The sequence below is a fragment of the Anolis sagrei genome, chromosome X, assembly GCF_037176765.1.
Source record: "Anolis sagrei isolate rAnoSag1 chromosome X, rAnoSag1.mat, whole genome shotgun sequence".
NCBI classification, from domain to species: domain Eukaryota; kingdom Metazoa; phylum Chordata; class Lepidosauria; order Squamata; family Dactyloidae; genus Anolis; species Anolis sagrei.
Window position 1 is genome coordinate 24,294,969 of NC_090034.1, and position 576,716 is coordinate 24,871,684.

Genomic DNA, 576,716 nt, shown 5'->3' on the forward strand with positions numbered 1-576,716 from the left:
CTGATGTATATCCTGCCTCTTTGCCAAACACTTCAGACTGAATACCGTATATATTCGAAGATAAGCTGAGTTTTTCAGCCCTTTTTTGGGGGGCTGAAAAATCCTCCCTTGGCTTATAATGGGGTCAAGCTGAGCAGCGGAGCCAGGAGGCAATTGCTTGCAATATATGATATATTTCTCTCTCATCTCCCCCTCCCTTAACAGTGCGTTTTATTTTCAAAAGCCTCCCTCGCTCTGTTTCTCCTTCCAGGATGGAATGTTTTGAAAAGGAAAAGGATAGGGAGAGAAGCCCTTGCAAGTCATCTTATAAAAGCATTTTCCCCTGAAATATTAGCTAATCTCTCCTACAGATATATAGGCATTTCCCCCTGCAAGCCTTTACAATCCCTGTGTACTTACGGTATATGTCATCTATCTATCTATATGTATGAATTTGCCCCACATATGTTTCTCTTTACAAATCCTATATACATACAGATATCTAGAGATTTCCATTTACCTCTATATCTATACATTGTTTTTATATATGAATTTCCCCTCACATTTGCAAGTCTCTACAAATCCTATTTTGATATTGATAAATATATAGAGGTACCTATATACCTATATATTTCTCTCTCTGTGTGTATGCATATGTGTATATATATAAATAATGTTATATATGAATTTTCCCTTCACATGTTTACAAGTCTTTGCAAATCCTATATAGATATAATTATCTATATATAGAGAAATGCCTAGATATATATGAATATAGATCTATAGGTCTTGCAAATATTACAGGGGGGAAATGAACACACAAATATATATAGACATGTCTAGATAGGTATGAATATAGATATATAGGACTTGCAAATATTGCAGGGGAAATGTGTGCGTGCGCATGCTCACATACATAGATAGAGAGATGTCTAGATAGATATAAACATAAATATATAGAACTTGCAAATATTGCAGGAGGGAAATGCACATATATAGAGAGAAGATTTGCAAATGTTTCAGGGGGAAATGCCGTATCTGCATTGAACTAGATTATATGGCATTGCAGACTCATATAATCCAGTTCAACACAGATAATGTGGATTATCTGCTATGATAATCTGGATTTTATGGTAGTGTCGAAGGGGCCTTAGAAATGTATCAAAATGTAATTTGGAAACAGACAACCCTCTGTAACCCTATTCAGATAATCTCCCGGGAATTGAAAAGATTAGGCAAATCCCTCTGGCTATTTCCCAACCCAAATAATGCTCATGTATGCAAAGATAGGTGACTTCCTTTGTCAGTCAGAAAACCCCCAAAATATTGGTACAAGTCACTTGAAGCTGATAGTCCTTCGTGGAAATAGAAGCTTGGAGTATGTGCATTCATGAACTCTTTTGTTGACAGCCAAGCCCTTGAATACCCAAGATCAGCACCTTTGTCCCTTGAGTCTTGCATTTGTATTTCCTAACATCCATATGTTTATTTGGCACAGAACTAGAGATTTGAGCTCATCCAAAGCTCATCAACATATCTTTACCACTTGTTTTCCCCGGACTGTGCCCTCCCAGGAGGCATCTCTGCAGCTGATCAATCCTTCACTCTGACCAATCCCCAACTGCCATTCTCCCTCCCAGCCAATCCCAGCATGGATCCTAGTCTGCCCTTTTTCAGCCAATCAGGGGGGAATGTGGGAGGTTTGAATAGCTGTCAAAACTATATAAGATGTCTTGTATATATTTCTCTGTATACTTATGCTTGCACATTAGAAGCAGATTGTTGGATTTGCATCCTTTTTGGCTTGTCTTCAACCTGGTGAGTTGGTTTCTGTCCTGTCCGATCCGGTTTAGCATATGCTCACCAGTCATGGATTCTCTATCAGTAATCCTAACTAAATCAATGTACGAGGGTGGGTCAAAAAGTAATGCCCCATCGCTCTAATTTTTTCTTTCACAGCTACTAGACTATCTATGCATTATATTTATTTATTTACGATATTTCTATCCTGCCTTTCTTGAGCCTAAAGGCGACTCAAGGCGGCTTATGATAGAGGTATCCTTACTCTACTGATATAGTTTTTTCTTTTTCTAATTGACTGATTAGAACCATGAGCCTGGAGCTAAAAGAAAAAGTCATCTTTGAATTTCTAGCAAAAGAAGGTTGTGCACCTAAGGAAATCCATAATCACTTGAGGAATGTTTATGATTTGGCCCATTCTGACCTGTTTGGACCTCTGAAAGACAACCAATGTGGTTTCAGATTCAATGGCTTGAATGATGTTAAAACAGTTTAAAAATCATGGATCATGAAATAAACCTCTGAATTTTTCCAAAATGGTTTTGATGCCTTGGTTTTTTGTTTTATTTATGTCAGAAGCAACTTGAGAAACTGCAAGTCGCTTCTGGTGTGAGAAAATTGGCCATCTGTAAAGACATTGCCCAGGGGACGCTGGGATGTTTTCATGTTTTACCATCCTTGTGGGAGGCTTCTCTCATGTCCCCACATGGGGAGCTGGAGCTGACAGAGACAGCTCATCTGCGCTCTCCCCGGATTCGAACTTCTGACCTGTCGGTCTTCAGTCCTGCCTGCACAAGGGTTTAACCACCCTTGTACATTAAGACTGGCGAAAGGAGAAATAAAAGATCTGTTTGAAAATACATGGAAATCATTTTTACTTTTACAGCTACATGTGTAAAAGTAATGATGAAATCAAACCACCAAATGACAAAGTAAGTGGATGTATTAGTAGATAAATATATTAGAACACTTATATGCAATTAAGTGAAAATAATGGAACTGACAGAGCTACATTGTTGTAAAGTAACATGAATAATTTTGGGGGCATGTATGCATCAGAGAACATACAATGTAACAAGGCAATTGCAGTATGTCAAATCTAAATAAGTAAATAAAGTGTAATGTATTACAAAAGAATGTTTCTATTTCAAAAGGGGAATTTACAGGTTGTACCTTTCCCTCATGGGGCTGCAGTGGCGCAGCAGGTTAAACTGCTAAGCTGCAGAACTTGCTAACTGGAAGGTTGGTGGTTCGAATCCATGGGATGGGGTGAGCTCCCATTGTTAGCCCCAGCTTCTGCCAACCTAGCAGTTCAAAAACATGAAAATGTGAGTAGATCAATAGGTACTGCTTTGGCGGGAAGGTAACTGCGCTCCATGCAGTTATGCAGGCCACATGACCTTGGAGGCATCTACAGACAATGCCAGAAATTCAGCTTAGAAATGGAGATGAGCACCACTCTCCCAGAGTCGGACTCAACTAGACTTAATGTCCCTTTCTCTCTAGATTGCCCCGCTTTCAACCACCGTATTATCTCACATGATACATGGCTGGCTATATATCTGGGCTGTATTTTGTAAAACATTTCAGTTTGAAGTAGATTTTTAAAAACATTTTATATCTGAAATGACTGAATGAAATATAGAGCACAGTGCAACTCTTGTGCTCTTCTCTGTCTTCCAAGGTCCTTATGTTAACCTAATGTAAACTGCTCCTTTCCATTTTGCTTGACACTACTCAAATTGAGATCGTAAAGCACTGGAGAACTGTAAAAAAATTGGATTTTTTAGATTTTGGCTCAACAGAGAGTTTTGAGTATTGCCCTCCCTGAAAAATTAACACGAGACCAACTTTGCCAAAACACTTAGTCGAGACAGTGTACTGGAAGAAGTGTAGCACCAGTTATTGCTTATTCAAACAAAAGGAACATTCCTTTTGGTCCTTAAAATCTTTGTTGGGATTCTGGAAATCTTTCCTATTCCTCTTCCTTTCTCTGCCAAACATTTACTGAATAGAAGCCAATGCACCATGTTGGTTCTCTTTTTCCTTCCTAAAAGTGCTAAACCCAACTTGATGCCAACCAAGTTGTTAATATTTATTGTTTGCTTTTAAGGTTGCTTCACTGTATTTCCTGTAATGTTCTGTTCATTACAACAAGAATTTTTTAAAAAAAAACAAACATTAGGCATAGAATGAGAAGGTGCTTGTGTCATTGGAAACAGAACAGGAAAACATCTTAAAGAAAAACCTGGCTCTTCTTTGGAGCACCTCAACTGCACAAGCACTCTCTCACACACACACACACACACACACGAAGGGTCATCCTATTACTGCAACAGATGGCTGAATATTGCCTCTGGTTTGGGTACTATTTGGGACATGAGGGCAACTGCTGGCTTCAATGTCTGCATCTACACCAGGGGTTCACAAACTGTGCTCCATTGACCCCTTGGGGTTTTCTGCTATTATTATTATTATTATTATTATTATTATTATTAAAGCTGGATGGCCATCTGTTAGGGGTGCTTTGATTGGGCTTTTCCTCCATGGCAGAAGGAAGTTGGATTGGATGGCTCCTGGTGTTTCTGCTATTATTATTATTACAAAGGCTGGATGGCCATCTGCTGGGGGTGCTTTGACTGAATAGCCTCTAGGGTCTTCCACTGAAATACTGTTAAGTTTAAGTAAGTTAAAATAGTTCTTCGTTTTAATAATTGAATTGTTCTTTTTTTCTTTCTTCCTTTTTTCTTTCCTTTTTTAAAAAAAATTGAACTGTGTGAATTAGTTCACACTCTCCATCCATCTGCCACTGGCCCGGCCCATACCTGAGAGAGAGAGAGAGAGAGAGAGAGAGAGAGGTTGCTTTAAGTTTTTCAGGCTGTATGGCCATGTTCCAGAAGCATTCTCTCCTGATGTTTTGCCTGCATCTATGGCAGGCATTCTCAGAGGTTGTGAGGTCCAGGAGGATGCCTGCCTTAGATGCAAGCGAAACGTCAGGAGAGAATGCTTCTGGAACATGGCCATACAGCCTGAAAAACTTACAGCAACCTATTGATTCTGGCCATGAAAGTCTTCAACAACACATTGATAGATATAAGTTCAAAGAAGATAATCTGGATTTTATGGCGGTGTAGAAAGGGATTCTGGCCCCTTCCACACAACTGTATAAAATCACCTCTACGAGAGTCCACCCTATATCACGCAGCTGTGGACAAGTCTACATAGGGACCACCGAATGCAGCATTGCCCAGACACAAATCAAGAAACATGAAAGGTACTGCAGACTAATTCAACCAGAGAAGTCAGCCATAGCAGAGCACCTGATGAACCAACCTAGACTCGGCATATTATTTGAGAACACAAAAATGCAGGCCCATTCTAACAATCATCATGTCAGACTACACAGAGAAGCCACTGAAATCCACAAGTATGTGGACAATTTCAACAGAAAGGAGGAAACCATGAAAATGAACACAGTCTGGCTATAAGTATTATAAAACTCTAAAATCAGGACAGTAAATAAAGAGCAACACTCAGAAAACTGGGGAATTCCAGGCAAGAATCAATCAGGGCCAGCTAACACCGCCCAACAAAAGATTCCAAGCAGGAAGCAGCTAGGCTTTGAAGTTTCAAAGTTATTCAGTGCTGCTCAAGGTGGCCAATTGGAACATTCACATTTGCCTCAAACAGACAAGAGCTCTTTCTCCCACCCTGGACATTATTCCACAGAACCTCTGAGGATGCCTGCCATAGATGTGGGTGAAACGTCAGGAAAGAATGCTTCTGGAACATGGCCGTACAGCCCGGAAAACTCACAGCCACTCAGTGATTCCAGCCATGAAAGTCTTCGACAGCAAGAGTATAGTTTCTTCATGCCCACCCATAAGCCAACACTGTTGAAAGAGGGGGAAATGTCACAAGAACCCCATCCCATGTTGGTCTGCCAAACCACGTGGAGGAAACCAAGCTGCTTCCCGCTTCCCCGAACTGGGCATGCGCCAGACGTGGCCCCGCCCCCTACACCGCCTTGGCCCCGCCCCTTCCCTGTTTGAGCTTGAAGGCCGGCGGAGAAGGAAGGAGTTCCCTCAGGATGGCCGAAGAGGCGCGGGAGAGGTTCCTCAGAGCGCGGCTCAGGACACTGGCTCCTCTCCGCGAAGGTACCGGGTGCCCTTGTTCTTCTTATTATTATCAGTTTAAAAATGAAAACAAATCCCTGTCGAACTTTGGGAAACGTTGAAAGGGAGGTAGGCCGGAACCTTATTCCAGGGGGACGTGCTTCCCGTCGGATCCCTTTTGTAGCAGGAAACAGAGGCCTTAAAGTGGCAGTAGGCCTGTTATGGTTAGGTTGAGAGTAAGGCTTCAAAACGATTGGGGAGTGGGGGAGGGTTACAGAGTCATGGAATAATAGAAGGAACCGTATGGGCCATCTAGTCCAACCCCATTTGGCCAGGCAGGAAAAGCACAGTCAAACACTCCCAACAGATGGCCATCCGGCCTCTGTTTAAAAGTTCCCAAGGAAGGAGCTTCCACCGGACTCCGAAGCAAAGAGTTCCACTGCTGGACAGCTCTTCTTACAGTCAGGAAGTTCTTCCTAATGTTCAATGGAATTTCGTTACCTGTCATTTGAACCCATGACTCCATTTAGTCCTAGCTTCCAGGGCAGCAGAAAGGAACCTTGCTCTCATGCCTCCTCTCAACCTTCTCTTCTGCAGGCTAAACAGACCTGGTTCTTTAAGGCGCTCCTCAGAGGGATTATTCATGGTCTCCAGACCTTTGATCCTTTTAGTCGCCCTCTTCCTCTGGATATCTTCCAACTTAGACTCTCTTTTGAACTGTGGTGCCCAGAACTGGACACAGTGTGATTCCAGGTAAAATGGTCAGACCAAAGCAGAATACAAATGCACTATGGCTTTACTAAATCTGGACACTAGATTCCTTTGGATGCAGCCCAAAATCCCATTGGCTTTTTAAGCTGCTGGATCACACTCCTGGATAATGTTCAGTTTCCCCTCCACGAAGACGGCAAGATCTTTCTCACAGGCATCACCCATTCCATATCTTTGCATTTCATTTTTTTCTGCCTACATTTGTTATTGTGTTCGTTTGGCCAGTCAGTTCTCTAATCTGTTGAGGTCCTTTTGAATTCTGATCCTGTTCTCTGGAGTATTAGCTCTTCCTCCTAATTTGGTCCCATCTGCAAACTTGATCAGCATGCTCTATAAACCTTCATCCAAGCCATTAATAAAGACGTTGAACAGTAATGGGCTCAGTACAGAACTGTTTTTATGGCACCAAATAGTCACTTCTTTCCAGGATGAAGAGGAACCATTGGTGAGAATCACTCTTTGGGTTTGGTCATTTAACCAATTATAGATCCATCTAATAGTAGCATTGCTGAGCCCATATTTTACTAGTTTGTTTGAAAGAACTTGGTAAAAAGGTAGCCCAATGTAAACAAAAATGCAGAAGTCCAAACTCAAGATCCCCAGATTAGGACCCTTGATGTCAAGCATCTCTTTTTTGTCTGGATTCAGTGCCAATTTGCTTTTCCTCACCCAGCCCATGTCCTCCTCCAGGCATTCATTCAGAGGAGACATGCTACCCTTAGCTAAGGCTGTTTTTGAAGGCATGGAGAAATATATTTGGGTGTCGTCAGCATGCTGATAACACCCCATCCCATGCCTACAGATGATCTCTCCCAGCTGCTTCATGTAAATATTAAGGAGCATTGGGGATAGAATGGCTTGTTTTAACCTCCAGTTTGCTAGTAAAACTGAATTCGTGTGTCACAAAATGATGCTTCTCTAAAAAGTGTGTCACCAGCATGAAATGTTTGGAAAGGTCTGCTCTAGTTGAAGGGCAGCTAAACTTCCTTTAATTGTTGTGTAAAAGAATAAAATGTGTGTATATAAAATAGATTAGAAATCAACCAAAAACACTTTGCTCATGCACTTTAATTTAAGCTTTTATTTCGTTTTTAAGTGGCTTTTAACAACCCTTTTGTTCTGATCTTTGGAAGAAAGTGCACACCTGAAAATTCCCCACGATGACCCTGCCTATGTATGTAGGCCTACATATATCCTAAAGGAGCTAGATGCTGTCTGATCTTGGAAGCTACAAGGGTCATTCTGGTTAGTATTTGGGTGGGAGACTGCCAATGCATCACAGGTCTACAGAGTATCATTAAGAGGAAGGAATTAGCAAAACTGCCTCTGAGTATTCTTTGACGGAGAAAACCCTATACAATTCATTGGGGTCGTCATAAATTGACAGGTGACTTGAAATGATATGCACACACACCTCTTAACAGACATTTAATCTGAAGACTTGTCAAAAAAATGTTTCCCACCAGAACCTCCCTTTTTCCACAATGCTGGACATACTTACTCAGAACATAAGCCCTAAGATTATTTCTCTACAGTATACTACACTAGAAGCTCCTTCTTTGGAGGCTTTTAAACAGAGGCTGAATGGCCATCTGTCAGGAGTACTTTGATTGTGCTTTTCCTGCATGGTATAGAGTTGGACTAAATGGCCCATGCAGTTTCTTCCAACTCTGTGATTCTACACTTTTCACTTGTTTCGCCCCTGAACCACTTTCAAATACCTTGTATCTTGCCTCTCCTTAACTCCAGGAAGTGTTAAGGTACTCACTGTCCAAATAGTCAACTGCAGCATTGTTTTCTGAGTGTTAGCCTGGAAGAGAATATGTATATGTGCATGTCGTTTCTGTATTAACACAACTTGAAATCTTGCCCCTCTCCTGATCTCCAAGCTGGAAAGAATGGGGCCGGGGCTGTTCTGTTTCCCAGATGTTTTGGCCTTCAACTTCCAGAAATCCTAACAGCTGGTAAACTGGCTGGGATTTCTGGGAGTTATAAGCCAGAACACCTGGGACCCACAGATCAGGGAGCCTCAACCCTAAAAGTTGAGGCTCCCTGATCTGAAGTGCTTGGAACAAGATGTGTTTTGGATTTCAAAGTGGAAGGGAACCCCTAAAACTTCTAAGTCCCACAGAGCAGATGCAAACAACCAGCCTCCTTAGGTGAAGCAAAAATCTTTATTTTTTTTCCAGCGTGGCCACGCATAGGCGGAACCAGCCGAAGACCAAAGCGTGCCTTCAAAGAAATGGCTTTCTGTCCTGTTACAATCTTCCTGTTATCTTTTATACAATTTTTTACTGTGTCAAGGAGTAACCCCTCAACCCTTCCCCATTCTCCAATCAGATTCTTAAAAACATGCTTTTCTCATTATTTGACCATTTCGACACTTCTAACTGATAAGCTGTACATATGCGGTACCAGCATAGATAAACATATATTATTTTGTATATAGATAAGCATTGAAATGTCAGGTCATCCTGTGTTTCTAAAATACACAATCTCCTCCTTGGCCTCCAATCTCCCGTACTCTTTTGCTGAGAAGGGTACCTTTACTCTAAGTTAGCATTTCAGCATTTTTGCATTATTAAGCTCATTAACTCCTTCAAGAGTATTGGAATACCTGCATTTATGTATAGATACAGGATGAGATATCTTGGAGGTAGGACCCAAGTCTAAGCACAACATGCATAAATGTTTTATAACCTTGTACACATAGCCTGGAAATAATTTTATAAAAATATAAATAATGTGCATGAAATAAAGCTTGTGAACATTGAATCATCAGAAAGCAACAGTGTCCCTACCTCAGCCATTCATATTACCTGTTTTGGATTTTGGATATTTTCATATTTTGGAATGCTGGATAAAGGATGCTCAACCTGTATCAGGAGCTGGTGAAATGCTCACCATGTCAGGGATAGAAATTGTTAGATTTGACTTATTTTTGAAGATCATTCTATGCCAAAAGTAGGAAATGTGTACTCCGCATGTGGTGCTCTAGTTCTTTTCTTGTAGCCTCTAAATTGCTAGGTTTGCCAAATCACTAGAGGAGCAAAGAAAGCTACCATTATCTTTCTATTATGTAATCCTTTGGCAGCTTTAGGAGTTTTGGGAATACATTAAGACACTCTTCCCCCCAAAGAAAAGAGGCTGAAACGGAAAGTCAGAGATTGGTATTAGTAGAGGGATCAGCATTAGCAAAGGCTTACATTTTTTAACACTCAAGGGAAGACTCCAAAGACTTTCACTGCCCCAAAGCATGCTAAAAACTCTGAAAGACCAAGTCCACATGGAAGCCTTGAAGCGCTGTTGCCAAAATCCAGAGGCAACGATGGCAGAAGCTTTCTTCTTAAGACGGCAAGGCAGTGTTTCCCAAAGCTTCTTAAAGATCTTCCCCAAATTGGTGCCTTCCAGTTATTTGGACATCGTCATTTTTGATCATCAGCAATGGTTGGAGTTGATAGGAATAGTAGTTCAGAACATCTGGAGGGACCAAGTTGTGGAGCTGCTAAAGGCAACATTAACCTAGATGGTTCAGTAGTATAAATATATTTATCACTTTATACAGCTACCCTCCTAGGAGTAAGTCTAGATGCCTGTGGCAAGCACACTCTAATTTTTTATAATTCAAGGAACATCTGCCTCCTGGAACAGTGAAGCCTCAGCTGTTTCATGCTTTCCTACCTTTCATGAATATGCATTTATATTGCTTAAAAAACCAAAACCTTGAAGCCAGACTGCACATATTAAAGATGAATCCAATAATAAATTTATAGGGTTATATGAGAGCACAAGCATAATGTTCTGTTTTTGCAAGTTACTTCTGGATATGAATGGGGTTGGTTTTTTGAGATGGACTCCCAGACTGAGAAAGGATGAAAGCAGACTCATTGTAGAGTGAATTGCAATGTGTGTGTCTTGGAGGGTGCTAGTAGTATGTTCTGTCCTTTTGTACATATTATGTTAGCTTTCTTTCTAGGCAGGTTTGGCACACTGCTCTTGGCACTTGGTGCCACATCCTGTTTTCGTAGAATCAGAATGGGAAGAAACTAGAAAGGCCATCCTGTCCAACCCCTCCACATCCCACATTTACAGAAACGAGCTTTTTAGAAATATAGAATATGTATCTGATTGTGCTTGGTTTCTCTTTCCACAACATAAACAACTCCAGAAAAACGTGGTTATCCCTACCTAAAATTCATTCCCTTCCATGACATTGACCAGACCATCACTACTGGTTAGGATCAGATCTAAAATAGTTGATCCCCTTTTTACCCATTCTACCTTCTATACAGTGTAACCTTCATGTTGTCAATGGCTTTCATGGTCGGAATCACTGGGTTGCTGTGAGTTTTCCCTGATGTTTCACCCACATCTATGGCAGGCATCCTCAGAGGTAGTGAGATCTGTTGGAAACCAGGCAAGTAGAGTTTATATATCTGTGGAATAATGTCCAGGGTGGGAGAAAGAACTTTTGTCTGTTGGAGGCAAGTGTGAATGTTGCAACTGGCCTGCTTGATTAGCATTGAATCGTCTTGCATCTTCAAAGCCTGGCTCCTTCCTGCTTGGAATTCTTTGTTGGGAAGTGTTAGCTGGCCTTGATTGTTTTCTGTCTGCAACTCCCATGTTTTCTAGATGTTGTGATTTATTTACTGTCCTGATTTTAGAAGGTTTTTTTTAATACTAGTAGCCAGTATTAGAGAAGCCATTGAAATCCACAAGAACATGGACAATTTCAACAGAAAGGAGGAAACCATGAAAATGAACAAAACCTGGTTATCAGTATTTAAAAAAAAAAACTCTAAATAAAGAACAACACTCAACAGAGGAATTCCAGATAGGAAACCATCAGGGCCAGCTAACGCCTCCCATCAAAGGATTCCCCCAGGCAGAAAGCAGCCAGGCTTTGAAGCTGCAGGGCCATTCAGTGCTAAACTATGTAGCTAATTGCAATATTCACACTTACCTCCAACAGACAAGCGTTCTTTCTCCCACCCTGGACATCATTCCACAGATATATAAACCCCACTTGTCTAGTTTCCAACAGACCTCACAACCTCTGAGGATGCCTGCCATAGATGTTGATGAAATGTCAAGAGCAAATGCTTCTGGAACATGGCCATACAGCCTGGAAAACTCACAACAACCCAATGTAACCTTCCATATGTCTTCAGTATACAAATTAAGAGAAGTTCAGAAGAAGTAAAATTCAGCCTTGCTTCCCTTACATGTTTTGCTCTTAAATTTGGAAGGGAATATAAATGGAAATACATCCCTAAATATTACGAACATTGCATTGTGTCCCCACTATCTTTATAGAAGTTTGTGATTGTGTAACACTCCACTATGTTTCTTTTAACCCAGTGCCCTGTGAAGCAGTTAAGTTAATGTTAAACCACAATTTGAAAGATTAGCTTCCTGGGGGAAAAATTGATGGCTTCCAGAGGACTGCTGCAAACTTTGTCCCTTTAGAGCTTTGCAGGAGGGAGAAGAAGAGAAAGTGAACAAGAGAAAATTACTTTCTTGCTGTGAATTTTGTCAAGGCCAAAGTAGAAATGTTGTGAACAGCTCAGAGAGGTATTTAATGTTTGATGAAACTGAAACAGAAAATTTGTATGCTTCTCTACCTTTGCTAAAACACTATTTATTACTTACTTTATTTCTACCCCGCTTTTCTCACCCTGAGGGGGTTGCTAAGCGGCTTACAAGTTTTGACAAAAAATCAATGCCACAGTTATACAATAAACACAATACATCATTAAAATCAACAAACATATACATTACAATTAAAACCAGTTGAAACGTGTAGCCAAATCACCAATCCTGAAATCGTCATCTTGATTGTTTCCTATGTCGCATCTGTGAGGGTCTATTGCACTTTCTACTCGCCAAAGGCCTGCTTCCACAGCCAGGATTTAATGGTTTTGTGGGGGGTTTTTTTGCAAAAGATTAGGATGGAGGAGGGCAATCAGATATCACTTCAGAGGGAATTCCACAGAAGATGGGCCACCACCAAGAAGGCTCTGTCTCTCGTCCCCACCAGTTGCGCCTGCGAAGTGTGTGGGACCGAGATCAGAGCCTCCCCTGCAGATCTTAATTCTTGAACAGGCTCATAGAGGAAAATATGTTCAGACAGATAAACTGGGTCAGAGCCATTTAGGGTTTGATAGGCTATAGCCAGCACTTTGAATTGTGCTCGGTAGCAGATTGGCAGCCAGTGGAGTTGATGTAACAGGGGGTTGTATGCTCTCTGTATGCCACTCCAGTGAACAACCTGGCTGCCGCCTGTTGGACTACTTGAAACTTCCGAGCAGTTTTCAAAGGCAACACAACATAGAGTGCATTGCAATAGTCTATTTGATATGTAACAAGAGCATGGACTACCATGGCCAAGTCTAACTTCCCAAGGTACAGGTGCAACTGGTGCACAAGTTTTAATTTTGCGAATGCTCCCCTGACCACCCCTAAAACCTGGGATTCCAGGCTCAGCAATGAGTCCAGGATCACTCCCAAGCTGTGAACCTGTGACTTCAGGGAGAGTGTAACCCCATCCAGCACAGGCTGTAACCGTATACCTTGTTCGGCCTTTCGACTGATCAGGAGTACCTCCTATCTTGTCTGGATTCAGTTTCAATTTGTTCGCCCTCATCCAGACCATCACAGCTGCCACACACTGGTTCAGGACCTGGACAGCCTCTGTAGCAGCAGGTGGAAAGGAGTAGTAGAGTTGGACATCATATGCGTACAGATGGCTTTGAACTCCACAACTCCAGATGATCTCTCCCAGTGGCTTCATGTGGATGTTAAACAACATGGGGGACAATACGGAACCCTGTGGGACCGAGCAGGTGTCCCCAACAACACCTGGGAGCAACAACAGTATCTCAGAGTTGTATATGAGAGATCAAATATATAAAAATAAGAATATTAAAACATTAAAATATAGAACATTAAATAATCAGTGAAATCAAAGACTCGTGGCATAGTTCCGATAAAATCAAGTCTGTCAATCAGGAATTTGATAGAAACGGAAAACATTCTGCAGTTCGTTACTCCTGAATATTAGGATGCAAAGGTACTTTTGACAGGTAGATGCCATGCAAATGGGGAAGGCTTATGTTTCAGCTGGTACTAGATAGTAATCTGCAGGTTGCAAAGCAGCCAGTGAAGTCTGTCCATTGTGTCTGGCTTATCCTTGGAGTAAAAATGTCTCCCACTTTGGAATTGTGGCAGATTCACACAGGCTTTTTTGATTTGGATTCTTTCAGCTTCAAATATTGGTTATTTTCTCCACCAGAGTACATGATACACAACAAGTTCTCTAGTGTGTTTGATTTTTGCCCTTTTGTCTCGTATGATGCATCTCAATGCAGTGCTATCAAAGGGAGGTGGAGTGATGCAGCTCTTCGTGCCTGTTTGGAGAAATACGTTTCCTAACAGCAGTGAATCAGAAAATTTACAAGGAAAGTGACTCTTAATTGACGTTCAATCTAATGACTTTTTGACTGAGAAGGGAGAGGAAGGTATATGGTGTCTTAAAATGCCTTCAGTGAAAGAGCAATTCAGATAATCTTTTCAACTATTCTTGCTTCTACTTGTTGATTCTCAAAAAGCTTTTGCTGCAGAGGAAGGGGAAAGTTCTTAATTGATTTTCAGGACAAGAGTACTATACGCATTGTTTAGTGTGTAGTCTCAAATTATAAAACTTATCTCCTCAAGTTGTAGTTGTAGCTGCTCTCGTGGATGGCTCAGTTCTCCTTAGTCAAGATGCCCATGCTATTTCCTCCATCGTAGGAGGCAGTGTGCTTCTGTTACTGCAGCACACAAACAGCAGTGGATAGATTGATTGTATTTCTGACAACATAACTCCCAATATTTTTTTGCAGTTAAAGAGATAAAAACATTCTTAATAGTGGGTTAAAACTATTTTAAGAGTTAAAATTTAAAAAATCCATCTTAAAAGCCAAACAGAGTAATATAGTTGAGATGGTGCAATCAAACAAGGAAAGCTTCCACTGTTCCACAAATGCTCTGCTTCTGGATTCTCAGTGTAGGGAACCCTGGGGGGGGGGGGGTTGCAAAGGGGTGTCAGAGGGGTCACCAAGCACCACCAGAAAACACAGTATTTTCTCTTGGTCATGAGGGTTCTGTGTGGGAAGTTTGGTCCAATTCTATCGTTGGTGGGGTCAGAATGCTCTTCGATTGTAGGTGGAGTAATCTCCAGTAGTTGATGTACTTTCACTGACTGGCAACTTTTTGTGTCAATTGCTTCTTCAGTGAGAGGTCAGCTGAATCTACCCTTGAACTTCAGTCACTGTCTTAGTTTATTATTCTTATTCCTTGCACCTTGCAACTTCTTCTTACTCCCTTTCACTTTTGCCTTTATTTCAACTCCTTCTCAGCACAGGGTAACTCTCACAACAAACAAACGGCAGCGTTTTAAACTGCAGCCACAGGGCTAGGAATGCAGACAGGGGGAGGAAATCACAGCCTTCCACCCTGTAGTAGAATAGCAGGAGTAGAGTAGTGCTTTGCAGAAACCACAACAACGGTTATAGGACAAGTTATAGGACAAATGCTGCTTCAGCTTCCAGAAGCCATAGAAAGCTAAACAGGTCAGAAGGGTGTTTTCTCACCCTTCTTGTTTTATTTCTTCGTTTATTTCTCTTCAGGTTGATTAATAGAGTGTTGCTGGTTAAGTCCAAAACTCCCTCCAAGATAAGAGTGATTTGGCAGTGACTTATCAGTTTGTTGTCAGTATTCCTCTCTAATTATGCTGCTTGATGATTAGCGAGTGAAAAGTCGTGGCTCCGGCTCCGCTGCCATTTTTCCAACCGTCAATTATAGGTGAATTATAAATCCCAGCAACTACAATTCCCAAATGTCAAGGTCTGTTTTCCCCAAACTCCAGTGTTCACATTTGGCAATATTGAGTATCTGTGGCAAGTTTGGTCCACATCCATCATTAAGTCCACAGCGCTCTCTGGAGATAGGTGAACTACAACTCCAAAACTCAAGGTCAAGGCCCAGTAAATGTTTTTAATCTATTGTTTGTGAATCTTTTGTTGTGAACCGGCCTGAGTCTCTCTTTGGAGGTCGAGAAGACCAGTATATAAAAGTTCTAAATAAAAAAATAATAAAGAAATAAATCCTTCCAGTATTTTCTATTAGTCATGGAAGTTGAGAGGTGATTAGCTTTCCCTGATTGTTTCCCCTCTGGAATTCCCCTGTATTTGAGTGTTGTTTTACTGTTGTGCTTTTAGAGTTTTTTTAATACTTCTCTCCGTTGTTGTGCTGTTGTAATTTTAAAGTTTTTAAATACTGGTAGCCAGATTTTGTTCATTTTCATGGTCTCCTCCTTTCTGTTGAAATTGTCCACATGCTTATTTATTTCAATGGCTTCTCTGTGTAGTCTGACATTAGAATGGTCCAGAATTTCTGTGTTCTCAAATAATATGCTTTGTCCAGGTTGGTTCATCTGCTATGACTGGTTTCTCTGGTTGAAGTAGTCTGCAGTGCCTTTCATGTTCCTTAATTCGTGTTTGGGCGCTGCATTTGGTGGTCCCTATGTAGACTTGTCCATAGCTCCATGGTACACAGTAGACTCCTGCAGAAGTGAGAGGATTCCTCTTGTCCTTTGCTGAATGTAGCATTTGTTGGATTTTCTTGGTGGGTCTGTAGATAGTTTATATGTTGTGTTTCCTCATCAGCTTCACTTTGCGGTAAGTGGTTCCCTTGATGTATGGCAAGAACACTTTTCCTCTGGGTGGATCTTTGTCTTTACTCTCTTGGCTTGTTCTCAATCTTGCAGCTCTTCTGATGTCTGTGGTGGAGTCTCCATTGGCCAGTAAAGCCTAATTTAAGTGGTTCAGTTTGTCTTGGAGGAGGTGGGGTTCACAGATTCTTTTTGCACAGTCTGCTCTGTTTATTGTGCAGACAGTTGAAAAGAGTAGGAAAGGGTTAAGGCAGTGGGTGGGATCATGCAAATTCCACACCAATGGAGAGAGTAAGAAACACTGGGATGTCTGTTGTGGAGAGAACACGTAAAACTGAGGATGAAATTGTCTCTGAATAAAAGCATTCCTTGCATGGTGGGCAGTATGGTGTTCGGGGAGGACATTGGCAGGGGTTGGGCTACATGTGCATGAAACTTGCTATAACCTGAAATGTCATTGGAGGGAGGGCTTTTGGTGGCCCCTCAGCACTGTGGGTTAAAGCTGTTTGTGGAAGTGAGAGCCTGTCTGTGGAAGTGGGCCACTTGCACACATACATATTTTTTCACTTTTATTGTGTGTGTTTGTGTGTATATCTGGAGTTACATTTCAAAAATGTACCTGTTCTAACTTACATAAAAATTGGATTTAACAACAAACCTACAGAACCTATCTTGTTCATAACTTGGTGACTGCCCTTACAACGTAATTCACACACCCAACACATGCAAATGGTTAAAGACAGTGTTGTATTATACATTGCTACAAAATCACTGCTGGTACTTTATAATTACCGTAAGATGTGGCATACTTTTAAAAACATTTATGGAGATACATTCATTTCACCCAATTTATTGTTTTAGATGCAGAACGAGAATGGAAAACCCCTTTCTACTTTATTCAAGGAGCTGATCCGCAGTTTGGATTGATGAAAGCTTATGCCATTGGTGACTGCAATAGTGGAGGCGACGAATGGGAGGAGGAGCTCAAATTAACTCAGCAAGCAGTGCAAGCCATTAACCAACTGAACCCTAAACCAAAATTCTTGGTCCTATGTGGGGATCTTGTACATGGCATGCCAGGTGAGATGGGTAAACAGTGAACTGGTAAAGCTGTTTCTTCTAAGTGTGCTCTAGTTGTAGCGATGGACAACATACAACATCAATAGCTGCACAAGCATATCTGTATAAAGATATGCTTGTATTCTCAGAATCTTAATTTTCATTTAAGAGGGCTTGGGGAACCTTTACCTTTTGTTCCCAGAAGCCATAACCAGGTGGCTGATAACAAGAAGTCCTCAAGTGATAGGGGAGCTGCAGTTAAAACATCTAGAGGGAAAAAACAATTTTGATTGCATTTTATTTATTTTCATTCATTTTTTCTCTCTCACTCATATATATGCAATACAGTTGAAAATACAATGGATGCAGTCACCAGGTTACAGACATCTGACTTACATTCAACTCAGAGTTAAGAAGAGAGCTAAGACAACAGGAAGTGCTATAAATCTCCCCCTTGGATGGGAAAGCCACTCCTAGAAGAGTGGATTTATCGGTGGTGGGGGAAGGGGGAGGGTCTCCACTGAAGCATCTCACCAATCCTTGGTTTCACAACAAGTCACATTTTTCCAAATCCAGTTATCATAGGGACAGAAAAGGAGGTTAATATATGTGTTGGGGTGTGTGTGTGTGTGTGTGTATGAATGAGAGAGAGAGATATGAGTTACACTTCAAAAATGTACCTGTTCCAACTGAGAAACAACTTCAACTTAAGAACAAACCTACAGAACCTATCATGTTCATAACTTGGGGACTACTTGTATTACCAAGGAGAATAGACCTTTCCCCTTTTAAACTAACATACCTTCTACATTGCCTAAATCTAGTTTAGATTTGCTAGAAGGCCTTTAGTTGCTAGAAGGCCTTCTGCATGAAAGTTCATGGCCCAAGAAGCCAAATCATTGATGACACCATCTGCGGAAATGGTTGTTCACTTTTGGCATTCTTCTTCCTGGTCTATATCCTTCAGCAGGAAGGATAGATAAAATAACAACGTGTGCTCAAGATTCCTTATGTTCCTCTCCAGAGTTTTGCAGTCCCTTGCAATATGTTGAAGGTTATATGTCGCTGTAATTGGTACTTTGATTGTGCTTTTCCTGCATTTCAGGGGGTTGGACTAGATGGTCCATGTAGTCTCTTCCAACTCTATGATTCTATGATTATTTGTTGCATCAGAAGGACAGTGTAATGGTTGGTGGGGTTGCTTAAACCTAATCAGCCTCTCTTTGATGTCATGAAACTGGGAGGATGTAGCAAACTTTATTTCTGTTACTACAGCATCTAGACCAAATTGAATTGATTCATATTACAGGAATGGAGATTCGAAGTAAATATTAATAGGACAACAGCATTAAGATCTGTTGTCCATGATTCTTAATAAGGTATCCCTTGCTCATTGGAGGTTTTTAACCAGAGGCTGGATTCCAGTTTCTCAGTGATGCTTTCGGTGGTAAGGGATAGACTAGATAACCCTCTGGATAATTTCCAACTAAGATTTATGATTTTTACTTGCATTTTTGACACTCCTCGAGGGCATGGCCATAGGGGCTGCTGATGAGCAGCTGCCCTTCAATATTTATCACTCTGCTGTGAAGAGATTTCCTTAAATTAATCCCTATGTCTCTGTGAAAACAGTTGCTTAATTTGTATGGCAGCCAAGATTGCTTTACTCTTTGGTTTCCTTGTTGGTGAGAGTAACAGTAAGCTAATGGTCATCTCTTTGGAGAATAAGAGAACTAAAACAGAGGCGCTTTCCTCCTAATTTAAGCCATTTGCCATTCCAAGCAAGGCAAAAAGAGCAACCCACAACCTTTGGGTTAGTCCCTCTTGCCTTCATTTTGTCTTCTGTCTTGCTAGCTGGATGAGAATTTTTCTCTCTGTCTATCTCATTACAGTAATTTATTCCAGAATTTATAGAGCATGGATACTTAGCAATTATGGCAGTATCGGGAGACTTGGTTAAAAAGAAGAGAAAAATTACTGAGTCGTATGAGAAGAGTCCTGTGCTTAATCACATAAAAATAAAAGCCTGGATGAGGGAGACACCAGTAAAACCGTTCAATTATCTCCCAACACATAGGCTTCATAAATAAATGTGCTGCTGCCATTCAAGCCGATCAAATGCTGGCAAGCAGGGGAGTTTCGAAATGTGAAAATGCAAATAAAACTGTGACCGCTGTTGAAACTGCTGAAATACCTGCGATCCTGTAGGCTTCAGAGTGTGAAAGGTGTAAATAAAACTGCTACTTCTGTTTGTATTGCTCATATACATGCAAACACACAGGTTTTGGAGCATGAAAGTGCAAGTATTGAGAAGCATGTGTCTGAGTAGGCAGCTGAGTCAATATTAAGAAAGTTTTGATGGTGTCTAACGAGGGCGACATGGAAGGAAGTTCCCCTTGTATTCAAGTGACCACAGTAAGATCTAAAAACCATTACTACCATATCTAAGAAGGATAATATTAAAAACAAAGGTAAGGCAAAAGGCTTACTGATTCCCTTAGAGCAGTAGTTCCCAACCTGTGGTCTGCAGACCACCAGTGGTCCCTGAGAACTAAAATATGGTCTGTAAAGCTAAGACCTTGCAAAGTACAACTCCCGGAATGCCATTGCACTGAGCCAGGACAGTTTAATTTCATTGTGTCAATGCAACCTGTGTTTTCAAAACAAAAAAAATATATCCTGGTTTACTATGGCTGACTTTTAGAGCGAAGCTTACAGCAGCTCAACGCAAGGAAAAGCTTCCTTCCTTCCTTCCTTCCTTCCTTCCTTCCTTCCTTCCCTCCTTCCCTCCTTCCCTCCTTCCCTCCTTCCCTCCTTCCCTTCATCTCCTTCCCTCAGTCCCATCCCTTCCTCCCTTTCTTCCTTGCCTCCTTCCTTTCCTTCCTCCTTCTTTTCTTCCTTCTCTCCCTCCCTTCTTTGCTTCGTTCCTTGTTTCCATCCCTTCCTCTCTCTCTCTCCCCTCCTCCCTCCCTCAGTCTCATGCCCTTCTTCCTTTCTTCCTTGCCTCCTTCTTTGCGTCCCTCCTTCTTCTTTTCTTTCTTCCTCCTCTCCCTCCATCCTCCCTCGCTTCCTTCCTTTCTTGGTCGTCCTTCTCTGGAAATATTCCATCTTGTCAACATCCTTCCTGAATTGTGGTGACCAGAACTTGACACAGTGAAATCTGATCAAAGCAGAAGAGAAATGGGCATCATGGCTTCCCTCCATCTAGAGCCGTGGTTCCCAACCTTGTTTTGCCCATGCCCCACCTAAGCATCTCTAGAATCCCGATGTCTTCCCCTCCTAATGATATATGGCCCCATTAGAAAATACATAACAATATCATGAGATCATTTATGCACGCCAGTAAATGGAGATTAAAGGAGGTCAACACATAAATACATAACAAGAACAGGGGTGAGACAACAGGAAGTGAGAGAAATCTCCCCCTCGGAAGGAAGGGAAATCCTCTCCTGGAAGGGTTATTATCAGGGGGGAAAGGGGTCTCCAATGAAGTTTTATCTCCAGTCTTTGTTTCCACAACAAGCCACAATTCTCAAAATCCAATGATAACAGGGACAGAAAATGAGGGGAAATCTTCTGAACAGAGGCACAGAGAGCAAGAGAAACAACTCCCTATATGATCCAAAGCATATATCTCTCTCTTTCTGTCACTGGAGTTACACTTTTAAAATGAGGCTGTTTCAACTTACATACAAATTCAACTTAAGAATAGACTTACAAAACTGATCTTGTTTGTAACTTGGGGGCTGCCTGTAAAAGATTTCACATTGCAAACCATACTGGAAGGCAACTAGAAGTGTACAGTTCAAGGAGAGCCCTTGCAGCATGCCTCCATGACTGACAAAGAGGCTGCACACTCAGTAATTCAGTAAACATGAAGAGCATGAGCTTGACCCCGAGGTGGAAGAGAAGCAAATATCTTGCTAGTAGGCTTACCATAAGCAATTTGATAGGCTTCTGTCTTTACAAAATACTAGACCAATTTAATTTTACCGCAAGCGATCAGGGCTCTTCTTATGCTCTTCAGTCTCACTCTTGCAGCAGAGATGCCGTTAAAGTCTTCTATCTGTGCTAGAAAGACCGCAATCCATTCATACAGAAATCTTCTCACACCCAAACACTCAGAATGTGGTATGTGATGGAAAATATATAAATATCTTAGGCTGGATCTCCACTGCCATATAATCCAGTTCCTGAATCTAGATTCTTTGCTTTGAGCTGGATTATATGAGTGTATACTGCCATATAATCCAGTTCAAAGCAGATAATTTGAATTCAGAAACTGGAATATATGGCAGTGTCGAAGGGGGTCAATTCTTCAGGAGAAAGGCACAGTTTTAATCAACTAAAATCCACCAGAATAAGGTAATGGCAGGTAAAGGTTTTTCCCTGACATTAAGTCCAGCCATGTCCAACTCTGGGGGTTGGTGCTTATCTCCATTTCTAAGACGAAGTGCTGGCGTTGTCCATATACACCTCCAAGGTCATATGGCCAGCAACGGTTCCAGCCCAACTTATCTATGCGAACATGTCTCCCCTTACTAACCTTCCAGGAATATAAGATCATTTGGGGAGGCCCTGCTTTCGATCCCGCCTGCCTCACAGGTGCGTTTGGTGGGGACGAGGGACAGGGCCTTCTCAGTGGTGGCCCCTCGGCTGTGCAACTCCCTTCCTGGGGATATTAGATTGGCCCCTTCCCTCGTGACCTTTAGGAAAAGAGTAAAAACCTGGCTCTTTGAGAAAACTTTTGGAACCTCATTGTAACCAGATAAACTCAGTATTGTGAATGAATATGGAACAGCTTAACAATGCAAATGGACATGGATTTAAACCCGGAAGTCATTTATTTTTATAGTTTTAAATTGTTTTTATCTGAATTTTATTATGTGATTTAACCTGTTTTAATCTGTATTTTTGGGCGTTCAGCATCTAATTGTTGCCAGTCTATGTGCCGCCCTGAGTCGCCTTCGGGCTAAAAAGGACGGGATAAAAGTGTGGTAAATAAATAAAATAAATGACTGCATGAAGCATTGTTACCTTCCTGCCAGAGTGGTACCTATTGATCTACTTACATTTGCATGTTTTCGAACTGCTAGGTTGGTCCATCAGAGTAGATGTACAAATTCAGCTCTTGTTGAAACGTTAATATTATATGTTAATATTACTGCTATCGGTGTCATTAAGAAAGGACTTCTTGAATGTTTTTTGTACTGTTGTGTATTCACCTATTTCATTTCAGAAACTGCTTTGAATTCCTTGAACCTCCGCTTCATTTTTGGAAAAGGAGGCACACAAAATGAAACCCAATTAGCTCTCATGTGCTTTGATAAACAAACTTGCGCTAATGGGGTAGAATTTTTTTCCTGACCTAAATGAGAACTCCAATGTACTGTAGAATATAAAACCGTGTGATGTTCAAAGGGATGTTTGTGTGCGCGGAATCAAGTGCATGAGGAGACCGAAGATCTGAAGATGTCAACAGTGGCAGGTCTGGGCTAGATTCCTTCACCATGATAATTAGGCATAATCTTGCTGTTATTATGTAGGTAGCTAGCTAGCTTTCAGGGAGAATTCCCTTACATAACCTGCTTGGGGGCAAGTGCATGTGACATCCTTTCAAATATTGAAATATGGTTATCATGTTCCCTTCTCTCAGCCGTCTTTTCTCCAAGCTAAACAGATTCAGCTCCCGCAGTCATTCCTCATAGGGCTTGGTTTCAAAATCTTTGATAATTTCCTTCTCTGGAAATATTCCAACTTGTCAACATCCTTCCTGAATTGTGATGCCCAGAACTGGACACAGTATTACTACTGGTGAAGTCTGACCAAAGCAAAAGAGAAGGGGCACCATGGCTTCCCATCATCTAGACCTTGTTTTGCCCAGGCATCTCTAGAATCCTGATCTCTTGTCCTCCTAGTGACATATAATTCTTATCATTCAAAATGTAAACTCCTGTTCATATGGAGGATTTTGGAAAATAGAAATATTAATAACCTTTTGGAGATTTTATAATCTTTGAAAAGGCATGACCTTGTTAGAAGTCACAACCTTTTGAGAAATGATGCCATAATCTTTTGAGAAAATGTCATTCATGCTAGGCAATTAGGTTTCCCAACTGTTAAAGTGATGTACTTAGATATGTCTTTGAACAGTTAGGGACAAAGATATGCCAATGCACAAAACACACACATATACAGCAGAGTCTCGGAAGTGTTTTTTTTAGTTGCCCCCAAACATCTATTCTCCCTTAAAATATATTTGCCTTTAAATCATGCTCTCAAGAGACAAAAATTATTCACAAACTTCATGTATTCAGCATACAGGTACTTTGCATATCAATCCATTTACAAATAGAATTGAAGTAGTTTCTCTGTGTAGATAACACAGGGCATCTTTCTTGAATCAACAGTCCATAATCTAAAGCATCTCTGTTCTGAGAGTCTAATGTATAATCTGTCTCTGTAGAATCTGAAAGTTCAGTGGAGTCTCTAAGCAAACTGTACTCACTGAAGTCTAAAGCATACAGTTCCTACTGAAGTCTGGAGGGCCCTTCCAGACAGCCCTGTTTCTCATAATATCAAGCGAGAAAATCCCATAATATCTGCTTTGAACTGTGTTATCTGTGTCAACACTCAGATTATATGAGATTTTCTGCCTTGAAATTCTTGGATATAGGGCTGGGTGGAAAGGCCCTTAAGGGTACATCTGTTTCTACTGAAGTCTGAAGTATACTGTTCTAAAATGGAGTCTGAGTCCTGAACAATCCCAGACCTGATCACATGATCTGCAGCCCTTCCCACAACAGAGTTAAAGAAAAAACTGCAAACCAATATATACACATACAATACAGTAAGCAATCTGAATTATATCCATTACAAATAACTAGTGAAGGCTTGAAGAAGGTTGCCATTTCCAACAGAGGAAGCCTTTTTGGCTAGCAATTCAATGGCATGTTTTATCTCCTTTTGCCGTCAAGAAGCCAAATCCAAAACTTCAGCATTTGGCTTTCCTGACATGGTTAACAACATCATTTGTTGATGGTTAATGATGTGCCAAGGCATGTTCTTTCTATGTTCCTCCTCTATTCAAAAGGCTATTTCCCCCCAAAATAACAAGTATTTTAAGCAACCAGCAAAATATCAGGAGAAATTCACAGGAATGGAAAATGCGAAATTTCTATGCTCAGACTTGACGAAGACTGTTTTTTTTTTCTCACTAAGACATTTCATGATTGATGACTAAGTAATTTTTTTCATGTTGGGAGTGACTTGAGAAACTGCAAGTTGCTTCTGGTGTGAGAGAATTGGCCATCTGCAAGGACGTTGCTTAGGCGATGCCCAGATGTTTGATGTTTTACTAGCTAAGTAATAAAATAGAACAACTAGCACATAGGCAACAGTAATATTTAAAGCATCAAATTCATGGTAGTATCATTATTGTTATTATGTTTATGTATACCCAGCTTTTTCTCTCCCCAAAGGAGACTCAAAACTTAAGAGTCCCACCTCATTACATGTCTTTGGTGACAAAATACTGACTTCCCTATGAACAATAATTGTGCTTGGGATTTTTTTCATAGATTGCCTTCTACATTCAAAAAGACATTTTATTTCCTATTTTTGTATAGCTTATAATGTGAAATGGAGATGGAGAGGAGTGGCGTGTTTGGGATGAAAGTGGCCTCCCTTTTCTGGGCAGATGCACTCCCAAATTCACTATTTTTTAAAACTGCAAAGACTTTGCAGGAGGGACGTTGTAGCCCATTTTGCTTTAGTTTTTCAATGACTCTTGTCATAGAGTCATTGAAAAACATTGGGAGACACAAAAACCACAAAGTTTCTGGAGTAGAATAACTACTTTCAAGGTAAGGGCTACAGAATTAAACAGAATAACACTTTTAACCGGGAAAAGAATTTTTTTTCCAAATTTTGTTACATAGTATTAATTAATAAGATAAGCATTTGAGTTTTGGTGGTTACTGAAATCATGCTAAAATGTTAAATCAGTGTTTCTGTAACTAAACAAATTTTTGAATTAACATTTTATTGCAAAAACAGATAAAACACTTGAAGGTCTTTGTTAGGGTTGGTTCAATAGAGTTCACATGGGCATTGGAGATATGTGATACCATGAAATTGTGCATGACGTTGGTGACTGATATAGAGGGTCGTTCTCCTCAAGGATTGGGCCGTCACGTTGCAAGTTCTGTGTGGGAGGACGTTCTTTTGGTTTTATGCTTAATTATCCTAAATTGGTTGACTAATCTTCTCTGTTGCTGGAATCTGTTGACAAGCGGCCACCTGGGAGGATGGATGAAATTAGGCGGATAATAATGCAAAATGAAAACAACAAAAGTGTGTGGCATACTGTTCACGTCCAGTTTTGTGTGGTTCTTACACAACGATAAGCACAGGTTTTGTTCTCTTTATTATTTATGAGCTTGGGTACCCTGCATTGCCCGAAGCTTAAGTGGCTGAGGGGGAAAAGGAAGGGGCCTGAGGCTGTTAGGAATTGTGGGAGTTGAAGTCCAAAGCACCAGGAGGGCCCAAGTTGGCACATGTCTGGTTTAACCTCTAGTTTGCTAGTGAAACTGAATGAGCGTGTGGCAAATGACCAAAAAAGTGTGTCACCAACATGAAATGTTTGAAAAACTCTGATGTAAATGTTTAAAACATCTACTAGGCGACAACCACACAATTTTTCATGGCTCCATATTTAATTAGAGATCCCAAATCAGGCCACGACCCAAAATTTAAGAAGTTTTGCTTTAGGCAATGGGTGAGCAACCATGGAGGACTAGGGAGTCAATGATGATGATGATGATGTTGCAGGATTGAAGAGAAACAACTGGAAAAGCTGACACAATACAAGGATTTAAAGATCGAACTGCAAAGACTCTGGCACAAGCCAGTCAAGGTGGACCTAGTGGTGATTGGCACACTGGGTGCAGTGTTTAAAGACCTTGGCCTGCACTTAAACACAATCGGTGCTGACAAAATTACCTTCTGCCAGCTGCAGAAGGCCACCTTACTGGGATCTACATGCATTGTTCACCGATACATCACACAGTCCTAGCCACTTGGGAAGTGTGCGACGTGTGATCCAATACAATAGCCAGCAGAGTGATTTTGTCTGCTGTGGACTCATCTTGTTGTGTTTCAAATAATAATACTTTATTTATATTCCGCCCTTCTTCCTGTAGGGACTCAGAGCAGATTACAGTATAAACAGATACCGGCAAACATTCAATGCCTTATTAATTACAATGAGACACACAAACAAAGGCAAAGGCTTCTCCTTTCATTTCCGGCTTTGGAGGTGGTGTTCATCTCTGTCTCTGGGGAGGTGCTCTTTCTCCCTTTTCAAGCCGAGGAGCTTGCATTGTCATCTCCAGGTCATGTGACCGGCATGACTGCTTGGAGCGTCTTATGCCTTTCCCACCAAAGCAGTACCTATGTATCTACTCACATTTGCATGTTTTCACACTGCTAAGTTGGCAGGAGCTAGGGCTAACAGTGGGAGCTCACACCGTCCTGCAGATTCGAACTGCCAATGTTCAGGTCAACTGTTCAGCCACACAAAGGTTTAATCCAGTGGTTCTCAACCTGTGGGTGCCCAGATGTTTTGGCCTTCAACTCGCAGAAATCCTAACAGCTGGTAAACTGGCTGGGATATCTGGGAGTTGTAGGCCAAATAAATAGTATCATAAATAATAATAAAAACACCTGGGGACCCACAGGTAGAGAACCACTGGTTTAACGCATTGCGCCACTGAGACAGCCTTCCAGAGACCTTGGAATGCCACTTCTGCTTTGCTCACTCTTGCTTTAAAGAAAACATATGCTGTAAATTGAATCTGCATTCATATGTTGCCACGTTTTAGTCTGAAATAGATAAGATACTGCAAGAACATCTTTGAAAGAAAAGTCGAGGAGCCTCAAACAGGTGTTCTGCTGTATTACACACAAGCCGTACCATCTCAAACTGCCAATTGTTAGCAGAATACAGATGGCGGCTGCCAAGTGTTAGGGTTTCCTAGCTTACTAACTGTTTTTTCGATTAAAGTCTTGTCATTCTGAAAGTACTTTATTGCTAACAGACAGCAGAATTGCTTGCACGCCACATTCTTTTGTCAAGACTGAAAATCCCCCCTAGAAATACCTTTATAAAAGCTTACATGCCAGTTGCTCCTGTGGTCATAAATCATACTCCTCTCCTTTGTGCCTTGGTGGGAAAGGGATCCTTTTCTCCCTTTCCCTCAATCCTAGAGCAATACAACTTTTTATTGCTTCCTTGATTTCACTTGGACGGTTTCCAGTCTTTTAGCCGACATCTTAAAAACATAGGTTTGCAATAGATGCCTCCAGGGAGAAGTCCTGAATGGCAGCTATTTTACTAGGTAAGGACTATCCATAGGTGGTTTTCCATTTCCCACTTCGGAAGGCATTCATTGTGACTGACCAGGGCTGGAACCACTTTGCTTTCAAGATTAGATGGGATCTGGTGCCTTTAGGGCAGGCATGGGCAAACTTGGGCCCTCCAGGTGTTTTGGACTTCAACTCCCACAATTCCTAACAGCCTCAGGCCCCTTTTCTTCCTCCCGGGGGGGAGGCGGAGGGGTGAGTCTGTTAGGAATTGTGGGAGTTGAAGTCCAAAACACCTGGAGGGCCCAAGTTTGCCCATGCCTGCTTTAGGGTATTTGTGACATTAGTTTTGCTGCCCATGCCCCTGTTCAGAAGATTTCACCTCACTTTCTGTCCTTGTGAAAACTGGATTTTGGAAAGTTTGGCTTGTTGTGGGAACAAAGATTGGAGATAAAGCTTCATTGGAGACCCTTTTTCTCAAGGTAAAAACTCTTCCAGGAGTGGATTCCCTTCCTAGGGGGAGCTTTCCCTTACTTCCTGCTGTCTCAGCACCGTTCCTAACAATAAGTCGTTTGTAAGTTGGATGTTTGACACTTGGGGACAGAGTGTACTTGTATTTACATGTTCATACAAAATGAGATATCTTGTAGATGGGGCCCAAGCCCATCTATAATGAGTCGCCATATGGCTGAGAAGGGCGGGCAATAAATATTATAAATAAATGAATAAATAATGAAATGTGTATATATACATAGCCTGAAAGTAATGCTTTTGCACTAGTTTTTTTAAAAAAATTGTGCCAAAGAGTACATGCAATGAACAATTACAAAGCAAAGATGTCACTGGGTTGCTATGAGTTTTCCAGGCTATCTGGCCATGTTGCAGAAGCATTCTCTCTTGACGTTTCACCCACATCTATGGCAGGCATCCTAAGAGGTTGTGAAGTCTGTTGGAAACTAGGCAAGTGAGGTTTATATATCTGTGGAATAATGTCCAGGGTGGGAGAAAGAACTCTTTGTCTGTTTGAGGGAAAATGGGAATGTTGCAATTGGCCACCTTAGCATTGAATGGCCTTGCAGCCTCAAAGCCTGGGTGATTACTGCCCAGGGGAATCATTAGTTGGGAGGTGTTAGCTGGCTCTGATTGTTTCCTGTCTGGAATTCCCCTGTTTTTTGAGTGTTGCTCTTTATTTACTGTCTTGATTTTAGAGGGTGTTTTTAATACTGGTAGCCAGATTTTGTTCATTTTCATGGTTTCCTCCTTTCTGTTGAAATTGTCCACATGCATGTGGATTTCAGTGGCTTCTCTGTGTAGTCTGACATGGTGGTTGTTAGAGTGGTCCAGCATTTCTGTGGTCTCAGATAATATGCTGTGTCCAAGTTGGTTCATCAGGTGCTCTGCTATGGCTGACTTCTCTGGTCGAATTAGTCTGCAGTTCCTTTCATGTTCTTTGATTTGTGCCTGGTCAATACTGCTGCATGTGGTGGTCCCTATGTAGACTTGTCCTCAGCTGCATGGTATACGGTAGACTCCTGCAAAAGTGAGAGGATGCTGAACGTAGCATTTGTTGGATTATTTTAGTGGGTTCGTAGATAGTTTGTAGGGTGTGTTTCTTCATCAGCTTCCTTGTGCAGTCAGTGGTTCCCTTGATGTATGATAAAAATACTTTTTCTCTGGGTGGATTATTGTCTTTACTCTTCTGTATTGTTCCTAGTCTTGCAGCTCTTCTGATGTCTGTGGTGGAGTCTCCATTGGAGTATTTGAAGCTGCAAAGCTATTGAATTCTAATCAAGCTGGCCAATTGCAACATCCCCACTTGTCTCAAACAGACAAGAGTTCTTTCTCCCACCCTGGATATTCCACAGATATATAAACCTCACTTGCCTAGTGAGACCTCACAACCTCTGAGGATGCCTGCCATAGGTGTGGGTGAAACATCAGGAGAGAATGTTTCTGGAATGTGGCCAGACAGCCCGGAAAACTCACAGCAACCCACTAAATGATATGTTAGGCTAAGATAAGAACTAGAGAGTGTGGCACCCTACAGGTGTTATTGTTGAGGTCCAAGCCCCATTTTTCTTATTGATTGTGCTCCTGTCGAAGGAAAGCCTTCGACAACACAAAGATGTCACTGTCGCAGCGACCCGAGATGGCAATTTCAGATTCTGGAATTCTGAATAAGATATGCTGAATCTGTACATAACCCATGAACCCAATGCTTAAGTATAGATTAGTGAGGAATATCTTCTTTATTCAACTTTCTGAGTCATTTTGCAACCCTTTCTTCCTCACCCTCCCACCCCCACTGAAGAGGGGGAGACATTCATTGAATGATAACAATCAACTTAAGCATGGGATGGAAAGATTATCACTCCAATTCATTTTTGACTAGAATGTGAATGCGAAAAATGGGAATATTGTAGAAGGCACATGTCTGCTGTCATTTCTATTAGGCACTGCCAGAATTCCTGGATTCTAGCTCTTCTCCAAAGATGCTAGATAGCGAAGCTTGACCTGCTTATTTTCTGATTATCTGATATTTTCTGCTTGAAGCCACCTTCCACTAAGTTTTTTTTTAAAAAAATATGTCAAATTGTACCAATCACCAGGGAAGCAAAGACATATGTTAGAGGTTTTTTTTATTTGCATGTTCCAAGTGAGAAAAATACCCTTTTATTCATGATTGCCACATTCTTTTAACAAGGTTGACTGTCTGTGGAAAATACTAATTTATTGCCTTTGAGCCTTCCGTTTGTCAGCATCTTCCACTCAACAGACCTGCCAAGATAACGTTAAAGTCCTTAATTTCATGACTATAATGAGTATGATACGGCTCAGTGGAAATGACACAAATTGATATTTTTACGACATCAAAACTAGTTATCTTCTTAAAGGAACAGAAGGCAGATGGGAAGAATTATGCCAAAGCTGTCAGGTTTAAACAATGCTGGCCAGCCCCGCTAAGCCTCATAATAGAGAACATGAATGATTGTTATCAAACATGGCATCTTATTATAGCATTCCCAGGCGAAATGTTGCACTTTTCATCAGAAGCAGTGCTGAAAGCAAAGGAACGATGGGCATTTCTCAACTAACCAAAAGTGCTTAATTTCCCCCTTTAGTTGTAAATGCCCAGCTGGATTGTCAATCTGTCCTTTTATCAGAATCCGGAGCTGATTTACATGTTGCCTGTTCTGACTTCCAAGTATTGCAATTTTCAGGTTTTCCTCTCCAAAAGGATAGGAAAAACTGGGATGGTCACTTATACATGTCTTTAAGAAAACACGTTCCAAATAATACAAGTGAAAGGCATCTCTCCAAACAAAGGCAAAGGGCATAATGGCAGAAAATGAGCATGAGCTTCTATGTATAGATGCAAATTTAAAAACATTGTTATAATTGAAGCAAAGCTACTATGTACCTCACCACAGTGGGGAAGATTTCAAGCAGGTGTTCTCTTTATCCCATCTATTTACATTTATATAAAGGTAAAGGTAAAGGTTTTCCCATGACATTAAGTCTAGTCATGTCCAACTCCGGGGGGATGATGCGCATCTCCATTTCTAAGCGAAAGTGCCGGCATTGTCCGTAGACACCTCCTAGGTCATGTGGCTGGCATGACTGCATGGAGCGCCGTTACCTTCCCGTCGGAGTGGTACCTATTGATCTACTCACATATGCATATTTTCAAACTGCTAGGTTGGCAGAAGCTGGGGCTAACAGTGGAAACTCGCTCCGCTCCCTGGATTCGAACTGCTGACTTTTTGTTTGACAAGTTCAGCAGCTCAGTGATTTAACCTGCTGCACCTCCAGGAGCTCCTATCTATATAAATATATAATTATTTATATCTATATAAATAACAGTCAAAATATATAAATGTATGTATGTACCTTTCTATCTTTCTTTGTATGCATTTTCCAAGATGGCTCTCACTTCCAGAGACCATTGTGACCCCCACCAATTATGAAAATGGACCAGATTTGGCACACAGACCCAGTATGACCAAGAAAACATATTGAAGGAGTTTAGGGGGGATTGAACCTAGATTATAGGAGCTGTAGTTCACCCACATCCAATCTACCTAACCCAAGCATCTCTGGATACCTCAGCTAATAATAAATACATACAAGGTGCTGTAGGCTATACTGTAAAGCAGTGGGTTCCCAGCCTTTTTTTGACCAGGGACCACTTTGGCTAGGGACCACTCTCCAGCATTAGTACCAAAAGGGTTACAAATCAGTTTTTGGTCAACTTTAGATTTATTTTGCTTATTTGGCATGCTGATTCAGAAAATTGCATTGGATAGATCACATCAGCTCTAGTTTCTGATACAGAACATATGCCATCCAGTAGAGTCACTATCTGCTCGCTCACAGAAAACAATATTTAATAATCTAGAGCTGATGTGGTAGTAGTAATTTTTCATAGGTATTCAGCCTCTCCCCTCCTGACATCCCTGTTGCCTCAGCACTATAAGAGGGTTTTGCGAGACCAGTCGCTCTCGTTGCTGCGTGGTTTCAAGGCAACGGGGTAGTAATGATGAGGCCATGGACCATATTTTCGTTCTTGAGGACCACTGCTGTAAAGGAACTAGCAAGCCCACCTCTGAGTATTCCTTGTTTAAGAAACCCCTATGAAATTCATGGGGGTCATTGAATGTTGAGAGGCAACTTGAAGGTCAGGGATTGACTCTGACAACTTCTTTATGGTCACTGTGAATCATGCAAATTGATTAAACTGCATCTTTCACAACTCTCCTTCCTTCCTTCCTCAAAAAGATAACACTGGTATTGGTTTTAAAGCCCCAAATAATGGCATTTTATTTATTTACACCTACACTCGACTTTTCTTGTGTAAGCTCAAAGATGCAATTCTTCTTCACAGTTTATCATCACAACTTGTTGAAGTTGATCTACATTAGAGAAGAGCTGGCCTGTGGTCATCCAGTGAGGCCCCGTCTAATACTCTGAGAAAGTGATTTTTTTGCACATCAGTCAGACCTTCTTTACTCATTTCTGTTAACTCTGGCCAAATCAAATTAAAATGGTAAATTGACTCCATTTAGAGCTCTCGTTCCAAGAAGAAACTGGCCACCCCCTTAAAACCAATGATGGATAGAATGCACACCTTTTAGGTTGCTGAATTGTGCCATTCAAGATAATTGCACTTTTGTCCAGCTCTTATAATCCAGAGCTTTTGGCATAGTGAGAATGACACGTGTCAAAAGGGAACCACAGCCATTGAAGCTCCTGCAAATAATAATAATAGTAATAATAATACCCAATTAATCTGATTTTCCTAGGCACACCATGGAGGGAGGCGCAGATACGTGACCTGAAAAATGTCCTGAAAGAGATCAACCCCGAAATCCCTCTTGTTTTTGTCAGTGGCAACCATGACCTTGGAAACACACCAACTCCGGAAACAATACAGAGTTATTGTGATGAATGGGGCGATGATTACTTCAGCTTTTGGCTTGGAGGAGTCTTCTTCCTGGTGTTGAATTCTCAGCTTTACTTTGATAGCTCTCAGTGCCTGGAACTGAAGCAAGCTCAAGATGCGTGGCTCGACCAGCAGCTCGCCATCGCCAAAGGAAGGCAATGCAAGCACGCAGTTGTGTTCCAGCATATCCCCCTCTTTCTGAAAGATCCAGCGGAAGATCACAACTATTTCAACCTGGAGTTGTCCATCCGGCAAGAGCTCTTGGAGAAATTCCACAAAGCAGGTACAGTGTTTCCTAGGATTGGGAAGTAATAAGTTGCAAATGATAACATTATGTAATGCGATTTTTGTTCCTGGGTGATAAATGTATTTCCTTAATTGGTTCTATCAAAAACATGGGAAAAGCTTATGTAAGGGTAGGTAAAGGTTTCCCCCTGACATTAAGTCCAGTCTTGTCTGACTCTGGGGGTTGGTGCTCATCTCCATTTCTAAGCTGAAGAGCCAGCATTGTCCATAGACACCTCCAAGGTTATGTGGCTGGCATGGCTGCATGGCATGCTGTTACCTTCCCATCGGAGCGGTACCTATTGATCTACTCACATTTATATGTTTTTCGAAATGTTAGGTTGGCAGAAGCTTGGGCTAACAGCGGGAGCTCACACTGCTCCCAGGATTAGAACCTTCTACCTTTCAGTTAGCAAGTTCAGCAGTTTAGCGGTTTAATCCACTGCACCACCAGGGGCACCGGGGGGAAAAGCTTACTAAAAACCGTAAGAACTTTGTCGTTGCGGGAGGGGCATCATCCTGGAGCACATTTTGGGCTAGTTTTCCAATGAATATCATCATTGAGTCTCAACCAATTCATCATAGTTTGTGCCACAAAAACGAAGTTTGTGGAATAGAACAACAACAGTGGACTAAAGGGATCAATCCCATTTAGGGTCAGGAACCTACAGTTTAAGAAGCAGTGTTCTAGAGTGTCAATTGATGAAGCAACCTTTGTTTTGGGTATTACCTTATTTTTTAATCAAATGCTTATCTTTGGGGGGGGGGTGTCAAATTACCTTGCTATAATTAGGGTGCGCATTAGATTCACAGAATACAGTCATCTTGGTGCTGAGCCAAAGCAAAAGAAGTTGCCTCAACTTTAATGACTCAATGCTATTGGATCCTGGAAGTTGTAGTTTGGTGAGGCATCAGGCTTTGGCAGAGAAGGCTGAAGACTTTGTAACACTACAGTCCCCATGACTCCATAGCATTGAACCAAGGCAGTTAAAGTGGATCCAGACTACAGTATAGATGCAACCCAGATTTTCCTTTCCATTTCTGGAAGCTTTAGTGCTCTAACCCTTCTGTTTTTAAAGAATGAATTCTAAGTCTGCAGCAAATGTAATGCACATCTTTTTGTCCAAATTGCAAAGAGCATGCTGTTTGCCGCTTTTTGTGCAAATATATATTTTTTGGTTTCACAAATTTGAAGTGCACATTGGATTCGATGCCGCATTAGACTTGATTGAGTCAATACAGTAAATAGCAAGCTTCATAAAGGAAGGGATGGGGGCTCGGGTCATCAGCCACCTAGAAGAGGACTGGTTTGTGGAGAGCAACATCTGGTGTTTTGATGCTCAGGTTTGATGCCCCCTTCTACCTTTTTAGCCCCTTCTCTCCTACTCTGCCACGTTTTCAAAAGAGGCATCTAAGATCAGGCAGGTGCCATTACTGTTCTACCTGTCTCAAACAATGTACACACTGAGCTACATTTTCTCTCCCAATCTACTGGTACTTCCTTTTCTTGTGTACAAGTGCAAAGATATTTTTGCTGGCTTGCGGCCAGTAACCTTGTTCTGTCAGGACTGTTGTTATGCTAGCTATTACCTTCATCTTATCTTTGTTTATCCTTTGTTTGTACTTCGGCAGGCTCCCTTCCTGAAGCAGGCAGACCTTACTTTTCATAACGGGCTCCTCTCTCTATAGCTCCAAAAGCTTAAACGAGGCAAATAGAAATCTAAAAGGCAGCCTAGCCTGTTACAACCCCCTGTTTTTGCCAAAATTAAATTATCGAGGCTGTAGGCAATGCCAGTTTAATCATTTTGTTGGCATCCACAGTATTTCGGATGGGAAACAGTTTGAGAGTGTGTTGTCGAAAGCTTTCGTGGATGGAATCATTGGGTTGTTGTGAGTTTTCCAGGCTGTATGACTACGTTCCAGAAGCATTCTCTCCTGATGTTTCGCCCACATCTCTGGCAGGCATACTAAGAGGCTGTGAGGCCTGTTAGAAACTAGGCAAGTGGGGTTTATATACCTGTGGAATAATGTCCAGGGTAGGAGAACGAACTCTTGTCTATTGGAGGCAAGTGTTAATGTTGCAATTGACCAGCTTGATTAGCATTGAATGGCCTTTCTACTGCAAAGCTTTGTTGTTTTCTGGTTTGTTGTAGGTTTTTTCGGGCTATATGGCCATAGTCTAGAGGCATTTCTGAAATGAAAATGAACAAAATCTGGTTCCCAGTATTAAAAACTCTAAAATTACAACAGCACAACAACAGAGAGGAAACAAACAAGGACATCTAATCACCTCCTAACAAAAGTTTGCTCCAGGCATGGTCAGGCCATTATATGTTAATCAAGGTGGTCAGTTGAAACATTCACACCTAGCTCCAGCAGACAAGAGTCCTTTGTCCCACCCTGGTCATTCCACAGATATATAAACCCTTTTTCTTAGTCCCAACAGAACTCACTACCTCTGAGGATGCTTGCCATAGATGCAGGCAAAACATCAGGAGAGAATGCCTCTAGACCATGGCCATATAGCTCGAAAAAACCTACAACAACCCAGTGATTCCAGCCATGAAAGCCTTCGACAATACATTTGTTGTTTCCTGCCTGGAGAGATCCTTTGTTGGGAGGTGCTAGCTGGCCCTGATTGTTTCCTGTCTGGAATTCCCCTGTTTTTTGAGTGTTGCTCTTTATTTACTGTCCTGATTCTAGAGTTTTTAAAAACTGGTAGCCATATTTTGTTCATTTCCATGGTTTCTTCCTTTCTGTTGAAATTGTTCACATGCTTGTGGGTTTCAGTGGCTTATCTGTGTCGTCAGACATGACGGTTGTCAGGGTGGTCCAGCATTTCTGTGTTCTCAAATAACATGCTGTGTCCAGGTTGGTTCATCAGGTGCTCTGCTATGACTGACTTCTCAGGTTGAATTAGTCTGCAGTGCCTTTCATGTTCCTTGATTCGTGTCTAAGCAATGCTGCTGCGTTTGGTGGTCCCTATGTAGACTTGTCCACAGCCGCATGGTATACGGTAGACTCTGCAGATGTGAGAGGATCCCTCTTGTCCTTTGTCCTCCACTAACTGTTTGTAAATGGATATAATTGTTAACCTATATTGCATGTACATTTTGGTTTGCCAGTTTGACTCTACCTCTTTGGTGTGGGAGGGACTTCAGACACAGGACTCCATTTTTGTTATACAGTATGCTTTTAGACCTCAATGGAGGGGGATGTAGTGTGTCTCCTTTCAGACTTCAGTTAGTATAGTTATACAGTTTGGACTGCATCTATATGCTTAAAGACTATGGACAATTGATTAAGTATCATACCCTGTGTACTCAACACAGAGAAGTAACTATATCTTATCTAACTGAACTCTAATGAGAAATTGACTAGTATGCTGAATATACTACAGGGAGCAGTCAACTCCCCTGTTCAAACAGCTCCATTGGCTGCCAATAAGTTTCCAATCTCAATTCAAGATGCAGGTTATCACCTATAAAGCCCTACACGGTTCGGGGCCAGCTTATCTTTGTGAACGCATCTTCCCCTACAAACCTATGCAATGTCTAAGATCTTCTGGGGAGGCCCTTCTCTCACTCCAACTCCCGTCACAAACACGGTTGGTGGGGACGAGAGGGGGGGCCTTCTCTGTGGTGGCCCTCCGACTCTGGAACTCTTTCCCCAGGGAGATTAGACTGGCATCCACCCTGTCTACCTTCCAGAAAGACATGGATGTTCCACTGTGCCTCTGACTAGATAGTTCCCCAAATAATTCTGGTTCCCAGTTTGATCCATAATTAGATCTTCACTATCACTGTTCCCTTTTAGAGACATAGTGCTCTCTTTACATTACCCCCAGGTCCTAATTTTGTCATCTCCCTATCCTTTGACAAGTGATTTGCACAAGTCACTGCCCGAACTGTACACTAATCAGACCATTGAAGGTTGTTAGATGTTTGCTATGTATTGTATTCTGTGGTTGTTTTATATTGTTGAAATAAGAATTTTGTTGTTATATTTTATTTTAACTATGTGGAACCTCAGTCTTGTCCCCATGTAAGCTGCACCAAATCCCTTTGGGGAGATGGAAGTGGGGTACAAAACTAAAGTAGTTATGGTTGTTGTTGTTGTTATTATTGTTATTATTATTATTATTATTATTATTATTATACAAATTTCATCTTCAAAGAAACAACTATCCTCTGCTAAAAAAATATATTTTTGTAGTGGCATGTCTTTATTCTTGGCAGTTTAAAGACATGGTTCTTCAGTTTAACAACTGAGTTACCTTTGTGCCATTACATTAATGCTTGTGAATATCACTTGTTCAGAGGGTTGACTTCTAACAAGGTCATGCTTTTCTTGACTAGTGGTTTTCAAAAGGTGGTCTCCACATGATCATGGAGATTCACATTTGCCAAATGGATGTGACATAATTTTTACCTTTTCAATAAGGTTATGGTGCACTCATTTCCAATAGGTCTTGGAATTTCCAATAAACTTCAGGCCTCCAGGTGTTTTTACTTCAACTCCCACAATTCCTAACAGCCCCAGTTGTGTGTTGTCTGTTCAAATAAAGTCCTTTGCTGTGCAGTTTTTGAGAGAGGTGGTTTTTCTTGCAGGCATGGGCCAACTTGCAGGCATGGGCCTCCCTCCACAATTCCTAACAGCCTCAGGCCCCTTCCTTTCCCCCCTCAGCCGCTTAAGCTTAAGGGGTCTGAGGTTGTTAGGAATTGTGGGAGTTGAAGTCCAAAACATCTGGAGGGTCGAAGTTTTCCCATGTCTGGGTTAACCAATCAACGAGCAGCAAAATGTTGTAGCTCTAAGATAAGAGTGTGCATATAATATATCTGTATATTTATAATACCATATTTGTGTAAATAAGAGGAATAGATAACTTAAAAACACATCTCTTTCCATTCTCTCAGATATTCAAACTGCTCTCCTCGCAAACAAGACTAGTAGGATAGCTATGCAATTCACTGCCATGTAGTATGACTAAACATGCTATGAAATAATCCACAGTGCTGTCTCCTTAGTAACAGAGCTAGTCTCTTTCCTCCCTTCCTCCAGCTTCTTCAATTTCAAAAATAATTTCATTGGTAACTGTCATGTGTCTTTAGGTTATTGTCAATGGAGGACAAAGGCATTGTGTTGGTAGGACCATTATAGAGATGGGTAACAATGCGATATTTCTTTTCCTTATACTTGGCCACTAATAATCAATTCAAACACGTTGTTGGTTTTGAAACTGGAGGGATCACCCACTGAGAATAGACAATTGGATATCAGTTTCCACTTTGTGTAAGTGTGCATGCACATGATGTGTATAAATCACTTGCCTTTTGAAATTTGTGGAAGGTTATCTTTCTGAGCCATTCATATTTATTCTATCTGCTAGATCCAAATGAATTAGTATTCTTTTTCTCCCTCTGACAATCGGCTTTCTCCCCCTCTCGTCTATTGTATAAAGTACAATGGTTGAAATGCAGAGTTTAAAATTATGGAGAAAAGGTGGGAAGGAAAGGATCTGATGCAATAATAATTTTTGTAAAGCTTGGCAAGGTATCTTTTCTTATACAAGCAGTTCCCTTCAAAAGAAAGTCTGATAGAACGAGACACTTAGATAAAGCAAAACATTTTTTGTGCAGTCAGATGCTCATAGAATACCAGTTCTTCTTATTCAAAAGGTATAGATACTGAGAACAACAGGACAAGGAAAATCTTGCTGTGTTCCTTGATACACAAACAAAATATGAACCTCTCTTGTTATCAGAAAGTTATGTTGCAAGTAGCTGGTGGTGAATTTGAAGAATAGTTATGTTGTCGTCACTGGATAGATTTTCAAATCTTCCTTCTGGGTCATTCAATGCCAAGTGGTCTAATATTTTAAAAGGTTGCCACCACCATGTTCTCCAATTTTGTTTAAATTTTAGCTGTAGCACCAGTCAGGTGTTAAACTAAGTTTCCCAAAATGTGAGGCATTTTTAGTTTTAGGGTTTTGAAAATTGAGGTGTGCATTAGATTCAGTGGTGCACTGCACTCGAGTCAATATGGTATTCTGAAATAGTGCAATGCAGCTTCCCACATTCCAGCTTCGAAACCTCCTGGCTTTGCTTTGTCCATTGACTCCAAACTAGAAGGGTCATTCCATGCTAAGTGGTCTAAACCGTCTCACCATCATGTTCTCTAATTTTTTTTTCAAATTTTGGCTGTAGCACCAGTCAGGTGTTAAACTAGGTTTCCCAAATTGTGAGGCATTTTTAGGTTCAGGATTTTGAAAATTGAGGTGCGCACTGGATTCGATGGCGCATTGCACTTGAGTCAATATGGTATTTTGAAATAATGCAATGCAGCTTCCCACATTCCAGCTTCGAAACCTCCTGGCTTTGCTTTGTCTGTTGTCTCCAAAGTATTTCATTAAACTTACCTCAGAAAAGCATTCTAGAAGGAATAAAGCCATCATATGTAGATGGTTCATCCCATGCCAAGTGGTCTAAACCTTCCCACCATCATGTTCTCCAATTTTGTTCAAATGTTAGCTGTAGCACCAGTCAGGTGTTAAACTAAGTTTCCCAAATGTAGACCAATATAGACTGTGAACACCAAAAGTAGCATGCAAAAACAAATCAAGGAACATGAAAGGCACTGCACTTCAACCAGAAAAGTCAACCATAGCAGAGTACCTGATGAACCAACCTGGACACAGCATGCTGACTGAACGGAGAGTTTAAGAACTAATTGTTGTACCGTTGGTAAGCATAGTGGACAAATATCTTGTGTGACTCTAGCACTTACTCTACCAGCACCTTAACTTACTATCTCAGTGATATATTAGCTTTACTGAGCCGCAGCACTTTAATCGATTAAACCGTCTAGCATTAAAGTCAGTCCTCCATGACGCACTTTAATTGAGCACTTTAGAGCCAACTGACCAAGCTACTGCACTTTAATTATTGATACCATCGTGTATGCTGATTCAATTATCTATCTGCACTTTAAGAACTCCTGCACTTTAACTCCTGCACTTTAAGAACTCCGTTGACAGTGTTAATAGTTACTATCCATGACACTACCCCTTCCCTGGCATCTGTTAATCTTGCTGCTAATTGTTTCTGGTAGAGAAAGGGAACGGAGTAGATTAGAAAGACCGGAGTTTAATATAATAGGAGTACGAAATGAACGGAAGGCAGGACTATGGTATTCTGGAACTATAACATATCATACAGTCTATAATGAATTACGGGCAGATATCTTGGCTACTGAATGCGTCATGGAGGAGGGAGAGGGTCCCGTTAACCGGGGAGCCCCCATAGAAGTCGTGGTGGGGAGGGGGAGATACGGGAAAAGGAGACCTTTAATTCGGCCTAGGGAACGTGGAACAACATTAGTAATCCCAAATCGGTCTCCTGATATGGTAAGTCGGTGTAACCAGGATGGCGGTCCCTCCGAATTGAAAGTGGTGCTGTTGAACGCCAGATCTGTCAACGGTAAAACAACTTTCATCCAGGATTTAATCCTGGACGAACGGGCAGATCTGGCGTGCATCACAGAGACCTGGTTGGACGAAGCGGGAGGTGTAAATTTAACCCAGCTTTGCCCACCAGGCTTCTCTGTGCAGCACCAACCGAGATCCGGAGGGCGGGGAGGCGGAGTTGCAGTGGTCTATAGAGATTCCATTCTTCTGACCAGGGCCCCCATCCCGCAGTCAACAAATTTTGAATGCGTCCACCTGAGGGTGGGTGACCGGGACAGATTAGGGATTCTGTTAGTGTACCGTCCACCTCGCTGCACTACAGACTCCCTGACTGAGCTAGCGGGGGTGGTCTCGGACCTGGCGTTGGAGTCCCAACGGCTGCTTGTGCTGGGGGACTTCAATGTCCATGCCGAGACCGCCTTATCGGGAGCGGCTCAGGACTTCATGTCTACCATGGCAACGATGGGGCTGTCCCAACAGGTATCTGGCCCCACCCACAGTGCTGGACATACATTGGACTTGGTTTTCTGCCAGGGATGGGAGGAAGGTGGCGGTGTTGAGGAGTTATCCATCTCTCCGTTGCCATGGACCGACCACCACCTGGTCAGCTTTAGACTCACTGCACCTCCCAACCTCCGCAGAGGTGGAGGACCCATTAAATTGGTCCGCCCCAGGAGGCTTATGGATCCGGACGGATTCCTGACGGCTCTTGGGGAATTTCCCGCCACCTCGGTTGGTGATCCTGTTGATGCTCTGGTCGCTCTCTGGAATGGGGAGATGACTAGGGCAATAGACACGATCGCTCCAGAACGTCCCCTCTCAAGTAGCCGAGCTAAACCAGCTCCTTGGTTCACCGAGGAGCTGGCAGCGTTGAAGCGAAAGAAGAGGGAACTAGAGAGCGTGTGGCGTTCGGATCCGAGCGAGCCAAATCGAACACGGTTTGTGTCCTTTTTAAGGGCATATGCCGCGGCAATAAAAGCCGCAAAGAAAACTTTCTTTGCGGCCACTATTGCGTCTGCAAAGAACCGTCCGGCCGAACTGTTTCGAGTTGTCAGAGGCCTATTAAAACCCGCCACTCAGGATGGGTGCCCTGATGACTCGGCAGCTCGCTGCGAAGCCTTTGCTCGGTTCTTCGCAGACAAAGTCGCTTTGATCCGCTCTGGACTGGATACCATATTAACGGCAGTATCTGAGGATGTAACACGAGCATCTGCTTGTCCTGTTTTGATGGATTCATTTCAATTGGTTCAATCCGAGGATGTGGACAAGGTGCTTGGAGAAATGAGAGCTACCACATGCATCCTAGACCCCTGCCCATCCTGGCTTCTAAAGGAGGCCAGAGGGGGATTGGCCGAGTGGGTGAAGGTGGTGGTTAATGCCTCCCTTCGGGAGGGCAAAATTCCAGCCAGCTTAAAGCAAGCTGTGATAAAACCGCTGTTGAAGAAACCATCACTGGACCCCACTCAATTTGTCAACTATCGGCCTGTTTCCAATCTCCCCTTTTTGGGCAAAGTCATGGAACGTGTGGTGGCCTCACAGGCATTCTTGGTAGACACGGATTATCTGGATCCGGCACAGTCTGGCTTTAGGCCGGGGCATGGTACTGAGACAGCTTTGGTCGCCTTAGTGGATGATCTGCGTCGGGAGCTCGACAGGGGGAGTGTGTCCCTGTTGGTGCTGCTCGACCTCTCAGCGGCCTTCGATACCGTCGACCACGGTATCCTTCTGGGACGCCTCGCGGGGATGGGTCTTGGAGGTACTGTTCTGCAGTGGCTTCGCTCATTCCTCGAGGGTCGGTCTCAGAAGGTGTTACTGGGAGACTCCTGTTCAACCCCACAACCTTTATCTTGTGGGGTTCCTCAGGGTTCAATACTGTCTCCCATGTTGTTTAACATCTACATGAAGCCGCTGGGCGAGATCATCCGGAGTTTCGGATTGCGATGTCATCTGTACGCAGATGATGTTCAACTCTGTCACTCCTTTCCACCTGCTACTAAGGAGGCTGTCGAGGTCCTGAACCGGTGCTTGGCCGCTGTGACAGTCTGGATGGGGGCGAACAAATTGAAATTGAATCCAGACAAGACAGAGGTACTCCTGGTTAGTCGCAAGGCCGAACAGGGTATAGGGTTACAGCCTGTGTTAGACGGGGTCGCACTCCCCCTGAAGACGCAGGTTCGCAGTTTGGGTGTGATCCTGGACTCATCGCTGAGCCTGGAACCCCAGGTTTCGGCGGTGACCAGGGGAGCATTCGCACAGTTAAAACTTGTGCGCCAACTGCGACCGTACCTTGGGAAGTCTGACTTAGCTACGGTAGTCCACGCTCTGGTTACATCCCGCCTTGACTACTGCAACGCTCTCTACGTGGGGTTGCCTTTGAAGACAGCCCGGAAGCTCCAATTAGTCCAACGGGCGGCAGCCATGATACTAACAGGAGCGGGGCGCAGGGAGCACACAACTCCTCTGCTGCACCAGCTCCACTGGCTGCCGATATGCCACCGGGCTCAATTCAAAGTGCTGGCGTTGGCCTTTAAAGCCCTAAACGGTTCTGGCCCAACTTATCTATCCGAACGTATCTCAGCCTATCAGCCCACCAGGACCCTAAGATCTTCTGGAGAGTCCCTGCTCTCTATCCCGCCGGCTTCACAAGTGCGGCTGGCGGGAACGAGAGACAGGGCCTTCTCTGTGGTGGCCCCTCGGCTTTGGAACACCCTCCCTATAGAGGTACGATCAGCCTCCTCGCTGATGGTGTTTCGGAAGAGACTGAAGACATGGATGTTTAAACAAGCATTCGGTTAATCCGTTGCAACGAATTTTGATGACTAAAGGCTGGTAATCATGGACGACGAATTTTGGATTGTGATTTTAGTTACGAGATGCATGGGATTATTATTGGTGGCCCAATAATTTGTATTGTATATGTGTTTCATGTTTTAAATTGAATACTGTTTTTAATTGGTTTTAATTTTTTAGTTGTTGTAAACCGCAATGAGTCGCCGACTTAGGCTGAGATATTAGCGGTATACAAGCGCGTAAATAAATAAATAAATAAATAAAATTATCTGAGAACACAGAAATGCTGGACCACTCTCACAACCACCATGTCAGACTACACAGAGAAGCCATTGAAATCCACAAGCATGTGGACCAGTGAGAAACCATGAAAATGAACAAAATCTGGCTACCAGTATCAAAAAACTCTAAAATCATAACAGTAAATAAAGAACAACACTCAAAAACAGGGGAACTCCAGACAAGAAACAATCAGGGTCAGCTAATCATCTCTCAACAAAGGATTCCCCCCAGGCGGTAAGAAGAGATATTTGAAATTGCTAGGCCATTAAATGCTAATCCAGTTGGCCAATTGAAACATTCACACCTATCTCCAACAGACAAGAGTTCTTTCTCCCACCCTGGACTTTCCACAGATATATAAACCCAATTTTCCTAGTTTCCAACAGACTTCACAACTTCTGAGGATGCCTGCCATAGATGCAGGTGAAACGTCAGGAGAGAATGCTTCTGGAACATGGCCATGCAGCCTGGAAAACTTACAGCAATCCAAGTTTCCAAAAATTTGAGGTCTCTAACTGCAATTGAGTTGCTGATCTAGACTCCCTTATCTGGTGGTCAGGCTGCTTGTATAAGAACAGTTAGTAAATTGAAATCCTGTAGAGTTTTTTCCTGCCGATTCCGATGAAATTAATTTTAACATTATGGATGCAAAATCCAGTCGAACAAGTTGACTCAAAGTGTGCATGACAATGTGTTGAGACTCATCGTGACAAATTTTGACCAATATTCAGACTGCAACAATTTCCATGCAAACAAAGATACGGACTTGAAATTTTGACCAAGCATTGTGCTTGTGCTGCCAGATTTGCAACTATCCAGCATCTGTTATTCCATCTCCATCAGTGACATCATCTGGTCTTGTAGAGAACGATTTCAGGAAAACTATACTGCAAAACAAAAACATACCAGTCTCATAGAGCAATTTTTTCTCTTTCAGATGATACTATTCACAAGCATATTCAGGTAGACTCTTTTTAAATAATTGGCTTTGAACTTTGGTAGATCTTACCATTTGCACTGACAGTGCCAAATTCGAAGAGATCCTGCAGGGTGGTTATAGATGCTGGATAGGAGGTCATACCAGGCCTTGGCTCTTACTGGCATCCTCCAAGAAATCCATAGATTCCAAAGAGGGATGGACACCTGACGGGCTTCCTCTGCTTCTGAGGACTTCATGTGCTTGCCTCTTCTGCCCACTTCTGCTTTATGCCTCATGCACAAAGGAGTAGGGAGTTGTACTTGAAAGCTCTCTCATATGAGTAATACTATCTTTGCTCAGTCTGAAATCGATGGAAAAGGCACTTTGGATTGAACAGTTCTGCAGCAAAAACACCCTTCACAGAAATCATTACCCATCCGGGCTAAGTCCAAACCTCCTGATGTCCCCTTGCTGCCTGACCGTTCCCAACTCTGGTCCATCTTTGGAAGTAAAGTTGGAATCAACTCGGGAAGTGAGCCAAGGATAACACTCAGCATTCTTGAAGGTCTAAGTCTTTCTCATGAGTGGCTTCTCAAGTAACTTCAAGTAGATCATGAACACACTGAGATATTGAAACATTTCGTAAACCAGTTATTAATAACTATGGGGCTACAGTCAACAAACTAGTAGAAGATTAGCACTTGGAAAGGGAACTGTGAAGAAACTATACAAGCTCCTCAAATATAAAGATACATCATTGACTAGCAAAGTCATTATCATCCATGACATTGTATTTCTAGTTTCTGTGCATGGTTGTTAAAGTTAAACAGTGAAGAAATCTGATTGGAAGAGAATTAACTCATTTGGGATGTGATCCTAGAGGAGTTAGTTCTGAAGATGCCATGGATGACAAAATAGACCAATAAATGAGTCTTGGAGGAGATCAAAGTTGAACTCATTCTAGGGTTGGACTGGATGGCCAGTGTGGTCTCTTCCAACTCTGATTCTATTATTCTAGAGCCAAAATGGCTAAACTGATATTGTCACACTTTGGCCATATCATCAGAGACATTCATTAGAAAGACAGCAATGCTTGGCAAGGCAGAAGGCAGCAGGAAAACAGGAAGACCACATTCCAGATAAAGTCAATCAAAGAAGTCATTGCTTGGGTCTGCAGGATGACAGGATACAGAATGGGGGACACCTGGCTCAAGAGCAGTACATGTGACAACAAGTTGTCCTTGTGGACAACAAGTTAAACATGAGCCAGCAATGTCATGCAGCAGCAAAAAAGCCAATGGAATTATGGCCTGCATAAATAGTATAGTGCCTAGATCCAGGGAAGCCATGCTACCCCTCTATTCTGCCTTGGTTAGACCACATCTGGAATACTGTGTCCAACTCTGGACACCACAATTTAAGGGAGCTGTTGACAAGCTGGAATGTGTCCAGAGGAAGGCAACTAAAATGATCCAGGGTCTAGAGAACAAGCCATATGAGGACCGGCTTACAGACCTGGGCATGTTTAGCCTGCAGAAGAGAAGCCTGAGAGGAGACATGATGGCCATGTATAAATATGTGAGGGGAAATCATAGGGAGGAGGCAGCAAGCTTGTTTTCTGCTTCCCTGGAGACTAGGACACAGAACAATGGCTTCAAACTACAGGAAAGGAGATTCCAACTGAACATTAGGAAGAACTTTCTGACTGTGAGAGCTGTTCGGAAGTGGAACTCTCTGCCCTGGAGTGTGGTGGAGGCTCCTTCTTTGGAGGCTTTTAAGCAGAGGCTGGATGGCCATCTGTCGGGAGTGCTTTGAATGCAATTTTCCTGCTTCTTGGCAGGGGGTTGGACTGGAAGGCCCTCCAGGTCTCTTCCAACTCAATAATTCTATGATTTTATGATTTGGAGATATCTCAGTCATAGAATTGTGATGCATCTGAGAGAGACATTAACAACAGTAATCTACTTCGCCATGTCCAGAGGTCTGCACCTGATGTTGCAGAGTTGTTGTGAAGGTAAAGTAGGAAGGAGCAGAGCTATGTTAGTCTCTTAGCTCGTTGGAGGAAGAAGAGAATATAAATGTAACTAATAGATAAAATAATTTATCTCACACACTTGTTGGAGACTCTGGTTGTAGACAGACAGCATTCTGAACACCATGAAAGAAAGGAGATAAGAGGTGATAAATAACTAGAATTTTATGCAGCTTCATTAATCAACTTTAATTACTTTGCAGTATATGGATCGAGATCTGATCTAAACTTTGCTCCAACCCCCTTTTAAATTGCTGCATCGCCAAAGCCTATATAGATGTGTGCCACATCTAAGTTAGAAGTTTTGAAAAACCAAACATGCATTTAACTTTGAAGTGTTCCAAGAGATGCCCATCACAGTGTTTCAGAAGGCAGGATTCAAAGAGATGGAAGCTCTTAAGATGTGAGTCATTCAGTGCTGCCTTATCTGCCCATCTTAATAGAGGATCTCGGTTTTCAAAGTTCTATCCATGATCCGCAATTACTTCTTTAATCAGTCTTATAAGATAATACTTGCTAATGTATTTCAAATGCTGTTTTAAATCACTGCCCCAGTTTCCTCTAACAAAAAATTAAGCTTCTTTTGAGAAGATAGATTCAATTATTAATCTATACTAAAGGAAGAGTAATTAGTCATTGATTTCTGAATTATTATTAATAATAATAAACTTTATTTATATTCTGCCATTCTCCCCGTGAGGACTCAGAGTGGATTACCGTATAAACAGATACTGACAAACATTCAATACCTTGTTTCAGTACAATGAGACACACAAAGGCAAAGGATTCTCCTTTCATTTCCGGCTTTGGAGGCAGTGCTTATCTCTTCCTCTGGGGAAGGTGCTTTTCTCCATTTCAAAGCTGAGGAGCCTGTGTTGTCACCTTCTGGTCGTGCAACTGGCGTAACTGCTGGTAGCATCTTTTTGCCTTTTCCCACCTAAGCGAGACCTGTTAATCTACTCACATTTCCATATTTCTGAACTGCTAGGTTGTGCATGTGTTTTGAATTTATTTGGGAGATAGTAATTGGTTTTTGTGGCCGCGCTGATGTCTCTAAAAAACTAGAAGGTCAAGAGCACCTCATGTTCTAGGACTTCTAGTACTCCTTTCCAACAGAGAGCTAGCACTGTCTTCAGTCAAATGCTGTCTGGCTGCTGTCTCCTAGTATTGGCACAAAACAGAAAAAACTCTTCTTCGAGCCTCAACAGACTATTAACAATGAAAAAATTAAAAATGTAATCAGAAACTTAAAACCTGGGAAATCCCCAGGCCCTGATGGTTTTGTGACTGACTTTTATAAAAATTCTACTAAAAGATCGACCTCCCTGCATGATAAATTTACTTAAGACCCTGCTTGATGGTGATCTTACACCTGATTGCTGCACACCTTCTAGGATAATAATAATGTCAAAAACAGCAGAGGAATACCCAAGTCAAAGCACTTTGCCTGTAGCACTTATCAACCAGGATGCCAAAATTCTCACTAATAGATACATCCAAGTTGATCATATGGGTTTCATGCCCCAATGCCAACTCACAGATGCTACAAGAGCTTTGAATGTGATAAGGTAAAGGAAAAGGTTTCATCTGACATTAAGTCTAGTTATGTCCGACTCTGGGGAGTGATGCTCATCTCCGTTTCTAAGATGAAGAGCCAGTGTTGTCCGTAGACACTTCCTAGGTCTTGTTGCCAGCATGACTGCACGGAGCTCTGTTACCTTCCTGCAGAAGCGGTACCTATTGATCTACTCATATATGCATGTTTTCAAACTGCTAGGTTGGCAGAAGCTGGGCTGAACAGCAGGAGTTCACCATACTCCCTGAATTCGAATTGCCAACCTTTTGGTCAGCAAGTTCAGCAGCTCAGCAGTTTAATCCGCTATGCCACCAGGGGGCCCTGAATGTGATACATTGGTCTAATACAGTGGTTCCCGATCTGTGGTCCGTGGACCACCAATGGTCTGCAAGAACTAAAATATGGTCTGCAGCCTCACCATTGCAATGAGGGCGACTGGTCTCACAAAACCCTCTTATAGTGCCAACGCTTGTTAAAGATGGTTTTCTGTGGGCAAGCAGATGGCAACTACTGGATGGCATATGTTCAGTATCAGAAACTAGAGCTGATGTGGTCTATCCAATGCAATTTTCTGAATCGGCACCCCAAATAACCAAACTGAATTTCAAGTTGACCAAAAACCGATTCATAACCCTTTTGGTTTTAATGTTAGAGAGTGGTCCCTGGTCAAAGAGGTCCCTGGTCAAGTGATCCCTGGTCAAAACAAGGTTGGGAACCACTGCTCTAATACTTCTAAATCCCATATTTCGTGGATCCCTCTAGATCAGTGGTTTTTAACCTGTGGGTCCCCAGATGGGTTGGCCTACATCTCCCAGAAATCCCAGCCAGTTTACCAGCTGTTGGGATTTCTGGGAGTTGAAGGCCAAAACATCTGGAGACCCACAGGTTGAGAACCACTGCTCTAGATGCCTTAAAAGCCTTGGAACTACCTCTTCAATACATACACTTTTAAAAATTCTTCAAAGCCTGCTACAAAGAAGAGGATGTAGGCTATTCTCTGCTGCATCAGAGGATAGAACCCCAGTTCTGTGGGTCAATATTGTTTCTTGAAATCATGTCCCCCAAATTGCTGTCCTAGGCTTTGTACAGTTTCCGTAAGATTTATCTTACCCTTTTGCACATGGATTTGGTTTTAAATGAGAAACCTGTCAACTCTTTTAAAAAGATGGTTTAAGAAACCTCTGTTTGCTGTAATTGACTACTATAGTCACAAAAAATTTCAAGAGACTGAAGCACAGCCACCCAGGAGAATACAAGCAAATAAAAGTAGCAGGATGCATTTATGGAAAGGAAGTCAGTACAGTAAAGGTATCCCCTCTCTAGCTTAGTCTCTTGGCCCCAAGGTTGTCATGTAAGTAAATTGTTCTGTATAGCTGGTTGAGACAATATTAATGTTGCTTGTCAGATCATCTCTCTCCGCACCAGCTACACCGTTTTCATATCCTGCAATTACAACCACTAGACTGATTCCTCTCCCACACAGCCTTCCTACGGCTCTCAAAGCTGTCAGGATTTCTGGATGGCGCTAAGATGTCGAGGAAAACGAGAAATGTCCAGCCAACCAAAGAATTTCCCGACAAAAGGTGTAAAAAAGGAAACGTGGTTCGCACAACTTCATACATTTCTTTTTGGCTTGACTCCAAAGGCTTTTTAAAATGAAAAGCAAAGAGGAGAAGCGAATCAATTGATGAACCAAATATGAGCTATTAAATCTTCCGATATTTATTTTAGAAAACAAAATTTACTGAACCATGAAAACTAATGCATTAGCCTAGGGAGTTGAGGCCTGTGACTTTCCAGATGTTGGCTTCCAACTCCTCTATAATCCTAGGCCCGGAGCACCACCAATAAGAAAAATGGGGCTTGGACCTCAACAATAACACCTGTAGGGTGCCACACTTGCTAGTTCTTATCTTAGTCAAATATATCATTTAGTGGGTTGCTGTGAGTTTTCCGGGCTGTTTGACCATGTTCCAGAGGCATTCTCTTCTGACGTTTCACCCAAATCTATGGCAGGCATCCTCAAAGGTTGTAAGGTCTGTTGGAAACTAGGCAAGTGATGTTTATATATATATATATGAAGAATGTCCAGGGTGGGAGAAAGAACACTTGTCTGTTTGAGGCAAGTGTGAATGTTGCAATTGGCCACCTTGATTAGATCACTAATACTAAGACAGGTTCAGAATAGCCTTGCAGCTTCAAAGCCTGGCTGGTTGCTGCCTGGGGGAATCCTTTGTTGGGATGTGTTAGCTGGCCCTGATTGCTTCCTGCCTGGAATTTCCCTGTTTTTTGAGTGTTCCTCTTTATTTACTGCCTTGATTTCAGAGGGTGTTTTTAATACCGGTTTCCTCCTTTCTGATGAAATTGTCCACATGCTTGTGGATTTCAGTGGCTTCTCTGTGTAGTCTGACATGTTGGTTGTTTGAGTGGTCCAGCATTTCTGTGTTCTCAGATGATATGGGGTATCCAGATTAGTTCATCAAATGCTCTGCTATGGCTGTCTTCTCTGCTTGAATTAGTCTGCAGTGCCTTTCATGTTCCTTGATAGGTGTTTCATCACAGTGTCTGGTGGTCCCTATGTAGACTTGTCCACAGCTGCATGATATATGGTAGACTCCTGCAGAGGTGAGAGGATCCCCCTTGTGTCCTTTGCTGAACGTGGCATTTGTTGGATTTTCTTATTGGGACTGGAGATAGTTTTTAGGTTGTGTTTATTCATCAGCTTCCCTATGCAGTCATTGGCTTCCTTGATGTATGGTAAGAAAACTTTTCCTCTGGGTGGATCTTTGTCTTTACTCCCATGGGTTCATCTTGGTATTGCAACTCTTCTGATGTCTCTGGTGGAGTATCCATTGGCCTGTAGTGCCCAGTTTAGGTGGTTCAGTTCACCTTGGAGGAGGTGAGTGTTGGACAGCAATAGTAAAAAAAAAAGGGAATTTCAGACAAGATTCAGCGAACACCTCCCAATAAAGGATTCCCCCAGGCAGCAACCAGCCAGGCTTTGAAGCTGCAAGGCCATTAAATGCTAATCAAGATGGCCAGTTGCAACATTCACACTTGCCTCAAGCAGACAAGAGTTCTTTCTCCCACCTTGGACATGATTCCACAGATATATAAACTTCACTTGTCTAGTTTCCGGTACGAGAGTAGACCTCACAACCTATGAGGATGCCTAGGCAAAACGTCAGGAGAGACTGTTGCTGGACATGGCCATACAGCCCAGAAAACTCACAGCAACCAGTGATTCCAACCATGAAAGCCTTCAACAACACATATCATTTAGTAACAGTCGATCTGGCTCTCGATACATGTGTCTAAGGGTGTGCTTCTCAGATGAGAATTACAAATAGGCTCAAGAAGCAGGAATCAGAGGGACTGGACTCTCCACCTGGTGTTCATTGTGTCAGGCTGTGATTTCAATTGAGAGTGCGTTCAATTGGACCCAGCAGGCATCTCCTCATGTTCTGATTTCTTTGTACATGAATCAGAGATAGGTAGTCAACCTTTTCAGTCTTTGCATCATTTAGCAGGCATGGAACTCATCCATTTTTTAATGTGTTCAGAGTCTTTCTAGGGAAAACTGCAATCGACATCTCTGCTGATTTGACATTGCAGTGGCCTAGGCCACGTTGACACGTTTTGAAATGCAGCACCTTCCTTCAAACAAACTAAGTATGGCGTGGGCTCACTATCAGCTATGACACCTCTGAGTGTTCCTCTTGGACTATCATTGGGTACAATATTTATGTTTTTACTTTATTATCAACTAGTGCTATCGGTTGCTCCCATGCTCTTTGTTCCCAGCTGTGATGGACTGGTAGTAAGTATTTCTATCCCAGCCTGTCTCCCTATGGGGACTCAGGGCAGTTCACAACATAAAAGGCAAACATTCAATATTGTATAATACAAAAATAGACTCAAACAATTCAAACAATTACCCATATTATATTTCTTTAAAAAGTCTAATTTTCTGAATTATTTGCAGAGGGAAAACTAATGCAACTCAAGGAGAAGATATTTCATGCATTAGTCCAGGTATGGGTAAACCCAGGCCCGGGGGCCAGATGCGGCTCCTAGGGCTCTTTTCTCAGGCCCTCCTCTCTCTCAACATCCTATACTTCCTTCCTCCTCTCTTTCCTTTCTCCTTCCCTCCCTCCCTCTTTCTCCCTCCCTCCTTCCTTCCCTTCCACCCTTTTGTCCTTCCTTCCTTCCTTTCCTCCCTTTTGTCTTTTCTTCCTTCTCTTTCTTCCCTTCTGCCATTCCCTTTCACCCTTTCATCCTTCCTTCCTTCACTTTTGTCTTTCCCTCCTTCCCTCTTTCCTCCCTCCTTCTCTCTCTCTCCCTTTCTCCTTCCATCCTTCCTTTCCTCCCTTTCATCCTTCCTTCCTTCTCTCTTTCCTTCCTCCTTCCCTTCCTTCCTTCCGTCACAGGGAAGCCAGTCCTCCGAGCAGGGAGTGCTTGCATGCAATCCCCAAGTTAGGAAGGTTGCCTGCATTAGGCAGATCCATGGCATGTTACTGCATTTCTTTCTTGTCTCCTTGGTGTTTTTTCTTTACTAGAGTCTTCTTGAGTGTGTGTCAAAATGTAATGTTAAAATATTCTGAAAACTCAGTCCATGATTTTGATTTGATGATGAAGAAGAAGGGGGAAAATCCTCGCCTTGACTCTTAAGCAGCACTTTTCTTGAAGTCTTACTACAATGAATTATAGATGCATCCTGCATCCTAGGTAGACAAAGTTTGTTGAGTTATGCTAAATAAAGGATATTCATTTTGATCAAGAAGCGAAATGGGACAAACTGCTTCAGCAGCTGAATTCAGACTTTGGAAAATCAAAGTGGATATTTCACTCGCGGTATCTGTCAATTTTCTTTTTTGCTTTACATTATCTCTGTTGGAATCATTCAGCAGCTTCTCTTTGACAGAGATATAAACCTGCAAATATTGCGTAGAGCGAGCTGAAAATGGAAAACAGGTCATGTGTCATGGTTGCAAAACCCAGGAAGATGTGCTGCCAATTTGTTCTGGCTACTGATTGCTTGAGGATCTCGGGAGGAAAACTATATTTCCCCCTTAAAATGCTGCCAGAAGTGAAGGAAGCACAATTCACAAATGAGATTGACCAAAAAGAAGGGAGACCAAAATGGTCAAAGGTCTGAAAGTGGCCAGGGGTCTGTCTTGGGCCCAGCGCTCTTCAGGATCTTTCCCAGTGACTTGGAAAGCAGAAGAAATAGAAGGAAGGCCTGCTGATTGGATTTGCAGATGAAGCCAGATTGGGAGAGATCACCAATACTAAGACAGGATCAGAATCCAAAATGACCTCAACAGATGAGAGAGCCGATTGGCCAAAAGTAACAAAATTATTGTATTTACTCAAGCCAAATGCACCATTAAATCTAATGTCACCTCAATTTTCAAAACCCTGAACCAAAAAAAAAACCTTATTTGCTGGTGAATGTTATGTGCAGCAGCAAAAAGTGACCAAAAAGGCACACATCAGAGTGGCTGCGTGCTTATAATTCCTTCTTTAAAAACAAAAGTGCTAGAGCACCAAAACTTCCAGCAGTGAAAAAGAGAACCTTGGTGGTGCTTCTATGCTGTATGTAGAATAAATCCACTTTAACTGCCATGGCGCAATTGTATGAAATTATGTAGTTTTACAAGGCCTTGAGCTTTCTCTGCCGAAGAATGCTGGTAGCTCATCAAACTACAAACCCCAGGATTGTATAGCATTGAGCCACGGCCATTAAAATAGAGGTGACATTCCTCAAATAGGAGCTCCTGTGGTGCAGCTCCCGAAGTAGCTTCCCCTTTTGCTTTGGCCCAGAACTAAGATTACAATATTAAGCTAATCGAATGTGCACCCTAATTTTGGGGAGGCAATGTAGGTACTCACACAAAAAAAGGTGAGCATTAGAGTAGAGTAACTTTGTTTTAATGGTTTTAACTGGGAATGTTTTAATACTGTTTATATTTAATCCTGTTTTTCAAGTTCAAGAACTTGAACTTAATCCTGTATGTTTGCATATTTGCATAATTTAAACTGTATGCTAATGCTTTTATGTTAAACTGCTTTGAGTCTCCTTTGGGAGAGATAAAGTGGGTATAAATAAATATAATAATAAAAATAATAATAATAATAATACACTTTATTTATATTCGGCTTTATCTCCCCGGAGGGATTCAGAGTGGATTACAGTTTTACATATATAAGGCAAACATTCAGTGCCTTTTTACACAGTGAATAATGACATACACTACACAGACAGAGATAAAGGGCTTCCCTTTTCATCACCGCTGTCTGGAGGCGATGCTCATCTCTGGCCATAGGGAGGTGCTCTTGTTCCATTTTCCATGCCAAGGAGCCAGTTGTCAATAGACCTTCTCCAATCGTTGCCGGCATGTCTGCATGGAGCACCCTTTTACCTCCCCACTGAGGCGGTACCTACTGATCTACTAGCATACATGCTTTCTAACTGCTAGGTAGGCAAAAGCTAGGACTGACAGCTGTAGTGTACCCCAACTCGGTTTCGAACTGCTAACCCCCCAGTCAGCAAATTTCCTGCAGCTAGGGGTTTTAACCACTGCGCTACTGTGGCATTACATTTAGCCAAAGAAAATGAAATGCACAGATTTTCCTAATCTAAATATGTATGATAAAAAAACTCTGTAAAATAACTTTCCTGTAAGTGAAAACAAGCCATTTCTTTCCTTGTTACTTAAGAAAACAATTGGTAAATTTTGTTCAGTTTCAAAGCATGTATATTTTATATCCCAGTGGTTCAGAACCTTTTTTGTGACCAGGACCACTCTCCAACATTAGCACCAAAAGAGTTATGAATCAGTTTTTGGTCAACTTTATATTTGGTTTGGGGTGCCGATTCAAAAATTGCATTGGATAGACCACATACGGAACATATGCCATGGTCAGCAACAGGGAAGGAGTGGCAGGCAGCGCAAAAGGAGCAGAAATAAAATAAATATAAATAAAGAGGAAGGAGGCTCGCAGACTAGATTTTCGTCCTTGCGGCCCACTGGTGGTCTGCAGCCCAAAGGTTAAGAACCACTGTTATATCCAAAGGAGTGACTTGTGGTTGTCTTTTTTTGTCTCATTTTGTTCAAACAGGTGTCAAAGCGGTGTTTTCTGGGCATTGCCATAAGAACGCTGGGGGAGTCTATAAAGACCTTGAGATGGTCATTTCATCGGCCATTGGATGCCAGCTGGGAGAGGACACCCACGGACTCCGATTGGTGGCTGTCACCGCTGAAAAAATTGCTCACAGATACTACAGTCTGAATGAACTGAAAAATAGTCAAGACGTTGGGAAAGATATTGCGGTTATGTTGAAACAAAAGTAGGCCTTTCCTTCCTTTGCCAAAACTATGCCATAGACCAGGCCTGGGCCGACTTTGGTGGTCCCTGCATGTGTTTTGGACTTCAACTCCCACAATACCTAACAGCCAGTAGGGTGTTAGGAATTTTGGGAGTTGAAGTCCAAAACACTTGAAGGGAGGGCTGAAGTTGGCCCAGGCCTGCTATAAATGTATATGAAGCAATATGAGTGCGGTATTTAATTTTGTCCTCACTTTCGGTTATTGGGATTTTAGAATATAGGTGAAGGTGATGATTCTCATAGCAATAACCAAAAGGCAAACATTATATTCAGCAAAATTGAAAGCCTCATTGGTCGATAAAAGGCTTTGCTTCACTGCCCACACATGCATAGATTTAATTTAACATGTTATATTTCAACTGATCTGTTGTCATAGTTTTTAAACTCTCTTGCAAACAAATACAGGACATATGTTGCAATAGCAAACTAACCATGAGAACTTCAGCAAACCAAAATCTACATAACCTTACAGCTTCTATGCAATCCATTGTCTATGTGAACAGATGTGATTTGCTATACCAAGTGGCCTTTACTCCCCAAGTCTTACCAAGTTTGCCATATCCTGCTAGCCTGGATAAATACATACATCAATATATATATTTACCACAAATATAAATGCTCCAGGAGCATTTGCACATTGAGCACTGGGCATCACCAGTCCTCCAGATGTTATGCTACACCTGTCATACCAGGCTTATGGGAAATCCAGGAATGTCTGAATATGAGCAAGGAAGTCTATGAACCTTTGCATGTTGGAAAACTGGGATAGCAATCGGGGAAAGGGGCACATGACTGCAATGTGTCCAAGTCATTGGATTAGCTTTAGTCTGTTCAACTTTATGATGAACGACACAACAAATCTGTCAGGTTGCACTGATACTAACATCCAAGGCCAGGGTCTCCTATTTATAACACAGATGAATGTGCATCCTGCATTTTATTCTAACTAAAGCAAAATCCAGCTGGTTCATTCATCCCAGCCATTTAACCTTCTCCTACATCTTTGCATCAATGTTTGAGCTTGCATCTTCTTTACAAGTTGGGTAATCCTGGGTCTAATATTATTGCTCAAAGCTACATGCATATCATCACTTATTTTCAATCGATTCCTGGACTTGTTTATAATTACCAGAAAAGCAGAAAACCCTTGTTCGCATAATTAAAACACCTGGGGGTGGCGGGGCAAGCTGGCCTTTGCTTCTGGGGCAGATTAATGTAACAGATATAATTGACACACACACTGTTAAATATATATTAGAATTTTAATTGTTTTGCGGACCATATTTTAGTTCTTGCAGACCACTGGTTGTCGGCGGACCACTGGTTGGGAACCACTGCCTTAAAGCTATATTTCAACACAGTGCCTTCAACTGGAAATATGAAAACGCAACTTCCAGCCCTACAGCTTCTGTAAACAATTCTAATTCTCTCTCACACAGAGTAAATCAAGTAGATAACCTGCATAATAAATGGTCGCCATGCACATTAACAGCTGTTGTCTTACTGGTAAATTCAAAAGAAATAATAGTTTGATGGGACTCTGCAGTGGAGGATAGCTGATCATAAGCCCCAAACCGGTACAGAATGGTATAAAAAAACGACATTCACTATAAGAAGGGAAATCCCATTTCACAGGAAGGTTGTATTATTTCCCACTAAATGCTCTCTTATGTGGAGTGAAAGGGTTGCCAAATATGCCCAAGTTGAAGCTGATCTATAACTCATGAATTAGTCCTCTGGAAGAAGGCAATCTAGAGCCTGTGGTTTTCTGTACATTACAAAGATACATCATTTGTAAACTTAATTTAACTGTTAATAGCCTCAGCCAAGAAACTGTGGGAGACATCATTTTGTGTATCATTTAGAATTCCATAAGAGATCCCTGAGCTGTGGGCAGAAATGCTATTTGCAGCAAAGTAATCTTTAAGCATAGAATCGCTCCTCTGTGCTGGTGATGCGTCTTCTCTCTCTTCAGTGCAATCCATTTTTTACTACTGAACAGATACAATGGGCTTGGGCTCCTAACAGAGGAATGGGCTAGGGAATGTCTTTCTGTAAACATAATGTCTCAAAAATTGGATTCTTCATATTTCATCCCAATTTTCCATTGTACTGCAGAGGGAAGGAACACGTAGGTAGGCAGCAATGCAATAAATAAGGGATGGTGCAAGTTACAGTTCAGCAACATCCAGATAGCAGCACATCCCCTGCTTCCTGTTGTATACTTGTTGTATTTCCAGCTTGTGGCAACCCTATGGCAGGGCTGTCAAACACATTTTCATTGAGGTTCACATCAGCCTTACTGTTGCCTTTAAAGGGCCGTGGAAGGAGAACTCATGAATACAGAGAAAGGGTCATATATATAGACACACACACACATATACACTGTATATTAATATACTGATCCGTACTCTTTAGTTATTACCCATTTTGGGTGCCCAAATACGATTGAACCACAACACCCATCCCTTTTGATGATCAGACATGCGAACTGGGGATAATGGGAACCGCAACTCAACAGCAATTGTGGCTCTGAGCTTGGGGAAAGGATAAAATCGAGCATGCTATCCACAAGGGAAGGATAGCCAATACCCCAGAAAACAGGAGCAGAATTCAAAATGATCTTAACAGATTAGAGAGATGATTGGCCAAAAGTAACAAAATGAAGTTCAACAGGGACAAATTAAAGATACTCCACTTAAGTGGAAAAAATGGCATGCAAAGATACAGAATGGGTCTGCAGGATGACAGGATACAGAATGGGGGACGCCTGGCTCAAGAACAGTACGTGTGAAAAAGATCTTGGTGTCCTCGTGGACAACTAGTTAAACATGAACCAACAATTTCATATGGTGGCAAAAAAAGCCAATGGGATTGTGGCCTGCATAAATAGGAGTACAGTGTCTAGATCCAGGGAAGTCATGCTACTCCTCTATTCTGCCTTAGTCAGACCACATCTGGAATACTGTGGCCAATTCTGGGCACTGCAGTTGAAGGGGGATGTTGACAAGCTGGAATGTGTCCAGAGGAAGGCAACCAAAATGGTCAAGGGTCTGGAGAACAAGCCCTATGAGGACTGGCTTAAAGAGCTGGATATGTTTAGCTTGCAGAAGAGAAGCTTGAGAGGAGACATGATGGCCATGTATAAATATGTGAGGGGAAATCATAGGGAGGAGGCAGCAAGCTTGTTTTCTGCTGCCATGGAGACTAGGACGCAGAACAATGGCTTCAAACTACAGGAAAGGAGATTCCATCTGAACATTAGGAAGAACTTCCTGACTGTGAGAACTGTTCAGAAGTGGAACTCTCTGCCCCAGAGTGTGGTGGAGGCTCCTTCTTTGGAGGCATTTAAGCAGAAGCTGGATGGCAATCTGTCGGGGGTGCTTAGAATGCAGTTTTCCTGCTTCTTGGTGGGGGTTGGACTGGCCTACGAGGTCTCCTCCAACTCTATGATTCCGTGATTCTTACGTCTTTTCTCTCAACCCAAATCCCATTCTCCTGACTAAACAGAATAAACCACAGCCTTCCAGATGTTGCTGTTTCACCACTCCCAATCCATTCTAATTATGAGAAACATGGGAGTTGTAGTCCAGCATCTGGAGGGCAACATGGTGGGATGGATTCATTCGCAGACCTTGAGTTTATTTGACACATGCCTGAAGGTGACCCTATCACTGGGTTTCCTTTGGAAGATTTGTTCAGAGAGCCTTTGACTCCCTCTGAGACAGAGAACTCTCTGCCCCGGAGTGTGGTGGAGGCTCCTTCTTTGGAAGCTTTTAAACAGAGGCTGGATGGCCATCTGTCAGGGGTGATTTGAATGCAACATTCCTGCTTCTTGGCAGGGGGTTGGATTGGATGGCCCATGAGGTCTCTTCCAACTCTTTGATTCTATGATTCTATGTTTCTATGAGTGTGGCTTCTTCAAGATCACTCTGGGTTTCCATGGCTGCAAAGCCCTGACCTCCCAGATCTTGGTACAGCACTAAAACAAATACATCACATTGGCTCTATTTTCTTAATTTCCTAATTGGTTCTATCATAAAAACATGGGAAAAGTTTATTAAACTGTAAAAGCTTTGTTTTGGTGAGACATCCTGCAGCACATTTTGCTAGTGTTTTTCAGTGAATATCACCTCACCCTCAAGTCTCAACCAACTGCAACCTAGTTTGTGGCAGCCATAAAATTGAAGTTTCTGGAGTAGAACAACTACTTTCAAAGTAAGGACCACACATTTAAACAGGAAATAACACTTTCAAACCAGGAACATGACATTTTCCAAATTTTGCTATGTAGTGTTAAAGAACTGATTGGCCAAAGCTCACAAATAAACTTCAACATGAAGAAATGCAGGAGAAAAAATGTAATGGACACCTGGACAACAGTAGTTGTGAAAAGGATCTACGACTCTTAAGTCCACTCTTAAGTCCATCTACACTGAACACTTAGGTCAGTGTTAATTAGCATCAGCCCCGCAATGGCCACACAATGCATTAGGTGGATCCGAAGTAACTAGAGAGACTAAATTCTTGTATTTCCTTGGAATATGCGTATTTCTGCTAATTTGAGGGGATCCTCCTGGCTCCTCCCTTAAAGCTTCATTCTCTGTGTGTGTTTGTAGTACACGTTCGCGAATTCCATGCATTGCTGTCTAAGGAATGAGAGAGCTTCATGTAAGAGGTGTGTCAGATCTGAGTGCAAGCCTTTAAGAGTATTTCTGAGAACATGATATACAAGTGAGCAAAGCCCAATCACTGCAGTAATTCAGAAAAGGTCATCTTGCAATTTTTAATTTCCCCCTGGACTCAAAACATTCATCAGTCCTAACCTTTCAGGACCTTTTTAATAAAAACCCAAATCCAAAATGGTTAGAAGATGGCTTACTCATTTGTCACTTGCCGACTGTCTTGGATTACTTATAGGGAAGGAAGTTTTGAAGTTACAACTTGATAACAGTATGGAATATAAGCCATCCTTTAACATAGTGGTTCCCAACCTTTTTTTGACCAGGGACCACTCTTCAACATGAGTTCCAAAAGAGTTACGACTCAGTTTTTGGTCAACTTTAGATTCGGTTTGGTTATTTGGGGTGCTGATTCAGAAAACTGCATTGGATAGGCCACATCAGCTCTAGTTTCTGATACAGAACATATGCCATCCAGTAGTCGCCATCAGCTTGCCTACAGAAAACCATATTTAATCATCTAGAGCTGATGTGGTCTATGCAATGCAATCACTACCCCAAATAATCCCAGGAACAGGACTAAAAATGAAGACACCAAGGCATCCTCACTTCCAGGCGCCACATGAAATGGTTCCACTCAGGGAAAGGGAGGAGGAAAAGCATCAGTCAGGAGGCTTGTTGCCATGTCTTTCGTGGGTAGTCTGCCCCTTCCCTCCCAACATCCCCGTTTCCTAAGAGGGTTTTGCAAAACGTAATATTTAAACAATTTAGACAGAAAGAAGTGGTCATACTTGCTGAGGATTTCCGGTTGTAGTCAGCATCAAGGAAAATTAAAATTTGGACAACTACAGAATAAAGGGAGATTCATGTCAAGCAGAAAAAAACCAGTTCAAAAATGGCAATAGATGCCAGTCTGAGAGTCAATCTGAAGTGAACCTTCAGTGGGGTTCAGGTGCTGCACCATAGTATTTAAGAATATGAAGTCAGGACAAATCTAGCACAAGAGAACATAGGGCAAGAGAGCAACTTTAAAGTCAAGAAGAGGAGGAGGAAGAGCATGACAGAATATCTAAAGAACAGGCCAACACATTAGTGCTCAGGGGATGTATACCAGATAGGTCTCAGTACTATTTAATGTCCAGTCATGTTCAGCAAGCAATAGTGATTTTTTCCCCCGAGGGTAGCTTTCTATAGACCGAGCACTTCTCAATAATGTTTGCTGCTTCATTGGTATGTTCACAAGTAACATAGCTAAATTAGGTTAACATTCAATGGGAACTGAATGCCTTTTAGTTCTAGTGAACCCTTCCGAGTCCATTTACACCTTTCCAGCATTCAAATTATGGCCCTGTCTTCATCCAGCTGAATGAGTTAATGCAGGTCTCATGATGATGCCTTGGCTACTCCAACTTGACAGAGAGCATGTGGTTACACAGCACTGCTTGAAGTCTATTGTTGACAGGATAGATCACTGGCAGGGAGCTTTCAACCATTGTCTTAGGAAATGAGCCTTTGATACATCACAAGCCACAAGGAAAGGCAAGAAATGATGATGATGATGATGATGATGATGATGATGATGGTGATGATGATGATGTCAGAGTTTTGGAGCACAATACTCCTGACCTCACAATCGTGTTAAAAAACCAGGTATGGATTGCCGATGATGCAATCCCAAGTGACAGCAGAACTGAGGAGAAAAACTGGAAAAGCTGGCATGATACAAGGATTTAAAGATTGAACTGCAAAGACTCTGGCACAAGCCAGTCAATGTAATCCCAGTGGTGATCGGCACACTGGGTGCAATGCCTAAAGACCCTGGCCTGCACTTAAACACAATCAGTGCTGACAACATTACCATCCGTCAGCTGCAAAAGGCCACCCTACTAGGATCTGCACACATTATTCACTGATACATCACATAATCCTAGACACTTGGGAAGTGTCCGATGTGTGATCCAATACCATCTGTCAGCATAGTGATCTTGTTTACTGTGTACTAATCTTGTTATTACACAGGAGCCCCCGGTGGCACAGTGAATTAAAGCACTGAGCTGATGAGCTTGTTGACCGAAAGGTCGCAGGTTTGATTCCAGGGAGCGGCATGAGCTTCCGCTGTCAGCCCTAGCTTCTGCCAACCTAGCAGTTCGAAAACATGCAAATGTGAGTAGATCAATAGGTACCACTCCGGCGGGAAGGTAAGGGCGCTCCATGCAGTCATGCCGGCCACATGACCTTTGGCTTAGAAATAGAGATGAGCACCACACCCCAGATTCAGACATGACTGGACTTAATGTCAGGGGACAACCTTTACCTTACCTAATCTTGTTATGTTTCAAATAATAATGATCAAAGATGGCACTTTGATCATTTCAAAAGGGTCCACAGCTGCAGCAAGTATGGTTTTAAGAACGATAGTAATGGCAAGGGATAACAGTTCTGCAGCCTGGACCACTGATGTTCTAACCTGTTTATTGCAGTGGATATGACAGAAAAGGGCAAAAATGGGTTCCAGGGTGCAATTTTCCTATGGCAATTCTACTAGAGCTGGTATGCATGACGACAACAGCAGCTGCCTCTGAAACCCATTACTGATACTAATTAAGAGCATAATAGAGAATGAGGGGGCAAGAGGTCTAAAATTACAGAAATGCCTTTCATCAACCATCTAGCACTAATTAGGAGCATTCTGGAGCAAATTAAATATTTGTCTCTCGGGCCCCTCTATTACCATATTTCAGTCATGCAACGTGTCATCTCACCAGCGATGCTTATTACGTCATAAATATTTTGCTGTTTCGTTCATCTTGTTTGCTTCCCATACTCTGTGCATTGGGGTAGACACATCTAAGGCCATGGGCAATTCCCACCAAAATTCAAGAAGGTCATAGGGGACCTTGTTGAAGGCCTTCCTGAAATCAAGATATACTCCATCCACAGCATTCCCTGCATCTACCAAGCTTGTAACTCTACACATTGCCGCGTCCTCCATCTGGGCAATTAAACTATCTGCAAATAAAGAATTGCTCTCTTTGCTCTCAGGCCTACGATGGCACCATCCAAATCTCAGTGTGACTTCCAGATCCATAGTAAACCACTACGATGATGTAATTATTGTCCCTCTATCCTTTAATTATAACCCATTCAAATCCTCTCAAATTAGTTTTCATCCTTTATGTATCATGGATCTCCTCCCAGATATACATATCTCTGAAACATATGGCTACTGCTTGAAATTTCATCTGTTTCTTTGGGATTCAGCATCTCCATCTATGCACATATCCCAATCATATGAATCATCCCATCAGGTTTCAGTGACACCTATCAGTGGATTGTAGTATTACTCATTAGTAGTGGAAAAGCCTGCTGGCAGTTAAGAAGCTGCTTCTTGTACAATCAAGACATTATCAAACCCATTAATGTCAGTTCAGCTTTTGGTATAGGATTTATTGGGTGTTTTGAGCACCATCTTCTGACACTTCTTTAATACTACATTTCAGCATGTAATATTTAACAGCTTTGTTTGAGTGCAGAAGCACATTCTTAGCTTGCAGAAATTTTCAAATCTTGGGCTTAAATTGGGTGGCAATCATTATTGCAAGCCTTGCTGAGAGTGGTTCAACTCAACATGTTTTGCGATTTAGTTGGGAGCAATATGATAATTTTTAATTTTCTGGGGTTTGTTTGCTATCCTTTCTAGATTAATCAAGCATGTTCATAGTGCCCAAAAGGAAGAGATATCTGTTGGCTTAGGCTTTTCACCCTCCCATCTACTTTTCCTAGGACTTTTGTCCCAGGAAACATTCCAACAGTGTTCTGGATATCAGTGCACAAACATATAGCTTTTCTGGCCACCAGCTTCAAATCTACAAACTGGTGAGCCAAAAATAAAGCAACATTTGGCACAGAAAAGTACCTTAGGATGAACCTTACACAGGGACAGAGAATTGCTTTTACTAAAACAACTTAATTCTATAGTAAGAACTAGACAATTTCAAAGAAATTGGTGTGTTTTAACAACTGTTTATTTAATGTACTGTTTTAATGAATTTGCTTATTGTTTTTATTATTGTGATGGCACCGAATGGTGCTTGCTGTGAAGCCGCCCTGAGTCCCCCTCTGGGGGAGCAAAGGGCGGGGTACAAGTATATGAAATAAATAAAAAATAAAGAAATATCTTATCACAAAAGAGCATATGTCTATAGTGCACCAGTCAGAGGACATTGCGCATACAGTAGAGTCTCGCTTATCCGACATAAAAAGACCGACAGAACGTCAGATAAACAAAAGTGTTGGATAATACAGAGTCTCCTACTGTTACCCATCCAACACGGCACTGGACACTTAAAATACTAACAACAGGGACTCAAAGGGTTAAGGCAAGGCAACGCCTCGGGGCTAGAGCAACCCAGCAGGAAGTGCCTGGAGCGTGGAAATCACAGAGGTAAGGACGATGCTTCCACTTCCAGTCGTGCCTCTTTCCCCCCTTTCTTCCCTCCTCATTCTCTTGCCTTTTTCACTTATTGGGAATGGAGAGAAAGTTGGGGACAGCTCCTTTAATTGAAGGGGAAATGTTGGAGGAAAAGCGAGTCGTTGGATAAGAGCATCGGATAAGACGGAATGTCAGATAAGCAAAAGTCAGATAAGCGAGACTCTACTGTATTTTGTTTGTTGTCTATATGTCAAGTTGAGATCCCAAAATTTACAACCACTTTTGGTGGGAACAACCAACTGGGACCCAATTACCAAACTGCCCTATTTTCTTTCTGGGGAGAAACTACATTTAGTCTGCTATAGAGCCAAATTAATTACAAATGCTGTCCACCTGAGAGATCCCTTTATCTCCCATGTCATGGGAATGAACTTATCTAAATTCTCCAACCAATTATTTGACACTTGCCACTATTCTCCCCTATATCAAATTAATTATTTAATCATGTTTTATTGTGTTTTAATTTATTTTAGTTAATTATCACAGGAGTTTTAGGATAGTTATTAGTGTCTGTCTGTGTATTTTTGTCTTTTATTAGCAATATGGCCAACAGACTAATCAATAAACAGATCTATCTATCCATTAGTTCACCAACAGAAATATCATCCTCACCTGAGGCTGGAAAAATGGTTGAAGTCATGAGCAGTCATGGATTTTGGAAGACACGCGATGCCAGCTGAAACTAGGGAAAGGGCCACAGCACCCATGTCTCAGGGCATTCTCAACGAAACACTGCTCTCAGGTCTCTCTGAGATTACAGAATGCAGAGTATATGGACCAGATAAACCTGATATGACACTGCAGCAGTTACAGCAGGAAATCCCTCAGAGCAGTGGTTCTGTTGGCCTCCAGATGTTTTGGCCTACAACTCCCAGAAATCCCAGCCAGTTTACCAGCTGTTACGATTTCTGGAAGTTGAAGGCCAAAACATCTGAGGACCCTCAGGTTGGGAAACACTGCCTTATAGGAACTTTCCTTCCTCAACTAGCAACAAGGATCAACAGGCGAGAGAAGTCAAGCAGGGGACCCATCAAAAAGAAAGGCTATGGTCAGCAATTTAGTGGTAAGGCCTAAGGATCAAAATACATCCGATACGGCAAGTCCTAGCTGCCACCAACAGTCCCAACTGGGCAATTCCTCTTCAAGAAAGACTACGAACTAAAGATTATCATGTCAACCAACTCTTAATTGAAATAGAGAATTTCAAAGCCCTAAACGGTTCGGGCCCTGCCTATCTTTGTGATCACACCTCCCTCTATGAACCGGCGCGGACGTTAACATCTTCCAGGGAGGCCCTCCTTTATTTTTTATTTTATTTTTTTATTTAGTACACTTGTATACCGCTAATATCTCAGCCTAAAACGGCGACTCATTGCGGTTTACAACATTTAAAAACAACAATATTCCAATTAAAAATATAAAACACATACATATACAATACACAGTATTGGGCCACCAATACAGACCAATGCATCTCTTAAATTAAAATCATAATCCAATTTCGTTGTCTGTGATTGCCAGTCCTTGATCAGAGATTTCATCGCATCGGATTAGCCGAATGCTTGCTCAAACTCCTTTCGCTCCCACCACCATCACAAGCACAGTTGGTGGGGATGAGAGAGAGGGCCTTCTCAGTGGTGGCCCCCCGCCTCTGGAACGCCCTTCCTTGAGAAATAAGACAGGCCCCATCCCTCCCCTTCTTTCGTAAGAGCCTGGTGATTTAAACAAACCTTTGAGACCGACTAGTTTTAGCTTAGCCCCAGATACTGTTGAAATTGGCCATATCTTTTTCTACCTATTACCCAGGCTACTTTCTTCTATTAGGCCCTAGAAATGTACAGCCATAGACTCTACCTAATTTTCCAGGCCCTCTAAAATTGCACTAGCCCTGGCCCGGCCTTTTAAATTGCCTTGAACAGGCAGGATTATTTTAAATATATATGTGATATTATGGTTTTTTATGCTTATATTGTCTTGTTAATTTTATGTTTATGCTGTTTTTCTTGTATGTATGGATTATGTTATTTGGAAACCGCTCCAAGTCCCCTCGGGGAGATAGAGCGGTATATAAAAAAAGTTTTGTTGTTGTTGTTGTTGGATTTTTCAGATCTACCACTATGGTGAAAAAAAAGATGTAATCTACTAACAGAAGACACATCCTTAAATTAAAACTGGATTCCTGCAAACTCCATTCATCTAACATAAATTTTAACTCTGTTATAGCACAAAGAAATACATAATAAAAAGAGTGTTTTTAAACCATATTTCTTGATTGCTTTGTATTATTTCTCTACAAGAGAGATTTTTAACATCTCATGGAACTATAAGAGTTGGGAGAGACACCAAGGACCATCCAGTCCAAACCAATTCTGCCACACAATCAAAGCACCCCCAACAGATAGCCATCCAGCCTCTGCTTAAAAGCCTCCAAAGAACAAGACTCCATTCACTCTACAAGGCAGCACATTCCACTCCTGAGGAAGATCTTCATAATGAAATATGTTTTCTTCCAATTTGAACCCATGGCTCCATGGTGTCCTAGTCTCCAGAGTAACAGCAGAAAACAAGCTTGCCCCTTCCTCCCGAATGGGATATTCTTTCAAATAGTTAAAACCTGGATCTCATGTTCCCTTCTCTCAGCCTTCTTTTTTCCAATTCAAACATATCCAGCTCCCCAAGGCGTGCCCCGGGGGATTCAAGACTTCTCAACCTTGGATTGTGGAGCCCAGAACTGGACACAGTATTCTAGATGAGGTCTTCTGTGTAAGCTTGCCTGCCTCTTTCTTGATCCTGGAATCCATTTCAAAATCCAAAGAATCAATGGAATTAATGGAGAACACACTGAGCTTGAGTATAGCTGTTAAAAGAGAAACACAAGAATAAAGATGCCAAAGGCTGTTCCTTGTCTAGGTGAAGGTTGCAGCCCCTAAATTTAGGACCATCATACTTCAACAATCCACAAAACTATTACACCAGGCTGGCATGGCTCCCATTAGTCACCTTTAAGGTAAGGGTGAAGGTTTCCCCTGACATTAAGTCTAGTAAAGTCTGACTCTGGGAAGCGGTGCTAATCTCCATTTCTAAGCTGAAGAGCCGACATTATCCGTAGATGCTTCAAAGGTCATGTGGCCGGCATAACTGCATGGAGTGCCATTAACGTCCCACAGAAGCAACACCTACTGATCTACGCACACTTGCTCGTTTTCGAACTGCTAGGTTGGCAAAAGCTGGGCTTAAGAGCGGGAGCTCACCCTGTTCCTCAGATTCGAACCGCCAACCTTGCAGTCAGCAAATTCAGCAGCTCAGCAGTTTAACTTGCTGCACCACCAGGGGGCCCTTTGAGACATACAAATACCACATCAAGATATTTTCCAAAATATCTTGATGTACATCGGTTTCTACAATATTTTTATGTACACTGGTATGCTTCATTTGGGTCACTACTGCTGTAGATGGAGTGTGACTCCATGAAATTGATAATTTCACTGCGATAGTAAGTTTAAAGATACTGTTCGTTCATGGAAAATGACGATATCTCTGCAAAAGAAGCTTTTAAAGAAGAAGTACAATTTAATATTACAGTGATGATGCAACGAACATGAAAATGTCTGCAGCTTATATGAAGGGATGTCCTAAATTGCAAGAAAAATGGAACCTGTTCTTGATAACAAGGCTCATTAAGGGGACACTTGCTTCCCACAGTACAGGGGCTGATCCTTATGTTCCATCTCTGACCCATTTCCTGAGTACAAACTGGCAGCATTCTTACCTAATTTTTCAACTTAGTTGTTTTGAAGTCAAATGCACTTATCCCAGCTAACATCTAACATTTTGACTGCTTCTTGGAAAAAGGGTTGTCCAACCCTTGCAAAATGCTCCCTGTCCCAACTCTTCACAACATTTGTCCTTAATTGCAACAAGTAATTTTGTAATGAAGTCCGCATAGTAAGAACCTTGTTAGTTTTTGTGTGGCTGTTGACATTTGAGGCACTCATCTTGCTGTTCATTTTTTCATGTCCAATTCTTTTGTCAATATTGTGTGTACTATATAGAATGAGACACTTGTTTCCTGTACTATATCCTTGATGGTCACTCGTCAATCTTGCATAACCGCATCGTAGATTCTGTTGATGGTTAATTCTATGTTGATAGTTTTTGACTGGTGAAAACCATGTTCATCTTCACACAATGTTCTTCCACGTTCAGATTCCCAATACCATTTTTTTACACTATCAAACGACACAGCAGATTTCCCCAAAGTTGTCGACAGATCGTTGTGGATTTCTGTGGAACTCATCCCCTTCTTTTGCAGGTGCTCTGCTCAAAACAAGCCACCACCTCTAACCCTTCAAGAACCCATAATGAACAAACAACAACCTGGACAGACATGTAATTTGGCATGCACACTACGTTGACATCAGTCATTAATACTACACAAAATCAAAATCATAGCACAATTCTAAGTGGGTCAAGGGTGGAGCATGAGGATCAGTTCTTGTAGTACAAGGTGTGGGTGAAACTAGTTCATACCAGTATTCACATCCTGGTATGAAATCACATCCACTGGAAACATCGCATTCTGGGTTTCCTTTCAGCTATTTTTGATGCACTCTTACAAGAAGATAATTCAGTGAAGGTTGATGAACAATAGCAGCAATGAATTACACATTTGGTAGCAAAAGTGGTTGCTTATTTTGATTCTATGGAAGTACAGGCATTTGCACAATCTGGAAAGCTTTGATGACATTCACCCAAACTCAATTTTCTATTTGATTGCATTAAATTAATGGTTTCAGAGCTGTCTGCTATGTAAAATCTGACAACAACATTCCATCTGAGAAGATCTGGAATAGAAACACCAAATCAGATTCTAGCATTTCTCGTATTCTTTTTTTGCCCAAGGTTTGATGTAGGTAGTAAAAAATTGACAACTATAGGAGAAGAGGAAAGAAAGGAGTTCAAAGACGCGGATTTAAAATGGTTTTATTATTCTAGTTGCAATTATGTTGGGTTCATCCTCATAGGATTTTGAATAGAAGATAAAAATCCATCAAAACTCCAGAAGCTAAAAAAAAAAAAAATCCTTATCAATGGGTTGACAAATCAAAGGATACATGAAGCAGCCATCTCTGCACTTCTCAGTTTTAGACCAAAGGGCATCTGACTGTTTTTGGAGAAAGGCAGCTATTCCAAAGTGGCCCTTCAACCTTTTCCTTGCTGATTATAATTCAACAGAATTGTATTTTCCCCTGTTGCGGCTGTCTACTGTGTGAGATAGGAGAAAATCCAAAGGCAGCTTAAAGTACATTGTGTCAGTGGTCATAATCACCCCCAAAGTCAAAGATCGCCACTCTGAGGCTCCAGGTTCCGTGTCTCCCGCGGATGGTGCTGAGACAACCTTGAAAACCGGGTTCCCCCTCGAGGGCGGCTACTACTGTCCCTTGCAGATTCTCCCGCAGGCTGAAAGTCACTAGAAAGTAAAAGAAAACACGATCGGAATTGATGTATTCTCTTAAAACTTTGAGTTCTAGACCTGGGTCTCTGTTGTCAAGCCAGGTTACAATAATAATTTGGATACATTTCCTTCTTCCGCTCTGTATGCAATTCCTCACATTCGAAGATCTGAATGGATGTCTAAGGAAATTTCCACTGAGCTCTGTTTTAAAGAGAACATGTACAAGAAGTGGAAAAAGAGGAAAGCACCAAAGAGGAATTCAAGCTAACATGTATAAGGATAAAGGCAACTGAAAGAACCAGCACCTCCTTTGCTTTGGGGGAAATGGAGCAGAGGATGCAGATGAGGAAATGCAGCACAGGAAAGGTAAAAAGGCAGTACAGGAATAACTGGCTACTCTAAAAATAATTCAAATATTCAGAGACAGATGCACGGCATTCAAGGGCACTGAAGGAACTGGCAGAAGTAATCTCAGAACCAAGAGCAATAATCTTGGGAAGAACCATCTGGGTTCAGCAGTTCACCAACACATTAACATTGTCTAGACCACATTTTCTTAGATGTTTGTGTGAGAATATCATGGGAGACCTTGTCGTAGCCCTTATTGAAAACAAGATCTGCTACATTCATAGCATTCTACCAAGCTTGTAACCTATCAAAAGAGAGAGAGAGAGAGAGAGAGAGAGAGAGAGAGAGAAGGTTTCTCTGGCATTATTTGCTTTTGAGAAACCCATGTTGAAACTTAGTGAGCATGGCATTCCTTCTGAGATGCTTAGAGATTGTCTGTCTAATATAATCTGCTCTAGAATCTTTCCTGGTTTTGCCTGGGTGGCAACTATTTGGCACCTTTTTTGAAAATAGGGATAACACCTGCCCTCCTCCGACCTGTTGGGACTTTTCAGCTGTTCCCAGTTTTTGCCAGCCAGTAATTTTCTATCTAAGGAAAAAGACCATAGTCTCAGAAGCCAACCTCAGGTGCATATTATTTGAAAGACCCAATAATATATAAACCAAAACGAGCACTGTGGTCAGCAGAGGAGGTCTTCCACTCAGTCCCACTCCCATCTCAAGTGCGGTTGGTGAGAACGCAAAAGAGGGCCTTCTCTGTGATCGCTCCCCACCTCTGGAACTCCCTCCCTAAAGAGTTTTAAATGGCTTACTCTCTTCTCTCCTTCAAAAAGCTATTAAAACAGATCTATGCAATTTAGCTTGCAGAGAGGAGGAGGATTAAGTACATCTATTTGCACCTTAGCTAGCTGCTAGCATCCACTCTGTGAACCTGTTGTTTTCCATTTCTCCCCCAACAATTTTAGCCTAATTTTAGAGATGTTAAATTATATTTTAAGGATTTCATGTGTTATTAATTATGTGGGTCATTTTATGTCTTGTTCATTTACGTTGATTTATAATTTATTGAGCTGTTTTTGATTTGTTTATTAATTTGTTTACACAGTACTGTTGGCATTGAATGTTGGCCATTGTGCATTTTGTTGTGAGCTGCCCTGAGTCTCTTCAGGGAGATAGGGCGGGCTATAAATAAAGTTTCATTTCATCTGCATAGCCAGGCATTCTCTTGCAGTATCTTCACGTCTGTATGTTGCTCTAATAGAAATGGCAACAATACCAGGTAAAAGGTAAAGGTTTCCCCTTTAAGTCTAGTTGTATCGGACTCTGGGGGTGGTGCTCATCTCAATTTCTAAACTGAAGAGCCGGTGTTGTCAGTAGACACCTCCAAGGTCATGTGGCCAGAATGACTGCATGGAGCGCTGTTACCTTCCTGTCAAAGTGGTACCTATTGATCTACTCACATTTACATTATTTCAAACTACTATGTTGGCAGAAGCTGGTCCTAACAAGCGAGAATTCACCCCATTCCCTGGATTACAACCACCAACCTTTCAGTCAGCAAGTTCAGTAGCTCAGAGGTTTAACCCGCTATGCCACCAAAAGAGCCTCTAAACCAGGGGTCCCCAAACTACGGCCCGCGGGCCACATGCGGCCCGCCAAGGGCATTTATCCGGCCCGTGCGGCCTGTCCTGGCCTCACACAAAGCCCCTCGCCACTGCCAATGGCGTCTGCTCTGCTGCGCTTCTCCCTCCACAGGCTTCTCTATCCCATGTGGAGGTAGAAGTCTGTGGAGGGAGAAACGCAGCAGAGCAGACGCCATTCCTCTGCAACAGAAGATCCCTGGTGGCAAGGAAGGCGTCCGCAAATGGTGGAGGCGGCGCCAGGTGGGCGTAGCCAGGCTTCTGGGCTAGGGAAGCCAGCATCGCTTGGCCACGCCCACCTGGTGCCACCTCCACCATTTGCGGATGCCTTCCTCGTCACCAGGGATTTTCTGTTGTAGAGCAATGGCGTCCGCTCTGCTTCGCTTTTTGTTCTCCGTGGGAGAGCAGAGAGCCCTTCTCCCTCCACAGGCTTCTCCATCCCGTGTGGAGGGAGAAGTCTGTGGAGGGAGAAACGCAGCAGAGCAGATGCCATTCCTCTGCAACAGAAGATCCCTGGTGGCAAGGAAGGCGTCCGCAAATGGTGGAGGCGGCGCCGGGTGGGCGTGGCCAGGCTTCCGGGCCAGGGAAGCCAGCATTGCTTGGCCACGCCCACCCGGCGCCGCCTCCACCATTTGCGGACGCCTTCCTTGCCACCAGGGATCTTCTGTTACAGAGCAATGGCGTCCGCTCTGCTTTGCTCTCTGTTCTCCGCGGCTTCCACAGGCTTCTTCCTCCCGCGCTTATCTGGACCAGCAGTGGCTGCTGGAGTCCCCGCAGCGCTGCTCTGGAAAGGTTTGCCCAATTCTATTGTTGATGGGGTTCAGAATGCTCTGTGATTGTAGGTGAACTACAAATCCCAGCAACTACAACTCGCAAATGTCAAGATTCTATTTCCCCCATACTCCACCAGTGTTCACATTTGGGCATATGGAATATTCGTGCCAAGTTTGGTCCAGATCTATCATTGAGTCCACAGTGATTTATGGAGGCAGGTGAACTACAACTCCAAAACTCAAGGTCAATGCCCACCAAACCCTTCCAGTATTTTCTGTTGTTCATGGGAGTTCTGTGTACCAAGACTGGTTCAATTCCATCATTGGTGGAGTTTAGAATGCTCTTTGATTACAGGTGAACTATAAATGACCGCAAATACAACCCCCAAACGCCACCAGTGTTCACATTTGGGCATACTGAGTATCAGTGCCAAGTTTGGTCCAGATCCATCATTGTTTGAGTCCACAGTGATCTCTGGATGTAGGTGAACTGCAACTCTAAAACCAAAGGACACTGCCCACCAAACCCTTCCAGTATTTTCTGTTGGTAATGGGAGAACTCTATGTCAAGTTTGGTTCAATTCCATCATTGATGGAGTTCAGAATGTTCTTTGATTATAGGTAAACTATACATCTCAGCAACTACAACTCCCAAATGACAAAATCAATTTTTTTGAGTGAAGGACATACATTGGGTTGTTAGGTATCCAGTGGTTTTTGAGTTCTGTTAATCCCACAAACGAACATTACATTTTTATTTATATAGATTTATTTCCTACATTTATACCCTGCCCTTCTCCCCCCCGAAAGGGGACTCATGCTTACATATTCCAAAAACCACTTTCAAAAAGACAGAAAATAGAATGTTTTCCTCATTTTAATTGGAACTATTTTATCTTCAGAAATGCTAAAACTATGCTTTATGTTCAGATTGTAACAATAAAAATACATCATGCATATCAGATATTTACATTACAATTCATAACAGTAGCAAAATAGGACATGTGCAGTGTGCATAGGAATTTGGTCATCTTTTTTTTAAAAAAACTATAGTCCGGCCCTCCAACGGTCTGGGGGACAGTAATCCGGCCCCCTGTTTAAAAAGTTTGAGGACCCCTGCTCTAAACAATGGTCTTTCTGTCTAGAGATTCATAGTCTGAGATGAACTGCAGTACCCACACAAATAAGGAGGAAATGGCACCTATAAGAGTTCTTGATGAGCTTTGACAAGTTGTCATGATATCCTAAATATGTGTGCCATTCATGTTTCATTGCTGTTGCTTTTGGTTTCAGTGGCAACGGATCCTCTTGCCGCTCCTCCTCTTTTTTTTCTTTTAAGGGTCTGGTTTATCATGCCTTTTTTGTTTCTGTTTGTAGAAATATCTATATTTTTTCCACTGAGTGATTGGTTGACCAGATATTTAGCCTGCTTTTTGCTCACCCAAATATGCCCAAGACTTTTAACAAATAAAAACAAGTGCTATTTTCAAAAATTGGAACACAATGAGAAAACTTTTAGAAGTTTCAAAAATGCATTAAGAATCAAGAAAGACAGAAAAGGAAAAGGAAAAAAAACAAAACACCAAGCATTTCCAAAGATTAATATTGCCAAATGGATTGTCAAATCCATTCCTGAATATAGGTTGTGGATTTGTAATCATATTCCATACAGCTCTGGAGAAGAACAGAATATAAATGACCTGTAAATTTTATTAGACTACAATGAGTAGTAGGACTGCAAAGTGGATGTCTACATCCCACTGAGTTCTTAGAATGCTAGTTGTCACCAGCATTTCTCCAAAGAAAGGCTTTCTTCCTCTTTCATTTTGTTTATTAAACACATAAACTGGTACAAAACCTGTCTTGTCACTCTCACAATGAAAGAACGGTTGATTCATAATCCACTTCTCCAATCACATTCAACTATTCTTAACTGAATGAGCTGGGCTTCCGACCTTATTAGTATTGTGGGCAAATGTTGACAGCTGCCACATGGCATGAAACAGTTATTTTGATACCTTGCTGGGCATTTACTTTACTGTCTGAGACTGTGCAAATGTATGAAGACTGAAAACCCAACTAGCAGAATGAATTTTTCTCTATCGCCGACCTGCTTGCATGCTTCTTGTAGTTATTAGCAGGAAGATGAATGACACTTTGCACTTTGATTTTCTTTGTTTACTTTTGCACTATATAATCCTTGGGAATATATCTTGCCCTGGCCTTGCATTGGGAAAAGAATGCAGTTCTGCCCCAGGGCTCTTTATATATCCAGTAATGAGGAACCTGATTGTCATCCAAGGGATAGTCTGGGTAGAAAAGGTTTGGGAGCCCAATTCTGCCGTTAGTTCTGACTGAGGACCCCATCAGCGAAAGAGCCAAAATGCTTCTCTCTTTTACACAATTCTGCTGCATCATCTGCCACAAATAAAGCTGGTGCTGGAACAGCAAGATGTGGCAGTGTTCAGCTCTGAAAGAGAACTTGAAAAGACCCAGTTTTGGGATTAGACAATGGGAGGCTTAAATTAAAACACAGAGACAGGGATTTCACAGAAAACACCACAAGTTGTTTTAAAAAATTACTCAAGAAAGAAAGTATCAGTTGGTATCTATAAGTAAAGCTACTGATTCATTTCAGAATAGTGATACCTTGAGTTAAGAATTTAATTTGTTCCTTGACCGAGCTCTTAACTCCAATTGCTCTTATCTCAAAGCAAAATTCCAATTAAAATGCTATTAATCAGTTCTGGGGGCCCCGACCCCCCCCCCCATTTTTGTTCCATGTTTTGTTGTCATAAATAACAAATAATGTATAATTGCACATCTATGTGGAACAATGTGGCAGAGTGGTAGAAGCACCAAGTTCTGGCATGGAAGCCCAAAGCATCAAGTGAAGAGGCAGAAGCTTCCTTTTCTTCTTCATTCTCTCCTCCTTCCAGCTTCCCTACTTCCCTTGCTCTCCCTCTCTCTCTTCATGATGCCAAAGAGAGCAGGAATAAAAACCACACAAAATAAACTAACCAAAAGTTCCTCAAAGTAGACAAGAGGAAGCAGACAGCAATCTCTCTTCCAAAGCAGGCAAGAGCATGAGGCTTGGAGGCTACTCCCTTGAAGCCCTAAAGCCCTACCCTCTCGTGCTAGTGCACCTTCTGGTGCTCCCTCTTAACTTAAAACACTGTTTGTATGTCAAAGTAAAACCAGGGCTGAGTGATAGTTCTTAACTCTAAACACTCTTTAGTTGGAATGCTCTTAAGTCGAGTCCACTGTACTTACATAAAAAAAGGTATCAGCTGGATAAGTGTTTCTTTTTTAGGGTTGGCAGCAAACTCTGGCAGAGTCTGGATTAATTTGTTCATAACGTTTCTTAAGTAGTTCTGCAACTGTTTCCGCCGTTCTTCTACAAATTTCGCATCCTAAAGGGAAAAGAAAGAAGAGGGGGGAGGGGGATAATTAAAAATACACTACTGCATTTGCTCTTGTTCACTTTTTTATTTCAGTGCTTAATTCTTCACTGTAAGTTCACTGTTATTATTGTGCTTTATCGTGTATTGTTTTGATGTGTTTGTATTCACCCAAGGCATTGAATGTTTGCCTCTTTTTATGTGAAAACTGCCCTGAGTCCCTTCGGGGAGAGAAGGAGTACAGAAATAAAGATGATGATGATGATGATTATTATTATTATTTGAAACACAACAAGAAACACAACAAGATGCGTCCACAGCAGACACTCTGCTAGCTGTTGAATAATAATAATAATAATATTGTATTTGTATTGTTGATTGTTATGTTTATATTGTTGTTTTGATATGCCCTTATTGTAAACTGTTTTTATATGTTGTAAACCGCCGTGAGTTGCCCTAGGGCTGAGAACGGCGGTCAACAAATGCAGTAAATAAATAAATAAATAAATAAATAAATAAATTATTATTATTATTATTATTATTTGACATTTCCAAGTAAAACTATCAAATGTAATTATTAATATCACGAACCCTTATACGGAAAACCCATCCAAAAATCTGACATATACAGCAGAACAAACAAAGGAGTCATCATAACAATAAGCATCCATTCCAACACTTGCCACTTTCCTCCACTCACCAATTTGGCAAAAACAATGACATTTATGCATTTTCTAAAAGTACGAGGGGTGTTCATTAAAGATTTCCATTGACCCCCTTCTATTAATCACAGGACTCTGAAACTGTACATGTGTAATGATATGTCTCTATAGGTTATGTGCCAATTTTACAACTCAGAACTGATAACGGTCTTGATTTTACAGGAGCTGAAGTGGTTTGAGGTTTGATAATGGACCCAGTGGAATGCAGAGCAGTCATAAAGTTCCTTTACTTGAAAGGCCGCACACCAAAGGAGACGTTCAATGAGATGAAAGAGGTTTATGGTGATGATTCCCCATCATATGATGGAGTCAAGAACTGGCATTGTCAATTCAAATGTGGTTGGACTTCGGTGGAAACAGCTCCAATTTCAGGATGACCCCACTCTGCTATTGATGAACACACATTCCAGCAAGTGGATGGTGCCATTTTGGAAAATCACCATGTAACCATTCACCACCTAGCCCAAAATGTGTGTGGGGTCTGTGGTGAAAATCATCTTCACATGCATTAGGTATCTGCTTGCTGGGTCCCCTTGCTGCTCACACCTTTTCAGAAGCAGAAACAAGTTGAATGCTCTCAGGCTCTATTGACAATGTGCCATGGAAACCAGGAGGAATTTTTCAACAAACTGGTCACACAGGATGAAGCCTGGGTCCATCACTATGATCCTGAGACTAAAGTCCAGACGATGCAATGGAAGCATCATGACTCACTGCCTCCAAAGAAGGCATGTGCCCAACTCTCTACAGGAAAGGTCATGCTCATAGTATTTGGGAACCAGCATAGATTTTGGGACCAGTATTCATGGATTTCCTAGCAAAGGGTACCATGATCACTCGGGCATACTATACTTCACTGCTGCGGAAGTTGCAAGAGGCCACTGCAACCAAGAGACGTGACACGTTCACCAAAGGTGTCCACCTTCTGCAAGACAGTGCACCAGTCCACAACTCACATGTTGCCCAACTGGAAGCATGCTCCCGTGACTTTGAAATTCTGCCGCATTCCCTTTATTCACCCGACCTCATACCATCCAATTTCCACCACTTTCCAACTATGAAGTTATTTTTTAAAGCCAAGCATTTTTCAGATGATGATACTCTGATTTCCAAAGTCACAACATGGTTTTTGAAACAACCTGTCAACTTTTACAAGCGAGGTGTTTACCGTTGCTTAAAAAGATGGGAGAAGTATGTGTCCCTAGGTGGTACCTATGTAGAGAAGGACTAATAACTGTGCCTAGTTTAATTGCTCTCAGTCCACAGGAAGTGGATCAGGGGAAATCTTTCATGAACGCTCCCCATACATCTAAAAATACAACCATATCCCACTTTCCAAAGGCATTTTTTCATCTTCAACTTCAAGTATTCACAAATGTTTTCTTTAAAAGCTACCTTGTTTCCAATGGCCTTTTTTGGTGGGAAATTAAAACTTCTCACTTGGTGGTGTTTTGCCTGCAATTTGTAATGCAGGCTCCTAAATTCCGTATATCTTCGGTAAACATTCCACTCGTCATCTTTTATCCGGATGTAGACCTGTCAAAAACATAAGGAGGAGAAAATCCATTTTAATGAAAGGATGTAAGAGTAAGAAAGTGCTTTCCTAAATCAACTCAAAGGTCTACTTAGCCTGGGAAATGTGAAAAGGATCTCAGTTGCTATCTTATTGCATTTCTTCACATCCCAATTTCAGTTCTGTCTGTCCTTTATTCATATTATATTCCATGGTTCTTCTACTATTTGTCTTTCTCAAAATCTATACTGTAGCTTCCCACAAAAGGAATACTCATTTAGAGCACTACCTAACTATTCCACTACCCTTAAGAAGAATATATACTAGGGCTAGGTTTGAACAACTCGGTATTATGGTGCAAACCGGGTGCTACTGTAACATCCCAAGAAGTGAGAGATTCTGCGTATGGGGAGAACAAACAGTGGAAGACATTGAACATTTCTTAACTGACTGTCCAGCATATACTGAACTGCGAGACAGATATTTACATCCAGTATTATCCAACTGCAGGTCCCCCAACAGAAATGATATTCTGACATCCCTCTTGCAAGGGCAGGAAAGATCCAGCATAATCAGAGTAAGCCTTTTTATTCTGAAAGCTATTAAGAGCAGATTTCCTGAAAGAAGAACCAGGAAAATAAGATTCTGACTATAAATAGAAGGTCAGCTGCTGTCCTCACCTTTTTGCCTTGTTTTTTTTACTCATCTTCTATTTTGAAATGGTCATATGATTGATCAAATAAATAAATATTATTATACTGTATGAGTGTATGTGGCGGGGGTGTCCACTTGCACAGACAGCCTCTCACTTCCACAAATAACTATAGCTCAACTATGCAGGAAACACCAATGGCCCTCCCTCCAATGTCATTGCAGGTTATAGTGCAGGGGTCCGCAAACCTTTTAAACAGAAGGCCAGATCACAGTACTCCCAAACTGTTGGAGAGCTGGATTATAATTTGAAAAACATGAATGAATTCCTATGCCCACTGCACATATCTTATTTGTAGTGCAAAAAAACACTTAAAAACAATACAATAATTAAAATGAAGAACAATTTTAACAAATATTAAGTTATTAGTATTTCAATGGGAAGTGTGGGCCTGCTTTTGGCTGAGTTGTTGTTGTGTGCTTTCAAGTTGTTTCAGACTTAGGTTGACCCTGAGATAGGGCCAGGTAAATGACCTTGGAGGGCCATATCCTGCCCTCGGGCCTTAGTTTGAGGACCCCTGTTATAGTGAGTGCCACATCCCAGTGTTTCTCTCTTCCTCCATTGGTGTAGAATTTGTATGACTTCGCCCACTGCCTCTCCTTTAACCCCTACCTACTCTTTCCTATGGCACAGGAAAAAGAGAAATTGCACCCAGCCAATGACAGGTCTGGACCAAACTTGGCACACAGACACAACATGGCCAACTGTGAATGCTGGAAGCGGTTTGGGGGTGACTGCCCTGGGAATCTGGGAGTTGTAATTCATCCTTATCCAGAGAGCACTGAACGTAGCCGACGTTGGGTCTGGACCAAACTCGGCACACAGACCCAACAGTGCATATAGGCGAGGTTTGGGGGTTATTGTCCCTGGCATATGAGACTTGTAATTCACCCTTATCCAGAGAGCACTGAATACAGCTGACGGATTTGACACAAAGACTCCATGACCAACAGAACATACTGGAGGTGTGTGTGTGTGTGGGGGGGGGGGGGGGAATGTCCCACCAGCGTGGGAGTTGTATTTCACCCTGCATCCAGAGATATTATCTAACACCCCAAAACAGAATGCCAAGTTTGCAAACTGTGTGTGTGTGTGTTTAATACAATACAACTGTTTGGTTTGCTCCTGACACAATAAATAAATAACCCCCAAACAATGCCTTTTTCAAATCACCTGGGCATTGCCGGGTCCCCAAAGTAGTAGAAATATAAACAGATGCAGCAATTCATGCCTTAGCAACTTCTCGATTAGACTACTTCAATATGTTTTACGTGGGACTGCCCTTGAAAAGTGTTCAAAAGCTGTACCTAGTGCAAAATGTAGCAGCCAGACTGATGTTTGGTGTACATTTTAGGGAACATAATAACATCATTATCATGGCATGTCAGTCTCATAGATCTTCCTCCTTTGATTCGTCTGGGATACTTTTCTGGGATTAGAGAAAGTACAACAAATGCTATGGCACTGGTAATAAATTATCGGGATCAAAATCTGAGCTCCATGTAATATGAATCAACATACAAATAGACCAAAGAGGATGCTGGTTTACTGCAGACACAGCTATAATGAACACCTGATCTTAATTGTTCACTGTAACCTAGTCTGCCCATTCAACTTTCCATCTTAATGTGATAATTGATCTTTATTTATGACATTTAACCTGAACAACACATTTTGCTTCCCATGAGTTTACCAAATGTTCCCACCCCTTCAAAAAATTGCCTTAATGCTAAAGGAAAAGAAAAAGAAAATAACCAGCAGGATATCATCAAAGCAAACAGCAAATTCTTCGCCTGGGAGAATTACAGCAATGAGTGACTCATGCTAGCAAAGTCTTGCTAAAACTAATCCCTTTTAATCCACTTTCACGCAAGAAAATGAACAGTAACCACCAAATAGATACCCATATTCAAAATAAACTGCATCGCTAAGATAGTGGGATATCCCTCCCTCTCATTTTTGGCATTTTAACATTGAAGGTGGCTAGGTTACATCACTTGTGTCCCTTATGCTAGCTAAGATTCAAAGAAAATTTCAAACAGCCATTGCCCCAAGAACAGGGCTAGATAATTCCCAATTGGTGTGTGTATGCATTTCTCCATCTTTTCTTTGTTTAAAACATTTCTGAATTAGAGTTTCAATGTGTTGTTGAAGACTTTCATGGCCAGAATCTCTGGGTTGCTGTGAGTTTTCCAGGCTGTATAGCCATGTTCCAGAAGCATTCTCTCCTGACGTTTCACCCATATCTATGGCAGGCATCATCAAAGGTTGTGAGGTGTGTTGGAAACTAGGCAAGTGGAGTTCATGTATCTGTAGAATATCTGGGGTGGGAGAAAGAACTCTTGTCTGTTTCAGGCAAGTGTGAATGTAGCAATTGGCAACCTTGATTAGCATTGAATGGTATTGCAGCTTCAAAGCCTGGCTGCTTCCTGCCTGGGGGAATCCTTTGTTGGAAGGTATTGGGAGAAACAACATGGGGGACAGTATTGTGTCCTGTGGGACTCGACAAGACAATGTCTGTAGGGCCAAACAGGTGTCCCCCAACAACACTTTCTGGGAACAGTCCTCCAGGAAGGACTGGAGTCACTGTAGAACAGTGCCTCCAAGCCCTATTCCCCTGAGGCGTCCCAGAAGGATACTGTGGTCTACGGTATCAAAGGCTGTTGAGAAGTCCAAGAGAACCAACAGGGAGACAATTCCCTTGTTCAGTTCCCTACGCAGATCATCCACTAAAGCAGGGGTCAGGAACCTTCGGCCCTCCGGGTGTGGTGGACTTCAACTCCCACAATTCCTTGGGCCAAGGTAAGCCTTTGGGGCGAATGCCGAGCCTCAAGGAATTGTGGGAGTTGAAGTCCACCACACCTGGAGGGCCAAAGGTTCCCCATGCCTGCACTAAAGCAACCAAGGCTGTGTCAGTTCCATGTCGTGGCCTAAAGCCAGACTGTGTTGGATCCAGATAGTCAGTTTCCTTCAAGAACACCTGGATTTGTGAGGTCAGCACACATTCCAGGACTTTGCCCAAAAAGAGATTGGAAACTTGCCAAACATTTTTCAATTGAGTAGGTTCCAGTGATGGTTTCTTCAAGAGCGGTTTTATTACAGCTTCTTTTAGGCTGGTTGGAATTTAGCCTTCCTGTAAGGAGGCATTAACCACCACCTTTACCCACTCTACCAAACCCCCTCTGGCCTCCTTTACCAACCAGAATGGGCAGGGGTCTAGGATGCATGTGGTTGCCCTCGCGTCTTCAAGGATCTTGTCCACATGGTTGAGCTGCACCAATTGAAATGAATCCATCAAAACCGGAGAAGCAGGTGCTCATGTTACATCCTCAGAAACTGCTGTTAACATGGTGTCCAAGTCAGAGTGGATCGGGGGGGGGGGGGGAGTAAGCCTAAATCTGATCAGGTGATGGTAGGTTGATGGCAATGGAGAGATGGTCAGCTCCTCCACATCACCACCTTCCTCCCATCCCTGGCAGAAAACCAAGTCTAGTGTTTGCCCAGCTCTGTGGGTAGAACCAGATACTAGTTGGGACAGCTCCATGGTTGCCATGGTAGCCATGAAGTGTTGAGCCTATCCTGATATGATTGTCTCCGAGTGGACAATGAAGTTCCCCAGTACCATGAACCATTGAGACGCTAACACCAAGCTTGAGATCCTCCTTGCTAGCTCAGACAGGAAGACTGTAGTGCATCAGGGTGGTCAGTATTCTAGCATAATCCCTACCCTGTCCCAGACACCTACCCTCAGGTGGACATATTCAGATGTGCTTGACTGCAGGATCGGGCACCTGGTGAGGGAGGTGAAATTTCTATAGACCACTGCAACCCCACCTCACCACCCTCTGTATCTCAGTTGGTGCTGCACGGAGTATTCTGGTGGATAGAGCTGGGAGAGAGTAATCCCCCCACCCCGCCTCATCCAAACCAGGTATCTGTTATTCATGCCAGATCTGCACACTCATCCAGAATTATATCCTGGATGATAGCTGTTTTTCCATTTACAGACCTGGCATTCAACAGCACCATTCTTAAACCAGAGGGACCGCCAACCTGGGTACTCAGTTTTACCATGTCAGGAGACCGTTTTGAAACTATCAATACACTCTCTCATTCTCTAGGTCAAATTGGTTGTTTGGGTCTCCCTTTCCCGTATCTCCGCCTTCCTCATATTACTTCTATTGGGGGGCCCTTGACCCCTGGAACTACCCCCTCCTCCAACATGCCCTACCCCCCCCCCCCCAACCCATGGCCTGATTGTAGTTACTTGGCTTAGTAGTTGCTCATCAATAGCTGACTTCCCTCCCCACTCTTTCCCTCCTCCTGCCCTCCAATCTCCAGTTCCCTCCAGCCTTCAGACACGACAATCATACCAAGGATTGTGATTTATTCAAGAAGTACCAGAAAGAACTATGCAAGTCTTCACTTCCACCCAAATGCTCTGAAGTTGTAACACTTACCTGGTAAACATGAAATGCATTTGCTGTTTTTCCACGGAGAAAAACTGAGGGAATCCAGACATTTATAAGAGCTCGATTTGATCTAAGTTTTAACAAAAAGAGATATTTTAAACACAGAGTTCTTTGAATACAAAGTTCTGCAGAGAGGAGAGATGGGTAAGAAATAAAATAATAACAACAATGATAAACACAGGTGTATAAATAAACAAGCCAAAAACAACACCACTTGGGTGACACTGCTTTCCAAGTGGTCAAAAAATTGCTATTTGGAATAGTGTTTCATGTAAGTTTCTACAATATTGCATTACAGGAAGAAATATGGGCATGCACTGGAAATGTACAACAATATGAGACATTTTCATTGGTGGGTCATCATTTATGGAATCACTTCCCAAAAGACATGTGCACAATCCCTCCCTTTTAAAAATATTTTTTAAACCAAGTGAAATATCCTTTTATTAGTATTATTAATTGCGAGGCTTTCTGTGATCCTGATTTGAAGTGAAGTATGAACACAAGGAATGAATAAATCCAAATTCTCTACCAACTTACATTTCAAAATCTGACAAACTTTGGTCTTCAGATGTTTGGCTCAGATCTCCAGGAACCTGCCAGAGAAAATATTAAGTTAAAACAGCAACTTATGCAACAGATATATGTAATGGGCTGGATGCTTTTGTATATATTTTGCAAAATTTAAGGCCCTAAACCTTGTTGACTAGAAAATGAAAAGTAAGTAAAAGTGACTTGTGTCTTCGTACAGTAAAAAAGTCAAACATCTCTGGGTGATAATGTTGAGACTTATCTGTTTTCTGTTCAGTATTCCATTAATTAAAAAATAAAGGGATAGTAGGAAAATCTGACAGGAGAAAAATAATACACCGGTGACACCTAAAAACATTTCCACTTATAACCCCTTTCGGCCTGATTTTTTTTATGTGACCTTGAGTATATTAAGTAAGTATAAAAATCAAACATTTACTAATAAATCATTTGCAAGGCTTGCTAAACAGATTAAAAGTTCAGTTGAAACATTTTCTGCAGAGTCCACTGCAAATGGTGCACAACACATCTGTGTAAATGTCTAAAACAATCACTAAAAGACTGTAAAAGAAAACTACTGTCGCCAAATTTTTCGTGATCCCAACATTGAGTTAAGGGGACCCACAGGTAGCAAGGAATAATGGAGACCACTCAATATTATCAAATGACGGTTTATTTGTGGCCACACAAAGATGTTCAGTCACATTCTGATGTGAACAGATGCTTTTTGGCTCAGTGCATAAAGACAGTTAACATCATGGACCATTAGTTTCGAACAAGATAAATAAAACTCATTTCTCATTGGCTTATAATGAATTATAAGGGGTAGCGGTAATACAGCGGGTTAAAACCACTAAGCTGTAGGAAATCTGCTGACTGGAAGGTAGGCAGTTTGAGGCCACGAGTCAGGGTGAGCTCCGACTGTCAATCCTAGCTTCTGCTAATCTAGCAGTTCGAAAGCATGCAATGCAAGTAGATCAATTGGTACTGCCTCGGCGGGAAGGTAAAAGGGCACCCCACACAGATATGCAGACATGCCGGCAACACAATCAGAGATATCCATGGACATCTCCAAACAAGAGCACCTCCCCATGGCTGGAGTTGAGCATCACCTCCAAACACCGGAGATGGAAAAAAGGGAAGGCGTTTACCTTTGCCTGTGCTGTATGTCATTGTTCACTGTGTGTAAAAAGCATTTAATGTTTGCCTCAGATGTGTACTGTAATCCGCTCTGGGAAGATAAAGCGGAATATAAATAAAGATTATTATTATTATTATTATTATTATTATTTATTCTGATAGGTGGACATAATGCCACAGAGTGGCAATTTTTGGCATAAAAGCTTTCCCCATAGACACAAATGTAAGATATTTAATACAGCCTCCAGTCTCTGACAGATGTTCTGTTGCAGTGGAGGAACATATTAAGAGTAAACTGTGTTAAAGATATTAAGTATTAACTATGAGTTATGTGGCTAGATAATAATTCTATGCTTCTCTCCAGGGGAAGAACATATACTTTGTATTAACAGAATAGACTGAAAGATTTCTAAGCTGTCCAGTGTCCCCTGGGAAATATCCTGAAATTCCAGTCACTAAGAGTGCTCAATTGGGTTGTTGATGCTAAATGTGCCTGTTCGGACTATACTGGTGATAATCATAAATTGGAAGCTTCATGACTAGAAGATGATGAGAGGATTTCCAAATGGACATGAGTACATTGAAAAAACAGTAAAGAATCATCACTTTAAAGAGACAGGAATGTGGAAGCATTCACTTTACACTTAAAGAACAGAGACATGTCGCATTACTCAAACAAATCAATTGAATATCCCTCCAATTAATTTTTTTTAAAACATTATCTGGGCTAACCACATTTCTGCCCTCCACACGTGGCCAGTATCATAGTGGAAGGTTTTGTACTGCACACAACTGTGTGATTTTATGGCTACTTTCATATTATATTGAATGACAATAGGAACCTCTACAAAATTTCAAATAATTACAGCTAGTTTTCTAGTTGTGAACAAAAACTTAGTGACTTAAATAGCACAAGCCATGAAGGATTAGATTATATCTATTCCAGAAATGATGAGATTTTAGAAAAGTCATAAAATCTAGCACGTCATGGGTTTTAACCCTATTTATTTGAATTTTCAACAGCATAATAATAATAATAATAATAATAATTATTATTATTATTATTATAACAACAACAACTTTATTTTTGTACCCCACCTCCATCTCCCTGAAGGGGCCTTGGGGCGGCTTACATATTGCACAAAGTGCCGATACTAAGCATAAAATAAACACACAGTACAATACAAAGTGAAAACTATAGCATGTAAAAATAGCAATTTAAAACTCAGAACAACATCCAATGACCTATGGTGACAACTACTGTAAGACATGGCCAAACTGTAAACAAGACAAGGGAATAGGATAGTGCAAATTTTAGCTAAGGAACAGGGCATGTCATGAAAGAGCAGTGCTGTATCATTAATTGTGGACGATTAGGGCTAGAAGTTAAACATTCAAGTCTTCAGATTCCTATGGAAGAATGCTAGTGTGGGGGTCTGCCTATTCTCCCTGGAGACGGCGTTCCAAAGGTGGGGGGTCAACAATGAGAAGGCCCTCTTCCTTTTCCCCTCTAACCATGCTTGTGACAGTGGTGAGACCGAGAGGAGGGCCTCCCCAGGAGATCTTAACACTTAAGCAGGTTCACAGGGGGGAATGCAGTCAAAAAGATAGGCACGTACTGAACCATTCAGGGCTTTATAGGTGATAACCTGCATCTTGAATTGAGACTGGAAACGTATTGGCAGTCAATGGAGCTGCTTTAAAAGGAGCATTGCGTGCTCCCTATAGCCAGCTCCAGTTAGTAGTCTGGCCGCCGACCTTTGCACGAATTGCAGTTTCCAAATCGTCTTCAAAGGCAGCCCCACGTAGAGTGCATTACAGTAATCAAATTCTGAGGTAACAAAGGCATGGACCATAATGGTCATGTCCGACTTCTCAAGGTATGGTCGTAGCTGGCGCACAAGCTTTAACTGTGCGAAGGCCCTCCCAGCCACAACCGACACTTGGGTTTCAAGTGTCAGCGCTGAATCCAGGAAGAGCTTCAGACTGTGGACCTGTATCCTCAGGGGGAGCGTAACCCTGTCAAGCACTGGTCCAGGATCCGGGGGGGGGGGGGGGGGGCTACCTTGGAGTAAGGTGGAAAGAAGCAGTAGAGTTGTATGTTATCTGTGTACAGATGGCACCGAACTCCAAAACTTCGGATGACCTCTCCCAGCAGTTTCATGTAGATATTAAAAAGCATGGGGGGATAGAATGGAACCTTGCAGGACCCCACAGGTCAATGTTCAGGGATCTGAGCAGGTGTCCTCCAGGAAGGAGTGGAGGCATTGCAAAACAATGCCCCCAAGACCCATTAGAGAAAGAAACCTCAGAAGGATACCATGTTCTATGGTATCGAAAACCGCTGAGATATCCAAGAGAACCAACATGGATACAATCCCCCTGTCAAGCTCTCTGCGGAGGTCATCCACCAAGGCAACCAAAGCCATCTTCGTTCTGTGACCAGGCCTAAAACCAGACTGCAATGGATCAAGATAATTGATTTCATTCAAGAATCCATGGAGTTGAGAGGCCACCAACAGCATCCAATGGTCTTGAATTGTTTTCATGCGTAGCCCTGTTCACAATGGGGTTTTTTTTCAATGCTCAAATGTCAGAGTTTGCCTGCTCATATCATCAGACAGTGCCAGAAATTACTGGCAGAAACAAAGACTGAGCATTGATGGCGCCTGCAGATCTCTGTCATTGTTTATTTCGCTGTTGCTGACAAGCAGGAAAAGAATATTATGGACCTGATGAGGTCTATTGTCCAGCATGGATAATCAAGTGAAATTATGTTCTACTCAAGGCATTTCTTTTTATAAAAAACAGCAGCCAGATTTGAGGTGGACACTCAGAAAAACCGAAGAAATGTGGTGAGCGGGCCCTATCATTTGATGTCTTCAGCTGATGAGCTGAGTATGATGCAAACACAGAAAACTAGTAGTTATCTGATTTATTATTGTTGTATTTTTCTTGAAATACATTTCAACTCTGAGTGCTAAAATAATTTGCTTGGTTTTGGGGACATAGAAACTGCTCTGCCTCAGGCAGCAAAATGGACTGATCCTGGTTAAGATGTTGATCTTTTGAAATACAAAGATCTTCTATGGTGCACACCTACACATTTCAAGGAAAGGTAAGCTAGCCTTGGTCTGGGGATCTAAGGCAGCTTTGCAAATCTAGCAAACAGACATTCTTTCTTAAACATGGCCATACATCCCAGAAAACTCACAGCAACTCAGTGATTCCGGCCATGAAAGCCTTTGATAATACAGACATTTTTTTTTCTTTTGAAAGCCAGGGGAAACAGACAATGGCATGGCATGAATATATGTGGTATAAAGAAAAAGGCCCATTCAGATGTACATACACATCAAAGCATCAGGATGCTACCTTGGTTTGTAAGAAATATGCATGTTGTTTCTTGATTTAGATACCACAAGAAACTGAGGTTTATAAACAAACCATAACATTTCCTTGACGGTAGGTGTATAAGAAGAGGGCAGAAGAGAGCAGAGCGAAGTAAGCACTTTTCTTCTGATGATTCTTATATCTAAAGTAGAATAAAGAGCTGAAAAATCCACAAAACACATGAAGGTAGAACCACTGTAATGAAGTGCTTTGAATGATTGGCTACGGCTCTAGGAGACCAGGATTTGACTGGAAGACCAGTGCTTTGATGATGTACTATGACTGGGAGACTATGGAACCCACTGGGAAACTCTGGGCAAGTCTCACTCTCTCAGCCTCAAAAGAAGGCAATGGCAAACCTCTTCTGAATAAATTCTGCTGAAATAAACATGGGGAAAGTTGTCGTAAGTTGACATTTGCTTCAAAGTACATAAAAACAGGAAATATGAAAACATCTTTGCTGGGATTTTACCATCGCTACATCTTCAAGTAATGAATCATTTACAAAAATGTGTACAAAATAACAACTTGGAGAATGTTTTCAGTGTGTCGTTAAAAAAACCCCACTGATCTAAGACGTTAACTGACAAACACTTCTAATGAGATAAAGGGGCTAAGGTTTTAAGGAATGTTTTATTGATGAAAGAAGCGCGACGCAGGAGTTCCCTGAGAAGAGGCCATGTAAGGTGATATTCCCATCAGGCTGACCGACTTGAGAACCCTTTGAAATATGCAAAGAAGCAACATGACCCTCTGGATCTCAAGAGATGTCAGCCATCAATTTCTCCTCTCTGGAGAATGCAGCTTCTCGTTTTCAGGCCAAGACTGGATAAATGAATCATGCAAGAAAGATCTCATCTCAATCTGCCAGGTCAAAGTTTTTAGTCCTGGTGCCCATAGGCTCCTGAGCCTTGCATTTGGCAGCTTGAGACACCCACCATAGATAGGCAACAGATTTAGGGTGTAATAAAAGGCTAGAATATTGACAGCAACTTTGGATTTTTTTTAAATTGCCTTTTTATTGCTAGGGAAAGCAGAGATGCTTGAGTGATGATCCCAACTACACGCCAAAATAAATTTTCTGGCTTCTGGTTTCTGAATCTGGGGGTTGGTACCCTGGGGGAGGTCATGAGGGGGTGTCAGAGGAGTCGCCAAAGACCATCATAAAACACAGTATTTTCTGATGCTCATGGGTGTTCTGTGTGGGAAGTTTGGCCCAATTCTATCGTTGGCGAGGTTCAGAATGCTCTTCGATTGTAGGTGAACTATAAATTCCAATAACTACAACTCCCAAATGTCAGGTCTATTTTCCCCAAACTCCACCAGTGTTCATATAATAAATAAATATTGAATATTTGTGCCAAGTTTGGTCCAGATCTATCACTGTTTGAGCCCACAGTGTTCTCTGGATGGAGATGAACTACAATTCCAAAACTCAAAACCAATGCTCACCAAATTCTTCCAGTATTTTCTGTGGGCCAAGTTTGGTTCAATTCCATTATTGGTGGTGTTCAGAATGCTCTTTGATTGTACGTTAACTATAAATCCCAGGAACTACAACTCCCAAATGACAAAGTCAATCTCCCCCAATCCCACCAGTGTTCACATTTGGGAATACTAGATATTTGTGCCAAATTTAGTCCAGTGAATGAAAATACGTTTTGCATATCAGATATTTACATTACAATTCATAACATAAGCAAAATTAGTTATGAAGTAGAAACAAAAATAATTTTATGGTTGGGGGTCACCACAACATGAGGAATTGTATTAAGGGGTCGCAGCATTGGGAAGGTTGAGAACCACTGTTTTAGGTGCTCAGTACCCTGACTTAAGTGAATGGGCAGGAGAATGATACTGGTCCGAGGAACATTTGGTTAGAATCTTCTGTGTTGGAATCTTGGGCATCAAACTCATCTGTTCAATTGATAGATTGGACCAGATTATTCATCCAATCTCTTAATAATGTACTCATGAGCTATGATATTTGCTTTAATTCCTGTAATGTTTGCTTTATGTTTCATTCCTGTAATTTTTGTTTTATGTTTCAGATTTAATGTTTTAATTTTAGGGTTTTAACATTTATTGAAAGCCACCTGGGACGCTTCAGTGCTGAAAGACAGCATACCGCTATTTTAAAATTACCAAGTAACAAATATTCATCTCGGATCAAAAATCTAATTAGCTCCTTTCACAAATCCCCGCCACAGTAACTGAAGAAATAAGCATCAAGAGCTGTTTTAATGCACATATGATTTGACTTAATTAATTATCCTTTCAGTTTATAGAAGAAGAATTTCATAACGGCACACACACACAAACCAAGAATGTGTTTCATTTGCATAATCCTCTTCCAAGAAAGTTCTGAACAGTTGCATGTTGTAGTAATTCTGACCTTTAATTCTGTGTCCTTTAAAATGCAGTCTTAGGCTGCAATGATTTCCCCATTAATGTGGCCATCAAATGTGCTGATTATTTTACCTAGAGGAATTTCAAGACGGAGAGCTGAAGAAATAAGTCATAAAGCATCTAACCTTTTCAAGAAACAGTTAGATAATACTGATTGGAGCTAATGTGGTCCTAAGAGCACAATTTGTCTTGCCACACAAGCAGGTTAGGTATAAAGTAGATCAAGATATCTGGGTGATTTGTAGCAAGCTGACAAACTCCCCATTATTTAACCACAATAATTGGGGAAAGTGGAAGCCTGGGGTAACCAGGAGCAGACTTTGCTGTGAAAAGACTGTAAAATCAGTTCAGTTCTACTAGTAGAGACAGATTCTTAGGATCAGTCTGTGATCAGAGACACTCTGTTCTTTAATTCTCAACTCCACTGTTCTCTAAATATATCCAGCAGCAGGTTGTATTTGCAGACTCATCTGTCAACAGGCAGATTGGTTGATACCTGGATTGGAACCCATGTATTGCAGCCACTGCCTCTACATCTGTGGTCATTTATTTTCCACATCTGTAATTTTCAAAAATCTATCATTATATCTTGGAATTCCAATGTATATCAAGATACTTCTTCCATATATCTATTGTGTATAATGTCAATCATGGTCATTGTATTTATTTATCGTGTCAGAAGCGAGTTGCGGATAGAGTTATAATGTATTTAAAAACACAAACAAAGTTAAATACTTGGTATCATACTAGATTTTATTTGACCAGAAGCTGGCCACTTGGAGTGCCTCTGGTGTCACTGTGAGAAGATCCTCCATTATGCATGTGGCAGGGCTCAGGTTGTATTGTAGTATGTGGTCTGTGGTTTGCTCTTCTCCGCACTCGCATGTCGTGGACTCCACTTTGTAGCCCCATTTCTTAAGGCTGGTTCTGCATCTTGTGTTGCCAGAACACAGCCTGTTCAGCGCCTTCCAAGTCGCCCAGTCTTCTGTGTACCCAGGAGGGAGTTTCTCATTCAGTATCAGCCATGGATTGAGGTCCCAGGCTTTTGCCTGCCCCTTTTGGGCTCTCGCTGCTGAGGTGTTCCTGCGAGTATCTCTGTGGATCTTAGGAAACTATGTCTTGAGTTAAGACATTGGCATGCTGGCTGATATCCGAACAGAGGATGGGCCAGAGATATCACTGCTTTGGTCTTTTTATTACAGGCTGCTTCTTCCTGATGGAATGTAGGTAGTGCTATGCCAGCTAAACAATATAATTTCTCTAGTGGTGTAGAGTGTAGACATCCTCTGATAATGCACTATGTCTCATTAAGAGCCACATCCACTGTTTTAACGTGATGAGGTGTATTCCACACTGGGCATGTGTACTCAGCAGTTGAGTAGCACAGCGTTGTTAATTGTGAGTATTGTTACAATGCCTTTCTTGCATTGTTTCCAGTCCCAGCGCCTTCACTCTGATCACACAAATATTGACAGTCTTTTTTTCACCTATCTCCAAGAGTACTTCACATGCTTTATTACATATAGTCTACATATATTCAGATTTTGTAGGAATAATAAGCAGCAAAATAGTGTTTTATTGAAAGATATAAATTGTATCAAAACTTTTATCACTTTGGATTGTTGGAAAGCAATACTTCAAATGGAAAGTGTAGTTGGCGGCCAGAAAAGGAGGAAACATACAAGGAAATGGCAAATGCCGGAATTCCAAAGCATAGGTTGGGGGCAAGAACAAGACAGACACTTTTCCTCCTCCAAATCTTTTGCTAACAATGGCTTTCCCCATGTTGTTCAAGCTAGGACTCTGGGAATCTGAAATTGGACCAAACATGTTAAGGGATAATTTTAATTAACTTTTCTTAAGAGTCCACAATTTATAATCATTAAAATTGTTGCTCCTTCCTTCCTTCCTTCCTTCCTTCCTTCCTTCCTTCCTTCCTTCCTTCCTTCCTTTTAATGCAGGACACAGTTTAAATTATTTTAAATTTTCAAGATTATAAACAGCCTAATTTTAATGAATTTAAAACCAAAAACCTACTGGTCCTCTCAGATCAATGAGCTCTTGCCTCATCTGGGTCACAAGAGCTTCTTTCGCCATCAACGCACGGTGCAGTCTTTCATTGAATTCAATCAACTCCCCATGCATTTCTGCCACCTGAAAGAGAATACAACCAAAACATTAGACTGAAAAGAACAAAGCTCCAGAAGCACATAGGAATTGTTTCTTAGAGTTGTTGTTCACCAGATACTAAAACAAAACAACATGGCTTCAATGCAATATACATAGTTTATCCTGTATACCTCAAGGCTCTCCATGCATCAATCCAAAAAGCAATGTTTATGATACAAAAATATATCGAAGCAGCTTATTTGTCCTCGATATGCACGATCATAGAATCACAAAATCATACAATCATAGAGTTGTAAGAGACCTTGTGGGGCATCTAGTCCAACCCCCTGCCAAGAAGCAGGAAAATCGCATTCAAAGCACTCCCGACAGATGGCCATCCAGCCTCTGCTTAAAAGCCTCCAAAGAAGGAACCCCCACCACACTGCTCTCACAGTCAGGAAGTTCTTCCTAATGTTCAGGTGGAATCCCCTTTTCTGTAGTTTGAAGCCTAGTCTACAGGGCAGTAGAAAACAAGCTTGCTCCCTCTATGACTTCCCCTCACATATTTATTCATGGCCCAGGCCTTCACCATGTCTCCTGTCTTCTCTTTATTTATTTATTTATTTATTTGCTGCATTTGTTGACCGCCGTTCTCAGCCCTAGGGCGACTCACGGCGGTGTACAACATATAAAAGACAATTTACAATAAAGCCATAACGAAATATCAACATATCAATAATACCACAATAATATAATTACACTAAATAATCCGCTTCGTCTCATCGTAGAATCATAACCAAACTCGTAATCCATATTCCGTTCCAGTCGTCATTTACCAATTATTGTAGCACTTAGTTAAATGCCTTCTCAAATAGCCATGTCTTTAGGCTCTTACGGAAGGACATAAGGGAGGGCGCCTGACTGATGTCAACAGGGAGAGTGTTCCACAGCCGGGGGGCCACCACCGAGAAGGCCCTCTCTCTCGTCCCCGCCAGACGTGCCTGTGAAGCAGGCGGGATCGAGAGAAGGGCCTCCCCAGACGATCTCAAGGCCCTCGTGGGCTCATAGGCCGAGATGCGGTCCGAAAGGTATTTTGGGCCAGAACCGTTTAGGGCTTTGTAGGCCAACACCAGCACCTTAAATTGGGCCCAGTAGCAGATCGGCAGCCAGTGGAGCTGGAACAACAAGGGCGTTGTGTGCTCCCTGCGTCCCGCTCCTGTTAGTAACATGGCTGCCGCGCGCTGGACTAGCTGAAGCTTCCGGGCCGTCTTCAAGGGCAGCCCCACGTAGAGAGCGTTGCAGTAGTCAAGGAGGGATGTGACCAGAGCGTGTACCACCGTGGCCAAGTCACTCTTCTGCAGGCTAAACAGGCCCAGCTCTTTAAGCTGCTCCTCATATGGCTTGTTCCCCAGACCCTTGATCATTTTAGTTGCCCTTCTCTGAAAACATTCCAGTTAGTCAACATTTCCCTTAAATTGCAGTGCCCAGAACTGGACACAGTATTCCAGGTGTGATCAGATCAAGCAGACTAGAGGGGTAACATTACTTCCCTGGATTTGATAGGCCAGTTTTCTCCAAGCATGGCAAAAATCACCTCCCGAAGCCAATTAAAACGAATTCACATCATTTTTTAAAAAAAATCAGAAAAAAACATTGCTTGAACATCATCCAAATCAACAGAAAAATGCAGCAATGTGCAATGATCTGGCTAATTTTCACCCACCTTATGCAAATTGGGGAAAGGGCTAAATAAAACAAACATTTACCCCCAATACAGTTGCCCCAGAGATAACCAAACAAGGAAGGTTCATATAAACATAGCATACTGTGCTTAATTCTTGCCATTAAGTCAGTTCCAACCTGAGATTTGAGTACACTGTTGAATTAATGTACGTAATTTGACATTATTCCAACTCACTGCTATGGGATCCTGGAAGTTCTAGTTTAGCCACATAAAGAAGGTTGAAGACCAAGTAAAATTACACTTCCAGTGATTATTGGTTGGGGAAGGAGCTATCTGCCATTAGCTATTTATGTAGGTAAAGCACCTGTTCCTGGAGCAAGGCAACTAGGAATGAGGTGAAGAAAGGTGTTTTGAACGATAGAGCTAGTTTTGTTTCATTCCCTACTCCAGACTGCTTAAAATGGATGGTGAGGAAGTTCATGTAAATCACCTGCAATAACTGTGGTATGTTCCATCTTGCCATGGGATATGGGCAACTATACTTACAGCAAGAGCAAGTTGGTGGCCAACATATGAGGGAAGAAGAGGTTTTATTGGACACCTCTGGGTAAACTTTCTCGGAGGACAAACACACAGGGGATGTCTCAAAGTAGATCATTTTCCAAACATAGGATGAGATCCTGGGAGGAAAATATCATATAGAAGCAGAAAGGCCAGGAATCATTCTATGAATCCCAATCATGGGATCCCTACGTTTATGGAACTCAGCTATTTTTGTCAAGAATACGTGCTTGACTATGCCTGACTTCTCCTTTTTACTGTACAACAAACTCTAGAATATTGGTTCTCAACCTGTGGGTCCCCTGATGTTTTGGCCTTCAACTCCCAGAAATCCTAACAGCTGGTAAACTAGCTGGGATTTCTGGGAGTTGTAGGGAACCCACAGGTTGACCCACAGGTTGAGAACCACTGCTCTAGAAGAACATGGTCACTCTCACTTAAGGGACCTGCCACTTCCACCTAATTTTCCAAGTTATCGCTGTTGGTTAGACTCAGATCTTTAAAAAGCAGATCCCCTTATTGCCTCTTCCACCTTCTGGACCATGAACTTGTCTACAAGGCAAGCAAGGAATTTGCTGGACCGCATATTATTGGCAGAGTTTGTCTTCCAACAAATATCTGGATAGTCAAAAACTACCATTACTATAACATCTCTCCTTTCTGAATTTGTGGTCATCTGTTCTAGTAAGACATCACCCAGGTCCTCAGTCTGGCTTGAAGGTCTGTAGTAGACCCCCACATCAACGTTCTGATTGTTTCTTTCTCCCTTAATTTGTATCCAGATGCTCTTACCCTGGCTAACAGGATTTACATCATGGACCTCCTCACAGGTGTAAACACACTTGACATACAATGCTCCTCCACCTCTTTTCCTGTTTGGTCTATTTTTCTGAAATAAAAATTACCCCTCTATTACTACATTCCAATCATGAGACTCATCCCATCTGGTTTCAGTGATGCCAATTACATTATTTATTTATTTATTTATTTGCTTTATTTTTATACCGCATTTTTCAGCCTAATTCGGCGACTCAATGCGGTTTACAATGCAATTTATAACAATAACAATTAGTTAAAACACAACATACTCGACAGACAATACAAGACAAACAACATGGTCATCAACGCCTCAGTAAAAATCAGATTCCGTTCTCATATTCCTTCTACCATTCCTTTGTTCATTTATACCGTCTTCAAGAGTTCAGTTGCCTTGTTGACCGAACGCCTGTTCATAGAGCCACGTCTTGACCTTCCTCCGGAACTCCAGCAATGAAGGGGCCTGCCTGATGTCTACGGGTAGGGCATTCCATAGCCGAGGGGTCACCACCGAGAAGGCCCTGTCCCTCGTCCCCGCCAGCCGCGCCTGCGACGCAGGTGGGACCGAGAGCAGGGCCTCCCCGGACGATCTTAACATCCTCGTCGGTTCATAGGTGGAGATGCGTTCGGAGAGGTAAGCAGGGCCAGAACCGTTTAGGGCTTTATAGGCTAAAGCCAGCACCTTGAATTGTGCCCGGTAGCGGATTGGCAGCCAGTGGAGCTGGCTCAGCAGAGGAGTGGTATGCTCCCTGAGTGCCGCTCCCGTTAATAACCTGGCCGCCGAGCGCTGGACCATCTGAAGCTTTTGGGCAGTCTTCAAGGGCAACCCCACGTAGAGCGTGTTGCAGTAATCAATCCGGGATGTAACCAGAGCGTGGACTACCGTAGCCAAGTCAGACTTCCCAAGGTACGGGCGCAACTGGCGCACAAGTTTGAGTTGTGCAAATGCTCCCCTGGACACCGCCGAAACTTGGGGTTCCAAGCTTAGTGAAGAGTCCAGGATCACACCCAAGCTGCGAACCTGCGTCTTCAGGGGGAGTGTAACCCCGTCTAACACAGGCTGTAACCCTATACCCTGTTTGGCCTTTCGACTGACCAGGAGTGCCTCTGTCTTATCTGGATTCAATTTCAATTTGTTAGCCCTCATCCAGTCCGACACAGCGGCCAAGCAATGGTTCAGGACCTGAACAGCCTCCTTAGTAGTAGGTGGGAAGGAGTGACAGAGTTGGACGTCATCTGCGTACAGATAACACCGCACCCCGAAACTCCGGATGATCTCTCCCAACGGCTTCATGTAGATGTTAAATAACATGGGGGACAATATTGAGCCCTGCGGAACCCCACAAGACAATGGTTGTGAGGTAGAGCAGTTGTCCCCCAGCAACACCTTCTGAGTACGATCCTCTAGGAAGGACCTGAGCCACTGCAGAACAGTGCCACCAAGGCCCATTCCCGCGAGGCGTCTCAGAAGGATACTGTGGTCGACGGTATCGCAGGCCGCTGAGAGGTCCAACAGAACTAACAGGGACACACTCCCCCTGTCTAGCTCCCTGCGCAGATCATCCACTAAGGCGACCAAGGCTGTCTCGGTACCATGTCCCGGCCTGAAACCAGACTGTGACGGATCAAGATAATCAGTGTCTACCAAGAATACCTGGAGTTGTGAGGCCACCACACGTTCCAGGACTTTGCCCAAAAAGGGAAGATTGGAAACAGGCCGATAGTTGACGAATTGAGTGGGATCCAGTGATGGTTTTTTCAACAGCGGTTTTATCACAGCTTGTTTTAAGCTGGCTGGAATTTTGCCTTCCCGAAGGGAGGCATTAACCACCACCTTCACCCACTCGGCCAATCCCCCTCTGGCCTCCTTTAGAAGCCAGGATGGGCAGGGGTCTAGGATGCATGTGGTTGCCCTCATTCCTCCAAGTATCTTGTCCACATCCTCAGGTTTCACCAATTGAAATGAATCCAACGAAATCGGATAAGCAGATGCTCGTGTTACATCCTCTGAGACTGCCGTTAACATGGTGTCCAGGTCAGAACAGATCAAAGCGACTTTGTCCGCAAAGAACCGAGCAAATGCTTCACAGCGGGCCGTCGAGTTGTCAGGGTTCCCATCCGGAGTGGTGGGATTTAATAGACCTCTGACAACTCGAAACAGCTCAGCCGGACGGTTCTTTGCGGACGCAATATTGGCCGCAAAGAAAGATTTCTTTGCCGCCTTTATTGCCACGGCATATGCCCTTAGAAGGGCAACAAACCGTGTTCGATTTAACTCGCTCGGGTCCGAACGCCACACGCGCTCTAGTCTCCTCTTCCTTCGCTTCATCACTGCCAGCTCCTCGGTAAACCAAGGGGCTGGTTTAGCTCGGCTACTTGAGAGGGGACGTTCCGGAGCAATCGTGTCTATTGCCCTAGTCATCTCCCCATTCCAGAGAGACACTAGGGCATCAACAGGATCACCAACCGAGGTGGCGGGAAAATCCCCAAGAGCCATCAGGAATCCGTTCGGATCCATAAGCCTCCTGGGGCGGACCAACTTAATGGGTCCCCCACCTCTGCAGAGGTTAGGAGGTGCAGTGAGTCTAAATCTGACCAGATAGTGGTCGGTCCATGGCAGCGGAGAGGTGGACAACTCCTCAACACCGCCACCTTGCTCCCATCCCTGGCAGAAAACCAGATCTAATGTGTGTCCAGCACTGTGGGTGGGGCCAGATACCCGTTGGGACAGCCCCATGGTTGCCATGGAAGACATGAAGTCCTGAGCTGCTCCTCCTAGGGTAGTCTCGGCATGTACATTGAAGTCCCCCAGCACAAGAAGCCGTTGGGACTCCAATGCCAGGCTCGAGACCACCCCTGCTAGCTCAGGTAGGGAGACCGTAGTGCAGCGAGGTGGGCAGTACACTAACAGAATCCCTATTCTGTCCCGGTCACCCACCCTCAGGTGGACACATTCGAAATTAGTTGACTGCGGGATGGGGCCTCTGGTCAGGGGGATGGAATTTTTATAGACTACCGCAACTCCGCCTCCCCGCCCTCCAGGTCTCGATTGGTGCTGTACGGAGAAACCTGGTGGACAAAGCTGGGTCAAATTCACTCCTCCAGCTTCGTCCAGCCAGGTCTCCGTAATGCACGCCAGATCTGCCCGTTCCTCCAAAATTAAGTCTTGGAGGAAGGATGTTTTCCCGTTGACAGATCTGGCATTCAGCAGCACCATCTTCAACCCAGAGGGACCGCCATCCTGGGTACACCAACTTACCATGTCAGGAGACCGATTACAGGTTATTAAATTTTTTGAGTTTTTTCTTCTCTCCCTAGGCCGAATTTGGGTTACTGATTTTCCACTATTTTTAGGCTGAATTTTAGACTGAATTGGTGGTCTCCCTTTTCCGCATCTCCCCCTCCCCGTTATGATTTCTATGGGGGCCCCTCGGCCAATGGAATGCTCCACTTCATCCATATTGCACTTCAAAATTATAGCTTCATCCCATAGTTCCTTCCAGGTTGTTTCCTCTATTGATTTCACCTTCTTCCGTACTACCTCCTTCCAATCTTTTTCTAACCCTGCTATGCTGTTTCTGGGGTTTTCCCACCCGTTCCACCCTCTATCCCCTTCCCAAGTTGTCAACAATATTGTTAGCAGGTACCAAGGAATGAGGGCCAACATGGATATTCAAGTATCAGCAGGCAGTTAAGTGCAGGCGTTAGAGTTAAGGAAATATAAAGTGCTATAGCTTCTTACGTTGTTAAAGGCTAAAGTGCTGTAGTATAGGCGTAATGGAGTTAAAGTGCGCAAATTCTAAAGTGCAGATTATACTCAATGGATAAAGTGCTGGCAGATGAAAATTAGCAGCCTTGGTCAAGACGATTGTAATAATATTCCTATATTAACAGTGCAGCAACAATACAGATTGTATGACAGTCCTCAGTTTTGTTGTTATACCTAATTCCTAATTAGCCCCCTTTGTTATATTAAAACTCAAGTTCATAGCTTTCTTTGCAATACTTGTGCTTCCAACCTTTCCCTCCCTATGCTGTTGTGGTTATGCTGCCATGTTGCACCAACCGGCTTCAAGACTCTGTTGTTACGAATTTCTTATTATATTTTGTGTCTCCTTTCAAGAGTGCCTCATTTAGGCAGCATCTTTCTGATGCCAAACATAATTAGTGACACAAAGTTCAGAAGGACAAACACAACATGAAATAACACCCTCTTGTATCTGCTTCTGAAAAAAATGATGCTGAAAATGTAGTTCTAGCTAGAAGTAAAAGCAACACCACTAGCTGTGGATGAATTTCAGCTCACCTCAAAAGTAAAGTATAAAAGATACCAAGTTGATTTTTTTACTGTTTGAACTGCTACAAAAGAATAACATTTTTATACTCTGAACATGTCAGCCTCTGACAGCTGCATTCAGGAAACGGAACAACTCTTTTTATATAAGTCAGAGTATATAATCTGGGCAAAAATCCAAAGTTAAACACTTTGCCATCCAGTTGTTTCTGTGTAACCATGTAGAAAAATCAAAATAGATTTTTTAAAATTCATTGCCAGACCTAATGGAAGCATCGGTTCATGGAAAGATCTTTAATTTATGAAATTTGCTCTCAAAAGATGTAGAGATGATGGCAAGCTAAGTTATTTTAGAGAGGGTTAAAGGCAGAGAGGTCTCTTGGTCCAACAGTCAACTAAAATCCAAGACAGGCAGCATGCTTCTCAATTGTGAGTTCACAGAATCATAGAATAATAGAATTTGAAGAGACCACATGGGCCATCTAGACCAAGCCCCTGCCATGCAGGAAAAGCACAATCAAAGTACCCCTGACAGATGGCCATCCAGCCTCTGTTTAAAAGTTTCCAAGGAAGGAGCTTCCACTGGACTCTGAGGCAGAGACTTCCAATGCTGAACAGCTCGTACAGTCAGGAAGTTCTTCCTAATGTTCAGATGGAATCTCCTTTCCTTTAATTTGAACCCACTGCTCCTAGTCCTGGGGCCCTTCCAGACAGACCCCATATCCCAGGATCTGATCCCAGGTTTTCTGCTTTAAACTGGATTATGTGAATCCGCACTACCAGGTAATCTGGAATAAACAGAAAACCTGGGATCAATTCCTGGGATATAGAAAACAAGTCTGCTCCCTCTTCTTTTTAAAAAAAATAAAACTGTTTATTTTGATTATGGTACATAACAGAAAAGCAAATCGTGGCAGATATAATCAGGTACCAATATTTTTGACGTGTACATGCCTATCTACCTTATTCAATCAGCCAGTTAATTTTGACACTGAGTACAAATTATTATCATTTACATAACTTAATACACATAGACTTGCTATTTCTGCCTGTTTACCATTACTTTCAGTCAAAGCTTTCTATTCAATTTTTTCCCATAACATTCAGGAAATCAGCACATAGCATTTTACGTACATCAGACCATACACTCATCCCAAAACCCCTATCCTAAACAAAATAAACCCTCATCCCCACACCCGTGCACCCTTCACCATGACTTCTAACACCGAAACACTATGAAGCCTTTAAGCCTATTTATCTATCCTTATTCATGGTAAACCTAAATTCCTAATGGAGCTCCTCTATATTACTGACTCTCTATTCAGATATGCCATGGCAAACTTCCATTTTTCTAAAAAGTCCTCATTGCTCTTATTCCTCCTGTTATAAGTTAGTCTGGCCATTAGCATATATTCTCGCATTCTTTCCCTCCAATCCTTTTTGGTTAGACCTTTTCCCCCTTTCCAGTCTTTGGTTATGGTCCCTCTTCCTTATGATACTTTCTCCTCTCAACCTTCTCACTGCGGGCTAAACATCCCCATCTCTTTAAGATGCTCCTCATAGGAAGCATCTTATGGTCTCCAGACCTTTGATATTTTTAGTTGTCCTCTTCCTTTGGACACCTTCCAGCTGGTCAAACGGACACCTTCTGTTTCTGGGCAAGGTGGTTGAGAAGGCAGCAGTGGAACAGCAGTTCCTAAATGACACAGTTGGACTTGATCCCTTCCAGTCCAGCTTCCGTAGGTGGCACGGGACGGAGACTGTGCTAGTTGCCATCACAGATCAGCTCTGCTGCCAGATGGATCAAGGCGGATCAGCGCTGCTTGTGTTATTGGACCTCACAGCAGCATTTGATATGGTCGATCACAATCTTTTGACCCACCGCCTAGCCATGACTGGGGTTAGGGGGACACCCCTTAAATGGGTGTCCTCCTTCCTCCAGAATCGGGGACAGCATGTGGTGAGGGGAGGGATGGTTTCCGAGAGATCTCCGCTAACTTGTGGGGTCCCGCTATTCTCTCTCCTCTATTATTTAACATCTATATGCGACCACTTGCCCGACTGGTGCGGAGCTTTGGGCTTGAGTGCCACCAGTACGCTGATGACACTCAACTCATTCTGAGGATGGAGGGCCGGCCGGACTCTGTACCCGAAAATTTCCATCAGTGCCTTGAGGCTGTTACTGGATGGTTGCGTGCCAGCAGGTTGAGGGTGAACCCAGCGAAGACGGAGATCCTTTGGCTGGGCCATCCAGGTTGGAGGGAGATCCAGCTGCCTACCCTGGATGGCGAGACACTACGTCCGTCACCTTCTGTAAAAAGTCTTGGTGTCTTATTGGACCCTCTGCTCACAACGGAGGCCCAGGTCTCTGCTGTGAGCAGATCTGCGTTTTTCCATCTACGTCACGCTAGGCGACTGGCTCCCTACCTATCTAGGAACGACCTGGCTACGGTGATCCAGCCAACGGTCATCTCGAGGCTTGACTACTGTAACGCCCTCTACATTGGCCTTCCTTTGTCAGTGATCCAGAAACTGAAGCTGGTGCAAAATGCGGCGGCTCGTCTTCTCGCCGGGGTGCCGGCGAGGTGTCGTATCACCCCAATTCTACAACAGTTGCACTGGCTACCGTTTGAGTACTGGATTACTTTCAAGGTACTGGTACTAACCTTTAAGGCCTTATATGGTCTGGGGCCAGCGTACCTGAGGGCACACTTATCTCCCTACCAACCCCAGAGATTACTTCAGTCCGAAGACCAAAATTTGCTTGAAGTCCCCAACATCCGGACTTATCATCTGTCCTCTACTAGACAGAGAGCCTTCTCGATTATAGTCCCTTATTTATGGAATGCCTTTCCAGTTGAAACCCGAACTATCCGAGACCTACTTGCTTTTCGGAGAGCCTGTAAAACCTTTCTCTTCCGACAAGCTTTTGATGGGTGAATAACTCGGGACTATGTCTCTTCTTGTTTTATTGTATTTTAAAGTTAACTGTATTGTTTTAATCTACTGCTGTAAACCGCTCCGAGCCAAATTGGGAGTAGCGGTATACAAGTCAAATAAATAAATAAATAAATAAATAAAATATCTCTTTTGAACTGTGGTGCCCAGAACTGGACACAGTATTCCAGGGAAAGATGTCTAAACAAAGCAGAATAAAAAGGCATCATGATGCCCCTCAATCTAGACACTATACCCTTTTGATGTAGCCCAAAATCCCACTGCCTTTTTTTTAGCTGCTGCATCACACTCTTGGCTCATGTTCAACTTGTTGTCCACAAAGACTCCAAGATCTCTTTCACATAAACTGCTGTGGAACCAGGTGTCACCCATTCTGTATCCTTGCATTTCATGTTTTTCTGTCTAAGTGTAGTTAGTATCTTGCATTTGTCCTTTTGTTAGTTTTAGCCCAGCTCTCTAATCTGTTAAGATCCTTTTGAATTCTGATCCTGTCCTCTGGAGTATGAGCTATCTCTCCTAATTTGGTGTCATCTGCAAACTTGATAAGAATGGCCTCTAAAACTTCATCCAAGTCATTAATAACTGAAACCTCTTTATGAAACTCCACTAGTCACTTCTTTCCAGGATGAAAGGAATCATTGGTAATTTGGTTGCTTAATCAATTACACATCCACCTAAAAGTAGTATTGCCCACATTTGACGAGTTTGTTTGCAAGAAGGTAATGGGGGACTTTGTTGAAGATCTTACAGAAATCAAGATATGCTCCATCCACAGCATTCCCTGCATCAACCAAGTTTGTAACTCGATCGGAAAAAGGGTTAAGATTAGTTTGGCATGACTTGTTTTTGAGAAATCCATGTTGACTTTTAGTGATCACAGCATTCTTTTCTAAGTGATTGCAGACAACCTCCTTAATGATCTGCTCCAGAATCTTTCCTGATATTAATGTCAGTCTGACTGGACAGTAATTATTTGGGTCCTCTTTTTTCCCTTCTTGAAGAAGGGATAACAAGAATGGAAAAAGATGTTGCTGTAATTAACTTCATGGTCCATCCAGTTAGCAATTATCTTCTGTTGCCTGTGTGGGCTGTAGGGCCACTAAGGCCCCTTCCACACAGCTGTATGAAATCAACATTGAATTGGATTATATGGCAGTGCGGACTCAGATAATCCAGTTCAAAGCAAATATTTATTATTTATTTATTTATTTCACAGTTTTCTATACCGAGCTTCTCAACCTCATTGAGGGACTCAGCCCGGTTTCCAGACATAAAAAACATATACACTCATTAAAATATCATATATCACAATTACAAAAACAACTTTAAAAACACTATATATAAAACTACAGTGGTCAGTCGTCCTATTAAGATGGATCTACATCAACTTCCATCCAGGGTCCTATGGTGTTGTCTCATTCATTGAAGGCCTGACTCCACAGCCACGTCTTCACCCGTTTCCTAAATGTTAGGATGGATGGGGCGGTTCTGGCCTCCAGAGGGAGAGAGTTCCAAAGTCGCGGGGCCACCACCGAGAAGGTATTGTGTATTATCTGCCTTGATATTCAGAGTGATATGGCTATGTGAAAAGGCCCTAAGATGCCTGCATTGTTTATTATTAGAAATCTTGCATAAGTGGTCTGGCTAGCACACTCCCTGTTTGCTTTCTATTGCAAGATCTGTCTGTTTAGGCAGGCCTTTGGCTTTTAATCGCACAGCAGCAATGCTGGGTTTTGGTGAGTCCCCAGTATCTTTCCCTTTCAAATTAAGATACTGGAAACAGGAGATCTAGCTACAACTTTATTTCTGATCAGAACAACCTAGTAAAATTGTGCCACAAAATCCAAGTCACAGCGTGTTACCTCCATAGTCCAAAGCAAGAAACATGTGTGCACTACCTTTTCCCAATTCACAATCCCCTTTTTTTTCTGTGCCTCTTTTCCAAGGCAACTTCTTCCACTCTTCCCCTTCTCCTGCATCCTCCCTTCCCTTTCCTTCAGCTTTTAAAGTCCTCTTGAAAAGCCTTTCACCCCCTGCCATCCTTGAAGGGACCCTTAAGGCTCCTGCTGTGCTTGTTTTCTCTAGTTCACTCTGACCCCTTCCCTCTTGTCCAAATCTTTCCTTTTTTCCAACTTCTTGAGCCTCATTTTTATTAAAATGGGGGGGGGGGGCATAGCACAGCAGGTTAAACCGCCAGCTGAAGAAAATCTTGCCAACTGAAAGGTTGACAGTTCAAGCTACTGTCAGCCCTAGCTTCTGCTTACCTAGCAGTTCGAAAACAGTAATGTGAGCAGATCAATAGGTACCACTTTGGCAGGGAGATAAAAAGGCGCCCATGAAGACATGCCAGTAATTCGATCAGGAAGGTATCTACAGACAATAAGCTGCTCAGCATGGAAACTGGAACAACAGCAACTCCCCATGGCCAAAGTTGAGTACAGCTTCCAGATGCTGGATATGGAAAAGAGGGAAGCCTTGGCCTCTGTTTATGTACTGTCTGTCTTTGTTATTAATGGTATAACAGCACTGCATGTTTGCCATATATGTGTTCTGTAATCCTCTCTGAGTCTCTTCGGGGAGATAGAGTGGAAAATAAAGTATATATTATTAAAATTCACACTTATAAACATCTCATTCTCTTATGCAAGGTGCTCAAAGGGACAAGTTGTGTTTTTATCGTGTCCCTTTAACACTTTGGTTTCCACTCTATTTTAACTGTATAAACCAGGCATGGGCGAACTTTGGCCCTCCAGGCATTTTGGACTTCAACTCCCGCAATTCCTATCTATATGTCCTTCAGGGGAGATAAAGCAGGTATAAATATAATATAATAATAATAATAATAATAATAATAATAATAATAATAACAGTCTATCAGCTGTTATGAATTGCAGGAATGGAAGCTCAAAACATCTGGAGGGCCAAAGTTTGTCCACACATGGTATAAACTGTGCCTTTTAAAAAACAGAACTGTGACTTTTTTTAAAAAAAAATCTGTAAAATAGGATTTTAGCTACACTTTTAGTTTAAGTTTTGTAAGCCAATTTGGATCCCATGCTTGAAAACATTAGACAAATAAAGAAATAGTACCTGTCCCTTAAGACTACTGCTTCACTTCTCCCAATATAAGGAAATCCGCTCCAAGAGACATTTTTCATGTGGCAATAATGTTTTATTAGGTGTCTTAACATAGTACGAAAACTAAAAACAATGGACAGATGGCAGGTCAAATGCTCCTGCATCACTGGGGCCTACCTACTCCTCCAACCTGCAGACTGATGTGCAAATCAGTAGCAAAAAGTGCCTGTGCCAATCTTTCTTAAGCATCAGGTATGCTGAGACAGAGCAGCAAACCACCCAAGAAAGGTTTCTGTGTTGTCAAGTGTCACTCCTCTTCTTTGAAGTAGCACTATATTAGAGATTCTGACAGATGTACTTCTACAAATGTGTCTTCTCTGAGAGGAAGAAATGTTCTGACAGCTGCTACAGCTATCTCTTTTCAACAAAGCAACTTTCTTATAATGAGAAGTTTTTATACAAGAATGATATCAAATAGATACAAATCAGTATCACCCTAGTACAGACTTAGAAAAGTAAATAATGTTATCAGCTTCATACTACATTCATGTCAATTCTGAGTTTTTGTATACTGCCAAAATAGATGCACACACACACAAACACACACACATATTGTGTATGTACACATATGTGCACACACATGTATCTACTGTATGCATGTGTGTACATGAGTGTATTTGTACATGTGTGTGTTGCAATGCACATACAACTCCTTTATGAGTGTATTTGCAATCACATATGTACATGTATAATTGACTCCAATTTTTATCAGCCAGAAATTAACCCCATGTATTAACACACTCTATAGTTAAATCGCAACATGTGCTTTATATTCTATTATCAGGCAAGATGTTCTCAATGGTAAACAGCACCTGGAATCTATTTTTGAAAGTATCTTGTTTCAAAGTAACAGACTATTTGAGGCATCTAATTACTATGACGAACCCGTTAAAAATGAGAAAACCCTATTTCTGACATTTTAAAAAAAACAATCCTGCATGAGAAAAGTACACTGATGAAGGAAGAACTATTACTCATTCCATGCAGAAGGTTTGGATTTGATCTGTGGTTTTGTTGTATTCCAGGACAGGAAGCACCTCTGTACTTAACCACCATACTCCAGTCCAATGTAAATCAGCAAAGCAGTTTATGGAATAATATATAAAAAGCAGATCAGCAAAATAGTAAAAACATCTAACTCCAAATGTATGAAATAGTTCATAAGATTCAAGGTACAAGAGTTGAATAAATAACCAGGAAGGGAAAAGAATCAGGATGCACAAGGCAACATAAAATCAAATGCACAAAATTCAAGAACAATCCTTTAAACTTGGAAGCATGGAACGCGAACAATTGTAAACATGAAACTAGAATTCCCTTAGCAGGCTTGACAAGGCTTGACAAGAGATGTTGCTTCAACTCCAACGTTGACTATACCGCTGAAAAATCCCTTTGGTCTCTCTAATAAAGCCATGAAATCATTCCGTTTTCCCTTGCAAACTGATAACAGCCTTTTCTCTAACAAGTGCTGTGACCTTAACCGAGTCTATGAATCAGCTTGGGGTTTTCAAAAACTAAGTCTGCTATCTATCCGGTCATTACCCTCTCCAGAAGCAGAGAGTGTTTGAGGATCGGGACATCGGTAGGGAGACCAAGCTGCTTTTTTATAAAATTATTGCCCTCCCAACCCTGTTATATGCCTGTGAAACGTGGACTGTCTAGAGATGTCACACTCAACTCCTGGAATGATTTCATCAGTGCTCCCTCCAAAAAATCCTGCAAATCTCTTGGGATGACAGGTGGACAAATGTCAGTGTGCTGGAAGAAGCAAAGACCACCAGCCTTGAAGCGATGCTCCTATGCTATCAACTCTGCTGGATGGCCGCACTGTCTGAATGCCTGATCACCGTCTCCCAAAGCAGTTACTATACTCCCAACTCAAGAATGGAAAACTCAAGAATGTTGGGGGACAGGAAAAGAGAGTTAAAGATGGGCTCAAAGTCAACCTTAAAAACTGTGGCATAGACACAGAGAACTGGGAAGCCCTGGCCCTTGATTGCGCTAGCTGGAGGTCAGCTGGGACCAGCAGTGCTGTGGAATTTGAAGAGGCATGAATGGAAGGTGAAAGGGAGAAATGTACCAAGAGGAAGGCGCATCAAGCCAACCCCGACAGGGAACCACCTTCCACCTGGAAACTGATGCCCTCACTGAGGGAGAACATGCCAGGTCAAGAATAGGGCACCACAGCCACCTAAATACCCTCTCCACCTGGCAGTTCATCCTCTGAACACACTTCCCTGGAGAAAGTCTTCTCTGGGTCCCTCTCTGGAATGTAATCTTTGCCTTCACTAACTGCAGGAGACACAGAACGCTCAATTTCAGGACTTAAAATCTCATGCAGGCTCACAGGCTCAGCAGGCCCAGAAATCACAGGCAATGATCCACTTCCTCGTTGACATTAGGCACAATCAATTGCTGAATTACAATAGGTTTCTCCAATTAAAAGTGTCTGATTTAGTAGAGGCCTTATTGCTCAAAATCTCATCTATCTTCCTATATATGTACAGAGTATAAATTAAAATGAAGCCTTATATATTAGAAAATCACTTTTCTTCTTCACTTTCAGTTCTCGGCCTGAGTATAGCTTATACATCAGGGCAATCAAATGTTCTGGTACAGCCATTTCTTTTAGAGCAATCCAAAGTTTTGCATCACCCATGGAACCAAAAGCTTTGCTATAATCTATACAGCACATGCTGATTTTCTTCTGAAATTCTATTTGTGTGTTCCATTATTGAAGATATGTTTACAGTATGATCCCTAGTGGCTCTTATTTCCCAAACCCAGCTTGGACATCTTGCATTTCTTGGTCCATGCATGGTAAAAGAGATGCAATCAAAGAGATGCAATCTTGAGCATCACTGTGCTTGAATGGCAAACTGCTGCAATGGTTAACACAACCTCTAATGTCACTTTTTTGTGCACTGGAATGAAGGGTTCCAAACTGTAAGCTATTGCTGTGTGTCGTGTCCCCCCCCCCCCCCTGTATTTATTGATAGATTTTAATGAGAATCTGAATAGATTTTTCAAACAGTTTGATATCCCATCTGTTCCTGGTGGTTTGTTTCTCCCAAGTGCTTTGAGAGCAATTTATAGTGCACTTTCTAAAATTATGGGTTTGCCAACAAAATGTTCTAACATTATGTCATCTCTTTTACAGGGTTCTTCATGTTATTCTTTCTATTATCTATTATCTTTTCCCCCGTCTCAATCATTTATTTATTTACAGTACATATTCCGCCCTTCTCACCCTGAAGAGTGAGACAGACAACTGTACATAGACAGAGGTATATATATAGGATTTCCATGTTCTCCATCTTTCCTGCCGAAGAACTTTATTTGAATCGTCAGCATTTTTCTGGCATTTCCTTATGTGTGCCTTAAATACCTCCCCGCTTTGAACTGCTTGGTAGACAGAAGCTGGGCTTAAGACCAGAAGCTCACCTTGACCCAGGCTTAGAACTGCCAACCTTTTGATTGGCGAGATATACTGCAGATGGCGGTTAACATGATGTGCTAAAGCCCGACCCTCAATAGTATGTTCCCTGATTGGTCACGCATTCCTATTCTCGGTTTCAGCTTCCTTTTGATTTCTCAGGAGCTGAGAAATGTTCTGCCTCATGTGGTCAGTGGTTCCCTTGATGTATGGTAAGAACACATTTCCTCTGGGTGAGTCTTTGTCTTTACTGTTATGGCTTTGTTCTTGGTCTTGGAGCTCTTCTGATGTCTGTGGTGGAGTATCCAATTGGCCTGTGGAGCCCATACAGGAAGAGAACCACTGACCGCATAGGGAAGCTGATGAAAAACACAACCTACAAACTATCTACAGACTCATTATGAAAATCCAACAAATGCTATATTCAGGAAAGGACAAGAGGGATCCTCTCACCTCTGCAGGAGTTTACCATATATCATGCAGCTGTGGACAAGTCTACATAGGGACCACCAAACGCAGCGCCCGAACACGAATCAAGGAACATTAAAGGCACTGCAGACTACTTCAATCAGAAAAGTCAGCCATAGCAGAGCACTTGATGAATCAATCTGGACACAGCATATTATCTGAGAACACAGAAATCCTGGGCCACTCTGACAACTGTCATGTCAGACTACACAGAGAAGCCACTGAAATCCACAATCATATGGATAATTTCAGCAGACAAGAAGAAACCATGAAAATGAACAAAATCTGGCTACCAGCATTTACCAATGTAATTTATACTCAGGACAAGTATTAAAAAAAACTGCCAGTATTAAAAAAAACTCTAGTATCAGGGCAGTAAATAAAGAACAACACTCAGAAAACAGGGGAATTCCTGTCATGAAACAATCAGGGCCAGCTAACACCTCCCAACAAAGGATCCCCCTAGACAGAAAGCAGCCAGGCTTTGAAGCTGTAAGGCTATTCAATGCTAATCAAGGTGGCCAATTGCAACAATCCCACCTGCCTCAAACAGACAAGAATTCTTTCTCCCACTCTGGACATTCCCCAGATATATAAACCTCACTTGCCTAGTTTCCAACCGACCTCACAACCTCTGAGGATGCCTGCCATAGATGTGGGCGAAATGTCAGGAGAGAATGTTTCTGGAACATGGCCATACAACCTGGAAAGCTCACAGCAACCCCGTGATTCTGGTCATGAAAGCCTTTGACAACACAAAGAAAATAATTGCTTTTCAAAATACAATGGGAAGGAGGGAGGGGACAAGATCAAGTAACCTAAGGTACTCAACTAGTGGATGCTTCATGTTATAATGTACAAGTTGCAGATTCTCATGCTAGTGCTCATTATTGGCATTGTGATTTCTTTTCGTCCACAGCAGCTGGTGTTTGCTTCAATCTGACTTCTCAGAGAGACATTATGCTATTGATTGCCTATTGCATTCCAATACACACACACACACAATTTCCTGGTGTAATTATACAGTATTGGAAATTCCACTCTTGGAAGGGTTTATATAAAACTCCTGATTGGACCAAAATCATTTAGGTCTCTCCTATATCATTATGATTAACATACTTCACAACTATTTATTTTCTGTGTGCCACCATGTTTTACCCATGACAGCTGCGACCCAGATATTTTTGTACTGTTAATTATAAAGACTTTTCAACAACATATAACAAACTGCATAGCCGGAGGGGGGAAAAACCCCATGAAATAAGGACATTTAAAGCTGTGTACAACAAAGAAGAACAGCATGTGCAAAACCTTCAAATGTGTGGATGGTAGAAAATTGTAGATTACTTCTAAAGAAATAGGTGTGTCAAATTGGATTGTCCCAGCTCTGTAATTTATACTCAGGCCAAGCGGCCACTGTCAGGAGACTATATGGTCACAAATACAGGCAGACAAATAAAAGTGGAACAATAGGAGAAGGTCTGAACACAGAATGTGAAATTCACTGTATGTAATGGTTTGAAACAAAATGTTTACAAGAAAGAGGATTTTCAGGGGGTACCTGATACCAGAGAAGCTGTTAGAAATGTGAGAAAAATGTTGGAACATTTTACTGCATGTCATGGTCTTGTAAAAATGCCCAGAAATATTGGACTCCACACATAATGCTTGAAGATATTGTAAAGGTTAAAATTAAAATGAAACGTGAACTGTATTTTGTTGGGGATGCTAGATGACCAATTAGGGGGAAAAACATGGAAGGTTACTAATACAGTACATATGATTACATAGACTCATCTATGTCCAGGGATGAAAAGAACCAGATATACTGACACAAGAAATATAGGTTGCTTACCTGTAAACGTATTTCTTCGAGTGTCAGTCTGTGAAATTAGCACATGATGGGTTTTCCTGCGCATATGCAGTGATTTCGGAACATTCTAGGTGAAAAGAATTTTGACGGAAGCCCTGCCCATCCTCCCAAGAGTATATAAGCATCAAGGCGGGGCTTTGCCTCAGTTCCTTGCCGCCAGACAGCAAGCAGGAGAGAGGCATGACATAAGAGGGGAGGGCAGGCGGGGATGTGTGAATTTCACAGACACTCGAAGAAATACGTTTACAGGTAAGCAACCTATATTTCTTCTTCGTGTAGTCTGTGAAATACACACATGATTGGTGACTAGGAAGCTACCAACCTGGAGGTGGGTCATGCCACACATGAGAAGAGAACAGCTCTGCCGAAGGCCGCATTTCTCTTGGCAAGGATGTCGAGCTTGTAGTGAGTTGCAAACATGAAAGTTGTCCATGTTGCCACCTTGCAAATGTCTTGAATGGAGACCTCTCGGAGGAAGGCTTGAGAAGTTGAGAGAGATCTCGTAGAGTGAGCATGGAGGGTAGACGGTGGGTCTTTACCCACTAGTTGATAGGCCAGGCGAATTATGGATATTATCCAGGATGAAAGTCTTTGAGACGATATTTGGAGGCTAAGGGCATTCTTCCTATATTTGAGGAAGAGTCTTGGTGACTTTCTGTAGGAGGCCGTCCTGGATATGTAAAAGGAGAGGGCCCTTTTTACATCTAGAAAATAGAGTGCAAGTTCAAGGGGTGAGGAGGGTTTGGGAAAAAAGGCAGGTAAGGTGATGTCTTGAGACATATGGAAGTTGGAGACAAATTTGGGTAGAAAGGTAACATTGGTACAGAGGACAACCATGTCCTCGTGGAACCTAATGAAGGAGGGATCTGCATGGAGTGCGGTGAGTTCACTGGCTCTTCTCACGGAAGTGACAGCTACGAGAAATGCTGTTTTCCAGGAGAGATGGGAAATGTCACAGGAAGACATGGGTTCAAAAGGAGGCTTTGAGAGATGAGATAAGACAAGCTCAAGGCTCCATGATGGGGGGGAGGCGGAGAAACTGGTGGGTGAATGTTTTTGTAACTAGGGGGACTAGGAAAAGAGACGGTAGGACTGATTTTCTCCTATACCAGGAGAGTGCTGCGAGGTAGCGCTTGATGGAGGATAAGGAGAAACTTTGTGAGGAAAGGTATACTAGAAAGTCCAGAACCATGGGGATTGGGGCTGAGAGAGGGTTACAGCCTAGGGATTCGGTGAAGTTTTTAAATTTAGACCATTTGTAGGTGTCGGATTTTTTTTGTAGAAATTTTCTGGGCTGCTAGGATTATTAAGCATGCAGTGTCAGAAAGGTGGGCTATGGTCTGATCCTCCACACCGTCAGGTGAAGAGTTGGAAGGTCTGGGTGTTGGATCAGGCCGTTTTGTAGAGCGAGGAGGTCTGGAGCGGACCGAAGGTGGAGGAAGGGGTTCGCCACTGCTCGAAGGAGAGGGGCGAACCATGGTTGTCTGGGCCACCATGGGGCTATCAGGATGCAATTGGCCCTTTTGGAGATGACCTTCGCTACTACTCTGGAAAGTAGTGGAAGAGTTGGAAAAATGTATAGGAGACTGGGGGTCCATTGAAAAAGGAAGGCATCTCCTAGACAGCCTGGGGATGTGCAAGGGTGGAGTCTCACGCAGAAGTAGGGGCAATGGGTGTTTTCTGGGGACACAAACATGTCCACTTGTGAACGGCCCCAGTGGCGGACTAGAAATTTGAATTCTCTGGGGTGGAGGTGCCACTCGTGGCTGGTGATTGGTGTCCTGCTTAGTGAGTCTGCTGGCATGTTGTGTTTTCCAGGGAGATGGATTGCAATCAGGAAGGTATTCCTCTGTATGCACCACTCCCAGATTTGGGTTGAGAGAGAAAGGAGGGTTAGGGAGTGAGTTCCTCCCTGTTTGTTGAGGTAGAATTTCACCGACATGTTATCTGTGACCACCTGAACCGTGCGGTTGGAGACAAGATTGGAAAAGGCTCGAAGAGCTTTCCCTACCGTCAACAGATCGAGTGCATTGATGTGGTGTTGTTGTACTGAATGAGACCAGCAGCAGCTGATTGTCAGGTTTTGGAGATGTGCTCCCTGGCCAAGGGAGGATGGGTGAGGTGGTGTAAATGGGAGACCTGAGCACACATTGGACCTCTTTGTCCACCATAAGAGGGAGTGGAGAACAGATGGGGGAGGGTGGAGGATCATGGTTTGACTGTTGTGAAGCGGGTTGAATGCGGTGAGGAACCATGATTGAAGGGGGCGGAGATGGAGGCGGGCAAAGGGGGTGAAATTGGTGGTAGAGGCCATATGGCCAAGGATGGACTGGATAGCCCAAACAGAGGAAGTGGTCTTGTGAGCGGAGATTGACGATGGCTTGTCGGAGGTTGGAAACGGGTCATCTGGCAGGTATGCCCACTGGGATGTAGAGTCTATTATGGCACCTATGAAGTGGATGTACTGTGATAGTATCAGATGGGATTTCTTGTGGTGTACGAGCCCGAGGTCCTGCAGGAGAGATAAAGTGTAAGAAATGTCAGAAAGGAGTTGGGAGTGAGAATCTGAACAGAGGACCAATCGTCTATGTAAGGAAAGATGTTAACACCACGTTGGCAGAGGTGGGCTACAACAACAGCCATACATTTGGTGAAGACCCTGGGTGCAGTGGAAAGGACAAAGGGTAAGACATTAAAAGAGAAAACATAATAATCTAGTGCAAACCAGATATCTACGGTAAGTTTCTCAGACTGAAATGTGGAAATAGGCATCTTTAAGATCCACAGTGGCAAGCCAAGCTCCACCCTTAATAAAGAGGAGGATGGTGGTGAGTGTGACTATGCGAAATTTGCATGGTCTGATAAAATTATTGACACTTTGGAAGTCTAAGATGGGGCACTGGCCTCCATCTCTCTTATCCACCAGAAAATAGAGGGGGGGGGGAGAGCAGGTATGTGCTTGGTGAGGAAGTACTGGGGAGATAGCTCCTTTTTGTAGGATTGAATGGATTTCCTCCCAAAGTGTTGGGGAGGATTGAGTGAGTAGGACCCATCCTAGAGGAGGGGGAGAGTCAAATTCAATGGCATAGCCCCTGCGAACTATGTCAAGGACCCAGTTGTCGTTAGTTATAGATTGCCAGACCGATAGGAGTCTATCGAGGTAAGTAGTCAGAGGAGTCATAGCATATGAGGTAAGTGGAATGTGAGAAACGGAGGGGGGGATGGTGGAGGGTTAAAAACGCCACTTTTTGTTATCAGGAGATTTGCAGCCCCGATACTGACCCTTGAAGGGAAGGTGTTGGATGTGGCGGGGTGGGGATGTTGCTTGCTTCTATAGGGTTGAGGGTTGTAACGTCCTCGCTGGTAGTGGGGATAGTGGTAGTAAGGTCCCCATCTTTGGTGGTTTTGGTATGGTTGTTGGTCATATTTGTTGACAGTCTCTTTCATTTTGTTGGAGTGTTCAAGTTGGGAATCAGTTTCTGGATTGAAAAGGCCTGTTACCTCCATAGGTAGATCTTCAATCAAGGTGCGGGCTGAGGGAGAGAGGGTCGACGCCGTAAGCCAGGCATGACCACGTAAAGCCACAGCTCCGGCAATGAGTTTACCGGAGGTGTCCGCCATATTTTTTGAGAGATTTTTTTGAAGTTTGGCTAAGAGGAGCGCCTCTTTGGCAAAGGCCTTGGCCATGGCCTGGTCAGCCAAAGGTAATAATTCAATGTAAGGAGTTATGTTGTTTCAGAGGAAAGTCTGGTATACGTTCATGTAAACACCATAGTGTGCCATGTGAGCAAATAAGCAAGCTGAGGAATAAAACTTTTTTGCCATGGCGTCAAGTTTCTTTCCTTCTTTGTCAGAAGGGGAAGATTGGTTTCTCTGTACAGGCTTTGGTTGGGCGTCGGTTATTACTGAATTCGCCTTTGGGAGTTTAGCGAGCCAGGGGGCTGACGTAAGGTCAATATGATAAAGGTTTTCTGCTCACTTTGGAGTTGCAGGGACCAGAGCTGGGGATATGCCTGTTGTCTTTAAAATTTGTAAGAGGTAAGGCAAGGAGGGCAACACAGTGGAGATGGGATGTTGCTGTTCTGAAGAAGAGAAACATGGGTCTTGAACCACATTAGTGGGTTGGGGGGTTAAAAGGTTCAGTGCTTTAGAAAGTCTGATGAGCAGGGCAGAAAAGTTCTTGAACTCTTCTGCTTGAAGGGGATCAGGGTCAGATTCAGGTTGACGTGCAGGGATGGGGGGAGAGTCACTAGAGGATTCAAGATCCACAGTTTCATTATCAGCCTGAATATCTTGTTGAGGGGTAGAAGGATTAGGGTGTGGTGCCGCCTGGTGGGGAGAGGGAGGAGGTTCGGGTGGAAGGACAGAGACTGCAGCTGTGGGAAGAGGGCGATGGTGATTGGGAGGGTAGGCAGGTGGCTCATAAGGTCTAGTGGGAGGTGGGAATTGAGAAGCTCTATTGGGAGGAGTTGTAGAGGCTCCTGCAGTTCTAGGAAGGAGGCTTGAGGCAAATGCTCTGTTTGGGAGAGCTCAAGGAGTTGCGCCGGAGGTACCGGAGGGGGAGGACTCAAGGGATGATTGCCAGAGAGTTGCTGTCCCTTCTTTTTATTTTGTTTGTCTTTAGCCTTACTCTTATGCATGAGCTGTTTAGATGGCCTTGATTTTTTCTGAGGCTGCTCGTTGGGAGGGGGCGCAACCACCGAGGGGTTTTTCTCTGTATTCAGAGAGGAGGGCCCCAGTCGCTCTCCAGAGGAGAAGGTGGTGGTTGGGAGAGGGAGTGCGCGGCTTGGCGCATATCCTCAGGTGCCAGCGCTTGTTCGTAGAGGAGCACTTTTAAGCGGGAATCCATGCTCTTTTGTGCTCGGGAGGTGAACGCCCAGTAAATTTCACAAGCTGAGTGGTTGTGGGATTCCCCAAGGCACAGAAGGCACTTAGTGTGTCTATCGGCTTCTGGGAGGTTAGCTCCGCAGGCCGAGCATTTTTTAAAAGATAAGGTAGCCATAAATCAAGCCTGTTCGTAGTCTGTTCCGTGGTCAGGGTTGGAGAGTATGTAGAATCGTCAGGCAGTCCAAGAGTCAGAAGGAGAAGGTGAGTAAATAGCAAATAGAGAGGAGAAGTCCGAAATTCTGCTGCTGTCGCGTGGAAAGAAGAACTGAGGCGAAGCCCCGCCTTCAAGCTTATATACTCTTGGGAGGATGGGAGGGGCTTCCGCCAAAATTCTTTTCACCTAGAATGTTCCGAAATCACTGCGCATGCACAGGAAAACCCATCATGTGCATATTTCACAGACTACACGAAGAAGAATATTAGCTGATGAAAATGTGTGAATTAGCGGAGATGAACAAATTGACCGTGTTGATTAAGGAAAAATCCTTGACTAAATCCATGAAAGACTGGAATATATATGTTACCTTTATACAGCAAAGGTGGAAACTATCTTCAACTATTGGTTTCCTGACATAAATGTGTGGTATTAAAAATAGAAAGGTAGAAATGAAATGATACTTAAAAGGACTCATTAATAAATTAAAACCAACAGGCAACGAATGGGAGGCTTATAGATAAGTTCAGTAAGTGTTTGTTTAGAATTATTAATGTGTATAAGTTAATAATAATAATAATAATAATAATAATAATTTGGTCATGTCAGGAGCGACTTGAGAAATTGCAAGTCGCTTCTGGTGTGAGAGAATTGGCCGTCTGCAAGGACGTTGGCCGGGGATGTCCGGACGTTTTGACGTTTTATCATCCTTGTGGGAGGCTTCTCTCATGTGCCTACATAAGGAGCTGGAGCTGATAGAGGGAGCTCATCCACACTTTCCCCAGATTCGAACCTGCGACCTATCGGTCTTCAGTCCTGCTGCCACAAGGGTTTAACCCACTGCGCCACCGGGGGCTCCATAATAACACACTTTATTTATATTCTGCTCTACCTCCCCGAGGGAACTCAGAGCAAATTACAACATACAAAGTTAGACAAACATTAAATATCATAATACAGTGGAATAACAATGACATACAAATATACAGAATAAAGGTAAAGGCTTCCCCTTTCATCTCTGGCTTTCTGGAGGAAGTGCTCAACTCTGGCCATGGGGAGGTGCTCTTATTCCATTTCCAAGACAAGGAGCCTGCTGTCCATAGACACTTCCTGGTTGTGTTGCCGACATGGCTGCATGGGCACTTTTATTACCTTCCTGCCAAAGTGATACTTATCTACTCACATTTGCATGTTTTCGAACTGCGAGATTGACAGGAGCTAGGGCTAACAGCAGGAGCTCACCCTGACCTGCAGCTTCAAACTGCCAACCTTTAGGTCAGCAGGTTCAACAGTGCAACAGTGCAATGGTTCAACCTGTTGTACCACCTTATTATAATACAACTTATTATATTATATTATAAATCTTATTATAATATAACTTGTATTATAGATGTGTTAGTTACTTTTTATATTACAAAAATTGTTTTTTGGTAGTTTTCATTTTATTTTGTGATGTTGTATTTTAGAAGTATGTTTTTTTCTTTGTTTGTATGTTTGAATAAAATCATTTACAAAGAAAGGAGAGAATAAGGAGAAATAGAATGGTTTCCCAACGGCAACAGGATCAAAGCTGCATTATATCACTGTATCTATTTAATATGTACACTGAACATATTATATGCAAAACAATACTATACTAAGAATGAGGCATGGAATTTGGAGGAAGGAAGATCAAAAATGTTAAGGTATGCAGATAATACTATACTAATGGAAGGAAACAGCAAATGACTATTAAGAAAGGTCAAAAGGAAAGAGAAAAATCAAGGTTAAAGCTGAACATTAAGAAAACAAACATAATGACCACAGATGATTTACCTAACTTTAAAGTAGATAGCAAAGACACTAAAAAGGTTAAGGATTTTCCACACTTTGACTCAGTCATCAATCAGAATGGAGACTGGAGTAAAAAAAAAAAAAAAAACCAGAGGACTAGTATCTACAAGGGCAACAATGAAGGAATGAAATCTTAAAGTGCAAAGGTATACTACTGAATACTGAAGACACGATTGTCCATGCCATGAGTGAATCAAGACCGAAGCCTCCCAAGAAATCAAGATTATTAACTAAAGACGTTTATTCTTTGAACACATCATGGGAAGACATGGGAAGAGCAATAATGCCTAAGAAATTAGAAAGTGGTAGAAAAAGATAAAGACTGCATTACAAGTGGATAGACCCAACCAAGAAAGCCACAGCCCTGAGCTTACAAGGACTGATCAGGGCTGTTGATGATAGGCCTGCTCTCATGCACAGGGCTGCCATAAGTTGAAGTCAACTAGATAAACAATGAAGCAGATAAACCTCTGAAGATGCTTGCCATAGATGCAGGCAAAACGTCAGGAGAAATGCCTCTAGAACATGGCCATATAGCCCGAAAAAACCCACAAGAACTGAATGAAGGAGCAGTCTATGCAATTGTCCTTCTCTCTTAGTGTGATCTGAGTCAATCTGTCACAGCCTGGCAGATGTTCCATGATTGTTGAGATGATAAAAGTAGGGAGAGGAACATCCATGTAGAGTCCTCTGAGCTTGTTGAAAGAAAGGCTGTCCATAAAAGAAACACATAAGTAATATTGAAAATAAACCTTCTGCTCATAGAATCATAGAGTTGGAAGAGACCTCATGGGCCATCTAGTCTAACCCCCTGCCAAGAAGCAGAAAAATTGCATTCAAAGCACCCCCAACAGATGGCCATCCGGCCTATATTTAAAAGCCTCCGAAGAAGGAGTCTCCACCACACTCTGGGGCAGAGAGTTCCACTGCTGAACAGCTCTCACAGTCAGGAAGTTCTTCCTCATGTTCAGATGGAATCTCCTTTCTTGTAGTTTGAAGCCATTGTTCCGCATCCTAGTCTCCAGGGAAGCAGAAAACAAGCTTTCTCCCTCCTTATGACTTCCTCTCACATATTTATACATGGCTATCATGTCTCCTCTCAGCCGTCTCTTCTTCAGGCTAAACATGCCCAGCTCTTCAAGCTGCTCCTCATAGGGCTTGTTCTCCAGACCCTTGATTATTTTAGTCGCCCTCCTCTGGGCACATTCCAGCTTGTCAATATTTCTCTTCAATTGTGGTGCCCAGAATTGGACACAGTATTCCAGATGTGGTCTCACCAAGGCAGAATAGAGGGGTAGCATGACTTCCCTAGATCTATACACTATGCTCCTATTGATGCAGGCCAAAATCCCACTGGCCTTTTTTGCCGCCGCATGACATTGTTGGCTCATGTTTAACTTGTTGTCCACGAGGACTCCAAGATCTTTTTCACACGTACTGCTCTTGAGCCATGCATTGTCCCCCATTCTGTATCTTTGCATTTCGTTTTTTCTGCCTAAGTGGAGTATCTTGCATTTGTCACTGTTGAACTTCATTTTGTTAGTTTTGGCCCATTTCTCTCATCTGTTAAGATCGTTTTGAATTCTGTTCCTGTCTTCTGGAGTATTGGCTATCCCTCCCAATTTGGTGTCATCTGCAAACTTGATGATCATGCTTGTTACATTGTTAACATTTAAACATTTAAAATGTTTAACATTTAAACTTTTAAAAATAATTTGTATGCCAAAAAAGAAGAAGAGAACATCACTGGATTTTGAGTACTGCAGTGTGTTCCACATGGATCTCCCTTTGGATATTGTTAGAAAACATCTATTACTCCAAAATACAATTACAAAGCTGTTAACTGGCCTGGCATTATAATCACATTAGACTCACACTTGCCAAATTGATTAGTTTCCAGTTCTTGTCAATTTAATATGCTGCCCTCCCCCCCCCCCTTATATCCTTTTGTAGCCTATGAATAGAATGCTCATAGGACAATTGGCCTCTAAAAGTCCTTGAGCCTACAATAATATCTTTAAAAGAAGCCCTCTTTCTGATACCCCCAAATTATAAAGTGAGGCTTATGGCTTAGGAAAAGGTCTTCCTGGTGTTAAGCGCCCAAAACTGAAATATGGTCTCCTCAAGAAAATAATGGCATTTGCTCTGATTACAGCTAAGTTCTCTTTCCATTTCCCCGGGTTTTTACGATGTGATCCATTTAATGTCAGCAAATGGGTTTAAAGCTATTCTTTTAAACAGTTGCCATCTTAATGCTTTTATTTTAAGATGTTCCCATTTCAATACATTTTTGCCAGCCTAGGAACTCACTTTGCAGTGCAAGGCACGAATCTCTTAAAAATAAAACCTATACAAAGATGTGTTGGAATCCAAGGTAGACTGGAACCAACCTAAGTTCAATGTCATAAGGAATGAGGTTAACTATTAGGACCTTTGCCAGTGTGTGATAGGGTAGGGAATCTGGAAAGTGGCATAAAGGGTGTGTATGGTATGGATTGGACAGCCAGCCAGTGTTTTCCAATATTTCCCAAGTCTGAGGCAGCCAAACCCTGAATTTTTCTAGAAACAGATGCATTTTATCTCAGATCATATGGCACTGGAACTATCCTGTTACAGCAGAGGAGGTGAATACTTCTTTAACCAACAAGTGCCAGCTTGTTTTGGTTATTTACCTTTTATGAAACTTTAAAATATTTTGCACCTTCACAGTATTAAAAATCCTATATGCTCATGTATAGGTCTAGAAATGTTAGTAAAATTATCAACCCCAAAAAACTGGGTTGACTGACCTATGGGTCAATGTAAACACTACAACTCTTATGTAAAAGGAGCCACCCCCTTTGCTGAATGGCCAAAGGTGAAAGCTTAGTCCATCCTGGGAGAACCTATTCTCTCCAGTATGGTTTGAATACCTGGGAAGGGAAATGGTGGTGACAGCTGCCTCCCTGAGATGACGCTGGCACTTTCCCCTTCGCCATGGAATGATCTTGACTTATGCATGGGTCACATCAAAAACAAAATTTTGGTCCCAAAACCTGTCTTCGGTTTATACATAAGCATATATGGTCATTTGTGTCCCTTAAGTCGTAATAGTAATAGCTCCAGTTCAATCAATTTCTATTCCAAGTTGCAATACAACAAAATGTGACAAAGTCTAAATGTTGTACATACTTCTGCAATATACTATATGAACTTAACATTCACAAGTGCTTTGAATATTTGTTTATCCTCCCTCATTCCCACCCAAACCAATTTGCAACAATTGATCTCAATGTAGATATAAAAACAGATATTGCCTAAAAGTCAACAATACTTCAATGTAGTATAGATTGAGAATGCCTTATCCAAAATGTGGGGTTTTTTTCCCAAATTCTATAATATCAGTATTTTCATATCCATACAAAATGAGATATCTTAGGGATGGGGCCCAAGTCAAAATGGATACTGATTGATGCTTCGGATACACTTGGCCTGAAGGTAATTTTATATTTACTATCTCTCTCTCTCTCTATCCTATCTTTATATTTTAAAATGTGCTTAAAATAGAGTTTGTGTACAATGAACCATCAGAAAGTATATACGTCATTATCTGAGTCACCCATGTGGACAATTTTGGAGTATTTCAAATTTTGGAATTGTACATAAGGGCTGCTCAATCTGCATAAATATCCACATGTTATGCCAGATCTACACTATTCCAAGTAGAAGAGCAATATGGCACAACATAAACCAATGACGAGGTACAGCTTGGAAATGCCCAATATGCAATACACAATATGCAACACAGAATGGCAAACATTGAATATAACAAGCATATTGTTTATCATCATGATTATTTGTCAATTCAATGAAAACCTTATTTAGCCCCATGGTTTTCCAATCAATGTTTCTGGCAAAACATAAAACAGTCTCTAATGACTTTTCTCACTGGTCCATCCAAGATGTTTAATAGTTGTGAGATTTTGGCAACAAAGTCGGGCTTATCTGGAAGATGTGATCCAAAAACTATTAATATTTGTCTTACATTCTTAGCAACTGCACACAAAAGCCAGTGTTTGGGGAAATAACTACACATTGAAATTTATCCAGTTGTAAATGTACGCAATAAACTATATTCAGAGCAATTCAAGCTGGAACTCTCCCTAGAAGCCAAGCTGAGACTGTCATACTCTGGTCACATTGCAAAATGTGACTCATTCTAAAATATTGTAATAATTGACAAGTTAAAAGCAGAAGGAAAAGATGAAAACTACAGATGGATAGACTTGATCCAGGAAGCCACAGCCCAGTGTTTGCAAGACCAAAGCAGGGCTATTAATGATAGGGCGACTTGAACTTATCTCCTTTGTTGTCTTGCCATAAGTCAAAGTCAACTGGATAAAATCAATAACAATGAAAAGAAATGAGAAACTCTCTGGAGAAACCTTTTGGGAAAATCGGAATCTTTTAGAAAGGCACGAGCCAGTTAGAGATTGTAACCTTTCTAAAATATTTGTAACCTTTCTAAAATATGATCTTCCTGAGAAAAGTTAAAACCTCCCTCGAGTCAACTTTCTCCTTAGTGGTAAATATCTACTAGCATTCATGCAAGGCAATTGGGTTTCTCAGCTGTTAGACTGATATGCCTAGATATCTCTTTGAGGTGTCAGGAACAAAGATATGCCAATGCCCAAAAAACAGCAGTTTCAGAAGTGTTCTTTTCAGTTTCCCTAAAACATCTACTCTCCCTTAAAACATATTGCTTTAAATCATGCTCTCAAGAGACCAAAATAAGTAGACTTCTTTAAAAGTAACATATCTGGTTTACTCAAAAACTTCATGTATTCAGCATACAGGTATATTTCTTATCAATCCAGTTACATATAGGTTAAAAGTGGGTTCTCTGTGCAAATAACACAGGACATCTTTCTTATAATTAACAGTCCAAAGTCTAAAGCATCTTTCTGTTCTGAGAGTCTAATAGAGTCTGTATAGTCTGGAAGTCTAAAGGAGTCTCTAAAGCAGTGGTTCTCAATCTGTGGGTCCCCAGGTGTTTGGCCTACAACTCCCAGAAATCCCAGCTCGTTTATCAGGGATTTCTGGGAGTTGAAAGCCAAAACATCTGGGGACCCACAGGTTGGGAACCACTGCTCTAAAGCATTCTGTTTCTACTGACTTCTAAAATGGAGTCTGAGATCTGAACAGTCCCAGATCTTGTCACATGGTATGCAGCCCCTCCCACAACACAGAGTTAAGGAAAAATGCGTACAATACACATATACATATACAATCCAGGAGGCAATCTGAATTACATACATAACAAATAACTAGTATAGGAAGCTTGTAGAAGGTTGCTATTTCCAACAAAAAATGTGGACATGAAAGGCTACAGCAATAAAAGGGGAAGAAAGTCCCAGCCCTACTAAAAATGTAAACTGATTGCAGCCCACTAAATAGTACTGCAGTTCTTTAGTAGGTCTCCTCACCACTACTTCTTTTGAATTCCAAAGCAAAACAGGTTTTTAAAAATCTCAGTTCTTCTCTGTTTGTGCTTACAAGAAAACCAAATTAGATGCTAAAACTTGAAACACATTAACGTTCTGTTTCTAACAGAGTTATTTCAACCTTTGAAACAAGGTAAGATTAAAAACGCAATTAAATACTAGCGAGATTTGGAAGCTATTTACCAACTTTCACAAAACCTGTATTCTCTGACTTTACTTATTTCCATTCTTACCTCAACCAGTTTTCTTTCATATGAGTTCGCTAGCTCTTCGTTATTCTCTGCTTGTTTTTGCTCTGGGATGGTAAATTCACTCTCTGTGTTCCAAAGACTGGTCAAGACTGAAAGCAAAACAATGTACAAATGCTTATTTTACACTAGAAATTAATACAGCAAAATAGAAATGTTTAGACTCACTCACATATCCTTAAATTGAAGAAACCATTTTAACTAGCTGCAATACCAAAATTAAAACAATAAATAGAACTTTTTAGCATTCTAGAAGAACATCTGTGTTTTTAGATCAGAAGATGAGGGTTGCAATCCCACCTTCTCGTGAACTTCACTCAGGGGCTTTAGGTCAAAACGTAAAGTACAATAAAGGTGAAGTTTCCTCAGCCTTATAATACTAGTATGTCTTATAATTAGGAAGCTTTCACTTTTGAGTCTGACAATTCCAAAGAAAGAAGTTAAAAGACATTTTTGTAAATGTAAGACTGGATGAGCTACTCATACATTTCCTCAAGAGGTAGCAACTCAGCAATGTCTGAAGGTGGATGGTGCAATATAATCAGTGAATCAAAGCCATCCTGAAAATCCTATCACACAATCTACATTAAGTTGTACAAAGCCGCTTTAACATAGGCCAGAAATGCATTGAAACCAGCATACAAAGATATAAGCAGTTTGTTCTCAGCAAGTATTACGCCACACTTGTTGCAAGCAACAAGTTAAAAAATAACTTTTAGCAGAAACAAGGGAAGGGATTTTATTCACAGCTAAGAAAAAATATTAAACATATTGAATTGTAAATTTATCTCCAAATGCTGATGTTAAACCAAGGTAAGGAGCTCTTTTTAAATGTCACGAAAAATGGATTTCAGCAATTAGACAGCGGGAGGAAGCAGGTGGCATGTCAATCTTACAGCCCAGACAGTTGTACTATTTGTGGAATTCGCTTGTGTTTGGCTCAAGATACTCCACATTCCTCCGCTGACAGCCATCTCAGCCCAGCCAGGGATAAATTATCTGCTGGGGCCAAAAAAAGAATTACCTACAAGGTTGGCACCAATCTGCTAGTAGAAAATACATTAAAATGGGTCAGCTCCAACACTCTCCCCAGCTTCGGAATAGTTATCCTAATAGGCATATTATTGCTGGAGGCAAATACCACTAGGAACTGTCAACATAAACACAAAAATTACAGCTGTATGCCCATCCTTAGGAGATAAACTCTTGGTAACTGAATGCCAAATTTGGACAATTCTTCTTTTAACTGATGCAGGTAAGAGTTCATGGCTTAAGGGAAAACATCTGTTGCAAGCATAAAATCCCAGATGTGATACCAATATCTCCAAACAAAGAAGAAGGGTGACAGTGCACTTCAATATCCAACAACAGTGAGACTGGAACATTTTTTCTCTCTATTTTCCACTTCAGTGTTTCAGACAGGTTTTTGGGGGTGAACAAGGAATGCAAAGGGAACCAACGAGCACTTTTAGAAGAATCAGAATATAGGAAAAGTAGCCCCTGCAGGGTAGGAAACAACTTTACCCAAGGCACAGGAGAATCCTTGCCTATCAATGTTGACAGTATTGGGCTCAACAGTCAAATGTCTATGTTATTAAAGTAGTGGTTCCCAAGCTTTGGTCCTCCATGTGTTTTGAACCTCAGCTTCCACAATTCCAAATAGCTGATAAGATGGCTGGTATTTGGTGGAGTTGAAGTCCAAAACACACAAAGGACCAAAGCTTGGGAAGTACTGTATTAAAGGGAAGCTTTCTCTTTTTTGTTTGTGGATAGGCGCTGCATAGACTTAGCATTCCAAGTTAATCTAAAATTTCATAACAAGCAGACCAAAAATAGTTCCAAGGAAAGATCAAATGTGTAACACAGGCCTACATCCAACGGACAGTCTCAAGCTAACCAAAATCCACAGGTTTCACAGAAGTGTTGCATTGCTATTTAGCAACCAAATCCATGGTTCTACTCTAGATGGGAGCAGAATTGGATTTAGGCCATGAACACCAATACACCATCACTACTGTAAAGAAATGGCATGCTCGTGACAAAATACACAACTAAAGGGTTCTGGAAAGATGGTCTCCCGACTTCTCTTGAAAGACCTCCATTCAAGATGAGCCCACAACTTTCTGAAAAAGTGCTAATTTTAACAGTTGAAACCCTAAACAGATCAACTAAGGGACCATCTTTCTTGTTCTGATTTTGTCTCATTCCTAAAACCTTGAAGAGAAGCGCTGTCGAGAACAGCATCACCTATGGAGGACTAATTTCTTATGGGAAAGCAGAGTGAAGAAGAGTGATATATAGCATCTATACTGCTGCTGTATCTTAGTGCCCTATGTTTTGATATATGTATTATTTTTGTTGTATATATTTTATGTTGACATGTTTTGATTGTGTTGTAGCTTGCCTCAAGCCATTAGGAGAGGTAGGTAGCAAATAATTTGTTGTTAGTTATAGGTTCTGTATCTCAAAAAGTAGAGCTGAGTGGGGAAAACTGGTGCCATTGTTTGAATCAGCAGGTCAAACATACCCAAGAAACAGGGCTAACATCTGAAGCACCAAAATGTGTGGTGGTGACCAGTGTTATCTCTCTCTCTCTCTCTGCCTACCTACATACCATATCTATCTACCATCTATGCTATCCTATCCTATCTATCTACCTATACATCCATCCGCTCACCCACCCATATATCTACCCACCCACATATCTAGCTACAATATCTATCTACCCATCCATCCATCCATCCATCCATATTTTATCTATTGTATACACTGCTTTTCTCCCTGCATGGAGTCCAAGGTAATTTAGAAAACTAAACCATTTGTGTATTCATATACCAAAGTCAAATATTCTATTGGAGTTCTTGGTGATCAAAGGGGAAGATGGGTCATGCAGCCCAGCACCTTCTTTAAAGCAACTTTCAATCACATTTGTCAGAATACAGTTATTTCCTTGCATAAGCCACTATTAAACAAAACATCCTTTGGAATATACGTATTATAAGACATCGAGATGTCAAATGTATTCTTAGCCTCAGTGATGGAAATGCACCCCACAGCAGATGAAAGGAAACCAGAAGGCATAGAACAGAACCATTCATTTTTAGAAGCTTTGCTGCCACTCTCACAGCCGCCCCCTTTTTTCTTCTGTTAAACCTGACCATCCCACTCAGTTTCTATTCTTATCCTTCCCTGATTTACATAACTGTAGCACAGCAGCATACAGCCAGCTGATGTTACCCTTCCCCTTTCAAATAATTACGCAAGTCACAAAATCAGTATCTTATTAATAACTTGAAAAATACTAACTTTATTTTTATACCCCGCCACCATCTCCCCGAAGGGACTCGGGGTGACTTACAAGTGGGACCAAGCCCAAAACATACAACAAAATTCACCAACAAAACAAAAATGCAGTCTAAAGCATAATAATATAGGACAGTCAATTATAACACAATCAAAACAGCAGGCATAAAACAGCATTAAAACTATATTGAATCAATTCAGCAACCAGTGACCAGGAACATAATGGAAATTAATGATATCCCATATTAAACGCAGTCCTAAAAGATAGGTTTTAATGTAATTTAATATATTGGAGGGGAAGTCAAATGTAATAAAGAACGTAATCCAAGTCAGAGGTAAAGCCATATTAAGTCACTAAGGTCAGAGTTGTCAACTATGGTCAGGGACCACTAGTAGTCCAAACATTTTGGTCAAGTGGCCCACAGAAAACTCTAAGTAAAGGTAAAAGTTTCTCTTGTCATTAAGTCTAGTCGTATCCGACTCTAGGGGGTGATGCTCATCATCATTTCTAAGCCGAAGAGCCAGCGTTGTCTGTAGACACCTCCAAGGTCATGTGGCTGGCATGACTGCATGAAGCACTGCTACCTTCCCGCAGAAGCAGTACCTATTGATCTACTCACACTTGCATGTTTTCGAATTGCTAGGTTGGCAGAAGCTGAGGCTAACAGCAGGAGCTCACCCCGCTCCCTGGATTCGAATCGCCAACCTTTTGGTCAGCAAGTTCAGCAGCTCGGTGGTTTAATGCGCTGTGCCACCAGGGGGCCCTTCAGAAAGCTTTAGCACAGTGGAAAACAGTTGTATGATTTCAAAGTGCAGGGAGACATGCAGGTAGCTTACCTGTAACTGCGTTTCCTCGAGTGATAATCTGTGAAATTCGCACATAATGGGTTTTGTTCTGTGCATGCGCAGCTGTTCGGAAACTTCTAGAATATTATAATGGAAATTTTTGGCAGACGCCCCGCCCACACTCCCCAATACTATAAATGCTCAAGGCGGGAGCCTCGGCTCAGTTCCGCAGCCGCTATCAGCAGCTATAGAACAAGCATGACCATCGCGGGAAGGAAGGGCGGAGATGTGCGAATTTCACAGACTATCACTCAAGGAAACGCAGTTACAGGTAAGCAACCTGCATTTCCCCTTCGTGTAGTCTGTGAAAGACGCACATAATGGGTGATTAGCAAGCTACTAACCTTCGGAGGTGGGGTCATGCGACACAGGAAAACAGCACCGCTCGGCCGAAGGCAGCATCCTTTCTCGCCCTGGCATCTAGCTTGTAATGAGCAGCGAACGTCGAAGGGTTGGACCAAGTCGCTGCCTTGCATATGTCATCAATCGGGATGCCCCTCAGGAAAGCTTGTAAAGTCGACACTGCTCTTGTGGAGAGTGCATGGATCTGCACTTCGCTAGCAGGTTAATCTGATGGTTGAGACGATCCATGAGGCAAGACGCTGGGAGGACACAGGTAACCCTAAGGAATCTTTGCGATATTTCAAAAATAGCCTCACTGACTTCCTGTGGGGAGCTGTCCTGCTGGTGTAGAAAGCTAGGGCACGTCTGACGTCCAGAGAGTGCAGGGTAGTTTCCAGCGGCGAAGAGGGATTTTGAAAAAAAGCCGGTAGAGAAATGTCCTATAATAAATGGAATTTTGAGACAACTTTCGGGAGGAATGTAATGTCCGGTCGGAGGGCCATCTTTTCTTTGTAGAACTGGAGGTATGGTGCATCAACTCTTAAGGCACAGATATCACTCACGCTCCTGGCTGATGTAATGGCCACGAGGAATGCCGTCTTCCACGGGAGATGTGACAGATCGCATGTGGCCATTGGCTCGAACTGAGGGTTGGAAAGTTGTGACAATACTAGCTCCAAGCTCCGGGCCGGAGGAGGGGGCATGACAGGCGGATGCAGGTTAGAGTATCCCTTAAGAAACAGTCGTATCATAGGGTCGTGGATGCATAATGGTCTTCCCGACTGTCTCCAATGCCAAGATAGAGCTGCTAGGTAGCATTTGATCGATGACAAGGACAGCCCTTTGTTCGACAGGTGCACTAGAAAGTCCAGAATAACCTCTGTCGGAGCTGTTAGAGGATCAACATTCAGTGGTCTAACATAGTCTAGAAAATGCGACCATTTATAACCATAGGCCTTCTTGGTCATAGATTTCTGTGCTGCTGCAATTATATGTTGCACCGCCTTTGAGAGTGGGGCTTGTGTCGGATTCTCCATGCTGTGAGCCGCAGGGAGGTCAGATCAGGGTGATGCACCTGGCCCTCTTGGATGGATAGAAGGTCTGGCCTGTCTCGCAGATGGAGATACTCGCCGCTCGAGGCCTTGAGGAGGGGAGCAAACCAATGCTGGCGTGGCCACCACGGTGCGATCAGTATGGTGTCTGTGTTGTCCTCGATCATCTTGGCCAGTACCCTGGGGATCAGCAGGATCGGAGGAAAAGCGTATAGCAGGCCCGGGGACCAGATAAATATGAATGCGTCCCCCATGCATCCCGGTACCGATCCGGGGCAAAGTCTGGCACAGAACGTGTCGCATTATCTGTTTATTGGTGACGCAAATAAATCCACTCTTGGTTTGCCCCAGTAGCGTGTTAGGAAACGGAACTCATCCTGGTGAAGTTGCCATTCGTGGGTCGATGTTCACGCCCAACTGAGAGCATCAGCAAGAGTGTTGTCCTTGCCTGGGAGGTGTAACGCCGTGATGTGGATCTTTCGGAGGATACACCACTCCCAGATTGCCGTAGACCGGCAGAGGAGGTCAGAAGAGTGCGTCCTGCCCTGCTTGTTTATGTAGCATTATGTGAGGAGTTGGACGGTGCACCCGCTGACCTGGGGCTCGAATGCACGTAGGGCTTTTTGGACCGCTAAGAGTTCGAGGTAATTGATATGGTGGATTGCCTCTTCTTGTGACCATCTGTCGTGTATTGTCAGGCTCTGGAGGTGCGCCCCCCATCCTTCTGTGGATGCGTCCATCGTGAGACAGCAAGACGGGCGAGGTTGTCTGAAGGGCATGCCCGCAAGAGCATGCTCTCTCTTCGTCCACCAACAGAGAGATGACAGTACCCGATGTGGGGGGTACAGCAGGACGTTTTGACTGTCGTGTTGAGGCTTCAACGCTCTGACGGACCAATGCTGTAGTGTGCGCATTTTTAGCCTTGCAAACATGATGACCGATGTTGTCGAGGCCATGTGTCCAAGCAGTGATTGGATGGCCCACGCAGTGGCTCTTCCGTGAACGCAAATGTCGTCTATGGCAGATTTGATGGCGTGGAAGCGGTCCTCTGGCAGGAAGGCCTTCTCTTCAGAATCTATGGTAGCGCCGATGAATTGGATGCGCCATGAAGGAGTCAAATTGGATTTCTCAAAGTTGATTATGAGGCCAAGGCTCTGCAAGAGAGACAGAGTATAGGTAAGGTCCGATTGAAGTTGAGATCTTGATTCTGAAGTGATCAACCAATCGTCCAGGTACGGGAAGATCGCTATCCCCCTCTGCCTCAAGTGTGCGGCCATGACCGCTATGCATTTTGTAAATACTCAAGGCGCTGTTGCAAGTCCGAACGGGAGTACGTTGAAAGAATACAGCTGGTTGCCTAATGCGAAACTGAGAAATCTGCGATGATCTGCCCTAATTGAAAAATGAAAGTATGCATCTCGGAGGTCGAGTGTTACAAACCACGACCCTGGTCTTAGGAGCGGAAGAATAGATGCTAGGGTTACCATGCGGAATTTGCGGGGCTTTATGAAGTAATTGACGTCTCTCAAATCCAGTATGGGACGGAGGCCCCCGTCCCTCTTTGAGATCAGAAAGTATCTCGAGAAGAAGCAATGACCAGCTTCCGCAAGATGGATCCTGGAGATAGCTCCCTTCTCTAGGAGGGTCGAGATTTCCTCGTGAAGTTGGGGGGAATATGGTGTAAATTTGATAACCCCTACCGGGGGGTAAGAGTCAAATTCTATGGCATATCCTCGCTCCACCCAAGAGTCTGTGGTTATCCTCCTCCAAGCGTGCACAAAAGGGGCCAATCGGTCCGGAAAGGTAGCTTGTGATAACTGGGGTAGGCAACTATTGCAGGATAAAGAACTGTCAAACAACAAACCTAGCTCAATGGAGCCAACTGTGGAACTTTGAACTTGTGAAACTTCTGAGATAGTTGGAGATTGGCTTCCAGCCCAAGGGCTAGAAGCGGCGCTTCTGGCGCTCAGACTGTTTACCTCCACCACGCTGCTGGTTCTTGTATGGCAGAGACGGTTTTCTGCTCGGTGCTGTTGGAGCAGCGGAGCGTTGACGTCCTCTGAATGTTGGAGGGCTGTAGCGCCTGCGGTGTTGTTGAAAACGATTCAGCCAGTACGGTCTGTGGTACTGTGACAGATAGGGAGAGAAACCATATCTATGAACTGTTTGTCTCATCTTTTGGGTATGTTCTAATTGCGAATCCGTCTCTGAATTAAAGAGGCCCGACTCATCCATTGGGAGGTCCTCTATCACTGTTCTGGCCCATTGGGACAGGCCGGAGGCCCTCAGCCATGCGTGGTGGTGTAAAGCCACTGCCGTTGCTAAAAGCTTGCCCGCTGCGTCCGCTGTATGTTTGGCTAGATCTTTCTGAAAGGAGGCCAGCGGTGACGCTTCTTGCTGGAAGGCTTTCGCCAGCATCTGCTCGTTTGGTGGGAGCATGTCCAAGTATCCAGCTACTTTGCCCCAGAGATAATCTTGGTAGCCTGCCATGTATGCCCCGTAGTGAGCCATTCTGGAGGCGAGGCATGCAGAAGCATAGATCTTCTTTCCTAAAGTCTCTAATTTCTTCCCTTCCTTTTCAGAGGGGGTAGTTTGAGACCTTTGGGAGGGGCGAGGCTGACTGACATCCACTACAATGGAGTTAGGCTTAGGTTGTTTGGCTAGCCACGGGGCCACGGAGAGGTCTACCTTGTATAGATTCTCTGCTCTCTTAGGTGTTGTGGGCACTGCTGATGGGGCCAAGCCTTCAGCCTTGCTGAGTTGTAACAGAAAAGGAAGGGAAGGCAGGATAGTTGATGGAGGGTCATGCTGTTTAGAAGAGGGGAACATCGGATCCTCCACTATCTTCGTTGGTTGTGGCACCGTCAGTTGCAGGGCCTTGGACAGCCTAATCATTAGGGCTGAGTCAGAGGAACCCGAGAGAAGGTTTGCGTCGGCTCCTGGTGTTGCGGCTGTCGGTGCCAAGCCGTTTGTTGGTGGAACCGAGAGTCCGGCAGCAGGTGGCGCTGTTGCAGCGCTGGGTTGGTCCGTCTGTTGCGCTGGTGTCGTGCCACATCTCAGAGGCTGAGTTACGGTTCCAAGTTGGGACGGAGCCGAAACTGAAGCTACTGGATGGGCGTTGTTTGCGTCAGGGGGCGTGGCTCCCGAGGGAGAGTGGGCGTGGTCGGCATACTGGCAGAAACCAACATGGTGGCAGCAGCCTCTCTCCATATGAGGCATAGCATACTTACATTGGGCACAGTCCCTGTAGTATCGGGAATGGTGGTGCTCCGGGGAATAATATTCTACATAGTAAGATCCCGTGGGGCTTTGGGATCGAGAATTCCAAGAGCTGATAGACGGGGACCTGCGCTGGTGCCGTGGCACATGGCGCGATCTGCGCTCCTGGGAACGGCCCCTGCCCTCGTCTCCCCTTTGAATTGCTGCCGTTGAGGGCGGATTCTGGGCTTGTTGGAGCAACCCCTGCGGGGTTAAGGAGCCTTCAGTGCCCTGAGTTAGCACAGGTAAGTAGCTCGGCAAGAGAGGCCCTATGGCCGCTGTCGGGGCGGCCAGGGGTGTGCCGCTTGGGCAAATACTCTCCGCGGGGGAGAGCGCTGGTGGGTCTAGCGCCATTTCTTCTGGTTGAGCGGTTTCAGCAGCCATTTGATGAATTTCCCCCAGCGGTTCTGAGGGGACAACTGAGGGGGGCTGGCCCGTGCCTTGCTGGGCTGCGCCTCTTGTGGAATGGGGACTCGGGGGTGAGCTGCCGCCGAGTTGTCCCTTCTTCTTCCCCTTTTTAAGCCCTTCCTCATGCTTATGGGATGCTTTCCCTTGCTTGGGAGGCTTGGGCTTCTTCGCGGGTCCCGGTTGGGAGCCATCTTCTACCTCCTGCCCGGGCGGGGATGTTTGAGAGGAGACTAGCTCCATATCTTGGCCCCTTGGAGAATTGGAGAGCACCTAGGGGGCCGGGCGCGCTCGGGACTAGGGCTCTTTCATAGAGAAGGGCTTTAAGCCTGGACTCTCTGTCCTTACGCGCCTGGGAGTAAACGCCAAGCACACTTGGCAGGATTGGGGCCGATGGGATTCCCCCAAGCAGAGCAAGCACATAGAGTGCCCGTCCGAATCGGGCACCTTGCCGCCACAGGAGCTGCATTTTTTAAAGAAGGAGGTGCTCATATTGAAAAGGAAACTGGCCTGAGAGTAGTCAAAAATCCGTGCTGTGGTCGTTGGGTAGGAGAGTATCGCTGGTCAATTAGAATTCCGAGTCAAAAACCAAGTCCGTCTGCTTAGAGAAAAAAACTCACTAGTAGAGAGGTTCCAAACGCTGCTGATCGCGGAAAAAGGAACTGAGCCGAGGCTCCCGCCTTGGGCATTTATAGTATTGGGGAGTGTGGGCGGGGCGTCCGCCAAAAGGTTTCCATTATAATATTCTAGAAGGTTCTCAACAGCTGCGCATGCGCAGAACAAAACCCATTATGTGCGTCTTTCACAGACTACACGAAGGGGAAATCATATCCTTCCCCATAGAGGCATCCCCAAGGAAAATGTTAAAAATTGAACAGTTGTGTTCGATAAGTATCAATAAAGCCAGATGTTTCATTTCCACTAAAATGGATTCTTTCATCAAGCTAAATGGCTTTAATTGCCTATTACAAACCAAGCTATGCCAAAATAAATTGTATTTCTACAAGGAGAGCTCATAAAAACATATACTATTGCTAGAAAAATAACATTCCTCCCCTATCCCCATCCCCTTTTATGCTCACAACAATGTTATGAAGCAAATTAGTCTGAACTATAATGGCTCACTTGTAATCCAACAAGCATAACTGAAATCTGAAACCCAGATTTGTAAAGTCTTCATCCCACACTGCCCCATGTTGTCTCTTAACAAAGACAGATGACAGTAATTTGTGAGATTACTCATTTCTTCAAAATTCCAGGTGTTTCTATCTTCAGTCATAATTTTTCCTTGAAAAAAGCAGGTAAGGGATTTAGAAAGTTTTACAGAACAGTCCAAGGGTACTGCATGAGGTTAGGAACTGATTTTAACATTTTCCTTGTTTTTATAATTATAGTATTTAAATCTATTTTAATGTTTACATTTTTAAAAATTGTATAGTTTTGAAGGCTGAGAGCCACTTTGGGTCCTGGTCCAGGAGAAAAGTGGAGTAATAACAAATATAAATAATAATCCATTCTGTTGTCATTGGGATGCTTTTGGGTGATATTTGTTACAGCTCATGGCTCTGACTTATGGTTATCCCATCACAGCATTCTTGGCAAGATTTGTTCAGAGGTGATTTGTCCCTGAGGCTCACCGAGGGCATCCAGAAAACTTCTGTGGCTGAGTGAGGATCTGAACCCTGTTCTCCCAGAGTGTTGATCCAAAAGTCAAACCATTACACCATGTAGACTCTCATTTTTAGTTAAAAATAACTACATTCTTCAGTTTGGGAAGGGCTTGAGGGAGTCGCAGTCATGAGTGATGACTTGTGTTCAAGTATGATTGTCTTCCAGAGGTAGAGTCTTAGTGGTGGATTGATAAATGATGGTGAAGACCTATTATGGATCCACGTGGTCTTGAGAGGGACAATATGACTCAAACAGACAGCTTTTTGCAATTTTTACCATGCAGAGGCAATCTTTTGGGTCTGGGGTTGTTCAGAGTGAAAAGAGTTGGGGACTGCACATGACTGATAGTTATATCTTCCTCATTTCTGGCTCATACTAAAGCTCAGGTCCATTAATACAAATATTCACCCACATGATGGGGTGGATATTTCTGCCCCTTCCTCCACACTGCAGACTTGTAATTTCTCCAAAGATTCAGACTTGTAATTTCTCCAAAGACTCAGAGGAGTGACTTAAGAAACTGCAAGTTGCTTCTGGTGTAAAAGAATTGGCAGTTTGCAAGGACATTGCCAAGGGGATGCCCAGAAGTTTGATGTTTTACCATCCTTGTGGGAGGGTTCTCTCATGTGCTCACATGGGGAGTTGGAGCTGACAGAGGGAGCTCAACCCGCTCTCCCGGGATTCGAACCACTGACCTGTCGATCAGTAGTCCTGCTGGCACAAAGGTTTAACTCACTGTGCCACCGGGGGCTCTACCAAAGATTGAATGATCTTTACAAAATGAGGAGGAAGAAGAGGAGGAGGAGGAGGAGGAGGAGGAGGAGGAGGAGAAGGATGATAGTGGTGATGATGATGATGGTGTAAACTATGGGATCTTTGTAACCCTTCACAATCCTTAGAGTCATACTGGTTGGAATGTATTGCAATTGAAGTCCAAAACCACCAGAGGCCTAAGTGCAGGCAACCCCCAGGTTACGAACAAGATAGGTTCTGTAGTTTGTTCTTAAGCTGAATTTGTATTTAAGTCAGATGTTTGTAACTTGAGGGGCTGTCTGTATTTTCCTTCTCAAAAATAGCGATCCTTGAATGCTAAGGAATACTTCCAAACAGAAAACAAATAGTCACAACTGTCTTGTCAAATGCATACTTTTTGTAGGGTTCGCCACTAAGTCTTGCCAAGAAAAGAAGAAAAGAACAGGAGACAAATCATGGCTCAGCTCACTACAGACAAAGCAAGCTCTGTCAGACAAAAGAATGAGGCATTGCCTTAGTTGGAGAAAAGGGTACTGGTTCCTGTATGGATTTAAAATGAAGCATAAACAGACCTCATATTGATAATTGCGAGACAAAGGCAGGCTGCCTTGTTATGCCATACATAAACACAACTAGCAAGACTAAATCACCAATTTCTCTTTTATCATGTGTAATTTTAAAATACAAGAATGGCAAATTGCCTCTCTTGTCATCTGAAATGATTGGATAAAAATGTTCTGTACTGACAAATTATACATTTTTCAAGACTATATTTTGACAACGATCCATTAGAGATACATTGTGTACCAGCAAGCATACCCATTTTATCGGAAATGCCAGGAGGCAAGCTTTGTAGCAATATGACACTCACCATCCACAGTCTGACCTTCTCGTTTCAGCATCTGGACAGCTCCGACATATTTCTTTAGCTGTACCTTCAGCACCTCGTTTTCTCTGCAAATAAAAAGGAAGTGAAGAACTAATTTTGTTTCTTCTCAAGAAAGGTATAAAAGGGAAGGAAATAGATGACAACGCACTCTGGAGCAAATTCTAATATAAAATATATATTTTTTAAAAACACACTTATGGAGGAATTGATGTATGGGAGTGACAATCACGGAGCTGAAATTCTGATTTGCAATAACGGATCCTGACAATTAAGAAATACAAATAAAGCACTCCTGAAGGATATCGATTTATTCACTGTTGAAAGATCAAAGACAGTGAGTCCAGTCCACTACCCTTCAAAACAGTCTATTCCATTGTTGAACAGCTCTAACATTTAATATATTTTTCTAATGTCTCAATAGAATCTCTTTTGTGGTAATTTGAATCCACTGGTTCAAGCTCTAATCTCTTCAGCAAGAAAATGTCTTCTTCATCTTTTACATAGCATCACTTCAAATAGTGGAAGTCCTCTTATGTTTTTTTCTCCTCCCAAATTCATTATTCTTTTTTTTCTTTGCTTGCTTTTCTTTTCCTTCTATTTATTTGTATTTCTCTTTTCCCAAATCTTTGTAATTTTATTGTATCTCTAAAAAAAATTGAATAAAAATTATACCAAAAAGGCAACAAAAGTGAAGATCCTGACAGAAAAATGAGCTCTAATAATATGCCTGAAGCACAACTAGTAGAGAGCCATGGCTATGATTCATATACAGAGCAACCAATACTATGTACAGAGCAAGCTGTGGACCTCCAGAGACAACCATAGGCTATTTTACCCTGGGCTTGTTGGAAAAAGTCCAAAAACACCTGGGAGATTAAAGATTGCCCACTTCTGATACACAGTTATTTCCCAGACACAGATTGAAGAGTTCAGAGTTTTGTAGAAATGCCTGAGTTTTGGGTGGAGAATACGCGCAAGGAAAAGTTGTTATGAACCTTCCCCAGCATCAATTCCTATGTCACACCATCCACTCCCCTACCTTGCCAAGGCCTGGATCTTCGCTTTGTAGAGCTCCTCTTGCTCTAAAACCTTCTTCTTCAGACTGTTGATTTCTTGACGCAGAATTGCAGAATGCTCCATTTCACCATCAAGGAGATTTCTCAAAGAACTGAGGAAAAGAGAGCATAGCTTTGTTGACACCAGGAATGTAGCCGGGGGGGGGGGGGGGGGGGCTTCAGCCCCCCCCCCCCCAAATTCTCATGGTTGTCCGTGACATGGCCTTACTGGACATTATTTAAACTGTTATGTTTATTCATATCATGATCTGATCACCATGCTCAATATATCCCATATGCATGGGGGTATCGGGGTAACGATACAAACGGTTTGCTAGGGTAGACCCTCTTTCACTCAGACTCAGCTCCCCCCGAATCAAAATCCTGGCTACGGGCCTGGTTGACACTAATCTGGCTCGTCTCATCTATACTCTCTAAGAAGAGCAGGGTAAAGAATACCATAATGGGATTGAAAGCCCTGGTAGGTTGCAGTCATAGAATCATAGAGTTGGAAGAGACCACATGGGCCTCCTGCCCAACCCATTCTGCCATGCACTTTACATGGAGTTGCCTTTGAAGATTGCCTGAAGTTTCAAGTAGTTCAATAGACGGCAGCCAGATTGCTCACCGGAGCGGCGTATAGGGAGCACACAACTTCCTGTTATGCCAGCTCCACTGGCTGCCAGTATGCTACCAAGCACAATGCAAAGTGCTAGCTTTAGCCTATAAAACTCTAAACAGCTCTGGCCCAGCTTAACTGTCCAAACGTATCTCCCTCTATGAGCCAATTTGAGCTTTAAAATCTGCTGGGGCCCTAATTCTCAGTCCCATCCCATTTGCAGATTGGTGGGGTCAAGATACAGGGCCTTCTCGGTGGTGGCCCCTCAGCTGTGGAACTCCCTCCCCAGAGACATCAGATCGGCCTCCTCCCTCCTGGTCTTTCATAAAAAAGTTAATTCTGGCTGCAGAAGCAGGCCATTGGTGAGTAGAAATTAAAATGCAATAGATTCCCATTGAACCAATGTAAGAAGTAATCAGGATGACGATTTGGGACTGGTTATATGGTTGCATACTTTGACTGGTTTTAATATAAATTTATATATTTATTGATTTTAATGGTTATTGTGTTATGTATTGTTTGATTTTTGTATAATTGTGGCATTGAATATTTGCCAAAATTGGAAGCGGCTATGAGTCCCCCTCGAGGTGAGAAGGGCGGGGTAGAAATAAAGTAAATAAACAAATAAAATGCATTTACTTATGTGCAGGGCATTTTCTAGATCTGTGATGGATGTGGATATCGTCACATAACAATGGGGTATGCTAAAACTCAGGGTGAAATGTTTTAGGGTAGTGTGAACTGTATGGTCCTTCAGATGTTGAACTGCAATTCCCATTATTCCTCACCACTGGAGATGTTGGTTAGGGCTCTGGGGAGTTGCAATACAATGGTCAAACAATTTAAACTAATTTTAGATGAATCAGCTGAACTTGCCCTGGGAGATGAGTAACTGTTCTTGGGGAATCATTTGTACTTCTTCCCTTTTGGAAAGCAAGGAGCAGACAATGCCCCTTTAAGATTTAGCAGGGACTCTGGTAGACTGGTTCAGGGTCACCCAGTGCCCTTCTTAACCAACCAAAAACTTGAAATCAGGTCTTTTCAACTCCACGCCAACTGTTTTAATATGCCGCCATTCTGAATTCTTTTTTTACCTGTTCTGCTCTTCCAGTTCATGTTTTCTGTTCATCATGGCTATGCTTGCTTGCCGAAGTTCACCTGAAAAAAAGCAAAAGAAAGAAAAAATATATTATTCTTTTTGAGTCAGCACTTAAGCTACCAAATGCCGAAGACACTTATCTCCATGGCTTATATCAAGCATGTGGATTGTGTCCAATAAACAGTCACTCTGCCCCAACGTATTTTACTAAAGACTAAATACAGTTAAATCCATTTTGATACCATCTGACAATTTTCTCTACAGAACCTGAGAAACAAGAGCAGAAGATGTGCTCAAGAAACATACTGAATGGGTCTCCACAGGAATCAGAGGCAAGTTGCTAAAGTATAACCCACTGCTAGCCAAAGCTTAGAAAAGGCTAGTTTTTAACCATCTCTTGAGAATGAGCTATAAAGATAAGTGATTTGTCAGTACCCGCCCAGCAACACACAGATTCAGGAAATTGTCTCAGATAATTGGATAAGTGTTGGATCTTATTTTCAACTAATTTGAGTTTTCTTTCTATGCACAAAATATGGAATGCATTACTCTGGTCCACATTATTTACCTACAATCTTCTGGAGGATTCTGGGAATTAAAATCCAAAGAAGAATCTTTCCCATGCTATGCTAAGGCTCCCTACTGCTCCCATCTTGCTCTGAAATTGCTGGTGAAAATTATTTTCACGTTGTTGCTGTTGTTGCTCTGAAATGGTTTGCGACATACGAGAATCCTAACTCAATTCTATTACTCCTTTCCACCCAGTGCCAGGGATGCTGTCCTGGTCTTGTACCAGTGTGTCTGTCATCAGTGATGAACTGGATGAGAGCTAACAAGTTGAAATTAAATCCAGACAAGACAGAGGTACTCCTGGTCAGTCTGAAGGCGGACCAGGGTGCAGGGTTACAGCCTGTGTTGGATGAGGTCACACTGCCCTTGACGACACAGGTTCGCAGTCTGGGGGTGTTCCTGGACTCATTGCTGATCCTGGAACCACAGCTGAGGGGCCACCACCATGGCCAGGTCTGAGACGCCAGACCTGGCCATGGTAGTCCACACTTTAGTCACATACCGCTTGGATTACTGCAACACTCTCTATGTGGGGCTGCCTTTGAAGATGGTTTGGAAGCTTCAACTGGTATAGAGATCAGCAGCCAGATTACTAACTGGAGCTCCATACAGGGAGCAGACAACTCCCATATTGCGGCAGCTCCACTGGCTGTTGGTCTGCTTACAGGCTAGATAAAGTGCTGGCCTTTAAAGCCCTAAACAGTTCTAGCCCAGGCTACTTGGAGGACCACATCTCCTCTTATAGACCTACTTGGACACTGCCGTCAGCGGAGGAGGCCTACTCTCGGTCCCACCCCTGTCTCAAGTTCAGTTGGTGGGAACGAGAGAGATGGCCTTCTCCGCAATCACCCCTCACCTCTGGAATGCCCTCCCTAAAGAGGTAAAAATGGTCCCTTCACTCCTCTCCTTCAAAAAACAATTCAAGACCTATTTGTGCACTTTAGCATATGGAGAGGAGGAGGACTAGGGAATGACAGTCAGCTACTTTGCCTTTGGTCAGATATTTCCATTGTCCTTTAGCCTTGGCGAGTCGGCCTGGTGCTGTGAGGTATTATAGCAATTGCCAACCTTGAATTTTTAAAATATTTCTAAAAAATTTAATGAACTTTCAGGAGCTTGTTAAACTAAGGTTCATGTTTTTATGGTTGAAATAATTTTATTATGTAACTGTTAGTGTGATTTTAGGTTGTATTTATGATTGGTTGTTTGATGTCTATTGGTGTTGAGATTGGGTGGGTTGTTAATTGCATTCTACTTTTGTGGCGAGGCATTAAATGCTTACCTCTATATGTTTTTAGTGTGCTGTAATCCACCCTGAGTCCTTTAGGGAAATATGGCTAAATATAAATTATTATTATTATTATTATTATTATTATTATTATTATTAGGTGAAGCTATTATGTGCAGAAAGAGTTGGCCTTTACTTTCCTCAACATCCAAACTACTACACTATGCCCCATTTGCATATACAGCCATGTAATGGAAATGGAGTGAGCACACAGGTTGCCCGTTCCGTCACTTCTAGGTAAGAAGCTAAATGGCACACCTGGGGCCCTTCCACACACCCCTATATCCCAGAATATCAAGGCAGAAAATTCCACATTATCTGAGTGTGGACTCAGATAATCCAGTTCAAAGCAGATAATGTGGGATTTTCTGCCTTGATATTCTGGGATATTAGACTTTGTGGAAGGGCCCCTGGAAGAATTAAAACCATGTAACAGTGATCTCACCAAGTTGCTCACAAAGCATTGCAAAGCCTCCACTGAGCAGATTATTTCAACTAAATCACATCATGTTATTAAAATGGGGCCATTTATATTAATAAACAAAACAAAGAAGCTGTTGTGCTTCTGAAGAACTGAAGTTCTCTAAGATGCATTAAGAATTGCATCCAAATGTGGAGGGAAGAGATGCTTTCAAGAGTTGACATGAAAAGGAACGAGTAGAACAAAGTTCGCTTCTAACCTACATATGTCACAACCACTGTCTTCAAAAACACTACTGTTAAAAACCACCCGTTGCCATGGGTCTCACAGCTTTTCTTATCATAGCGTACTCATATTTTACACCTGCTACACATTTACAGAGTTTGGTTGCTATGCAACATGCTGGTAGCCTCACTTTTAAAAGCCATTCTCAAGCAATTAAAGGGTGAAAGTTGTCCATTAAAAAGCAATACTTGCAAAAATGTTAGACTCACACAGTTTCCTCTACAGATTTCCATTAACGAGGTAAACAATTTCATTCTGGATGACATCAAACCAGATCTGTATGCTTGGGCACATATTAGCAGATCCAATTTGCAGAGTTCTTAACATCATCCGAGATTTTACTTTGTTGAAGACCCCGCTGGCCCTCCTCTCTATCTTTACATGCTTTGACAGTATGGATGGGTGCTTGCTCTTTAAAGTACTCAGGGAAATGGACTTTGGACTTAGTTTTGTTACAGTTCTCCAACACATTCACAAACATACAAAAGCAACTGTTCTAGTTAATGCCAGAGTCTTAGATCCTTTTAAAACTACTGGTATCTCCTCTTCTTTTTTCCTCTAACAATTGAGCCCCTAGCAAATCTAAGCTGGAACATATCTGGCATAACTGGATTGACTATGCATGGACACAATCATAACACTGCCTCATTTGCAGACAATTTCTCTTTTTTCTTAATAATTTTTATTGTGGGTTTTAACAGTATTTTTTTAAAAAGGAAAGAAAGACTTTAAGAAAAAGAGAAAAAAGAAAAAAAATAGTGTTGATCTTCCCAATCTTCATCTTTGTGGTTGTTTACTGTTCCTTCTAATGTTATTTATCAATTTTCCACCTGTTGTTTTGGAGTGGTCTGTTATTGTTCTTTATTTATTGTTCTTTATTTATCAATTTTCCACCTGTTGTTTTGGAGTGGTCTGTTATTGTTCTTTTTCTTACTATTATTGTTGTTATCTACCAGCAGATGTTCTTTATATCTTCAAATTAATTTTAATCACTTTCATATAATCTATAACTAATGTCCAATCCAATGTTTTTAAGTATCTGCCTTGTGTTTTTGCTACTAAAAATGTCAATTTGTCCATACTCATAATATCCAGTATTTTGGCTATCTATAGATCTGTAGAGGGTATTTCCTTCTGTTTCCACATTCTCGCATACACGATCCTCGTCGCCATCACCAGGTGATAAAATATTTTGTATTTACTTATGTCCCAATCCATATTAATAATTCCTAATAGAAAGTGTTCCGATTTGAACTGAATTTTTGTCTTTAATTTTTTTTGCAAGCTTCATGAATCTCTTTCCAATAGCACTTCGTCCTTTCACAGAACCACCACATATGTAAAAAATTCCCCTCTTGTTGCCCACATTTCCAACAGTTATTACTCATGTGTTTATTAAATTTAGATAATGTTTAGGTGTTATGTACCATTTCTCTAACAAGCCACCCCAAAACATTCCTTATCTCAAAACTATCAGTTTTGGTCTATATTCTGCTTGCCAGGTTAACTTTAACAAATCCCCCATGATGTGTTTAGATGTATGCACACAAAATGACAATCTATAGATTTAAAGCTCTGTTTGTCTCTGTTACACCTACTTAGAGAACTGTAACAATGATTAAAGACCTCCATCAAGTCATCCACACACTCACAATCCCATCACCTCACCTCTGGAATGAAAAATGAAATCCTAGTACCTAAAACTTTCCCTCTTTAGTCACATAGTCCCAGTCAACATTTTGTAATCATCAGAGATTTTTTTCGTACAAGAGAAGCTCCAGCAGTAAACAGGAAGAAGACAAATGTCCCATCTTCAAATTAAGAAAAAAGAGGATGCAAACAATGGCCATCCAATCAGACTGACATCAATACCAGGAAAGATTCTAGAGAAGATCATTAAGAAGATAATCTGTAAGAACTTAAAAAGGAACGACTTTCTCACTAAAACTCAAAAACAAGTCATGCCAAACAAACTTTATCTCTTTTTTGATACAGTTATAATCTTGGAAGGTAAAGTGGATATAGCATATCTCAATTTGAGTAAGGTCTTTGACAAGGTTCACCATGATGTTCTCACAAAGAAGTATGTCATGAAAATTAGGGTGCACATGAGATTTGATGGCGCATTGGATTCTACTGCAGACTTGAAAAACATAGCTGATCATGCCGTAGTACTGCTCCTCTAAAGTAGTCTCACTGTGTTGGTGTCTTCTATGCAGCTTACAAATGCTACTCCACAGAAAATGCTACATAGTGGTGCTCAGCAATTTGGCCCAGAGTTTGAGGACTAGTTATTTATATGACGCTGTTAGAGCCCTGTTCGGAAATTTCACTGAATGGCTCACATGTATTAAGTTATTCAACATTCAACTGTGAACACTATTCCACTAATTGCTCTGGACTGTGAAACCTTGTCATCAGAAAAAGCAACATAGTGAAAGAGCACCTGCCTGTCATTCTGTAAAGGTAAAGATAAAGGTTTCCCCTTGACATGAAGTCTAGTCGAGTCTGACTGGGGGGTGGTGCTCATCTCCATTTCGAAGCTGAAGAGTCAGCGTTGGTCCACAGAAACCTCCTAGGTCATGTGGCCAGCATGACTACATGGAGCACCATTACCTTCCACCCGGGGAGGTACCTATAGATCTACTCACACTTGCATGTTTTCAAACTGCTAGGTTGGCAGAAGCTGAGGCTAGCAACAGGGGCTCACCCCGTCTGCGGATTTGAACTGCCGACCTTCCAGTCAGCAAGTTCAGTCGCTCAGCGGTTTAACCCGCTGTGCCACCACAGCCCCGATATTCTGTAGATGCAGCCAAAAAATGTTTTTGAATTACACTCTACATTACATTTCTTCAACTGACACTAAAAACTTCCTATAATAGAACACAAACTTCGTTCAAAATAAATACTCTTTGACATTCTATTCTTCTATCCCAATGTTGATTCTTAATCCTTTAGTTCCTTTTGTCTGTTGACATTTGTTTCCTTTCCTTGTTACTCACTAAATTGCTTGTTAAACCCTGTAAACATTCACTATACTTTTACCTATACTTTTACGTATACTTTTACCACCTGTACACAAACTAACAAAATGTTCAATACCGGTCCAAACACATCTCCCCCTATGAACCAGGACAGATATTAAGATCTTCTGGGGAGGCCTTGCTCTCGGTCCCACCTCCTTCACAGGTGCAGCTGTTGGGGAAAGAGAAAGGGCCTTCTTAGTGGTGGCCCCTCGGCTGTGGAACTCCCTAGTGATGCACGATTAGCCTCCTCCCTCCTGACATTGCGAAAACAAGTAAAATCCTGGCTTTGGAACCAGGCGTTTGGAGACTAGCTACAATGCAATAGACAGCTGGAAATGGTAGGTTACTCACCTGTAACCATGTTTCTTCGAGTGGGCCTCTGTGAATCCACACTTATGGAGAATTTGCGCCTGTGCAGGTCCCAACGGAAAACTTCCCAAGTTGAAGCTTTTAAGTTTTGGCAGTAACTCTTCCCAGCCGCCCGCAGGGCATAAAAGGCGCCGCACGCGCGCGCTCCGCCATTCCTTACGCCGCATAGCAAGGAATAGGGGGAGGTTTGCAAGAGGGGACGGCAGGGCGGGTTAGTGTGGATTCACAGAGGCCCACTCGAAGAAACATGCTTACAGGTGAGTAACCTACCATTTTTCTTCGTGGCCTCTGTGAATGCACACTTATGGTGGGAAGCAAACCGACACCAATTGAAGGACCAAACTATGTTTATTAAAACACATCGAAGTCTTGCATAAGCACATGCATACATCAACGTGTTGCATAAGCACATATACAACCAGATATAAATTGAATAAAGACCTTATTGTCAAGTCAGGAAGCCTAGTGGTTCCAGTTTCGTAATGTAGGCAATTGGAATGAAAACCTGAGAACACTCAATAAGCCAAGGAGGTGGCAACAAAAGAGCAATGAAGCAGAGATAATGCGAATATCCAGTACATGTAAGCACAGTAATGTACATTACAGGCATATCATATTAAAAAGAACGTTACATAGGAATACAACAAAACCAACTCTCTTGAATAAGCGAGAGGGGAAAGAGGGTGTCATGAACAGTTTTCATAGCACCGTAACCGTCGGTGCATTCAAGAAGAAAAAAATCCCCAGGGAACCCGAGTGACCATATTCAAAGGGGACAAGTTGACAGGATTGCTCGACCGAAGGCGGTCTTTCATCAAGACCGGGTGTCCAGCCGATAATGGGAAATGAAAGTCATTGGATTGGACCAAATGGCCGCGTTACAAATCGAGTCCAACGGGATCCCCTGTAGGAATGCTGTTGTGGCTGCCATGGCTCTGGTCGACCTCGATTGGGCCGACGACGGAGGAGGCTTACGAGCAAGTTCGTAACAGAGTTCAATCGTCGAGGCAATTCACAGGGAAAGCTGCTGCGAGGAGAGTGGTAACCCCAATTTATCTGATGCATAGGCAACGAAAAGTCTAGGGGTCTTTCGTAGGGCAGCAGTCCTTTGTCTATAAAAAGCAATGCCCTACGAACATCGAGGGAATGAAGTCTCTTTTCTGCTGGAGAAGATGGGCTTTGGAAAAAAGCCAGCAGGACTATGTCCTCATTGACATGAAAGGAAGACACCACTTTCGGCAGAAAAGTGATGTCAGTTCTCAGCACCACCCGGTCGGCATGGAAAAGCAGGTAAGGCTCGTCGACCCTTAATGCTGTTAACTCGGATGGTCTACGGGCCGACGTGATAGCTACCAGGAAGGAGACCTTCCATGAAAGTAGCCGAAGATCTGTTGTGGCCAAAGGCTTGAAGGGTGGGCCTGTCAGCTGGGAAAGGACGAGGTCGAGGCTCCATCCCGGCGTCGATGGATGAACTGGCGGGTTAAGATGATTGTAGCCTCTCAGAAAGGTCTTGATGAGATGGTTGCCGAAGAGTGAGGGGGAACCCAGTCTCTAGAAGTACCAGATTGCAGCGACATAAGACTTTAAGGAGGCCAGCATGAGTTTCTGGCTCGCCAGGGAGAGAAGAAAGTCCAAAATCGTCGGTACCGACGGTGGAAACTCTGGTATAGCTCAATCTCAAAGGAATTCTCGGAGGCGCCCAATGCGGGATGCATACGCTCTCGATGTCGAAGGCTTGTGGGCCACCTCAAGGATCGACCGGAGTTCGGGGCAGAAGGACCGTAGAACGTTATCCTCCATGCTGCCAGATGTAGGGATGAAATGTCTGGATGTAGAAGAAGGCCGTTCTCTCTCGATAAGAGATCTGGGCGAGGTGGTAGTCTGATCACCCGAGAGTTGGAGAGTCTCAGGAGCACGGGAAACCACACTTTTCTCGGCCATTCCGGTGCAATGAGGATGCAGTTGACCCGAGACATCTCGATTCTCTCGATCACCCGGAGCAAGAGAGGGATCGGTGGGAAGATGTACAGGAATTGTGTTGACCACTCCAACATGAATGCGTCTCCTAGACACCCCGGAACAGCATCTTGAGGCAGGCGGGCCTTGAAGAGGGGAAGCTGACAATTGTCCGGAGAGGTGAAGAGGTCGACTGAGGGAAGACCCCATACATCGAACAGGGCATGGTGCTCCGTCGGGTCGAGCATCCACTCGTGGGACGTTGACGTCGAACAACTTAGGGAGTTGGCCTGGTTGTTCAGATGACCTGGAAGGTGAAGTGCCGAGGGAAACATTGCATGTTGGTTGCACCACTCCCACAGTGCCACGGACAGCTTCAGAAGCTTTCTCGAGCCGGTGCCCCCTTGCTTGTTGATATAATACAGGGGTCCCCAAACTACGGCCCGCGGGCCACTTCCGTTATCCGTCAGGCCTGATGGACAGCGTGAGCCAGCCAAGGGAGGCCGCTCCGCGTGGTCTACTCGTGAGTAAAGCACCTCGCGAGGTGCTTTACTCACAAGTAGGCCGCGCGCGCCAGCCAAGGGAGGCTGCTCCGCGTGGTCTACTCGCAAGTAGGCCGCACGGGCCTGCTCCCCCCTTGGCAGGCTCATGCTATCCGTCAGGCCTGATGGACAGCGTGAGTCAGCCAAGGGAGGCTGCCCCGGCGCTACATGCAGTCATGCTGGCCACATAACCTTGGAGGTGTCTATGGACAACGCCGGCTCTTCGACTTAGAAATGTAGATGAGCACCACAGAGTCAGACACGACTGGACTTCATGTCAGAGGAAAACCTTTAACCAGGAAAATTGTGGAAGATCCAGGGTGGGAGAAAGAACTCATGTCTGTTGGAGGTAGGTATGAATGTTTCAATTGGCCACCTTGATTGCCATTTCATAGCCTGACAGTTTTTAGGGAGAATCCTTTGTTGAGAGATGATTAGCTGGCCCTGATTCTTTCTTGTCTGGATTTCCCCTGTGTTTGAGTGTTGTTCTTTATTTACAGTTATAATTTTAGAGTTTTTTAAATACTGGTAGCCAGATTTTTGGTCAGACTAGAAATAGAAAGATTTCCCATTCTCTGCTCCTGGAATTACTGCCTAGAGAGGGCTAGAAAGAACCCCCTCTAAGGGCCCTTCCACACAGCAAAATAAGATATGTGCAATGTGCAGAGGAATTTTTTAATTGATTTTTTTTAAAAAAAAACTATAGTCCGGCCCTCCATCGGTCTGAGGGACAGTAAACTGGCCCCCGGTTTAAAAAGTTTGAGGACCCCTGATATAATACATGGCCACCATGTTGTCTGTCTGGATTTGGACCACCTGTCCTGTTAGGAGGGGGAGGAAAGCTTTGAGAGCTTTGAAAATGGCTAACAACTCCAGATAGTTTATGTGGTGTGATTGCTCTTTTGGGGACCACACGTCTTGTATGGAGAAGTGACCTGTGTGGGCGCCCCAGGCAAACGTCGACAAGTCGGTTGTGAGAACGGCTGATAGCTGTCTCGCATGGAAGGGCAGGCTATGCAAACGTTTTGGTGACTCATCCACCACCTCAGGGAGCGTCGAACTGTGGCTGGCATAGACAGGACCTTTGTTTTGGGATCTCGACAAGAGTCGAAGTTGTCGAGGCACCAACGTTGTATGGGGGGCATCTTGAGCCTGGCAAAAGGCGTGACCATCACTGTCAACGCAATGTGCCCCAAGAGAACTTGGACTTGGTGAGCTCTGAGTTTGGTGGAAAGCAGGCATCGCGTGATCTCGCGCTGAAGGTCCTGAAATCTGACCGCTGGGAGGGACACCTTCTCTTTTGTGGAATCGAAGTCGACGCCAATAAATTTTATCGATGTCGTTGGTGTGAGGTGGGATTTTTCGGCATTCAACTGGAGACCGAGTTCCCGCAGCAGTTGGAGGGTGAAGGCGATCGGATCTCGGAGGAGGTCGGAAGATTTTGAGGCCAGCAGCCAGTCGTCCAGGTAAGGAAAGATGCGGATCTTTTTCCTTCTCAGGTACGCGGCAACAACGGACATGCATTTGGTAAATGTTCTGGGAGCCGTCCCAAGGCTGAACGGGAGGACGGTAAACGAAAAAGTCTTTTCTCCTATCTTGAAAGAGAGGAACCTCCTGTGTCCTTCTTGAATGGGCAAGTGGAAATATGCGTCTTTTAAGTCTATTGATGCGAAAAAGTCGCCTCGATGAAGCATGGGGATAATTGACGATACCGTCACCATTCTGAACTTGGCTGGTTGAATAAATTTGTTCAGTGCCCTGAGGTCGAGGATCGGTCGAAGAGAGCCGTCCGGCTTTGGTACCGTGAAGTATCTTGAAAAGAAGGCACGACTGTCTAAACGAGACCGAAATCTTTGGATCGCCCCTTTCGCCAACGAGGAGTCGACTTCTGCCAAAATCGTGGGAGATGGGTCGGTTCGGACAATGACCCCGGTTGGAGGTAAGTCTTTGAACTGCAACGCATAACCGTCTCGAACAATCTTTAGCACCCATGCATCTGACGTAATGTGGTGCCAGGCATGGATGAAATTTCTGAGACGGTCTCCAAACTTGGCAGGACTTTCGATTGTGGTGGTGAGGGTGGTGGTTTGGTGGTAAACGACTGAGAGCGAGGTGGGCATGGCAAAAGTAGCGGACACGGATCTGGTATCATCGGGGAAAACATCAAACCCGACGCCTTGAGTTGCCATTGGTCTGTTTGATGAGACCGGGACCTCTGGGGTTGTTGTGTTCAACGTTGTTGTTGTTGTTGCAGCTGAGCTTGACCGAGGTCGATGGTGGAGTGGCGGAAGCCACAGAGCTCGACGTGGATGGACGCCTCGCCGATACCGTCTGTGTTGTGAGAGTACAGGGTTGTTTGGCTTGGTGAGGTCTTCTCGACATCGTAGAAGCCACCGAGGCCAGTCTCGGTGGCAGGGAAGTCGAAGATGTCAAAGAAGCAGACGGCGGCTGAGACATCGCAGCTGTTGACGTAGACGGCTGAGGGGCTAAAGTCTGTTTGTAAAGCAACACCTTCAGCCAAGCTGCTCTATTTTTTCTTGATTGTGCCGTGAGGGCCTGGCAGTGTCGATAAGTCTAAGTATTGTGGCCCTCGCCGAGGCACCGGAGGCACTTTGAGTGCTTGTCTGAATCAGGCAGTTTCCTAGAGCATTGAACGCAATGCTTGAATCTAGTAATTGACATAATAGGGATTTCCGAGCGGGACGTGCAGTGTAAAAAACAGGAATGGCGGAGCGCGCGCGCGGGGCGCCTTTTATGCTCTGCGGGCGGCTGGGCGGAGTTACCGCCAAAACTTAAAAGTTTCAACTTGGGAAGTTTTCCGTTGGGACCTGCGCAGGCGCAGATTCTCCGTAAGTGTGCATTCACAGAGGCCACGAAGAAAAATCAATGTGACTGTAACTTGAATGGCTCATGGACTCTGATTACAGACTTTGGGCTTGTTTTAATTGCTGTTTTAAATCCTGTTTTAATTGTATTTATATGTGATTGTTTTATGTGTAATTATTTACTGTTTAATGTATTTAGAATTTCTTATGTTTATGTTTTGATGAGGCATCTAATTGTGCCCAGGTGTAAACCTGAGTACCTCCTTGGGGGTGAGACAGGGCGGGATAGAAATACGGTAAATAAATAAATAAATAAATAAATGAAAATGAAAGAAATGTATTTTAAGTACACAATTAACAAGCAGCTCACAAATTAGTATACCACAATTGTGTCACAAATTATGCACTCAAAAGGACGTCCTTGTCAGGAATTTTCCTCCAATTCAATTCCATGGTTAAATCAGCTTTCAGCATTGCAGAAAATGAGGTTAAGTATCACCCACTAAAAATATCTATTATAAAACGTTTAATAAAGTTGACCAGCAACACACACAGCCAATGAATGCAAAAGCAATTGCTCCCCCTGCTGATGTCCAAAATGTTAACACGTTATTGAATTGCTGTTTCTGAATAACACTGTCAAGCAATTTATAACACTCATCAGAAGATACGGTACTTTTTTCTTCCACACTTTCACTAGACTACCAACTGCCACTACATCTTCTTTTTTAAAATGTTCTGGCAAAGCAAACAGAACACTTCAGATTTTACAGCCTTTTGCCAAGCCATACAATCAACTTCATTACATATACATCTTTGGTAGAGATATTAACAATATAAATGTGGACATAGTTATCTAAATCTGATGGCTAGTGTCAGCTACAGTAGAACACAATAGAGGGGCTGCGGTTAGCATACTGGGTTAAACCGCCAGCTGGAGAAAATCTTGCTGACCAGAAGGTTGGCAGTTCAAGCCGCAGGTCAGGGTGAACTTCTGCCGTCAGCCCTAGCTTCTGCTTACCTAGCAGTTCAAAAACAGAAATGTGAATAGTTCAATAGGTACAGCTTTGGTGGGAAGGTAAAAGGCACCAATGAAGACATGCTGGTAACTCAATCAGGAAGGTGTCTATGAACAACAGGCTCTTTGCCATGGAAAAATGGAACAACAACACTACCCCATGACTGGAGTCAAACACAGCCTCCAGATGCCGTAGATGAAAAAGAGGGAAGTATTGCATTTGTCTATGTACTGTCTCTGTCTTTGTTGTTAACTGTATAATGGCATGCCATATATGTATTCTGTAATCCCTTGGGGAGATAGGGTGGAATACAAATAAAGTATATTATTATTATTATTATTATTATTATTATTATGTCAGTAGGACTATGATAAGTCAACATTTATGTAAGTTTCATGATCTAAGAACTAGAATCAATTACTGCATGAAGATATTTAAAAACTGATCTATTCCAAATGTTTCTGGCGGTTTACATTTAGGGTGAAAAACAAAAAGAGTAACTCCTAGATCAAAATAAAACACTTAGTTTCTAAGAAAATACAAAAAAAAGTTGCTTTCACTTAAAACAACAGGTTAGTCTGAGACAACAAAAAGGATCAGAGAAAAGTGGTCAAATTTTACTACATTTTTAAAAGGATGTTTGACAAAACAAAGCAAAGACACCACAATGTTTGGTGCCTGGATGTTAAATACATATATATCTTTATCTTGGAGTTGATGACATATGCTGGTCTGAATTCATTTGAGACTTCAATCCTTGTATCAGTCTTCCCAAACATCATGCCTTCTTTATTATTATTATTATTATTATTATTATTATTATTAGCAAACCAAAAGAAATCCCAAAAGAAATCATGATAGTGTGGCATTGGTGGAGGACTGCCATAATCTGTGAGGATTACAGAAGGATAAGATCAAAGTTGGCCAAAGCGTATGCTAACACAAGAATTGGTATTGGTCAACCTAGAAAAATTTAAATCTCCCATATCTGATTCAACACAAACTTACCAACAGTCATTGATTCTGACACGCTGGTTGATGGCAACAGGTGAGTTACAGTGTTCTCTTCCACTGGATCTTTAACATCTACTCTGCTTTAAAAAAGAAAAATAAGTGAAACAATATTGGGGAAGAAATCCACTCTGTGAAAAGAGCAATACTATGAAGAATTCCAGCCTCTTCAAACACCTTCTATGGTGCCTGCTCAGAGGATGCTTCTAACAGCAATCAATTGTCTTCCTCAAGCCATCAGATGGAACCAATGGAGCAGCACTCCATCACTCCTTTCTCCAGCTCAATAACCTCAATTTATTACCTCTTAACTTTTATTATAATCAATATCAGCACTCATGTTCTGCAGTAGTGACTCGGCAACTTGATCTGTCAGAGTAGAGAGATAGAAATGTCTTTCTTTTTCTAAAGAAAAGTAAGGATCCTCCTCCAAAATCCCTCCATATGGCAACTAAGGGAGACTTTTTTCCTCCTCAAGGTATTCCTTTAAATTTCAAATTCAGCAGCTCAGTAAACTGCTGCGCTACCACTTAATCTGAGGTGAAATCAGGATAGAAGGACGTGGTTTCACTGTACAGATGCCTTCAAATGTCATCAAATTGTCAGGGTACATGTGTGCCCTGTCACTTAAGTCTTTCTCCATTACATTTCCTTATTGCAGTTCTCAAAAGCAGATCAGCACTATCGCTTCCCGTCAAACAATCAAACAGCACTGTTTCATCAGTAAGTTTTGAGTCCTGTTTATCTGCAGCTGGTCTACAGAAATCAAGAGACCACATTAATCTATAGTGACAACTACAAAACAGATTATTATGTGGCTAAAAAGACAACAAAAATATTCAGACCAAAGTTCACTCATCCACCAATTAGATAATTTCCCTCCATGCTAAAAAGGGCTATTATTTGATATGTGGAAGCAGCATCTACAAGATGCTTCCTCACATTTGTACTAGACTCAGTATGTTTCAATGCTGCTTGTGACTTGCAGTCGTACATATGTAAACATATACCAAAGGCAAAAAAAAAAATTGAGATTCTTCTTTCTTTGTCAATTGGACAAGCACAAGTTGTCGAGGCAAGGTTTGTTGTTTAACTTCACCCGAACTGTATTGCTTTTAAAATTAATCAATTGACTACATACCTATGATGCAGTTCAGCATTTCCCTGAGTCAGTTCTGGTGAAAAATCAGCACATTCATGCTCACCATTATTCTGCAAGCCGCCTAAAAATGAGACATTAGATAAACTGATTACAATAAATATAACATCGTTCTAGATCACATCTCTCTTTTCTCCGTAGGCAATGTTCTTATGCTGCTTTGTATGCAGTTTTGATAACTTTCCATTTCAGAATTCAGTGGCATTGAAAGGAAGTAAGATCATTCAGCCAGGTATTCCCAGAGGCTACACTTGGAACTATGTGTCAAGTTTTCTCTTCCTTTAAAGAATGCTGCTATTTTAACATAGTGTCAGTGTTCTTTCAAGTTTTGATTTTGCTGTTAGGAAAATGCAGAAATGACACATGTTAACTACAGATCCTTGAGGCTATCCTTTATTCTTCAAGGAGAAGAAGGCTGACATGACACTTGACTAGTTATATCTCATATTGCTAGCCCTAAAGAGTTGCTGATGTAACAACAGATTGTCAATAACGAAAAGATCTTTCACAACAAAACAGACTTCTAGCATGCCTCAGAATGATATTTTTTTAAAAACTCAAAAAGAATTGCATGAAGCTTCTATCCTCAATGGGAAGGTATGCATTTTATATAATCTTTCTCACTATTTCTACTGCAGTGTGGAGCTTGTCTGTAGGAGTTCAAAAGGAAGATTTCAACTTGCAAAAAAAGCAAAAACATGAAAGAACTGCCACCTAAGCCACAAGTGAGATAAATAGCACGTGCAAAAAAGTTTGAAAACCCATTTCTGAACCCATGTTGCTACATGATTACTGAACATTTTATGCCAGATTATTTTAAGATGTAATTATTAAAGAGAAAAAAAGTCTAAAATTATTTTATAGTCTGGTTTGCTGCATAGATTATGCTTCTGGAACATGGCCAGACATCCCGGAAAACTCACAGCAACCCAGTGATTCTGGCCATGAAAGCCTTCGACAACATATTTGTATGGCATTCACTGAATTGTGTTTCTTTTCCCTTTATTAATACATGCCATTAAGAAAACCCACAGTTATTATTCTCCATCTACGCATACTAATTTATGGAAAGACATTTTACGATGACTGACTACTTTGTAAGTAATAATATGCAGAAGATTTTATACACTTATATAATTTAACATTACCAGTACTCCATTTTACTTTTATGTGTTTGACTCAATGCCATTGGATATTACTGAATTTCCTTAAAAATTAAAAACAGACACGAAGTGACAGTAGTCAGCAGCCACCCTTTGACCCAACTTCTTTTAGGTTTTTAAAGGAGGAAGGATTGAAGATCAAGTCAAGGGGTGCTGTGGTTTTAGATTTAAATACTTTTAAAATCAATTTTAAGGATTTAAAGTTTATTTTAATACCATTAACATTCAATTCTTTTTTAATGTTTGCATATTTTTAGGTTTTAAATAGTATTACATTTGGTGTTACTGTAAACCGCATTGAGTCTCTTTTGTGGAGAGAGAAAGAGGGATATTATTATTATTGTTATTATTATTATTATTATTAATAATAATAATAATAATAATGTATAAGCAATCAGAAACACCACTATAATTTACTAGATGAATGGAAGATAAAAAGATAAATTCTAGAATTTTTTCAAACCATGAATGTATCAGATTACAATTTCCATGTTGGGTGTAGAATCCAGCACATCTGTCAGATTCCAGGGTGGAAATGAGTAGTCTGGTGAACAATGGCAATTTTAAATGTCAAGGGGAATTTGTAGTTACAATAGCACAGTTCACTGGGTTTTCAATCAGGCATCCTGCCATTATTTGAACTCTCAGTACATTTGGCCACAGATATATTCGGCATTATGCATGATTGCTCACCAGTCTGGGAGAAAGAGCTTACGGTAGTAAAGGGAAACAATTCATCAGAATCATCGTTCAGGATCTTAAGAGAAGTCCAAGCGCTATCCAGAGAATTGCTTATCATGCCCTCAGAGGATCTAAAGAAGAATTTTGAAAAAATATATGTGAATAAGGTCAGAGTTTAACAAGTATGCTTTCATTCCACAACATAAAGCCATGTGTAATATACTACGGAAAAAGAAATTCATCAAGCTGTCATTCTCTCTCTCTCCCTCTCTAATTCTCTTCATCCAGACTCAACTTGCTAGGAAGGAAGGAAAAAGATCAAAGAGACTCAGGTCCTTTCTACACTGCCATATAAAATCCAGATTATCTGCCTTGAACTGGATTGTGGATAATCCATAGTGTAGATTATCTGGTTTAATACTCTGGATTATATGGCAGTGTAGAAGGGGCTATAGACCCAATAAATATTGCCATATGATGCAGTTTCAGAATGCAGTTTAACTGCATTGAAATGGATTACATAAGTCTACACTGCCATAGAATGTTGTTTATGTATTTATTTATTTACAATATTTATATTCTGCCCTTCTCACCCTGAAGGAGACTCAGGGTGGATCACAGAACACATACAGCAATCATTCAATGCCATTTATACACTGACAAGACAGACAATTGTACACAGATAAAGGTATATATAGGCTTATCCCATCTTTGGCATCTTGGATGCATACAGGATGCATTATGAACCCAAACAATGATGAATCTGGACCAAACTTGGCATGCATACCTGATATGCCCTAATTTGCATACTGGTGGGTTTTGACCTCCACTGATGATGGACCTGGACTAAACTTGGCAAAAAGAACCCCCATGACTAACTCAATCTACTGGAGGAGTTTGAGGGGACTGACTAACCATAGTGGGAGTTGTAGTTTACCCTGCAGCCAGAGAGCACACTGAACCCCACCGATGATGCATCCAGAGCAAACTTGCCCAACATAACAAACTTTAAGTACTGATGGAATTTCTCGGGGTTAACCTAGCATGATGTCAGTTGTAGTTAATCCACAACCATATTCATGGTGTACAATTAAAAAATTGACTTTTACAAATAATCCCAGCAACGGTGAGCACCCAAGCTAGTAATTATATAAGTTGGAAAGATTAGAACTTCCTGAAAGGTATACCTGGATGTTTCGAGATGTAAATGTTTACATATAAATGGACACAAAACTTTAGATATTCTGGTAGCGTTTTCTTACAAAGCATAATGTACTAAATAAAGTACCACTCTGCTAATTGATAATTAGACATTGTTCTGTCTGCAACCTCTGCATGACAGGTAGGGATTCCATAAATCCAGCTATATATTCTCACAAATGTTTATATAACTGTAACAGAAAGAAAGAATATATACGGCATCATCACATATCATTGTATGATACGACCACCAGAGGCAGTTGATCTCTCAATGTATTGTCGAAGGCTTTCATGGCCGGAATCACTGGGTTTTTTTTTTTCTTCAGGCTATATGGCCATGTTCTAGAGGCATTCTCTGCTGATGTTTCACCTGCATCTATGGCAAGCATCCTCAGAGGTAATGAGGTCTGTTGAAACTAGGAAAATGGGTTTATAGCCCAAAAAAACCTACAACAACCCAGAACTCTCAATGAATTTTATGGTTCAGGGGAGACGATATCCAATACTTTAATTCTAACATCTTCCAGTATGTTAACTTGCAAATCTACACCTAACTGAAGGAACTAGCCTTGAAAGCTAGAGGCTGTATTTAAAAACAGAGGGCAGAAACCCCAACTTTGTTACACTTTTGGAATATGGATATTGTAGGAACAATTTGGTATTATATTGCATTGGGACACGGACCACAAATATATAGAAGAAGATGCTTCAGTGAGAACTCTTATGGACTCCATGCAACACAAAGTCACCCTAGTTATTTTGAAATAGGAGATAGAATGAATGGAGCACTTTACCTCTATCACTAGCAGTTGCAAAACCACTTTTTTAAACATGTGAAGTAGCTTAATATCTTTAGCCCTTTAAAATTATTTATTACTGACACTGTTTCAAATGTGTTCTACTGTTTTTATTGCATGCTGTCCTGAGATCTCTAGACAGAAGGCAGGATATAAATATTTAAACAAATAAATAAATCAACATTCTTGGCTACAAAACTGCTCCCAGAGGCAGATGCTTCACTCTGTTTAATAGTGCAACTGGCACACCGTATCTGACAAACCTCCATCTAAAATTCTTCAGCTTCTTTATTCCTATTCATTAATAAAACAACACTAATGGGAACACTTTGAGAAACTGCTTTTCTTGGTAAACACTAAAGTTCCATTCATAGCTCTCTCCGGAATAATACTCACTTTGCACAATACTCCATGCCTTCTTTCACACTCTGCGTTCCTGACATTTCACTGTAAGTCTCCTCATTTTCTTCCACATCTTCATCATCAATGCTTTTTACGTCTAGTTTTGGAAAGGTGCATTCTCCATTTAGGTGCACAGAATCGTTTTTCAGCAAAGATACACTTTGGTCTACATTCAGGTTTGTTAGCGAGTCTATCGATGGAGAACCCAGGTAGGCCAAAGGTCTGTCTGAATTTTGTTCTGAGTTTCCACCTACCACTGTTGCCCTTAAGACATTCCCAATACTTTCTTTGTCGTCCTCGTCGAATAAAATAATATTTGTGATTTTCTTCTTCTTCTTTATTCGCTCTTTCCTAAATTTTAACTCTAGAAAAAAGACCCAAAAAAATTCAAATTTCAACACAGTTTATGAGATCATTCACAAATGAATCAGAAACATATTTGGGGGGGAGGAGTTAGCAGCCAGGACCTCTATTGATCCTCAGTCCTTGGAGCTCGGCAAAGGGGAGCTTAGCGAACAGGAAGGGCCAAGAGGGGTGTTTTGCATAAGTATGGTGTGACAGACAGAACAAATCACATTTGACAAACTCAAGGTCTGTGGACCATATACAGCCAGCCACATTGTTTTATGTGGCCCTCCAGATGGTGGACTACAACTCCTTTATTCCTCATCAGGTGACATCCTCATCAGGAGCTGATGGGATCTGTGATTGCATCTGGAAAGCTATATTTGGTCTGTTTAGTCAGGAAAGTGGGATTTGAATTTAGATACAAGGCTTGTGGACAGGATGTGTTGTAGTTCAGCGTGTTGGTAGCGTTGCTACTCCTGGTAGCTGGGAGAAAAGGTCTGCTCAGGAATTGGAGGGAGAACAGCAACGTAAGTGCATTAGGGAAATCATTATGGCCCCAAGTGATACTGACACATTTTAAGGCTTCTCTGATTGCGAAATGGGGGATGGGGAAGAGAGCAGAGGTGTAACCCAGACTAAGGTAAAGGTAAAGGTTTCCTCTGACATTAAGTCCAGTCAAGTCTGACTCTGGGAGGTGGTGCTCATCTCAATTTCTAAGCCACAGAGCCGGAGTTGTCTGTAGATAACATCCATGTGGCCAGGATGACTGCATGGAGTGCTGTTACCTTCCCGCCGGAGCGGTACCTATTGATCTACTCACATTTGCATGTTTTCGAACTGCTAGGTTGGCAGAAGCTGGGCCTAACAGCAGGAGCTCACCCCGCTCCCCGGATCTGAACTCCAAACTTCAGCAAGTTTAGTATCTCAACGGTTTAACCTGCTGCACCACCAGGGGGCCACCAGCTTCAACTAATATGTAAAAAAAAATACAGTTGGCCCTGTGTCCATGGATTCTCCATCCATGGATTCAACAGCTCTTTGAAATTGACCATAAGAAGGATGTGGCCCTCCATGAAAATAGGGTTGACACCCTCCTACACACACATAATTTATGCTTGTGTCTGTTAGAGTTAATATGCCCAGCTCCAGAAAATCTTTTGGGAATTTGTTGGGTAGAGCTTGTTTTATTTCTTTGGGTGAGATGAGAGAAGGCTTGTTTGCTTGCTTGTGTGCTCAATTAGGGTTCTGTAGTTCTATTGCGTTTGGGAGGGCTCGTATCTATTTGGTTAAAGTTGATTGTTAATGTGAGCTGAATGAAGGCATACTTGCGTGCTCCTTAGTGTTCTATTTTTCCATTGTGTCCTCTGCCTGAGAACATCATCTCAGGGGGATGGAGCATTTGTCAATTGTGGGATGTATGAATTAGTAGAGCAAAGCTCTCCAAACATGTTCTCTAGGTGACATACTTTTTAGACATGCATTCTTTCACGACGTGATTTTACTCGCAACTACAGAGAATGAACCAACCTCTCATAAGAAGTTCTGACATATGCAAAAATTTATAATAACAAAATGTATAGGAGCACAACATATCTCTCGAAAAACCTTTAATTTATATTTTTGAAAATATATGATTTATTACTTATTTCACAGACTCAGAATTTTCTCGTTAGGTTCACATGACAGGCCTACACATTGTAGCTAACGTGTCACAATACACAGTTTGAAAACCTCTGTAATAGTACCAAAAGCAGAAGGGTGATTAAGATATAATATCCTTCAGACAGTAAGGGGCCCATAGATTAATAATTTTGTTTGTTACTTTTGTTTTTGTGTGTGTGTGTTTTCTCTTTATGTTCTATTATGCTTTAGTCGTATTGTTGTAGTAGGAGCAGGTAGAATTTAGTTGTGTAGTTTTTTTAAAATATATATATATATATATATAAACCTGTGGGTTTTTTTGTTCTATTGCTGTTTTATTATGCTTTTTCTTGAATAAAAATTACATTTTAAAATGTACTTATACTAAGGCAATAAAAATTAAATGCATACATATAGGATGGGTGACACTTGACTGAAACCAGAACATGTGAAAGGGATCTAGGAGGCTTGGTAAAACGCCAGTGCAATTCTAGGCTGCATCAATATGACTACAGTGTTGACATCGAGGGTACCCGAACTACAGATTAAAAGAGTGGTAGGCAATGGATGCCTTCTAAATGTCTTTTGCTTTACAACATCCATTAAGCCTAGTCAATGTAGCCAATGGTATGAGGTTTGTACTCATACACTAGAATCAGAGGGTGTGCTATATCTGAGCTGAAACATCTGTAGCATGCTTCTTTCAGCAGGACATCTCCCTGTAGGACAGTGGTTCTCAACCTGTGGGTCCCCAGGTGTTTTGGCCTACAACTCCCAGAAATCCCACCCAATATGCCAACTGTTAGGATTTCTGGGAGTTGAAGGCCAAAACATTTCTGGACCCACAGGTTGAGAACCGCTGCTGTAGGGTATGTCAGAAGCGGGTAATTGTGTGAAAAGAAGAAACATTGCCTAGGAAACAAAATAACTTTATGAACAAAATTGTACAATAGCCCCAAACACACCCTCCCTCTACATAAGCATCTTCTCTGAAAACATAAGCTATACTCTGAAGTGTTATCTGCTCTGTACTACTCACCGCTACTCACACTCTTGGACAGAATTGGCAAGGGGTCAGCATCTTGCTCAGGCTTGATTAGAATGGAAACGGGAGAGGAGGCGGTGATCTCCTTGAAGAGACTGCTAACCCCTTGAGTAGATTCCTTCAACAAAGAGGTCACATTCTGTGTAGATTCCTTAAGAAGGTTAGAGACTGTAGGTGGGCACTTGCTTTGCCCATTCAAATCTTTGTTATCAATGTTGATGGCAAAAAGAATAGAATTCAACCCTTCAGAGGAAATAAACAAAATCATAGACATTATGTAGCACAACTCAGAGATAATTCATACAAGGAGGCTCATAAGCTTACATGCCATGTCAGACTATTGATCCATTTAGTCCAGTGCTGCCTAATTCTATAATAGAGAGACTTCAACACTTGGTTTTTACTAGATTTCTACTTTGTTTGATTTTTTTTAAATATAGAAACCCTAATCACTACCAAGTGGTACAAGTTGAGTATTCTTTATCCAAAATGCTTGGGTGCAGAAGTATTGTGGATTTTGGAGATGGGCCTCAAGTGCAAACATACAATTTATTTATGTTATATCTACACTTACAAACATAGCCTGAAGATAATTTTAGATAATATTTTTAGATTATTTTAGACAATATTTTAAAATAATTTTGTGCATCAAACAAAATCTGTGTACACTAAACCACCAGAAGGTGAAGGAGTCCCTATTTCAGCAATTTTGGAGTATTTCAGATTTGGAATACTGGACAGAGGATGTTCAACCTGTACAAAATAGTGGGGCTGGGCTAGCATGCTTGTAAAAATTATATTGGAGTACAACTTCCAGTATCCCACAGCTAGCATGGCAACTAAGTATGCCAGCTAGGGGAATTCTGGAAGCTGTATTCCAGACATAAATATTTACAAGCTCTGTTATGCATTAAGTAATAATAATAAATAATAAAACTTTATTTATACCCCGCTACCATCTCCCAAGGGTCTTGGTGGTGCTTACATGAGGCTGAGCCCACAATACATCAATAATAAAGCAATAAAAATAATACAAAACAATAAAATAAAACTCATAGCAAAAATAAACAATAAACATTAACAATAACACAACGACAGTTAAAACCTATGGCTGGGTCAAATGTAATAATTAAAATTTAAAGATAATGCTGAGCATGAACAGATGAAATATGAACTAGAATAGAGTTTCCTTATTCTGGGAAGGCACACTGGAACAACTACGTTTTCAGGCTCCTCCTAAAGACTGCCAAAGTTGGGGCATGCCTGATGTCCTTGGGGAGTGAGTTCCAGAGTCGAGGGGCCACCACCGAGAAAGCCCACTCCCTCGTCCCCACCAATCATGCCTGCGATAGAGGTGGGAGCATGAGCAGGGCCTCCCCAGATGATCGAAGGGGTCGTGTGGGTTCGTACACAGAAATGCAGTCACGCAGGTAGGAGGGTCCCAAACCGTTCAGGGCTTTGAAGGTAAGAACCTGCACCTTGAATTGGAACCGGAAAATGAACGGCAGCCAGTGGAGCTCCTTAAACAGGAGGGTTGACTGCTCCCTGTAAGGAGCACCAATCAATATCTTGATGTTCAAACTAGGAGTTTGCAATCAACACTAGAATGAATTTCACAAGCCCATTTACATATCTGTGTACTTCTGTTTATCCCAAAGCATTATATTTAATTTACAGAAAAATTAAAGAACTGCTGTTCTGTGAAACACCAGCTTGATATTTTGACATGGCACTCGGAATATTCTTTCCAACAGTTGCCTCTTTCAAGGTTACCCACTATCAAAGAACACTGAGGATGCTTACCAGCTGCCATCGTGGGAATCATACTAGAGCGCTCTTCATCCATCATAAAGGACCAGTCTTCATAGAAGACACTAGATATCAAAAATAGAACAAAGCTGTTTGTAGAAAAGGAGCTTGATCCTTGCTAACCTTTTTTCTGATGAGGTATTGGAAATGTCAAGTTACTTTTGACACACACAAAAATCTAAAAGCTGGTATATCTGAAGCTCACGGCATGCTAATTACTAAAAAAAAATTGGAAGGAAGGTGGTTTCACCACTTTCCCTCCTTCAGAACCCAGCAGTTGAAACTTTTATTATAGTAACAGCTAGCACAAAGCAAGTCAAGGCACATCAGAAACAAAGACTTGATCTTGGCTAAGGAAAGGAAATGCAATTGAGGCAGTTATGCCAAAAGTAGAAGATTCCCTCTCCGTGTATCCCCAGCTAAAGCAGTGGTTCTCAAACTGTGGGTCTCCAGATGTTTTGGCCATAAATCCTAGCAACTGGTAAACTGGCTGGGATTTCTACAAGTTGTAGGTCAAAACATCTATGGAACCCACAGGTTGAGAACCACTGAGCTAAAGAAATCTCATGATGGGTCAGGTTTCTCACCAAATTGAATAAATATACACATTGGCCTAGATCACTGCTTCTTAAATTATGGCTCCTAGTTTAAGAATGGGGTGGTCCCCTTTAGCTCAATATTGGTGTCCAAAAATATTTTTTAATGCCAACTAGTGGCTGTTTTAGATATTTACACAAATGTGTTGTGCAGTGTTTACAATGGATTCTGCAGAAGATGCTTCAGTTGTACATAATAAAAAAAGTCAACCTGTTTAGCAAGCCTTGCAAATGTTGATTTGTTATCAACAAATGTTTGATTTTATATGCATAAAAACTGGGGTCATGTAAAAATTTCTCAAACCAAAAGGGGTAGCAAGTGGAAAAGTTTAAGAAGCCCTGGCCTACATCACCACAGTGTTCAGCAGCATGTTAAAGACTGGGAAGGGAATCTACATATGAGACAGCAAACCTAATGCCAATAATGGACTGAGCCTGATATTACCAAATGTCAGCCAGTGTATTTCTGTATGTATGGTTTTTTGCTGTAACTTTCTGCCCGCCTGAACTAATCCAGGGTAAGTAATATAAGATAGGGATAAGAAACTGATGTGGAATGCGTAGACAGACAAAGAACCCACAGTGGACCATATTCTAGTGACTTTTAACCTCCCCTGCCATGCAATATTCCAACATATGGTACAAGAAGAAAGATTCAAATGCCCAGTTAGTGACAAAAGAATGATCAATTACTTTGTATATGAAAAACCTTGATATTTACTACATCATTACCTCAGCATGGCAGCAGTAAAAGCTCATGGGGGAGCAATAAAATTCTTACATATCCAGCACATTACAAGCTGCTTATTAAAGTAAAATTAAAAAGCACTGAATAAACTATAAAGGCTGTATAACAATTCTCTAGATCCCTCGAAGACAGAAATGATGAGCCAGCACTTTGCAATTTCAAATGGGTTTCACAGTTTCAGCTCACCTTTAATTCATACCATAAGAGAAATATTAGCCATTACTGCAGTTCTAAGTACCACATCAGGCAGCCTCCATGAACATACATTTACGCATCAAGAAAGCATTAAAAGGGGAAGTTACCTAAGCTGATTTTTATCTGCAAGCAGCATATGAAAGTATCTTTCTAAGGAATGTTCATTTAGTGCACAGCGTAACCAGGCACGACCTCTGCCAACATCTGTTGTGATATTCTTCAGGGAGTAGAAGCGTTGTAGTTCATGTTTATTAAGAACGTCCTTCACATAGTACCAGAAAATAGCCTCTGAAAAAGTATATATTTACAAACGTTGTTAAGAATTCTCAAGAAATCAAAGAAGTTAGATTGAGAAATATTTCCATTATCAAGACAACAATCACAGATGGTCAGGAATTCTATGCAAGCTAGTTGGTTTATTCCATGGCTAAAACACTTACATCTGAGACTCAACAAAGCATCAAGAAGGAATCAACTTAACTGTTCCTTTCCTCCTTCTACCTCCCAGCTTTAGTTGGAGTGACAACATTTACTTAAACCATATATTGTAGGAACACCCAAACTAAGTGGATTAAGAGCTTTCTATAATTTAGAACTAAAAACCCCAATGTGATCTTCATTTGAAGAGAGACCTTGCTGAAAATGAAAGGGTTTGTGTGTGTGTGTGTGTGTGTGTGTGTGTGTGTCAGGAGCATCCTGTTGTGAGAGAATTGGCCGTCTGCAAGGACGTTGTCCAGGGGACGCCCGGATGATTTTTGATGTTTTATCATCCTTGTGGGAGGCTTCTCTCATGTCCCCGCATGAGGAGCTGGAGCTGATAGAGGGAGTTCATCCGCCTCTCTCCGGATTCGAACCTGCGACCTGTCGGTCTTCAGTCCTGCCAGCACAGGGCTTTAACCCACTGTGCCACCGGGGGCTCCAATGAAAGGGGTGGCGGGTGGGAATGCTATAGTTTTTCACATGTTTATGGACTACTGTTCCGACTTTGGAACACCCTCCCCAAAAACATCAGACAAGCCCCTACGTTAGCAGTCTTTAGGAAGAGCTTGAAGACCTGGCTGTTCCGATGTGCCTTTCCAGAATAGGAAAACTCCAGCAATATGTCCCAGAAGCACTTTATCAGAGTTTTAAGATTGCCTACACACTGCACTTACCCTAAAATCCGACATACCACCTGTCACACCCAGCACTTTTTAATCTGTACCCATTACATTTGGCCCGGTCCTAGTTTTATTGTGTTACGGTGTATTGTTTTTGTTGTTTTTGTTATTACTTTAATGTTTTGATTTGCTTTAAGTTGTGTATTTGTTATGCTATTGTTTTATTGAGGCCTTGGCCTTTGTAAGCCACATTGAGTCCTTCAGGAGATGTTAGCGGGGTACAAATAAAGATAATAATAATAATAATAATAATAATAATGATCCTTCACCACTAAGCATCCCAACAGGAACTAAAATCACATAGAAACTTGGAGCTGCTAGTTGATACCCTTGGATCTTATCTTACCTTATTGCATATTTAATTTTTGTTTATTGCATTTTTTGCACTTTCTCCCAGAGCAGGATTTAAGAGAACTTTAAAAACTATTTTAAACTATTCACAATACATTTAAAAAATTAAGTCCACATATATAGTACAAAAACCTTTTTGAAATAACAAACATTTGAGAAAATAGGTTCTTGTGGGTTTTTTCGGACTATAGGTCCATGTTCTAGAGGCATTTCTCCTGACGTTTCGCCTGCATCTATGGCAAACATCCTCAGAGGTAGTGAGGTCACTATGAGGTCCACTATGAGGTCCACTATGAGGACCTCACTACCTCTGAGGATGCTTGCCATAGATGCAGGCGAAACGTCAGGAGAAATGCCTCTAGAACATGGCCCTATAGCCCGAAAAAACCCACAAGAACCTAGTGATTCCAGCCATGAAAGCCTTCAACAATACATTTGAGAAAATCTGCCAATGAAGTCTTAAAATCTCTGGCAAGTTTCTTATCAGGAGATGGACAGGTTGCTTAGCTTTAATTGTAGTTCTTCGAGTGATCATCTGTGAAATGACACATATGAACTATTCTGCGCCTGCACAGACCACCATTCAGCACCTGTGTTAACTGCCAGCAAAAGTGTGTTAACTGCCAGCATGAGGATCTTGCCCTTTAAGAAAGCGGTGGAAGCCACAACACTGAGAGAAGCCATAACTGAACAACAAGCTAAAGTCAACAGTAGTAGTCGAACAGTCCAATATCGAGAGTAATGGAAGAACAATAGTAGTCAACAAACCATGTCCAAAGAAAGTCTAAAAACTGAAAGTGACACACACTATGAGAAAAAGTCCCTTGGTGCTCCTGCTGCAATGGACAAAAAGGGAAAACTCTGGAAAACTTTGAGTTGTACTCTGTGAAGGTGAAGGATAATTCATTTGTGTGAGTCACAAAGAACTGTGGGAGTAATAATTCAAAGTATGTAGAAAGCCAGGGAGTTCCCATTCCTAGTTTTTAAAGATAGTTTACATTAGATAGTATCTGGCCCTGCAAAAGTCATTGGACTACAAACGCCATCATTCCTGATCACTACCAGCATGGACTACCACTGAATGGTGCTGCAGTCCAATATCATTGGAGGGCTGCCTGTTGAAAGTTCCTGTTATGCGTGTAATAATTCGTACTTATCTATTTTTCTTTTAAACACAAATAAGTCATTTTTGCATGATTTTTTTTCATTTTTTAAAAACCAAGCAACAAAATTCCAATAAAATACAACTATATTTAAATAAATGGAAAAGGATCCTAACATTATAGAGCTGTAAATTATGGAGAAGGGCTGAGGAAGAGAAACCAACTATAATGGATTTGATCCAGTCTTAGCAATTCTTCCCAGTCCCACTGAAATCAACGGGACGGACTCAGGTTAATAATTTTCAATTTATGAGTCATAGATTTCAAAGGTTGTAGATCTAAGAATGGCTTGGATTCAGAATGTCTGAATCCAAGTCATCATAGTTCCTTCTCCATTCAAACTGAAATTGCCAGTTGTTTACGCACAAGACAATTGTTAAAATGTTTTCCAAAACAGACACAGAAGAAAACAGAGCCTTAATTACCCATTTCGGTTTTACTGGAGAAGCCTGCTGCCTGTTTGATTGCTGCTGCAGTTAAGGCTAATCCCCGGGTTCTCTTCAAACCATGCTGAAGCACAGATTCAAACTGAGCACAGAGACATGTAACCCTGCAAGACAATATGAAAGCATTCAAAAATGCTGCCCAAAAGGGGAAGAAGCTTTTAAATTAAACCAGCTGAAACTGGTGCCAAACATTTCCCAAGTTAATGTGGCCATCTACTTTCAAACATTATCATCAGAGCTCACATTGTTGATTTTACAGCTCACAAAACCAAGGGTGAGAGCCGTTTTCCATCTGAACGACTGGAAGAAACTGGAAAGACTGGGAAACCAACCTTTTTTTCATGGAAAAAATGCAAAAAGAAAAAAATTGAGATAGTGACTAAGTCACAGAAGCAGCCCAATTAAGATTACAAATCAAGTTCTTAAGAAAATGTTTTAAAGTACTTTCGGTTGTGCCCAGAAATGAAGCAATAGTGACCAAAGCAGGTGTATTCTATAACCAGATGCCACCAAAGGCATGGCCATAACATTTTGGACTAAAATTTCTGAATGGTTTTCAAGGTGTTGAAGCCCAGCCGCCTACTTGATGGCTTTTTCACCCAAACACCACACAGATGAAAAAGAATAATAAGTTGATTAAGAAAAGTGTATCTAGTAAAAACAGTGTCAAAATACATCAATGAGAAATAAAGGTTGCTTACCTCTAACCGTATTTCTTCAAGTGTCCATCCGTGAAATTCGCACCTATGGGTTTCCTTGTGCACTTGCGCAGCAATGTGGAACTTCTAGAAATTTTAATGATTTTTTAAATGATTATTTAGAGATATATGGAAGCTCCGCCCATCTCCCCACCCCCCAGCGTGCAGCACAGAGGTAGTTCCCCAGCGCCAAAAAAATTAGCAGCTAGGTAGAGGCATGACAGAGGGGAAGGCGGGCGGGTTGTGCGAATTTCACGGATGGACACTCGAAGAAATACGGTTACAGGTAAGCAACCTTTATTTTTTCTTCGTGTCCTCCGTGAAATGCGCACCTATGGGTGAGATAGCAAGCTACTGACCTGGAGGTGGGTCATGCCACGCAGGAAAAAAGTACGGCTCTGCCGAAGGCTGCATCCTTTTTAGCCAGTACATCGAGCTTGTAACGGGAGGCAAACGTGGAAGGAGTAGACCACGTTGCTGCTCTGCAGATCTGGTCCAATGGAACTCCTCGCAGAAAAGCCTGGGAGGTAGAGACCGATCGGGTTGAGTGAGCCATCAGGTGAGATGGTGGTTCTTTGCCTGCCAATTGGTAAGCTAGGCGAATCATCGAGACGATCCGGGAGGCCAAACCCTGTGACGACACAGGGTGACCTATCATGTCTTTCCTGTATTTTAAAAAGAGCTTAGGATACTTCTTTTGGGCGGCTGTTCTATGCAAATAAAAGGAGAGAGCCCTCTTAACACCGAGGGAATGTAGGGTCACCTCTAACTGAGAGGATGGGTTAGGGAAAAAGGCTGGTAAAATAATGTCTTGTGACATATGGAAAGGGGAAACTACTTTTGGGAGGAGCGTGACATCGGTGCGAAGGACGACCTTGTCATCATGGAACCTTATATAAGGTGGGTCTGAACGTAGGGCCGTAAGTTCACTGGACCTTCTGGCCGAGGTTACGGCCATGAGGAATGCAGTTTTCCAGGAGAGGTGGGAGATATCATTAGAAGCCATAGGCTCAAAGGGTGGTTTTGACAACTGAGAGAGTACTAATTCTAAGCTCCATTGTGGAGGGGGAAGAGATGCGGGAGGGTGAACATTTTTGTAGCCCTTGAGGAACAATTGAATCAAATGGTTCTGAAAAAGGGACAGCAAGCCATATTTTCTTCGAAATGATGAGATGGCCGCTAAGTAGCACTTAACAGAGGAAATGGAGGAACATTTACTGGATAGATGAACCAAGAAATCAAGCACTACAGGGATGGGTGCCGTGGAGGGGTTGTGTCCCAATGGCTTCGTAAATTTAGTGAAGAGGGACCACTTATAGGCATATGACTTTTTTTTGATGGCTTGTGAGCGTCTAGAAGTATGCATGATACTTCCTCAGAAAGGTTTACTGTGGTCTGATCCTCCAAGCCGTCAGGCGGGGGGAGTGAAGGTCCGGGTGGAGCACTAGCCAGTTCTCCACTGTGAGGAGATCCGGGGTTAAGTTGAGGTGGAGGAATTCTTCGTTGGAAATTTGGAGAAGTGGGGCAAACCAGTGTTGCCGTGGCCACCAGGGGGTGATCAGGATGCAATCTGAGTTGTCCTGAATTATCTTGGCTAGCACAGGGGATATTAGAGGGAGGGGGGGAAAGAGGTAGAGGAGTCCTGGTGTCCATCGGAATAGGAAAGCGTCTCCGAGACAGCCTGGGGATGTATGAGGGCGGAGCCTCGCGCAGTAGAGAGGACAATGGGTGTTTGTTCGGGATGCAAAGAGGTCTATCCGGGGGGTTCCCCATTTGTGTGTGATGGTTTGGAACTGAGTGGGGTGCAGACACCATTCGTGATTGTTTTTTGATGCTCTGCTCAGTGAGTCTGCTAGAGTGTTGTCTAGTCCTGGGAGGTGGATGGCTGTGAGAAGGACATTCCTTTGGATGCACCATTCCCATATGCGTGTTGAGATCAATAGTAGTGTCTGTGACTGGGTTTCCCCTTGCTTGTTGAGATAGTATTTGACCGCAGTGTTGTCCGTTACAATTTGGACCATGCGGTTGGAGACAATGCGGGTAAAGGCCCGAAGGGCTTTTTCTATCATTTCGAGAGCATTGACATGGAATTGCCGGTCCTGCAGAGACTAGTGACCGCTGACCTTGAAAACTTTGAGGTGTGCCCCCCAAACTGAGTTGGAGGCATCCGTTGTGAGGGACATGAAGGGACGGGGTTGGTTGAATGGCATCCCCGACCATACATTGTGTGCTTTTGTCCACCATGATAGGGAATGGAGGCCCACGTGAGGCGGATGTAGAATCCGGGTTTGTGAGTCATGTAGAGGGTCAAAGACCCTGATCAACCAGTTTTGCAGAGGTCTCATTCTGAGACGGGCAAAGGGGGTCACATTTGTGGTAGAGGACATGTGTCCGAGAATAGACTGGATAGCCCAAGCAGAAGCTCGTTGGGAGCATTGGAGGGAGAAAATCACCTGCTGTAGTTTGAGGAAGCAGTCTTCTGGGAGGAAGGCTCTTTGAAGCGTGGAGTCTATGATGGCTCCTATGAATTGGATGCACTGTGTTGATTGAAGATGGGATTTCTCCTGGTTTATGACTAGGCCCAGATCCTGTAAGAGAGATAAGGTGTAATGAATATCTTTGTATAATTGGGATTTAGACACAGAGGACAGCAACCAATCATCCAGGTACGGGAAAACCGTTATGCCACATTGGTGGAGATGTGCGGCTATGACCGCCATGCATTTAGTAAACTTGCGTCTAACAGCAACCAGACACAGAGCCTTCACAGCAGTGGCACCATCACTCTGGAATACTCTGCCACCTGAAGTCCGTGCCTTGCGGGATTTATCCGCTTTCCGCAGGGCATGTAAGACATATCTATTTCGACGGGCCTTTGATCTCTGATTGTTTTTAAATTGTTTTAAATTGTGTTCGATTTTAGCCTGTTCTTGTAAGCCGCTCCGAGCCCCAGAGGAGTGGTGGCATATAAGTTCAAATAATAATAAATAAATAAATAAATTTGGTAAACATCCTGGGTTCAGTGGCAAGGCCAAATGGAAGTGAGTTGAAGGAAAAATGGTTGTTGTGAATTGCGAAGGTTAGGAACCTGCGGTGTGACTGCCTGATTGAGATGTGGAAGTAGGCTTCTCGTAGGTCCACCGTTGCTAGCCAGGATCCTTTAGGAATGAAGGGGAGTATGTTGGGAAGGGTGACCATACAAAATTTACGTGGTGTAATAAAGGTGTTGAGTTTGCGAAGGTCAAGGATGGGGCATAGTTCACCATCCCTTTTGTCTACTAGGAAATATCTAGAGTAGAAGCAGGTAGTGGTTGTATGCGAAGGGGTGGCAGAGATAGCCCCTTTGTGAAGTAAGGAGTTTATCTCTTCCCATATGGCAGGGGAAGGTTGAGTAAGGAGGATATTGCCCACTGGTGGATAGGTATCCAATTCAATGGCGTATCCTCTGTCTACTATGTCAAGAACCCAGGTGTCTGTGGTTATGGATTGCCACTGCGGGAGATAGTGATGTAGTCTGTCTAGATATGTGAGTGGTTGAGTGGAAAGGGGAGGGGGAGGTAAGGATGTGCTAAAAACGACGTTTATTGTTGTTTGAGGACCTGGTACCACAGTACTGACCTCTGGAGGGAAGAGGGGGGCATCTTGCGGTTGCAGCAGGAGCATATGGTCTTTGACGTCCCCTGTAGAATGAGGTGTTGTAAGGTCTGTTGTAGAATTGGGGACGATAGTAGTAGGAGCCCCAACGTTGGCATTGATAAGTGTACGGTTGTTGGTCATATTTGTACACTGTCTGTTTCATTTTGTGAGAGTGTTCAAGCTGAGAGTCAGTTTCAGGGTTAAACAAGCCTGCCTCATCCAGAGGGAGGTTTTCAATGAGAGTACGTTGTGATTGAGAGAGAATTGCAGCTCTAAGCCAGGCATGGCATCTAAGAGCTACCGAGCCGGCAATAAGCTTGCCCGAAGTGTCAGCTGTGTTTTTAGCCAGGTCTTTTTGTAGTTTGGCCAGCAATAGGGCCTCTTGTTGGAAAGCTTTCGCCAGCGGTTGGTCAGCTGGTGGTAATAGATCTAGATAGGGGGAGATTTTGTTCCACAGGAAAGTCTGGTAGACAGTCATGTAGACCCCATAATGGGCCATGCGGGCAAAAAGGCATGCTGAGGAATAGAATTTCTTGGCCATAGAGTCCAGTTTTTTCCCTTCTTTGTCAGAGAGGGATGACTGGTTTATTTGGACAGGTTTTGGTTGAGCATCAGTTACTACCGAGTTTGCCTTGGGCATCTTAGATAGCCATGAGGCTGAGGACAAATCAATACGGTATAGGTTTTCTACTCTTTTAGGAGTTGCTGAGACCAAGGCTGGAGCAATTCCTGTATTTTTTAAAGATTTTTAAGAGGTATGGTAAAGTGGGCAACACAGTGGATGTAGGTGCTTGTTGTTCAGTGGAGGTAAAGCATGGGTCTGTTACAGTGTCTGAAGGTTCAGGGGTGGAGAGGTTCAGGGCAAGTCTTATCAGGAGAGCTGAGAATTTCTTGAAATCCTCAAGGTGCTAAGGTGAAGGGTCAGGGTCTGGCTGGGGATCCTGGATGATAGGTGTATCATCTGTGGATTCTAGTTCAATGGTGTCTGCATCGGGTAGGGGAAGTATGACTGTGTCATGGGAGAGTGCTTGAGGCTCTCCCTCATCTTGGGGATCCGGAGGTCGAGAGAGTGTGGCTGTGGGCGGCACACGTGGGGGTTGTGGGTAGTTGGGATCATGGAAATGGTGGGTTTGAGGTCCCCTGAGGTGATCGCGGGGGGGGGGGGTGAGTAGTAGAAGGGGTAAACTGGGAAGGGAGGAGGACGAATAGAGGTGATAAGGGTACCCATAAGATGGGAGTGTTCTGGAGGAGCGGAACGCATCCTTTTGGTAGGTTGGGGAGGAGTTGGGGGGTGGTTAGAGGCTGGGGATGGCGAGCGGTGGCGGCGCCTAGGAGCTTGCGCTGATGCACTGGGTTGAATGGGAAAAGGAGATTCCCCCGGTTCCGGGCACTGAGGAGGATTGGGAGACGAGGGAGGTGAGGTTTTAGAGAGAGGAAGGGGCGGGGGGGGGGGGGGAGAGAGACCGGCAGTGGGCTGGTTTTCTAGCTCCAGGTGGGGAGCTAGGAGCTCCAGAGGGGGAATGTGGGAGGGGTCTTCCAATTGCAGTAAAGCTGGGAGCGGTTCCTGTAGCTGTAATGCGGAACTGGAGAATTGAGGTACAGATTGCAATGTAGGAGGGCTCAAGGGCTGAACACTAGTGAGTTGCCGTCCCTTTTTCTGATTGTTAGTTTTTTCTTTCAATTTAGCAGCCCTCGTGGTCTGCTTGGAGGGCTTAGATTTTTTCTTTGGCGGCTCCGCGAGGGAAGCGTTCGCCTGGCCTGACTCCTATCCCCAGCACATGAGGAGGAAGGCTGAGTGGGCTGTTGAATGGTGGAGGATTGGGAAGGGGCGGGAGCCGTTTGGGGAGCCAGCGCACGCTCATAGAGCAAGGCTTTAAGTCGGGCGTCCCTTCCCTTGCGAGCCCTGGTAGTAAAACTTAAACAAATCTCGCAAGACTGGAGATTGTGTGCCTCTCCCAAACAAAGGAGGCATTTAGAATGTCTATCAGCCTCAGGGAGAGTTGCCCGCAGGCTGAGCAATTTTTAAAATAAAGGGAAGACATCTAGCCTGATGGAGTAGAAAAGAGGGCCGTCAACCGGTCTGTGGTCGGGAGAGGAGAAGGAGGGCAATCGAGAAACAGTCCAAATATCGAGTCCAAGGAATGAAATAGAGGAGAAGTCCAGAGATGCTGCCTGTTTGGCGCGGAAAAAGGAACTACCTCTGTGCCGCACGCTGCGGCGTATATACCGGGAGGGCGGGGAGATGGGCGGAGCTTCCATATATCTCTAAATAATCATTTAAAAAATCATTAAAATTTCTAGAAGTTCCGGATTGCTGCGCAAGCGCACAAGGAAACCCATAGGTGCGCATTTCACAGAGGACACGAAGAAAAAACTTAACAATAAGCAAGGTCCAACTCTGAATAGGAATCCCATAATCACTTAAGACAGCGTTTCTCAACCTGGGGGTCAGGACCCCTGGGTGGGTCGCGAGGGGGTGTCAGAGGGGATGTCGACAAAGTCCACCAGAAAACACAGTATATCCTGTTGGTCTTGGGGGTTCTGTGTGGGAAGTTTGGTCCAATTCTATCATTGGTAGGGTTCAGAATGCTCTTTGATTGTAGGTTAACAATAAATCCCAGCAACAACAACTTCCAAATGTCAAGGTCTCTTTTCCCCAAACTCCACCAGGGTTCACATTTTGGCATATTGAGGATTTGTGCCAAGCTTGGTCCATCAGACCCATCACTGTTTGAATCCACAGTGCTCTCTGGATGTAGGTGAGCTACAACTTCAATGCCCACCAAACCCTCCAGTACTTTCTGTTGGTCATGGGAGTTCTGTTTCACCCTGAAGGGGACTCAGGGCGGATCACAGAACACATACACGGCAAACATTCAATGCCATTAAACAGACAGAACAGACAACAGCTAGAGGTATTATGTTGGCATTTTTCCCAACTTCAGCATCCTGGAGGTTGCGTGCGATTCCAGTCACAGGGGGGTGCTGTCACTCAATCCTCTATGACAAAGATTCCTTGATCACAGCCTTCCTCCTTTCTTTAATTGCTGGCATTTTCTGGTATTTCCTTTTTATGGTGCCATAAAATACCACCCTGCTTAAGCAGTCCCTAGTTTCTCTATTCAAAGCTCACAGCTGTTTTCGAACTGCTTAGGTGGACAGCTGGACGAACTGCTCACCCCAACCCAGGCTACGAACTGCCAACCTTTTGATTGGTAAGATCTATTGCTGCTGGTGATTAACCAGCTGTGCTAAAGCCCTACCTCCTTCATCCGAGTCTTGTACCCTAAACAGACAGGAAGTCTTGCCCAACCCCCTTCCACTTAGAAAACTTCCCCTTTCCCCTGAATTTTGTCCTGATGAGAGCACAGCATTGTGACTAGAATACTGCTCCAGTGTAGTAGCAGCACCCTACTTTTCCCACACTTTGCAGTGTGGTGAAAACAGAATCACACTGAACTGCATTTTTTTCTCATGGCAGTCTCTTGTCTCCTTTGTCTACATAAGCAAAGGCATCTGATCGTCTTGAATGTAATGTATATCACCCACTTTCGTTCACTCCTCCCTTCTCAGTCACATGGGCACCTTTATTTATATCGGCAAAACTACCAGGCGATGGCCACAAGTTCTTTGGAGTTCCGTAGCCACCACTATAGTATTTATTTATTTATTTATCGTGTCATCAGCAACCAGACATTTGTATTACATTTTTTAACAAAAACAAACAAACAAACAAAACACAGAATTTGCAAGTTTGGTAGTTGATTAAATGTCCTTTGACCAGTAGTTGGCCACTTGGAGTGCCTCTGGTGTTGCCGCAAGAAGGTCCTCCATTGTGCATGTAGCAGGGCTCAGGTTGCATTGCAGCAGGTGGTCTGTGGTTTGCTCTTCTCCACACTCGCATGTCGTGGATTCCACTTTGTAGCCCCATTTCTTAAGATTGGCTCTGCATCTCGTGGTGGCAGAGCGCAGTCTGTTCAGAGCCTTCCAAGTCGCCCAGTTTCTGTGTGCCCAGGGGGGAGTCTCTCATTTGGTATCAGCCATTGATTGAGGTTCTGGGTTTGAGCCTGCCACTTTTGGACTCTCGCTTGCTGGGGTGTTTCAGCAAGTGTCTCTGTAGATCTTAGAAAACTATTTCTTGATTTAAGTCGTTGGCGTGCTGGCTGATACCCAAACAAGGGATGAGCTGGAGATGTCACTGCCTTGGTCCTTTCACTATTGGCTGCTACTTCCCGGCGGACGTCAAGTGATGCAATACCGGCTAGACAGTGTAATTTCTCCAGTGGTGTAGGGCGCAGACACCCTGTGATAATGTGCCATGTCTCATTAAGAGCCACATCCACTGTTTTAGCGTGGTGAGATGTGTTCCACACCGGGCATGCATACTCAGCAGCAGAATAGCATAGCGCAAGGGCAGATGTCTTCACTGTGTCTGGTTGTGAACCCCAGGTTGTGCCAGTCAGCTTTCATATGATATTGTTTCTAGCACCCACTTTTTGCTTGATGTTCAGGCAGTGCTTCTTGTAGGTCAGAGCACGGTCCAGAGTGACTCCCAGGTATTTGGGTGTGCTGCAAAGGACCAGTGGGATTCCTTCCCAGGTGATCCTCAGAACTCGGGATGCTTGTCTGTTCTTAAGGTGAAAGGCACATGTCTGTGTTTTAGATGGATTAGGGATCAGCTGGTTTCCCCTGTAATAGGCGGTAAGAGCACCTAGAGCTTCGGAGAGCTTCTGTTCAACCATCTCAAAGCTCCCTGCTTGAGCGGTAATAGCACGATCATCAGCATAGATGAAACTCTCTGTCCCTTCTGGCAGTGGCTGGTCATTTGTGTAGATGTTGAACATGGATGGGGCAAGCACGCTTCCCTGAGGCAGGCCGTTCTTCTGTTTCCGCCATCTGCTTCTCTGGCCCTGGAACTCAACAAAGAAGCTCCTGTTTTGTAGCAGGTTTCCTATGAGGCGGGTGAGACGGTAGTCCTTTGTGATATTATACATTTTTCTCAGGAGGAGGCGGTGGTTTACGGTATCATAGGCTGCTGACAGGTCTATGAAGACAGCTCCTGTGATCTGTTGCCTTTCAAAGCCATCTTCTATGTGCTGAGTCAGGTTCAGCACTTGCGATGTGCAGATTTTGCCTTTCCTGAAGCCAGCTTGCTGTGGAATCAGACAGGGGACTATTTTTTCCATAATTCTATGCAAAATAAGTCTCACCAGAACTTTGTCGAGGTGGCACAACAGGGAGATTGGTCTATAGCTTTTTGGATCATTAAGGTCTCTGCCTGGCTTCAAGATGGCGATGACTCTTGCTTTCCTCCAGATTTTGGGGATCTGACAGGATGCAGTGCAGTTGTTCATCAGCTCCAGCAGACAGCACCTTGCTTTTGGGCCAAAGTTCTTGATTTGTTCCATCCGTAGATCATCCAGGCCAGCTGCTTTGCCATTTTTACATTTATTGAGAGCCATGTCCAATTCAGTAGGTGTAAACGGTTCATGGAGGTTGTTGTTCTCAATCTCTTGTTGTATGGCTATTGGTTTCTTTCCTACTTTGGTGGCAAGGTTGGGTTTCCCATTCTTCAAGAGTTGGTGTGCTATCTGATCTGCCTTTATGTTGGCATGGGTATTAGTTTGTGAGGGATCGTTGCTCAGCCGTCTCAGCAGCCTCCACGCCTTCTGGCTGCTCCTGCCCATGTCAACTTCTGTTATCAGCTTGATCCACTGTTCTTTCTTGGCTTCAGAGATGGAGGACACAATGCTCTGCACTGCCTGAAGAGTTTGCTCACTAAATGGATCTTCGTTGTGGAGCCTGTAGTAGTTTTCCAACAAGGCAGCTATTTCAGGAGTAATGCCCTGAAGGTAGTTGGTTCTGCAGCCTCTCGGTATGGAGGCCCATGAGCAGGCTTTCACTATTTCAATAAAGTGCTCGTATTTCTCAGGGATTGGCGCAACTTATGTGATCATGTCATCTAACATGTCTGAGAATTTAGTCCAATCTGCCTTTCTGAAGTTGAATCTTCGTTGAAATTGAACTTCCTGGGGCCTTATAGTTGGAAACAGTTGGCATACTATTGGTTGGTGCTGTGTGTTTGGGATTGGTGGTCCCACTGATTTAGTGCATTGCTGTACAATGCTGTCGCTCACAAATAAAGAGGTCTGTGTTATAACCTCGATGCCATCTCCCGCTGTTGTAGGATGGTGGTTGCTTACTGTCATGAATGAGTGATAGTTTGTGCAGTTCAGACCAGGAGAGGACAGCCTCTCCATTTTTATCCTCTTGATGGCTATGGCTGTTAAAGTCACCAATTACTACCGCCCTTTGGTGCCTGTCACTATAGTGATGAAAAGCGACACAGGCGAAGGGGATTGTACAGTGGCGCTGAACAGGTTCAGTCCAACTAGACAGTGAAGATGCTCTTTTTTAAAAATCGTTTTTTATTAGGTTTTCAAAAAGATACAGCATTTAAGATCCTACACCTCAAAACCTCCCCACCCAAAGAAAATACATTCAAAACACAGTTGACTTCTCTCCCCCTCAAGCCAAGGCAGCTATCAAAATGTTATAATGTACTTCTGTTCTATTTGCTTTAACTTATGCTAAATATAAACAAATGTAGTCAAAATTAATACCTATCCACAAGTGATATTAAGACAAACAAATGGAAACATTTTAGTAAAATTTAATTCTTACAATTTCAGCTTTTATTTTCCATTTCAGCATCTCCCCATTTTCCTTTTCATCTAGATTGATCTTATTGTACTTCAACCATTTTCAATGACACTATCTTGTTATATTCCTCCTTTAAGTAAAATATTCTTATTTCTTCCATCCCACATATTTAAAAATCCATATTTCTTTTAAAGATTCCATTATTTATCTGTCTCTTCTAATATTTTTCATATACAATGGTTGAATTCAAAGGTTTCGGCCTAGTCCCAGATTTTGTTGCCCTTGTAGTTTTTGTTGCCCTTTTAAAAAGAGGCTTGATGGCCATCTGCCAGGGATACTTTGTGCTTTTCCTGCATGGAAGAAATGGACTGGACAAGATGGCCCATGTGCTCTCTTCCAACTCTATGATACTATGGTGGGCTTTTGAAGGTATATACAGGCACAGTTAGAGTAATAACCAAGGGAGTTTTAAACTACAGTCGAGTCTCACATATCCAACATAAACGAGCCAGCAGAATGTTGGATAAGCAAAAATGTTGGATAATAAGGAGGGATTAAGGAAAAGCCTATTAAAGGTCAAATTGTGTTATGGTTATATTATGATTTTCCAAATTAAGTACCAAAACATATTTACAACAAATCAACAGAAAAACCAGTTCAATACATGATAACGTTATGTAGTCATTACTGTATTTACAAATTTAGCACCAAAACAGACAAGGGTTCTTTCTCCCACCCTGGACTGCGTTGGATAATACAGAACGTTGGATAAGCAAGACTCTATTGTACCATGAAATATCACATTTAAGAAACTGGTATACATCTCACATTATTCTGTAAGAGACCACAGCTCAATTGCAGAGCACATGCCTCGCATGCAGATAGATCTACCTCAACTCAAAACACAGTAGTCAAGTAAAATAAAGCTTTGAGCTATTTTTCTGCAGTTCATTATTAAAAGTAAGTTTTTATTCACTGCCACTTCATACTTACCTACTATCTGAATCAGAAGCAATCTCTTTTCTTCCTCCAAATCGGATTTGGCACTGTAAAAAAAAACCCACAAGTATTATTCCATTCTATCTGTATCCTGCCTTTCCCCTATTTTCCTCTGTCAGATTTAAACCAATGTACTTTATGTGTTGACTAATAAGTCTATTGAGTGATAAAGTTGTGATAAAAAGAAAAAGAAACATAGCATTATAAGTAGGGCTGCAATTATGATTTATGAAGGTGCATACAAGGAGCCATAATCTTTCTGTCTCTTACCTGTTTAACTGCATCCAATAATCTCTCCAGCAGAAACTGTCTTTTGGCAACATTGTTCTGCAACCCTATAATGGAAGGAAATACAAATAAGATGGCATCATGTGGGTGACATGCATACTCAAAAGTGCCCATGCATATCCCTTTTCCAATGGTGTGAAGGTGGCATTTCCTTGTTCTTGCTTTCCATCTCGAATCTGTCCCTCACAGGCAATTGTCAAGTCCTAGGAAGAGATGCATTTGACCAAAGGAAGAGGGAGGGGAGAGGCAATTCAGCCATAAAGATACACTTGTGAGAGAAGGACAAAGAGGATGCACTCAATCCAAGAGTGTACTCTCATATGTTCCCCTCCCTCTTACCAAATGAGCTAACCATCTGCAAGTCCATCATCTCAATGTCACTGATTGTCATAAGTTCATCTAGCTGCTAATGGTGCTGTTTAGTCCTTTGGGAACCCCAGGCTTCTGGTTAGGAAAGCTATTTCACGCCTGAATAATCAATCCATTTTCACTAGTGATCTCCATATCCCTTTGTTTTCCTGTTAAAGAAAGCCACCCTTCTCCATTTTATATGATCCTTCTTCCCCAACTGGGATATCTGCCAATTGTTTTAAGCAGCATCTTACTCTCAATCCTAGGCTTGTTTGCAGTCTTGCTGGCTGTTTCAGATAAATAAACACATCATATCTCCATTTCAGGTGGAGACTTGCTGCAGAGTTATGTGAAATTCAGTAACAGATCAAAGTTTACTGCTTTTCATTTGAATTCATTTGAATTTACACACATACACACACAAAACCTCATGTGGGAAAAGGATTCTAAGTGACCCTTGTGGCTGACAACAATAAAAAATACAGTGAAAGCAATAGCGATGGGGAACGGATTCTTTAATTGTTAATTATAATCTGTATTTAATCAGTGGATTCTAACATGTACCCTAGCTTTCTGTATCTTGTTGTGTTTTAATAGTGTTGCAATGATGCTTTTCCCCAACTTAAGCTGCAGGGAAAGGTGGGTAGTAAATTCATCATAATTGTTATTACCATGTTTATCTTGCAAAAATTGGGATGCGCATTAGATTTGTGTCATACAGTAATCTTAGCACTGAGCCAAAGCAAAAGCGGAAGATGCTTGGGAGCTGTACCTGGAGCTTCTCTTTGAGGGACTACATCTCTAATTAAATGGTCATGACTCAATGCTATGGCATTCTTGGATTTGTAGTTTGATGAGGCACCAGCACTCTGTGGCAGAGAAAGTTCAAAACGCTATGCTATGTTCAAAATGCTATGATGTCATAGCATTGAACCAAGGCAATTAAAGTGGATTCATTCTACAGCAGGCATGGCCAAACTTCAGCCCTCCAGATGTTTTGGACTTCAACTCCCACAATTCCTAACAGCCTAGGAGAGCCATAATAATAATAATCATAATAATAATAATAATAATCATAATAATCATATACTTTACTGTATTTATATTCTGCTCTTATCTCCCTGAGAGGACTCAGAGCAGATTATAGAACACATATATGGCAAACATTCAATGCTGTTATACAGTTAACAGGACTGACAATACATAAACATAAATAATAAAACTTTATTTGTATCCCAGCCTATCTCCCCTTGGGGACTCATGCCACAGTTTGTATATGCATGTTCTACAGCATGGATGCACACCAAGGTTTTTTTCCCCATTGCTGGAAGCTTTGTGTTCTAACACAGTTGTTTCTAAAGAAGAAATTCTATTCTGGTGCACCTTTTTTTACTAAATAACAAAGAGCACACTGCCTGCCACTACGCATTATATTTGGCAGAAAATATTTTTGGAGGGCTTCAATGTTTTGAAAATTTAGATGTGCATTAGATTTGACAGTGCATTAGACTCAAAGAAATACTGGTATTATTATTTAGTATTCTCAATGTTGTTAAGTCTACTTCCACAAGGAGAGGGGCAGAAGTTCAGAGATACAAGGAAACCCAATCCTTGAGCAGACAGGCCCTTTATTTGTCTCCAGCCTCAGTAATTTGAAGCTCCCTTAAAATTAAATGGTTCAATTAAGTGCCCCAATTGCACCTACTGGGGACTTGATATGTTACGGTGGAACACAATGTTAATTGTGTTGTCCAAGGCTTTCATGTCCGGAGTCACTGGGTTGCTGTCAGTTTTTCAGGCTGTCTGATCATATTCCAGCAACATTCTCCCCTGACGTTTTGCTTGCATCTGTGGCTAATGCATCCTCAGAGGTTCTGTTGGTAGTGAGGCAAGTGGGGTCTCCCATCCTGTGGAATAATGTCCAGAGTGGGAGAAAGAAGCCTTGTCTATTTGAAGCATGGGTGAATATTGCAATTAGCAAGTTTGATTAGCATTAAGTAGCCTTGCAGCTGCAAAGTCAATCAGTGAGGGCATTTGTACGGAGGCTGTTGTTGCCTGGAGACATCCTTTATTTGGGAGGTGTTATTTGCTGTCTGGAGTTCTCCTGTTTCTGAGTGGTGTTCCTTATTTAATGTCTTGATTCTGAAAGGCGCTGCAGACTGATTCAACCAGAGAAGTCAGTCATAGCAACACAATTGATGAACCAACCTCGACCTGGAATATTATTTGAGAACACAGAAAGGCTGGTCCACTCTGATTACACACATAAGTCCTTGAAATCCACAAGAAGCATGTGGACAATTTCAACAGAAAGGAGGAGACCATGAAAATGAACACAATCTGGTTACCCCTATTAAAAAAAACACCAGAATCCAAACTGTAAATAAAGAACAGTACTCAGAAACAGGAGAATTCCAGACAGCAAGCAATCAAGTGCCAGTAAACACTTCCCAAACCGAGGGTGCCTCCAGGAAACAACGGCCAGGCTACCTCCATGCAGATACTCTCACTGATTGACTTTGCAACTTAAAGGCTACTCAATGCTATGCAAGCTTGCTAATTGCAACAAAAGCCAAAACAGAAAGCTTCGGCGTTTTATCCGGAGGTGCTTCTGGCCAAGAGGCCTACTTGCAGGCCAAGGCCTCCCTGGGATTTGCATAGGAGGCTCTGAGGGAAGCGAAGGGCCACACTCACCGCTCATGGCGGCGCCTCTTTCCTCCTCTTCCTCCCTCCTCGTCTCCCGGCGCTCTAGCTCGGCAAACCTCCCGTCAGGAGGGCTCGACTTGCTACCGAAGTCATCCTCAGCTCCCCCCCCCCCCCCGGAAGCAAATGATGCGACCCGGAAGCTGGCGCCATCCTGAAGGGAGCCTCCCGCGTCCGGAGTCCCCTCACGGCACCCATGATCGCGCATGCGCCCCTTTCTGGGCCTTCTGGACTACAACTCCCACAATGCCTAAAGGGCCGAAATAAATTCCTGTGGGCGGCTAGGAATTGTGGGAGTTGAAGTCCAAAATACTGAGAGGGCGGGCGTTTGCACAAGTCAGTAGTTCTACCACTCCTCTGAAGGGCGATTTCCGTTTAATCAAAGCACTTTGATTATTGTATATTATATATTACATGTAATATTACTAATAATATTGCAGTACAGTAGTGTTGTACAGTAGAGTAATATAGAACATTAAGACTGGTATGTTAGGAATATAATATATTGTATATACATATAATATTGATAATATTATAATGGAATACAATATAATACGAATAGTACTACAATATAATAATCGAATAATTGTATGTTGTAAGTTACATTTAATATTACTAATAATATTGCAGTATAGTAGTACAGTAGAATCTATATAAATAAAAATTATATTGGTGCATTGAATTTTGCTGTGTCTTGTAAACCTCTGTGAGTCGCCTCCGGGCTGAGAACAGCGGTATAGAAGTAAAGTAAAGTAAATAAATAAATAAAAATGTAATGTTAGTTCGTGCTACCATCAGAACTCAAAAACCACTGGGGGAATTTTCACCAAATTTGGACACAAGACACCTAACAGTCCAATTTATGTATGTCCTCCACTCAAAAAATTGATTTTGTCATTTGGGAATTGTCGTTGCTGGGATTTATAGAGCATTCTGAACTCCACCAATGATGGAATTGGGCCAAACTTAGCACACAGGGTTCCCATGACCAACAGAAAAAACTGGAAAGGTTTGGTGGACATTGACCTTGAGTTTGGGAATTATAGTTCACCCACATCCAGAGAGCACTGTGGACTCAAACAATGATGGATCTGGACCAAACTTGGCACGAATATTCCATATGCCCAAATATGAACACAGATGGAGTTTAAGGGAAATATACCTTGACATTTGGGAGTTGTAGTTGCTGGGATTTATAGTTCACCTACAATCAAAGAGCATTCTGAACTCCACCAATGATGGAATTGAACCAAACATGGCATACAGGACTTCCATGACCAACAGAACACACTGCAAGGGTTTGGTGGGCATTGACCTTGAGTTTGGGAGTTGTAGTTCACCTACATCCAGAGAGCACTATGGACACAAACAAAGATGGATCTGGACCAAACTTGACACAAAAATTCCATATGCCTAAATTTGAACACAGATGGAGTTTGGAGGAAATAGACCTTGACATTTGGGATTTGTAGTTACTGGGATTTATAGTTTACAATTAAAGGGCATTCTGAAACCCACAAACAACAGAAATGGGGCAAACTTCCCACACAGAACCCCCATGACCAATAGAAAATACTTAAGGCCACCCAGTCCAACTCTCTTCACCAGGGCAAGAAAATGTAATCAGAGCCCTCCTGACAAAGAGCCATCCAGTCATAAATATAGATATGATTCTCACACACACAGATATAGTCTCATAGATTTGAAAGATTGCGCCGGGAGCTCGACAGGGGGAGTGTGTCCCTGTTGGTGCTGCTGGACCTCTCAGCGGCCTTCGATACCGTCGACCACGGTATCCTTCTGGAACGCCTTCCGGGGATGGGTCTCGGGGGCACTGTTTTACAGTGGCTCCGGTCATTCCTGGAGGGCCGATCCCAGAAGGTGTTATTGGGGGACACCTGTTCAACCCCGCAACCTTTGTCATGTGGGGTTCCACAGGGTTCAATACTGTCTCCCATGTTGTTTAACATCTACATGAAGCCGCTGGGAGAGATCATACGGAGTTTCGGGGTACGGTGTCATCTGTACGCAGATGATGTCCAACTCTGTCACTCCTTTCCACCTGCTACTAAGGAGGCTGTTGAGGTCCTGAACCGGTGCCTGGCCGCTGTAACGGTCTGGATGAGGGCGAACAAATCGAAATTGAATCCAGACAAGACAGAGGTACTCCTGGTCAGTCGCAAGGCCGAACAGGGTATAGGGTTACAGCCTGTGCTGGATGGGGTCGCACTCCCCTTGAAGGCGCAGGTTCGCAGCTTGGGTGTGATCCTGGATTCATAGCTGAGCCTGGAGCCCCAGGTCTCGGCGGTGACCAGGGGAACATTTGCACTGCTTAGGCTCATGCGCCAGCTGCGCCCGTACCTTGGGAAGTCTGACTTGGTCACGGTAGTCCACGCTCTGGTTACATCCCGTTTAGACTACTGCAACGCTCTCTACGTGGGGTTGCCTTTGAAGACGGCCCGGAAGCTCCAACTGGTCCAACGTGCGGCAGCCATGATACTAACAGGAGCAGGACGCAGGGAGCATACAACCCCCTTGTTGTACCAGCTCCACTGGCTGCCGATCTGCTATCGGGCTCAATTCAAGGTGCTGGCACTGGCCTATAAAGCCCTAAACGGTTCCGGCCCAAGATACCTAACTGACCGCCTCTCGATCTATGAGCCCACGAGGACTTTGAGATCTTCCAGGGAGGCTCTGCTCTCGATCCCGCCTGCTTCACAGGCACGGCTGGCGGGGACGAGAGATAGGGCCTTCTCGGTGGTGGCTCCTCGGCTGTGGAACACCCTTCCCGTGGACATCAGACTGGCTCCTTCCCTGATGATATTCCGCAGGAAATTAAAGACTTGGCTGTTCAAGAAGGCGTTCGAACAAGAAGTGTAATGATTGGTAATTGACTATAGGAATGGAACAACGGAAAATGATACTGGATTGTGGTTTTGACGATGAGACGACGTGGAATGGCTTTTGTAGTAATGATGATGTTTTTTGATGATGATGTTTTTTGTTAATGATGGATTGTGGATTATTTTATATTGTGTCGTGTATTTTGAACCTTGTTCTTTCTATGTTGTACGCCGCTGTGAGTCGCCCTTGGGCTGAGAACAGCGGTATATAAGCAAAGTAAATAAATAAATAAATAAATAATAAATCCAGTCACTAATACTACAGTAATAGTAATACTGATAATACAACATAATAATATATAATACTATAATAATTGAATATTATATATTACTATATATATTGCAGTACAGTGCTATAGAACAGCATAGTAATATAGAATACTAATATTGTGCTATGCTAAGAATATAATATATTGTATATACATATAATATTGAGAATACATAATATTGATAATATATATTGATCATATTGATAATATTACAATTACAATATAATATTGATAATATTATAATGCAATACAATGTAATAATAATACAACATAACAATATATAAAAATATAATAACTGCATATTATACATTACATATAATATTACTAATAATATTGCAGTATAGTGGTGTAGTTCAGTATAGTAACATATACTAATATTGTGCTATGCTAAGAATATAATACTATGTACATATATATATATATAATATTGATATTATAATGCAATACAATATAATACTAATAAAAATACAACATAATAATATATAGCAATATAATTGTTTGTTACATGTAATATTACTAATAATATTCCAATAATATTAAGGTTAACCTTAATATTACTAACAATATTGCAGTACAGTGGTATAGTACAGCATAGTAATATATTAGTATTGTGCTATATTAAGAATATAATATATTGCATATCCATATAATATACATATAATGTTGATAATATTACAACGTAATACAATAATAATACAATATGAGTCTCCCTCCTCGCAAAGGCCGCCGGGATTTGTCGTTTGCGGCGTGCGTATGCGCTGACTCATACGTAAAGAAAAACGAATCAGCTCCCTGTCAGCGAACCGGCGCACAGCTTCTTGGGAGTCGTAGTTCGGGAGCCGTAGAGACGCCCGTGCAATGGAATGGGAAGTCAATGTGGAGGGAACTACCAAAATGGCGTCCGAGGGAGAGGTCTACGGAGGGCTGAAGGGGCCAAAGGACTTGCCTGCCTCGCTCGCACGCGGAGGAGTGCTGAGTTGGTTCGGACGCCGGCGCCGCGCTCGCCTTCCCTCGGCTTTTTCTGCCTGTCAAAATGGAGGCCAACAACGGTGGCAGCGGTAGCAGCAGCGACTCGGCGCCGGACTGTTGGGACCAGCCGGAGGTGGAGGCCGGCAGTGGCGGAGCGGGAGGAGGAGGAGACGCCGCCAGCGAAGGCCTCTTGCCCGGCCCCGCCGCTCCTGAGGGAGAAGCCGGCGGAGAGGCCCACCCCGCGGCCCAGCTGGACGCCGAGGAGCAGGAGCGGCTGGGCGCGGCCTTCAGCCGCCTCCTCAACGTCAACGCCAAGCCCTTCGTGCCCAACGTTCACGCCGCCGAGTTCGTGCCGGCCTTCCTCAGGGGAGGAGGAGGAGGAGCAGGGCCCCCCTCGCCGCCGCCGCCGCCACACGGTAAGCAAGCAGGCCTCGCTCGCTCGCTCGCTCCCTCAGGCCTGGGCCTACTTCGGCCCGCCCTCGGGGGGGGGGGGGGGGTTGGACTCCAACTCCCAACAATTCAAACAGCCGGTAGGCTGTTAGGAGTGGTGGGAGACGGAGTCCAAACCCCCTCGAGGGCCCAAGTTGGCCCATCTCTCTCTCTCTATATATATGTATACATATTCGCGTGGCAAAAATGTATCTCTATATATAGAGATGTACACACACACATTTAAAACCTCTATGTAACCTCTCCCTCTCGTTTAGTTAAACCTAGATATAACCCCCTCTGCATAAGCTTTCTCTCCCCCTCTCTATATAAGCTCTCTCTCTCTCTCTCTATATATATATATAACCTCGCTCCCCCTCTCTCTATATAGCCTGTGTGTGTAATCACATGGTAGAAATTTACCTCTCTCTTTATATGGATAGATATATACACACACATGTAAAACCTATATGTAATCTCTCCCTCTCTCTCTGTAAAACCTAGATATAAGGTCTTTCTCTGTATATATATATATACCTATATGTAAGCGTGCTCATTATATATAAGCATTCTATATATAACCTATATATCTCTCTATATATCTTCTATCTCTATATATGCAACCTATATATAACCCCTCTCTCTATATATGTGTGTGTGTGTTCGCTCTCTCTCTATATATATATATATAAACATTTCTCTATATAGAAAATATTTATAAATCCTCTCTCATTATATGCATATGTGATATATATATATATATATATATATAAAGAGAGAATATACCGTTTTTACTCAATTCTAATACCCACCTTTTTTTACTAAAGTACCTTCCCAAAATTAAGGTGTGCATTAGATTCACATAATATGGTAAATACGTTTCTTGCATTTCAGGGTTTTAAAAACTGAGTTATGCATTAGATTCAATGGTACATTAGACTGGAGTAAATGCGGGTGTGTTTATAGTGTTTCTCTCTCTTGACTCTCTGTACACAAACACATATACTTTGCATGTGTATTTGGATCCAGTTTTATCTCTACTTCATTCTTTCTCTCTCCCCCTCCCCTCTATATATACATACACACATTTTGTGTGTATATTTGGAGCTGGATTTCTCTCCTATCTATCGATCTCTCTCTTTCCTGATATATGTATGTGTGTACGAAATCTCTCTCTATATACACACAGGCCGTCCCTGAGTTACAAACATTCGATTTGCATCCGACTCCTAGTTAAGAATGGGGGTCAGAAAGTGAAAGAAATTTCCCCCTCAGAAGGGAAATCCACTCCTAGAAGAGTTATTATGGGGGAAGCGGGTGTCCACTGAAGCCTTAATCCCCAATCCTTGTTTCCACAACAAGCCAATTTTTCCAGCCTTTGCACATATAGGAAATCTTGGAACCGTTTGAGGCCCTGACTCCATGAAGCACAGAGTACTGGTGTATCTTCAGGGCTTTCTATCTGGGAGTTTGTTGTCTGACCGGCACAGTTTTAAGTTAATTTTGAACTGCATTAAATGGACAGAGTAGATGGGGCCATATATGTGTTTGTTGTCTTTTTATCCACACCCTGTTTCTCCTCCCAAGAACCCTACTAAGTAGCTTGGTCTGTGAGAGTGCAATGACTGCCTAGTAATTTTCCTAATTGAGTCATCTTGTATTTTACCAAGCCTGATATGACCATGAGCATTCCTTCACCTGATGCCATCCAGGTAGGTTAGGGTGCAACTCCCATAAATCCCATTTAGGATGGGAAATCTACTCAAAGACGTGTTTAGTGGGAAGAGGATAACTGGCGCAAGGACCCAAATTAGGAGAACTAACCATTTTCAAGAATGGTAGCATTTCAACTATGGAAATGAGTTCTTATTTGCTTCTAGGATAGGTTTGGGCAGCTTTTTGAAGAGAGTGCTGTGGATATATTGTATCTTGATCTTAATGAAGCAAATAAGCTAGGGAAATGTGGGCTAAATATTGCTACTCTTGAGTAGATTTGTAATTGGTTGACTAGCCAAACCCCAAGGGGGTTCCATAATGGTTCCTCTTCAACCTGAAAGAAGTGACTAGTGGTGCACCGCAGGGTTGATTCTTAGGCCCAGTGCTATCAACATTTTTATCAATGACTTGGATGGTGGAATAGAGGGCAAGCTTATCAAATCTATAGATGACACCAAATTGGGAGGGACAGCTTAATACCCAGAGGAGAGGATCTGGTCAAAAATGACCTGGAAAAGATTAGAGAACTGGCCAAAGCTACCAAAGAAACCAAAAATGGAAATTCACAGTATAAGATGGGTGAAACCTGACTTGTCCTCAAAAGTGTGAAAGGACTCTAGGGAATCTTAGTAGACCATAACCTGAAAATGAGTCAGGAGTGTGTTGCGGTAGTTTAAAAAACCCTAACAGGATTCTAGGCTACATCAATACAAGTAGTGTCAATAAAGGAAAATAAATGTCCCACTCAATTCTGCTTTGGTTGGGCCTCACTTAAAATGCTTAGCCCAGTCCTGGCCACCACAGTTCAAGGAAGCTATTGACAAGCTGGAACGTGTCCAGAGAAGGGCAGCCCAAAGGGATCAAAGGCCAGGAATCCTGAGCGCCCTTCCACACAGCCATATAACCCAAAATATCAAGGCAGAATAACCCATAGTATCTGCTTTGAACTGGAATATTTGAGTCCATACTGCCATATATCCCAGTTCAGTGGAGATAATGTGGGATTTCATTCAGCTGTGTGGAAGGGGTCTGAGGAATGGCTTAGAGAGCTGGGCATGACAGCCATGTTTAAATATTTGAAAGGATGTTATATTGAAGACGGTGCAAGGTTGTTGTTTTCTGGTGCTCATGGTGGCAAAAATGTGGATTTAAACTAGAGGAAAAGACATTTCATCTGAATACTATGGGGAAAAAACATTTTGTGGTGGAAATTCCAACCATGGAATATATTGCCTCAGAGTGCAGTGAACTCTCCTTGTTTGAAGGTTTTTAAACCAGATTGGATGGCCAGCCGTTCAATTCCGTTGGATTGGATGGTCAACCGTTCAATTGTGTATTATTGCATGGTAGGGCATTGGATTGGATGACCCTTGTGGTCTTTTCCAACTCTGTGGTTCTGTGATCTGGTAATGGTTTCATAAGGAGGAGGAAAGGGGTGTGTTAGACTACATTTGGCCCCACAAAGAGTTAGTTCTGAAGGGAAGTACATTTGACCAGAGAGGCAGAAAGTTTGTTGAACCAGGAGGGCAGGACTTTAGGTTCCTCAATTCAGTGACAGAAGGTGTCCTTATTGTAGGTGTTTCTGGTACTTTAAACGATTAATGTGGATTTACGAGGTCTATTGGGGCAGCTTCAGATATGTGTCTGAGAGCACCTTAGTGGATTTGATGCAAGATATCTTGCCTGAGACTTCATTTGTCTTTTACCTTTTGCTGTCAGAAGCAGAGGTCGGGATAGCTGAAAAGATTTGCAAAGTATGCTGCTATTCTGGTTTTTTCCCCTATTCATCCATTGTAATCCTGTGAGGTTGGGAAACTGACCCAAAGTAACCTGGTGAGTTCAAGAAGTCTGTCTCCAGACACCTTTAAGCCTTCACACTTGGATAAAAAAGCTGAAATTATTTTAATGGAAGACCCCTCACCTCTGCATTCCAGGACCAAGAGGTAAAGGTAAAGGTTTCCCCGACATTAAGTCTAGTCATGTCCAACTGAGGGGGTGGTGCTCATCTCCATTTCTAAGCTGAAGAGCTGGCGTTGTCCATAGACACCTCCAAGGTCATGTGTCCAGCATGACTGCATGGAGCGCTCTTACCTTCCCTCCAGGGCTGTTAGGCCCAGCTTCTGCTAGGTTGGGCTGTTAGGCCCAGCTTCTGCTAGGTTGGCAGAAGCTGGGCCTAACAGCAGGAGCCCACCCACTCCCCATGTTCGAACTGCTAAATTTTGGTCAGCAAGTTCAGCAGTTCAGTGGTTTAACCCTCTGCGCCAATCAGTACCAACCATAATATAAGTTTCTTGAGATTCAGATAAAAAAGTTGTTGAAATAACTACTTCAGACATTTTAATTGAATGGATGGGTAGTAGAAGCATTAGGTAATCAATTTCAGTATCAAAAGGAGAGGCTACACAAAAGTCTGTGAAATGTTAACAGTATGATAATGCAGTATGACATTTTGGAAAATTCTTTTCAGAATTTTCAGTATTTGGGAGAGTCCCTTATAGTTAGACTCACTTTTCTAAAGCTAAGGCAACAATTAATATTTCCCAGCACTTCTCCTAAAAGGGCGCGTTGATATTTGTTACTGATGTAACTAGCTCCTCTAGTTTCTGAGCTCCTTTTCACAGCTTCAGCTGCTTTACCAGCTGTGGTATTAACTGATGGAAGGCTCTCTTTGTCTAGATGACCATACCATTGTAAGGCAAAAGAAGGAGCCTTTTGAAAATGGCTCAGAAACTTCAATATGTGACTAGAAGACTCTTAATAAGGATTAAGAGATACAAACATCTCATGTTAATGCTTCACCAATTACAGGCCAGTTTGAGAACTGGGTTTTTACCTTTAATGTCTTGGGACTGCTGTATTCATTTCTCTACATTCCTGAAACATTGGAGACTTCTTCTGGAGGCCTTCGTGGCAGAAATAGATAAGTGGTTGAGAAGGAATTGAACAGAGAAGCAGTAGATTTCTGATGTTCAGGTAATTTTGTATTCAAAATTATAGCTGATCCCAAAGCTGATCCCAAAGCTGTGTCCAATCTAATGCTAAATATCTCCTAGACAGAAGGGCACTAACTTACATATTTGGATTAAAAGTGAAGACAAGTTAGGGCCAGTCATTCTTTCAAAGTGAGTGGAAGTGTCCATGGAGTTTAATTTCTATGATCAGAATAAAAGTGTGCAGCAAGTAACCAGCTGGAAATTTTGTTAGTGGTACCGTATGGTCTTCTGACATCACAACTCCTCAAAAGAGATCAAATGTTCATTCTCAAAGGTTGTGTATGGGTTTATTGTCCCAACTTTCTTGTATTTATTGTTTCTGAATGAAGCAAGTTGTTCCTGCTCAACCAGTGGCATGAGGTTACTGCTTTTGAACAAGGCAAAATGTCTCTTCTCCTTCTGTTCAACTCTAGTTTATCTTGAGGCACTTCAACATTCAGTATTATATCCTAGTCTTAGACTAGGAGAATTGTAGAGTTGATTGGGGCTCCAGGGATCATCTAGTCTAGTTATTGTCAGCCTTTGATTGTAGCTTTAGTCCCTGTACCATGAATCATTAGCTACTCTGACACCATCTCCTGGGAACTGAAGTCCAGCATTTCTGGGAGGCCAAATTTAATAACCACACATCTCCTCCACCATCTTTATAGTACAACCAAAGCATTCCTGGGAGCCAGCCTTTTAACCTGTGTTTATAAATCTTGAATGACGGATAATCTATTATCCTCTAGGCAGTGGTTCTCAACCTTCCTAATGCCGCAACCCCATAGTACAGTCCCTCATGTTGTGGTGACCCCCAACCATAAAATTATTTTTGTTACTACTAGTTCCCTTCGGGGTGAGAAGGGCAGAATATAAATGCTTTAAATAAATAATAACTAATTTTGCTACTGTTATGAATCATAATGTAAATATCTGATATGCAGGATGTATTTTCAGTCTTACAAACTGAACATAATTAAAGTATAGTGATTAATCACAAAAACAATATGTTTGGAAGAATATGGACAACAGATGGTGAGATTTGCAGTACCTTCAACTTCTTCAGCTCTGACTTCCACAGACCACTGAGACCCCTCATGACAAACCTGGACCAAACTTGGCACACAGAACCCCCCATGACCAACAGAAAATATTGGAGGTGTTTGGAAGGAATTGACCATGATTAAGGGGAGATGTAGTTCACCTACTTTCTGAGAGCACTGTGAACACAAACAATGATGGATCTGGATCAAACTTAGCACACAGACCCAACGTAGCTAACTTTGAAGACTGGCAGGGTTTGGGGAGGATTGACACATGATTTTGGGAGTTGTTGTTTACCCACATCCTTATGCATTTTCTAATGGGAGCATTAATAAAAAAACAAAAGGAAAGATTTTTTTTCTAATAAATAGTATTACAAATTACCTCCTCCTGGTGCTGCTGGGTCACTCTCAGTCCCACGTTGACCACTGGCGCAAGCCTCCCTCCAGCCTCGCGTGCTCACCCATGCATGCGCACTGTGCTACCATGCCAATTAGCTTCCGAGCACAATTCAAAGTGCTGGTGTTGACCTATAAAGCCCTAAACGACTCCGGCCCTGTTTACCTCTCCGAATGTATTCTCCCCTATGTACCATCAAGACTACTAAGATCGTCTGGAGAGGCCCTGCTCTCGGTCCCACCAGCCTCGCAAGCGCGCCTGGTGGGGACGAGGGACAGGGCCTTCTCGGTGGTGGCCCCGCGACTCTGGAACTCTCTCCCTCTGGAGGCCAGAACTGCCCCATCCATCCTAACATTTAGGAAACGGGTGAAGACGTGGCTGTGGAGTCAGGCCTTCGAGGAATGAGACAACACCATAGGACTCTGGATGGAAGTGGATATAGATCCATCTTAATAGGACGACTGACCACTGTAGTTTTATATTTTGTGTATTTTAAAGTTGATGTGTAATTTGTGATATATGATATTTTAATGAATGTATATGTTTTTATGGCTGTAAACCGGGCTGAGTCCCTCAACGAGGTTGAGAAGCTCGGTATACAAAACTGTGAAATAAATAAATAAATAAATGCGCTGAGCATGCCTGCTTTCCCTTCCCCACTTGGGAGTCTCAGAAACAGCTCTCTCCTTGGCTGAGAGGCCTGCGAATCACAGCACAGGAGGGCTTTTGGTGGAAGGATTCCTCGTCTGTTTCCAAAAATGAAGAGGACAGGCGGAGAGATCTTCCGCCTTCTCTGCCAAAGGGCTTCCCAAGACCATCAGAAATATGTGTTTTCTGATGGTCTTGGTGACCCCTCTGAATCACATCTCGTGACCCCTCCCCCCAGGGTTCCTGACCCCCAGGTTAAGAAACACTGCTCTAAGGCAGTCTATTTCTCCATTAAACGGATCTCCCAATCAAAATATTTTCTTTAATCTTTACTTGGAATCTGTTTTCTTGTAATTTGTATCCGGGGGCTAGGAAAATTCAAAGCTACGTGCAAACAGTGACAATGGCAACAGTGACAGCTCTGGTCCTTATCTTCAGTAAGCAACCTGATGTAGTCTCCTACTTCTGATAGAATTACTAAATTTGATTTTCTGGTTCCTAGTAGAAGATCAAACAATAAACATTGCCACCATAGGAGTAATGTCATTATTAGAATCTGAAATATAATGAAGGATTTTGATGTTGGAAACTCTTAATCTAAGTCAAGATGCATTGTCAAGATAGCATTCCCAGATCTACCCAGGTTGTAATTGTCAACAAAGGAGATCAAAGTAGTGTGAGAAACCCATGATGACTCACAGTGTTCACAGCATTTTTTTTTTGTAAGAGACGGGCTATTAAATGATCTTTTCCTGGTACCAGTGTGCAGAGACTTCTGCAAAAAATTTCAGTGTCAGACATTACATCGGCAAATTTGGTTTTTTCCCCTTTGATGTAGTTCATTTAGGACCAGAGCTTTGAATTCATTTCAAGTTGCAAGGTGTTTCTGTAACACAGTAGTCTTCCTTCCATTTTCACAGGGATTTTCCCCTTCATGTGGCCAGTGTTTGTTTCGCCTTGGCAAAGGAAAAAAGACACGGGGCAGAACAGAAACAGCTGACAAACAGGAAGAAGAGGAGGACTCGGTCCCGTGTGCTCCCAAAACATCACTTACCTGGTGAATCTGGTTCTTCCTCTTCTTACTGCTGGCAAAGTGTTTCTGTTCTACTCTGTATCTCCCTTCCTTTGCATGGGTAAAACAGACATGCATGGCACAAGGAAGAAGAGGAGCCAGATCCACAGGGGAAGTAAAGTGGTGCGCCGGATCTTAGTTTTCCTGCATGCCACATGGCAGCCTCAGGAGGAGGTGACACAAGCTCGTGAATAATCAGAATCCAAAATGGTGAGAACTAAACCCAGAAAAATGGAGGAACAGTTTTCTTCTACTGCTTTGTGCTGCAGTTCCTTTTCGACTACATGTATTGTACTTTAACCTTATCAAATACCATTTTCCTTTTGGAAAGAGGAAAAGGGTAAAGAAGATGTTGAGTATTTCTGATTTCTCGCTGACACTGATTAGCACACGTGCGTCAAACTCAAGGCCCACAGGCCAAATCTGCCACACCATGTCCTTTTCTGTAGCCCCCCAGATGTTGAACTACAACTGCTGTATTCCTCATCATTAGGTATCACAGCTAGAGCTGATGAGAGTTGGAATAAAAGATTGTCGGGAAGGCTACATTGTGTTCTTTTTAGCCTGAATTTAGATAACAGGCTTATGGTATTACGTCTGACTTTAAGATGGCCTGCAACCTTTCCCTAACCCCAGAGCCACAAGTACTGTTAGGTTGCCATTCCCATTATCTCTAGTCTATATAGTGGATAATCAAAAGTGATGGGAGGTGTTGTTCAATAACATCTGGGGACTCAAATTGGGTCAAAACCTAAGAACAACCTTCACTATGTAAAAAAATATAGTTAGCACTCTGTACCCATGGATTCTCCACCCATGGATTCAAGGGCTCTTTGAAGGCAACCATGAGGCTGATGTGGCCCTCAAGGAAAATGAGCTTGACAACCTTGAAATGCATCGTACATTTTGTCAAGTAGTGGGCCAGCCACTTCCTTCTTCCTCCCCTTGCTCCAAATATCACTGGGAAAATTATTTTTATTATTTTAACTCAGCTTGCAAGATTGAACCCATTCTGAGCTTCAACCCTCTAGCCTTCCTGCCATAAACATTTGTGATTAATTCTGTTTCTTGATCACTTCATTTTTCATAGTTGTCTTCGCAAACTCTCAGGTTAAAAGCATGTTAAATATCCAACTTGGTTTCTTTCGATTACTCCCCATTATTTTCTCATTAGATTTGTTTGCCATTATGTGCCTTCAGTATCTCAACTTTAAGAAGCTCACCTCCATCATGAACTGAGAGTATTCTGACCAAGGGATCTCATTCAGGATATCCTCGTGGTTTCTGAAGCTGACCAAATGCTTCCCTTAATTCCGTGTTTACTTTTGCTAAGTTTCAGAAAGAAGGTTTTTAAAAAGTTTCTTGACTTCTGGAACATTTTTAAATATGAACTGTTATAAACAAAGCTTTTGTTGGAAGCAATGTAAGGAGTTAGATTTTTCCAGTTATTTGGAGAATGACTTCTTAGCATGTAAAGTACAAAAACATTTTAGTTGTCCTCCATGGTTAATGAATCCATATATCTCAGATTAGCAGAAAAGGCTTTTGGATCTAAGGCAAGATTGTCAGCCATGATGTGCTGTAATATATAATAATTAAACTTCTACCTGCTTTAAGTCTCCTTCGGGAGAGATAACAAGAACAACAACAGCAACTCAGATGAACTGGACAAATCGCAAGGGACATTCTTACCCTGCTGAATTTCTCTGGGGCCGTTCTTGAATGTCAGGTTTTCTTTGGGGTCTGAGCATCATCCCTCATTATTTCATTAAATCTAATAAACATTAGGATGGCACTTCAGAATAACATTTGAAGTCAAAGAGGTAAGCAGCAGTATGAACTAGAAATACCATGTTACTGGCCCAGAATCCAAAGTACAGCTATAATCCATAGAAATCTGTTTAATCCCATTGTTATACGATTGTGATCCAGTATGCCAGAGCCCCGTATTTTCTATTACATAACACTTGGGGTATTGTACAATGTTCTTTTATTGTTTATCATTGTTGGATGTGGGAGTTGAATGCCTCTTGTTGCTAAAACAGAATTAAAGTTTGTTTTTTAACATCAGTATTAACACAAAGGAATGTTTAAATGTAGAGCAGTTTTGATTTTTCTGGTTGCTTTATGACCTGACAAGTATACTTCAGCTGGGGTTCTGCGGGATGGAAATAATGTTAAGTTTTTCAGTATCATGGTGCCTCCTCTTCCTGAGTGTTGGCTTTTTCAGAATGACTTAAATTGTTACGATGCAACCTTTCTAGGGAGGAGTTGTTCATAAACATGCATGATGAGTTGTAATACACAAGAGGATAAGTCCTTTTCTTAACCTATAGCTCATCATAAGGAGAATGGGAAGGAAAAGAGAGCCAGAGTGATGTTTGAGTGTTGGGTTATTACGTTGGAAACTTCCCACTTGGCCATGGAAACTTACTAGATGATCTTTGGGAAGTCACTTTCTCATCTTCAGAGGGAGGGATTGGCAAACTTCCTCAGACTGAGAAAAAGACTGTTATAGGGTCATCTTAGGGTTGCCCTTTGTCTAAAATGATTTGAAGGTACACAACTGCTGCTCTAGAAACTAGGACACACTGGAGCAATGGTTTCAAATTACAAGAAAAGAGATTCTACATAAACATTAGGAAGAACTTGCAGATGGTAAGTGGGATATGTTGCAGCCTCGGAGTGTGGTGGAATGTCCTTTTCTGAAGGTTTTTAAACAGAGTGGATGGCCATCTGTTGGGAGGGCTTTGATTGTGTGCATGGCAGAATGTGGTTGGAATGGATGGCCCTTGGGGTTTCTTTCATCTCTATAATTCTATGTTTGCCTTTCCGTCATATTCAAGATAGTGGCCTTCTGCCAGTGTGACCTGCTTAGTTCTGTTAGAGCTTGTTGTCTTAGCAAAACTAAAGTGGCAGACAGTCCACCCCCGAGTTACAAACATCTGACTTATAAACAAATCATAGTTAAGAATGGGGCTGAGTGAGAGAAATCTACCCTTTGGAAGGGAAATTCCTACTATAAGGGTCATTATCGGAGGGGAAAAGGTCTCGACTGAGGCTTTATCCATGATCCCATAACAAGCCACATTTTTCAAAATCCAATTGTCACAGGTACAGAAAGTGAGGTGAAATCTTCTGAACAGGGGCACCGACAGCAAAGGAAACACCACAGGAGTGTTAACCCTTCCCCATGCTATCCAAAACACGTGTGTGTGCATGTGTGCATGTGTGTGGCTGGAGTTGCACTTAAATTATACCTGTTCTGATTTACATGCAGATTCAACTTAAGAACAAATCTACAGAATCTCTCTTGTTCATAACTCAGGGACTGCCTGTATAGTAATATGAGTTTGCTTTGCCTAGCCAGTGGTGCATCATAGCCCAGCAATATGTAGCATTGCCAGATGTTAAACAACACATATATCTAATTATTCCCTGAAGTTAGAATACTTTTTTATTTTGTAAAGATTTAAATTGAAAGGTTTCAATCTCAACTGTTCTTTGTTAAATATTACACCTTAAGAAATGTATCACTTTCTTGACCAATGGATATAACTGTCCTGAACTGAATTCAGCCTTGTCAATGTCAAATATTGAAAGAGTTCTTTATTTTTGACAATGGATGGATGTATACATTTCTAAGTGACTTTTAAGAGTGACAGTTTTTAAAACCCTTACTCTTGGATTACTAATGTGACCAAACTTTGACACTGGAAAGCGAATCATAGAATCATAGAATCAAAGAGTTGGAAGAGACCTCATGGGCCATCCAGTCCAACCCCCTGCCAAGAAGCAGGAATATTGCATTCAAATCACCCTTGACAGATGGCCATCCAGCCTCTGTTTAAAAGGTTCCAAAGAAGGAGCCTCCAACACACTCCGGGGCAGAGAGTTCCACTGCTGAACGGCTCTCACAGTCAGGAAGTTCTTCCTCATGTTCAGATGGAATCTCCTCTCTTGTAGTTTGAAGCCATTGTTCCGCGTCCTAGTCTCCAGGGAAGCAGAAAACAAGCTTGCTCCCTCCTCCCTGTGGCTTCCTCTCATATATTTATACATGGCTATCATATCCCCTCTCAGCCTTCTCTTCTTCAGGCTAAACATGCCCAGCTCGTTAAGCCGCTCCTCATAGGGCTTGTTCTCCAGACCTTTTATCATTTTAGTCGCTCTCCTCTGGACACATTCCAGCTTGTCAATATCTCTCTTCACTTGTGGTGCCCAGAACTGGACACAATATTCCAGATGTGGTCTAACCAAAACAGAATAGAGGGGTAGCATTACTTCCCTAGATCTAGACACTATGCTCCTATTGATGCAGGCCAAAATCCCATTGGCTTTTTTTGCCGCCACATCACATTGTTGGCTCATGTTTAACTTGTTGTCCACGAGGACTCCCAAGATCTTTTTCACACGTACTGCTCTCGAGCCAGGCATCCCCCATCTTTGCATTTCGTTTTTCCTGCCAAAGTGGAATATCTTGCATTTGTCACTGTTGAACTTCATTTTGTTAGTTTTGGCCCATCTCTCTAATCTGTCAAGATCGTTTTGAATCCTGCTCCTGTCCTCTGGACTATTGGCTATCCCTCCCAATTTGGTGTCGTCTGCAAACTTGATGATCCTGCCTTCTAACCCTTCATCTAAGTCATTAATGAAGATGTTGAACAGGACCGGGCCCAGGACGGAACCCTGCGGCACTCCGCTCGTCACTTCTTTCCAGGATGAAGAGGAAGCATTGGGGAGAATCACACTCTGGGTCCGATTATTTGACCAATTACTGATCCACCTCACCGTAGTTTTGCCTAGCCCACATTGGACTAGTTTCCTTGCCAGAAGGTCATGGGGGACCTTGTCGAAGGGCTTACTGAAATCCAGGTACGCTACATCCACGGCATTTCCCGCATCTACCCAGCTTGTAACTCTATTGAAAAAAGAGATCAGATTAGTCTGGCATGACTTGTTTTTGATAAATCCATGTTGACTATTAGCAATGACCGCATTTGTTTCTAAGTGTTTGCAGATCACTTCCTTAACAATCTTTTCCAGAATCTTGCCTGGTATTGACGTGAGGCTGACCGGACGGTAGTTGTTTGGGTTATCCTTTATTCCCTTCTTGAATATTGGGACCACATTGGCCCTCCTCCAATCTGCTGGAACTTCTCCTGTTCTCCAAGAACTCTCAAAGATGGTTGCCGATGGTTGCCAATGGTTCCGAAATGACTTCCGCTAGTTCCTTCAATACTCTTGGGTGTAGTTGATCTGGCCCTGGGGACTTGAACTCATTTAGAGCGACCAGGTATTCCTGTACGACTTGTTTCCTAATTTGGAGTTGGATGTCCTCAAATCCCTCATCCACTCCGTCTTGCTGAGGTTGAAGATGACTTTCTTTTTGTGAGAAGACCGAGGCAAAGAAGGTATTTAGTAGTTCTGCCTTTTCCCTATCCCCTGTCAGCATTGCCCCATCTTCTCCTCAAAGAGGCCCTATCGCCTCCTTGTTTTTCCTTTATCTACTGACATAAGAAAAGAATTCCTTTTTATTGTTTTTAATGTCCCTGGCAAGCCTGAGCACGTTTTGTGCTTTAGCCTTGCGGACCTTTTCCCTACAGCTGTTGGCTATTTGTTTGAATTCTTCTTTGGTGATTTCTCCCTTTTTCCAGTTCTTGTGCATGTCTCTTTTGTGTCTCAGCACAGTTAGAAGTTCTTTGGACATCCATTCTGGCTTCTTTGCACTTGTCCTATTTTTTCTTTTTGTTGGCACGGTTTGCAACTGCGCCTTGAGTATTTCACTTTTGAGAAACTCCCATCCATTCGTAACTCCCTTGTCTTTTAGTATCTGTGTCCACGGAATGCTGCTCAGTGTTTCCTTCATTTTTTGGAAATCAGCTCTTCTAAAGTCCAAAATACGGGTTTGACTTGTCTTAGTTTCGGCCTTTCTTTGTACCTCAAATTGCAGGAGCACATGGTCACTTGCCCCTAAGGATCCTACCACTTCAACCACATCGATCAGGTCCTCCACATTTGTTAGGATGAGATCAAGAGTAGCCAATCCCCTTGTTGCCTCTTCTACCTTCTGGACCATGAAATTGTCTGCAAGGCAAGCGAGGAATTTGTTGGACTTTGTACTCTTGGCCGAGTTTGTTTTCCAGCAAATATCGGGATAGTTGAAATCGCCCATGACTACTACATCTCTTCTCTGTGCCTGTTTGGTCAACTGTTGGCAGAAGACTTCATCAAGTTCTTCCTCCTGGCTTGGAGGTCTGTAGTAGACTCCTACAACAAGATCTTTTTGAGTCCCAGTTCCCTTGATTCTTATCCAGATGCTTTCAAGCTATCATATTTGTGGTGTTGTGCTAAAAGTTGGAGTTCGTCATGTTTATTTCCCATGCTCTGTGCATTAGTGTAAAGACATGTGAGCCCCTGAGATCTTCCCCTGAGCTGTTTAATTGGGATTATTGTGCTTTTGGTACTTGGTCCTTTTTGTGTTTGTGCAGCCCTCCGTTTAGCCTTCTGGCGGTTCCCTGACATTATGGGTAAAGTAGTGTTCGCAAGGCTGTTGTCCCCCTCCCCCAGTGGGCCTAGTTTAAAGTGTGCCTAATGAGGTTTGTGAGTCTGTGAGCAAAAAGGTGTTTTCCTACTTGTGTGAGATGCACCCCATCCCTTGCCAGTAGGCCATCCTCCTGGAAAAGCAGGCCATGGTCAAGGAAGCCAAAGCGTTCCTCCTGACACCATTTCTAAGCCAGTCATTGACCTGTACTATTTTTCTGGCCCTTGTAGGACTGTGTTTTATGACTGGGAGGAGGGATGAAAAGACCACCTGTACATTACATTGCTTTAGCTTTGTTCCTAGAACTTGAAAATCATTTGTGATCTTTTGAACAGTATGCCTAGCAGTATCATTGGTTCCGTAAGACTCTCCTCTGGAGTAAGGGCTTTAAAAACTGGCCCAACTATCACACCACTGCCATCCTAATACTTACTCTGGTAATATTTATATAATGTTTTAGCCAAGCTGAAAATCACAATCTTTGGAGTCTTCATATGGTAATGTGCAAACAGAACCAGTAGCAGGTAGCACAGGCGCCAATGAAAATGGAGGAAAAGTATAGAATAAGCGCTTTTGCATGCAACACTAAATGGTGACTTCGAATTACATGCCTGGCTGCTCCTCTTGTGAAGATTCTGCTGATGCCTCCAAGTCAGCAATGGCTTTGGGATTTTTGCACCAGGAGCAAATTAGAAGTGTACATTTCTACTTTTAAAACAGATGTGATGTCTGAAATGGCTGGAATACCTCAAAGGCATTATGTTCCATCTGATCTCGAAAATCAAACAGGCTCAGCTCGGGTTAGGACTTGGATAGGAAGCCACCAATGAATGCTGCAGACTATACTTCAGAAGAATGAACTGGCAAAATCACCTTTGAATATTCCCTGCCTAGGAATATTAGGGTTGCCAGGCACATCATTCATAGTTTGTGCACTACAAATTCTGCTTAGTTTAAACCATCCCTCACCAGCTGTGTGTCATGCCGGTTTGGGTAGACTTTTTAGGCTGGATCTACTCTGTCATATTATAAGATATATGATCCCAGATTATCTGCTTTGAACTGGATGATGTGAATCTACACTGCCATATAATTCAGTTCAAAGCAGACAATCTGGATTTGGAAACTGGATGATATTTCAGTGTCAAGGCGGACTGAGAATTGTAGTCCAGAACACTTGGAAGAACCTGATTGAAGAAACTACCCATATTGACTTGAGTCTAGTGGGCAACTCAATTTTCAAAACCCTGAAATCCAAAAAAAGTATTTACCATATTATGCAAATCTAATGCACACCCTAATTTTGAGAAGGTAATTTTAGTCAATAAGGTGAGCATTAGATTTAAGTAAATTTGGTATTTTATCTCCAGGTCATTCAGACATGCCAATATAAAACTATACCATCTTGCTGTAAAAACATTGATTAACCAAAGATATCAAATGTGAATAGAACAGTGAAGTTAGCTGTTTCAAAAGGGGATGGTACTCTCTCCTCACAGACTTCGCTGAAGCAAAAGTTGGAAGGAGAGAGAGCAAGCTCAGAGTTTGCTACTACTTGTGTACTCAACATTGCTTATGAAATAGAACTACAGTGTATATACTTTTAATAAATGTAAAGTATAGAGTTTTAAGGAGGTGAGGTAAGCAGTAGGGGCCGCGATGGCACAGTGGGTTAAACTGCTAAGCTGCAGAACTTGCTGACCAGAAGGTCAGCGGTTCGAATCCGTGGACGGGGTGAGCTCCCATCATTAACCCCAGCTTCTGCCCACCTAACAGTTCAAAAACATGCAAATGTGAGTAGATCAATAGGTACTGTTTTGGCACGCGATGTAGTCATGCCGGTCACATAACATAGGAGGCGTTTACAGACAACGCCGGCTTTTCAGCTTAGAAATTGAGATGAGCACCACCCCCCAGAGTTGGTCACGACTAGACTTAATGTCAAGGGGAAACCTTTATCTTTTAGTAAACAATGAAGAAAACACTATCATAACCCTTATCTCTTTAGATAAATTGCCTATTCTTTTTTCAACTTACGTTCATCGAAGTTATATCTCATACTTACTTCAATACTGAGTCCCTTACTTTATCTCTTCTTTATGTCTGATTCAAGGGGCCTCTGCAGAATCTTCACAAGAGGAGCAGCGATTGTCTTGTGAAGGTAATAAACACTTCTTGGAAAAAATCTAAAACAGAACCAAAGTGATTGGGTGGGAGAAATGGTTAAACCTCTGACAAATTGTTCTTTGTGTAAAGACCTATCTCAATAAACTGTTTGAAGTAATGTTTCATATTTAACATACTGGATATTGTTGCTTTAGGCTCAAATGTGGCAGACAGTATGGAGGTCTCAGAACAAGTTGGTAAGTGTGATTAAACAGCTAAATGTATTTTCTCATAGTGCTTAACTGCTTCCCTTGCTACATCTCTATTATGTTATTGTCACAGTACAGCAACTGCACATGAAATTTAAAAAAATCAAAAAGAAGTGAGTATCAAAGGGTTGGGTTTTTCAGCCCTTTTTTTTAGGCTGAAAAAGCCCCCTTGGCTTATACTCTAGTCAAAGTTATTTATTCTTTTGCTCTGTTGTTATTATTGTTGTTACATTTTTTATTATTATACTCTATATTTTGTTATTACTGTTACATTTATTATTTTACTCTATTATTATTATTACATTTATTATTTTACTTTATTATTGTTATTACATTTATTTTTACTCTATTATTACTGTTATTGCATTTCCATTATTTTATTCTATTACTATTATTTTTATTACATTTATTATTTTACTCTATTATTATTGGAAGGATACGTAAGCACATTTACTTTGAATGTTAGAATAATGACTTAATCATAGTTAGTCTTATCTTAAATTACAGTTTTATGTAAATATTCAAAACATTTAACCTACTGATGCCTCAATTAATGTAAATTTATTGGTATCTATTTTTATTTTGATATTTGCCGGTAGCCGCTGCATTTTCCACCCTCGGCTTAAGCTTGAGTCAATATGTTTTCCCAGTTTTTTGTGGCAAAATTGGGTGCTTTGGCTTATCTTCGGGCTTATACTCAAGTATATACAGTATTCATCATAAAGGATCATTTTCTTAATGGGTCCTGCATTTTAGTAAAAGACAAAGTAGCTTTTCAGCTCAACTTTACTGCACTTGATTTTAGCCAAAAGGCCAAGAAGCTCGGCTTTAGAATGCCTTGTAAAAGTATACATCATAGTTCCCATTACCAAATAATATCCAACAAAAGTAATATAAATTATTCAGAGGAAAAGTAAGCATTTTCTTGTCCGTTAAAAATATTGAGTCATGAATTTAGATGTAATATAATTGTCTAAAACAGTAATTTTAATATTGTTTTCTGTAATCCTTTAGCTTCAGCTAAATTTTTGCTACACTAAAATAATCTGATAATCCTTAGGGATTGTAACTTGCTCTAAAAACATCCAGTGTGAAGAAAATTTTGAATAATATAGTATCAGACAACAGTTTTTTTAAAAAAAAGTTTGAACTTAGAACTGTTAGACCTGATTTTTGAGATTTAGCATTTACCTAGCTTTGAAATGCCAGCATTTTTTTCAGAAAATAAAAGGCTTTCTTCTGGCTGAAATGAATTATTGGTTAAATTCCAGTAGAAAATGGAGAAACGGAAATGTCCCCTGAAGAATCATGGGACCACAAAGAAGAGGCCATTGAGGCAGATTTAGCATGTGGCCCCTCTGGCGGTGCAGGGCCCATGGACGAAGGTATCCCCGAAATGATGGAAGAAGAGGAGGAAATACCCACACCGAAATCGCTGGTGGCACCACCTGGGGCTCCCAAAAAGGAGCACGTCAACGTTGTGTTCATTGGACACGTAGGTGAGTTGTGAACAAGGACAACGGACAAGGGTAAATCTCATGTTCCCTGTCCTGACCTTCACAAGACTCACTTTTTAAAGACTTCCAATGCATTCCTGTCATCCAATTCTTTAGATGTATAAAATCTCCCTCAGTAGAATAGGCGTGTAGTATCATTATTATCATGAGTTTTGGATTGCATTCTATTGCCACTATAATTGTATTTAAATGGTGTGTTTTGATATGTGTGATATTGCATGTATTTTATATTTTATGTTGATAAAATATAAAATACACAGCTGGTTAATCACCAGCAGCAATACATCTTACCAATCAAAAAGTTGGCAGTTTGAAGCCTGGATTGGGGTGAGCATCCGACCTTCAGCCCAGCTTACTGTCCTGATAAGCAGTTTGAAAACAGCTGTGAGCTGTGAGAAATTAGGCACAGCTTAAGCAGGGAGGTGTTTTATGGCACCATAAAAGAAATACAGAAAATGTGGGCAATCCAAAGGAAGGAGAAAGTCTATGATCAAGGCTCTTCATTATAGAGGATGGAGCGACAGCACCCCTCTCTGGTCAGAATTGAGCACAACCTCCAGGATGCTGAAGCTGGGAAAAATGCCGGCAAAATACCTCTATCTGTTGTCTGTCCTGTCATTTCAATGGCATTGAATGTTTACCACGTATGTGTTCTGTGATCTGCCTTGAGTCCCCTTCAGAGTGAGAAAGGTGGAATATAAATGCTATAAATAAATATGTTTTGGCTTTGTTGCACCCTGCCTCAAGGCATTGGAAGAAGCGGGTAGCAAATAAAATATTTATTATTATTATTATTATTATTATTATTATTATTATTATTATTTGATTGAGTAGGAATTTGTATTATGGGAAGCCCCTTCTATCAGTATGAGGCAGAATGCAATCTGTAACACGATTTTTGTTCCTGGGTTATAAATGTCATTTCCTAATTGTTCAGTAATAAAAACATGGAAAAAATTATTAAATTGCAAAATCTTTGTTTTTGTGGAAGGAACATTCTGCTATAGCACATCTTGCTATCGTTTTTCCATGACAATCGAGTCTCAACCAATTCAACATAGATTGTGGCAGACACAAAAACAGTTTCTGGAGTAGACAAACTACTTTCAAAGTCAGTACCACACAATGAAACAAGAATCATATTTTTAAACCAGGAACAGATTTTTTTTCAAATTTTATTACATAGTGTTGTGGGACTCTCTGGCCTGTCTGCTTGAGTGCCTTTAAAATTTTGAGCACCAGTCTTCAGGCTTGAAGCTGATTCAGGCTGAAATTCAAAATATCTGGAAAGCAACAAGATTGTCTGCCTTGATCTATTTCAGTATCAATTATTCAAAATCTGGGGAAGCCATCTTTAACTTGAAGTATTGTCCCACTTTGGTTTCCACTTCTCCTTTCACTGGTAGCTTGAAATACTGTACCTCGGTAGAATACATGTCTTTCATATTTCACCTTTTAAACATTAAGGCACCAAAAGTATTCATGTACTACTTTTAGCACTTCCAAAGACCTATGTATCAAGACATTTCTTTTATATATATAATATGTATATTAATTTTTTTTCAAATGCAGTGTTTTTAACGCAAGCTCAATAAGGGTAAGGGGAAGTGGGAAAAAGAGAGGAAGGGGAGGGGGGATTCCAATAACCGAAATGTGAACAACGAAAATATGACAGAGTCCTGGTGGAGAAGGAAAAGAAGAAGAATATATATATATATATAAAAAAAATAGAATATGGTTTGGCTTCCATTCTTATTCTAGGCAGCACATGGTCTTTAACTATTTTTCTCCCATTTACTTGTCTAGGTAGTTTTTCCTTATATCCACCTCTCTTTCAGAAGCTGTTTTCTCTCTTACTTCTTTTCTTAATTATCTTTGAATTCTTATTTATTTTCTCTATATTCTTCAAACACTGTCCAGTCTGTTTGTTTCGTTGGTCTTCCTGTACTTTTACTCAGAAAGAAGGTTAATTTATCCATATCTTTTATCTCTGAGAGCCAAGAATCAAGACATTATACACAATTACGTGACTAAAATGTCAGTATTGAAAATGCTGGTTTTGGTTGCTGTTATGTCCAGATACTTGTCATGTTTGCACAAAGAATTGCAGAGGTAATATTTCTAGTGGATGTTTTTTTTAGTGTTTCTGTGGAAGACGGCTCGTTCCATGGATTTATTTAAAATACTTGCACCCCATCGTTTAGTAAGAACAGCCCCCAAAGCGGGTGACAAGATTGTTGTAATATGACGCCTCCTGCTCTCAATGCTTGCAGTAAACCAGCTATATAGAAATGCATTATGTAGCATTTCTGCTGCTATGTCAGGGTTGAGGGGGAAAAGCAAGGGTTCAGAGCAGATGTCGCTCAAGAGTGATGCAGGTGTGTCTAACTCAGATATGGGCAAACTTTGGCTATTAAGAATTGTGGGGGTTGAAGTCCAAAACACCTGGAGGGCCGAAGTTTGCCCATGCCTGTTCTAGCTCCTCTGTTCCTTCCTTTATCACACCAAGAAAAATGGCAGGGAAAGGACATTATCATGGTGAATTCAAATAGTTAAATACTATGAGTTAAGTCACTTGGACATGCTTTGAAAATCTGTCGTCTTTAAATTGCTCTTCGTAATTTTTTTTGTTAGATGCTGGCAAATCAACAATTGGAGGACAAATAATGTAAGCAACTTATTAAAGCTCTTTTATGCTTTCAATTATTTATTATATCTGTACAAATACATAATTTCTTATAAGTATACATTTAATAAAGCAATTGCCTGGCTTTTCCCTGTTTGTCTTATGTCACTTTTAGCTTCTAGTAAAGGTTGTTACAAGTTGCAGTTGTTACAAGAAAGTATAATTCATTTTTTTCTGTTTTGTGGAAAACTATAAATACATTAAAAAGGCATTAACACAGATACAAGTATCAATGAAAGAAAAAATAGAAAGAAAAAACTCTCTTCATTATAACTAATGAAAGCTGTGACTTATCCATTTCTAGGTACTTGACTGGCATGGTTGATAAACGAACGCTGGAAAAATACGAGAGAGAAGCTAAAGAAAAAAACAGAGAAACTTGGTATGACACTTGTGCCTTTAGATGAACAATCTACAAATTATGTGGGACCGATATTTCAATGAATTCCTTTTTCCTCATTGATAACACATTTGCTAATAGTGATTCAGATAGAGATGGCGGCGTGGGGAATGTAAGTTCTGGCTTAAGGTCGGCTTGATGGACATATTTATTTATTTATTTGCAGTATTTATATTCCGCCTTTCTCACCTCACAGGGGACTCAGGGCATATTACAATGCACATATACATGGCAAACATTCAATGCTGATTAGACATACAACATATATAGACAGACACAGAGGCAATTTAACATTCCAGCTTTCTGGCTTTCATGAGGGTATGCTCAATTTGGGCCACAGGGGGAGCTGCTGCTGCATCATTCATTTGTGACACCAAATCCTTTGATGGAGTACTTCTTCATTCTTCTGCATGCTGCTGGAAGATTTTATGGTGTCGTAAATTAGTTATATTTCCCTTCTCCGCATAAAGCGGTCCCTGAATTCCTACTTGACAGATGCAAATGTCTTTCGGGCGGCAAAGGATGACAGCAAGCTAGACTAATGGTTGGAAGCTCACCCCGACTAGGGCTGGCTTCAAACTCATGACATCTTGGTCAGTAGTGATTTAATGCAGCTGGATATCTGCTAGCTGCACCACGTAGCAGCAAGCATACAAACAGGACTTTGCAGAACTGTTCCTGTGTTTTCAGTTGCATGCCAGAATACAGCCATGATACAGGTGTCTCAATGAAGCCTAGTTTAGGTTTGCTGAGAATATGCAGATATAGTACTGTGTATGTGTGCTATGAAAAGTATTCATTTAGAGATGGTCATGTAATTTTGCTGCTTTGTTTTGTGGGTAGGTATCTCTCGTGGGCCTTAGACACAAATCAGGAAGAACGGGACAAAGGTAAAACAGTGGAAGTGGGCCGAGCCTATTTTGAAACGGAGAAGAAACACTTCACTATTTTAGATGCTCCAGGTCACAAGAGCTTCGTTCCAAATATGATTGGTGGAGCTTCTCAAGCTGATCTAGCTGTGTTGGTAAGGAAGGGGTCATTCATTTCCTTGTGTTAAAAGTATCACTTCAAACGTGTCAGTAATGCACAGAAAGGTGTGCTGAATCAAAAGTGCTATACAGTTTTTGGAGCTAGTTTTGAACAGCTCTTTTGCTTTACGTGCCTATATGGAAGAATTAGTTGGCAGATAAGTAGCAGCTGGGTTCATAAAATGGGATCTTTCGGGTATTTCAAATTGTTCATTTGTGGAAATTCAGTCCTTCTTACTGACCACATTATTATTGAGTTATTTGCCAGCTGTTCATGTGATATGAGAAGGTCAAGGAATTATACTGTAGCTCAGGGTCTGACTGATTTGGTTTCCTTTCAAACTAGGTTATATCTGCAAGAAAAGGAGAATTTGAAACTGGCTTTGAGAAAGGAGGGCAAACAAGAGAGCACGCCATGTTAGCAAAAACAGCAGGAGTCAAACATTTAATAGTCCTTATTAATAAAATGGATGACCCAACTGTGAACTGGAGCAATGAGAGGTGAGCACTTCGGACAACTTTTTAAAGTTAGATGTTGACTCCCTGGTTTGGGGTTTTTCAGTATCGTTGATGCCTTTTGCATTAGGAATGGTGTTCTCGTTCTGAGGAAAGCTAAAGGAGCAATCTACAACTCTAAGTGAGACCCTTCTGCTATCTGATCAAGGCAGGAAGGCTACAATTCTAAACAGCTTTATCTACACCGTCTCTGCCTCCTTCCATTTTTATTTTCCACACTTGCCAGTTGGTCAAGAATTATTCTCTATATTTGTCTGATCATAGTAATTTATTACAGTGTTCTTCCTTTCTTTTTTTGGGAAATGTTTCAGATATGAAGAGTGCAAAGAGAAACTTGTGCCATTTTTGAAAAAAGTGGGCTTCAATCCCAAAAAGGACATCCACTTCATGCCCTGCTCGGGGCTAACTGGAGCAAACCTAAAGGAGCAGTCCGACTTCTGTCCTTGGTATACGTACGTATTGGGTTTTATATATCCAACTTTTCTGTATGACGCACAACATACAATCCAGTAAAATCATATATAAAATTTGAACAGTAATTGAAAGTTTGCAGCAAGAAAAACAATAAAAAATAGGAGCCTAAAATGACTGGATGAAAGCGCTAACCATCACATCTAGGGTGCACTTCCCTTTTCCTTAGTCTGCTATAATGAAGTTGTAATGGGTTTTTGTAAGAGTTTGTGTAAGCAGGCTCAAAATATTGAGCTTGATGTGAGGATAAAAACAAAGTTTTCCCAAGAGGTGAAGCTTTGCATTAGCAGAACTGTACCATTTGAGATACAAACTTGTTTTTACTGTGTTTTAATATAATTTTCCAGGTGTGAAGCACCTGTAGTTATCAAACTAAAGAAACGTTAGCAGTTTTCTGGCATCATTGCAGATGGAAGTTGTGTCTCTAAACAAGGCAAGATGCACTATAGACTTTTATGCCAGTGTAATCCCCCTTCCCTTTCTTTCAGTGGACTCCCGTTTATTCCCTATCTGGATAACTTGCCAAACTTCAACAGATCCGTTGATGGACCAATAAGGCTGCCAATTGTGGATAAATATAAGGTACACTCTTCATGGCCACCTTGATAGAACGGAAGTGTGCCTTACCCTATTGCCCTAAAAAAGAAGGTTTTAAAGAGAGAGTCAGAGGGATGCTGCAGTGCATTGGATTATTATGTGTCAAACTTGTCTGTATTTTAAACTGTGTGTTTCTTCATACAAAGGACATGGGCACGGTGGTTCTGGGAAAGCTGGAATCGGGCTCTATTTGCAAAGGACAGCAACTGGTGATGATGCCAAATAAGGTACGGTATGTTTTCCTTTTAAGAAGTGTTCCTCTTTGCTTTTGAGCCTGTAAAGTAACTCTTGGAGCCCCTGGTGGCGCAGTGGGTTAAACCCCTGTGCCAGCAGGACTGAAGACCGACAGGTCGCAGGTTCAAATCCGGAGAGCGGTGGATGAGCTCCCTCTATCAGCTCCAGCTCCCAATTGCGGGGACATGAGAGAAGCCTCCCACAAGGAGACAGGCGCCCTCCTTGATGGCCTTTCGTAGGGGCCTGAAAACATGGCTCTTCGAGCAGGCCTTCAATTGAGAGTATCTTGAAACGACACTGGAATGGACTAGGACTATGAATTTGGCTATGACCCCAGGACTTGACGAAGCGGATTTTTAGTATAAGTATATGTCATGTTGTATTGTCTGGTTTGTATTGTCTGGATTTATTGTACAGTGTCCTTTTTTGTTGTTGTTCACCGCCCCGAGTCGCCCTCGGGCTGAGAGGGGCGGTCAATAAATGCAAAAAATAAATAAATAAATAAATAAATCATCCGGGCGTTTTTCTCACACCAGAAGCGACTTGGAGTTTCTCAAGTCACTCCTGACACGACAAAAAAAAAAAAAGTAACTCTTGGTTTGGAAAGCCCTTTGATAATCAAGCTGCTTTTTTGTACTTTGAAGATGTTGAGACATTGGTGCACAGAAACAGACATATAGACAGCCTCGTTTTGCTCAGAAGAGCTGCTGAGATTTTTAGCACTCCTTTTTAATAATAACTAAAGAGATGCCAGGGATTTACACTTTGGTGTTAGTACTGTAATGTCAGTGGGCAGAAAGCCTTTGCCTTCACACTGAGAAAATCCCTTTTTTTCCTCCCTAAAGTGTCACTGGCAGCCATGAACTTATTAGGAGAAAGAAAATGGGTCTTCTTAGGAACATAGAGGCTACATTCCAGTTCTCCTGAGGAGCGTACATCACTTCTCGGAGAACAAGTAGCATCAGTTTGATTGGTTTAATGGTGGATACAAATGAACTTTCACTTTCTTCCATTCATTTTCTGGGTTCAGTGTATAACATGACGCCAAACAGAACTCAGGTTTGTATGGATATCCCCCACAATAGTCTTTATATTAATATAAAAAGAATATAAGCTCGAGCAGCTTGGAACATAAGAGAATTAACTTGTATCAGGAACAGAGCAGTTATCTCCTTTTTAAAAAAAGTATGGTGTTAGTTGTTGGCCAGACTTGCAAATCAAAGAAACATTTTTACTGGCTAGCTGCAAAATTGGTGTTATTTTCACAGGCAGAAAGTCCTTTTCAGCTTAAATGTTTTCTCACCCATTTAGACCCTGTTTGTGGTTCTTTTTTCTGTCCTATTCTCATTGGGTCTCCAGTTTCATGGTTTATTTATTTATTTACAGTACCTATATTCTGCCCTTCTCACCCCGAAGGGGACTCAGGGCGGATAACAAAACACATATTATTATTATTATTATTATTATTATCATCATCTTTATTTGTACCACGCTAGCATCTCCCGAAGGACTCAATGCGGCTTACAAAGGCCAAGACCTCAAAACACAACATAACAATACAAAACCTAAAGCAAATTAAAAACAATTAAAGCAATATTAAAAACAACAAGCAATAAACAATACACCAAGACACAATAAAACTGGGCCGGGCCAGAGTAATGGGTACAGAATTAAAAGTGCTGATGTGACAGGTGATATGTAAGGATTATAGGGTAAGTGTAGTGCGCAGTAGTCTATATACGGCAAACATTCAATGCCGATTATACAATGATAAGAAATAGAGGTATATATAGGCTTTTTCTCATCATTCGGCATCTTTGGAGGCTGTGCTTGATTCTGGCCACAGGATAGTGCTGTCACTCCACCTCCTTGCCGAAGAGCTTTCTTTGTTCGTAAATTTTCTTCCGAAACGCTGTGTAAAATACCTCCCCGCTTAATGTGGTTCCTATTCATCTACTCACATTGCTGTTTTTGATCCACTAAGTGGGCAGGGAGCGGGTCTGAAGGTCAGGAGCTCACCCTGACCTGGCTTCGAACTGTCATCCTTTCGGTTGGCAAGATTTACTGTGACTGCAGCTGATAATTAACCTGCTGTGCTAAAGCCGACACATTGTAGAAGAGTTTCATGACCTTTTCTACAATGACTGTACGCTCCAGATTTAAATCAATGAACAAACACAATTTTAAAAGTAGGATTTTTCATCTCTTCCAAAGCTATATGATAGTATGGAAGTGTGCTTTACCTATTGCATAATTGGAGGTCCCATGATGAAACGATGGGAGGAGTGGAGGGCTTTGAAATGGAGGGTTAGATCTGCCTTGACTGAACATAAGAATGTTCTGCTCAGAGAAGATTCCTGTGCCTGATGTGGAGAAATATCCCCATATCAAAGCAAGGTCTTGTATAGCATTTCTACAGGCTGGAAAAGGAAATCTGCTTCCATCTACCCAGGTGCAAGTGTAAATCTTACAAGGGATGTTTGGGACTTGAATATTGGATAAAAGACACTCTTTTGGCCTGTGTTTTTGTCCCCAGGGTTTAGGAATACAGCCCCAAATATATTTCTAAAATTTCCTCAGAGGAACTAATGTGGCCTCTGTTTCCAAAGGTTTATCCACAATCAAAGCACCCCCAACAGATGGCCATACAGCCTCGGCTTAAAAACCTCCAGAGAAAGAGCCTCCACCAGACTCAGAGGCTGTACCATATTCCATTGCAAAATCTGCTCTGTCAGGAAGTCTTTCCTAATGTTTGAGTGGAATCTTTTTTCCTGCCATTTGAATCCATGGCTCCATTGTGTCCTAGGCTCTAGAGCAGTAGCAAACAAGCTTTGCCCCTTCCTCCTCAATATGACTTCCTTTCCAGTATTTAAACAGGGCTCTCATGTCCTCTTCTTCCACTTGAACATTAGGAAGAACTTCCTAACGGTGAGAGAGAGTGGTTCAGCAGTGGAACTCTCTGCTGTGGTGTGGTGGAGGCCCCTTCTTTGGAGGTTTTTAAATAGAGGTTGGATGGCCATCTGTCGGGGGTGCTTTGAATGCAATTTTCCTGCTTCTTGGCAGGGGATTGGACTGGATGGCCCACGAGGTCTCTTCCAACTCTATGAGTCTATATTCTCTTCTCAGCCCTTTTTTTTCTCCAGGCTAAATATGACCACCTCCCTCAGCCATTCCTCATAGGACTTGGTTTCCAAACCTCTGCATGTCTCTGAATGTAAATTGTTTTACAGCATAAGTGAAGTCTTATAAGTGAATGCTCCGTGTCATAAAAGTCCTGCATTTTTCCTTCAGCACAATGTGGAAGTCCTTGGCATCCTTTCTGATGACGTAGAAACAGATGCTGTCGCTCCCGGTGAAAACCTGAAGATCCGACTGAAAGGAATTGAAGAAGAGGAGATCCTCCCGGGATTTATACTCTGCGATATTAATAACCTGTGTCATTCGGGACGCACCTTTGACGCTCAGGTACTTGTAGTAAATATCTCGTGTTTTACTTACAATGCGGACACTAAAATGGGATGACACTTTGGCCAATAGAACTTTCAGGGGCGACACATTTTAAGGCAGAGGCGGGGAAAAGCATTTTGCCTCCTTTTTTGGTCCTTAACCTTCCTTTTGGGTGTTTATGTGCTGCCGAAGAGCATCCCTATGGACTTACTCTGTTCTTACTGATTTTAGATAGTGATCATTGAACACAAATCCATCATCTGTCCAGGTTACAATGCGGTGCTGCATATTCATACATGTATTGAAGAAGTTGAGATCACAGTAAGTACAAAGGCTCTCTCATCCACTTGTATGAAAGTGTTTCATTGGCTTCCTGATATAGAAGAGTTATTAAAAGTAGAAAGGTAGAAATAAAGTGATACTTAAAGGGACCAACAAATAAGAAGTTAGAATCAACAGGCAACAAGCAGGAGGCTTTTAGAGGGTTTAGTAGGTGTTGATTTAGAATGTGTATAGGTTGCATGTGGTAGATAAAAGTTAGCTAGTTTTGCATATAATGAAAAATGTTTTTATGGTAGTTTTAATTTCATGTATTTGATCACTATGGTTTTTCTTGTTTGTATATTTGAATAACATACAAACATACATTCTTCCAAATCATTTTGGAAGAAAAAAAAGGTATTCCATCGTTGTAAAAGTTTCGTGAGAGGGTGCTGAGACAGGTGAATTCTTCATCCCATGTTTTGCTGTCCATAGTCATTAACTTCACTATTGTTAGATGTATTCAGTGGCATGTCAAATGGCTTAATTTTTAAAAGGGGACTTGAATTGCATATGTAATTTGTTTTTTAAAAAACCAATCACTGTGCCAGCGAGAACATAGAAAACATCTGATAAATTAAACCGCAAAGGTTAAAACTACTTGTGAAGGGGATATAGAATTCCACCTGGCTTTGTTGGGTGTCATTAGAGTTAATTTTATAGCCTCCTCAACATTTTTCTCACAAAAGTTCTGTGACGTCAGTCAGGTTGCAAAACACAGAAAGTCCCCATAGGAGTTTCATGGATGATTGTGGATTTGAACCAGGTCTCTGTCTGCAATATTTATTTATTTATTATTTACTACATTTATATACCGCTTTTCTCCCCCTAAGGGAACTCAAAATGGTTTACAACATTATAAAAGCAAAATTCAATGCCGTACATACATGTGAAAACCAAAAGATAATCACAAGACAATAACATATAACTTATAAAGTAACCTAACCAAATTAAAATATAAACATAAAAGAACATTTAGACATCTATATAAATAAAAATGTAATGTTGGTTTGTGGGATTAACATAACTCAAAAACCACTGGACAAATTAACACCAAATTTGGACACAATACACCTATCAGGCCAATGAGTGACCATCACTCATAAAAACACTGAAAAACACAGCAGAAAAGGCTTAAAAGGCCATTAAAAACACACACACACACACACACACATCACAACGCATGTGCAAAACCACATATATAGGCAAACACACATGTATACACAGATATACCTACACACAAATACACACACAAAACACATATACACAGAATGGGCCACAGCAACGATGGCAGGGGATCGCTAGGAAGGCATTAAAAATTTAACATGTATATTAAAACCCACCGATAAACAATATGATTTAAAAACAGTTATTAAAATCATGCCATCCAAAATTAAGTCCGTAGTTGTTCCATTCGTCCGTTCACTATTCCTTATTATTTTATTGCACTACGAGCTTTGCTGTCTGAAAGCTTGGTCACATAACCATGTTTTTACTTTCTTCCTGAATGCCAGGAGGTATGGGGTTGCCTCCTGACATTCACTACATCCCCAAAGAATCTTAACTGCTTCACAACATTGGCACTCATTGCATGACATTTCTCGCTCCCCTCTGCAGGCCTTAATCTGCTTGGTAGACAAAAAATCAGGAGAGAAGAGCAAAACCCGGCCCCGTTTTGTCAAACAAGATCAAGTCTGCATTGCGCGTCTAAGAACAGCCGGAACGATATGTCTTGAAACATTTAAAGACTTCCCACAAATGGGTCGCTTCACCTTAAGAGACGAGGGTAAGAACACCTGAAAAGCAGTTGCCGCACTTATGAACGAGGTGCATGTATTAGCATTGTGTATAGGGTTGAATTTGTCTTGATGTACAGTGACTCTTCCAAAACGATTTGCTTAATTGTAATATTAGGAATGTCCTGAGAACTCGTCATTTGCCCAGAGCCATTTTTTCACCACTGTCACTTAGGGATCAGGAGTCCCCGGTGGCGCAGTGGGTTAAACCCATGTGCCGGCAGGAGTGAAAAGCGGATTGAACTCACTCTGTCAGCTCCAGCTCCCCATGTGAGCATATGAGAGAAACCTCCCACGAGGATGGTAAAACATCAAAAACATCTGGGCATCTCCTGGGCAATGTCCTTACAGACGGCCAATTGTCTCACATCAGAAACGACTTGAAGTTTCTCAAGTCATTCCTGACATGGAAAAAAAAACCCATAGAGATCAAACAATGGCTTCGACAACACTTTGGCTTAGGAATCACAGCCAAGAAAAAATAAAGAATGTGAGATCTCAGATTCTGTTACCATAACCGTCAAATAGCATTAATTTCAATTCACAATCAGAAAATATCCAGATAATGCCAGTCCTCTTGGCCTGATGCCTGTCTTAGTGCTTGGGGCATTTTAGCCTCCCAAATTAATTCCAAATAATTTAAGGAGATGAGCAAATTGACTCTAGGTGTGGTAAAGACTCTCTACCCAGTGGGTTAAACTGTTGAACTGTAGAATCTGCTGACCTAAGGTTTGGCAGTTTGAAGCTGCAGGTTGGGGTGAGCTCATGCTGTTAGCCTTAGCTCCTGCCAACCTAGTAGTTCGAAAGCATGCAAATGTGAGTAGATCAATAGGTACCGCTTCAGCGGGAAGGTAATACAGGCACCCATGCAGCCATGCCGGCAACATGACCAGGAGGTGCCTATGGACAACAGGCTCCTTTGCTTGGAAATGGAATAAGAGCACCTCCCCATAGCCAGAGTTCAGCACCGCCTCCAGAAGCCAGAGATCAAAGGGGAAGCCTTTACCTTTGTTCTGTGCATTTATGTATCATTGTTATTCCACTGTATTAAAGGCACCAAATGTTTGCCTATCTGTGTAGATAAAATTGTGGGAGGGAGGCAGCCTGCAAGACATAGCTCCATCATGCTTTTTGTATTACATCTTACCTATCTTATGTAGATATGGATGTATCTTTTCCAGGAATACTTAGATATTTTGCTAACCCTCGAAGGTGGCAAACTTCATTTACTAATTGCCTTTTTTTGGTATTTTCTGTAGGTAAAACCATTGCAATTGGGAAAGTTCTGAAATTGGTTCCAGAGAAGGACTAAGCGTTGTTTTGACAAAGCCTGCTCCAATACTGTGAGGAAAACAAACAAAACAAAATGACTCTGCAGAAGCCTACTTCACATCGCCTTCTTATTTTCTTCACATTTATAACTTTCTCCCTGTGTTTTGCAAAGATTTAACTTTTCATAGCAAAGGTCCACATTTGTGTCAGCTTTCTCATATTGAGAGCTCTGCTATGCCACTATTGAATTTCCCTCTAAGGCTCCCCACCCCCTTCCTAAATTCTGTTTCCTTGGAAGATTTGGCAATAGCTTTATAAGTGATGTGGACATATTTGCCTAGAATTATGAATAAAAAAACCTGATAGAATTTATGTTTAATTCTCTTCCCCCCGTATATCGAAAAGATTTTTCAAGACAGATCATTCAGTGTGTGAGTGTGCGTGCTCATGTTATAAAAGACAATTACCTTGTTAATAAACTATTCAAATTTCAAATGTTTTGGTATCTTAATTGCTGTTGAATTTTTTTTTTTATCCAGATGTAACAGCTGTTGGATTAGCTTTTAAGCTTGCCAAGTAATCTGAATACTCCATTCCATTAAGACTTTTCTAAAACCCAGCTCTCTACTTTGCTGTCTCCCCAGGCAAGTTTTAAATAAAGCAATTAGATCACTGACAAAATTTGTACTCCATCAACTCTCCTTCCGTTTCTTAACATTTGTTTTTTTTTAAAAAAAAATCTTAATATGCTAATGCAAATATGGTACTATTTAATTAGTGTTTGTTTGTTTTCTCTCTCCGTCTATACTGGCCAACAAACTTACTGGGACTGTTATGTGGCAACTTGTGCAATAATACTGGAATACAATATTCAATTCCAACTGGGTTTCAATTATCAGTTGATGATCAAAGTTACTTTCTTCATTCTGTCTAATTTGAAAGACTGGAGAATCTGTGTTCATTTTTCTTTAAGAGATCTGAATTGAGCCTGATAGGCCTTCCATGAGTAGTTGGTATTTAACTGGCAGAAACTTGATGTAATCTCACTGGATTGATGCAGTTTAATAGTAAAGGTTTGCTCATTGCAATTGAGATGAATATCAACCACAGGCTATACGTTTCTGCACATCAGAGTCTGAACTAAAGGAAAGCCAAAGTGTGTTCCAGGCTTTCGTGGCTGGAATCATTGGATTGCTGTGAGTTTTCCTGGCTGTCTGGTCATGTTCCAGAAGCATTCTCGCCTGACTTTTTGTCCATATCTATGGCAAGCATCCTTAGAGGTTGTCAGGTCTGTTGGAAACTTGGCAAGTGAGGTTTATATTTCTGTGGAATGATGTCCAGGGTGGAAGAAAGAACTCTTGTGTGCTTGAGGCTAGTGTGAATGTTGCAATTGGCCAGCTTGATTAGCATTTAATAGCCTTGCAGCTTCAAAGCCTGGCTCCTTCCTGCCTGGGGAATCCTTTGTTGGGAGGTGTTAGCTGTCCCTGATTGTTTCTTCTTTGGAATTCCCCTGTCTTCTGAGTGATGTTCTTTATTTACTGTCCTGATTTTGAAGTTTTTAAATTCTAGTAGCCAGGTTATGTTTATCTTCATGGTTTCCTCTCTGTTGAAATTGTCCACATGCTTGTGGATTTCAATGGCTCTCTGTGTATTCTGACATGGTGGTTGTTAGAGTGGTCCAGCATGTCTGTATTCTCAAATCAGGGCCAGCTAACACCTCCAAACAAAGGATTCCCCCAGACAGAAAGCAGCCAGGCTTTGAGACTGTAAGGCTATTCAGTTCTATTCAAGCTGGCCAATTGTAACATTCACACTAGCTTCAAGCACACAAGAGTTCTTTCTCCCACCCTGGGCATTATTCCACAGAAATACAAACCTCACTTGCCTAGTTTCCAGCAGACCTCACAACCTCTGATGATACCTGCCATAGATGTGGGCAAAACATTAGGAGAGAATGCTTCTGGAACATGGCCATACAGCCCGGAAAACTCACAGCAGCCCAAAGCAAAAGTGAATTATAGAACTTGTGGCTGGCAATTAAAAAGAACGGGGTACTAAATTCATATATCTGTGTGTAGGCTGAGCATGGGATCTGTGCCATTGTAAAACTGGGGAGAAAGCAGAAATTGAGTGATGTGCAATGATGCTCATGTGTTTAATGGCAATCTCCAGTATTAGGTTCCTATAGAAGGCTGGTTTCCAAGGTCCAAGATGCTTCTTCGATTATACCTTTTTACCTTTGTATGTTCAAAGTGTAATAATGTGCCCATTCCCCAAAGTCTACAGTCATGGAACTGTTCCATTTATTCTACTATAAATCTGAAATGTTTTCCCCCTGGTTGTTTATTTGTAATCATGGAACTCCCATCCATTTTACATAAGGCTACATTGTATGGACAAAGCAAAATTGATTGTCCTTCAGTTTCATATGACTATACTTGTAGCTACAACAATGCATGAAAACATTAAATAAATTTTATTATGTCTGCATATTTCTGCCTTTTATTTTTCTGGGAATTACAAAGTGATTTTTCAGAAAAGATCACAATTCAGATTTTCTTTTATAATACACTAATGTAAGGGAATGGCAGAGGGAACTGGGTATATTTAGCCTGGAGAAAAGGAGGAGGAGAGAGCCATATGTAAGTATTTGAAAGGAGGTCCCATTGAGGAGGAAGGAACAAACAGACTTGTAGAAATTTCTGTGGAGCCAGGGATTCAAAGGGCAGGAAAAGAGATTCTGCCAAAACATTAGGAAGAACTTCCCAAGGGTCAAAGCTGTTCAAGGTGGAGTCTCCTTCTCTGGAAGTTTTTAAACAGGCTGGATGGCCATCTGTCAGGAGGGCTTTGATATCTGTATTCATGGCAGAAGGCGGGACTGGATGGCCCTCTTCAAGTCTATGGCTCTAATTAAAATATCCTATCTGTGAAGAGAACCCAGCTCTGTTAAAAGACATGTCCAAACTTGCCTTTTGTCATTGGGAAATGTATAAAAGGGAGTTGTTTTCTCAGGGTTGATTGGAAACCAAACCTCTCGCAGCTTCCTTTCAACTTCAAGATGCTGGTCCTGTCGGATATCTGACCACTGAACCTGCAGCCCAGTCGATGCCACCTTTTTCATCTCTACATTCACAGATTCAACTTCAGTCTTGATGTGTTGATTCACTTGAGGATTCTGCTAATTTTCTTCCTTTGTTTTGAGATGAGGAGTGTCTCCCAACCCTCTCAGGCTGGATCTACATTGCCATATAATCCAGTTTCTGAACCCAGATGATCTGATTTGCACTTGATTATATGACTTTATATTGCCATATAGTCCCAACTCAAAGCAGATCATCTGGATTCAGAAACTGGATTACAGGCCGTCCCTGAATTACAAATATCCAACTTGCAAACGACTCCTAGTTAGGAACGGGGATCAGACAACAAGAAGCAAGACAAATCTTCCCCCTTGGAAGGAAGCTTTTCTCCAATCCTTGTTTTTCCACAACAAGCCAAGTTTTTTTCAAAATCCAATTCTCACAAGGACAGGAAATGTGAAATCTGGGCACAGACGGCAACACAAACACCACAAGAGTGTTCACCCTTCCCTATGCTATCCAAATCATGCATGCATGCATGCATATATATATATATATATATATATATATATATATATGGAGTTAACACTAAAAAAAGTTCCTGTTCCAACTTACATACAAATTCAATTTAAGAACAAACCTACAGAACCTCTCGTTTGTAATTTGGGGGCTTGGGCCTGAATATGGTAATGCAGACGGGGTCTCACTGTTGATCCTGATCCTCTTTACTACCACCTACTGATGATTTTAGGTTCTTTGCAGAACAAATGTTACATTTCACCAGAGTTGTAGTTTTATAAGGTCTTTATAGCCTTCCCTGCCAAAGACTGCTGGTGCCTCACCAAACTAAAACTCCCATGATTCCCTATGGGGAAAAAGTGGGATAGAAATAGTTAATAATAACAACAACAATTTATTTGATATATTGTGTCATAAGCCAATTGAGGGACCGGTTGTAATGTATTTAAAAACACAAACAGATGTCTTTGACCAGAACTGGCCACTTACAGCCACGCTGGTGTGGCTATAAGAAGGTCCTCCACTGTGTGTGTGGCAGCACTCAGGCTGCATTGTAGTAAGTGGAATGAGGTTTGCTCTTGCTTGTTGAGGTGTTCCTCAGTAGATCTTAGGAAGCTATTGATACACGGTGCTGGCGTACTGGCTGATATCCGAACAGAGGATGGGCCGGAGATGTCCGTGCCTTGGTCCTTTCATTACAGGCTGCTACTTCCTGACAGATGTCAGGTGGTGCAATACCAGCTAACAGTATAATTTCTCTAGTAGTGTGGGATGTAAACATCCTGTGATAATGTGGCATGTCTTCAGGAGCCACATCCACTGTTTTAACGTGGTGACATGTATTTCACATTGGGCATGTGTACTCAGCAGCAGAGTAGCAAAGTGCAAGGGCAGATGTCTTCACTGTGTCTGGTTGTGATCCCACGTTGTGCCAATCAGGTTTCATATGATATTATTTCTAGCAGCCACTTTTTGCTTGATAGTCAAGTAGTGCTTCTTGTAAATCAAAGCATGGTTCAGAGTAACATCCAGGTATTTTGATGTGCTGCAATGCTCAGGTGGGATTCCTTCCCAATTAGTCCCCAGAGCTCAAGATGCTCGTCTGTTCTTAAAATGAAAAGCACATGTCTGCATTTTAGATTGATTAGCAATCAGCTGGTTTTCCCTGTAATAGGTAGTAAGAGTATCTAAAGCTTCAGAGATTTAGTATTATATTAATATATAATAATAATAATATAAAAATAATGATTTCATAGCACTTAGGTAGAGCAGTTGTGCTGAACTGCATTAATTCAACAATGTAAATGCAGCCTAAACAAATGTAACATACAGCAAGGTACTAGATTGGACTGTCCTCTTTGGGTGGTTTTAATGGCAGTCGAGGATTTGATTAAAGCAATCAGAACCGGAAGGGGATATAAAAGGAGTATATGTAAATAAAGGTATTAAATGTAAAGGTAAAGGTTCTCCCCTGAAATTAAGTCCAGCCATGTCTGACTCTGGGAGTTGGTGCTCATCTCCATTTCTAAGCCGAAGAGCTGGTGTTGTCCATAGAAACCTCCAAGGTCAGGTGGCCATAACTGCAAGGAGTGCCGTTACCTTCCCGCCAGAGCGGTACCTACTGATCTACTCATATTTGCATGTTTTCGAACTGTTAGGTTGGCAGAAGCTGGGGCTCACAGGGGAAACTCACACCACTCCCTGGATTCGAACCTGCGACCTTTCGGTCAACAAGTTTAGCAGTTCAGTGGTTTAACCCAAAATAAATAGTGTTAGCATTTCAAATTTTAAAACCCTTACTAATGGCTTTTGTTTTTGAAGGCCTGTTGAATTTTGAGGCTTTGAATTTTATCCTGAAGGAGGATGGATAACAGCCAGATCTTAAAACCAAGCAGGAGAAAACCATTCTTTCGACTAATCCCAATCGGCAATGCCATTTAATGCATTTTAGCAGCATTAAACCACATTAGTGTAGACTTCAATGTCTTTAAACTGCATTATATGGCAGTCCGGATGCGGGCCTAAGCATAAGACTAAAGAGGGACCAAAACTTTTGAGGTGAGAAAGTGTGCTTTGAAAGTTTGGTACTAGTTTGAAAGTGTTACTCCTGTTTCACTGTGTGATACTTCCTTTGGACGTTTGGCCCCTCCGCTCCAGCATCCAAGGAGACCTCTCTGCTTCCGCCTCCTCTTCCGGGAGGAGCCCTAGAGAGGCGGTCGCTCGCGGTGACATCATTAGAGGGCGACTTCCGCTCTCATCAGCGCACGAGGCACGGGCAGGCAGGCATGGCGCATCAGCCGGATCCCCAGCAGGTGAGGCTGAGTAGCCATCTGTTGGGAGGGCTTAGATTGTGCCTTTCCTGCAGATAGAATGGCTTTGGACTGGATGGGCCCTTTGTGCCTTTTCCCACTCTCGGATTCTGAGGCTGGGTGGCCATCGGTTGTGCCTTTCCATTAAGCAGAATGGGGTCGGACTGGATGGTCCTTGGAGGTCTCCTCCAACTCTAGGATTCTATGATTCCGAGGCTGGGTGGCCATCTGTCGGGAGGGCTTTGATTGTGCCTTTCCCGCAGGCAGAATGGGGTCGGACTTGATGCCCCTTGAGGTCTCGTCCGGCTCCAATAAGATTCTATGATTCAGAGGCTGGGTGGCTTTGGGAAGACTTTGTGCCTTTTCTATAGGCATAATAGGGTTGGACTGAATGACCCTTCGGGTCTCTTCCAACTCTAGGGATTCTATGATTCTGAGGCTGGATGGCCATCTGTCGGGAGGGTTTTGATCGTGCCTTTCCTGCAAGCAGAATGGGATTGGACTGGATGACCCTTCAGGTCTCTTCCAACTCTAGGATTCTATGATTCAGAGGCAGGATGGCCATCTATCGAGAGGGTTTTGATTATGCCTTTCCTGCAAGCAGAATGGGGTCAGACTGGATGGCCCTTGGGGTCTCCTCCAACTCTAGGATTCTATGATTCTGAGGCTAGGTGGCCATCTGTCGGAAATGCTTTGATTGTGCCTTTACTGCAGACAGGATGAGGTCGGACTAGATTGCCCTTGGGATCTCTTCTAACTCTGGCATTCTATGGTCATAGCCCCTGAAGCATGGCTTGGTGGCCATCTGTTGGGTGGCATTTGTTTGTGTCCTGCCTGGCAGAATCAGCTTGAGTTGGATGGCCTTTGGGGTCTCTTCTATTTTTCGGATTCTATTGAAAATTATTGGGCAAATGACTCTCAGAGCTTGGGAAAGTATTTCTGGTTATAAATTACTGGGTCCCCAAGTCATAATGGGCACTGGGTGTGCCAGCTCGAAAATTCTGGGAATTGTAGTCCAAAAAAAGTAAGGTTTCCAAGTTCTTTCCCAACCAAATGGGACTCTCACTATTGCTGTGACATTTAAAATGTTCCTATTTCACAGAGATTTAGACAAGCAAAAATCATATCTGCTTTTACAGATTAAAAAGGCTGCTCTCGCATTGCTTGCACATAGCAAGAACAAGAAGAATACGGCCGAGAAATTGCTTTTAAATGAGGACCGGAGTTTATTTTTAATGATTACCGTCTGGAAGATCCCACTGCGTGAGCAAGTCATCAAAATGTAAGTCTAAAAATCAGTGTGGGAGCCCCCTATGGCCCCCGCAGCACTGTTTGCTGCTGGTGCCAAATGCCTTCGAGGACAATAATAATATACTTTATTTATCTCCCCGGAGGGACCAAGAGCAGATTACAGTTTATATGTATAAGGTAAACATTCAGTACCTTTTAACACAGTGAACAACGACATAAAATACTTAGAGAGACAGAGGTAAAGCCTTCCCCTTTCCATCTCCAGCGTCTGGAGGCAATGCTGAACTCTGGCCATGGGGAGGTGCTCTTGTTCCATGCCGAGTATCCAGTTGGCCATAGACTTTCTTTGTCTGCATGGGTAGCCCTTTATCCTTCCCACTGAGGTGGTACCTATTAATCTACTCGCATTACATGTTTTCGAACTGCTAGGTAGATAGAACTGCTAGGTAGATAGGGCTGACGGCAGGGAGCTCACTCCGGCTCGTGGCGTCAAACTGCTAACCCTCCAGTCAACGGATTTCCTGCAAGTAGCGGTTTTAACCGCTGCACTAAACAATAGTCCAGAACTATACAAATGTCTCTTCTGGTTTTTGGAAATAGTTTGTTTTTGTTTTGTATTTTGGCTGAAATTGTGCTAGAAATGGTGCAAATTGCCACTCCTGGCATTCCTAGAAGATGCAGCATCCTTTCCTCCTCTTTTTAGTCAGAAAAACAGTGGTCTTAGTTGTGGAGGCAGGAGAGAATCCAGGAAAACTGTGGCAGTCAACCCATTATAAAATGGATCCAGCGTCACTTGCAAAGTGTGACTGTACTTAACCCTCCTTGCATTTGAGGTCAAAACACTCTGTGCATTCTCTCAATGCCACTGCTTTGTTTCTTACAGACCCCTGCCTCATAATATTCAGCCTGCAACGGCGGAGGTTTGCCTCTTCACGAAAGATGAGCCGGATTTAACAGCAGAACAGACGGAGAACCTGTACAAGAAGCTCTTGTCCCAACATGGGATCACAAGCATCACTGAGGTATGAAAGACACAAATGTTCATGGGGTGTTACATCCTTTTTGAGTCACTGGGGAACATTGCAAGGTCACAATGCTTTAGCTGTCTGATCAGCAAGTGGTGGTGACATTAGCCATTACCATCACCACCTCTTGGGCTTCCCTGTTCCTGCTCAACTTAGCTGTATTCCTTCCAGTTGGTTGTGCAAGGAAGACTGTGTTTTCTCTAGCAACAATCCCAGTTGGAAAATATTTAGAGATAGTCTTGCATGGGCAAGTAAGAGTCATTTCATTTACAAAATACCTGTTCTTGATGAAGCCAAAAAGCAGAATGTATCAAGGTGAATTTTCCCCAAAGACCTCCAGTGTTTTTTGGTGGTCATGGGGCTCTGTGTGCCAAGTAGGTTCCAGGTCCATTGTTGGTGGAGTTCAGAGTACTCATTGATTGCAGGGGAACTATAACTCTCAGTACCTTCAACTACAGCTCCTCTGAATCCCTCCAAAGACCTCCAGTATTTTTTGTTTGTAATGGGGGTTATGTGTGCTAAATTAGTTACAGGTCCATTGTTGGTGGAGTTCAGAATGCTCTTCGGTTTCAGGTGAACTATACATCTCAGTACCTACATCTCCTATAAATCATGGTGAATTCTCCCCAAACCTCTCTAGTATGTTCAGTTGCTGATCAATTCCTCTGTTTACTGTGTGCCATAGAAAAGAATAGGAAAGGGTTATGGGAGAGGCAGTGGGCAGGGTCATGCAAATTCCACTCCAATGGAAAGAGTAAGAAACACTGGGATGTAAGTGGTAGAGGAAAAACAGAAAATCTAGGATGAAATTGTCCCCGTATGAAAGCCTTCACTTGGGTGGTGGACAGTACGGCATTTGTGGAGGACATTGGCAGCGTTCTTGTACACGTTTACTGCGCTCTCTATAACCTGCATAGTGAGAGCTATAGCTGATTGTGGAAGTGAGAGCCTATCTGTGGAAGTGGACACCCCAGCCACACACATACAAACATATTTTTACCTTTATTATGTGTATAGATAAAACTCCTTTCAATCCAAGAGGCTATATTTTACTTCTTCCCCACTTAATCCTTATGAAAGCATTGTGGGGGTAGATAAGAGTAGCTGGCCAAATACTCAGTGATTTTCATTACTTAATGCAAACCAGAACATGCATTGCTAGCATTCCACTAGACCAATCTGTATAAAAGTGTCTGTAACTTGGAAGGTGCTGAACAGACTGTGCTCTGGCACCACGAGATGCAGAGCCAATATTAAGAAATGGGGCTAACAATGAAGAGTCCACGACATGTGAGTGTGGAGAAGAACAGACCACAGGCCCCTTACTACAATGCAGCCTGAGCCCTGCCACATGCACAATGGAGGACCTTCTTCAAGTGACACCAGAGGCACTCCAAATGACCAACTGTTAGTCAAAGAAAATGTAGTATAATGCCAAGTTTTTAACTTCGTTTGTGGGTTTTTTTTAATACATTAGAACTGTATTCTTAATTCACTTCTGACATGATAAATAAATAAACCTTACTGAAATTATATTTGCTTTTTCCATCAAAGTTTAAGTTATTAATCATCCTAATAAGAATGCAGTAGTTAAGACTGATGAGACTCAATCTCTTCCTTCTCCCTCCCCCTGTTTTTGGAAGGTCATCTCCTATAAAACACTCAAAAAGGAATACAAGCCTTTTGAAGCCAAGCGTCGTCTCCTCAGTCGGTTTGCTCTTTTCCTGTCTGATGATCGCATCCGAAGGCTCCTGCCGTCACACATCGGGAAACACTTCTATAGGAGTAAAAAGTAAGCATTTTGTCTTTTCAGAGTTTTGGGCCAGAGTTTTTCAACGTAAGCATAATTGCTTTTTCTCAATTATCACATTTCCCTTTGATTTAAGAGCTCCTCTGTCCGTGAACCTAAGAGCAAAGAATCTGGCTAAGGAAATAAACAAACACATCCAAGGAACTACTCTTCCTGTCACCAACAAAGGATGTTGCTAGTAAGTATTATATACACAAAAGCCGGGATATTACCTCTTCCATTTACTTTATATTACCCCTTTCTGAAAAGGCATTCAAGGCAGCTTTTGGTGCTAAATAGTGCTCAAGAAAAGAATTTATAACAAATTGTAAGGGACAACATTAGGGAAGGACATATTTTTGTCTGGCTGTTGGTGGGCCTCGAGTCTCGTTGGCACTAATTCCTTCCTTAGTACGCCTCTTGTCCCTGTTTGAGACCAGACCACTTATTGAGATACTTTTGTATCTCGCCTATACATAACACAGCCATTATTGGCATACACCAACAAAAATCACAGCACATGCATATACAACAAGAGGAAGTCACCGATAAAAAAGGAAAGCAGTAGCACAGCAGGTTAAACCGCTAGCTGCAGAAAATCTGATGACCAGAGGGTTAACAGTTTGAAGTCGCAAGTCAGGGTGAACTCCCAGCTGTCAGCCCTAGCTTCTGCCTTCCTAGCAATTCAAAAGCATGTAATGCGAGTAGATCAATAGGTTCCATCTCAGCGGGGAGGTAAAAGAGCACCCCGTGCAGACATGCTGGCAACGATTGGAGAAGTTTATGGACAAGAGGCTCATCGGCATGGAAAAATGGAACAAGAGCACCTCTCCAAGGCTGAAGTTGAGCATCGCCTCTAGATGCCAGAAATGGAAAGGGGAAGGCCTTTACCTCTGTCTCTCTATTGTATGTCTTTTTTCACAGTGTGAAAAGGCATTGAATGTTTGCCTTATATATGAAATTAATCCACTCTTGAGTCACTCCTGAGAGATAAGGTACAATATAAATAAAGTTTATTATTATTATTATTATTATTATTATTATTAGTTATGAATCTAAATTATAAAACTTACAAGACTCTCACAAAAGATGCATCAGAGTGGTTCAGAAGGTATGGAATTTTATAACACCCTTGCCATTGAGAACATTGAAAAAAATATCTTGTATTTCATCCGTATATTATCATATTTGGGGCATACAAACAAAGAATGGTGAAATGTTTCAGCAGAAATCAAGTTGCAAAATGTATGTTTTATTCATGTTCTACTGGTTCTTTTAATGTTGGTCATTGACTGAAATTGTTCTGTTATGTTCAAATCACAAGAACAAACCCTTTCGGAACATTCAACGTTTTTATATCTCCCACCCAAAAAAGTTGATGATAGCAATGCATTATTACATCTTGCAGTTGCCAAAGCTCTCATCTGGGTGGGATTAATCAAAATGCGAAGTGACTCCACACTCGCATGGAATTAATGATGTGGTAGGGGAAGAAGTTGTCTTTACTCCAAGAGTCAGATTATGAAAGTCAAGATTCAAAAGTCTGCTCTTGACTGACCTGCAGGCTTTCACATTTGTAAGTATTAAGAGTGCTTCCAAAGACAGGCCAATTGCTTTGATCTTTCTGAGAATCAAAGAATACCTTTCTGAAATAAAATCTCACATAATATACTTTATTTATATTCTGTTCTATCTCCCTGAGGGGACTCAGGGTGAATTACAGAACACATATACAGTAAACATTTAATGCAGTTATACCATTAACAAGGACAGACAATACATAAACAGTTAGGCTTTCCCATCTTCTCCATCTCTGGCATCTGGAGGCTGTGCTCGATTCCAGCCATGGGATGGTGCTGACACTCCATCTTCCATGCAGAGGAGCTTTGATGTCCATAGATGTCCTCCCGATTAAATTGCCAGCATGTTCTTATGGGCGCCTTTGTATTACCTCCCTGCTAAAAGCGGTACCTATTTATCTACTCACATTGCTGTTTTCGATCTGCTAGGTGGGCTGACGGTGGGAGCTCACCCCAACCCAGGCTTGAACTGCCAACCTTTCAATTAGCAAGATTTTCTGCAGCTGGTGGCTTAACCCACTGTACTAAAACCCGGCCAGTTTGCTCAAGGCAACATCTCATATTTAGTTCTTTCCTTCCTCGTGTCTTCTTCAGAGTAACCATGTGAGGCAGAGGTCAGTCAGCCTTAGAGAAGTGAGTGACTTCTCTAAGTTATATAGCGATGTTTATTGGGGCTAGAATCTATATATCTGTGAAGTCCTAGCCAAGCATTGGAAGTAGTTCCCTTATATCCTGGCTCTCTTTATTTCTTTCAGTTCGGTGCGTATTGGTCACACCGGCATGGAAGCTGGGCAGATTTCGGAGAACATTATTGCTGCTGCAAATGTGATTGCTGCTAAAGCACCACAGGTAATGATGCAATAATGTTAAAGCAAATCATTTGCACATTTGCAGCAAATATTCATATGTGTCTATAAATTTTAAATTTACCTACGTCTGGCGGGGACGAGAGAGAGGGCCTTCTCGGTGGTGGCCCCCCGGCTGTGGAACACCTTCCCTGTTGACATCAGGCAGGCGCCCTCCCTTATGTCTTTCCGTAAGAGCCTAAAGACATGGCTATTTGAGAAGGCATTTAACTGAATGTTACATTAACTGGTAATGACAACTGGAACGGAATATGGATTACGAGTTTGGTTATGATTCTACGATAAGACGGAGCGGATTATTTTAGTGTAATTATATTATTGTGTATTAGTGATATGTTGATTTTTCGTCGAGCTTTATTGTAAATTGCCTTTTATATGTTGTACACCGCCGTGAGTCGCCCTAGGGCTGAGAACGGCGGTCAACAAATGCAGCAAATAAATAAATAAATATTTGTATTTTAATATATGTATTTGTATTGTATTTTAATCCTTGAACTATGTATTTGGTAATGATGTGTTTTAATGTATGTATTTTATGATGATGTGTTTTATCATCGTCATTTTAATGTATGTATTTTATGATGATGTGTTTTAACTGTGCTGTGCCCTGCCTTTATAATGATAGTAATAATTTGACTTATACACAAGTATATATAGTACATACATCTAATCTGCAAAAAAGGTAAAGCATATTAATGCTGTTGACCTTTGCTTTCAAATAAATATGCATATATTTGGGCTGTGTAACTTTGTAAAAGCCGTTTGATATGTCTGCATTTGTTCATGAGATACATGTTTGTGTTCATTACTGCAGATTTGGAGAAGTGTTAAAATTCTTCACCTCAAAACAGACAAATCAGTTGCACTTCCAGTCTTTACTTGGATCCAACCCAAATCAGATACAATTCAGAAAGAGACAGACACTGAAAGACAGGTAAGGGATTGGCTAGTGCATAGTAGGTGCTTTCAGCTCAATGGCTGTATTGGGTGGTTATTCAAATATGATCTCCATTCTGGTGTGTCATGTCTTCTCATTATATGTTCCACATGCGATAGTCTCAGTTCCGTCATCTTGGTTTCTAGGGAGATTTGCCCTGGGACCCATTTGTTGATCTTTTTTAGCAATACTCTCCAGCATCACATTTCAAATAAGTTGATTTTCTTCCTATCCGCTGTCTTCATAATCCAGCTTTCATGACAATGCATAGAAATGGCAAATATGATTATTTAGATTATCATAGTTTTAGTGTCCAGTTATGTATCTTGTTACTTGGGATCATGAGCTGTCCTTCCAAGTCCTTATCTTTTTTTATATCTTGTTTGCATCCTCCAGAATGATTCTATGGTATGCTTCTGCCAGAAGTCATTATCCATGGCTTCATCTTTCAACAAATAAAAACCAGGAATATGGAATTCATCTTTATATTATTGAGAATTGTGTTCAAATATATTTTAAAATAACAGGTATTGGAGGGGATGAATTATACTTTACTGATCAAATCGCTGTTGAAAAAAACATCACTGGACCTCACTCAATTGAACAACTTTCCAATCTCCTCTTTTTGGGTAAAGTTCTGGAACGTGTAGTAGCCTCACAACGCCAGGTGTTCCTGGAAGAAACTGATTATCTGGACCCATCACAGTCTGGCTTTAGGCCGGGCCATGAAACTGAAAAAGCCTTGGTCTCCTTAGTCGATGATCTACGCAGGGAACTTGACAGGGGGAATATGTCACTGTTAGTTCTCTCAGCAGCCTTTGATACCATAGACCATGGTATTCTTCTGAAACGCCTCACAGGAATGGGACTTGGAGGCACTGTCCTGCAGTGGTTCCGGTCCTTCCTGGAGGATCACTCTCAAGTGTTGTTGGGGGACAACTGCTTGGCCCTGCAGCTTTGTCCTGTAGGGTCCCACAGGGCTCAGTATTGTCCCCCATGTTGTTTAACATCTACATGAAGCCACTAGGAGAGATCATGCAGCGTTTTGGAGTTCGATGTTATCTGTACGCAGATGATGTCCAACTCTATCACCTTTCCACCTGCTGCTAAGGAGGCTGTTCAAGTCCTGAAAGGCCGAACAGGGGATAGGGTTACAGCCTGTGTTGGACAGGGTTACACTCTACCTAAAGACAAAGGTTCGCAGCTTGGGAATTCTCTTGGATTTGTTGCTGAGCCTGGAACCCCAGGTTTTGGTGGTGGCCAGTGGTGCTTTCACACAATCAAATCTTGTGTGCCAGCTGTGCCCGTACCTTGGCAAGTCAGATGTAGCCATGGTAATCCCCGCTCTTGTTACATCTCAAATAGACTACTGTGACATGCTCTATGTGGGGTGGCCTTTGAACACTGTTTGGAAGCTCCAAGTATTTCAATGGGCAGCGGCCAGGTTACTCACTGGAGTGACATACAGGGAGCATACAACCCCCCTGTTGCATCAGCTCTACTGGCTGCCAGTCTGCTACTGAGCACAATTCAAAGTGCTGACTTTAGCCTATAAAACCTAAATGGCTCCGGCCCAACTTACCTGTCTGAACATATGAACTGGTTAGAACATTAAGATCTGCCAGGGAGGGCTTGCTCTCAGTCCCACCTCCTTCACAAGCATGGGAACGAGGGACATGGCCTTCTCAGTGGTGGCCCCTCATCTATGGAACTCTCTCCGGTGATATCAGGCTGGCCCCCTCCCTCCTGGTTTTCAGGGGAAAAGTGAAGACGTGGCTATGGAGGTGTTTGGATATTGCAGTATTAATTAGGCGTAATGTAGCAACACAAATGACTGCAAGGCTAGGGATCATGTTTCAATAGTTTTATGGTATTTATATGTTTCTATTTGGTTTATTGTTTATATAATTCTTTGTATTGTATATTTGTTTGAATATGCAACATTGCCAAATTGTAAGCTGCTCTGGTGAGAGAGAGCAGGATAAAAATACAGTTAATTAGTTAGTTAATTTCATTCACAATCTTTCTCAAATACAAAAGTGAAAATATCCCTTCTGGAAAACAAACAGAAACCAACATTCTTGCTACATTAAGACTGTCTACCATGTTTCCTGCATTCCTTAATTCAAGTGCTAGATGTTGGGACTTTGTCATTTAGAAGTTGTTGAAATCTTCACTATTAACACATGCCAAAACATTACGACTATTAGTCTTATGCTTGCACTGTCTTTTTACATAGTTACATTCTCTATAAATCAGTGATCTTTTCATTAATAGACTGAATCATTGACAGTGTTATAAATTTGTTTTTAAGTGTACTTTGTCACAGAGAAAAAAAGAAAAGAATAAAACCAAAAACATTGCTAAAGCAAACAGCTCAACGATAGCTGATGAAAGTGATGCTTCTGATTCTAAAGGAACAATCCTGAAAACAACAGACATCTCTATCATGGTTGAATCAGAGGAAGATGATGGAGATATTCCACAACTGATTCCAATTGAAGCTTCTCCCATTGCAAACGGGGGAAAGGTAATTACTTTCTATTCTAAGCTTGAAATATGTTGAACATTCAGAACATCACATCATGCATTACTTGCATGGAAAATGGTGTTTCATTAAATTCCCCCAAGTTCCCTGTTTTCCTATGACTACCACGATTCATCATTCTGAGCCAATAGGAAGAAAGATTTAGCCTCAGCCTTTGGATTAACACCTGTATTTACATTTCAGCTGGTGTTTAGCTTTGTCTCTACTGACACTTTGTATATCCAGTGAAACGAAGACTACTTTTTGACAATATATGTCATAATAAAATATTGCCCACAGCAAAAATTATAATAAGCGACACCTAAAAATCTAGTACAGAGGGCAGAGCAACTGATTCTCTTCTCCTCTTTGTTGATGATCTTTGCTATTTTGCTCTTGGCAGCTAATTTTCCTTCCTCCTTTACAGACTAACATTAAGGCCCCTTCCACACAGCTGAATAAAATCTCACATTATCTGCTTTGAACTGGAATATATGGTATTGTGGACTCAGATAATCCAGTTCAAAGCAGATATTGTGGGATTTTCTGCCTTGATATTCTGGGTTTTATGGTTGTGTGGAAGGGCCCTAAGAATATGTTGGCTGCTAAGGAGGAAGATAAGCAACAAATTGAATAAGTAGCCAATGAGTCCTTCTGTATGCAATTTTTCCACCCTGAGTAGCATTATGTACATTAAAGATGGAGACCTTTCAATTCTCAGGGTGGGCCAGGCTTTAGCACAGCGGGTTAAACCGCCAGCTGCAAAAAATCTTGCTGATCAAAAGTTCGACAGTTCAAGCCCAGGTTTGGGATGAGCTCCTGCTGTCAGCCCAGCTTCTGCTCACCTAGCAGTTGGAAAACAGCAATGTGAGTAGATAAATAGGTACCGCTTTGGTGGCCTTTTGCAGTGACAGATTGTGATTTTGTCAATGTTTATTATTTTAAAATGCTGGCTGAGACCTTTTGGCACGGCACCCAGCGTACAAATTACTACTGGGTTTATGCAAGAGCCTTTGCAGTTCGATTTTGAGGTCCTGATAACGGTTGAGTTTTTCCTGTTGTCTTTTATCGATTTGGCTGTCGCCTGGTATGGCGACATCAATAATCCAAACTTTTTTATTTTCCACAATCGTGATGTCTGGATTCGAAAGTCCCACGGTATTTTTGCATGTACTTTTTCCACTACCTTCGCAGGTTTATGATCCCACCATAATAATAATAATTATATATAAATTATTATTATTATTATTATTATTATTATTATTACTATTATTATTATTATTATTATTATTATTATTATTATTATGTATAGTAAAGATGGAGACCTTTCAACTCTCAGGGTGTTTTATAGAACAGATGCTGTCATTGTATTCAGTATTGCCAGTAAGAAGGAGTTGGGGAGTCATAGTCCAAAATATCTGGAAGGAACCGCCTCCAGGTGGACAATTTTCACTAGTTCAAGTTATGACTAGTTTAGTGTACTCTGTACACTTTCTCCCTTTATTGTAGGTAGTGGAGCCTAGTCCTGTTCCAGGAAAAAAGAGTAAGTCAAGCACAAAGGGATCAGTGGCTCTCCAGGGCAAGAGGAAAACATCGGGCGCCCCTGCAACACAGCTGGAAAAACCTGGTGAAGGATCGGTCTCACAGACACCAAAGCTTCTCAGACAGTCTAAGAAGTCTAAGACTCCAAACCAAAAGAATTCAGAAAAGAAGCAGGTGACTCCGCCACAGAAACCGGCAGCAAAATCTTCTCAGGTTCTTAAAATGAAGAAAGCCAAGAAGTCTTCCAAGAAAGCTCCCAAAGCTCCTGCACAAGAACTCAAGAAAGGGAAAGGGCTACAGTTCTCATAAACAACAGTGGAGAAGAGTATATTAGTTACTATTTTAACATAAGGGCCATAATGAATGTTGACTTTCTGCATCCACTTTTTCTTAGCAGCTATAATGGCTTTTATGAATTGGTTAAAAAAAAGCTGCAATACTAATCTGTTTGAGTCTTAATCTGTAAAGTCAAGCTGTATTTCTGTCATATAGATTGTACCGTCTTTTCTATCTGTAGTTTACCTGTATTTAAGATGGATCCAGTTATCCATCTGAGAAATAATAACAACAAAGCATAGCTACTAAACCAACAGAGGTATGTAATAAAATTATTTTCCCAAGTTAATAGATTTGGTGTGTTTCTGAAAACTCAGACCAGCTGGCTGATGCTTGTGAAACTGATAAAAACACTAAGGGGAGAGTTATTAATTAAGCTCACTAAATTATACATGATGCCCTCTATGGAATGGGGTGGAATAAAAAGAGTGGTACTTTTTGCTTTTGTATTTTAATGTATTTTATTGGGGTTTTAATTAGTGTTTCACCACATTTGCTAATATTTATGGTTTTAGCTTTTAAAAAAATGTATATGTTTTTACTGGCTGTAAGCCACCTTGGGCCCTTGACAGGAAAGCTGGATATAAATTTCATAAATAAATGAAAAGGTGAGCATTAGATTCGAGTAAAGTAAATATTGTTGCCATTTGATTGTTCTTTGTGGTACACCTGGCTTTCTTTGCTCCAGAACTCACCTGTTATTTTGCTTCTGCAGAAATAAAACTTCTATTGATGAGTTGCTATGGGTTTTTCGGACTGTCTGGCCATGTTCCATTAGCTTTCTGTCCTAACGTTTTGCCTGCATCTGTGGCTAATTGCATCCTCAGAGATTTGTTCAGAGGTCTGTTGGCAGTGAAGCAAGTGGAGTGTGTGTGTGCATGGAATAATGTCCAGGGTGGGGGAAGAATCTTTGTCTAACAGAGGTGTAAATGTTGCAGTTGGCAAGCTTGATTCGCATTGAGTAACCTTGCAGCTGCAGAGTCAACCTGTTTTGTTGACTGGAGGCATCCTTTGGGAGGTGTTGACTGGCACTTGGTCTTTTGCTGTCTGGGTCACCAAAGAGGGGTCACCAAAGACCATCAGAAAACACAGTATTTTCTGGGGGTTCTGTGTGAGAAGTTTGGCCCAATTCTCTCATTGGTGGGGTTCAGAATGCTATTTGATTACAGGTGAACTATAAATCCCAGCAACCACAACTCCCAAATGTCAAGGTCTATTTTCCCCAAACTCCACTAGTGTTCACATTTGGGCATATTGGGTATTTGTGCCAAATTTGGTCCAGATACATCATTGCTTGAGTCCACAGTGCTCTCTGGATGTAGATGAACTACAACTACCAAACTCAAGGTCCATGCCTACCAGGCCCTTTCAGTATTTTCTGTTGGTCATGGGAGTTCTGTGTGCCAAGTTTGGCTCAGTTCCATCATTGGTGGATTTCAGAATGCTCTTTGAGTAGGTTAACTATAAATCTCAGCAACTACAACTCACAAATGTCAAGGTCTATTTTCTCCAAACTCCACCAGTGTTCACAATTGGGCATATTGAGTATTTGTGCCAAGTTTGGTCCAGATCCATCATTGTGTGAGCCCACAGTGCTCTCTGGATGGAGGTGAACTATAACTCCTCAACTCAAGGTCCATGCCCATCAAACCCTTCCAGTATTTTCTGTTGATCATGGGAGTTCTGTGTGCCAAGTTTGGTTCAATTCCATCATTCGTGGATTTCAGAATGCTCTTTGTAGTTTAACTGTAAATCCCAGCAACTCCCAAATGACAAAATCAGTTCCCCCCAACCCCACCAGTATTCAAACTTGGGTGTATCGGGTATTTGTGCCAAATTTGGTCCAATTAATGAAACTACATCCTGTCTATCAGATAATGACATTACAATTCATAACAGTAGAAAAATTACAGTTATGAAGTAGCAACTAAAATAATATTATGGTTGGGGGTCACCACAACTTGAGGAACTGTATTAAGGGGCCACAGCATTAGGAAGGTTAAGAACCACTGTCCTAGGTATTTACAGAGTGTTATAATCCCAGTCTGGGATGTCTTTGGGACCAGTCGCTCAGAGGTCTGTGCAGAGGCTGTGTCCGCATAGAGACACGGCGAAGAGGCCTTCCATCCTGACTGTGGGCCTTCCGTAGCCCTTGTGTAGTAGGCATCATGGAGGCTGCCGGGGCAGGTCGTTGCCGTGGGGCCTTCTGGATGGCACTGCTCTTCGACGCGGCGGGCCTGTCGCTTCTGCTGCTGGGTTCCTTCGTGGACGTCTTTTTTGCAGACCTGCTAATCTACAGCGGGGGCGTGGGCCTGCTCTTCAGCCTCCTTTGGTGGGTCTTCTGGTACGTGGGCAACATTGAGGTACCGCCGGATGAGCTGCAGGATGACATAGGCTTGGGCGAGGAGGCCATGCCCGCGGCGATGGAGGCCGAAGCGACAGGCCGTGCCTGGCGGGTCCGTTTCATGGTCCGCTCCCTTGGCAGGCACCTCTCGGGCTCCTTCCACTCAAAGCCGGTCCACTCTGACAAGAAGACTGAGGCTGACTCTGCCGTTGGAGAGACAGTGACCGGTAGCCCGCCGTCGCAGAAGAGGCTAAGATTTTGAAGAAGATGCGCCATCCACGCTTGCTTGTTCCAACGACGATGTCCACCTTAGCACAGCCAACGAGGCCTTCCCTTCTTCGGTCGCTCGTGCTTTTTCCTCACACAAAGTGGCTTATGAATAGAAAGAAGAGAATGCAAAAAGCAAAAGGGCAAACCTGGGCCCTCTAGATGTTTTGGACTTCAACTCCCACAATTCCTAACAGTCTCGGGCCCCTTCCTTTTCCCCCTCATCCGCTTAAGCGGTTGAGGGGGAAAAGGAAGGGGCCAGAGGCTGTTAGGAATTGTGGGAGTTGAAGTCCAAAACACCTGGAGGGCCCAAGTTTTCCCATGCCTGAGATAGGCCCACATCTTTTGAAGCAAGGATTTGAATCTCTAACTCCTGAGAAAGATTTGGTGAACATGTCGGCCTAGAAAAAGGCTAGCTGCCATAAGAATCCCTTCAAGGAGGAACAATAATGGCGGCTGTGGGTTTTTTAACTGTCAAAGTACCAGCTGGGCCGCATCTATTTCCCATATTTCCTACACTTTGAATTGTGGCCTCAAGTCGGTCACCGTTTCCAAGTTATTTAAAAAAATATACATATTGTCTTCTAGACCAGGTTATTTGGAGCCAATTCAGTTGGAACAAAAAGCATTCGTGAATTTATCCTCAACTAAATAGGATAAAGAGGCCTCTGCCTTCCCTCCCCGTGAAACGTTCCCATTTTTGTCTTCTCTAAATACAGCAATGCAGACGTTTCAAAACACTCAGATACAAGACAGGAAAGATAACTTGGCAAGACTTGCCATTGAACTTAAGAAGCCTTATGTTGCATTTCTACATGGCAGCTAATTCCCCAAAGATGATTATTGTATTTATGTATGTATTTATTTCTTATTTATAGGTTTTCTTTTTGCATTAGCAAAAAGGTTGCTATATAGGTTGGAATATTCACGACAAATGCATCTTTTAGTGCAAAATTAATACGAACATCGTTTTCGTCATCGGAAAATGGGATATTGTTGAGAAATGAATGCTTTCTTTGCCGAAAAACCATAGACTATGGAGCTACATCGCTTAACAAATATTTAAAATATATATATATATATATACTTTAAATATATGTGGGGGGGGGGGGGAATCCACTGCCTGTATCTTACGTGACATAAGACTTATTTGGTTGTTTAAATTAAAATGGTTGAAATTAAAGATAGCTTTGAATTCTGAATAAAAAAGAATTTATGTTTTTTAAAAACCTTTCCCATAGTAGTATAGAGGAAAATAATATTAATACTTCCAAGGATGTGGATGCCCGTATTTTAAGCGTAGATGTACGAATATCGTTCTAAATAGAAGCAAATGTTTTATTTATTATGTCAGAAGTGATTTGAGAATACAGTTATAATGTATTTTAAAAACCACAAAGTTAAAAACTTGGCATTATAATAAATGTCCTTTGACCATTAGTGGCCACTTGGAGTACCTCTGATATTGCTGTAAAAAGGTCCGCCATTGTGCATGTGGTGGGACTCAGATTGCATTGTAGTAAGTGGTCTGTGGTTTGCTCATCTCCACACTTGCATATTGCGGACTCCAATTTGTAGCCCCATTTCTTAAGGTTGGCGCTGCATCTTGTGGTGCCAGAACACAGTCTGTTCAGCGTCTTCCATGTCACCCAGTCTTCTCTGTGCCAAGGAGGGTGTTTCTCATCCGGTATCAACCACTGATTGAGGTTCTGGGTTTTAGCCTGCCACTTTTGGACTCTCACTTGCTGAGGTGTTCCTGTGAGTATCTCTGTAGATCTTAGGAAGCTAATTCTTGATTTAAGGCGTTGGCGTGCTGACTGATATCTGAACAGAGGATGGGCTGGAGATGTCACTGCCTTGGTCCTTACATTATTGACTGCTACTTCCCGACAGATGCCAGGTGATGCAATACCAGCTAAATAGTACAATTTCTCCAGCTGTGTTGGGCGTAGACATTTTGTGATAATGTGGCATGTCTCAGTTGGAGTCACATCCACTGTTTTAACGTGGTGAGAAGTATTCCACACTAGACTTACGTATTCAGCAACAAAGTAGCAAAGTGCAAGGGCAGATGTCTTCACTGTCATAACAGAAGCATATAATAGATAGATACATAGGAGAGGATTACTTTGCTGGATCAATAAAACCACAGTTATTATTATTATTATGGAGAAGGTAATAGGCTGGATGAGGAAAAACAAATTGAGATGAACCCCGAACACGACAAAGAGGCTTGCCAACAAGGGTCCTATCTCTGTACAAAGTTTGGAAACACCAGTTCTAAATTTTTCAACCTGGAGGTCAGGGCCCCTGGGCGGTTTCATGAGGGGGTTTCAGAGGGGTCATCAAAGACCATACAAAACTTCTATGTGAGAAGTTTGACCCAATTCTATCATTGGTGGGGTTCAGAATACTCTTTGATTGTAATGAACTATAAATCCCAGCAACTACAACTCCTAAATGTCAAGTCTATTCTCCCCAAATTCCACCAGTGTTCACATTTGGGCATATTGAATATTCGTGCCAAGTTTGGTCCAGATCCATCATTGTTTGAGTCCACAGTGAAGTACAACTCCCAAACTCTAGGTCAATGCCCACCAAACCCTTCCAGGATTTTCTGTTGGTCATGGGAGTTCTGTGTGCTAACTTTGGTTCAATTCTATTATTGGTGGAGTACAGAATGCTCTTTGATTGTAGGTGAAGTATAAATCACAGCAACTACAACTCCCAAATGACAAAATCAATCCCACCCAACCCCACTAGTATTCAAATTTGGGCATATCGGGTATTTGTCTAATTTGGTCCAATGAATGAAAATAAATTCTGCATATCAGATATTTACATTTATAACAATAGCAACATTACAATTATGAAGCAGCAACAAAAATAATGTTATGGTTGGGGGTCACCACAACATGAGGAACTGCATTAAGGAGTCGCGGCATTAGGAAGGTTGAGAAACACTGTTAGAGCAACACGGGAAGGGTGTGTCTTTGGTTGATGAGCATTGGTTTATGGATTCGGCAGAACATACGCCTGGATAATGAATGCGTAGAGGTCTCCAGACTTAAAGCTGATGCTGCATATTCAAATATGTGTGAAAAGGAATGTAAAAGAATCTCAATCTTGTTCCAAATAATCCATAGAAGCATATATAGCAGGCATGGGCAAACTTGGGCTTTCTAGGTGTTTTGGACTTCAACTCCTACAATTCCTAACAGCCTACCGCCTATAATAATCCTTTTTTTACTTATGCTAGGAGGTCTGAAGTTTGCCCACGCACAGATCTCACAGACACAGTGTGAAGAGATGATGGGGAAGTTCCACGCCTTGCCGCAGGGGGCGCTAGTCCGCTCTCCTCCGGACCAGGCGCTGCTTCCAACTTCCGGGGACAGAGCAGGAAGTGGAGGCCTTTCCGGCTTGGGCGTGAAGAGCATGGACCCCGCGGAGGCTTTCGGAGGCTTCAGACCTTGGCGGAGGCTTGTTACTCAGCAGTGGTAGTCCGAAGGAGGGCGCCGCTGAACCAGGGTGAGTTGGGCCGGGTCCTAGGGGCATCCTCACTGTATACTACACGCAGTTCGGCACGTCTCAGTGAGCCATGGGAGCCATGTCTGAGTGCTGTGTGGGGAGTCAGGGGGATTGGCAGCTTCTTGAGCCGCCAGCACTCTTGGGCAGGGCACGGCCTTGGAAGACGACGACTGTTGTGAATAACTGTTCAATAACATTAAAGCGTAAGTTCTTATTATGCAATTTTCCAGTATGTGAAAGGGTATCAGAACTGTGTTGTTGAAGGCGTTCATGGCCGGAATCACTGAGTTGCTGTGAATTTTCCGGGCTGTTTGGCAATGTTCCAGCAGCATTCTCTCCTGACGTTCCGCCCATATCTATGGCAGGCATCCTCAGAGGAAACTAGGCGAGGTTTATATATCTGTGGAATGTCCGGGTTGGAAGAAAGAACTCTTGTCTGTCGGAGGAAACTGTGAATGTTTCAATTGGCCACCTTGATTAGTATTGAACGGTCTTGCAGCTTCAAAGCCTGGCTGGTTGATGCCTGGGGGAATCCTTTGTTGGGAGGTGTTAGCTGGCCCTGATTGTTTCTTGTCTGGAATTCCCCAATTTTCTGAGTGTTGTTCTTTATTTACTGTCTTAATTTTAGAGATTTTTAATGCTGGTAGCCAGAGTTTGTTCATTTTAATGGTTTCCTCCTTTCTGTTGAAATTGTCCACATGCTTCTGGATTTCAGTGGCTTATCTGTGTAGTCTGACATGTTCGTTATTAGAGTGGTCTAGCATATCTGTGTTCTCAAATAATATGCTGTGTCCAAGTTGGTTCACAACTGAAAGAAAGCTGTTCCAGTGCCTTAGTGCTCTGGGGTTTGGGTCATCACTCTCCAAGCCTCAAACTAGTTTCAGTATTTCCTGTGTAACCATCTGCACAACGAAACCTCTTCCTTTAATACCAGCTTGAAACTGGTTTAAGTATAGATAGGGCCCCAGTATAAAGTGGTTAGATGTTAGAAATTGATTTTGGAAACTAGTGGTCAGCATTTATGTGAGTGAAATAACACCACAGAAAGGAATTTATTGAAAGATGGGAAGTCTGGACCGAGAATGGGATAGAAAACTAATTGATTACATGGAGCTTTCACATGTGATGGAAACGTAGATGTCTCTCAAAAGAATCCAAGTGCTAATGGAGGCCCCATCTATACCGTCATATAATACAGCTACGACTGCATAGATGGGGCCTTAGTGCCACATCCCTGTCCAAGGCGAAGCAAAGATTCCTGTGATCCTAGTCACAGTAAGGGACTAATATGCACTGCGGTGACTTTCACTTCTTGTACGAATACTAGAGAGAGTAAACAATATAAAAACAAATGGAAGCAGTTCATGATACTTGAAGCCACTTTTCTGTCCTTTGCTCCCAAACTAGTCAGGATTCTGTTTTTATGATCTTGGCCGGTATTATTATTATTATTATTATTATTATTATTATTATGTTTATTTATACCCTTCTATATCTCTCCCGAAGGGGACTCAAAGCGACTAAAAGCTGCAGTAAAACCATGTTCTATGCTGTCTATGTCATGGGAAGTTTTTACTTTCTAATTAGTGTCCTTGCTTGGGATGGAGTCAAGAGGAGCAAATAAACAGCACAGTTTTCAGGAATGCAAGAATTGTGATGACCTGACCTCTTGGGTTAACATGAATACTGTCTTGTGTGCCTCCAAACTCAAGTTTGACTTACGGCAACTCGAAGGCAAACCTCTTTCATATGGTTTCCTGGCAATATTTGCCCAGAAGGTCTTTGTCACTGCCTTTCTCTGTTGTTCAAGGACAAGCCGTGGGCTTCCCTGGCTAATCCAGGAGTCAGACCTTGGTCTCCCAAGCCATAATTCAACATTCAAACTACTATACCACATTGGCTTTAAATATAGCTTGCATATTTCATCTTATGATTTCATTTGTTGTTTAGACTTTCTAACATGCTGTCTACAGATGAATTTCTGAGATCGCCACCAAGGAAAACAGTCAGATTTGGTGGATCGTTGGCAGAAATCCTGCTCAAATATGAAAAGGTAACATTACTGTACCCAATTATTAATCATAAGTGTTGCTGTTCTGATGTGCAAATTGAAGGGTCACCTTTTTGTCTGGGAAGTTTGGCCTTGGATAGTATATATAAGTTATTCATAAGAAATCAAATAGCAAAACCAGAGTTAATTGTTCCATCTTTATTGTACATGTTTAGATAAGTTTCTCGACGTCACCCCTTGTGAGACATAGAATATGTTGTCAGGTTACTCCTTGCTGTTTTTCTCTTCTTAGGGAGATACCATTGATTTTGATTTGTTGAGGCATCAGCTGTTGGATCCTGACATTAAAGTAAGTTTTTTTTCCATCAGAGTTTTAGGTAGTGTTCAGCGATTTAATGATTTCTTACATTTAAGATAATGAAATGTTTCAATCACTTTTGCCTGTTCTGACTTGGACATGTTGTTTATAATTCTTATCAGTAATCTGATTCATTCAAACATTCCCTAACCATATTTTAGAGTATTGATCTAAACAGACTTGTAATGCTTGTCACTTTATAATTTCTACACATGTTTGCCACATTGAGTTATTAAATGAAATTGTTTCTGTTTTAAGGATGACCAGATTATTAACTGGTTGCATGAATTCAGGTCTTCTGTGACACATTTGACCAAGGATTTTGAACACCTGGTCACCATCTTGTTGGTAAGAATACACAAATCGTTTCTGGGTTTTGTGGATGAATTTTATTCATTCTTTCTAGTACATGGGCTTAATTTTTATGCTTGTATGTATAATAACAATGCAGAAGGTGTCATGGCTAAGAAGAAGCCCAGCTGTAGTGGAAGAATACTTGGCTTTTCTAAGCAATTTAGTGTCTGCTCAGACCATCTACTTGAGGCCATGTCTTGCGATGATTGTTTCACACTTCATCCCACGTGAGTTTTTTTGTATTTTCTCCCTCTTGTTCCTCTAACTGGCAAAACCAGAGAGGTTCCTTATAATTCAGGTGTTCATCTCAGGATCTTGTAGCTCCATTTATAACAAATTATTTGAACACAATGTGCTGTCGAATACATTACATTATTTTTATTAAGTATATATTTGGCTAATATCTCGTACTTTTAATATATCAACATTCTAATTGTTTTTGCCAAACCAAGTTATGCATAATGCATTTTACATTTCTAAAATAAAAGTGTATTTAATTTGCACAGAATATGCAATTCTTTAAAAAAAATTCCAAAAAATTCTGGTTTCTTTTCATGATTTCAAAATGTCTGGAAATTTTACATCTCTAGAAAATATACTGAAAAGCTTCCCAAACCCTGGTTTTCAGAGAGGACGAAAGAGTAGTAGGGGTCTGTTCCTTCTTTTGCATCTGTGTATTTTGATCCAAATCCAAGACATTGGGAATATTTATTTAAAACTAGCATATATCCAGTTTGGCAATTAGATTTTAGTTGCAAATAGTAATATCATGTAATAATAGAATGACACTTTCCTCCCAGCTCGAATAACCATACAAGAAAACAATGTGGACATCTCTGATTCAGATGATGATGAAAGTGAGTAGAAGTTTCTTACATTATGATTACCATTTGTTCTTGGACAACTTTCAGTCCTCCAGATTCTTTTATACTGCTTTGTGGCTACACTGGCCATGGCTGATGGGAGCTGCAATCCAATGACATCTGCTCTGTGGTTCTTGTTGCAGTAATGCTTAACTGTATTGAGAACAGTAGGGTATGGTTAACTTGAATAAACTAATGAAATCCCATGACTGCATACAGACTTCATACATTCCTCCATTAATTTATCAAATTTCCACTAAATATAGTGATTGGGACTACACAGATACACTAGGTGTAGAGAGTAAATATATAAGAACAGTAGATACAGGATTGGTGATGCCTGGCTTGACAACAGGTAGCTTTTTTAGCTGCTGCTGTGGTGCAGCAGCTAAAAAAGCCAATGGGATTTTGGACTGCATCAAAAGGAGTCTAGTGTCAGATCGATGGAAGTCATGGTGCCTCTTTATTCTGTTTTGGCCAGGCCTAACCTGGAATGGTGTGAACAGTTCTGGGTACTACAATTCAAGAGAAATATTGACTCTTAAGCTGGAAGGTATCCAGAGAAGGGCAACTAAATTGGTCAAAGGTCTAGCAACCATGAATAATCCCTCTGAGGAGCAGCTTAAAGAGTTGGGTCTGTGTAGCCTCAAAAGAGAAGGTTCAGAGGAGACATGAGAGCCATGTTTAAATATCTGAAAGGGTGTCCTAAGGAAGAGGGAGCAAACTTGTTTTCTGCTGCCCTGGAGACTAGGACTCATTGGAGCCATGGGTTCAAATGGCAGGAGAGGAGATTCCGCCTGAACATTAGGAAGAACTTCATGTCTGTAAGGGGAGCTGTTCATCAATGGAACTCTCTGTCTTGAAGTCCAGTTTGAGGCTCCTTCCTTGGGAGTTTTTAAACAGATGCTTGATGGCCATTTGTTGGGGGTGCTTTGTTTGTGCTTTTTCTACCTGGCAGAAGTGGGTTGGACTAGATGGCCCATGTGGTCTCGTCCAGTTCTATGATTCTATGAGTCTATGATTCTGTGGTTAATGCATGCTATATTGAAAAGTAGACTGCATCCATAAAGTATGAAATACAACTAAATTTTCTGGATTAATGTTCATGCTCTATGATTTGATTTTTGCAGATGTACCTGCGAGTTTCGACATCTGCCACAGAGCATTGCAAACAATTGTGAAATATGTCCCTTTGTAAGTACATAATGCTAAATTTCATATTCCCTTTTGGTGATAAAATCCTTCTTCTGCTTACTTTTGAAGTTGGATTAACTGGAGCATATTTAGAATACTAAGGTTTCTAGCAGATGTGCTTCAAAAATGCTCCCAAGCTTTTTTCCTGTCTTATGCTAAGCCTAAGATGAATATATCTGTGATGATGTGTAACTTTTATTCTTATGGTTATGTGTTGTTTAAACAGTAGTTAATAAATGGTAAGTATGTAGGATTATATTTTGTTAGAGATGGTGGCTGGTGGCTTGATCTGAGTTGCCATAGCAACGGGGGCGGAGCCAACTGCCTCTTCACGGCGCAGCTTTTTGAAAGTGGCAGTCTGTAGCCGGTGAGCTACAGGGAAAACTGAATCTCTGGGTGGAGATTCAGGGAATTAATTTGTGACCAAAAAGGTTACAGGAAAGGACCCTGTAGTGATAAAACTACAGGGGGTTATTGATTCTGGGTTAAGAATCAAGGTTTGGCTGGGAGCCAATTCTGTTGAATAGGCGTTTTGGCTTATTTGTTTTGTTGGGACAGTTGTCCAGGAAAAATACATCTGCGTATAGAAACCTCTTGAAGTCTGTGCCTGAGGTTACTCATGAAACCTTACTAATGTAACCAGGCAAGATTCGTGCCTCTTGTGAAGAAACAATCAAATCTGTTATACCTTGCTTGTTCCAATAAAATTGTTACTGTTCTCCTCAAGCCTTGCCTGATACAGTTTCTCTTAAGTCAAACAGCCTGCATAAAAAGTAAAGTCAAGCTAGGGACAGTAAACGCTACGCTATCAAATGAATAAAGCCTTTTGTAATTAATAGTCCCTTTATAAACCAGCTCATAAGCTGATATTGATCATTGCCCGACTTTCCTCACAGATTAGGTGGCAGTAGTTATACCCTCCTTCACAATATCATAAGGTTTTCTGGACAGGATTTGTTCAGAGGGGTTTGCTTTTGCCTTCCTCTGAGGCTGCGAGAAAAACAAAAACCTCCTCATGAATTTTTTTGTAATATATTTCTAATAGTCCATCTGGGCCAGGGGCCTTTCCTCCCTTATTGCTTTGGAGAGTTCTAATTATTAATTCGGAGACTTCTTCCACTGTCGTTGATTTGTTTAATAGTTGTCATAGATCTTTCCATATTTGAGGTACCTTTTGTATATTCAAATACATACCGATATTCTTACTGAAATTTGATTTTTCTTGAACAAATTTCAATAACATTTATGAGATCTTAAGATCTTATTCCCTTTTGTAATCATTTGGTAATTATCAGTTATTTTGATATCTGTTTCTTCTCTCTTTATTTCATCCCTGGAGGCATTTTGGCAAAAACTTTGAAGTGGTTTGAAGAAGGTTCAGAATGTTGTGGTTTACATTTTCCAAGCTTACCCATTCTTGTTTCTTTTTGCATGTGCATGCTGTAGTTCTGGATAAAAACATTCTGTTAGAGAAGCATTGTACAGGAATACATGTATTTCATTAACAGATATCTGTCTGTTGCTTTGAGTCTCCTTCAGGAGAGTTAAAGCGGGGTATAAATGAATATAATAATTGGGTTGCTGTGAGTTTTCCGGGCTGTGTGGCCATGATCCAGAAGCATTCTCTTCTGACGTTTTGCCCACATCTATGGTAGGCATCCTCAGAGGTTGTGAGATCTGTTGCGAACTAGGCAAGTGGGGTTTATATATCTCACTTCAAAGCTTAAAGTATATAAACCTCACTTTTCTAGTTTCCAACAGACCTCATAACCTTTGAGGATGCCTGCCATAGTTGTGGGCGAAACGTCAGGAGAGAATGCTTCTGTAACATGTCCATACAGTCCAGAAAACTCATAGCAACCCAGTGATTCTGGCCATGAAAGCCTTCGACAACATCATCATCATCATCGTCTGTATCATGCCCCCTATAGGACTATAGAAGACCTTGCCCTTCAGTCTGTTATTATTTCTTGGATGTTCTTTTGTCATGGTTCATTTTTTAAAATATAAGATTTGTACAGCAACTTATAGGTGATATTTTTTGGATTTTTTAATATTCCAGAACACCACAATTTCTCATGCCTGTGCTTGTTGAAAAGTTTCCATTTATTAATAAATCGGAAAGAACTCTGGTAAGTGGTCGGTTTTTTTAGAGATGATGTTTTTTCCATCTATGTTTCTAGCAACAGTATTATTATGAATGGATTCTTTGAAACCTCCTCCTCCCTAAATTATCAGAAATAGAGCAGTTTTAGGGCCTGATGGCTCTGATGTGTGGTGCAGATTGACAGTAACTGAAATAAACAGTCTCTTCCTTCATGCATTTAATTGCTTTTCATTTTAATTTTTTGAAATGTTAGCACCATTGTTCTTTCAAAAGCTATGGAGCATGAACATTTATAAGTAGGAATTTCCCAAAAATCAGTGATTGTTACACTGGGAATAGGCACAGTACCTTGTGTAGGATTATTCCTATATAAAATCTTGTGTTGAATTTAAAGTACAAATTAAAGAAGCTTATTATCATACTAATTTTGCTCTGTTAGTGTATTTTTTTTCAAATGTATGTGTGTGTGTGTGTGTGTGTGTATCTTACATTATTTGTGGGAACATCCATTACAGCAATGCTATGTGCACAACATACTACGAATTAGCGGATACATCCCAGTGCTGAGATATGACATTTTAGAGCTGGTTATTGAAAGAGTATTAAAGGTGGATGTAAGTATATAGAGTATGGTAAGTTGCTATTTTATAAAAGATTCAGTTATATCACTTTCTGGGGTATTTTTAGCAGAAACAAATGGGTTGTGCTTTCGGGGTAAACCTTGACCTGTTTTGTACCCTGGCTTTCATTGGGGCCCCCATCCGAAATCGGGAAGGCAGATATCTGTTTTAGCTCTGGGATGCCGAAAGATCCATTTTCTATTGGCCCATTATTGGGGGGGGGGGGCTTCTCAGGCTCCCCTTCCTGTCATTTTAGATATTTAAGCTGTTTTATCCTAGAGGAGAGGCACTCAGCTGCAGACAGGCGTGTGTTTTAAGCAGGTTTCTTACCTGTTTCTTACTCTAGAGGAGGCAGTTGTCTGCCGACAGGCGTGCATACTTCCTGGGCCTGCTGCACGCTACACACTTTCCAAGGCAAGTTCTCTTATTCCAGAGGAGGTGCTTGGTTGCAGGCATGGTTTCTGGGCCTGCACGCCAGTCATGCACTCTTTTTCCAAGGCAAGGAGGCTGAGTAGTCATGAAAAGCAGGCAAAGAGCCGGGACTGGCTCCCACTTGCTTTTGTGTTGAGCTGATTTTCGTACCTTCCTGTTATGCACTTTCAAAGGTATGAAAATTATGTGTATGAGACCACTTCAGCATCCCTATTTGTTTTCACAGGTGAGTGCCCCAAGAAAAGATATTGAAGCTGCCGAAGAAGTTGAGAGTGAGGAGAATGCCGAGAAAGGACTCTTTGATTTGGTAAGCTGTTTGTTAAGCCATTTCATTGTTATTTGGTGTATGTTTAATAACAATAAATGTTTGTTAATGTCGCATCTAGCTGTATAGATACTCCATCTTTTTTTCCTTTGACATGGTCGAGTATATCCCTATATAACTAGGTAGATTTAAATATTTTTCATTTAGTTATTGATTCAGAAGTGATGTTTTCTGTGTTTGAAGTTTTGGCAAGAATGGCTCATCAGAAATAATTGTGTTCAACTAATAAATATGCTTTTGATTAGGACCTTGTTCTGTTATAGTTTTTTAATATACCTGAGCCATGTTGAATTTTGGTGTCAGTCATTCACATTGGCTTATACAGGGCAAACGGTCATTGGAAACGAATAATTAAGCAGAATAGGATAGAAAGGGAGTAACAGCAGTTATTGAGGAGGGGTGGGTAAGAAAAAATATATATTATTGTTGTTATTATTATTATTTGAAACACAACAAGATGAGTCCACAGCAGACAAGATCACTCTGCTGGCTGTTGTATTAGATCACACATTGTACACTTTCCAAGTGTTTAGGACGGTGTGATGTATCAGCGGATAATGCGTGCAGATCCCAGTAAAGTGGCCTTCTGCAGCTGACAGATGGTAATTTTGTCAGCGCCAATTGTGTTTAAGTGCAGGCCAAGGTCTTTAGGCACTGCACCCATTGTGCTGATCACCACTGGGACCACCTGGACTGGCTTGTGCCAGAGTCTTTGCAGTTCAGTCTTTAAATCCTCATCTCATGTCAGCTTTTCCTGTTGTTTCTCTTCAATCCTGCTGTCGCCTGGGATTGCAACATCGACAATCCATACTTTGTTTTTTAACACAATCGTGAGGTCACGAGTATTGTGCTCCAAAACTCTGTCTGAATTCGGAAGTCCCAGAGTAGTTCTTTTTCTGTAACTTTTTCAGGCTTGTGATCCCACCAGTTCTTTGTCGCAGATGGTATTTGTGGCACAAGTTCCAATGAATCATCTGAGCAACGGTGTTATGCCTCTGCTTGTAGTCTGTCTGCGCGATCTTCTTTCAGCAGCTGAGGATGTGATCTATTGTTTCATCTGCTCCCTTGCAGAGTCTACATTTGGGATCTGTTGATTATTATTATTATTATTAGTAGTAGTAGTAGAAGTAGTAGTACACAACAAACAAAATCACAATACTGACTGTTGTATTGTATTTGATCACACATCGGACATTTCCCAAATGTCTAGGACTTTGTGATGTATCAGCGAATAATGTGTGCCAATCCAATGGTAATTTTGTCAGCGCCGATTGTCTTCAAGTGCAGCCCAAGGTCTTTAGGCCCTACACCCAGTGTGCAGATCACCACTGGAACCACCTTTACTGGCTTGTGCCAGAGTCTTTGCAGTTCTGTTATTATTTTATTTTATTATTTTATTTTCTGGTTTTGTTATGTTTTTGTGTCATATTGTGTTTATTGTACTGATGGGCGTGGCCTCATGTAAGCCGCCTCGAGTCCCCTTGGGGGAGATGGAGCAGGGTATAAATAAAGTTTTATTATTATTATTATCTTTAAATCCTCATATCGTGTCAGCTTTTCCAGTTGTTTCTCATCAATTCTGCTGTCACCTGGGATTGTAACAGCGACAATCAATACTTTGTTTTTCCCCCGACAATCATGAGGTCAGGAGTATTGCTTGTGTAATATCTAATGGACTACATGAAGTTCTGAATTTGCCAAGAATTCTCTGACTAGCACTTTATTTAAACAGGATGAAGATGGAGAAGATCCAGAGAAGAATGACACAATGGTTCATCCAATGGCAGAACGCTTGGACATTCTAATGATCGTATTATTTTCATATGTTAAAGACGTCTGCCATGTTAATGGTAATAACACGTGTGTAATGATCCTAGATATTTTTCCCCAGATTATTACTGATGAGGTAATTAGGTAAAACTATTTAAGCATAATAAAACCTCTGTAAAGGGATTCCTGAAGATGAATGAGATTCAGTTTAGATTTGTCTCTGTTCCTTTCTCTAAGGAAAGTGGAAATGTTTGTGTTGAAGCCAGGAGCAGAGGTGGAGAATGCCTTGGCTCCAGGCTGTTTAAGCATAGTAGAATACTAGGAAAATACTTTAAGAAGATTGAATTATTTTATAGAAAGCTCACGTGTCTTCTCTCAGCCCAGGATCACAGTAATGGAGGCAATTTTATTTCTAGGGAAGCTTGACATTGGCAACACCAAGGATTTGTATCGGGATCTGGTGGCTGTATTTGATAAACTGATTTTACCAACCCATGGTTCTTGTCATGTGCAGTATATCATGTTCTACCTCTCCAGCTTTAAACTGGTGCGTATAGTCCAACTTTATACCATTCTTTCCTTTGGATTGTCTTCTCTTTCCATAGTTTCTTGTCTTTGGCTGAAATAAGAGTGACATAATGACTGTTTAGATACAGTGTGAAATGAATGAGTTGGAGACCTTTTTCCAGCTGAAGATATCATTACTTCACAGGTAGCTTTCCAGCAGTGCATGCCAGCAGTGAGCAGAACAACGTACACATTCACCATTTGCTTTGCCAATAACCCTTATTCCTCATTTATGACAACCCAAAAATCTGTTTCCTTTCATCTTTATTCCTATTCAGTCTCAAAAACTATTAGGAGCATATACACAGTCTTTTACTCCACTTTGTACCTCATGACTGTATAAGACTGTTGACTGGCTTGTGGTTTAACATTGCAGCAGGGATCTGCAATGTCTCCTAGTTAAAACTAACCAATATATTACCATTATATGTTTAATTTATTTACAGTATTTATATTCTGCCCTTCTCACCCCGAAAGGAACTCAGAGCAGATCACAAAACACATATATGACAAACATTTAATGCTGTCATACCTTGGCAAGACAGACAACTGTACATAGATAGAGGTATATATAGGCTTTTCCATCTTCGGCATCTTGGAGGCTGTGCTTGGTTCCGGCCACAGGGATGTGCTGTTGCTCCACTTTCCCTGCTGAATAGCTTTGTTTGTAAACTTCCTCCTTGATTGAATTGCCAGCATTTTTCTGTCATTTTTCTTAAGCAGTACCTCCCTGCTTAAGCAATACCTATTTATCAACCCACATTGCTGTTTTCAAAACTGCTAGGTAGGCAGAAGCTGGGCTAAAGGCCAGGAGCTCACCCTGACCCTGGCTTTGAACTGTCGACCTTTCGGTTGGCAAGATTTACTGCAGCTGGCGGTTAACCTGCTCTGCTACAGCCCAGCCTATTGTTATTATTATTATTATTAATAATAATAATAATAATATTTATAAGCCACTTTTTCTCTCCACCAGGAGACTCAAGACGGCTTACATTAAAAACATTTCCATACAATTTAAAAGCTACAAATATACAAACATTAAAACAGAATTAAATATCATTGGTATTATGAAAAATTGTTAAAATCCATTAAAAATGTAAAAAACTGAAAACCACATTAGGTCTGTGGGTTTCTGTGAAATTTGTTTGGTCTTCTGTGTCCCACTGATTCCCATGTATGAAAATTAATCACTGTAAGAAAACACTGAGCCATTATGTGAAATGAGACACATTACCAAACATCTTTAGAACACTAATTATTGATTAGTTGAAATTTTAGCATCCGCTTGGCTCATTGCTGTAATCCACTTGCAAGTCATTTTTTTTTCAAACTGTACATTGGAAGCATTTTGGCCCAGGTATTGCTGCCGCCGCTAAAAAGTTCTGAAGCATTCTCTTCCCAATCCTTTAATAATGAATATATAGGATCCAAGAACAGCCATTGGTAGCTGTTTATAATAAGTATACATGAAAAGTGTTGGGAAGACCCTGCTTGTTTGTAGTGGCTCTTGTAGCTAATGTTTTGACATTGAAAACTGCAGGATATATTTCCCTCTTTCTTTCTTCCTCCCTTCCCCTCTTGTTCTTTCCTTCTCATTTGTTATCAGGCACATTTAGCTCTATGCTAAATATGGCCCTCCTTGGGTCCCTGTTTGCCGCCTGTCCCCATAATCCCATAGTTGTATGGTTTTCTAAGTTTTATACATGTTTTTTCTCTTCTGAAGCATTGAGGTGCCTCTCCTAAAATGACCTTGCTGACAATAACAGCTTTACGCTTAAATATGTCCCACCATTTTGTCTGTTATTCCACCCACCGCTGAAACATGGCATCCAGGAATGCCTCTGAATTCTGCATTCAGCCTTTGGATTGAAAGGCATTCACACATTTTGGTTTAACAATTGTCAGCAAGTAATGGCTTGTGGATATAGTCACCCTAGTATTTATGTGTTACCCGAATCCTGTAGGGAATTGCAGAAGCCTTTGTGGAACACCTCTGGAAAAAGCTTCAGGATCCAAATACTCCCACAGTCATCAGGCAGTCAGCTGCAAACTACATTGGGAGCTTTTTGGCACGGGCCAAATTCATTCCAGTTGTGTAAGTATCCTATGACACGATAATATGCAGAATAAGGCAAGAAATGTAGACTCAAAGAGTATTCCAGAAGAACATTAGGCTGTGAAATGCCCTGTATGTTTTGCATCTATAAAGCACACTCCTCAAGTCCTTCTTTTGGCAGTGATTTTCAAACTCTAGTTCTCAAGGTGCTTTGGACTGCCTCCCAGTAGCCTCTTCTATCTTGACCAATAATAATCAGGGATTCTGGGGCTTGAAGTTTGAAACACCTGGAAGACCAGAGTTTGGGAAACACTGATACAGAAGAACTGTGATGCAGTTGTGCTCACTACCTTGGGAAGAGCTCATAAATTCATCTTTCATAATGCCTGAAATGTTATGATAGCGTGTGGTTAAGATACATCATTAGCTAAATGGTTTGGCCCTGCTTACTTAGCTGACTTCATCTCCTCCTATGAACCCACATGAATCTGTAGGTCTATAAGAAAAAAATGGGTTCCCAAGGGTTTAACTGACAAGTATCCACTAATGGAATAATAACAAGGTATCAAATATCATTAAATATTAAATTGTGTACAATAAATGAATGTAAATTTCAGATAAGCAGTTACAAATCACAATCAAACTATTGCATTCACAGTAGGATGCATAGTACTTGCATTCACAATGTAGTAAACTTCCTTGTTTATTTCCTTAATTCTTTCTGAAGGATGAGTAGACTCGTAGTCCTCAACCGGTTTCAACTACATAGAGTCTTCGTCTGGTGGTAGGGTCTGTGTTACGTAACATTAATACAGTTGGACAAAGTGTTTTCTGACTTAGTAAAATTAGCTCATATTATTACATACTACTTACTTTTGTAATTTAGTTCAAACAACTGAAGAATCTGGTCCATTAACAATAAAGTTTTTCATAGATAGTGTGGAACCAATAGGGAACATCCTTCAGGAAGAAATAAGGAAATCAACAAGGAAGTTTACTACATTATGAATTCTATTGCTATGTATCATACTGTGAATGCAACAGTTTGATTGTGATTTTTAACTGCTTATCTGAAATTTACATTCATTTATTGTATACAATTTAATATTTAATGATATTTGATACCTTTCGGTCCTGATCTGGGAGAAAGGCAGGATAGAAATTAATAAATAATAATAGATTGGTTACATTTTGCACTACAACTCCCTGATGGCCCCCTGGTCATGCTGGCAAAGGCATTCCTGCAATTCCTAAATCGTTGTTGTTGTTGGTGCTGCTGTTGTTATTTGTATCTCACTATCTCTCTAAAAAAGAAACTCAAAGCAGTTCTCTGTAAAACCATTAAAAGATAATTAAAAACCTAAAAGTATACAAACATTAAAATACATTTCAACATTCACAATATTAAAAATAAGCAATTAAAAACCTATTCATATAGAGAGTTCTGAGGGTGGATGTAAGCATTTTATTATTACTTAGTGTGTCATAGAAAATGCATGGTATCTTCATTATTTATTGTTCAAAGGATAACATCCTGCTCATCAGTTAAATGATTCCGCAAGGCTTTTGTCCTTATCCATTTTTGTGTCCTTTTTGCAGTACAGTGAAAGCTTGCCTGGACTTGCTGGTGAACTGGCTGCACCTGTACATTGACAATCAGGGCTCAGGGTCAAAAGCCTTTTGCGACGTTGCTCTCCATGGTTCTTTCTATGCCGCCTGCCAGGCTGTGTTCTACATAGTTATCTTTCGCCACAAGCAAATCTTGGATGGAAGCTTAAAGAGAGGCAAGTGTTCAAGCTGAGAGTGTTAAGAAAAAATGCTTGGAGTGGTGTTCTGGATCCTGGTGTCGTCTGTGGGATAAATATTATATCCATTTCATACTTGGAAGCGGGCAAACAATGGGGATCCTGGAAACATAACTTTGAGGATCACATTCTTCATGGTAATCCATTGGAATGAAGTAGTTCCCACAATATTGTGCTGCCTTATTGCTATTCAGCCCTCTTTATATCAGGTATGGGCAAACTTCGGCCTTCTCTTCAGGTCTTTTGGACTTCAACTCCCACAGTTCCTAGCAGCCTACTGGCTGGTTCAGCTGCTGAGTTGCTGAACTTACTGACCAAAAGGTTGGTGGTTTGAATCCGGGGAGCGGAGTGAGCTTCCGCTATTAGCACCAGTTTCTGCCAGCCTAGCAGTTTGAAAACATGCAGATGTGAGTAGATCAATAGATACCACTCCGGCAGGAAGGTAACAGTGCTCCATGTAGTCATGCCAGCCACATGACCTTGGAGGTGTCTACGAACAACACTGGCTCTTCAGCTTAGAAATGGAGATGAGCACCACACCCCCGAGTTGTACACGACTGGACTTCATGTCAGGGGGAAACCTTTATCTTTAACCTGATACTCAAGGAACAAAGATCTGACATATCTCATCTCCTTTAAGATGATTTTTCCCCTCTGAAATAAATGCCATCTTTTACCATTGAGGATTCAGTGGAAGCACTATGTATATCAGTGCTTGAAGTGCAATTTCTTTTCAATTTTTTCTCCATTCCCCATCATCTATTTTATTTTGGAGTTCTTGGGGTGAGGAACAAGGCAGAATGGATGTTGAATGGGAAGGGTTTATTTTGAGAACTGTAGTTAGTCTGCTGAAACAAACACTTTCTCTGATTCGAATGGACCCGTTTAATAGAAAATTGTATCTGTGAATGTATCAGTTCATTTAAGACACTAAAATATGTGTAGAAGCAAGTGGTTTTTAAAAATTATTGTTTTACCTATCACAATGGGGTGCTTGTGTACGAGTGTCCTTTTGAAACATCTGAGCTTCATTTCTGACATAATTAATACATTAAAAATTAGCACCACTATAAATGAAGAGAAATTTTGCTTAAGCGGTTAATGTTCCTTAATACTTTTGTTTTGAAGGTTTGTTATTCCTGCAGAACTTAAACTTCGAACGTATTGTTATGTCGCAGTTGAACCCCCTGAAGATTTGTTTGCCATCCATTGTGAATTTCTTTGCTGCCCTTACCAGGTAAGAATCTTGGTTTCTCCTCTTGAATTGTGTAGATATTTATATATAGTATACAGAGTGCATGTGTCCAGGCACACCTATGTACCTTTTCTTCAGTTCTGTATCTGATAACTATTGATATTTATTTATTTATTTATTTATTTATTTCGGTTGCTTCTACCCCGCCCTTCTCACCCCGGGGGGGACTCAGGGCGGCTTACAAAAGCGAGGCACAATTCGATGCCCGCATCACATACAGCAAAAGACAATAACATCATTTAACAACAACAATTCTATCAATAACAGCAATTACCATAAGACAATAATTATAATAGGTAAAAACAACCATAAAACCAATAAAAGCAATAAAAATTCCATACAAACCTCCTTGACGGTTAGCGTTTCACAATCTCATAGTTTAAATTCCCATTCCATAATTGTCAGTCTTTTTAGTCCTATTCATCTGGTTTCCATATCTAATTGTCAGGTTGCCCAAAGGCCTGGTCCCACAACCACGTCTTTACCTTCCTCCTGAAGGTGAGGAGGGATGTTGACGCCCTAATTTCTCCCGGGAGTGAGTTCCACAAGTGAGGGGCCACCACCGAGAAGGCCCTGCTCCTCGTCCCCACCAGCCTCGCTTGTGATAGCGGTGGGGTCGAGAGCAGGGCCTCCCCGGATGATCTCAAGTTCCGGGGTGGGACGTAAAGGGAGATACGTTCGGACAGATACACTGGACCAGAACCGTAAAGGGTTTTGTAGGTCAAAACCAGCACCTTGAATTGTGCTCGGAATTGAACCGGCAGCCAGTGGAGCTGACACAGATATGAGATATGGGTGAAGAGATGTTATGAATAATTTTTCAGTAACTTTAAAACTGTCACAGTTCTTATCATAGTTTACTGTGGCAGGTCAACCATTTCAGTTCTCATTAGCAAGTTTTAATTACAATTCCAGAAAGCAAGTATTTAGTCAGTGCAGGCCTTAATTCTTAGAATGATGTCTTCAAAATTATTAGTTCTCATTCATTCATTCCTTTGGAGCCCCCAGTGGCGCAATGGGTTAAACCCTTCTGAAGGCAGGACTGCTGACTGAAAGGTTGGTGGTTTGAATCCGGGGAGCAGGGTGAACTCCTGTCCGTCAGCTGCAGCTTCTCATGCACCTCCCACAGGATGGTGAAACATCCAGGCATCGTCCTTGCAGATGGCCAATTCTTTCACACCAGAAGCAACTTCCAGTTTCTCAAGTCGCTCCTGACATTTAAAAAAATTATTCCTTTCATACAACTCCATTCAAATCATATATCATATCATGACAGAGAAGGGTGGTCGATCATGGGAGTTGACCATGGGAGGTGACCATTCAAAAAATCAAAGATACAGTTCTGTTTCCGAAGCTAAGGAAGAGTGGGTTTTGTCTTTCCTTTTTCTTTTCCAGGAAATACCAGATTGCATTCTGTGACACTATCATTGAGAGGAACAGGAGGCAGGTTTTGCCTGTTATAAGAAGCAGCTGTGGAGGTGACGCCATCGAAACAGTTACAAATCCTCTGGACAGTTTTTTCCCTTTTGACCCTTATGTTCTCAAAAGGTATGATTTCAGAAAAGACTGGGTTTCTTTTTTCTTTTGAAATAGCTTGGTGAATTCTACCAAAGTACAGCTTACCTGCTTTAACGAGTTTTCAAACTATCTTTTGGCTAGCTTGTTCAAGAAGTAATTAATGGGAAATACAAAAATACTTTGGGTGCAGCTACAAAGAAGTATATATAATTTTCTTATGTATGTTCTCCCCTTCCATATCATATTTCAATCTGTTGAACAGATCAAAGAATATAATTAACCCCTTGTATGAGTTCTGGGAGGAGCAGAGTGCTGAGGCTCTTGAGGAGACCACAGCTGTTATTACTGAGGTGAGTAGTGTCAGGTGAATAGATTTTTAACTGATTTTAAGGGTTTAAACTGTTTATTTTTAATACTGTTAACCGTTTAAGTCTATTTTAATGTTTGTATATTTTAAAGTTTTAAACTATATTGTATTGGTTCTATTGTGAGCTGCTCTGAGTCTTTTTTAGAGAGATAAAGCTAGATAATGATCAATTAAAACCTCTAATAATACCGGGCTGCTGTGAGTTTTCCAGGCTGTATGGCCATGTTCCAGAAGCATTTTCTCCTGATGTTTTGCCCACATCTGTGGCAGGCATTCTCTACAGTATCCATAGGCTTTACAGGCCAATGTAGACTCCACCACAGACATCAGAAGAGTTGCAAGACCAAGAAGAAGCCACAAGAGTCAAGACAAAGATCCACCCAGAGGAAAAGTGTCTTGCCATACATCAAGGGAACCACTGACCGCATAGGAAAGCTGATAAAGAAACACAACCTACAAGCAATCTACAGACCCACTAAGAAATTCCAACAAGTGATATGCTCAGCAAAGGACAAGAGGGATCCTCTCACCTCTGCAGGACTCTACTGCATACAATGCAGCTGTGGACAAGTCTCCATAGGGACCACCAAATGCAGCAGCATTGCCCAAACACGAATCAAGGAACACGAAAGGCACTGCAGACTAATTCAACCTGAGATCAGCCATAGCAGAGCACCTGATGAACCAACCTAGACACAGCATATTATTTGAGAACACAGAAATACTGGACTACTCTAATAACTCTGTCAGACTACACAGAGAAACCATTGAAATCCAAAAGCATGTGGGCAATTTTAACTGAAAGTAGGAAACCATAAAAACAAACAAAATCTGGCTATCAGTATTAAACTCTAAAATTGGGAGATTAAATGAAAAACAACACTCAGAAAACAGGGGAATTCCAGACATGAAACAATCATGGTCAGCTAACACCTCCCAACAAAGGAATCCCTCAGGCAGGAAGCAGCCAAGCTTTGAAGCTGCAAGGCCATTAAATGTTAATCAAGGTGGCCAATTGCAACATTCACAATTGCCTCAAGGAGGCAAGAGTTCTTTCTCCCACTCATCCACAGATATATAAGCCCCACTTACCTTGTTTCCAACAAACCTCCCAGCCTCTGAGGATGCCTGCCTTAGATGTGGGTGAAATGTTAGGAGAGAATGCTTCTGCAACACGGCCAGAAAGCCCAGAAAACTCACAGCAACCCAGTGATTCCAGCCATGAAAGCCTTCGACAACACATAATAATAATAATAATAATAATAATAATAATTATTATTATTATTATTATTATTATTATTAATGCAGTTGCCCACCCCTGCTTAAGATTGCAGAGCTTATCAACCATTTAATTTGCAATCTTTTTGTATCTATTTTCTTAAAACATTTCCTCTGTGTTTTCCATGGTGTTTTTATCATTGTATTTGCTTGGCAGAATAAATGCGAAGAGGACGATGACTTCTTGAAGGGCGAAACTCCGCAGAACGAGGGCATGATGGGTATGACACCAGGTTCCTTCGACTCCTCTCTGCAGAATACAGAAATGGGTGCAGGGTCCCCACCAGTTGCATCTTTGCCACTTTGACTTCTCAAGATCAAGAGAACTTTTTGGATTGTCTCTAGACTGTTGATTCTTCACCTATTTGAACAGTGAAATTGTAAAAAGGTGTTTGTATCATTTGAAAGGGCTGTGCCCTCTATCTGCATCAGAAAAGCTTTAGGGGGAAGCATTTTAACATTATTTCTTTCCTGTGTTTCTGTGTGTTTGACCTAGAATGGTTCTCCTAATATATTAAATATATCAATATGGATCCAAAAAACTGCAGCTACTTCTTCATGGTTACCTCTTTGCTTTCGTGAGTAAAGAGGAACAGTTTACTGATTGGTTGACACAAACTTATACTTTCACATTGCAGTAAGCAGGTAAAGTTTTTTTCTCATAGGAAAACTTACATTGTCATCAAAGTGGGAAAAACAAAACAATGGACAATGGTTCGGTCATACTTTCATAGTTGCAATCCAGGGTGATTCTAGTCTGTCCTTGAGCAGGTACATTTCATGTGGAAATGCAGGTGAGAAGTGAGTTAGGCTATTAACATGTTAGCACAGACTTCAGCACATTCCCTTTATCTAAAAGAGAAGGCATTGAGAGTTGTAGAAGAAGATGGTATTCCCCATAGTCACCTACGGATATGAGAGCTGGACTATAGGGAAGGCTGAGCGAAGGAAGGTAGATGCTTTTGAACTGTGGTGTTGGAGGGAAGTTCTGAGAGTACCTTGGATCACCAGAAGATCCAACCAGTCCATACTTCAGGAAATAAAGCGCAACTGCTCATTGGAGGGAAGGATATTAGAGACAAAGAGGAAGTACTTTGGCCACATCATGAGAAGACAGCAAAGCCTAGAGAAGACAATGATGCTGGGGAAAATGGAAGGAAAAAGGAAGAGGGGCTGACCAAGGGAAAGATGGATGGATGGCATCCTTGAAGGGACTGGATTGACCTTGAAGGAGCTGTGGATGGTGACGACCGACAGGGAGCTCTGGCGTGGGCTGGTCCATGAGGTCACGAAGAGTCAGAAATGACTGAACAGATGAACAATAACAACAGAAGAAGATGGAGGCACTTGCAGTGGTTCCCAGCCTTTGGGCCTCCAGGTGTTTTGGACTTCAGCTGCCACAGTTCCTAACAGCTGGTAAGCTGGCTGGGGTTTCTGGGAGTTGAAGTCCAAAACACCTGGAGGCCCAAAGGTTGGGAACCACTGTAAAACATATTTTAACTCTATATCCCATAGGCCACAGTTTTAAGCTAAAATCTGTTGCTTCTTGCTAAAGGCTGGGCACAATTTATGGTATTGCAGCCAGTGTTAGGAAAGTCTATTATCTCTAAAGCATTTACCCCTTATAACTTCCCCAATTGGTGGTCATTAACAGTCTGATGAATTTAGTCCATCATATTTTGGAACTGGACCACTCCTTCTTAAACTGTGAGTTCCAACGCCCAGTGGGGTCCCCTTAGGTCAATGTTGGCTCAATAACTGAAGTTCCACTGATCAAATAGTTGTGTCGTCAAAGAGGCCAATCAGAGTTCTTTTTTATGACAGAAAAACAACAGCATTGTAGACTGTTTGGTGGCTTGTCTCTTTCTTGCCTTCAGCCCTGGAACTGTTTTTCTATAGCTTCTGTTTCTGGTGTTAACCTACTGGCTTTTGGGCTTAGAAATGGAATCATAGAAACATAGAATCAAAGAATCAAAGAGTTGGAAGAGACCTCATGGGTCATCCAGTCCAACCCCCTGCCAAGAAGCAGGAATATTGCATTCAAATCACCCCTGACAGATGGCCATCCAGCCTCTGTTTAATAGCTTCCAAAGAAGGAGCCTCCACCACACTCCGGGGCAGAGAGTTCCACTGCTGAACGGCTCTCACAGTCAGGAAGTTCTTCCTCATGTTCAGATGGAATCTCCTCTCTTGTAGTTTGAAGCCATTGTTCCGCGTCCTAGTCTCCAGGGAAGCAGAAAACAAGCTTGCTCCCTCCTCCCTGTGGCCTCCTCTCACATATTTATACATGGCTATCATATCTCCTCTCAGCCTTCTCTTCTCCAGGCTAAACATGCCCAGCTCCTTAAGCTGCTCCTCATAGGGCTTGTTCTCCAGACCCTTGATCATTTTAGTCGCCCTCCTCTGGACACATTCCAGCTTGTCAATATCTCTCTTGAATTGTGGTGCCCAGAACTGGACACAATATTCCAGATCAAGACACTATGCTCCTCTTGATGCAGGCCAAAATCCCATTGGCTTTTTTTGCCGCCACATCACATTGTTGGCTCATGTTTAACTTGTTGTCCACGAGGACTCCAAGATCTTTTTCACACGTACTGCTCTCGAGCCAGGCGTCCCCCATTCTGTATCTTTGCATTTCGTTTTTCCTGCCAAAGTGGAGTATCTTGCATTTGTCACTGTTGAACTTCATTTTGTTAGTTTTGGCCCATCTCTCTAATCTGTCAAGATCGTTTTGAATCCTGCTCCTGTCCTCTGGACTATTGGCTATCCCTCCCAATTTGGTGTTGTCTGCAAACTTGATGATCCTGCCTTCTAACCCTTCATCTAAGTCATTAATGAAGATGTTGAACAGGACCGGGCCCAGGACGGAACCCTGCGGCACTCCGCTCATCACTTCTCTCCAGGATGAAGAGGAAGCATTAGTGAGCACCCTCTGGGTTCGTCCATTTAACCAATTACAGATCCACCTCACCGTAGTTTTGCCTAGCCCACATTGGACTAGTTTCCTTGCCAGAAGGTCATGGGGGACCTTGTCGAAGGCCTTACTGAAATCCAGGTACGCTACATCCACGGCATTTCCCGCATCTCCCCAGCTTGTAGCTCTATCGAAAAAAGAGATCAGATTAGTCTGGCATGACTTGTTTTTGATAAATCCATGTTGACTATTAGCAATGACCGCATTTGTTTCTAAGTGTTTGCAGACCACTTCCTTAACAATCTTTTCCAGAATCTTGCCTGGTATTCACGTGAGGCTGACCGGACGGTAGTTGTTTGGGTTATCCTTTATTCCCTTCTTGAATATTGGGACCACATTGGCCCTCCTCCAATCTGCTGGAACTTCTCCTGTTCTCCAAGAACTCTCAAAGATGGTTGCCAATGGTTCCGAAATGACTTCCGCTAGTTCCTTCAATACTCTTGGGTGTAGTTGATCTGGCCCTGGGGACTTGAACTCATTTAGAACGGCCAGGTATTCCTGTACGACTTGTTTCCCAATTTGGAGTTGGATGTCCTCAAATCCCTCATCCACTCCGTCTTGCTGAGGTTGAAGATGACTTTCTTTTTGTGAGAAGACCGAGGCAAAGAAGGTATTTAGTAGTTCTGCCTTTTCCCTATCCCCTGTCAGCATTGCCCCATCTTCTCCTCGAAGAGGCCCTATCGCCTCCTTGTTTTTCCTTTTTCTACTGACAAGAAAAGAATCCCTTTTTATTGTTTTTAATGTCCCTGGCAAGCCTGAGCTCATATTGTGCTTTAGCCTTGCGGACCTTTTCCCTACAGCTGTTGGCTATTTGTTTGAATTCTTCTTTGGTGATTTCTCCCTTTTTCCAGTTCTTGTGCATGTCTCTTTTGTGTCTCAGCACAATTAGAAGTTCTTTGGACATCCATTCTGGCTTCTTTGCACTTGTCCTATTTTTTCTTTTTGTTGGCACGGTTTGCAACTGCACCTTGAGTATTTCACTCTTGAGAAACTCCCATCCATCCGTAACTCCCTTGTCTTTTAGTATCTGTGTCCACGGAATGCTGCTCAGTGTTTCCTTCAATTTTTTGAAATCAGCTCTCCTAAAGTCCAAAATGCGGGTTTGACTTGTCTTAGTTTCGGCCTTTCTTTGTACCTCAAATTGCAGGAGCACATGGTCACTTGCCCCTAAGGATCCTACCACTTCAACCACATCGATCAGGTCCTCCACATTTGTTAGGATGAGATCAAGAGTAGCCAATCCCCTTGTTGCCTCTTCTACCTTCTGGACCATGAAATTGTCTGCAAGGCAAGCGAGGAATTTGTTGGACTTTGTACTCTTGGCCGAGTTTGTTTTCCAGCAAATATCGGGATAGTTGAAATCGCCCATGACTACTACATCTCTTCTCTGTGCCTGTTTGGTCAACTGTTGGCAGAAGACTTCATCAAGTTCTTCCTCCTGGCTTGGAGGTCTGTAGTAGACTCCTACAACAAGATCTTTTTGAGTCCCAGTTCCCTTGATTCTTATCCAGATGCTTTCAAGCTGGTTTCCCGGATTGCTGTCATGCATTTCTTCTGCAGCATAAGAGTTTTTGACATATAAGGCTACTCCGCCTCCTCTCCCCTTTGTTCGGTTTCTGTGAAAGAGGTTATAGCCCTCGATGTCTACATGCCAGCGATAGGAGTCATCCCACCAGGTTTCAGTGATGCCTATGATATCATATTTGTGGTGTTGTGCTAAAAGTTGGAGTTCGTCATGTTTATTTCCCATGCTCTGTGCATTAGTGTAAAGACATGTGAGCCCCTGAGATCTTCCCCTGAGCTGTTTAATTGGGATTATTGTGCTTTCGGTACTTGGTCCTTTTTGTGTTTGTGCAGCCCTCCGTTTAGCCTTCTGGCGGTTCCCTGACATTGTGGGTAAAGTAGTGTTCGCAAGGCTGTTGTCCCCCTCCCCCAGTGGGCCTAGTTTAAAGTGCGCCTAATGAGGTTTGCGAGTCTGTGAGCAAAAAGGTGTTTTCCTACTTGTGTGAGATGCACCCCATCCCTTGCCAGTAGGCCATCCTCCTGGAAAAGCAGGCCTTGGTCAAGGAAGCCAAAGCGTTCCTCCTGACACCATTTTCTAAGCCAGTCATTGACCTTTACTATTTTTCTGGCCCTTGTAGGACCGTGTTTTATGACTGGGAGGAGGGATGAAAAGACCACCTGTACATTACATTGCTTTAGCTTTGTTCCTAGAGCTCGAAAATCATTTGTGATCTTTTGAACAGTATGCCTAGCAGTATCATTGGTTCCTACATGAATCAACATGAGGGGAGGACGGTGATAGGGCTTGAGGAGCCTGGTGAGCCTCTGAGTGATATGGTGCATTTTTGCCCCCGGTAGGCAGCATATTTCTCGAGCCATCCCATCCGGTCTGGAAATGACGGCTTCCGTTCCTCTAAGGAGGGAGTCGCCTACTACCAAGACCTGTTTACTTTCAGGAATGGCAGGGCCCCTTTTGCGTATTGTAGTGTGTAGGTCCCCAGAAAAGTGATCCTGTTGGTGTGAATTGTGTAGGTGTAAAGTGTTGTCCTCCTCCTCGACATCCCCGGTGCATTCATCAAGGACAATCCATTGAGATTCATCCAAGAGCCTAGCGTTCTCCTGTATGTGTTCCTGTTGCACCTGGTCTATGGTTGGGGATGGTACACCTGCATGATTGTGTAAGTGTGAATGTTGTGAAGTGTTGTCCCAAACAGGGCTATCCCCCTCACACTGGTCAAGGACGAGCCACTGATCAGTATCTAAGCCATTCTGGTCTTCCTCAATGTGTTGTGTTTCTTGGTCAAGTGATAGCTGTGTGAGAATTTGGAATCTATTGTGTAACTGCAGCTGAGAAGAAGTATTCTGAGGAGGCTTCCGAGTCCTATGTCTCTTTCTAAGGGTGACATTCCTCCAAGCCTGAGGGTTGTCCACATCTGAGGTGATCTCCTCTTGAGCCTCCCCATGTTGATGTGATATGGGCTGCGTGTCTAGGACAGCATGCTGTGTGGTGTCTAAGAACGGCTCGAGTTCCTGAATGCCCTTAAGGGTCTTAATATGGTCCTCGAGTTGTCGGATCCTGTGTTCCATGTGAGTGATCTGTTTACACTTGGGGCAAATATAATTGGGTAATTGTAGTGTGAAAAAGCTGAACATGCCACAGCTTGTGCATGAGACTGGAAGATTTCGTGTTTGTTTCATCTGCGGGTTGCTAATGACCTCCTCTTGGTGTGTGTTTTACGTTGTTGTCTGTATGCAGGGGTGAAAGTGTAGGTTACTGAGTGTATGAGTGTATGACCCTGGTTTATATAGGGTAACCAGGAAGCAGAACAGGAAGCCCCGCCTCTCAAACAAAGCAGTTAATTTTTAAACACAGAGAGCTCCGCTTCTCAAACAAAGCAGTTAATTTTTAAACACTCACTCAGATTTCTAGTGCCCTCTAAGACAAAGCTTATCCTGAAGCAGAAGGGAACAAAATGGAGATGAGCACCACCTCCCAGGGACAGACACGACTAGATTTAATGTCAGGGGACACCTTTACCTCTACTTACGCCTTCAAAAACAGCCTCAGTTAAGGAGTGTGTCTCCTATGAATGAATGCCTGGAGAAGGTAATAGGCTGGATGAGGAAAAACAAATTGAGACAGAACCCGGACAAGACAGTGAGGCTTGCCATCAAGGGTCCTATCTCTGTACAAAGTTTGGAACCACCAGTTAGTTCACAGTTTCTCAACCTGGGGGCCGGGGTCGCTGGGGGGGTTGCGAGGGGGTGTCAGAGGGGTCACCAAAGACCAATGATAGAATTTGGCCCAATTCTATTGTTGGTGGGGTTCAGAATGCTCTTTGATTGTAGGTGAACTACAAATCCCAGCAATTATAACTCCCAAATGGCACGTCTATTTTCCCCAAACTCCACCAGTGTTCACATCTGGACATACTGAGTATTCGTGCCAAGCATGGTTCAGATCTATCATTGTTTGAGTCCACAGTGCTCTCTGGCTGTAGGTGAACTACAACTCCCAAACTCAAGGTCAGTGCCCACCAAACCCTTTCAGTGTTTTCTGTTGGTCATGGGAGTTCTGTGTGCCAAGTTTGGTTCAATTCCCTCGTTGGTGGACTTCAGAATGCTCTTTGACTGTAATTTAACTATAAATAAAGCAACAATAACCCCCAAATGACAAACTCAACGCCCCCCAACCCCACCAGTATTCAAATTTGGGCATATCTGGTATTTGTACTAACTTTGGTCCAGTGAATGAAAATACATCCTGCACAGGCATGTAGCTGGGGGGGCCTTGACAGACTTAACCCCCCCCCCCCCGAAATTCTCATGGTGGTCCACGAGAAGGCCTTACTGGTGCATTATTTATACTGTTATGTTTATTCATATCATGACCTGATCACCATAATATATCCCATATTCTTTGGGGTATTGGGGCAACAATACAAAAGGTTTGCTAGGGTAGACCCTCTTTCACTCAGCCTCAGCCTCCCTCCCGAATCAAAATCCTGGCTACGGGCCTGATCCTGCATATCAGATATTTATATTATGATTCACAACAGGAGCAAAATTACAGTTATGAAGTAGCAACGAAAATAATGTTATGTTTGGGGGACACCACAACATGACGAACTGTGGCATTAGGAAGGTTGAGTTAGTTCAAGGGAAAGCAACCAGCTGGGTCACAGGAACATCCAGGAGTGAACACAACACACGTGAACTGAAATCACTCCACTGGTTGTCAATTGGATCCTGGGCAAATGCCCCAGGGTTGGTTTTGACCTTCCAAGCCTCCCATGGTTCGGGCCCAGGTTCCCTCCGGGGGGGGGGGGGGAGGGGGGGCTTCTCCTCCCGCACAGCCCTGGTCCCTTCAGAAAGCGGAGGTCTTCTGGGTTTGACATTTGGAGTCCCCCTCCAAGAGGACCCCCCTTCCCATTGGCTGCCCCAAAAGAAGGCGGCCTGCCCAAGGAAGAGATCCCTCTGCGAAACCAGTCCTTCCAACAGGCGTGGGCAAACTGGGGCACTCCAGGTGTTTTGGACTTCAACTCCCACAATTCCGCAGCTTACGGTTCCCATAGCCCTTCTCACGCTCAGCCGGAAGCCCCTCCCCCCAGGGCGCCTCTAGGACTCTTCTTCCGGTTCCGGTGGGCAGCCTTGCTCTTGGGCCTAGCGGTGGGTGTGGAGGAAGGAATAGGGCGCCGTCTCTGGCAACGAGAGAGGCCCCAAGGCCGTGTTTCCTTTGCGGGGCTCGCTTGGCTGTCGTCCTCCTCCTCCTCCTCCGGAGTCATGCCTTTGCTGGTGGACGGGCAGCGGGTGGAGCCCTCGCAGCGGCTCCGAGCCTTGGCCTTCGCCCACCGGGGCCTGGAGGTAAGCAAGGCCGCGGCGGAGGGAAATCCAGCTGTGCGGCAGGCCTCGGCCCACAACAGCCATGGGCCAACTTCCGCCCTCCAGGTGTTTTGAACTGTTAGGCTGGTAGGAATTGGAGTCCAAAACACCCGGAGGGCCCAAGTTTGCCCACGTCGAGACTCAGAGCATAATAGAGATGGAAAAGACCCCGTGGCCCATCCAGTCCAACCCCCTTTATTCTGCCAGGCAGGAAAAGCACCATCAAAGCCCCCTCTCCCCCCGACAGATGGCCACCCAGCCTCTGTTTCAAAGCTTCCTAGGAAGGAGCTTCCACCACAATCCGAGGCAGAGAGTTCCACTGATGAACAGCTCTTCTTACAATCAGGAAGCTATTTCTCTGCTTACTGCATTTTTACCCCACTCTATTAATAAACCTTTATTTGTACCCCGCTACCATCTCCCGAAGGACTCGGTGCAGCTTACAAGAGGCCGAGCCCAAATACAACAATAAAAACAACAGCAACAACACAATAACTCAACCCCCCCCCCCAAAAAAAACCCCCAAAAAACAAAGCAATAACATTAACAACATCTAATGACGCAATTAAAAGCAATGGCCGGACCAAATGTAATAATTAAAATTAAAAAGTGCTGGGCATGACAAGGTGGGGTGTTTGGAGGGGGATGGGCATGCAGATATCCTGGATCTCTGATAAAGTGCGTTGGGACATAATGCTAGGAGTTTCCTTATTCTGGAAAGGCACACTTGAACAACCACGTTTTCAAGCTCCTCCTAAAGATTGCTAGCAACGAGGCCTGCCTGATGTCCTTAGGGAGAGAGTTCCAGAGTTGAGGGGCCACCACCGAGAAAGCCCTATCCCTCGTCCCCACCAATCGCACCTGCGATGCTGGTGGGATCGTGAGCAGGGCCTCTCCAGATGAACGAAGAATTCGTATGGGTTCATACACAGAGATGCGGTTACGCAGGTAGGCTGGTCCCAAACCATTTAGGGCTTTGTAGGTAAGCACCTGCACCTTGAATTGGGACTGGAAAATGAATGGAAGCCAGTGGAGCTCCTTAAACAGGAGGGTTGTCCTCTCTCTGTAAGGAGAACCAGTTAACAATCTGGCCGCCACCCGTTGGACCAATTGAAATTTCCGGGCTGTTTTCAAGGGCAGCCCCACGTAGAGTGCATTACAGTAGTCCAATCTGGAAGTGACTAAGGCGTGGACCACCCCAAAGCGGACTCAGAACGGCTTCCAGTTTGGAAGTAATTCAATGCCCGATTGCAACATAGGGTAAAGATAAAGGTTTTCCCCTGACATTAAGTCAAGTGCTCATCTCCATTTCTACGCCAAAGAGCCAACGTTGTCCATAGACACCTCCAAGGTCATGTGGTTGGCATGACTGCATGGAACACCATTACTTTCCCGCCGGAGCGGTACCTATTGATCTACTCATATTTGCATGTTTTCAAACTGCTAGGTTGGCAGAAGCTGGGGCTGACTGTGGAAGCTCACGCCACTCCCTGGATTCAAACCTGCAAATCTTTTGATCAAGAAGTTCAGCAAGTCAGCACTTTAATCCACTGCGCCACCAGGGCTCCCCATTGCAACATAGAGACATACAAAATACACAACATTTTAAGCATTGAAATCATAAAACAAATTATATAAATACATTTAAATAACTTAAAAACATAGCACCTAATCCCACAATCATAGTCCAACCTGAATTTGGTTATATTAATTCCATGGTTGCATATTGCATTGTGATTGTACTACTTACCAAATGCTTGGTTCCACAGCCAAGTTTTATTTCTGAAAACCAGGAGGGAGGAATCTGATCTACAGTCACTGGGGAGGGAGTTCCATAGTTGAGGGGCCATCACTGGGAAGGCCCAGAATGGGACACAGTATTCCAGGTGAGGTCTGACCAAAACAGAATACAGTGGCACCACAACTTCCCTCAATCTGGACACTAGACTCCTTTGGATGCAGTCCAGAATCCCATTGGCTTTTTGAACTGCTACATCACACTCTTGGCTTGTGTTCAGCTTTTTATCCACAAAGACTCTGAGATCTTTCCTACATGGACTGTTTTTGAGCCAGGCACCCCCCATTCTGTATCTTTGCATTTCATTTTTCTCTGCCTAAATGTCGTATATTACATTTGTCCTTGTTGAAATGCATTCTGTTAGTTTTGGCCAATTGGCTCTCTAATCTGTTAAAGTCATTTTGAATTCTGGTCCTGTCCTCTGGAGTATTAGCTCTCCCTCCAAATCTTGTCCCATCTGCAAACTTGATCAACACTCTCACAATTCCTAACAGCTGGTAAGCTGTTAGGAATTGGAGTTGAAGTCCAAAACACCTGGAGGGCCCAAGTTTGCCCATATGTAACAAGATTTGATAAGATGTTCTGTTCCTGATTTGAAAGTCTCATGTCCTGTTTAATTGTGTGCCCTTTGCTTTGAAAGCCATTCTCCTACTCCAAAAATGTTGTTTTTTGTGCCAGAAATTATGTTGAATTGATGGATACTCGTTGAAAAACTATCACAAAATGTGTTGCACTGTTGCTTTACTTGGATTTTCAATCCCCTCCCTTCTTTCCCCCACAACCATCAGGAGCAAGCCAGGCGTCTGCGAAGCCAACCTGCTCGTTTGGTAGGCCCCAAAGGACTCCTCTACGTCCAGCAGAGAGAGTTTGCAGCCACCACTCCTCGGGATGGTATGTAAACCTCACACGAGGGTCCCTCTTAATTTGTGAGTCTGGTGCTTCCAGTGCTGATGATCTGTGGCTTCAGATTATGAGACAGTCACTGGTAGTAAGCCTCCTGACAATTTTTGCATTTCCCTGGGCTGGTTGGAGGGACGGGTCCAGGAGAATCCCAAGCATCAGGCAAAGTCTTTGTGTGTGTGTGTCGGGGCGGGGGTTTGAACCCCATCCAGAACTGGTTGACACTTCTCTATCCCCAGATTAGGACCCTTGATGTCAAGCACCTCTGTTTTGTCTGGATTCAGTTTCAATTTGTTTTCCCTCATCCAGCCCATTATCTCCTCCAGGCATTCATCCAAATGAGACACGCTATCCTTAGCTGAGGCCTTCTCTTTCCTTTGCAAAGAGAAGACAGAGGCCAGGGCTCCCTTTGCTTCCCCAAGCTTAGCAGGGCCAGGAAAGAGAGAGTACAAAGGAACCTCGGGTGAAAGCAGCTGTGGTGGAGGGGCAGGGCCGCACTTTGAGTCCTTGCCCCATGAATCATGCTGCAACAGCAGAGTTTTCTGAGCAACTTTTACCCACCACCCTGCCCTTCCCTTGCTGATCAGGGGAAAACCACCAACCATATTAGCTCTCACCCCCTCCTTAATTATCATCTGCTTAGAAATTTAGCAGTAAATGTTAATAAGATAAAGGGTATGTAAAAGTGTAAGATATATATAACACCTAGGAATGCTGGATACAAAATATCCTAGAAGTAATTGTACCAAATGAAAATAAGTGTAAACACTAATAATAGGATTTACAAATGTTTATACAAAAGGTTTAGAAGTATCCACGCCTAACTGAAATAAGTGTAAATAATGTGATGAAAATGTATTAAGAAGCAATGATAATAAAAGAAAAAATATCTTAGAGCCCCTGGTGGCAAAGCGGATTAAACCGCTGAGCTGCTGAACTTGCTGACTGAAATGTCGGCAGTTTGAATCCAAGGAGTGGAGTGAGCTCCCACTGTTTGAAAACATGTAAATCTGAGTACATCAATAGGTACCGCTTTTGCGGGAAAGTAACAGTGCGTCATGGAGCCATGCTGGCCACATGACCTTGGGGGCATCTATGGACAACGCTGGCTCTTTGGCTTAAAAATGGAGATGAGTACCACCTCCCAGAGTCGGAAACGACTTCACTTAATGTCAAGGGGAAACCTTTACCTTTTTATATATGTATGTATGTATACACACATACAACCAACCATGGGCACATAAGTGAAGAGGAGGAGTGCCGAGGGGGGTGCGCTGTGGAGGCAACAGCATGTAAGGTAACTTGCTGTTAAAACCCATGGAACACAAGCATGCCATGCTCAGTTAGAGGGCTAGAATACCCCTCCTTGCCATCCTCGTCCCCACACGCACACCAAATCACTGAAATAAAAGTGATGCTTTGAAATCACCACTACTCCGCTCATCAGGCCTAACCCCCATGAATGTAAAGGGGCGAATCACAATGGATCTTACCTTTGCTCTTCCCCATTTACCAACAGGTTCTGTTTCCATTCTTGGATCTGATGATGCAACTACCTGCCACTTAGTAGTAATCAGGCATACAGGTACTAATATTTTTTTCTTTTTCCTTGTAGTAGTTCAGAGACAAGTGTTGGGTTTCAAGGAAGGTCTTAATGGTGTAGAACTAATGTAGGGAATCTATGAATCTATTAACTGAGAAGGGCTGATTTTCAATATAGAACAAGAAAAACCTCCCGTTCTCTCCTCTTAAATTGGGTAAAGTGCATGGGGAACCAGAAGTGGGTATGTTTGGTGATTGTGTAATACAGGGCTCCCCAAACAAGGGCCTACAGGCTAGATGTGACCCTCCAGGTTCATGTACACTTTCGCCTTAGGGTCGCCCCCAGTCTGAAACCCCTTGAAGACTCACAGCAACAACAATAGTCCCCATTAACTTGACTCTCTCATCAGCAAAAAGCAGGCCCACATTTCCCATTGAAAGACTGGTATGTTTGTGCCCTGTATCTCAAACTAGAGCTGATAGGGGTAAAGCTGGTACCATTTTTGGAATCAGCAGATCCAGCATACCCAGAAAAGGGTCTGTTTATTCACAAAGTCAAGCTATAAAATAGGCAGGTGTGTTATTCCTTGCTTCTTCCAAGATGGATGTAGATAATCCTTGTAAATGTCATAGACATCAAACCTGTTCTTATTTTCCTCTATGTTTGTTTCCCAGGTAGTGGAGCTACCTGCCTGACGCATTGTGATGGGTCAGATACAGAAATGGAAGTGTTGTTAATGATGAATGCAATCAAAATGCTTTCTTCTAACACAGAATGTGGAAGGTCAGTTTTTTAAAAAAAATCATTTTAGAGGATTAAGTTGCAATTGCCAAAATAACAGCAACATTTATTAAATAATGCTTTAAGAAATACGTATAAATCCACCCCATCCCAAATATGGATGCCCTTTTTGAGAATGCTAAGGAAAGCTAGATTAAAGATAGATTTGGAATTTAATCAATAAATATATGTTATTATTCATTATGACAGCAATAATAATTGTTTGTCAAAATGATGTTATCAAATAATTCTGTAATAAATGCCGTATGTATAAATCCCAACCTCTCATATGGATGCCAATTTGGAGGATGCTAAAGAAAGATTTGGAATTGAATAAACAAATGTTTGTTATTATTTGCTACTAGCTTGGGTATCTGGCATTGCCCAGGTTATTTGAAAAAGTCAGTTTTCTAATTGTACAAAATGCATAAGGCTGTGGGTGTACTACAACTCCCATCATGCCAGGTCAACCCTGAGAAACTCCATCAGTACTTAAAGTTTGTTATGTTGGGCAAGTTTGCTCTGGATGCATCATTGGTGGGGTTCAGTGTGCTCTTTGGCTGTAGAGTAAACTACGACTCCTGCTATGATGAGTTAGTCTTCTCAAACCCTTCCAGTAGGTTCAGTTGGTCATAGGGGTTCTGTGTTCCAAGTTTAGTCCAGGTCCATCATCTGTGGATGTCACAGTTTCTCTGGTTGTGAGTGAACTACAACTTCCAGAAAGGAAGGTCAGTTTTTCCCAAACCCCTTCAGTAATTAAATTTTGGCATATCAAGTATGTGTGCCAAGTTTGGTCCAGATCCATTGGTGTTTGGGTTCACAGTGAACTCTGGATGTAGGTGAACCACAACTCCCCCAAATCAAGGTGAATTTTCCCCAAAGGTCTCCAGTATGTTTTGTTGGTCATGGGGACTCTGTGGGCCAAGTTTGGTCCAATTCCATCTTTGGTGGAGTTCAGAGGGCTCATTGATTGCAGGTGAACTATACATCCCAGTACCTACAACTTCAATAAATCATGGTGAATTCTCCCAAACCTCTCTAGTATGTTCAGTTGCTGATCAATTCCTCTGTTTGCATAGAAAAGAATAGGAAAGGGTTAAGGGTGAGGCAATGGGCAGGGTCATGCAAATTCCACACCAATGGAGAGAGTAAGAAACACTGGGATGTCTGTGGTGGAGAAAACACATAAAATCTAGAAAGAAATGGTCCCTGTATGAAAGCCTTCACTTGGGTGGTGGGCAGTATGGTGTTTGTGGAGGACATTGGCAGGGCTTTTGGACATGGTTTACAGTGCTCTGTATAACCTGCAATGTCTGGAGGGAGGGCTTTTGGCATCTCCTGAGTAGTTGGGCCTATAGCTCTTTGTGGAGGCAGGAGCCTGTCTGTGTAAGTGGACACCCCAACCACATACACAGATACATATTTTCACTGTTATTATGTGTATAGATGAAAATAATAATAGTTACTCTTTGTAACCATTTTACTTACATTTCTCCTTTCCTCCTTTAATTAGGAGTCAAGGTGGCTTCCAGATTAAACCAGATAAAAGAAAATAAGTATTAAAATGTAATTAAACTATCAATAACACTTAAAACAATTGAAAACATACATTGAAAAAAATAAAATGAGACTTTAAAAAGTTTGGAACCTAATTACCAAATCTCCAAAACCTGTTTGAATTTTTAAAAAATGTTGATGGAAGGACAAGAGATGGAGGGAGCTTTCCAATCCCTTTTAATGTTCTCTCACACAAGCAGATTAAATACATTAAGTGATGTGCTATTACATTTCAGATAGCAATTCAGTCCTTCTCACATAAAGCTTGGAGTTTCGATAGTTCTGCTAAAATCATAGAGTAAATGAATCCATTCTTAGCTCTGCTTGTTTGTTTAGGTTGGAGGTACACCTGGTTGGAGGTTTCAATGACGATAGGCATTTATCCCAGCAACTTACCAACCAGCTTCTTAGTAAGTCCACATTTTCTTTCATGTTCTCTCAACCAAACATCGGGTTCTGATGGGGTCTGAGTTTAATTTATAGGACCCATCAGTGTTCAGAGTTTGAGTGGTCAGCAAGAGCTCAAAATAAAGTAGAAGCGAATACTGCTGCTCGAGTTAAACAGATTAGTTAACCAAATCCATGTCAATTTTGCATACTTTCTGCTATTCGGTGGGAAGGGCGGGATGCGATGACCTTTTCCCACTCATTCCTGATGGAACTGTTCCTCAGATGGTTGAGCAACTGTTGGTTTGGCTAACTATGGTTTGGTGTGATGGCCAGATTGATGAACCTACTGAGATTTAGAATGTCCTTGAAGGCTGCTCTTTGTGCTTAATACTCAACTTTTGGTGCATTTGGTGCTCTTAATAACCCTATTTACTTGATGCTCTCCTTTTTTGGGCTTAATATCCTCACTGAAATTAGGACACGCATTAGATTTGTGCCATGCAGTCACCTTAGTGCTGCGCCAAAGCAAAAGGGGAAGCTGCTTCAGGAGCTCCTCTTTGAAGGACGCCCTTTAATGCAAAACCTTGCAAAACTACAACCCCCATGGCTCCATTGCATTGAACCAAGGCAGTTAAAGTGGATTCATTCTAATGCATAGATGGACCCCAAGGTTTTCTTTTCTATTGCTGGAAGCTTTGGTGCTCTAACTCTTGTTTTTAAAGAAGGAATAATAAGCAGGAAACAACTGTAATGCATACTTTTTGGGGCCACATTACAAAGAGTGCACTTTTTGCCTCTTTTCTGCTCATAACATTTGGCAGCAAATACCTTTTTTTTTTTGGTTTTAGGGTTTTGAAATTTGAGGTGCACATTAGATTCGATGTTGCATGAGATTCGAGTAAATACGGTAATAAAATAAATAGTATTTCCTTATAGGTTGCATCATTTTCATCTATTGTTATTCCTAGGAGCATTTGACAGCTTGCAGGACAGCATCCATTTAGTGACTTTCTGTGTGACAGGTAATGATTCCAAATGGCGAAAGCCCTACCTCTCCCCTCCTGTGTTTTCTCTCATCTACTTGGCCAATGATGGCATGTGGCTCTTGGCTGTTTTTCTGGCCACAGAGTCATACTGTATTATTATTATTATTATTATTATTATTATTATTATTATTATTATTTGATACAGAATAAGATTAGTACACAGCAAACAAGAGCACTATGTTGGCTGTTGTATTGGATTACACATCGGACCCTTCCCAAGTGTCTAGGACTGTGTGATGTATCAGCGAATAATGTGTGCAGGTCCAAGCAGGGTGGCCTTTTGTAGCTGATAGATGGTAATTTTGTCAGTGCTAATTGTTTTTAAGTGCAGGCTGAGGTCTTTAGGCACTGCATCCAGTGTGCCGATCAGTACTGGGACCACCTTTACTGGCTTGTGCCAGAGTCTTTGCAGTTCTGTCTTATTTAAAGATACCATGTAAGCTTTTCCAGTTGTTTCTCGTCAATTCTGCTGTCACCTGGGATTGCAACAGCGACAATCCATACTTCGTTTTTTCCCCACAATCATGAGGTCAGAAGTATTGTGCTCCAAAACTGTCAGTCTGAATTCGGAAGTGCCAGAGTAGTTTGATGTGTTCATTTTCTATTGTTCTTATTATTATGTCTTTTTATATCCCGCTTTTTGTCTCCATAAGGAGACTCAAAGCAGTTGTATTTTTTCTCTTCTCTTTTGCTCTTTTTGCTGGATGTTTAACTATCTCTTGCTAGTTAACTTTTTTCTGGCAAATTCAAAAATTCTGTCATTTTCTTTGACTAACAGATTTAAATGACCGGCAGGAAAAGGGCAACCATTTTCCGTTTATATATGGAATTGGTAAGTAGTGTTTGAATTTGGTAGGATTAATCTACAAAAGTAGCCAATTAAGACAAGCATCCAGGAGTTCTGTCTCTCCCTTGGTATTGTTAACTTGTTCTGTTAAAGATGGTCTTGTGCAAATACATCTTTTATCCAAAGACTTGAGGGCCAAAGTTTCCTCGCCTCTAATATCGCTATTGAGAAAAACATTAAATTCTGAAACCTTTCTTTTTTAATTCACATTACTAGAATAATGTTAAAAATAAATAAGGAATGTGTTTTGCTATACTTTGTGCTGCTTAGTAGAGTTGGGCCCAAATCGCTGTTAACAGAAAATATTGTAGTTTTTGGAGAGCCGTTTTCCGAAAACAGAAAGGGGAAGAAAGAGATAAAAAGACCAGTGAAACGAATTCAGAGTGACAATATTTTCTGAAAGAATTAAGTTCACAAAATACCGGAGGCTGGGGGATATGTGGCATCTTTTTGTCTCCCCAGCAGAAGACGTCTCCTCCATTTTTTCTTAGAAAGATACCTCTTGGAAAATCACAGAGAGGACCCTTAGAACTCACTTTCCCAGTGGAACTAGATTAGGGTGACCATTAAAAGTTCCTCTAGAAGCATGATGGGAGTTGAAGTTTCTCTGTGTGTGTGTCTCTCAGCCAATAAAACGCCTGGTGGTGTCCGTGCTCTGGTTGGCTGAGAATGGACACAACCGGCGACTACAATTCCCAGAACCCTCTTTTGCAGTTTGTCTTGTTTTTAAAAAGTTACGTTTAAAACTTAAAATAATTCTTTTAAAAAAGCAATAGATTGGTGAATTGTTTTGGAACTTGGCTTGCCTGCAGTTGTAAATGCGGTCTACAGCTGAGGTAGATTTCATGCAGATAAGCCTTAAAACGGCTGAGGATTAAGCCTTTAAAGTTTCCCATTGTAGCCAATGGGCCGAATCTCTGACGAATGATATGGAAAACACCCCTTCTCAAAATCAGATGAAAATGGAACTGAAAATGGTATGCCTTTTGGCCCGGATGCACATGAATACTTACTTACTTACTTACTTAGCTTATATACCGCTGTTCTCAGCCCAAGGGCGACTCACAGCGGTTCACAACCAATAAAAACAGCAATAATTCAATACAATAATGTAACAGCAATTAACAAAGTAACATATTACCCAACAATAAACATTTACTACATTAACCAATCACTATCGTCTCATCATCCATTGTTCCATTCCTAAGTTCATTGCCAATCATTGCACTAGTTATTCGAACGCTTGCACAAACAGCCAGGTCTTCAGTTTTTTGCGGAATACCATTAAAGATGGTGCTAGCCTAATGTCCGCCGGAAGGGCGTTCCACAGCAGAGAAGCCACCACCGAGAAGGCCCTATCTCTCGTCCCCGCCAGCCGTGCTTGAGAAGCAGGCGGGATCGAGAGCAGGGCCTCCCCGGAAGATCTCAAAGTCCTGGTGGGTTCATAGGCAGAGATGCTATCAGATAGGTATCTTGGGCCGGAACCGTTTAAGGCTTTATAGGCCAACGCCAGCGCCTTGAATTGAGCCCGGTAGCAGATCGGCAGCCAGTGGAGCTGGCGCAACAGGAGGGTTGTATGCTCCCTGCGTTCCGCCCCTGTTAGAATCGTGGCTGCTGCACGCTGGACTAGTTGAAGCTTCCGGGCCATCTTCAAGGGCAACCCCACGTAGAGAGCGTTGCAGTAGTCTAGGCGGGATGTAACCAGAGTGTGGACTACCGTGGCCATACTGCATTGTCTTGATAAGTCATTAAAGCCTTATTAATTGTAGAATCATAGCACTGGAAGGGTTGGCCAACATGTCATCCTCTCCAATTCTTGTCAGAGCAGTGAATGTAGTTTCTCAATATTGGCCTTTTAAAAATGCCTCTAATGGAGGAGAATCGTACCACCTTCCAATGCAAACTCTTCCACTGCTAGATATACTTTTCCGGATAGTTAGGCATTTCATTATAGTCCTACACTATAATGTCTTTTTTCTGCCTTTGAAATACTTTACTGCATTCTAATTTATTCTTCCCAGGTGTAAATGTTAAAACTGGAGAGGTTTTCCACGCCACGTTTCCAGACAGGGGACCAGCTGAGGATTTGCGTTCCGCCAGTATATTAACAGGAGCCAAGGCAAGCAAAGGAGAGATTTGCAGAATCCTAATGGCATTTGGTTTGAGAAAATTGGAAGTAACACATACTATATGTGGTCTTTGCCTTCTTTTTCAAGTATGTGTGCATACACGTTTACTTCTGTTCATGAATAAATAGACAATTCAAGCACATACAGATAAACAACACAGATAGCCATCTGTCGGGGGTGCTTTGATGGTGTCTTCCTGGATGGCAGAATGGGGTTGGATTGGATGGCCCTTGAGGCCTTTTCCAACTCTAGGATTCTGTTTGCATACATCCATAAAAGCATATGTAGATATGTAGATGGATATATGTGTGAAAGTGTGTGTGTGTGTGTGTGTCTATATATGTGTGTGTGTATACATGTATATATAGGAAAGAGGAAGAAGACATTACATTTGGATAGATTCGATAGCAGAAACCATAGACCTGAGTTGGCAAGACCAGGGCATTTGGATGACTGGAACTATAGTTCTTTGACCAGGAAATCTCCTGTTGGAGGTCTGTATTGTCTACACACCCATGAATATACACATGTATATCTAAATGTATTCACATACAGAGCACTGCTTATTCTCCAATACGAGCAATGGCTGAATGAATGAATGAATGAATGAATGAATGTGTGGGCGTGTGTGTGTGTGTGTGTATATATATATATATGGGATTGAGGGGTGTGTGTGTGTATATATGGGATTGAGGTGTGTGTGTGTGTGTGTGTGTGTGTATATATGGGATTGAGATACCAGCATTCCGGTACTCCTGTGAAGAACTCTTTGCTACATTCGGTTTTTGAAAGTTTGCCTTCTCTTTTTATAGATGGTTAACATTTATGACTCAAGAAAGGAAGAGCTTCGCATTGGGCCTTATTTTTGGATGCCTTTTCCCCATGTCGATTTCTGGTTACAACAGGACGATGAACACATATTACAGGTAATTATAGGATCAGTGAGAATAAGAACATATTTGAGAAATCCTGGGGATAATTCCTTCTGGGGTTGACGACCTTCCATTCGCCATCTCCTTGCCCAGAGACCATCAGGATAACCCTATTTACGAAACTAGAGTTCATACAGTATCCAATGCCATTATCTGAATCAGCATTCCAAATAACCCCAGGGACAAGCCTAAAAAGCAAGATACAAAGAATTTCTTTGATTGGACTGTGTAATTGTTGTAGGAAGGCAAAGATGTACCTCTTAAGTCAGGGCTCTTCAAACCTTTTCAGCCGAGGGCCACTTCAGGGTCTCCCAAGCAGTTGTGGGGGCAGACTAATACACTAATTATAATACACTTTATTTATATTCCGCTTTATCTCCCTGGAGGTACTCAGAGCGGATTATAATATGTGTATCTGAGGCAAACATTCAATGCCTTTTACACACAGTGAACAATGACATACAGCACAGACAAAGGTAAAGGCCTTCCCCTTTTTCCATCTCCGACGTCTAGAGGTGATGCTCAACTCTGGCCGTGTGGAGGTACTCCTGTTCCATTTTTCCATTCCGAGGAGCCTGCTGTCCATAGACATCTGATTGTATTGCCAGCAAGTAGGTACCCGCCAAGGCAGTACCTACTCACATTGCATGCTTTCGAACTACTATTTTATTCAGTTCTTGTGGGTTTTTTCGGGCTATATGGCCATGTTCTAGAGGCATTTCTCCTGACGTTTCGCCTGCATCTATGGCAAGCTTCCTCAGAGGGTGAGGTCTGCTGGAGCTGGGAAAAAAGGGGTTTATATATCTGTGGAATAACCAGGGTGAGACAAAAGGCTTTTGTAAGTTGGGCTAGGTGTGAATCTTTTCAACTGACCACCTTGATTAGCATACAATGGGCTGACTGTGCCTGGAGCAAACTCTTCTTGAAAGGTGATTAGGTGTCCCTGCCTGTTTTTCTCTCTGCTGTTTTAATTTTAGAATTTTTTAATACTGGTAGCCAGACTTTGTTCATTTTCATGGTTTCTTCCTTTCTGTTGAAATTGTCCACATGTTTGTGGATTTCAATGGCTTCTCTGTGTAGTCTGACATGGTGGTTGTGAGAGTGGTCCAGCATTTTTGTGTTCTCAAATAAAATGCTGTGTCCAGGTTGGTTCATCAGGTGCTCTGCTATGGCTGATTTCTCTGGTTGAAGGAGTCTGCAGTGCCTTTCATGTTCCTGGATTCTTGTTTGGGCGCTGCGTTTGGTGGTCCCTATGTAGACTTGTCCACAGCTGCATGGTATACGGTAGACTCCTGCAGAGGTGAGAGGATCCCTCTTGTCCTTTGCTGAACGTAGCATTTGTTGGATTTTCTTGGTGGGTTTGTAGATTGTTTGTATGTTGTGTTTCCTCATCAGCTTCCCTATGCGATCAGTGGTTCCCTTGATGTATGGCAGGAACACCTTTCCTCTGGGTGGATCTTCATCTTTACTTCCGTGGCTTGTTCTCGGTCTTGCAGCTCTTCTGATGTCTGAGGTGGAATATCCATTGGCCTGTAGAGCCCAGTTGAGGTGGTTCAGTTCATCTTGGAGGAGGTGGGGTTCGCAGATTCTTTTTGCACGGTCTGCCAAGGCTTTAATGGTGCTTCTTTTTTGACTTGGGTGATGGTTGGAGTTTTTATGTAGATATCTATCTGTGTGTGTGGGTTTTCTGTAAATGGTGTGACCCAATTGTTGATCTGGTTTGCGGATGACTAGGACATCTAGAAAAGGCAGTCTTCCTTCCTTTTCTTTTTCCATAGTGAACTGGATGTTAGGGTGGATGCTGTTAAGATGTTCCAGGAACCTGTTGAGTTCTTCTTCTCCATGGCTCCAAATGGTGAAAGTGTCATCCACATATCTGAACCATATAGTGGGCTTTTTGGTTGCTGTTTCAAGAGCTTGTTTTTCAAATTGTTCCATGTAGAAGTTAGCTATGACTGGGCTGAGAGGGCTCCCCATAGCTACTCCATCTTTCTGTTCGTAGAATTCATTGTCCCACTGAAAATAGCTGGTGGTGAGGCAATGGTGAAACAGCGTCGTGATGTCTTCTGGGAACCTCTGGTTGATGAGTGCCATGGTGTCTGCAACTGGGACCATGGTAAATAGAGACACCACATCGAAGCTGATCAGTATGTCATTTGTATTTAGCTTGAGATTGCTGATTTTTTCAATGAAGTGGGCTGAGTCCTTGATGTAGTGTGTTGTGAGCCCAATGTGGCTTTGTAACTGTGCAGCAAGAAATTTGGCTAAGTCATATGTGGGGGACCCAATGGCACTCACGATTGGTCTGAGTGGGGTGGAGTCCTTATGGATTTTGGGGAGTCCATAAAGCCTGGGTGGAAGGGCTTCCGATTTACATAGCTGCTGTCGTATGTCGAAGTTGATTGAGGAGTTTTTAATTAGAGTGTTGGTTTTTCTGGTTATTTTGGACGTTGGGTCTTGCTTAAGTTTTCTGTATATAGTAGGGTCCAGGAGTTTTCTGATCTTCTCCTTGTATTGCTCTGTATGCATGATGACTGTGGCATTCCCCTTGTCTGCTGGCAGAATGAGGATATCAGGATCTGAATTTAGGTCTCTAATGGCTTCTCTTTCCTTCCTAGTAATGTTACTGGAGGGGAGTTTTGCCTTTTTCAGGATCCTTGCTGCTTCCGCTCGTACTTCTTCTGCTTCCTCCTCTGGGAGGCGGTAAATTGCTGATTCGACATTGGCAATGATGTTTTCTACTGGGATCCTGGTGGCGGTTACAGCAAAGTTTCCTCCTTTCGCTAGTATGGATACTTGGTCTTCAGAGAGTTGTCTGTCTGTCAGGTTGATGATGGTCCGTGATGTATCCAGTTCTGGTTTCGGCTGTTGCTTTTGTCGTTTGTGGAATTTTTGTTTTTGTCTGTTGGTGTGGACAACCGTGTTTTTCTCCATTTTCCTGTAAGTGAGATTGTCTATTTTGTCCCAGTCCTGGGAATTCATCTTCTGGCTGATATTGATATGGAGATGCAGCAGTTCCTTGTCTGTGTTTGCGAGTTCTTTGCGGATGGTGTGGATTCTCTCTCTTAAGAGGTTGCGTTCCAGGCGGACATAGATCCGGTGAGCCTGTGGTGTTTTGAAAGTCCTTTTGGCTGCGAGGAATTGTGGGATGGTATCTGTGTCTCTGCAGCGTAGAAGGAAAGTCAGGGAGCACAGTAGATGTGCTTTCCTGGTCCTTAGTTTCTCCAATTTCCGTGTGTCTTGGAACAGTTTCTCCCCGTAGAGATGTTCAATGTATTGTCGAAGGCTTTCATGGCTGGAATCACTCAGTTCTTGTGGGTTTTTTCGGGCTATATGGCCATGTTCTAGAGGCATTTCTCCTGACGTTTTGCCTGCATCTATGGCAAGCTTCCTCAGAGGGTGAGGTCTGCTGGAGCTGGGAAAAAAGGGGTTTATATATCTGTGGAATAACCAGGGTGAGACAAAAGGCTTTTGTAAATTGGGCTACTATTTTATTTATTTATTTATTATTTGAACATATATGCCGCCACTCCCCTGGGGCTCGGAGCGGCTTACAAGAATGGCTACAATCTAACAAAATTTAAAAGCAAGGTTGGCAGAAGCTGGGCTGAGTCAGGAGCTTACCCTGACTCGTAGCTTCGAACTGCCAACCTTATAGTAAGCAGAATACCTGCAGCTAGCAGTTTAACCCACTGTGCTACTGCGGCCCTACAGTTTCAAAACAACATATATGAATTTGTCTGCACACTGCACGTCTTATTTGTAGAGTGTATATAAAAATGAAAAAACAATACAACGTTTATTGTATTGGGGATCATCCCTGCTCTAAGTTGTATGTTTTTTGTCTTTGCAGAATCTTTCCACTTCGCCGGTAGCCGAACCTCCTCATTTCGTTTCCCACATTCGAGCGACCCTAATGTACTTAAAAGAGCATCCTTTTCCCGACAAGACCCTCTTCCCTAGCAGGAGACCATGGATTTACAGGAAAAACAGTGATGGCTTATGGGAGAGAGTCTCTACGGATCAGATCTAGATGACTTAAAGACTCGAAGCTGAGAGAACTCCCCAAGTGCGGTCGTGCCAAAGAAGTGGGCGCCCTCCAAGCTTCACTTTAGGAAGAGCTCTGTCAAACCTACTTTCATGGGAACATAGTACCATTATCTTCAAAAGCTGAATCTCAACATATAGTTAGCAATGGCTTTACTGAATTAAGATTGCTGAAGATTAGACAGTTTGTGAATAGCCTTCAGGTGTTCTGGGCTGCAACTTCTACCAGACTAGAGCCTATGATTTGTGCTTGTTGTATTTATTTATTTTGGTCTACAACTTCCAGAAAGTCTTCGCAATCATGATTTTATGATGGTTGTGTAATTCTGGAAGCTGTCTTTCAAGCAATGTCTTTTGCACATCGTACATCAGACCTCACGGTGCCCAGGAATGTTAGATGTAGATATTGTCTTCCAAGCTTTTTCTGGAAGAATCAATGAGAGCTAACTTGGATCTTGCTCGTGTCTTACCCTGTGTCCACCACAGACTCCCTTCTGCTGAATGGTGTCCAAACATCTTTTTTTCCCCCCAGAAGCAAGCATTCCCAATCTCTCATTATTCAAGATGAAGTGCATTTTTGATTGAGTTGGGTCCTGCAACAAGAAACGAAGTCTTCCCTCTGGAGCCCGTGCTGCGTCTCCTCCCTTGTGCCATCCATGGGAATACTGCCCCATCCTCCTCCTATGTCCACTCAGAATTATTTTAAGTAATGATATTTCCCCTGAGATTGGGATTGAGAAGTTAACATGTCTTGCAATTGAGCAGTCTTGACCACCACCCTTAGAAATGCTTCTTATTTTATAATACATTATTTGAACATGAAACAGTTCTGTATGTGAAGAAAACATTTCATTTGTAACCTCAGCAGCATGTCTGTAATACAAGTGCAGATGTGTATACTTTCCTTTTTTGTCTCCTTGCTGTTGGCTTTGAGGAGTTCTGTGTAAGTCAAGAGCATGCAGATGCCTGTATCTTTACCTGTTTTTGTATTTCAACTCTGGGTCCAGCAATGATAATCATGATCTGAAGTTCTAAACCAGATTTATGTGCGTATTTCTTTGTCTGGAACAATTGTGCATTTGCAGAGAAGCCCAAAGCTCTTGCTAATGGTGCAGCTGAACTCTTCCTATCTCCAGTGTCTTTTTTTTTATTTTTTTACTCACATTTGGGTCTGGCAGCATCTGCTAAAGTCTCTTTAGTGCAGTGGTTCCTAACCTTTTATTTGACCAGGAACCACCCTCCAACTTTAATACCAAAAAGGTTAAGAATCAGTTTGTGGTCACCTTTAGATTGGGTTTGGTTATTTGTCATGCTGATTCAGAAAAGTGCATTGGATAGACCACATCAGGTCCAGTTTCTGATACAGAACATATGCCACCCAGTAGTCACCATCTGCTTGGTCACAGAAACCATATTTAATAGCCTAGAGCTGATGTGGTTGATCCAATACAATTTTCTGAATCAGCACCCCAAATAACCCCAGGAACAGGCCTAAAAATGAAGACACCAAGAATTTTTTTTGGTTGAGCTGTGTTATTATCTATAGTAATGGTGAGGCCGCGGACCATATTTTATTTCTTGCAGATCACTGGTGGTACATGGACCACAGGTTGGGTGTGATTAAAGAAACTGCACTTTGATGTTTCTCAATACACACACGTGCTTTTAACAGCTCTGTTGTTAGTCCTTACAAGCTCAGCCTCGAATGCAGGCCTGCCTAACTTTGGGTCTCCAATTCCCAGAACCTCCTATTGCTTATCCAGTGATCAGGGATTCTGGAAGCTGATGTCCAAAACACCTAGAGGGCCAAAGATTGGACAGGCCTGCTCTAATAGCAAATCAATAGCTTGTAACACTTGTCCTGCTTGTATTCCCTGTTTTTGCAAATGCAAGCTAACATCTTAAAATTAGTCCCGCCTGCCTTGTTTCCCTTTAAGCCAAAAATTCAGAACAAATGTATTCAACATGAGCTTGGTGGGCAGTGAATAGAACAGCCCTTAGACTAGTGGTTCCCATCCTTTTTTTTTTTAACCAGGGACCACTCTCCAACCTTAGTACCAAAAGGGTTAAGAATCAGTTTGTGGTCAACTTTAGATTGGGTTTGGTTATTTGTCATGCTGATTCAGAAAAGTGCATTGGATAGACCACATCAGGTCTAGTTTCTGATACATAAAATATGCCACCCAGTAGTCTTTTGTGCATAGTCAGCCTCTCCCTTCCTGACACCTCCGATGCCTCGGCACTATAAGAGGGTTCCGTGAGATCGGTCACTCTTGCTGCATGGTTTCGAGGCAATGATGTAGTAATGGTGAGGCTGCGGACCATATTTTGTTCTTACGGACCACAGGTTAGGAACCACTGCCTTAGACAAAGACAATAGAAGACCACCAAGTATTTTGAAAGGTGCTTGTTTATATAAAGCAACGTATTCTTTTCAGTTTATAGGCCAGGTTTCCTGGCAATGGGATGGTCCACATATGGCACCCACCCTCAAACACTTAGTTTTTTGAAAGTTTTCTAATCTCCCATTACACTGTGTAACATGGTTTTTGTTTCTGGGTTATAAATGTCATTTCCGAATTGGTTCTATCAAAAAATTGGACAAATTTTATTAAACTGCAAAAACTGTTACAGCCTGCACATTGAAAGAGTAAAAAAGGTGGGAGGGACATCCTACTCTAGCACATTTTGCTCTAGTTTTCTAATGAATATCTCATCAAGTCTCAAGCAATTCAACCTAGTTTGTGGCACCCACAAAAATGAAGTTTCTGGAGTAGAACAGCTACTCTCAATGTAAGGACCCCACAATTAAACAGGAAAGAACACTTTCAAACCAGGAACAGAAACTTTTTCATATTTTGTTACATAGGGTTATATTGCACCTCTCCTACCACCTCATCACACTAGACGAAAAATCCACTTAAAATCTGGTTTCTGCCTCCTGCAGAATTCTGGGGTTTGTAGTTTAGGGAGGATCCTTTAACAGCCTCACTAACCAACCCCCCTGAATTCTGCAGGAAGCAGAAACCAGATTTTAAGTGGATTTTTTTTCTACTGTGATGAAGACGCTAGAGACTCCATAGAATCCCTTCCAACTCCAGTAATCCAGCACCATGGATGCAGTCCTATCTTTCTCCTTTTGGTACTGCATGACATGCTCGAAAACTAGTGAAAGAGAAGACATCCCTGATTGCTGCCTCAAAGATGAGACACCCCTCCTGTCTCATATATGACAGCATGTTTCTCCCCTTTTAGGATTTCATTTCAATCAACACAAATTAAAATAAAACTATTTCAAGAACATTTATTGAAGCACAGGGAAAGTACTGAAATGTAGGTCTTTATTCCAGCAAAACTGCCCATTCAACAGTATAAAAACATTAAAATCTGTATTAATGATTATAACTATAACCCTTTCCTTTTGAGGAAACCATGTGAATATAATTGGACTTTATTTAATTAAATAATTGCACCAACGTTAAGGAAGACACTAATTTAATCTGCAGTTTAAATATCAACTTTTTATCTAGAGAAACAAAGTGAACTTATTGTAAACCTCGTCACATTTAAATGGATATTTACCAATGTCTTATATCGAAGAGGAGAGTGACTGGACTGTACAAGCGGCACCAACCCGGTGGGCGTTTTGGTGATTTAAATCAATTAACAAAATGTTTCAGAGGGTATTACAACCCCATTGTAGCTGAGCTCTGAAAAATGGGCTTATTTGGATGAGGACAAGAATGGTTGTTGCCAGGAACTGCCTATATGTCTGAAGTTCCCCATTCTACTTCCACCTATAACCATCATTTTAGGGCAGTTATTCTCAACCTGTGGATCCCCAGATGTTTTGACCTTCAACTCCCAGAAATCCTAACAGCTAGTAAACTGGCTGGGGTTTTTGAGAGTTGTAGGCCAAAACCACTAGGCTGTTACTGAAACAGAACAAGATTTTAGTTAATTAATATGATTTAATGTTTTAAATGTATCTAATTATTGGATTTTATTATGTGTACATTGGGGGCATCGAATTGTTGCTGGCTGGAAGTCACCCTGAGTCCCCCCTCACCCCCCCCCCCCGGGGTTTGAGAAGGGTGGGGTACAAATATCTGGAATAAATAAATAAATAAAACACTTGGGGACCCACAGATTGAGAACCACTGTTTTAGGGCAAAATAGAAGCATTGCCACCAAGTGTAATACATCTCCCATTTCATAGGACTCGGTTGTGGACCTAGTTTCCAAAAGGTACCAAATCAAAAATGAGTTGTAGGTGACAGCACATTGTTGGCTGAATATGATGCACAATTCCAAATGTATCGAATCATTTCATTGCAAAATTTGGACAATGGCATTTTATAGACAAAGGATGCACATTCCTCTGCACTTCCCTCCCCCATCCCCTCGATTCCTGTAAAATAATTTCCGGATACATTCGGTACTTTTCGGAAACACAACTGTGGCCACAAAGAGGAAGTCATAACTACTAACCTACAGGAAAGTCCTTCATTAATAATAGAGTAGAGGGATGTAGGTAGCTCCCTTTTAGGGGAAGCAGCCATGTTGAAACGTGGCAATTTCAATAGAAATCATCTAGGTCTAACATGTTGGATCAGGCATGGACAAACTTTGGCCCTCCTTCCAAGTTTTTTGGACTTCAACTCCCACAATTCCTAACTGCCTCAGGCCCCTTCCTTTTCCCCCTCAGCCGCTTAAGCGAAAGCGGGGAAAAGGAAGGGGCCTGAGGCTGTTAGAAATTGTGGGAGTTGAAGTCCAAAACACTTGGAAGGAGAGACGAAACTTGCCCATGCCTGGGTTGGCTCATAGCAACTCACTCTTACAATTATGGTTACTTTTGTCCCTTTGTAGGACAAGGTGCAGGCTCAACAGTCGTAAATGTGAAGGTGTAACTCCTCATCTGAGGAAGAAATCAATTCCCAAATTACTTGTTCTTGGATTTACAATAGCAGCCTAAGATTTTTTTTCCTTTTTTAAATAGTGCAGTAGTGTATATAATCTAATAATTTCTCTGGATATTTACAATATCAAACAAAGGGAAGAGCTACTGGTGAGAAAAATCCGTAAGAAGAAGGATACAGGGAAAATCACAGACATGCAACAGGTTAGTTCAAGTGCTTCACCAAAGTCTTGCATAAGAGAATTTGGGGGGGGGGGGTGATCATTACTGTAAATGCAACATTTCCCTCCTGGGTTTGCTTCTAAGTGGCTCTTAAAGCAGGGAAAAAAACCCAGGGAAGACTAAACTATGGGTTCCCAGCAGCAGCAGCTAACAGTGAGGAATGACGTATTTAGCAAGTGGGCCGTTTCAGTTAGGTAAGATTTCATACTATCTTGATAAGACTTCTGTAATTCTGCAGCCGGGAGATTTAAAACATTCCATAAGCAGTGCCCAGGCATCACCTGAGGCTAAATCGTGGAGAATTTGGAGCATTTCGAAACACAAATATAAGGTCAGTGATGATAATTGCAATCATTTCAAAATAGGAGAGCCGAAATCGACAGGGTTATTGAGCAGATTTAAACCCATTTTAATACACATCTTCCCAGAAAGCATCGAGTGAAAGTAATAATTCAAATGAAAATAACCCAAGAGATGTCAGAATAAAATATATTTTGAAAAATACCCCCAAAAAATCCTTCATTAAGATGCTGCCTGGAGTCAAGACCTCACTGTTAGTTGCAAAGGGGCAAAGCTTATGCAAACACAACCCTTGACAATATGAACAAAGGATGAGGAACCATCATTAGAGTGTAGAGTGGAAACAAAACCCCACAAAGAAGGCAAACAGGAAGAGGAAACCATCCTTTTGCTAGCCTCTGTACCAGATCTCCATTTGTGTATTAACAGTTGGTATTCCTTCACTAACTGTGGCACCGTTGACATTTGAAATGTCTTGTTAAATGATCCTGCTATAGAGAGTGCATTTCTGTACAAAGCCATCATATGCAGAGTCTCCGTTTTTATCTTAAACTCACTTCTTGTTCTGATTGAGTGCCATTGGCTCCCACCAGAGTCGGGGGCTTCCCTGCTGGGGTCTCCATCGCTGTTTCCGTTGCCAGAGGCCCGCTCTGCTCTGCCGGCTCAGGACTTCCTTCTTGCCCAACTGGGGAAGCGCTGGGCCACCGCGGTTCTCCACGGTCCAAGTCATCAATGTGACTCACAGAGCTGGTCTCACTGAACGTGTCCGAGTTCCTCAAAGACCTCCTAAACCGCTTTTGTCCTGAGGACAAAACAACCAACATTTAGAAATTGGATACTCCACCCTTTAGCCCAATGGAGATTTCAAATCCTGTCTAAAATTTCTGCTGCTACTGAAGTGGAAGTTTACCAGCTGAAAACAGCAGAAAGTTCAAAATGTTTTTTCCTAGTAACAAGCAGGCACAGGAGGGGAGGCAGGACAGGCTGCTGAGAAAAAGCAGGCACAAATATGGATAAGGGCTGATGCCAAGGAGGGAACAAAGAAAGAGATAGAGAATTGGAGAAAATAGCCCGATTGTGAAGATTTTGACTATAAAACTAAGGTCTGTCTTAGTTTTGGGGTGGCACTTTTTTCCCTTTTGCTCACCCGGCAGGATGATTTGGCCAAATAAACCTGTTGAATGATCTCCTTGTTTTTTATATGTTGTTTGCCACTTTGAGTCCCGATCCAGGAAAAAAGCAAGACATTAATAATAATAATAATAATAATAATAATAATAATCGTCTTGCTTTATTATTATTATTATTATTATTATTATTATTATTACTATTATTATTATTATTATTATTATTATTATTATTATCTTTCCAGACCCATTCAAATGCTCCTCCAACTTTGGTTCTTACAAATAGTAAGGAGAGCTCAGGGAAGCAGCTCTTTCTACAAATGGGAGAAGGAAAGACTTACCAGGATACCTTTGCTTATTACGGCTTGAAGTCGGGGTTGGAGGTGGGGTGGTCCCACTGCCCTGTGCTTTAGAAGCGTATGTTGATTCTGTTGACTCTAAAGAACCTGCCAATGGAAATTGGGAGTCAAATGTGTCCACAGCTTTCATATTAGCATATTCATACACAAAATGAGACACTGCAAATTTGCAGAAGTGACACCACATTCAGTTTTAATGTAGAGACATACCATAGCAGGGCACTTATGAACCAACCTGGACATAGCATATTATTAGAGAATACAGAAATGCTGGACCACTCTAACAGCCACCATGTCAGACTACACAGAGAAGCCATTGAAATCCACAAGTATGTGGACAATTTCAACAGGAAGGAGGAAACCATTAAAATTAACAAAACCTGGTTATCTGTATTTTTTAAAAAAACTCTAAAATCAGAACAGTAAATAAAGAGCAACATTCAGAAAGCAGAGAATTCTAGACAGGAAATAATCAGGGCCAGCTAACACCTCCCAACAAAGGATTCCCCAGGGAGGAAGCAGTCAAGCCTTGAAGCTGCAAGGCTATTCAATGCTAATCAAGGTGGCCAATTGCAACATTCACACTTGCCTCAAGCAGACAAGAGTTCTTTCTCCCATCCTGGACATTATTCCACAGGTGTATAAACCCCACTTGCCTATTTTCCAACAGACCCCTTAACCTCTGAGGATACCTGCCATAGATGTGGGTAAAACATCAGGAGGGAATGCTGCTGGAGCCCAGAAAACTCATGAAAGCCTTCGACAACACATTAAGCCACTGCTCAAAATGAATACTATGGACCTGCTGAATCACATCTTATTGGTATTATGTATATATCTCAATCTTCTCCGCGAATTCAGCCGGCCACACAATTATGTTTGCTGTGGCTTCCTGGACTGACATTAGGGATCCCCTCACAGGTATAAACATCCTTGATATATGATAGTGCTACTTCTCCTCTGCCTTTCTTGTTTGGTCTATTTTTCAGAAAAAGGTTATATACCCCTCTCTGAATACATTCCTGCAGTGAACAATGCTTGAGTAGAGACATGGGAAGTAGCAGGGAGTCTTGGGAAGAAACATATACCAAGTGAGAAACCATAAAGAGGAGATTCTTTGGTGAACCCAAAAGGCCGGGGGGGGGGGGGGTCAAATTGGGACCCAGAGCCTCGGATTCCTCAATTGAAATAAGTATGTCCATAATTTTTGGCTCTAGCCCAACTCCCAGCTGAGCTGAAGGCCCTGGCAAATATTGACTAATATAATGCATATCCCAACAGGAGAGAAATTCTTTGCTCCTTCATTTCACTAATAGTTAAGAGAAAGAGCCCTGTTAAAACAGATTAAAAACATCCTTCTTGTTCCAGCGTCCTGCTTCCTACAATGAACTGCCCAATGCTTTCAAGACCAGCCCAGAATGTGAGCACAGAGGCCAAGTTACTAACAGGATGGATAACTCTCTTCCAGAATAACTCTACTAATGCACACTGAGCAGTGATTTTGCTGCTACTGGTTAAATAAAGCTGTCAAATAGCTTCCTACCCGCTGTCAGGTTAAATGTTTGTCCCTTCGGTGAAGCATGGAACGGGGAAAACCAGTTCAGCACAGAGCCAACTACAGGGATCTGTCGGAGCAGGCCCTAAAAAAAACAACACAACAACAAATGGGAATGCAAATTAAGCACCAAGGCTGCTGTAAGGAGGTAACTTCCTGAAATGACTACTCACCTCTTCCAAGAGCCTTTCCTCATTCGCTTTCTGCAGCTGAACCTGCGCTTCCTCTATGCCTTTCCGAACAACTTCGGTCATGTTTTCCAGCAGCTGATTCAATAAAGGGAAGAAAAAAAACCAGTTGGTGTTGACATGTGCTGCTTATATTTCTGGTTCTGACGATGCCACTGAAAAGAGGTCATTTTCTCTATTATTTGACAAAGTGCAAGGGAAAGGGGGTTGGGGTTTGGCTTGTTGCTTTGCATGGCCAAATGGAAGAGTTACACCTAAAAACAGAAGGTGAGTTCTATTTATAATTTGAGATTTGAATGGCCTGCCTATCTAAGCTAACAATGATGTTTCTATTGACATGGCAATTCTCTATGAAGACGACATTTTACAATTTGCAAATCTGGAGTAGTATAAACTACGAAACAGGCAGGAGAGTCAATCTTGCCACTGCAGTTATTCTGTAACCTTGCAGCTCCAGTGCGTACCCTTGAATTTTCTTCAATTTCACGGCCTGTTGCTGCAATAGTCTCAACAAGCTCAGAAACATCCAGATCCTCTGTGGCCATCCCAATATAAATACAGTTTTTCTCCCCTCCAAATTCTGGACCTGTAATAGGCAAAAATAAAAGAGTTAAGGCAAGTATTGATAGGTTTTCTATTTACTTCAGATATGTGTTTTCGAAGGCTTTAATGGCCAGGATCACTGAATTACTGTGAGTTTTCCAGGCTGTCTGGCCATGTTCCTGAAGCGTTCTCTCCTGACGTTTTGCCTGCATCTATGGCAGACATCCTCAGAGGTTGTGAGGTCTGCTGGAAACTAGGCAAGTGGGGTTTATATACCTGTGGAATAATGTTCAGGGTAGGAGAAAAAGCTCTTGTCTGTTTGAGGCAAATGTGAATGTTGCAATTGGCCACCTTGATTAGCATTCAATGGCCTTGCAGCTTCAAAGCCTGGATGGTTGCTGCCTGGGGGAATGCTTTGTTGGAAGGTGTTAGATATATCAGATATACAGGGTTAGTCAAAATGCATAGGCCAATAAGCCATTCAATTGAATGGCTTATTGGCCTATGCATTTTGACTAACCCTGTATTTTATGTCAGGATCAAAAATTAAAAATACAAATGCAATTTTATTTCTGGCTTTATAGAGAAAATGAATTACTATAGTTGGAAAATCTATGGAATGCTTCTAATGCAGAAAAGGAAGCTCCCCGACCCACACAGAGAAGTTTAATAGTAAATTACCTAAAGAAAACACCAGATCTGATTCTAGCTCGTTCAGTTTTTTCAGAAGTCCACTGTTAATCTTTTCTAAGTCTTTTTCTTGTTTGTCTTCATTCTGTCCCTCATACCTACATAGAAAGACCAGGGAAACAAACACTTTTTGCAATCATTTTAAAGAGAAAGCAAGGCACTTGTTTTTCAAGAAGAATTATCTGGTCTTTTAGACAGGCAGATTCCGTGTTAGGCAAAGAAACACTTGCTTAGGATCATGGAGCAGGAGGAGAGCTAGAGTATTAATTTATTTTTATTTACAGTATTTATATTCCACCCTTCTCACCCCAAAGGGGAATCAGAGCAGATCACAGAACACATATACGGCAAACATTCAATGCCATTCTACATTAACAATATAGACAACAGTACATAGATAGAGGTTTGTTTGTTTTTTTCCATGTCAGGAATGACTTGAGAAACTGCAAGTCGTTTCTGGTATGAGAGAATTGGCTGTCTGCAAGGATGTTGCCCAGGAGATGTCCAGATGTTTTACCATCCTGTGGGAGGCTTCTGTCATGTCCCTGCATGGGGAACTGGAGCTGACAGAGGGAGCTCATCCGCGCTCTCCCCAGACTTGAACCTCTGATCTGTTGGTCTCCAGTCCTGCTGGCACAACCCACTGCACCACCAGGGGCTCCTAGAGATAGAGGTATATAGGCTTTTCCCATCTTCGGCATTTTGGAGGTTGAGCTCAATTCTGGTCACAGGGGCTGGAGGGGCAGTGTTATTGCTCCATCCTCCATGCCGAAGAGCCCCGTTCACAGACTTTCTCTTCTTAATCAAATTGCCAGCATTTTTCTGGTATTTCCTTATTGTGTCATTAAAATACCTCCCCACTAGCTGTTTTCAACCTGCTAGGTGGGCAGTGAGCTGGGCTGAAGATCGGACACTCACCCTCGACCCCAGCTTCAAACTGCCAACCATTCAATTGGCAAGATTAATTGCAGCTGGTGGTTAACCAGCTGTGCTAAAGCTTATGATGTTTAAGAAAAAGTAAAGCATCAAATCAAGCCTAATCAATTTCTCTAGCAAGTGGGAGGTTTAAAAATTAGCTTAGCAGGTGTTAGTTTAGAATGCGTATAGGTTGCATGTTGTAGAGCCGGCATGGGCAAACTTTGGCCCTCCAGGTGTTTTGGACTTCAACTCCCACAACTGCTAACAGCTGGTACTCTTTTAGGAATTGTGGGAGTTGAAGTCCAAAACACTTGGGAGAGCCGAAGTTTGCCCATGCCTGTTGTAACCAAAGATGTATTCATTATTTTTTCCCTTCAGTCTAGGCACTTTGTTTGTAATTCTCCTTAATAAAAATATGCCATTTTAAAACTTTGAATGTGCAGACAGCAACAAAGTTTTGGCAGCTTAATAAACTTTTTCCATGTTTTTGAGATAGAACCAATTAGGAAATGACATTGATAACCCAGGGTCAAAAATCACAGTGTTGCACAGATTAGGATTTCAGGACTAGAACGTATCCAGAAAAGGATGATCCAAATAATCCAAGGCTTGGAAGTCAAGAATCCCTCTGAGCAATGGCTGACGGACCTTGGGGTGTTTAGCTTGGAGGAGAGAAGGCTGAGAGAAGAGATGAGAGCCATATTTAAATCTTGAGGAGAAAGTGGTGGGTTTTTTCTGCTGCTCTGGAGACTGGGACAACGGAGCCATGCATTTCCTGCCAGTCCCATTCTCATCTTCATCCTCTTAAAAGACCTGGAGAGACTTGCTCACCTGATGACTCCAAGTCCAGGCCAGCTGAGATCTTCAACAAAAGTCAGGCTGGTGGTCCTTCTCACTTCTTGCTCAAATTCATCTCTTAGCTGCAGGGTGCAGGTCAGCACCGGGACCTTCATTTTCAAGCAGTCCACCAGCTGGTCGACATCTTGCACTTCTGTTCCTAAAACTGAAGAACTTGGATGCATTAGCATTAAAAGTTGCACAAAGGCAGAGCATTGCGCTGAGTATTTGAAAGCCTCTCAAATCATTAGGCAGCCATAAGATGCTAAAAAACCGAACCATTATGGGTTTTTTTCTGCGCGCACACGTTAACCTCACATATGGGCACCAAGAAACAACAAATGATGATGATAATAATAATAATAATAATAATAATAATAATAATAACGCAGACTGTGCAAGGAAGCTGATGAAACCATGGATCATATCCTCAGTTATTGCAAGAAAATCGCACAGACGGACTACAAACAGAGGAACAACTCTGTGGCCCAAATTATTCACTGGAACTTATGTCACAAGTACCACCTACCAGCAGTATAGAATTGGTGGGATCATAAACTTACAAAGGTCATGGAAAATGAACATGCAAAAATACTGTGGGACTTTCGAATCCAGACTCACAAAGTTTTGGAACACAATACACCAGACATCACGATTGTTGTGGAAAAGAAAAAAGTCTGGATTATTGATGTCACCATACTGGGTGACAGTCGCATTGAGGAAAAACAACAGGAAAAACTCAGCCACTATCAAGACCTCAAAATCGTACTGCAAAGGCTCTGGCATAAACCAGTACCGGTGGTCCCAGTGGTAATGGGCACACTGGGTGCCATGCCAAAAGATCTCAGCCGGCATTTGGAAACAATAAACATTGACAAAATCATGATCTGTCAACTGCAAAAGGCCATCTTACTTGGATCTGCACGCATCATTCGAAAATACATCACACAGTCCTAGACGCTTGGGAAGTCTTCGACTTGTGATTTTGTGATACGAAATCCAGCATATAGATCTCGTTTGCTGTGACATACTGTGCTTTTGTGTCAATAATAATAATTATTATTTATTTATATTCTGCCTTATCTCCCCGAGGGCACAAGTGGATTACAGTATACATACAAACACTAACACAGGTAAAACATTCAATGCCTGGACCTGGATACGAGACAGAAATTCACAGACAAAAACAAAGGCTTCCCCTTTCACCTCCGGCTTCTGGAGGTAGTGCTCTGGGGGAGATATTAATTTCAATTTCCAAGCTGAGGAGCCTGTGTTGTCCATAGACACTTCTTGTTTGCCTTCCCGCTGAGGTGGTACCTACTGATCTACTCACATTTGGATGTTTTCAAACTACTAGGTTGGCAGGAGTTGGAGCTAACAGTGAGAGCTCACCCCAACTCACGGATTTGAACTGCCAACTTTCAGATTAACAAGTTCTCTACCAGCCACTTAAGTAAGTTAACAAAGAATGCATAGGGGAAAGTAATACTCTGAGATTATGCAGTAATTTGAATCCTGTTTCAATGGCATAAAAACACCTTTGTACACATCAGAAGGCATACTGATTTAATGAGGATTTTCAAGGCAGCAATATATCTCACATTTAAGTATTTTAATCCTTACAAAACAAGTGGCACAATTACCTGCAGAAGTCATTAACGGGCTAAAACGCACACAGGTGCCTTCATCCTCCAGTTCCACAATGTCGACCCCACTGGCAGGCACCAACTGGGCCAACTGGTCTCCCAGCTGAAGAGACAAGCAAAGGTTGAAGGATCCCCCATTCTTTGTAACTTAATCTGCTCTCTATTCTTAAATATAGGCAGTCCTCAACTGACGAACAAGAGAGGGTCTGTATGTTTGGATCAAATAAGGAAGGGTAAAGACCACTGTGGTGTTTCCTTTGCTATCTGTACCCCTCCCTGTTCAGAAGATGTCACTCAAATTTCTGTCCCTGCGATAATTTGGCTTGTTGTAGAAAAAAGGACTGGGGATAAAACTTCAGAGTTTTATCTTTTCCCCATGATAAGTCTTTCAGGAGTGGATTTCCCTTCCTTACAAGGGGAGATTTCTCTCGCTTCCCCATTCTTAACTAGGAATCATTTGTAAGCTGGAAGTCTGTATGTTGAAGACTACCTGTATAGGCTTTTTCATCTACATAATTCAGGTTTCTTAGTTCTTCTAATACTCACTGAGTAGTTCCAATTGTTGTGAAACTATTTGTTGCTGAGACACAGTCATGGAAGTGTTGTTTTAATCATGTGGTATATGTTTTAATAATGTGTCATTTCTTGTTTGAACAATGTTGTACCCTGCTTATGATCACTATTGTTCGGTCTGGCAATTACCGACTGAGAGAATCCAAAATGGGCCAATTACAAGAGGTAACGTTACACATGGGACAAGAACATGTATATTTCCCTGCTTATGGGCTAGAACAAGTGGGACAATTCTTCATTTCACGTGTTCAGAACTACACATTGCTTTTTTACAAGTTGTTGGTATGGTTATTTATACCCTGCTTTTTCTCTCGAAGAAGACTCAAAGCTGCTTACAGTAGAGCCAATACAAAAGAATTCAAACCCTAAGCAATGGCAAAACCAATGAACTTTAGAGATCAACACAGTCAGCACTCTTGCAAATAATCAGTACATTCTGAGCTAAGCAAAAATTGCTTTCTGTCAATGGGCCAAATTAGATTTCAGAGACATTCTCAGAAGCTATTTTTATTGGTAGATAGGGCCAAAGGCAAAAGCTTGTGAGCAAAAGCTGTGACATATTCTCGTTTAATAATTTGGAGATCAGTGTTTGTTTGCATGGTTTCAGCCTGCTAACAGGTTGTGCATCTAGGAATAGGAAAAAAAATGTGCCCTGACAGAATAACCAATTGAAGTTGAAGTTCAACAAAGCCAGGTGGCTACATTTTGCCAAGTTTGGAAAACAGCAAGTAACATTAGTACCTACCCACTGATTAAAAGTATCACAGATATATCTCTCATTTCCAGTCATTGGAGGTATTTGTGTAGTTTGTAACATGTGATCTGAATCTGAAGCAAAAGGGAAACAGATTATAGCACAGGAAAATCCATGTCGCACACAGGAGGGCACAGCTTCAACCTCTCCCTTTGAATCTATAGAGAACATTTTAACATCACATGGTATGATGTTCAGGTATGTCATTATGAACTTAGATTTGGAAAAGCTTGGCTATGACACAGTATTTTAAACACGTGCCCTGTGTTTAATCTCTGTTCTGTGTATTTTAATATGTATTTTATAGAAATACTTTTAATGTGTATCCTTTATGGAAATATGTTTTAATATGTGTATTTATAGAACTTTGATGATGTTTATGTTTTTAATTATGCTGTAACCTGCATCAAGCCAAGAGGAGAGGTGGGTAAGATATAAAATTATAATAATAATAATCATCATCATCATCATTCTTTAATAATATCACCGAAGCAGTGTGGTCACAGCTGCCCGTTTTTGGTCTAAGACTATTTAGCTGCTTGTGATCCCTTTATTTTATCAGTTTTAAACTTATTTATGCAATGCAATGCTTTTGACATGAAATAAACAAAATGAAAATAACAGATTCCCTCAAATAACAGAAGCATTTCTATGTAACACATATAAGTCAGTATTAATAACTAAAACTCAGCATTAAGGGAGTTGTTTACTCAGGAAGGTGCCAAATGTGATTACACGCAATTTTCTCTATACAATACTCACCTTTATGCGGATATTCTGGGGAAAATTTGAAAACCACCACAGGAGAGCTAAGTTCATCTTCAACCTTAAAAATGAAATTGGGGGGGGGGAATAAAACTTACATTCCAAAAATACTGGGAGAAGATCTTAATGCTCCATACAGAACAAAGCAAACTCCTTAATGAGCCTTGGGAAAAGCTATAACTCTCCAGGCAACACCATATCCTCAACTACTAGTAGTGGTGACCCAAAAACATCTGGATCAAATCTATCCATAAAACCAGAAAACTGTACCACTGCCACTAATGCCAGATAATAATTTCTCTCATCACGAAATGAGAAAAAGAACAGCCAAATGCACACAATATTCATGCAGTCAAAGAACTGTTAAAATGTCTCAACCGCAGCTTTGCACTTTCGGCTCAGAACATTTATATCCCTGTTTGTTTGTGCTTCTTCGCTTCTGTTGTGAGAGAATTAGCCGTCTGCAAGGACATTGCCCAGGGGATGCCCAGATGTTTTACTATCCCTGTGGGAGGCTTCTCTCATGTCCTCACATGGGGAGCTGGAGCTGACAGAGGGAGCTAATCCCCCCTGACCTGTTGGTCTTCTGTCCAGCTGGCACAAAGATTTAACTCACTGTGCCACCACAGGCTCTCACACCAGAAGCAACTTGCAGTTTCTCAAGCTGCTCCTGACGCGAAAAAAAAATTGTGCTGAGATTGATTTTAATTTCTTTTCTTTTCCTTATTATTATTTTATTTAGAATTTGCCACTGTGTCACGTGTGTATTTGTATGATCATTTCTTCTTACTGAAACAGTAAAAAAACAAACAAACAAACTTCTCTTATAAATAGCTCATCCGCCTGGAATAAATCCCAATGTCATTTAAATAAGGCAGTTAACAGCATGTCAAATTATTAAAGATTCAGCTTCAATATGGATTAAAAAAAAAAAACTTACCGAGGTTTTAATGAAATCCTGGTTCTTCAAGTTTTCCAACAGTCTTTGACTCTAAAAATTAAGAGGGAAAACGGGAAGGGGAGAAGATTTTTTCTAAGCAAACAGAATAAAGATGGTAAATGTAATTGTCACAAGAATTATTTGGAAGGGGTTTGTTGCTGTTTCCTTGTGAGTTGCCCAAGACCTCCCAATGGGTTTGAACTATGATTCCTCAGAACACAACTTCAACACTCAAACCATTATGCTAATTCTTGTCATTACTGAGAAATACATTAATGTCACAAAGTCATCAAAAATATCAGGCAACAAAGATGGCACAAAAACCCTGGACGTCAGCAGCTTCTTACCAACTGAGATGCATGCTTTATCCTTTCAACAATCCCGTTGTGTCCAAGATATTGCAAGGAGAGCCATAGGGGCAGAGCACGGAGCTTGTCCACTGCCTGGCTGGAGGTCAGGCCTGCTGCTAAAGACTGCAAGAAGCATGAATTATAGCACAATTGTATCATCATCAATGGACATAACTTCTTTTAATTTGGTCAATATTTTTGTATTCTGTTTTATGCCTAATATTCAGGATGTATTACAGCTCATGAAAAAAGAAGGAACAAAAACCAACCAAACAGTACCAGTATATGAAGAATTTAGATAACCCTTCTTCCTATTTAATAATGGCCACCAAAAGCAGTGCCAAACAAATAAGCTGGACTTTAACAGGTTTCTAATAGTTTTGATGGTTGTAATTATGCATTTTAACAAGTCCCATATTTAATTCTACTTAATGTTTAGATAGTTTAGGCTTATATATAGAGAGAGGGGGGGAGAGGGGGGGTAGTGCAATTTAAATTTTTAGTCGCTTTGAGTCTTGTTGAGTGAAAATGCGTATGTGTGTGTGTGACTGGGGCCCCCACTTCCACAAACATTTTTAACCCGCAGTGCTGAGGAGCCACCAAAAGTCCTCCCTCCAATGACATTTCAGGTTATAGCGAGCACCATGAACAAGCAATCCCTGCCAATGTCCTCCCCAAACACCTTACTGTCCACCACCCAAGGAAAGCTTTCATTTAGGGACAATCTTATCCAGTGTTACTTGGGTAGCCACCTCCTGCATCCTAAATCTGGACATAACAGTGACCCTATATTTTGACTTAAACTTTGCCATCTTCCACATATCTAACAGTATTTTCTGTGCATAGGAAACATTCAACGAGCTGCTTCTGTTTAAAGCAGCTGAGTCAACTTCGATCCTCCCACCAGCTGTTAGGAATTGTGAGAGTTCAAAACACCTGGAAGGAAGGCCAAAGTTGGTCCATGCCTGTTTTAAAGTAAGGAGTTCTCATTCGCTGACCTGCTAAGAGGAGTCCCACAGTAAGCACAAGCTTTCTTCAAATTAACGAGAAAATCCTTGCTCGTTAAGCATCTCTGCTTGTGCCCTGGACCTTTCAAGGGGGCTTGGAATAAGTGGCAAGCGTATCTTCAAAGGACGAAGGCTTACCAAAGACGGATCCTCGTGTCTGTAAAGCGTCACTGCGGGTACAGCCGGGAGACCCAGCCAGGGCCCTAAAGTCAGGGTCATGCTGTCACATTTCGTGGCTGTCTACAGGGCAGAAAGTAGCTTTAGTGTTTCGGTCCACTCAAAACAAGAAATGCTAATACTCAAGCTTCTAATGAAATAAGAGATGGGAGGGATGTTCCAACACATGGACCTCTAAATGCTGTTAAGAGTGAAGCTCCCACAAACTTTGGCTACTGACTTTGATGGTTGGAGCTGCGGTCCAACAATGTCCAGAAGGCCACAAATGGCCTGTCTCTGCTTGATGGAGACACAGGGGGTGTCTAGGAATGACATGAACATTTGCCTAAAAAGCATAAAGGCCTAATAAAGAGGCATACAGAAGTACATGCCCCTTTTCTAGAAGTAACTCCAAACCAGAGCCTGACTGCAAACCAGGTTAAAAACAATGCCCATTACATGATGATAAGAGAAACAATGAACCACAATTAAAAGCACCGGGATTGTGGCGCAGCTGGCTGAGTGACAGCTGCATTAAGATCACTCTGACCAAAAGGTCATGAGTTCGAAGCCAGCCCGGGTTGGAGTGGGTTTCCAACCGTGTGTAGCCTGTTGTCAACCTTTGCAACCCGAAAGACAGTTGCATCTGTCAAATAGGAAAATAAGTGTGGGGAGGCTAAATTAACTGATTTATGAGGCCATAAAGAAGACTCCAGCAAAGCATTCCAGGGGAAGCATGTGGGGAATGTGGAAGTGCTTCATCAGCGTCACAGATGGACGATGAAAGCGACAGCTCCCCTGGCGGCCAGTTAAATAGCCTCTGTATATGTCTGTATATGTTTGTATGTCAAAAATTGGCATTGAATGTTTGCCATATATGTGTACACTGTAATCCGCCCTGAGTCTCCTGCGGGGTGAGAAGGGCGGAATATAAAAGCTGTAAATAAATAATAATAAATAAATAAATTGAGTTCATTCCAGTGTGTCAGATGGGTATGTGAAGGTAAACCCAATTGTGGGGAATTGCTCTTCCATGCCATTCCGAGAATTACAATTTGCTACATTCAGACAGAACTGCGAACTGTTGTTTGTTGCAAACTGTCATCAGAAGCTGCTCTTCTCTACATGTGAAGAGAGGTGGAAGTTCAAAAGTCAGATAGCCATTCCTGCTTGAACTTTAGCATCAAAAAAGTAAAGGTTTCCCCTGACATTAAGTCTAGTCGTGTTTGACTCTGCAGGGTGGTGCTAATCTCCATTTCGAAGTTGAAGAGCTGGGGTAGTCCGTAGACATCTCCAAGGTCATGACTGCATGGAGGTCCATTACCTTTCCACAGAAGTGGTACCTACTGATCTACTCACATCTGCATGTTTTCAAACCGCTCACCCCACTCCCCGGATTTGAGCCGCCAACCTTTCAGTCAGCAAGTTCAGCAGCTCAGCAGTTTAACCTGCTGCACCACCAGGGGAATGTCAAAGTGACCCATTATTCACAGAACGTGCTGTTCATGTGATGTCTGGATTACTTGAATACCACATAAATATCCCAAAAATATGCTAACATTTTTTCTTAGCATAGCACTGATTCTTCTCAGTTCTGTACAATACAATCTGATAAACAAAGGCTTGCATATTCTCATCCATGGAGGGATTTCTAATTTTGGCAGTGTTTAAAATGATCCTTTACTTTTCAGATCCAATCCAAATACCAAGGGTTTCACTTTATTTAAGTAAAAAGATATTCAATCCACAATGTCTCATGCACGTAACATTACTTTTCAGGATTTGAGCTCCCCTTGTAATCTATATCTGTATTTGCAGAAGGAAGAAAAACCATCATGACACTTGAAAGATAATTGGTAATCAGTCTTTGCTTTCAGAGCTCAGGAAACTTATCCCATTTGTCATGTACCACATATTTAACTAAAATAAGATTATCAATAATTCAATATTTGCTTGAAGCTCTCAAGCAGAGATCTGAGAATTTCACTACAAATGCAGGGATGAAAACATAGAGCCATACCAGTACAGATGAGGAGACGTAGCCCAAAGCCAAGGTGGCCAAGTTTACCCTGAGGAAAAACACAAACACATAGTCTTAGGTGAGGTGGAATATTAACATTTTTTTTCTTTTGCTAAATGCAACATCTTGGTTCCAAGGTTTTCTTTTCAAAATTTTCCAAACACTTTTTTAGGAAAGTTAGCTTTTGTAAGTTTACTTTCAAAGTACCTGCAACAGAAACAAAAATTCCAGAATGAAAAAGAATGTCTATGTTGATTCAGTTAACCTCTTACATTTTAAGAAGTAAGACCAACTATAGCTTGCCCTAAAATAGATACACTAAAGTCAATGGGAGAAGTTAATCACTAATAGCACAAATTCCATTCATTTAAATGTGATTATTGTAAGGGATGGTGTATCTAGAGACAGAGTGTCTTTCAAAGTTAATGGCTAGGCTATGTTAGAGATTCGGGAAGCTACGATCCAAAATTTTCAAGTTCTAACTCCTATCTACTAGTCATGTGCATTCGGGCCAAAAGGCATATCATTTTGGGATCTGTTTCTGTCACGTTTGCAATGGTGGTGGGATTGAGAGCAGGGCCTCTCCAGCTGATTGGAAAGTTACCCAAAAGGGGAGGGGTGTCTTCCATTTCATTCAACAGAGATTTGGTCCATAGGCTACAATGGGAAACTTTAAAGGCTCAATCTTCAGCTATTTTAAGGCCTATCTGCATGACACCTACCTCAGTTGTAGACCCCATTTACAGCAGCAGGCCTGCCAAGTTTCAAAACAATTCACCAATCTACTGATTTTTTAAAGAATTATTTTAAGTTTTAAACATAACATTTTTAAAAATAAGACAAACCACAAGAGAAGGTTCTGGGAATTGTAGTTGTCAGTTGTGTCCATTCGCAGCCAATGAGAGCATGGACACCACCAGGCTTTTTATTGGCTGAGAAATACTGAGAGAGAGGGACTTCAATTCCCATGCTCCGAGAGGAACTTTCAATGGCCATCCTATGCTAGTGCCACTGGGAAAGCAAGTTCTAATGGCTCTCTCTGGAGGAGAAGGTAACCTTCCAAGATAAAATGGAGGAGGCTCCTTCTGCCAGGGAGAGAAAAAGACACCACAGATCTCCCTGCCTCAGGTATTATGTGGACTTTACTATTTCCAAGAATGTTGTCTCTCCGAATTCGTTTCACTGGTCTTTTGTCTCTCTCTCTCTCTCTCTCTTCCCCTTTCTGTTTTTGGAAATTACACAAAAAATGGTCCTCTGAAAACTACAAATCTTTTTGTTAACAGTGATTTGGGTCCAACTCTACTATCCATATTATTTATTTTCTTACTGTCAAAGCAGAAAGTGGAGCCTGACTGAATGCCGTTCAGATCTTTTAAGTGGATCTGTGGACCATGTGGGAAATTATTTCTTTCATGCAAACACGTTAGTTTCTCACATACTCACAGATTGTATGAGTGGTTCCAAGCAACACCATATACATTTATACAATGTAGTAGTTACAGACTGGTAGACTGGGATTTGGGAGATGTAGTTCCCAATGGATTAATCTTGGGCAAGTTACTCTCTTTCAGCCGAGCCTACCTCACTGGGCTGCTCTGAGGATGTGAGCCAGAAAACAGAGCACATCGCTTTGCACACTTCCTAATCTTTTTATTGCATTGGAAAATATTTAATAAAAAACATGAAATTTGGGAAGGGGCAAGATTTCTTAATAAATATATTAAGTTTTGGTGTTATGACTGAGGGAAGAAGCTGAATTCACCTCACCCCACATGATTCATATACCTAACTCTGCATATCAATGTTCCTGGGTTCAATCTATGCCATTTCCAGGTAGAGTTATATTGTGGACACCCCAGAAAGGGCTACATGAGCCCATGAGCTTTAGCTTGGCAAATGCCATTACTGAGGGATGGCATTATAGGAAGAAGAATACCCACCAGCGTGCCACAACAGCAATGCATTTCCTTTTCAATGCCTTCAATTGACCATTTCTCTTTATACAGCTCCCACCAGAAGCACACATGATCATTACCACATTACATGAAAATTAAGAACTAGAGTGTACCCTTCTACATGTAGCCACATACTATACTGCTCACAGAGTTCTTTCAATCGGCCCAGCTTGTCAGTATGGCCTGCTCCTGGCGTACCTGTATTGAAAGAAAACCACCAACTTATGTATTGCTAAGTAAATGTTGTTCATTAGAGGTGGCACAATGACCTATCTCCTTGCTGTCTTTCTCTCATCTCCAATGTAACTTGCTATATTATTTCTCTTGTCTCCAATGAATCTTGCCATATCTATAAGCCGCTCTGAATCCCCTTCGGGGTGAGAAGAACAGGGATGAAATATAGTAAATAAATATTACTCGTACCAAAAAAAAAAAACTTGGGCCAGATTCTGATCAGCCAAGAGCTCCTCATGCAGTCTTATTGATTTCGGCACTGACAATCCCGATCCTAATAGAGGCCTTCATCGTTTAGCTATGCCTCCCTAGGTATGCCTTCAAGTTGGATGAGAATGGGTTGCTATGACCTTCCAAGGCTGTATGGCCATGTTCCAGAAGCATTCTCTCCTGATGTTTCACCCACATCTATGGTGGGCATCCTCAGAGGTTGTGAGGTCTGTTGGAAACTAGGCAAGTGGGGTTTGTATATTTGGGGAATGTCGAGGGTGGGAGAAAAAACTCTTTGTCTGTTGGAAGCAAGTGTGAATGTTGCAACTGGCCAGCTTGATAAGCACTGAATAGCTTATCAGCTTCAAAGTCTCGGTGCTTCCTGCCTGGGGGAATCCTTTGTTAGGAGGTGCTAGCTGGCCCTGATTGTTTCTTGTCTGGAATTCCCCTGTTTTCTGAGTGTTGTTCTTTACTGTTCTGATTTCAGAGTTTTTTTAAAAAATACTGGTAGCCAGATAAACCCCACCTGCCCAATTTCCAACAGACCTCACAACCTCTGAGGATGCCCGCCATAGATGTGAGTGAAATGTCAGGAGAGAATGCTTCTGGAAAATGGCCATATAGCCCAGAAAACTCACAGTAACCCAGTAATTCCAGCCATGAAAGCCTTTGACAACAAATGGATGAGAATGTTTTGGCTTCAGATAGAATTCCAGATTTCATTTAAAAGAAGGGAACTTTTACACTCAGGGCTGATTAATTTTTTATACTACAGAAGAGCATTCTTCAATGTAAACCTCTACCTAAATTAATAACATCCTCAAATTGGGTTTATCAGCTTAGTAAGAATGAGGTTTGATAATGACAAAACATTAGAATGTTGCAATCTGCTAATTCCCATTCATTCACAATAATAATCTGAAGGATTCTTGGGCACAGAGAGGTAGAAATAGCTACATACCAGCATTGGCCACTAGTAATATTGGCAGCTTTCCGGATTCAATGTCATCCTTAATCAGTCTATCCAATAAGGCAACATCCTGTTATCAAACAGAGGGGAAATTATTTTTATATCCAAAAGTATAAGACATGGTGCTTCTTTGGCTTTTTAAAGAAAAAAATCAAACTTACCATTTGATGCTGAGAACCAAACATAGTGTTACAAGGCACATGACACATGCACGAGAGGGGTAAGCCAAGCTGAGGAGAAAAGAGAGGCACAAATGTTAATTCTAGCTTGATTTGTTAATTTCAGGAATGCATTTTACATTTCTTCATTGAAATATACACACAGGGGTTTATACTGAGTGGTGAGCAGCCTGTCAACTACAGTGTTCTCTTTTAGCCCAGATTTTGTGGACGCTTCCAAATTAAACTGAGTTTAGTAGCTAGTAGTTTTTCCTGTTTCCAGCACTAAGACTTATGGCAATGTCTTCTCTTTCACATGAGCAAGGTCTTACATTTTAAACAAAGTGGCTTTTTAAAAAGGCAGCAACAATATTCAGATTGATAAAATGCCAAAGCACACAGAAGAGTGGAGTAGAGGTGTGATGATAGCCATACTGGATTCAAAGCAGAATGTGCATTTCAATAGACCAGGGATCCCCAAACAAAGGCCTGTGGGCTGGATGTAGCCCTCCAAGGCCATTTAACCAGTACCTGCCCTAAACTTTATACTTAGGGTTGTCCTAGCCATCTTGGATAGTAGTATTTCCAAGCTTTGAAGATAAAAACCAACAAATTCCATTTTACCTGATTGCAAAGAGACTGGCCTAAGCCGGACCTGGCTGCAGAACTAATGTATATCACTGGTTGTTTGGTATATAGTACATTAAAGCCTTCGGTAGCATAGTCTTCATAGCGTGAATGAATAACAAGTCTGCAGATTTTTAGAATGCCGTCACGGTCATCTTCATGGTAATATGCTGAGCCATTTTCAAATCTGTAATATAAAATAATTAAATATGAACTTTCTGAGAAGATACCAGCTTGCCCATTTTGAATCACATTATTTATTTATTTATTTATTTATTTATTTACTTTTATCCCTTTTCTCCCATGGTTATGTTGTTATGTACTCTTAAACTGTGAGAGTGATGTGAAGTCACTCCCTGTTTAAAAAAAAAGAAACACTCCTGTTTTAAAGCAAAACTGAACACATCCTCTGCAGAGAACATTGCCTTGTTAAGCTTGTTTAAAAAATGAAGTTGCCTAATGTATAACATACAGGGGTGGGGAAAATGTACTATGTATAAAAGTGTATTTTGGCATCCATTATTTACATTCCTTGTAATGTCCCTGGTGGAACAGCAGGTTAAATCGCTGAGCTGCTGAACTTGCTGACCAAAAGGTTGGTGGTTTGAATCTGGGTTAACCCCTGCTGTTAGCTCCAGCTTCTGCCAGTCTAGCAGTACGAAAACATGCAAATCTGAGTAGATCAATAGGTACCATTCTGGCGGGAAGGTAACGGCGCTCCATGCAGTCATGCTGGCAAGTGACCCTGGAGGTGGCTGCAGACAATGCCGGTTCTTCAGCTTCCCCCAGAGTCAGACACAACTAGACTTAATGTCAAGAGAAACCTTTACCTTAATGCCACTTTTAGGACAAATATAGTACACCCCCTAATGCATCTTAAGTGCTTTAATTCTATAGGTTGGTTTTTGGATAGCATACAAACAGATATGCACACACTACAGTAATTAACAAACCTATTGCTCTTGATATATCTATCTTGAATCCAGGACAAACATGGCAGAAGTCCCACTGGTTTGCATTTTGATTACATGCACATCTGCATGCACACATGCACGTATGATCGTTTAAAATCATTTGCAAGTTTCTTTGAGATGCACTTATTGAGAAATGGAGGAGGGGAAAGAAGAGCAGAAGACATTTAAACTGTCAGATACCTGAAGAGCCTACAAAGCCACAAAGTTGTATCGGAAAGGATCCTAGTTGTAAGTTTTCTCAGCCTCTCTCTGTCCAGCACTGAAATGTAAGCCGCCAGGCTGTGTCCTAAAAGAGCCATGTGACCCTTTTCGCCAACATTCTGAAGCCTACAAGCCAGAAACCCATGAGAAATTATGATCAACAAAACCATCATCAATACATTAAAATCATCACCAATAATCTATACAGGCATCAATTATTCTCATTTAATAAGTACCGGTAAGACTGTCGTGATTCTTCGTCCTCATCTCCATGCATAAGGTTTTGAACCAACTGCAGAATGCTTACCATGTCTTGCCCACTGGAGAAAGAAGGAAATAAAAATAAGATTCTTGGAATGATTGCAAAATAAGGTCAATTGAATATAACAGAAAATGAGCTTCCAACAGTTTATAGTAAGTGGCTTTGGATAACCACATCCACAATGCAGCACATTATAAACATAGCATCTTAAACTCTGAACCAATAATGTGCATTATGGTACTGTAACACAGCAGAATGATACTCTGGGGACCCTGAAAACACCATGGATACTTCTTTTCTCATCCTCTGGTTCGTTAGAAACACAAACACACCCACAGTGATGTATTTGCTTTGAGCTCTTATTGGCAGGAACAAGAGGAACATATAAAATTACTGGTTTGTACCATGTGTCAGAATAACATGGAACAAGAGGTAGTCTATTTTGCTAATGTCTGGGTGGAAAAGTATCAGCCACCAATCTATCAAGCTCAGTTTTGACACCTCTAATCAAATCTTGGCCACATCAAAAGCATAATACATGTAGCTGCCTTATCAGACCAATATTTCATGTGGCCCAGGACTTGTCACAATACATTTCATATGATCACGATATGTAAGAGATGAAGTGAGCTTCGGGCCTGCACCTTTGTCTTGTGCAGCAAAGAGGACTTTCCAGTCTTCAGAATTACTCAAACTAGTCTCTCATATTGCATTGAGTGACAAACTGCAATAAATACTAACCATACTCTATTTCAAACAAGCCAACTGTAAACCATGAATTATGAAGCTTGTTGAAACTAGCTATAATTAGTTTTAAGCCTTTTGTTTAGCATGAAAACTAAAAGTCGTCTCACTCTTCCAAATAGTTATGCTGAAAGTAGAAGGAAAATAGCAATAAGAATTGTTGTGGTTTTGCACATTTTGCACTTGAGCATAACTCATGCCAGAAAAATGCCCATTGTCTAATTGATAACAAGTCAAAGATTTTAGATAGGATTGCTTTCATAGTCCTAATGGTTGAGATCCAGAAACATGAGGAACCAAATCTGGAAACATCTGAACGCAAAACATTGCTCTAGCAACTGAATCAGTCTCGTCATAGATCAACATAATACCTAACTTCCAAAAACTAAAAAAAGTGATCTACATATAGAAAAAAGAAAAGAAAAAAACAGGGATCCATGACTCTATCACCTACCTGCCTTGAAGTGGACCAGGAATATCTTTTCTTGTATACTTTTTTTCATTTTCTTCCTCCACTTTCCTAATTTAAGCATACAACCATGTGAGTAAATTTACAGGTTGTGGATGCAAACAACATTTTCACTGTATCTTGATTTAGAAAGAAAAATATCTGTATGTAAGCAGCCAAATGACATTTGAAATATTGACTATGATCTCGTTTCATGATTCATTAAGAGATTTCCAAAATACTTAGCATTGTAACTTAGTAATGCAAACATTACAATTTTCAAATACGCTTTCTAAAACCTTTCAGTCAGTGGGATTTTGATATGTCATTTATGTAAATTCTTTTGATGCAATGAGTCACTTTAGTGGAAACTAACAATTGGGTTAGGTCAAAATTTGCTATAAAAGCCAAAGTCCAGGCCTACAAAGTTTATAGAACTGGAAATGCAACCCTGACAGTAAACACACGTCTTAAACATATGGTTGGAAATATTTAACTAAAATTTGAATGATCCCACAAGTGTTTCATTTGCTTCTACTTTATTTGTTAGCATCTTTAAATATTGTATATAATGCCAACTACGCCTTCACATGCAGCGTCAAAACTATGCTTTACTCACAGCTACAGCATCTGCAAGGAAACCTGCAAACTATCCCTGTCTTCAGTAAAGGCTTAAGATAGAAAAGCTCTCTCTCTACTGCAACTTTGGAGTGAAGGCCTTTGTTCAACACATTGTCTGACTATGAATGCCAGTGACTAAGAATTGGCACAGCCTCACCTGTACATCTCTGCCCTCAGGCTTTGTGTATTAGAGGTTTATTTATAGGTATTTTGTTTGGAATAGATTTCTCAGCCTACAGCAACCACGCTGGCTAGACCAGAGACTCCAAGAGCATGGCTCCAACTGTGTCTTCTAAAATTAATGTCAGCTGGCACAATGAAGGATGGCAGAGTGAGGAAGACTCCCTCATTTCATGTTGTCCCTTTACCTCCAACAACAGTTTGATACACAGATATTAAGTCAGAAAGGGGATCCAGAACTTTCCATTCCCATGACCCTTTACTTGTCCTAATTTTCCTGAAATCACGCAGAAAGGCATTGCCCAGCTTAATTTCCCAGTTCCAAATCTAGGATTGCAGGGATAGACAAAATAGTCTTGTTTATAAAACACTAGCTAGCTACATAGTTTTTTAGTTCCTGGCATTTCACATACATAATGATTAAATGTCCATTACAAGTCAAGAAAGGGACAAGCCTATAATTTTAATATAGCCAAATAATATAGATTTCCAGCTTTGCTAACATGAACGAAAACATTACAATCAGCAATATCCTTGCTACAGCCCTAACTGTCCATCAATGCTTTTACCAATAAGTACCTTTGATTATCTTCAAGCAGCTTCATAGCCTCATTGAGATTCTTTCCCATTTCTGCTAAGGCAGAATCAACCATCTGGTTAAAAGAAGAAGAAAAAAATGCTCATGCTAGTCTCGTAAGCCACTAAACTTGTTACATACCCAAATGGCATACATTAAGTAGATAGCTCTTGCTTGGCTCTTGAGGGTTCCCAAGTTTTCTTTTATCAAACTTTGTTTTCCAAATATTTTCAGACTATTCTTGGTTTAATCTGTGGGTGCCTCTACCAGTTTTCTCAATATGAAGCACACCCCTCTTACTACAGGCATATAACGATAGAACTATAAACTCCTATTTCACAAAAGAGTTCCTTATTTGTTCAAAGTTTATTTAGAAATATATGCCTATCTATTTTATTATATTTGCTTCTGCTTCCTTGTTCTACAGAGCTGCTTAGTAAAAAATCAGTTATCAGATGTTTTCAACCAAAGCCACCAGGATGTTACGATAACAACAGAAGACTTTGAAGTTGGGAACTTGATATGCCACAAAACAGATTTTCACTATAATGTAATGTATAATTATCAGCAACAGTAAGCCATTTCATTACATTACAGATCAGTGAGGTATTTATTTGAAAAGGTAAGAACACAGGAAGAAAATAAAATCATCTGGCTTAATGAATGACCTTACTATTAAAAAGTGTTTAAGGTGGGAAAAGTTTGATAAGCAAGACTAACATACAAGTACAAATGTTTTACAAATACACATATACAGTCAAGATAATCTAGATCTGGCACAGTCTGGCTTCAGGCTGGGACATGGTACCAAGACAACCTTGGTTGCCTTAGTGGATGATCTATGCCGGAAACTAGACAGGAGGAGTGTGTCCATGTTGGTTCTGCTGCACCTCTCAGCGGCCTTCGATACCGTAGATCACGGTATCCTTCTGGATCACCTTGTGGGAATGGGCCTTGGGAGTACTGTTTTACAGTGGCTCTAGTCCTTCCTAGAAGGCCATTCCAAGAAGTTGTTATTGGGGGACACCTTCTTGGCCCCACAACCATTGTCTTGTGGAGTTCCGCAGGGGTCAATACTGACTCCCATGTTGTTTAACATCTACATGAAGCCACTGGGAGAAATCATCCAAAGTTTTGGAGTTTGATGTCACCTGTACACAGATGATGTTCAACTCTATCACTCCTTTCCACCTGCTACTAATGAGGCTGTTCAGGTCCTGAACTGTGTTTGGCAGCTGTGACGGTCTGGATGAGGGCGAACAAACTGAAATTGAATCCAGACAAGACAGAAGTACTCTTGGTCAGTCGTAAGACTGAACAGGGCATAGGGTTACAGCCTATGTTGGATGGAGTTAGAGTTCTCCTGAAATGCAGGTTTGCAGCTTGGGTATTCTCCTGGACTCATCGCTGAGCCTGGAACCCCAGGTCTTGGCGGTGGCCAGGGGAGCATTCGCACAATTAAAACTTGTGTGCCAGTTGCACCCATACCTTGCGAAGTCTGACTTAGCCATGGTAGTCCACGCTCTGGTTACATCCCGTATGGACTACTACAATGCGCTAGTCTACATGGAGTTGCCTTTGAAGACTGTTCGGAAGCTTCAAATGGTCCAACGGGCATTTAGTGGCATTCAGGGAGCATACAACCCCTCTGCTATGCCAAGTTTACTACTGGCTGCTAGTTTGCTACCGGGCACAATTCAAAGTGCTGGCTTTAGTCTATAAAGCTCTAAATGCTTCCAACCCAGCTTACCTGTCCAAACGTATTTCTCCCTATGAACCATCTAAGAGTTTAAGATAGTTCAGTGGGGTCCTGCTCTCGGTCTCGCCTTCTTTGCAGGCGCGACTGGCGGGGACAAGAGACAGACCTTCTCAGTGGTGGTCCCTCGGTTGTGGAACGCCCTCCCCAGGGTTATTAGATTAGCCCCCACCCTCTTGACCTTCCAGGAAAAAGTGAAACTGTGACTATTTGAACAAGCCTTCAGAATCTAATGATACATTCAAACATGGTATTAGACGAAAGTGAACATTGGAACGGCTCATACAACGATTTATGGACAATGAGACTAACAATGAAGGCATTGATTTTATATGTTTTATTGAATGCATTTTTAATTCTGTTAATTGTATATTGTTAGGCATCGAATTGCTGCCTGCTTGTAAGCCACCTTGAGTCACCTTCGGGTTCGAGAAAGGCAGGTTAGAAATATCGTAAATAATGAAATAAATAAATGCAGACAATGCTCTCACCCAACAAGCATTCCTTATACCTGCAAAAGGGAGACAGCTACTGCATCTAATGGTGGTGAGAGGGAGGACTACATAATTACATGCATTTTCTCAGTGGTCCCTTTCTTATTTATAGCCATTCTAGCAATTTCATACAAATGTGAGTCACAGGGTACAAACAGCACAAATACACAAATAAATAATGTGAGTAGTGGGACATTACAGGGCAGCTGCTGTGTTGCTAGAGAAGACCTTTTGGTTTTCCAAACCTCATAGAAAGTTTATCTTTCCTAAAACACTTCTATTGGAAGTTTTTACCACAAGCTTTCCACCTCAAACTGGAAACTCGACAGCTCAGTGGGATATGTTCTGAATTATACTGGCCAGGAGGGAAAATGGCAATAAAGTAAATGCCAACATGTCACCCCACCTGTTTGAAGAAAGTTGGACTTTGTAAATGTGGACAAACCAGTTTGAAATCCTGATTCTAGAATTACACCAATGCTTCCTGTTCTTTTGTTTTTTTCTCATGGGCCAACACAGCAGCTTTTTGTTTGTTTGTTATAATCAGTGTTGATTGATGTTTTCAGACCAAAACAAAGAAAATACATTTTCTTTTTCAGCGCAACTGCTTGTGCTCATATACATGTTTAGATCAATAAATTCATGTCCAAGTCCCATTGTTATTCCCAAATAAAGGAGGCCCACTGAGTTGATGGAATTTACAAAACAGCTGACTTATGTTCCCATTGACTCAACTGGTGTATTCTAATTGGGACTAAAAATTAGATTTAGATTCAAATTCACATAATAAACAACTGTAACTGGACATTCTTTAACCAAGTACTAGTCTGAACATTAAATAAAATAATCTCCACAATAGAGACTGGCAACACAGAGAACAGAAATAAATAAATAAATAAATAAATAAATAAATTATTCTGAAACCAACCTTGCTCCTCAAAGGGACTCAGGGAGGGCTACACACAGGCAAACATTCAATGACCTAAATAAATACACACTTACCAAAAATCCAAAGCAATGCAAAATAATAACAATAAACTTATAACAAAAGAATTAACAGAAATGAAAACAGAATAAAAATAATCCAATAAGACATAATAACACTAATAACATGAATTAACATTAAAAACATTTATCCTGTAAAACAATTAAAATACAATTAGAAATGGCTATTGCAGGTGTTCACTTAAAGTGTACCATAGCTGCCACGAGGTAGAATTAGGTTAGCCAGCGATCTAATGGCATTAATTTAAAGTGTCCTAGTCCTCCTCCTCTCCATACGCTTTCAATAGTTTTTTTTAAGAAGAGGAAGGTGGGGGGCATTTTTATCTATTTAGGTGGGGAGTTCCAGAGACAGGGAGCGATCATGGAGAAGGCCTCCTCTCTCATTCCCACCAGCCATGCTTGAGACAGAGGTGGGACCGAGAATAGGTCTCCTCTGCTGACCGAGATGTCCTGAACGAGATGTCCTAGATAGGGAGATGCAATCACACAAATAGCCTACCCGAACTGTTTAGAGCTGTATAGGTAATGACCAGCACTTTGTATTTAGCCCAGAAGCGGACCGGCAACCAGTGCAGCTGCCGTAGCATGGGAGTCGTTCTCTCCCTGTACGGGCCCCCAGTTAGTAACCTGGCTGCCAATCTTTGGACTAGATGTAGCTTACAAACGATCTTCAAAGGCAGCCCCACGTAGAGAGTGTTGCAATAGTCCAAACGGGATATGACTAAGGCATGGACTACCATGGCCAAGTCTGGTGTCTCAAGGTACGGGTGCAGCTGGCGCTCAAGTTTTAACTGTGCAAAGATGCTCCTGGCCGCTGCCGACACCTAGGAAAATGAATGTTCACATTTCACTGGGTCCTATAATTAAAGTATTTCAATCCCTTCTAAAAAGGTCATTCCCCATAGCAACTATTTGGCTTCTGACCCTGTTAACAAATCTGTAGTTATACAAAAAAGGAAAGAAGGACCTGAGGAACAAAACACACTGAACACACTAATCAAAAATGTGTCAATTTATGTCAAATGCACAAGGGGATTTAGATTTGGGTATTTCTCCAAGAGAAGCTCTTAAATGATTAAAACTAATTTATCAACTAATGAGAAGGCAACCCAAAAGGGATTGTTAAAGACTAATTCATAAAACAAGGCAACATCAAACTTCTAAATTCTAACTGGTATGTTTGTTAAAATCATAGCCATTAGTTTATTATTAAAGATTGAATATTCTGAAAATATGTAAATATAAACCAGCAAATCATCACAGTTACAACTGTAAACTAGGTAAATACAAAACTGAGAAAGAACATGTAAGTCCAACTCTATCATACATTGGTTGTGATTAAGAAAGGTATGTATGTCTTTGAAGAAAAATGTATATTAAGAGATGTCCAGTAACAAGAATACAGGTGTCTTTCACTTTGTGTAAAAACAGTAACCACCAATGCCTAAATAACACACATAGCCAGAAAATATCTATACATCTATAGGCATAAAGATAAGTGTAAGTAAACGTGAACTTAAATAGTAATAATAATAATAATAATAATAATAATAATAATAATGTTTACTGATTTTTAGACCCTGCTTTTAGACTTCCACTCTCTGGAAGTAGGACTCAATGAAATACATAAATATTTAAATAAAACATTAAAGCATTTTCTACACTGACAATGCACTGCACGTGCATTTCTAGCAAGACCCATGTTTGGCTTATGGTCTGCTAAGACTCCTAGATATCTTCCACATGTTTTGTTTTCAAGCCAGGTGTTCCCCAACCATATATCTGTGATTTCCTTTTTATTGTCAAAGTGTAGTACTGTACATTTTTCCTGGCTGAAATTCATTTTGTTAGTTTTGGCCAACCAGCTCTCTAATCTGTGAAGGTCATTTTGAATCCTGACCCTGTCCTCTGGAGTATTAGCAACCTCTCCTAATTTGGTGTCATGTGCAAATCAGATCAGCATGCCCTCTATTTCATCATCCAAGTCACTGATAAAGATGTTGAATAGCACTGGGCCCAGGGCAGATTCCTGTAGCCCTCCACTGGTCATTTCTCTGAATGAAGAAAAGCCATTCACTCTGGTTGGTCAGCAATCTATAACAGAATGTAATCTAAGCCACTGCTTCTTAAACTGTGGGTCCTGACCTCAAATGAGGTCCCTTTGGGTTAATGCTGGGGTCCCAAAATTTTGACAACAGTGGGTTTCTGAACAACACTGAGCTTCAGACATTTACAAGAATCCATTGTGCAGTATTTACAAGTGGACTCTGCAAAAGGTGCTTCAGTTGTACTTCTTAAATAGGACCCAGGACCAACACCTCCTAACAGACAATTTTGCGGTGGACATTGCTGACCTAATGATAAACAGAGGCAGATGGACCTCTAGGAGGGCGGTCTGTGACTCATTAGCCCAAATCTTAGGAAAAAGACCACGGGATATAAGATTGGAGGCCATAACATGGCTGCGGAGGGACTATCAATCTCCTGACCGCTCCTCTCGTCTTCTAATTACACCAGAAGACAACCGATGGCTTGGGGAGCTAATGACAATGCAATCTTGTCTAAAGAAATGGGGCATTACCATCAGAAGGGTAGTTGTGGACCCCTTCATTCGCCCCCTCTTTGACACCGGGGTGCCTTCTCGTTCTGTTCCATCAGGCCCCCGTGAGAATTCCACAGACAGTTCCCCGGTTAGGGCTCCCCCTCCTGGCTTGTACCAATTCGAGACCCCATCTGCCCCAGTTGTCCCCTTACAATCAGCCACTCATTCCCGCCCAAGGACACTTCCTTTATTCAGTCCACTCAGTTCCTTTGCTGACTCTCCATCCACCCCATCATCGGAAGCATCCCTATCTAACACCCAAGGGAGATTATACTCCAGCCTTACCTCTTCTGAGAGTTGACTAGCCACTGATTCCAACTATGTAGGGGGGGGGGGGGACCCAGAGGGGGGGGCGCCATTCAGGTCGTGTGGGGGAGGAGATTCATAGGTCACCAACACCCCAGGGAGAAGCGCAACAGAGTTCTTGCGACCCTGGAGAAGGTAGGAAGTGGTAGGCGCCATGGCAGTCCCCTCGGTCTCAAGGTCCTGCTGATTAATGCCAGATCCGTTAATGGTAAGACCTCTGCCATCCAGGACCTGATTCTGGATGAGAGAGCGGATCTGGCATGCATCACGGAGACCTGGTTGGACGAGCTGGGGGGAGTAAATCTCACTCAGCTGTGCCCACCGGGCTTCGGGGTGCATCAGCAGGCCAGACAGGGGGGGCGGGGAGGAGGGGTCGCAGTGGTCTTTCGGCAATCCATCGCCGTGACTAGATGCGCTGTACCGCAAGCATCTGGGTTTGAGTGTGTCCACCTGAGGGTGGGGAACCGTGACAGTCTGGGGTTTCTGCTGGTGTACCGCCCACCCAGCGACCCAGTAGTTTCCCTGTCTGAGCTAGCGGAAGTGGTCTCTAATTCAGCCCTGGTCTCCCAGCGCTTGGTGGTGCTGGGAGATTTTAACATTCATGCTGAGACCTCTTTATCTGGCGCAACTCAGGACTTTATGGCCGCCATGACGACCATAGGACTGTCGCAAATTATATCAGGACCCACCCACCAGGCTGGACATACCCTCGACTTAGTTTTTGTGGCGGACAGTGGAATGATCAGAGTGGAAGAACAAAACATCCTTCCAGTGTCATGGTCTGATCACTATCTGGTCAGTTTTAGACTCACTGCGACCCCCAACCTTCGCAGGGGTGGAGGACAAATTAAGATGGTCCGCCCCAGGAGACTGATAGATCCAGATGGATTCCTGAGGAATCTTGGGGTTCTTCCTGCCATGGAGCCTGGCGATCCTGTTGACGTCTTGGTCGACCTTTACAACAAGGAGATGTCCAGGGCGATAAATACGATCGCTCCCGAATGCCCCATCTCGTTGCGTCATGACAGGCCGTCTCCCTGGTTCACCGAGGAGTTGGCTGTGATGAAGCACACGAGAAGGAGGCTAGAGCGCAAGTGGAGAAGATCTCGGGACGTGTCTGATCAAGCACGGGCTAGAGCCTCTCTTAGGGCATACTCCGTGGCTATACGGGTGGCCAGGGAATCTTTCACGACCACCCGTATAGCGTCTGCAGCAAATAGGTCATCAGAGCTGTTTCGGGTTGTCGGGGAGCTCCTTCACCCACCTGTGGTGGAGGAGATCTCGGACGATCCAGCAGCTCGGTGTTGCGATTTCGCACACCATTTTGCAGGCAAAGTTGCCCAGATACGTCTTGAGCTCGACTCCAATTTCATCGCAGTGCCAGGGGAGGTGACTGAGGCTTCTGCTTGTCAAATTTTGTGGGATTCTTTTCGGCTTGTTCTTCCTGAGACCGTGGAGGAGGTCCTTGGGGCTGTGAAGGTGACCACTTCGGCCCTAGACCCTTGCCCATCCTGGCTTATTAAATCTGCCAAGGAGGGGTTGGTTGATTGGTTTGTGTTGATCATTAACGCATCGTTGGAGCAAGGGATTTTTCTATCTAACTTAAAACAGGCTGTGGTTCGCCCACTCCTTAAAAAGTCTTCCCTTGACTCTACGGTGCTGAACAATTACAGCCCGATCTCCAACCTCCCTTTTTTGGGTAAGGTGCTGGAGCGGGTGGTCGCCCTCCAGCTCCAGGGCTTCCTGGATGACATCAATTACCTAGATCAGGCACAGTCTGGTTTCAGGCCTGGTCATGGCACCGAGACAGCCTTGGTCGCCTTGGTGGATGACCTCCGTAGAGGACTGGACAGGGGGAGTGTGACCCTGCTGGTTCTCTTGGACATCTCAGCGGCTTTCGATACCATTGATCATGGTATCCTTCTGGGTCGCCTCTCTGGGATGGGTCTCAGGGGCTCGGTTCTGTCGTGGCTCCGGTCCTTCCTGGAGGGACGAACCCAGATGGTGAAGCTGGGAGATACCTGCTCGGACCCCTGGCCCTTGACCTGTGGGGTCCCGCAAGGCTCTATTCTATCTCCCATGCTTTTTAACATCTACATGAAACCGCTGGGAGAGGTCATCCGGAGTTTTGGAGTTGGGTGCCATCTCTACGCAGATGACACACAACTCTACTACTCTTTTCCACCTAATTCCAAGGAGGCCTCTCGGGTGCTAGACGAGTGCCTGGCTGCTGTGTCTATCTGGATGAGGACGAACAAGCTGAAGATCAATCCTGACAAGACAGAGGTCCTCCTGGTCGATCGTAAACCAGATCGGGGTATAGGGTGGCAACCTGTGTTGGACGGGGTTACACTCCCCCTGAAGCCACAGGTCCGTAGCTTGGGAGTCCTCCTGGATTCATCGCTCACGCTTGAGGCTCAGGCGTCGGCGGTGGCCGGGAGGGCTTTCGCACAACTGAGACTTGTGCGCCAGCTACGACCGTACCTCGCTAAGGCTGATCTGGCCGGGGTGGTCCATGCCTTAGTCACCTCCAGACTGGATTACTGCAATGCGCTCTACGTGGGGCTGCCCTTGAAAACGGCTCGGAAACTCCAATTGGTCCAACGGGCAGCAGCCAGGATGTTAACTGGGACCCACTACAGAGAGAGGTCAACCCTCCTGTTTAAAGAGCTTCACTGGCTGCCGTTTATTTTCCGAGCCCAATTTAAGGTGCAGGTGCTTACCTACAAAGCCCTGAACAGTTTGGGACCACCCTACCTGCGTGACCGCATCGCTGTCTACGAACCCACACGTTCACTCCGGTCATCTGGAGAGACCCTGCTCGTGATCCCGCCCGCGTCACAAGCGCGCTTGGTGGGGACACGAGACAGGGCCTTCTCTGTGGTGGCCCCCCGCCTCTGGAATGCCCTCCCGAAAGACCTCAAACAAGCCCCTACACTGGCAGTCTTCAGAAAGAATTTGAAAACCTGGCTGTTCCAATGTGCCTTTTCAGACTAGGAACCCCAGTACCAAATCCCAGAAGCACTTTAGTTAGAACCAAGATCACCGCACACCGCACTTATCCCTCCGACACATCAGCACTTTTAATCCTGTACCCCCACTCTGACCGGCTCAGTTTTAATAATGTCTTGTTGTACTGCTATTGTTATTCTTGCTTAACTGTTTTATTTGCTAGGTACTGTATTGTTGTATTGTTGTATTGTGTGGGCTTCGGCCTGTTGTAAGCCGCATCAAATCCCTTGGGAGATGCTAGCGGGGTACAAATAAAGTTATTATAATAATAATAATAAAATCAGCCTGTTTAGCAAGAGCTGCAAATACTGATTTCTGATCAATAAATGTTTGGGTTTTTTATACTTATTCTGTACCAGCTTAGGTATCCAGTGATGCCTGGGATAGATAATTTGTAATACTATTATTAGAAAAAGCCAGTCTTTGTTTCTGCAAGTGTGTTCCACATCCATCGCTAATAGGATTCGCAGTGGTCTCTGGTGGATGTGGGTGTATGTACTGCAACTCTCATCAGCCATACTATCCCAACCCAAACACCACCAGGACTTAAAGTTGGTTTTTGGGGGTCTATGTGCCAAGTTTGATCCAGATCTATTGTTGGCGGAAGTTACAGCGCTCTCTGGAGCCATTTGGGAAAATACATACATACAAACATAGATATATACATACACTCACTTTCATTATAGACTAGCTTAGGTATCCAACATATGAGGATCAAAGTTAACACAAAAGAAAGAAATTTCCAAATGGCATAGAACCCCCCCCCCCCCCGCCCTTCAATTAGCTCACATAATGGGAAATATTTCAAACAAGCCTTGCCATAATTGTGAGGGAATAGGTTCATTATCCCACATGTGGTGGGATTATAGAAAAAATCAGAACTATTATAATAAAATAATATATGTAATGGAAGAAATAATAGGGAAAGAATCAAAGTTGGATAAAGCCAGATTCATGTTTCTCACTATAGAGGCAAAGGAAAATAACAATAATTAGACAGAAATCCTAAAATATATGACAGCCACAATACAGGCTATGGAAAGACAATACAAGAAGGGATTTAGAAACTTGGTGGGCTTATCTATCGAAATATATAATCAATGATGTCATTAATCAAAGGAAAAACAAGTATATAAATAGTCATACAAAACAAGACTGGTACAGGAAATGGCCTATTCTAATCAACAAAATAAATGGAGATGATAGATATAGCATTTTGAACCAGGCTTTCCACACAGTTAAATTGATGCAATGACACCATTTAAAATTGCTGTTCCAGGAGGGTGGGGGGAATGGGGGGGGGAGGGTATGGGTAATGGGTGGCACACATCTAAGGAATGTATAAAGTGTCATATAAGGAAATTTTACTTTTGGAATAATATATACTGAAATAAGACTTGCATGGCAAAAGTTTGTTAATTGATGGGATGTATCAAATAATAATAAAAAAGCTTAGGACCCGGCAATGCCCAGGTTAGGTTTATAACCATAACCATAAAAAGAATCATTGCTGGGTTTTGGATTTTCAGAATAGACCCATTAGAAAAAAGTATAAAAATATGAGTAAACTATAACTTTCATCATCATCTGTCATTTTTCCAACCCTACCAGTATTCAAAGTTGGTCATGTTGGGTCTGCGTACAATGTTTAGTCCAGAGTCACTGTCTTTTATGTCTACACTGTCCTTTGATTGTGGGTGCACAGTAACTCCCAAAATAATGTGTGTGTGTGTGTGTGTATACACAGTATATAGTTATATTACTATAGTAATATTGAGTCTGACAGGAGAAAGGTGGAACAGAAATTCCCAAAATAAAGAAATAAAATATTGTAAAAATAATAATGTAATGATAATATACTTGATTTATATATAGTAATAATATATTGCAATAATAGATATATAATAATTGTTATATTTATATATATATATATATATATATATATATAAACATAATAATAATATATTGTAATAATGTAATATATTGAAGTAATATATATATTTGAATAAGATATTGTAAATGTATATACACAATGTATTGTAATATATATGCACACCTCAGTCATAATAATGCAATCATAATATATACCTTTACTTTTAATATATATATAATACAGGATATTAGTATTAATAGATTGTATCACAATATGTCATAATAATGCAATTATATATATAGTAATAATAATATATTGGAATATATACATATAATACAGTAATAATATATTATAACATATATATAATATAGCAATAATATAGTGTCAAAGTAATATAAACCTAATTTAGTAGTAATAGTACAGTAACAATAATGTATTACAATAATATACTAACAATATCATGCATATATAGATCTAGGTTAGGCCTGGGCCAATTTGGGCCCTCCAGGTGTTTTGGACTCCAACTCCCACAATTCCTAACAGCCTACTGTTAGGAATTGTGGGAGTTGGAGTCCAAAACAGCTGGAGGGAAGGCCCAAGTAGGCTCAGGCTTAGACTGTGGGGAGGCCCCCTTCCCTCAGAGCTGGCGCTACCCCGACAGAAAGGCCTACCTTGCCCTTCTCCTCCCGGGCGCCCTCCATGGCCTGCCTCCTCCTCGAGGACTTCCGCCTTCCTCACCCGGCTCCACGTTGGCAGCGCTGACGGAAGAGAACTGGCGCGCTCGCCTAGGAAACAACTCCGAGGGAGGATTTACGGCCCTCGCAGGCTTCCGTAGCAGCTCCTGTCAGGAAAGGAAGAAAAAAAAAAAGCACTGGCGCGTTCACCTAGGAAACAACGCGGCAAAGACTTTGAGGCCCTCTCAAGCTTCCGTAGCTGATTTGATAAGCAGGTGCTTCAGAACGGATTGGGAGGAATGTACCAAAATTTTAAAAAGGGGACACCTCTCCCCCAATTCCAATTTTTACAGAATTAGAAGAGCCCACTAATGACAGGAGAGTTTCTTGCGGTGGTTGTTGTTTTGGTCGATCACTGTCAAATCCCCGGAGCGTGCCCTGAGCGCCCCTCACCACTTGGTACATTCCTCAAATCTCGGGAGGCGGGCTGGCAGCGTACTGCGCCTGCGCGTGGGGCAGCCAAGAGAGTCGCGTTTCAGGTGTAGGATTGAGGCCATCCTGTGGTTAAGTGTTGTCGAAGGCTTTCGTGGCCGGAATCACTTGGGTGCTGTGAGTTTTCCGGGCTGTCTGGCCATGTTCCAGCAACAGTCTCTCCTGACGTTTTGCCTAGGCATCCTCAGAGGTTGTGAGGTCTACTCTCGTACTGGAAACTAGACAAGTGAAGTTTATATATCTGTGGAATCATGTCCAAGGTGGGAGAAAGAACTCTTGTCTGCTTGAAGCAAGTGTGAATGTTGCAACTGGCCACCTTGATTAGCATTTAATGGCCTTGCAGCTTCAAAGCCTGGCTGGTTGCTGCCTGGGGGAATCCTTTATTGGGAGGTGTTTGCTGAATCTTGTCTGAAATTCCCGTTTTTTTTAGTATTGCTGTCCAACACTCACCTCCTCCAAGGTGAACTGAACCACCTAAACTGGGCACTACAGGCCAATGGATACTCCACCAGAGACATCAGAAGAGTTGCAATACCAAGATGAACCCATGGGAGTAAAGACAAAGATCCACCCAGAGGAAAAGTTTTCTTACCATACATCAAGGAAGCCAATGACTGCATAGGGAAGCTGATGAATAAACACAACCTAAAAACTATCTCCAGTCCCAATAAGAAAATCCAACAAATGCCACGTTCAGCAAAGGACACAAGGGGGATCCTCTCACCTCTGCAGGAGTCTACCATATATCATGCAGCTGTGGACAAGTCTACATAGGGACCACCAGACACTGTGATGAAACACCTATCAAGGAACATGAAAGGCACTGCAGACTAATTCAAGCAGAGAAGACAGCCATAGCAGAGCATTTGATGAACTAATCTGGATACCCCATATCATCTGAGAACACAGAAATGCTGGACCACTCAAACAACCACCATGTCAGACTACACAGAGAAGCCACTGAAATCCTCACGCATATGGACCAGTGGTTCTCAGCCTGGGGTCCCCAAATGTTTTTGGCCTTCAACTCCCAGAAATCCTAACAGCTGGTAAACTGGCTGGGATTTCTGGGAGTTGTAGGGCAAAAACATCTGGGGACCCCAGGTTGAAAACCATTGTGGACAATTTCATCAGAAAGGAGGAAACTGGTATTAAAAACATCCTCTAAAATCAAGACAGTAAATAAAGAGCAACACTAAAAAAATAGGTGAATTCCAGACAGGAAACAATCAGGGCCAGCTAACACCTCCCAACAAAGGATTCCGCCAAGCAGCAGGCAGCCAGGCTTTGAAGCTGCAAGGCTATTAAATCCTAATCAAGGAGGCCAATTGCAACATTCATACTTGCCTCAAGCAGACAAGAGTTCTTTCTTCCATCCTGGACATTCCACAGACATATAAACGACATTCTCCTAGTTTCCAACAAACATTACAACCTCTGAGTATGCCTGCCATAGATGTGGTCGAAACGTCAGGAGAGAATGCTTCTGGAACATGGCCATACAGCCCAGAAAACTCATAGCAACCCAATGTTTCCAGCCATGAAAGCCTTAGACAACACATTATTATTATTTTCTAATTGGTGTTATCATTAAAAAAACATGGGGAAAGTGTATTAAACTGCACAAACTTTGTTTTATGGGAAGGTCATTCTGTTATAGCACATTATATTGTTAAATTTTTTATGGCATTGAATGTTTCCCTTTTATGCTGTGAGCCACCCTGAGTTCCCATGGGGAGTTAGGGTGGGATAGAAATAAAAATTTACTTACTTACATTATATTATTTTTATATATTATTATAGTATTATAATATATTGTTATATTATTATATTGTTATATTATTGTTATATTGTTATATTATTCTATTATTACACTATATTATTATATTCATTATATTTTATTGTTATATTATTATATTTATTATTATATTGTTACAATGTTGTATTATTTCATTTTATTATAATTATATTTTATTATTATATACTACACTATGTAACACCATTTTGTTCCTGGGTTATAAATGTTATTATTTCCTAATTGGTTCTATGACAATGTGCCGTCGCGCCTGGGGGCTATTATTCTCAATAAAGGAGGAATGGACGTGGCATCTTTCCCCCAGGGGATTGCTTCTTGCCCTCCTATAGGAAACTGGAACTCCCAAAAACCCAAAACGCTGTAAATAGCTCAAGATAAGTTTTATTTATCACAAAGTCATTTCTTCAAAGCAATGAGCTGGAAAACTTTAGAGGGGTGAAGGAAAACATACATTACAGTCTCAATCCGTCCTGGGTCCAAGGGGTTTGAAGCTGAGAAGCCTCACCAAGTTTCCTCTTTCCTCAATGGCTGTGAATGCCGGAGCAAACCACAACCCCAGTTCAGATGGCCTATGTTTTGAAGACTCAGGATCTTCCTTTGGTGCCAAAAGAACCGGCTTGAAGGCACCTAGGTCTCCTCAATAATTGTCCAGGACAATCTGGACATAAAGCTTGACTCCCAGGGGTAAAAAAAACCTCAGAACTGATGCTAAGAGGTAACTTAAATCAGGGTCCTTTAGAGTCAGGTCTCTTACGTCCATCTGGTACGAACTCTGAAGGCAGAATGAAGAAGAAAAAGGAAGGTCTCCCCTCCTGCAGGAAGAGGTGGAGCCAAACAGTACTGATTGACAGCTACAAGCAACCAATCCATACAACTATACATAAACAGTGTAAAAAGGGGCAGGATAAAGCATGATACAACAGTTTAAGTCTTACAGCTAACAGTTCTATACATAGGTGGCGCCACTCGTGCCGTCACAGACTATAAAAAAAAACATGGGAAAAGTTTATTAAACTCCACAAGCTTTGTTGTTTTTGGAAAAACATCCTGCTATTTCACATTATATTTTATTATTATATTCTTAAATTATATTTTAATATAATTATATTATATTGTTATATTATTATATTTTATTATTATATTTTTTCTTATATTGATATAATATTTATTCTTATATTTTATTATAATTATATTATTAGATATTGCACTATGTTACACCATTTTTATTCCTGCGTTCTAAATGTCATTTCCTATTTGGTTGTATCATAAAAACATGGGAAAAGTTTATTAAACTTCAAAAACTTTGTTTTTGCGAGAGGGACATCCTGCTATAGCACATTTTGCTCTAGTTTTTCAATGCATGTCTCATTGAGTCTCAACCAATTCAACATAATTTGTGGCAGACACAAAAACGAAGTTTCTGGAGCAGAACAACTACTTTCAAAATTATGACTGCACTGTTAAACAGGAATCTGAACTATTTTGCGGCTTTAGGTGTGGAATTAGTGAAATCAAAATCATTATACTTTCCTGTATGTACTTTCATACATGTTTTTTCGATACAAATGTATATTCTGTAAATGTTACAGTGTCCCATTAGAATAAAACCGAATGCTGTACCACAGTTTTATGATGCAATGTGTTTGCCTTGGATAAAAGGGAATTTTGATACGGCAACGGTGGACTTTTGTCTTCATGGCCAACTGCCCACACTGTAAAAATACCCTATTGACTCAAATCAAATGTTCATCTTTTGGGGGGCTAAAAGGCCTCTCCAAAAGGAGGGTGTGCATTAGATTTGAAAGGTAAACTGCTTTAGGAGCTCCTCTTTGAGGGACATAATCTTTCATTTCATTGCCATGGCTCAACCCTATTCAATTCTGAGATTTGTAGTTTGATGAAGCACCAGCATCCTTTGGCAGCCGCCATGATTCCAAACTACAGCTCTAATAATAATAATAATAATAATAATAATAATAATAACAATAACAATAATAATAACAATGTAATGTTCATTTGTGGGATTAAGATAACTCAAAAACCACTTGACAAATTGACATCAAATTTGGACACATTACACCTATCAGGCCAATGAGTGACCATCACTTATAAAAAACACTGAAAAACACGAAGAGACTTAAAAAGCCAAAAAAAAAATCATTACAACGCATGCGCATAACTACATATATACACACATACACAAATATATACACACACAGAAAACACATATAGACAGACTGGGCAACAGCAATGTGTGGCAGGGGACAGCTAGTAATAAATAATAATAAAACTATTTATACCCCACCACCAAGGGGATCCGGGGCGGCTTACATGAGGCCAAGCCCAGCAATACAATACATCAATATAACAGAACATGGCAGTAAATCATAAAAATAAAAATACAGTACAAAACCAATTATAAATAACACATCATAACCCCATAGCATTGAACCAAGGCTATACATTCATTCTACTGCACAGATGAACCCCAAAGTTTTCTTTTTCTGATGTAAGGTTTGGTGTCCTAACACTTGTTTCTGAAGGAGGAATTATAAGTAGGCAGCCACTGTAATGCACACTTTTTGGGGGGGGGGGCTAAATTAAGAGGGCACTTTTTGCCTCTGCGCATTACATTCGGCAGCAAATAACTTTTTTTTTTTTGGTTTCAGAGTTTTGAACATTGAACATTGAGGTGCACCTTGCATAGTTTCCAAATTCAGATGGGATCCAGTGCCTTTGGGGTTCTTTTTGGCCACATGCTCCCATGCTTTCCAGCCATAGAAATGCATAAAATACCAGTGTGTGCACACACATTCTTTTAAAGAGGACCTTGAGCTGCTGCAGAGACTTCGGCCTTTGGGTCAAAGGGGGAGGGGCTATGAGTCTTGCCTGTTGGAAGAGGCAGCAGTCAAACTCTTGACGCCAGCAAAGAGCGAGGCCAGGAAGCTGGAAAAGTGGGACAAAGTGGAACAGCTGGAAGAGGATCGGAAGGAGCCATGAGTGGTGCAAGTTGGCTGTGCAGCTCTCAGGGAAACCGCTCTGCCAAGTTGTGGGTGAGAAAGAGAGTCCTGGTACAACTGACCACTTTAATTTTGAGATATTCTGTGCTGTCACTTTGGGTGACAGCACACAAAGCACAGGAGCAGGGAAATGTTGGTCGTACATATATTATGGATTTTAGTCCTAAGAGACTTAGAGTCATAGAATCATAGAGTTGGAAGAGACCACATAGGCCATCTAGTTCAACCCCCTTCTACCATGCAGCAAAAGCACAATCAAAGCATCCCTGATAGATGGTCACCCAGCTTTTGTTTAAAAGCTTCCAAGAAAGGAACTTCCACCAGACTCTGAAGCAGAGAGTTCCACTGTTGAACAGCTTTCCTTATGGTCATTAAGTTCTTCCTCATGTTCAGGTGGAATCTCTTTATCTGTCATTTGAACACATTGCTCCAAGTCCTAGTTTCCAGGGCAGCAGAAAACAAGCCTACTCCTTCTTCCTTATGAAACCCTTTCACATATTGATCATGTCTCCCCTCAACCTTCTCTTCTGCAGGCTAAACATGCACAGTTCTTTAAGACACTCCTTATAGAGATTATTCATAGTCTCCAGCCTTTGATTAGTTTAGTTGCCCTCTTCCTCTGGACACTTTCCAGCTTGTCAATATCTCTTTTGAATTGTGGTGCCCAGAACCGGACACAGTATTCCAGGTAAGGAGGTCTGACCAAACCAGAATGTGGACAATAGACTCCTTTTGATGCAGCGCAAAATCCCATTGGATTTGTTAGGTGCTACATCACATTCTTGAATCATGTTCATCTTATTGTCCATGAAGACTCCAAGATCTTTCTCACATGGACTGCTGTGGAACCAGGTGACACCCATCCTATATCTTTGCATTTCATTTTTCCTGCCTAAGTGGAGTATCTTACATTTGTTCCTGTTGAAATTCATTTTGTTAGTTTTGGCCAAATGGCTCTGTAATCTGTTAAGGTCCTTTCGAATTCTGATCCTATCCTCCGGAGTATTAGCTCTCCTAATTTGGTGTCATCTGCAAACTTGATAAGCCTGCCCTCTAAACCTTCATCCAAGTCATTAATAAAGATGTTGAACAGAACTGAGCCCAGGACTGAACCCTGCTGACATCCACTAGTCACTTCTTTCCAGGATGAAGAAGAAGCTTTGGGGAGAAACACCCTTTGGGTTTGGCCCCTTAACCAACTGCAGATCCACCTAAAAGTAGCCTTGCTTAGCCCACATTTGACTAGTTTGCTTGCAAGAAGGTCATGGGAATTTTGTCAAAGGCCTTTCTGAAATCAAGATGTTCTCCATACACAGCATTACCTGCATCTACCAATCTTGTAGCTCTATAGAAAAAAGAGATAAGATGAGTCTGGCATGACTTGTTTTTGAGAAATCCATGTTGACTTTTAGGAATCACAGCATTCCTTTCTAAGTGGTTCTAAACTCCCTCCTTAATGATCTGCTCCAGAATCTTAGCAAGCATAAAAGACTTTGTAGGGTTTGCAGTGCAAAACAGCAGGACCTAAAGGGATCCCTGCTCTTGGGGCAATAGGAGAAATGTGAAGGGCTGGCCAGCCAGAACGGACCAGTGGTCCTCAATCTTTGGCCCATTTAATGTTTTGAACTTCATCTCCCAGGAACTTTAACCACCTTGGCCAACAGTCAGGAATTCTGGGAGATGACGTCCTAAACATTTGGAGGATCGAAGCATCTGGACTAAGCAATATGAGGATGGATGAACCTAAACTGGAGCTCATTATCAAGAGAGGTCAACCCTCTTGTTCAAGGAGCTCCACTGGCTGCCATTTATTTTCCGAGCCCAATTCAAGGTGCAGGTGCTCACCTACAAAGCCCTGAACGGTTTGGGACCACCCTACCTGCGTGACCGCATTTCCATCTACGAACCCACACGCTCGCTCCGGTCATCTGGGGAGGCCCTGCTCGTTATCCCACCTACGTCGCAAGCGCGCTTGGTGGGGACGCGGGACAGGGCCTTCTCTGTGGCGGCCCCCCGACTTTGGAATGCCCTTCCAAAAGAGCTTCGTCAGGCCCCTACTCTGGCAGTTTTCAGAAGGAACCTAAAAACTTGGCTGTTCCGATGTGCCTTCGCAGATTAGGAATCCCCATCCCAAGTCCTAGATGCACTTTAGCACAACTAATGCTGCTGCACACCGCACTTTTAATCCTACGTTCCTCCTGCCATCTCAGCACTTTTAACCCTGTACCCCATTGCGCTGGCCGAACCAGTTTTAATAGTGTCTTGATGTATTGTCATTGTGGTTATTTTGCTTAATTGTTTGATTTGCTTTGTTTATTGCTGTGTTATGTTTTCTATTGTATTGTGTTTTGTGGCTTCGGCCCGTGTAAGCCGCATCGAGTCCTTCGGGAGATGCTAGCGGGGTACAAATAAAGTTAATAATAATAATAATAATAATAATAATAAACACTGCCTGGAAGTCTTTCTCTGTGCTCCCTTTCTCCTTCAGCTTTAACACTTGTGTTTTTGCATTGCAGGACTGGAACCAGACATGGTACACCGATGCCCCGCGCCTGACGACCTGCTTTCAGTCGACTGTACTGATTTGGATTCCTTGCCTCTGCCTCTGGGTCTCTTTTCCTTTCTATTACCTTTATCTCCAGAAGAATGCTAGAGGCTATATCAGGATGTCTGCAGCCTTTAAAGCGAAAATGGCAAGTGTCTTTCTGCAAAGGGGGCTTCTAGCAGGCTCTACGGGATTTTAGGAGCATAGGATATGGCCTTCTTCCAGCCAGACTCTCTCTTCCAGCATTGCCAGTTAGGTGACAGCCACAAATCATCCTGTCCATTGTCTTTCCTTGCAGCCACCCATCCAAGTCCAGAACAGGCCCAACACAGCTTAGCTTCCAAAACCAATTGAGCTATTTGTGTTCAGATTGCTAGGGTAGTATGTTTCATTGATGCGGGCTTTACTGGGGTTCCAAAGGTTATGAATTTTTCATGTAATATTACAATTGTAAGGGTTCTGTAAGCTGCCTTAATTCCATTTATAAGAAAAAGGGGAGAATTGAAATTTAAAAAGCTTAGAACTGGAGGAAGCGCGGAGTGATTTCGGGTGCATGTTTTCTTAATGACTAACAACAAGGATAGAATACAGTAGAGCCTCGTTTATCCAACCATTGCTCAGCCAACATTTTGTATTATCCAACACAATCTACCTCCCACCTGGATCCACAGCTGTTTCAATACATTGCGATGTTTTGGTGCTAAATTTGTAAATACAGTAATTACTACATAACGTTACCATGTATTGAACTGCTTTTTCTGCCGATTTGTTGTAAAACTTGATGTTTTGGTGCTTAATTTGTAAAATCATAATGTAATTTGACATTTAATAGGATTTTCCTTAATCCCTCCTTATTATCCAACATCACGCTTATCCAACATTCTGCCAGCCCATTTATGTTGGGTAAGCACGACTCTACTGTATGTAGGGATGGAATGTAGCAAGTCTGTGCCAATCCTTTGTCCATTTTTCCAGATGTTTATCTTGTCGTGTTCTGAGCCAGATGTTCACGTTGTTCCTAGGTTCTTGGCTTTGTTTTTTTAGCCATGTATTTTGCAAGTGCATTCTACATTCTTTGGGAAGCAAACCAAGGGATTCAACAAGACCCAGGACTCATCATCAGCTGTGCGTTACAGCTGGTTACTATGGTAAAGTTAACACTTACTTTTTGTTTAGTTATTTTTGATTTCATCTTCATCCTGTTCTTCCCTTTTTGCTTATGGACAGAGGCGGCTCAACCCATTACGCAAAGTAAGCATTCGCAGTATAGTTGATTTTGCCCAGGGGCGCTCTTGAAGCGCTCTTGGGGGAAAATAGACCTTGACATATGCGAGTTGTAGTTACTGAGATGTACAGTTCACCTAAAATCAAAGAGCATTCTGAACTCCACCAATGATGGAATTGAACCAAATATGGCACACAGAACTCCCATGATGAACAGAAAATATATATCAATGATTGGTTGGGGGGGGGGGGGCGCCAAAATACTGTTTGCTTACTGTTGAAAATTACCTAGGGTCGCCTCTGCTTATGGAACATCAAAATTGTTGAGTTGTGGGAGTAGCTCCTATTCTGGTGCAGAGCAGTCTTCACCTGGAAGGGAAAGACCCTTCCTACTTAGAGTGAGTCCAGACTCTGGTTGTTCCTGGAGGCCACTTCACCCGGAGAGCACTCATCAAGCAACAGCACAACCCAGTCAGCACAGAAGGTCAATGCTCCTCATGAGTCCTGACAGGTTCAATTGTCATGCATTTTAGAAATCTGCAAGATGGACACAGGACATCCGACATAATTTTTTTCTTTAAATTGTTTAAACTGACTCTCCAAGATGCGCCAGACCTCATAAGCACTGGTGTGGATATACGAATGTGTACACAAGCAGATTCTTGTCATTCTCTCTCCTCACCCTCCTGCTGCCTTTTCCCCTCTTGACCCCCAGTTCCCTTTGGGGTCACTTGCCATCCATGCTGGTGCCCACTCTTTCATTTCAAGATCTGTCTAATTTCATAAATGTCAGAACAAAGGAATGCTTGGAGAGAGTTCTCATGGAAATCGGTTTCCAATTCAGCGTCCATCGAGCTACCTGTTTGTCTGTGGCTCCATCTGTTTACAGCCCTCATAGAACAGAATAGATAACTGTATTGTCATTGTACATTGTACAATGAAATTAAGTGCTTTCCCCAGCACACTTCACAAAACAACACACCCAGCCTTCCACATTCTAATCACTATTGCACCGCCCCCAATGTGCAGAAATAGTGACCCTTTGGAGTGCCGTTTAAATGCACACGTGCACTGGGGCAGTCCACACCAGCATATAGCAATGATGTCATGTCTTTTTCTTGAGTGCAGTGATATACAGTCATGCAAATATGTGCATTTTCTGGCTGAAATTGGATTTTAAACACACCTTTTTAACATGTGTTTTTCAGCTGTTGATGCAATCCACTACATATTTTTGGCAAACATCATGTAGTCACACACAGCCTTTTTACACCGGTTTCTTCCACATTCTAGGGCCTGTGTAGAAGGTCCCAGAAAAACACGAAGTGCAGCAAACTGCATGCATAGACATCTCTTTTGGGAGGGCTGCTATTTGGAAACATTATGGTCTCTGTCCAACAGTAAATGAAACCACTGTCCCCAGGTCATTACGGTCCTGCTCTGGAGAAGATAGAAAACTGCTTCCCAGTAGTCACTTTTGAGCAGGACAGTAGTGACACTGGGAGAGGCACACTTCACAGTCGTTGAGGTAGGACTGGAGCCCAGTTAGAGCAGTGGTGGGCAGCTCCCAATCCAAGAGGTCGTCCACACAAAACAGTGGTCTTCACTCTTTGGCCCATGGATTTTGACATCTAATTCCTAGAAGTTCCTCCCAGGATTATCAAAGATTATTTAGAGCAGTGGTTCCCAACATGTGGTCCATGGACCACCGGTGGTCCGCAAGAACAAAAATATGGTCCACGGCCTCACCATTACTGCACCATTGCAACAAGAGCAACTGGTCATGCGAAATCTTCTTATAGTGTCAAGGCTTATTAAATATAGTTTTCTGTGGGTGAGCGGATAGCAATTACTGGATAGCATATGTTCTGCATCAGAAACTAGAGCTGATGTGGTCAATCCAATGCAGTTTTCTCAATCAGCACCCCAAATAACCAAGCTGAATCTAAAGTTGACCAAAAACTGATTCATAACCCTTTTGGTAATAATGTTGGAGAGTAGTCCCTGGTCAAGTGATCCTTGATCAAAAAAGGTTGGTAACCACTGATTTAGAAGATCAAAAGCTGAGGACCTCTTGTTGTCTGTTTTTCCAGATCGAACGGTTTGCAATTAAGTAGATTCCATTTGTTAGTTCAATAACAAATGTGCTAATGTAGTAGAGGGTTGATGAACTCTCCTTGACTAGTGGTTTTCAAGCATATAAAGCAGGACATTGGCCACAATGGTTTTCAAGGCATGCCCCAACTCTGGTTCTGAGCATGTTTTCCACTCTTCTTTGTTTTCAGCAGCTCCGCTTGGCTGCCAGAGCAGCTGTTGTTGTTGTTATTGTTGTTGTTGTTATTGTTGTTATTGTTATTATTATTATTGAAGTAAAGGTAAAAGTTTCCCCTTGACATTAAGTCTATTCGTGTCCAACTCTGGGAGTGATGCTCATCTCCATTTCTAAGAGTGGTGTTGTCCGTAGACACCTCCAAGGTCATGTGGCTGGCATGATTGCATGGAGTGCCGTTACCTTCCTGCAGAAGAGGTACCTGTTGATCTATTTACATTTGCTAAGTTGGCAGAAGCTGGTGCTAGCAGCGGGAGTTCACCCCACTCCCCAGATTAAAACTGCCAACCTTTCAGTCAGCAAGTTTAGCAGCTCAGTGGTTTAACCCACTGAGCCACAAGGGGGTCCTATGATGATGATGATGATGATGATCATTATGCCCACTTTAGCTTCTCAAAGTGACTTAACATAAAGCATCAGCATAACCATTTAAAATATACAAATATGCAAACATTGAAACAGGATTAAATATAAACAGTATTTTAAAAATTCCCAGTTAAAACCATTAAAACAAATTTAAAGTTAAAAACCACAGCACTCCCTGAATTGATCTTAAAAACCTTCATCTTTAAAAGCCTGTCTGAACAAAAAGGTTTTAGCCTTTAGCAGTCCATTATAGTTGCTTGCATTTATCACTTGGATTTCCTTTTTCTAAACATATTTTATATTATTTCCCCCCTCCCTGCTTTTCCTGATAGATCCTGGTTTTATTTCTAACTCAGACAGAACGACAGAAAGGCGTCCAGTCTTCCAGTGTCCTGTTGCTGTATTGGTTCCTATCTTTTCTCTCTGCTATGGGTTCCCTTATCTCCAAAATACAAGATGCTCAGGAAGGTGTAAGTTTTGGTTGTTAATTATGGCCCGTAATTTTGATGACATCTCTCAGTTACAGTTGTTAACCTTGGTTGTTCATGAGTTGAATGCAGATAGGTTGTACTGGAGCTGTATGCCTTCAAATTATTTCTGACGTCAGGCAATCCTTAGGCAAACCTATGATGGGGGTTTCTTGGCAAGATCTGTTGCCTTAGCCTTCCTCTGAGGATGAGAGAGTGTCACTTGCTCAAAGTCACCTAGCTTGCTGTGACACAGAAAAGAATCAAAAATAGAGGAAAGTATAAGAATAATAAACAATGGTCATAATCATATACCGTCAGTCTGTCAGATGAAAGTGACACTGGGGGCAAGAAGGCAAGAAGAAAAAAATGCCTCTTTGAATAATTTGCCCATAAACTACATGATTGATTCAGGAAAGATTTAGTGTTGGGTTCTCAAAAGAAAATCGGTGTTGTAATCTCATAACCCAGGCAACGCCGAGTACCCAAGCTAGTCTATGTATATAATAAAGGTGAAAGTTTGTATGCGGCGGACAAAAGTGTGGCGGTGCGACGGGAGGAGTATGTGCCAGCGTTTTGATTGGCCAGCCTGAAAGTTCCAACATTCTGATTGGCTATATCTATATCTATCTATGTATATAATAAAGGTGAAAGTTTGTATGCGGCGGACAAAAGTGTGGCGGTGCGACGGGAGGAGTATGTGCCAGCGTTTTGATTGGCCAGCCTGAAAGTTCCAACATTCTGATTGGCTATATCTATATCTATCTATGTATATAATAAAGGTGAAAGTTTGTATGCGGCGGACAAAAGTGTGGCGGTGCGACGGGAGGAGTATGTGCCAGCGTTTTGATTGGCCAGCCTGAAAGTTCCAACATTCTGATTGGCTATATCTATATCTATCTATGTATATAATAAAGGTGAAAGTTTGTATGCGGCGGACAAAAGTGTGGCGGTGCGACGGGAGGAGTATGTGCCAGCGTTTTGATTGGCCAGCCTGAAAGTTCCAACATTCTGATTGGCTATATCTATATCTATCTATGTATATAATAAAGGTGAAAGTTTGTATGCGGCGGACAAAAGTGTGGCGGTGCGACGGGAGGAGTATGTGCCAGCGTTTTGATTGGCCAGCCTGAAAGTTCCAACATTCTGATTGGCTGCCCCAGTGGTGCTATTTGCATATGGTCTCTGATTGGCCAGCTTCAATAGGAGCCCCTGGTGGAGAAAAGAGTTCATGGCAGAAACGGGGACATGAGAAGGAAATTTGCATATGGTCTCTGATTGGCCAGCCTCAATTCCAAGATTCCGAGATGACAAAGAGAGGAAAGGAAAGGGCCAGAGGGGGCTGAGTCAGAGAATTACCAATACAGACCACACTTGGCACACAGAGCCTGCAAGACCGACTTGACATCCTACTGCAATCATGGATGATGGGACTTGCAGTACCATCACTCACATTCTGAGACCGCTGTTAACCTCATCCAATGACTGATCAGGACCAAACTTGGAACATAGACCTCTCATGACCCACTTTACGTCTGGTGTGGTTTGGCCGGGGATGGACCATGGATTATGGGACTTGCAGTACCTTTGCTCAATTCCTGAGACCACTGCAACCCTCATCCAATTACCGATAAAGACCAAACTTGGCATACTGAGTCTCCATGACACACTCTACATCCTGGTGCAGTTTGGAGGAGGATGCACCATGGACGATGGAACTTGCAATACCTGCACTCCCTTCCTAAGACCATTACAACTGCCAACAATGATGGATCAGGACCACAATTTACACAGAGAGCCCACATGACCCACTCTACATCCTGGTGCGGATTGGAAGAATTTGACAATGGATGATGGGACTTGCAGTCACTTCACTCACTTCCTGAGACCACTGAGACCCTCGCCAATGACTGATCAAGACCAAACTTGGCACACAGAGTCCCCATGACCCACTCTACATCCTGGTGCACTTTCGAGGAGGACAGACCATGGATGATGGGACTTCAAGTACCTCCACTCCCTTCCTAAGACTGCTGCAACCCTTAGTAATGTCCGATCAAGACCAAACTTGGCACACAGAGCCACCTTGACCCACTCTACATCCCGATGCTGTTTGGAGGAGGACGGACAATGGATGATGGGACTTCAAGTTCCTTCACTCACTTCCTGAAAACAATGACCAATAAATTCCAAATTTGGCATACAGAACCGCCATTACCCACTTTCTCTAATAACCCGGGCAGCGCCGGGTCCCCAAGCTAGTATCTAATAAAATCTACCCTTATAACTATTTTAGTAATTTCCCCTTGCAGCTATTGTCTTTCTTTCCAGATATTCAAATACCAGATTTCATTTTTTTGGTGAACTCTTCATTATTTCCTCCCTGTATATTATTTGATAGCTTGGCCATTTGAATATAGTCTAGTAACTTTTCTCTCCAATCTTTTTTAAAACAGTTCTTTTTCACCTTTCCAAGATTTCGATTTAAGCTATATTGACAATTTTTTTCATCCCCTTTCTTTCCCTAAATACTCCTATGTTTGTATAATCTAGAGATTAAGCCATTATTTCCCTTCTCAAGAATGCATTGAAGTCTTTTTTTTTTTTTACAAAATGCATAGGATTGTGGGTGAACTACAACTCATATCATGTTAGGTTAACCCCAAAACACTCCATCAGTACTTAAAGTTTGTTATGTCGGGCAAGTTTGTTCTAGATGCATCATCAGTGGGGCTCAGTATACTCCCCAGAAGATGCAAAATGAATTACAACTCTCACTATGATGGGTCGCTATAACCTGAAATGTTATTGGAGGGAAGGCTTTTGGTAGCTCCTCAGCACTGTGGATTAAAGCTGTTTGCGGGAGTGGGAGCCTGTCTGTGAAAGTGGACACCCCAGCCACATCCACACACATATTTTCACCTAATAATTAGGTAGTTAGATAGAAGAGAAGATTCATAATGAGTAGTGATGAAAGTCATGGGTGGTGGGTTCACGGACACGAGGAAGGAGGGAAAGGATTTCTTAGGATGTTGCAATGTACCTGCTTTGCTAGTTAATGTATTTTTTTTGCTTATCACTTGTATACAATAAATTTAAAATTTTGAACACACACACACACACAAATATAACATATAGATGTGTTGCCCATCTAGGGATTCAAGCGTAGGTCCACAGAAAAATACTCAGCATTCTGTGCCATTCCCAGCCGGAAAGTGCTGGATTTCTGGCATTTTTTCCTGTTTCTCTTTTTCTCCCCTTTCAGAAGTTGGCCAGCGCTTCTGGAGCATTTCTATTTTTCCCGACCTGTGTGAATTGAATTTGATAGTAGATACAAACTCACAGTTTAAGTTATTTGTCTTAGAAATTATTAGAAGCCAATGGTCTCCTATATATGCTAATAATACCACAAATTACTTACTTTTGCAGGGTTTCAGAAGCGCTCCCTTCCATCATGTTACTTCATATATTTATTTCACCTTGGTCTCTTTGGAACTTGGGCTCTGCTGCATCGTAGATCAGCCTCCCTTCTTCTCTAAAGTTGACACTGACGCTGTAAGAATCTGACCTTTTTGCTTGTTTTATATGGATAATCTTTCAATAATGTTTTTGTCCAGGCTTCCAACTTTTCTTTCCATTTTTTCCCCTTTTCCCCACCAAATGTCCAGTCTTTCTGAGGAGGGATTGATGCCCTTGTATTAGTTGCATATATGAAGTTTTCCCTGTTCTTCAAACTTTTGCAGAACCCGTGCCCTGAATCCAGAGCGTCTTTTCTTTCCAAAATCACATTTTGGTGGTTTGCAGGGTAAGAAAACACAACATGTATCTTTAAAGCAGTGGCTGAACTGTGGTTAACTCATTAAATGTTGGATTGCCATGGGTTTCGGGCTGTTTGGCCATGTTCCAGTAGCATTCTTTCCTGATGTTTTGCGTGCACCTGTGGCTAATGGCATCTTCAGAGGTTCTGTTGCTAGTGAGGCAAGTAGGGTGTATATACGAGGGGTATTTTTAAAGTAAGGTCCGTTTTGTTGTAGACACTAGTAGTTCGCGCGCATACCGCAATGAGCGCGTGCGTCGTGTACCGGCATGCCTCGGGAACAACTGTGCTTAGTTTCCGCTCTGTAGCTAACCTGTACGGTTCTGTTCTGTGCTTTAAAAATGTTTAAGACTATCAACTCACCCGCCGCATGTGAGGTTCGCTCAGTGATACGGTTTTTGTCAGCAAGGAAGCTGCCTGCTGCAGAAATCCATCAACAGATTTGTGAAGTGTACGGTGATACTGTTATGAGTGAAAGCAGAGTGTGTAAGTGGGTACGACAATTCAAAGATGGCCGTGACAACGTCCATGATGAGGACCGCTCAGGTTCCTTGCTGACAAAAACCGTATCACATGCGGCAGGTGAGTTGATAGTCTTAAACATTTTTAAAGCACAGAACAGAACCGTACAGGTTAGCTACAGAGTGGAAACTGAGCACAGTTGTTCCCGAGGCATGCCGGTACACGCCGCATGCACTCGTTGCGGTACGCGCGCGAACTACTAGTGTCTACAACAAAATGGACCTTACTTAAAAAATACCCCTCGTATATCTGTGGAATAATGTCCAGGGTGAGAGAAAGAACACTTGCCTGTTTGAAGCAAGTGTGAATGTTGCAATTAGAATGCTTGATTAGCATTGAGTAATCTGCAGCTGCAAAGTCAATTAGTGAGGGTATTTGCATAGATGCAGCTTGACCTTTGTTGCCTGGAGGCATCCTCTGTTTGGGAGGTGTTAACTGACACTTGGTTGTTTGCTTTCTGGAGTTCCCCTTTCTATGAATGGTGCTCTTTATTTACTGTCTTGATTCTGGTGGGTTTTTTAAAATACTGGTAACCAGATTTTGTTCATTTTCAAAAGAACAAAACGCCCTCACAGATTGACTTAACAGCTTCAAGGCCACTCAATCAAGTTAATCAAGCTTGCTTGTTGCAACATCCTCACTTGGGTCAAACAGACAACAGTTCTTTCTCCCACCCTGGACATTATTCCACAGGTATATACACTCCACTTACTTCACTTCCAACAGAACCTCTGAAGATGCCATTAGTCACTGATGCAGGCGAAACGTCTGGAGAGAATGCTGCTGGAACATATTGACCAGTCAGGCCGAAAAACTCAAAACAACCCAGTGATTCCAGCCATGAAAGCCTTTGACAAAAGATCAATCAATGTTGCTTGGATTTTATGTCACATGTGACATTTTTTTTAAGAACTAGTTAACCATGAGCAGCCTTCAACTGATGCCATTGGTTTCCCAGGATGATCTGGAAAGGATATTGGAAACCACTACGAACAGAAGACCTGTGGTCACTAGTGAAAGAGAGCTCTTCTGAGGAGATAGTTACCAAGTTTAAGGATGCCTGGGAAAAGCATTGTGCAAGTGCTGGACAGTAAGTGCCGCTGTGCATTAGAGCAACTCTAAGAGATAGTGAGGCTGCTAGTGCAGGCAGCCCCAAGTTATGAACAAGAGAGCTTCTGTAGGTTTGTTCTTAAGTTGAATTTGTATGTAAGTCAGAACACAGACATTTCAAAGTGTAACTCCAGCAACACACACACACACACACACACACATGCTTTGGATCACATAGGGAAGGGTTTACACTCTTGTGACATTTGTTTTGCTGTCTGTTCAGATTTCACCTCACTTTCTGTTCCTAATCATTGGATTTTTAAAAATGTGGCTTGCTATGGAAACACGGATTGGAGGTAAACCTTCAGTGCTGACACTCTTTCTCCCTGATAATAACTCTTCCAGGAGTTGATTTCCCTTCCTTCTGATGGGAATATTCCTCTCACTTCCTGTTGTTCTTAACTATGAGTCGTTTGTAATTTGGATGCTTGTAACTCTGGGACGGCCAGTATCTGACAGTGTAGATGGTGCCCAAGTCTATTATTGGCTAAGAAATGAAAGCACTTATACTGAAGATGGCTGCTATTTGCACTAAAACAATAATAAAGGTGATTCAGGGTGCTTCCAGACAGTGCCAAAATCCATGTTTTAAAAGTGCGTTTAAAAATCCTGAATATAAACTGAGACACCTAATGGGAAACTTTAGTGACTTGAGTATAAGCCAAGGGTGGGAAATGCAGCATCTACTGGTAAATTTCAAAATAAAAATAGATACCAGTAAAATTACATTAATTGAGACATCAGTAGGTTGTGTACCCTTCCAATAATAATAGAGTAAAATTTATTTATTTATTTATTTATTTGCTGCGCTTATAGACCGCCGTTCTCAGCCCTGGGGCGACTCACGGTGGTGTACAACATGTAAAATCAGGTGCAATTTACAACATAAGCCAACATCAACTAGCAATATCAAAAACAACATTAAACAACATCAATATCAATAATACAATTACAATAAGTCATTCGCGACGTCTCATCGTTGAACCACAATCCAAATCTCGTTATCCATGTTCCGTTCCGATCGTCATTGCCAATTGTTGCCGCACTTACTCAAACACCTTCTCAAACAACCACGTCTTTAGTCTCTTGCGGAATGTCATAAGGGAGGGTGCCAGTCTGATGTCCACAGGAAGGGTGTTCCACAAAATGTAATAATAATAGAGAAAGTAATAAATGTAATAATAATAGAGAAAATAATAAATGTAATAATAATAAAGAGTATAATAATAAATGTAATAGAATAATAATAATAATAATAATAATAATTGAGTAAATTATGTAAATGTAATAAAAATAATAGTAATAACAGTGTAAAATAATAAATAACCTTGACTCGAGTATAAGCCAAGGGTGGCTTTTTCAGCCTGAAAATGGGCTGAAAAACTCTGCTTATACTCGAGTATATATGGTATGTCTTTTCCTTAATTTTTTTTTAATTCAGAAGAAAAGAAAAACAGTAAAGGAAGAAGAGGAATAGAAAAAGAAGATTTTTTTAATAATATGTATTGCCAGGACTATGCAGCTATCTAACTACCTACTGTGACATACTACAGAACTAAATAAGAAACAAACAGACCAACAATACACTTATGACCCTTCTACACTGCCATATAATCCAGATTATCGAAGGAGATAATCCACATTATTATCTGAGTCTACACTGCCATTTAATCCAGTTCGAAGCAGATAATCTGGATTTTAGATGGCAGTGTAGATGGGGTCTCATATAATCCAGATTAAAACAGGGATCAGATCCTGGGATATAGGGCAGTGTAGAAGGGGCCTTATTAATAAATGCTTATTTCTCAGGGGTTTTTTTTCTTCTCTTTTTCATTTTTTTGTAATAAAGTTTAATTATGTGGCTGTTTGATGTTGTGTTTGTGATTTAGTCTCTTCTTTGTATTTAACTTTTAATTGTTGCTTTAATTTTAGAAGTAACTCTGGAACGATGACTGTGTAACCATATCGTAAATATACTTATAATAAAATCAAATAAATCTCTTTGGTTTTTTTTATTGGCCAGAATTTTAGAATCTATGACATGTAAAAGAGAGCAAAGGAAGAGTCAAACGGCTCGTGAAACGGCTCCCCTGCTTCAGCCAGAAAATAGCAAAAGCAAACTGCTGTTGAAATCTTTCTGGAGTGTATTTGGGACCTATTTTCTCCTTGGAACTCTCTGCTTAGTCGCTGGTGATGTCTTCTTGTTTTTGATTCCAAAGACATTAAGGTATGTAGGCATTTTACATTTTACAGCAAAGGAAATCTGTATTTGAGCTCTTTTTGTTTGGAGAACGACTTCAAGTGGTGCTTTGCTCTTTGCAATCCTTGTGATGGCTAGATTCTCAGGCGTTCAAGCAAAAGTTCAAGAGGGGATCAATGAGGTTATGCATATCAGTCTTGTTCCTGGAATGAAAGATTGCGCGAGGATGCCCTTCACCATTGTTACCATTCATGAGATTTAACGATACCAGAAATTGAGCACTGACAACTTTGCATGTTTAACAGCTTGAGTAGAATTCAAGCTGTGATTATTGAATCTGTGGATACAGAATCTATAGACGTGGAGGGCTGACTGTTTATGGATATTCAGATATGCCCATTGCTGGGGTTGTTGTTCAGGTGACTGATTTTTTTTTCTCCTCTCCTTATAGTGTTTTCCTAGATTTCATCACTGCTCCAGAAGCTCCTTCCTGGAAAGGCTATTTCTATGCTGCTGTGATGTTCCTCTTGGCTTGTCTCCAGACGTTGTTTGAGCAGCACTACATGTACATGTGCCTTGTTTTGGGAGTGAGGTTAAAAACAGCAATTACGGGCCTTGTTTATCGAAAGGTAAACCCTGCTCTTCTCATAGCTTTCAGTATGTTTTCCCCCTTCCTTCTTCCATCTCACTCCTTCTTCTTTCTGAGCTATTTTCCCAATGGAGGGGTTAGCATAGTGACTGTCGTTTCCACAAGGCTTTGTTTTGGACATCCTCAGGTCTCAGGTTGGCAGCACGCATATCTTCGTTAATGATGTCAAACCATTTTTCTTTGGCTGTCTGTGTGATGGCTGTCCTGCAATTTCCAAATGCAGTTGAAGTAGAGCACGATTTTAGGGGCCCTGCCTGAGCAGAGGCTGGCGAAGGCCCAAAAGGAGAGTTCACTATGCCTGGCGAGACAATAACCACCAATAAAAGTTTCCCTATTTCCCAATAAATCTTACCAGGATGAAGCAAGGCCATCGAGGTTTATTTTCTATTCCAGCTGGAAAGAATGATGACTGTTGTTGTTGTTCATTCGTTCAGTCGTCTCCGACTCTTCATGACCTCATGGACCAGCCCACGCCAGAGCTCCCTGTCAGCCGTTACCACCCCCAGCTCCCTCAAGGTCAGTCCAGTCACTTCAAGGATGCCATCCATCCATCTTGCCCTTGGTCGGCCCCTCTTCCTTTTGCCTTCCACTTTCCCCAGCATAATTGTCTTCTCTAGGCTTTCCTGTCTCCTCATGATGTGGCCAAAGTACTTCAACTTTGTCTCTAGTATCTTTCCCTCCAGTGAGCAGTCAGGCTTTATTTCCTGGAGGATGGACTGGTTGGATCTTCTCGCAGTCCAAGGCACTCTCAGCACTTTCCTCCAGCACCACAGCTCAAAAGCATCGATCTTCCTTCGCTCAGCCTTCCCTAAGGTCCAGCTCTCACATCCGTAGGTTACTACAGGGAATACCATGGCTTTGACTAGGCGGATCTTTGTTGCCAGTCTGATGTCTCTACTCTTCACTATTTTATCGAGACTGGACATTGCTCTCCTCCCAAGAAGTAAGCGTCTTCTGATTTCCTGGCCACAGTCTGCATCTGCAGTAATCTTTGCACCTAGAAATACAAAGTCTGTCACAGCCTCCACGGTTTCTCCCTCTATTTTCCAGTTGTCAATCATTCTTGTTGCCATAATCTTGGTTTTTTTGATATTTAGCTGCAACCCGGCTTTTGCGCTTTCTTCTTTCACCTTGATTAGAAGGCTCCTCAGCTCCTCCTCGCTTTCGGCCATCAGGGTGGTGTCATCTGCATATCTGAGGTTGTTAATGTTTCTTCCAGCAATTTTCACCCCAGCTTTGCATTCATCCAGCCCCGCACATCGCATGATGTGTTCTGCATACAAGTTAAAAAGGTTGGGTGATAGGATGCAGCCTTGCCGTACGCCTTTCCCAATCTTGAACCAGTCTGTTGTTCCGTGGTCAGTTCTGACTGTTGCTACTTGGTCCTTGTACAGATTCCTCAGGAGAGAGACAAGGTGACTTGGTATCCCCATACCACCAAGAACTTGCCACAATTTATTATGATCCACACAGTCAAAGGCTTTAGAATAGTCAATGAAGCAGAAGTAGATGTAGAAGTAGAAGTAGATCCTCCAGCAAAGGATCACCGCCTTGTCGGGGCGCTGGAGCTTGAGCACCTCAATGATGATGACTGTAGTAATCTGCAAAGGAGCTGATATACTCCTGAGCAGGGAATTATGGACTATATACAGTTTTAAAATTCAAATTTCCCACCCCCACCCCTCTGAGCCGGCTTCATTATGATTGGCTGTGATGTCAGTGCGCCGGGAGGAGTGGCCAGGGGCTGATGTGGCTCATCCAATGAGAGCCCAAGCCCTGCTTTGGCCACTCAGCCAATGAGGTGAAAGGAGGTGGGCAGCAGAGAAATCAATGAAAAAGTGGCTTGATGACAGGATTATAAATGGCCCTGTTCTGTCTTCCAGGAGCTTGGTTTGCATTGCCCATTAGTTGCATGAAATAGCATCCTTTTGCATTTTCCTCAGGGTTGCTACAGTCTCAGCAGCACTCTGAAAGTTAACAATTAACAGGGACTTAAAGCCAGCCTGCAAAGCCTTTTGTTGTTATTGGCTTATAAAAGTATCTCTTTGGTCCAGAGACCGCCCTTTTTCCTGGGGATGAGATCTCCATTTTGGAGAAGCTCTCCTGCCTTCTTCAGTTTAGAAAAAGCCTCAGATGTGCTTGTGGTCAAGCTAGGCAGCTCGGACAGGCCATCGTGAGTACTTACCCTCTTGCCTTTGAAACTGGTGCTGAGCTCAGATAGGGGAAGACCTGCTCTCTAAAGATAGCAGCTCAGAAGATGATAAAGAGAACCGACTGGGCTCTCTTTTATGAGTATGATAAAAGAAGAAGAGAACAAGAGGAACTGGAGGTTGTAAAAGAGAAATAAATGGACTAAGAAACCGAAGTGTGAAATGGAAGTCAATTTTAATTAGTAGGATTCGTTTGGTTTAGGGTTTTGTTATGTGTATATGTCTCTTTCTTTCTTTCTTTTTTTTTTTTCTTTCTTCCTCCTTTTTCTCTATTTTTCTGAACTTTTCTTTAAAATATTGTTCTCACTCTTTCGATGTTCTCACTCTTTCGATGTTCGATGTATATGCTAGAAAATCAATAAAATATTCTTTAAAAAAAAAAAGATAGCAGCTCAGCACTAGGGCAGAGAATATCTCAGGATTTCTCTGCCATTGGGAGAGGCTCTATTACTTCATCCCCAAACTAACCTTGAGCTTAGATAGGGAAATAGCAGCTCAGGGCTAGGGTAAAGGATCTCAGGATTTTTCTACCGTTGGGGGAAGTTAACTCAGTAGCTGAAGAAAAAAGGAAGGAAGGAACATCTATATAATGTCACAAGTTGACTGTTTATGTTTGTAACTTGTGTTTGTAACTTCAACTAGCTGTGCTAGGTCAAGGACTTTGAGAAATAAATGTTCTGTTTGATGTTCAAATCTGGAGTGGCCTCAGTTGCTGAGAATCCTAAGCTTCTTAGTAAGGCACCCGCAGTTCACCCGGATAAAGAGAAGCACATCTTAGTTTTAACTTTATAGTGTCTGGGTGTGACGGCACAGGCACATTGCAGACCCAAAATGCCAAACGATCAAAGATGATTGCTGTAAGCCCTCAAGCCCCGACCTGACTATTGTTTCAGAGGTCTGAAATAACATTTTTATCAGACCCCGAAGAGCCAGCCCATTGTCAAAAGTTCAGTGATACTGGTTTCCTTGATAGGATCTTTGGATTTATTCTTCTGGAAAGGGGAATGGCTTTGTTGAAAGAAACGGCAACATTTCCTTCCACTGGGGGAAATGTCCTTTGTGCCAAATGATTACCATGTCCATTGGTCCCCAATACTCAGGTGGCCTAGTCAAAAGACCCCCCGAAGCCCAAGGAAAGGGGCCATTTGTCTATTGTCCATGCTTAAGAATTTCTGCAAAGTCCGTTGTTTAAGGATGAAGACCCAGGAAGTTCTGCAATACCCGAGTCCTGAGATGCTGGTCATAGTTCATGAGGAGGTCACCTTGCTTGATATTTTATACAGACATACATATAATAACTAGCTGTCCCCTGCCACGTGTTGCTGTGGCCCAGTCTGTTGATCTGGCAAATAAAGTAATGAGAAAGTGTTGGTTTCTAATATATGTAATTTATTTCTGCTTGTGGGTAAACAGTATTTCTTGCTGTTTCTTTGTCAGTGTTGATGTGGAGAGTGCCTGGTTTGCCCACCCTGGAACACGGAACATATAGTTGTCCTTCTTTAAGGGTCCCTTTCAAATCTATGATACTATATCTCTGTGTGTGAATCATATCTATCTATCTATCTATCTATCTATCTATCTATCTATCTATCTATCTATCTATGTCTATGGCTGGATGGGTCCTTGTGAGGAGGACTTTGATTACATTTTCTTGCCCTGATGAAGGGAGCTGGATTGGATGACCTCAAGTATTTTCTGTTGGTCATGGGGGTTCTGTGTGGGAAGTTTGCTCTGATTCTGTCGTTCGTGGGGTTCAGAATGCTCTTTGATTGCAGGTGAACCATAAATCCCAGTAACTAAAACTCCTAAATGTCAAGATCTATTTCCCCCAAACTCCATCTGTGTTCATATTTGGGTGTATTGAGTGCTTGTGCCAAGTGTGGTCCAGATCCATCATTGTTTGAGTCTGTAGTGGTCTCTGGATGTAGGTGAACTACAACTCCAAAACTGAAGGTCAATGGCCCACCAAATCCTTCCAATATTTTCTTTTGGTCAGGGGATTCCTGTATGCCAAGTGTGGTTCAGTTCTATCGTTGGTGGAGTCCAGAATGCTCTTTGAATATAGGTGACCTATAAATCCCAGCAGTTACAACTCCCAAATGACAAAATCATAATTTTTTGAGTGATGGTCACTCCTTGTGTTGTGAGACATTTTTTTTGCCAAATTTGGTGTGATTTCGTTCATTGGTTCTTTGTTTTTAAGGCAGTCATTATGCACAGAGCATTTTTATGGAAGAGACCTCCAAGGGCCATCTAGTCCAACCCCTTCTGGCATAAGGGAAAAGCACAGTCAAACCACTCCTGAGAGATGGCCATTCAGCCTCAGTATAATACTACTACTACTACTACTACTACTATTAATAATAATAATAATAATAGAAGAATCCTAGTATAGAAGAGACCTGAAGGGGCCATCCAGACCAGCCCCTTTTGGGAAATGGGAGAAGCACAATCTAACCACTCCTGAGAGATAGCCAGCTTCAGGTTAATAATAAGAATAAGAACAACAGAAGAAAGGAAAAACAGAAGATAAGGGAAGGAAGGATCAGAGCACTGCAGGCTCAGCACCAGCAGCACAGCGACGGAGTGGAGAAGGCGCCTCCTGCTTCTGCTCCCTCGCTCGAAGAGGCCCCTCTGTCTCCGTCGGTCAGGCTGGTGTTTCAGATTTTAAATTTTGGTGGAGCTGTGGCTGGCTCCGGGAGGCCCAGCAGCCGTTGCCGCCACAATTTCTGCTGCGAGATGATGGAGGAGCTCTCTCACATGCACGTGCGCTCCCCCCACAGCTGCACGCATGCGCTGTAATGGCTTCTCCTTTTATTAAGGATTTCTAAGTTGTTTTCAGTTTTATTTTATTTTTTATTATTGATGGTCACACCTTGTATGGTGAGGAGTTTTGTTGCCAAATTTGGTGGATATTGGCCCAGCAGTTGTTTTGCTTTTAAGCCACTCATTACGACATGAGCATTTTTATATATATAGAAGAATTTAAATACACAGGACAGAGATAAACAAAACAAAGGGGTGATTATTGATGTTGATACTTTTTCAACAGTAAAACCAGAAAGGTTTGTACATTCAGTCTTCGTGATTAATTCTGTTATCCAAATAACAGGAAATATATGACCTGTTTGATCTTGTTTCCTCTCCTATAGCTCTTAGTTATGTCGAACGCAGCCAAGAAAGAAGCAACGGTGGGAGAAATTGTGAACTTGGTGTCTGTTGATGTACAAAAACTAATGGACCTCATTATCTATTTTAATGGGACTTGGCTTGCTCCCATTCGAATTGTCATCTGCTTTGTCTTTCTTTGGCAGGTAATATTGTTCTTACTTTGTAGAGCAGTGGTTCCCAGCCTGTGGTCTGTGGACCAGCAGTGGTCTGCAACAACCAAAATATGGTCCGCACTCTCACTATTACTACACTGTTGCAACGAGAGTGACTGGTCTCGCGAAATCCTCTTATAGTGCCAAGGCTTATTAAATAAGTTTTTCTGTGGGCAAGCAGATGGCAACTACTGGATGGCATATGTTCTGCATCAGAAAGTAGAGCTGATGTGCTCTATCCAATGCAATTTTCTGAATCAGCACATCAAATAACCAAACCAAATCTAAAGTTGACCAAAAACTGATTCATAACTCTTTTGGTACTAATGTTGGAGAGTGGTCCCTGGTCAAAAAAGGTTGGGAACTACTGGTGTAGAGGAATCTATTTGCACTTTTTAGACCTCCTGATTACAGTATTTAGAACACAAGCATATTCTCATTACCTATTTTTAACTTACATGATGCTTTTGTTTTGTTTTACTGCATTCCATTAGCTCCTGGGACCATCTGCTTTGACGGCAGTTGTTGTTTTTTTATTCCTCTTGCCACTTAATTTTTTTATTGCAAAGAAGAGGACTCAGTTCCAGGTATGCTCTTTTACCAACCAATGATCGCCTATTAATTTTTTAATAGCTCGTCAAACTTTTGATTAACCTAGGAAAATAGAAAACTGTCTTATGCCAGATCAGACCATTAATTTATTTAGATAAGTATACCTTACATTTCACTAAGCTTCATCAGTTATTATAAATAATAAATTTATATATTATACATTGTAAATAATAAAAGCTTACACGATATGAGGACAGAGTTATAACTGTCCCAGAGGGAGTGGGGAGGAAAAAATGGATAGGTATAAGTAATAGATGGATAGAACAGTAAAAGATAAAATGTAATCAACATAATGTGTTATATGAGGTAAATAATAATAATAATAATAATATATTGTTGCGTATATGTAATTGTGATAATGCTACAAATTACTTACATCTAACCAATAATTTTAAAAACTGGGGAGAAAAGGAAGTTCAGATGACATATAAGGACAGCCGTGCCAAACTTACCAGCGCCATTCTCAGCAATATCAAAACCCTGAAGTTCCATGGCTGGGAAGACACGTTTGTGGGCAGAGTGATGAGTGTCCGAACTCAAGAGCTGCAAGCACTCCGGAAGTCCCAGTTCCTCTTCTCAGCATCTCTCATTTCTTTCCAGTCATCAACATTTCTGGTGAGCGCTTTTATCCAACCAAACAAAAGATGCATTTATTATATTACACTATATAACATTTGAAAAACATTCTGTTCCTGGTTTAAAAGTGTTATTTCCCGTTCAGTTGTGCAGTTCTTACTTTGAAAGTAGTTGTTCTACTCTAACAACTTTTTTTGTGGCATAAACTATGTTGAGTTGAGTTCGATGAACTATTCATTGAAAAACTATAGCCAAATGTGTTCCAGGATAATGTCCATCTCGTGAAGATTAGGCTTTTGCAGTTTCCATGAAAAACCTTTTTCCATGATTTTATGATAGTGTTGCACTCTAGGCCTGGAAACACCTATGACCAGCACACCACACAAGAGTCCAGGAATATAAGTCAACAGTTAATTGTAAAAACATATAAAAATCAGGAATAAGAAAGAATCCAAAAAGGTTTAGCAACAGGTGATAACCAAAAAATAATCCAAATGTCTTATAAAGTTCCAGAGCTGACAAATCTAGGAACAGCCAGAAATCACAGATACAGCATAAGTCCACTATCAAGAAGGCATAACTAGTAAAACTTGAACAGCAGTACATGAACAAGAACATAGAAAACTTCCAGGATATATATAAAATCCAAAATCAGAGCTTGACTTGAACAACGAACAAGAGAACTCAGGATTAGCTTCTTACACTAATGTAGCGTTGCCTGAACTGAACTTAAGGTAAACAACTTGTTTAATAGACACCCATGAAATCACTCAGTTTCCCATGAATTTCCTTCACAACTTTCCTACATAATCCCTCTGAATGACACAATTTATTTTTAGCTCTGATTTGTAAACAGAGACCTTTGTTGATCTCTGTAGCTACAGGTGGGTTACCATGGGAATCCTCCTTATCACTCAGCTCTTCACTCAATTCCTACTTGCTACTGTTGCTACTTCTAACTCTCCCGGATGTCCTTGAGGCCCTGCACTTTCTGAGCCGGTTTTCTCACAGAGAGAACCATCATTTCCCAGACTTGAATTTCCTAGACTTGAAAGCCCATCATTTTGTGCCACAGGAAAGTTCACAATCCTCTTTGGATCATCAGCTAAACTATCAGCCTCTGGTGGCTGATCTACAATGGATAGAATTAATTAGGAAATGACATTTATAACCCAGGAACAAAAATCATGTTACATTGTGTTATTTCCTCCTTTTCACCTGCCTTTCCTGTAGAGGTGATGCAGATATCTGATTTGGATTGGGACCTTGTTAACCGCGTGTTTATTTTAACTTATGTGATACTGTATGTGTATATGCATGCGTTTGTCAAATGTTTTTGATACGGCCAATGGGCTAATCAATAAAACATACTACCTGCCTTTCCATTCCCCCCATACAGATTTCATTCATCATGTTTGCAGTCTACACGCTAGCAAATGAGAGAAACATTTTCAGTGCCCAGAAAGCCTTTGTCTCTCTGGCTTTGGTTAACATACTCAACACAGCTCATTCTTTTCTTCCATTTTCCATTAACTCGGTGGTGCAGGTGAGTTACGGATTGATTTTACACAAGGCTGGGTTGCACAACTGTAACAGGAGTGCGACGTGTGTGTGTTTTGTTCCAGGCCAAAGTTTCCTTAAACCGTTTAGCTGCTTTTCTTTCTCTTGAAGATCTGGATCAAACTAATGCAGAATCCGATTCTTTAGATGGCAGTGAGTATGATGGAGTTTCTTTCTGTAGGTGGAATTCTCCCCCTTTATCCCCAAAATGACAGATTGTGAGAGAGAAAGGACCCACACAATAGGATTTCCTATTTGTTACACTGATATCCTACTTTTTTCTCTAAATTATTCTATATATTGTCCTCTCTATTTTTAGCTTCACAACTCTCTAAAGTTAGCTAGCTGAAGAACTTTATTCAATCCGTTGAAAGTCTGAATGGGATACTTACTTGGGTTTACTTAGGCCCCTTCTACACTGCTATATAAAACAGATTATCAAAGCAGATTTATTTATCATTTCAAAAGCAAATTGAGAACACAGTTATAATGTATAAAAACAACCACAAGCAAAAACCTTGGCATTATACTAAATGTCTATTGACCAGAAGCTGGCCACTTGGAGTGTCTCTGGTGTCACTTTGAAAAGGTCCTCCATTGTTCATGTGGCAGAAGGTTGCATTGTTGTAGGTGGTCTGCGGTTTGCTCTTCTCCACACTTGCATGTTGTGGACTCCACTTTGTAGCCCCATTTCTTAAGGTTGGCTTTGCATCTTGTGGTGCCAGAGTGCAGTCTGTTCAGCGCCTTCCAAGTTAGCCAGTCTTCTGTGTGCTCAGGAGGGAGTTTCTCATCTGGTATCAGCCACTGATTGAGGTTCGGGGTTTTAGCCTCCCACTTTTGGACTCTCGCTTGCTTAGATGTTCCTGTAAGTATCTCTGTAGATCTTAGAAAGTTATGTCTTGTTGATATGCTGGCTGATATCCAAACAGAGGATGGACCGGAGATGTCCATTTTCTTGGTTCTTTCATTACTGGCTGCTGCTTCTCGAAGGATATCAGCTAAACAGTATAATTTCTCCAATGGTGTAGGGCATAGGCATCCTGTGATAATGCAGCATGTCTCATTAAGAGCCAGCGTGGTGAGATGTATTCCACACTTGACATGTGTATTCAGCAGCAGAGTAGCAAAGCGCAAGGGCAGATGTCTTCACTGTGTCTGGTTGTGATCCCCAGGTTGTGCTAGTCAGCTTTCGTATGATGCTATTTCTATCACCCATTTTTTGCTTGATAGTCAAGCAGTGCTTCTTGTAAGTCAGGGCACAGCCCAGAGTGACTCCCAGGTATTTTGGTGTGCTGCAAAAATCCAGTGGAATTCTTTCCCAGGTGATCCTCAGAACTTGAGATGCTTGTCTGTTCTTAAGATGAAAAGCACACATCTGCATTTTAGCTGGATTAGGGATCAGCTGGTTTCCCCTGTAGTAGGCAGTAAGAGCACCTAGAACTTCGGAGAGCTTCTGTTCAACTATTTCAAAGCTCCCTGCTTGAGCGGTAATGGCACGATCATCAGCATAGATGGAACTCTGTGTCCCTCTGGCATCTGGACGTCCCCTAGGCAATGTCTTTGTAGATGTCTGATTTTCTCACACCAGACACGACTTCCAGGATCAAAGTAGATAATCCACATTAATCTGCTTTGAACTGGATTATATGACAGTGTAGACTCAGTCCCCTTCTAAACTTCCATATAATGATAATGATTTATCAAATCAGACAATCCACATTATCTGCTTTGAACCGGATTATATGAGTCTAAACTGCCATATAATTCAGTTCAAAGCAGATAATCTGGATTTCATATGTCAGTGTAGAAGGGGCCCTAGTCATACTCAAATGATCACAGCTATAGCACAGTGTCAAAGCCAGTGTCGACTTCTAGAGTGAAAAAGTGGGATAATAAAGTGGGATAATAATAATAATAATAATGATAATGATAATAATAATAGTGACAACACCAAAATATGGATTATGGGTGCCTCTCCATATTCTTGTTGTCTTTTAGCCCAAGACTGTATCACTATAAGGAATGGAACTTTCACATGGAGCAGAGAAAGCCCTCCATGCCTTAAAAGGTAAAACCTCATAAACATAGCTTTGCTTGTTTTCTTGTTGTTGTTGTTAACTCTTTTCTTGGATTTCTGGATTATTATTGCTGAGATTTTATTGGATGATGTAGGTGTTCTCCTATATTACTATTTTTTTCTAGGATCAATCTAAGCATCGCCCAAGGCAGCCTGTGTGCTGTGATTGGCCAGGTTGGGGCTGGGAAATCGTCACTACTCTCAGCATTACTTGGTGAACTACAGAAAACGGAAGGCTTTCTAGCATTGAAGGTAAATCTTGTGATGTTCAGCAAAGTTCAAGGGGATTCTAGTTTGCTTGCAGTTTCAAATGTGAAAATTATTGGAATGTATGCATTGGTGAAATATCTTGATGCAAACATTGCAATGGTTTGGCGAAATAAACTAATGTTGGAACTACATAGTTTGAACTGCGTTATATGGTGAATGTGGGCCCATAAATGCAATTCAGTTCCATTAAAACTGCATTATATGAGTCTACACTGACTAAGCTTTATTGTAGGGATTTCATTATAAGATAGGATAGTATTGCAGGGTGCTGAAATAGCTACATTTTGGAAGGTTGGGTTAGGTTAATCACATGTGCTTAAATTGAAAAAATTCTTAAAAATCAGTGGATTGACTGATTATTCTGAAACTTGGCAGGCTTGCTGTTCATGTTGTCTTACAGTGCCACAATTCAAGGGGATACCTCTTGTAGTTTTTTTTTTTTTAAATTAATTGAATTTTCAAAATAAATTTCCTAAAAATCAGTAGATGAACAAATATTTCTAAAACTTTGCAGAATTTATGTCCTGCTTATTTTGACTCATTGTGCAGAAATTCAAGGGGATACCCCTTGTAGTTTTTTAAAATAATATTTTAAATTGAATTTTCAAAATAAATTTCCTAAAAATCAGTACATGAACAAATCTTTCTGAAAATTTGCAGAATTGCTGCCCAACTTATGTTGTCTCAGTTCAAGGGGATACCTCTTATAGGTTTTTTAAAAAATTAATTGAATTTTTAAAGTAAATTTCCAAAAAATCACTAGATGAACGAATCTTTTTGAAACTCCGCAGAATTTATGCCCTGTTGATGTTGTATCATTGTGCAGAAATTCAAGGGGATGCCTCTTGTTGTAAAATGTTTCTCATATTGGGCATATTTAATTTCTATTTTTAATGTAATTTAATGTGAATCTAGCATGCTGTAGAAACCCGTATACAGCCCAGTACATGTATCGTGTCTGTGTTGCTTTCTGTACATATCTCCAACTTCCATTTTGCAGGGCACAGTAGCATTTGTTCCCCAGGAATCTTGGATCCAAAATGCTTCGATCGAAGACAACATCACGTTTGGACAAAAAGTAGACAGGAACTGGTTCAACCGGGTGGTAGACGCTTGTGCACTGCAGCCGGACCTGGACAGCTTCCCTAATGGAAGTCAGGCAGAAATAGGAGAGAAGGTTATTATTACCTCATGATGGGCTTTCTAGTAATAGTTCTTTTTTTTATATAAACTCATTTTTTGTGGGGAGGGAGTCTGTAGTTTTTGGAAGTGCCTGCCTGAAATTATCCTAGCTAACATGCATTTCTGTATTTTGGTTTTTTCTTTGTATGAGGCTGTTTTCTTTCTAGGAGCTAGTTTTGAACTCGTGTTTGATAAATGTGAACCAGTTACAACTCAACTACCTGTAAACTAAAATCATGGTATTTGCCAAAAGACCCAAGCTTCATCTCTGGAATATAGATGGAAATAAAATGGAGCAGGTCCCATGCTTCAAATATCTGAGGGTAGTTCTCCATTTCTCCAGCAGCAGAAAAGCCCATGGAGTCCATGTGGCCGACATTGCACAAATGAGCTCAACTGCTATACTAAACTATCTCAGGTCAAGAGGGGGACACTACATACCCATGGCACTCGAAATAGTTGATGCCAAACCAGTTGCACAACTCTTCTATGGTGCCCAGTTAGGCCCCTTCTCTGACTTTACCCCATTGGAGAGTTTACAATCCAAATTGTACAGCCTTCCAAGTACCAAGATGTATCTCCAATGCCCTCCCTACGCCTGGAGACTGTCTTCCTGAGAATTCAGGTCTTCAAACTAAGGCCCAAGGGCCAGATACGGCCGTCCAAGGTCATTTACCCAGTCCTCGCTTAGGGTTAACCTAAATCTGAAATGACTTGAAAGCATACAACTACTACAACAACAAGAACAACAACAACAACTATCTCATCAGCCAAAAGCAGGTCCACACTTCCCATTGAAATACGAATAAGTTTATATTTGTTAAAATTGTTCTTCATTTTAATGATTGTATTTTTAAAGTGTATTTTTTGCACTACAAATAAGATATGTGCAGTGTGCATAGGTATTCATTCGTGTTTTTTTCAAATTGTAATCCGGCCCTCTAACAGTTTAAGGGACTGTGACCTGGCCCTCTGTTTAAACAGTTTGAGGACCCCTGCCTTAGAGTATCCCTCTCTCCCCTTCCATTACCAGAAGACTCCAGACTCCAAGAGACGGTGCCCCTGTGACTCAGGGTACATAGAAACAACGGAACATGTGCTTCTTCAGTGCCTAGTCTATAAAAACATTCAATCCCATCTCATTATGCAATGGCTATACAAACACCCAGGACGCTGCTTTCAGACACTAACTCGGCTTTATTGGAATAAGTATAGTATATAAGAAATATATATAAGTTGGGAGGAATATAAATAAAGCATTATTATTATTATTATTATTATTATTATTATTTGATACACAACAATATTAGTACACAGCAAACAAAGTCACAGCAAATTAGATCACTATGCTGGCTTTTGTATTTGATCACATGTCGGACACTTCCCAAGTGCCTAGGACTGTGTGATGTATTGGCAAATAATGTGTACAGATTCTAGTAGGGTGGCCTTTGGCAGCTGACCGGTGGTAATTTTGTCAGTGCCGATTGTTTTTAAGTGCAGGCCAAGGCTTTTTGGCCCTGTGCCCAGTGTGCTGATTACCATTGGTATCAACTTTACTGGCTTGTACCAAAGTCTTTGCAGTTCAATCTTTAAATCCTCGTATCGTGCAAACTTTTCCAGTTGCATCATCATCGTCATTGTCATCATCATCATCATCATCATCATCATCATCATCATCATCGGCTGTGTGCAAATGATTATGACAATGATACTAATACAGCATTTTCTCTTCCAAAACAGGGCATAAATCTTTCCGGGGGACAGAAACAGAGGGTGAGTTTGGCCCGTGCTGTTTACAAGAAGTCGGAGGTTTACCTTCTGGATGACCCCCTTTCTGCTGTGGATGCTCAGGTTGGCCAGCACATCTTTCAGGAAGTCATTGGACCAACTGGTTTATTGAAAAACAAGGTATTCGAAGCTCATCTTCCTCCGTCTCTTCCAAGATACTCATTTGTTTTATCACTTGGAAAGAATCTTAAAATCCTTACCGTTGGGTGCAGTATGTACAAAAATAATATAATCTATGCCAGGAGTAGATATATATAATCTAGTGCCTTCCAGGTGCATCTCTCATAAGCCCAAGCACCATGACCATTGACCAAGGATGATGGGATATGCACACCAGAAATACTTTAGAAGGCACTTGATAACCCTGGTCTGTATTTGGAACTACTTAATCTCAATAAGAGCCTTCAGTCTTCCATGTTCTTGCTGAGGTTAAATGAAATCCCAGTATGACAGATGGGGAAAATAAATTGTCCCATCACGGTATGTTATGGAGAACAATTACTATTTTATGAAATGTGTTTTTTGTGTCTTCCTGGATAATCCAAACCCACTAGCTTTACGGTTCCTGGTGGTGGAAACAGAACTGGTTTGTTGCAATGAACTGACATTTTTGCTGTTCAAGACACACTGTTAATTACCTCTCATCAGACTGGTTGCATACCTGCCCAAAAACTCTTGATACCTGACTGTATACTGCAGATATTTTCAGAATGGAATAAAATGGTGAAATGTATATGAAGGTGGACATGTTAATGCTGTTCAGGTTTATTTCACTCTTCTCATCGCTGATAGGAAATGACAACAAAATGTGCTGTCCAGAAACAGAAAAATTCTCCAGATGTTCAATGTATTGTCAAAGGCTTCCATGGCCAGAATCACTGGGTTGTTGTGTATTTCCTGGGCTGTATGGTCATGTTCTAGAAACATTCTCTCCTGACATTTCGCCTGCATCTCTGGTAGACATCCTCAGAGCTTGGGAGGTCAGGATGCCTGCCATAGATGCAGGCGAAACATCAGGAGAGAATGCTTCTGGAACATCTCCAGATGTTAATGAACTAATACTCTCCCATCATTCTTTATCACTAACTATGTTGTCAGAGACTGCTGGGGAGAAGAGTTAACAACATGTGGAAGAAAGGCACCACGATGCAGCCTAGTCAATGATAGCACTGGTTCCCCTTTCTTTCCAGACCCGTCTTCTGGTGACAAATGCAGTCCATCTTTTGCCCAGAATGGATCATATCATCGTGGTAATGGATGGCGAGATCTCTGAAACAGGTTCTTGGCAGGAACTTGTGGCAAGACAGGGAGCTTTTGCAGACTTCTTGAGATTGCACGGCGCAGAAGGAGAAAAGGACCAGGATTTGCAAGGTATGGCAGACTCCACTGTTGGCCTTCCGTGATCAGATCAGAGCTTGTAAAAGTTTAAATGTTGAACAAAACTCCCCAAATCCTCCAGCTTGCTGTATCAAACTTCTAAAGCACATGTGTCAAATGCATTGGCCGTGGGGCAAATCCAGCCTGCTGTGGCATTTTATGTGGCTTGCAATGCTTTCAGTATTAGGACAACATAGTTACATGTATATGCTGTTACAGTTACAGGCAACCATAAGGGTGATGTGTTTTTTCTCAGAAGTCAAGCTTCACTACTGTCTTTTCATTTATCTTCAGAGATGTCAACACTAACTGATTCCACAGCTTCAGGAAGTGCTGAGAGGTTCCCCAAAAGAGATATAACTTTCCCAGGAAAAGATGACAGGTAAGTACTAGCAGCTCCACTTATTTGGCACTGTCCCAAACTCTTCAAAATTCCACTTAGATACATTCCCAGTTATCTATTTTTTTTCTTTTTACTTTGGTGGCATTGACATATCAGGGTTGTGCTCATAGGTGCTTAAGTGAGCCCTACTTGAAGGAGGGAAACTGAAGCCATCCCTAGCCATTCTCTGCCCGTTCCCAAGCATTTCCTTTAATGGAAGATTGGGATGCTTGAGCCACATGGGCCATAAACTAGTATGGTTATTTATTTCCTGTCAAAAACATTACATGAAATAGTTTATCTAAAACTGATAAAATAAAGGGATCGCAAGCTGCTTGATAGTTTTAGACCAAAAAAAGGCAAAGGTGACCACATGGTCTGTAGCTTTAAATAATTCTTCCTCTGTGCATGAGGCAGGGCATTGTGGACAAGCATACAGATGCTGAGTTATTTGTTCTGTTCCACAATTGCTCAAGGTGGAGGATTCTTCTAGGCTGTGACATTTTGCCAGCTTGTCTTTTGATCTGCCCACTCTGCTTCTGAGTCTATTCAGGGACATTCTTGGTTTGCCCCTGGAGGAAGACCCTCATGGGGCTATCCAGTTGGAATTGCCTGGTTTAGCTGCCCAGAGGGATACTCTTCCTGTTTCTGAAGGAACATTAAGAGGAGTGGTGTTCTCATGAAACTTTTCCTTGATTTAAGTTTACTGGGAGGAGGCTGATATAGTGGATGGCTTTCACAATGTTCAGTCTTATTTCTCTCACAATTGGCAACAACTTCTCATCGCACATCAAGGGGGGCAATGCCAGCTAGCTTATAGAGTCTATCAACAAGTTAGGTTTTAGACATCCTGTGATCATTCTGCATGTCTCATTCAGTGCTATATAGTGCAATATTCACCTGATCCAGGAGCCTCTTTCCTCTTTATTTATTTATTTTATTTTATTTTACCTTATTTATTTTATTTCCACTCCTTTCACACTTTTTTCACAACGCCTGCCATACCTTGCCTGTCACTGACCATCGCATCTGTTCTGTATGCTGATTCAGAAAATTGCATTGCATAGACCACATCAGCTCTAGTTTCTGATACAGAACATATGCCACCCAGTAGTCACCATCTGCTTGCCCACAGAAAACCATATTTAATAATCTAGAGCTGATGTGGTAGTAGTAATCTTTTGTGGGTAGTCAGCCTCTCCCCTCCCGACATCCCTGTTGTCTCAGCACTATAAGAGGGCTTTGCAAAGCCAGTTGCTTTAGTTGCCATGTGGTTTCAAGGCAACGGTGTAGTAATAGTTAAGCTGTGGACCATATTTTTGTTCTTGCAGACCACTGGTGATCTACAGACCACAGGTTGGGAACCACTGCTTTGTAGTAATAATAACAACAATAATAATAGCAGAAACTCCAGGGGACATCCAGTCCAGCCCTCTTCTCTCACACAGGAAAAGCACAACCAAAGCACCTCCAACAGATAACCATCCAGTCTTTGTAGTAGTAGTAGTAGTAGTAGTAATAATAATAATAATAATAATAATAATAATAATAGCAGAGACCCCAAAGGACATCCAGTCCAATCTCCTTCTGCCATGTAGGAACAACACAACCAAAGCACCCCCTGAATGGTCCTGTTGTTTTTGGCAGTTCAAAACTTTCATTTCCATGCATTTCTCAGGAGGAGGAAAGAGGGGGAGGTGGGAAGCAGGTTGATACAACAGAACCCCTCACTATCACTTGTAGAGCTCCAAGGGCTCAGCAGAGCACAGTTTGAAAAGCCCTGCTATAGCATACTAGGCAGCAGGATATAACTGTGAGTGATGTTTTCTTTAGAAATGCTATAATATATATTTCTTTTAATTCTATCAAGGTCAGTGAAGAGAAGTGTTTACAAAGCCTCAGATTTGGAAACAGAAGAATTGGTGGAAGAAGACAAAGGACAGATAACTGGAAGGGTAACTTTAAGACATTATGAAACATCCTACCATTTATCCATCACAAACCTCAAACAGTCTTTCTGAAGGTGTTCAGAGACATTTTAGATGGCAGCGGACATAAGTTCCAGCTGGAATCTATTTCAAAGCTACCAGATAAAAGAAGGCTAGCATAGATCATGGGTTGGAAACCTTTTGTCCCCCAAACCTTTTGGACACCATTTTCTATTGGTTTTCAGTGGCCAATTGTTATGGGATTTGAAGTCCAACAACATCTGGAGAAAAGAGTTGAGCTGAGTATGGATCAATCCATTGATACTGGGTTCCTTATTATCCCAGCTATGTGCAAATTGGAACACTAGCCAAGTACGTGGGAATGACTAGCATTTTCCCCCCATCCATGTTGCAAATTATATTGTCCAGAGATGGAGGAAGACTCTGATGTGAAATAAAGTACCTTCCAGTGTGTGTTGTTTGGTCAAGACTATACTGAGAGACATAGAATTAGAGAGTTGAAAGAGACTGTAAGGGACACCCAGTCTAATGTTCTGCCATACAGATGAAAACATAGGAGGGTCAGAGATGGGTGCAGAGTTACTCTTTGAAATACAATTCGCATAGTCCTTCAGTCAGTATAATCACTGGGAGTTTAACTGAATTTAATTCTGTTTTAATGTTTTTATATTTGTAGATTTTTAATTATATTGAAGTGTTTTTAATGTAAGCTGCTTTGAGTCTCCTTCTGGAGAAAAAAAAGCAGGGTATAAATAAATATCATCATAATCATAATAAACATAATAATAAATATTTTTATAATGCAGCTTTGAGTCTCTTTGTGGAGAGAAAAAGCTGGGTATAATTAAACATAATAATAAACATAATAAACATAATAATAATAAATATTTTTATAGTGCTGCTTTGAGTCTCCTTGTGGAATAAACATAATAATAATAATATGCATAATAATAGTAATAATAATACTAATAATACAAAAATATTTTACAGTATAATTAAGTAAATATTCGAAAAATTATTTAAAACAAAAAACTTTTCCAAGTAGCATAGTAGGGCATGCTTTGCAGGAAAATGTCTCAGATTCAATCCCTAGTATTGTTTATTTACATTTTATATGAACAGAAAATGGGGAAGGCATCCTTTGTCAGAGATGCTTGAGCAGATTTTGTAAACCAAAGTAAACAAAACACTTCTTCTGTTCCTATCTTAGCCCATCTAATCTCACTTCCTCTTGGCTCCTGTTTCTTCGGTCTAGGCTAAGACTTCCATATACCTGAGCTACTTGAGAGTGGCTGGGTCTCTCACCTGGGCCTACATCGTCCTTTTGTTCACTTGCCAACAAGTTGCCTCGTTTTGCCGTGGCTACTGGCTCAGCTTGTGGGCTAATGACCCTGTTTTCAATGGAACCCAGCCACACACTGAACTCCGTGTCGGCGTCTTCTTTTTCTTAGGATTTGCTCAAGGTTTGTGCCACCCTTCACTCACTTCAATTTCTATCTTCTTTTTTCCCTGTCTCTCTCAATATCTTCCAATCTCTCTCAATCTCTTTTCTTGTGGAGAGGATTTTTGTCCCAGCATACAGCTATCTGTTTTGTTGTCCAGATAATATTTGGCAGGCCTTGTTTAGGCAGGAAGAGGGATACACCAGGTTACTAAGTGAAAAGTGATGCCAGAAATTTGAGGTTTTTCAAGGACCCATGGATAACGAATGATGCCTGGCAAGCTTTGCTAACCACAAATGTTTCAAACCAAGAATCAGGAATCTCACCAGGTTGAATGCAAACAACATGAGCTTTATTCAGTCTGCGCAGTTCTCATGCATTAACATTGCTACGTTTCAAAATTCATTTTGTGTTACAGCCCTGGGGAAGTTTGCTTCGATGGCCACCGTGTTCTTGGCTGGGACAGTGGCATCCCACAGGCTTTTCCGACAGCTGATTTGGGATGTTGTCCAGTCACCAATGGGGTTCTTTGAACAGACACCCAGCGGTCACTTGCTCAACCGCTTCTCCAAAGACATGGATGCCATTGACTCCATCATCCCAGACAAACTGAAGTCCCTGCTTGGTTTCCTCTTTATACTGCTGGAAATATACATTGTGATAATTGTGGCCACACCAATAGCTGTGGTGGCTATAGTTCCTCTGACAGTCCTATACGTGGTGTCCCAGGTAAGACTGGACAGCTTTGTTCATTTTTCCCCTGTAAAGAGACATAAAATAATCCCCTATTTGAGGTGATACAGCAGGCATGGGCAAACTTGGGCCCTCTGGGTGTTTTGGACTCCAACTCCTACAATTCCTAACAGCCAGTAGGCTGTTAGGAATTGTGGGAGTTGGAGTCCAAAACACCTGGAGGGAAGGCCCAAGTTTGTCCATGCTTGTGATATAGTCTATTCTCCCACTTTAGTAGCATCTATTTTTGTTAGAATTGCAGTCTGCTAAACAAATGAAATAAACAATTATTTAGTATCATCCTATGGGTCAGCATAAGTGGATATGCACACTTTTGGAAGGAGGGCATTTGAAAAATGGGTGATACCACTAACAACAACAACAACCGCCTCTCCTTGTTGCTCAAGATGGAGTGCAACATGGTTAAAACAGAGAGATAAAACACAACACTATTAAAATACAACTAACAAGATACCCACAGGTAAAAGGCTATTCTTTGTACACACTTTTGGGTTTGCTCAGGAGCCAAATCAGGGTTTTTGATGCTTAAAGTTGGGACATCTTGCATTAGCAGAGATTCATAACAAGCTCAAGTAAGAGAATAATTGAAGGGGGGGGGGGTAGTGCCATGCAGAGCACTAAAGGCACGTGGCCAATATTTGGAGTTGGCTTCAGGACCATGGAAAGCAGTGCCAAAAAAGGCGAGCAACTTGAAGAGGCTGATACAGAGGCAGAACAGGAGAGTCTCCTTGGGTGCATTCTTCAAGGATCAGTGGTCGTCTTCTGTAGCCATTGGCTCTTTTGAAGGTTGGAGTCTGTGAGTGTCTCCATTCAATGCAGAAGTCCAAGAGCCACTTCTTAACAATCAGTGAATAAGGCTAGGATTTCAAACTGTCATTGTCACCTTCTTGAGAGTCCTTGCTTCTGAGACATGATCATTGGCAAGTTCTTACATAGCAAGTAGCCCTTCAGATGCCTCCATCACTTCATTCAAGATCCCGGTCTGACCAATGTGCCCATGAGCTTGAATCAAGTTTGTCTGCTTATCCTTCTGAGATTAGTAAGGATCCTCCAATTCAACTGTGTCTTCTTTTTCTTGGTGCTTTCTCCACCTCTCTGCACCTGCCCCCCAGAATTTCTTTATTACCACTTCCTGCCAGTTGAAACGTCTGGAAGCCACGAGCCGTTCACCCATTTATTCCAACATTTCCGAGACCTTTGAAGGGAGCAGCAGTATCCGTGCCTACAAAGCCCAGCAGCGTTTTGTCTTGCAGAATGATTTCAATGTGGATGAAAACCAGCGGGCCTCTTACCCTGCAGTGGTGGCTGACAGGTATCATACAGCGACGTAAGCAGGGAGAGGTGGCTTATTCGGACAATTGAGTGCAAATGCTTGCATACATGTAGAAAACCTGAATCGGTGTTCATTAGTGTGATTGTGGGGAATGATGAGATACTCAGCCAGGCCTTCCTTTCTCTTTTGTCTTTCCAGATGGCTTGCCACAAACATAGAGTTCTTAGGGAATGGCATTGTCCTGTTTGCAGCTTTGCTTGCTGTGAAAAGCAAACCATACCTCAGTCCTGGACTTGTGGGGTTTTCCATTTCCTATGCTCTGCAGGTAACCTCCCCCCCCCCATAATAATAATAATAATAATAATAATAATAATAATAATAAACAACCATCACCACCAAAGGATTCAACATAGCTACAGCTCTAGGATAAAAGCTGTCTTTCAATCTGTTTGTCTTTGCCTTTATCACCCTGTACCATCTGCCAGGTGGCAATAATTCAAATAAAGAATATGCTGGGTGAGCTGGATCCCCAAGAATGCTCTGAGCTTTCTTAAGGCCCTGGGACCTATAAAGTCCTTCCAAAGAGGGGAGAAAGAGGACAACCAATGCTTCTCTGTGCAGAAGTGATGACCCTTTGGAGCATCTTCCTGTCTAAGATTGTGCAGTTACCAAACTATGCACAGATGCAATTGGTTAGGAACTCTATAACACAGTGGTAGAAAGTCACCAGCAGTTTTCCATTCAGCTCTTGGTTCCTTAGAAGTCTATCTATCAATTTATCCATCCACTAATCCATCTGTCTATCTGTCTATCTTTCTATCTATCTATCTATCTATCTATCTACCTACCTTTCTTTCTATCCATCTATCTATCTACCTATTGACCTATCTATCTATCTACCTACCTACCTGTCTACAAATCTATCCATCCAACTACCTATCAGTCTCAGGTAATACAATCTCTGCTGGGCCCTCTTCACCAACACTGCCATATGGATGCTGCCCCAGATCAGATCCTCCTTAACAGCAACACCCAGGAACTTGAAAGTGACCACACACCCCACTCAGTTCCCATTTATGACCAAAGGCTGGATTTCTGACCTGTTCTTCCTATAGTCCATTATGTGTTCCTTGGTGTTATTGAAGTTAAGAACTGGATTATTGTCCCTGCAACACGAGAGCAGCTGATCTATGGTTAGCTGACCATTTAGATTCTGTGCTTTCTCTTTCCTTTTTGACAGATAACCGGCATTTTGAACTGGATGGTGCGCGCTTTGACAGAGATCGACAACAACGTTGTCTCTGTAGAGAGAGTCAGGGATTATGCAGGGACGCCCAAAGAGGTAAGTAAGCATTGGCTGGAGGATGACTCTTCCTATTTCTTACATATTTGGATTCTTATAATCTCAAGTTCTTCTTGTCCCATTTGAGAAGAAATCTGCAAGCAACACAGCAGATTGATCCCAATAAGAATTAAATGAGATTCTCACCTGTGTGCATTTGCCATGAGGATATCAAAGATCAGCCCTTTCTGTCTAGAACATCAACATGACTTTCATGACTTGGGTATCTAAAACACTGCTCCAAGAGAATATAGAACTAATAATAATAATAATAATAATAATTTTATTTATTTATATTTATTTATATCCCGCTCGATTTACCCAAGCGGACTCAGGGTGGATTACAGAACACATATATGGCAAACATACAATTAACAAGGACACACAGTACATAAACAGAGGTAAAGGCTTTCCCATCTTTTTCCATCTCTGGCATCTGGAGGCTGTGCTCGGCTCCAGCCACAGGGAGGTGCTGTCTCTCCATTTTCTGTGCTGAGGAGCTTTGTTGTCTGTAAATGTCCTCTCGATCAAGTCATTGCCATGTCCTTATGGACGCTTCATTTTTTTATTACCTCCTTGCTTAAAGTAGAACCTATTTATCTACTCACATTGCTGCTTTCGATCTGCTAGATGAGCAGAAGCCGGGGCTGACTGTGGGAGCTCACCCCGACCCAAGGCTTCCAACCTTTCAATCGGCAGATTTTCTACAGCTTGATGGTTTAACCCTCTGTGCTAAACCCAACCCCTATACTCCCTGATGTTATTGGGAGTGTTAGGGAATACCAAGATTCATACAAAAGAACAAAAACTGTTCAAAATTATGATCCTAGCAGGACAAACAGTGATAGCATGGGAATGGAAAGATGAAAAATGGATTCTAGAAAAACTGGAACAACAATATTTATGATCAGGTCGAATCTGAAATCATAGCATATGTAAACTGGAAAAATATAACAGTAAAGGTAAAGGTTTCCCCTTGACATTACGTCTAGTCATGCCCTACTCTGTGGGGTGGTGTTCAATTTCATTTCTAAGCTGAAGAGCAAGTGTTGTCCGTAGACACCTCCAAGGTAATTTGGCCAGCATGACTGCATGGAGCGCCGTTACCTTCGTGCCAAAGCAATACCTATTGATCTACTCACACTTTCATGGTGGCAGAAGCTGGGGCTAACAGCAGGAGCTCACCTTGCTCCCTGAATTTGAACTACTGACCTTCTGGTCAGCAAGTTCAGCAGCTCAGTGGTTTAACCCGCTGTGCCCCCAGGGGAAAATATTTTGTTTTATTTATTTATTTATTTATAATTCAAACTTATATGCCCCCACTCCCCTGAGGCTCGGAGTGGCTTACAAGAACAGGCTAAAATCTAACACAATTTAAAAACAATTTAAAACAATTTAAAAACAATTTAAAAACAACAATATCAGAGATCAAAGGCCTGTCGAAACAGATATGTCTTACATGCCCTGTGGAATGCTGATAGGTCCCGCAAGGCACGGACTTCAGGTGGCAGAGTATTCCAGAGTGATGGTGCCACTGCTGTAAAGGCTCTGCATCTGGTTGCTGTTAGACGCAAGGTCTTGACACTGGGAATTTCCAATAGATCTTGGTCCTCAAAACGGAGGGATCTCTGGGGTTGGTAGGGGGTGAGGCGGTCCCTCAGGTACATCGGTCCCAGACCATGCAAGGCCTTAAAGGTGAGTACCATCACTTTGAAAGTGATCCGGTGCACAATTGGTAACCAATGCAGCTGTAGTAAGATTGGTGTTATGTGGCATCTCATGGGAATTCCCGCAAGAAACCGAGCAGCTGCATTTTGTACCAACTTGAGCTTCCGGATCACCGACAGAGGAAGGCCAATGTAGAGGGCGTTACAGCAGTCCAGTCTTGAGATGACCGTGGCCTGGATCACCGTAGCTAGGTCGTCCCTGGACAGGTAGGGGGTCAGCCGTCTAGCCTGCCGCAGATGAAAAAAGGCGGTTCTGCTAGCGGCGGAGACCTGGGCCTCCATCGTCAGCAGAGGGTCCAAAAGGACTCCCAGACTCTTTACCAATGATAACGGCTGTAGTGCCTCGCCATCCAGGGTAGGCAGCTGGATATCCCCACTGCCCGGTCGACCCAGCCATAGGATCTCCGTCTTTGCTGGATTCACCCTCAACCTGCTGGCACGCAGCCATCCAGTAACGGCCTTGAGGCACTGATGGAAACAATCGGGTACAGAGTCCGGTCGGCCTTCCATCTTCAGCACCAGCTGAGTGTCATCAGCGTACTGGTAACACTCCAGCCCAAACCCTTGAATCAGCTGAGCAAGTGGTCGCATATAGATGTTAAACAACAGAGGGGAGAGAATGCCCCCCTGAAAAACCCCACAAGATAGAGGGGACCTCTCAGAGACCAGGCCTCCCCTCTCCACTCGCTGTCCATGGTGGTGAAGAAAGGAGGACAGCCAATTTAAAGCTGTCCCCCTGACTCCAACAGCAGCAAGGCGGTGGGTCAAAAGATTGTGGTCGACTGTGTCAGATGCTGCTGTGAGATCCAATAACACAAGCAGCAGAAGGATAAAACAGGAAATTAAAAATAAATAGAAGACATATATAGAATGGATAGAAAGCGGTGAAATTAAGAAAATTGTGTGCATAGTTAAGGGTAAAAATATAGGAAAATTATGTGGTCAGGGGAAAGGGTGATGGGGTTGGGGATGAGGTGTGTTAAAAAGTAATATAAAAAGTAATATTATGCCATTGAAAAGAAGAATGTATAAAAGGAGAAGGTGACGATAAAAGAAATGTTAGATGAAAACAAGATGTTCATACATCTGAGCACTAATGGAAATTAAGTGTAAATAAAATGTTGTAAAGTTGAAATAATTTTAAAATAATTGGAAAAATATATTTAAATAATGACTTGGGTATTATGCCTGGAATGGGTAGTGGTGGTGGTGGTGCCTTGTTTCTTATCCCACTCCAGATGGCAAAATTCCTTGATTCGGCCCCATCTGATGCCCAGCAAATAGATTGCTCCTCCTTCTAGGGAAAGAAATGTGGCGTAATGTAAAATAAACCACATGTAGTTCACATTTGACCAGCCCACACGCTGCCTTGCCAGAGAAAGAAAATATGCCACGCAGGTGAACTGTAAAGAACACTTAGTTTACTCTTCTTAGTTGAGAACAACATATATATAGTATGATCAGTTGTACCAACTCACGTAATATCCTTTTATGAGAAATTTAAAATGGTCTTTCTTTGTCCATGTGGAGAAACTCCTTCAGCAACTCATGACGCGAGAGCACACTCCAAACCCTGTCTCTCTCTGCTTCTCTTGTCTCCTGAGTACCTGCATAGCTCAAGCCTGAAAAATGTAACAGTAACCAAAAGTCCCAAGCTCAGCCAGCTACGCAAGCATTGCCCGATCAATCAGCTTCATGCATTTTATTTTATAGTTGACACACACACATACTCACTGAATTCTTGCATACTCCACCAGGAAACAAGGACTATTCTCAATTGGCCTTTCGTCCACCCATCTCATTTGGCTGACCTTTTCTTGGCTTTACATCTGCACTAGAGCATTTGCTCAGGAAAAGGTGACACTCTTGGGCACTTGGAGGAATGTTTTGAGAAACACTTCTGACAGTATTCTATTCTACTCCCCACCCATTGTATTTATCATTGCACTGAGCCATTGTTGCTTCCTTTTGGTTGAGCTGGGATCTACCATTTTGAACTTGTTATGTCTTTCTAGGCTCCCTGGACTTCGGACAATAAGCTTTTCCATGAGAACTGGCCTACAGCAGGACATATTGCATTTCACAGATACAGCTTACGCTATAGGCCAGGGTTAGAATTAGCTCTGAAAAATGTCAACATAGAGATCAATGGAAAAGAAAAGGTAAGGCATTAAATAAAAAATTTAAAAAGCCAAAGCTAGTCTGATACTTCCGATGTCAGTGTCCAAGCTGAAGGACAAGGTGGCTTTTCCCTCCTTTCCTACAGGAGACAAAGGCAATGCATTTGGACAAAGCACGACACATATTCCCCATGAATCTGTCTGATCCCATTTTGGGGGTCCCCTCTTATCATTGTGGCCACTGCCAATGGGGCAGAGTAAATCTCAAAGTATGGAAGCACCTTGTATATCTGTTCAGGCAGACATTGTGTGATGAGAAACTTTGTTCTTTCTAGAGACAGCTTTTATCACAGTGATATCCACAGCAAAAGAGTGGATATTATAGCTCCAATATGTTTAAACTGGAGCATACTACCTATCGCTATCAGACATAATTTTATTCATTTTTTATTTACTATACTTATACGCCTCCCTTCACACCCCGAAGGGGACTCAGAGCAGCTTACAAACTACAGCAAAAATTCATTGCCGTGTCGTACACATAACAATTAATATACTGTATTACATCAATTAAAAACAGTTAAAACATATAAATACAATAAAGCAGATTAAAAACATACGAAGTGCCAAGTCATGATTTTCATACTTCTTAGTTTCCCATAGTAATTATTCAGATTGCTAGATTGAGATCGAATTCCATATTACTCTACTCCCCAAATAGCTGTGTACAAAGCCAGGTCTTTAGCTTTTTTCCTGAAGTCCAGGAGGAATGGGGACAGTCTAATGTCATTGGGAAGGGAGTTCCACAGCTGAGGGGCCACCACTGAGAAGTTCCTGTCTCTCATCCTCACCAGTTGCACTTGCGAAGGGGATGGGAGACAGAGCAGGGCCTCCCCAGCAGATCTTAAAGCTCTAGTTGACTCATAAAAGGAGATACATTCAGACAAGTAAGTTGGACCGGAACCGTTTTGGGCTTTATAGGCCAAAGCCAGTACGCTGCTCCATTGAGGAATCTGGCTGCTCTCCATTGGACTACTTGGAGCTTCTGGATAGTCCTCAAAGGCAGCACCACATAGAGCATGTTGCTGTAATCTATTTAAGATGTAATGAGAGCATGAACCACTGTGGCCAAATCTGACTTCCCAAGGTACGGGCGCAACTGGTGCACAAGTTTTAATTGTGCAAAAGATCCCCTGGCCACCACAGAAACCTGGGATTCCAGGCTCAGTGATAAATCCAGGAGAACTCCCAAGCTGCGAACCTGTGTCTTCAGAGGGAGTATAACCCCATCTAACACAGGTTGTAACCCTATATCCTGTTTGGCCTTTTGACTGACCAGGAGTACCTCTGTCTTGCCTGGATTCATGTTTGCCCTCTTCCAGACCGTCACAGCCATTGCGCACATCAGACTCAAAAATCGGAGGACTTCCATATTTCTGATTTATTCATTTTTTTCTCTGGTTCACAGCCTGAGCCTTGGGTTTGTATGCACTTCAAAATTAATGCAGTTTAACACCACTTTAATTGCCATGACTCAATGCTTTGGGATCCGGGGAGTTTCTTGTCTTGTTTGATCCATCCTGGCAAATTAGATCCTTCTTAAGCCGCTTTGAGTCACCTTGAGGAGAGAAAAACGTGGGGGTATAAATTAACATAATTAACATAATGAAGACAACAACAACCACAATAGTTCTAAATGCTTGGGAAGTGTTCGACTTGTGATTTTGTGACATGAAATCCAGCATATATATCTTGTTTGCTGTGACATACTGTGTTTTTATGTCAGTAAAATAATAATAATTCTTTCTAGGTTGGCGTTGCTGGGAGGACAGGTGCTGGGAAATCTTCTCTTGCGATGGGCCTTCTAAGACTAGTGGAAGCTGCTGGGGGAGAGATCATAATTGATGGGATCAATATCACCCAAATAGGCCTGCATGATCTGAGAAGCAAAATCACAATTATTCCTCAGGTAGGAGGTCAACTTCTAATTACCCATAGGTGAGTAGGACTTGCAAATAAAAATGCTGCAGTATAAGAATCATTCCATCTCATATTGCCAATCAGTTAGATTAGCCTGTATCCATAATACTCTATGCCATTCCCTCTGCTACTTACTCCCTTCTCCCATCAATCCCCATTATGTGCCCACCGTGCACTATTAACACATCCCTGCTTTAGGATTTTTTGTAAAATGTAGCTGAAAGTGTAGAATTGTGGACACCTTCCCCATTTGGCGCCATGGAGAAGAAGAACTAAAGACGTCCCTGGACCATATCAACAACATCCACCCAAACAGCCAATTCATGCCAATTAGTCAGATAGGACTAAAGGCAGGGAGTTTCAGAAAAACATCTATTTCTGCTTCATTGACTATTCTAAAGCCTTTGACTGTGTGGATCATAATAAATTGTGGCAAGTTCTTGGTGGGATGGGCATCCCAAGCCACCTTGTCTCTCTCCTGAGGAATCTGTACAAGGACCAAGTAGCAACAGTCAGAACTGACCACGGAACAACAGACTGGTTCAAGATTGGGAAAGGTGTACGGCAAGGCTGCATACTCTCACCCAACCTTTTTAACATGTATGCAGAACACATCATGCGATGTGCGGGGCTTGAGGAATGCAAAGCTGGGGTGAAAATTGCTGGAAGAAACATTAACAACCTCAGATATGCAGATGACACCACTCTGATGGCCGAAAGCGAGGAGGAGCTGAGGAGCCTTCTAATCGAGGTGAAAGAAGAAAGCGCAAAAGCAGCGTTGCAGCTAAACATAAAAAAAACCAAGATTATGGCAACAAGAATGATTGACAACTGGAAAATAGAGGGAGAAAATGTGGAGGCCGTGACAGACTTTGTATTTCTAGGTGCAAAGATTACTGCAGATGCAGACTGTGGCCAGGAAATCAGAAGACGCTTACTTCTTGGGAGGAGAGCAATGTCCAATCTCGATAAAATAGTAAAGAGTAGAGACATCACACTGGCAACGAAGATCCGCATAGTCAAAGCCATGGTATTCCTTGTAGTATCCTACGGATGTGAGAGCTGGACCATAGGGAAGCCTGAGCGAAGGAAGATAGATGCTTTTGAACTGTGGTGTTGGAGGAAAGTTCTGAGAGTGCCTTGGACTGCGAGAAGATCCAACCAGTCCATCCTCCAGGAAATAAAGCCCAACTGCTCGTTGGAGGGAAGGATACTAGAGACAAAGTTGAAGTACTTTGGCCACATCATGAGGAGACAGCAAAGCCTAGAGAAGACAATGATGCTGGGGAAAGTGGAAGGTAAAAGGAAGAGGGGCTGACCAAGGGCAAGATGGATGGATGGCATCCTTGAAGTGACTGGATTGACCTTGAAGTAGCTGGGGGTGGTGACGGCCGACAGGGAGCTCTGGCGTGGGCTGGTCCATGAGGTCACGAAGAGTCGGAGATGACTGAACGAATGAACAACAACAAGTCAGATAGGAACAAACAAAGTGATTAAACTTCGGAATGCTGTAGGAGATAAAGGGATGAGATCACATACTTTCCTTTGGGAAGGAATTGGCTTTTCATCTTCATCTCTGACTAGTTTTTAAAGGCTATTTTAAGTGTATTTATTATATTTTCATCCATTTTTGCCACACTCTATTATTTAATTTTTTTTAACTTTTATATTGCACTTTTTAAACTTGACTAAAGTGTGGGATTGTTATTCTCTAATATAAAAGAATTCCATCTAAACTGTCTTCTATTCCAAAAGCAAATGGATTCTTATCATCTGGTGTTCACGTTGATCTTTCTCTCTTCTTACAGAGTCCCATCTTTTTCTTGTCTTCTCCTCTGAGCCTGTATTATAAATGTTCCTGCTAATTGCTTTATTGGTTTACTTACATATACTCCATTTCCCCCTAGTTTTAATAATACCCATCCATTTACATATCTCAGAGTCGGTTTCTTTTGTTAATATGATAGTAATACATATGTCAATAGTTAATGTATAGAAGCAACTGAAATAATGTATTAGTCCAGCATTTTTCAAGCCCCCCCAGTTGGGACCCCTGGGGGGGCTCATGAGGGGGTGTCAGAGGGGTCACCAAAGACAATCAGAAAACATCATTGGTGGGGTTCAGAATGCTGTTTGATTGAACTATAAATCCCAGCAACCACAACTCCTAGATGTCAAGGTCTCTCCCCCCCCCCCCCCCAAACTCCACTAGTGTTCATATTCGGGCATATTGAGTATTCGTGCCAAATTTGGTCCAGATCCATCATTGTTTGAGTCCACAGTGCCTCTGGATGTAGGTGAACTACAACTCCAAAATTCACGGTCAATGCTTACCAAATCCTTCCAGTCTTTTCTGTATTAAGGGGTTGTGGCATTAGGAAAATTGAGAACCACTGTAATAGTTTATATTCTATGCAGATTCTGTATATATAACTCTTTCTATATAGATATGTTTCTATAATATCCATATCATTGAAATTATATACATTGGTATTATGGTATTAGAAATATTAACCCAAGAATTATCTTCAATCTTTTGGGTTTTAGAATACGGAATACATTAGTATATTTTTCATATTATTTTTAGTTCACAAATCATGTTATGTTCATCTTTTTTTTTTTGTACAAAGTTCATATCGACGTCGGGCTTCTCGTGTGAGCCATGACAATGGAGTGGAGTGCGCTAGTGAGCTCTTGCCTTGTGTCTTGTCTTTAGTCTCATTAGAACTTGTCTTGTCTTTTCTCGACTTTCCTTAGGATCCTGTCTTGTTTTCTGGATCCCTGAGAATGAATTTGGATCCCCTGAATGAACACTCTGATGAGGACATCTGGGCGGCTTTGGAGCTGATGCTCCTGAAGAACTTTGTTTTGGATCTCCCTGGTCAGTTGGCCCATGAGTGCTCAGAAAGAGGTGGAAATCTCAGGTAAGAAAGAACTAGGTGGGTGGGAAAGGAAAGGCTCTTCTTTGGGTTTTGACATTATAGGGTGATTGAAAGTCTCATTCTTGTGTCAGTTTCCCTTTGGTCTCCCCCTCCTCTTAGAATGATTACTTCCCACTGAACAGGCCATCCCACTGGACATGCCGAGTGTTTGGAAGAGTAGGTTACTATACATCTGATGCATACTTTTCTTAATTGGTTCTAGCATAAACACATGGGAAAAGTGTATGAAACTGCCAAAACTTTGTCATTGCACTTGGGACATCCTGCTATAGCACATTTTGCTTTAGTTTCTCAATGATTGAATATCTTGTAGAGTCTCCACCAAATTAACATAGTTTGTGGGCACAAAAACATAGTTTCTGGAGCACAACAGCTACTTTCAAAGTAAGGACTACACAATTAAACAGGAAATAACACTTGCAAAATATGAACTTATTTTCATTATCATTATTGTTATTATTATTCAGAGGCAAGATGGCCATCTGTTGAGGGTGCTTTGATTGTGCTTTTGTTACATGGCAGAAAAAAGGGGGTTGGAGTAGATAGCCCTTCGGCTCAACCGAAGGAAGAAGAAGGTGAGGGAAGGAGGCGTCTGAGGGAAGTAACACATGGCACACACAACACACAGAAAAAAGGAAGGAAGGAAATCCCCCAGAAAGTGCACGAGTTAGAAATGAACACAACATACTACCAATCTTCCCTCCTCTGTGAGCAAAAAGGAATGGTGGAGCTTTTTCTCAGAGGGGCATTTCGGCTCCTTCCACAAATTGCGTAATTGTATCATTTTAAAGCTGAGAACGACAAATACCATCACATGACAGAATTGGCCATTTTGCCCATCTCTATCAGAATAATTTGCAAAAAGGTCACTTGCCAACCAGCTTAGAAACTGTTTGAAAATATAACCCTTTGCAATCCTTTTTAAACACCAAAATATATCCCTATCCTACACTTGAAGCTTATGTAATGCAATGAACATAGTAGGTTTCTGTTTCTTAAGAGAGTGGCTCAATAGTATTTAATTAAGGTGATGAAGTGATGTGTGTGTGCGCATATATATAATTTTATTGTGATATATGAAATACAGAAATGTACAACCTTCAAAATTCAAACCATCAAATTGCAAATATTATTTCACTAGTCCTACCACCTCTCCATTCCCACCCATGAACTCTTAGAGAAAATACTGTGTTTCCTGATTGTCTTTGGTGGCCCCTCTGACACCCCCTCGTAACCCCCCAGGAGTCCCGACCCCCAGGTTGAGAAACGTTGCCTTAGGCCATTGGAGAGCTTGGCTATTTGAATATACTCAACTAATGTTCTTCTCCAAACTTTAATGAGTAGGTGTCCCCCCCCCACTTCCAAGACTTTGCTATTATAATTCTCTTAGCCACAAAACTATATTGGCAAATTTCTACATCTTCTTTACTGGTTCTCTCTTTAAATAAGCCCAGTAGGCATATATCTGGGTTTTTCTTAACCCTTTTAGAAATTATTTCATTAGTTTCTTTTGTCACCTTTTTCCAATTTTTTTTACCTCCTTACACATCCACCAAACATGAAAGAAAGTTAGTTTTAATTTAACTGTCAATGCCACATTTTTAACTGAACATCACCTGAAGCTATTGCATAATATTTACCCAAAGCAGTCATAAAACCATGACATTACAAAGCTGTAAGAGGCCACCAGAGCCAGTTAACCACCAATTCCCAATTCACTAACAGTAGCATGTCTGGCCCCTAATTTACTAGCTTCTTTGCAAGACTGTCACAAGGGATCTTGTTAAAAGCCTTTCCAAAAACAAGATACACTGTATCCACAGCATTCCCTTCATCTACCAAGTTTATAACTCTTTAAGAGAAAAGATAACTTTTATCTGGCATGACTAGTTTGTGAGAAACTCATATTGATGTTTTATGAATATGGCATTCATTTCTTAGGTGCTTACGGACTGTCTCTTTAATGGTCTGCTTTACAATCTTTCCTGATTTGATGTCAAGCTGACTGCGCAGTTTCGCATTTTACTCCTGTTAGCTGTGTTGTTGATCAGTGCTCTTTTGCAATGTTGTATTGTGGGTTTTTTTGAACACCCAAAGTTACAGCATAGAAAAGTGTCAACTAAATAAAGGCATGGAGACATTTGGCCAAGTTGGGTTGCTGTGAGTTTTTCGGGCTGTCTGACCATGTTTCAGCAGCATTCTCTTCTGTCATTTTGCCTGCATCTGTGGCTAATGGAATCTTCAGAGGTTCTGTTGGCAGTGAAGCAAGTAGAGCCTGTTTTTGTTTTATTTATCATTTCAGTATCAACCAGACAACTGTATTACATTTTTAACAATTTCTTTAACAAACAGACAAAACAGAGTTTGCAAGCTTGGTAGCTTGACCAGTAGCTGGCCACTTGGAGTGCCTCTGGTGTTGCTGCAAGAAGGTCCTCCATTGTGCATGTGGTGGGCTCAGGTTGCATTGCAGCAGGTGGTCTGTGGTTTGCAGTAGAGTGTTTAAAGCCAACATGAATGATGCAATTAGCAAGCTTTAATTAGCATTGAGTAGCCACGAAGCTGCAAAGTCAATCAGTGAGGGTATCTGTATAGAGGTAGCTTGGCCACTGTTGCCTGGAGGTATCCACTCTGACATTATGTCAGACTACACAGAAAAGCCATTTATATCCACAAGCATGCAAACATTTTCAACATAAAGGAGGAAACCATGAAAATGAACACAATCTAGTTACCAGTATTAAAAAAACATCAGAATCAAGACAGTAAATAAGGAATACAACTCAGAAACAGGAGTACTCCAGGCAACAACCAATAAAGGGCTGGTTAACAGAGGATGCCCTCAGGCAACAGGCTACCTCTATTCAAATACCCTAACTGATTGACCTTGCAAACTTCATGGCTACTCAAATGCTAATTCAAGCTTGTTAATTGCAATATTCACACTTGCTTTAAACACTCGACTTGCCTCACTGCCAACAGAACCTCTGAAGATGCCACTAGCCACAGATGCAGGCGAAATGTCAGGAGAGAATGCTACTGGAACATGGCCATACAGCTTGGAAAACTTACAGCAACCCAGTGATTCTGGCCATGAAATCCTTTGACAACACATTTAGTCAAGTTGTTTATCATAACAGATAATGATGTGGTAATGATAACTGTTCGCCCATCCACCTGCAGTGTTGGCCAGCGGCAGCTCATCTGCCTGACACGGGCTCTGCTTCGGAGGGGAAACATTATCTTTCTGGATGAAGCCACAGCAGCTGTGGATATTGAAACCGATCTCCAAATTCAGTCTGCCATAAGGAGTCAGTTTAGAGATTGCACCGTTCTTACAATAGCCCACCGGGTCAGCACTCTTATGGATTGTGACAGGTAAGGCTTTATTTGCATATAACTCTATGTTTCTGTTGGGTTCCTGGGTTATACATATCATTTCTTAATTAGTTCTATCATACAATCATGGAAAATGTTTATTATTAGACTGCAAAAACGTTGCTTTTGTGGGACATCCTGCTATAGCACATGTTGCTCTAGTATTTACAAGGAATATCTCATTGAGTCTCAACAAATTCAGCTTAGTTTGTGGCAGCCACAAAAGCAACAAAGTTCCTGGAGTAGAGTAACTACTTTCAAAGTAAGGACCACACAATTGAACAGGAAATAACACTTTCAAACCAGGAACAGATATATTTTAAAATTTGGTTAATTACACTATTAACCAAATTATAATGCTGGTGCATTAATATCAACATCCCCCAACCTGGTGTCATCCAAATGTTTTGGGTGATGGTTCCCATCATCCCCATTCACTATGGGAGTGCTGACTAAGCCAATACAAGAGGCTCTCAGTAGCTGTAGATTGTCGAACTGCTTCGAACAAAGACTAGGCTGCTTTCCAGCAAATACAGATAATACCTTTTGTTCAGAAAGGCTTTCAGCAACTGCCTGCCTGCTAAGAAAGGTGGATTATTATTATTATATTTATTTATATCCCGTTTTTTTTTCTCTCCATAAGGAGACTTGTGGAGAGAGAATAAAATCCCACATTATCTGCTCTGAACTGGATTATATGGTGGTGTGGACTTAGATAACTCAGTTCAAAACAGATATTGTGTCTTGATATTCTGGGTTATATGGCTGTTTGGAAGGGCCTTCAAAATGGCTAACGATAAAAGCATTACAGTACAATTATTGTATACAGATATACAAATATTAAAACAGCATTAAACATCATTAGTATTAAAAACAATTCAGATTAAATCCATAAAATCATATACAATCACAGCTGCCCCAGGTATTGCATTTATTTACTTTAAAGTTTTTGAAATGCTCCGAATTCAATTGTGTTTTAACAGCAGGGCTTGACAGTTGCCAGGGGAGGTTTTGGACATTGGACAGGGAGCAAATAAAGTTTCTTGTGCAACATCCAAAACAAGATATACATGCGCATAAACTCAGTTTTAGGATTTCAGCCTCTTTTACATACATGTCTTGTATTTGGTTGCCATCAAGAGCTGGCTTTTGATTTATTCATCTCCAATTATTCCCCATGAAAATACATTTTTCAATATACTGGTTAGCTTAACAAAAACAATAAGAGGTCTTATGACAACCTTTACTTACTCTCCCCCCCCTCCCCCCAAGTTTTTAGCACAGCGGGTTAAACCACCAGCTGCAGAAAATCTTGCTGATTGAAAGGTTGGCAGTTCAAACCCGGGTTGAGGTGAGCTCCCACTGTCAGGCCAGCTTCTGCTCACCTAGCAGATCAGCAACAGCAATGCGTGTAGATAAATAGGTACCGCTTTAAGCAGGGAGGTAATAAAAAGGCACCCATAAGGACATGCTAGTGATTCAATTGGGAAGACATCTATGGATGACAAAGCTCCTCTGCATGGAAGATAGAGCAACAACATCTCCATGTGGCTGGAGTCAAGTACCGCCTCCAGATGCTTGAGATGGGAAAAAATGGGAAAGCCTTTATATCTCTGTTTATATATAATCTGTCCTTGTTATTTGTATAAAGCCATTGAATGTCTGTCGTATAAGTGTTCTATAATCTGTCCTGAGTCCCTACAGGAAAACATAACGGAATATAAATAAAGTAAATTATTATTAGTATATTATTATTACTTTCATGTATTTGTTACTTAATTCCATATGGAAATGTAATGCTCATCTGATTTTGCTGTGACTAGGAAGATATCCTGATGTTAACATTTCTTCTAATGTTTTCAGGATTATCGTTATGGAAAGTGGTCAAGTGGCCGAATTTGACACTCCGCAGAACTTAATAGCCCAGAAGGGACTATTCTACAGAATGGCGAAGGATTCGGGGCTGGTGTGAGGACTGCATGCAAGGGATAGGTGGCTGATCAAGAAGATCAATGGAAGAAACAAACCAGAATTCACTCTTTGCTAAGCTTGGGCAAAGTCAATATGATGGCAACATGCTCTTCCCCATATAGCCTTGCTACTCAAAGTGTTGGTCCCTGGATTGGCGTCAGTCTCTCAGCTAGTGATGAGTTTCCAGGAAAGAATAAATGAACTATAGCCAATAGACATAACTAACTATAGTGCCGGTCTATGGAGTACTGGGAAAAAATAATTGCTGCATGAGATAAGGCTGAGAGCTACTGATTTATAGGACATAGGAGATGTTATGAGGACAAGAGATTAAAAGATCGGGGGGCAGACAAATGTCCATTGTCCCCTATAAAGTTCACTTGGGAGCTTATCAAATTGGGATATAATCCGTTTATATCCATTTGCATCCTGTATTTTTTAGGACTGGATGCATACTGTATTGAGATGGGATGCATACTCTCCTCATTACATCTGATTATTATTACAATTCTTATGATTTCAAAATACTGAGCTTTGACTCATCGTACTACAAAAGGCTGGCTCCTCCAAATCCATTCAAAACAACCCCTGCGTCACTCTATGACCTTTTAAAAAGTATGGGATGCATACAGATTTTCCTATTACACACAAACACGGTGCTTCAGTAATGAAATAATATGTAGTATTTCAAAAAACATTATTAGAATGGATTAGAATTATCAACATACACACAGTGTCGATTGCAAATCAAAGCAAAGTGGTCGATACACATTTGCAATTATTGTTCAGTACACGTGTTAAGCAGTTATCATTAGCAAATATCATAGAATTTATTATTAGCAAATATTGTTAAGTAAATATTACAGATGTCAATTATTCCAACCTATGTGTCTTCAATATGATTGAACTGGAATATATGCGTCTCCACAGCCATATAATCCTGTTCAATGCAGTTATGGATATCTACATTCTGAAACTGCATTATATGGCAGTGTAGATGGGACCTCCATCTCTTAGCAATATTGTTACATCTTGATGGCCTCCTTGGTTTGTGTTTCTAGCATTTTCCTGTAATTTATTTCAAAACAATAAAGCTAAATTGTTTCTTTCCCAGCTATTTATTTATTTGCAGTACTTATATTCTACCCTTCTCACCCCGAAGGGAACTCAGAGTGGATCACAGAACACATATATGACATTCAATGTCGTTGTACACTGACAAGACAAACAACTGTATGTATGTGTAAAAGCTTTCCCCCCATCTTTGGCATCTTGGAGGCTGTGCTTGGTTCCAGTCACTGGGGGGGGGGGGGTGCTATCTTCCCTGCCAAAGAGCTTTGTTCATAAACTAAACCCCTTGATCAAATTGCCATCATTTTTCTGGCATTTTCCTTATGGGTGTATTAAATACTTACCTGCTTAAATGTTTGTTTTTTTAATTTATTGTGTCAGGAGCAACCAGACAGTTGTATTACATTTTTAACAAAACAAAACAAACAGACAGACAAAACACAAAGTTTGCAAACTTGGTAGTTGATTAAATGTCCTTTGACCAGTATCTGGCCACTTGGAGTGCCTCTGGTGTTGCCGCAAGGAGGTCCTCCATTATGCATGTGGCAGGGCTCAGGTTGCATTGCAGCAGGTGGTCAATGGTTTGCTCTTCTCCACACTCGCATGTCGTGGATTCCACTTGGTCGTGGATTCCACTTTCTTAAGGTTGGCTCTGCATCTCGTGGTGCCAGAGCACAGTCTGTTCAGTGCCTTCCAAGTCGCCCAGTTTTCTGTGTGCCCAGGGGGGAGACTCTCATTTGGTATCAGCCATTGATTGGGGTTCTGGGTTTGAGCCTGCCACTTTTGGACTCTCACTTGCTGGGGTGTTCCACCGAGTGTCTTAGAAAACTATTTCTTGATTTAAGTTGTTGCCGTGCTGGCTGATACCCAAACAAGGGATGAGCTGGCGATGTCGCTGCCTTGGTCCTTTCACTATTGGCTGCTACTTCCCGGCGGATGTCAGGTGGTGCAATACCAGCTAGACAATGTAATTTCTCCAGTGGTGTAGGGCGCAGACACCCCGTGATAATGCGGCATGTCTCATTAAGAGCCACATCCACTGTTTTAGCGTGGTGAGATGTGTTCCACACTCCAGAAGCCACCAGAAACAAGCCATATTAGGAGGCTTAAACAGCTGGGCATGTTTAGCCTGCAGAAGAGAAGGCTGAGAGGAGATATGATAAGGGCCATGTATAAAGATGTGAGGGGAAGCCATAGGGAGAAGGGAGCAAGCTTGTTTTCTGCTGCCCTGGAGACTAGGATGCAGAGCAAACTACAGGAGATTCCACCTGAACATTAGAAAGAACTTCCTGACTGTGAGGACTGTTCAGCAGTGGAACTCTCTGCCACGGAGTGTGGTGGAGGCTCCTTCTTTGCAGGCTTTTAAGCAGAGGCTGGATGGTCATCTGTCAGGGGTGCTTTGAATGCGATTTTTCCTGTTTCTTGGCAGGGGGTTGGACTGGATGGCCCACGAGGTTTTTTAAGTATAGAGTGCATTCTAGTATGAGAGTGTTGTTGTTATTATTATTGGTCTCTTTCACGTGGGACCGTTTCCAAGCCTTGTGGATGGTGGCCCCCCGCCCATTCTCCGCTTTCTTCTGCATTTCCTTTCTAATGGCCAAGGAAAGGAATGAGCATGCGCAAAGCAGGGCCGCTGGGCGGGCCAAAGGGAGGAGAAATCTGACAGGAGAAAGCTGCGCATGCGTGTTGTGACCAGCGGTGTTTTGTTTTCACGACAGGGGGCGCTGCTTGCTGGCGGAAGAGGCGTGGCGTGAAAGCGGAAGCAGGAGAAGGGGAGCGAGCAAAACAAAGAGGCGGCGGTGGTGGCGGGAGCAGCAATGGCGGGGCGTTGAGGTGAGCGGCTTTCCTTTCCAGTGGGGGGTGTATTCGCCACCTAAGAGGGGAGGAAGGCAGGTGGGTCATAGCCCTCTCGGCGCCCCTTCAAGGAGCGAAGGACCTCTAACAGTTGGCTGAAGGCAGACGCGCCTTCTGAGGAGGCCAAACTTAAGGAGAAGGAAGAACGAGACCTTCGTGCCCCGTCGCGTTTCGGCTCCTCGGAGGCAGGGAGGGCCTGTTAGTATAACCCTCTCCTTCTAGTCATGGTAGGCCAGGCTTGGGCCAACTTCGGCCCTCCCTCCAGGTGTTTTGGACTTCAACTCCCACAGTTCCTAACAGCCGCTGTTATGAGTTGTGGGAGATGAAGTCCAAAACATCTGGAGGGAGGGCCGAAGTTAGCCCAGGTCTGCTTTACTCATGGTTTTAGTTTCAGATTTTGGGGAGCTGTTTGTTGCCCTTTCTTTATGTAGACTTCCAGTGGTGCTTTATCTTCTTGGCCTTCTTACAATAATAAATCTTTATTTATATCCTGCTTTTCTCCCAAAAAAAGGACCCAAAGCAGCTTCCAACATATCAAAAACAGTATAAAAACCAACAGCAATTAAACACACATATAACATACGAAACATATGAATGCCATTACTGTTGCCTGTTTTTGGTCAAAAGATATTTAGCCACCTGTGCTCTTTCTATTTTTATTGGTTTTATACTAATTTATGCAATGCATTTGATACGAAATAAAAAATAAAACATATGAAACATCAATTAAATATAAACATAGATATTTTAAAACCATAAACATTTAAAAACCATATTCACCACAGTGATGACTCATCAGATCATATTGCACTTAAGATTACTTGTCCCAATGTATCTCCTCTTATGAACCTTTGCAAAGTTTAAGATCAGTTGGAGAGGACCAGCTCTTGATCCCATGACCATCGGAAATGTGACTGGTGGGGACAAGAGACAGGGCCTTCTCAATGGTGGTCCCTTGCCTGTGGAACTCCCTTCCCAGTGACACCAGACTGGCTACATCTCTCCCTCCAGTCCTTCAGAAAGAAACTTAAAACCTGGTTATGGGACCAAGAGTTTGAACAGTAAAGGCAGCAATAGAGAATAAGACTCAATGTGATATGAATGACAATGGACTGACCCAGACCTTGATTTTAAACCTGTGTTATTTAAAACAAATACCGTATTAATGTAATGTTTTAATGAATTATTTTAAATATTTTATGATTGTAGTTAGTACTTGAATGAGTGCTTGTTGTGAAGCTGCCCTGAGTCCCCCTCCGGGGGTGAGAAGAACGGAATACAAATGTACGAAATAAATAGATAACCTTCCTGCCACTTCAGTTTAGACTTCTTCACTGAAGACTAACAGAGAGGGAGCTGTTTTGATTTTCTTGGGGAGAGTGTTCCAATGGCTCGGGGCGGTCACTGAGAAGGCCCTCTCTCTCTCGTCGCTGACAAGAGACTGTGGCAGAAATGAGAGTAGGGTCTCTCCTGATGATTTTAGTCATCTGTTAGGTTTGTATGAAGAGATGTGGTCCGATAGGTCAGTTAGACCTGAACCATTTAGGGCTTTAAAGGTCAAAACTAGCACCTTGAATTGAACTCTGAAACATATTGGCAGCCAGTGCAAGTGCTGTAACAAGGGAGTGGAGCTCTCCCTGAGTCCAGCACCTCTGAGTAGCCTGACTGCATCTCTTTGAACTAGTTGAAGTTTCCGAGCAGTCTTCGGAGGCGGCCCCACATAGAGCCCATTACAGTAGTCTAGATGGGATGTAACCAAGGTATGGATCATCATGGCCAAGTGTGGCTTCTCAAAGTATGGGCACAGCTGGCGCATAAGTTTCAATTATACAAAGGCCCTCCTGGCCACTGCCAGGTATGCTTCTTCAACAAAATAAAGCAAAGTGTTATGGGACTATTTAGTGCATGTTTTAAAGTGATATGAGTTGTTCTCTCTTAGCTTGCTTTTAGCCTGAAAATAACAATAATGGAAAACCATCTTTCCTCTGTCCTGCTCCTTCCCCAGCCCAGCTTTAGATCTCAAGCTGTAAACCAAGAGCAGTAAATTGTGAAGATGCCAGTCAATGGTATGCAAGACGTACCATTTATATGAGACCTATCTCTTACAGCAGGCATGGGCCAATTGTAGACTGTTAGAAATTGTGGCAGTTGAAGTCCAGAACACTTGGAGGGAGGGCCAAAGTTCACCCAGACCTATGGTAATGCACTGATGGCGCTCTCTCTGTAAGTTAGGTTACAGCCAAAGTTTGCAGGTGTCAATAATAATAAATAAAAATTAAAAAAATAAAAGAATGGAATAAAAATTAAAAATATAAAAAATAACAAAGAACCATAGGAAGAGACCCATAATAATAATAATATAAATAATATATTGTATTTATTACCTGCCTCTCCTGATGACTTGAGGCAGGTACAACCAATTCAAAAGGAAATGAACATAAAAATACAATGAATTACTAAACTGCACAAACACACACATATGCCAAACACAGATAAAGAATTGACATATAGTGGTAATAGAATACAAATCAAAACTCACAATGAAAATTTGACTGGACTAACCTTTCTGCCGGAAGAGATGGAAAATAAAATATGTTATATGTACATATATTAAAACCCATATAGCAAAACATACGGTGCAAAACTCAACATGCAGCGGCAGTAGAATGCAAATCCAAAACTGATGGTTCAAAGTTGACTGCCAGAAAATGTGGCTCTTTAGTTGTGTGATGGGTCACAGCTGAATTTCTCATAGCTTTGTATGTGTGGGTACAGCAAATATATGAGGGAAAAGGAGGGGGAGGGCCACTAAAGGAAAGGAACAGATAAAGGCTTGCACTCATTAATTCCCCCAGCCTCTGTATTGTAGTGTAACCTTTTCCAGCTGGAGGCACTCTCTGAAGGAGGGAGGGAGACGCCTGAATGCTTTGCCTTGTGCTCTTCCTCCCTTCTCTGGCACAAACCTGAAGAGAATGTTGTAGATACGTCATATCTCAATTTCATTAAGGTCTTTGACAAGACTCCCCATGACATTCTTACAAAACTAGATGATACCAATTTGGGAGAGAGAGCTAATACTCCAGAAGGAAAATATCATAATCCAAAATAACCTTTACAGATTGGAGAGCTGGGCCCAAACAAACAAAATGAATTTCATCAGGGAGAAATGTATGATACCACACCTTGACAAAAAAAGTGAAATGCAGAGATACAGGGTGGGTGATTCTAGGCATGAAGACAGTCCATGTGAAAGGGATCTGGGAGTTTTAGTAGACTGCAAACTGAACATGACTCAACAGTTCAATGCAGCAGTTTAAAAAGCCAACACGATTCTAGGTTTCATCAATGGGAGTATAGTACTAATATTGAGGAAAGTCATAACCTCACTCTATTCTGCTTGGGTCAAAACTCACCTGTAATAACACTGTGTCCAGTTCTGGACATCACAATTAAAAGAGATGGCTAAAGTAAAATGTGTCCAGAGAAGGGTGACCAAAATGATCAAAGATTGGGAAACCAAACCCTATGATAAATGACTGAGGAAGCTGGGATGACTAGCCTGGAATAAATAAGTCTAAGAGAGGATAGGGAGAGCCATGTTTAAATATTTGAAAGGATGTCACACTGAGGAGGATGCAAGCTTGTTTTCTGCTTCTCTGGAGACTGAGACACAGCAATGGATTCAAATTGCAGGAAAAAAAGATTCCACCTGAACATGAGATAAAGCTTCATGATGATAAGAGCTATTTGGCAGTGGAATATGCTTCCTCAGGGTGTGGTGGTGTCTCCTTCTCTAGAGGTTTTTAGGCAGAGGTTGGATTACCATCTGTCATGAGTGCTTTGATCGTGTGTTCCTCAATGACAGGGAGTTTGTCTGGATGGCACTTGTGCTCTCTTCCAGTTGTGTAATGTATGTTGCATTTTGACTAATGGAAATAGTGTACTGAATATTTATACTGTACCACCTATAAATGTATGATGCTTATGAGGCCAATCATTTCTGAAAATAACTTAAGATATAGTAGCTTGTACTTTTTTTTTCTTAAATATTCATCTGAGTTCATTTACCTGGCATATATTTCCCTGATAAACACTAATTTTAATTCCTATACCTAGACTTATGTTTAAAACATACACATTTTTGCAGGTAAAGAGAATGACAGAAAGGAAATATGGGAGAATGTTGACCTTTCTGTGGTTGTATAATGGAAGGAAATGAAAGAGAGGACATCTGTACCAGATCGCTTGGATGGCTTCAAAGGCAAGATAATGATGCTAAACCATGGCTCTGGAAATTCTCCAGTTGTTTTTCAACTACTGAACAAAGTTTTCCTCTTGGTCCCCAAATGGTAGGATACAGATACAAATTTGCTGAGTGGAATTCTAGTTTCTCTATTTAGGATTTTAAGTAGTCCAATGTGTGTCTTTTAACAGGGGAGGTGTAATCTCTCAAGGTTTTTACTGCTCTTCTGAAAAGAAGCTTGCTTCTACCTGAGAAATGAATAATCATTGTTTCTTACTTCATTAAGATTATCATGTTTACAGTTTGTTTTTAGCCTAGCTGCAATTTTGACTTCTCATTCCTGATTGTTTGCCAGCTGTCATTAGTAGTAGTTGCCTGATTCTCTATCCCTGTTATTGTCCTCATTGTTAATTTAGTTTCATTTGTGTTCACAAATAATTTAACGATTGTCACTAAAGCCTAGTTACTAAGAATTGATTAGAGTTTTTGTATGATCCCTTTCCCTCACCATTTTTAAAAGGATAACATAGCTTCTGTTGAGTATCTTGTCATGCAAAGAAAATTGTTTTTTTTTAGTAACAAATTCTAGCATGGTAGACATATATTGCAAAAACCCCCAATAAGTAACTCAAAAAGAAATTCATTTATTATGACAAGCTTTTGTGGGATGATTTTTTCTTGAATGTTCTATAATTGATTTGCTAATTGACATACATCAAAAAGATTTGAAAAACACTATTGGATTTGGGCTGAACTGAAATTGAAAATAGCTATATTGTCTCAAGTTCTCAATGAGGAACAGTTTAGTTAGCTTAGAATAGTCGAAGGCAGTGGTTCTCAACCTGTGGGTCCCTAGGTGTTTTGGTCTACAAGTTTCAGAAATCCCACCCAGTTTACAAGCTGTTAGGATTTCTGGGAGTTGAAGGCCAAAACATCTGGGGACCCACAGGTTGAGAACACTGGTCTAAGGGTTTCCCTTCCCCTATGTCTCCTGTATGAGAGTTGGGAATATATTTCTTCTCTCCTCTCTACTCTCATTCTGATTGGTTGTGTAGAATAGATAATTTTCTACTTTTTCTGACTCCTGTTTTCTTAGATTCTGAGTATGTGCTGTGTGCTTTGAGATCTCTCTCTGCGTGTATATCAGAGATGTAGTGATTGGTGTTTCCCCCCTCTTTCTTGAAACCTTAGAAGAGATGGGTGTTAGAGTAACTCAGACCCAGTTCTTTATCATTAAGAAATGCAGTTATTGTTTATTATTGTAAATAAACCTTTTGTGATTTTTAAGATTGGACTCTGCAACTTTTCCTGACTAAGCTCTTAATTATTTACAGCTACATCACATGGCACTTCACACTCTGCTCAATAATGAGCTGATGCTCAGTTTTGATTTTTGGATGTTCTGCTATATTTTAGAGTAGTTTTCCCTAACACATTGCTTTGAGAAATAGTCTTTTAGTGGGCAAGTACACTGTCATTCTAGCTCTTCTTACTGATAGTTAGAACTGTATTCTTGGTTGTATCTCATTTTGATTTGTGTTCTATATTGTAATGGCAAACTATCTCCTAAGTTTACATTACTGAATGACAAAGTAAAGATGTACCTATAAAAACCTAGGCCGCAATAAATGTGACAACTTAATATGTTACAAGAGGTCTTTTCTTACTTAATTTTATGTAAAACTAATTACACTGAGCAAACATCTGTCCAGTTATTTTGTGTCTTCTTGACGATGGCTTCTTATCCACAATATGTTAGACCAGTGTTTCTCAACCTTCCTAATGCCGCAACCCCTTAATCAGCGCCTCATGTTGTGGTGACCCCCAACCATAAAATTATTATCATTCCTACTTCTTCCTCGTGTAGTCTGTGAAATGCGCACTAATGGGTTTCTGTGCGCATGCGCAGAGATTTCGGAACATTCTAGATTGAAAGATTTTAGGCGGGAGTCCCGCCCACCCTCCCAATGGTATAAGAGGCAGTAGGCGGAGTTCCGCTTCAGTTCTTCTTTCCGCGCGACAGCAGAAGCACTTCGGACTCTCTCTCTCTGTTTTACTTACCTGTTATCGACTCGGACTTCTCTCGACGATCCTACATTCTCCTACCCTCGACTTCGGACTGATCACGGACAGGCTAGCTATGTCGGCTTTATCTTTTAAAAAGTGCTCGGCTTGTGGAGTTAATCTCCCAGAAGCCGATAGACACAATAAGTGTCTTTTGTGCCTTGGGGAAGCCCATAATCGCTCTGCATGTGAGATCTGCAGAGCGTTTACATCTCGGGCTCAAAAGAGCAGAGACTCCCGTCTTAAAGCTCTTTTATATGAACAGGCACTGGCCCCTGAAGAGACTCGCCAAGCTGCGCAAAGTCTCTCTCAGCAGCCCTCTCCCTCCCCCCTCTCCGGGGAACGGCCGGGCTCCTCCACTCAGCTGGAAGAAAACCTTGCGGCCGGGACTCCTCCCCCTGGGGACGAGCCGCCGCCGAAAAGACCCAGGGCCTCCAAACAAGTTGCTCATAAGAGCAAATCTAAAGAAAAGCAAAATAAGAAAAAGGGAAGGCAACTCTCTGGCTTGCAGCCCCTGAGTCCTCCCACGCTGGCGCCGCCGGCCCAGCTGCTTGAGCTCTCGCCGACGGAGCAAACCGCTCAACTTTTAGAGCTTCAGGAGCCCCCGGAGCTCCTCCCGATAGAGCTCCTGGACTCCCAAACCGAGCCTAACCTGCCTCCCTCTCCCTCCCTCCAGCCTGCCCAGCCTCCCAGAGAACACCCTCCCTCCCCGGTACCGGCCCCTCCCACCTCTCAGGCTGAGCGTGGCCGTTCTCGGCCGAGCCGCTCCAGGCGCCGGTCCCGATCCTCCTCCTCCTCTCATTCTCGGTCCCGATCCCACACTCCTCCCCCCAAGCGCTCGCGCGGACGCGACCCACGCGATCGCGATCCGCGTTTCCCTTCCCCGTACGAATATCCCTTTCCCCTCTATCCCCCTCCTCCCTTCTACTACCCTTACTATCAAGGGGAATACTCGAGGGACCATACCCCTCCTCCTCATCCTTATCCTCATTCCTACCCTCCTCCTTCCGCCACTATCTCCAGGCCCCCTCCTGAACCTCCTATCCTTCAGCACCAGGGAGCGCCACCCCCGGATCCTGCTACTCCTCAACAGGACCTCCACCCCGACCCAGACATGGTGGACGCTGAATCCTCCAATGATTCTCCTCCCACTGCTGCTCTCCAAACTGAACCGGATCCAGACCCTTTACAAGCAGAAGAGTTTAAAAACTTTTCTGCTTTATTAATCAGACTCTCCAGATCACTCAATCTGGCCGTCCCCCAACCTACTAAGGCTGTGGATGACCCTTGTTTTACTTCATCTGAACAACAACGGCCCATGTCCACTATATTGCCCACTTTACCTTATCTTTTAGAGGTTCTCAAAACGGAAGGTGTTTCTCCAGCCCTGGTTCCAGCCACGCCTAAGCGGGCTGAGAATCTTTATCGCATTGACCTCACGGCAGCTTCATGGCTTGCCAAACTGCCCAGAGCCAATTCAGTTGTTACAGACGCCCAACCCAAACCAGTTCAGAGGAATCAGGCTTCCCCCTCAGACAAAGAAGGGAAGAAACTGGATGCTATGGCAAAAAAGTTTTATTCCTCTGCCTGCCTTTTTGCCAGAATGGCACATTATGGCGTCTACATGAGTGTGTACCAGACACACCTCTGGAATAAAATCTTGCCTTACCTTGATCTCCTACCAATGGCTGATCAACCAATGGCAAAGGCCTTTGCTCAAGAAGCACTTCTTCTCTCTAAGCTCCAGAAGGACTTAGCGAAAAACACAGCTGACACATCTGGCAAACTCATTGCTGGAGCAGTGGCCTTGAGACGTCACGCCTGGCTCAGGGCATCCACTCTTTCTCCCTCAGCTCGCACGCTGATCGAAGATCTCCCTATGGATCAAACAGGATTGTTTAATCCAGAAACAGATTCCCAGTTAAAACATTCCCATGAGATGAAACAAACGGTCACTAAATATGACCAACAACCTTATCAACAGAGGCAGAGATGGGGCAATTATTATCATTACCCCACCTATCAAAGAGGCCGTTACAACCCTCACTCCTACAGAGGAAAACAACGTCCTCACTCATCTCCTGCCACCACCGGGAAGCCACCTGTTCCCTTTAAGGGTCAGTATCGGGGCACTAAACCACCAGATAACAAAAAGCGGCGTTTTTAGCCCTCCTCCATCCCCACCATTGCATCTACCTGATCCTTCCCCACCCTCCACACACACCACATCCACCTCACCACTGTACCTCAACAGACTCCATCCATACTTACCTGCTTGGCAGTCCATAACCAATGACACCTGGGTCCTCCGCATAGTAGATGAAGGTTACGCCATTGAATTCCACTCTCTCCCTCCACTGGGAAAAGTTTTACCAACTCAATCCTCTCCCATGCTTTGGGACGAGATCTCCTCTCTTCTACACAAAGGGGCGATTTCCCCTGTACATCCCGACCTGGCTCACACTTGCTTTTTTTCCCGCTACTTCCTAGTAGACAAAAGGGACGGAGGTCAACGCCCCATCTTAGACCTCCGAGGCATTAACAAATTTATCTCACCTCGCAAATTTCGCATGGTTACACTACTCAACATCCTTCCTTTCATCACGAAGGGAGCATGGCTCGCCAAGGTTGACCTCACTGACGCATACTTCCACATCTCAATCAGACATGACCATCGCAAATATCTCTCCTTTGCACTGGACAACCACATATTTTCTTTTTCCGTATTACCCTTTGGTCTTTCCTCTGCCCCAAGGGTCTTCACTAAATGCATGTCAGTAGTAGCTGCTCACCTACGCCAGAACGGCGTAACAGTTTTTCCATACATAGATGATTGGCTTTTTTCAGCGAAATCTCGTTCCCAGCTCCTCTCTGACATCTCCTTCACCTTGTCTCTCTTACAGGAACTTGGACTTGTCGTAAATTTCGACAAATCCCACCTCATACCTACCCAGCGCATCCATTTCATTGGTGCCCTGATAGACTCCACATCCCAACGGGCTTACCTGCCAGAAGACCGCTTCTCCAATCTCTGCCAAGCCATCAACAGCCTGCTTTCTTCAGGCCGGTCCTCTGCGTGGGCTATCCAATCTATCCTTGGCCATATGGCGTCCACTACAAGTGTGACTCCCTTCGCCCGGCTTCGCCTCCGCCCACTCCAGTCCTGGTTCCTGGGCGTATTCGATCCCATTCACGACTCACAATCCATGATTCTTCAACCTCCCGCTCACGTCCTGAGCTCCCTCCTGTGGTGGACAAAGGAATCCAATGTGTGCTCAGGTCTCCCATTCACACCCCCACGCCCGTCTCTGTCACTCACAACAGACGCCTCTTCCCTCGGCTGGGGAGCACACCTCCGGGACTTGACGATCAGCGGCCGCTGGTCTCCCTCAGAACAGAAACTCCACATCAACGCACTGGAGCTACTAGCAGTGGGAAAAGCCCTCCGGGCTTTTGCTCACCAAGTCTCCAACCGCACCATCCAGGTAGTCACAGACAACACATCAGTAAAATTTTACCTCAACAAACAAGGGGGAACCCACTCCCCAACACTCCTCTCCATATCATCAGAGATCTGGGAATGGTGCATTCGGAGGAACATATTCCTCATTGCAATCCACCTTCCGGGGAAAGACAATATCCTGGCGGACTCCCTCAGCAGGACTCCGACCACGACCCACGAGTGGCACCTGCACCCCAGAGAGTTCAACCTCTTGACCCGTCACTGGGGCCACCCACAAGTAGATATGTTTGCCTCCCCAGACAACACACAGTGCACACTCTTTTGCGCGAGGCTCCGCCCTCACGTATTCCCAGGTTGCTTAGGAGACGCCTTTCTCTTTCAGTGGTCTCAGGGGTTCCTCTACATCTTTCCTCCCCTTCCTCTGCTCTCCAGAGTAGTGGCGAAGGTCATCACAGACAGGGCCAATTGCATCCTGATAACCCCATGGTGGCCCAGACAACCATGGTTTGCCCCTCTCCTTCACGCTTCACGAAGAACGTTCCTTCGCCTACGATCCAGCCCGGATCTTCTCACCATACAAAACGGACTGATCTGCCACCCAGATCTGCCAACTCTACGCCTCACGGCGTGGAGGATCACACCATAACCCATCTCTCTGAGGCTGCACGACTTATTATCCAGGCAGCTCAGAAGACTTCCACCAAAAGAGCTTACACCTATAAATGGTCGAAATTCAAGTCTTTCACTCACCCCTTGGGCTTTGAGCCTGACTCAGCCCCAGTACATATCGTATTAGATTTCCTAGTTCATCTATCCTCACGGGGTTTTTCCCTCTCCTCAATTAAGTGCTATCTCGCAGCACTCTCCTGGTTTCGGAGGAAATCAGGACTACCGTCCCTGTTTCAAGATCCGTTGATACAGTTATTTGTTAAAGGTTATAAAAATGTTCACCCCCCAGTTTCCCCTCCACCCCCGGCTTGGAGCCTTGAGCTTGTATTGTCTCAACTCTCCAAACCTCCCTTTGAGCCCATGGCCTCCTGCGACATCTCCCATCTTTCCTGGAAGACGGCGTTCCTAGTGGCCATTACCTCGGCAAGGAGGGCCAGTGAGCTCGCTGCTCTTCGCTCAGATCCTCCCTTTATTAGGTTTCATGAGGATAAAGTAGTCCTTCGGACTGACATTACCTTCCTTCCCAAAGTTGTCTCCAAGTTTCACATGTCCCAAGACATCACTCTCCCTGCTTTCTTTCCTAACCCTTCCTCTCCCTTGGAAGTTGCACTCCACGCGTTGGATGTCAAAAGAGCCCTCTCCTTCTATATATCCAGGACAGCCTCCTATAGGAAATCTCCTAGACTTTTCCTAAAATACCGGAAAGATGCCTTGGGGGAGCCAATAACATCTCAAAGACTATCATCATGGATAGTATCCACAATTCGCTTAGCTTATGCTTTGGCTCACAAAGAACCTCCTTCAACTATCCATGCCCACTCTACGAGGTCACTTTCAACATCTCAAGCCTTTCTCCACGGTGTTCCTGTCCACGACATCTGCAGAGCAGCAACCTGGACGACACCTTCTACCTTTGCCTCTCATTACAAGCTCGACATCCTCGCCAAGAGGGATGCAGCCTTCGGCAGAGCAGTTCTTTTCTCCTGTGTGGCATGACCCACCTCCAGGTTGGTAGCTTTACAGTCACCCATTAGTGCGCATTTCACAGACTACACGAGGAAGAAATATGGGTTGCTTACCTGTAAACGTATTTCTTCCAGTGATAGTCTGTGAAATCCGCACGTCCCGCCCGTCCTCCCCTCTTATGTCATGCCTCTTTTCCTGGCTGCTGTCTGGCGGCAAGGAACTGAAGCGGAACTCCGCCTACTGCCTCTTATACCATTGGGAGGGTGGGCGGGACTCCCGCCTAAAATCTTTCAATCTAGAATGTTCCGAAATCTCTGCGCATGCGCACAGAAACCCATTAGTGCGGATTTCACAGACTATCACTGGAAGAAATACGTTTACAGGTAAGCAACCCATATTTCCTAACGGTACTTGTGTTACTGTTCTCAATCATAATGTAAATATCTGAAATGCAGGATGTATTTTCATTCATTGGATCAAATTTGGCACAAATATCCAATAACAGAGCTCCATGCAGTCATGTCAGCCTAGAAATTGAGCACCAACCCCCAGAGTCGGACACAATTGGACTTAATGTCAGGGGAAAAAATGTACCTTACCTTACCCAATAAGCCAAATTGGTGGGGTTGGAGGGAGAATTGATTTTGTCATTTGGGAGTTGTAGTTGCTGGGATTTATAGTTCACCTACAATCAAAGAGCATTCTGAACTCTACCAACAATGGAATTGAACCAAACTTGACTCACAGAACTCCCATGACCAAGAGAAAATTCTGGAAGGGTTTGGTGGGTATTGACCTTGAGTTTGGGAGTTGTAGTTCACTTATATCCAGAGAGCACAATGGACTCAAACAATGATGGATCTGGACCAAACTTGGCATGCCCAAATGTGAACACTGGTGGAGTTTGGGGGAAAATAGACCTTGACATTTGGGAGTTGTAGTTGCTGGGATTTATAGTTCACTTACAATGAAAGAGCATTCTGAATCCTGTTAACGGTAGAATTGGGCCAAACTTCCCACATAGAACTCCATGACCAACAGAAAATATTGTGTTTTCTGATGGTCTTTGGCGACCCCTCTGGCATCCCTTTGTGACCCCCTCAGGGGTCCCAAATCCCAGGTTGAGAAACACTGTGTTAGACCATCTTGGAACTCATAAGAAGTAATCTAATGGGGCTTAGAATAGAAGATCCTGAAGCAGGATAGTACTGAAGAGTGTTACCCTGTGCAGTTATTTGCTTCCACACATCTTTGTCTGCCATCTGTGCACTAATACTGGTGGCCTTTGTAAACTAGTCTGTATTCTGTTTCTCTTCTTGCTCCAATGGATTGAAAAATGCAGTGGATAAATTATGCAAAGTAAGTATACTCAAGGGAGTCAACTTACAGTGTTGCCTAATGTGGCTTCTTAGATAGTTGTTACTGCAATCCAGTTATTTTTGTATGTAATGAGCTTTTTTGTACTTGTTCAGGTTTATCCTTCATGTGCCAAGAGTTGTAGCTTGATGGTGTATTTCCACTGATCTCATACTGATCTTTATGACTCTTTGTCTCTCTAGAACAAGTACATGGAGAACAAAAAAGCTACAGTGGAGTTGAAAGCCACTCCATCCCCTCATCCTACTGCTTCAAAACAGTTTGCAGCTGTCCCCCTTCCAAGTGTGCACTCTCTCCAACAAACACAAATACAACTTCCACCTCCTTCTAAAGTAAGCTGTTGTCCTCATGGTTCTGAGTCTTCCTCTCATGCTCCTCAGCTACATTTTGGTGGTGGCAGCACTTTGATTCACCCTGGCACAGTAGTGGACTTAAAAGGCACCGGGACAGTCACTTGTCAAATAGGGGCAGGATTTGCTAATCAGGCTGCATCTTCACTCAAGAGTGGTGTTCCGGTTGGAAGCGGTGTAACAGGCATTGCCAGCGACTTGTCCAGAGTGTGCTTGGAAAACAGTGTCTCTTCCTGTCCACACTTCCCATGCTGTGGAAAGCTCCACTTCCAGTCCTATCACAGTAATGTACACAAACTGCATCAGTTTCCTTCTCATCAAAGCTGTACAACTTCGGGTTATTTTTCCTGTTCTCAATTCACAAGTGGGGCTGAAGGGCTTTTGAAGCAACACATCTCACAATCGGAGCAAAAGTCTTGTGTTTGCACCAACTCGCTGCACCTGAAAGTGGCACCTTCAGTTTGTTTAAAGGGCTCTCACTACTGCACTGAGTGTTTAAGTAAGGTCTGTAACATTCTCATTTACAATGTACTGTGTATTGTGAAATTTTCAATAGGCCATAAATTGGGAACAATTACATTTGGAATGTATAGTATTAATCCCTTAGTGTCAATCTGACCTCAGCTTAAGGCTAGGAGAAAAACCATAAAATATAAAAGCTTGAAAGCAACTTTTATCTTCAGTTTTAAGTTTTTTGAAGCATTAGCTGATAATTTGACTGGCCAAGGGTTGCTTTCACTAGAGGGCATTCCTCAGATGTCTGTGCAATTCCTGCCTATTGGGTGAGAGGGAGAAACATTCCTTTTTAGGATGTTCAAGTCTGTTCTGGGACATCACCATATCACAGGTAAGACCAGTGTTTGTTTTCTTCAATGGTTAGCTACAATTCTTTCTTCTCCTTAGTCTGATTAATACAGTACACTTGAGTGATAACGGAATATTTTCTCCAACAGCCATCCAGAGACAGTTTGGTTGAGGCTGTTAAAATATGGCCAAATATTCCCCCTCCAAATGCCCAAGCTGCTGCTCCTGTCTCCCTTCCCATATGTAATGGCTGTGGAACCAATGGAGCAAGAAAAGAGAAGACTTTACTCTTGGGAAATGGCTTTGGCACATTGTCACAGAAATACGGTAAAGCATATTGACAGAATAAATAACATTATAGCGGTTTTAATATTTTTTGCATTCATGGTGTGCTGGTTGAAAGGAGTGATGACTCCTTTTTTTAGAATAACAATGGTGTTGTACAGTGGGTAGTACTGGACTTTGGTCAGGGAGATCTGTTTTCATAACCTTGGACGAGCGCAGGTTTTGTGATTAGATGTGTTCACTGATTCTAAAAGCAATCTGTGGTTAACTGACTGGGATGATTTTCTGCTGTCTTTATAGCTGTTGCTGGTGAGCGACCACAAAACACATTTGCTCAGTGGAGCACCAAAATCCCCTTTTAAATAAAACCATATTGGCTGTAGGAAATCTGCAAGCTATAGTACAGAAAGTGCTTCTACTATCCATGCCTTACTTGCAGCCATTTAGGGGACATAGGGCTGTTGAGTTACTAATATTTGATCTTTTAAGCTTTTTAAGTTCTGAAGAGAGTGACAAAATACCACTTTAGGAAAAGCTATTTTTCCTTTAGATGCAGGCGAAACGTCAGGAGAAATGCCTCTAGAACATGGCTCTATAGCCCGAAAAAACCCACAAGAACCTAGTGATTCCAGCCATGAAAGCCTTCGACAATACAAAGCTATTTTTGCTCTTCATGTGAATATGCATTCTCTAGCAAACATTGTGTAGTGTGCGAGACAGACCTGTGATAAAAAGTTGCATTGACCATTTTGAGAGCCAGCGTGGTTTAATGGTTTGAGTGTTGAACTTTTTTTCGTGTCAGGAGTGCCTTGAGAAATTGCAAGTTGTTTCTGGTGTGAAATAATTGGCCGCCTGCAAGAACGTTGCCCAGGGGATGCCCGGATGTTTGATGTTTTACCATCCTTGTGGGAGGCTGCTCTCATGTCCCCGCATGGGAAGCTGGAGCTAACAGAGGGAGCTCAACCCACTCTCCCTGGGGTTTAACCCATTGTGCTACTGGGGGCTGTAGTGTTGAACTATGAGTCTGGGACATCAGCATTTGAATCCCTGACCTTTCATGGAAACAAAAGGTGACATTGGGTCACACTCTTTGTCTCACAGAAAGGCAATGGCAACCTTCTCTGAACAAGTTTTGCCCAAATTCCTTCTGATTAGTTGCCTTAAATTCGAGCAGCTTAAAGGCACATAACAAAAGTGTTCAAGAGAGACCTAAGATAAAGGTTGCAAGTTGACAATTTACCCTTTCCGAATACAGGGTCTCCAGAAGTTGCTATAACAGGCCAGCTACTAGAAAACCTGCCTCCCATTGGAGTCTTTTGGGATATTGAAAATTGTTCAGTTCCTTCTGGCCGATCTGCTGTTGCTGTGGTACAACGGATTCGTGAAAAGTTTTTTAAGGGACACAGAGAGGCAGAGTTCATTTGTGTGTGTGACATCAGTAAAGAAAACAGAGAAGTTATTGAAGAACTAAACAACTGCCAGGTAAGATCTCCACAGTTGGCTGCTTCTTTGGCATATCTTTTTGGCTTTGATTTTGACCAGAAAGGACTTTAAAGGTTCCTAGGATTGGAGGGAGCCTTGTAAGCCATCTTGTTCAACCCAATAATTTGTGCAAGAAATTCTAAACTTCAGTTGCCGAAAATGGCTGTGCAACCTGTTCTTAAAAACAATAAGATAGTGTGATGGACTATTTATTACCAAATTGCTTAGTAAATTTCTCATTATGTTCTTATAGAAGATCAGGTATGGGCAAAGTTGGGCATTCTGGGTGCTTTGGGTCCCTAGCGGCTTTTAGGAATTGTGGGAGTTGAAGTCCAAAGCACTTGGAGAGTCCAAGTTTGCCCATGCGTGTTATAGATGAAACCCACAAGATTTAATGCAACCCCTTTGCAGGCAATCCAAATAAACCTTTACCTCTTCAATATGACAAATCTCCAGTGTTTCCAGAGTCCCCTTTCAATGCTTCATGTTCAACATACTGAGATCCTTTAGATTTGTTGTTATATTACTACTTTCCCATACATTTGAATGTTCTTGTTGGCTGCCTTTGAATGTGTTCTGACTCCTTGCATCTTTTTTAAAGGGCTGTGTTTGTTAGACACAGCAGATGTGTCTAATTAAGATGTTAGTGTGAGTTTGACTTTGTGGCTCTTAAGGAGAACTACTTGCAGCTGCATCACTTGGTTCTCTGTTATGCTACATTTAATTCATGCCTGTCTTCGTTCTGTTTCTTTAGGTTACAGTTGCACACATTAATGCCACAGCAAAAAACGCAGCTGATGACAAACTCAGACAGAGCCTTAGAAGATTTGCAGATACTCATGCTGCCCCAGCCACGGTGGTCCTTGTATCAAGTATGTGTCAGCAGTGTGGATTTTTTGTGTTTGATTCTTGCAAGGTTTAAAAATCTGCTCAGTTTTGGACAAGTCTAAATATTCCAACTTCAGAATTATGCCAGTTATTCTAACATAGTTTCCCCCCCTACACAGTTGAAATCAATATCTGATCAGCTGGACAATGTTTTTCTATTTTTGCACTAGTTATCATAACTTACAAATAGTAATAGTCTTGTTTTATTTCTTCTTGGCCACAGAGTCAGCATTAAGTGTCTATGATGACTTGAGTGGATCTAAAGAGCAATAATAATCAACATTAGGTTTTGTGATATTGCTGTCAAAAGACATGCTGCTGATAGGAGGTGTGAAAATTGCACTAAAGTGTAATATAAATCCATAATTGGCAATATTATATGAACTCGGATGCTACAAAACTATTCCTCCATCATGTCAGCTGGTACAAAAGGCTTTCTGTCATATAATCTGAGGGAAAAATCGAGAAGATTAAAACTTTTGTGACATTTCACTTGGTCCTAATAAGCTTATCGCCCAACTAGATTTTTAAGATGAGAGGGGATATTTTCCTCCTTTACCTTCTTTACCTGTCTTTTACCTGTCTTCATGGGTCATGATTCTGCATTGGAAGACATAGCTGCAATGGCAGGGCTCTGTCACTGTAGCTACATTTCCCATTGTGACTTCAGGCAACCTGCCTTAGATGCCAGATAGCTTCACCAGAATAAACATGAACTGGCTTTTGAAAGAAACTTGTAAGGAATTTAATGGAGGCAATGCAATGTCTAGCTGTAAGTTGCGAAGGAAAAGGTTTCTCACCACCGTTCCTGTCCTATATTGAGTTTCTTAAATATTGACATGTTCATATTTGTAAAGAAAACTATCAAAAACTAGTTAAACAAATGATTTGTGTTTTCTTGTGTTTATGTTTACAGCTGATGTGAACTTTGCTCTTGAAATCAGTGATTTGAGACACCGCCATGGTTTCCACATAATCCTGGTGCATAAAAACCAGGCTTCTGAAGCACTTTTACATCATGCTCATGAACTCATCGGATTTGAAGAATTTATTTCTGATTTACCTCCAAGATTACCAGTGAAGAAGCCAGTAAGTGATTTCTTCTCTCTGTGTGGGTTTGTTTGTGTTGTTTTTTTTTTTTTGCTTTTATCTAGATGAACAGATTGTAGAATTACAGGTTTCCTTTCTGTTAAGTTAATCTGTTTGTAAGCATAGCTTTACTGGGGTATTTCTGTATAGCAGAAGTGGAAAATTGTAAGCTCTCCAGGTATTTCGGGCTTCAGTTCTTGTAACCATGGATTCTGGTAGGTTGAAAGACAAAATATGGGAGAGTCCAAATTTGTATAGCTGTGTATACATAAGGAGAATGCCCATGGATTTAGGGATGGAAGTAGAAGGGAGAAGAAAGGAGGTTGATGTACTACAGAGGCAACTGATACACCAATTAGATGAACTCTTCATTTTGAATCAGTTTTCAGTGATGGAAGAGTTGCTGGGAGAGCTGTGTTTTACCAGGATGCTGCCTTCAAAGGCCACTCATGGATTGTAGAGGCATGAGTGGTGTTTGTGAATATTTCAACTAAAATCTTTTCCAACCAGGTCTCTAGGTTTTGTTACACATAATTTGTCTCTAAGGCTATTGATTTTGTTGTAGCACCCTAGTTGAAATCTAGGTATGATTGTGTTGCTCCCCTGGAAGCTTACTAAAACTTATTGTTTTCTCAATCAGGCATGCCATGCACTTTTATATGTTTACAACCTGCCAACAAACCGAGACAGCAAAAGTGTTTGCTACAGACTTCGGCGCTTGTCAGACAACTGCGGGGGAAAAGTCCTGACTATTTCTGGCAACAGTGCCATCCTCCGCTTCTTGAATCAAGATAGTGCTGAGCGTGCTCAGAAACGAATGGAGAATGAAGATGTTTTTGGCAACAGGATTATTGTATCCTTTACACCTCAAAGCAAAGAACTGGCTGAAACCAAGAATGCGAGTATGACAGGAGCAGACAAACTGAAGTCTCCCAAAAAAATGAACAAAAACACAAAGCTGTGCCTCATGAATCGAGAATCAAGTGATCAGTCTTCTGCCATAAAAACAACTGTGGGGAAAGGGTCTCAGGCACATGGTGTAGCTCCAAAGAACGCAAGTGTAAAGAGCTTACAGGTAAAGACTTTATAGTTTGTGCCAGTGATTCTCAGCTTTATTCCTCTAGGTAGTTTGGACTTTATCTCCCAGAAATCCCAGCCAGCTTACTAGTTGTTAGGAATTGTGGGACCTGTGAAACTTGTTGCTCTCTAGATTTTGCTGATTCGCAGTCTTACACAGCTTACCACTGGATTCTGACCACTGGCTACACAGGCAAGAACTTATGACAATTTGACAACAACTGAAGGGCCACAGCTTCCCACCCCTAATTAACACTGTTATTTGAAAAGTTTTTGAAAAAATTAATCAGTTTAGCTTATACTTAACACATAGACTTTAAGAATCATAGTGAAATAACAAAGACATGTGATTCCAGGAGCTGGACTTTTGTATGCTGCATATGGAACTTCCACTTAACCAAAGTTGTGTAGGATGTAGTGCTTTCTGCATTCCCTACTTCATTATCTCATTTGCTGCTGGTAATAAATATGATAAATTCTTTCACTGACTGATATTGCTTGAAAGAGTTTGAAGACTTTAAAATGTTTGAGCCACATGACTGATTTGTCTCTTTTTATAATTGTCAGACAAGTCTGTTGTATAGTGCAGGAGGCCTCCATTTTGTTTTTACTGTAAACCTACTAGTAATTCTCTGGTCAAACTTTTCCTGCTTCCTTATAAATATTTTTTATTATTTAAAAAACTAATTGCTGAGTGGATGTAAACCACCCAGATAAATTTTATTATAAGCCTCATCTTTGATTACTTGTTTTCCTGAAGGAACTGTGTCGTATGGAGTCAAAAACTCTGAAAAACTCTGAAAACTGCCAAGACCAGCTAAAAGAGAACTCCATGTCAAGTTCGGTATCTCCAGCACATAAAAAATCCGGAACAGGCGAAGCCATTCATAAAAACAATCAGAAGTATGTCTTGAGTCTAATTCAAATGTCATCAAAATACGTCCACAGAACAAATTAGTAATGAGTTCTTCTTTAACACAGGAAAGATTTACCTTCAGCAAGGAGTGTCAGCAACTCCCTAGTAGAGAGAAAAGAGAAGAACGATGTATTCCAAGTTAGCTATCCATCTGCGTTCAGCATGCTCAGTGCATCGAGGCAACTCAGCCCTGTTTTGGTGTCTCAAAGCTGCTGGTCATCAAGGTAAATGTCTCCTGCAGCCCAAAGCTCTTGGGCTCCATTATCAGGCATATTTTTGAATGTCCTGTGTGTTTGCTTGTCCAGAGAAGCTAAGAGTGCCCTGTGTATTTTGGAATCCAACACAGAATTGGCACTTTCCTCTTACCACTCTTCTGCTATAGCCCTCTGTAGTGCCAGGAAATGCTCCAGAGAGTTCTCCAGCTCTCCAAACCAAGTAGAACTGTAGATATTGCCCACTGAATAGGGTGAGATAATTCCTTTTTCACATTGTATAAATTTGAATAGTTATTTCTGATGCTGTGATATTGTCTAAGAAGGAGATGCTTGGAAGTATTTTTCAAGGGAGGGGGTTATATTGAGAATCCAATGATACCAATTCTTTGTGTGGAAGAAACTAAAAGATAACAGAGACAAACCTGGAGTTGCACTTCTGTAATTTGTGATCAGTGGATCTGAGGGATAAAATGATAATTGCAAACAAAAATGTGAAAACCAAGAAATACATGCTACAAAGCCAGCATAGTAGACAGTGACATTTGCGGCATCTCTTCATGTGGAGGAAAGTGTTTTCCATTTTATTGTGAAAGGTATTTGTACATCTGAAAGTATAATTCCCCAAAGAGGCTTTATATGTGTGTTCTGTGCAATAGAATGATCAATTCTAAACTTCCCTCCTTTCCTTCCATTTACTTGATCAGGAGTGTGTCTCCAAATGTCTCAAACAGATCTTCTCCTCTCACTTTCAATGTCATCAATTATACTGGTAATACAGGATGTCTAGAGCCATACACAAATGGAGTGGACATTCAAATTAGCAATCTAGACTACAGATTGTCCAGAAAAGAACTGCAGCAAACCTTGCAAGAAACATTCTCTAGGCATGGGAAGGTAAACAATAATTACTTTACTCATCTTGTGTCTGTCAGATTATTTAAAAATCTTTATCTTTAACAGATCATTAGTATTGTTCCAGATTGTACAATAACTTAAGTGAATGTTCACATTTTTAATTTGGCAGGTGTTATGAAATGGTACCTATGGAGTGAAATCTAGAACAATTTAATAGATTGTATATGTATAACACAGTCCAACAAAACAAAGTCTTGTGTCTTGTTTTTTAGGCCTGTTCCTGGGATTATTTGGGGTACTGAGTCAGAAAAAATGCATTAGATAGACAGCGACAGCTCTAGTTTCTTAGATATGGTTATCATGATTCTTTATGGGTGAGCAAATAAGACTGCTGTACTAGCATATTTTCTGTATCTAAAAGGCTAGAGCTGGTAGGGGAAAACTGGTGCCATTTTTGGAATCAGCAGGTCAAATATACCCAGAAACAGGATTAACATTTGAGGCACCAAAATGTATGTTGACCAGTGTACTCTGTCAGCAAAATAAAGAAGGAGTCCAGAACCCAGAGGGTGATTTTCCCCAATGCTTCCTCTTCAACCTGAAAAGAAGGGACAAGTGGAGTGCCATAAGCAGGATTTTGTCATGGGCCCAGTTCTTTTCAACATCTTTGTTAATTACTTAGATGAAGGGTTAGAAGGCATGATTATAAAGTTTGCAGACGACACCAAATTGGGAGGGATAGCCAATACTTCAGAAGACAGGAGCAGAATTCAAAATGATCTTAACAGATGAGAGAGATGGGCCAAAATTAATCAAATGAAATTCAAAAGTGACAAATGCAAGATACTCCACTTAAGCAGAAAAAAATGAAATGCAAATATACAGAATGGGGGACAGTGCCTGATTCAACAGCAGTATGTGTGAAAAAGATCTTGGAGTCCTTGTGGACAGGAAGGTGAACATGAGCCAACAATGTGATGTGGCAGCAAAAAAAAAAAAAAAAAAAAAAAAAACTAATGGGATTTTGGCCTGCATCAATAGGAGTCTAGTGCCTAGATCCAGGGAAGTCATGCTACCCCTCTATTCTGCCTTGGACAGACCACACCTGGAATCACTGTGTCCAGTTCTGGGCACTGCAATTGAAGGGAGATGTTGATAAGCTAGAATGTGTCCAGAGGAGGATTTGGATCAAGGGTTTGGAGAACAAAGGGTTTGGAGAACAAAGCCCTATGAGGAGCGGCTTAAAGAGCTGGGCATGTTTAGCCTGCAGAAGGGAAGGCTGAGAGGAGATATGATAGCCATGTATAAATATGTGAGAGAAAGCCACAGGGAGGGGGGAGCAAGCTTGTTTTCTGCTTCCCTGGAGACTAGGACACGGAACAATGGCTTCAAACTAGAGGAAAGAAAGGAGATTCCACTTGAACATGAGCAAGAACTTTCTAACTGTAAGAGCCGTTCAGCAGTGGAACTCTCTGCCCCTGAGTGTGGTGGAGGCTCCTCCCTTGGAGGCTTTTAAACAGGGGCTGGATGGTCATTTATCTGGGGTGCTTTGAATGTGATTTTCCTGCTGCTTGGCAGAAAGGGGTTGGACTGGATGGCCCACGAGGTCTCTTACAACTCTATGATTCTATTATTGTAGTTATAGGTATTGATTTGCATGTTGGGTTAGGACTCTTGGGAGACCAAGCTTTAATCCCTGCTCAGGAAACCTACACAGAGACCTTGGGAAAGTTACATCCTTCCATCTCTAGAGCAAAGCAGCTAGTCTTCTCTGAATAAAACTTTCTAAGGTTTCCATAACAATAATAAAAAGAACTTAAATGCCAAGTCAAAGTGTTTTGTACTAGTACTTCTTGCTGTGAGCTGCACAGTCACCTTTTCAGCCAAAAACACAACCTTGAAGTTAGCTAAATTTGACTTTTATTTTGCACTTCAGTGTTGTCACCTGTTTTTGCGGTTGACACATGAGACTGATGTTAAAAGGCAAAACCCTGGTATGCTTTCTATTATTTCGTGTATGTTCGGAGCTATTTTAAGATTCTGAAGACTCGATTGGTACAAAAAAGTGTTAGGGGCTTCTGTGGCTCGCAGTGTTACCACTAAACGACTTGTGGTGACTTTGAAATGATCTTGTTTCAAATCCATTTTAGGCATTTTGGTCATACTCCTTAACTCAGATATGTTGATAAAGTTTTCATCTCTTCAGGTAAAGACTGTAGAACTCAGTCCTCATACTGATTATCAGCTGAAAGCTTTAGTTCAAATGGAAAATCTACAAGAAGCAATTACTGCTGCCAACAGTCTTCACAGATGCAAAATCGGCAGCAAGAGGATCCAGGTTTCTCTAGCTACTGGAGCGACCAATAAATCTCTGGCATTAGTTAGGTAAGGTAAAAAAAAAATCCTAACATGTTATTTCCTGACAATCCTAAAGGCTGAAGATGGTCTGTGATTGGGAAAAAGTTCTCAGAAAGGGTATATATAAAGGGCTTTTGTTTTGTCATAGAATAGGCTTCGTATGTGTTCTTTGGATGTTTTTGAAGTATTACATATTTCTTCCTCTATAGGACTGGTTAGGACTATTTAAATAATTCTGTCCATAATTAGTTATCAGGTTGGGTAAAATCAGTTGAAGAAATATAAGCAATTTGAATAAATCAAAATAATCAGAAAACTATTAAGTGGAGGAAAAACTAGTCCATAACAACTGAATCTTAAAAACAAGGCTTTTTCCTAAGTATCAGTGCATTTTTCAAGAGGGGAGTATTCCACACCTCATAACTATAGGCGAGAAGGCTCCCTTACACATTTCCACATGTTGGCGTAAGTTAAAGACTTACAGCTTCTAACAGAATGGCCTTCTGAGTGGACATGTAGGCCAGTGTCCCCTCAAGTATAAATGTTCCCAGCCATTTATAATCACAGTACTGAAACAACTGAGGGTCCCAATTTGGGGAATAGTTACCTTGCTATGGATAAATCTATAGTTTTAGTTTCAAAAAGAGTCAGGTAGACATAGATCAAGTGCAGCAGAAGATAACTTTGGCTATCCTAAACTATTCAATCTGTGCTAACAGAGCAATTATTTAATTTGCAGTGCAGAAGCCATATCCATCCTTCAAGATGCTCCAGCTTGTTGCCTGCCCCTTTTCAAGTTCACAGAGATCTACGAGAAAAAGTAAGTTTGAAATTTGCAAACCAAATTTAATTTTAAGAAATAATTAATGTTTCTTTTTTTCTGTTGACTTGTTGCATTTTTAAAATTACTATTTTGGGAGAGACCTGAGTCTTTCCTTCATCTCTTGCACGTCACTTAATTTTTTAAAATCTCATTTTTTGCTAGGTTTGGACATAAATTAAATGTGTCAGACTTGTACAGATTAAGCGACACTGTAGCAGTCCGTGATCAAGGCAGTAGTCGACTTGTCTGTCTCTTGCCCAGCAGTCAAGCTAGACAGAGCCCTTTGGGATCTTCACAATCCCATGATGGTTCTTCAGCTAACTGTAGTCCTATAATATTTGAAGAACTGGAATATCATGAACCCATTTGTAAGCAGCACTGCATAAATAATGACTTCAGGTAAGCTGTGCTTGATTATTACATTTGGTCCTGGAGCTGAACATGTTGTGCTTTATTAAACATGTCTAAGGTTTCTTACTGTGTGGCCAAGATTCAGTAGTGTCTTAGGTTTCCAACATGAATGGATCTGAGACCCTCTCCCCCCACCCCCGCATTGTCTGTGGCACCAAATATTTGCTCTAGGTAGTTTTTTTGCCTTCCAGAGTAGGTTTTTACGGTATTTAGGAGAGAAGAAGACAGCTTAGGAAAAAAAGAATGGTCTCCAGTGTTGACAGAAGTAGCAGGATACATTACTGGATCCTGGCAATTGTGTTTTGTAAGCACATCTTCATTTAAGTGGAGTTATTTTAATTAATGTTTTTAAGACCAGGGTAGGACAAAAAAATGAGGCTCAGGCCCCACTTTTGCAGATCCTGAAGGTTCTCCAAATCCATTTTTTTTAAATGATTGATTTGGGGGCAGATTTCACACAGCATGCTCCATGTGCTTTTTGTCCTGGCCAAAATGGAAACAGGAAGTGATGTAACATCATGATCAGTACTATTTGGTGGGTATAATAAATAAAAAGTACTGTCTGGTGGGTGTGAACTGCAGGGAAGGTTTGAACCATTAGTCCATAGTTTCTGTGCAGTGTTTTAATGGAAATCCGAACTTTCCAGCACATTTTATTCCTATCTGATTACTGTGAAATAGCCTCTGATGCCATTTAGCTTTCTGATTTGAGTTAAGTATTGGAATATTTGGAAGTTTTTTCTGAAAGTATGCATAAAAGTCAGGAGACTGCTTTTAATTTTTATGGGTGTAAATTCACTATTTTTTGCATTTATGAAAAAAAAGTGGAAGTATTTATTGCTGATAGAGAGCTACATTCAATCAGTTTGGACAAGGCTGAACTACCTGGATTTATAGTCTGTCTCAGTATATGATAATCTATTATCTTTTTGCTCTCTGTACCAAATAATTATACTGGTTGAGTATCCCTCATCTGATGTGCTTGGGACCAAGTGCTTGGGTTTTCAGATTTTTGGAATAACTGTCTTTCCATGTATGTACATAATGAGATATCTTGGGGACGGGACCCAAGCCTAAACATGAAATTCATTTGTGCTTCATGTACACCTTATACACAGAATCTGTGAACATTATTTGATACAATACTTTAAATAATTTTGTGCATGACACAAAGATTGTGTACATTGGACTATCAGAAAGCTAAGGTGTTACTATCTCAAGTATCCATGGGCATATTTCAGATCTTGAAATTCCAGATATGGGATGCTCAACCAGTACTGTATATTGGGTATATGTTTTCTGCATTCGATCCTCTTTGAAAAAATTAAACAGTTGTTTTCTTTATTACTCTAGTGAACATGACTTTGACCCTGACTCTTACAAAGTTCCCTTTGTGATTTTATCTCTGAAGACCTTTGCACCCCAAGTTCATAGCTTGTTACAGACTCATCAAGGGACAGTGCCATTGCTGAGGTGAGATATTTCTGTAATTGCAATGTACTGTGCAGAATTAGGTGAAATAACTTCTCACATAAACACTGTGAACAGAATTATTGGGGTGGCACAAGGAGCAATCCACTTTTGCTGGGTCAGTTAAGACCATGCGATCATTTGCCTCTCCTGAGCAGCAGCAAGAATTAAGAGCTGTTTTTTCCATGGACAAGAACAGGAGTTCATAGTAATACCCAACATAAGTATTTCTGCTTACTTTACAGCTTTCCTGACTGCTATGCCTCAGAATTTAGCAGTTTAGACATGGTGCAAGAGGGCCAAGGAGGCGTTTCTTTAGAGCATCTCATTACTTGTATTCCTGGTGTTAATATTGCTACTGCACAAAATGGCATCAAAGTTGTAAAGTGGATACATAACAAGCCACCACCTCCCACAACAGGTATATGTTTAACTTTTTAATATATCCCTGTTTTTTTTTTTTCACTACTTGCTTATGATCTCAGTAATACACAAACAGTTATATGGAAGAAATTATTTGTGTTCTGTAGAATACTATCTGGAATGGAATGGTGGCAACAGGAGCCAGTTTTCACTGCAGCCACAGTTTGCAAATGGGTTTGAATGTCTGGATATTTTCAGCCCGTTTTTGTTTTCTGCTCTTTCTCAGTAGCTTGTTATCATCCCCAACCCAGGAGTTTCATCTTGTTTCATTTCGGATTGTCATATGGCTTTCTAGGGCCCCATCTACACTGACCCATTTAATGCAGTTTCAAACTGGTATTGGAAAAAAAAGTGGTTTCACTGTGCAGATGATTACACAGGAAATCATGGACCCACTTTGGGGCCTGCATGATGAGTGCAAAGCCACATAGAACTGAGGCACATTAAGTGTTTTCTTTCACATGTTTTCGTGGGAATTCATTATCTAGCTATTGCAGTTTGAAGCTACCTTCAAACTACATTGAATGGTCAGCATAGATGAAACTTGAGAGAAGTTACAATGCTTATTTACAATATCTCCAAGGAAATCATTTGTTCAAAGGTGGGATTGTGAGAAAGAGGGCAAATTTCCTACTAAGAGGCTTTTGAAAATGCCAGTATTTTCTGATCAGGATCTCTCACCGATTATTTTCCTGTATTTGTTTCATTATAACACAAGCTTGCCTTTGGATAACTATTTGCCTTCTTATTTTATCACTTTATCTTAATTAATATTTTTAGCCTGGAAATCTATAGTGTTTTTATTCTCATTATTTCATATCTGTAGCAAGCATGTGCTTTATCTTTCTAGAGCCTTGGCTTCTGCGTTCCAAGAGTCCTGTGGGAAACCCACAACTTATTCAGTTCAGTAGAGAAGTGATAGATCTCCTTAAAAATCAGCCATCATGTATCATGCCTGTCAGTAAATTCATCCCAACGTATCATCATCATTTTGCAAAACAATGCCGTGTGTCAGATTATGGGTATTCCAAGTTAATGGAGTTACTGGAAGCTGTGCCTCATGTGTTGCAAGTGAGTATTTAGGCCTTTTTCTTCCAAAAAACTAGCTTTAAGCCTTCATTTCACAGGTGAACCAGAATTAAACCAGTGTGATAATAATTGTAAAGCTTTGTGCCTCCCGTATTCTCCAACTTGTTTTGAATATTGTGAAAATCGATGTTATAATTGAATTGATTCAGAAGTCTCTTAGAACAAAAGAGTGAAAGAGAGATGCAAAGAGATGTGATCTTGGTGCTTATGATCATGGAAAAATCATCACATATTGAATTTGGGATTTATTTTTCTCTTAGATTCTTGGAATGGGCACCAAGCGCTTGTTGACGTTAACCCACCGGGCCCAGGTGAAGCGTTTTACTCAAGACTTGCTTAAGCTCCTCAAATCTCAGGCCAGTAAACAAGTTATTGTGAGAGAGTTCTTGCAAGCATATCACTGGTAAGTATAGAAAAAGGTGTTGCAAGTACATAGTTGTAATGTCTAATGTCAAATGTTGGATATTTAAATTAGATGTTTGAAGGCCCCATGGAATCGTTTTTATTCTTCGTGTCGTCTGTAAAATAAGCACCTGTGGGTTCTATCTCGCGCATGCGCAGCATTTCGGAAATATACTAGTTAAAAAAAAAGTCTTTTAGAATGAGAAGAATGGCCCGCCCATCGCTCCCCCTCCCCCCCGCTCCGTATATAGCCAGCAGGCGTGGCTTCTTGCCAGTTTCCTTTTCCGCGCCAAGCTAGCAGCATCCCTCGGTTTTTCTTCTCGCTTCTTACGGACTTTTGACCATCTTCTGATTACCGACGACCACCTTTCTCCAATCCTGACCAACAGACCGTTTTGTGACCCTCCTTCTGCCTTCTCCCTTTTCCAGGCCTGATATGTCTTCTCTCTGCTTTAAAAATTGCTCCGCCTGCGGAGCGACGCTCCCTGAAGCGGACAGGCACTCTAAATGCCTTCTCTGTTTGGGGGAATCCCACAACCCCCAAACATGTGATATTTGTCTGGCTTTTACCACCAGAGCTCGTAAAGGGAGAGACGCCAGACTTAAAGCGCTCCTTTATGAGCGCGCGCTCGCTCCCCAAGCGTCCGCAAATGCCGCTGCTCACCCCTCCTCCTCTCAGGAGCTTCTCCAGCCTCCCTCCCCTCTTGTGGGGGAAAGGCAAGCCTCTCCTTCGGCAATGGTCTCCCCTGCGGAACCGCCGAGAAAAAAGGCTAAAACTTCCAAACAGATCACTAAACCATTGAAATCGAAAGAGAAACTAACTAAGCAAAAAAAGGGACGGCAACTCACTGGCACACAGCCCTTGAGCCCTCCTTCTCTGAAGCCAATGGATCCTTCTCCCGGTTCCATGCTCCACATGCAAGAGCCTCTTCCAACTCTGCTCCACATGGAGGAGCCTCACCATCTTCCCCCATTGGAGCTAATGGACCCAGATTCTCACCTACAGAGTGAGCCCCTTATGGATTCCCCAGTGTCTCCTTCTATCCTCCCCCCTTCCCAATCATCTCCCCCCCCCCCTCCTCTGCTCATGAGCCTTCCCCGGTTCCGCAACAAACTCCTCCTCACAATCCATTGCCTCTCGCTCGCTCATCGCGTCTCCGGCACCGCTCCCCCTCTCCTTTGGAGCCCTATCGCAGCCAGCCTGCTCCAGCTCCCAAACACTCTCACATTCTTCCTCCTGATCAGTTCCAGGGATACCAAGACTATCCATACCCACCCTACCCCCCTCCTTACCCTATCTACCCTTTCTATTATCCTCCCCACCCTGAACATTTCAAAGGATATACTCCATCTGATTATGCCCCTGAACATCCCTACCCCCAGCCCCCCCGGGCACCTCCCACAGCTACACTCTCTCGCCCACCGCCTACACCAACCATACCTCAGGAAGATCCTCCCCCTCAGGACCCCTCTACTCTTCCCCCTTTAGACCCCGAGACCATAGATATCGAGTCTAATGATGGCACACCTGAACTCCCTGAGACGCAGGCTGACACAGACCCTTCTCATTTACAATCAGAGGATTTTAAAAAGTTTTCAGCCTTGCTGATTCGCCTCTCCAGAACACTGAATCTTGCCACGCCTGAACCTTCTGACACAGTTCAGGACCCATGCTTCACCTCCTCAGAACAACAAACCCCTTCAGCCACCATCCTTCCCACCTTACCTTACCTTCTCAAAATTCTAAAAAATACAGGGATCGCTCCAGCCCTGGTTCCAGCGACCCCTAAGAGAGCAGAAAACCTATACCGTATTGACCTTACCTCTGCCTCATGGCTGTCTAAAATGCCCAAAGCAAACTCTGTGGTAACTGATGCTCAACCAAAACCCATTCAAAGAAACCAAGCCTCTCCCTCTGACAAAGAAGGGAGGAAGCTTGATACCATGGCCAAAAAATTCTACTCCTCAGCATGCCTCTTTGCTCGCATGGCCCACTACGGAGTCTATATGAGCGTATACCAAACATGTTTATGGAACAAGATTTCCCCATATCTTGACCTCCTGCCCCCAGAGGAGCAACCTATGGCTACAGCCCTCAAACAAGAGGCCCTTCTCTTGTCAAAACTTCAAAAAGACCTGGCAAAAACCACTGCTGATACATCTGGCAAACTCATTGCTGGCTCCGTGGCCTTACGCCGCCATGCCTGGCTGAGGGCAGCAATTCTCTCCCAATCAGCGCGCACGCTGATAGAGGACCTACCTATGGATGAAGCGGGGTTATTCAATCCAGAAACAGGTTCCCAACTGAAACACTCACATGAGATGAAACAAACTGTTCATAAATATGACCAACAACCTTACCCTTATCAACGCCAGCGATGGCAACCATATTACCACCGCCCGCAATTCTACAACAGGCCTTACAGTTCACCCTTCTACAGAGGACGCTACCGCCCATATCCCTCCTCTCCAGCCACCAGGAGACCTCTTCTTCCTGCTAGGGGTCAGTATCGTGGTCTTAGGTCCACATCCAACAATAAGCGACGTTTTTAGCACTCCTCACGTCCCTCAACCCCCCCCCTCCCCACCATGACACCCTACCACTCATTTTTTTAGACAGACTACACCAATTCCTTCATGCCTGGCAACTGATTACTACGGACACCTGGATCCTTGACATTGTTAACAGGGGTTATGCCATAGAATTTTTTTCCTACCCCCCTGTGGGTAACATCCTTCTCACTCCTCCATCCTCCACCATTTGGGAGGAAGTAAGCACCCTACTCCATAAAGGAGCTATTTCCCCTGTACCTCCCCAGGAAGCATTCTCATGCTTTTTCTCTCGCTACTTTCTGGTGGATAAGAGGGATGGTGGCCTCCGCCCCATCCTTGACCTCCGTCAAATTAATACGTTCATCATTCCACGAAAATTCCGTATGCTTACTCTGCCCTCCATCCTCCCCTTTATCCCAAAGGACTCCTGGCTAGCCACTATTGACCTACGAGATGCGTACTTCCACGTATCCATTAGGCAGACACACCGTAGGTTTTTGTGTTTTGCTATACAACAAAATTACTATTGTTTTAATGTGCTCCCGTTCGGATTGTGTACGGCCCCCAGGGTGTTTACCAAATGTATGTCCGTTATAGCGGCCCACCTCCGCCAACAAGGCATCACGACTTTTCAGTACCTGGATGACTGGATGTTGAATGCTCCATCCCAGTCTCAACTCTCTACTGATGTTCAATACACTTTGTCTCTCTTACAGACCCTGGGCCTGGTGGTAAACCAAGAGAAATCTCAGCTGACTCCTACACAGCGTATCCAGTTCATAGGAGCCATCATAGACTCCACCATCCAGAAAGCCTTCCTCCCAGAGGACCGCTTCTCCAAGTTGCAGACAGCCATTTCAAACCTCCTACGTTCTCGCTCTGCGTCTGCCTGGGCCATCCAATCCATCCTTGGCCACATGTCCTCTACCACAAATGTCACCCCATTCGCACGCCTCCGGATGCGACCGCTTCAAAACTGGTTCATCCGTTCCTTCAACCCCCTCACGGACCCTCAATCCCGGATGCTCCACCTACCAAACTCCGTCCTCCAGTCCCTCTCATGGTGGACAAAGGAATCCAATGTGGGTCTGGGGATGCCCTTCAACCAACCCCGCCCCTCCATGTCCCTCACAACTGATGCCTCCAACTCCAGTTGGGGAGCGCATCTCAAGGGTTTCAGGGTGAGCGGACACTGGTCCCCTCTCGAGCAGAAACTTCACATCAACGCACTAGAACTCATAGCGGTGGAGAAAGCCCTCCGGGCCTTCTCCCGAATCATCTCCAACCGCACAATTCAAATAGTCACGGACAACACAACAGTGAAATATTATCTCAACAAACAGGGAGGAACACGTTCACAAACACTTCTCCCCATCTCCATACGCATTTGGGAATGGTGCATTCAAAACAACATCCTCCTCACGGCTATTCATCTCCCGGGCCAAGAAAACACCCTTGCCGACTCCCTCAGCAGATCTCTGAAAAACAATCACGAGTGGCAACTCCATCCAAGGGAATTCAACTCCCTCACTCTCAAATGGGGCAAACCATCAATAGACATGCTTGCCTCACCGGCAAACACCCACTGCCGCCTGTTTTGCGCAAGACTCCACCCTCACGCATCCCCAGGCTGTCTCGGGGATGCCTTCCTCTTCCAGTGGTCCCCCGGCCTCATCTACTTGTTCCCCCCCTCCCCCTCCTCTCTCCAGTAATAGCGAAAATTATTCAGGACAACTCAAACTGCATCCTGATCGCCCCATGGTGGCCCCGGCAACACTGGTTTGCCACCCTCCTCCTTCTCTCCCGGGGAGACTTCCTCCGCCTCAAGCCCACTCCAGACCTTCTCACAGTGGAAAACGGCCTCGTTCTCCACCCGGACCTGCAGTCCCTCCACCTCACGGCGTGGAGGATCAAGCCTCATTAGGGATCTCTACAGAAGCCTCCCGTATCATACTAGCAGCCCATAAACCAACTACACAGAGGTCATACACCTATAAGTGGTCTCTCTTTAAGGCTTACTCTCAGTCAGCTGGCCACGACCCTATCCAAGCCCCTACCCCTGTCATCCTCGACTTCCTAGTTCAACTCTCCAACAAGGGTTTTTCCCTCTCCTCTGTTAAATGTTATTTAGCTGCCCTTTCCCACTTTAGGAAGAAAGCAGGTTTGCCGTCCCTTTTTCAGGATCACTTGATCCAGTTGTTTCTCAAAGGTTATAAAAATGTTCATCCCCCTATATCTCCACCTTCTCCGCCATGGAGTTTAGAATTAGTTTTGTCACAACTTTCGAAACCCCCTTTCGAACCTATGGCATCGTGCCATATATCTCACCTATCATGGAAAACGCTATTCCTTGTAGCCATCACATCTGCTAGGAGGTCCAGTGAGCTAGCAGCTCTCCGCGCAGACCCACCTTATATTCGTTTCCATGAAGATAAGGTCGTTCTCCGCACCGATGTCACTTTCCTCCCTAAGGTAGTCTCCCGTTTTCATTTGTCTCAGGACATTGTTTTGCCTTCCTTTTTTCCTAATCCATCCTCTCCACTTGAATTGGCATTACACTCGCTGGACGTGAAACGAGCACTGTCCTTTTACATTCATAGGACAGCTAATTACAGGAAATCCCCTAAGCTCTTTTTAAAGTATAGAGAAGACGTTCTGGGCCTCCCTATATCATCCCAAGGCCTTGCCTCCTGGATTGTTTCTACGATCCGTCTGGCTTACCAGTTGGCGGGCAAAGAGCTTCCTTCCCATGTCTGGGCTCACTCGACCCGCTCAGTTTCAACCTCACAAGCTTTTCTTAGAGGAGTTCCTCTTGACCAGATTTGCAAAGCAGCGACGTGGGCCAATCCTTCCACGTTTGCCTCTCACTACAAGCTGGACATCCTAGCCAAAAAGGACGCCGCTTTTGGCAGAGCCGTGCTCTTCTCCTGTGTGGCATGACCCTCCTCCAAGGTCAGTTAACTTGCTATTCACCCATAGGTGCTTATTTCACAGACGACACGAAGAATAAATATAGGTTGCTTACCTGTAACCGTATTTCTTCGAGTGTACGTCTGTGAAATTAGCACAACCCGCCCGTCCTCCCCGCTAGTCATGCCTTTACCTGGTTCCTCTTTGGCGCTAGGAAACTGGCAAGAAGCCACGCCTGCTGGCTATATACGGAGCGGGGGGGGGGAGGGGGAGCGATGGGCGGGCCATTCTTCTCATTCTAAAAGACTTTTTTTTTAACTAGTATATTTCCGAAATGCTGCGCATACGCGAGATAGAACCCATAGGTGCTAATTTCACAGACGTACACTCGAAGAAATACGGTTACAGGTAAGCAACCTATATTTCCTGCAGTAGTGGGAAATGCAACTTTCTTATCTCCAAAGTCAAAACTCTTGAAAGGGCAGCCATTCAAAGGCACCCTGTCTTGCAAGGAAAGTGCCTGATTTTGAAACTTTTAACGCCAGCAGCAGTAAAGATGGGATGCTGTTACTCTGTTGATTGTTCTTTTAAACCAAGGTGCAAATGCTTTAATTTGGTTTACAAATGACATTGCTTGCCACAAATTTTTCCATGAGTCCTACAGATGATCAAAAAATTCTGGAGACCAGAATGGCATTTGCTCCTTGTATTGAGATTTTTTACTTTGAATCTAATCCTTTAAAGAGAGGACACAGTATGCACACCTATAATCAAAGAGTAAACTGCTGTATTCAGATAAGCTTGTGAACTCTTAATTACATAATGTCATATTTTTGCTACAGATTATGAAAGAAATTTTATATTTCAGTAGAAAACAAATTGCCAAGGATACAAAAGCGAAAAATAATTTGGCTCCAAACTACCTCCCTTTTTGAGCTTTATGTATAAATGTGTTTCAGTTTCCCGGAAAATCACACAACATGGGACACTCATAAAGCTGCTTTCCATCACTGCAGAAGGAAGAACATTGATCTTTTTGTGGAGGTGCTAGCTGTGAAGCAGACTTTCCTTTTGTGGTGTTTTGTATGTTTTTTTATTTAGATTAATTTAAACAAACTCTTCAACATCAATAATCTGCTTTTTCAACCCATTTCACCCTCAAACTTCTAGGTGTTTCTCAAAGGACTGGGATGTAACTGAATATGGAGTGTGTGAGCTAGCGGATCTCATATCAGAAATCCCAGACACAACAATCTGTTTGTCTCAGCAAGATAATGAAATGGTCATTTGCATTCCGAAGAGAGGTATGTCCTCATTTTAAAGGACTCCAAGCTGTTTTATTCTGTAAATCATAGCTGCATACTGATACTTGGCACACTGGTCCCGTGAGCAAGTTTTGTAGTTTTTAGCCATCTAAATAGTCATCTAATTTTGTCTTTCTTTCTCTCTGCAAGTCCTCAGTCTCACATTTCTTCACTTTTCCTAGAACGTACCAAGGAAGAAATTGAAAGAACAAAGCAGTTCTCCAAGGATGTTGTTGATCTCCTTCGCCACCAGCCCTATTTTCGGATGTCTTTCAACAAATTCATCCCATCCTACCACCATCACTTTGGGCGGCAGTGCAAACTTGCCTACTATGGATTCACCAAATTACTTGACCTTTTCGAAGCCATACCAGATGTCTTGCAGGTAGGATGCAGGTATTCTGTGGTACAAAGAGAAAGTTGGCGGCCCCAGAGAGTTTCATTCACCTCTTGAGGAAACTTGTTAGAATTCTGAAAAGTCCTTACTTTGACTACAAGTTCTTTGCAGTCTTCATAGTGACTGGCACTGGACAATTTTAAAATGTCAGCATTTCAAATCGAAATACACAATTAAGCAACTAGATAGCCTCCAGATGGTCTTAACCTGTGATTCTTATTCAGTATTTCATCGCATAATAGTCACCACTAGTGTGTTGTCGAAGGCTTTCATAGCCACATCATGAGGAGACAGGAAAGCTTAGAGAAGACAATTATGCTGCGAAAAAGGAAGAGGGGCCGACCAAGGGCAAGATGGATGGATGGCATCCTTGAAGTGACTGGTTTGACTCTGAAGGAGCTGGGGGAGGTGACGGCCAACAGGGAGCTCTGGCATGGGCTGGTCCATGAGGTCGGAAACGACTGAACAAACGAACAACACAACAACAAAGTGTGTTGTCAAAGGCTTTCATGGCCAGAATCACTGGGTTCCTGTGAGTGTTCCGGGCTGTTCCAGAAGTATTATCTCCTGACATCCCACATCTATAACAGGCATCCTCAGAGGTTGAGAGGTCTTTTGGAAACTAGGCAAGTGAGGTTTATCTATCTGTGGAATGTCCAGGGTAGGAGAAAGAACTCTTGTCTGTTGGAGGCAAGTGTGAATGTTGCAGTTGGCCAGCTTGATTAGCATTGAATGGTCTTGCAGCTTCAAAGCCTGGCTGCTTCGTGCCTGGAGATCCTTTGTTGGGAGGTGTTAGCTGGCCCTAATTGATTCTTGTCTGGGATTTCCCTGTTTTTTGTGTTTTTGTTTATTTACTGTCCTGATTTTAGAGGTTTTTTTTCATACTGGGAGCTAGATTTTGTTCATTTTCATGCTTTCCTTTTTTCTGTTGAAATTTTTCACATGCTTGTGGATTTCAATGTCTTTTCTGTGTAGTCTGACCTGGTGGTTGTTAGAGTGGTCCAGCATTTCTGTGTTCTCAAATAATATGCTCTGTCCAGGTTGGGTCATCAGGTCCTCTGCTACAGCTGACTTCTCTGATTGAATTAGTCTGCAGTGCCTTTCATGTCCCTTGATTTGTGACTTGGCAGTGCTGCTGTGTTTGGTGGTTCCTATGTAGACTTGTCCACAGCTTCATGGTATACAGTGAATTCCTGCAGAGATGAGAGGATCCCTCTTGTCTTTGGATTTTCTTAGTCAGCCTGTAGATTTGTTTGTATTTTGTGTTTCTTCATCAGCTTCCCAATGGGGTCAGTGGTTCTCTTGATGTATGCTAAGAACCCTTTTTCTCTGGGTGGATCTTTGTCTTTTTCTCTTGTGGCTTGTTCTTGGTCTTGCAGCTCTTCTGATGTCTGTGATGGAGTATCCTTTGGCCTGTAGTCATCACTAGGATATGTGATGAAATAGTTGCACCCACATTTTTGGGGTACCAAAATTGGTATTTTTGTGTTCCTTGCGTAATAGTTGAAGAGCCATTTGGAGCTGATTCCCCTTGTTTACTTGCTTGCTTTCTTGCTTCCTTCCTCCTTTTCTTTCTTCAAAGGCAAAGCAGTTTAAATATTATGAAATTGAGGTCTCTGGAACTCGGGTCTTCCCTCCTTCCTCCAAGGAAATCCATTTCATCAGATTTTGTCAGCTGCTTTTCCTTTGGAGAAAGAAGGAAAGAAGCAGTCCTCCAGAAAAATAGAAGTACTTTTGCACTACGTATGACAAATTTCATGGAAGGGATGTTAAAATGTGCTTCCTCAGCCTTAATCTTTTAACCCTAAAACAGATATTTCTAGTATGACATTTGATACTGCCTTCTCCAGTAACTACATCATCTAACTTCATTAACTACACTGATTTTTCTCTCAGGTACTGGAATGTGGAGAAGAGAAGATCCTGACACTAACTGATGTAGAACAACTCAAAGCTTTAGCTGCTCAGTTTGTTAAATTGCTCCGATCACAAAAAGATAAATGCCTTATGATGACAGATGTGCTCACCGAATATGCTAAAACGTTTGGCTACCCATTGCGTCTCCAAGACTATGATGTTTGCTCTGTTCCAGCTTTAATACAAAAACTTTGTCATGTTATCAGGGTAAGTTTTGGGTATGATACATAGAAAGGACAGAGTGATGGATCTGATGAGGGAAGATGATGTTGAAATCAATCTGTATATCAGATTGGGATGAGACAAATAATGGCATCTTAATGACTGGTCAATGTAAGGTACTAATGTTTTTGTCTGTCCTGAAGGCCAAATGAATATTCAGCCTAGGGCAATAAACACTGGACTATCTTTGAACCTCTTGAGAAATCATGTCCTCCAGATTGCTTCTCAATATAATGGGATTGTCATAGAAACCCCCAAATGTGAAAATGGACAAAATAGTAAACTAGGAATTTATTTTAAGGAGCAATACTATGGCCTCGAGGATGCACTATGGCCTCGAGTTCCAGTTCCTTTTGTCAGGCTCTCTCACCCATAATTTTAAAGTACCATATATTCTGGTGTAAAAGACTACTTTTTAACCCAAGAAAATCTTCTCAAAAGTCAAGGGCCGTCATATACGCGAGAGTAGTCTTATACACGGGAGTCGTCTTATAGAGCGGGTGCTGAAACTTCCAATCGGATTGGAGAATCTGTGGTTGCCGCATATGGTGGGGGAATCTCAAAAATGGCAATGGCCGTGTCCCTGCCATATGCAATGACTGTATGAAAGCATTAAGGGCGACGCTGTACAAGTACAGTAGAAGAAAATCCATTCATCAGGATTCGTGGACTTAATGCGGTCCTGATGGTGAGCTGAAGGGGCACCTCACCGGGAAGGTGTAAGTGAAAGGCGGAGCAAGCTGCAGGCTTCCAGGGTATGGAAAACAGAGATAGAGTGGCTCTGGGCCCAGAAAAACACAACTATTTTACCTGTCTGGCCCTTCCTTGTATCCTATTACCATACCTCCTCTGTCTCTCAGATCTCGCTTCTGAAGACTACAGTGAAGCGGTGCAGGTGCGCATGTGCGAGATCTGACAGGCAGAGAAGGAGGTACAGTAATAGGAAAATTACCATATTGAAATCAAATCTGATGCTTTTTAAATTTTTATTTGGTGTGTGTTGGAAGAGGGGTAGTCTTCTACGGCGAATATATCCCTAACTCTATATTTTAACTGGAAGAGTTGCGGGTCGTCTTATACGCCCAGTCGTCTTATACACCGGAATATACGGTAGTCACCTTTATGTTAGTTTTATGAGGGCGGAGTTTAAGAAAGCCCTTCCAGGTTTGTGACAGCCATTTTGTCCACCCCTTTGCCTGAGGAAAGGGAGCCATTTATATCATGGACTACCAGAAAATCTTGGAAGCAAGACATGTCTGCAGTTGGCCCCAGTGAGGTCCAAACTTGGACACGCCATTTCAAGTTAATTTCGAAACCAATAATTAGTTAACCAATAACTAATGAACGCCTTGGGCATTGGGCACCCCAAAGGCCTCTATACAAGAGACAGCAAGCAAGGAAAAGCGTCACGTATTCTCCTCAGAAATCTTCCAAGACTGGCAGTTACCCTTTACATTTTAAATATAGATTTTGTTGTGGGGAAATCAAGTTAGTGCCTGGGTGGAGATAAACCCAAGACCAATTGATAAATCGTTACCATTTTGTGAAAGCAATAGCGTGGACATTGATTCTATGGGGTCTCTTGCTCAAACACCCCCAAAGCTGACAGAAAGTTAGGACATGTTAATGCTAAAGAGACATTTAGAGCAGCTTGGGTGCAACAGCACAAGTAGCAACTGCCTCCGTTCAGTGGGAGTGTGTGGCAAAAGGCTCTTCACATTCCTTACCCTTCCACAATGAAGGGGTGTTAGAGAATACTAACAATATATGAACGCCAAGGGTCACCCAACTGAATATGGATTAAGGGAGAAGGATATGCTATACGATATGACCTTTGACTACTGAGTTTGAGCCCTTTATAAGTCTTAGTATCATCAAAGAATTGTATAATCACATGGTTTAGATATGTATCTTCTTTGTGACCTCTGTGAATCACACAGTTGAGTAATCTGTGCAGGCCCAGAGCACTGTTTTGTATACAAAGTTAACACCCCTAAAACTGCAAAGTTGTGAGAGGAGGTGATTCTTTGGGTGATTTGGTTCTTAACCTCTCTCTGTGAAATATCCTTATAGGTCATCAGTGTGTTGCTGGTATCTGCCTCGAGTGGCTTTCCCTTTTACATATTGGTCTATTTGAGACTTTTCTCTTGTTAATCACACTCCCTCAGGTTGTTGAAACAGAATCTGGCAAACAACTCCAGCTTATAAATAAAAAATCTCTCCGGACCTTAACGGCCCAACTTCTGGTGCTTCTTATGACCTTGGATGATGCCACGTTTATTTCTGTTGAAGAGCTTAAAAGGCGATATGAAAACACACAAGGTTCCCCCCTTAATCCATGCGAATATGGCTTCATGACGTTTACTGATCTCCTGATGAGTGTGCCTTATTTTATTGAGGTAAGGAAAATGACTTAGTACCCAGAGTCAAACATTATACCAGTCCTTTTGTGTTAGATCCTATTTATTTATTTATTTATTTATTTATTTCTTGCTGACTTGGTTTCTATTGTCTTAAAAAGCAAAAGAGCTGCTAGAAACAACAATACAGAGTCTAGGCATACTGTTAAAGCAGGAGAATTGTGAGTAAGAGTTTGGTGGGCTGCTTTCCATCTACAGGAAAGAAAATCCAAAACTCTCTTACCCCCCCCCCCCCCCCCAGTTTCCCAAACACATTTTGTAGTGTTTTTTTGTTCACTCTCTTGGTCACTTTAGGCAAAGAGAAGACATTATAACAAAAATAAGTAAGCATAAATCACTTCTTCACTTTATCTTGCCCAAAAGAGGATACGGGAGACTGGTCAATGGTTCTCCAATGTGGTTTTTAGATTAATATTCCTGAATATTCATCAATGCACAAAAGTTGGAAGTCTGTTCAGTTACATGTTTTTTCCCACAGGTTTTTATCGATGGGGAGTTCGAATATGTCAAGCTTACAACCCTGTATGTGTTTGCCAAGAAAGTGAGGTCTTTGCTTCATACCTATCACTACCAACAGATCTTTCTTCATGAGTTTTCAACAGCCTATACCAAATTTACAGGCGAAGTACTGCACCCTAAAGCATATGGCTGCAGTAATGTGGAAGAACTCCTTGGAGCAATTCCGCCGGTTTGTCACAGTTTTTTTTCAGTATAATTAAGTTGAATCCTAAACTTCCCCTAGGGAGCCCCTGGTGGTGCAGTGGGTTAAACCACTGAGCTGCTGAACTGCTGACTGAAAGGTTGGCGGTTCAAATCTGGGTGAGCAGGGTGAGCTCCTGCTGTCAGGCCCAGCTTCTGCCAACCTAGCAAAACAAAAACATGCAAATGTGAGTAGATCAATAGGTACCGCTTTGGCGGGAAGGTAAAAGCGCTCCATGCAGTCATGCTGGCCACATGAGCTAGGAGGTGTGCATGGACAACGCCGACTTCGGCTTAGAAATTGAGATGAGCACCACCCCCAGCGTCACATGGCTAGACTTAATGTCAGGGAAAATATTTACTTTTGGAATTCCCGTATGCAGTTTCAAAAGTACTTTTGATTTAAATATGCTGTAGAATTCCATATTTAGTAGTGTTGGAGTCAGTCAGATACTGTCAAGAGAAGGATTTTGCAGGTTTATACTCAAATTCAGTTTGTATGCAAAAAATAGAAATAGAAATCCTCTAATTTAAATCTCTGCTGATATATGCCTAGGGATAAAAGTTGTGAGAATTTTACTCCAATATGCTGTCCTCATTGCTTTTAATTAGGTCGTGTGGATAAAAGGTCATGGTCATAAGAGGATTGTTGTCCTAAAGAATGATATGAAAAGTAAGTAATCAAAGTTTAGAATTCACCCAGGTTTTGGGGGTTTTTTTGGTACTAATATTTTGCACTTATTTATTGTGGAAATATTGACTATACATCTGTCATCTTGCAGCTCGTTTTAGCTCACCTAGTTTTCCTGTTGCTGATGAAATTTCTGAAAACCAGCTTGCTGATGCCAAAAGACAAGCTACAGAGCCAGCAAGGGCAAGCGAATCCTTGGAATTAAAACTGGAAGCACAAAATGCTGGTAATGAATTGTTGGCTGATTTAGATTAGCTGAAAACCAAACAATATGGGGGAAGCCAACTGCTCCTCCTAGTCCTGTGCTTGATTGGAGTAGTGTGTCAAGGTTCAGTAGGGTCAATGTCCTGCTTGCTTTTAATTTGTATGATGAATCATGTTTGAATAGTTTTAAAGGGCCCATGCATGCCTACTTGCTTATATAATCGTATGCAGTTTGAAAATTATAGCAATCTTGCTAAGTTCATAAAACTCATGTATTTTAAAACTCGACCAGTTTTTGGTTAAAGATTTGGAAACTGAATGGTATGCAGGGAGCAGTAATGAGTGGACCATAGAGGAGGAAGAGCAAAATAAAGAAAAGGAAGTTTTTAACTGCTCACATGTTACCAAAGGAAATGTGATAATCTCAGAAGATGCATCTATAATCCTTTGGCCTTGTAGTTGTATGGAATTGCTGCAGTTCCTATTCTCCATTCAGATTTTGGCTAGCTGTGGCCACCATTGGATTTTTTATTCTTGGTTTTTGTTGCTCTAGCAGACGTTTCCTTGGATTTACTTCTGCCAACTTCAGCAAGCAAAGGACATCCGTTTTTTTCATAAGCCCAAATTGAGTCCCTGCTGTTTATAGGCAGTGCTCCTCTCACTTCTTTTCAAAGAAAAATTCAGGATCATAACCGGTCTGTCTTTTTAGTCATATAATAAGGCTATTCCTGGCCTGTTGGCACAGCGGGTTAAACCACTGAGGTGCTGAACTTGCTGACTGAAAGTTTGGTGGTTCAAGTCCATGGAGCAGGGTGAGCTCCCGCTGTTAGGCTCAGTTTCTGCCAACCTAGCAGTTCAAAAACATGCAAATGTGAGTAGATCAATAGGTAACGCTTCTGTGGGAAAGTAACGGCACTCCATGTAGTTATGTCGGCCAAATGACCTTGGAGATCTCTATGGACAATGCTGGCTCTTTGGCTTAGAAATGGAGATGAGCACCACTCCCCAGAGTGGGGCTATTCCTGGCCTGTTTCAACTTTTGCCTGGAGAATGTTAATACAAGGTGTTAAGACTTTTACGGGTTATTTGACTTCAAATAAGTCCCATATAAAATCTCTACATTGCCATCTTTATATTTCAAAGTCCACACTTGTTCTGGAATCCTTTTGGGAAGGCATATGTTTAAGTAAAAGATTAAGACATTTCTGAGTAACCCCCCCCCCCCTCCTGAGTTTTGTATGTTGGGAAACAGCTGACAATTTGCTGTGTTTGGTTTTTCTTCATCCCTTCAATCTCAAGTGCAACCGGGAACCAAGTCATCACATATGTAGATCCTAAACCATGCAATGCTAATTTGCATGTTTGTATCCGTTCTACACATCATCTGAACACTGTAGCCTTAGAGAGAGCATAATTCCTACATTCCTACATCATATTCTTTCGAACGCCCTGCCAAAAAGATTTGTTTGATTTGTTTTTGTTTTTGTTTTGCAGTTTCTAATCAAACTGAACAAGAGCTGCTTTGCCTCAGAAATACATCGCCTGTTGATCTTCTGTGTGAGCCGGTCCCTTCCTGCTTGCCTTCCCCACAGCTGAGACCAGATCCAGTCATTATGGAATCCATGGACCTCATTCTGTTTGAAGAACACCCATCAACCCCTTCTGGTAAATCCAATAAAGATCATGTACCTCCCAAAGGGTTTGTAATCACAACCTTAGACTAAAAGGTAATAACTAATCAAGGTCACCAAGAAGCTTAATGTACAGGTTTTCCCAGTCCTAGTCCCCCCTCAGGGGTTGAGAAGGGTGGGGTAGAAGTGCGAGAAATAAAATAAATAGTCCCAACGTTATAACCACTAAAGCAAGCAGAATAACATTACTTCATATGGAGTGTTATTGCTAGCCTTTCAAAATAACCTATCTGGAATATTCAGAGATGTTCAGTTCTTTGGTGCAGATGGCATCCTTTTTTAAATAGAATTTCACTGACTTGTACCAGTTTGTTTATTTTTAACCCGCAGAAATTAAGTGTCCTGATTAACCATATGTGCCAGGCAGGGATGTCATCATGCATGTTTGTTTCTGTTTGCACCTTGAAAGCCGTAATGGCAGAACTCTGGAAAGTTATAGTTTTGGATCATAAATCCCAGAATCCACTGCCCTGCACAATAATCCATGATAGGTTGGAATTCTGATAGTGGCAGTCAAGACAAGTAACTTTTGCAGGCTGTGCCCGAGAATGACCTTTATGGTTAGCTACTGTCTGCCATCCAATTGTCTCTCGTTTCGTCAGGTATGTCTCTTTGACTCAGATTTTGAGAGCCCTGGTCTATAAAGAGGCACACATTTTACCACTCTAGGATATACTCCAATTATATCAGTATGCATCCTGTATTTTTTAGGACTGGCAGAAAGGGACAAACATCATGTGATAGGACTCTGTTTGGAACCACGTTCAAGCAGTCAGAAACAGTAGATCCCAATGTAATCAGATCCCCAGGTGGCACTCAGGATTCATAGATACACCACATAATGTGGATAGTCTACAGTACGCTTGTGCATTTTGACTGAACCTCATTTTGTTCTCCGTATCTGTTTTTGCACACCTCCCAAAAATGAGCTAGTAGCCAGATAGCCATTTTCAGTCTGCAGCCAAAAAATACGGCTAGATCCGACTCATTGGCGGCAATGGGGAACTTTGCCTTTTTCCCTTCAAGGGAGCCTGGGTTTCAGCAACAGGGTTAAGAAAGCACCCTATCTGGCCCATTTTTTTGGCCGGGGGAGAGATTCCCAGGCTCCCCTTCTTGTAATTTTAGGCATAGTTTGTCCATATATCCTTCATTAAGATCTAGATTAAAAGCATCAGAGTTAAGATACCACTCTTTCTGCAATCCTTTCTCTTCTGTCTGTAGAGGAGACTAGATTTAAAGCTGTTTCTTTCTACTCTAGAGGAGACCGGCACTGCAGGCGTGCACTCTCTCATCCTTCATGCAGCTTTCCAAGACATTTTAAGGAGGCTTCTCATTTCCCAAGGAAGAAAGAGCAATTGACCTGGAGCAATGCTAGTCTAGGCTTCCTTTAAAAGTCTCCCTCTTTTCTCTTTATTTGGCCTGCAGGCCATGCGTGGAGTGCTGCCTTTCCCCCCCCCCCCCCCTCATGCCTTTCTGGGAGAGAGTTCCAGAGCTGGGGGGCCACCACTGAGAAGGCCCTCTCTCTTGCCCCCACCAATTGTTCTTGTGACAGTGGCGAGACCGAGAGGAGGGCCTCCTCAGCGGATCTTAGAACCTATGCCGGTTCATAGAGGAAGATGTGGTAGCGAAGATAGGCAGAACTAAATCTTTCCATGTTCATTTCAGAAACTATAGTTTTAACCGAAGAGAAAGAGAAGGCTGCCAGGGCCTCAGAATCCGAAAACTTGCGCCGCGTCCCCATCGTCTCTGGTGTTGCAGAAAATCCTTCAGTATCTGAATCCCAGCCGAGCAAAGAACTCACCGACAGTCCAGCCAGAAGGCAGCATAAAAACCGAGTGAAATTGGCAGCCAATTTTTCACTTGCACCTGTAACCAAACTTTAACTCTTTTTTGTGGTGTGAAAAGCAACATGTGGATAGATTTCACAGCAGAGTAAGCTATCCATGATATTCTTAATCACAGATCTAGAGCCAGAGGGAGAGGCACTTGTGTTCTCTTTGTCATCTTTGTGAGCATTATGTTCAATTTTACACTGATTCCAGCTGGACGGGTATGTTTTATTTGAACTTCAAGAGTTTGTTGAGAATAAATTAACATTTTACCTTTTTTCATTCTCTAAAATGTCATCAAAAAAGGAAATGATAAAAACTTTGGTTTAGAGCATGGATTTATGTTTCTAAAACCGCATCCATGATGTGACCCTATATATAAGTATAGCATATAAATCTGTAGGCTATTTCTGATATGCATTTCAGACAGTAATCCACTGTGCAGTTTGTCTTGCAAAGCAGCGTGTTGGGGGTTATTTTAAATAAATCTGTTTCTAGATTGGAAATAAACTTGCCTTTGGAATTAAATTGGTGAGGGATGTTTTGGATGACTTGTAACTGGGACTTTTCAAACGATGACTGTGGAAAATTGTCAGTTTGTTCCCCCAAAAACCCTTTTAAATGCCTTCGGTAGTAAATTCATTTCCACTAAGGAGTCTTGTAGGAAGTTGATGCTGTTTTAAGCTTCCCGTTTTTTAGTGCTCCAAGTTGATGTTTGGTCTGAATGAAGAAAAACGTCTTTGGTGCCAATGCATTTTGAGGTGAACGTCGAAGTGCTTCCTGCATCTACTGATGAGATTCCTGGGAATCTACGATATTGCAAAAAAAGTAAATATGCATTTTTAAGTGCATAAATTATGAATCACAGCAGTAGGTTAGAAGGCGCTTTTTAAAGGTGGAAGGTAATAATGTTACTTCCACTTGCACAGAATTGTGAGCAGTGGACGGAAATGCCAAGGTTATGGTGCTTAACCTTGTTTTCTGACTTTTTAAACACATAATAAATGGGAAGCTTCTTTTTGAGTTGGTTAGTTTTTAACTGTGTCTAGTTTTTATTCTGGCATTTACTTCGAGTGTTTGTTGCTGCTCTTTTGTGTTTGTGTGTTTTCCGTCCGGTTTCTCTGGTGGCGTTTTTTGTTGGCTTTGAAAAGGGCCAGCCTTTGTTGAAGGAGGCAAGTCAATGAAGTCCATTTTACTTCTTATGGAGCTACAACATCTTCTGGAGCTTTATTACCCCTCTTGGGTAAAACTTGGCATTTACAATGGGTTGTATTTGCCAGGTCAAGGAGACTTATTGCTAGTCGAGAGGAAAGAAACTGCACCAAAGGTTTCAACTTGCCTGAGCAGATAGATATGTTGGGTTTGCTGCTATTTTGCAACCATTGTATTTTGTAATGTACAAGAGATTGAAAAGCAGGTCTAGAGTTCACAGCCATCAACTGAAAAAAAAATGCCACTCGATGGCTATAAGGCAACTTCTGAAAACTGGATTTTGTTTAAAAAATACTTTTAAACAAAACCAGGTATTAAAACATGATTGAACTATAGCCATTATGAAACGCAGGGAAACACTGGAAGTCCCCCCCCCCCCCCCCCGCTAAAATCATGGTTAAAGCACAGTGTGTTTCACATCCTTCCTTTTCTTCTACAGACATGGGGTTTATAGGAATAAAGTTTTAGAATTTTTAAACATTTCCTAAATTTCTTTCTGAGATCACTTTTCCATTTGCCTTCTGTATTGCCTGTATGAAATAAAGATCTGTTCACCTTGTGTTTGAGCAGAAACAGTCATCATTTTGAGCTGCAATTGCAAGTCATCTAAAATAACCTTCTAGGCTAAGTTTTGGTGAAAACGAGAGAAGTACTCAAAATACAGATGCAGTTCAGCCATCTGTAGAGGATTGGAAATCTGTCTGGATATATGCAATTCTGACCTAGATTGCTGTTTAAAAGTTATAGAATGCTATTTGTTTTTCCACAGTGTGAGACCCATCTTCATTCAGTTTTTTTTTCTTTTTACAAAGGCTTGAAGAAATAATGTGACTTGGCTGATTTTGAATAGTAAATTAAGACGATGAAATTCTTTACTTTACACATTACTAATTTTGATTTCTTGACTATTAAAATATAGACCGTATCACTGAATGAAGCCCTCGACTTGTGCACTCTCCAGATGGGATGGGTTGGGAGGAAATGTTTATATTTCTCCTTTACTGTCTTCTTCATTTGGATATTTCTGTGGTTCAAGTGCTGTTTTGTGTGTTGGGACCAAACAATTGTCAATAAAACTTTGAAGCAAGCGTGTATACACATTTTTTATTTTAATAAGATTTAAGAAGTGGAATATATTCCTTTTAGATTTCAGGTATGGAAGATGGGCTATTTCATTTTTATAGGATGTGGCAGTCTCTGGAATGTCTTCGGGGTTTCAAGGAGTAGCATTAGATCAGGACTGTTAAACTCATTTTCATACAGGACCACATCAGTAATTTTTACATAGTCATCTCTTTAGTGTTTACCCTGTTTGGATACCTAGATGTTATTGAACGACAAGTCCCCTCGTTTTTGACTATCTGTCCTGCAGACTGGGGATGATGAGAATTGCAACCTAACAACACTTAGAATCAGAGTTGGAAGAGACCTCGTGGGCTATCAGTCCATCTCCCTGCCAAGAATCAGGACAATCACCTTCAAAGCATCCCCAACAGATGGCCATCCAGCCTCTGTTTAAAAGCCTCTGTATTTATTTATTTATTTATTTACTGCACTTGTAGACCGCCGTTCTCAGCCCTAGGGCGACTCACGGCGGTGTACAACATGTAAAAACAGGTACAATTTATAGCATAAGCAATATCACAACATTAAACAACATCACTATCAATAATACAATTACACTAAATCATTCGTGACGTCTCATTGTTGAATCACAATCCACCACACTTAGAGAGAGTTCCACTGCTGAACAGAAAAAGTTGGAAAGTTCTTCCTAATGTTCAGGTGGAATCTCCTGTAGTTTGAAGCCATTGCTCTGTGTCCTAGTTTGCAGGGCAGCTGAAAACAAGCTTGCTCCCTCCTCCCTATGACTTTCCCTCAGACCCTTGATCATTTTAGTCACCCTCTTCTGGATATATTCCAGTTTGTCAATATCTCTCTTCAGTTGTGGTGCCCAGAATTGGACACAATATTCCAGGTATGGTCTAACCAAGGCAGAATAGAGAGGTAGGATAACTTCCCTGGATCTAGACACTATACTCCTATTTATGCAGGCCAAAATCCCATTAGCTTTTTTAGCTGCAGCATCACATTTTTTCCTATTGGGGCTGAGGAAAGTTGAAGGACATTGGGAAGTGTGATCTGGCAACCGTGGTCCACGCTCTTGTTACATCCTGAATAGATTACTGCAACACACTCTACGTGGGGCTGTCTTTGAAGACTTCAGAAACTTCAACTGCAGCCAGATTACTAACTGGAGCAACATACAGGGAACACACCACCCCCTTGTTGTGTCAGCTCCACTGGCTGCCGATCCACTTCCGAACTCAATTCAAAGTGCTGTAAGCCGTCCTGAGTCCCCCTTCGGGGGATGAGAAGGAAGGGGTAGAAATGCTGGAAATAAATACATAAATTTTAACTTCAGGCATCATCTTTGCAAGCCTTGTGTAAAAGAGATACCCCAATAGATGTTAGGAATATCCCCACTTTGTGTCACTCAAATTGTAGAGGGTTTGTTCTTAAAGTTTATTACATGCTGCCACTAAATATAGAACTCTTCCACAAGCTACCTTGTGTGTGTAGTTTGTATGAGGCACGCAGAGGCTTTTGTTTGGTATGAACAAAGAATGATGTTTGTTTATTTACTTAGAACAGGCACAGAAGTTTAATGGTTGCAGTATATTTGTACAAAGCAGCATGATTTCAGAAGTTGTTCAGTGCTTGAATTACAGGTTCCAGTCAAAGACCTTCAAAAACTTAGGAAACTTTTAGTATTCCACTAAACAGTTCCTTCCTTACACACACAGCCCAATCACCAGGGTCTGTTTTAAAACACAATAGACCTTCCTTGAAGTCACTAGTCAAGAATATAACACGAGCGAAACTTCCTCCTTCCTTCCCAAAATCCTAACTGCTATTTCCAAACTCCCACTGACAATTCCAAACTCTAACTGTTTTTGTTTTCAAAACTCCAACAGACATTCGAATGGCTCCTTTTTTTTTCTTTGCCTTGTCTTTGCTCCGCCCACTTTTTCTCCAGGGATATTAACCAATCAGGTGGCTACATATATCCTCAAGGCTGCCTGCTGGCTCCGCCCCCTCTTGGCTCTGAGTTAAGAAAATGGCTGCTTGGCTTTTGGCCTTTAAGGAACCAAACACCAGCCCAGCACAGTAGGCCAGTACGTTACACCTTGTATCTCAATCCAAACCCCATTCTCTTGACTCAACAGAAGAAAATGCAGCCTTCCAGATGTGACTATCCCAACTCCCATCTGCTCTCGTCATGATGATGTCTAATGAGGAAGACAGGAGTTGTGGTCCAGCTTCTGGAGGAGGGATCAAAGGACATAGAGGGCTGGATTGGGCCCATAGGCCTTGAATTTGACCCATCCATTAGATAGAACCTAGGTCACAGGGGCTCACTCACAGCCATGTTGAACTTCCATGGTCAGCATGCATACTCAAAGGAGGTTGGAGTTTGGTGGAAGGTCATTAAAATAACAAAAATGGTGTTTTGGGAGATGCCCATAGGGAAATTATTCCTGGAATCAGTGGTGGCAGATGTCACGCTATCCTCCATAAAGCTCATGGATTTGCCTTACTGGAGGGTCCTCCACTATGCTGTAGCAGTATATAAATTATCTAATGATTTGAATCCATTGGATCAGCAGAAATCAGTTTGGCTCCATCTTCTACATGGTGTTGCTTAACATGTCTAAAGATGGGTTATTTTAGGTTTTTTCGGGCTATATGGCCATATTCTAGAGGCATTCTCTCCTGACGTTTCGCCTGCATCTACAACAACTCAGGAGAGAATGCCTCTAAAACATGGCCATATCGCCTGAAAAAATGTACAACAACCCAGTGATTCTGGCCATGAAAGCCTTCAACAATTCATGTCTAAAGATGGCTATCACATTACTTCTCTAAACTCAATATGCCCAGCTCCTGAACTCATTCTTGATAAAGCTTGGTTTTCAAAGCCTTGATAATCTTGGTCAGCTTTATCTGGGTATGTTCTAGGTTTTCTCAATATTCTTCTGCCCAAAACAGAAGCAAAATAGAGTGGTTCCGCTAATAAGACCCATAAATCCTTTTTGCATTTACTGCTTGGAAGCCAGAGGTGACCTCCATCTTATATTGGTGGGTTTTTTTTCACTTTTCTTTGCCAAAACTTTACTTTTATGCCTCTTGAAATTCCTTTTTGTTTTGACCAGCTCTCCAATCTGTTCGGATCCTTTTGAATTCTGATCCTGTCCACGAGAATGGTTCACAACCCCCTTCCCGTTTGGTATAATCTACATATTTAACAAGCGTGTTTTCTGTTCCATCATCTAAATCATTTCTAAAAACCTTGGACTACAGCAGGTCCAGGACAGAGCCGTGAGGACCCTGCCATTAGTTGAGTAGTGAGTGTCTGGTTCAATCTGTCAATCCATCACAGATCTAACCATCTGTATTACTGCCTACATAGTTCTTACTGCAAGAACTATGCTAAGTTCTTGCAGTAAGAACTATGGGATCAAGAACAGCTGTGCGGTGGGTGCAAAACGAGTAAGATTGGGTTTGGTATGACTTCTCTTTGAGAAACCCACATTCCCTCACAGTCATATCATTTCTTTCTCAGTATGCCTCTATAACACATATCCATGTCAGGCGGACAGCTCAGTAATAGCTCAGGGCCATCCTTTTTGGCCCATTTTTTTTTTTTTATTTTCCTCCAAAAATTGTTGTTTATTCGTTCAGTCGTAACCTCATGGAGTAGACCACGCTCGATCACCTTTTTTTGGCCCATTTTTGAAGATTGAGGCAACACTGACCTCTCATCTGCAGGTACCTCTCGCAAGAATTCTCAAAGATTACCCTAGACGACACACATTTTGGTGCCTCAAATGTTAGCCCTGTTTCGGGTATATCTGACCTTCTGATTCCAAAAACGGCACCAGTATCAGCCTATCAGCTGTAGGTTTTGAGATGGAACATAATGCCATCTACCAGTCTTCGCCTGCTCACCTGTAGAAACCATGATATCCATATCTAAGAAACTAGAGCAGATGCAGTTTCTCCAGTGCAATTTTCTGAATGGGTGCCCAAAAACAGGTCAAAAAATGAAGCTGAAGCTATGTTCTTGAAGTTCAAGGAAGTAGCAAAAGAGTTACATTACAGGTAGATTGACTCAATCATGGACTCTGTCGCCCTGCATTGGCAAGACCTTGGTAGGACCATTGATAACAGGCACATTGTGAAATTACCCCTATTGATATGTTTGCCATAAGCCAAAGCCAGCTTGATAGCCCTCTAACAGCGCCACAGTGTTTACCATTATCAAATTTATTTGCAGCAACTGCACATTCAAGCTATTAATTTTCATCTGATGGCTGGAAATGGCTGATAGCATTATGTAACAAAATTTGAAAAAAAATCCTGATTGGAAAGTATTATTTCCTCTTCCATTGTGCTGCCCTTATTTCGAAAGTTGTTCTACTCCATAAACTTTGTTTTTGTGGCTGCCACAAAATTTGCTGAATTAGTTCAGACTCGATGATGAGATATTCATTGAAAAAGTATCGCAAAATGTGCTATAGCAAGATGATGTCCTCCCACAAAGACAACGTTTTTGCAGGTTAATAAACTTCCCCCATGTTTCTATGATAGAACCAATTAGAGAATGACACTTAAAACTCAGGAACAAAAATCGTGTTATATAGTGTATTGAAACTGAACATTCGGGGCTAAAATTAGTTCCAGGCTTTGTTTTAACAATTCTTATTAGTCAAATGGCATTGAGATCCTGCTGCCAGCAGCTGGTTGGAGTCTGATCTGCTGCTACTCATTTTTATGCTCATATATACCTCTGCAGGCCCCCCTAAACTGCTGAGCTGCTGAACTTGCTGACCAAAGGGTGGCGGTTTGAATCCAGGGAATGGGGTGAGCTCCCGCTGTTAGGCCCAGCTTCTGCCAACCTAGCAGTTCGAAAGCATGCAAATGTCAGTAGATCAATAAGTACCGCTTCTGTGGGAAGGTAATGATGCTGCATGCAGTCATGCTGGCCACATGATCTTGGAGGTATCTATGGACAACGCCAGCTCTTCAGCTTAGAAATGGAGATGAGCACCAACCCCCAGAGTTGGGCATGACTAGATTTAATGTTAAGGGAAATCTTCACTATACCTCTGAAGTTATATGCTGTCCTTTTTAATGAAATGAGTTGCAACGGGAGGTTTTTTGGGAGCGGGGGTTGTCTTTGTTATGAAACAGGCTTTTTATCTTAACTCGCTGCACTCCATTACACAACTCCATAATGCATTGTAATTGTTAGCATTTCTCAAGACACCCAGTATACATAGGACAAACAAACACATCAAGTGAGGCTATGTTTTAACTATATTTTGAAAAGTTGTGTCTTTTTTATTGCAGTGTAGAATGATTAACAGTGACATTGGCTAAACAGTAAATATTTGGAAAGAAACAGTGGACTAATTTAATCTTGTGTATCTTTTTAAAAACCACAAAAAAGATCAATCCTCTGCCAATTATTTTCCATTTATGCAGCACAAACAGAGCCTTAAAGAGTAGTCATGCTAATTAGAGGTTTCTGGGAATTGCAAAGTAACCCATCCAAGCTCTACTTTCAGTTCCAAGGTCTGCGCATTCAAGAGTTTTCTCAAGAGACACAATTTTCAGAGAGTAGAGAAACCCCTATGGAAATGAGGGCCATGAAACTTTTAACAGAAAACAATTAACTGACCACAAAAACCCTCCACTTACATGATTTTAAGGAACCCAAATTGACTGGAGCTTGTTTTTGTGTTCCCTGTTCCAGAGATATCCTGCAGATCACAGCAAATCACAATAGTCAGACACATGATTGATCGGCAGCTTCCAATAAACTATTAGTTCCATGATTCTAATTTACAATATTTACTAATGCATCTGTAATTGCAAGAAGTAGCTGCCATGCCACATTTTTCTGCCCACAGACAGAATGCTGCCTGTGAAAAGGGGAAAGTGTGAGATGCATCCTCTAGACATAAAACTATTAAATTGTTATTCAACATATTACATGGGATTCTCTTTCTAGTCCTCCCCTCCACAAGCATATTTTATAGAATAATAAAAACTGACACCTATCTGTTACTTGTGAGCCATCTCTCAGATATGTATAATTGTTTTTACAAGTCCTCGCTGTTCTCTGGATATAGTTATATTGAGATATATTCCTTGTCTTAACCTAGGCATGCTCGCTGAGTGATCCATGCAACAGTGAAGGACTCACCAAGTGGGACATTCAGCACTACAACAGTTACTGTAAGGAACAGTACAGGAAACTTAACTATCAAGGTTTTGGGATGCGTTACTTCCTTTTCCACTTCTTCTACAGTTTTTTTTTCTCCCATCCAGTTTGAAAAGAAGGCATGCCTGAGAGGATGGTTCGAGCTACATGATGGTGCATTGGACGGTCCCACAGCAATCCCGAATAATAGCAATGCCCGTTTTGGCAATGGTGGGCTTGTTGGGAGGAAGAGGTGGCGGCTCTGCCTTCTTCTCTGTGGGTGTACCTGTGATATAGCCAAAAGAAAAATATTGCCATTAGTATCAAGCTTAGAGTTTAACACTGGATTTAGCATTTAAAACTGCTGAACTACATGTGGCCTAAAGCCTACGAGTTTGTACCCAACATTCCCATTTACTGCTGCTGATACTACATATACATTGAGTCCCCTTCGGGGTAAGAAGGGCAGGGTATTAATGTCATAAATATATACACACAGGGAGCCCTTATGGGCATAGTAAGATAAAGGTAAAGGTTTCCCCTTGACATTAAGTCAAATCGAGTCCGGCTCTGGGGGGTGGTGCTCATTTCCATTTCTAAGCCGAAGAGCCAGCGCTGTACATAGATGCCTCCAAGGTCATGTGGCTGGTATGACCGCATGGAGCGCCATTACCTTCCCGCCAAAGCGCTACCTATTCATCTACTCACATTTGCATGTTTTCGAACTGCTAGGTTGACAGAAGCTGGGGCTGACAGCAGGAGCTCACCCCCCTCCCCGAATTTAAACCACCGACCTTTCAGTCAGCAAGTTCAGCAGCTCAGTGGTTTAACCCGCTGCACCACCGGGAGCATAAAACAACAAAATCACAACACAGGCATAGACAATAAGAGGAAGTCACAGATAAAAAAGGAAACCATAATTAAAAGTTACTAATCTCAAGGGTAAAATTTGCAACAGTTTCATGAAAATTGTTCAGAAGAATTGTTCAGAAGATAGGGAATTTCATAGCACACCGTTCCCATTGAGAACACTGTGAAAAAAATGAATTCCTGTATTTTATCTGTATATTAACATATTTAGGACATACAAACAAAGAATAATGAAATGTTTCAACAGAGACCAAGTCACAAGAATAAACCCTTTTGGAAACTTCCACGTTTGTATAACTCCCATTCAGAAGAGCTGATGGCAAGATATTATTATATCTTGCAGTTGTCACAGCTCTCCTCTGGGTGAGATTAATCGAAATGTGGAGATAAGCTGCCATAAATGACTCTTCGCTCGCATGGATTCAATGACATGGTAGGGGAACATGCTGTCTTTGCTGCAGGAGTCAGATTATGAAAGTCAAGATCCAAAGGCCTGCTCTTGACTGACTTGCAGCCTTCCATATTTGTGAGCATTAAGAGTGCTTCCAAAGACAGGGCAATGGCTTCAATCTTTCTGAGAATACTCAAAGAACTCTGATCTGAAATAAAATGATCTGATAACAGAGGATATATATCTATTGCAGTCTGCTTGAAAATGTGTGTTTAACTACTGCTGATACAAAACATCAACAAATTTGAAAAAAGGGGGGAGGGCTTTCCTTCTACTCCAAAAAGGAAGGTGCTCCTGTTTAGTTCACATCCTTCAAGACACAAAGTTGTTAAGAGTTACCACTGAAGTTCAATGAAGTTCAGCTGCTTTTACTGAAATTGTTTTGGTTCAAGGGGTAGATGGGTTCAAGTGGTGGACTAGGGATGTTAGTAGGAAGCCACTTTCAGCTGAGGGCAAAGTGAAACTTGAGTAAATTCCTCTGGAAGAACAGATTCCAGTGGATGATGAGATAAAAAAAATCTTAGCATAAAGCTCTTTCCTGCCAGTCATTGGGCAAGAAGTAGAAGAGCTCAACAAAGAGAAGGGGAAAAACACTTAAGGAGGCAGCTGGAGAGGATGGTCCATGGTCTTCAATGTCTCTACACTTTGGGGGGAGAAGGGTGGGGTAGAAATGCATGAAATAAATAAATACAATAGTGCACAAAACAAGGGATATATTATGTATTTATTTGCTTCATTTATACCCTGCCTTTCTCACTCAAGGGGACTCAAGGCGGCTTGCAACTTCGGCAAAATTCAAAATAAACAAGATGAACTTAACCTCTTAAAATAGCAAAGCAAATATGACATTGGCATCACAGAAACCTTGTGGGACAGGTCTTGTGATTGGAATGTAGTTTTAAAAAGGAGTATAATCTATTTCTGAAAAACAGACCAACAGTGAAAGAGAAAGGATAGCATTGTATATCACTGATGTTTACGCCTGTGAGGGGATCCATAACACTATATGACAAAATCTGTTCCTGGTTTGAAAGTGTTGTTCATTTTAAATTGTGCAGTCCTTACTTTGAAAGTAGTTATTTTACCCCAGAAACTTCATTGTTTTTGTGGCTACCACAAACTAAGTTGAACTGGTTGAGACTCAATGAGACATTCATTGAAAAACAATAGCAAAATGTGCAGCTGGATGTGCCTCCCACAATAATGAAGTTTTTGCAGTTTAATAAACCTTGTCGATGCTTTTATGATAGAACCAATTAGGAAAAAAATTGTGTTCCATAGTGTAGCATAAATCCTGGAAGCCGGGTTGAGAGTGTTTGGGTAAAAATTAAGGGGGAAAGAGCGAAAAAAGGGCACCCATTAGATTAGTGGTCACTAACACATGGGAACCCAGAAGTGTTTTCTGTGGGCAGTGCTGAGCTATGAGTAAGGTCCAGGTTTATGCAAAGTTAACATTACTCTGAATTATATTATACAGAAAAATTATATTATACAGAAAAATCTGTTTCCAATGTGTTTTCATTCACCCAATTAAAAAGCTTGTTTTAATATATTGGGTTTGCAGTCCCTTTGCCCCTATAAAATGGGGTTGCGACTTGGAAAAAAGTTGGGAACCGCTATATTAGATGGATTTAGAACTGAAAGAGAAGTAAGTTGCAGATGCATCAGACAAGCCAGACTGCTATTAATGTAAAGCGAAAACAGTAGCATCCAGGATCAGGACAGCAAGAAAACTTATGGAGCCTTGGCTCGGCTAATATATCTTTTGGCGAAACCCGAAAACCCACCTGTTGGAGCCGTTACGATGTTATCTAGGGGTTTCAACTTGATCCGAAGGAACTCAGCCATCTCCTTGTCTTCTTCCTTCTCCCTGATTTTTGAGGGAAAATAACAATGAACTATTAAGGAAATATACAAGTAAGGCTGATACGTGTGTGTTGTAAATAATGCAATTGCAAGATATTGAATGGCTGGAAGAAGGTATAGGACTAATAAAAGGAAGCTATCCTTGAGACATTCTGGGAGCATGTAGAATTCAAGCTGCACTCCTGTCTAAAGTGTGAAGGGAGCAATGGGAAGAAACAGAGAAGGGACAATGCCAGCCCATGACTTGCCCCTCAATGGCCAAGGTCCTTTTTACGAATTATTATTCTTTTACTAGAAGATTTGCACATTAATAATAATAATAATAATGCTTTGTTTCTGTCCTGCCTTATCTATCTCCCCGAGGGCAGTTTACAACAGATATTTACAAACATTCAATGCCGTGCGAAGCTGAAAAAAGACAAAAATAACCAACCCCCAAATCTCAAAAACAAATCCACATTGACATCAAAAATAATAACACATTATACTGCAATATTACTAATAATATTATATTAATATATAACATAAAATTATATTATTATATTGTACTATATTATTATACCACAATATATATAATAAATTCTATTATATATATAATACTAGCTGTGCCCTGCCATGCGTTGCTGTGGCCTGTAGTAAGAATTTTCGAAGTAGAGGTAGATATCTGGACTGTTATGAAAGAGAGGTACCAACCTATTCCTTCCTCCCTTTTTCTTTCCCTTCCCCTTTTTCTCCTTTTTTCCTTCTCTGCCTGTTTATTTCATTCCTTCTTTCACTCTTTGGTTTCATCCTTCCTTCTTTCTTTCCTTCCTTCCCTCCCTATTTCTCTACTTCTTCCTTTGTCTCATTTCTTCCTTCCCTGTTTCCTTGCTTCTTTCACTTTTTATTTCCTTTTCTCCTTCCTTCTTTACCTCTTTCCTGCCTTTCCTTTCATTTCTACTTATCTTCTTCCTTCCTTCCTTTCTTCGGTACCTTTCTTTCCTTCCTTCTTTCCTTCCTGCCTTCCCTCCTTCCTTCTTTCCTGTCTGTTCTCCCCCAATAACACGGTAGAGTCCCTTCTAACTCTATTCTATAAGTCTATTTAATATAGTAATATATAGTAGTAACATATTATATAGTAATACATATAACAATCTATACATTTTTTCTTCGTGTATTCTGTGAAATGCGCACCTATGGGTTTTCCCCTGCACCTGCGCAGCAATCCGGATATTCTAAAGATTTAATGAATTTTTAAATGATTATTTTACATGATTATTTACGGACGCGGAAGCCCCGCCCCTGTCCTCGCCCCCTTGGACGCCATCTGCTGCGGCGTGCGGCTCCCAGCCAGTTCCTTTTTCCGCGCCAAACAGGCAGCATCTCCGGACTTCACTCCTCGATTACTAAGATCTTCCTGACCATTGGACTGTTTTTCTCGGCTACCTACCTTCTCCTCTCCTGAACACGGACCGGCTCGACCACTCTCTCTCCTAAACAGGCTAGATGTCTTCCCTTTACTTTAAAAATTGCTCGGACTGCGGAGCTAACCTCCCTGAGGCCAATAGGCACACTAAATGCCTCCTCTGTCTTGGAGAAACCCACAATCTCCAGACATGTGAAATTTGCTTGAGCTTCACAACCAGGGCTCGCAAAAGCAGAGACGCCCGATTAAAAGCTTTATTGTATGAGCGGGCCTTAGCGCCCCAGATGCTCCCTGCCCCCTCCCATCCTCCCCAATTCAAGAACCTGCTCAGCCTTCCTCCCCACGCGTTGGGGATAGGCGTGATTCTACTCAGGCGAATGCTTCCCTTGAGGAGCAGCCGGGGAAAAAATCAAAGCCTTCTAAACAGGCCACGAAGCCTGCAAAAACGAAAGAGAAACTAAACAAGCAGAAAAAGGGACGGCAACTCACTGGTGTTCAGCCCTTGAGTCCCCCTATACTTGAAATGGTGCCTCACCTTCCCGGTTCCACCCTGCAGTTGCAGGAACCGCTCCCAAACATTTTGGAAATGGATGACCCCTCCCACCTCCCTCCTCTCGAGCTCCTAGCCCCCCACCTGGAACTGGCTCAGCCACCCGATCTCTCTCCCCCCCTCCTTTACCCCCCTCTCAAACCTCTCCTCCTCCTTCTCCAGGCTTTCCTCAACCCCCGGTACCAGGGGAAACTCCTTCCCCTATACAGCCAAGCACCTCGGCGCAACTCCCCAGATGCCGCCAGCGCTCCCCATCCCCTCCTCCAAACTGGCCCTCAACCCCCTCTCACCCTCCCCCCAAGAAGGTGCGATCTCTTCCTCCAGAACACTATCAAAGCCATGGGTACCAGGAGTACCCTTACCACCTTTATCCCCCCCCCCTCCACCTCCTTTTCCATACCCCTTCTACTACCCTCCTTCCCCTGACCATTTTAGGGGGCCTCATGCCTATCAATACCTTGACCTTAGGTATCCACAACTTCCTCGTGTACCACCCATGGCTACACTCTCTCAGCCACCAGATCCTCATCCCGACGTGGATCCCCAACCACTCTCTCATGACCCTCACATGCCTCTCCAACCAGAGACAGACACCATTGATTTGGAGTTCACTGAAGATACTCCTATTATTCAGGACCCGGTACCAGATTCTGACCCATCACCTCAACATTTGGAGGATTTTAAAAAATTCTCAGCCCTTATGATCAGGTTGGCAAGGGCCCTGAACCTTACCACTCCCGAGCCTTCGGATACAGTCACAGATCCATGTTTTACTTCTACTGAACAACAGGCACCTGCATCCACTGTGTTGCCCACGCTGCCTTATCTCTTGAAAATCCTTAAAAATACAGGGGTTGCTCCATCCCTGGTTCCAGCAACCCCTAAAAGGGCAGAAGATTTGTACCATATTGACTTATCTTCATCCTCATGGCTGTTCAAAATGCCCAAAGCAAACTCTGTAGTGACTGATGCTGAACCAAAACCAATCCAAATTAACCAGTCATCTCCCTCTGATAAAGAAGGGAAGAAATTGGACTCTATGGCTAAACATTTTTATTCCTCAGCATGCCTCTTTGCCCGCATGGCACACTATGGGGTCTATATGAGTGTCTATCAGACCCTACTTTGGAATAAAATATCCCCATATCTGGACCTATTACCACCAGCTGACCAACCGCTGGCAAAGGCTTTTTCTCAAGAAGCCCTGTTGTTGGCCAAACTACAAAAAGACCTAGCAAAAAATACAGCTGACACCTCAGGCAAACTCATTGCGGGCTCGGTTGCTCTCAGACGCCATGCCTGGCTGAGAGCTGCAATTCTTTCTCAATCACAACGTACCCTCATTGAAAACCTCCCTATGGATGAGGCGGGCCTTTTTAACCCTGAGACTGATTCACAACTTGAGCACTCCCACAAGATGAAACAAACTGTCCGCAAGATGAAACAAACTGTCTACAAGTACGATCAACAACCTTACACCTACCAACGCCAAAGATGGGGCTCCTACTACTACCGGCCCCAATTCTATAACAGGCCTTACAACACCTCCTTTTACAGGGGCAGACAAAGACCATACGCCCCAGCTACAGCCGCAAGACTTCCGTCTCTCCCCTCCAGAGGTCAGTACCGTGGTACCAGACCTTCCAATAACAATAAACGCTGTTTTTGACATACCTTTACTTGTCACCACATCCCCCACCCTCCCACTTACATACTTAAACAGGCTTCATCAATTCCTTCCACAGTGGCAATCCATAACTACAGACACCTGGGTCCTCAACATAGTAAACAGGGGTTATGCAATAGAATTTGATACCTACCCACAGGTTGGCACTATTCTCCTCACTCAACCCTCCCAAGCCATTTGGGAGGAAATAAACTCTCTCCTTCATAAAGGAGCCATCTCTGTCACCCCTTCTTATACATCCAACACCTGCTTCTACTCTCGATACTTCTTGGTAGATAAAAGAGATGGTGGCCTCCGGCCCATCCTAGATCTCCGTAGGCTCAACACCTTCATTACACCACGCAAATTCCGCATGGTCACTCTACCTAACATTTTTCCTTTCATTCCTGAAAACTCGTGGTTAGCGACGGTGGACCTACAAGACGCATACTTCCATATCTCAATCAGACCATCACACCGCAGGTTTCTGACCTTTGCGGTTCAAGACACACTTCTCCTTCAACTCACTCCCGTTCGGTTTATCCACTGCACCCAGAATATTCACAAAGTGCATGGCCGTCATAGCCGCACATCTCCGTCAACAAGGCGTTACGTTTTTTCCGTACCTGGATGACTGGTTATTTTGCTCTTCTTCAAGGCCTCAATTGTGTAAAGATATTCATTACACCTTATCTCTTTTACAGGTCCTCAGACTGGTTATAAACCAGGACAAATCCCATCTCCAACCGACACAACGCATCCAATTCATCGGAGCTATCTTAGACACCACACTCCAGAGGGCGTTCCTCCCGGAAGACCAGTTCCTCAACCTCCAACAAACTATTACTACCCTGCAACATTCCCAGCAGGCCTCTGCTTGGGCTATCCAGTCCCTCCTGGGTCACATGTCCTCTACCACAAATGTGACCCCATTCGCCCGCCTCCGGATGCGGCCCCTACAAAACTGGTTCATCAGAACCTTCGACCCTCTCCGCGACTCACAGTCTCGGGTTCTTTACCCACCTCACTCTGTCCTCCACTCCCTCACATGGTGGACAAAAGCACACAGTGTTCGCTTGGGGATGCCATTCAACCAACCCCGCCCCTCCGCGTCCCACACAACGGACGCCTCCAACTCGGGATGGGGAGCCCACCTCAAGGGATTCCAGGTCAGCGGTCACTGGTCCCAGCAAGACCAGAAATTCCACATCAATGCCCTCGAAATGATGGCGGTGGAGAAAGCTCTTCGGGCCTTCGTCCGAATCATATCCAACCGCATGGTCCAGATAGTGACAGACAACACCGCTGTCAAATACTACATAAACAAACAGGGAGGAATGAGGTCACAAACACTTCTCTCAATCGTCACACGCATCTGGGAATGGTGCATTCAACACAATGTCCTTCTCACAGCCATCCACCTCCCGGGGCAGGACAACATTTTAGCAGACTCTCTGAGCAGGACAACAAAAAACAATCACGAGTGACATCTCCACCCGACACAATTCAAACTCATTACACGCAAATGGGGCACTCCCAGGATAGACCTCTTCGCCTCCCCAGTGAACACTCATTGCCCTCTCTACTGCGCAAGACTCTGCCCTCACGCATCCCCAGGTTGTCTCGGAGATGCCTTCCTGTTCCACTGGACACCAGGCCTCCTCTACATCTTCCCCCCACTCCCCCTCCTCTCTCCAGTCATAGCCAAGATAATCCAAGACAACTCAGACTGCATCCTAATCACCCCGTGGTGGCCACGGCAGCATTGGTTTGCCCCACTCCTCCTACTCTCCAACAGTCAGTTCCTCAAGCTCAACCCCACCCCGGACCTCCTCACAGTGGAGAATGGGCTGGTACTTCACCCAGACCTTCAATCCCTCCGCCTTACGGCGTGGAGGATCAAACCCCAATAAATGTGTCTGAGGCAGTAGCCCGTATACTCCTTGCTGCCCACAAACCTAACACTACAAAGTCATACAACTATAAATGGTCCCTCTTTACATCTTTCGCGAGATCAGCGGGACACAACCCCACTACAGCACCTATCCCAGTGGTGCTAGATTTTCTGGTACACCTCTCCGACAAATGTTCCTCCCTCTCATCTGTCAAATGCTATCTAGCAGCCATTTCATCTTTCCGAAGACAAGCTGGCTTGCCGTCCCTTTTTCAAAACCATCTGGTTCAATTGTTTCTAAAAGGATACAAAAATGTCCACCCTCCTGCCTCCCCTCCCGCCCCCCAATGGAGTTTAGAGTTAGTACTATCCCAGTTGTCAAAACCGCCCTTTGAGCCCATGGCCTCCAATGATATTTCTCACCTTTCCTGGAAAACAGCATTCCTAGTGGCCATTACCTCTGCTAGAAGAAGCAGTGAGCTCACGGCTCTCCGTTCAGATACTGATTTCTAATCCCTATTCCAGAGGCAGGAGGGAGAAGGTGCCTTGGTCAGGCTGGTGAATGCCTTCCCACTGCAGAACCTCCAGCTGCCTTGGTCAGGCTGGTGAATGCCTTACCACTGCAGAACCTCAAGGAGCCGAGGCTGACTCCAGGCCGTTGCCAGCAAAGGCTCCGGCACGTGGAGCGCACGCACTCCCCCTGCCTGTACGCAAGCCTAGTGGCATCGTCTCCTTTTTTAGGATTTGTAAGTTCTTTCTTTTGTTTTTTATTATTGATGGTCACACCTTGTATGGTGAGGAGTTTTGTTGCCAAATTTGGTGGGTATTGGCCCAGTAGTTCTTTTGTTTTTAAGTCACTCACAACGACAGGAACAATTATATATATATAGATAATATAGTATATTGTACTATATTACTATATCACAATATATATATATATAGTGCATTATACTATTTGTATTATAGAACATATTGTACCATATCATAAGTTGTAGAATATACAATATATTATATTACAAAATTATTATTACATACAACATGCCAGCACTATTACATTACAATGGTATCATTTCTATATATTATTATATTGGATAGATTATATATTCAGACACACACATACAATATGATAACAATAAGAATATGATGAAAATAATAACAATAAATAGTAATATAATAATATATTGACAAATTCCAAGATCTGAATAATTCCCACAAGAGTCTGTTGTTCTGTGGCTTTGTGACTAGACAACGTTGCGGTTGAGTTGTAAATTGCTCCTGTAATTTTTCTGAGTACACAAGCACTGTACTTCCAAACATGAAATATATATAAAATAATAAAGATGTACAGTATTTTGCAATCCTAAGCCTTTTTGTCATTAACGTATTCTGCAAGCGGGTGGGATATTTATTGATGCCAAACCTTGATTTGGAGTGCAATGGCTAGCAGAAATCGAAATGTTTGCAAAAAAGAAAAGAATTTGGAAGGCTTGAAAATAATAAGGAAATATTTATGCAACAAAGGAAATGCATATGAGTGCCAGGAATAAGCTATGCAAATGGCCTGCAGCTTGGGAAGGGGAATTGAAGCGAGAGAAAGTGATGTTCACAATAATACACATTCTTCCAAATTCACTGCAGTAGTGTTTTTGAATTATCGTATAATTGCCAACACCAGAAGAAAGCACTTTCTTCAGGCTATTAAGAGGAGTTCCTTATGCATAGAAAGGAAGAGCCTAACAATAATTAGAGAACTGGTTTGAAATGTGTGAGAGATGACATTTTTTTCATCAGGCATGTTTCCAAAAGCAGCTGCGGACATACGCCTTAACCCTCATGCGATCATCTCCAAGGCGAATTCAACAGCACTTATGAAATATGCATTGAAACAACAGAAGGATGGAAAACACCTGGAAATTATAGAGTAGGAAATTGTAATGATGTAACTTGCTCATATTTTGGAGGGTAATATAGGATTACAATCACTCATTCTAATATTGGAACTGGAGCAGGTGGCCTAAAAAGTACTGTAATAAACCAATATATTGTCTTCCAATGTGTGCCGTTATGTGACTTCCAAGCTATGTCTGACTTATGGTGGTCCTAAGGTGAACTTGCCAAGAGGTTTTCTTGGAAAGGTTTATCTCACCCTTTCCAACGCGACCATCCTCATCCCTTTGCTTGCTCTCTCTAAAAAAGAGAGCACAGCTGCCATGACCATGGTTGTCAATATCTACCTTTGCTCCAGGGAGTATTTTTACCTTAATCTTTCCACTTCAGCATCATCAACAAGGAAGTCTCTTTTCTGCACCAGTTTGTGGATCTTGTGAATCAGTTCATCTTCTCTTTGCCTCTGGAGCCTTGTCTTATCTTTTTCTGGGGAGAGAAAGAAATTGGTTGAAAGATGATAACCTTGTTTACTTTCCTCTGGACTCTCACCTTTGCCTCTTGCTCCATGTCTGCCTGGCCCAAGACTTCCTGCTGTCTGAGGGCCCTTCCAGACAGCCTCTATGTCCCAGGATCTGATCCCAGGTTTTCTGTTTATCCCAGGTTATCTGGCAGTACAGACTCCTAGAATCCAGTTTCAAGCAGAAAACCTGGGCTCAGATCATGGGATATAAGGCCTATCTGGAAGGGCCCCGGGGCAAAGGAAAGGGCGGTATCTCCCAAATACAGTTGCTTGCAATAATTCATTAGGATGGAATAAAAATTGGGAGAGTCTTAAGGAGAGATGGAGCATATGTATTTAGCTCAGCATTTGGTCTGACTGTTGTTCTACAGGCAGTCCACAAGTTACAAACATCCGACTTACAAATGACTCCTAGTTAAGAGCGGGGCTGAAACAACAGGAAGTGAGAGGAATCTACCCCTCGAAGAGAAATTCACTCCTGGTAGAGTTATTATCATAGGGAAAGGGGGTCTCCAATTAAAGGTTTATCTCCAATCCTTGCTCCCACAACAAGCCAATTTTTCCAAAATCCAGTGATCACCGGGATGAAAAGTGAACAAGGGCGCAGAGAGCAAAACAAACCCCATAGGGGCGTTTACCTTTCCCTTTGCTATCCAAAGCATGCATGTGAGCGGAAGGGGGGAGAGAGAAAGAGAGAGAGCTTTGGATAGCAAAAGTTAACAAACCCATGTGGGGTTTGTTTTGCTGTCTGTGCCCTTGTTCACTTTATACATGCACATACACACAGAGTGTTACACTTCAAACATGTCCCTGTTCAGACTTACAAACAAACCTATCCTGTTCGTAACTTGGGGACTGCCTGCACTGTACATTTTGTTCTTTGCAATATCTATAACACACACACAAACAAGTTACCTGGGGTTGCAACTAAACTCTGCAACTCTTTCTTAAGGTTCATGATGTCTTTGCACAGCTGGATATCATCCATCCTGGAGAAACAGGAATGAGAAATGAAACAGCAAAACAGGTATTCATTAGAACTGTTTGTGCTATCTATTCTTTGGGTCTCATTATGAAGCTCTTCCTAATATCCAGGTGGAATCGCTTTTCCTTTCAATTTGAACCAAATCTCCAGGGAATCAGAAGACAAGCCCTGCTCCCTCTCCCTTAGGACAGTCTTTCAAATATTTAAACATTTAGACACAAGTCTCCTCTCATCCTTCTCTTCTGCAGTCTCTTGCCACCAGGATCTTTCCTTCACCTTGTGTCACCCAAAACAGAGACCTCTCTGTTTTACCTCTCTGTTAGTTTGTAACCCAGACGGTGCCTTGTATGTACTTACATAAACCTCAGTTCCGATTCCCTTCTGACCAAGACTTCCCGAAGCCTCTGGATCTTGGCCATCTCTAGTTCAATCTCCTCCGGCATCATGGTTGTCTCCGCCATGGAAACGATATCCCGTTGATCTGTGTAGGTTTAGGACAAGGCCGGGAGAGAAGAAAGGAAGCAAAGGTATGACATGGGAGGCAGAACCCAACAGGAGCGCATCTAGGTCAGGATGGCTTATTGACCAATATTTCCTCTCTTACCTGGTAGTGTCTCCTGCGGTCTTTGGCTGATAAAATCCCACCAAGACTTGCAGGTTTTGCCCTGTTTCGGACAATTGCACCAAATAGATAGCATCAGTTCTAGTTCCTTAGATACGGTTATCCTGGTTTTCTACAAGCGAGCAGAAGGCGACTGCTAGATGGCATATGCTGTGTATCTCAAAAACTGGAGATGATGGGGAAAATAAGTCCCATTTTTGGACTCAGCAGGTCAAATATTTCCCCCTTTTCCTTTTCCCATTTCCCTAACATGTATTGGGAGTTTGGAGTCAAGCGCAGCCTCCAGATGATGGAGATGGAAAAGGGGAAGCCTTTGCCTCTGTCTGTGTACTGTCTGTTGTTAATTGTATAACAGCATTGAATGTTTGCAATATATGTATTCTGTAATCCGCTCTGAGTTCCCTCGGGGAGATAGAGCGGAATATAAATAAAGTATATTATTATGATTATGATTATGATTATGATTAAAATATATTGAACTATTTTGGAAATAAAATGTTGGGTTACTTTAAGTAATTTAAGTGCTGAGGTACAGTTACAGTGATTAAATGTAAGGATAATAAAACCCTGAAATTAGGTTTGTGTTTTGGTACAGCCGCACCAGGAGTTCCAGCTTATCTTGCTATTTCATAGAATCATAGAATCATAGAATCATAGAATCAAAGAGTTGGAAGAGACCTCATGGGCCATCCAGTCCAACCCCCTGCCAAGAAGCAGGAATATTGCATTCAAATCACCCCTGACAAATGGCCATCCAGCCTCTGCTTAAAAGCTTCCAAAGAAGGAGCCTCCACCACACTCCGGGGCAGAGAGTTCCACTGCTGAACGGCTCTCACAGTCAGGAAGTTCTTCCTAATGTTCAGATGGAATCTCCTCTCTTGTAGTTTGACGCCATTGTTCCGCGTCCTAGTCTCCAAGGAAGCAGAAAACAAGCTTGCTCCCTCCTCCCTGTGGCTTCCTCTCACATATTTATACATGGCTATCATATCTCCTCTCAGCCTTCTCTTCTTCAGGCTAAACATGCCCAGTTCCCTAAGCCGCTCCTCATAGGGCTTGTTCTCCAGACCCTTGATCATTTTAGTCGCCCTCCTCTGGACACTTTCCAGCTTGTCAATATCTCTTTTGAATTGTGGTGCCCAGAATTGGACACAATATTCCAGATGTGGTCTAACCAAAGCAGAATAGAGGGGTAGCATTACTTCCTTAGATCTAGACACTATGCTCCTATTGATGCAGGCCATCGTTGCTGCATGTATTTTGAAGTTATATGCCTTTGCAGTTAGATGGCTCTCCTTATTTTGCAGTTATTGGGTCAATTGCTTGTCAATTATCCTTAGGTTCCCTAGTCCCGCGCCCTTTTTGGGCTTTGGTAGGGAAGTGAGCCATTTTGTGTTTAGTTTCATCCAGGTTAGCCAATGTATAGGATGTGTGTAGCTTCCCCTGTACAAAGGCTTCAACCTTTAAGAATTCCAGGGTTACAACAGAACCTCCAGAGAAAGAATTCCAGGGTCACAGAAACTCTAGCAGAATCTCCAGGGAAAGAATTTCCAGGGGAGAACAGCTTTGAGAGTCTCCTAAGAACTCCAGGGAAGCCTTCCCACAGCCTTGAGAGTTTCCAGGAAGACAGCCTTAAGGTTTAAAGAATTCCAGTGGAGAACATCCATTGCCTTGCTGGTAGGTCCTCTCAGCGCCTGAGAAGCAGTTCGGCCTGGCAGCAGAACCCACACCAGTGAGGGTTGGATTTTAGTCAGCCTTGGGAGAAGTTAAAAAAGGGGATTTTTCCTTTAAAGAAAGTTATTGAAGATAGTGTCTGTCCCCTGTGGGCAAGACTGAGAGAACTAATTCTTTATCAAGAAAGCTTTGAAGGACCTGTTTGTTTGATTCATTAATAAAAGGCTTTGTTGTATTTTTCAAGCCATATGAAGATTCTTTAGTAGTGGAAACCTCTGAGAACTTCTTCTTAGGCCCCTGGCTTCCCGCTGGGCAAAGGTTACACATCCTATATTTAAAGCCAACTAAATACAGGCCCAGCGGTGACAGAACAGTTTGCATCAGCTGTATAAGACAATGAAAGCATGAATGAAACATTGCATCATGCAAGTGTATATAAGAACACCAACAGAGTAAGTTGGGGTTGGGTGATGTGATGATATATCCTGAAGTGGAGGATTCTGGAGAGAGCTGCAAATACTGTAAATAGCTGCAACAAAAGATAAAGCCTTCCTGTGAAAAGAAGCTCCTGCATTTGCTGTTTATTGCAAGTATTGCTCACATACTATAGACAGAATCGGGCTGTGGCACAGCTAGTTAGTAGCCTGCTGCATTAAAGCACTACTGACCGAGAGGTCATGAGTTCGAAGCCAGCCCGGGCTCCAGTGAGCTCCCGACCATTAATAGTCTAGCTTGCTGCTGACCTATGTAGCCCGAAAGGCAGTTGCATTTGTCAAGGGGGAAATTTAGGTACCGTTTTATGCAGGAGAGATTAATTTAACTAATTTACAACACCATAAAACCTTACAGCAGCATGCATAAGAATGAGGAAGCACTCCATCAAGGACTCAGTGTCACAAGTGGACGGTGAAGCAGCAGCTCCCCCTGTGGCTGGAATCAAGCATACCCTCATGAAGCCAGAAAGCTGGCATGTTATATTGCCTCTGTGTCTGTCTATATATGTTGTATGTCTAATGGTATTGAAAGTTGGACATGTATATATGCATTGTAATCTCCCCTGAGTCCCCTGCAGGGTGAGAATACTGTAAATACTGTAAATAAATAAATAAATAAATAAATAAATAAATACTTTAATATTGCTTGGAGGTTTGAGCTGAGAAATGCTTCTTCAGGTTGAAGAAATATCTGACAATATGTACTTTCAGGAAGCTTAGGTCCTTATCCCCATGAAGTCTGTTCTTAGTGCCAGCACTTGTATCCCGACAGCCATTGAATGAGGTTGATTCAATCAGGCCACATAGGATGTTAGACATAGAGGCTATGCTCTCAAAAGATCCAGCATAAAGCATGCAGCAAAGAACAGGACACCTAACTCATCCAAATAGCCAGAAAAAAACCCTCAGGTATACACTTAGGCTGGATTTACTCACATAACTGTTAGGTAGGCAGAAGCTGGGCTAAAGGCCAGGATCTCACCCTGACCCGGGCTTCAAACTGTCAACCTTTCAGATGGCAAGATTTACTGCAGCTGGTGGATAACCTGCTGTGCTAAAGCCCAGCCCAAGTGTATTCATTCTACAGCATTAATACACCTCAAGGTTTTCCTTTCCATTGCTGGAAGCTTTGGTGCTCTAACACTTTTGTTTTTAAAGAAGGAATCCTAAACAAGCATCCACTTCCTGATCAGCTGAATTTCAGCTGTATAAAATACTGTTTATATTTAATTCTATTTTAATGTTTGCATATTTGTATATTTTAAATTGTATGCAAAAGCGTCTATGTCAAGCCACTTTGAGTCTCCTTTGGGAGAGAGATAAAGCAGGGTATAAATATGATGATGATGATGACGATGATGATGATGATATGCTACCTTCGTTCGGTAAAAAAACCTGTCTCTGTATGTAATTTGGGCATGGAAAATTCCCAACTAAAATAAAAAATGCTGAGGAAATGAAGGCTCCATCTAAACCGCCATATAAAATCCAGATTATCTGCTTTGAACGGGATTATATGGTAGTCTAGACTCATACAACCAGTTCAAAGCAGATCATGTGGATTACATGCCAGTGTAAAAGGGGCCTTATTGACCCGGCCAGTTTTATAAGTGTATTTTATTGTTGTGGCCTTTGCGTTTTGTGTATTTTAATAGTGTTGTGTTTTATCATTCTGTTTTAATCCTGTGGTACCATGACTAAAGCCATTGTCGTTGCTGCTGTTGTCATATTTATTTGTACCCCACTTTATCTTCCATGAATTGTTGTTGTTGTTCTTAAGGCATACTACAAATATTGCCAACTCAATTAGTTTTACGGTTCCGCAGCGGTGGTCAATATGGTGGCATAAACTGATTGTTTTGGACTCCAACTCCCACAATTCCCAACAGCCTACTGGCTGTTAGGAATTGTGGGAGTTGAAGTCCAAAACATCTGGAGGGAGGGCCAAAGTTGACCTATGCTTGGGTTACAGCCTTGAAACGAAAGCATTTTATCCGAAAGTCAGCCCCTCTGAACAAAAAGTTGAGTAATGTCTGAGAAGAGCTGTATTAAAGCGGCACCATTCAGGCTTGTGGGAAGAAATGAGCCAAACGCTGAACCTATGCCAAGCCCTGCAACAAAGCCAACGCTGCTGCCACCGGGAGCGGGAAGAGTCAGATCCTTGCAAGAGCCATTAGCAAAAGCCAAGAAGAGAAGAAGCCCAAGGCCAATGATGGAGCTTTAAAGCACACCTTTTGGCCATCGCCTGGATCGTATTTGGATGAGGGACAGCTCTGATCTGTTGGAGGGGAAGCATTGACATCTTGCCTTGCCTTCCTACCAAACCCAAGCATTGTCAGTAGGATTTATTCTCTACAATTTGTGCAGTGATACCTTGACTTAAGAGTTGAATTCATTCCGTGACTGAGATCTTAACTCAAAACACTAATGTCAAAGTGAAGTTTCCCACTGAAATGCTCTTAATCCATTCCGCCCCTTCTAACACCCCCCTCCCCCAATTTATATACCGGGCTGTGGCGCAGCTAGTTAGTAGCCAGCTGCATTAAAGCACTACTTGTCGAGCTCGGAGTGAGCTCCTGACTATTAATAGTCTAGCTTGCTGTTGACCTATGCAGCCTGAAAGACAGTTGCATCTGTCAAGTAGGAAATTTAGATACCACTTTATGTGGGGAGGTTAATTTAACTAATTTACAAAACTATAAAACTTTCCAGCAGCATGCGTAAGAATGAGGAAGCACTCTATCAAAGGCTCAGAGTCACAAGTGGACAGTGAAATGGCAGCTCCCCCTGTGGCCGGAATCGAGCATACCTTCATGAAGTCGGAAAACTGGAATGTTAAATTGTCTCTGTGTCTGTCTATATATGTTGTATGTCTAATGGTATTGACTGTTTGCCATGTATATGTGCATTGTAATCTGCCCTGGGTCCCCTGCGGGCTGAGAAGGGCAGAAAATAAATACTGTAAATAAATTATATATATACACACACACACACACAAAACTCCAGGGATTTCTGATAGACACTGATTATCTAGATCCGGCACAGTCTGGCTTTAGGCCGGGACATGGAACTGAGACAGCCTTGGTCTCCTTGGTAGATGATCTTTGCTGGGAGCTGGACAGGGGGAGTGTGTCCCTGTTAGTTCTGCTGGACCTCTCAGCGGCCTTCGATACCGTTGACCACGGTATCTTTCTGGGACGCCTCGTAGATATGGGACTTGGGGGTACTGCTCTGCAGTGGCTCTGGTCCTTTCTCGAGGGACGGTCTCAGAAGGTGTTACTGGGTGACACCTGTTTGGCCCCACAACCGTTGTTGTGTGGAGTCCCACAGGGTTCAATCTTGTCCCCGATGTTGTTTAACATCTACATGAAGCCGCTGGGGGAGATCATTCGGAGTTTCGGAATGAGGTGTTATCTCTATGCAGATGATGTCCAAATCTGTCACTCCTTCCCACCTGTCACCAAGGAGGCTGTCCAAACCTTGAACCGGTGCTTGGCATCTGTGTCGGACTGGATGAGAGCTAACAAATTGAAACTAAATCCAGACAAGACAGAGGTCCTACTGGTCAGTCGTAAGGCTGAACAGGGCATAGGGTTACAGCCTGTGTCAGATGGGATTGTGTTGTGTTAGGCGATCCCTCGTTGGACGAGTAAGATGGTCTTCCATGAGGGGTTTCCTTGTGGATTCGTAGGTGGCTGTAGAGCCCTATTCTTGACCCGCATCTTCTCCCACAGTGAAGGCATTGGTTTCCAGGTGGAAGGCGGTCCCGGTCGGGGTTGGCTTGACGCGCCTTCCTCCTGGTACGTTTCTCTCTTTCACCCTCCACTCGTGCCTCCTCGAATTCTGCAGCACTGCTGGTCACAGCTGACCTCCAGCTGGAGGGCTCAAGGGCCAGGGCTTCCCAGTTCTCATTGTCTATGTCAGAGATTTTAAGGTTGGCTTTGAGGCCATTTTAAAATCTCTTTTCCTGTCCACCAACATTCCGTTTTCTGTTCTTAAGTTCAGATTAGAGCAACTGCTTTGGGAGACGGTGGTCAGGCATCCGGACAACGTGGCCGGCCCAGCGGAGTTGATGGCAGAGGACCACCGCTTCAATGCTGGTGGTCTTTGCTTCTTCCAGCACGCTGACGTTTGTCCACTTGTCTTCCCAAGATATTTGCAGGATTTTCCGCAGGCAGCGCTGATGGAATCGTTCCAGGAGTTGCATGTGACATCTGTAGACAGTCCAAGTTTCGCAGGCATATAGCAGGGTTGGGAGGACAGTAGCTTTATAGACAAGCACCTAGGTATCCCTACGGATGTCCCTGTCTTCAAACACTCTCTGCTTCATTCGGGAAAATGCTGCACTTGCAGAGCTCAGGCGGTGTTGTATTTCGGTGTCGATGTTGACTTTGGTGAAGAGGTGGCTGCCAAGGTAGCGGAAATGGTCAACATTTTGTAATGTTACACCATTAAGCTGTATCTCTGGCATTGGGGAGGGGATGGCTGGTGACTGCTGGAACAGCACTTTGGTTTTCTCGATGTTCAGTGACAGGCCAAGCTTCGTGTATGCTTCTGCGAAGGTGTTTAGAGTGGCTTGTAGATCTTCTTCTGAATGTGCACAGATGACATTGCCATCAGCATACTGGAGTTCTATAACAGATGTTGTTGTAACCTTAGTTTTGGCTTTCAGTCTGCTGAGGTTAAACAGCTTGCCATCGGTCCGATAGATGACTTCCACTCCGGTGGGAAGCTTCCGGTCAACAAGGTGAAGTATCATAGCAATGAAGATGGAGAATAGAGTTGAGGCAATAACACATCTCTGTGGTCCCATAACCAGGTTTTTACTTTTTCCTGAAGGTCAAGAGTGAGGGGGTTGCTCTGATTTTGCTGGGGAGGGAGTTCCAAAGCTGAGGGGCCACCACTGAGAATGCCCTGTCTCTCGTCCCCACTAATTGCGCTTGCGAAGAAGGCTGTACCGAGAGCAGGGCCTCCCCAGAAGATCTTGACCTCCATGGTGGTTAATAGAGGGAGATACGTTCAGATAGACAAACATTGTGACATTAAACATGGCACAATCAAGCAAAGGAAAGTGCTTCCCATTCTTGATTTTATATTCCCAAATCTTGATTTTAGCACTATTGTATTACATGGGAAAGCATGAATGTTATTCCAGAAAACGGAATCCAACAGTGCCTACCTTGGTACAGGATTTTGTCTTTCACTTCAAATAGCACATTTGTTAAACTTGCTCTACATGTAAAATACAATATGCAACCTTTCATTTTTTTTTATGGCTGCCATTGAACAAATATGGATAACTATTATTAATGAAAAACACCCCCCAAAGTTTTGTCACGTGTTTTTAAATAAGAAAAAGTACTTTATAAATAACAAATAATGTGTAAATGCACATTCATGTGGAACAATTAAAAAAAAAAAAGAAAGATAAATTTTAAAATGGTAGAAGCACAAAGCTGTGGCAAGGAAGCACAAAGTACAAAGTGAAGAGGCAGAAGCCTCCTTTTCTTCTTCCTCCTGTTCTCCTTCCAGCCTCCTTCCCCCCCCCCCCCCCAACCCACCTTTCATGAAACCAAAGAGACCACGGATAGAAACCACACAAAATCAACTAACCCAAAGTTTGTTAGAGAAGACAAAAGCAAAGTGGACAGCAATCTCCCATAAAGGCACAAGGCCTGGAGGTTGCTCCCTTGAAGCCCTAAAGTCCTGCACTCTTGAGTTTGCTCATAACTCAAGACACTGCTCTTCTGTCAAATCTAAACCGGGTCTGAGTGACAAGTCTTAACTTAAAATACTCATAAACTGGGGTGCTCTTAAGTCAAAGTTCCACTGTATATCATTTCATCAAAGCTTGGAGAGAGATGGAGGACAGTTTCTGAAAGGAGCCGAACAATCTATTTCCGGGGAAAATCATAGGATCACAAAAGATTGATAAGAATGGCAGAAAATGAAGAGCCAATTTTCTGGCATATAATCATCTGCTAAAATTAATTCTTTCCGCACCACGAAAATACAAGAATCGCTTTTTTGCAACAATCGACTAAAACGGGCAACCATCTGTCTATAGGGATTGGAGTGAACATATTTCATTTGATGTCTTTTTTATTATCCACACACTAATATTTAATAATAATAATAATATTAATAATAATAATAATAATTGCATTTGTATGCCTACCGGCTGTTAGGAATGGTAGGAGTTGCAGTCCAAAACACCCTGGAGGGCTGAAGTTGGCCCATGCCTGCAAGTCTTATGCTATTGGTCCAATATCATCACTCTGGACCCCTTATCCTCCACTTTCCTAACTATAACACAATGTCATTTCCTGCAAATGCTTTGAGAGTTGACCAAGGGCTGCTTTTAGACCACTTGCCTTAGGCTAGCCTATTTTCGCAGTTGAGGTTGCCAAAGACAAGTTCAAAAAGGGATGGAGAGGGAACCAGTTTAAGTCTTTTTCTCCAACTCTTTCCTCTTCCTCTCTGCTCCTTTGATATCTCCAGGAACCCAAATATATCAATGGAAAAGCCCTTTGGAGCAGAATGGTGTCCCCAAAATAGAGGCCACGCAGCCCCCCCCCCCCCAAGGGTGGGATCCCAGGGTGGGATGGAGAAGATGCAAAAAGATGCCGAAAGGTTTCTGCATCCCGTTGCAAACACCTGGAGAGAACAACAACATTTCAAATACCTGGAGAATCAACAAGGAATATTGCAAACATTTGGGAAGAACAACAACATTGCAAACTCCTGGAGAACCAATAAAGAACATTGCAAATACCTGGGGAGATTGGAAACATTAGGTGGGATGTCCAACTGGTTTGTATACTACAGTTTTTAACTTTAATCGGTTGTTATATTTATGGCTTATTTATTTTGATTTGATGTGTTTTATGTTAAATTTCATTTGTTATGTTTTATCCTTATTTCTTTTGGTGCTCACTTGTATTGATTTAGGTTATTTGCTGTATATTTTATGTTGTTCTTGGTTTGCATTGTTATGGCCTTGTAAGCCTGAGTCCCTCTGGGGACTTGAGGTGGGATTACAAATAATAATAATAATAATAATAATAATAATAATAATAACTATTATTATTAAACACTTGGATAACAAAGAACATTGCAGACATTGCAAACATCTGGAGAGAACAGCATTGCAAACACCTGGAGAGCCAACAAAGAACATTGCAAACATCTGGAGAGAACAAGAACAAAGAACATTGCAAACATCTGGAGAACAAACAAAGCCCCCCCCCCTCTAAATAAATAAGCCTTGGGAGGAAGGGCATAAAGGGGAGTCCTTACTTTTCCTCCAACCCTCGGCTTTCCATTCTGTTTCTTCCACAGCCCCATAACACCTGGGCGGCCTCTCTGCATCTTTTCTGGCCGAAATGGACCTCTTCAACTCCATGCTTTGAGCAAAGGATGCTAGGGCCCAAAGCAGGTTCTCTGCTGGGTCCTGTTGGTTGCTATGGGGCCCTTCTCTTTGGCCCCGACCGCCCTTGGGTGTGTGTGTTGTTCAGTCCATCATAACTGGAAAGCGACAGAGAGAGAGGCTGGATTCAGAAGCGCAGCCTGGCCTTGTCCCTCTGGAAAAAGGCTCAGCGAATCCCTCCACTGCCGCTGCGCTGCCGCTGCTCCTCGGGCTGCATCCGGAGAGAGGGGACCACCAGGGATACAGGGCACATGCGCAGAAGGAAGATGCTCAGGAGAGGAAGGACAACAATGCGGGAGAGGAAGGGACAAGGAGGGGAAAGGCAGCATCTGCCACTTTTCTGTTCCTCTTCTGTGCTGTTGTTAAGATGGGCCTCTTGCTTTCTCTTTGGGAAAACACAAGATGGGGATTATTATTATTGTTGTTGTTGTTGTTGTTGTTGTTGTTGTTGTTATGTTTTTATACCCCATTTATTCTCTTCACAAATGAGACTCAAAGTGGCTATATTCCATATGACTTCTCTCTATCCATTATTATTATTATTATTATTATTATTATTATTATTATTATTATTGGGTTCATTCATACCCCACTTATTCTCTCCACAAAGGAGACTCCAATGGCTATGTATCTATTATTAGTATTAGAATGTATTATTATAATAATATAATATTCATGCATTGTTATTATTAAGTTTATTCATACCCCACTATTTCTGTCCACAAAGGAGACTCCAAGTGGCTATGTATCTATTATTAGTATTAGAATGTATTATTATTATCATTGTATATTATTTGTGCATTATTATTATTATTATTATTATTATTATTAGGTTTATTCATACCCCACTTTTCTCTCCACAAAGGAGACTCAAGGCAGCTATCTATTATTAGTATTAGAATGTATTATATTATTATGTTTAATATTATTCTATTATTATTATGTTTATTCATACCCCACTTTTTCTGTCCACAAAGGAGACTTAAAGCAGCTATGTATCTATTATAAGAATATATTGTCATTATAGTGATATTATTGATTTATTATTATTATTATTATTATTATTATTATTATATTTATACCCTGCTTTTTCTCTCCACAAAGAGTGTTAGTATTAGAATGTATTGCTACTATTATAGTGATAGTATTATTAATGTATTATTATTATTATTATTATTATTTATACCACACCTTTTCTCTCCAGAAAGGAGTGGATCAATGACAAATTGGATAGGAATGGAACAATAATATTTGAAAGGGACCCCCAAGGGCTACCCAGTCCAACTCCCTTCTTTCTGCCAAACAGGAAAAGCACCATCAAAGTACCCCGACAGATGGCCATCCAGCCTCTGCATAATAATAATAATAATAATAATAATAATAATAATAATAGTTGGAAAGGACCCCAAAGGCCATCCAGTCTTTTTGCCAGACAGGAAAAAGCACCATCAAAGCACCTACATCAGATGGCCATCCAGCTTGTGTTTAACAGCCTCTAAAGAAGGAGCCACTGGCTCCAGAGGCAGCAAACAACTCTAAAAATCTGGCAATTCTTCCCAATGTTTAGATGGAATCTCATTTTCCTGCCAGTTGAATCCATTGCTCCGTCTCCAAGACATAAGTATTACTAGAATCAACAATGCTTTCTGACCATGTAAAGGTAGTCTTTACATTAATTACAGCTGCAGAAGCTTCTGTGTCAATGGAGCAGTGAACTTACTCTGGGGTTTACTCTGCCTAAGATGCTGAACTGATTGTGGGGGAAGATAGCTTCTCAACATGAAGATTAAAGCCCAGAGCAAACTCACTGTTCCACGGATACGGAACGTACTAGGAATGAAGCTTTGTATTCACTCTACTATGCCATGCACACAGCAGATATGTTATTTCCGAGGACAAGAGCTACGCTAATAACAGGCAGATGGGTGCTGTGTATTCAGAGGGAAAAGGATCAGACAGTGCAATGAGTCACAAGCTCACGCTGCAGGCGGCAGCACACTTTTCCTGCAGATGGAGCAGTAAAGAACACAACGGGGGAGGAACATCATGCGCCCATCTGCGCTGCATTGGAGGAAGAGAAGTTGCAAGATTCGCAGGCATGGGACAACTTTGGCCCTCCCTCCAGGTGTTTTGGACTGCAACTCCCACAATTCCTAACAGCCAGTAGTCACCCTAGATCGAACACGAACATTTAGGAAACACAAAGTAGCTGTACACAATTATATCCTAAGGAAACTTTCATGTTTTCTTTATGGCCGCTCCTGCTGGCACGGCAGGTTACACTGCTGAGCTGCCAAACTTGCTGACCAAAGGTTGGCGGTTCGAATCCAGGGAGCAGGGTGAGCTCCCGCTGTTAGCCCCAGCTTCTGCCAATCTTTGTTGTTGTTGTTGTTGTTGTTGTTGTTGTTGTTCATTTGTTTCCAACTCTTTGTGACCTCATAGACCAGTCCACACCAGAGCTCCCTGTCCGTTGTCACCACCCCCAGCTGCTTCAAGGTCAATCCAGTCGCTTCAAGTATACCATCCGTCCATTTTGCCCTTGGTTGGCCCCTCTTCCTTTTTCCTTCCATTTTCCCCAGCCTCATACTCTTCTCTAAGCTTTCCTTTCTTCTCATGATGTGGACAAAATACTTCATCTTGGCCTCTACTATTCTTCCCTCCAATGAGCAGTCCGGCTTTATTTCTTGAAGTATGGACTGGTTGGATCTTCTCGCTGTCCAAGGCACTCTCAGAACTCTCCTCCAGCACCACAATTCAAAAGCATCTATCTTCCTTCACTCAGCCTTCCCTATGGTTCAGCTCTCACATCCGTAGGTGACTACGGGAAATACCATTGCTTTAACTATGCGGATCTTCGTTGCCAGTGTGATGTCCCTACTCTTCACTATTTTATCAAGATTGGTCATTGCTCTCCTCCCAAGAAGTAAGCGTTTCCTGATTTCCTGGCTGCAGTCTGCGTCTGCAGTAATCTTTGCATCTAGAAATACAAAGTCTGTCACTGTCTCCACATTTTCTCCCTCTATTTCCCAGTTGTCAATCTGCCAATCTAGCAGTTTGAAAACATGCAAATGTGGGTAGATCAATAGAGTCCGCCTTGGCTGGAAGGTAACAGCGCTCCATGCAGTCATGCTGGTCACATGACCTTGGAGGCGGCTGCAGACAACGCCGGCTCTTAGGCTTCCCCTAGAGTCAGACACGACTAGACTTAATGTCAAGAGGAAACCTTTATTACCTTAATGACACCTTTAGAACAAATATAGTACACCCTCTAATGCAGTGGTTCTCAACCTGTGGGTCCCCAGGTGTTTTGGCCTACAATTCCCATAAATCCCAGCCAGTTTACCAGCTGTTAGGATTTCTGGGAGTGAAAGGCCAAAACATCTGGGGACCCACAGGTTGTGAATCACTGCCCTAATGCATCTTAAGTGCTTTAATTCTATAGGTTGCTTGTTGGATAACATACAAACATAGTTGTGCACACACTACAGTAATTAACAAACAGTTTTAAAAAAGATTTTGCTTTTGTTAATCTGGCTGCAACAAAGTTATATTCACAATTTTCTTCATTCTCTTTGGCAATTCTCTCCCTAAATACTTCTATATTTGTATAATCTAGAGCCCCCGGTGGCGCAGTGGGTTAAACCTCTGAGTTGCTGAAATTGTTGACCGCAGGTTCGAATTTGGGGAGTGGCGTGAGCTCCTGCTGTCAGCCCCAGCTTCTGCCAACCTAGCAGTTCGAAAATATGCAAATGTGAGTAGATCAATAGGTACCACTTCTGCAGGAAGGTAGCAGCGCTCCATGCAGTCATGCTGGCGACATGACCTTGGAGGAGACTACAGACAACGCTGGCTCTTTGGCTTAGAAATGGAGATAAGCACCAACACCCAGAGTCGGAAACAACTGGACTTAATGTCAGGGGAAAGCCTTTACTTTTTAACCTATAAAAATATAACAATATAACAACATGATTATAAGTAAATAGAATATAAGAAAAACATAACAGTATGATAATATAATTTAAGATTAATATAATATAACAATATAACAATATAATATAATGTGTTACTTACTTACTTAGGTGATCCCTCATTGGATGATGTAAGGAAGTTATTGAAACTAAGTATATGTATTTGAACCGTTTAACTATTTGTTTGGCAACAGTAGCTGAAGACTAGAGATAACTGGTTGTATCCATTGTGACGTTACCAAGGAGACCAGGCAGGAGAGAGTGGAAAGTGGGCGGAGCCTAGCGAGAGAAATCTATCTGCGTTTTGAAAAGAAGCAGTTAGTTAGGGTTTGGAGTTCCGAGTGAGCAGTTGAGAGAGGAGAGAGGGAAGTGGAGAAGCAGTGTGTGTGAACAGCCAGAGGTTTCTTCATTCTAGCAAGGTTGAAGGGGAAAACCTGATTAGTTTCATTAGTCAGAGAAGACTAAGGGAAGCTTGTTTAGATCACTAGTTAGGAAAGACTAGAGATCTAAGGTTTGATCAAGAAAGGATCAAACAGGAAGGCTATTCACCTCAGGAAACATTGTTTAAGAAAGTGCTTCAATACAGTAAAAGTCAAATACAAGTTGTGTTATACAGAAGTGTGATCTGTATTGCAAACCAAGTTACATTTAAAGTTCTACAAGTTCTCTAAGTTATTCCAAGTAAACCAACAGCCTGCAACCATACGCTTTGTTCAAAATAAACTTAATAACTTTTGTTTGAAGACAGTGTCATCTCCATATTTCTGCGTCTGGGGAACCAGTTCTCATCGGCATTACCTCCCGTTGGTGGCAGTTACCTGAATTACATCTAGAATTATCCACACCTTTTATAAATTAGCAAAACTTAGGAGATTTAAACAGTAGTAGGTGGAATACCTTCGCAGATTGGCCAGTGTTGCTAACCACAGTAAAACAAATCCCGTTGCAAATTGGGGAAGTGGAACACACTATTACAAATTGGTGGCATTAAAACGGTCATCCTGTTACAAATTGGTGTCAGCGAAGTGGGATACTTTCACAAATTGGTGTCAGCGAAGTGGGATACTATCACAGATGAGTAGGATAGTCTTCCAGGGTCAGTATTCTTGTGGGTCTGTAGGTGACTGTGGAGCCCTATTCTTGATCTGCATCTTCTCCCGCAGTGAGGGCATTGGTTTCCAGGTGGAAGGTGGTCTCGGTTGGGGTTGGCTTGACGCGCCTTTCTCTTGGCACGTCTCTCTCTTTCACTCTCCATTCGTGCTTCTTTAAATTATGCAGCACTGCTGGTCACAGCTGAACTCCAGCTGTGTAATATAATGTGTAATAGGAGGATGTCCTTCCCATAAAACAAAGTTTGTGCAGTTTAATAAACTTTCCCCATGTTTTGAGGCTAGAACCAATTAGGAAATAATGACAGCGAGAACCCAGGAAAAAAATCACAATATTACAGATTATTATTACTATCATCTCACTCGTGTTAAAAAATGACCAATGAGCTTGAGAAAAGGAAAGTGGTGGAGAGGCAGAAGTCACCACCAAGGAGGAGAAAGGGTGCGGCGCGCCCTCCGGCCGGCAGGGGTCAACAGTGCAGGCGCCCTCTGTGCCGCGGGGGCTGGTTTCCGGGAGGACTCTGAGCTTAGCGCATGCGCGGTGACTCCGGGGCCCTTTCGGTAAGGCCTAGGAGGGCATGGCGGCGCCGGGGCGACTCCTGCTCCCGCCGGCGGTGCTGCTGCTGCTGTGGTGCGGGCCCTGGGCTGTGGTGGGGGCCTCTGAGGACATCGTGGTGGGCTGCGGGGGCTTCGTCAAGTCCAGCGTGGAGATCAACTACTCCCTCATCGAGGTGAGCCTCAGACCCCGAAGCACCACCAACCGGGCCTAGCTCAGGCCTGGGCCTACGTGGGCCCTCCCTTCAGGGGTTTTAGACTTCAGTTGTGGGAGTCGAAGACCAAAACACCTGGAGGGAGGGCCCCAGTTGGCTCATGCCTAGATTAGCTTGGTTGCTTTTGGATAACAATGATATTCTTCCTTTTTTCCGAGCTCTTATTATTATAATAGACAGCTATGATTGTGAGAACTATGTATATATATATCTCACTTCCATAGAGGAAGGCACTGTCCGATCTCTCCCGACAGAGGGCCATCCAACCATAGTTAGATGTCCATAGATATGACTGAGAGAGATGATAGAAAGATAGATATGATTGTGAGAACTATATATAATAGATATATCACTGCCCTGCCTCAGTAGAGCATGCCGCATGTGATATTCAATGCACTCTAAAGAAGACTCTAGTCTTCTAGCTGTGCTGGGCTTCCACTCCCAAAAGCTAAAGTCCTGCTGCGCCAATCTTAAGGGCGAAGAGAGGTATCATCATCATCATTATTATTTTGTTTACACCAAAGTTCAGACTGGAGAGAAATAACAATATTTTTTACGTGTCAGGAGCGACTTGAAAAACTGCAAGTCACTTCTGGTGTGAGAGAATTGGCCGTCTACAAGGACGTTGCCCAGGGGATGCCCAGATGTTTTACCATCCTGTGGGAGACTTCTCTCATGTCCCCGCATGAGAAGCTGGAGCTGACAGACGGGAGTTCACCCTGCTCCCAGAATTTGAATCGCTGACCTTTCAGTCAGCAGTCTTGCCAGCACAAGGGTTTGACTCATTGCGCTACCGGGAGCGCATAATAGTAATAATATTCGGTGATTATTACTGTGGCATGTTCTTAGTGGTATGGGCATACAAAATCACCTTGTCTCTCTCCTGAGGAATCTGTACAAGGACCAAGTAGCAACAGTCAGAACTGACCACGGAACAACAGACTGGATCAAGATTGGGAAAGGCGTACGGCAAGGCTGCATACTCTCACCCAACCTATTCAGCTTTTATGCAGAACACATCATGCAATGTGCGGGGCTTGACGAATGCAAGGCTGGAGTGAAAATTGCTGGAAGAAACATTAACAACCTTAGATATGCAGATGACACCACTTTGATGGCCGAAAGCAAGGAGGAGCTGAGGAGCCTTCTAATCAAGGTGAAAGAAGAAAGCGCAAAAGCCGGGTTGCAGCTAAACATAAAAAACCAAGATTATGGCAACAAGAATTATTGACAACTGGGAAATAGAGGGAGAAAATGTGGAGGCAGTGACAGACTTTGCATTTCTAGGTGCAAAGATTACTGCAGATGCAGACTGTGGCCAGGAAATAAGGAGACGCTTACTTCTTGGGAGGAGAGCAATGTCCAGTCTCGACAAAAGAGTAGAGGCATCACACTGGCAACAAAGATCCGCATAGTTAAAGCAATGGTATTCCCCTAGTCACCTACGGATGTGAGAGCTGGACCATAGGGAAGGCTGAGTGAAGGAAGATAGATGCTTTTGAACTGTGGTGCTGGAGGACAGTTCTGAGAGTGCCTTGGACTGCGAGAAGATCCAACCAGTCCATCCTCCAGGAAATAAAGCCCGACTGCTCATTGGAGGGAAAGATAGTAGAGGCCAAGATGAAGTACTTTGGCCACATCATGAGAAGAAAGGAAAGCTTAGAGAAGACAATGATGATTGGGAAAATGGAAGAAAAAGGAAGAGGGGCCGACCAAAGGCAAGATGGATGGATGGGATCTTTGAAGTGACTGGATTGACCTTGAAGGTGCTGGTGGTGGTGATGACCGACAGGGAGCTCTGGCGTGGGCTGGTCCATGAGGTCACGAAGAGTCGAAAATGACTGAACAAATGAACAACAACAACATTCGGTGATTACACAAAAGTTCAGACTGGAGATATTATTATTATTATTATTATTATTATTATTATTATTATTATGGGGTTTTTTTTGTCGTGTCAGGAGCGACCTGAGAAACTGCAAGTCACTTCTGGTGTGAGAGAATTGGCTGTCTGCAAGGACGTTGCCCAGGGGATGCCCAGATGATTTGATGTTTTTATCATCCTTGTGGGAGGCTTCTCTCATGTCCCCGCATGAGGAGCTGAAACAGGGAGCTCATCCGCCTCTCCCCGGATTCGAACCTGCAACCTGTTGGTCTTCAGTCCTGCCGGCACAGGGGTTTAACCCACTGAGTCACCTGGGGCTCCATATTATTTTGGGTGATTACACCAGACTGGAGATAAATAATAATAATAGGTGATTACACCAAAATTCAGACCAGAGAGAAATATTATTATTATTATTATTATTATTATTATTATTTTGGGCGAGAACACCAAAGTTCAGACTGAAGAGAAATTATTGTTATAATTATTTTGGGTATTACACCAAAGTTCAGACTGAAGAGAAATAATAACAATAATTATGATTGTTTTGGGTGTTTACGCCAAAGTTCAGACTGAAAAGAAATAATATTGGTTTATCTTTTCTTCCATTTGTAGATTAAATTATACACAAAACATGGAACTTTGAAATACCAAACTGACTGTGCTCCAAATAATGGTTACTTCATGATTCCTCTCTATGATAAGGTCAGTGGCAATGTAATATCTGGTGTGATTTATCTTTGTTGGCTGAATTTTATCCCTTATTATCTATTGATATTTATAGATTCATGAGTGACAAAAGGTATGATTTTAGGGGGAGGGAGGAAGAGAAAGAAAATACCTTGAGGTATAGCATTCTGATTTTGTTTCAACAAAGTAGATGGTAATGGTAACAAGTGTTTTGTGCTTTCCTTTTTAGGGGGATTTTGTTCTTAAAATTGAGCCTCCCCCAGGGTGGAGTTTTGGTAGGTATCTATTCAGTACACTTACTTAATTTGATTTCTACTGAAATTCTTAGTTTGTAGATTGATTTGAACCTATTTCTCATGATCATTATCCAACACCAAGTCTTTATAAGTCAACCACTTCTCTTTCAAGACAATTTACCTTCTAAACAGAGCTTCATGTGGAGAACGCAACAATGACTTTTTGCTGTAATATCTTTTCTTATACTTATCCCACCCAGTTAATAATGATCTCATAATGTAATGGTTATGAACACTAGAGTCTGCCTTTATTTTATCATACTGGAGATAGGCATGAATTCTAAACTTCAGACTTTCTCTTTTTAGTTGTTGTAAATATTAATTTCTCAAGAACAACCAGTTCTTCAACTAAGTCAAACCGCATGTATGATAGTAGGCTTTGTTTTGTTTTTGTTCTGTATCATGTCTACATTGTAATCATCCACACAGTCAAACTGGTTTCTGTGCTGGTTTAACCCCAGATTAATTATTGAGATGCCCTCTGTCAATCATCTTCTTCGAAGTATCCATAATCTTACTGAGGAAAATAATGATTAAACCCCTTTCTCTCTATTAATAGATCCAACAAGTGTAGACATCCATGTGGATGGCATCAATGACATTTGCACTAGAGGGGGTGATATCGATTTTGTGTTTACGGGCTTTTCCGTAAATGGAAAGGTAAGACCTGCTGAATTACAATCAGATATCTCCTATGGTGGATCTACACTGAAGAATTAAGACAGTTTAACTGCCATGGCTCAATGTTATGGAATCTTGGGCATTGTAGTTTGATGAGGCACCAGCACAGAATTTACTTGGTGATAGCCCTGTACTTGTACACATATTTGGTCCTTTGTTTACAAATTTTAATTCCAATTGTGGAAACATTTTAGGTTTTGCTCTGATTTTTTTCTCATTCTGTATATTTATCTTCAAGCTTTGCTCATTCCATTGGTCTACATTTGTTTAAATCCTAGTTATACTATACTGCATGGGCCCCCAGGTGGCGCAGTGAGTTAAACCGCTGAGCTGCTGAACTTGCTACTGAAAGGTCGGCGGTTCTAATCCGGGGAGCAGGGTGAGCTCCTGCTGTTAGCCCGAGCTTCTGCCAACCTAGCAGTTTGAAAACATACAAATGATCAATAGTTACTGCTCCTGTGGGAAGTTAACGGTGCTCCATACAGTCATGCTGGCCACATGATCTTGGAGGCATCTACGAACAACGCTGGCTCTTCATCTTAGAAATGGAGATGAGCACCACCCCCCAGAGTTGAACACAACTAGACTTAATTTCAAGGGGATCCTTTACCGTATACTAGATCTATTGAAATGAATATTGTGTGCAGCATATACTGAATTTACAAAGTCTCATTTTAGTGAGTGTATTTGAGCTGGCCCATAGTTACCACCTTTAGCTGGACCTAAAGCTAGATTTAGCCCATAGTTACCACTGCCAGATTGTTTTACTGCAGTGATTGAAACTAGCACTCTTGTAATTTTGACAGACTTCATTTATCTGGTATAGAACTACTAGCAACTTAAAAAAATAAAAAGGGAACTAATGGTAATTTGAACTATCTTTTTATTGTTTTACAAGCTGACGCTTCATGGTAACTTTTTGTAGGTCCTCAGCAAAGGCCAAACACTGGGTCCTGCTGGAGTATTAGTTGCACTGAGGCATCCTGGTTCAGAGGTAAACATCCAAGCTACAGTCACTCATCCTGGAGGAAAGTAAGTTTGGCTTGTGTTCAGATTATTTTCTTATAGAGATTGGGAAAGAAATGATCTGATAGCACTTTGTACCTCCCACACAATATTTTGTCGTGAGTTAATTAAATTTAGTGTTACAGCTGTCCATTCTAATTATGGTTTGAAAGGTTGTTGGTGAAGATGGGAATTGACATTAGGAAAAATAAGTGACAAAATATTGCCCAATTTGTCCTTGATATATGACAGAGAAGTGTCAACAGGTGCTTTACTGGGGTTTAGTCTGGTGATCTGATGGCTTTGGGTTGTACCCAGAGTGGCAACTATGCTTACTGGCCACAAAGAAACAAGAAGAATTATCCAATAAAAATGAAATGCACAGATATAGGATGGGCGATACCTGACTTAACAACAGAGTTACATGTGAAAGAGATCTTGGAGTCTTAGTGGTCAACAAGCTGAACATGAGTTAACAGTGCGATGCAGCAGCTAAAAAAGTTATTGTGATTCTAGGCTGCATCAATACGTGTATAGTGTCCAGATCAAGGGGAGTTATAGTCCCATTCTCTTCTGCTTTGGCCAGACCTCACCTGGAATAATGTTGCAACCAGTTCTGGGCACTACAATTCAAGAAGGGTGTTGACATGCTGGAACATGTCCAGAGAAGGGCGACTAAAATGATGAAAGCTTTGGAAACAAGCCCTACAAGGAATGAGAGTTAGGCATGTTTGGCTTGGAGAACAGAAGGTTAAGAGGGGAACTGAGAGCCATGTTTAAATATTTGAAAGTACATCCCATCAAGAAAGAAGCAAGCTTGCTTTCTGCTGCTGTGGAGACTAGGACATGGAGCAATGGATTCACTGCAGAAAAAGAGATTCCACCTAAATATTACGAAGAACTTCCTGGTGGCAAGAGCAGTGGAATATGCTGCCTATATAGGTTTTAAAGCAGAGGCTGGAGGGCCATCTGTCAGGAGTGCCTTGATTGTGCATTCATGCATGGCAGAAGGGTTGGACTAGAGAGCCTTTGGGGTCTCTTCCAACTCTAGGATTCATAGAACTCTGGATCTCCCTTACTGTAAATACAAAAATCAGCCAATTTCTCTCTATATTCCAGTATCAATTCAAACAGTATTTTATTAACTTTAACACAACACAATTTATGACTGATGAATTGTTAATTTTTATTTTATTTGGATCAATTTTCAACATGGCTTGATCTGATTGCTTTGGACAGCTGTTGCTGTACTTGACTGGGTCTCTTGAAAGCTGTAGCTTTAAAAAAATAGGAGGTGATGGGTTGGAAAGGCTAGTTTAGGGAGCTTGTAGAGATAAATAAAGTTCTGTTTTTTATATGACTCCTCTTTATTTTAGATATGCCTTTTTTAAAGTGCTTCCTGGGGAATATGAAATCTTTGCATCACATCCCACCTGGGTGCTTGAAGGGGTAGGTGCTGCTGAAACATTTCCAAATTATTTTCAAAGCCCTGATATTATTAGAACAACAAAATAACTGGAATAACAGGAACATGCAAGAAATGAGATAACTTAACTATGAAGTATGTTTTAACAGTTGCAATGTGTTATAATTTTTAACATTAATAGCATTTTTTTGGAAATTTACCGAACATTTGGTTTTTTTTGGTGTTATCATTAAACATAGAGTCTGATCCTTAGTACTCTTTAGCCAAATAAGATCACTTAGTGCAGCGTTTCTCAGCCTTATTTCATGATTGGTGATTTTTATAACAGAACCAATTAGGAACTGCCATTTATAGCAAATTTTTGAAAGTTTTGTCAGAGTTCTGAAAGTTTCACCACCAGAACTTTAGCAACACTTTAGAAGCAAAGCACCCACGCCCCCTAGTGTTGTCAGACTTGCAACTTCTGAAAGAAGCAGCAGGAACTTAATGTCACGCATTTACACACATTTGGTTACAGATGTGGTTCATATTTAGCAGCGAGTCTATTGAAATCAAAGGGTTTTCAGTCAATGTACAGGGAACAAGGCTAGCCCATATGGGCCACCAAGGCCTTTTGTGCATTTTTTTAAAGTGCTTATGGAAGCTGAGTCCTTGGCATCCTGTCCCATTGGAATATTGTGTTTATATTTCTGTCTATATTTTAGGCTAGCACAACAGTACGAGTGACCAGTTCCAATGCATATGCCTCTGGCCCCCTGGTTGTAGCAGGTTACAATGTTTCGGGATCTGTCCGGAGTGATGGGGAGCCCATGAAAGGCGTCATGTTCCTCCTTTTTTCTTCATCGGTCTCTAAGGAGGTCAGTAGTCCATTGTCACAAAGAACTATATTTTTCTGACTTGTGTAATTTTCCCCATTTTTCCAAAAATATGTTTCAAGTGAAATTTAGAGTTGTTCAAAAGCCAACCCTTCCTGTTCCCTCCCTTTGGTTGAAATGGATAGGGAAGCTGCCATCCTTCTGGAGTTAAGACACCCTTTTCTTTTTATCCAGGATGTCATGGGCTGCAACATCTCTCCAGTGGAAGGCTTTTCTGAAAGGGATGATTCTCTTCTTTATCTCTGCAATGTCATATCCAAAGAGGATGGCTCTTTCACTTTCCTTTCTTTGCCAAGTGGGAAATATACTGTAGTAAGTAATGAAACTCTTGTGTTATCATGAATGAGTATTTATTTATGAAATAAATATATGAAATATATATTTTACCCAACTGGCAATTGCCCTTGTTAATTATTTATGAATGTTACAAAAGCACTTGGCCAAAACAAATGACATCAGAAGCAATAGCAAAATGTTAAAACATTAGGATGTTGATAGCAAGAATCCATGTTATAATACCTTACTTTTTTTGTAATATTGTATCGTGATGCCATACAAATTCTAAATGTCTTGCATCCATAATTTATCAACAGTTATTTGTTCAGGGTAATTATACAGCAAATAGGGAAGGAATGTTTACAGATTAGTGAATTTTGGAAAGAAGTGAAAACAGAACTGTGTGTAAATAAATGGCAAACAGTCACTCTGAAACCAGATCTGACACTTCCAAGAATATTTAAATGCAAGAATATTTCCTGCCAACCTAGCAGTTCGAAAACATGCAAATAAGTAGATCAATAGGTACTGCTTCTGTGGGAAGGTAACAGCGTTCCATGCAGTCATGCTGACCACACGACCTCAGAGATATCTACAAACAATGCCGCCTCTTTGGATTAGAAATGGAAATAAGCACCACCCTCCCAGAGTTGGTCATGACTAGACTTAATGTCAAGCGGAAACCTTTACCTTGATACTGTTATAAGCTGAATGGCTAGATGATTCTGAATATTGCTGCCAGCCTGTATTCTGGGAATTGGTTTTAAATGTGAAGAGTCCTGACGTTGGTGGTGGTGGTGATGATGATGATGATCATCATCATCATCATCATCATCTCCCTGTGTCTTGAGGTGGGGTACAACATTGTTAAAAAAGAGTTAAAACACTATTAAAACACAGTGTTCAGCATAATGCCTGCAACATGAATTCTCCTTGCATGATTTTCCAGAACTTTTAAAAACTTTTGCGTGGGTAGGAGAGAACCTCAGAATGCATCATCCTTCATGACCAATAATTTTAGTCCCAAACTTAATTAATCCAAGGTCTGGTTTTTGAGGAACCTGTTTCACACTCAGGGGCTGTGGTGTCTCCTTCCAGGTTCCCTTTTACCGAGGGGAGAGAATTACTTTTGATGTCGCTCCATCGAGATTGGACTTCACTGTAGAACATGACAGTCTGAAAATTGAGGTAAGTTGTTGGTTTTTTGACATGCATATCATGACTTTCCTTTAGTGGGCCTGGGATAGCGTACTTGGTTCTCCACCTTGCCATGCAATCCTCATAACAATCTTGGCAGAGAGATCAGGATCAGATAAGTTTAGGATGCATATCTTTGGTGAGTGGAAGGAGACTTCATTGATGTAATTCCAAGTCTTTATCCATAGATAGATAGATAGAGAGAGAGAGAGAGGAAAGAGAGAAGATATAAAATAGGTATATTCATTCATTCATTCATTCATTCATTCATTCATTCATTCATATTTAATTACTTATTAATCGCCCTCCATCCGAGAATGCTCTAGGTGATTTACAGCTAAATTGTAAAAGATAAAATACATACATACAGAAATTAAAAATTAATTGTATATAACAATGGAATCTAATCCTGCCATTTCCCCCTTGTTATTTTCTTTTTCTTTTATTTAAAGCCCATCTTCCATGTTATGGGCTTCTCAGTTACAGGTAGGGTTCTGAACAGCCCTGAAGGTGAAGGTGTTGCGGATGCTACTGTGATGCTGAATAGCCAAATTAAAGGTAGGTGACATCTGTTGAACAAAGAATTGAAAAGTGGGATTTGTTTAATGCTTTCAATTAAAACAGGATGACGTGTGTAGTTACAGAAAGGCTGTTTTGACAATCAGTGCTTCCTTTGTGTGCTTTGATATGGGCTATATCTCTTTCACTTATCTATTTCCATTCCCTTTTCTGTTATAGTCACAACAAAGTCAGATGGTTCTTTCCGCCTTGAAAATATAACCACTGGCACATACACCATTCAAGCCCAGAAAGAACACATCTTCTTTGAGAATATTATGGTGAAAATTGCTCCAAACACTCCCCAGCTAGCAGACATCATAGCAACCGAGTAAGTATCCTTGTATTACCTAATAATAATAATAATAATAATAATAATAATAATAATAATATACTTTATTTATATTCCACTCTGTCTCCCCAAGGAGACTCAGGGTGGATTACAGAACACATATACAGCAAACATTCAATGCCATTATACAATTAACAAGGGCAGACAATACATAAACAGAGGTAAAGGCTTTTCCCATCTTTTTCCATTTCTGGTATCTGAAGACTGTGCTCGGCTCCAGCCACTTGGGGTGCTCCTCTATGCCGAGGAGCTTTGTCATTCTTAGATGTCATCCTGATTGAATCACTGGCATGTCCTTATAGGTGCCTTTTATTACCTCCCTGCTTAAAGCAGTACCTGTTTATCTACTCACATTCCTGTTTTTGACTTGCTAGCTGGGCAGGGAGCCGGGGCTGACAGTGGGTGCTCACCACGATCCAGACTTGAACTACTAGCCATTCAGTCAGCAGGATTTTCTGCAGCTTAGTAGTTTAACCCGCTGTGCTAAGCCTGGCCCTTACAAAAATAACACTAATGCTGAATTTAATGGAAAGAGTGGCGCCAAAAAGAAACTGCCTAAAATCATTCAATGTTTGTCCATCTATTTTATTGTGTATTTATTTTAAGTATTTATGTATCCGGTCCCAATTCAGCAAGACAAAAAACAAATAAAAACCCATTAAAACAACACAGAGATATAAACATTTTAGAAGACATTAAAATGATCTGTAAAAACTCCTAAAATGAGTGTTCTAATAGTTAAAACATAAAATTTGATATCCTTGTGTAAGAATTCTACTGGCAATCTGAATGTATGGCACTTAGCCACACAGTTCATTACTCAAAAGCTCTGGACACAATGCACAGATGTCTAAATGCAGTTGTGGCTTCATTTAATTGCACATGTGAATGTCTTGTTCCTTCCCTTCTGTACTAGATTCAGCATATGTGGACAGATCTTAGTAACCCGCTTCCCTGACTCTATCAAGCAGATTAACAAATACAAGGTTACTTTGTGGCCCCAAGAGAAGGAGAAAGCAGTGCTAGTGACTACAGAAACGGACACCCGTGGGGCTTTTTGCTTCAAGGCCAAGTCAGGTTCATATATCATCCAGGTAAGTCAGTCAATGTTTATACTGATCGAAGGCTGATCCTGATGTAAGGAATAAGTAGATTCTCCCCTTAAGCTCCCTGTGGTCCAAAAATCATGCACAGCATGAGCCAATACTTCCATTTGCCCCTGAACACCATTAAAAATGATGACATTCCTATTGCTTTTTTGAGACAGGTTGGAGAAAACAGGTAGTTGAAGAGTTCTAGGATGGTTCTGATATTGGGGAGCAGTCATGTTTTGTGTTTTAACAGATTTGAGGCTTTTCTACGTGGTCTTGGAGCAACAGTTGCTTAAAAAGTTACACTTTGTTAATGGTAATGGCTGCAGGGGTCACAGAAGTAGGATTCAAGGGCCACACCATGACCACCCCCTCACTTCTGTCATCTTGGTATTTGTTTATTAGTAAATGTAATCAAACTATTAGATTTAATTTAATTACATAACAGTTAAAAATATGTTGTCTTTCCAATCTTGTCAGTGGTTGAATTAAATTTTTGACCAGTTTTACTGTGACCTGTGTCCTGTTTGTGGATGGAGATAGACTATAAATCCAATAAAAATGCATCTCGCTCTTGGCCATTTTGACAAAGCACAATTTTCTTCACATGGAAGTTTTCATATTGGCCTTGTAGTCCAATATGGAAACTAGAAGGGATCAGATATCTGTTTTGAGATTTGATGTGCTTATCCATAATCTGTACCTTCTGTATCATCTATGGGGAGAAACGCATACTGTTCTGTCAAATCTTCCACCATTCATGTGTCTGTTTTAAAAATGCTTTTAAATTCGTAGTTTCAAGCAATGTGCACCACTTCAGATCTGTGCAAATCTTTATATTTGAAGAGGAAAGTGAAGAGATGGAAGGATATTATTTCTCTTCAGGAACATGCAAATTTTGTTCTTGTAGTACACCTTAAGCCAATCTCATTGGAACACTCTCAAATTTCTCATATCTATGGGCTGCCATGGTACATTTTAAATTATTAATGATATGGGTTGCTGTGAACTTTCTGGGCTGTATGGCCATGTTGCAGAAGCATTTTCTCCTGACGTTTTGGCCACATCTATGATAGGCATCCTCAGAGGTTGTGTGGATGCCACCATAGATGTGGGTGAAACATCAGGAGGGAATGCTTCTGAAACATGGCCATACAGCCCAGAAAAGCCACAGCAACTCAATGATTTCAGCCATTAAAGCCTTCAACAACATATTAATGATATGTTAGGCACTTTTTATGTATTTTAGTCATTTTAACTCTTGTGTCTCTATGTGTAATTATGTTTTATTTAAATATTAGGTTTTTTTCAATTTAAGTTTACTGATGTTATTTTGTATTGTTTTGATTTGTGCATTTTGTTGACTACGTCATTGAATGTTTGCCTTTTTTGTATGTAAACCGCTCTGAGTCCACTCGGGGAGAGAGGGCGGTCTATAAGTAAAATATTTATTATTATTATTATTATTATTATTATTATTATTATTATTATTTGCATTAATATTTACCCCATAATTACATTCATAATGAAATACCATGTTATTGAAACACTGTGTGGAGAAAAAGAAAGAGAAAACTAGAAGGAAAAGAGTAGGAAAGGGTATCTGGAAAAAAAGAGCATGAGAGAAAGGACTGGGAGATATTAGCATAGAAGGAACAATTTCATTCTCTGGATAAACCATTTATTTCTTTTCATATAAAAGTAGCTCTTAGCATTGTTCTGTTTCCTCTAGGTACTTGTTCCTGAAACAGAAGCCAGAGCAGGTCTTGCTTTGAAACCCAAAACATTTCCTGTGACTGTTTCCTCCAAGCCAGTGCTGGATGTGACCTTCTCCCAATTCCTTGCCTCTGTCTCAGGAAAAGTGATCTGCTTAGGTAAGATGTGTGTTGATAAGTGAAGCGGTTGGATCGCATGTACTTGCAGCTGATTTGAAAATGGATTCTCGACTTTAGACTTCATGTCTGGAGCAGCCTTGCAAAATTGTATCATTCAGAATGGCTTGGACCATAGGAAGCTGCCTTCAGGCCCATGTAGTTCGACACTGGTTCCACTGACAAGCCGTTGGTCTCCTTTGTTTCAGATAGGAGTAATTCCTAGCCCTGTCTGGAGAAGCTTAGGACTTTCAGCATTCAAAGCTTGTAGTCTGTTGAGTTGTTTGGGTGCGCTAAAGTGTATTTATTTAAAACATTTCTACACTGTCCTCAAATAAAAGTTAAAAGTTGAAATTAAAACATGTATTTTTGAGACATGAAAGCTTGATCAATAAAATGTAATAGAACAGCCAGATCATTAAAGTACAGTCAGGAAAACAACACCATATGCCTTCCCCATTCTATAATATTGATGATGCAAGCATCAAAAAGATCCTGCTAGACTTCGTAGCCTCATATTTTGCCAAAAGACATATGAGCTCCCTTCTTTGTCCATGGCCAATTTAGAGCTCAGTTTTGTTTGTAACAAAGTAGGCAGTCTTTCAGATGGGCTAGAAGCAGCTCAGTTGACATTTTGCCCAACATATATGAATGGAATGCTGGAATAGATAGATTTTTAGTTATTCTTGTGATCTTGTGTTCATATTGCCAATCTCACTTACTCAACTAAAATATATAACTTATTCAAGATCCCTTTACTTGGATGGCAAAGCCCACATAACATTTATTGCAGTAATCTAGTTGAGAAGTATTAATACACTCAGGTCCATTACTGGGTCCAGTCATAGAAGGATTGGGTATATATCTGAATATATATCAGTGGTTCCCAACCTTTTTTTGACCAGGAACCACTTGAACAGGAACTAATTTTACCAGGGACCACTTGACCAGAGACTACTTTGACTCTGGACCACTGTCCAACGTTAGTATCAAAAGGGTTACAAATCAGTTTGTTACTTGGGGTGCTGATTCAGAACATTGCTTTGGATAGACCATGTCAGCTCTAGTTTCTGATACAGAACATATGCCATTCAGTAGTCGCCATCTGCTTGCCCACAGAAAAACCATATGTAATAATCTAGAGCTGATGTGGTAGTAGTAACCTTTCATGGTAGTCAGCCTCTCCCCACTTGACATCCCTATTGCCTTGGCACTATAAGAGGGTTTCGTGTGACCAGTCGCTCTAGTTGCTGCGTGGTTTTGAGGCAATGTTGTAGTAATAGTGAGGCTGTGGACCATATTTTCATTCTTGCGGACCACTTGTGGTCCACGGACCATATGTTGGGGAACACCGATATATACAAATGTAAATGTATTAATATGGTTTGAAAGCAAGTTCATTGCAGCTACATTTGTCAAAAGAACTGTCATTGGTTATAACCTCATATTTAGTATACATTTGCTGGCAGGTGAAGTTTTTCCATGGTGTGATACAGAAAACTCAACATAACAGTTCTTAAAGTAGTGTGCACTCTGTAAGAAGGTAGCAATCCCTTTGTTTCAAGGAATGATGTATGCCTTTTTTCAGCCTTACTCTTTCTTTCCCTCTGCCTCTTCTTAATTTATGTCTTTTTCAGATGCTTGTGGTGAATTGACCGTGACTCTTCAGTCTGTGACCCGGCAGGGTGAAAAGCGCAGCCTCCAGCTTGCTTCAAAGTCCAACTCGGTGACTTTCATATTTGAAAATGTACTTATGGGCAAATACAAAAGTGAGAGTGATGCAAAAACTTATATTTTTTATTTGCTTGGGTACTGTTATGAATAAGCGGAGGGCTATGTTTACTTGTGTTATTTCTACACTGCTGTTTAGACACAATTAGTTATCGGAAGGGCTTGCCATTACAAGTCATTAAATACTCGTATATTCAGTGCTTTCAAGGTAGTTTTTCTTAGGAACCACTATGATGTAATGGTTGGAGTGTTGTACTAGATCAGTGGCTCCCAAACCTTTTTTTGACTAGGGACCACTCTCCAACATTAGTCCAAAAGGGTTACGAATCTGTTTTTGGTTAACTACAGATACAGTTTGGTTATTTGGGGTGCTGATTCAGAAAATTGCATTGGATAGACCATATCAGCTCTATTTTCTGATAAGAATATATGCCATCCAGTAGTTGCCATCTGCTTGCCCACAGAAAACCATATTTAATAATCTAGGGCTGATATGGTAGCAGTAATCTTTCATGGGTGGTCAGCCTCTTGCCTCCCGACATTCTGGTTGTCTTGGCATTATAAGAGGGTTTTGCAAGACCAGTCACTCTCGTTGTCGCATAGTTTCGAGGCAACAGTGTAGTAATAGTGAGGCCGTGAACCCTATTTTCTTTCTTGCAGACCACTGGTGGTCCACAGATCACAGGTTGGGAACCACTGCACTAGATGTTGGGAGAGATGGGTTCTAATCCCTACCTAAATGAGTCCCCTTCGCGGTGAGAAGGGCGGCATATAAATGTCATAAATAAATAAATAAGACACTTGCTGCGTGATTTTGAATCACTTCTTGTCATTCTTGCCATTTTCTAAGGATTATTGTCAGAATGAAATGAATGATGGATGCCACCTTGATTTTATTAAAGTAAAGGTGGAAGACAAATGTAGATAATAAATAAATAAAATAATAAAAATAAATTTGAAAGTAGATATCCTGATCTCATTAAAGGAAATGCTGGATATGTAGCATGACCCTCTTACCCACAAACTAATCCACAATTTTGATTACCCATGCTCCATAAAACATTGGTCCTGGACGTGTTGGTCCGTGGTTTTGGTATCCACAGAGGTGCAGGGGTCATACTATAAATATACGCCAAAAATATAATTGAAATCAGTCATAAAGTCAGGAATAAATCCAATCACCAACAGAACAGTTGGAATTATTCTTTTTATTATGCCTTATGAATTCCTGAATAAATAGAAATTCCTGATGGTTACCATGTCAAGTTAGGTGCAACTAACAGAGCCCTGGAGAAGGGCATTTCTAGAATTAACCCTAGAGACACTTTGGAAAAAGTGAGTGGGCGTGGACTGATATGTGAAACTAAGCGAGGGTCTTGCTAAATGGTTTTGTGTCAAAGCAGTGTTCATTTGCCATAAGCTCAACTCAGCACCGGGCCAAGATATTTTGGTGCCCCAGGCAAAGGTTCAGATGAAGCCACCTTCCATGTTCTGTGTAAGGGATACAGTGCAAAGCAGGTCCTTCTATGTACAATAGCTCACACAATTCCTATTTTTTTTAGTGAGCATTATCCGTGAAGATTGGTGCTGGAAGAATAAATCCTTAGAACTTGAGATTTTGGAAGAAGATGTCTCCGAGATAGAATTCCGTCAGACGGGATATATGCTGAGGTGCTCTCTTTCCCATGCAATTACTTTGGTAGGTGCAAGCACTTCAGGAATCTTACAACAATCTGTCACACATTCTAGATAGACTTATTTCCCATGAAGGAAGATTAACACATACTTAACTGTCAAACAGCATTTATTATTATGAAGTATTTCCTAATGTTTAGCTGAAATCTTGGTCTTGGTTGTCTCATTTCGAATAGCAGAAAGCTTTCTTCACTTTCTGTGGAACAGCAATTTGGATATTTGAAGGTGTCTTTCAAGACGTTGTGATATGTCCTGCTATATTTACCTTGAGCACCCAAAGGCCATCTGGGTCAAGATTTGGGAAATCACTTTTAGTAAGAATGAGTGGGTAGGATATGCTGATTCTAAAGCATTGTACCACAACTTCTCAGTTATGGGATAACTTCATTGTGCTATCATATTCTTTTTCCACTTACTATGCATGATTACCAGTGTCCTTGGATAAGGGAAACTGAAATATAATCTTTTAAAATCTGGAAGGCCATGTGTTCCCAATCTCTAAGATCAGCATTTTAATGGAGTCCAGCTAGTTTAAATAGCCGAGAGTTTGAGATGAGCATTTCCTTGGCAGTAAAATCTGAAATTTTCATAAGTTTTTGCCATTACCTTGAATTTTCTGTTAAAATCATATTTCACAGTTGACCCCTGCTTGTCATCTTTTTCATGTTTTTCAAAAATAATTATTAGGAGTTCTACCAGGATGGAAATGGACCAGAGAATGTTGGCATTTACAACCTATCCAAAGGAGTGAACAGATTCTGCCTTTCCAAGCCTGGTAAATGTTTTCACGTCTTTAACTATGAGTCAGCTTTGTGTAGAGGCAGAATAGAGGTAGATTTGCTGATATATTTTAAAAAATATATCAGCAAATATAGATATATTTTAAAAAAGGGAGATGAGCGTGAACAGAAGGAAATAGCAAATAAAATATGTAGTCATAAGAGACTTAAAGCCTGATTCATATGACATGAATTTTAGACTACAATTTCCATGCTTCTCAGCTGGTAAAGTCTAAAACAATTAAGTTTTCCAAGCTGTGGGAGAAGAAGGCAACAGCAGGGAAGGCAGAGAAGCCAGCTTTATTCCTGTCTTTCTGACCTTTCAAAGAAACAGAAATGGAAGCTCACTTTCTGCTTTCTCAGAGATCCCTTTGACTGAAGTGTGGGGACTTCAGCTGAAATAAGTAAGATAGCAGAGTACTTGATGAACCAATTTGGACACAGCATATTATTTGAGAACACAGAAATGCTGGACCACTCTAACAAACACCATGTGCGACTACATAGCAAAGCCGTTGAAATCTACAAGCATATGGACAATTTCAACAAAAAAGAGGAAACCATGAAAATGAACAAAATCTAGCTACCAGTACTAAAAGAAATCTCTAAAATCAGGACAGTAAACAAAGAACAACACTCAGGATAATTTCAAGCAGGAAACAATCAGGGCCAGCTAACACCTCCCAACAAAGAATTCCCCAAGGCAGAAAGCAGCCAGGCTTTGAAGCTGCGAAGCCATTCAGTGCTAGTCAAGCTGGCCAGTGGCAACATGCACACTTGCCTCCAACTTACAAAGGTTCTTTATCCCACCATGGGCATTATTCCACAGATATATAAACCTCACTTGCCTAGTTTACAACAGACCTCACAACTTCTGAGGATGCCTGCCATAGATGTGGGTGAAACATCAGGAGAGAATGCTTCTGGAACATGGCCATACAGCCCGGAAAACCCACAGCAACCCTAAGTTAAACTCATTTGCCAGCACATATGAACTGATAAAACATAGTTTGTGATTAGCAAATTAGCATAAGAAAACATGATGTGAAGTAATTGCGTAAATTATGGTTTGTTCTGGCTTGTGAAGCTTGGGTTGACAAACAGTCATTTCTGTGTAGTTGTGCTGTATCTCTAGAAATCTCTGTCCTTTGGGGAGGGAAGTGTTGATGGGCAGCGAAAGCAGCCATGGTTCAGATTTAAATGACAGTGAATGCAGATCATGAGCCACCAAAATCACAAACACACACAAGCTTTTAGTTTGGGGGACAGCTCCTCATTGGGCCAAAGAAGTCAAGATTGATTTGGGGAAAGCTGAGATGGTTGCTCATCTTTCTGTGATTCATTTGGAAGTGTCAAATGTGCCCAAAATCATAGCTGCAAGCATGTGTTGGCTTCATGTCTTCTAGGTGTATATGAAGTAACACCACGTTCCTGTCATCGATTTGAACATGAATACTATACTTATGACACGTAAGCATGGCTCGCAAAGAATGTAATTTGCTTGCAATACTGTATTTGTCTTCTAAGTGTGTAATTTATAGTGTCTGCGAAAGGTATCGGGAACTGCTTTTCTATGCATTCAGTTCCATGGTGGTTCGTGTTACTGAGGCATTTAGGGCTATTCAGTAGGTCCTTTTATTAATTTTTAGGGCTGTTCAGTAGGTCTTTTTAATATTTTTTTTCAGTCAATAACATTTCTATTCTGTCTTTTCACCAATGAGGAAATATCCTCCCCCCCCCTTCCTTATCTTATGGGGTAGATCAGTCTGAGCAATTATGACTGGGCCAAAGTTTCATGGTTCAGTGGAGATTGGAGCCTAGCTCTTCCCAATCCCTGCCACTATACCATACTGGTTTTACACTTGATTGTCTATCCTAATCTCCACTGGGTGGTTGTTTTATGGCCTTGTTTCTGGTTTGGGGCTAAGGAGCACCAGAAGGTGCTTTTATGCTAAGGTAAAATGTTAATCTGGAGCCCTTGGTGGCGCAGTGGGTTAAACCGCTGAGCTGATGAACTTGCTGACCAAGAGGTTGGCAGTTCGAATCTGGGGAGTGGGGTGAACTCCCAATTTTAGGCCCAGCTTCTGCCAACCAAGCAGTTCAAAAATATGCAAATGTGAGAATCGCTTCTGCGGGAAGGTAACGGCACTCCATGCAGCCACGCCAGCCACATGACCTTGGAGGTGTCTACGGACAACGCCGGCTCTTTGGCTTAGAAATGGAGATCAGCGCTACGCCCCAGAGTTGGACATGACTAGACTTATTTATTTATTATTCGAACTTGTATGCCGCCACTCCCCTGGGGCTTGGAGTGGCTTGACTTAATGTCAAGGGAAAACCTTTACCTTTACTAAGATGTTAATTGATCTGGCACGGTGATGTTTCCATTGATTAGCAGAAGTTCTTCAGTTTAAGGCATTTCTCCCTCCGACCCCAAACTCTTGTCAGGAGATGTTCTTTTATCTATCTAGTTTAGCATTGTGCATGCTGTCTGCCAATAGGTTCCCTTAGTTTTTAGTATGAAACTTTCCCAACCTGGACTGGAGATACCCAGAACTGCACCTGCATCTTTGTGCAATCTAAGCATGTGGTTCTTTCCTTTTGACAGGCATTTCAATATTAGCGAAGCCCTGTGAACAAGTTGTTGATTCTCACAGACTCTGTGGTGGCAGTATCTCAAAGTCACCTGAGGGTGTCAAGATGAACAATGGCTGCATTTGTCTTTTTTATCAGCAGAGGGAGCACCAGGCTACTATTTTTAAAAAGTGTGGCTGAGACAAATGTTCTTGATCCTCATTAAAAAAGAAAGAATAGAAAAAAAACCCCTGAGTTACAGGATTTAAAAGAAGCCATTTAATTGCTATATTTGAGGAGTCATTTTGCCATCAGTATTGAAAGCATGTACTATAGAATATCAAAGTATATATATGAGACATTGAAATAATTGGCACTTGAAGTAATTTTGACTTATTAGAAAAATATTCCTTTGATGATTCCAGACTCATCATGTGGCAGTTATATTTTGCTGACGTCTCCTTTGAGTATGAATGAAATTTTGTACCGATGATCAGCTTCCTGTGAATGATCCTTCTAGGAAGGCTTAAGGAGCAAACTTTCCACTTTTGAGTCTGAAAATAATTTTAAAATTGATTTGAGTTTGAATAAGAGAATTTGTAAGAAGTTGCAGGCAACGCTATCTAACAAAACTGAAAGACAGAGGGAAAAAAAGAGCTTCATTAATAAAGGATTAGAACATTAGTCTCCTATTTGATCAGATGGCAAAAATGGGATAGTGGATTACCCCTTCAGCTTTTCTGGAATGACCATTCAAGGTAAGCATCAGCTTCTCAACTGAGTCTTCTTTTTTGGCTGTTTGTTTCCTTGCTCCTAGAACTAAAGTGTAATAGAAGGCAAGATTGTTTAAGCCATTGTAAGTGTCTCTTTTTTGGCTGGTTCTCTTTTTCAGGTCTGCTCCAAGTATTCTTACCCTGACCGCAATTCGCCATCATGTCCTTGGAACAATAACAGCAGACAAACTGATGGATGTGATGGTTACCATTAAGTAAGAACATACATTTTATGTGTATTACCAGTATAAACAGTAGCTTGTGCATTTTGGCTGAACCTCGATCTGTTTCTGCTGGCCGGATACTGATAGACCCCCATATCCGTTTTCGTGAGCCTCCTGAAAATGAGTGGGTAGCGAAATAGCTATTTTCTGTCTGTAGCCGAAATCTGTGGTTACATCCGACCCCATTGGCAGCAGTTGGGAGCCTTTGTTTTTTTCCTTCAAAAGAGCCTAGGTGTCAGCAATGGCACCTTATCTGGGCCATTATGGGGGGGGGGGGGTGGACTTCCCACAGGCTCCCCTTCCATATCGTTCATTAAGACCTGAATTAAAAGCACCAGAGTTAAGATACCACACTATCTGTGACCTTTCCCTTCTGTCTGTAGAGGAGACCGGGTTTAATGCTTTGTTAAAGCTGTTTCTACTCTTGAGGAGAGTGGATGCGCATCTTCTCTCCCTTCAGCACATCACACAGCTTTCCAAGGCATTTTAAGGAGGCCCAGGGAAAGGAAGAATGGTGACCTAAAGCTATCCTCCCTGGACTTCCTTAAAAAACCCTCTTTTTTCTTTACTGTAGGCCATGTCTGGAGTGGGCACGCTTTTATCTCCTTTCTGCTTTCTGTTTTGAGTTTAATGCTTCCTTGAAGCTGTTTCTACTTAGAGGAGACGTAACTAGGTGGTAGTAGCTTTCAGAGAATGAGGATTTTCTTTTTATTTGCTAGTATTATTATTAATAATGTATCTTTTAGAAGTATTTGAAGGAGAGGAAGAGAAGGAGAAAAAAAAGCTTAAAGGGTGACTCGCCAAGCCCCCAAATGCACGCCCCACCCACACATTCCCAACTCCCAGTCAGTCCCACTAAATAAAAAGAATAAGGAATATAACGGAAAATGAAAAAGATTAAACTGTGGTGGCGAGTAGGAGAGGAGGAGCCGAGATTGGCGGCCACATGGTCCTATTATTGTTGAGAATTTGTGACGGCAGGCCCTTTCCATTACGGACACCCGAATAAACCAAAGAAGCCAGATTGGCAGAAGGGAACAGCTAAAAACGAATCTGGGCTCAAGCCTAATAAATAGAACTACCAAAGATCTAGTGTCTCTGAGGTTTTAACATTCCTCTCCTGTTTAGTTGAAATGTTATTATTATCATATTTTTTGTTTTTTATCCATTTATATGCTGTCTTTCCTGCATTATTTGGACTTGAGGTAACTTACAAATAATTAAAACAAATAAAGATCAAAAACAGAGCATAATTTAAAAATGAACAAACTGTAAAGTTAAAACCGTTTTAATTGGGAGAAAGGACATCAAATAATCAACAAAACATCACACCTTTAAAAGCCCATCACAACCAATTCATAAAAGCCTAATGGAACGAGACCATATCCCCATTGAGCAGAAGAAGAGATAGGAGGGACTTAGTCTAACTTCCCTAGGTAGAGAATTCTAAAGTCATAATAATACACTGGAGGAAAGGTAATGGTCTCAACTCTGTATATTATCTCTGCAATTATGTGCAAAAGCCTTTCTTGAGCTCCAGCAGTGAGTTGAACCAAGGATTTGGGAACGTGAAACTTTTCAGATATTCTTGGACTACAGCTCCCATTAGATCTAGGCAGCGCAACCAGTAATTGAGAGGAGAACATTTTATCCAGCAACATTTAGATTTTATGATATTTCTGATCCCTGCTCTAACTGTAAGCCATATAAGCAGACATTCTTTTGTAGGCTCGGTGCTAAGTTTGTTTCTAACTGATTTTCACATCTAGTGAAGATTTCAGGATTGTTCCATGACATTAACAAAAAATTGAATTTCACCATCTAAATTTTATATTGCTCCAGTTTAAAAAAAAAAGTAGGTGAAACCGGGGTGATCAGAACGGCTAGTAGTTTATTCTTCTGTGGAAGGACTGCAAGGGACTCAAAGCTTTATTCAGTTTCGGTATCTGAAAATGCATTTTAGGTCTCAGGGACTGGTGTTTGCCTTTGACACCGGTTTCCACTCTGCAGATCTTGGGAGTCTATCAACAAAGAAGATAGAACTACAAAGAGGCCGGGAGTCTCACTCTTCTCTGCTGTGCAGTGCTTGTACAATACCAGGCTGCAGAACTTGTGACTGGAGTACAGTGCCACCTATATGCAGATGACACCCAGCTCTACTACTCCTTTCCACCTAATGCTAAGAAAACTGTCCTGACCCTAAACTAGTGCCTGTAATCAGTAATGGACTGGATGAGGGCAAACAAATTAAAACTTCATCTAGAACAGACAAAAGTGCTCCATGTCAGTCAAAAGGCAGACCAGGGAATAGGGATTCAGCCTGTGCTGGATGGGGTCACCCTCCCCTTGAAGACACAGGTTCTTAGTTTGGGTGTCCTCCTGGACTTGGTATTGAACCTGGAGGCCCAGGTATCTGTGGTGGCTGGGAGGGCATTCTTTACGCAATTAAAACTTGTGTGCCAACTGTTCCCATTCCTTGAGAAGCCAGATCTGGCCATGGTGGTCCATGCCTTAGTTATATCCCATCTGAATGACTGTCATGCACTCTCTGTAGGGCTGCCTCTGAAGAGCACTTTGAAACTTCAGCTGGTACAAAGAGCTGGTACAGGTTGCTCACTGGGGCTGGCTGCAGGGGTCAGACAACCCCCCTGTTGCAGCAGCTCCACTGGCTGCCAGTCTGTTTCTGGGCACATTTCCAATTGCTGGTGATGATCTTTAAAGCCCTAGATAGCCCTAGGTCCAGGCTATTTGGCTGACCCATTGTACGAACCTGCCTTCCGGGCCCTGAGATCCCCTTCAGGAGAGGCCCTTCCTTCTCTCAATCCCGTTTCCATTTCAAGCTCGGTTCTTGGTGGGAACGAGAGAGAGAGAGAGAGAGAGAGAAAGAGAGAGATCAGGCCTTTCTTCTCAGTGGCAAATGCCCCTCGACTCTGGGACTCTCTTCTTCTTCCAGGGTAGCCAGAATGCCCCCCCCCCCCCCCCGCTTTCCTTCCAGCGGCAGGATAAAACCTTTTTATTCAGACAGGCTTTTAAAGATGAAGATTTTTAAGATCAGTTCTAAGGGTGCTGTGGTTTCTAACTCTGAATTTGTTATCCTGCTTTAATGGTCACACATTTGTATATTTTAAATGGTTATGCTGATGCTTTTATGTTAAACTGCTTTGAGTCCCCTTCAAGGGGAGATAAAGCAGGGTATAAATAAATATAATAAATATAATAATAATAATAATAAGAAGAAGAAGAATAAGAAGACATCATCATCATCTCCGGATGTTGGTGAACTCGTGTTCTCAGTCTCTGGCAGCCTGATCACTGGGAAGGTAGCATAAGAGACATAGTTTACTAGTGCCTGGAGGTCCAGAGATTTCCCACTGCTGCTTTGACTCAAAGGATGATGGTGAGGCTTTGTAACAGGCTTTTAAAGGATTCTCCCATCATTTTGCATGCAGCTACTGAACTTCCGGTTGCTTATTGACAAATTGGCTTTTCTCTTTCGTTTCCTTAGATCCTCAATTGACAGCGAACCTGATTTGGTACTGGGCCCATTGAAATCGCAGCAGGAGGTGCGCCGGGAGCAGCAGCTGGCGGAAATCGAAGCCCGTCGGCAAGAGCGGGAAAAGAAAGGCCTGGAGGAAGAAGGATCGGAACCTCCGGTGCAGGAAATGGTGGAGGAGCTGCAAGGGCCATTCCACTATGAGTTCTCTTACTGGGCAAGGTATTTATTTATTTATTTATTTATTTATTTATTTGGGGTTCTTGTACCCCGCCCTTCTCACCCCGTAGGGGACCCAGGGCGGCTTACAACAGCAAAGGCACGCTTAGATGCCTGCCACACAAAACAATCATCACAGAAGTACAATAATTCATAGTTACCACAATTCAAGCCATTATCCCAATAAAAACAATAAAAATCGATAAAATCAATAAAATCAATACAAACCTAATTCTTCCTCCTACCCTATCAGTGTACACTAACTCCTAGATCTGTTTTTGATTCCACTTCGACAATCCTGCTGATCTTGCACATCTGATTGTCTTATTTAATTGTCTTATTTAATTGCCTGGTTGCCCAAAGGCCTGGTTCCACAACCATGTCTTCACCCTCCTCCTGAAGGAGAGGAGGGATGGTGATGCTCTAATTTCCCCCGGGAGTGAGTTCCACAGGTGAGGGGCCACCACTGAGAAGGCCCTGCTTCTCGTCCCCATCAGCCTCACTTGTGACAGTGGTGGGGTCGAGAGCAGGGCCTCCCCAGATGATTTCAAACTCCGAGGTGGGACGTAAAGGGAGATACGTTCGGATAGATACACTGGACCAGAACCGTACAGGGTTTTGTAGGTTAAAACCAGCACCTTGAATTGTGCTCGGAATTGAACCGGCAGCCAGTGGAGCTGGCATAGCAGGGGGGTGGTGTGCTCCCTGTATGTCGCTCCAGTGAGCAATCTGGCTGCCGCTCGCTGGACTAGTTGAAGTTTCCGAACAGTCTTCAAGGGCAACCCCACGTAGAGCGCGTTGCAGTAGTCTATTCGGGATGTAACAAGAGCATGGACCACCGTGGCCAGATCAGACTTCCCAAGGTACGGGCGCAACTGGTGCACAAGTTTTAATTGCGCAAAAGCTCTCCCGGCCACCGCCGAGACCTGGGGTTCCAGGCTCAGCGATGAGTCCAGGATCACTCCCAAGCTGCGAACCTGCGACTTCAGGGGGAGTGTAACCCCATCCAGCACAGGCTGTAACCCTATACCCTGTTCGGCCTTACGACTGACCAGTAGGACCTCTGTCTTGTCTGGATTCAATTTCAATTTGTTAGCTCTCATCCATTCCGACACAGCAGCTAGACACCGATTCAAGGTCTGGACAGCCTCCTTGGTGACAGGTGAGAAGGAGTGACAGATCTGAACATCATCCGCATAGAGATAACACCGCAGTCCGAAACTCCGAATGATCTCCCCCAGCGGCTTCATGTAGATGTTAAACAACATTGGGGACAGAATTGATCCCTGAGGGACTCCACACGACAAAGGCTGTGGAGCCGAACAGGTGTCACCCAGTAACACCTTCTGGGACCGTCCCTCAAGAAAGGACTGGAGCCACTGCAAAGCAGTACCCCCCAGTCCCATTTCTATGAGTCGTCCCAGAAGGATACCGTGATCGACGGTATCGAAGGCCGCTGAGAGGTCCAGCAGAACTAACAGGGACACACTCCCCCTGTCCAGTTCCCTGCGAAGATCATCTACCAAGGCGACCAAGGCTGTTTCCGTTCCATGTCCCGGTCTAAAGCCAATCTGTGCCGGATCAAGATAATCAGTGTCTACCAGAAATCCCTGGAGTTGAGCCGCCACCACACGTTCCAGGACTTTGCCCAAATAGGGGAGATTGGAAACTGGCCGAAAGTTGTCTAATTGAGTGGGGTCCAGTGATGTTTTTTTCAACAGCGGTTTGATAATAGCTTGTTTTAAGCTCGCTGGAATCTTGCCCTCCTGTAAGGAGGCATTAACCACCACCTTCACCCACTCTGCCAAACCCCCTCTGGCTTCTTTTATCAGCCAGGATGGACAGGGGTCTAGGATGCATGTGGTAGGCTGCACCTCTCCAAGGATCCTGTCCACATCCTCAAGCTGAACCAATTGAAATGAATCCAATAAAACTTGACAAGCAGATGCTCTCGCTACATTCTCAGAGATTGCAGGTAAGGTGGTGTCGAAATCCGACCGAATCCGCCCAATTTTATCTGCGAAAAATCGAGCAAACGCTTCACAGCGAGCTCCAGAGCTGTCAGGGATCTCACTTTTTGGCGGATTTAACAGACCCCTGACAACTCGAAAGAGCTCGGCTAGGTAGGTTGGTCTTTGTCTCCAGGGAAGTTTGTCCCACTGTTTTTGTGGCAGTTTTCAATGAAAGGTTGCAGTTTCTGAGTCCCCATCGGGGTGAGAAGGACAGGATATAAATATGGCAAATAAATAATAATAAACTGTGGCCATTCAGATATTGTTGGAATCCAACTCTCATTAGCCCTAGGCAGCATAGCCTTTGGAGAGAGATTATAGGAGTTGTAGTCAAACAACTTCCAGAAACCATACTTTCCCAGTCCAGGAGTAAACCTCCATTGTTGTTCTTGTTTTAATTAGAAGAATGTCACCTTAAGGGAAAAATATGTATCAACCATTTTTCTTTTTTTAATGGGCATGGAAAACAGAGAAAATAAAACCATCAGGAAGAGAACGTAAAGCCCGTAGACTAAAAAATTCATTGATTGGTGAAGTTTTTTTTTGGGTCTGTCTTACTAGTTTGGTCTGCTGTTCAAGTGTTTTATTCTTGTGTTTTATTTTCAATAGGTACCTAGTTGTTGGGTTTGCAGTTGTTAGTAGGTTCAATGTAGATGTGCAGTTTTGAAATCATATTATTTTTTAAAACGTATTTGTATGTTCTATTATTTTTGTATAGCTGCAAATTTTCTGAATAAAATTATTTAAAAAAGAAAAAGCCTACAGATCAAACATCCATGTATGTGTATATGGATATGGATATATATTTTATTTCAGGTCGGGTGAGAAGATCACGGTGACACCATCCTCAAAAGAGCTCCTTTTCTATCCACCTTCAATAGAAACCATTGTCAGTGGAGGTAAATCTGATGGTATCTCTGCAGTGAGAAATGAGTGTTTTTCAGCTAGAAAAGTGATGGTGTGAGTTGGGAGGAATTCAGATCCACAAAAAGATTCTAATAAGCAACAAGGTGATCTTTGGAACCTGGAGTTTATCCAATTAATAGTGCATCTGCATCTTTTTTCAACTTTCTTCCTTCTTTTCCTTCTCATTTAAGAGAGCTGTCCAGGGAACCTGATAGAAATCCATGGAAAAGCAGGTTTGTTCCTGGAAGGAACCATTCACCCAGAATTGGAAGGCGTTGAGATTGTCATTAATGAGAAAGGAGCACCAACCCCCCTCATCACTGTTTTCACAGATGACAGAGGTTCCTATAGGTAAACATGGTCCATTGGCTGAAAGGTTCGCCTGCTTTCAGAGTGCTGCCATTTTGGCTTGTGATTCCCCCCTCCAATGCTATGTTCCTATACACTGTGCATGTCTCCTAACATAAAAAGCACAATTTATCTTTCTGATTTAATATTTGTTTCTAGAATTTTCATACCATTTTACACCTGAAAGGGCTCTTGTAGGGGCTTATCTATCACTTAAATAGATGGAGTAGTCCCTGTCCTCCAGCTTATAATAAAAGAAATTATTACAACACAAAAGGATAAACAGATGTGGGGTAGGAAAACTAAACAACCCACACGAGTTCTCAAAGCTATGAGGTTCTTCATATTGGATGATAATATTTGGACAGCAGCAAATCTCCATGCAGCTTCTCAGGATGGTTTTCCTGCTTGCCATTTCCCCTTCTCTTCCTCATTCTTATTTGGGGAAACTTGTCCTATACCTTACTCAGTTGGTCTGCTCACATCTCTAAAGGATGGATGCGTACCAGGCAACATAGTATGGATGGTTTTATCCTTATGACAATGATTCCCAGCTTTAGTTTAATCACACTGTAGCTCCTAGAAGCTCTAACTAGAAGGCCCAATGGCCAGGCTTCCAGAGAGTTGTATCTCAATAATACCTCATTACTAGCTTATCATGGATTTTCAGATAATTCTTGTACTTGTGTTTTAAACAGTGTTGCAATTAGTCACCCCCTGCTTCAAATATATAAAAAGGTACCCCTAAGAATAATTTGAATGTTGTTTTTTAATTATTTTTCAAGTGTGGGTCCACTTCACAGTGATCGAGAATACACTGTTAGTGCCCAGAAAGAAGGATTTGTCTTGAGTGCTGTGGAAGGAACAGTTGGGGACTTCAAAGCTTTTGCTCTGGCTGGAATCTCATTTGAGGTAATGTTCTCCAAAACAGGATATTAGTGTTCCTTTTCTAGAAGGATTGCCATCAATAGGAAAAGTAAAAAAAAAAAAAAAAAACAGATTAAAAAATAACACTTGGCCGAGAGGTTCAGAGTACACACAAGTTCATATTTTATGGAAGGGCAAGACAACCTTTGCCTCACTAAAAAAAAACCTACATCTTTTTTAAAAGTTAAAGGTTTCCCCTGACATTAAGTGTAGTTTTCAAATTGCTAGGTTGGGAGAAGCTTGGTCTAACAATGGGAGCTCACCCCGCTCCCCAGATTTGAACCGCTGAATGCCTCACATCAGGGAAGTCGACTATTTCACTTTAATTAACGAGTTGAAATTTAGTACTTCCAGACAAAACTGGGCAAGATATCCAAATGGATCTAGCTGTAGGTCAAGACACTTTTGCCCATACTTGCAGGACTGTTCAGTTGTAAGCATGTACTATATAGCTGTCTGAGCCCTTCACCTGAGCAAAGTGGATGCTAGGATGGCTGTATGTCATTTGAATATTAGAGGTGGCACTGTATATCAGTTGTCGGGGAACATAAGATGGAGGTGCTGTTAGACTCAGGTTCTATACTCAGGATTTTCATAGGCAACTGATTATCTACCATGTGAGTAGAAAATTGTAGTAGCTTAGAAGTTAGTTTGATCCAATATGTATGTTCATATCACTAGGAAGATGAATCTTTGAGGAAGGTGACACAGAGCAGTGCATGAGCAAACTACCTCCCTTGCTTTAGTAAGATGCTGTTTTTCTGATTCACATATTGCATTTATCTCTGTTAAAAACTAGGATTCTGCTACTGTTGTTCAGCATGGGCTAGTCATTGTATAGAATCATAGGACTCAAGAAGATCTTGTAGTCCAATTAATGCAAGAACATCTCCAAACTCGGTATAGGCAGCAGGAGAATTGTTAGAATGATATTGAAGGTAATGGTCCTTCAGGGTAGAGTACTGTCCAGTTTGCTAGGAGACTGTGCTGATTGCTGGGATTGTTGCAAAGGACACTGCGACAATATAGCACTCAATGCTGCATTGAATTATAGAATCTTAAAGCTGGAGGGAACCACAAGTGCCATCTAGTCCACCCCCCTGCCATGCAGGAATATGCAACTATGACACTCTCGAAAAATGGTTGTCCAGCTTCTATTTAAAGATCTCCAAAGAAGGAGAGTCCACTTTTCCTTAATCAGCCAACCAATCAATTAAATGCCTGATGGAACGTGTTGTGTATATTATGTTGTTTTTCATTTTAAACAGATCAAATCTGAAGACAGCCACCCTCTTGCTGGGGTTCTCCTCTCACTGAGTGGAGGAGTGTTCCGCTCAAACCTTCTAACTCAAGAAAATGGCATGCTGACTTTTTCCAACCTGGTATGTTTATTCGTGTTCTCTGTTTCAACCTTGTATGTATATTGGCTGTTTCATCAAGAATGGCTTGATGGGAATTGGTGCCACACAGAGTCAGATTTTGCAAATATTGTTTAATGGACAGAAATAACCTGTCACAGAAAAAATCTCAGAAACTAACAACCAGTATGGCCAGTATTCCTTTTAGGCAGAGGGTCTGGGAGCTGCTACCTAAACATGTTGCTTTCTCATTACGTGTTCAGATCAGCCCTTGGGGGGAGCAAAAGTTAAAAATACTACCGTATTTTCTGGTGTATAAGATTACTTTTTAACCCAAGAAAATCTTCACAAAAGTCAGGGGTCGTCTTATACGCGGGAGTTGTCTTATACGCGGGAGTAGCCTTCTACGTGGGAGTCATCTTATACGTGGGAAATGTCTTATACGCCAGGGGTCGTCTTATAGAGCGGGTGCTGAAACTTCCAATCCTGATTGGAAAATCTGTGGTTGCTGCATATGATGGGGGGAGGGGGAGCTCAAAAATGGCAGTGGCCATGTCCCTGCCGTATGCAGCGACTGTATGAAAGCATTAAGGGCGATGCTGTACAAGTACGGTAGAAGAAAATCCATTCATTAGGATTCGTGGACTTAATGTGGTCCCGATGGTGAGGTGAAGGGGTGCCTCACCAGGAAGGTGTAAGTGAAGGGTGGAGAAAGCTGCAGGCGTCCGGGGCACCCGGGGTATGGAAAAAAGAGATAGAGTATCTCTGGGCCCAGAAAAACACACCTCTTTTACCTGTCTGGCCCGCCCTTGTATCCTATTACCATAACCCCTCCTCTGCCTCTCAGATCTCGCTCATGAAGACTGCAGTGAAGTGGTGCAGGTGCGCACGTGCGAGGTCTGAGAGGCAGAGAAGGAGGTACAGTAATAGGGAAAATTACCATATTGAAATCAAATCTGATGCTTTTAAAATTTTTATTTGGTGTGCATTGGAAGAGGGGTAGTCTTATACGGCAAGTGTATCCCAAACTCTATATTTTAACTGGAAATGTTGGGGGTCGTCTTATACGCCCAGTCGTCTTATATGCCAGAAAATACGGTAGATCTAAAGCAGAATTCTGGCATTCTGTTGTAAATTAGCAAGAGTCTAATAAAGGCAACTTGTAGGAGCAAATTTTAAAACAATGCAGCCACTCTTTTGCAGAGCCCAGGACAGTACTACTTCAAGCCCATGATGAAAGAATTTCGATTTGAACCTTCATCTCAAATGATTGAAGTGCAAGAAGGACAGAACCTTAAAATCGACGTTATCGGATACAGGACAGCATATAGGTCAGTGTTGCCACAATCAAAGAGGCAGGTTGTAATTATTTTTCATAATTTGTAATTTGTTTAGTTATTTAATTATTATTGTTGTTAAATCTTGTTGCAGTGATGTGTTGTATTTGCATTCTACTTTTCTTCACAAGATGAGATAGATTGGGTTGCAAAATAATGGTTGATCCAGTGTAACCCAGTATGTTCCATGGTTGAGGGGGGATTTAATCTGGGGCCCTTGGAGTCCAGGTAGTCATTAACTCTTGCCTGTAAGTTCATTGCTTATATTTTATTCCCTATCAGCTGTTATGGAACTGTGTCTTCCTTGAATGGGGAACCAGAACAAGGGATTTCTGTGGAAGCTGTTGGACAGGGACAGTGTAATATGTATGGAGAGGACACTATAACCGACGAAGAGGGCAAGTTCAGACTGCGAGGTCTTCTGGTAAGTATCCTGGTGGCGGTCGTGCCTTTCTGTAGGATTTCTTGCAATAAAGGCTCTTCAAAGAACTTGCATATGTCAGTTGCAGTTTCTCTTATCCTTGTAAATTAAGCTTAGTGCAGAACAATGCTGGAGAAAACTTGCATCCTTCCCAGTATAATATGGAAGTTGCTGTTGGAGCTCAGCAGCAAGATGCTGGGGATTCTGCCTTGGAGGATGAGGGGAATTATGGATTTTTCACTGAGTCTGTGTGTGATTAGGCCAAATCACAGACCGAAATGCAGGCCGTAGATCAGAGAGAAGGGCTGACAGCAGCAGAAGAGATAGAAGATGTTTGGAATTCTTCAGAGGATGGGGAGTTGCCCCGCGATATGAGATTCATGTATCTTGCATTCATCAATTACTTGTACTTTGTTACCTATCAATCTTTGTATTTTGGACTACTACAATATCATAGCACCTTTTCTATTGTTCTTTGGGAATCGCCATTTCGCTTTCTGTAAATACTTTTGTAAATAAACTGTAGTTAGCTGCTTCTGGACTCTTGTGTGGTACTGGGTGCAACAGTTGGATTGTATAAGACATAATTAATCTAAAGCTTGAGTTACTTGTTTTCTTTTCTCTCCATCACCTTTTTGATTCTGTGTTGTCTTACATGGCATTATATTTTTTTCTTTTTAGTCTTTGGGAGTCTTTTCTGTCAAAGCGTGGGTTAAAAATACTTTTAAATGTGAAGTAATGTAAAGGGATTGGATGTTTTAAAACTTGCACCGTTCCTAATAAAATAATTAAGTTTTTCCATCATCAGGGATTAAAAAAAAACAACAAACATGCTCAGGACTATTTCTCCGCCGTGTTCACTGTGAAATTAGAGTTGGCCCGAATCACTGTTAACGAAAAGATTTGATGTCTTTTTCTTTCCCCGGCAGAAGAAGCCTCCTCCATTTTTTCTTGGAAAGTTTCCTCCTCCTCCAGAGAGGGCCCTTAGAACTTGCTTTCCCAGTGACACTAGCATAGGGTGGCCATTGAAAGTTCCTCTCAGAGCATGATGGGAGTTTAAGTTTTTCTCTTTCTGTGTCTCTCAGCCAATAAAAAGTCTGGTGGTTTCCATGCTCTGGTTAACTGAAAATGAACACAACCGGCAGTTACAATTCCCAGAACCCTCTCTTGCAGTTTGTCTTATTTTAAAAATGTTACGTTTAAAACTTAAAATAATTCTTAAAAAATCAGTAGATTGGTGAATTGTTTTGAAACTTGGCAGTCTTGCAGTTGTAAATGGGGTCTCCAACTGAGGTAGGTTTCATGCAGATAGGCCTTAAAATGGTTGAGGATTGAGCCTTTAAACTTTACCACTGTAGCCAATGGGCCAAATCTCTGCCAAATGAAATGGAAAACACCTCTCCCCATACAGGGAATTTGTGGTCAGACGAAAACAGACCCAAAAACAGTATGCCTTTTGGTCCAAATGCACATAACTATTATTTATGAGTCTGTAGCTACTGCTTAATTCGCTCTGCGTCCCCACCCCGTTTTTTCTGCTTCCCCACCTCTCTCCCACTCTCATTCCAACAGTGCTAGTTCCTCACTCCCTTCTTCACATTCCCATTGGAACCCCATCAACATTTTAAACTCCTCCTCCATTGCTCCCTCCTCACATTCCATTCAAAACATCCAGGTTTTTAACACTGTCCCCCTTTGCTCCCTCCTCCCTTCCCATCAAGATAACACCCAGTTTTTAACCCCTGTCCTTGGTTGTGCCCTCCCCACCTTCCCATCAAAAGAGTATCAACATCGATGATAAAATGGGAATTGCTTAATATTTGTCCACTGCTTGCTTTTTTTACAGCCTGCTTGTGTGTATTACATCCAACTGAAAGCAGAAGGCAATGATCATATCGAAAGAGCCCTTCCACAGCACTCTGCCATTGAGGTAAAACCTGAACGCAAAACAAAGCAGAGACTGATTCACCAAGTCATAATAACTGCTAAGGCCATTAGCTACTCTGATGCAGATAATGTAAGAAAAGGCAATTAAGCTCTTTTCTAGAGAAGTAACCTCATTCTGGGAGTGTGGGGAATCTGAGATGGCAAAGAGTACCTGCAAGTTCTCTGATTTTATTCTAAATGCTTTATTCAGAAATGGGTAGCTTTGGGTGGCATAATTTCCAATTTCTAAAGTCTGTTATCAGTTTAAAAGAAGAAGGGAAGAGAGAGAGAAAGTGTGTCCCATGCTTGGTGGGGTGTGTGAGAATCATTGTCACTATCGTGTATTTCCTTGTTTTAGTGTGATTAATCAGAATTTGAAGAATCCATAGCTCAGCCTTTTCTTCAAACTGTTTCATGCACAACCCATTCTTATATGAAGAGTCTATCACACAATATTTGAAGCACAAAATGAATGTTCCTTTTTATGGAAAGCTAATCGGAGCAAAATATTTAATCCAAGACTTTTTCCATCTGGCTGTCATTAATAGGCTTTTTTCATCTCATAGATTGGCAGCAATGACATTGAGAATGTAAATATTATTGCTTTTCGCCAAATTAACCAGTTTGATCTGAGTGGGAATGTGATCACTTCTTCTGAGCATCTCCCCACTTTATGGGTAAGTAAATGTGCTTGCAGGCCTCTTAAGGCCTCTCCTTGTGTAATAGACTGGTGTTTTGAGGGGAACCTATATGTCTTTTCTTGTGGACATGTGAGCAAGAGGATGGTTTTATGCAGCAGACCTGTGAACCAGATATGAGATGTTGACGGCAGATCTTTCTGGTAAAGGTTATCTCCTTTGTGTTTGCAGGTGAAACTTTACAAAAGTGAAAACCTTGACAACCCAGTTCACACTGTCTCTTTAGGACAGTCCTTCTTCTTCCATTTTCCACCATTGCTCCGGGATGGAGAGGTAAGCTTTACCCTGGTTTGCTGTGAGTTTTCCGGGCTGTATGGCCATGTTCCAGAAACATTCTTTCCTGATGTTTCACCTGCATCTATGGCAGGCATCCTCAGAGGTTGTGAGGTCTGTTGGAAACTAGGCAAGTGAGGTTTATACAGGGTTAGTCAAAATGCATAGGCCAATAAGCCATTCAATTGAATGGCTTATTGGCCTATGCATTTTGACTAACCCTGTATATCTGCAGAACATCCAGAGTGGGAGAAAGAACTCTTGTCTGTTTGAGGCAAGTATTAATGTATCAATTGGCCACATTGATTAGCATTGAATGACCTTGCAGATTCAAGGACTGGCTGCTTAGTGCCTGGGGAAATCCTTTACCATCTTCTGTGGTCAGCTGGATTCTTGTTTTTCTACTGGACTCACTAAATGTGACAAGTGAAAGCCTTTGGTGTTGGGAAGCTCAACGGGTACTCCTCTTTCCTTTCTTACGGCATTAAACGCAAGTACAGAATGTTCCCATCATCTAGGAGAGCATTGTACCTTGGACTATTCACAAGGCCAAACTAGGCACAGTATGGGAGTACGTGAGCAAAATAATGATTTCTTGATTCACGCCTTTCAAGCTTTCCGGGGTGGGAATTAGATAGGTTCTCCAGATGCTACTAGACTCATCTCAGTGAAGAATGCTGCAGTCTTATTATCGTATCTATATGATTCACATTGCTGCTATAATACAATGGTATTTAACTTGCCAGTCTGAAGTAGAAACAGGCCTCTTCTTACCCAGTTTTAATTCACTTTCCATTGGGAGTACTCTAAAGTTAGCTGTGATTAAGAAAAAGAAAAGCAGTCTTTCCATGGTTTGGGCAGAAGAAAAAAATACAGTGAGCAGTACCGCCTAGGCATCTGTCAGTTTTCATTTTATCCTTCAAGGCAAATTATAATCAGGTGAAGTTATGAGGTCTCTCTGCTTTGCTTTCTGTTGCCACCCAGATAGCCTTGTGAACAAGCCTCCTTAAAATCACCAGCTTGGAGAATCGCTCATTAGCCTGCTCTCTCTGCCATGACCAGCACAGAAATGCATGCTGGGCAGTTTGCAAGATCGTTGATGCATGGAAACTGTCAGAGGAGGAAGTGGAGTGCTTCTCTCTATCTCTTGATTTCTATGTTGGTCATGGAGGAGAGGGTTCTTCAGGCTGTTCAGTTGACAAGTCTCTATGGCAGCTAAACTAGTTCTTGTATTGAGAAGATGGGAAAGGCAATGTACTGTAGTAGTTAGAGTCTTGAAGTTGGGCTGAGGAAATCCAAGTCCCCACAGAGCTATGAACTCAGTGGGCATTAATTCCACCTCAGCCTGTCAGAGCTTTCAGACTTGTTCATGAGAATAAAGGAACAGGAGGAAAGCATACACACAATCTTGTGTGTAAATGTAGAGTATAAATATAGCTAATAACACAGCAAGCTCTTGCTTGCAACACAGTTTGGGCTCTTGATAAGCAGGGCCTGAGAGGACTGGCTTATTTGAAAGATGGGATCTTCTTTGATTTATGTTTGCTGCATTTTCTTTGGCTTTGCCATTATGTTTTTATTTCTTCCTGGTACCAGCAGCTTTCTTTTCTTTTTTTGGTTGGCAGAATTACGTGGTGCTTTTGGATTCAACCCTTTCGAAATCCCAGTATGACTATATTCTACCTCAGATTTCTTTTACCACAGTTGGGTACCATAAACACATTACACTGGTTTTCAGCCCAATGGTAAGTATCCCGTGGTGAGCTTAGTATTTGAGAATCTGTCAGGAAATTTATTTATTTATTTATTTATTTATTTACAGCATTTATATTCCACCCTTCTGATGTTGTTTTCATATGTGGGGTTATTTTGTATTACTCGTTGACATTTGCTGGGGATTAAACAACTGTGCTAAAGCCCAGCCCTGTTGTCTATCTTGTCAGTGTATAACGGCATTGAATGTCTGCCATATATGTGTCTTGTGATCTGCTCTGAATCCCCTTTGGGGTGAGGAGGGCGGAATACAGATACTGTAAAAAACAAATAAATAGCTGGGAATAAACAATTTAGATTTTATTGCTTTGAAACGAATTACAGGAAAAGTTTCCCCTTTTTGTTTTCAATTCTTTTCATTCCTTTCTCTTTCTCTTTTGAGAAAAGGCCTCCCTTTCTTAAAAAATCAGTGTTTAAATGAATAGAGGGTATCGCTGGAAAATTACCAGTAACATTTTCATTGAGGGATACAACTTCTTATTACCGCAGGACAGAAGAAGGCCATTCCAGAACATACAAAAGTTGGTTTCTGCCTCCTCCAAAGGTCAAATGATATACATAAAAAGAATTCTAAGTCTTCTGTTGTCTGTTTTGCAGAGGAAACTACCTGAACAGGACATTGCACAGGGATCTTATATTGCCTTACCACTGACGCTACTGCTTCTTTTGGCTGGTTACAACCATGATAAGGTAACACATTTGAAGGAAGTGGAAGGTTATTTTGCTGCTTTACCCAACCCATAACATTTTAATATTCATGCTGGAAGTACAAGTTGGACTTCAAATGCCCAAAATGGGACACAGAGGGAGCAAAATAAAGTACAATATATACTCGAGTATAAGCCAACCCAGATATAAGCTGACACACCTAATTTTACCACAAAAATCTGGGAAAAAGTATTGAATCAAGTATAAGACAAGGGTGGGAAATGTAGCAGCTACTGGTAAATTTCAAAAATAAAAATAGATACCAATATAATTACATTAATTGAGGCATCAGTAGGTTCAATGTTTTTGAATATTTACATAAAAAAATTATGATAAGACTGTCCAACTCTGATTAAACCATTATTCTAATCTTCGTCAATGTAAATGTGCTTACATATCCTTCCAATAATAATGAAGAGAGTAAAATAATAAATATATTATTAATAATAAAGTAATGGAAATGTAACAACAACAACAATAATAGAGTAAAATAATAAATGCAATAATAACAAAAATAGAGTGAACTAATGTAATAATAACAATAAAAGTAAATTAATAAATGTAATAATAATAATAGTGTAATAATGTAAATGCAATTATAATAACAACAATGATAATAATAAATAAAGTAAAATAATACATGTAATAATAATAAAAGAGTAAAATAATAAATAACCTTGACTCAAGTATAAGCCGAGGGGTAGCTTTTTCAGCCTACAAAAGGGCTGAAAAAACTCAGCTTATACTCGAGTTTATACAATAGTTCTGACCTTGTGGGCCATTTCTTATGTAAGAATGTAATATACACCAGCCTCTAGTTTTGCTCGTGTAAATACACCAATGCTACTTCTGCCTTATAAAGGATCCTGGTGGCCTGAAAATCAGTATATATACTTACTTCCTTATGTGTCTTATATGTCTTGGTCCTTTGACCTAGAATGTCTTCCTACAAGATCAGCCCTTTTTTGCCCAAGGGAGAGTTTAACCTCATTAAATCTGCGTAACACTTCCTCTCTACCATTTTAAGACCATGGCTCTCTGCAGATTGGACTGTCCATTATGTTTGCAATATCTCTTCCTCCTTTGTGGAGTTTATTGCTACAAAACATGACAGCTGCTAGCTTTGATGACTTTAGGAAGGAATGAAATAAATGCATTGAGGATAAGGTATGGGTGCAATGGAAAAGAAGATGGAAAAGCCTAGAATAGACTGGTCCAAATGTAATTTAGTTTTAGTTTTAAATAGTGTTACTGTTTTGTGGTTTGGTTTGGCTTTCCAATGTGCCAACATACCTGCCTGTGCTTCTTCTCTTCTAGTTAATTCCTTTGCTGGTGCAGCTAACAAGCCGACTGCAAGGGGTGCGCTCACTGGGGCAAACAAGCTCTGACGCAGCGGGGCTGGAAGATGCCAAGAGGCAAGCCAAGAAACAGAAGACCAGGCGGACGTGAGGCAAAATAACTCCTGCTCATTTATTTTTCATCGGCAAGGCTGCTGAAAAGAACCAAACGTAAGACGGGTGAAGACTTCTCTTTATTTGAGCCCTTGACTCATTGTTCTTCCATCAATATTACATGGGGCTGACAGAGCATCACAGTTGATTTCAAACATCACTCAACTGTTTTTGTGTCATTGAAAAAAATTGGTTTGGGGACGGCATTTTGTTGTTAGCCGTACATTGTTATTGTTCATTTGAGCTTGGCTAAAAGAATGAACAATAAAATTTGATCTCACCCCCCAATTTGCGTTGAGATGGTTTTAATATTTGTCTCTTAACTTTGCAGCTCTTTCTGCACCTTTCATGACATTCCTTCCTTCCTTGTTTAGATGTCTTTTTTATAATGAGGTTCAGATCACAGGCACTAAGGGCACTTTCAGAACTTATGCTCTGCTTCCTTCACACCTCTCTATTCTATCCTGCTTTGGTCAGAACTTTCCTGGAAGACTGTGTCCAGTTTGGGCACCAGAATTCAGGAAGCTTATTTGTTGACTCCTATCTCCCGGTGACACAGTGGGTTAAACCACTGAGCTGCTGAACTTGCTGACCGAAAGGTTGGCGGTTTGAATCCAGGAAGCAGGGTGAGCTCCCGCTGTTAGGCCCAGCTTCTGCCAACCTAGCAGATTGAAAACATGCAAATGTAAGTAGATCAATAGGTACCACTTTGGCGGGAAGGAAGCAGTGCTCCATGCAGTCATGCCAGCCACATGACCTTGGAGGTGTCTACAGACAACACTTGCACTTTGGCTTAGAAATAGAGATGAGCACCACCCCCCAGAGCCGGACTCGACTAGACTTAATGTCAAGGGGAAACCGTTACCCTTACCTTTAAGCTGGAATGTGTCCTGAGAAAGGCAACCAGAATGGTAAAAGTGCTGGAAAGCATGTCTTGTGGGGAACGGCTTAAAGAACTGTGTCTGTTTAGCCTCCAGAATAGAAGGCTGAGAGGAGTCATGAGAGCCACATTTTGAAAGGCTGTCATAAGGAAGGGGGAGCCCTTTCTGCTGCCCTGGAAACTAAGTGGAGCAGTAAATTGAAATGACAGGAAAGGAGACTCCACTTGAACATTAGGAAGAACTTCCTGATTGTAAGAGCTGTTCATCAGTGGAACTCTCTGCCTTGGAGTCTGGTGAAAGCTCCTTCTTCGGAAGCTTTTAAACAGAAGCTAGATGGCCATCTGTTGGCAGTACTTTGATTGTGCTTTACTGCATAGCAGGGAGCTGGACTGGATGGCCCCTGGCCAACTCTCATTCTGTAATTCTTCCAACTCTGATTCTGTAATTCTGGCTGTTGGAGGCATATTTTGCCATAAAATTGCTCTCAATGTCATCCACCATAGCTGATAATCAGGAATGATGGAGACTATAGTAAATCAGCATCTAGAATCTAGATTATAGTAAGGAAACAGTTTCTTCAGCTGCCATTCCCTTGTCCACCTACCAGGTTAACTCTGGATGTTCTTGAAGGCTTTCATGGCTGGAATCACTGGGTTGCTGTGAGTTTTCTGGGCTGTATGGCCATGTTCCAGAAGCATTCTCTCCTGACGTTTTGCCCACATTCAGAGAAGACTCTGAATTAACAACCCCTGATCAAATCAGTGTGCTACAATGCACTTTTTCCTTAACAAGCATTATATTCCTTTGACGTTCTAGAAAGGGTTTAAAGGATCTTTAGCCTTCTGAATATTTGTATACAATAACTTGCATCATTTGTGAGCACTGACAAAGTGATAAAAATAGGATTCACATTTGGATATTGAATAACAGCACAGACATTTTAAAAGTGGGCTTATTTGCGAATTAAAGGGACCATTTATATTGAAAGGTTTACAAGCTGACTATAGCAGATGACTCATATTTTATTTTTTAATATATTTTTATTTAAAACTGTTATATCCCAACCTTCTCACCTCTGTAGAGGGATTCAGACCATCTTACAGCAAAGATTCAATGCCACTAATACAAACTAAAACATCAAACAACAATACAAGATTAAAATACATATAGAAAAAATACATATAAGCCAAATCGCTACGATAAAATCATGTTCAACTCAGTCCGTGTATGTGGTCGCTCACTTTGGTCTTTAACCGGTCTCAGCCAGTTGAAGTAGTCGGATCCTTAGGGGCAAGTGACCATGTGCTCCTGCAATTTGAGGTACAAAGGAAGGCTGAAACTAAGACAAGTCAAACCCGCATTTTGGACTTTAGGAGAGCTGATTTCCGAAAAATGAAGGAAACACTGAGCAGCATTCTGTGGACACAGATACTAAAAGACAAGGGAGTTACGGATGGATGGGGATTTCTCAAGAATGAAATACTCAAGGCGCAATTGCAAACTGTGCCAACAAAGAGAAAAAATAGGACAAGTGCAAAGAAGCCAGAATGGGTGTCCAAAGAACTTCTAACTGTGCTAAGACACAAAAGAGACATGCACAAGAAGTGGAAAAAGGGAGAAATCACCAAAGAAGAATTCAAACAAATAGCCAACAGCTGTAGGGAAAAGGTCCGCAAGGCTAAAGCACAAAACGAGCTCAGGCTTGCCAGGGACATTAAAAACAATAAAAGGGGCTTCTTTTCTTATGTCAGTAGAAAAAGGAAAAACAAGGAGGCGATAGGGCCTCTTTGAGGAGAAGATGGGGCAATGCTGACAGGAGATAGGGAAAAGGCAGAACTACTTAATGCCTTCTTTGCCTCGGTCTTCTCACAAAAAGAAAGTCATCTTCAACTTCAGCAAGATGGAGTGGGTGAGGGATTAGAGGGTATCCAACCCCAAATTTGGAAACAAATCGTCCAGGAATACCTGGCTGCTCTAAATGAGTTCAAGTCCCCAGGGCCATATCAACTACACCCAAGAGTATTGAAGGAACTAGCGGAAGTCATTTCCGAACCATTGGCAATCATCTTTGAGAGTTTTTGGAGAACGGGAGAAGTTCCAGCAGATTGGAGGAGGACCAATGTAGTCCCAATCTTCAAGAAGGGAAAAAAGGATGACCGAAACAATTACCGTCCGGTCAGCCTCACGTCGATACCAGGCAAGATTCTGGAAAAGATTGTTAAGGAAGTGGTCTGCAAACACTTATTTATTATTTACTTTGCTTATATACCGCTGTATCTCAAGCCCGAAGGCGACTCACAGCGGTTCACAAACAGTAAAAACAGTAGAAACAGCAGTGGTTCCATACAACATATAACAATTGACTTAACACATTATCCATAAATTACCAATAAGCAATTACAATGCACAATTATTACAAAAAACAACCGTACCCAATCTTCTCATCATCCAAGCGTAGTCCAGGTTCGTCGTCCATTGTTCCATTCCTATGTTCCATTACCAGATTGCACTAAATTACTCAAACGCCTGCACAAACATCCAGGTCTTCACCTTTTTGCGGAATACCATTAGAGATGGTGCTAGTCTAATGTCCGTAGGAAGGGCGTTCCACAGCCGAGGAGCCACCACCGAGAAGGCCCTATCTCTCGTCCCCGCCAGCCGAGCTTGAGAAGCAGGCGGGATTGAGAGCAGGGTCTCCCCGGAAGATCTCAAAGTCCTGGTGGGTTCATAGGCAGAGATGCGGTCAGATAGGTAGCTTGGGCCGGAACCGTTTAGGGATTTAAAGGCCAACGCCAGCACTTTGAATTCAGCCCGGTAGCAGATCGGTAGCCAGTGGAGTTGGCGCAACAGGGGGGTTGTATGCTCCCTGCGCTCCGCTCCTGTTAAAATCATGGCTGCCGAGCGTTGGACTAGTTGGAGCTTCCGAGCTGTCTTCAAAGGCAACCCCACGTAGAGAGCGTTGCAGTAGTCTAAACGGGATGTAACCAGAGCGTGGACTACCGTGGCCAAGTCAGACTTCCCAAGGTACGGGCGCAGCTGGCGCACAAGCTTTAGCTGTGCAAATGCTCCCCTGGTCACCGCCGAAACCTGGGGTTCCAGGCTCAGCGATGAGTCCAGGGTCACACCCAAGCTGCGAACCTGCGTCTTCAGGGGGAGTGCGGCCCCATCCAACACAGGCTGTAACCCTATGCCCTGTTCGGCCTTGCGACTGACCAGGAGTACCTCTGTCTTGTCTGGATTCAATTTCAATTTGTTCGCCCTCATCCAGACCGTCACAGCGGCCAAGCACCGGTTCAGGACCTGGACAGCCTCCTTAGTAGCAGGTGGAAAGGAGTGACAGAGTTGGACATCATCCGCTTACAGATGACACCGTACCCCGAAACTCCGGATGATCTCCCCCAGCGGCTTCATGTAGATATTAAACAACATGGGAGACAATATTGAGCCCTGAGGAATCCCACAAGACAATGGTTGTGGGGTTGAACAGGTGTCCCCCAACAACACCTTCTGAGATCGACCCTCCAGGAATGACCGGAGCCACTGCAAAACAGTACCTCCAAGACCCATCCCTGCGAGGCGTCCCAGAAGGATACCGTGGTCGACGGTATCGAAGGCCGCTGAGAGGTCCAGCAGCACCAACAGGGACACACTCCCCCTGTCGAGCTCCCGGCGCAGATCATCCACTAAGGCGACCAAGGCTGTCTCGGTACCATGTCCCGGCCTAAAGCCAGACTGTGCCGGGTCTAGATAATCCGTGTCTACCAAGAATACCTGGAGTTGTGAAGCCACCACACGTTCCAAGATTTTGCCCAAGAAGGGGAGATTGGAAACTGGCCGATAGTTGTCGAATTTAGTGGGGTCCAGTGATGGTTTCTTCAACAGTGGTTTTATTATAGCTTGTTTTAAGCTCGCTGGAATCTTGCCTTCCCGAAGGGAAGCATTAACCACCACCTTAACCCACTCAGCCAATCCCCCTCTGGCCTCCTTTAGAAGCCAGGATGGGCAGGGGTCCAGGATGCATGTGGTTGGCCTCATTCCTCCAAGTATCTTGTCCACATCCTCGGGTTTCACCAATTGAAATGAATCCATCAAAACTGGACAAGCAGGTGCTCGTGTTACATCCTCAGAGACTGCCATTAACATGGTATCCAGACCAGAACGGATCAAAGCGACTTTGTCTGCAAAGAACTGAGCAAAAGCTTCACAGCGAGAAGTCGAATCGTCAGGGTTCCCACCTTGAGTGGTGGGATTTAAAAGGCCTCTGACAATTCGGAACAGCTCAGCCGGACGGTTCTTTGCAGACGCAATAGTGGCCGCAAAGAAGGCCTTCTTTGCGGCTTTTATTGCTGCGGCATATGCCCTTAAAAAGGACACAAACCGTGTTCGATTTGGAACACTTAGAAACCAATGCGGTCATCGCTAATAGTCAACATGGATTTATCAAAAACAAGTCATGCCAGACTAATCTGATCTCTTTTTTCGATAGAGTTACAATCTGGATAGATGCGGGGAATGCCGTGGATGTAGCGTATCTGGATTTCAGTAAAGCCTTCGACAAGGTCCCCCACGACCTTCTGGCAAACAAACTAGTCCAATATGGGCTAGGCAAAACTACGGTGAGGTGGATCTGTAATTGGTTAACTAGACGAACCCAGAGGGTGCTCACCAATGCTTCCTCTTCATCCTGGAAAGAAGTGACGAGTGGAGTGCCGCAGGCTTCCGTCCTGGGCCCGGTCCTGTTCAACATCTTTATTAATGACTTAGATGAAGGGTTAGAAGGCATGATCATCAAGTTTGCAGACAACACCAAATTGGGAGGGATAGCCAATACTCCAGAGGTCAGGAGCAGGATTCAAAACGATCTTGACAGATTAGAGAGATGGGCCAAAACTAACAAAATGAAGTTCAACAGTGACAAATGCAAGATACTCCACTTAGGCAGAAAAAAATGAAATGCAAAGATACAGAATGGGGGACAATGCCTGGCTCGAGAGCAGTACGTGTGAAAAAGATCTTGGAGTCCTCGTGGACAGGAAGTTAAACATGAGCCAACAATGTGATGTGGCGGCAAAAAAAGCCAATGGGATTTTGCCCTACATCAATAGGAGCATAGTGTCTAGATCCAGGGAAGTAATGCTACCCCTCTATTCTGCTTTGGTTAGACCACACCTGGAATATTGTGTCCAATTCTGGGCACCACAATTGAAGAAAGATATTGACAAGCTGGGATGTGTCCAGAGGAGGGTGACTAAAATGATCAAGGGTCTGGAGGACAAGCCCTATGAGGAGCGGCTTAAGGAGCTGGGCATGTTTAGCCTGAAGAAGACAAGGCTGAGAGGAGATATGATAGTCATGTATAAATATGTGAGAGGAAGCCACAGGGAGGAGGGAGCAAGCTTGTTTTCTGCTTCCTTGGAGAGTAGGACACAGCCGAACAATGGCTTCAAACTACAAGAGAGGAGATTCCATCTGAACATGAGGAGGAACTTCCTGACTGTGAGAGCCGTTCAGCAGTGGAACTCTCTGTCCCAGAGTGTGATGGAGGCTCCTTCTTTGGAAGCTTTTAAACAGAGGCTGGATGGCCATCTGTCAGGGGTGATTTGAATACAATATTCCTGCTTCTTGGCAGGGGGTTGGACTGGATGGCCCATGAGGTCTCTTCCAACTCTTTGATTCTATGATTCAGCCATTATTCTGGGAATGCTACATTCCATAGCCAGGATTTCACTAGCCTCCTGAAGGTGAATGAATCACCAGAGATATCAGGCCTAACATGGTTAACAAATAAATGCACTTGTTAAATATGATGAGTCATATCATTTAGTAATACCTTAAAGTGTAATCATTTAAAATGTTTCTTTAACAAAATAGTTCCATGATCCAGACATAAGATATCACAGGGAAGAAACAGCTAAGAAGACATTGGGTCAGGAAACATGTTTCTGGTTTCCTTTTCTGGCTGTGAATTACAGCAGAAGTCATATTTGCTGCATGAAGTCATTTGTCAGGGCATAGCATAGCAAATTAAAATTAGACACCTTCTCTGCCTATGAATTTATGTTCTCAGCAAGGAGTGAGGTTTGTTTTCAATCAAAGCATAGTCCTGGTCTCGGGGGAAGGGGATCAACGCTTTTCTGTTCTGGGGAGAGATCAATTTGACAGCCATAAAAAACCATTGACTTCTCTTTTGCTGTACAGATGGAGAACGTCTGCTGAGATGTTGACGTTGAGGGGACAGTTTTTCGTAAGCACATAATTCACAGACACGCAAAACTAGGAAACTGATCTTAGAGTGAGTGACCAGCTCTTGCTGTATCTGCCTTCCCAAAAAGTTATCCTTCCAAAAGTAACTTTTTTAGCCTCTAGAAGGAGGTTGAACCATTGGCTGATAGAATTGCAATATTAATGGCATAAACATTATTGGAAGCAAGTTATATTCAAGTTCATTAACTAATGGAAAACCCGTGGCATCAACCACAGCGAGGCAACCTTCTCTACCAGTAAATGATGAGGTCAGCAATAGCTGCAGTATTAAAAGCTTGGCAGTCAGTGTGCTTCCTCCGCAACATTTAAGGCAGGCATGGGCAGACTTCAGCCCTCCGGCTGTTAGGAATTGTGGGAGTTGAAGTCCAAAACACCTGGAGGGCCAAAATTTGCCCATGCCTGATCTAAGGCCTAGCATTGTGCTGGAATACCGAGTAGAGATTAAACAAAGGCCATCATGACAAACTAGTGAAAGGGGGGGGGGGGAATCTGTGAAGTCTTAACTCTGCCTTTTCCTCTCCTCTACTTCAGTTCCCTCTGTTTAGGTTTTCCCAATAGTGTAGATACGTTTTTATGTATTAGTTTTGGGTGGAGCTTAAAATCCCCCCAGAGGCTGGCCTTAGTTGTTCTATTCCATTTCCCTGTATAGAACTCTCTGGTTGGACTTCTCTGGTAACCCTAGGCCTAGCAATCCAAAAACAGGCATCCTTAGCACCTGCATTTAGCAGTATTATTACACCAGCAGTCTAAAGGACAACAGAAGCTTATGGCCAATTTATGCTTCACAAGAAAGAAGATTGAGACATTTTATAACCATCACTTTGCATCAGAAACAGAAGACTCCAAAGAGATGACTGCAGCCAGCAAAATCTCCCTTTTTAATGTATTGTTTTAAATAACTAAGTTTTTACGTTATAATAGTTCTGGGTGGAGTTAACTCTTTATTCATCTTCTTTGCAGTGAACCCATTTTGGTTATCTTTTCACCTTGTCTAAAGTGCCTCTGTCTGTTAAGGGTCTTAATTTTAACAGAAGGTTTACAGATAGCGCCCGAGTAAAGCCAGACACTATAGTTTTCCCCAAAGTCTTGGGCGTGCCATCACAAGATCTGTGAAGTGATAAATCATTTTTCTAGGAGGTGGGAATGAGAACGTCTGCATAATTTGCCATATGTCACAACTGTATTCTTTTATATTGCATCTAACTAGAAATTATTACAATTTCAAGTCCACAAGAATCCTGGAAGTCCTTCCAAACCATACACAAGTCATGCAATTTTTAATATCTACCATGGTTTCAGAAGAAATATATTAGTCCATGTCAAGAAAGGGATATGTGACTAGAAAATTATATTTTTTCCGATAGTAACTGCTGCTCATTTAAAATGGTAATTATAACTAGCTAAATGTTATCAACATTACACTATGTTAGCAGGGGCCATGGTAACACAGTGGTTTAAACCGCCAGCTGCAGAAAATCTTGCTGACAGGAAGGTTGGCAGTTCAAGCCACAGGTCAGGGTGAGCTCCTGCCATTGGCCCTAGCTCCTTCCTACCTAGGAGTTCAAAAACAATAATGTGAGTAGATTAATAGATACTGCTTAGACAGGGGGGTAAAAGGCACCTATGCAGACATGCTGGCAATTTGATCAGGAAGGCGTCCACGGACAACAGGCTTCTCGGAATGAAAAATGGAATAAGCACCTCCCCATGGCTGGAGTTGAGCACAGCCTCGAGATGCCGGAGATGCAAAGGGGGAAGCCTTTGCCTCTGTCTGTGTACTGTCTGTCTTTGTTGTTAATTGTATAATGGCATTGAATGTTTGCCATATATGTGTTCTGGAATCTGCTTTCAGTCCCCTCAGGTTGATAGAGTGGAATATAAATAAAGATTATTATTATTATTATTATTATTATTATTATTATTATTATTAGCATCTATAGAAAAGTCGCTGCTCTTGAGGTTGCCAAGGAAAGATTATCAGAATGAGACTGATGTTGTTCGGAGACTTCCCTTTAAATGTTGCAGAAGTTATCTCCCCTTGACAATTGTTGAGACCTTTTGAAAAACAAACAAGCCCATTCGAACTGGAAGAATTGACGGCTGTTCTTTAGCCACCATACAAGAGGAACTTTTATCTTCATTCCAAAACTTGGTAAAGTGTTGACCTTTGAGCAGAACTTTGCTTTCTGTGAGCATGATTAAATTTCGAGGCTGAAACAAATGGCTGAAGACCCAATGGCAAAAATGGCTGCTTACAATGTTTTCTTCGTACGTTTTTATCTGATATCAACAAAATTGCATTCTCTTGCAAACTAATTGTGGTTTAATTGTTGAACTTAGTTACTGTTGGTCTTTTTTTAATCCAATAAAGAAAGAAAGAAACCATTCAAAAGAAATAGTGTTTGAGGCCAGTCTGACTAAATCTGTGGCAGTTGATCGTGGGAGTGTTGAGGAATAATAAGAACATGGACCTTGGCATCAACAAACATGCTTTCAGGTCCATTAGAGGTAAGTTGATGTGTTAACAGTCTCCTTCTAAAAATGTGTTTCTAAATCAGGATATTAATCTCTTGCCTCCTTACCACACACACCCGTTTGTTCTGCTTGCAGATTAATCTTTCTCCGCTGACAACACTTTCCTGCTGCCTTGGTTTAATGAAAATAAATGAATTCATATATCCTTTTCAGTTCACATCCTCTCCTGGATTAGGCAGCATTAATCTTATCTCCACTCATTGCAGGAATGTGTTACAAACAAATAAGACTGAAGGAGGGGAATATGTGAAGTCAGAGGGAGAAAAGAATGTTCAAAATGAATGCCTCCAAACACCTTTCCAAAGATGGATCCTGTTTGGTGATCCATCCTTACTTCACATTGCACTCTAGAAGGGAAAGACCAATAAATTACTTGCAGAAAGTAGTTGTTTGCAGTTTCAACCCTACCAATAATTAATTATTAATTACACTACGAAACAAAATTTGAAAAAACGTTCTGTTCCTGATTTGAAAGTGTTATTTCCTGTTTAATTGTGAAATACTTACTTCGAAAATAGTTGTTCTACTCCAAGAAATTCATTTTTGTGGCACAAACAATGTTGAATTGATGGAGACTTTATGAGATATTCATTGAAAAACTATTGCAAAGTGTGCTGCAGGATATCCCGCACAAAGCCTGTGCACGTGAAGCAGGTGAACATGGCACTGAACCATACATACAGAATAATCACAGGATGTCTCAAACCTACACCTGCTGATAGACTTTATAAGCTAGCTGGCATTCCTCCCCCCCCCCCCCCCCCGATGTGCGACAGGAAGTTGCTGCCAATTGTGAGAGAAATAAGGTTGAACACTGAAAGCCACCCACTGTACCAGCCTCCTCCCAGTAGACTCAAATCAAGGAAAAGTTTCATGAGAACCATCATTCCTCTGAATATTCCTCTGGCAACAGCAAGAATATTCCTTTGTGCAGAAAAATCAGGCAGTTCCGACTGGATATCCACCCCCCCCACACACACACAAGGGTCTTCCTCAAGGGTCAACTAAGAATGGGCAACAGAAGTCCCCGAATAGACTTAACAGTGGAGTTGGCAGATCAAAAGACAACCTGGCAAAATGGCATTGTCTAGAAGAATCCTCACCTTGTGAGGCTGTGGAGCAGAACAAACAACTCAGCACCTGTATGCTTGCCCACAATGCTCTGCCTCATGCACAGAAGAATTGTTTAAAGCTACATACAATACACTTGCTGTTGCCCGTTTTTGGTCTAAAACTAGATGCTTGTGATCCTTTTATCAGTTTTAAACTTATTTATTTATGCAATGTTTTTGATGCGAAATAAAAAATGAATCATCAAATCTCAACTAAAACAAAGTATCTGAAGTAGAACAACTTTCAAAGTATGGACCACACACTTAATCAGGAAATAACACTTTCAAACCAGAAACAGATTTTTTTTCAGATTTTGTTACATAATGTTACGTTCCTGAATGACAAAAGCTTTTTCCACTCCAGTGGAGAGAAGGATGAATGGAATGCCTTTCCAACTGCTTTATCTTGGAGTGCTGTCTGATAATGCTGTGACCTTGAAGTGAGGATAGCAAAAATGCAGAAGGGGGAAAAGAGGTAATGTATATGTGCAAGGGCAAAGCACAATATACAAATCATATTGGAGATAAAGAGATCCGAAGGGGGACTCAGGACGGCTTATGCTTGGCAACAATTGAATGCCATAAATCCAAACAAACAACAATATAGCAATAGTTTAAAACAATAGATAAATAATTATGTTAAAAGCAGTTAAAATATTTGTCAACACCATGAAGCCAGTCCAATTCTATAATTTTGTCAAAAGAATAAATAATAATAAACTTTATTTGTACCCCGCTACCACCTCCCCAAGGGACTTGGTGCGGCTTACATGAGGCCAAGCCCAAAGTACACCAAACAAAGCATCAATAAACACAACATCAATAAACAATCAATAAAATACAAATCATATAAATCACATAAACAAAAAACAATCAATAGTGACATAAACAATTTAAAAAATGGCCAGGCCAAATGTAATAGATTAAAATTGAAAATGTGTTGACGTGAACAAAGTAAAATATAACTAGGATAGGATTTTCACAGAGAAATGAGGGAACACAGTCCATCCTAAGTCAGTATTAAAGTGCATTGTGAGGGCATATTTCTGAGAGTTCTCCTTATTCTGGGAAGGCACACTGGAACAACCATGTTTTGAGGCTCCTCCTAAAAACTGCCAGCGTTGGGGCATGTCTAATGTCCCTGGGAAGTGAGTTCCAGAGTTGAGGGGCCACCACCGAGAAGGCCCTCTCCCTCATCCCCACCAATCGTGCCTGCGAAGGAGGTGGGAGCGTGAGCAGGGCCTCTCCAGATGATCGAAGAGATCGTGCGGGTTCGTACACAGAAATGCGGTCACGCAGGTAGGCGGGTCCCAAACCGTTCAGGGCTTTGTAGGTAAGCACCTGCACCTTGAATTGGGACCGGAAAATGAATGGCAACCAGTGGAGCTCCTTAAACAGGAGGGTTGACTGCTCCCTATAAGAAGTACCGGTTAGTAACCTGGCTGCCGCCCGTTGTACCAATTGAAATTTCCGGGCCGTTTTCAAGGCCAGCCATACATAGAGTGCATTACAGTAATCCAATTTGGAGGTGACTAAGGCATGGACCACCCTGGCCAGATCCGACTTCACGAGGTACGGTCACAGCTGGTGCACGAGTCTTAATTGTGCGAAGGCGTTCCCGGCCACCGCCGACGCCTGAGCTTCAGGCGTAAGTGATGAGTCCAGGAGGACACGCAGACTGCGGACCTGTGACTTCAGGGGAAGTGCAACCCCGTCCAGCACAGGTTGCCACCCTACACCCAATCCGGCTTATGATCGACCAGGAAGACCTCTGTCTTGTCGGGATTGATCTTCAGCTTGTTCCTCCTCATCCAGACAGCCACAGCAGCCAGGCACTCATCTAGCACCTGAGGAGCTTCCTTGGAGTTAGGTGGAAAAGAGTAGTAGAGTTGTGCATCATCTGCATAGAGATGGCACCCAACTCCAAAACTCCGGATGACCTCTCCCAGCGGTTTCATGTAGATGTTGAAAAGCATGGGGGACAAGCCATTCCAGTTCAGTTCCAAAACCAAGTGCTGCTATGTCCGTTGTCCAAAGGCCTGGTCCCAGTACCATGATTTCAGTTTTTTCCTGAAAGACAGGAGGGAAGAACCCGACTTGATCTCGCTGGGGAGCAAGTTCCACAGGCAGGGGGCCACAGCCGAGAAGGCCCTGTCTCTTGTCCCCACCAAATGAATTTGTGAAGCTGGCGGAGCCGAGAGCAAGGGGTGGGACGTAGAGGGAGATATGTTCTGACAAGTAAGCTGGGCCAGAGAAGTGTAGGGCTTTATAGGTCAAAACCAGCACTTTGAATTGTGCTCGGAAGTGGACCGGCAGCCAGTGAAGCTGACATAACATATATATAATGAATATAATGTACAGAGCATTTATCCTCATCACACTAGAGGAAAAAATCTACTTAGAATCTGGTTTCTGCCTCCTGCAAAATGCAGAGGTTTGTAGTTTAGGGAGAAGCCTTTAACAGCCTCTCTAAACTACAGATCCCAGATTTCTGCAGGAGGCAGAAACCAGATTTAAAGTGGATTTTTTCTCTAGTGTGATGAAGTGGTATGTAAAAGAGCTATGACATTATGTGAGGAGTTTGCCAGGTTCTTTGCAGATAAAGTCACTCAAATCCGCTCCGACATCGACAGCAGTGTTGAAGCAGTCTCTGTAAATGTAACTGAGACATCTGTTTGTCATAGTTCTATGGATTCCTTTCAACTTGTTCAGCCCAAGGACCTAGAATCATAGAATCATAGAATCATAGAGTTGGAAAAGACCTCATGGGCCATCCAGTCCAACCCCCTGCCACGAAGCAGATCTTGGACAAGATCATGGGAGGAATGAGGCCGACCACCTGTTCTCTGGACTCCTGCCCATCCTGGCTCATTAAATCGGTCAGTCCATGGGTGAAGGTGCTTGTAAACGCCTCCCTGACACAGGGCATAATGCCAGCTAAGTTCAGGGAGATAGTAGTAAGACCCTTATTAAAGATACCGGCATTGGATCCCACTCAACTAAGTAATAAAAACAAACTTTTTCTAATAATCAGAAATGAGAGTAGGACAGTTTACGGTAAATCAATTTTACTTATGTTTTTATAATGTTGACTTGAATGTTTTTCACTGTATTTTTATGAATATATGGCATCAAATTTGCTATTTCTATGAGCTGCCTTGAGTTGCCATAAGGCTGAGAAAGGCGGCTACAAACGCTGTAAATCTATATAAATAAAAATGTAATGTTCGTTTGTGCTACCACCAGAACTCAAAAACCACTGGGGGAATTGACACCAAATTTGGACACGATACACCTAACAACCCAATTTATGTTCTCCACTAAAAAAAAAAAAACCAAAAAAAAACCCACCAATAATTAACTGGAAAGAACTTACCCCCACAAGGCTAAATGCCTATATAGAGCCTGTGTTAAAAGAACCCTCTCCCTCGCCCCTCCCTCCTGCACGAGGGAAAAAAACCCAACCGCTGAGAGGGAGGTGCGGCACAAGAGAGGGAAAGGTGGCCGGTCTATCCCTCTGCCTACCCCCTGCCCTCTAAGTCCACAGCTTTCTTCACTTCACACAGGTAAAGGGCATAGTCATTTGGCGATTTTTCTCTGGCTCTCTTTCTTCTATTGTCACGTTCCTCTTTTTCTTGCATTTATGATGTCCCAGGTGCTTCATCCTCATCGTCTGTTGATTTTTGCACTTTATTGTGTTTCCTCTCTTCTTCTCTGTATTTCTCTTCTTCGTGATGTCCTTCCGTCTTAATGAATTTTTCCCAAAAAGCTTTTGCTTTTGATTCAGATGTGAGCCAGTATTTAGTTTCTTTCCATGTAACCATTATTCCTTCTTTTTTCTCCCATTTAAATTTTACATGTCTTTTTTTTAATTCATCTGTCAAAAAATGGTACTTCCGTCTTCTCTCTAAGGTGGTTGAAGGTATCTCCTTTAGGATTACAATTTTGCTTCCTTTGTGATGTATTGGTTCCTTTGTACTTTCTTTCAGTATCTCATCCCTCGTGGTTTTCTTAGAGCAACAGACTATTACGTCTCTAGGTGTTTTGAAATTTTTAGAGTACTGAGTCTGGATTCTAAACACTCTGTCTAAGTTTGTTTCAATTTCTATTTTGGGTTTTTTAAAGATATTTGTTATCATTTCCACTATAGTCTCTTTGATGTTTTCTTCTTCCTCCTCTCTAATGTTTCTAAATCTTAGTTGATGTTCTTTTTCTTTGGCTTCTAAGGATTCCTGTTGGGATTCGATTGTCGTTACTTTCTCCTCCAAGCTGTCAATTTTCTTTTTCATGATTCCTTGTTCTGTTTTCATACTTTTGTTTTCTTTCAATAATTCTTTATTTTCTTGTTTTAATTTTCTATGTCGTCTCCCATGGTTTTCATCTCCTCTTTGATTAGTACTTTCAGTTCTTTCTTTCTTTCTTTCTTTATCCCATTCATTTCCTCTCTTAGTATTGCATTTTGATCTGCTTGGTTGTCTTGTACTTTCTTGACTTCTGACTGGAGTTTTCAAATTTCTTTCAGTAGGTCTTTTATTCCTACTTCTTCTGTAAGAGAGTTTTTTTTTTCGGTCGATCCTGTTCCTGTTCCTGTTCCTTTTTTCTCCATATTCTTTAGTATTGTCTTTCTTAATTCTGCTGTTCTTAAGTTGCTGAATTTATTATAGATAAAGCTATAAATTACATGTGAGTCAATTTATTGTTTGTCTTGTCTATTTTGTTTTATTTTGTTTTATTATTATTTTATATTTATTTTATTTTATCTTATTTATTTATTTATTTTATTTGTTTATTTATTTTATTTGTTTACTTATTTTTATTTTTATTTTTATATTATTATTATTATTATTATTATTATTTATTTCCCCCTTATTATTATTACTATTATTATGATTGTAATATCGAGGTGTAGTTTCCCACTTCATCCACAGGATGTCAGCACAGATGCGCCTCCACGGCTAAAGCGTGCGCTTCTCTATGTGGCCACTTGATAGCAACAAAGGACTGCAGATGAGAATTTGAAAGCAAGTGTGCACTTCTCTATGTGGCCACTTGATGGCAGCAAGGACTGCAGATGAGAATTTGAGAGCAAGTGTGCACTTCTCTATGTGGCCACTTGATAGCAGCAAAGGACTTCAGATGAGAATTTGAAAGCAAGTGTGCACTTCTCTATGTGGCCACTTGATGGCAGCAAGTGTGCACTTCTCTATGTGGCCATTTGATGGCAGCAAGGACTGCAGATGAGAATTTGAGAGCAAGTGTGCACTTCTCTATGTGGCCACTTGATGGCAGCAAGTGTGCACTTCTCTATGTGGCCATTTGATGGCAGCAAGGACTGCAGATGAGAATTTGAGAGCAAGTGTGCACTTCTCTATGTGGCCACTTGATGGCAGCAAAGGGCTGCAGATGAGAATTTGAAAGCAAGTATGCACTTCTCTATGTGGCCACTTGATGGCAGCAAGTGTGCACTTCTCTATGTGGCCATTTGATGGCAGCAAGGACTGCAGATGAGAATTTGAGAGCAAGTGTGCACTTCTCTATGTGGCCACTTGATGGCAGCAAAGGGCTGCAGATGAGAATTTGAAAGCAAGTATGCACTTCTCTATGTGGCTACGTGATAGCAGCAAAGGACTGCAGATCAGAGCCTGAAACGCAAGTTTATTATTGTTAGTTTATGTTGTTTTATTTTTTTTATTTATTTATCTTTTTTGTCTATTTTCCCCATATATATATATATATATATATATATATATATATATATATATCAGTTTATTTTATTTATCGTGTCATCAGCAACCATACCATTGTGTTACAATTCTAACAGAACAAAACAAACACACAGATTAAAAAGAAAAAGAAAAAAAAGAAAAAAAACACACAGAGTTTGCAAACTTGGTAGTTGGTTAAATGTTCTTTGACCAGTATCTGGCCACTTGGAGTGCCTCTGGTGTTGCCGCAAGAAGGTCCTCCATCATGCATGTGGCAGGGCTCAGGTTGCATTGTAGTAGGTGGTCTGTGGTTTGTTCTTCTCCACACTCACGTGCCGAGGATTCCACTTTGTAGCCCCATTTCTTAAGATTGGCTCTGCATCTCGTGGTGCCAGAGCGCAGTCTGTTCAGCGCCTTCCAAGTCGCCCAGTCTTCTGTGTGCCCAGGGGGGAGTCTCTCATCTGGTATCACCCATGGATTGAGGTGCTGGGTTTGGGCCTGCCACTTTTGGACTCTCGCTTGCTGTGGTGTTCCAGCGAGTGTCTCTGTAGATATAAGAAAACTCTTTCTTGATTTAAGTCGTTGACGTGCTGGCTGATACCCAAACAGGGGATGAGCTGGAGATGTCTTTCACTGGTCCTTTCACTATTGGCTACTTCCCGGCGGATGTCAGGTGGTGCAATACCAGCTAAGCAGTGTAATTTCTCCAGTGGTGTGGGGCGCAGACACCCTGTGATAATGCGGTGAGATGTGTTCCACACTGGGCATGCATACTCAGCAGCAGAGTAGCATAGCACAAGGGCAGATGTCTTCACTGTGTCTGGTTGTGATCCCCAGGTTGTGCCAGTCAGCTTTCGTATGATGTTGTTTCTAGTGCCCATTTTTTGCTTGATGTTCAGGCAGTGCTTCTTGTAGGTCAGAGCACGGTCCAAAGTGACTCCCAGGTATTTGGGTACGCTGCAATGCTCCAGTGGGATCCCTTCCCAGGTAATCCTCAGAGCTCGGAATGCTTGTTTGTTGTTAAGGTGAAAGGCGCATGTCTGTGTTTTAGATGGATTAGGGATCAGTTGGTTTTCCCTGTAATAGGCAGTAAGAGCACCTAGAGCTTTGGAGAGCTTCTGTTCAACCATCTCAAAGCTCCCTGCTTGAGTGGTAATGGCACGATCATCAGCATAGATGAAACTCTCTGTCCCTTCTGGCAGCGGCTGGTCATTTGTGTAGACGTTGATCATGGATGGAGCAAGCACGCTCCCCTGAGGCAGGCCGTTCTTCTGTTTCCGCCATCTGCTTCTCTGACCCTGGAAGCTCCTGTTTTGTAGCAGGTTTCCTATGAGGCGGGTGCGGTGGTCGTCCTTTGTGATATTATACATTTTTCTCAGGAGGAGGCGGTGGTTCACAGTATCATAGGCTGCTGACAAGTCTATGAAGACGGCTCCTGTGATCTGCTGCCTTTCAAAGCCATCTTTTATGTGCTGAGTCAGGTTCAGCACTTGCGATGTGCAGCTTTTGCCTTTTCTGAAGCCAGCTTGCTGTGGGATCAGACAGGGGTCTATATTTTCCATAATTTTATTTTCCATAATTCTATGCAAAATAAGTCTCTCCAGAACTTTGTAGAGGTGGCACAACAGGGAGATTGGTCTGTAGCCAGTTGATGCCAATTGATGCCAATTGATTCATAATTATTTCATGATTTATTTATTTGTTTATTTATTTTGTGACTAATTTAAGCTCACCCCTCGTTCTATTTGAGTCTCTGATTCCTTGTAGTTCTCTTGGTACTCCTTTTTATGTTCTTCTATGTGAATCTCCTTTCCTTATTTCTCTTTTTTATTTTATTTTATTTTGTTTTGTTTTGTTTCCTCCCTTATTTTTGATAATATATATCTTTATTCTAATATATATCTCTATTGTCTTTCTTCTACTAATGGTCTCTATAGTTCTTTAGTGTCTTTTCTTTCCAGTTCTGTCCTCCTCCTTTTCTGTCTGCTTCCCTTTCTCTTTTAGCTCTCTCTCCTTATCCTCTGTCCTCTTCCCCACCCGCACTATGTATCTCGGCTCCTTTCGTTCTTGCTTCGCGTCAGGGCATGTCTTTCCAGTCGGCCCCGGCTTCGTATTTCTTCTGGGTGTGTCTCCTTCCGATCCTGCTCCTCCTCTGGGCGTGGCCTCTCAGTCGACTCTGACTCCGGCCTCGTGGTTCTCCCGGGCGTGGCTTACTACTTTGTTTGTTTATTTTGGGTTAAGTGCCTGCTGCTTTGTTCAGCCTTGCCCTGCGTTGTTCGCCGTTTGAGACGCCCTCAATATGGATGGAAGGCGAGCGTCACCTGGTTCCTCACGCTTCTCTCTCTACCCCCTTCTCCTCGGATCTCCTCAGATCTATCTTCTTCAATTCTTCTTATTTAAAGTAAGGAGTCGCTGAAGGGTTCTGGAGAGGCGTGGGGTGACGAAAGATCGCCGGGGGGTGCGCGGAGGGAAGGGGGGAGGAGGCGGGGAGATATTTGTAGTAATTTGTAGTAATTATTGATTGTAGTAATTGCAGGATTTAGCAATTTTGTAGTGTTTTATTGTTGTTTGTCGTTATTTTGTCGTCTGTATCAGTCTTGTAACCCTTAGGCATCTCAGTTTTATGAACTCCTCTTCTGTAGTTGTTTAGTTGTCTGGATTCAGTTTGTCCAGGGGAGGAATTTGAGAGATTTACGTAGTTTGTGGGTTTGTTCGGGGTTAGAGTCTTTTAAGGGGGCGGAGAGTTTGGCGAGTTGGGAGATCTTGGGTAAGTGGGTGGTGAGGGGTTTATTCTGCCATATTTTACATATTTTGCTTAGACTGTCTATGTTTCTCTTTGCTGACCTTTCCACTTTTGTGTCTTTGTTTTTTCTCTCCTCTTTCTCTTTACTTTCTTTCCTTCCTTCTTTCTTTTTTCCCCCCTTTCCACCTCTCGTGCTCTCGTCTTTGTTTTTGTTTCACCGTTCCTTCCTCAACTCTCCTGTAACTCCCCTTTTTTCTCTTCTCTCTCCTCATATACGCTTTACTCGCATCCCATATTATGTCTATCGGTGTCTCCTTCTCGGTGTTTAAGTTATAGTACTCTATTAGCAAATCTATATTTTCTTTTTCTTTTTCTTTATCTTTAATTAGGTTGTCATTTAGTCTCCAATATCGTGTTCTACTATTTTCTTCCTCTCCTTCTAGTATTATCTCAATTGGCGCATGATCTGAGTTTATTAATGGTAATATTTTTGAGGTGGTCACTTTTGTAGTTTTTTTTTGTACCCCAGACCATGTCAATACGGGACCAAGTCTGGTGACGATGCAAATAGAAAGTGTAGTCCCCATCTTTCTCATGTTGTAGTCGCCATATATCTAGGAGGGCTAATTCTTCTTTAGGTTGAATAAAGTTATTGGGTAATTCCCCTGAATCTTTTTTTTTGGGACCATTCTTTATAGATTTGTCCACGTTTTTATCTAAAACACCATTAAAATCTCCCATTATTATTACATCCTCGAATTCTTGTTCTAATATTTTCTGTCTTAGTGTCTCTATAAATTTACTTTTGACGTCGTTGGGAGCATATATGTTAACGAGTAGGGTGTTACATCCTTTTATATTTATGCTCACTCCCAACATTCTGCCTTCTTGATCCTTGAAGGCAAGCGACGACGTTAATTTCTCATTGATGTATGTTGCTACCCCTCTCTTTTTTTCCGGGCCTGACGCATAGTAAAGCTTTCCTAACACTTTATTAACTAAATGTGCTGTATGTTTATGTGTGGTGTGTGTTTCTTGTAAGAAAAAATGTCATACTGCCCTTTTCTCATTTGGTGCCAAATCTTTTTTCTTTTATTAATCCATTAACATTGTTTGAATAAATTCTAATATTCGGACTCATATACATCTTCAGTTTCTTCTTCCTCGTCTGAGTGGTCCATTGCCGTGTCTGAGTAGCAGGTATAATTTTTTGGTGATTTCTTTCGTGGCCTTTTCCTTTTCTTTTTGGATGGGTCTTTCCTATCTGTTGGTGAGGCCTCCTTTCCAAGTTTGCTTTCTCTTTGATCTTTTTTATTTGGGTGAGTCTCTCCTTCCTTCCTTTGTTTTTCTTTCTCTCCCTTTTGCTTGTCTTCTCCTTTTATGTGTTTGTCCCAGAATTCTTTTGCCTTAGCTTCCAACGTTATCCGATATTTCGTTCCTTTCCAAGTTAACATCAGACCTTCCCCCAATTCCCATTTGAATCTAATGTTTTGCTTCTTTAATTCGTCCATCAAAAAATAGTATTTATGTCTTCTTTCTAATGTTGCCGTTGGTAGTTCTTTTAGTATTGCTATCTTGTTTCTTTTATAGTGAATAGGGAAGATTGAGTTGGACCTTAGTATTTTGTCCCTTATCACTTTTCTACCAAAGTTGACTATAACATCTCTTGGGGTTTTATGTCTTTTAGAATAGTTAGTTTATATTCTGAAAGTCCAGTCAATTTCTGTATCTACCACTTCTTTGGTCTTTTTTAGAGCTAGTGCCACTATTTCGATGATTTCCCCCCCTGATATTTTCACTCTCTTCCTCGATTATATTTCTAAAACTCAATTGGAATTCTTTTTCTTTGGTTTCCCAAATTTCTTGGTGTAATTTCCCTTCCTTAATTTGCTCTTCTAAGCTATCAATCTTTTTCTGCATGTCTTCTTTTTGAGTTTTAAAAGCTTTATTCTCTTTTTGCATGCTTTTACTTTCATGTTTCAGGGTGGCTATATCTTCTCTTATTTCCCTAGTTCTCTTTTTAAGGTCATTTGGAAATCTGCATTAATTTCCTTCTTCATCCCAATCATTTCTCCTCTTAATGTGTATTTATTTAGAGGTTGACATCCTAATTGGCTATGTAGTCTCAGTTACAAGGGACTCGCCTTCTGTAACGTTATCTTTCTTAATGGTGTTTTGATTACCTTATATATTATTGTTTGATTATTTACTTTGGGGTTATTGGGTTTTTTTGTTTTTTTCTTTCCCCTTTTCTCTCCCCTTTTTAGTTACTGTATATATTTATGCTCTTCTATAAAACTGATTATTTTTATTTTTATTTTCTCTAGTTTTTGTTATTTGTGTTATCGTTTTGTTGTTTTTATTGTTTTCTAAATTATTAATAATATTGTATATATATATATTTATTTTATTAAATTATTAAATATTTTATTAATATTTTTATTATTATTTTATTTTGCTTGTTTATAGAATGTATCTTTTTGTTTTATTAATAATTTTATTTGTTGTTTATTTTTATTTTATTTTATATTTTTGTTCTTATTTTTATTATTAGATTTGTTATTATTTATTTATTTATTAATTATTGTTTTTATTAATATTTTTTGTTTTTTGTTTGTTTGTTTATTTATGTAAAAATAATAAAAAATATAATAATTTTAATTGGTTATTTATTAATTATTATTTTATTATTTTATTATTTATTTTTATTGATATTTTTACATATATATATATATATGTATTAATTTTGTATTGTTTATCTATTTGTTTATTGATTTCTTTATTCTTTGTTTGTATTTCTATTAATGTTGTTATTGTTATTTCGTACCCAGAGTTTCTTTTAATTATAGTGCCTTCTTGTTGTCTATACTCTGTGCTACTGTGCAACTGTGCTATTGTACTGCTATGTGCTGTCTATGGGTCAATAGATTCTGTTTTCGTTAGCGATGGTCGTTTGTCTTGCTGTCTCTTCAAATACTTTCTGTCCTTTAAATTGGCTTGCTTATTTTCCCTTCTGTTTCTTCTCCTTTTCTTGCCGCTTTCTCGTCTTTACTTTCTTCTTCGTTAAAGCACCTTTAATTCCATTCTTCCTTCGTTCTTTTCGATCTTTCCTTCCATCTGGGCTTCAGTCTCTGTCTTTCCCCCTGTCCTTACCTCTCTATTTTGACTGCCTTGTTCTTACAGATCAGTAGTTTAGTCTTGTCTCCGAGGGGTTCTCGTCCTGAGAGGGTGCACTGCAGCGGGCAGATCTCTCTTCTATTCTCCCTTTTCTGCCGTTGCCCTCTCTCCCCGACTCTGTCTCCCTGTGCCTTCTCTCACTTCTCTTCGTTTGTTCTCAATTTCCTCAGTTTCCTTTAGTACACATGGGAGCGTCAGGCGTAGTTGGAGCCTTGCAGGACAGGAGTTTCTCTTTCTCCCTTGCTTCTTCTCCTCTACTGCCTTCCTCTCTCTCTTTCGTCCTTGCCCCCCTTCTCTTCCCGAAATCTCCTTCGTAATGTTTCTTTGGCTCTCGATTAGTTTATTAAATGTCCACAACTTACTCTCTTTCCGCTTTTCGCCGCTTGCTTTCTCGCCCCTCCTTCTCTCTTGTCTCAGTCTTCCATTCCTTCTCGCTCCTACTCCTGATGTTGCGGATCTTCTTTCCCCCATCTTCCCAGCCTTTCCCGGTTTCCTTATTGACACCTTGGAAGCCTCTCTCTTGTCTACTCCTCTCTCTCTCTCTGTTGCGCGTTCTCTCGCCCTCACTTTCCCCACTTTTGTCTCCTTTGTCATTCTTATAGAGTTTTTTTCCACTGAATTCAGATCTGTGATTATTTTTTCTCTATCACATATCGTTTTTTGTGATGGGACTAATTGAATAATGTATTTATTTTATTTATTTACTGTATTTCTATCCCACTCTCTCACCCTGAGGGTGACCCAGAGAACCTTACAATCCAGCAAAATTCAAGCCCGCCTTTCAATACAAATATTAAAACAGATAAAAGCAAATAAAATTAAAACAGTTATTACAGGATTATGTGTTTTCTAATGGTCTTTGGCGACCCCTCTGAAACCCCCCCTCGCAACCCCCCCCGGGGGTCCCAATACTGATCTAGACCTACTCCTGGCTGGAGTAGGATAATATGCTGACAGAGGCAACTTACTTAGGCAGGTATATAATTAATTAATTAATTATACAGGATTAATGATAGCCCTATACAACATGATATGGCACAAAACATAAAAGCAGTTATTGATATGTGTGTAAATGCATCAATTATTCAATTAGCCTCATCACAAAACTACACGTGATAGAGAAAAAAATTAATACAAATCTGAATTCAACATAAAAAAACTCTATAAGAATGACCTAAAATTATACTTGTTGGCTTGTGTTACTGGCCAGTCTCCCCTTTCTGAGAAGGTGATGGCCTCACAACGCAATCTGGTTTTAGGCCTGGCTATGGGACAGAGGTGGCATTGGTCGCCTTGCTGGATGATCTACTAAGAGAACAAGACAGGGGGAGTGTATCCCTACTGGTTCTCCTGGACCTCCCAGCAGCTTTAGATACCATCGGACAGGCTATCCTTCTGGGCTGTCTCTCCGGGATGGGGCTTGGAGGCATTATTATTATTATTATTATTATTATTATTATTATTTTACTGACACAAAACAGTATGACATAGCAAACGAGATATATGCTGTATTTCGTATCACAAAACCACAAGTTGAACACTTTGCAAGCGTCTAGTACTGTGTGATATATTTTCGAATGATGTGTGCAGATCCAAGTAAGGTGGCCTTTTACAGTTGACAGATTGCGATTTTGTCAATGTTTATTGTTTCCAAATGCCGGATGAGATCTTTTGCTACGGTACCCAGTGTGCCAATTACCACTGGGACCACCTGTACTGGTTTATGCCAGAGCTTTTGCAGTTCGATTTTGAGGTCCTGATAACGGCTGAGTTTTTCCTGTTGTTTTTCCTCAATGCGGCTGTCAACCCGGTATGGCGACATCAATAATCCAGACTTTTTTCTTTTCCACAATCGTGATGTCTGGCGTATTGTGTTCCAAAACTTTGTCAGTCTGGATTTGAAAGTCCCACAGTATTCTTGCGTGTTTATTTTCCACTACCTTTATTTTCCACTACCACTATTTTGGGTCATCAGCTGATTTTTCGATCCTGACCTTAATGGCGTTGGTTCTGATGGCTTGCTCCTGGGTTGCAAGAATCAGGCCTTCTGTCTCCTTTTTTCAGGGTTCCATTTGTGAGCCATAACCAGGTCTTCTCCTTGTTGACTTTTCCTTCAATTTTGTCAAGGAACTGCCCAGGCAATGCTATTATTATTATTATTATTATTATTATTATTATTATTTTGCAATTACAGTATCATTGTGCCTTAATGAGTACAACCGAAATGGCTTTCGAACAGGACGAAATGAAACAAAGGACAAATGTGATGTGCAATGTTGTTTTTCCACAAAGGAAAAAGATATTAAAAATAGCAGGATATTATGTTATCTGGTTCTCTTTCTATGCCATCTCCTGCAATGAGAAATCTGGGCAGTGATGGGTGTACCATAATGATATCATGCTGTAATAGCGCCATTACGGCTATTTTGTGAAAAGTGAGGCAAATCAGTCACGGAATACTAGGTACAAGGGACAAATAGGGTGGCAATAATGGCATTATTCTGAATTTTTAAAAACATGCAAATCTTATAGAATACAAATGTGGCAATGGTGCAATTACAGACGCCTTTTGCTCTGTGGCAGGTAGCATGTGGTGCAGGGTGCTTAGTGGGCCTCTGACTGTATATGTTGTATTTTTTCTTTTTGTCGTCTTTGATCTAGCTCTATCCGAAGTACTTTCTAATTGGTATTATTTCCATTGTTCTACTTTATCTTTAAAATGCAGAATTTGCAATGAGCTTCCAATCCCCTATCTTCTTATCAGTTAATTGCAACATGGTTAATTTAGTGGGACTGATCATTGTTTTGCATTTGGTAGAGTAAACAAGCAAGCAAAGCAGCTAATTCTGGAGATGCTGCAGCCGTGAATTCCCTTGTCATCTTACTATTGACAAATGTTCATTACGCCAAGCTTTTTTCGGTGCTGGGGGAAAAAGTTGATAGGAGATGAATGCATTCTCCTCTCAAGTGGGTCATTAGCATATCGCAACTCGAATGCGCTGTTTAGTTTGGTCAATGTGTGCCCGGCTTTGTCTTTTGCTTATTACTGCTTGCTTGGATGACTCTATAATGAAAATAAAGCAATGCGCAAGAGCTATTAATCAGTTATGTTTTGAGGATGTTCAGGCTGCTGTGTGGAACCATCCGTTTCGTGTTTAGCTTTGATGCATTGAACTTGTTGGAATTCAGGTAAAAGAATAGAACCTGAAGTCATGTGCTCTGCATTTGGAATCATGGATTTGAAACTCGTGTCTTGTGTTTGCTATATTTTAATCTTTGTGATGTGGAGTTAATATATGTATTTCGTAGAAATAAGTTTTAATATGTGTATTTTATGTATTGCCGAACGCATTCATGGCTGGAATCACTGGGTTGTTGTAGGTTTTTCAGGCTATATGGCCATTCTCTCCTGACGTTTCGCCTGCATCTATGGCAAGCATTCTCAGAGGTTGTGAGGTCTGTTGGAACTAGGAAAATTGGGTTTATATATCTGTGGAATGTCCAAGGTGGGAGAAAGAACTCTTGTCTGTTAGAGCTAGGTGTGAATGTTTCAGTTGGCCACCTTGATTAGCATTTGATGGCCTGGTAGTTTTTTTGGTGTGGCTTGTCTTTCAGAGGTCCAAACAGGTAAAAGATTACATGATTTGAATGATGTTAAGACAGCTTTAAAATCATGGGTCATGAAGCAAAACCCTGATTTTTTCCAAAAGTTAAAAGAGGTTGCAACTCACAATGGCTGAAACAAATTAGCAACCCTCAAAACAAACTGCAGGTAGCAAGTCCATACATTGCTTAAACAAAGTTGACTGAGCTAAAATTGCACACCCGAGAAACATCAATTTATTTACATGAATGGAGCCTGGCAGCAGTTAGTCATTTAAATCAAATTAGCTCAAAAGCCTTCAAAGAGCAGTAAATACTCTACATTTTTTTGACATTGGGGGCTCATTTGTTTAAATAACGAGAGCACTGACATGTTCTCTATAGCATTTACGATACCTTTTTTCTACAGTGTGGGAGAAAACATGGTTGGAGGCTAGACACAGTAGCTGCTAAATATGGATCAAACCAATAATAATAATAATAATAATAATAACTACTACTACTACTACTACTTTATTATTATACTCCGCCACCAAACTCTGGAACCACATTATCTGTGGCTATAATTATTTTTATAATGTTTGTTTATACCCCACTTTTCTCTCTCCACAAAAGAGACTCAATGTGGCTACATATCCTCTAGAAAATGAAGGGTTTGTTTCCTTAACCAGTCCTCCAAGATGCACCTGTTGAGTGTTTTTGGTAACTGCTAAAATGGTGGATCCGGAGCCCGGCTCACTATGCTGCACCGAAGGCCAAATCAGGACTTGAAGCATGTTGAAGGCAAAAGAACAGAGGTTTATTCTTTCAGGCTTAAAAAGATGTCAGAATAGTCTGTGCTCTCAAAGATCTGTGAAATCCAGAGCATATTTATTAATTTTGACAGCCATTTGGAATGTCCACGCCAGCCCTGATTGGTTGAGAAAACATGCATATTCATATTAGTTTGGGATTACATTGGTTCCTGCATGGGTTATACTCTGATCCGCCGCAGTGCATTATCTGGCTTGCTCTGGACTCACATAGCCACTAAAATCCAGCTTGAAGCTGACACAAGACTGGAATATCTACACAATGTACATCTGCAATGAGACCTCCAGCCCACATCCAGTTAAAAAAAAACTCACCAGAAATTCTGGATCAAGGCATAAACTCTGCTGCAGCTCTTTGGGTAGCCTTGGGCTGGATCTACACTGTCAAATAATAGTTCGAACTGCATTACATGGTCAGTGTAGAGTCTACACTGACTATGTAATGCAGTTCAAACCACATTACTTGGCAGTGTAGATCCAGCCTTAAAAAGTGTAAGACAGGCACAAGACTGAAAAGAAGGAGACAAGACACAAAATGAAAGGCCCGATGCACTTCTCTTCCACTCGGCTCTAGTGCACCAAATAATCCAGTGCCTGCCATTAATTCCTAGATAATGGATGACTGCAAGGAGAGCAAAGAAACTCTTGCTTTGCTATATTGCATTAATAAAGAACAGGAAAAGGACTCCATTTTTTATCGCTGAAAGGTCTCTCAAGATAGAGGGTTTATATGCTTCATCCTTAACATAAATTTCACTCCGTATTACACATGAATTACGGGCAGCTTAATGCCAATCTGTCACAGCCTATAGGAGAGGCAAATTCATCTCCTCTATGTAATCGGGAAAGCTGTAAATAAAATGGGGGTGGAAGGAACTCTGGAAAGATAAAGTGTTTGGATGAAGAAGAAGAAGCAAACCTTCTTAGTCCTGCAGTTTTCTCCTTAGGTGTATTTTAGGGTGGAGGCTATCTTCTTCCTTCCTTTTGTCACTTTAGTGCTGGGGAATATTTGGCTCTTCAAATGTGTTGCATTGCAATAATCCCTTACTATAATAGAATCCTAGAGTTGGAAAAGACTTCCAAAGATCATCTAGTCCAACCCCTTTCTGCCAGGTGGGGAAAAGCACAATCAAAGCCCTCCCTACAGATGGCCATCCAACCTCTGTCTAAAAGCCTCCAGAGAAGGAGCCTCCACCAGACTCTGAGGCAGAGAGTTCCATTGTTGAACTCTACCGGTTTTATTTTGTGTATAGATAGATAATGTTATATAGTGTATGGAACTCTTATAAGGGATTGGTTTAAACTCCAATTTGCTAGTACAACTGAATTACCATGTTGTGAAAAGTGGCCTGTCTAACAAGCATATCTGCAGCACGAAAAATTTGGAATGCTTTGCTCTAGAGAGAATGTGGCCTTTGGCAGAAAAATGCCATAATGTAAAGATCTCTGCTTCATATTAATGATCCTATTCTAAACATCTGAACAGCATTGACTTTGATTGGATTTATGGCCAAGTGCAATATAATTAGCCCTGGAGCCTTATTTAACAATATGATTTAAAATTCTGTTCATTTCCTTAATTTAGCTGTTGAGATTTGGTTGCACTCTCCGAGCAGTGCTAAAAATGTGCATTTTGCAGTGTTACATTAATACATTATTCATTGGTGTTTGAAAATGAATGTTTATCCGTGCATCCCCCATCTGCTGTGGGAGTCCATATCTGATTGGTGTTATGCAGAAAGACTCTAATAAAAGCTTAACTTTAATTTGATGCTTCACAAATAATGCAAAGAGTAAAGAGAGCATGTTGCATGGGAGGCCGTTTCAGTGGGCAGTGGAAGCTTTTTCGTACATATTTTTTTCCAGGTCTGTTATTATATTGTGATTTTTTTAGCCAGTCTTTAAAGGCCCTACTGTGATTTATAGTTGCTGTCAATGAATTGAATTGAACATCTGAAAGACAAAATTGCCCCGTTGTTGCTTCCGTTTCTTGCTTCTGCTTTAGCAAATATAGAGATCAAAGCTAATCCATCTTGGAATTTTATTTGCTGTATTGTTAGTTCATTGCCTTATTCCTTTTGATTGCATTAATATAATTACTTATTCTATCTCTTATATGTATGGATGGATGTATAATTTGCTTTAGGAATCAATCTTGGCTTTAAAAGGATTTATCTTCTACTAGCTTGAGGACGTGCCGTTGCCCAGGTTATTTGAAAAAGTACAAAATGCTTAAAGTTGTGGGTGAACTACAACTTACATCATGCCAGGGTAACCCCGAAAAATTCCACCAGTACTTAAAGTTTGTTATGTTGGGCATGTTTGCTCTAGATACATCATTGGTGGGGTTCAGTGTATTCTCTTGTTGTAGGGTAAGCTACAACTCCCACTATGGCGAGTCAGTTCTCTCAAATCCTTCCACTAGGTTCAGTTGGTCATGGGGGTTCTGTGTGCCAAGTTTGGACCAGGTCCATCATCTGTGAAAGTTACAGTTTCTCTGGTTGTGGGTGAACTACAATTCCCAGAAAAGAAAGTCAGTCCCCCCAAACCCCTCCAGTAATCAAATTTTGGCATATCAGGCATATATATGCCAACGACTTAAATCAAGAAACAGTTTTCTAAGCTCTACAGAGACGCTCGCTGGATCACCACAGCAAGGGAAAGTCCAAAAGTGGTAGGCCCAAACCCAGAACCTCAATCAATGGCTGATACCAAATGAGAGACTCCATCCTGGCCACACAGAAAACTGGGCGACTTGGAAGGCGCTGAACAGACTGCACTCTGGCACCACGAGATGCAGAGCCAACCTTAAGAAATGGGGCTACAAAGTGGAATCCACGACATACTAGTGTGGAGAAGAGCAAACCACAGACTACCTACTGCAATGCAACCTGAGCCTTGTCACATGCACAATTCTTGCAGCAACACCAGAGGCACTCCAAGTGGCCAGGTACTGATCAAAGGACATTTAACAGAATACCAAGTCTGCAAACTTTGTGTTTTGTTTGTTTGTTTGTTTTTAATGCAATACAACTGTTTTGGTTTGCCCCTGACATGATAAATAAATAAATAAATATCAGGTATGTGTGCCAAGTGTGGTCCAGATCCATCGGTGTTTGGGTTCACAGTGCTCTCTGGATGTAGGTGAACTACAACTCCCCCAAATCAAGGTGAATTTTCCCCAAAGGCCTCCAGTATTTTTTGCTGGTCATGGGGTCTCAGTGGGCCAAGTTTGGTCCTGATCCATGTTTGGTGGAGTTCAGAGTGCTCATTGATTGCCGGTGAACTATAAATCCCAGTACCTACAACTTCGAAATGTCCAGACCAATTCCCCTCAAAACCACCAGTATTCAAATTTGGGCATATTGGGTTTGCATGCCAAGTTTGGTCCAGAACCATCATTGTTTGGGTTCATAGTGTGCTCTGGATGCAGGTGAACCACAACTCCTATAAATCCCTCCAAAGACCTCTAGTATATTTTTGCTGGTCATGGGGGTTCTGTGTGCCAAGTTAGTTCCAGGTCCATCACTGGTGGAGTTCAGAGTGCAGTTGTTAGTCTGCAAGTCTACTATACATCCCAGGACCTACAACTCCTATAAATAATGGTGAATTCTCCCCAAACCCCTCTAGTATGTTCAGTTGCTGATCAATTCCTCTGTTTGCTGTGTGCCATAGAAAAGAATGGGAAAGGGTTAAGGGAGAGGCAGTGGGCGGAGCCATGCAAATTCCACACTAATGGAGAGAGAGAGAAACACTGGGATGCCTGTGGTGGAGGAAAAACAGAAAATCTAGGATGAAATTGTCCCCGTAGGAAAACCTCCACTTAGGTGGTGGGCAGTGTGGTGTTGGTGGAGGACATTGGCAGGACTCTGGTACATGTTAGTGGCACTCACTATAACCTGCAATGTCATTGGAGGGAAGGCCATTGGTGTCTCCTGAGTCGTGGGAGCTATAGCTGTTTGTGTAGGCAGGATCTTGTCTGTGCAAGTTGACACTCCAGCCACACATACATACATATTTTCACTTTTATTATGTGTATAGATAGAAGATAGAAGATAAATGAGAACCGGAAGAATGCAATGTAGACAACAGAGGTAGTTTGGAAAAAGGTAGCAACAAGATCAACATGTTAGTGATGTTTCAGCATTGATGGCTTATTCACACATGCAAAGTGGTGGGGTTTTTTTTGCTATTTATTTTTATGCTATCCATTGGGCAGGGAATATATAGACCAAATTGTACTGGCAATTTAATGAAACACTGCACTTGGGAAATATTAAAGTTTAGCTTGGTTGATTATGTACAGACGTGAAACCATCCAAAATGTATAAAAAGGGAGCGTTTCTATTTGTCTTATAAATGGAAGAGCTCTAACTGAGATGAATGCCTCCAACAAGTTTGTTGCTCTCCAGAAATCTTTAGACATTAATCTTTGGCCGGCTTCAAGTGTGCCACTGGGGCTCCGCCTGAATTGCATCAATTTACTGCTATTGTCTCAGTGCAATAAATAAATAAATAAAAACACTCTGTTTGATATGCAGATTTACTTCTGTTTGTGCCTGGCTGTTAAAGCAAAATAACATTTTACACCTAATTTACGATCTACACTCATTGTGTAAAAGGAGATAGGGCTTCCCTCTGATGTATAGTGTCATTTGGAAGTGTTTGTAATCTATACTGTATATCAATGTGAATGTTTTATTTGAGTGGCCTTGCTGAAATGGAGCAATCAGTTGGTTTTTCTCAGCATGCAATTGAAGTCTAGGAAAAAGAAGAGAGAAATATTGGAGGAATTAGTCCCATCTTTTTCGTTGGGCCAAAAGGCCAAGAAAGACATTCCCGAGAAGGGATAAATAACCATGAGATTGTGATCCAGTGCTAGGCTGAAAGATATGTTGCAGAAGCTTCATAGAAAACATGGAGATATGTTGTCAAAGGCTTTCATGGTCGGAATCACTGAGTTGCTGTGAGCTTTGCAGGCAGTATAGCCTTGTTCCAGAAGCATTCTCTCCCGACGTTTCACCCACATCTGTGGCAGGTATCCTCAGAGGTTGTGAGGTCTGTTGGAAACTTAGGCACGTGGGATTTATATATCTGTGGAATAATGTCCAGGGTGGGAGAAAGAACTCTTGTCTGCTTGAGGCAAGTGTAAATGTTGCAATTGGCCATATTGATTACCATTGAATGGCCTTGCAGCTTCAAAGCCTGGCTGCTTCCTGCCTGGGGGAATTCTTTGTTGGGAGATGTTAACTGCTCCTGATTATTTCCTATCTGGAATTCCCCCAGACATGTGTTGCTCTTTAGGAGGAAACCATGAAAATGAACAAAATCTGACTACCAGTATTTTAAAAAAAATCCTCTAGAATCAGGACAGTAAATGAAAGGCAACATTCAGTGTTAGGGTGCAACACATGGAGGAGAGCTGGATAAATGGCTTATTAGGATATTAATTGCCTTTGTTTAAGGAGCCAAAAGGAAGAGCAGGAATGATGGTATCTTCTAAGAGAGAAACAGGGAAAGACTGTAACTGATCTCATATGGCATAATAACAGTAATCTTGTTGACCTAATTCATGTTCCCTATCCAGGAAGCGATGTTTCTGTGATATTTATCATCTGCTTCAAGAGTACATGACAATTTCTATAGGCATGATTTATGCACCTTTATTCACGTTGAAACAACTTGATCTAGTGCCTTGGCTAAATCACATTATTATTTGCTTTTCAGGGAGAGAAAGGGGAAGGCCACTCTGCAGGGATGCGAAGGGGTGTTTGCTTTTCAGTACAGATGGACCATACTGATGTTAGACCGATAACAGGATTCTGTTTTGCTTCTTAAGCAGTGGGGTTTTTAAAAGGGCCAATAATAAACCAATCTGATATATTTTTTTTGGAAAAGAGAACAAGGGAAATCCATCTGGATGCTCTCTCACTTCTCCTAGGAAAAAATCAGAGAAACAGTGCTTGCAGACCTGATAGAGTAGAAGACCACAAATCTGTTGAGCTGCAGTCCCAAAGGACCCCAAACAGCCTCCTTAGTCAGTAGGGATATGTAAGGAATAAACTTCAATGGACATTTTATGCAGATTTCCCCAGTTTAAATTACCTGGACTGGACACTGAATTGACGTGCTACCTGCTGAGTGTGGGCAAATCTGGTAAAATCTATGCATTTGAAAAATACTAGAAAAAAACATGCACATTTCAAAAAGTTTGGTCACTGTTTTCCACTCAGAAAAGTGCATCTTTATTATGTTATTTTGCACTGTTTATTTTATTTTGTTACTTTATGTATTTTGTTGTGATGTAATTTTTCTGTTGTTTTGTTTTTTTATTTTTCTGTATTGTATTTTTGGGCTTGGCCTCATGTTAGCTGCCCCAAGTCCCCTTTGGGGAGATGGTGGCAGGGTATAAATAAAGATTATTATTATTATTATTATTATTATTATTATTATTATTATTGCTGGCATGGCTGTGCCAGGAGATTTGAATTTCCTTTTCTTGCACTGTTAGTTCGTTTGAATTTATTTGGGCCTTGCATTTTGCAATTGGGTAGCTTTCCCTAGGTTGCAATCATAGGGCCAACAATCTATCAATCATCATTAGAGCCTTTAGATCCGCCCCTTTCCCCAGATTTTGGAGGGAAAGGGGGACTTTCAGTTCAGTCTCACAGTTTAGAGCCCCACAGTAGGACGTGTGGGCTCTTCTCTGCCCCACCTGTAAAAAGCTTCGCTTCTTACAGCTCTGCCGGGGTTAAAGATATAGATCTACAGCCAGCTTTTGCTGGGGAAAAGGGAAAACCTCTACAGCTTTGCTGGGGAGTAAAGTTACAGTTCCACAGCTTTGTTAAAGGAATACAGCCAGCCTTTACTGGACAAAAGAAATAGTTCCTACAGCCTTTGTGGAGAAACAAAAAGGACACCAGCTTGGCAGATCTGCAGCAACCATTGCCCGGTAAGGGACCACCAAGGCTATCCATAACGCAGCTTGGAGCCGGGAGTTGGGGCCTCACGCCAGCAAGGTAAAGAAAGATTGCCCAAGGAGGGTTCAGAAGGTTTTCCTAAAGAAGATAGGAACAGTTTATCAAGCAGTTGCCTGTCCCTTGTTGGCAGATCGAGAAAGCTACTAGTTTTTCAAGATTATATGGCATTTTATTCATTTGTTTGAAGATTTAAGCCTTAATAAAGACCTTTGTTGGACTTATTCTGAGCCTCTACTGAACTTTGTGTTGGGAAACCTGTGGGACCATTTAACTGAGGTACCCCGGCATCCCGTTGGGCATACAGAAAGCACGTCCTATAAACAAACATTGTCATAGGCCCAGTGCGCGACAGCTTTATTATTATTATTATTATTATTATTTATTATTATTATTATTATTATCTGAGTCTTGCGACCTCATCCCATGCATTGTGGTGAATCCATGGGCTCCCAGCGGAGGTGTGGAGAACCCATTGCTCCACACCCCACATTGCATGACTTGCCTTACCCCTCATCCCATGGAGGGAAGCATCACCACCTGGCTTTCCTCCATTGCTGGTAAGGCAACACGGGAAGACTCCTATGTTGCTGCGGTGACAGGCACCTCTTCCTCTCTTTTTTCGACATAGAGCCTGCATGTCATCTAATGGGCTCCATGCTGAAAGTGGAGAGCAAGCGAAAATCAGCTTGTGTTGGGCAATGGTTGGACACAGCAGACCAGGCGATCCTGGAGGAAAAACACACAGTGGATGTCTCCAAGGAGAAGGTAACTTCTCAAACACAGGAGACATGTATTTGGAGGAAAATGAAGGACTAAGAAGTGAATGAGGACACAGAGACATTGGCTGTTTAAGATCTGATCCTAACCAGCAGTAATGTTTTGATTAATAGGTTGGAAATGGCACGTTCCTTAGGCGGGAGTGACCATGTTCTTCTAGAGTTTGTCATACAGCAGAAAGGAGAAGTCAAGTATAGTAAGACATGCATTCAAGATTGTAAGAAAGCTGGTTTCAATAAACATAAGAGAACACTGTGATCCCATGGTCTTGGATATTGAAAGGGAAGGAGGCTCTTCCCACACATGCCAAGGGCTCTGCAAGAACTGGCCCAATGCTATCTGCCCAGGGTAGAGCACAACTTATTTGTTTCTTAGTGGTGGGCTACACACTTTGGGATTCCTTGTTGATTCAAAATATCTTGACTTTAGAAACCTGCCTGGAAGCAATAACTTTTGAAAGAACAACCTTCTCTTTCTGATGATATGAACAAGCCTTTAAAAATGTTACATGCTTATGATACCCTTTCGAGTCTATGATGTTCTACGCTAATGATTTGGAACGGTTGGGTTCATCACCAGTGCTATTTTCATCCAAGAGCTCATTTTGGATTGATGCCTGTAACTGAAATGTGATGTTATTTGTTCATGGTAAAATATACATGATATGCAAAGCGACACATGCAAACTCCATTTTGGGTTGCAAACGGATCCTGTAAAATAGATGACAATGATGAATATTAATGAAGGTTAACTTTGAAGTGAATAGCTATAAATATAAAACTGTGGGGGCTGGGGTTGCATAGAAATGATGAAAATAAACAAACCCTTTTCATCAACTAGTTATTAATTATTCACCATCTGCTTGAAACAAAGTGACTGGCTTTTACTACATTGACTTTATGAGATTCTCTGATTACTACAAGATGCAAAAGACAATTCTCTGTGACTCGGTCTTTTTTTTTACAGTACTGGGGCTAATAGGGTTGGTTTTGTTCTTGTGAAAAGAGAGGCAGATCGATGACGCAGGCAACTCAAGTGGCCAGGTGACAGCAAAGTCCTACCAGAGAGATATGTGTGTCCCGTGGTGTTTTCTACTTCATTTAGTCTGCTGCCTTCACATAGGTTTCATCAGTTGGTTTGACATTGCCTTAATGGTGAGACATCTGCTTTAATAATTACAGACATAGATCCCCATATTAATGCCTGAATTCCCAAGTACAGGAGGGCAGTGACTTTTGTACATCGTTGAATCTCATCACATTGAGGAATTTCCCCATCATAGGAGATTTCAGCCTCTTTTCAAGCATGGAGAGGCAGGGACCTCATCACATGAGTTAAACTACTTTCGTCTGTCATGCACAGCCCTCCATGGTTGAAAAGAGCAGAAGTGTCCTGAAAGGAGGGAACTTCAACAATCATGTCCAAGGACCTCATCACATTGAGGAATTTTCCCTTGTAGGACACTTCAGCATCTTTTCGAGTGTGGAGAGGCACAGAGCTCATCACATGACATATAGATGTCCTGAAAGGAGGGGCATCTATATGTTTTAATTTGTTATTATTCTATGTGTTTTATTTGCTTAACTGTTTTAACTGTTTTAATTGACAGGATATGTTATATGGTTATGTTTTAAACGGCATTGAATCTTGCCAGAGTTCTAAGCTGCCTTGAGTCCCCCTACGGGGGTGAGAAAGGTGGGGTATATATGAAGCAAATAAATAAACGCTGAACATGGGCCAGCAATCATGTTCAGAGCTCCTACCTCCTCTTTTGCCTTATTCCCATACTTCCAGCTGAAAAGCAGGTGGGATGGGAACCGTTGAAGTTTCCCATCCTGTTAGTCTCCTTTATCATAAGGGATTTGGGGCAGGGCAATTTTATCTCATGGAAATAATAGGTTTTTAAGTGGTGTAAGTCTCCTTTAATTTTAGGGGCTTTGGGCAGGGCAAGGAATCTCTTGGCTTTCAGATACTGAAGTTTTTCCTGGTTATAAAAGGATTCCCTGTGTGGAGAATGTAAGATGAATGTATTCATCTTACACGTGTGATGAAGCTGATTGAGGTAACAACAGGAGATCAACTGAAGAGAGAGACACGTGTGATAGAGAGGCAGAACCTGAAACAGGACAGCTGTCGATCTAGAGGGGGGATTCTCTATGCTATAAGGATAGTCACCCACACTTTCCCATTTCAATGTGATGGGGTTGTTAATGTCTTCAGTCCTGTGGAAGGAAAATTTAGTGTGATATCCAACTCTAACAGATTTTATTCTTGCAATTCAGAAGAAATAGAAACATTAAGGTTCTTTTCTGTAATCATTATTGAAATCCTCGTAATGAGCTTATTAATCCATTGACCATTTTACATGATTTGAATATGACACCCCTCTTTTCTCCTTGAAATAAAAAGAACCAATTAAAGGAACCTTAGTTATAATTTTGCTGGGATGAGGCACTTCTGCTTGTTGTTCAGTATATGAAGCAGATTCCACAAATGTCTAGAAGCTCCTGATAACTAAATTATGGGGGCTTTCCCATCTCATTTCCCAATAATGAATTGTCTAACAAGAGCTTGGATGATGAGTGGGACCATCTAGGGGCCCTTCCACACAGCCCGATAACCCAAAATATCAAGGCAAAAAATTCCACAATATCTGCTTTGAACTGAGTTAACTGAGTCCACACTGCTATATATTTCAGTTCAAAACAGATAATGTGGGATTTTACTCAGCTGTATGGAAGGGCCCCCAATCAGAGCTTTCCAAACCTTTCATGTGGCTGACATGCTTTTTCAACATGCAAACATTTGCAACACACTAATTCAGTTTTAATAGCACACTAGGGGTTAAAATAACGCCTGATGAGAGTTTCATAAGTATATATAGCATATAACATGTATATAATATATATGTTTCATATAATTTTTACTGTTTAAATGAGGTTTGGATTTGTTCTCCTTTCCGCTTGTTATGCCCTACAGTTGACTCTTGCCTCATTTCCTCTATAGCTGTTCCAATATGCTTCATCACAAACAGCATTGCCAACAGATTGTCTTTTCTTAATTAGAAATCTATTCATTTTAGTCGTCATTACTGCAAATCAATCAGCAAATTGTGCAAATTATAAAAGTTATAACAGTACCTACACTGGGACAGCATCAGCACTCCCCTTCTGTAGGGATGAAATCTCTCTGGAGACACAGCTAGGGACTACAGGTGACACACTTGTGTGTCCCGACACAGAGTTTGGAAAATCCTGCTGTGGATTCAGAGCGACTTACAGAACACACATACGGCAAACATCCAATGCCAATTATACAATTAACAAGGACAGACAACACAAACAAAGCTAAAGGCAGTTTCCCCCATCTTATTTCTGGTATTTTGGAGGCTGTGCTCGACTCCAGCCATGGGAGGACCGAGTGCTGTCGCTCCATCTTCCAGCCTGAGGAGTTTTCCTCTTGTCTATGTCCTTAAGGACACCTTTATTACCTCCCTGCTGAAAGCGGTACCTATTTTATCTACTCCCATTTCTGCTTTCAACCTGCTAGGTGGGCAGGTGAGCAGGGGTTAACAGCAGGTGCTCACCCCGACCCAGGCCCGAACTGCTAACCTTTCGATCAGCAGGATAATTCTGCAGCACAGCGGATTAACATGTTGTGCAAACCCATCCCCTTTGCTCTATGCATCCCTTGAAGATCACCAGTTCCATTTCCCATGTTGCTCACACTGTGGGAATGTATTTCCTGTGTTTGGCACATCCCGTCTTGTGCCATCTTTTGCCTTCAGTAACAGAAAATCTTCCTTCAAACAGATCTGGGGCTCTGTGAGGCTAAACGCACTTAAAAAATCAATAGTGTCTGGGCAAGAAAAGGATGTTTGAAAATTATTAGCAGACAAATGTTGTTTAATCAGCTACACAATGGGGATCACATAGCCACTCTGATCAGATGGAGCAAGGAGATTTTGGTGGCAGTTGTGCCGCTTCAAAGAGAGCAACAGATGTGTTACGAGAAGGTTGATAATAAAATCTAAAGCATTCTATTCTGTGTAATGTATTCAGTTCGGTATGCTTTTTATCCAATTTGCCATATGTCATGGGATATGAATTTTCTGGATGTATTCTGTGTTTTTCTCGTTTTATAACTCAGTGAATATGTGTACACAAATGCCACAAAGCACTTTAAGAAAAAACCCTTGGATTTGTTGAGAATACTGCAAAGAATTAACCTGAAACTAGTTGGCAGGAGAGATAAAATGCTTATCATCTGCCAAAGAGATCATAATCCTGAGCACAGGATTAGGGGAAAGTGAATGGCTTTTGGGTGTGGGTGTGTAAAATGCATGTTTGTAAATCCACTTGTGTGACACATGGTTTCTTCTCAACCTGATACTTCATTGTATGAGATTAGGAACATAGAACTAAAGTCATGCAGTGAGAAATGGGTGGAAAAATAGATGATCCAAGCACTGCTTTATGGCGGTAGAGTGCATATTGTTCAATCATTCCCTCCAAATGTTTCTAAAATGTTTAGGACTGGTTCTCACAAAGAAAACTCTAAAATGAATGAATCAATACTACATTGGACAAACCATGTAGACAGAGTAAAGAGATATGTAATTAAAACATTTAGTTCATTAATCTGTACTCCACTTTCCCATCAAACAAGGGATGCTGAGTGGCTTTTGATCACAAGCATTTGTTTTCTTAAAGAAATAAATTATGTAAGAAAGTATGACATAAGCCTTGTGCTGATTAAAATGCTGGAAATCATCACCGATTCCCTGATCAAAAGCAAGTTCCATTGACTTTGGATTTTAGCACACCATGGTCTTGTTGCACATTTAGGTGTTGCAATTTTATTGTCTGTGAAAATGGGAACATACATGTTTTGCACTTCTTCCTATTGCCTGTGCCCCCCCCCCCAAAAAAAACTCCCCTGTGGTGTCTGAACACAGATCTCACTATCTATATCACCTTGGAAAAGATTACTCTGGTGCTCATATGCTATCTCAATCTTCTTTCTTGTGAAGCTTAAGCTGGTCAAAAGCTTCTGTTGTTTCTGGGACTTGTGGTATATGAATACTGGCTGAATGCAGGTGCTAAGGATGCCTGTTTTGGGTTGCTTAGGCCTAGGATTACCAGACAATGCCTAAGCCTCTGGTCACTGTAGCTCTGCTGCAGCAAAAGGAAGGAATCTAGCAAGAGAGTTTTGTACAGGTAAATGAATAGACCAACTAAGGCAGACCTCTAGGGAGTTTTATGCTCCACCCAAAAACTAATACAAAGGAATGTATCTACACTATTGGGAAAACCTATAAACCCCTAGCAGGGGGTTAGACTGGATGGCCCACAAGGTCTCTTCCAACTCTATTATTCTAGGGGCAACTAAAGCAGAGGAGAGGAAAAGGCAGAGGCAAGACTTCACATTGAGCAATTTTGAGTTTTGGCTTTGCCATTTCATGTTTGCATTTCTGCACTATTTTGTAGTTGCATAGTAATGTGGTTTAGGTTTGCATTGCGCACGTTCCCTGTTCAGCAGTTCAGTTAGTGATTACTGATGGAACCATCAAAGGTAATCCTTGTCATGCTCCATCTTTTGATGTCTTATTTGTGGAGGGAGAAAAGGAGAGGGTTCAGGTGATGGAGACTTCTGATGTCTAATCCTCAGACCCTTGATAGGCATGGCTTGCCTTTGGTGACATTGTGATTGATCCCAGGACAAATATGAATGATGTGCTTGTCTACTTTGGAACCACTTTTGTATCCAGACATTGGTGGGTGAGACTCTGTGCCAAGTAGCAGTGATGGAGAGAGGAGATGCCAGCATTTTGGGATGAAGACATGTGGCTGTGGAAATTTCTGGTGACCAAGGAGACACTCTTTGACATTGCAAGTGCTCTGCGGCCACTGCTCCAGGATCAAAGAACTCTGATACAGGAGGCCATAGCATTAGAGGAAGGAGTTGCCAAAGTAATCTGATGGCTCCCCACTTCTCTGATATGAAGTGGTTAGTTGTTAAGTTAGGGCCGCAAATAAGAGGATCTGTGTCCGGCAAGCGTATGTTAAAACAAATGGGCCAGGACAGAGAGACAACTCACCAGGTTGAAAACAAGTTACCAAGATTTAATTCAATTTGGCCAAGAGGGATGCAAGTCTAAGTGGATGCTTCAAAATGTACAAGCACAAACATACACAGAAAACACAATGTCTTATACAGTTTGACGACTATTTAAAAAAACCCTGCTTTCTCCCCTGATAGCTAGAAAAGTGGGCCAGTAAAAATCTGTGCCATGACTGGCTGGGAGTTCCACTGACATCGCCACTTCCAGGTGGGGATTCCCTTTTGTAGGGAAATGACCTGAAGAGATTGGCTGGCAAAGAGACCAATCTGCTGATGGGACACTCCCCTGGGAGGAGCTGTCATTTGCAAAAACAATGTTAAAGAAATGATAATGCACTTTAGATTCACTTAACTGTCCAGTTCCGCATTGACAAAGATAGTAACTTTTGAAGACAAAGATGTGAGGTTCCTGAGACAAAAGGTGATGATCTTGGGCAATCAAAGACTGGGCTGTTAATAAAGGGGTTTAACAAGTGTACATACTCTGAGCTTCTGTTTCCATGGTCAGCAATCTCTCAGCCTCAAGTGAAGCATTTAACTAGACAAACAATTCTGGGTTTTATCTGAGCTGACATGGGAAATCACCTGTCTTTACATTAATATGAACAATGAGTCTGGTAATCATCTGGCTTGGGAAACGGCCAGAGGGAGTTTGTCCAAGCCGTCTATTTTCAAGAGATTATCCTGGCTCAGTCACTGAAAGTTGACCAATTCTGGGCTATGCCCTGATACATTTTATACATTTTGTATATAAGAAATTGATACAGTTCAGAGAAAAATACAAGTAACACAGATGATCAGGAAAAATAAATATTATGTATTAAAGGGTTAGAACTATAGAGTCTTTGGGGTGTGTGTGTGTGTGTGTGTGTGTGTGTGTGAATCTGTTGCTCATCTGCTCCTGATCTCCGATACTTCAAACTCTTGAAAGTTTAAAAAATATATATTTTTAATAGAAAAAGCATATGTGTGTCTAATGTCTATATCAGGCATGGGCAAACTTCGCCCCTCCGGCTGTTAGGAATTGTGGGAGTTGAAGTCCAAAACACCAGGAGGGCTGAAGTTTGCCCATACCTGGTTTATATTATAGAATTTCTGTGACACCACTTTAACTGGCATGGCTGTATGCTATGGAATTGTGAGAGTTTGCTGTCCCTGCTAGCAAATGTTGGTGCCTCACCAAGCTACAACTCCAGGGATTACATAGCATGGCAGTTAAAATGGTGTCAAACTGCATTATTTCTACTGTGTAGATGCAACCCTAGTGGATTTACTCCAATATTAATACATTGGAATCCAGCCCTTATACAGTAGCTAGATGAATATTGAATCCTATTCAGATATTTTCAAAAAGAGTGTAATTAATGTGTTTTTCCTCATCTGTCTATCATACATTTTAGGAGGCTGAGAAAAAAAATTACACAGCCTGAAAATGTCAGAGCAGCTAGAAGCCAATAACACACAGGCTTGTTTCCTGAGAATGACAAAACATTCACAGAGAGGCAGACAATGAAATGATGGGCTACGGAAGAAAATATCAAGGAACAAAACATGAAATATGAAAGAACAAAAGCCCCACAGTTAAATTAAATATCCAATTAAGCTATCTGCTTGGCTGCAAAATATCTTTTTGACAGATGATTAGTTCTGGGCAAGTCAAAACACTTCAGTTATGCATTCATATAAGGCAATTAAAGGAAGTAATTTATATTTGATGCAAGGAAGTTATGAATTAATTGGAAAGTTTTATGGTTAGCATGTTCCTTCGACTGAAGATGGTTTCATGAGCTATGATAAATAGGTTGGAAGGGATCACCTAACTTCTAGAATGGACTAAATGGGGAGAAGAGCAAAATAGATTTGGCCAGTAAAAGGAGCATATTGTTCCGTTTCCCAAAAACCATTGTATGCAGACTTTGCCCTCATTCTAAACAGCTGAGATGTCTTCCACCTCTCACTGAGGACCTTATCACAAAGAAAAATAACCCTTTGCATAAAAGTCCTTATGGGTATGACCACACAACTCACTGCCCATTTCATCTGCAACCTGTAAGGACTTGTCTGCAAAAAGTATGCAACCCATAGCTTTTGTAAGTTGGGTTCCATATCATCTTTATCTGTAGCTCTTTCTTGGTGCATGTCAGAGGCATGGCTTTCTAGCACTCCTGTATGCATATAAGGTCTCTTTCTGCATTTGCTGTGTTGCTCCAGACTGGGAATCCTCAAACCTTTTAAGCCGAGGCCGGTTCACAATCACTTTGACTGTTGGGGGGGGGGGGGGGGGTGGCCTATAGTTAGAAAGAGCATGAACAAATTCCTATGCACAGTGTAGTGCAAATGAGATAAAATAAAAATGAAAGAACAACACAATATTAACAATGAAGAACAATTTAACTTACCAGCATTTCAATGTGAAGTGTGTGCCTGCTTGTGGCTGTTGAGAGAGTCAAGCTCATTAGGACAGTTGTTGTGTGCCTTCAAGTCATTTCAGACCCAGGGCAACCCTCAGTCTGAAGTGAAGGGCGAGGGCTGGTGTCTGGACCATTCCCACAGTTTTCTGGACTAAATTAGTCTGGAAACCTGTGGGAATACCCACCCCTCCCCCAAAGCCCCAAACCCCTTAGAAAAGTAAAATAAACTTACCTGGCCTCCAGTGCACACTCAGAGCAACTCTCCCGTTAAGTAGAAATGATGCGCCAGGAGAGTGGGGGTGGGGTGGGGTGGGGTGAAAATGGCTCACCCCCCCCCTCTCCTGGCGCATCATTTCTACACACTGGGAGAGCTGCTATGAGGGTGTACTGGAGGCCAGGAAAGTTTATTTTCTAAGGGGTCTGGAGGCTTCGGGGGAGGGGGTTAGGGCCTCCAGATGTTCTCGCAGACAGTCCCACAAGAGCATTAGACACCCACCCCTGAAGGCATGCACTTTCTGGGGTGAGTGTGGACAGGCCCCTTGGAAAATTCTCCTGGGTTAAAGGCCTCTCCTCTGGATCTGCCCTAGACACACCTAAGAATCATCCTGACGCACAGGAGCACAACCCTGTAGTAGTAGCAGAGTTGGAGCAGGATGAAGCCCTTTCAGAAGAAGGGCAGGAATTGCATCCACTCTCAGCTGTAACCAGGTAGAGAACCATGTGTGGGCGCAATTCAGCTGCACCAGTCAAAGAGATTGGCCTAACAGAGGAAAGAGCAGCTCTAGGTGTGTAGAGAGACAGCATAAAAGAAGGATGATGGGAACAGGACATTGCTGAAAGTAATAGTTGGATGTTTCAGCCTGTGACCCTTGGGCCTTGTATTGCAGATCATGGATTTTTCTGGAGTCTTTCCTGCCTCTGGTGCAAAGCGATGGTTATAAACTGTCTTAATCTTCTTTTCTGTGAAGCTTAGGCTGGCCAAAAGCTTCTGTTGCCCTTTGGACTGCTGGTATAATATATTGCTAAAGGCAGCAGGTGCTAAGAATGCCTGTTTGGATTGCTTGGGCCTAGGATATCCAAGCCTCTATAGCTCTGCTGCAGAAAAAGGAGGAGTCCAGCAATACATGGAAATGGATGACCAACTAAGACTGGCCTCTGAGGGGATTTTAAGATCCACCCAAAAACTAATACAAAGGAAGGTCTCTACACTATTGGGAAAATCTATGAACGGGGGAACTGAAGCAGAGGAGAGGAAAAGGCAGAGCTAAGACTTCACAATGTTGGAGAGCTGTATCCAGCTTGTGGGCTGTAGTTTGGGGTTCCCTGCTGCAGATACATGCTTTATTTTGAAAGGCTTCTCCAAGGCACACAGGAGTTTTTGCAGGTACCACATGTTTATTGTTTGGATTAAAGAATACTACTCTAAAATCTAACATATATAGGGCTCACACACTAGATGTACACAGGGTCATAAGACACACAAATACTCTGATGTTTAGGCTTGATCGACCCCCACTGGGGTGAGAAGGGTGGGGTATAAATGTAGTATAATAATAATTTCTCACACGCCAGAGCAATGGATTTTTATTGCATGCTGATAAAACTTTTCAGTTTCCTGCTTGTTTGTCACTGCATGGCTTTGTACCCTTTTTTCTCTCCCCAATTGTTCAATACTGAAGGACTACACGGGGGATGTCATTACTAAATATCTTAGGGTTATGACAGTGCATGTCATCTGCTCTGCCAGTGACATGGCCCTCAAAGAGTGTTTGGAGCCGTGTTTTCCTACTGATGGATTCTCCTTTGCACAATGGTCAGCAGTACAGTTCCGCTAGAAAGAGACCTTTCCTTAGCCTGCTAGAAACAGCCAGTCTCACCTGCAAGGTCAAATGCACAGTGAAATTCCAATGAGGAATGGCTGCACTACTCTGGAGAAGCTTAGAAAATGTCAAGGTGTGAGGGAGATAAATGAAAGCTTTCAAAACTGAAGGCAGAACACATAAGGAGTTGTACATAACTCAGTACTGGCTAATGTGTCCATCTTTTGTTTAATGTTGACCCTTGTAATTTCCCCTTCTGGCACGCAACGATACAGTTATCATGTCTCTTATTAGTAAGACTATTTAAAACAGAATGTGGAAGTGATATTATACTATGTAACAACATTGGAAAGATTTCCAGTTCCTGGTTTGAAAGTGTTATTTCCTGTTTAATTTTGTGGTTCTTACTTTGAAAGTAATTGTTATACTCCAGAAACTTCATTTTTGTGGTTGCCACAAACTAGGTTGAATTGGTTGGGAGTCTACACGATATTCATTGAAAAACTAGATATCCCTCCTGCAAGAACTTTTTTTTTTGCAGTTTAATATACTTTCCCCATGTTTTTGTGATAGAACCAATTAGGAAATAACATTCATAACCCAGGAGCAAAAGTCGTGTTACATAGTGTTATCAAAAACATTGGATGAAATAAGTTATAGTGAAAGGGTAGGCCAATTTAAGGCCTGAGTAATAGATAGCCTTAGGCTTAGATAGCCCTGCGGATGAGGGAAGCAGGAATACAAGGCTATGGGTTCTGCAGGGAAGGCTGGTGCTTGGTTCTTTATAAGCATCTTGGCACATTCCAGTTTTTTTCTCCTTCTTGTTCAAACAAATTTCTGGGGGCCACTTTCAGTACCTTATTACACTCAAAGTAGGACATGACTTTCTCATAGGCAACCCGTGGCTTTTGAGTATACATACTGAATAATGTGTAGTCTTGGCTCTGCATTTTCCTCTCCTCTGCTTTAGCTCCCCCTGTTTATAGGCTTTCCCAATAGTGTAGATACCTTCATTTGTATTAATTTTGGGTGGAGCATAAAACCCCCTAGAGGCTAGTGTTAGTTGGTCTATTCCATTTCCCTGTATAGAGCTTCTTTGCTGGACTCCTTTTCTTGCAACAGTGCTACAGAGAATAGAGTCTTGGGAATTATCTGGTAATCCTAGACCGAAGCAATAATAATAATAATAATAAAACAGGCATCCTTAGCACCTGCATTCAGCACAAGTCTCAAGGGTAAAAAACCTCAGAACTGATGCTGAGAGGTAATTTAAGTCAGGGTCTTTTAGAGTCAAGTCTCTTACTCACATCCATCTGGTAGAAACTCTGATGGCAGAATGAAAAGAAAGGAAGCACTCCCCTCCTGCAGGAAGAGGTGGAACCAAACAGTACTGATTGACAGCTATAAGTAACCAATCCATACAACTATACATAAGCAGGGTAAAAAGGCAGGATTAAGCATGATACAACAGTTTAAATCTTGCAACTAACAGTTCTACACATAGGTGGCACCACTCGCACCGTCACATCCAGAGAGATAACTGCAACCAGCAAAATCTCCTTTTGTAATGTATTGCTTTGAGTTATCCTATAATAGTCTCGGGTGGAGTTAACCCTTTCTTCATCTTGTTTCAGTAAACTCATTTTGATTATCTTTTCACCTTGCTTAAAGTGCCTCTGTTTGCTAAGGGTCTTAATCTTAACAGAAGGTATACAGATAGTCCCAAGTAAAGCCAGACACTATAGTTTTTCCCAAAGGCTTGGGCGTGCCATCACAAATACAGACATTGACGGTTCTCTTCTTCACGTATCCATTCAAGTAACAGGCTCTGAGTGGTGACAGACAATTCTTCCCAATCCGTGCAATGCTCTCTTGCATCACAGCTTCTGGGTTGGGACTCCATATGGAGAGCAAATGTGTCCCTGATTTCCCTTAAAAATCCCATGTATACAGTTTTGGGAAATGGAAATCTCCATAATCTTTTGGAAATTTTATGATATTCTAGAAAGGCATGGCATTGTTAGAAGTCACAACCTTTTGAAAAATGATGTTTTACCATTTTGGGAAAATGGCATTCCTGCAAGGCAATTAGGTTTCTCAGCTGTTAAACTGATGTACCTAGATATGTCGTTGAACTGTTGGGGACAAAGATATGCCAATGCACAAAACACACACACATATAGAGCAGAGTTTTAGAAGTGTTCTTTTAGCTGCCCCAAAACATCTACTCTTCCTTAAAATATCTTGCCTTTAAATCATGCTCTCAAGAGACAAAAATGAGCAGACTTCTTTAAAAGGATTCAGTAATAACATAGCTGGTTTACTCATAAACTTCATGTATTCAGCATACAGGAGCTTTGCTTATCAGTCTAGTTATAGATAGAATTTGAAGTAGTTTCTCTATGTAAGTAACACAGGGCATCTTTCTTGGAATCAGTAGTCCAAAGCATCTCTTTGTTCTGAGAGTCTAATAGAATCTAATGGAATCTCTGAGCATACTGTTCTTCCTGGCGCCTGAAAAGCAAACTGTTCTAAAATGGAGCCTGAGTACTAGACAAGCTCAGGCTCCATGGTCTGCGCCCCTCCCACAACAAAGAGCTAAGGTAAAATTGCATACCAACACCCACATATACAATACCGTTAAGCAATCTGAATTATATACATAACAAATAACTAGTGGTGAAATGGCAGGGAGAAGGTTTGAGGAAAAGAGACAAAAGAGAGATCCTGAGAACTGGAAAGCACGGCTTTATTCTTGGTTGGCGCCAACCGGATATGGACCCTCCTGGTAAGCCAGGAAAGAAGGGTACAGAACAAAGGAAAGGCTTGGTTTATATACCTTTTGAAATAATTATGCATGCATCATATAGACATCACAATGTGCGTCACAAAATTCTACTTTTACATTGACTTCAATAGCATATTTTCAAACTCAACACCTTGTCAATCTTCATTAGTGTTTCTATCTAAAGAGGTGCTATTAATGAACACCAGCGCCAGAATGTCTACCGGACCTGATAGCAAGTGTCTCCATGCATCCTAAGATAAGGTCTTCCTGAAACCTCTTAATGGACACTTCATTAGTCCTACAGTGCCTGGGTCTTTATCGGCCTCTTGAAATATGCCAGGCCTCAAGACATTCCTTTCCTAGATGCTGGCGTTTCTAATTTTGCAGCTTTTAAGAAGCCAAGTGAATTGAAGGAAATGCCTACATTTCCCTTTGTGAAATATATATTTTCTAACTCCTATTTCTAATACGGTTACATCAAATATATAGTTTCCAATATGTGTATTATGTATTTTCATCAAGCCTTCATCAGCGGAGGCTTGAAGAATGTTACTATTTCCAACAATCAAAGGGGTTACGAGTCAAGTGTAGGAATGAACAAATGCTTTATTGGATCACTAGTTGCATTGACCCTTACTGTGTGTGTTTGCACGCACACTTCAGAACCCAATGCTGTGCTCAGTCTTGTTGTGACTTAAGACAAAGTGTGTGTCAGGATGATGTATGATGCAGAATTATGCAAACCCATTTCCCATTTGTATTCTGCTGTCTTATCAACCAGTGCATTTCCCTGAGGCTTATCAAGACAATGTAAAAATATGCAAACTCTTGTAAATTTTGATGAGAAAGTGAAAGGGAGGTGAAGAGAGTGGTGGTGAGCAGGGAGGAAAAGTCCTCAATAATGCAAACCTCCATGGTGGAATCAATATCGGGTCCCGTCATTTTTCATTCCAGTGTTCGGAGCCACGTTGCTTTATATCCTCATCTCAAAATGCTGACCTCCCTAAAATGACAGGATGGTCTCTTTCTAGTGAAACAGTAGTTTAAAGATTTGCAATTACTTTGGCATCTTGCAAAATAAATAGACTTACTGCCAATCTTTGGGAAAGTTACCTCTTTTGGATTACTAATCCCAGAATCCCCAAGTCAACATAGCTACTAACTCTGAAACAAATTCTATTTTTTCTAAAACAGTTGGAACACCAACTCCCTTAAGAATGGTCACCTTGGTCAAGCAGTTCAGTGTCAAGGGAAAGATCATGAACGGACGTCCCATGTTTTGCTCTGACCTTGTCTGCTGATACATGCTTCTTGGTAGGAATGGGGCATTCAGATTTTCAGTCGTCTTGACACACAGGGAGCTCGTTGTGCTTCTGATGCAAACTTGCATGTGGGTTAGTATTTGTGGAAATTGTTGAAATTAGTCCAAAAAGTAATGTTCAGTACATAGAAGTAGAATAATAGAATCTTAGAATTGGAAGAGACCTCATGGGCCATCCAGTCCTACCCCTTTCTGCCAAGAAGCAGGAAAATAGCATTCAAAGCACACCTGACAGATGGCCATCCAGCCTCTGTTTAAAAGCCTCTAAAGAAGAAGCCTCTACCATACTCTGGGGCAGAGAGGTCCACGGCTGAACATCTCTCACCATTAAGAAGTTCTTCCTCATGTTCAGGTGGAGAATAAAAGATCCATTTTGGCCCAAAATTTATAACAATAAATTGGCAAATCCAAACAATCCTAGATATAAACAAATTCGGCCCAAAATTCAGAATAGAATATTGGCGACTCCAAAGATCATTCAATGCACATCTCAACAACCCATTTGGCCCGAAATTAATAAGGACTTATTGACAATTCCAAAACACTCTCCCGACAAGATACAGCTGAGGTGCCAGGTTGGTGGCCCCTCCAGGCTAAAGGTGGTGCTGCTCAATGCCAGGTCAGTAAATGGGAAAACTTCCATTATTAAAGATCTAATCCTGGAAGAGCAAGCTGACCTGGCTTGTATAACGGAGACCTGGCTGGACGAGGGGGGAGGGGTAAATCTCTCCCAACTCTGTCCACCAGGTTACTCCGTTCAGCACCAACCAAGGCTTGGAGGGCGGGGAGGCGGAGTCGCAGTGGTCTATAAGGTTTGTATTCCCCTGATCAGGTGCCCCATCCCACAGTCATCTTCTTTTGAGTGTGCCGGCTTTAGGATAGGTGACCGGGACAGGATAGGGATTCTGTTGGCGTACCGACCACCCCGCTGCACAACAGTCTCCTTACCTGAGCTAGCGGGAGTGGTCTCGGACTGGGCATTAAGCTTCCAACGGCTTATAGTCTTGGGGGACTTTAATGTCCATGCCGAGACCTCTCTTACGGGTGCAGCTCAGGACTTCATGGCCGCCATGGCAACCATGGGCCTGTCCCAATTAGTATCTGGTCCCACCCACAGCGCCGGGCACACACTGGATTTGGTCTTCTCTCAAGGATGGGGTGAAAGTGACGGGGTGGAGGAGCTGACCATCGCTCCATTGCCATGGACCGATCACCACCTGATCAGGTTTAGACTCACTGCGCCTCCTAACCTCCGCAGGGGTGGTGGACCTATTAGAATGGTCCGCCCCAGGAGGCTTATGGAGCCAGAAGGCTTCCTGACGGCTCTTGGGGAATTCTCCACCTTCATGGCTAGCGACTCTGTCGATGTCTTGGTCTCTCGCTGGGATAGGGAAATGACCAGGGCAATCGACACAATCGCTCCGGAACGCCCCCTCTCGAGTAACCGAGCTAAACCTGATCCTTGGTTTACCAAGGAGCTGGCAGCAATGAAGCGAAAGAAGAGGAGGCTGGAGTGCGTGTGGCGCCGGAACCCCACCAACCCTGCCCAAACACACCTGAATGCCTTCCTAAGGTCCTATGGTGTGGCAATTGCGGCGGCACAGAAAACATTTCTTGCCGCCAACATTGCATCTGCGAAGAACCGTCCAGCTGAGCTGTTCCGAGTTGTCAGGGGTCTGTTAAATCCGCCGAAAAGCGAGGCCCCTGATAACACGGCAGCTCGCTGTGAAGCATTTGCTCGATTCTTCGCGGATAAAATTGGGCGGATTCGGTCGGGCTTTGACGCCACATTAACGGCAGTCTCTGGGGATGTAACGAGAGCATCTGCTTGTCCAGTTTTGTTGGATTCATTTCAATTAGTTCAGCTTGAGGATGTGGACAGGATCCTTGGAGAGGTGCGACCCACCACATGCATCCTAGACCCCTGCCCTTCCTGGCTGATCAAGGAAGCCAGAGGGGGTTTGGCAGGGTGGGTGAAGGTGATGGTTAATACCTCCTTACAGAAAGGAGAGTTTCCAGCGAGCTTAAAGCAAGCTATTATAAAACCGCTGTTGAAGAAACCATCACTGGATCCCACCCAATTCGACAACTATCGGCCAGTTTCCAATCTCCCCTATTTGGGCAAAGTCATGGAACGTGTGGTGGCAACACAACTCCAGGGGTTTCTGGTAGACACTGATTATCTAGATCCGGCACAGTCTGGCTTTAGGCCGGGACATGGTACTGAGACAGCCTTGGTCGCCTTGGTAGATGATCTGCGCAGGGAACTAGACAGGGGGAGTGTGTCCCTGTTAGTTCTGCTGGACCTCTCAGCGGCCTTCGATACCGTCGATCACGGTATCCTTCTGGGACGCCTCATGGACATGGGGCTCGGGGGCACTGCTCTGCGGTGGCTCCGATCCTTCCTTGAGGGTCGGTCTCAGAAGGTGTTATTGGGTGACACCTGTTCGGCTCCACAACCGTTGTTGTGTGGAGTCCCACAGGGTTCTATTCTGTCCCCGATGTTATTCAACATCTACATGAAGCCGTTGGGAGAGATCATTCGGAGTTTCGGAATGAGATGTTATCTCTACGCAGATGATGTCCAAATCTGTCACTCCTTCTCACCTGTCACCAAGGAGGCTGTTCAGACCTTGAACCGGTGCTTGGCTGCTGTGTCGGACTGGATGAGAGCTAACAAATTGAAATTGAATCCAGACAAGACAGAGGTCCTACTGGTCAATCGTAAGGCCGAACAGGGTATAGGGTTACAGCCTGTGTTAGACGGGGTTACACTCCCCCTGAAGACGCAGGTTCGCAGCTTGGGAGTGATCCTGGACTCATCGCTGAGCCTGGAACCCCAGGTCTCAGCGGTGGCCGGGAGAGCTTTCGCACAATTAAAACTTGTGCGCCAGCTGCGCCCGTACCTTGGGAAGTCGGATCTGGCCACGGTGGTCCACGCTCTTGTCACATCACGTTTGGATTACTGCAACGCACTCTACGTGGGGTTGCCTTTGAAGACTGCTCGGAAACTTCAACTAGTCCAGCGGGAGGCAGCCAGGTTGCTTACCGGAGCGGCATACAGGGAGCATACCACCCCCCTGTTGTGCCAGCTCCACTGGCTGCCAATCCAATTCCGAGCACAATTCAAGGTGCTGGTTTTGACCTACAAAACCCTATACGGTTCCGGCCCAGTGTATCTGTCCGAACGTATCTCCCTATACGTCCCACCTCGGAGTCTAAGATCTTCTGGGGAGGCCCTGCTCTCGACCCCGCCTTTATCACAAGTGAGACTGGCGGGGACGAGGAGCAGGGCCTTCTCAGCAGTGGCCCCCCGCCTGTGGAATTCACTCCCCGGGGAGATCAGATCAGCAACCTCCCTCCTCTCATTCAGGAGAAAGCTGAAAACTTGGATGTGGGACCAGGCTTTCGGAAACTCTGGCAGCTAAAAGAAAAAGAGAAAGACCATAATGATGGGCAAACAATGAAGAATCTGTTGGACCTTGGAATGCGAAACACTGACCATGAGATTGTTTATTACTATGCTATGGTGCTATATATTGATGTTTTTAATCTGTTAATTATTTAATGATTGTAACTGTTTTTATATTTGTATGTATTTGGATATAGGCATCGAATTGTGCCTTCTTTTTGTAAGCCGCCCTGAGTCCCCCCTCGGGGGTGAGAAGGGCGGGGTATAAGTAGCAGAAATAAAAAAAAATAAATAAAAAAAATGTACTTTGAAGCCATTGTTCCACGTCCTAGTCTCCAGGGCAGCAGAAAACAGGTTTGCCACCTCCTCCCTATGACTTCCCCCCTCCTATTTATCCATGGCCCTCATCATGTCTCCTCTCAGCCTTCTCTTCTGCCAGGTAAATATGCTCAGCTCTTTAAGCCACTCCTCATAGGGCTTGTTGTCCAGACTCTTGATCCTTTGAGTTGCCCTCCTCTAGACACATTCCAGCTTGGAGTCAAGATCTGCCGTCAATTGTGGTGCCCAGAATTGGACACAGTGTGATTGACCAAGGCAGAATAGAGGGGTAGCATGATTTCCCTGGATCTAGGCACTAGATTCCTATTGACGCAGGCCAAAATCCCATGGGCTTTTTAAGATGAAGAAGAAGCATTGGGGAGAAGCACCCTTTGGGCTTGCTTGCTTAACCAATTACAGATCTACCTAATAACAGCACTGCCTAGCCCACATTTGACTACTTTGTTTGCCAGAAGGTCATAGGGCACCTAATAATAATAATAATGATAATAATGATAATAATAATAATAATAATAATAATAACTTTATTTTTGTATCCTGCTACTATCTCCCTGAAGGGACTCAGGGTGGCTTACCTGGGGACAAGCCTGGCCAAACATTGGTTAAAACATAGCATAGTAAAATTTGTAAAAGCAACAACAAAAAACAACATAAAATAGCATAACATCAACAACCTTGTTGAAGGCCTTACTGAAGTAGCTATCTGCAAGAACGTAACTTGAGAGTGAAGGCAAAATGAGGTCAGTGAACCTTCAAATAAGAATTCTCTATTTTTTTTTCTTTCTATCTCCAAATTTCAGAGAGTGAAAGAATGGAAATAGTTCACACCCAGAACTCTTACATTTGCTATGCTTAAATTCCCTTGGTAACTTTGCCAGCTCTTTGAATGCCAAAACTATATTTCTAAATGCTCGACTGGAATGTTAAGTTAATATAGTAGTATTGATTTGGTCATGGAAGAAAGATGACTTGGGAGGTAGAGTTCTTCATGAATATTTCCCCAATTTTTCCTAATGGATATTTCCCACTCCCTTGGATAGACCAGGCATGGCAGGCATGTAGCCAGGGGTGGGGGGCTTGGGGGGCTTCAGCCCCCCCCCCCCCAAATTCTCATGGTGGTCCGCGAGAAGGCCTTACTGGTACATTATTTAAACTGTTATGTTTATTCATATCATGATCTGATCACCATGCTCAATATATCCCATATGCATGGGGATATTGGGGTAACAATGCAAAAGGTTTGCTATGGTAGACCCTCTTTCACTCAGACTCAGCCCCCCGCCGAACCAAACTCAGCCCCCCCCCCGGAAACAAAATCCTGGCTACGGGCCTGAGGCATGGACAAACTTCAGCCCTCCAGGTGTTTTGGACTTCATCTCCCACAATTCCTCTCAGCCTCAGGCCCCTTCCTTTCCCCTTTTCCTTTCCTCTTAAATGGCTGAGAGGGAAAAGGAAAGGGCCCGAGGCTGTTAGGAATTGTGGGAGTTGACGTCCAAAACATCTAGAGGGAAGGCCAAAGTTTGCCCATGGCTGGGATAGACATTAGTGTAGATGAGTCTGCTTATAATATAAGATTCTCGCTCAACTCTCAAGTCAGATATTGGAAATTAAGTTCTGAAGTCTCCTGCTGTCAGATACAGACATATGCACTTAAAAGTACTGCAAGAGCCTTGGAATCATTTCAAACAAAGGCGTAATTCCGTTTCCTTCCTTTTTTGCATCATGACAAAAAAAGAGAGATAGCGCATGCTGGTTTTTTAATAGTTTCACATGGGGTTTTAGGCACAGTAATAATCAAATTTTGTTTCCAGTGAGGCATCATATATGGAGAGAAAACGTTCATTCTTTGCCTTGCATCTCAGTTTAACGCGGTCTTTCATTTGTTTGACTTCTCTGTAATCAACCATCCCTGAAATGAATATGAGTGTTGACAGGCTAACGAGCATATTTATTTTTGCAATGAAGAAAATGCCTCTTCTGTGGATTTCTCCCCCTTGTGCTGAAGTGTATTGACACTCCTTCTTCTGTTGGGTTTAGGAATTGTTTGCTTTTCGCTTTTGTTCTTCACATCACTGGCAACAAGGCTTTTAATCTTGTGGGTGATAAAGGAAGCAAGAAAATTATATGTAGGAATGGCTTGACAGTATGATACTTGACTTGCACAATGCTGGGTTTTCTTCGGAGAACACATCTACCCAACAGGTGCAACCTACATTATAATCTTTCTCTTTCTTTGGACCTCATCACATGCAAACCACATTGTTACTGAACAGTTTCCTAATGTAGCATGGAGCCCTTCAAACGATGGAGACAGACTTCTGCCTGTCATCTGTGATGTTTCATCAGGAAACTATTTAGTAATGATGCAGACAGGATATGGGCAGAAATCGTGTTCTGAGCTCATGATTTGAGTGGAAACCAGAAAACGCAAGGGAAAATATGTTGGATGAGATCTGTCAAATTTGTCTGTATTGAATTGCTTCCGTGACGTGGAGTCGTAGGTGTTCCTATGTGCGACCTCCTACCAAGCATTGACATTTCTGGGTTGCTGTGAGTTTTCTGGGCTGTCTGGCCATGTTCCAAAAGTATTCTCTCCTGAAGTTTTGCCCACATCTATGGCAGGCATCCTCAGAAGTTGTGAGGTCTGTACAGAGGCGGCCCTAGGTAATTTTCAACAGTAAGCAAACAGTATTTTGCCCCCCCCCCCCCCCCAACCAATCACTGATATATTTTCTGTTCATCGTGGGAGTTCTGTTTGCCATATTTGGTTCAATTCCATCATTGGTGGAGTTCAGAATGCTCTTTGATTGTAGGTGAACTATACATCCCAGTAACTACAACTCGCATATGTCAAGGTCTATTTTCCCCCAAGAGTGCCTCAAGAGTGCCTCTGGGCAAAATCAACTATACTGCAAATGCTTACTTTGCGTAATGGGTTGAGCCGCCCCTGGGTCTCTAGGAAAATAGGCAAGTAGTGTGTATATATCTGTGGAATAATGACGATTCTCCTGTGGTTGAGGAGACCTTCGATGACCCAACAACTCGGTGTTGTGAGTTCGCACAACATTTTGCAGGCAAAGTTGCTCAGATACGCCTTGAGCTGGACTCCAATTTCAACACAGTACCAGGGGAGGTGATTGAGGCATCTGCTTGTCCAATTTTGTGGGATTCATTTAGGCTTGTTCTTCCTGAGACCATGGAGGAGGTCCTTGGCACTGTGAGGGCGACCACGTCGGCCCTAGACCCTTGCTCATCTTGGCTAATTAAATCGGCCAGGGAGGGGTTGGTTGGTTGATTGGTTTGTGTTGATCATTAATGCATCGTTGGAGCAGGGGTTTTTCCATCTTGACTAAAACAGGCTGTAGTTCGTCCACTCCTTAAAAAGGTCTCCCTTGACTCCACGGTGCTGAATAATTACAGACCAATCTCCAACCTCCCTTTTTTGGGCAAGGTGTTGGAGCGGGTGGTCGCCTCCCAGCTCCAGGGTTTTCTAGATGACATCAATTACCTGGATCAGTCACAGTCTGGTTTCAGGCCTGGCCACGGCAGCGAGACGGCTTTGGTCACCTTGGTGGATGACCTCCGTAGAAAGCTGGACAGGGGGAGTGTGACCCTGCTGGTCCTCTTGGACATCTCAGCGGCTTTCGATACCATGGATCATGGTATCCTTCTGGGACGACTCGCTGGGATGGGTCTCGGGGGCATGGTTTTGTCCTGGCTCCGGTCCTTCCTGGAGGGCCGATCCCAGATGGTGAAGCTGGGAGACGCCTGCTCGGACCCCTGGCCTTTGACCTGTGGGGTCCCGCAAGGTTCTACTTTATCTCCCATGTTTTTTAACATCTACATGAAACCGCTGGGAGAGGTCATCCAGAGTTTTGGAGTTGGGTGCCATCTCTACGCAGATGACACACAACTCTATTACTCATTTCCACCTAACTCCAAGGAAGCCCCTCGGGTGCTGGACGAGTGCTTGGCCGCTGTGGCTGTCTGGATGAGGAAGAACAAGCTGAAGATCAATCCCGACAAGACAGAGGTCCTCCTGGTCGATCGAAAACCGGATCCGGGTATAGGGTGGCAACCTGTGCTGGACGGGGTTACACTCCCCCTGAAGTCACAGTTCCGCAGTTTAGGAGTTCTCTTAGATTCATCACTTACGCTTGAGGCTCAGGCGTCGGCGGTGTCCGGGAGGGCTTTTGCACAATTGAGACTCGTGCGCCAACTGTGACCGTACCTCGCAAAGGCTGATCTGGCCAGGGTGGTCCATGCCTTGGTCACCTCTAGATTGGACTACTGTAATGCGCTCTACGTGGGGCTGCCCTTGAAAACAGCCCGGAAATTTCAGTTAGTCCAATGGGTGGCGGCCAGGATGTTAACTAGTGCTCCTTACAGAGAGAGGTCAACCCTCCTGTTTAAGGAGCTCCATTGGCTGCTGTTCATTTTCCGGTCCCAATTCAAGGTGCAGGTGCTCACCTACAAAGCCCTAAACGGTTTGGGACCTGCCTACCTGCGTGACCGCATTTCCGTTTATGAACCCACGCATTCTCTTTGTTCATCCGGAGAGGCCCTGCTCGCGATCCCACCTGCGTCACAGGCGCGCCTGGTGGGGACGAGGGACAGGGCCTTTTCTGTGGTGGCCCCCTGACTTTGGAACACCCTCCCCAAGGACATCAGAGAAGCCCCTACATTGGCAATCTTTAGGAAGAGTTTGAAGACCTGGCTGTTCTGGTGTGCCTTTCCAGAATAGGAAACCCTAGCATTATGTCCCAGAAGCACTTTATCAGAGATTTAAGATTATCTGCACATTGCACTCACCCTAAAACCTATATTTCACCTGTCATACTCAGCACTTTTAATCTGTACCCATTACATTTGGCCCGGCCCTAGTTTTATTGTGTTATGATGTATTGTTTTTGTTTACTGTTTTGCTTATTTTTTTTATTTGCTTTATAATGTTATGTGTATTATTATTATTATGTTGTTTTTTTTTTTTTTGAGGCCTTGGCTTTTGTAAGCTGCATCGAGTCCTTCGGGAGATGCTAGCGGTGTACAAATAAAGTTAATAATAATAATAATAATAATAATAATAATAATAACCATGTCAGACTACACAGAGAAGCCATTGAAATCCACAAGCCTGTGGACAATTTCAACAGAAAGGAGGAAACCATGAAAATGAACAAAATCTGGCTACCAGTATTAAAAAACTCTAAAATTGCAACAGCACAACAACAGAGAGGAAGCAGGCAGGGACATCTAATTACCTCTCAACAAAAGTTTGCTCCAGGCACAGTCAGCCCATTATCTGCTAATCAAGGTGGTCAGTTGAAACATTCACACCTAGCTCCAGCAGACAAGAGTCCTTTGTCCCACCCTGGTCATTCCACAGATATATAAACCCTTTTTCCTAGTTCCAACAGACCTCACTACCTCTGAGGATGCTTGCCATAGATGCAGGCAAAACGTCAGGAGAGAATGCCTCTAGACCATGGCCATTCAGCCCGAAAAAACCTACAACAACCCACTATAGTTTTTACCCAAAGGATCGGGTGTGCCATCACAAGTCTACACTGCCATATAATACAGCTCAAAGCAGATAACCTGGATTTTATATAGCAGCGTAGAAGGGCGTAAGTTAATTGCAAATTGTACATCTTGAGATAAAGCAAATGAACTGAATCTTATTCCTATTATCAATTATGGTAATACCATTGAGTCAGTGAAGTTTACACATGTGTTAACATGTTATTAAAAAACAGATGTAGTGTTTTTTAAAAAACAGTTGAAGATAACCAGTAGATTTTAGGCCATTGTCTCTGATTGGTTTGAATGAAAGGCAGCCATAACTCATCTGCTGTGCATCCAAGCCAACGCTTTAAAATTAATTCACTTCTTTTGAAAGAGGTGATAGCGGCAAGAAAAAAAAGGATTCAAACAAATTAGATCATGTTTGCAATTATCTCTTTCTTTATTTGCAATTAAAGCACAGTAATCAAATATGGATTTATGAGGAGCAAAAGCAATTCCTAAGCCTGCGCTATGTGCATCAAGTATTCATTTCAGTCTCAATACCACAGCACCTTCTGTGCCTTATTGCATCCTAACTTACCACGAGTGTTTTGGACTTAGCTTATTCTTAAGTATTTGAGATAACATCTTTGTCGTGCGTTTTTGTTGTTTTTGTTTTTCCCCTTTGCTCTTTTTGACTTGACAATGTTCATCTTCTGCAGTGTATTGGATGCTTTGTGATGAACAATGCCTGAAATGACAGATTTGGGCTTTAAATGAAATTGTGCTCCGTAAACTGTGAAGCAAAGATTCATAACTCATCTTCAGCTCCACACATTTCAGTGAAAATTATCTTTCATGCTTTTGATCTACACTGTATCATTTTGCTGAGCGTTCCTGTGCACAATATCAATCAAGGCGGCTGAAGGTGCCGGAGAAAACCCATTGAAAATGTCAAGAATACAAATCATGGATATGTGTGCTGGGAAGAAAAAAGGGTCTTCAGATTTTGGTGTTCCCCAGTTACATTCAAGCAATCCCTATGAAAGAACCATGAAGAAAGTTCTGGCCTTACAATTCCTAAATGCCCATTCTGTTTTGCTCTGCAGATCCACTCTACACTTATGGATCAAAACGTCTATCCCTTCGAAATGCCATTTGCCCCTCTCGTGCTTAAACTAATATGTTTTTGGGTGCTGATATTGTTAGCACGTGCTGCAGGGTGTCTGTGATGGCATGCCCAAGCCTATGGGAAAATGATAGTGTCTGGCTTTACTCGGGGGCTATCCATATACCTTCTGTTAAGTTTAAGACCCTTAGCAGACAGAAGCACTTTAGGCAAGGTGAAAAGATAACCAAAATGAGTTTACTGCAAACAAGATAAACAATCCATTACAAAGGAGCCTTTGCTGGCTGCAGTCCTCTCTCTGGAGTCTTCTGCCTCTGGTGAAAATTGATGTTATAAACTGTCTTGATCTTCTTTCTTGTGAAGCAAAACCTGGTCATAAGCTTCTGTTGTCCTTTGGACTGATGGTATAAAAATACTGCTGAATGCAGGTACTAAGGATGCCTGTTTTTGGATTGCTAGCCTAGGGTTACCAGACAATTATTATTATTATTATTATTATTATTATTATCATCATCATCATTATTATTATCATCTGTGTTTCCATTGTATTGTATCTTGTTTATGTCTGGACAAATGCTTTCAATACTTTTCTTGCTCTTTATGGGAAAATTAATGGCTTGAAATTGTTGTGGGGTGCTGGTACAGGAAGTGATTTATAATTTCTAAATCATGACCACCCTGAACTGCTGCAAGCTGAATAGCATATGTCCCAAAAGCAAACAAGCAAGCAAAATATAGCAGAGTCCTTTCACAGCAAAAAACATGCTTCAGTCCATCTATCAGCAGAGTCCAGCTTCCAGCATCTGTCCTTATCTACACACTGTTTAGTAAACTCACGGATTCAGGTTTTTATTCCAAATATTCAAAGGCTTTAATCTTCAATGCTACAATATATACAAATATATAATCAGGATACACAGATCCACTTTCAGCTTGTCTTGTCCTTGCAAACAATCAGAGTAATCAGATAGTCACATATGACATAGCCAGATACTTACATTGAGTTATACAGGAGAGAGAATCATAGAATCATAGAATCAAAGTCCAACCCCCTGCCAAGAAGCAGGAATATTGCATTCAAATCACCCCTGACAGATGGCCATCCAGCCTCTGCTTAAAAGCTTCCAAAGAAGGAGCCTCCACCACACTCCGGGGCAGAGAGTTCCACTGCTGAACGGCTCTCACAGTCAGGGAGTTCTTCCTAATGTTCAGATGGAATCTCCTCTCTTGTAGTTTGAAGCCATTGTTCCGCGTCCTAGTCTCCAAGGAAGCAGAAAACAAGCTTGCTCCCTCCTCCCTGTGGCTTCCTCTCACATATTTATACATGGCTATCATATCTCCTCTCAGCCTTCTCTTCTTCAGGCTAAACATGCCCAGTTCCCTAAGCCGCTCCTCATAGGGCTTGTTCTCCAGACCCTTGATCATTTTAGTCGCCCTCCTCTGGACACATTCCAGCTTGTCAATATCTCTCTTGAATTGTGGTGCCCAGAATTGGACACAATATTCCAGATGTGGTCTAACCAAAGCAGAATAGAGGGGTAGCATTACTTCCTTAGATCTAGACACTATGCTCCTATTGATGCAGGCCAAAATCCCATTGGCTTTTTTTGCCGCCACATCACATTGTTGGCTCATGTTGGCTCATGAAAGATGGGTTCTTTCCTCCTCCTTATCTAGCCACTTGCTGATAGATAATCCATAAGGGACACTGGCTTTGCAATCACCCTCACATGGTTATGACTCAGCCATTACCATACTCCTTAGGTATTGCATCATGACATTCACAGTAATTACCAAGGTGCTATCCATATTTCACATGTTCATCAAACAGTAGTTTCTCTATAATTAGGAATGCTTTGCCATTTCTATCTAACAGCTATTACAGAAAAGGAGATTTTACCTGAACATTATTTATTTACCATATTTCTATCCCACCCTATCTCGCCCCAAAGTGGGGGACTCAGAGTGACTTGCAGCTTGGCACAGTTCGATGCCACATCAAAACATAAACATAACAAAGTATAACAACATTAAACATTAAATCATCACACATAAAATAATCACATATAAATACAATTAAAACAGGATTTAAAACAGCAATTAAAACAATCCCAAAGTCCGTAATCAGAGTCTATGAGCCATTCCAGTCACATTGATGTGTATTGCATTGTAGCTACTAGTCTCCGAATGCCTGGGAACATTAGGAAGAACTTCCTAATCATAAGAGCTGTTCAAGAGCTTCTTTGGAGGCTTTTGAACAGAGGCTGAATGGTCATCTGTCAGGGGTGCTTTGATTGTGATCTCTTCCAGCTCTATGATTCTGAATGTTTTCCAAATATGTAATGGGAATCTCATATTTAGAAGGTAGTGTCATACATTCTGGAACAAATTCTGAAAGTAAAAGTTTAATCTGGTTCACAAACTAAAAAGATCTCTCATTCTTGATGCAGAATGTTATCGATTTTTTAATTGGGAAGGACTTTGTTTAGTGACAAATCTGTCCACCCACTTTCCTTATTGAAGAGCTGAGATGGAACAGGGAAGCCAATTACCACTCCAAACTGTAAGCTGTACAGCCCCTAAATACTATTTATCATTCTTCATGATTTGGTACCAATGGCATTTGTTGTTTCCAGTGGAAGATTCATCAAAATGACTTAACAGCTTGTGTATTGGCTTGGGGTGGACCTGCCATTTGCCAAAGAGAAGAAGAAGACAGCAAAATGTCACAGTCCTAGAGTATGAATGTGGAGGAGATAACATATACGCATTCCATTTCTGCCAAACTTTACATTTTTTGAAACTTTTGAGAGTTGTCAGTATAAACATTATCCATAAGTATCTATGGAGACCTTGTAAACACTGACTGCTTTACTGATGTGGATCCTATAGATAGGTCAAGACTCTGAAAAACATACTGTACAGGGGCAATGTCACATATAAATGACCTCAAAACTTAACAGAATATTTAGTAAATGGTGGCTTGCAGGGCATGGAGGTTGCTTAATCAAAGGTATTTCTTGTTGCTGCTGCAAATGGTTTCCCCTCTTTCCTAATGTCGAAGTTCTCTGTGTTTTAGACCACACATTTTAGTACCCAGGGCAGGAAACCTCACAAGCTGGATAGAAATAATAATAATAATAATAATAATAATAAATAGAAATGCAGTCATAATAATCTACAAAATAATGATGTTCCAGATCTCCATTAGATGGCTAATGGTAGTGTGCTTGGTGTTTTATATTTGGGGAACAGGTCTCAAACTGTTATGGCGGATAGGAGAGATAATACCAAGAGTGATCGTTTGTGTGAGGCAGAAAAGATATGTTTATTTTCAGCTGAGACCCTGGCGTGGAATCACGTCCAAAAGCCAATCAAAGTGAGGATAAAGGCGTTGACTTCCTTTTATGTATCTTCAAATGCAGGCAAACAAAGTAACATGTTTTCTACATACGTAACATTATCACTACGTCACTTTAGCATCATAGAAATATCAAATTATATTTTCCTACATGCAAGGGGCATGTCTTCATATTTTTTCTAAAGCAGCTTACAGCAATCGAGATAACTAGGATTCAGCTTAGATCCATCAAGTGGCCTACTTTTGACTTTTTACCTCTGTCTGTGCCAGGCCGTTCTTATCTCCCCTCTCCTGGAATGTTCACCCACCTCTTGCCTGTGCCTTGGACACAGATCCTTCAGCATCCCTTTTGTTCTGTCAGCTTGTCTTCCTAATACAGAGAGAACCTGTTTTTTTCTACACTTCAGTGCTTGTAAAGTACATATAATATATGTGTATACACACACACACAATATCTCCACATCAAAACAATGCTATTACCTTGAGAAAACTATACTAATCTGGTATAAGGGCCATTGAGTCCCACTTAACATCACTCAACTGCAAGTAGCTGCTGGATGGGATGATCATTGCTCCCCTGGCAGAAAGTAGGGGATGTTACCGTATATAATGGTGCAAGGTTGCCCTTACATTGAGGCACAGGGTGGGTTAAGAGAGGCTATAGGGCCCACTCCACCCCTGAAGCCTCCTCATCATTGTTGACTTCATTGCTCAGTACAGGCTACTCTTCCTTTGGTAATATTTTGGGGAGAGAGGACTCTGTCTCCTGCACTGATCCAGGGAGGGACTATAGGGAGTTCTTTCTCCCATTCGGGACATTATTCCACAGATGTTCAGACCTCACTCACTTGCCTAGTTTCCAACCTCTGAGGATGCCTGCCATAGATGTGGGCAAAACGTCTTGGTTAAGGTAGGTCCCCAAATCTTAACCAAGAGTTGGATTCTGGCTTCCTAAAGTAAAGAACCAACACCTCAAATAATAGTAATAGTAATAATAATAATAATAATAATAATAATAATAATAATAGAGAGAGGGAGAGAGAAATAGCAGTGGGAAACTTCATCCACGCTAATATTTGTTGAAAGTCAAACTCTTTAATGAATGTAAGATCCAGCAAAATCCTCACCAGCCTTACAGAAAATGAAATCGGATGGAAAAAGGCAACAAGATGATATGCTGATTTGTATTTTATCCTAACCAACAGAGATTAACTAGTCAAGGAGAGGGTTATATATTTGCTTGATTTTGTTGTACTTTATGTACAATGATTAAAAACAAAAACAAAAAGGGGGGCACAGAAATACACACACAAAAAAATCACTGTTTATATCCCCTCCTCCCATAACACTATGCAACACAATTTTTCTTCCTAGGTTATAAATGTCATTTTCTAATGGTTTCTATCATAAATAAATGGAAAAAAAATTAAACTGCAAAAACTTTGTTTTTCCGGGACATCCTGCAGCACATTTTGTGATAGTTTGTCTCTCTCATCAGGTTTCAACCAATTCAACCTAGTTTGTGGCAGCCACAAAAATGAAGTTTCTGGAGCAGAACAACTACTTTCAAAGTAAGGAGTGCACAATTAAACAGGAAACCACACTTTCAAACAAGGAACAGAACATTTTTCAAATTTTGATACGGAGTATAATATAGAAGTCGGAAAATGCCCACATAAGCTTCTGTGTCATCATATTTCCAATAAGCGCTATACTTATTTGAAAGCCTGAAATAACTTTTTCTTTGTTGTGCCAAATATGTATTGTTGCATCCAATATGATTGAAACTGTGACTTCCTTGTTTGATTTTCATTCCACAGATGGAAGCACTTGGGAACCTGTTGTTTGGCCAACCTCAGTGAACATGGGCAGTGTGCATAGAAATTAGTACATTTGGAATCTTTTTAGGCAATTGGAAACAGGCAAAAATGAAGGTTTTCACCCCAATCCAGTAGTTTCCTTCCCTCCCGCACTGTTTGCTTTCTTGCCTTTAGTTTTCTCAGAAATGCTTGCATGAAAGCCTTTCTGAAATTGAATGTAGCTGAAGATGTTGCTGGCAGGAGAGAAGAGTTCCCATAGTACAGGGTATTGTCTATATTGTTTAGAAAAGAGGAGATTTTGATTGTCTCCCCTGAGTTTATAGCATTATGTAAATTCGTTCCTCACCTTGGCTCTGAAAAGCCGCAATTTATCATCTATGAAGATGCAATTCTTTGGCTGTTGTTATGGAAACTGTCTTACTTTTCTTGGAGTACACAGATCCCTGTCTCTTCATCATTCTTGCTTTCCGATCTCAGGGATGGTGAAGGGCCATGGAACTTCTGAGAATTTGTTGAAAAAGCAGGCTGTGTATAGCTTGGAGGAGATGGAAGGGAGGCATTATTGCCCTCTCCAAATATCTGAAGGACTGTCACATACTTGTTCTCAGCTGTTCCAGAGGGCAGGACAAGAACCATAAGAAGGAAATGTGAAATAAATAAATTTCACTGCAATAGATTTCATCCAGAGAGACGTCTTAACAGAGAGATTTGTTCAATTGTGGAACATGAGTGCTTAAGAAGTTTGTTGACTCTTTTTCAGTAGCGCTTTAAGCAGGCTTGTTGTAGGTTTTCGGGCTATATGGCCATGTTCTAGAAGCATTCTCTCCTGACATTTTGCCTGCATCTGTGGTAGGCATCCTCAGAGGTTGTGAGGTCTGTTGGAAACTAGGAAAATTGGGTTGATATATCTGTGGAAAGTCCAGGGTGGGAGAAAGAACTCTTGTCTGTTGGAGGTAGGTGTTTCAATTGGCCACATTGATTAGCATTTGATGGCCTGACAGTTTTTAAGCTGTGGGTTGTTACTGGCTGGGGGGGGGGATCCTTTGTTGAGAGGTGATTAGCTGTTCCTGATTGTTTCTTGTCTGGAGTTCCCCTGTGTTTGAATTTTGTTCTTTATGTACTCTTATAATTTTAGAGTTTTTTAATACTGGTAGCCAGATTTTGTTCATTTTCATGGTTTCTTCCTTTCTGTTGAAATTGTCCACATGCTTGTGGATTTCAGTAGCTTCTCTGTGTAGCCTGACATGGTAGTTGTTAGAGTGGTCCAGCATTTCTGTGTTCTCAAATAATATGCTGTGTCTAGGTTGGTTCATCAGGTGCTCTGCTATGGCTGGCTTCTCTGGTTGAAGTAGTCTGCAGTGCCCTTCATATTCCTTTAAGCAGGGTTTGGGTTCCCATCTAAGATGCTGTTCATAGAAGACCTATGTGGAGTTTCAGGGCAGGAAAAGTAGATGGAGGAGGCAAAATAATGGTCTACCTCAAGGCAGCGTTCTTGCACCGACCTTGTTTAACATCTTTACTAACCATCAGCCACAACCACCACTCACTTTCTATATGCTGGTGACCTTGGGCCTAACAACACAAGCAAAATACTTTGAAACAGTTGAGAACCAACTTCCTAATGCCCTAAAAGATCTCTCCAACTACTACAAAGAAAACAACCTGAAACCTAATCCTGCCAAGACACAAGTGTTTGCTTTCCACATACGTAAACGTGAAGCCAACAGGAAACTGAAGGTTACCTGGGAAGGCCAAGAGATTGAACACTGGTCCCACCTTAGATCGAACACTAGCATTTAGGAAACACTGTGAGAACACCATGCACAAAGTAGCTGCATGCAATAACATCCTGTGGAAACTTACCAGTAGTGCGTGGGGTAAAATTGATAAGAACATCGGTCTTGGCTTTGTCTGACTCTACTGCTGAGTACACCTGCCCCATCCAGCATGAATCTGCCCACGTGAAGCATGTGAATATAGCACTGAACAAAATATGTAGAATAATCACAGTGATATCGAGCTGCTTTTAGGATGATCTCCCCAGCCGAGGAGATCCTGAGGACCGCACCAAAAAGAGTCCTGGAACCTTGGTGAGGCCAGCGAAGCCAATTTCAGCAGCAAAAATAATTAAATAATAAATCCTCACCAAAGCAGAAGAAGTTCAGCAATCGAGGTGTCTTTATTAGCGATTCAGCTGAGATCGGATGCATTGTAGGAATAATTCCACTACAAGCATGCAGGAGCACAGTGATGCAGGCATATTTATACAATTTTTGAAAACCCAGAGTTCAGACTTCCCGCCCCAGCTCCTCTGACGTTCCCCGCTGTGATTGGGCAACAGGGCGGGCAGCTGGGGAGGAGCCTCCCATCCCCTGGGCTCCTGGACCAATCAGGGAGCTTTAGGGGCGTGCTGGATCCAAGGGGGAGGGCTCCTGTCGCCCGCCGGCCAGCGAATCAGAAGAGGGGAGGCGGGATGACAGAACACAAAGAGAGTTCATGAATGGGTCAATGGAAACTGGCCATGTGCTCAGCGAAACAAAGGAAAAATGTCTCCAGCCGATGCAGCTTATTGTCCTTTGAGTGGTGCAAATTAGCATATATGAGGAAGTCCGGTTGTTTTCCAGGCTGGCAAACAGGACGTTTGTGGAGATGAGATTGATACAATTGTGTTGTCGTGAAGGTGCAATTGAGTACAACAAAGGGAAGGCAAAAGGGCTTTTCAATAACTCTTTGTCCTCCTGGTAGGAAAATGATATTCCTGCTAAAGGGCAAGCTGAAATGCCTGGGCTATCCTCCGAGGGGCAAAACAGCTGGCCGGATCTATTATCCATGCAAAGGGAAATGATTGATAAACATTCTGAATGATTTGCAGCTCAATAGCTCTTTTCTGGTGGGATTTCTTCATGGGTTTGAGGGGAAACAAAGGTCAGGAGGGGGGAAAGGGGCTCTGGCCATGAAAGAATCAGAAATATAATTTTTATACATATAAAAACCCAAAAGGATAGAATTTTATAAAGGTAATCCATGCAGGGGACAGAAAGGAGTTCATAGTAAATGGCAAATCCATAAGAATCAAATGATAAATCCACAAAAGTATCGTCCCTAGGTTCATAAGAGACTTTCAGAAAGGTTCCCAGGAGCCTGCTGGCCCAATGCTGCCCTTGTCCTTAGAGAACTATAAGTCACTATCCCTTATAAAGGGGGGGGGTGCTCGACATCAACAGGATGCCTCAAACCTACACCTTGCTGCCAATTGCGAGAGAAATAAGGTTGAACACTGAGAAAGACACCCACTATATGACTATCAGCTTCCTCCCAGTAGACTTAAATCAAGGAAAAGTTTCATGAGAACCACCACTCCTTTTAATGTTCCCCCAGCAACAGCAAGAGTGTCCCTCTGGGCAGCTAAACCAGGCAATCCCAACAGGGTGGCTCCAAAGAGGGTCTTCCTCAAGGGGCAAACCAAGAACTGTCAACTTGGAAGTGTAAGGAACATGTTATTTGTAGCTAGCTGCTTCCATATTCTGATTGTTCCACATTGTTGAATGGACCATTTTATTTTTTCAGAAAATGAAGTTTGCCTTTGGTTGCCAGTTAATTCCTATCCATTGCCCGTTATGTTCCCATCTCTCAATGCACAAGCATACCTTTTTTAATAATAATAATAATAATAATAATAATAATAATAATAATACTGCACTTCTGCACCAATACATAAGGCAATGATGAAATCACCCCCATTGCTTCCCAAATGTGGACAGCTGCTCACAAAAAGGGTAGAATTGATTTGCCAAGTTAATCTCCTATGATTTACTGCCTACGCCTAATCTGTTTGGAGGCTGCTATGAATATTATAATACCATTGTGCAAATTACTGATGGGTTGAAAACGGCTGAGGAGAAGATGCTAGAAAGTTTCTGGAACTTGCAAATTGCACACCTGCCTGGAATAGTGGGAAGGAGACATGGAGAGAGCAATTGAAAAAAAATCTGGTTTTGTTCTAGGAATGACAGAAAGATTCAGTACTTCTCTCCAATATAATTCACTCTTTTCCTACTCTGTTTATTGGAAGGACAAGAGGGATCCTCTCACCTCTGCAGGAGTCTATTGCATGCCATGTAGCTGTGGACAAGTCTACATAGAGACCACCAAACGCAGCAGCATTGCCCAGTCACGAATCAAGGAACATGAAAGGCACTGCAGACTCATCCAACCAGAGAAGTCAGCCATAACAGAGCACCTGATGAACCAGCATATTATTTGAGAACACAGAAATGCGGGACCACTCTAACAACCACCACAGAGAAGTCATTGCAATCCACAAGCATGTGGACAATTTCAACAGAAAGGAGGAAACCATGAAAATGAACAAAATCTGGCTCCCAGTATTAAAAAAACTCTAAAATCAGGACAGTAAATAAAGAGCAACACTCAAAAAGCAGGGAATTCCCACAGGAAACAATCAGGGCCAACTAACACCTACCAACAAAGGATTCCCCAAGGCAGGAAGCAACCAAGCCTTGTAGCTGCAAGGCAATTCAATGCTAATCAAGGTAGGCAATGGCAACATTCACACTTGCCTCAAACAGACAAGAGTTCTTTCTCCCACCCTGGACATTATTCCACAGATATATAAACCCCACTTGCCTAGTTTCCAACAGACTTCTCAACCTCTGAGGATGCCTGCAATAAATGTGGGTGAAATGTCAGGAGAAAATGCTTCTGGAAGATGGCCAGAAAGCCCTGAAAACACACAGCTACCCAATGTGGAGAAGAGTTGCACTTCACATTACTAAACCTTGTGATTTCCGTGGCAACTTACAGTCTAATACAATAGGTCACACGTGTAAAACCCAAGGGCCACAGGCCGAATCTGGCTCATCCTGTCCTTTTATGTGGCTCTCCAGGTTCCAGACTACAGCTCCTGTATTCCTTAAAAATATTGCAAAGTAGAATGATACAAATCTCAGTGAAAAAAATCCCATGCGGTTAAAAAGAACAAACAGATAATGATTTTCCACTTAAATTTTCACTCAATTTGATATGTCCTATTTTCTTAACTTTACAACTTCCACACTTCTCTCCCAGTTGTGTCCATCAGGTTTTCTACCCTCCCTCTGGAAACAGTTGTACCCCCCAATTCAAGTGTTATTTTAATTGATCAATCGCGAAGAGTGTATGATTCAATTCTTTATATTTTCTTTTTCCTTTTACTCTAGCTATCATCATTTCCCATTTCGAGTTCTAATTCACCTTGAAACAGCCTGTTGTATCATTTAATTCTCTTTTAAAAAAATGTAATGGGAGGAACTGACCTTGATTTCTGGGAGTTATAGTTCACCTACATCCACAGACACTGTTACCTCCACCAACAATGGACCTAGCCCAAACTTGGCACACAGAACCCTCATGGCCAACCGAACCTACTGGAGGAGTTTGAGGGCACTGACCCACCATGGTGAGAGTTGTTCATCTTGCAGCCAGATACCACACTGAAGCCCAGCGATGACACATCTGGAGCAAACACATGCCCAACATGACCATCTGTAAGTACAGATGGAGTTTGAGGGAGTCCACCTGTCATGGTGTGATTTGTGGTTCACCCGCAACCTTATACATTATCTTCATGGGACCATTCATAAAATGTTTTTAAAAATTCTTCAAATAACCCAAGCAATGCTTGGTACCCAACTAGTATATTTTTTAAAAAGTAAAAGCATATATGTCTGCTTGTTCCGTAAAGGCTCCTGCATGACTCGATGGATCTAGACCAGTCGTTCTCAACCTTCCTAATGCCGCGACCCCTTAGTACAGGTCCTCATGTTGTGGTGACCCCCAACCATAATGTTATTTTCGTTGCTACTTCATAACTGTAATTTTGCTACTGTTAAGAGTCATAATGTAAATATGCAGGACGTATTTTCATTCACTGGACCAAATTTAGCACAAATACCTGATACGCCCAAAATTTGAATACTTGTGGAATTGGGGGTGATCGATTTTGTCTTTTGGTAATGCTGGAGTTGCTGGGATTTATAGTTCACCTTAAATCAAAGAGCCTTCTGAACTCCATCAATGATGGAATTGAATCAAACATGGCACACAGAATTCCCATGACCAAGAGAAAATACTGGGAAGGTCTGGAGGACATTGACCTTGAGTTTTTGGAGTTGTAGTTCACCTACATCCAGAGAACACTGTGGACTCAAGCAATGATGGATCTGGATCAAACTGGGCACAAATACTCAATATGCCCAAATGTGAACACTGGTAGAGTTTGGAGAAAATATACCTTGCCATTTGGGAGTTGTAGTTGTTGGGATTTATAGTTCACCCACAATGAAATAGCATTCTGAACCCCACCAACGATAGAAATGGACCAAACTTTCCACACAGAACCCCCATGACCAACAG

General features: G+C 42.0%; 13 protein-coding genes across 20 annotated transcripts; 10 read left to right on the plus strand and 3 right to left on the minus strand.

The window, feature by feature from the left end:
* The first annotated feature begins 5,816 nt into the window (after positions 1-5,816).
* Positions 5,817-57,475, plus strand: CPPED1 (calcineurin like phosphoesterase domain containing 1). Of its 3 annotated transcripts, XM_060786347.2 has the most exons (5): positions 5,817-5,936; positions 17,239-17,457; positions 33,105-33,527; positions 52,579-52,628; positions 55,719-57,475. In XM_060786347.2, the coding sequence occupies exons 1-5, from the start codon at positions 5,870-5,872 to the stop codon at positions 55,887-55,889; spliced, it is 930 nt and encodes a 309-aa protein (XP_060642330.2). In that variant the 5' UTR covers positions 5,817-5,869; the 3' UTR covers positions 55,890-57,475. The 3 variants fall into 3 exon arrangements, with proteins under 3 accessions (XP_060642330.2, XP_060642329.2, XP_060642331.2); XM_060786346.2 differs by lacking the exon at positions 52,579-52,628; XM_060786348.2 differs by lacking the exons at positions 5,817-5,936; positions 52,579-52,628 and adding an exon at positions 12,150-12,239.
* A 12,651-nt stretch (positions 57,476-70,126) lies between these two features.
* On the minus strand, positions 70,127-184,680 carry SNX29 (sorting nexin 29). Of its 3 annotated transcripts, none has more exons than XM_060786343.2 (21): positions 184,449-184,680; positions 181,386-181,450; positions 181,110-181,162; positions 169,099-169,223; positions 166,107-166,287; positions 164,455-164,525; positions 162,646-162,894; positions 159,612-159,981; positions 157,231-157,349; positions 155,357-155,438; positions 154,213-154,295; positions 140,899-140,962; positions 139,170-139,298; positions 138,113-138,195; positions 125,597-125,703; positions 93,707-93,823; positions 84,737-84,792; positions 84,185-84,266; positions 78,895-79,035; positions 76,650-76,789; positions 70,127-70,630 (listed from the first exon to the last, which is right to left on the minus strand). In XM_060786343.2, the coding sequence occupies exons 1-21, from the start codon at positions 184,663-184,665 to the stop codon at positions 70,498-70,500; spliced, it is 2,667 nt and encodes an 888-aa protein (XP_060642326.2). In that variant the 5' UTR covers positions 184,666-184,680; the 3' UTR covers positions 70,127-70,497. The 3 variants fall into 3 exon arrangements, with proteins under 3 accessions (XP_060642326.2, XP_060642325.2, XP_060642327.2); XM_060786342.2 differs by having other exon boundaries at positions 154,213-154,298; XM_060786344.2 differs by lacking the exons at positions 181,110-181,162; positions 181,386-181,450; positions 184,449-184,680 and adding an exon at positions 169,821-171,094 and having other exon boundaries at positions 154,213-154,298.
* Positions 184,681-188,508: 3,828 nt separating this feature from the next.
* On the plus strand, positions 188,509-220,577 carry GSPT1 (G1 to S phase transition 1). The gene is given in 17 exon segments (XM_060786340.2): positions 188,509-188,575; positions 188,578-188,646; positions 188,649-189,014; positions 205,536-205,583; positions 205,744-205,785; positions 207,069-207,296; positions 209,949-209,982; positions 210,305-210,382; positions 211,244-211,424; positions 211,775-211,929; positions 212,256-212,396; positions 212,904-212,997; positions 213,159-213,239; positions 216,538-216,711; positions 216,925-217,014; positions 218,632-218,800; positions 220,070-220,577. Coding segments are annotated over 17 exon segments (2,055 nt in total). The 5' UTR covers positions 188,509-188,523; the 3' UTR covers positions 220,123-220,577.
* A 5,321-nt stretch (positions 220,578-225,898) lies between these two features.
* On the plus strand, positions 225,899-238,132 carry LOC132781844 (ribosomal L1 domain-containing protein 1). The gene is made up of 9 exons (XM_060786339.2): positions 225,899-225,993; positions 227,130-227,272; positions 228,125-228,263; positions 229,910-230,058; positions 230,153-230,254; positions 232,391-232,484; positions 233,316-233,435; positions 235,753-235,968; positions 237,475-238,132. Exons 1-9 carry the CDS (start codon positions 225,967-225,969, stop codon positions 237,814-237,816), a joined length of 1,332 nt encoding a protein of 443 aa, XP_060642322.2. The 5' UTR covers positions 225,899-225,966; the 3' UTR covers positions 237,817-238,132.
* Positions 238,133-239,407: 1,275 nt separating this feature from the next.
* Positions 239,408-240,631, plus strand: LOC132780644 (transmembrane protein 238-like). Its single transcript, XM_060784375.2, has one exon. It carries the CDS (start codon positions 240,012-240,014, stop codon positions 240,447-240,449), a length of 438 nt encoding a protein of 145 aa, XP_060640358.1. The 5' UTR covers positions 239,408-240,011; the 3' UTR covers positions 240,450-240,631.
* Positions 240,632-243,833: 3,202 nt separating this feature from the next.
* On the plus strand, positions 243,834-263,404 carry RRN3 (RRN3 homolog, RNA polymerase I transcription factor). The gene is made up of 18 exons (XM_060786338.2): positions 243,834-243,982; positions 245,933-246,035; positions 246,286-246,342; positions 246,610-246,699; positions 246,803-246,932; positions 247,506-247,562; positions 248,699-248,762; positions 250,825-250,894; positions 251,385-251,483; positions 252,148-252,228; positions 253,979-254,096; positions 254,433-254,563; positions 256,548-256,678; positions 258,239-258,423; positions 259,573-259,681; positions 261,095-261,247; positions 261,480-261,567; positions 263,020-263,404. The coding sequence occupies exons 2-18, from the start codon at positions 245,943-245,945 to the stop codon at positions 263,167-263,169; spliced, it is 1,806 nt and encodes a 601-aa protein (XP_060642321.2). The 5' UTR covers positions 243,834-243,982; positions 245,933-245,942; the 3' UTR covers positions 263,170-263,404.
* Positions 263,405-270,961: 7,557 nt separating this feature from the next.
* On the plus strand, positions 270,962-288,234 carry NTAN1 (N-terminal asparagine amidase). Its single transcript, XM_060778235.2, has 10 exons — positions 270,962-271,206; positions 273,811-273,913; positions 275,442-275,507; positions 276,140-276,248; positions 278,139-278,212; positions 279,161-279,214; positions 280,017-280,070; positions 282,107-282,204; positions 283,027-283,140; positions 287,000-288,234. The coding sequence occupies exons 1-10, from the start codon at positions 271,126-271,128 to the stop codon at positions 287,177-287,179; spliced, it is 933 nt and encodes a 310-aa protein (XP_060634218.1). The 5' UTR covers positions 270,962-271,125; the 3' UTR covers positions 287,180-288,234.
* Positions 288,235-290,477: 2,243 nt separating this feature from the next.
* On the minus strand, positions 290,478-327,415 carry PDXDC1 (pyridoxal dependent decarboxylase domain containing 1). Its single transcript, XM_060786336.2, has 23 exons — positions 326,942-327,415; positions 315,225-315,298; positions 313,851-313,916; positions 312,627-312,710; positions 312,370-312,516; positions 311,213-311,402; positions 310,592-310,660; positions 310,422-310,500; positions 309,130-309,214; positions 307,062-307,110; positions 305,024-305,125; positions 303,876-304,001; positions 303,529-303,579; positions 302,586-302,649; positions 301,815-301,897; positions 300,494-300,599; positions 298,845-299,016; positions 297,087-297,193; positions 296,327-296,448; positions 295,848-295,940; positions 295,663-295,759; positions 294,102-294,206; positions 290,478-293,435 (listed from the first exon to the last, which is right to left on the minus strand). The coding sequence occupies exons 1-23, from the start codon at positions 326,969-326,971 to the stop codon at positions 293,176-293,178; spliced, it is 2,361 nt and encodes a 786-aa protein (XP_060642319.2). The 5' UTR covers positions 326,972-327,415; the 3' UTR covers positions 290,478-293,175.
* A 4,702-nt stretch (positions 327,416-332,117) lies between these two features.
* On the plus strand, positions 332,118-384,845 carry ABCC6 (ATP binding cassette subfamily C member 6). Its single transcript, XM_060786334.2, has 31 exons — positions 332,118-332,305; positions 334,789-334,965; positions 335,840-335,965; positions 339,069-339,206; positions 342,633-342,758; positions 342,947-343,008; positions 344,501-344,632; positions 346,676-346,879; positions 347,304-347,481; positions 352,864-353,025; positions 353,529-353,621; positions 354,058-354,261; positions 355,622-355,768; positions 355,848-355,935; positions 357,781-357,850; positions 357,985-358,111; positions 359,130-359,306; positions 361,052-361,219; positions 362,290-362,470; positions 362,771-362,858; positions 364,729-364,813; positions 366,063-366,270; positions 366,668-366,978; positions 368,115-368,314; positions 368,474-368,600; positions 369,516-369,617; positions 373,360-373,506; positions 375,275-375,433; positions 378,202-378,368; positions 381,567-381,761; positions 383,625-384,845. The coding sequence occupies exons 1-31, from the start codon at positions 332,249-332,251 to the stop codon at positions 383,731-383,733; spliced, it is 4,515 nt and encodes a 1,504-aa protein (XP_060642317.2). The 5' UTR covers positions 332,118-332,248; the 3' UTR covers positions 383,734-384,845.
* A 1,687-nt stretch (positions 384,846-386,532) lies between these two features.
* On the plus strand, positions 386,533-433,512 carry MARF1 (meiosis regulator and mRNA stability factor 1). Of its 4 annotated transcripts, XM_060786330.2 has the most exons (28): positions 386,533-386,636; positions 390,805-390,918; positions 399,405-399,421; positions 399,622-400,293; positions 400,743-400,920; positions 402,134-402,360; positions 403,115-403,232; positions 404,165-404,337; positions 404,978-405,412; positions 406,175-406,317; positions 406,396-406,554; positions 407,250-407,439; positions 409,607-409,785; positions 410,498-410,578; positions 410,744-410,980; positions 412,346-412,465; positions 412,708-412,883; positions 413,736-413,956; positions 414,235-414,377; positions 421,010-421,143; positions 421,326-421,528; positions 423,437-423,664; positions 425,848-426,078; positions 426,578-426,787; positions 427,411-427,471; positions 427,581-427,715; positions 429,188-429,358; positions 431,050-433,512. In XM_060786330.2, the coding sequence occupies exons 2-28, from the start codon at positions 390,873-390,875 to the stop codon at positions 431,265-431,267; spliced, it is 5,106 nt and encodes a 1,701-aa protein (XP_060642313.2). In that variant the 5' UTR covers positions 386,533-386,636; positions 390,805-390,872; the 3' UTR covers positions 431,268-433,512. The 4 variants fall into 4 exon arrangements, with proteins under 4 accessions (XP_060642313.2, XP_060642312.2, XP_060642314.2 ...); XM_060786329.2 differs by lacking the exon at positions 399,405-399,421 and having other exon boundaries at positions 390,805-391,006; XM_060786332.2 differs by lacking the exons at positions 386,533-386,636; positions 390,805-390,918 and adding an exon at positions 390,934-391,006.
* Positions 393,041-395,185, plus strand: LOC137097933 (uncharacterized). The gene has a single exon (XM_067473398.1). It carries the CDS (start codon positions 393,041-393,043, stop codon positions 395,129-395,131), a length of 2,091 nt encoding a protein of 696 aa, XP_067329499.1. The 3' UTR covers positions 395,132-395,185.
* Positions 433,513-438,801: 5,289 nt separating the features above from the next.
* On the minus strand, positions 438,802-462,255 carry BMERB1 (bMERB domain containing 1). Its single transcript, XM_060786335.2, has 6 exons — positions 461,879-462,255; positions 452,150-452,273; positions 451,723-451,796; positions 450,659-450,773; positions 442,807-442,889; positions 438,802-439,984 (listed from the first exon to the last, which is right to left on the minus strand). The coding sequence occupies exons 1-6, from the start codon at positions 461,982-461,984 to the stop codon at positions 439,863-439,865; spliced, it is 624 nt and encodes a 207-aa protein (XP_060642318.2). The 5' UTR covers positions 461,985-462,255; the 3' UTR covers positions 438,802-439,862.
* A 5,361-nt stretch (positions 462,256-467,616) lies between these two features.
* Positions 467,617-505,972, plus strand: LOC132781836 (BOS complex subunit NOMO1-like). The gene is made up of 31 exons (XM_060786328.2): positions 467,617-467,816; positions 470,356-470,445; positions 470,660-470,705; positions 471,286-471,386; positions 472,333-472,439; positions 473,789-473,861; positions 474,543-474,695; positions 474,888-475,025; positions 476,088-476,177; positions 476,639-476,744; positions 476,925-477,075; positions 478,013-478,190; positions 479,920-480,061; positions 481,696-481,827; positions 483,352-483,488; positions 484,172-484,259; positions 485,670-485,733; positions 487,730-487,825; positions 491,340-491,549; positions 494,375-494,457; positions 494,656-494,815; positions 495,598-495,724; positions 497,008-497,121; positions 498,301-498,428; positions 498,717-498,858; positions 500,702-500,785; positions 501,348-501,458; positions 501,651-501,752; positions 503,378-503,497; positions 504,123-504,215; positions 505,551-505,972. Exons 1-31 carry the CDS (start codon positions 467,664-467,666, stop codon positions 505,680-505,682), a joined length of 3,651 nt encoding a protein of 1,216 aa, XP_060642311.2. The 5' UTR covers positions 467,617-467,663; the 3' UTR covers positions 505,683-505,972.
* The last annotated feature ends 70,744 nt before the right edge of the window (positions 505,973-576,716 follow it).

Excerpts from the sequence above, each read along its gene's own strand:
- BMERB1 (XM_060786335.2), bottom strand. The coding sequence starts at position 461,984 with ATGGAGTTGAAGAGGTCCATTTCGGCCAGAAAAGATGCAGAGAGGCCG. Across the intron at positions 452,274-461,878 it reads AGCCGAGGGTTGGAGGAAAA|ATCAACGGGATATCGTTTCC; the intron begins GTAAGGACTCCC and ends AAACCTACACAG. Across the intron at positions 439,985-442,806 it reads CATCGTAACGGCTCCAACAG|GTACACCCACAGAGAAGAAG; the intron begins GTGGGTTTTCGG and ends GCTATATCACAG.
- NTAN1 (XM_060778235.2), top strand. The coding sequence starts at position 271,126 with ATGCCTTTGCTGGTGGACGGGCAGCGGGTGGAGCCCTCGCAGCGGCTC. Across the intron at positions 275,508-276,139 it reads AGTAGTAATCAGGCATACAG|GTAGTGGAGCTACCTGCCTG; the intron begins GTACTAATATTT and ends TTTGTTTCCCAG. Across the intron at positions 280,071-282,106 it reads TCCGTTTATATATGGAATTG|GTGTAAATGTTAAAACTGGA; the intron begins GTAAGTAGTGTT and ends TATTCTTCCCAG.
- SNX29 (XM_060786342.2), bottom strand. The coding sequence starts at position 184,665 with ATGCGCGATCATGGGTGCCGTGAGGGGACTCCGGACGCGGGAGGCTCC. Across the intron at positions 181,163-181,385 it reads TATTGGATGCAGTTAAACAG|TGCCAAATCCGATTTGGAGG; the intron begins GTAAGAGACAGA and ends TTTTTTTTACAG. Across the intron at positions 162,895-164,454 it reads GATTCCCACGATGGCAGCTG|GGTTGAATTCTATTCTTTTT; the intron begins GTAAGCATCCTC and ends TTTCCTCTGAAG.
- PDXDC1 (XM_060786336.2), bottom strand. The coding sequence starts at position 326,971 with ATGGAGGGCGCCCGGGAGGAGAAGGGCAAG. Across the intron at positions 304,002-305,023 it reads GACACGAGGATCCGTCTTTG|TCTTTAGCAGCAGGCCTGAC; the intron begins GTAAGCCTTCGT and ends TGCTTCTTGCAG. Across the intron at positions 294,207-295,662 it reads AACATTTAACCTGACAGCGG|GTTCTTTAGAGTCAACAGAA; the intron begins GTAGGAAGCTAT and ends TTCCATTGGCAG.
- LOC137097933 (XM_067473398.1), top strand. The coding sequence starts at position 393,041 with ATGTCGGCTTTATCTTTTAAAAAGTGCTCGGCTTGTGGAGTTAATCTC.
- CPPED1 (XM_060786346.2), top strand. The coding sequence starts at position 5,870 with ATGGCCGAAGAGGCGCGGGAGAGGTTCCTCAGAGCGCGGCTCAGGACA. Across the intron at positions 5,937-17,238 it reads ACTGGCTCCTCTCCGCGAAG|ATGCAGAACGAGAATGGAAA; the intron begins GTACCGGGTGCC and ends TTATTGTTTTAG. Across the intron at positions 33,528-55,718 it reads GGAGAAATTCCACAAAGCAG|GTGTCAAAGCGGTGTTTTCT; the intron begins GTACAGTGTTTC and ends TTGTTCAAACAG.
- RRN3 (XM_060786338.2), top strand. The coding sequence starts at position 245,943 with ATGCTGTCTACAGATGAATTTCTGAGATCGCCACCAAGGAAAACAGTC. Across the intron at positions 254,097-254,432 it reads AGACGTCTGCCATGTTAATG|GGAAGCTTGACATTGGCAAC; the intron begins GTAATAACACGT and ends TTTTATTTCTAG. Across the intron at positions 254,564-256,547 it reads ACCTCTCCAGCTTTAAACTG|GGAATTGCAGAAGCCTTTGT; the intron begins GTGCGTATAGTC and ends CGAATCCTGTAG.
- MARF1 (XM_060786329.2), top strand. The coding sequence starts at position 390,863 with ATGGAAGGAAATGAAAGAGAGGACATCTGTACCAGATCGCTTGGATGG. Across the intron at positions 400,921-402,133 it reads CACATTGTCACAGAAATACG|GGTCTCCAGAAGTTGCTATA; the intron begins GTAAAGCATATT and ends TTCCGAATACAG. Across the intron at positions 426,079-426,577 it reads GTGTGCCTTATTTTATTGAG|GTTTTTATCGATGGGGAGTT; the intron begins GTAAGGAAAATG and ends TTTTTCCCACAG.
- ABCC6 (XM_060786334.2), top strand. The coding sequence starts at position 332,249 with ATGAGTGGTGCAAGTTGGCTGTGCAGCTCTCAGGGAAACCGCTCTGCC. Across the intron at positions 335,966-339,068 it reads CGTTACAGCTGGTTACTATG|ATCCTGGTTTTATTTCTAAC; the intron begins GTAAAGTTAACA and ends TTTTCCTGATAG. Across the intron at positions 353,622-354,057 it reads AGAAGAGGACTCAGTTCCAG|GAAGTTCAGATGACATATAA; the intron begins GTATGCTCTTTT and ends TGGGGAGAAAAG.
- LOC132781844 (XM_060786339.2), top strand. The coding sequence starts at position 225,967 with ATGGCGCATCAGCCGGATCCCCAGCAG. Across the intron at positions 230,255-232,390 it reads ACCAACAAAGGATGTTGCTA|TTCGGTGCGTATTGGTCACA; the intron begins GTAAGTATTATA and ends TATTTCTTTCAG. Across the intron at positions 233,436-235,752 it reads AGACAGACACTGAAAGACAG|TGTACTTTGTCACAGAGAAA; the intron begins GTAAGGGATTGG and ends TTTGTTTTTAAG.
- LOC132780644 (XM_060784375.2), top strand. The coding sequence starts at position 240,012 with ATGGAGGCTGCCGGGGCAGGTCGTTGCCGTGGGGCCTTCTGGATGGCA.
- LOC132781836 (XM_060786328.2), top strand. The coding sequence starts at position 467,664 with ATGGCGGCGCCGGGGCGACTCCTGCTCCCGCCGGCGGTGCTGCTGCTG. Across the intron at positions 470,706-471,285 it reads TCCCCCAGGGTGGAGTTTTG|ATCCAACAAGTGTAGACATC; the intron begins GTAGGTATCTAT and ends CTCTATTAATAG. Across the intron at positions 498,429-498,716 it reads GGATACAGGACAGCATATAG|CTGTTATGGAACTGTGTCTT; the intron begins GTCAGTGTTGCC and ends ATTCCCTATCAG.